At 42.2% G+C, this 560,554-nt stretch overlaps 5 protein-coding genes and 1 pseudogene across 18 annotated transcripts; 4 read left to right on the top strand and 2 right to left on the bottom strand.

Annotated features, from left to right (window-relative positions):
* The first annotated feature begins 25,355 nt into the window (after positions 1-25,355).
* FBXO3 (F-box protein 3) lies at positions 25,356-63,116 on the top strand. Of its 2 annotated transcripts, none has more exons than XM_003919972.4 (11): positions 25,356-25,497; positions 29,005-29,094; positions 31,645-31,808; positions 44,159-44,273; positions 47,109-47,313; positions 48,878-48,923; positions 51,813-51,897; positions 52,763-52,885; positions 54,359-54,474; positions 55,962-56,152; positions 61,209-63,116. In XM_003919972.4, exons 1-11 carry the CDS (start codon positions 25,394-25,396, stop codon positions 61,383-61,385), a joined length of 1,416 nt encoding a protein of 471 aa, XP_003920021.1. In that variant the 5' UTR covers positions 25,356-25,393; the 3' UTR covers positions 61,386-63,116. The 2 variants fall into 2 exon arrangements, with proteins under 2 accessions (XP_003920021.1, XP_074257397.1); XM_074401296.1 differs by having other exon boundaries at positions 57,226-61,268.
* A 3,418-nt stretch (positions 63,117-66,534) lies between these two features.
* On the top strand, positions 66,535-86,621 carry CD59 (CD59 molecule (CD59 blood group)). Its single transcript, XM_010333276.2, has 5 exons — positions 66,535-66,613; positions 71,675-71,712; positions 77,066-77,150; positions 79,969-80,079; positions 85,266-86,621. The coding sequence occupies exons 3-5, from the start codon at positions 77,084-77,086 to the stop codon at positions 85,481-85,483; spliced, it is 396 nt and encodes a 131-aa protein (XP_010331578.1). The 5' UTR covers positions 66,535-66,613; positions 71,675-71,712; positions 77,066-77,083; the 3' UTR covers positions 85,484-86,621.
* Positions 86,622-93,310: 6,689 nt separating this feature from the next.
* On the top strand, positions 93,311-96,445 carry C6H11orf91 (chromosome 6 C11orf91 homolog). The gene is made up of 2 exons (XM_003919971.3): positions 93,311-93,892; positions 95,864-96,445. The coding sequence occupies exons 1-2, from the start codon at positions 93,397-93,399 to the stop codon at positions 95,947-95,949; spliced, it is 582 nt and encodes a 193-aa protein (XP_003920020.2). The 5' UTR covers positions 93,311-93,396; the 3' UTR covers positions 95,950-96,445.
* A 23,466-nt stretch (positions 96,446-119,911) lies between these two features.
* KIAA1549L (KIAA1549 like) lies at positions 119,912-414,394 on the bottom strand. Of its 6 annotated transcripts, none has more exons than XM_039471338.2 (22): positions 413,523-414,390; positions 257,769-258,113; positions 255,552-256,994; positions 254,529-255,140; positions 252,083-252,198; positions 248,742-248,961; positions 247,770-247,903; positions 239,848-240,010; positions 238,106-238,165; positions 231,618-231,769; positions 226,333-226,504; positions 217,502-217,665; positions 211,112-211,296; positions 203,530-203,657; positions 196,081-196,262; positions 192,612-192,829; positions 183,622-183,751; positions 162,186-162,536; positions 150,009-150,106; positions 147,092-147,240; positions 145,397-145,548; positions 119,912-126,125 (listed from the first exon to the last, which is right to left on the bottom strand). In XM_039471338.2, exons 1-22 carry the CDS (start codon positions 413,758-413,760, stop codon positions 125,844-125,846), a joined length of 5,694 nt encoding a protein of 1,897 aa, XP_039327272.2. In that variant the 5' UTR covers positions 413,761-414,390; the 3' UTR covers positions 119,912-125,843. The 6 variants fall into 6 exon arrangements, with proteins under 6 accessions (XP_039327272.2, XP_074257395.1, XP_074257392.1 ...); XM_074401294.1 differs by lacking the exon at positions 413,523-414,390 and adding an exon at positions 413,313-413,492; XM_074401291.1 differs by having other exon boundaries at positions 255,570-258,113; positions 413,523-414,394.
* Positions 414,395-435,213: 20,819 nt separating this feature from the next.
* On the bottom strand, positions 435,214-539,174 carry HIPK3 (homeodomain interacting protein kinase 3). 8 transcript variants are annotated; one of them, XM_074401289.1, is made up of 18 exons: positions 539,087-539,167; positions 532,958-533,082; positions 502,196-503,294; positions 463,674-463,797; positions 455,387-455,506; positions 453,485-453,571; positions 452,791-452,975; positions 451,212-451,371; positions 450,641-450,764; positions 444,739-444,860; positions 444,400-444,527; positions 444,138-444,299; positions 443,923-443,985; positions 443,337-443,633; positions 442,889-443,029; positions 440,396-440,631; positions 439,982-440,109; positions 435,214-439,159 (listed from the first exon to the last, which is right to left on the bottom strand). In XM_074401289.1, the coding sequence occupies exons 3-18, from the start codon at positions 503,290-503,292 to the stop codon at positions 438,683-438,685; spliced, it is 3,651 nt and encodes a 1,216-aa protein (XP_074257390.1). In that variant the 5' UTR covers positions 503,293-503,294; positions 532,958-533,082; positions 539,087-539,167; the 3' UTR covers positions 435,214-438,682. The 8 variants fall into 8 exon arrangements, with proteins under 8 accessions (XP_074257390.1, XP_074257391.1, XP_010331528.1 ...); XM_074401290.1 differs by lacking the exon at positions 539,087-539,167 and adding an exon at positions 538,292-538,761; XM_010333226.3 differs by lacking the exon at positions 532,958-533,082 and having other exon boundaries at positions 539,087-539,174.
* On the top strand, positions 487,755-488,285 carry LOC101049197 (U6 snRNA-associated Sm-like protein LSm3 pseudogene; annotated as a pseudogene).
* Positions 539,175-560,554: the final 21,380 nt, after the last annotated feature.

The raw sequence follows: 560,554 nt of genomic DNA, 5'->3' as shown, positions 1-560,554 counted from the left end.
TTCTCTTTCTGCGACTGGTCTACCTCTCTTTCAAATGGCACGCTTGCTTTGGGGCTTCAGGGCTGGCAGACTCCCTGCCACTCCTCCACCCACAATCCCAGATCTTAGTGCAGACACTCCCAACAGCCTGGTTCCTGAACGCCTGGCGGCTTCCCCTACCCCTGGGCTTGCAGGCACCGGGGATCCTGGTCACCCAGCCTCCAGCCCAACTTGTCAGCTGACAGGACCCCTAGGAAGAAATGTTTCTCGCCACTTCCAAAAATTAGGGTCCACGTGGATGTGTGCCTTTGTGATTAGAACTGTCATGTAAGGGGCCAAGGACCCCACTAGGACCACAAACCAGGACAAATAGAGTTCATGGGGAAAAGCCAGGACAGGGCGGGCAGGACCCGCTCCCCACCCCCTGCCTTGACACCCAGACAGCTACGCACTCTGCTCTTATCCTGATCTGTGGAAACAGCTCCTTGAAAATCCACAAAAGGCAGAGGAAATGAAGCTTCAGGGCAACCTGCCTTAGTCCCTGCTTCATCGAAGTATTATTGCCTTTCTTACCCCCAGGGCCTTAGGAGCACAAACAACATTGCATTAATCTTTGTAACCCCTCCAATACTGGGAAAGTAAAAATCGGCGCTGCCATTCATCAGGCCAGGATAACAGACACAGATAAAGCCAGCAGCAAAGTTAATAGCAAACAGTATTTCTCCCAAGGACACCCTGCTGCTGAAAGGTGCCGTTTGACCCCCTTCTTAGAGTGACAACCGCTTTCTTACTCAGTGAGTCACCTTGTCCTCTGACATCAGAGACTTTCAAAACTTTGTTGTTTGAAATTACATCAGTAATCATGAAACAACCCACTCTTACCTGGAGGAACTAAGAGAAGCGACCTTGAGTTTTGGCCCGGTGCACAGGTTCAGATAAAGGTGTCTGGATACAATATTGGCATTTATCTTAATAGTGTCCAAGGAAATATGACCCCGTGTCCATTTCATAGTCCAGACCTGATGATAACCCTTTTATACTCACCCTGCATTGCTTAACACACATTAAAACAGTCCTTCATTTACTTGTACATAGACTCCATCCTTCCCAGAAATTTTATGGTAACTATTTCTTCCTTTATTTGTTGAGAAGCTCCATGGTTCTTCCACTGCGTGATTTTTCCTATTGCAACGAGCCAAAACAACAACAACAAAACCCTCACTTTGTCAGATTACAGATTTGTCCCTAGTGGTCTTAGGCTAAGTGGGCCATGACAGTCCCAAGCACGGAGATTTGCATTTAATACTGATGTATCTACTTCTGATGGATTCATCGAACAGTCCATGTGGACTGTGAAATAGATGAAGATATGGTGTAATTATATAGAGGTTGGCAGTGTTCATTACACTACCTGAGTGTATTTTCTTTTACAAGCATTATCCAACTGTTTTACTGAGAAAATGACAAATTTCTTTGTTTTTAAAGTATACGATTCAGTGGTTTTTAGTATAGCCACAGAATTGTGCAGTGATAGCCACGAACTTGAGGACTTTCTTTTCTTTTTCTTTTTCTTTTTTTTTGAGATGGAGTTTTGGTCTTGTTGCCCAGGCTGGTGTGCAATGGCGTCATCTCAGCTCACTGCAACCTCCACCTCCCAGGTTCTCCTTCCTCAGCTGCCTGAGTACCTGGGATTATAGGCACCCACCACCACACCTGGCTTTTTGTTTTTTGGTTTTTTTTTTTTTTGAGATGGAGTTTCGCTCTTGTTACCCAGGCTGGAGTGCAATGGCACGATCTCGGCTCACCCACCACCACACCTGGCTAACATTTTGTTTTTTGTTTTTTGTTTTTTTGAGACGGAGTTTCGCTCTTGTTACCCAGGTTGGAGTGCAATGGCGCGATCTCGGCTCACGGCAACCTCCGCCTCCTGGGTTCAAGCAAGTCTGCCTCAGCCTCCTGAGTAGCTGGGACTACAGGCGTTCGCCACCATGCCCAACTAATTTTTGTATTTTTAGTAGAGACGGGGTTTCACCATGTTGACCAGAATGGTCTCAATCTCTTGACCTCGTGATCCACCCGCCTCGGCCTCCCAAAGTGCTGGGATTACAGGTGTGAGCCACTGCGCCTGACATTTTTTGTATTTTTAGTAGAGACGGGGTTTCACTGGGTTGGCCAGGTTGGTCTCAAACTCCTAACCTCAGGTGATCCACCCACCTTGGCCTCCCAAAGCACTGGGAATGCAGGTATGAGCCACACCGCCCACACCAGGACATTTTTACCCCACCGAAACAAAACAAAACAAAACAAAACCCATACCTATGTACATTTGAGTTGTTTCCACTTTTTAGTTATTACACATAGTGCTGCTGTGAACATTTGTGTACAAGTTTTTGCATGAACATACGTTTTCCATTCTATTGGGCATATATTTAGAAGTAGAATTGTTGGATCATATGCTAACTCTGTGTTTAATTTTTGAGAAACTTCCAAATTGTTTCCCAAAGTGACTAACAATTTTATGTTCCTACCAGCACTATATGGGTGTTCCAATTTCTCCATATCCTCATCAACTCTTATTATCTGTCTTTTTGACTACAGCCATCCTAATGTGTGAAATTACATCTTGTCATGTTTTTATTGGTATTTCCTTTGTCACTAATGATATTGAGCATCACTGGCTACCTTCTTTGGAGAAACGTCTATTCCTTTTTTCAGTGTTTAACTAGATTGTCTTTTTATTGTGGAGTTGCAAGAGATTTTTCTTTCCTTTTCTTTTTTTCTCCTCTTTTTTTTCATCTCACTCTGTCATCCCAGCTGGAGTGTGCAGCGGCACAATCATAGCTCATTGTAACCTCAAACTTCTGGGTTCAAGTGATTTTCCCACCTCAGCCTCTCAAAGAGCTAGGACTACAGGCATGCACACCATACCTGGCTATTAAAAAAACTGTAGAGCTGGGGTATCACTATGTTGCCCAGACTGGTCTCAAACTCCTGGCCTCAAATGATCCTCCCAACTCAGGCTCCCAAAGCACTGGAATGACAAGCATGTACCTGGCCTATAAGAGTTCTCTATATTCTGGATACAAGCCCCTATCAGATATTTTGCAAATATTCTTTTTTACTATATTTGATCTCTATATTTGACCAGTATATTCTCCCAGTATGTTAGCCTTTTCACTTTTTTTCATAGTGTCCGTTAAAGCACAAAAGTTCTAAATTTCGACGAAGTCCTACTTTTATTTTCTTTCATTGCTCATGGTTTTGGTGTCATATCTAAGAATTTGTTGCCAAGATCATGAAGATTTACCTGTATGGTTTCTTTTTTTTTTTTTTTTTTTTTTTTGAGACAGAGTTTCACTGTGTCACCCAGGCTGGAGCTGGAGTGCAGTGGCGTTCATGGCAACATCCACCTCCTGGTGTTCAAGCAATTCTCTGCCTCAGCCTCCCGAGTAGCTGGGATTACAGGCGCCTGCCACCATACCCTGCTAATTTTTATATTTTTAGTAGAGACAAGGTTTCACTATCTTGGCCAGGATGGTCTCAGACTCCTGACCTGTGATCCACCCGCCTCAGCTTCCCAAAGTGCTGGGATTACAGGTGTGAGCCACCGCACCCAGACCTGTATGTTTTCTTTTAAGGGTGTTTTGGTTTTAGCTCTTATATTTGGGTCGCTGATCCATTTTTAGGTTTTTTTCTTTTTTTGTATGTGTTTCGAGGTAAGGGTCCAACCTCATTCTTTTGCATGTATATATCCAGTTGTTCCAGCAGGATTTGTTGAAAATATTATTCTTCCTCCATTGAATTGTCTTGACAAACTTATGGAAAGACATACTATATTCATGAAATAAAACAGTTATTATTAAGATGGCAATACTTCCCAAACTGATCTACAGACTCAGTACAATCTCTATCAAAATCTCAGATAACTTCTTTATAGAAATTGACAAGCCAATCTTAAAGTTTGTATGAAACTTCTAGGGACCTGAAATAGCCAAAATAATCTTGAAAAAGAAGAATAAAGTTGGAAATTTCACACATCCTGATTTCAAAACTTATTGAAAATTCCAGCAAATTTTTAAGAAGTGTGCTAGAATAACAGGTGCACTAAAATATCAGAAATCACCGCTAAAGAACTTATCCATGTAACCAAAACCCACCTGTACCCTAAAACAATTGAAACACAAAAGTGTGTTATTGAAATAAGAAGTTATGTAGATCATGTAGTGCAACTGAGAATCTACAAAGAAATTCATACATTTAAGTCAATTGATTTTTAACAAAGCATAAGTTTGCCAAGACAATTCCTAAATTGTTTGAGCTCCTTCTATATTAATCCCTTGTCAGATTAGTAGTTGGTAAATATTTTCACCCCATCTATAGGTTATTTCTTCACTTTGTTGACTGTTTCCTTTGCTGCGCAGAAGCTTTTTAACCTGATGTTATCACAGTTGTCCATTTTTGCTTTGCTTACCTGTGCTTATGGGGTATAACTCAAGAAATTTTTGCTCAGACTTGGCCAGGTGCAGCGACTCTTGCCTGTAATCCCAGACCTTTGGGAGGCCAAGTTATGTGGACTGCTTAAGCCCAGGAGTTTGAGACCACCCTGGGCAATGTGGTAAAACCCCGTCTGTACCAAAAAAATACACAGATGAGCCAGGCGTGATGATGCATGCCTGTAGTACAACTCCCTCCAGCTACTTGGGAGGCTGAGGCGGAAGGATCACTTGAGTCCAGGAGGTTGTGGTTGCAGTGAGCCATGAACATGCCACTGTACTCCAGCCTGGGTGACAGAGTGAGACTCTGTCTCAAAAAAAAGAAAAAAGAAAATTTTTTTTTGCTCAGACAAATATCCTGAAGAATTTTCCTAATGTTTTCCTGTAGTAGTTTCATAGTATAATGACTTAAACTTGAATCTTCAATCCATTTTGAGTTGATTTTTGAATATAATGAGAGATAGAGGTCTAATTTCATTCTTCTGCCTATGTGTTGATTGCTTTCTATTATGGTCTGAAAACATACTTTGTATTATTTCAATCTTTTTAAATTTATTGAGATTTATTTTATGGTCTATACTGGAGAATGATTCACGAACACTTGAGAAGAATGTGTATTCTAGTATTCTTGTGTGCAGTATTCTATAGATGTCTGTTAAGTCTTGTTGATTCGCAGTGTTGCTCAAGTCTTCTATTTCCTTGACAATATTCTGTCTAGTTGTCTTATTTAGTGTTGAAAATCAGATACTGAAATCTTCAACCATTATTGTAGAAGTGTTCATTTCTTCCTTCAGTTCTTCCTGTCAGTTTTTTCTTCGTATGTTTTAAGGCTGTGTTGTGTATATATGTTTATAATAGTTCTATCTTTTTAATGGATTGATCCTTAATTGTTATAAGTTCAATTTGTCTCTAGAACAATTTTTGCCTTAAAGTCCATTTTGTCTGTTATTAATACAATTACTCCAGCTCTCTTTTGTTTATTTTTTGCATAGTATTTCTTTCCATTCTTTTACTTTCAATCTAGTTGTTTGTTTGAATCTGAAGTGTTCTCTTTAGTTATCATATAGTCGGATCATGTTTCTTTGTTTCTTTTTTAGTCCATTCTGCCAATCTCTGCCTTTTAATTGGAATGTTTAATTCATTTATATTGAATGCAATTATGGATACAGTAGGATTTATGCCTGCCATTTTGCTGTTTGTTTTATACAAGTCCTGTATCTTTTTTTATTCCTCTACCCTCTGATTTCTCTTCATCCATGTGATCTCAGAACTATTTACTGAAAAAATTTAACCTTTCCTTCACTGATCTATTATAGTACTATCACCATATATTACATTGTCCATATATGCCTATTGCTTTTCTGAGCTTTCTATATTGTTGTATTAGTGTATTTTTTTCTATCTCTGCAACAATACTGCCCTGAATTAATTGTTCTAGATTTATATCTGGCAGGGCAATTCTCCCCATCATATTAATTTTCATCAAGAGTATTTTGGCTTTTTTTGGAGCATTGCTTTTTCATCCAAATATTTGAATAAGCTTGCCAAATTTCACCAAAATATTCATTGAGATTTGTATTTTTATTGTTGGATGCTCAGATCAATTTGTGATTATTTATATTTCTATGGTTGGAGTTTTAAATCAATTTACTTATAGTAAGTTAAAAACTTATAACTCTTCCTTTATTTAGGTCTTTTTCAATGTGTTTTTTCAGTTTTTTAATTTTTTCCAATAATTCTTGCACAATTTTGTTAGATTTCTTTCCAGGTTCTATTTTTCATTGCTATTGTAAATATTACCTTTTTAAATTTCAGCTTTCTAATTGTGTGGTTTGTGTATAGAAATATATATATATATATTTTTACTTTTTGAGGCAGAGTCTCACTCTGTTTCTCAGGCTGGAGTGCAGTGGCACAGTCTTGGCTCACTGCAATCTCTGCTGCCTCCTGGGTTCAAGTGATTCTCATGCCTTAGCCTCCTGAGTAGCTGGGACTACATGTTCACAGTACCACACCCAATATTTTTTTTGTTTTTTTTAAGTAGTGGCGGGGTTTCACTATGTTGCCCAGGCTGATCTTGAACTGCTGAGCTCAGGCAATCTGCCTACCTTGGCCTCCCAAAGTGCTAGGATTACAGGCATGAGCCACTGCGCCTGGCCTAAAAATATAATTTTATATATTGATTTTATGTTCAGGAAACTGAAGATGCACTCATAGTAACTCTAACATTTTTTGTAGATTCTTTTGGGTTTTCAAAACACACGACCGTATAATCTGCAAATTATACAGTTTTATTTCTTCTTTCCAATATCTTTTACCGTGTATTTTATTTTCTTGCCTTACTTCATTGACTAAATCCTTCAGTACAATGTTGAATTTAAGCAGTGATAGTGGACATTCCTGTCTCATTTCCAATATTTCATCATAAATATGTCAGACACAAAAGACTATTATAGTCTAAGTCCAGGCATAGGTCATTCTAGAAAAGGCATAACTCATCTACAGTGACAGCAGATCCGCACTTGCTTGGGACTGGGGCTTGGGGAGGAACTGGCAGCAAAGAGGCATGAGGGAATTCGCTGAGGATATTGACAATGTAGAGCATTGTGATAACGGTTATGTGGGCTTATACACTTGTCAAAACTCATTGAACTGAAAGTATAATATTGTATATAAATTATGCCTCAATACAGTTGATTAAAGCAGCCTAAGAAAGCTTTCTTCTCTCTACCGTACTGTATATACAAATAGGTTTTGGGACCCTCACCATATATATGTGATTCTATTTCAGGTTTATTTATTCTGTTTCATGGATCTGTGATTTATTTCACTAGTATCACACTGTATTGATAACTGCGGATTTTTTTTTTTTTTCTTGAGACAACATTCTTACTGTCACCCAGGCTGGAGTACAATGGTGCAGTCTTGGCTCACTGCAACCTCTGCCTCCCAGGTTCAAGTGACTCTCCTGCCTCAGCCTCCCAAGTAGCTGGAACTACTACAGGTACCTGCCACCACATCTGGCTAACTTTTGGTATTTTAAATAGAGACAGGGTTTCACCATGTTGGCCAGGTTGGTCTCGAACTCCTGACCTCAAATGATCCACCTGCCTCAGCCTCCCAAAGTGTTGGGATTACAGGCTTGAGCCACTGCACCCAGCCTAAACTGCAGCTTTTATTAAGTCCTGAAGTTAAGACCTCCAGAATTTTTCTTTCTTTTCTTTTCTTTTCTTTTCTTTTTTTTTTTTTTTTTTTAGACGGAGTTTCGCTCTTGTTACCCAGGCTGGAGTGCAATGGTGCAATCTCGGCTCACCGCAACCTCCGCCTCCTGGGTTCAGGCAATTCTCCTTCCTCAGCTTCCCAAGGAGCTGGGATTACAGGCAGGCACCACCACACCCATCTAATTTTTGTATTTTTTTTAGTAGAGACAGGGTTTCACTTGTTGACCAGGATGGTCTCGATCTCTTGACCTCGCGATCCACCTGCTCGGCCTCCCAAAGTGCTGGGATTACAGGCTTGAGCCACCGCGCCCGGCCCAGAATTTTTCTTTCTGAAGATTGTTTGGCTATTCTAGGTCCTTTGCCTTTTTGACTAAATTTCAAATGCAGTTTGTCAATTTCTACATATGGAATATATTTTTGTTACACAAATCAAATTTGCTGTTGCCTTTCTGTGAGGAGAATGGATCTCTCCTAGGACTTAGCTTCACCGTGTTTCCTTCAAGGAGGCAGCATGATAGAACAGGAAGAGGTGCTTTAGAGATGGATCTGTCATGTGTTTCCAGCACACTGCTTCCTGATTTTGTGTCTCTAAGTATGTCTCTTGGCCTCTTCGAGACTCAACTTCACTAACTACAAAATATGAGTATGGGGAGCTACTCTAAACTTTTTTCTAAAGGGGCTGGACACTATACTCAAAGCTGCCTTGGTTGATATTGCTCTCCTTTTGTCTCTAACACCGGGCAGGGCACAGTGCTCCATCGATCTTCCTTTCTGCTATTAAGCAATGTCGATTTGCACTCCCTTTCACGTTCCCTTTCCTCTGATCCTTTTGTAGAAGGATTCCTCCACTTCCCAAGTACAGTTTTTGTTTCATTCTTTACACTCCGGTGCCACCTATGATGTATTATTATTCAAGCAGTCGCCACATGTGTTAGTCTATTCTTTCATTGCTATAAAGAAATGCCTGGGACTGGGCAACTTATAAAGAAAAGAGGTTTAGTTGTCTCATGGTTCTGCCGGCTGTACAAGAAGCACAGTGGCATCTGCTTCTGGGGAGACCTCAGGAAGCTTCCAATCATGGCAGAAGGTGAAGGGGGAACAGTTGTCTCACATGGCAGGAGCAAGAGAGAATGAGGTGGTGAGGTGCCACATAAACAACCAGATCTCCTGAGAACGTACTGTGGTCTATCAGGACAGTACCAAGAGGGATGGTGCTAAACCATTCATGAGAATTCTGCCCCTGTGATCCAATCACCTCCCACCAGGCCTCACTTCCGATGTTGGGGATTACATTTCATTATGAGATTTGGGCTGGGACACACATCCAAACTATATCACCACATAACAGTACAGTTGTTTCTTCTACGGCACTTTTAGGTGGAGACTTGAGACTTTATTATTCTATGCTGTGATTTCATGTATAGTTCATAGAATGGCTTCTCTCAGCTGGATGAATACACATAGTTTCTTTACAACTACACCAGAAGCATCTTATGAGCAAGGTCTTATTCTCTACTTTTTCTGTTTCGCTCATAACATTTAAGCTTTTAAAAACGTGTTGAATGAGTGACATTTAGTTAGAATCATGGGAATCCTAAAAACTGAATCAACAATGGCTGTGATGTCGAGGTACTGAGCATTACTGAGAAACTATTTCAGGGGTTTATTTCAAGGGGAAAATAATAAGACCTGCTAACATAGACTACAGTTTGGAATCACAGTGTTTTAGAACCGGAGAGGATTGTCATGATTATCTCCTTCCTCTTCCTCATGTAAGAGGATACTAAAGCCCAGAGAGGTGTGACTTTCCCAAGGCCATGGGTCATCAAATGCCCAGGGAGGACTAGATTCTACCTCTTCCAGATTCCTAGCAGTCAGAATCCCCTACTTGTCCTATTCAAAAAAAAAAAAAAAAAAAAAAAAAAAAAGGGCAACCTAGTGTTGAGGTTCACCCTTTTCAGCAAAAACTTGAAGTCTCAATGTAGCCAGCGTACTCTGTAGTAGCCATGAAATGATAGGTGCTGGCCTCAAAGACCTTAACCAACCCAGCACTGGTAAAGAGCCACCCTCCTGAACCATAATTATCTTGTATTTCCAAAAGCTTTAATACCTCTTCTTCCAAAATCATAAAATGACCAGTTACCAACACAACAAAATACAAATGTATAAAAAGAACTAATCATCTTTCTTAATTCCCTCTTAATTTCCTCATTCACCTTTTCTAGAATTTCCCCCCTCCATCCCCAGGGCACCAGTTTTAATAGTCACCTCTTTTTATCTTCTATGCTTTTACAAACATACATCTCACACATATGCATACACAAAGTGAGAGGATATTATTGTTTCTTTTCCTTCAAAATAGAATCATACTGAATTTAGAAGTTTGCATTTTAAAAACCCTCATAACAACAAAGATAATTTTTAAAACACCTTTTTGGAAAGACAAGTTATACATACCTTATTTTTCCTATTGCATACTTATTATATAAAATACTTTGACTTAATAAATTCCTAAATATTTAAAATTAATGAAAAGATTTCCATATGGTTTTAACAGACTAAACATTTTAAATTAATGAAAAGATTTCCATGTGGTTTTAATAGACTTTCCATTCTCTGAGCACATTTAGATCCATGCAACATATTCTCTTTGTAGGATAAAGTAGGTACTCAATATATCTTTGCATGCCAGCATCATCAACTCATTACAGATAAGATATAAAATGACACATTTAATTTCTAGGAAGTTCATTTTCCATTATAATTGCTAAAAATATAAAGCAGTCTCTAAAATTTGGTTGCCTGAATCAAAAGAATTCCAACTTTCTAAAAGAGAGCACATTATTCAAAATGATAAGGCTGTATAGTTAATAGTCCTATAGATGTCTAGAACTAATTAGGCATGAAAAATAATTCTAGCACTTTAAAAACAATCTCCCACTCTTACCACCAGACCTAGACTTCACTCTCTCTCTACAAGCATTTTGCTTGGCAAAATCCTACCATCCCATAATGCTCAACTCAGCTGTCACATTCCCTGCGAAGCTTTCCTTCACTGGTCCGCCCTCCACTAAATTAATCACTTCCACCTTTGTGCTTTCATGACAATCTGCTGAAACTGATTTTATCCGTTAATCCCACTGTGAATGTCAAGTTTCTCTTGCCTGCTGAACTGTCAGCCAAACATGAGAATGTTCCATGCGGTCCCTCTTCCTTTGAGCATGCGCACATGCGCGAGTGCCCGCACACGTATGGAGCAAGATATTGAACTTATCCATCAATTCCACTATTTCCAACCCCCAGTTCCATCCAGGCTGCCTTGACCTTAATTTATCTATATATTGCTTCCCCCAAGTGTATTTGTTCTTTACTAACTTGACTGGGATGCTTTGTATATTTACTTTCTTTTTTTTAATACAAAAAATATTTAAGTTTTAAATTTGCTTGTAGGTGCAGTTTTGGCAGAAAAATTTTAAAAAATTATTGTATGCCATTCTGGTTGTAATTCCTGTCAAATAATTTTGTAATATCAGTTTTTATTTCTTCTTTGACCGAAGAGTTTTTAAGAGGATGCCTTTACTTGTTTTTTGAGGTCAAATGGTTGGGCTTTGGGAATTACATATTTATTATTTATTTCTGGTTTTACCATATTTGGGTCAGACAGTGTGGTCTGTACTACTTCTACATCTGGAATTCAATATTTTGTCTGTAGCTATTTTGGGGAGCCAATTAGAAATAAGTGACAAACTAAAAAATTCTGCAACTTTTGACCCAGCAATGCCACACCTAAAATGTATGCAATGAGAATAACTAATTGAAACAATTCACAAAAAATGAAGGTATAAAGATATTTATTACTCCATTGTTTATTATAATAAAAAGTTCAAAATTTCTCACAATGAGAGACTGATCACATAACATATGATGCATTCACAGTAAGGAACACTCTTATAGTCACTAATACTGATACTGTAAGTGAATATTTCCTAAGAAAGAAAAGACTTCATAATTTGTTAAAAATACAAGTTGTGGAATAATATAAGAATAACCCTTTTTAAAAAGCATTTGTACTTCTTTTCTTTTCCTTTTTTTTTTTTTTTTTTTTTTGAGATGGAGTCTGACTCTGTCGCCCAGGCTGGAGTGCAATGGCATGATCGTGGCTCACTGCAACCTCCACCTCCCAGGTTCCAGCGATTCTCTTGCCTCAGCTTCATGAGTAGCTAGGATTATAGGCACCTGCCACCATGCCTGGCTAATTTTTGCATTTTTAGTAGAGGTGGGGTTTTGCTGTATTGGCCAGACTGGTCTCGAACACCTGGCCTGAGGTGATCCAACTGCTTTGGCTTCCCAAAGTGCTGGGATTATAGATGTGAGCCACCATGCCTGCCAGTCACATTTGCACATTTCTTATATGTCTATGTTTACATGAGGAAAACACACAACTAAGATTTCATGGGACTTGGGGAAGGCATAGTATTTATATATATATATATATATATATATATATATATATATATATTCCTATGAATTATTTATATAAAAAAAGAAGTGTTTGTTGAAGAAACAGAAGTTACCAGAAGGCCTAAACTGCTAAGTTAAGAGGGTTTGGTAATATTCTGTGATATATGCTGTAGCACATATTTTGAAAGCAAGGGACTGACATGATGAAAGCATTGCTTTAGGAAGATGAACATTGTAGACATATATTTTTTTCTTTTTTCTTTTTATCTTAAGTTCCAGGATACAAGTGCAGAATGTGCAGGTTTGTTACATAGGTGTACATGTGCCCATGGTGGTTTGCTGCACCTGTCAACCTGTCATCTAGGTTTTAAGCCCCACATGCATTCGGTATTTGTCCTAATGCTCTCCCTCCCCTTGACCCCCAGCCCCTGACAAGCCCAAGTGTGTGATGTTCCCCTCCCTGTGTCCATGTATTCTCATTGTTCAACTCCCACTTGTAAGTGAGAACATGCAGTTTTTGGTTTTCTGTTCCTGTGTTAGTTTGCTGAGGGTGACGGATTCCAGTTTCATCCATGTCCCTGCAAAGGACATGATCTCATTCCCTTTGATGGGTGTACAATATTCCATGGTATATATGACATGTATATTTTTTAACAAATAGACAAATGTGAGCCTGTAATTGAAAGACAATAAGCAGGAAGCTATTCTGATAGCCTGAATAAAAGGAAGTAAGAGGAAGTGGGTGGTAACAGAAAGATTCAACGTACATTTATTATAAAGAAAGCCTTGATTGCATTGTAAGACTGTGGCTTAACCACCATTGACAAACTGTGGGTTAACCACCATTGACTTCTACTGTTTCACAAAGCCCATTTTAAAAACTGAGTGATATAAGGAGTAAGGCGCTATGGGAGCTATCCAAAGCAAAGTCAGTGCCCATGTTCATCAAGGTGTCCTTGATCTGAGTTATGAGAACTCTCCATAACTGAAGTCTAAAGGGGAGAAGGATATTGTTGCTCGTATTAATTAATTACCTCTTGTGTCTTAGCTTGGGCCTGCCCTTGTATAATCTCAGTGATGGAAGGCCTAGAAGGCTTTTGTAAGCTGAGTTTCTTTTAGATACTGGAGGTACTCATAGGAGACTGGAAAGCAGGGAAAGAGGAGGATTCTCTTGCTGCTTTTCACCTTCTGCAGGCCTTCTTCTGGAGATCCTCAAGCACTCTGACCCCCAGCCTGAGTCCCCTTTCAGTATGCAAAGCACTAGGTGTGAGATTGTCCCATATCAAAGGTCCAAGTATCAAATAAGAGGCACCCTCTTCAAGGAGGCCTCTCTACATAGGACGTGTCCTGTATTTACTGATTGAGTCCTATATCCTGTGTTGAGTTTGTCAGGATGCTCTAATGCCTTCTATTCATATCTTTCAGTAAACTACAAAATATTGCCAGTTAGAGCTGTGTCTGCCATAGTAGTTAAATCTTAAGTCACTTGAATACAATATAACTAAAACCCATACCTCCACAAATAAAGTCCATATGATTTCTACTGGAGATTTGGCTGAGGGTAGACCTAAAGGGGGGATTCAGAAGAAAAAGTACTGATTTTTCATATTCGACAAAGGAAAAGATGAGGCAGTGTGCAGTGGCTCACACCTGTAATCCCAGCACTTTGGGAGGCCAAGGCAGGTGGATCACCTGAGGTCAGGAGTTTGAGACCATGTGGGCAACATTCCCGTGTGAGACCCCTAAAAGGCGTGAGTCTCACTATACGGTGAGTTTGATCCCAAACACAGTTTCCTACTGGAGGCAGTCGAGCTATCCGGAAATACAGGAACTGAAAGATGAATGATCAGTTTCTAATATCAACCACAATATCGTTTGGGCCTAAAATTATGCGTTGCTGCTAGACCGAGTGACCCCCTACCAGCAACCAGTTCCTGCTTTTAACCTTTTTATGACTCTTCAAGAATAAGCCTTAAACCTTACCTAACTGCCTTGTACCCTAGATAATGGTTTAACTGTCGATATTTGTAAAGCAAAATGCCACCATAAGGGATGGCTTTGATTCCTGACTCAGAGATTCCTGAATGGGGAAGTTGAGTTAAGTTGAGTCAGGAGTAGACAAAGGAGAATCTGATTAAAAGATATTCTGATGAGCAAAACCAAAAAACCTTTTCACATTTCAGTTCTAAAACAAGGTCAAACCAGAGATACCTGTAGCCAGGAGGAATAATGTTTGGATGTAAGCAAGCTTTGTGAATAATGTCTGGATGTAAACAAGCTTTGTGAATAATGTTTGGATGCAAACAAACTTTGTGATTACAGGAAATTTTGTTACTTTTTACAACCACTGATTGTGTATCTGACTTCTCTATTGTATAGGCCATGTGAGGCATACATTTGCATTTCCTCTTACTCTGAGGTAAACCAGAGCCAAGAAAGTGTGTTTATTCCTGGCCTTTGAAAAATAAAATTTGCTGTTTAGGCACAGCCTATCAGCCCTCCAGACGCCTCGCTTTCTCTCTCTCTGTCTTTATTAATTTTCCAGGCGCACTCCCTCTTCCAGGTATTGGGACCCTCTTGCAGGTCGAGAGACCCCTGGGCAGACGTGCCTACCCGTCCCGGATGGTCCACGACAAGACCAGGCTTGCCAACATGGTAAAACCCCATCTCTACTAAAAATACAAAAATTAGCCAGGCATGGTGGCAACTGCTGGTAATCTTGGCTACTCAGGAGGCTGCAGAAGGAGAATCACTTGACCTTGAGAGGCAGAGGTTGCAGTGAGCCCCGAGACTGCGCCACTGCACTCCAGCCTAGGCAACAGAGAGAGACTTCATCTCAAAAAAATAAAAAGAAAAGAGAAAAAGGAAAAGATGATTCTTTGGTCCAAGTTCCAAGTCATGAACAAGTAACCACCATTTATTAGAGATAACGTACAGTTTGAAAAATCAACCAGTGACACACTCACACCAATAACCTCACATCTAAAAGTTAGTAAATCACTGATAGCCCCAAGCTTGTGAAATTCAGCCAGTCAGTGACAGCCAGCAGGTATTCAGTACAGCAGCTCATAATGCTATGTTGAGCATGTTTTTTCATTAATGAATGTTTAGTGGGCAAAAGAATAAGTTGGCTATGACCACAGTATAAACTGTTACAATGTAAATGAAACATAGAAGTAAATGCAAGGAATTTTATAAACAAATTCTGCAAAACTAAGAACCCTTAAAGAGGGCCAAATCATCAGGAAAGTATAATTAAAGAAAGAGGCAGTAATGCAGATGATGGGCAATGGATGCAGCAAACCACCACCATGGCACGTGTATACCTATGTAACAAACCTGCACAATCTGCACATGTACAACAGAACTTAAAGTATAATAAATAAATTTAAAAAAAAGAGAGAGGTAGGTAATTTGTATGCTGCTTATTTAAGATATTTCAGATAAAGAATGATTTTGATCATGTTTTGTGTGATATTCCTATTTTATTTCAATGTATATCTGCATAGGCAATTAGATATAATTAAAACTTAACTTTTTTGTGTTATTTTTCAGTTTCACTTTAGTTATTTCCCTTGTTTTCTGTTGGTGGTGGTAATGCTGATGGCAGTGGTGGTATGTGTGCCTGTGTGTGCATGTGCATGTGTGTGTGTGTGTGTGTGTGCATGCACATGCTAAATCTGGCAACCCTACCTTCAAGGTTTTGAGCATCTGCTGTGTGTTACCTGCACTGAGATACAAGCACTCCAGCTGTGAGGTGTCCTCTTTCAGAGATCTCAATGCCAACTTTGTGGGACCTCTCTTCAGAGATCAGAGCATTGGGCGCTCAGGGGGCCTGTGAAGCACCAGTCAGTGGTGGCTCCTCTTTCTAGCTCTGAGGTTCTATAACCACAGATCTTCTCCCCTTTGCTTCCACAGCCCTAGGGTGATAACTATTTCTGCAGTCTGTCTTTGTTTGGACTGCTGTAACAAAATACCATAGACTGGGTAGCTTATAAATAACAGAAATTTGTTCCTCACAATTCTAGAGGCTGGGAAGTCCAAGATCAAGGTGCCAAGCAGATTCAGTGTCTGCTGAGGTTCATAGATGGCACCTTCTAGCTATGCCCTCACATGATAGAAGAGGCAAGGCAGCTTTCTGGAGTTCCTTTTATAATGGCACTAATCCCATTAATGACCTAATCACCTGTCCAAGGCCCCATCTTCTAAAACCATCACGTCAGGGGTTAGGATTTCAACATATCCAGTTTGGAAGGAAACAAACAGACCATAGCACTGTCTTGATTTCTGGATTAGCTCAGCATTCATCCTTTGCTATTTCAACCTTCCCGTATATGAGTAACAATTCCTCAAATTAAATCTCCTTTGAAATACGTAGCATGGTTTTCTGCTCCCCCATAGTACTTGGATACTCTCAACTGTGTGTTATTACAAAAAAAAAAAAAAAAAAAAAAAAGAGTGTGAGGAGAGAGCGTCTTCTTCCTATTTATACTCTCATCAGCCTGTTCCTCAACTCCTGGGTGCCTAGTTGCTTGGCCAAGGCAGAAGGTAGTATGGTGCTAAGTAACTTGTAGCCCAAGACAGCTAAACCTACTTGGCTTGTAGATGCCATCGGGTGACTGATGGACAGACTGGCACAGCTGGCCAAGAGTATGAGCTTTTTCATTAACAGTGGCTACTATGTGTGTTGATGAAAGAATTCCTGGTTGGGCATCCCTGGTCTTTGGGGTGGTTCAATTACTATGGTGGGTTAGAACATAGATTCAATGGGTTATGGTAGGTAGATATGATGCTCATATATGCTTGATCAGACTTTTTAGGCAGCTGTTTCCCTCTAGATTTTGTCACTTACAATCTTTTCAATGGGGGAGGGGGGTGGGAATCCCATAATTACGTCCCAAAGGCACATAATTCAGTTAATTGTGAACTATGTCATTAAGTGGCCCATGGCCTGACCAAATAGCTAGGCTATTAGCAATGTTTCTGTGTGTGATGGCTATGGAAATATGCCACTCAGATCTCCTGCTGCAGGTAGCATAGTTGACAGACAGTGCCAGTTTGCTGCCCACCATGCTTTTGCATCAAAACCATACTTCCCCTGGGTTGCTTCCAGCCAATGGCTGAGCATGGCAGGGCATTAGTGCAGGTCAATTCTGTGGGTCTCTGGACTTTCTAATGGGCAGCTTTGGCTCAAGTACTCTCCATTGGCCTGGCTGTGGCATTCTCAAAGCTGCAGTCCAACCTGAGACTGTCCCTGGCAAACCCTCTTTCCTTCATCTTCTCTTTCCACAGGTGTGAGACCTGCATTGTGGTCTGAAGGCACTCCTTGCCTACTCCTGCTCCCTCTCTTTTATCCTTCATAAGACTTTCCTACCCTCTGCCTAGCTCCCTAGTATATCTCTCTTGAATGTAATCCTATCTTCACATTTGTTTTTTGGAAAATCCTAGTTGACATATTGTGTAAAGGTTCATTTCCATCAATCTGGGGAGCAGTATGCTCTACGGCCAAGAATAGCACCTGAAGTTTGGCCAATTATTTAGCATGCAAGCATTGTGGGCCTCAGCAACTTATGGCATTGGTATTCCATGGAATTTTCCCATCTCAGAGGCAAGCAATTTCAACAGTGAACCATGCTTCTTGTCAGATGCAAGCCTTGTCAAAGAGGCTCCAGTAAGCCAACAGCTTAGGTTTAACTGTAGGTGGGTCTCTCCATGTCTAATGGGTGGGCAGCCACCTGTTGTTCCTGAAGGTGGCTAAGGTATTGGGGACCAGACTTGGACCTTAGTTGTAGGTACCATTTCTATATTGCTACAGAACTTTCTGGGTATCTCAGTTCAGACAGGACCCAATGCAAGGTGACAATGTCAGGTGGCAGAGTCATCACTTTTCCTTTCAGTGACATTCTCTTTTTCCAGAATGGGCTAGTTTCAGGCCCAGCAGCAGAAGAAAGCCCTTGCAGGCTTGTCCTTGATAAGAAGGTGGAGTCTCATTTGCGTGAGAGGGAAGACCCCCTTGCCTCCTTCAATTTCACCTTCTCCCTCCCCTCTCTTCCAGATGGGAAGGAGGGTGAAGAAGAAAAAAATAAAATAAAATACCAAAGAGCTGAGAAAATGACTCCCTTGTTAGTTCCCAGCGTCTCTGCTATCTGTTAACCTTGAAAGAGCTGCAAATGAACGCTATCTCTGTTGGCTGGAGCCTGGCACTGGTTCACGCTCCGACATCTCCACGGACCAGGCTCCCTCCTGGAAACTCCTCTGCCAACAAACAGCTTGTTGCTTTTGTTTTTTCTCTGTAAGCCCCCTCCCCTGCCGCTCCCTGCTCACACTGCATTTGAATTAGCAAATCAGTGAAGCCAAAAGACTGTAAGGTCGTACATCCAGCAAATGGACAATGACATAGTTCCAACTCAGATTCCCCTTTAGCGTCGTAAACCCATAAAAGGAGAGAGAAGCTATAGCTCAGGAGCTCGGCGAAGGAGGCTGTAGCCCCCCTACAGCTCCTGGACGAATAAAAAGCCACTTCCTTCATCAGTTCAGTGTTTGAGAGATTTGTTCCCCACACCGCCTGCTTCACCAAAGCCTGCAATCACTGTGAGATTGATCACTGATGTCTGTAATTCCATCTAAATACAATAGGAGGCTCCAGGACAAGATTTGCTTTTCTGATGCCTGGATCACTTTCGAGGCTTCTTGCCATAGGTGTCTCCTCCTCAAATACAGTAAATTATTGGGTATATAAAGCCTGTTGTGGAATTTCCAGGTATAAAGGGTGTTGTTTCCAAAACAGGCCCATCAGAGGTTAGGCATTCATCTCTACAGCAGGTCGTGGCCACAAGATGAGAACTTGGACTTTCATAGACCATAGCATGTCTTTTTGGGCTGTCGCACAAGAAGACCCCAGGAAAGACATGGGTGGAAGAATTGCTTCTTCCTTGGAAGCCCATCCATCTTTGGTTAGCTTTTCTAAGCTGGAATGCAATGGAGTGCACGCAGTACATTCGGTGGTGAGGTCATTAAGAGAGTGGAATGTTTGGCCCCAAACAGCAGTTCCCATTTTGTTAGTGTTTGTTCCGCTCTCTGACAATGTACAATGTACTCCTGGGGAGTTTGTTACAGTACTGCTTGCCTCGGTGGATGAGGGCAAGTGATATCAGTCAGAGTCCTCAGAAGAAACAGACAAAACATTCAAAGGAACATAACTAAACAGAATTCAGTGGGGACAGTACTAACAGAGGCACGAATCCGATAAGGGAACTAATATGGGATGGTGAGGTGCCCAGGGATTAGTAACGGCAGGGAGCTGTTACCAACCCTGAAAAAGCAGGAGACACAGTTCTGGCAGCTGGAGGGAGGGAACAGTATCATCAGAGCTGAGTGAGCCGGAGGTAGGAAAGAGGGTGCTGACAGCAGCTGTCTCCGCAGAGGAATACAGCCGCAACCAAAATCCCAGGAGGTGGAGATTCAATACCTGAATGTCACTTTTCTCTCTCATTGTTCTCTCTCTGTTATCTGAGTTTCTCTCCTGGAAGCCAGATAACAAAGAAGCCAAAGTGAAGGAGTACCTAAAGATCAGCCTCCCAGGGCACGGAAAAGGGTAGAGAAAGTATAAAGACTTTTTTTAAGCATTAGCTGGGTGTGTGGCACAAGCCTATATAGTCCCAGCTACTCAGCAGGCCAAAGCGTGAAGATCACTTGAGTTCCTGAGATGGAGGCCAGCCTAGACAACTGAGCCAGACCCTGTCTCTAAAAAAACAAAAAGAAGAACCCAGCATTAATCTATCCAATCCTACATACCAAGGATCATGAATGGCACTATGAGGCCAGCCTTGACAACTGAGCCAGACCCTGTCTCTAAAAAAACAAAAAGACAAATCCAGCATTAATCTATCCAAGCCTACATACCAAGGATCATGAATGGCACTATTCTACTTCAGCCACTCTTAGGATATCAGATATTGCAAGAATAGTGGTCACTTACCTGTTTAAGCCTCAACAGGGCACAGTTGGATTCCAAACACTAGTGGCTTCCCCAGCCTACAGGGCTATCGAACTGGTGGACAGTGCTGTTCAGCACTCTGGCCTCTATTATGTCTCGGATAAGAATACTGCATTCTCTCCACCTGGTAGAAAGCATTGTTTCAATGATGCAATCTTGGCAGGCTTCTGGATTACAGGCCATTCTTGGCCACATCCTTAGCCCCCATATTAGAAGCCACAGACAGGGGACACTAAATGTATCTTATAAGAAGATCCATTCACCATGCACCCAGAAGGTTCCTATCAATTACACAGGCTGCAAGAAAGCAAGAGACGTGTCACCGACAAAAACAAAGAAAGCAGACATTGGTTTGGCAAATTCAGAAATATTTAGTCTCCCTTAAGGAAGGAGCAGGGAATCAAGTCCTAGAACTTAGCATGTATAGCTGCTGGAACTGTGTCTATAAATCTATTACATCGGGTCCAGGCTTCTCATTAGCTATGAGTTGGTCTGTGGTTTTGCTCCACAGGAGCAGGTAAATCCATTCCAGATTTTTGTGTCACCGAGCAGCCTGGCTGCCTTTCTAAGCAGCAGTGGCAGCCTCTAATCTCCACTCATCCCTCTCCTGAATATTCCTGGGCTCTGCAGGGGCGGGTCTCCTTTTCTACCAATCATCAGCAGCCTTGCAGCCCAGGGTTTTTCTCTGGGTGTCACACTTGTTTGGCGGAGTTAGTGCCCAGCAGTCCCACCGTGATCCTCCCACCCCTTTATCTTCTGTGCTCCCAGATGCAAGGGCTGCCTCAGCACAACCAGGACTGCTGACGCCTGGGCTTATGTGACAGGGTCCCCGTAGGAGAGAGAGAATGCTTTTGGCCCTGGGAAGGCCCAGTTGGACAAGGGCAGCTCTTAGCACCGAGCCAAAGTGGAGTTTAACCTTCACACGTGCAACTGCTTTTCAGAGGCCACAGACACACACTAACGCCATGTGGTATAAATACAAGTTGATGGGGATGGGGGATACAAGCAGAGAAGGAGGGAGCATGTAAGCAACCCCTTCTCCCCATCTCACCACCCATCCCAACCCCCAGCCTCCCTGTCCCACTGAGAGATGTGCCTAGGCTAGGCAGAGAGAGACTGGATTCATCTCGTAAAGAGTTCAATAGAGAAGGATCTTTTTTTTTTTTTTTTTGAGACAGAGTCTGGCTCTGTCACCAGGCTAGAGTGCAGTGGGTATATAAAGCCTGTTGTGGAATTTCCACTGCAACCTCTGCCTTCCAGGTTCAAGTGATTCTCCTGCCTCAGCTTCCTGAGTAGCTGGAACTACAGGCCCACACCACCATGCCCAGCTAATTTTTGTATTTTTAGTAGAGACGGGGTTTCACCATGTTGGCCAGGATGGTCTCGATTTCTTGACCTCGTGATCCGCCTGCCTCAGCCTCCCAAAGTGCTGGGATTACAGGCCTGAGCCACCGCACTCAGCCCAGATCTTAAACTATGTTTTACAAATGCTAGGGTGGAAGCCAGGGATCCAGGGCATATCTAGGCTGCCATTTAGTAGTAACTTCTAGATTATCCTGTTCTGCCTCTGAGCTAACTCAGACCTGCTGAGGCAGCGAGTTGCTAAATCATGAAAACAGGGGAGAAAAGGAGTCTCCAGGGCCATTTGAATTTGCCGCTCCCAAACCAAACTGTTAAGGAGTGTCTGTCACTTTCTAAAGGGTGGGTATGGCACTGTGTTCAGCTTGATCTCTCACAGTCCTGAGCCCAGATGCTTCGACTTGATAAGAATTAATGTCTGAAGGATTTACCTAAACAGCCAATGAGAACCTCAAAACCGATGAAGCTAAGATGTGATTACCAAGGGTAGGGTGCTGTCTGCTAGAAATTACTCATAGACAGGGTGTCACTGGGGTTCTAAAGGAAACATGTAAGACTGTGTATTTCTCCAGCATTGTCCCTCTCTACTCCTCAGGAGAAACATGTTTTTAAAAATCCTACATCTAAACCCTTCTGTTAGAACCTTTCTGATCTACCATAGAAATTACAGTGGTAAGTAAATACTACTTTAGTGAAATTCCCCCATGACCTTTAGAAACCAGCTTCCAAAACAATTAGCAAAGTCGGAGGGACTGTTCCTTCCACCCAGGCCAACAGGTTCTGGAGCCCTTGCCCTCCAACTTAGCCCTGGGAATGTGAAGAGCCAAATCCTGGACTTTCTCTTCCTACCTATCCTTTTCCCAGCCAGTATTGGGGGCAGGGTCACGGGGTGGGGGAAGGGCAGTAGGAAGCCCCAGCCGAGGAAAGGGCTCTCCTGGGTCCTGCCCACCTGCATTGCTCCCCCAACCTCTTCCATCTGCCTCATACCATGCTGGGGAGGAAACTGGAGCCTGAGCCAAAGCCTCCTCTCCAGAGGGGCCTGGGCTAGTGCATCAGGGGCTGGCAACCCAATGGCACATTACAAGGTGGGAAGTGGCAGGGCCTAGCAGCCTGGAAAAGAGGGGCTGAGGGAGTATACAGAAGCTCTAAGCCCAGCTACAAGGGAGAAGCAAGTCTTCCACCTGGTCGAGAGTGGTGGCTCATGCCTGTAATCCCAGCATGTTGGGAGGCCGAGGCAGGCGGATCACTTGAGGTCAGGAGTTCGAGACCAGCCTGACCAACATGGTGAAACCCCAACTCTACTAATACAGAAATTAGTAGGGTGTTGTGGTGCATGCCTGTAGTCCCAGCTACTCAGGAGGCTGAGGCAGGAAGATCGCTTGAGACTGGGAGGCAGAAGTTGTAATGAGCTGAGAGCACATCACTGCACTCCAGCCTGGGTGACAGGAGAGAAACCCTGTTTCCAAAACAAAAACAAAAACAAACCATAAAAAGGGGTGCACTTTTTTTTTCTTTTTGCGTCAGGCTCTAATATGGCTTACATGGCACTGTGGGATCCTGTTTTTGTTTAAGAATTTGGTATTTTGTTCACTGTGAAGTTTTTTTTTGCATTCATTTTTATTTTTTAAAATATTGCATCAAAATGTTATTGGATTATTCCATTTTTTGACACCTCTCCTTAAATTTTATGCCCCAAGCAAGTAGCTTTCTTGCCTCACCTTAGTTCTGGCCCTGACAGTACAGAAGCATCATAATTTTAGTCTTCAGCATTAGGTCATAGCTCGACCAAGCCCAAGTGTGATAGGACAGCAGAAGCAAATGCAGTGCACCTGAACCTCCTCCCAGCTTTAGGATTTAAAACAGGTGGCCCATGTGAAGGATAAATGGAGACAAACATAAATCAGGATCCAATAATTTTATAAGTGTTTGCCTGTATAAAAGGCATGGTTCCCCGGTAAACAGAAATGATTATTCTGTCTTCATTCGTCTATTCAACCTAAATTTAAACTTTCTAGTTGCTGAATACCTTGCTAAGCCCTGAAATTGGAAAGATTAGTAAGACTGGGAGTTTACAGTTTGATGAGAGAGCCACAGAACAAGTCATTGAAATCCAATTCAATAAATGTTCTTCTAAGTATGTCCATAAGCAGTTTGGAGGCACAGAGATGTAGGCAGAGTTTTTTGTTGCTGTTGTTCCGTTTTGTTGGCTGGGTGGTACAGGTTATAAATATTCAGCAAAACCATAAATAGAAAGCATTAATGTATGAAGAATGGAGGAAATGGATTTTGGGGAGGGGCGGGATGGGGAGTATCACTTCCACTCTTCCAAATAACGGAGAGAAATTTTCTCCAGGATATGGAAATGTTTGGAGAACTTAGTGACTGATGCATGTATAACCTTGGGAAATTCACATTTATTATCTGACCAGGCACTTTACATAAAGCGTTATCGCCATCCTTAGTTCACCAGAGGACGGGTGGTTTTAGAGATGACAGACAGTCTGAGATAACCTAGGCATAACTACTCCAACATTCCACTGGTAGTGAAATAAATGACAGGTGTGTGAAGTCCAGGTCTGTCTGAATTCCCCAAAGCCCCTTACACCATGCTACTTTTGGAAGAACAATGGAAAAGAAGAAATCAGGCAAGTGATGTATGGATCCATTATACTTCTCCCACTCTCATTTTATTTTTATCTTTATTTTTTGAGACTGAGTTTCACTCTTGTTGCCCAGGCTGGAGTGCAGTGGAGCGACCTCAACTCACCGCAACCTCCAACTCCTGGGTTCAAACGATTGTCCTGCCTCAGCCTCCCGAGTAGCCGGGATTACAGACACGCACCACCACGCCCGGCTAATTTTGTATTTTTAGTAGAGATGGGGTTTCTCCATGTTGGTCAGGCTGGTCTCGAACTCCTGACCTCAGGTGATTCGCCTCCCTCGGCCTCCCAAAGGGCTGGTATTACAGGCGTGAGCCACCGCACCCGGCCCCCACTCTCATTTTAATACCACCTAGGCAAAGCTGAAGAGCGGCGGTCTTCCTGCCTCCATCAATTATGCCCTTTGGGAGTCTCAGTTCGTGCCTTCACACGCGGGATACTTAACCCTGTGGGATCTAAACCCTGGCCAAAATAAATTTTAAAGCTGGAAAAAATCCACATTGTACACTTGGCATTGCCCTAATAGGCTGAAAATAGCCAAGACAACCAAATTAAGGGAAGCGGCTGAGACTCACTTCTGCACACATTTTACTTAGAAAGACGGGGAGGGTCGTGAAGCTATGCCCTCAATGATCATTTCCTGAATTTGGAAGAAGGGTCTTCGGCTGGCCCTTGCTGATTCTTGACTCAGCTCGCGGTGAGTGGACAAGTCTCGGAACGGCCCTGCTGTGTGGGAGGGTCACGCAGGGCGGAGAAGGCTGAGCCGGGAAAACCAGGGGTTCTCGGGTTGGAAAACAAAGAGAAGGAGTGGATTTGGGGCCCAAGGGCGTGGAGGAGTGTGAGATTTTGAGCGAGGCTTCCTGGATACTAAGTGTAAAATTTCGCAGGAGGAGCTGCGGAGACCGAGTCAGATTTGGCAACAAAGTCCTGAGCTGAGCAAGTTTACGATCGGGGATGCAAGAACAGAGCTGGAGAGATTAGAAGCGGAGCTCGAAGGAAGCGGGCAGAACTCGCACCGCGGGGCTGGCTGCCGGCCCGCGGGGATGTGGGCGGGGCTTCCAGGGAGCCGCCCCTCTCGGCCCGCCCTGAGGGCGGGGCTGGCCCGGCGGTTACATAACAAACCTGTGAGAGCGGCTGGGGGCGGCTCGGGCGGTGGGCGGGCGGTGGGGGGGCGGGGCCGGGGCGGGACTAGGGCGGGGCCAGACCTGAACCGGTCCAGGCAAGATGGCGGCCATGGAGACTGAGACGGCGCCGCTGACCCTAGAGTCGCTGCCCACCGATCCCCTCCTCCTCATCTTATCCTTTTTGGACTATCGGGACCTAATCAAGTAATGGGACGACGTGCATGGCAGGGGTGGGGACACGGGGAGAGGAGGCGGTGAGGCAAAGGGATGGGGGCCGGGGCCGCTGACAGGACTTCGGCTCCCGCGGCACCAGAAGGTGACGCTAGGGCCGCCCTCATCCTGCAGAGCCACAGGGGTCCGGGGCGAGACCGGGGCGGAAAGGGCCTCGCCCAGAGTCTTCCTCCGGTCCTGGGCCCAGGCTTGCGAAGCGGCGAGGGTTCTCTCTCCCAGGCCTCGACGAGGCCCACTTTCAAGAGAAGGAGGTAGTGGCCCTCGTACCTCCCCGCCGCGCCCCGCGGACCCCCGCGGGTCCCGCAGGTGCCCGCCCGGTCGGGGTCGGGCCCGGCTGCTGTGTAAAAGCCCCTGTCCGGACCAGGCGCTCTTCTCTGCTGGGTCCGGGGCCTGCAGAGTCCGGCGTCGACGTGGGCAGGTGGGGCAAGCGAGAGGAGGAGGTAGGCAACCCTTGACTCCCCTGGCGCGACTTCCCCAGCGCCAGAATCGCTGTCAGGGCTCACTTTCGGACTTGAGTGCGTGAGAATTGTTTTGCTCTCAGCATTGCTCCTTACGGTTTGATGTTGGATTTTGTGTTTTCGTACTGACTTCCGGTGATGCCATACCGGTGACTGTCTTACCTCTTGGACACCTTGGGTTTCCCACATTACTAGCATCTGTTCCAAAAATAAACACCGGTTGCTGATAAGGGTGGTTCAAAGCCCAGTTCCTTCAAAACTTAGGACTGTCTGGCATGGTGGAAGAAATGGCGCTCCCAGCCCGCCCCCCAGCTGTCAGGATTGTTTACACCCTTGACAGGGGGTGGCATGGCTGTGAGTTTCCTGTGCTACCATATATATTTGCAGAGAATGCAAAGTCGCGCTTTTAGGATAGGTGGGCAAAATTTGTTTTGTGTTTTGGATTAACCATTGGATTCTAGGCATTTGATGATTGCGCCTTGTGTTATTAGAGATTCTTTTATAAATACAGATTTCTGGCAGTTAAAGATAGTTGTTGGCCTAGCTCAGAGGTGATAGAGGGATACCTCAAGTTTTTGTTCACTACCTGTACTAGTTGCTACCTGTACGTGCTAGCACTTGAATTTTACAATTTAACGAATAACCTTCAACTTTTGATTGCTGCCAGAGTGATCTTTCTAAGACACATCTGGTTGTCATTCTCCTGAAAACCCGTGACACTCCTGTTTACAGACTGTAACCTAAACTTCTGGGGCATTGAAGGTTCTTATCATCTGGCTTATTATCTAAGGTCCTCCAGGCCTCATTTTTCCTCCACTATCACTTTTGCACCATCCACTCTAGCCAAATCAGACCTCTGCCAGCATACAACGCACCTGCACTTTTTTTTTTTTTCCTATGGCTCCAGCTCTGGACCCTGCCTGGAATGCCTTGCTTACCTCTTCTCAACCTGGCAAGGTGGAGAAGACACCCTCTCTACCTTCTTCCTGCAGAATTGATTTGCCATGCCAGGTAGATGGTGCACTTCTCAATTGTAAGGATTGCCTTGCTTGTTTTTGTATTCAACAGATTTTTTTCCCCCAAGGGCCAGCTGTGTGCCAGCCTGTTAAGTGTTGAGGGTACAGTAGTGAACAATGCAGCTAAGGCAACTCTTACGGATCTCACAGTCCAGTGGGCAAGCGCATAATTGCAAGAGATGCTAAGTGCAATAAAGGAAATAGATTGCTCCGTTAAGGAATAGGAAGGGAGAGGTGATCAATTCAAATCAGAAGGAGCTGCCATGTATGAAGCAAGGGCATATGCAGTTCTGGCAGAGGGAAAGTATGTTCCGAGGTTAATGGGACTGCTGTTCAACATCGTGGCCTGGCGGAGGATATAAAAGGCTGGCCTGGCTGGAGGTAGGGAGTGGTTCACAGACAGTGATCAAATGAGACTGGTGAGATCATGCAAGACCTTGGGAACCCAGGTAAGGAGTTAGGATTTTACTTTAAATGCTTTAGGTGGTAATCACAATTTTAAACAAGTGAAATGATCCCTCCGTAAAGGTCTGTGGAAATAAATTGAGTCGAATATCATTGAATTTTATCTACATAAAACTGTCCATTGTATTGCAGCTTTTTGTCTTGCACCATACAGCCCAATTTTGTCAAGGGTCTAGTCTAGTGATAAGCTCTGAAGTTTTTAGTATGTATTTGCTGAACTGGATTGGGTTGGATTGGAGTAGTACACTGGAATCATGTAGCATCCGTTGCCTAGTTTGAATTGAGATTATTTAATACCTTCTCCATTTCAGAGTGCTTCATTCTGAAATGGAGTGAATAAGTGCCATACTGTGCATCAGAATGACCTGTGGCACTTTTGAACATATACATGCCTGAGATATAGATCTCGGTTTAAACCAACTGGATCAGAATCTCTAGAACAGTAGTTTTCAACCTTGATGTGTATTGAACTCGTCTTTTGTGCCTGTTCCAGATTCTTTTATGTTTAGCTCCTAGGGCAGTGGAGGGAGACGAATCAAGCAGAGGGTATGGAAACTGAATGCACAAAACTGGAGGAAATCTTATGTTTACAAAAGTTAGTTTGGGCATCTCCTGAGCTTGGCAGAAAAGGATGAGGATATTGTTTCTATAAAATCTGAAAATCAAACAAAGGCAATTTGGTTTACTATAGATTGGTTTTTCACACATCCTACTCATGGCCCTGACAAACCTGATGTGATTTAAGATTCTGTTGATTAGCTATTGCCCAAGTGAGATCTTTGAATACTTCCTTTCTATTAAGATAACTTGTCATTTCTCTCCAGACAGTGTTGAGTCCTAATCTTAGGTTCATTCGTTTTACAAATTAATTATGTAGGGTAGAATTTACAGGACTACAACACTGTTCTGTTAGAAATCTCTGTATAGTAAGAAAGTTATTTGCTTCTAACATTCCATGTTTTGGGGCAACTGCTAACTTGTATCAGAGTAGTTAGGATTCAGGCACCCTTCATAGGTAGACTCTCCAGTAGTTACTTTAATGAAAAACTGGTTTTGGCAGTAATACTTTTTTCCTTTAAGTAAAAATTTTATAAAACAAAAACAAATACAAGGTCTGTGTATTTTAGTAGCATAGATCTTACAGATCTTGGGGGAAAAAAAAAACCAAGTCCCTTTGTTTATCACTGAAGAACTTTCTTCCTATATGTAGAAATGATTATTAATTATCCCAATAATAAGCATAGGAAGGCTCCTTGACTTGAGATTAACTCCAGTGGTATAGATGGCTTATAGATATTTTTGTGAAAAATTATAATCGTAGATGTTTCAGGATTTGTGAACTCAGTTTCACTACTCACAAGGTAATTATACTACTTAACATGTTAAACAGGTTTTAGAAAATAGTTTTGTAATTATAAGGGTAATAAGTGAAAAATAAGAGAAACAAAAGACATAAACCAAAACAATGAATATTTTAATCTTTATTTTAAAATTGTTTTCTTACTTTCTTTTATACTATTGGTGAATCTGGTTACTGCCAGCTGTTGCTATGTCAGTCGAAGACTTAGCCAGCTATCAAGTCATGATCCGCTGTGGAGAAGACATTGCAAAAAATACTGGCTGATATCTGAGTGAGTATTCGGGGAATACGGATTTCTGAAAACTGGCCCTTGGCTTCTTCTGTAACACTAGTCTGTCCTGATTCTCCTCTCTAACCCTTGTCTCTTTATTTCCTTTTGTGGGTCTTCTCGTGCCTCCTAGTAAATGTTGGTATTCACCAAGGGTCTGTCCTTAGCCCACTGCTCCTCTCCCTCTCTGAAGTCTACTGCGTGCATTGTTGCCATTTATAGTGACTATTTGCATGCTCCTAACTCCCAAACTTGAGTCTCCCTCCCTGACTTCCCCACTGAGCTCTAGAATTGTTTGCACAACTGTCTGCTGGCCCTTCTATTGGCTGTCCCACACTTATTAACTGGATTCAGTAAATGTTAACAAATTTGACAGAATCAAAGTACAGATGACAGAAAGTGGGAGTTGTGAAAGGTGAAAGAAATGAGTAGGAATCTTTTCTTAGACTGAGTGGAATCAGGTAGTGACTAAAGTTGATAAAGGAAGAAGCAGAGGTTTAGGCGTATTATTTAAAGCTGCAAGCTTTAGACAGAACCGAAAAATAATAGCAGAGCTATCAAACATTGGGAGGAAAAAGAACAGGGTAAGGGGAATTTTAAGTATTGCTGTATCTTCCCATGTTTCCCTTTGGGCTATCAGTAGATACATGTGAAGTTGATAAATCAAGAATTAGAGGGATAAACATTTAGAACCATAGAGGCAACTTCTAGAAATACCTAAGATTTCCTTTGAGGAGTTGGACTTAAAACAAGAGAATAGTTTTTCATCATAAGTTCTTTGGTACTTTTTAATTTTAATAATATATGTGTGTGTTATTTAGATTAATAAAAAGATGCTCCCCTATCCTCTCCTACCCACACCCCAACACACACAAACCTTGAATTGTTCTTTTCCCTATCCTAAACCTATTCTTCAGCATTCCCAGTCTTCATAGCAGCATCATACACTCAGGTCCAAATCAGAATTAGGAATCATCCTAGGTGTGTGTCTCTCTCTCTTACCACTTCTTTCCCTCCTTCTACATTCATCACAAAGGCTTTCCAAGCCTTTCTGATTTTAGCTTTTGTATGTTTTTTACATCTTCATTTCATCTAGCTACCACAGTTTTAATGGTAGTTTAGTTTACCATCTCTTTCTAGTATTTCTAGAAAACCCTCCTAATCTGCCCCTAGCAATCACAGTTCTGCTGTTTGTTGATTTGTTGATTGAGACAGGGTCTTGCTCTGTTATCCAGGCTATAATGCAGTGATACAATCATGACTGCTGCATCCTCAATTTCCTGGGCTCAGGTGATCCTCCCACCTCAGCCTCCCAGGTAGCTGGGACTATGCCTGCCACCATGCCTGGATAATTTTTAAATTTTATTATTTTTAGACGTGGGTTCTCACTGTGTTTCGGGCTGGTCACGAACTCCTGGTCTCAAGCAACCCTTCCACTTCCACTTCCCAAAGTGCTAGGATTACAGGCATGAGCCACTGCACCTGGCCCAATTCTGCTCTTTTAACTCTCCTGTTAAAACCCATCAGTGACTCTCCATACCCTATAGGATGAATTGCAAACTCATTAGTATGTTACCTTAAGGCCCTCTTTGGCTGCCTTACCCTCTATCACTTCTGATCCTTAATTTTATACTTCATTCTTTGTTGCTGGTTAGACTCTACTTTTTTTGAAGGCAAAAAAAAAAAGTGCCTTTTTTTTTTTTAATATATCTTCAGTGGCTAAGTGAATACTCAATAAATGCTTGGGGAATGATACCAAATAGAAACGTTGAATCCTGTAATTACTTTTATGTTCTATGATTCTCAACTAATTCAATGTAGATATGTGTTACATTAATATTATCTTATGACAAGATTCGAAGTATTCTCTAAAACAGAATACATGATGCCTTTAAAACTTTATATTGGTTAGCCGGGCGCGGTGGCTCAAGCCTGTAATCCCAGCACTTTGGGAGGCCGAGGCGGGTGGATCACGAGGTCGAGAGATCGAGACCATCCTGGTCAACATGGTGAAACCCCGTCTCTACTAAAGGTGCAAAAAATTAGCTGGGCATGGTGGCGTGTGCCTGTAATCCCAGCTACTTAGGAGGCTGAGGCAGGAGAATTGCCTGAGCCCAGGAGGCGGAGGTTGCGGTGAGCCGAGATCGCGCCATTGCACTCCAGCCTGGGTAACAAGAGCGAAACTCCGTCTCAAAAAAAAAAAAAAAAAAAAAAAAAAAAAAAAAAAAAAAAAAAAACTTTATATTGGTATATTTTTAAGAGTAAGTTGAAATTTATACCTTATTACTATGTTATATTTTATTAAAGATTAGAAAACTGACAAAAATAAGTCGAAAGAAAACGAGTGACTGACAGTTCCACCATGCCAGCAGTAACTTTTATTAAAATTTTTGATGTAGATATCACTTTTTGCTATTTGATCTTCATTTGTGGCTAAAATATAATAAATGAAAAGGAAGGGAAAAGTAAAAATTCCTATATGCTGTAAGTATCTAAAATATATGCTAATATTATTTTAAAAGATTTGTAATCTCATGTTTTTCATCTATTTAGGGAAGAGAAAACACAGAAGAATCAGTGTTGGAAATCTCTCTTCATAGATACTTACTCTGATGTAGGAAGATACATTGACCATTATGCCGCTATTAAAAAGGCCTGGGATGATCTCAAGAAATATTTGGAGCCCAGGTGTCCTCGGATGGTTTTATCTCTGAAAGGTACTGGGAATGCAGGATCTCTTTCCCTGTTTTCATTGCTATTAGTATAAATAGGTTAGTTTAAATAACTTTGAATCTCTGTCATCTACACAACTGTGATTTGCTGTTCATATTTGGCCATGGAAGTAGGACTTTCACTCTAGTGCCTACCCTGTTTTTTCTCAGCCTTGGGACCCACGTGGTTATTTATCAGAAGGGAAAGCTGAACTTTTATCCTTATATTTATATTCTATTAAGAAAGTAGTAATGCTAAGATTGAGAATAACTATGGTGATTTCTTTTAAAATATATATATATATTTTTTGAGACAGAGTCTTGCTCTGTCACCAGGCTATAGTGCAGTGGTCCAATCTTGGCTCACTGCAGCTTTCACCAAGTGTAAGCTATTCTCCTGCCTCAGCCTCCTGAGTAGCTGGGACTACAGGTATGCACCATCACACCCAGCTAAATTTTTGTATTTTTAGTAGAGACGGGATTTCACCATATTGGTCAGTCTGGTCTTGAACTCCTGACCTTGTGATCCATCCGCCTCAACCTCCCAAAGTGCTGGGATTACAAGCATGAACCACCATGCCCAAAAGATTTTTTTAAATTGTGAAATTTTGTCTATTGTATCAACACTCTTTCCTATTTTCACTACAAGTAAATGTTTGATAGTCTAATATTCAGAAAGACCCTTGGTCTTTACCTGTGTAAGAGCAGCGTAGTAGAGTAAGGAAAACATTTATCCTTATTTTGACACTTACAAAATAGTAGAACTAAGATTTGAACTGAGGTCTGTGTGACTCCAGAATATGCTCTGTTACACTTTTGTTGTCCAATTTTGGCAAGAAATGTTAAGCTATTCCATTAATTTGATTTAATTAATGCTCATGAAAATACACAGACTGTAGATATATTGCTACTTCCCTGCTTTACCCTCCAAGTTGTTTTTCAGATTTCTACACTGAAAGGCATTGTATAGATGTTTGGTTTTGCTGAGCTAAAATTGGAATCAGTTCTTCTCAAATATTTTCCTTTCTTTAGAACTAAAGACTCTTTTGAAAGAGTATTCCTTTTGCATTTTATGTTTCCTCTCTAATTTCCTATGCAAATATTACTTTCATACAAATCCTGGTTGCATGACCAAGTGCTTAAAACTGAATTGCTAGAAGGTGGAAGAAATAATAATTTGGTAGAGAGAATAGAGCTTTGAAGGAAAGTACCCTGGATTAATATTTTGAATACCTTCTTTTCTTAGGAGAAAATAATAATACTTTACTTGGTATGTAGGGTTAACATTTCAAGAGGAAAATAAATCTAAATATAAGTACTTGGTGATGATAAGGTAAGGGCTTACAGTAGCTCTTATTAATTAAACACAAACCTAGGCACTGGCTAAGTATTTCTTCAGTATTACTCCATTTAATTGCAAAAGTCCTGTGGGATAAATAATTACTATTCCCATTTTATAGGTGGATTGTCTAAGGCATAAAAAAAAAAAAAAAAAAAAAAAAAAAAAACTAAATTGTTTAACCATCACAAAGGAAAAGGCAAAACTAGGATTTGGATATAGAGCTGACTCCAGAGCTATGGTCTTAACATTGACTGAAGGGAGACAAGATCTATCCTATTATGTTTAGAGTGTCTTAGAATGTCTATTGGGCTAGAAGAGCTAGTCTAAATATTAGGACATTTGGAATATGATATGGTATATGGTTCTGCTCTTAAGCCCAGAGCTATCAAGAAGATAAAACTAAGGATATGTAATTGCTACTGCTGCTGCTGCTGCTGCTGCTGCTGCTGCTGCTTGTTTTTCTTTTTCTTTTTCTTTCTTTCTTTCTTTCTTTTTTCTTTTCTTTTTTTTTTTTGGTGCATTCAATTTGGCATTTCCAGGCTCCCTGTACTACCTAGCAGTTGAAGGTGTGGTTGACAGAAAATTCCTTGACAGCTCCTGTTTTACTCCACGGTGCCAGTTCTCTTGAGCTTTGTCATGAGTTGGAATAGAATAAAGATTCTTTGATATCTGCAGTGCTAAGGTTTCTTGGAACCCTAGGGTTATGAATATTAGAACCAAGTCAGGAACCTAGCTGCTTGCCTCAGCTGCCACAGTCTCTGATGCAATTGCAAGGTTATAGAGGTTGCAGATAAAAAGGAAAATCAGGAAGCAAATAGGCATTGGGCTTGGGAATATTTAATGGAGCATCTTGAAATTTTGATATATTAACATTGTTGTTATATGTCTTCAAATCTCATATTTACCTTAAGTGTTACCTTAGAATTTTAGAGTTGGAAGGCACCTTAGAGACTGTTTAGACCAGGGATTGGCAAACTTTTTCCAGGACCAGACAATAAAATTTCAGGCTTTGTGGGACACATGGTCTCTGTCACAACTCTTCAACTCAGCTGTTGTTGTGGGAAAGCAGCTGATGATGATGCATAAACAAATGGGTGATAAACAAATGGGGTTGCTGTATTCCAATACAACTGAATTTGTACGAGGAGGCAGCAGGCCAGGATTTGAAGTGTGGGCTATAATATGCCCATTATGATTTATGCTAGTACCCCCCATTTTGTAGTTGAAGAAACATACCCAGAGAGTTTAGGTGACTCATGCAAAGTCTCAAACTAGTGACCAAGATACAACTCTGAGCCGGGCGCGGTGGCTCAAGCCTGTAATCCCAGCACTTTGGGAGGCTGAGGTGGGTGGATCACGAGGTCAAGAGATCGAGACCATCCTGGTCAACATGGTGAAACCCCGTCTCTACTAAAAATACAAAAAATTAGCAGGGCATGGTGGCGCGTGCCTGTAATCCCAGCCACTTAGGAGGCTGAGGCAGGAGAATTGCCTGAACCCAGGAGGTGGAGGTTGCGGTGAGCCGAGATCGTGCCATTGCACTCCAGCCTGGGTAACAAGAGCGAAACTCCGTCTCAAAAAAAAAAAAAAGATACAACTCTGATCTAGGCTTCTTGGCTCCTAGTAACTTTTTCACTGTTTCCTTCTATGAGTGTTCACCCAGTGCCAGTAAAGCACTTTATTAAACATGTGAAGTCTCATTTAATCCTCACTGTAATTCTCTAAGGTAGGTGGTATTATACCCCTTTTGAGGATGAAGAAACAGGGTTAAAGAGGTAAAATAATTTGCCAGAAATCATGCAGTCAGTGTGCATGACAAAGCAATTCATTCTTGCATTGCTATAAATAAATATCTGAGTCTAGGTAATTTACAAGACAAGAGGTTTAATTGGTTCACAGTTCCGCAGACTGTAGAGGAAGCATGGCAGCATCTGCTTTTAGGGAGGCCTCAGGGAACTCATGGGGAAAGCAGAGAGTGAGCAGGTGTGTCATATGGCAAAAGAAATATCAAGGGGGAGAGATGGAGGTATGGCACACTTTTAAGCAGCCAGATATCATGAGAAGTCACTGTCTTGAGGACAGCACCAAGGGAAGGATGCTAAACCATTCATGAGAAAAAATCTACCCCCACGATCCAATCATCTCCCATCAGGCTCCACCTCCAGTATCAGAGATTACAATTCAACATGAGATTTGAGAGGGGACAAATATACAAACTGTGTCAAAGTAATGGAGCAAAGATTAACTTTGGCCTTTCTGCCTCCCAAATTCTATTATAATATGATACCTCTTTCAATCTTGATTTTACTGTATTGTAAACATATATTTCCTTTTAGTTTTCTTCTTGCCATGTTTATTTTTATCTCTTTATCTTCTTCAAGGAATTCTCAGTTTCTTAATGTTACATGATAAATGTTCAATATGTGGCACGCACCATATAAATATTAGTTTCTTTCCTCATCCAGTAGTTCAGGTTGCCATCAGCTTGGTTTCTTTTATACTAAAATTTCTCTTTTTTTTAATAAACTTTTTATTTTGGAGTAATTTGAGATTTACAGAAAAGTTGCAAAGATAGTTCGGAGAGTTCTATACACCCTCACCCAGTTTTAGTTACCCTTATATATCCTACTGTGGGACATTTATGAAAACTAAAACATCTTCATTGGCACATTACTATTAACTAAACTCCAGATTTCACTTGAATTTCACCAGGTTTTCCATTATTGTTCTTTTTCTGTTCCAGTATCCAGTCCAGAATACCACATTGCATTTAGTTGTCATGTCTCCTTAGTGTACTAATCTGTATCAGTGTCTTTGTCTTTTATGACTTTGACACGTGTTTTTTTTGTTTTTTGGTTTTTGGTTTTTTTTTTTGAGACGGTCTATGGAGTGTAGTGGCACAATCTTGGCTCACTGCAACCTCTGCCTCCCAGGTTCTCCTCCCTCAGCCTCCTGAGTAGCTGGGACCACAGGCACACATCACCACAACCAGGTTATTTTTGTATTTTTAGTAGAGACAAGGTTTCATCATGTTGGCCAGGCTGGTCTTGAACTCTTGACCTCAAGTGGTCAGCCCATCTTGGCCTCCCAAAGTACTGAGATTATAGGCGTGAGCCACCACACCCAGCCCCTTGACAGTTTTGAGAAAATACTTGTCAGGTGTTTTGTGTTAGGTTAGTGCAAAAGTAATTATGGTTCCTCAAATTGGCTTTGTCTTGATATTTTACTGATGATTAGACTGGAGCTGGAGTTATTTTTTTTTTAGAAAGATTACTGCAGAAGTGAAGTGCCCCTCTCATCACTTTATATCCAGGAGTACATGATGTCACTAATGGTTTTAACTAGCATACAGAAATGGGCACAAATTGTAAATGCACAACTCATTGAATTATCACAAGATAAACATGCCCATTATAACACCCTCCAGATCAAGAAGTAGCCCTCCTCATATTTCTTCACTCTTTCACAGAGGCAACCACTATTCTGATTGTTAAAGCTATTGAGTAGTTTTCTTTTTTGAACTTTATGTAAGTCGTATGATTAAGTATTTTGTATGAATTATTTCTATTTTGTTTGTGAAATTGAGTCTTTTTGAGTATAATAGAGTTTGTTTATTTTGGCTGCAGTATAGTACTTCATTATCTGAGTAGACTGTTCCTTCTGTTAATGGATATTTGGTTTAATTCTATTTCTGGCTATTACAAATAATGCTGTAAATTTTTATATACATTGTTGATGTATATATGAATATATTTCTGCTGGGTAAATATCTGGCATTGGGTTTGCCGGGTTATAGAGTGGCTTCTATTAAACTTCAAAAGATGGCGTTTATTTTTGAAAGTAGTTCTACCAGTTTACATTCTTACCAGTAGTTTAATGTTGTCATTCTCTTTATTTTAGCCTTTTTGGTGGGTGTGTAGTGGTGGTTTTAATTCACATTTCCCTAAGGATGTAGAATAATGACAGTTGTATTTCTAGCTTTCCAAGCCTCATATATCATGTATTTCTTTTTCTTGCCTTATTGCACTGCCAAGGGCCTTCAGTACAGTGTTGGATAGGAGTGATGATGAGATAGTGGGCATCCTTATCTTTCTGATTGCAGAGGGTGTAGGACTGTTGGACCCCACAGGGTAGTGGGGTGTTCTTTATGCTGTGCTGAGGTGCAGGATCCGAGAAGTAAAGAGACAGGACACTGAAGAACTGGTGAAGAGCATCTGGACTCAGGGGGCCATGCCACCTGTGAGCGGCCATCAGCAAGAGCCCCCAGTGCCCAGAAGCATCTGTATTTATTAGGTACAAGCAGGGGCCAGGCTGGTGAGTGAGGTCATCATCTATAGGCTTTCTAAGAGCGCATACGTAATCACATGAGTCACAAGTGAGTGAGCCACCCCATTATGTCACTTGGACAGAGAGGTGGGCCATGTGCAATACAGGGCCGTGCCGTGTGCAGTAGTAGAGGGTCATGTACAGCAAAGGGGTCCACCCCCATTAGGTCACCGAGGCAAGGAGATGGGCTGTGTGCAACACGTGTTGTGCACAACACTTATTATCTGGGGGCTGGAGACTTCAAAGGGTTTCTAATAGAAGGATACTGTAAGCCAGTGCAGTGGGAGCTGACAGACTTGTGCTCCTCTCTTAAGATATTTATGGGAGAATAATTTAAGCTAGCACAGAGGGGAGAAAAGACTGACAAGGTGTATAGCCGCTGTGACTGGTCACACCAGAGGAGTTCTCCCTCAGTTATTTCCAGGATCTCCAGCCTGAGGCCTACTTTCCACAGGAACTGGATGCAAGGTACTACAACTTCTTTATCAGGAGGAGAGGCTCTTGCTCCAAGCCTGCCATACAGTGTATGCCCTTTCAGGCAGGGACACCACTGCCTGAGTCTTTGGTTCTTGTCCTGGTCTAGCTGTTTTCCCATGTACTGCTTCTGTTCTGTGACTGCTTTAGGCATTCCTCCTCCTACATACTACTACTATATGGTTATATACAAGGATTCTGTAAATCAGCACTAAATGTGTCAGTACAGCTCCAACTACAATACCTATATGATTATATAGAAAGATTATGTAGAACTAAGTATGTTAGATATAAGTATTAAGTATGACTATATAAGCTAGATATATGTAAGCAGTAAGTTATACTTCAGGCACTAATTCTATAAACTAATATATAATTATATGTAAAGGATTATATAAAGGAAATAGCTGAGTAATAACACTATAAACTAAGATATTCTTCAGGCACTAATTGTGCCTGGGGTCTGGACAGTTCTCCTTCCTCGGTGCCCATAGGGGTGTTACCCACAGAGGGAAAGCGTTCAGCATTTCACCTTTAAGTAAGACGTTTGCTATAGGTTTTTTTGTAGATATTCTTTATCAGATTGAAGATAGTCCCTCTGATCCTAGTTTGGGAAGAGGATTTTTGTTTTTGTATTTTAAATGGATAATTGAATTTCTATCAAATGCCTTGTCTGTCTTATGATTCTCATGATTTTTCTCCTTATTTTGTTAATGCAGTGAAATGCATTAATTACTTTTCTGAATGCTAAACCAACTCTGTATTCCTGGAATAAACCTACTTGGGTTGTAATATATTATCTTTTTTATATGTACTGGATATGATTTGCTAGTATTTTATTGGGATTTTTACATCTATGTTCATGAGAGTTTGGCCTGTAATTTTTCCTTTCTTGCAATGTTCTTGTCAGGTATTGGTATCAAGATGATGCTGGCCTTGTAAAACGAGTCGGGAAGTGTTGCGTCTTTTTCTGTTCCCTGGAAGAGTTTATGTAAGCTTGGTCTTATTTTTTGCTTAAATGATTAGTAGAATACACCAGTGAAGCCATTCAATTCTGGAGTTTTCATTGTAGGAAAGTTTTAAATTATGGATTCAATTTCTTTATTAGATACAGGACTATTTTGATTTTCTATGTATTCTTATGTCAATTTTGATAAGTTATTTTCTAGGAAATTGTCCACTTCATCTATTTTCAAATCTATCGACATAAAGTTTTTCCACAATATCCTCTTATCTTTTTAATGCTTGTTGGATCTGTGGTGATATCACCTTTTCCATTTCTGATATTAATTATTTATACTTTTGCTGTTTTTCTTCATCAGTCTTGCTAGATGGGGTGAATTAATTTTATTAATCTTATCAAAGAACTGGCTTTTGCCTTTGTCAATCCTTTATTGTATGTTTGTTTTTTATTTCATTAATTTCTTTGATGTCTTCTCTTTGAATTTACTGTGATTTTTTTTTTCCTGACTTGAGATCATTACTTAGATCATAGATTCTCAGGCTTTCTTATTTTTTCAAATGAATTTAAAGCTCTAAATTTTCCACTAAGCACATTAGTTTGTCCTGTAAGTTTTAATACATTGCATTTTCATTACCATGCAGTTCAAAGTATTTTCCGATTTCTTTGATTTTTCTTTAACCTGTGAATGATATAGAAGTGTATTATTTAATTTCTAAAAATTTGGTACTTTTAAATTAATCTTTTAAATATAATTGATATTTCAATTCCACTGTGATCATAGGAGATACTTTATGTGAGTTCAGTCATTGAAAATTTGTTAGGACTTATACTGTGGTCTAGCATATGACCTATTTTGGAAAATGTTTTGTGTATACTTAAAAAGAATTTATTTTCTGCAGTTATGGAGTACAGTACTATATATATATAATTAGGTAAAATTTGTTAATCTTGTTCAAATCTTTTATGCTCTTACTGTATTATTTATTTTGTCTAACTGTTCTATTAGTTATTGAGAGATTTATGATGAAAATCTGTTACTGTAGTAGGCAGAATTCTGAGATAGCCCCAAAATTCCCAGGCACTGGTATATGCCTAGTATAATGATCTCTCCTTGAGTGTAGGTGGTACTGTGAAAATAACTGATTTTCTTCCCATTATTAGGTCATATTATGTGAAGGGATTTTGCATATGTAATTAAGGTCTCAAATTAGTTGAATTTGAGTTAATTATTAATCAAAAAGCACATTATCCTGACTGGGCCTCAATGAGATGAGCCCTTAAAAGGACTGGGCCCTTCCAGAAGTCAGAGAGATTCAATGTGCCTCTCCTATTGACTTTGAATAAGCAAACTGGCATATTATGAAGAGGGCCACATGGTAAAGAATGCTGGGTGGCCTCCAGGAGCTGAGGGCCTCAATTCTAAGGAATTCATTCTGCCAACAGCCAGTGAGCTTGGAAGAGGATCCTAAGCATATAATACATAAGATGAGATAGCAGCCCCAGTTGATGCCATGATTTCAGCCTTGTGGGGCCTGAGCAGAGGATCCAGTTGAGTCATGTCTAGACTTCTGACCTACCAAAACTGTGAAATGATAAGTGCTTTAAGCTGCTAATATTACAGCAGGAGAAAACTACAGCCACTGTGATTGTAGAGGTATCTTTTCCCTGTTTTAGTTGTCACTTAAAAATATTTTTTAAAGCTCTTATTAGGTACGTAAAATTATAATTATAACATCTGTGTAGTGAATTTAACCTTTTTGTTGTTACGAAAAGCCCTCCATTAGCAATAATAAAGTTGTTTGCCTTAAAGTCTTATTCATGTAATTTTAGCAGAGCTAGTCTAGCTTTGTTTTCTGTATTTAAGACGTGTCTCTTGTATGTAGTTTTTTGTTTTTATTTATTTATTTATTTAGTTTATTATTATTATTTTTTTTTTTTGAGATGGAGTTTCGCTCTTGTTACCCAGGCTGGACTGCAATGGCGTGATCTCGGCTCACTGCAACCTCCACCTCCTGGGTTCAAGCAATTCTCCTGCCTCAGCCTCATTTTAATTTTTAATTTTAATTTTTATTTTTATTTTTATTTTGAGACAGAGTCTCACTCCATCACCAGGCACCAGGCTGGAGTGCAGTGGCGCAACCTCAGCTCACTGCAACCTCCACCTCCAGGGTTCAAGCAATTCTCCTATCTCAGCCTCCCTAGTAGCTGGGACTACAGGCATGCGCCACCACACCTAGCTAATTTTTTTGTATTTTTAGTAGAGACAGGGTTTCACCATGTTGGCCAGGATGGTCTTGATCTCTTCATCTTGTGATCCACCCGCCTCGGCCTCCCAAAGTGCTGGGATTACAGGCGTGAGCCACTGTGCCTGGCCTAGTTTTTTTGTTTTTTATCTGGTCTGTCAGTTTGTCTTTTCATTTGATTATTTAGTCTCTTCATATTTAATAGATTTACTAATGTGTTTGAGTTTAAATATACCATGTTTTTGTTTTTCTATTTGTTCCACCTGTTCCTGTTCCTTTTTTGCAATCTTCTTATGTTTTATTACATTCCTTCCTCCTTTCTTTTTTTAGTGATTATCTTAGAGATTACAACATTGCATATTTGACTTATTAAAGTCTAGTATATTGTAATCCAAGCACTTTGGAGGCCAAGGCGGGCGGGTCCCCTGAGGTCAGGAGTTCAAAACCAGCCTGACCAACATGGTGAAACCCCATCTTAAAAAAAAAAAAAAAAAAAAAAAAAGGGAAAGTCTAATATAAATTAGTATTTTTACTGCTTCTTGGACAATGAAAGAACTTTAGAATGCTTTAACTCCAATCACCTCCCTCCTGCCTTTTGATTTGTAGTTTTTGTGATTTTGATTTTTAACATATTTAATTTCTGTGAAACATTCTTATTTTGCATATTCAATATTCTTTTCGACTTACCTTCATAATTACCTTTTCTGGTTGCCCTTTATTCTTTCCTGTGTCTTCATGCTTCCACCTGGGATCACTTTCCTTCCACCTGAAGAATTCCTTTTGATATTTCTTTTAACTGATCGCTGCTGCTGAATTTTTCTTTCATTTATCTAAAAATGTATTTATTTCATCTTCATTGTTGAAGATATATTCACTGGATATAGGGTTCTGGTCGGCAGTGATTTTTCTTCACCACTTTGAAGATACCATTCTTCTGACTTCTATTGTTTCTTTTCTTTTTAAAGACAGGGTCTTACTTTGTTGCCCAGGCTGGAGTACAGTGGCACAATCATAGCCCATTGCAGACTCCAACTCCTGGGCTCAAGCAATCATCCCAGCTCAGCCTTTCGAGTAGCTGGGACTACAGGTATAACACTATGCCTGGCTAATTTTTAAAATTTTTTTATAGAGATGGGGTCTTGCTATGTTGCCCAGGCTAGTCTCGAATTCCTGGCCTCAAGCCACTCTCCCACCTCGGCCTCCCAAAGTGCTAGGATTATGTGCATGAGCCATGGAGTCCAGCTAACTTCTATTGTTTCTGTAGAGAATTTAGCTGTTAATCTTATTGTTTTTCTTTTGAAGGTAATTATACACCCACCATGCCCCCAGGCTGCTTTTAAAATTTCTCTTTGTGTTTGATTTTATTAGTTTTCCAAGATGTATCTAGATAATGATTTCCTTTGTAATTTTTCTCCATAGGGTTTATGGTGCTTCTTGAATCATGGTTTGACATTTTCATCAATTTTGGAAAATTGTCTGCTGTTATCTCCAAATACTGCTTCTGCCTCATTCTGCTTTTCCTCTCCCTCTGGGATTCCAGTACATGTATCTTAGACCTTTCCACCATGTCCTTCCATATGTGTCTTAGGCTCTTTTTATGTTTTTCCACCCCTTTCTTTCTACTGACCCGGCTTCTAGTTTATAATTCTTTCTTTAGCTTTAAAACTATGATTTGCTGTTAAATGCTTTCAGTGTATTCTTATTTTAGTTTTTACATTTTTTGGCTCTAAGATTTCCATTTGATTCATTTTTATAGTTTCTAGTTCTCTGCTGAAATTCTCCATCTTGCCATTTAATTCATTGAATGTATCAATTGTGGTTATTTATAAGTCCATGTTTATTAACTCCAATAATGATATATTATGGATTTGGTTCTGTTTTCTATTTTTTCTCTTTCTTTAGTCAGATCTTGTCTTTGTATAGGCCTAGTTGTTTTTAATTCATTGCTAGACATAATTTGTATTTTGGAGTCATGTTATTTTCTTCTAGAGATTACTTTTGCTTTTGGCTATCAGCTAGTCAATGGACAGATCACTGTAATGCAATCAGGGATTGATATGATTGAAAAAGCTGGGCTTTGGTCTTTGTGAGGACTAGTCTTATTTTCAATTCATTCTTTTTCCTAGGATATGGTCAGTCAGGATCCTAGCCCAAAAACCTTGGGTTTTACCAGGTCACTCTCTCCTTTGTGGATGCTGAACTCTGTTTTTTTGCCCTCTATCCCTGTGGTACTGCCTAAAGCTTTGCTCAGCTGCTTGGCCACTCGATCTCATGTTTGCTTTCCGAATTGACAGTTGTCTAAAGACAAGGTGGTTTCTGATGCCTGGCTCACCTCTGAGTCTTCCTGTTTTTCTGGACCCTCTCCCCTGCTTTTGTGATTCTTTGAAAATTATCAAGCCAATTTTTTGTTGTCACCATTCAGCTAAAGGTTTGATCCAACAACTGGTGGGCTACTGTTGAATGTCAGTCTCTTCTCTTGGAATTTGTCATTGTTTCCCACTTCTCAAAGCTAGAATATATGGCAAGTTTACAAACATGAAAAATAGAATTCAAGTTAATGACCTCCACACACATGAGCCCATACCTTACAGCCTATATTTCCCATTGAGAGTCAATGTTAAAACTCTTGAGTAACATCAGTTTAGAGAATTTCCAGGGGTTTTATTGTTGTTGTTGTTGTTTTAAAAAAAAAAAGCAGTATGAACATTTTAGATTCAAGAAATTTAGAGGTTTGTGTTATAATGTGAAAACATTATTGTGGATCTCATTGGTGCCCACTTTCCATGTTTTACTAAGTGCCAGTGTTTTCCCTGTTGGGAGGGACCTAAGAAATTTGCTTGCTGAGTACTTCAAATGAGTTTCAATTCATTTCCCTCAATTTCAGCTGTATATTTTGGACAGAATTCACTCACTCTAAGATTGTCTCATTAGTTAGCAGATAAACTGCATTTCTTCTTAGGTTTAAGGCTGTTTCTTCACAATTCACTTTTTTTTGGTGCCTTTACAGAGGGTGCTCGAGAGGAAGACCTTGATGCTGTGGAAGCACAGATTGGCTGCAAGCTTCCTGACGATTATCGATGTTCATACAGAATCCACAATGGACAGAAATTAGTGGTTCCTGGGTAAGATAATCAGTGTTTCAGCTATTTTTAATGAAGCAAGCTACTTTTTAGAATGAAAGTAAATAAATTGTATTTGTAGTTACTTTTAACAAATTAAAGAAGCATGGGAATTCCCTTTCTCCTTTATAGCAATCCACAAGACAAAATCTATAGCTTGAATTGGATTTTACCAAAATAAATATATCTCATAAAAGCATAATTTCTACCAACGCATCTGTATAGTTAAAATGAAGTCTGGTATGGGATGGGGAATGGGACATACAGTAAAAGTGAGTGTGAGTATATTTTAACCAAATTCTTCAGAACTCTTGAAATGTATATCCAGTTACCAGCTAATCAAATTATTTTGGAAGCTTGATGCAAATTCTACCTACTACACATAAAAGCAATCATTTATTCAGAGCTGCATACACTACACTAAAGAAAATCATGTTTTGTCATATTAAATACAGTCTATAATTGAATGGCCTGTTTAAAATTTAATTCTAAAAAATAAGGTATTTATCGTAGCTTTTTTTTGTTTATTTCTTGAGACAGGGTCTTACTCTGTCCTAGCCTGGAGAGCAGTGGTGTAATCTCAGCTCAGTGCAGCCTTGACCCCCACACCAAGCCCAAGCGATCCTGCCACTTCAGCTGTCCCAGTAGGTAGAAGTACAGGTGCACAACCATGCCCAGCTACTTTTTCATATTTTTTGTAGAGATGAGGTCTTGCCATGTTGCCCAGGCTGGTCTTGAATTCTTGGGCTCAAGCAATTCCTGCCTCAGCCTCCTAAAGTGCAGGGATTACAAGTGCAAATCACCGCACCAAGACTTTTTTTTTCAAGAGATGGTGTCTTGCTATGTTGCCAGGCTAGTGGTCTTTAACACATGGGCTCATCCAATCCTCCTGCCTCTGCCTCCTAAGTAGCTGGGGCTACAGGCATATACCATTGGGCCTGGCTCAGCTTTTTTTTTTTTTTTTAATGTTTGTTTCATAAACTTTTATTATTTTAAGTTTTTATTTATTATTATTATTTTTAGAGATGGGGTATTGCTATATTGCCCAGGCTGGTCAGGCTCAAGGGATTCTCCTGCCTCAGCCTTCCAGCCACCATATATATCCACCTTATATTGTGGAGCTTTGGGGTAAAGGTAGACTATTCAGTAGTCATCAAAATTCACCCACAGTTTTCGAAGGCATGTGCTTTGAATGGGTCTACTCCTTTTGTACTTTTATGAAAGTAAGCTATTTCAGAGACATTGTGCTTGTGAAATGCTAATAGGAGTTTAAGGAGAACTTTGCATTGTTCTTATTGGAACTTGTTGTTCCTTTGTGTGTGAAGAGTCATGTGAGGCTCTGTTACAATTTCAGATGAGGGTTGAATGAGTACAGGGAATCCCAGAGGTGATCATACTGAAATTACAAGGTAGTATTCAGAAGTCAAATATTGGGAGCAGGGTGCGGTGGCTCATGCCTGAAACTAGCTCTTTGGGATGCCAAGGCAGGAGGACTGCTGAAGTCAGGAGTTCAAGACCAACCTGGGTAGCATAGCAAGATCCTGTCTCTATAAAAAATTAAGTTAAAAACAATTAGCCAGACATGGTAGCATGCACCTATTGCTCCAGCTACTCGGGAGCTGTGGCAGGAAAATATCTTGAATCCAAGAGTTTGAGGCTGCAGTAAGCCACTGCACTCCAGCCTGGGTGACAGAAAAATATCCTGTCTCAAAAAAAAAAAAAAAAAAAAAAAGTCAAATATTGGGCATGGGTCAGATACAGAAGTCAGTTAGGACTAGATGACCCAAAATTATTGGCTATTTTTTCTTTTTTGAGACAGAGTCTTGCACTGTCGTCTGGGCTGAAGTGCAGTGGCGTGATCTCAGCTCACTGCAACCTCCACCTCCCGTCCCAGATTCAAGAGATTCTCCTGCCTCAGCCTCCCAAGTAGCTGGGATTACAGGTGCCCGCCACCATGCCCAGCTAATTTTTTGTATTTTTAGTAGAGACGGGACTCCACTATGTTGGCCAGGCTGTTCTCAAACTCCTGACCTCATGATCGCCCACCTCGGCCTCCCAAAGTGCTAGGATTATAGGCTTGAGCCACCACGCTCAGCTGTTATTGCCTATTTTTTCCTATTGAACTGAAACTTGACAAAGTTGAAAAATTGTCAGATTTTAAGAGCAAACAGGAGAGAACTTTGTTAGAAGAGTTGCCTAATAGGCAACTCTTAGAGTTATGACTCTCAGAAGAGTTATGACTAATAGGTCATAAATTGCAGCACAGGGATTTTTATCTATACATGGCTCAAGCATTGAGACTTAGGAATCTCATCAAGGAATACCTTGATACCTATATTGCTATGTGTATATTTAATGAGATTAATCTGTACACCCTAGGCATCCAAGTTTGTGAAAATCTGGACAAGGTTTAAGCTGCTTTACATTTACTCTCTGGTTGCATAGGGTAAGCTAAAGGTTGTATGAAGATAAAGGCATCAGAGAATTTGCTTCTGTAAACATTAAATTGGCCATACGTACATGGCAAGCAAAACACTCGCAAGTCAATATATCATGGCAAGATAGATTCTTGAAAACAATAAAAGTGTATTTCTTTTTAAAACATTGCCATTTAGACATTTAATTAATTTTCAATTTAAATCAGAATCTTTTTTCCAATTGAAGGAGTTTGAATTAAATATTTAGAAATTATAGTGCTTTGGGTATTCCTGATTTGGAATTGTCATGTTAATCAGTACTCATAAAGTTGTGAGTGGCTAATTATTATTCATCAGAAAGATGAAGCACAGCTGTTTGGCACTGCCATGTATTACATGTTTGAGTCTGTATGCTCCTCAGGTTATTGGGAAGCATGGCGTTATCTAATCACTATCGTTCTGAAGATTTGTTAGACGTCGATACAGCTGCCGGAGGATTCCAGCAGAGACAGGGACTGAAATACTGTCTCCCTTTAACTTTTTGCATACATACTGGTTTGAGTCAGTACATAGCAGTGGAAGCTGCAGAGGGCCGAAACAAAAATGAAGTTTTCTACCAATGTCCAGTAAGTAGAACGTGTGTTTAAATATGGCATTAAGATGTGTTCCGATGGTTGTATAAATGTATACATTAGGTATTTTCAGGATTATAGAATGGGTATAGAATATTATGCAATTTAGTTATGGACCTGTCAACTAGAGTTAATGTTCTGACATAATGGCATGGAATCCAAGAGAAAACTTAACAGTTGGGCTTAAAAAACTAGTGTATCTACAGAGGGAAAGCTGCGATTCGTCTTAAGGTATTTTAAGGAAAACGAATGAGGAGCTTTTTGTTGCAATAATTAATTGTAATATATGTTTCAGACTTTCTAAAATTTAGCCTGTGAACATCCTTTGATTCATTCTCTGAGTGCAGTAAAAACTTAAAACTTTCTTCAGGGATATCTGACATAACAAAAAATGTAGTTCTTTTTTAGCAGACTGTTTTAATGTAACCACAGAAAATATTATGGTATTGGTTTCATTTAATAAAAACAAAGAAATAATTTTCAGTTCTCAGTAACTTTTCAGTTATACAACCTTTGCCTTCATTTTTGCCTAGATGTGAACTTTTCACTCAAAAGAGAAAGTTAAAATAGAAAATGCTTGGCTGGGTGTGGTGGCTCACGCCTGTGATCATGGCACTTTGGGAAGCTGAGGCAGGTGCATCAACTGAGATCAGGAATTTGAGACCAGCCTGGCCATTATGGCAAAACCCTGTCTCTCCTAAAAATAAAAATAAAATTAGCCAGGTGTGGTAGCGCATGCCTGTAGTCCCAGCTACTCGGGGATGCTGAGGCAGGGGAATCTCTTGAACCCAGGAGGCAGATATAGTGAGTTGAGGTCCAGCCACTGCTGTCCAGCCTGGGCGACAGAGCAAGGGTCCCTCTCAAAAAAAAAAAAAAGAAAGAAAATGCTTTTCATAGTTGAGACATGTGACTCTATATAACATTTTATATATTTAAAGAGCTTTTAGACCAGGCACCAGTGGCTCACGCCTGTAATCTCAGCACTTTGGAAGGCCGAGGCAGGTGGATCACAAGGTCAGGAGTTCAAGACCAGCCTGGCCAACATGGTGAAACCCCGTCTCTACTAAAAATACAAAAAAATTGGCTGGGCGTGGTGGCAGGCGCCTGTAATCCCAGCTACCCGGGAGGCTGAGACAGAGAATTACTTGAACACCGGAGGCAGAGGCTGCAGTGAGCCAAGACTGCACCACTGCAGTCCAGCCTCGGTGACAGAGCAAGACTCTTTTTTTTTTTTCTTTTTGAGACAGAGTTTTTATAGCTTTTAATTTTTTAAAGCATTTTCATACTTTTTATTTCATTTTTGACGTGATGTCTCTGTTAAGGTTGTAGTATGGTAGCTTGCTCTCCACTTACTGAGAGGAGTGAGTAACCTAGAATTGTTCAGACCTCTTGACTCTGAATTTAAAACCCTTTCTTCTAGGATAACAAGCCATGTATCTTCTTATCTCAACTTTATTTTTCTCTGTTTTGTCTCATCTCTAGGGAAAGATACAGATAATGAACAATGAAAAATTAAGTAAAATATGTTTTTATCAATTGTATTCTTTTTCTCACCTAGGACCAAATGGCTCGAAATCCAGCTGCTATTGACATGTTTATCATAGGTAGGAAAGAAAAAAGTCTTTTCCCCTTCTTCCTCCTGGATATAATAAGAAAATTAAATTGGTAAAAGCTTTTTTAGTTACTTTAGCAGCTGGCACTTTCATACTTGGATTTCTTTAAGGTTTGTTGGTTCATAAAGTACTGCATTTAGGTTTTCACTAGAACAGTTTTTGTTTTGAGTATTTTTAATTTGGAAAAAAAGCCAGTCCTTATACAGTCTCATGCTCTGAGGACTCTTATATAAGGCAATTAAATACGTAGAATTGCTGGGAATGTTATATATTTTTCTTAATACGCACATACATTTTTCATTCATTATATTCATGTACAACTGGAGATACAGATATATAAAGCAACTACGTTTTCTCTTTTGGTGGTAATACAGTAACATTAAGATACTGTCACATTAAGATAAGTTACATTAGAGACCTCCAAAGCAACAGTATTTAGGGACTAATATAAACTCTCTGCCTCATAAACTCCTTGGTACAACTAGTTTTTCTGGCCTTAAAAGAGTATTTCCTATAGGTTTTGAGAGCTCTTCAATTTGTAAGTAACTACAGTTCACTCCTTTGCTATTCATCCAGTTTTGTCTTGTTTACATTTTGGTCACCTAGAGAAGCTTCCAGACTGTCCATTCTGCTTTGTAAGAGCATTGCTGACATATATTAAACATCTCCATACATTAATATTAAAGGGTCCTTGTAGACTGAGGTGTTTGTATTTAATTCTATCTTCTCATTGGAACTTTGAACAATGTATAAGTCTCTGTTTGTTCCATACTATAGCACATTTGAAGTTTGTGATGTGCTTCACAGTATCAAGCTCTCATCCTTACCTAGTAAGTTATAAAAAGCTTTTAAATATAGGTCCTAGCTTTCAGCTCACTCTGACTCATGTGGTCTCTGGTTTCTAAGTTAAGCACTCTCTGGAGCTTTTTCCTGTGCTCATTGCCCTCATTGGTATTTTTGCATAGCACACGCTTTCAGAGATTACCATAGTGGCTGTAGTCCATCAGTGCTACTCAGTTTATAAATGAAAGGCAGCCGAGCGCTAAGGTAAGCTGCTGCCCAGGCTCTGTGAGTTCCTTTCTCTTAGTTTGGTGCTTATCTGACATGGTGTGGTGAGTGCTAAGGTGTCATAATACTATCCTAGTAGCCCAAATTTATCTTAGATCACCACTCCAGCAGAGTACTAAGGTGTAATAATACTATGCTAGTAGCTGGTATTTCTCTTAAAATGGGAGAGCAAAGTAAAAGATTGAGAGACACTGACAAGAGATGAGGTGGGAAATTAATGCAGGGAGGACGGATGACAAAGGAGCTTCCTTTCAGCTGTCTTGATAAAGCCCCAGAAACTATCAGAGAGACTCCAACACATGGGCTTACTTTAAAAGGTAAATTACCTTAGAACCTAGAAATTGCATCTTGATTCAGCTAATTTTGGATTTCTTAGAATGTTTGGTAACACATAAAATGGCATATCCTGGTGTTCAGTGTGCTATTAATAGATATTTTTAAAAACTGGAGTCTGTCAGATAAGTTTAGTAGTGAATGCAGCCTAGTCTGTCCTCATCTTGAAGAACACACTCTGGTATGTATTGTAATAGATTAAGGTAGATTAAAATACACAAGGCCAATTTTTTTTTATGTAAACCACAAATTTGTTTTTACTTACATAACATTTTTTCCCCAAAATATACACATATATATATATGATTTTTAAAAACTCTTTCAGAGAAATTACTAGTGCTAAAAACATAAAACTATACCTTCTATGAATTTTAATTATGTTATTTATATAGCTTCTTAATATCCTACTCAAAGTGGGTACATGATCAGTGATCCTTGAATACGATAGTATTTAATAAATAATGCGTCAGAACGGGTCATTAATATTGAGGAAAGAGCCAACTATTATAGTTTGCCTTCTCTCAGTTGAGGCCTTTTAAAAGCTTAAAGTCTTGTACCCTTAGATACAAGCCAAATTATATCTTTTATCATTCCCTAAATAGAATAATTAGTAAATACTATACATTTAGCATCTGACATTCAGTTTGACAGAGTGCAGAAACTGGGTTAATTGAAACCGGATTACAAGGAAATTCATTGAACAACATTAATTAAAGGACTAATATGTGCTAGGCACTGAGATGTCTTAACAGCAAATAATGGGGGGGGTCTGACAGAGTTATGTTAAATATTACCTAGAAGGGGTAAACATAATTAATTCATGTAAATACTTGTCATAATCCAGACATTAGATCACAGATATATGGTCTGGACCAGACTGTTCCAGTAATCTTTTTCTGCTTTGAGCTGGTCACTAAGAATGTGGTGGAATCTATAGTAGTGTGCAGCTAGACCACTTTGGGATTGGCCTGATGCACAGAACGCCACAATGCCATGTCCCTGGTAGATGTCCAGACTGAGCCTGCCTTCTGCCAAAATTTTGTGCTTGAGTCAGGATGTACCTGGACCAGGGACATCTGAGAATAGGTACTGATATTTTTCTTATAGTTTCTTCCTAGACATAGCTGTATCTCCTTTGTTCTGTATGTTCAAGAAATTAAGACAGAAGGCTTTTCATTCTTGTTCCAGAATGAATTACAGTTTAAAATTTGATTAATTATAAGTGTAAAAAAATAGTTTGAAGGTCATTGGAGAATTCTCTAACAACAGTTGAGGGGATGGAGGGGGGAGAATCCCAAGGAAATAAGGTAGATAGAATTGAAAATAGAAATTGACCTTATAAATGATTAGTACAATTATATCTATAAATGTTTCTAGTTTTGGCATCACATTGTAAAGCATAAAGGAATTACAATTGTTTCCTGTAGAGATTTTACAAAAACTGTTCTTTTCTTCGTTTCCTCCTTTCCTGGTTTCTAGGTGCTACTTTTACTGACTGGTTTACATCTTATGTCAACAATGTTGTATCAGGTGGCTTCCCCATCATCAGAGACCAAATTTTCAGGTATTTTATTTGGGTCTTTTTGGATTGAAATCATGATTGTAAATCAGAAAAAAAAAAAAAAAGATCAGTCACAGATCATGAAATGAAGTTTCCCAAGAAGATTGATAATAAGAACCTCTCTATTGAGGCTGATAATAGAAGATCAAATTTCTTGAATCTCACTCTTTTATTCTCACTCTAAAGCCAAACATCTAAATACTTAGACAACTGGTATTTTCGTTATCTGGAAAAATCAAGAAAAAGCTGATTTTGATTTAGAAACAATGGGTTTATAGTATCTATATAATTTATTTTTGAATAAAACAAGAAATTGTTTGCCAGCTGATAGATTTGTTATGAATAGCAAGTCAGTAACTGTTACCTTATGGCTAATATTTATTATCTCTAAATGAAACATTCAGATATTGTAGATAATATTCAAGGTAATATTGGTTCATAATAGCCTGGTTGGCAGAAATGATAGATTGATTACACATTAGAGGCTTCTGGGAACAACATACTTGCACATTTTTATTGTCAGAGCCATCATTTAGGAAGTATAGCTGGGTTTTCAGATGTCCCAAAAGTTTCCTTAGCTCTGGAAACTGAATAAGCTCATTTTCATTTCCAGCCTAATTACCAATCCATTATTTGAACCACTGATCATTAAACCTCAATTGCTGTCATTACTTATCCAGAATCACCAAGGTTTTGTAGTTTGTATCTAGTTTTCTTCTAAGTTTAATAGGACTATGCCCAATATAATTTAACTTTTCTGGGTCTGAAATATGATTTAAATTTTTCATCCTAAAGTATAAGCTATTTTGCATTGTATCTTTTAAATCTTGTAGTTGATTTTAAAACATTTAATTTTAAAATTACCTAGATATGTTCATGATCCCGAGTGTGTAGCAACAACTGGGGATATTACCGTTTCTGTTTCCACATCATTTCTGCCAGAACTGAGCTCTGTACATCCACCCCACTATTTCTTCACATACCGAATCAGGTGAGAATTTTCAGTGGTTCGCCTTTCAGTTAATAGTGAGATATAACCAATGTTGCTGTTGTCTCATTTGACATGGTATGTAAGACACATTTTGAAATAACTTGCTGAAGTTTGGAGGAAAGTGGATACATTTTCTATAATATGGTGTTCATGGAGGACTTTGACTCTATATTAATCTCTAAGTTATTTAAGTTATTTCTTTCTTTCTTTCTTTCTTTTTTTTTTTTTTGAGATAGAGTCTTGCTCTGTCACCCAGACTGGAATGCAGTGGCACAATCTTGCCTCACTGTAACCTCCACCTCCCGGATTCAAGCGGTTCTTCCACCTCAGCCTCCCAAGTAGCTGGGATTACAGGTGCTACTACACCACACCCAGCTCATTTTTTTTTTGTATTTTTGTAGAGATGGGGTTTCACCATGTTGGCCAGGCTGATCTTGAACTCCTTACCTTATGATTCACCCACCTTGGCCTCCCAAGGTGCTGGGATTACAGGCATGAGTCACTGTTCCCGGCCTATTTTTCTTGAAAATATACTGGGTATTGTCTGAGCGCTGTGGCACACCTTTAATCCCAGCATTTTGGGAGGCTGAGGTGGGCGGATCACCTGAGGTCAGGAGTTTGAGACCAGCCTGACCAATATGGAAAAACCCTGTCTCTATTAAAAATATGAAATTAGCTGGGTGTGGTGGCAGGTACCTATAATCCCAGCTATTCGGGAGCCTGAGGCAGGAGAATCGCTTGAACTTGGGAGGCAGAAGTTTCAGTGAGCCAAGACCGTGACATTGCACTCCAGCCCGCGCAATAAGAGCAAAACTCCGTCAAAAAAAAAAAAAAAAAGAAAGAAAGAAAGAAAGAAAAGAAAATATACTAGGTATTAAGTATTGTGCCAGGTACTGTGGAAATGGACCACTAAGTTGTAGTCATCATTAAAGCTCTAAGTTGTAATGCATTCTAGAAGCTGTCAAATTGCCGTGATAAAGTCATGCATTTAAAATTTCATCTGGCCTATTTATATTCAATTTAAGAATCTAATAAATGTGTATTATGTGCTTCATGGATGTCAAACATGGTGTTAGACATTGGATTTTATTAAATAAGAAATAAATATTTTGAATTTATATTAGTAGTATTCTGTGCTATGACACAAAGATAACTCATTGCCCTAAGGGATTAAGGATACTGTGTTTTAAAATATATTTTTATATATTTTATGTTATATACAAGTATATTTTAAAATACACATACAGGCATATATACATACTGGAAATATTTTAGTAGGGAAATCAAACTAATGAAGCCAGTATCTTTGAGAACTTAGAAAAATAGCTGGCTAACATGGACTTTAGGTTGGGTTTCTTAATTTTTTGGAAATTTTCTTTCATAGCATTAGCCTGAGTACTGTATCTCTTAAACCAAAGAAATGAAACAAAAAAAGCCAGATTTTTGTCTCCACCACCCTATTCTCTTCTCTAGAATTGAAATGTCAAAGGATGCACTTCCTGAGAAGGCCTGTCAGTTGGACAGTCGCTATTGGAGAATAACAAATGCTAAAGGTGACGTGGAAGAAGTTCAAGGACCTGGAGTAGTTGGTATGTAACCCAATATTTAGGTTTTATACATAAAATCCTTAGAAGAAATTTTAGACTTTGTATGATAAATGTAATGTATAAAGGTCATTATCCTATTAGTCTAATCCCTTAAGCATTAACTTTTCTAAAATAATAGCAAACTGAATTATTCAGGGATTGATTTCCCTTTCTGTGGATCACCTGGAGTTCTTTGCTTTTCCTTCTTTTATTCTTTTTTGTTAAAACTGATTCATTATTTATTATATTTTGTGGGTTAGAAAGCATAGGGCAGAAAGGGGAAATAAATTTTGTATTGGTCATGTTTTTTGAAGTTTGGGGGGAAATGTTAAAATTAATGGCATAGATTTTTGTTGTTTGTGGATCTCAGTCACTTTAGTTCTAGTTACAGTTGTCATTTAGCTTTCCTAAAAATTATGATTATCTGAAGTCTCTGAGCCCTCTGATTCTTCAGGTTTGAATATGTACTCCAGAAAAATAACATATTTAAGATCTGTACTTCTGTTATCAGTCCTAAGCATATGCAGAATTCAGCTTAAGGTTTTCTAAATTTATGGCCATGAATAGATCTACATGTTTACTTAACGAATTTTTTTTCCTGGATCTAGTGCTAAGAGGCTTTATTAAAGCCACAATTCTTTTTCCTGGATCTAGTGCTAAGCAGCTTTATTAAAGCCACAATTCTTTTTCTGCTATTTGGTCCAGTGGCGTAAGGACTCTGCCTTGTGAGTGCTGTTTTGTCTGGTCTGAATGCTTAGGATGCATCTTCACAGTTTTATGTTTTGTTTCTTGCTACTTTAATATATTTGGATTACCCTTATCTCTGTTTGAACTGGTGTCTGTGATGCTTTTTATTACTCATGTCTCAAAGGTTGTGCCTTCAGTGCCTCAAAGCTTTTTGAAAAAGAAACATACCTGTTCTGTTTGTTTTGCTAGATACTTCCCACCTTCTACATTGTAGAGGATTTGAGGAATACATTTAAAAAAATGTTAAGAGGGCTGGGCATGGTGGCTCATGCCTATAATCCCAGCACTTTGGGAGGCTGAGGTGGGCAGATCAGCTGAGGTCAGGAGTTCAAGACCAGCCTGGCCAACATGGTCAAACCACAACTCTACTAAAAATTCAAAAATTAGCGGGGCATAGTGGCAGGTGCCTATAATCCCAGCTACTCAGGAGGCTGAGGCAGGAGAAATGCTTGAACCTGGGAGGTGGAGGTTGCAGTGAGCCGAGATCACACCATTGCACTCCAGCCTGGGCAACAGAGCAAGATTCTGTCTCAAAAAAAAAAAAAAAAAATTGTTAAGAGGAATAAAATACCTACTCATTGTCCCATCACTGTTAAATTTTGTTACATTTTCTTTTGGAATTTTTTTCTAACTCTGCATTTACTATTTCATAGTTTACATAATGCCATAGAGAACATACCTTATTTATTATAATAAAGAAATGAATTTTGTACTTTGGTTTATTGTTATTCTTTTCCCTGTAGGTGAATTTCCAATCATCAGCCCAGGTCGGGTATATGAATACACAAGCTGTACCACATTCTCTACAACATCAGGATACATGGAAGGATATTATACCTTCCATTTTCTTTACTTTAAAGACAAGATCTTTAATGTTGCCATTCCCCGATTCCATATGGCATGCCCAACATTCAGGGTGTCGATAGCCCGATTGGTAAGTTAAATTTTCCTCTAGTGCTGATTTACATGACTTTGTAGAGTTAACACTACAGATAAGGCAGGCAAGTAGTTAGTTTATAAATAGTGTTCCAGAAAACTCTAGAGATTTTGAGGAAGTATCTTGGGGTCATATGAATTGCTGAGAGAGATGGACAAGTAAGGTGCCATACTCTGTAACCAGAGAATTTCTGCTATCTGTTTTAAAGATTCAATTTCTTTTTCACTTTTCAGTGGCCTAAATGCTTTAGATTATGACCAGTTAAAGTCAGCTTTATTTTATTTCATTAAGACTGAGAAAACAACTTCCTACAGTGTTTTTGCTAAAACTTCCAATTTAACGTCAAATAAACAAATATTCTCTAAAAATCATTATAAAGAGAATTTAATGTGTAGATGTGTACTACTGGCAGCTTCACTGGGATCATTTCTTAAATCAACTAAGTATATTTTTAAAGTCTCATTTTTAGGGTTACCTTATGACAAGTGTAACAGTAACCCCAATCTTAGAGACTATAATGTGATTAAAGAAAATTGTGAAGCTCCAGTTTTACAACGGTGATAAAATATGAATTATATACCCAGAATACAATTGAGTTGTAGGTGTTGGATGTTTGGAAAATGTCCTCTAACTCCTCGAATGACCCCAATGGATGGGTGTAAAATAAGTTTTGGAAGAGAGACATGATATTAATATGACCCAGAGCAGACACATTTTCAACTCCAGTTGGGAAAGAGAAGGATGATAATTAGACTTTGGGCCATTACATGTGTGACATATCTAGTGAAAAGGATCTACAGTATACATTTGGAAGTGAAGATTTAGCTTTCTTCCCAATGGAGGAACGCTAGAAACTGTATTTCCAGTACTATGAATTTGTTACTTTGCATAACAGAATTCCTTTTTTGACTAGCTCAATATCTGTATGAGTTTGGAATAATCTTATCTTTAAATGTTTGATAGGATTCATCAGTGAAGTTATATGGGGCTAGAGTTCTCGCTGTGGGAAAATTTTGAAATTTGAATTTAATTTCTTTAATATTCATATTTTCCATTTCTTCTTGTTTCAGTTTTGGTAATTTGTGCCTTTCAAGGAATTTGTCCATTTCATCTAAATGTTGAATTTATTGGCATAAAATTATTGACAGTATTCCCTTGATATCCTTTTAATGGCTACAAAAGCCATAGTCACATGTCCTCTTTTGTTCTTAATATTGTTAATTTATATCTTCTCTTTTGTTCATTGCTTTAGCTAGGGGCTTATCATTTTTACTGATCATTTGAAGGAGCAATTTTTGGTTTTACTAATTTTCTCTATTTGCTTATTTTCTATTGCATTGATTTTTGCAGTTATCTTTATTTCTTTCTACTTACTTTGAATTTAATTTGCTTTTCTTCTAGCTTTTTTAAGGTAGAAGTTTATATTAGTAATTTTAGACCTTTTTTTCTCTCTAAGCACTGTTTTAGTTGCATTTCACCAAGTTTTGATGTGTTTTCATGAACATGTCGTTCAAAATAGTTAGATTTCCCTTGTAATTTAATTTACTCTGTGATTTTTCTAGAAATGTATTAATTTTCAAACATTTGGAGAGTTTTCAGTTATCTTTTGGCTATTGATTTCTAATTTTATTGTGGTTAGAGAATTTGCTCTGTATTTTCAATCCTTCTAAATGTTTTATGGCCCAAAATTATGGTTTGTCTTGGTAAATGATCCTTGTATATTTGAAAAGAATGTACATTCTGCTTTTTGGGGGAATAGTATTCTACATATGATAGATCAAATTGGTTGACAGTGTTTTTCAAGTCTTCTGTATACTTGTGATTTTTTTTTTTTTTTTTTTTTTTGGTCTTTGTCCTATCAACTAGTGAGAGATGATTGTTGAAATCTCCAAATGTAATTATAGTTTTTGTTTCTCTTTTTAGTTCTGCCAGGTTTGCTTCATGTATTTTGAAGCTGTATAATTATATGCAAATATGCTAAAGATTATTATGTATTTTTAATGACGTGATTCTTTCATCATTATGAAATTTCCCTCTTTATCACTGATAATATTCCTTGTCCTAAGTTTAAAGAGCACTGAGGTTTGTTTTGGCAGGTAGTTGAGTTACTCTTGGGTCAACTTGATCCTTTGGAGTCTTGTTTGTTTTTAATGTTGGTTAGGGTGGGTGTAAAGTAGTCTTTATTTAAGGACAGTAGTTGCCAACTTTCAGTCTTATGACCCCCTGAAACTCTAAAAACTTACTGAGGGCTCCGAAGAATTCTTGCTTATGTGGATTGTATTAATACTTACCATATCAGAATTAAAACTGAGAAAGTTTTACAATATTTACTTATTAGTTCCTTTTCAAATGACAATAATAAATCCATTACATGTTCAGCTCTCTCTTAACTACGTTCTTTCTTACTAGTTTTCATTTCCTTCTAACCACAAATAAACATATAAAATCTTGACCTGCCTTGTGGAAAATGTTTTCTCTCAAGAATGAGAAATAAAATGAGAATTCTGGACTTATTTCTTATCAATATTAAAAAAGGCAATGGGGGTTGTATTTGTTGACCTTTCCTGTTGAAATATTAGTTTTCTGATACGGAGTCTTGTTCTGCTCATTTTCCGTCCTCTACCAGTCTGATTAATTCGTAGGCTTAACACTTCCTTTTTCTTTCTCCTTGGAATGCCTCTTGGAAATACGCATTCGTTGGCCTTATGTCTTTTCTCGGTCTAGGTGGTGTATGTGTGTGGCTTGTTTGGGGCACTTGTAGAGGCTCTGGCTGCACATTTCCACTCCTCTCTGTGTGTGATTCTCTTCATCCGCTGTTCTTGTGTGTACACTTTTTTTCTGAGCAGTCTCTTTCTTTAGCCACATTGAGTTCTTTAACAGTTTTTCTGTTTTCTTCTTCATTAAGATAATTAATAATCATACTACTCAGATACCACATTTTAGAACTTCCCAAGCCTTTCCCTTTCCCACCTTTTGGACCTCCTAACTGAATTTCAAAGTCTTCATTCCTTAGATTTAAAAAAAAAAAAAAATCCAAAGATAAAAAGAATGTAATGTCTTATAAGTCATATCAGTGTATATGTTCTCTGTTATTGTTGTTAGTGTTATAATAAATCCTAAGTGACACAATTCCTTTCTCCTACATTAATTTATTTGCTTGCTCAACTATTTATTGAGTACTGTGATAAACAATATAATCAATTTCCTGCCTTTGAATTTACATTCCAATTCAAAGAGACAAACTGTAACAATAAACCCTATGTACTAATGTTAAGTAGTAATAAGTGCTACGGAGAAACAGCAGAGTAAAGGGGATAAAGAATTTATTGTTAGGTTGTTCTAATATAAAGATGTGTCAGGAGAGGCCTTGGTGACATTTAAGCTGAAACATGAAAGGGCAGAGGGAATTAGGTGGATATGTGGGAGATGAGTGTTCGAAGCAAAGGAGCTGCATGTGTAGAGGTTCCGAAACAATAATGTGCTTGTGTGCTTGACCCAAGGAGGCCAGTGTAGCTGGAGTGCAGTGAACAAGGAGGGGAGGGGCTGGTGATGAGATCAGAGGGATAATGGGGTGCTGGATCACATAATGCCATAAAGGCCTTGGTGGAAGGACTCTGGCTGACATCATGCCAAAGTTGCCCCATACTCTCCAGAATACCAAGTAGGTCCTGGCTATTCAGAATTCTGTTCAATGTAGCAACTCCTCCCATTGTGTCTTCAAATGTGTGAGAGAGAAGAACATTGACAGCAGAGTAAGTCAAGGCTTGATTAAAGATACTGCATGGGCAGAACTGACATTTCCAAGAGAGATTCCGATGTTGCACGTTCAACATCACTACTGTTCTATTCTGAGAGCCTCCAACAAGTTAATTTAAAAGTAGAGGCTGTCATTTCCCTCCAACGTGGGTTGATTTTAGTGATGTACTTATAATGAATTGGCAAAGTGACACTGTGATTTCCTAGTTAGAAAAAGGTAATATGCCTTCAGCCTAGAGTTCTCTCTCTCTCCTGGGACATATGTCTGATGCCTTGAGCTACCATGTAAGAAGTGCAGCTGCCATGAAGCAGTCATGCAGAAGAGACCATGTAGAGACATCACATAGAGATAGAGGGAGGCACCCAGGAGCCCCAGCTGTTTCCGATTCCAGATATTTGGATCATGCCACATGGATACCAGATGTGTGAATGAAGAAGCTCGTGAGATGACTGAAATTCCAGCTACCATCTGACTGCAACATCACCAGAGACCCCAACCGGGAACCACCCCATTGAATACTTCCCAAATACCAACCCACGTGAATCATGAGAGATAATAATGACTGTTGTTTCAAGCCACAAAAAAATAAAAATATTTTTTAAAAAAGTAGAGGCTACTGATGGTTGAATTGAAATGATGTGTCTTTATAGTAGGAGCTCAATAAAAATCTCAGAACTCTTGTTGACAATGCATAAAAGTTACCAGTAGAGGTCATACTTGATTAATATTTTTATATCCTCTTTTCTGTAAGTATATAGATTAATAATTATTCAATACATGAATATAAGTTCAGTAAAACTGTATCTTGGATTGTTACAGGTGGTCTGTTTGCTACCTTTATGAATTATCAACTACTGTATAAAAAATAAGTACTGCCTTAGTGAAATATTTACCACTGAAACCATACTGAGCGGGTCCAGGTGGTATGTACCTATAGTCCAAGCTACTCAGGAGGCTGAGGTGGGAGAATTGCATGAGCCCAGGAGTTTGAGGCTACCCTGGACAACATAGCAAGAACTCGTCTCTAAGAAAGGCTAAAAATAAATATTTTTTTTAAAAGATCTTCCATTAAACAATAACAACAAAAACCACACTGAGCATTATGTAAGACGAGATACAAAATCTGCTCCAGAATCTTGTATCAGCTTGTGTGTTATGAGAGTACACCATTCAATTCTATGGAAATTCATATTTGGCATATCTGGCTGTTTGAATTCTAGATAAATGAGAATTGACATGAAATAACTGTATAAAACTGATAGATGCTCTTATCAAAAGATTGTTTTCTCTTTCAAGGAAATGGGTCCTGATGAATATGAAGAGATGGAAGAAGAGGAGGAGGAGGAAGAAGAGGAAGATGAGGATGATGATTCAGCAGATATGGATGAATCAGATGAAGAAGATGAAGAGGAGAGACGAAGGAGAGTCTTTGATGTTCCCATTCGCCGACGCCGCTGCTCACGCCTTTTTTAGCAAGCCTTCTGCTGGTGGAAGCACTAGGATCATTCTAGGCTGTTAAATAGATTTCTCAATAATGTAAATAACTAAAGTGTTCTCTGCATATAGCAGGAAAACTAGCATGAAATATTGTTTCAGGCCCTGGTTCTATGTGACATTACATTAGGAATTGGATTGTTTGGGTTTGCTTTGTGTTTTTGAGGTAGAGGAGGAAATGGGCATCTTTTTCTCTTCCAGGAGTCAATGGAAGAATAGTTCTCTAGCTAAGGAACAGACATACCTTTGTTTTAAAATATTTTATACAAATCTAGAAATAAGGATTTAAAATAACCTGCACAAGGATAGAGAGAAACTATGTGACTGATTCTGGCAAAAGACTTCTTGCAGTTGTGAATTATTTAGAAATGATCAGAATTTGTAATTAGGCTAGTCCATTTAGTGATTCCTAATATTTTGTACTCACAGAGAACTAATTGAGTAAACAACTTGAACGCTAGTGGTTTGTCCTTAGACAATCTGTCTTTGAATTTAAAGTCTTTATTGCTAAGACCTTGACTTGAAATTTTTCGTCACTACAACCTTGAATTTAATTTCAAGTCTTCAACATGATGACCTTTAAAGTCTTCAATACTATGCGCTTTATCATATTATTCACAGATGCATTTTTGAAATGTAGTGTGTAAAAGTATGTAGTGTGCTGTTTATTAACAAAAGATTGTTCACAACATCTTATGTAGTTTAAATTTGTAAATACTACTTCTGTTTCGTTTCTCCTTTATACACTTGACTGTCTTTGTGATAAGTGAGATGAATTTTATGTTAGGATTAAGTATGTTTTCCTGAAACTTGGATTTTTTTTTGTAATTATACAATTGAGAGTTAAGAATGATATCCTTCGAGTGTTAAAAACTCACATTTTAAAAGCAAATTTTTGTTCCAATCCTGTATTTTGTATAATTGCCTATTTTTCATAAACTAACATTAATCAGCCTTTGCTTTTAAGAAAGAAGATGGGATGGATTCTTGCTGACCTGCTGTGAGTATAGCAGGCCCATTCAAAGTCATCTCCTGGCTTTGAATGTACCCTCTTGTGTGCTCTACCATCCATTTTCCCCAAGAACAGTTCTTTTGTAGAAAAAACTATAAGAAAAGGAAGTGGCATTCAAGGCTAAGCAGCTGCCGTTAGGGACCCTGAAGACAAACTTACCCTTTCATATTCACACATGTCAAAATGTTCTGAAATAGACTAAGTCATTTTTCCTGCTTACTTTTCATTTAATGGAGTATAACCAGGCTATCAAATCCTATTATGGCTATCCTTTAAAAGAAAAATCGATTGTCTTTGTTTAGTTTGTTATAGCAAAATACCTTAGACTGAGTAATTTGTAAACAGTAGAGATTTATTGCTCGAAGTTCTGGAGAGTGGGAAGTCCAAGATCAAGGCATCAGCGAATTTGATGTCTAGTAAGTGCTCACTCTCTGCTTCAAAGATGGTGCCATCCTGCCATGTCTTTATGTGCTGGAAGGGGCAAACAAGCTTCCTCAGGCCTCTTTTATAAGGGCACTAATCCCTTTCATGAGGACAGAGCCTAAAGGCCCTACCTATTGCTTTAGGGATTAGATTTCAACAATACGGGGGAACACAAACATTCAGACCACAGCGTCAACCCACTTAATTTTTTTCAAAACTGAACTTTCCCAATAAAGCAGTAATCAAAAATAATAAATCTTGGTGATTAAAGCTGGCCCCAGAATCCTTTGCCAGTTTTTCCATTTTTCTCTTTTCTTGATGACCTCTCTCTTTGTTTCCATAGTACTCATGTTGCCCCAAATCTCCCTTCCCAACTCTTGCTCCTCAGAAGGCTTTTGATTTGCTTATACTCTCACTAGAATTTATATTCTCTTGGTATGTTGAATGAATGACCTCTAGTTCAAACTAAGGTGTAGTTTTTTTTTTTTTTTTTTTTTTTGTTGTTTTTGTTGTTTTGTTTTGTTTTTGTTTTTGTTTTTAGACAGTCTTGCTGTACCTCCCAGACTCGAGTGCAGTGGCATGATCTCAGCTGACTCCAACCTCCATCTCCAGGGTTCAAACAATTCTCATGCCTCAGACTCCAGGGTAGCTGGAATCACAGGTGCATACCAACATGGCCAGCTAATTTTTTGCATTTTTGATAGAGCCAGGGTTTCACTATGTTGACCAGGTTTGTCTGAATCTCCTGTCCTCAAGTGATCTGCCTCCCTCAGCCTCCCAGAGTGCTGGAATTACAGGCGTGAGCCACCATGCCCAGCCTATGGTGTAGTTTGTTGATAACAGGCTTCTGTATTTACTGCCGTTGGCAAGAACACTTATTCACACATAACAGGAATTTAACAGTTGGCATGAACATTGCCCAAACCAGACTCTACTTTTGGTGGAGAAAAGGCCATTTCTGGCTCTTGAAAACATAACCGTTTTTTTTTTTTTTTTTTTTTTTTTTTTTTACTCATTTCTCTGAAGCTTGATGTATCACTAGAATGAGACAAATACCTAAATTAACAGTAGCTTAAATAGTTAGGGGGTGGTTATTCTTGTGTATAGTCAGAGATAGCTAGTTCAGAGCTGACATGATGGCACAGTGGTGTTATCAACAGTCCAGATTGGTTCCATCTTTCTGCCCTGCCATCCTTAGCACAAGACTTTTCCTCTTGAAGAAGATCACTTCATGGTTGCATACTGGCTGCTTCAGCCATACTGTATTCACAAAAGGATGATGAGAACAAGGCAAAATGAAATGGGAAATAAAAGTGAGACATGAGACTGAAGAGGTAAACTAGCCAGGTCTCTAGCAGCCATGTGGAGGATAAGTAGGGAAGGGGCAGGGGATGCAGGAATTAACATGGGCAACATGGGAACCTGGTAGGAAGGAATTGTAATGGTTCAAGCAAGGCAAACTACAGATCTGAATTAGCACGGTAACAATGTGAAGAGAGGATGAAACAGGTATCGAAATGGTAAAGTAGGCAGGAATGTGAGTCGATGTGAGAGAGTGGAAGAGGTCAACACTGATTCCTAAGTTTCTGTGTTCATTTATGAAAAAAAGTGCAGGAAAAGCAGTCTTTAAAGATGACTCAGATTTGTGCACATTAAGTTCAAGATGTCTGTGGAACATATAAATGGAGACATCCAGGAGTCAGCTGGATATGAATATAAAAAAGGGGGAGTGGGCAGGGATGGAGATTGAGATTTTGAATCATCTGCAAACATATACATCCAAGGTGAAACAGAGTAGATACACTAGAGTCTCCCAGGGAGCACACATAGCCATGGTTCTCAGTCTAATCCTGGGACACCAAATTATTAGGAGGTAAAGAAAAAGAATCTCAAGACCGAATGGTCAAGAAACTGGGAGCCAAACCAGGAGAGAGTAGCATCTTAGAAGCCAAGTGAGACAAGGAAGGAATAGCTAATAGGATGTATGTAAGGTAATGCACTCAAAAGAACTTTGGAAACCATCTTAGGAAAAATACAGTATTAGCTGTTTTAAGGAGGCACCCTTTAAATATCAAAACAAGTCCTCCTGATTTAAGAAACTCCCACTTGTATTGAGGAATACCAGAATTTGAACACCACTAAATGAAACTCATTCCCTGACAGCCCAAAACCATCAGAATTAAGGTAGAAGGCACATGTCAAGACAGTTACCATATGATTTTCTCTGCAAGAGATTCAGGAATCCATGATTCCCCCTGCTTACATTTTATCTCACGCCTTCTTCCCTGACCAGTTCAACACAAGCAACCCTGAGACTTAGTATCTTCTTATCCTGACCCTTAAAATGTGTCTCATGCTTTCCAACAGAGGCTGTCCTCTCGGAGGAATATTTTTACTTTTGGCCTGTAGCCCCACCCTTCATCCTATCGGGTTCTTAGAGCCAGTTCTGCAGTGAGTGGGACACTTTCCAAATATAATAGCAAATGGAAACTTCTAATTACATCTGCACATAAAACTAATGTTCTGGTTCCAGTGAGTGCATATAATTTTGTGTTATCTCAGCATCCATTTTCAAATATGTTTATCTTCTAATAACAGAAGCAGGGCTCAATCACCACGGACAGTTTCCAATACCATATCACACGCAAATGGCTGGTGGCGAGAAATAAACATGTGACGTGATAATAGGGCACTATTGCAGCTTCAAACTCCGGTTCAAGTTCCTCCCGCCTCCGCCTTTTCACCTGCTTGCTTTAAATCACCGGTTAGAGCTCTCCAGAGGAAATTATCTGAATGAAGTTGCTGGCCCAGAGGTCGGTCCCAGTTCCCTACTCCACACTCCCTCTCCTCGCCCTGTGCTCCGTGACCTCCGTGGGAGTGTGTGTGTGTGTGTGTGTGTGTGTGTCTTCTAGACATGCTGTGTACCCTCCAAGGTCTGTAAGTACTAAAAAGTCGTAACTTTCACACAGCTGTGTCATTGAAACCATTCCTGCAATCCAGTCCCTGAAGGCGAGGCCACCCTGAAGGGACGGATTCACGTAGGTGGATCTCCTGTTCTTACTCTTCTGTCCTCGTCTCTGGTGGCTGCTGGGGCACAGTAGCTACTAGCTTAAGTTGATAGAGACACTCAAAGAAGTTCACTCAAAACACTAGTCCCTGAGCAGCCCAGTAAGCTTTTGAACGCATAACAGAGTTCTGTTTCGGTTTGAAACAAAGTCACAAAGCACAAATGCGGCTGTGGCTGACGGCTATTTGGAGGCTGCCCAGGCCTGACAGCAGAAAGCAGCATCGGACTGCAGCAGGGCCGCACAGCGTGACAGCCAGCCCTCGGGGAGCCCAGGGCACCAGCAAGGCCTGGGCACAAAAACGTTTTGAAAAACATTGTAATATACTTTAATAAAAAACATAAAAGGGAAAATCAGAAATCTTTGGAAGTTTCCTACTGGTTTTATGTCCCATAGCAAATCCGAGGAGAACGCCCCAAACTTTCAGTTCCCTGGGGTTCTGAAGATGCTCATTGAGTCCTGGCCACTGGACTTCTCAGAACCTGGGCCAGGAGGCTGAGGTCAGCGCGGCGGCGGGGGTGGCGGGCGTGAGGGTCCCTGCCGAGGTGTGGCCGCGCGGCGCAGGACCCCGGAGCCTGGCTGCGCCCTGGATCCGGCAGGCTTCCCGGGGGCGGGGCCGGGGGCGGGGCCTTGCGAACCGGAGCGGTCGGGTGCGGGCTGAGCGCAGAGGCTGCACGCGTTTGGAGGTGGATCCTCGGCGCCGCAGGGTAAGAAGGCCCGAGAGCCTGCTGGGGTCCGGTGGGCAGAGTCGAGGCGGTGGCGGCGGCCTTGTGTGCCCGGGGAGGGTCTGCGGGGGGCTCCCCGCGTCCTCGCTTTCCACGCCCCCTCCCCGCCGGGCGAGGCTCCCGAGGCCTGACGCTTTCTCCAGTCCCCGCGGCCCGGTGTCCTGGCCGAACGCCACTTCGTTTTCCTCTGCGGGGAGGGAGAAGCGGGGAGCTGGCCCCCTCCCAGAAGCAGCCCCGTCGCTCCTGCCGCATCCCCCATCCCCTCGGGGGCAGCCTCGTACCCGGACCCCCGCCACCGCTTTCTTCTCAAGGGAAGCTGTAGCAGTTTAGAGAAAATTGGCCAGCGGCGGGGAAGGCCAGCCACTGTGGTTCCGGCTGTTCCTCTCTCCCCTCGCCGCCTAAATGTGGAATTTTGAAAAGCAGGTTTTGGGCGAAAAGGACATTTTAAGTACAACGTGACGTTTTGTTCTCTTGGGTCGGCTCGGGCCGCGCCCTTCTGAGAGTCTGACTGCTGACTTTTAAAAACAACATTAGGCAGTGTGCCTTTTAAGGCCGTTTAGTGCCAGCCAGGCTCTCCAATGGCCTTTCGGGAAGTATTTAAGGGCGCTTTATCTTCAGCCGGGCACAGCGGCTCGCGCCTGTAATCCCAGCACTTTGGGAGGCCGAGGTGGGCGGATCACGAGGTTAGGAGCTCGAGATGGTGAAACCCCGTCTCTACTAAAAATACAAAAATTAGCCAGGCAAGGTTGCACACGCCTGTAATCCCAGCTACTCAGGAGGCTGAGGCAGGAGAATCGCTTGAACCCGGGAGGCGGAGGTTACAGTGAGCCGAGACCGCGCCACCGCACTCCAGCCTGGCGACACAGCAAGACTCCGTCTAAAAAAACAAAAAGCAGTAGGCTTCGCGTCATAGGGTGGTTGAGATGATTGATGGAAAGCGCTTAGCACAAACGCGGTGGCTGCTAATATTTTAGGTACCCTGCGATCCCTGAACAGTTGTTCCAGTTCCCCACTCCTGGCAGTTTACTCTCAGTTGCCTGAAGAAGGCACAGAGCTCAGAGTGTTGAGGGAGGTGGCAACGTTTGCCAAAATGTGCCTATTTACATGGCAGTTTATGAAGGAGAGGCAGAAAGGGAGGCTGCCTCATCTGCAAGTCAAACAGTGCCGAAACCTGTGGCCTCTAATTTTCATAGTGGAAACTAGAAACTGTTTGCTAAACTTAGTTGTAAGGAAAACATCCCATTAGCTGAATGGCTTGGGTGATAAAAGCCCAAATAAAATGGATCTTAGGGTGGGAGAGTGGGTGCCTAATGGCATTCATCTTTGACAGCTGCTGGTAGAAGCCCTTGAAAAGGAGAGCAAGGAAAATTCTGGGCCATCTCTTTAAGAACCTCAGCCAAACCACCACAGCCCTTACCAAGCCCACAAATGCTTGAGGCTTTCTGAAGGCAGAGACTTGTTTTTAGCTATGTCCCATATGTTTGTGAAATATCTTCACTAAACCTTGGCTTTGCTTGTGTACTTAACGTAGGTGGGGCGGTGAGTGCAGAGGTAAGAGACTCTTTAGAGAGCTAGGGATGGGCATTCAGGAACAAGCTGCAGGAAAGGCCCTGGTGGGGGAACCCGTGGATTTCTTTGATTCAAAGAGTTCTGACCTATTAAGTGGGAGCCGAACAATGAGAACACATGGACACAGGGAGGGGAACAACACACACTGGGGCCTGTCAGTGGGTGGGGTGGGTGGGGTGGGTGCGGGTAGAGCATTGGGAAAGATAGCTAATGCATGCTGGGCTTATTACCTAGGTGATGGGTTGATAGGTGCAGCAAACCACCATGGCACACGTTTATCCATGAAACAAACCTGCACATCCTGCACGTGTACCCTAGGACTTAAAAATTAATTTGTATATATATAGAGAGAGATTACACACACAGTTCTGTTCTGGATTGGTTGTTCCTGGCATAAGAACCTTGGTTGGCTGGGAGACGCTTTTCCATTGTGATGGGTGTTTTCTCTTTGATTCTTCCTGCTGATGTAATTGGTTCTGTGAAGTGAGTGGTTGATAACTTGCCTGGGCACCTAACAGGCTTGGCTAGAGCAGGTACTGTGTATGTCTCCAAGGTGACACGCAGACCTGGAGTTCAGAAGCTCTAGTTCCCGGACACAGCTGACACCAGGTATCTTGTGAGTTACCAGCCCCTGGTAAATAGAAACAAGATCCATTCAGGATGGTTTTGCGACTAAGCTGTTGCCTTAGGACAGGTAATTTCATCCTGCTGGGCCTCCACTAATTTCCTATAAAATAAAGACATTGGGTTTTATTTTGAGGACATGTCTAGCCTTAAAATTCTTCAGCCTTTAAGGCCTTATGCTCCTAGGAGGAGTAACCATACTCATGGGCATCTGTGAATCTTGTGGAAACACCACTGATGTAAAAGCCATTCTCTAGTGACCTCAGCTTAACTAATGTCTTTCAGAAACTGAATTCACAAGAAGTCTCCTGTCTCCCTACTAGAGAGTGTAACTGTGGTTCTCTCAGAGCTTAGACCTGGGTTTAACTGCTGTTCTACCAGTTGCCAGTGAGGAAGTTGCTAAAATTTAATAATTTTACTTTTTTTTTTCTGAGGCAGCCTCACTCTGTTGCCCAAGCTGGAGTGTAACGGCACAATCTTGGCTCACTGCAACCTCCATCTCTTGGGTGCAAGCGATTCAAGTGTCTCAGCCTCCCATGTAGCTGGGATTACAGGTGGCTAATTTTTGTACTTTTTAGGTAGAGACAGGATTTTGCCACGTTGGCTGGGCTGATCTGGAACTCCTGGCCTCAAGTGATCCACCTGCCCCAGCCTCCCCAAGTGCTAGAATTACAGGCATGAGCCGCTATTCCCGGCCTTATGGTAATTTTCTACCACTGCTGAAACCACCACAAATTTAGCTGTTTCAAATGCCACACATTTATTACTTTTCGTTGTGTAAATCAGAAGTCTGACATGGGTCTCACAGGGCTATAATCAAGGTGGCAGGGCTGTGTGCCACTCTAGAGGCTCTAGGGGAGAATCTGTTTCTGAGCTCCTTCAGGTTCCTGGTAGAATATAGTCCTCGTGATTGGAGGACTGAGGTTTTGTTTCTTTGCTGGGTGTCAGTCAAGGACCATTCTTAGCTTCTAGAGGCCACCTGTGTGCCTTGGCTTGGGGAACCCTTCGTGTCTTCATCATACTCTTCACATTTCTTTCCTCTTTTTCTGTCGTCTGTCATGTGTCTTTGACAGACTCTGCTACCTTCTTCCTCTTTTAATGACCCTTGTCATTACATTGGGCCCATTGAATAATCCAAAATAATCTCCTTATTCTCATCTACAGAGTCACTTGCAATGTAAGGTTGCCTGTTTTCACAGGTTCCTGGAATTAGGATATAAACATTTTTGTGGAAGAGAGGCATTATTCTACCTACCACATAAGTTAGTTGCATAAATTAGTTCTCTTCCTCAGCCTTGTTTCCTCTGCCTCTAATTGGAGGCAAAGTTAAATTTACCTTATAGTATTATTGTGAGGATTAACTTCAGTTACTGGGTCAAGAGTATCGATCTTAGCAACTGACCCTTGATATTTGCTCACCAAACCGAAGTTAACACAGCAACAAGGTGTATCAGTCCATTCTTGCACTGCTGTAAAGAAGTACCCGAGACTGGGTAATTTATAAAGAAAAGAGGTTTAATTGGGTCACAGTTCTCCGGGCTGTGCAGACTTCTGCCTCTGGGAAGGCCTTAGGAAATTTAAAACAATCACGGTGGAAGGGGAGGCGAAGCAAGCACGTCTTACTTGATGGGAGCAGGAGGAAGAAAGCAAAGGGGAAAGTGCTACACACTTTCAAAATGGGGATTTCCTGAGAACTCTATCATGAGACAGCACGAAGCGGATGATGCCAAACCATTAGAAACCACCCCCGTGAACCAGTCACCTCGCACCAGGTCCCTCCTCCTACACTGGGGATTAAAATTCAACATGAGATTTTGGTGGTATTTTAGTCCATTTTCATCCTGCTGTTAAAGACATACCCAAGACTGGGTAATTTATAAAGAAAAAGAAGTTTACAAACAGTGCATGTTCTCACTCATAAATTGGTGTTGAACAATGAGAACACATGGACGCAGGAAGGGGAACATCACACACTGGGGTCTGTTGGGGGGTAGGGGGCTAGGGGAGTGATAGCGGGGGTTGGGGAGATTGGGGAGAGAGAACAGAAGAAATACCTAATGTAGGTGACGGGGGATGGAGGCAGCAAACCACCGTGGCATGTATGTACCTATGTAACAATCCTGCAAGATCTGCACATGTACCCCAGAACTTAAAGTATAATTTAAAAAAAAAAGATAAAGAGGTTTAACAGACTCAAGTTCCACATGGCTGGGAGGCCTCACAATCGTGGCAGAAGGTGAAAGGCATGTCTTACATGGCAGCAGACAAGTGAGAAATATGAGAGCCAAGTGAAAGGAGAAACCCCTTATAAAACCATCAGATCTTGTGCAACTTCCTCACTACCAATAGAACAGTATGGGGGAAACTACCCCAATGATACCTCCCACCGGATCCCTCCCACAACACGTGGGAATTACCGTTCAATATGAGACTTGGGTAGAGACACAGGCAAACCATATCACAAGCTCTTGCCTAATGGCTTGCATTCAATGTCATGATCATATGGGCCCTTAAAAGTTAGAAACGGCTACTAAATATTTAATCAGAACAGCTTCTTTTACAGCCCTGTTGGAACAAACATTTCCAATCTAATCTAAAGTAACCTGGCCCTTATGCCAGGTCACTCTCTAACCCAGTGGTTCCTAGTGTGATCCCTGAACCAGCAGATATGCAGCACCTGGGTGCTGGCTCAAAATGCACATTCTCGAGGCTCGCACGAGCCCCACTAAATTAAAACCTCTGGGGCTGAAGTCCAATCATCTGCTTAAGAACCCTCCAGGTGATTCTGATGCTCCCTGAAGTTTGAGAACCAATGTTCTGACCCTCTCTTATTTTCTTCCTTATCTTTAGCACTAGTTGGTGTAGGAATTGAGGCCTGCTTCACAGCGGTAAGTATACTCACCAGTGAATCCCTTAAATGTTATTAGATAATTATTTGATTTGTTAAATACTTTATGTTCAGATTTCTTTGGATTGCACATATATATGTATTTGTGTGTGTATGTATATTATATATGTATCTGTGTGTTTTTATGTATACATATGTAACATATATATGCTTATATGCAGTTGGCCCTAAAACAATGCAGGGTTAGGGACACTGTACAATATCTAGCTTGTGGCGGGGCAGCTAAGAGGGGATGGGGTGATGGCAAACAGTTGCTCTTTCAGACATCCAAAATGACTCTCTAATTGATCCTAATTGTCTTTGGAAGTCACACAGAATAACCTCTCTCTCTTCCTCAGTGCCCTTTCCTATATTTGAAGATAGTAACTGTCTCTGACTGTTCCTTTTCAGACAGAACAGCCCTGGTTCCTTCAGCCATTTCTCCTGGCATCTACAGCTGTTTATTTTGCTAGCCTGATAAATTGGAAGAAATTTGGAAATGTGGCATCTAGACTAAAAATATTATTTCCAGGTCAAGTCCAAGGCCAAGATTGTGTCTGCATTTGCCTACTTGCTTGTTTTTTAAACTGCCCATGACATTTTTGTCCATATTGAGATTTAAAACCCTCGTCTTATTCTTATATTTTATCATCATATAAAATCTTTATTACCACTTTATAAATTAGGAACTGAAATAAAAGGAACTGACTGCTTCCAGGATATGTAAATTGGGAGCAAAGTGGGCTTAAAATATAGGTCTGCCTTTCAGGATTAACAGAAAAATCACCGAGGCTTCATTTTTCACAAACATAAGTGTGGGTGACAAAATAATGGTTTTCAGACAGGTGTAGAAAATATATACATGAAACATTTTTTTACCTCAAAGCAGCCAGTTTTGAGAAGCTGTGTATATTTTTTATATCTAATTAGGTTGGGTAGTCCAAACAAAAGTTAAGAAACTATAAATGAAATAGTCACATCAAAATCTTCTAGGCCAGGCACGGTGGCTCATTCCTGTAATCCCAGAACTTTGGGAGGCTCAGGTGGGTGGATCACCTGAGATCAGGAGTTCGAGACCAGCCTGGCCAACACGGTGAAACCCCGTCTTTACTAAAAACAAATCAGCCAGGCATGGTGGCACACGCCTATAGTCCCAGCTACTTGAGAGGCTGAGGCAAGAAAATTGCTTGAACCCAGGAGACAGAGGTTGCAGTGAGCCAGGATCATGCCACTGCACTCCAGCCTGGGTGACAGAGTGAGACTCCGCCTCAAAAAAAAAAAAAAAAAAAGAAATCTTCTATCATGTTGAGATTTTTCTATGAAAATGTTCGTTAAGAAAAAATAATGGATTTAAGCATAAACTGCTCATAATTCTTCCACTCTGTTAACCCACATGATTTAAATTCAGGAAAGATTGATGTACTCCAAACCTGTGTGTGTAGATGGCTGGATGCAGTTATGTTTTCAAGAAAATAATAAAATTATAGCTATATTTAAACCAGCTTTTTTTCTTAATTCATCGTGAACAGCCTCCACGCCCGTTACTTTTCCTGGCTCTGCAGTTCCCCACCATGGAAGTGTACCAAAATATACTCAATTTTCTTTTTATTGGATGTGTATATCACTAAATGTTTGCTATTTTCAACAATATTTGTATAACATTGACTGTTTCTTATTCCTGTGATGAAAGGCCTACTTGGAGCTCCCATTACAGAAATGACTTCAGAGTCAGCTTATGCTCCACCCAGGACAACCTGCCCTTCCTTCCTAAGGTTGGGAAAGACTTGTCCCTACATACCTTCTCTGAGGGATTTTTCAGTTGTGCATTCTTTAGAGGAACTAAAAATCATTCAGAATGGCAATATTATTAGAACAATAGCAATATTATTAGAACAGTCCTTAGGGACAAACCCGCTGTTAGGAGTCCTGAGATGTTTGGAGAGGAGTTGAGTGGTGATGCTGAGAGTATCTTGCATGGAAGTTCTTGGTTTGGATGGAATCGCAGCACTTTGGGTTCATTTACAGGCATGAGGCACTGCGCCCCGCTGAACTGACATACTCTTAGCTAGTTCACGTGGTCTGCAGTGTGGAATGAAGGAGTACAGGTGGTGGCGGAGAGACTAGGAGACTGTTGCACTGCTGTAACCTGAGGTGTTGGCTTGAACCAAAGTTGTGAAACTGGCCAGATTGTAAACATTTTAAAGGTAAAGTCCACAAGATCTGCAGAGGAATGGACAATTGGGTGTTAGAGAATGGCATTAAAGATCTTTTATTTTTTTAAGACAGTCTCGCTCTGTCATCCAGATTGGAGTACAGTAGCATGATCTCAGATCACTGCAACTTCTGCCTCCTGGGTTCAAGCGATTATCTTGCCTCAGCCTCCCAAATAGCTGGGATTACAGGTGTCTGCCACCATGCCCAGCTGATTTTTGCATTTTTAGTAGAGATGGGGATTCACATATTGGCCAGGATAGTCTCGATCTCCTCACCTTGTGATCTGCCCGCCTCAGCCTCCCAAAGTGCTGGGATTACAGGTGTGAGCCACTGTGCCCAGCTAAAGATCTTTTTTCTGCACTTAACTTACGGGAACCTTCCTTTTTTTTTTTTTTTTAATTAAAATGGAGGGCGTTTTAGACTAGGGGGTAGTTTTACTAAAAGATAGATGATCTATGACTACTAGAAAAGGAGCATTGTCGTGTGTGGATTTTCCTGATGTTTCTGATGATACTTGGTTTATTTATTATAGAATATTTGGGGAAAGGATGGCAAAAATAAAGGATCGGGAAGAAAAAGAAAAAGCCGCAAATGATCTTGCTTAGTGTTAATTACCATCTGCATTTTAGGGCATTTATAAAATAGCCTTAAAACCATCAACTATTTCTTTTTCTGTCTCCCGCCCTCCTCTGCCTCCCATACACATACACACACTCCATCTGAACGCTCTACTCTTGGAAATTCGTATCTCCGCAGTGGTTCATAAAGGCCTGCTCTTATTTTGATCGAACAGCCTCACCTTGGAGTCTGCACGTAGCTACTTCCTTCCTCTGCTATCTTGGTTTCCCCTGCAGCATGTCATGGAATCAGCCATGGCAGCAACCAGCCAGTCTTGTGGAACTGAGGCTAAGGCTTGACACTCCCCACCCACCCAGGCTGCCTTAGGTTTGATGCCTGAGGTCTCCCCTGCTCATTCAATGCAGGGTGTCTCTCTGGCTTCCGCACCTCACGCCCTCCTCTGTCTCACTTCCCACCCTTCATCCCACAACAATCCCTCCCCATTCTTCCTCTGGTAACCTCATGACTTCTCAGTAACACTGACAGTGGCCACAACTTTTTGAGTGCCATCTTTGGCCAGGCATTGTGCGTTATGGTACACATAACTGTCCCCGTGCTTATTAGCCAAAGCGTGGAGATCAGAGGTTAACATACAGCAAAGAGGTGGCAGGGCCACAACTATCTGGCCTTGTTCAGAGGCCTCTAGACTGGACTGGAACACCTGTGCCCTGAACACTTTCATTGTGTTCTTCCTGCTTTCTTAGCAGGCCTGTTCTAAGATACTCATCAAAGAACAGCTCCCTGTCAGGGAACCTGTGTGTTGTGGAAGTGTGACTTATGTCAAGGACCATTCCAAGGGAAGCATCCTCAGCCTGCAGCTCCGGCCATCCGGACACCTTTCCGGGGCCTACCCCAAGGTTCCTTCCCTCCTCCTTCCACAGGGATGACATCGTAGCTACTTTGGGTTTTCGTTTGTTTAGAGACAGGATCTTGCTCTGTCACCCAGGCTGGAGTGCAGTGGCACAGTCACAGCTCACTGCAGCCTTGACCTGCTGGGCTCAAGTGATCCTCCCACCTCAGCCTCCCAAGTAGCTGGGGTTACAGGTGTATGCCACCACACCAGCCTAATTTTTTTTAAATGTTTTTATTTTTGTAGAGACAGGGTCTCACTATAATACCAAGGCTCCGATCATGCTATGCTTAACTTTTAGGAAGTGTCTGGAGCTGCCTGTTGGGGGACCAACACCTTCCTCCCCCTGCTCACTTGCAGCAGTTCCTCTTGGACTGGAGCCCTGTTTAACCTGAGTCTGTGACTCACCCTTCCTACTCAGAAACCCCTGTCAATGGGGAACCAAGAAGGTGGCTGGCATGTGCTGGAGCCCCGGCCCCAGGGAAGGTCCACATGGGGGATGGTGTCCCCCATGGCTGTAGGTTTCAGAGCCTAGGGGGTGGTGGGGAGTCATCAATGTGTAAGGAAAGGCCAGGCCACAATTGTCTTTCTTCTGGTTTCTCACATATCATAAAGCCACCTCTTTCTCACTTCCACCACATCCATCCCCAGGGTTGACTCACTGAGCATTTTCCTCTTTGGACAATGTCAGACGCTGCCCTTTTCCTGGAACATCTTAGTCCTCTGCTGCCCTATACCAGCAAATTCCGTCAAGCTGTGACAAATGATGATTTTGTAGCCCCAGAGAACTCTGCATTTCTAACTTAGAGGAGGGTAGGTGACTCACCCTTCCAAGAACCCCATCTGTCTGTCTTGGCCTGTGGGGCTCTTGAGAATAGAATATGGAGTATCCTGGCTTACAGGTGCTGCCGCCTCCTTGTTTCAGGATGGGTTCAGGGACGTAGGGTTGGAGGGAGATTTCTTAGTTCTACTGTGGCTGCTTTGTATCTAGGTAAGTTCAAACCCTCCCCGTACCTTGGCTTCTTTACTGGGTAAAGAAGGGTTGGAGGCATTTCAGCCTTCCCTCTTCCCACCTGATGCTATCACTACACATCTAGGCATTTATGTAATGGAAACTTACAAAGTTGCCTACTACCTCTCTTCATATCCCCAAAGAGAGCAAGGAAATGAACCCATTATACTTAGAGTGGCAAGAGAGAGCTTCTGGGTATGCCAAGCCATTGCTGTCTGTTCTGCTGCTAGATGCATGCTGGTGCCTTCCAGAGTCACCCCTTTGGTCCGATTCACTTAGTGCCGTGGTTCAGAGAAGTGGCCCTCCATTTCAGCCAGCATCTGGGGGTGGGGACAGTAGAGTGGGAACTGCAGTGGCTGTATGAGTCAGTTTGCGCAGGTTCTCACTTGACTCACTGACCCTGATGGGGAGGACAGTGTTACTCCCATGGCATGGTGGTGCACACTGGGGCTTGTAGGGACTGAGCCTACTCAAGGGTATGTGGTGCTGTGGGTTAGAGCTGAGGTGTGGCCCAAAGATTCCTGACTCTGAGCCCAGTGTGCCTTGACTCCCCCTTAATACTCCTCTCAGAAGCCTCCTTGGCCTTCCAGCCCCTGGTTTTGGAGACAACCAGCAGTCATTTGTTGGTTCCTGACAGTCCTTCCTATCCCTTCCTTCCAGGTTCTGTGGACAATCACAATGGGAATCCAAGGAGGGTCTGTCCTGTTTGGGCTGCTGCTCGTCCTGGCTGTCTTCTGCCATTCAGGTGAGTGCTCCAGTCTCAGGACACAGATCTAGGCTGCCTGGGCCATGAAGTCCCTTCTTAGGCCTCAGTTTCAGCCCCAGCTCCTCCTCCAGGCCTGGCTTTGGTTCTTTTGACTTCCACTGTTACAGGTCTGGGGTTGTATGACAGCTCCTTCCTATGTTATGACCTTGTCCTCAGTGGGGCATCTTCCTGAGTTACAGCCCATCCTGAGTTACAAGGTGGCTTTTGGCAGGGGTACAAGTGGCTTCAACACTCAGCAGCTGAAGTTTCACCCCTGTCACCATAAGCTGCTTGGGGACACCAGTGGATGCCATTGTTAGAGTGCTGTGCAAGTCCCTTTGGGGCACCACTCTGCTTAGAGCCATCTGAGCTCAGTCCTTCTGCTCTTGGGCTCCTCCCATGTTTTAACGATGATGGCCGTAGTGACAGCAGCAGCAGCTAGCTAACCCTGATGTGCCAGTCACTGTTCTAAGCATTTTACATGTATTTGCTTATTTAGTCCTCCTGCCAACTGGATAGAGTAGGTATTATTTTTATCCTTGCTTTACAAGCAATAAGATTGAGACCTCCAAATAACTTGTCAAATAACACACACAAGTGGTATGCTGGAATGTGAACACACAGTCTGGCAACAGAGTCCCTGCTCTTCCTTCCTGCTCCAGGCCACCTGTCACTGGGCCACCCGGTCTCCTCACCCACCCATCCCCTGGTTTCTGGGGGGAAATTGTGTGCTTCTGAGTGAACTTCTGTAACAGTGGAAACACATGGTAAGGATCAAATGCAGTTATCTGCCTATGTCATGTTGGTATAACGTCTTGTCTGCTGGTGGTTTTTTTTTGTTTTTGTTTTTTTTTTAAAATATGGTTGGTAGGGGGAGCAGAAAAGGAAGTAGCAATACAATGAGCAATTTTAAAAAAGATCTCCACACCATTGTAGCATGTCTTATAATATTAGTAGCAACCATATATTGACTGCTTATTGTTTACTGGGGACTGGGCCTGAGCCTGTCTTTTAAATCTGTCCAACCATCCCAGGAGGTCAGTGCTGTTACGCCCATATTACTGCCGAAGAAATGAAGGCAAAGTAGTAACTTGCCCCAGGACACACTTGAACATGCTCTCCCTTTCTGAGCAGAAAGAGAAGTCACGACACCCCTTCTTCCCCACCTCCCCTAATTCTAGCCAGGTTGCAGTGTAATGCAGTTCACCTGTGTTACAACACTGCCTTTTTTCTATACTTACTTATTTATTTATTTATTTACTTTGAGACGGAGTTTCACTTTTGTTACCCAGGCTGCAGTGCAATGGCACGATCTCGGCTCACCGCAACCTCCACCTCCTGGGTTCAGGCAATCTCCTGCCTCAGCCTCCTGAGTACCTGGGATTACAGGCACGTGCCACCATGCCCAGCTAATTTTTTGTATTTTTAGTAGAGACGGAGTTTCACCATGTTGACCAGGACAGTCTCGATCTCTTGACCTTGTGATCCACCCGCCTCGGCCTCCCAAAGTGCTGGGATTACAGGCTTGAGCCACTGCACCCAGCCTTTCTATAATTATTTTTTATTCGTTTTTCTTTGTTCCTTCTTTTTTCTGTCTCTGCTGCTTAAATCGGAATGTTTCTAAAATTAAATTAGCCCAGTAACATCCTACTTCCAGCAGTCTGCATTTGTTTATGGAGCAAGCTTGGGACCATCAGCTTCCCCATGACAGGTCTTGGGGTGCTTTTCAGCCCTTCCTCAGAGAACTGAGATGTGAAACTCACGTGTCCACAGATGAGAGGCCTTCTTTGCTGCTGCCTAAAACCCTGCGGGGAACCTTCCTCTGAACTCTGCCTCTTGTAGCCCAGGGGAAATCTCATCTACCCTGGCTTACTGGCTAAAATATCAAACAGTTGTCCACTGACCTACTGCTTGCTTTTTTTTTTTTTTTTTTTTTTTTTGAGACAGAGTCTCACTCTGTCACCCAGGCTGGAGTGTACAGTGGTGTGATCTTGGCTTACTGCAACGTCTGTTTCCCAGTTTCCAGAGCTCAAGCCTAGGCTGTCAGTTCTAAAACCCAAGCTTGGTTTAACCATGATGTTCTTCTAATTGACCTGAGTGGGAAGAGAAGGAAACTCTAGATTATGGGGGAAACTGAGGTCAAAAACAAAGCAACAGGGCCGGGTACAATGACTCATGTCTGTAATCCCAAAACTTTGGGAGGCTGAGGTGGGTGAATCATTGGAGGTCAGGAATTCCAGAACAGCCTGGCCAAGATAGTGAAACCCAGCCTTTACTAAAAATACAAAAATGAGCCAGGCATGGTAGCATGTGCCTGTAATCCCAGCTACTCAGAAGACTGAGGCAGGAGAATCGCTGGAACCTGGGAGACAGAGTTTGCAGAATAGAATTCGTTTTAGGGGGATAACCATTTGCTTAATTGGGGTTCAAAATTAGTGTTCCCTGTCATCAAATCACTTGCAGATGTTCATCTATTAACACTGATCTGTGATGACATTTTACATATTTCATCTCTGAACATGAATTTTCAAGCAGATAGGTATTGTCAGATACTGATCATCAACCCGTGAGTATGTGATTTAATTGGGCATATTCATTGCTTGGAAGACACAGAATTCTGATTGTTTTTCTTGATACTTTCCTCTTAACACATCATTACATAGCAGATTAATCTCCTTCCAGTTGCAGGTGAGGAGGAAGCTTCTCAATTGCACAGTTAGATGGATTTTCAAATGTAGATATTTCCTTTGTGCTTGCATCAGAGTCCAAAAAATGTTGCTGGAACTTTAAGAGATCCTGACTTTCTTCCTGATTCTAGGTAATAGCCTGCAATGCTACAGCTGTCCTCTCCCAACCATGGAGTCCATGGAGTGCACTGCGTCCACCAACTGTACATCTAATCTTGATTCGTGTCTCATTGCCAAAGCCGGTAAGAGCCTCCCTTGTCTGTCTCCTAAATGTAATGGGGTGATAAGTGCCTGGGAAAAAATTGTGCCGCTGTAACTCTCATTAGACTTGCATCAGGGAATAGCTTCCATTTATTAGCATCAGGTGTGTATTGGGCACTAAGCACTTACTCCATGCATTTTAAACTTCATGCTTCGCACTCCTCAGGGTGATCTTTTATTCCCATTTGATAAATGTGGAAACTGAAGCTCAGATTAGGCAACAAATTATGGTCAAGTAACCACCTCAGGATTTGAACATGGAAGTCCATCTGACTCCAAAGCTTGTGTTCTTTAACAGCAGCCCTGTGCTGCCTTCCAAACCTTGGAGAACCTACTGTGTACCCAGCAGAGGGCTAGGAGCTAGGGATGCAAAGATAAAGAAAGGATACTTACCGTTACAATTATGACAAAGGCCTGTTTGGCTGTCCCAAATGACTTCTTGTACGACTCTGTCTCATTCCATGGGGTATCTGGTATAGGCAGAGTCCTGAGGAGACTCAAGCTGAGCTGAAAGGGCTAGTAGGAGGTAAGAGGGCTAAGAGGGGAAGGGTGTTCTGCGAGGGGCAGCAGGTGCCGTGGCTCTGTGGCTCAGAGCGAGGTGCTCATGAATGTGGGGGTGGGGAGTGCTAACGTGCACAAGTCCTGTCCAATCTGCATTTGCCAAATTGGTGGAAATATTGATGTAATATTCACCTCCATCAACCCTGTTAAAATAGAATTTAGGAAGTGGTAGGCAGAGGAAGAAACCAGCAAAGACATGCCCTCTGTTCTTGCTGGGTATGGTTCTGGGTAGAATCAATGTGTGCGAACGATGCCAGCAAGGAATAGCAGTTTGAGAGTGTTCTCAGTGTCCAAGGTAAAACCCTCAGACTTACATTTCTAAGAGATTAATAATAAAAACACTCCTTAAGGTTATTTGTACTTTTAGACCTTTTATACAAACTCCCCGCAATGTTACCATCAAGGAATGGTGAACATGTCAGGTAAACTCAGAAAAGCCTTCGGACACACACAGGTTCACAAAAACTTAAGATAAAGAAGATTAACTTCCCCAGAAAGGAGAAATCCCTCAATAAGTAAAGACAAATTATAGTTACCCTGTCTAAAAAACCAGGAACATTTTGATCTCGATTTCTGGATTACAGCTAAAACTCCAAGCCCTCCATGCAAGGTTATTGATTCTGTAGGGGACCAGTCCCTCTGCCTCCATTGGAAGACCATGTTTATTCACTGTTAGTGTAGAAAGTGTAGTAAGGCCCTTAGAGAGTATGTGGTCACTATGTATGAGCACAGAAGACCTGGCTCTTTAGCTTGATCAGCTGTTTCTCTTGGACTCTTCACTACTAAGTGTAATTAAACTAAGTATAATTTCCAAATGAGACAGTAAGGGCAATTACCACGTGTAGAGCAGCAGTGAGGAGCTCTGACTTCTGTCCTGCCACCAGCTAGTTCCCTCCACCTCTGTTTCTCATTTATGAAAAGTGTGTATTGGACAGCAGAGGAAGGGAGGAGAGGAGAGGAGCGGAGCTCAGAGCCAAGATCTTTTTCCAGTTCTTAAGTCCCAAAATTTCTTATAAATGGTTAATGTAAACAACAATAGACAATGAGACACACCTACTAAAATGACCAAAATCCAAAACACTGACAACTCCAGATGCTGGTGAGGGTGTGGAACAATGGGAACTTTGGTTTTTTGTTTTTTTGAGACAAGGTCTTACTCTGTCGCCTAAGCTAGAAGGCAGTGGGTGCAGTCTCGGCTCACTGCAACCTCTGCCTTCAGGGTTCAAGTGATTCTCATGCCTCAGCCTCCTGAGTAATCGGGATTACATGAATAAGCCAGCACACACAGCTAGTTTTTTTTTTATTTTTAGTAGGGACGGGGTTTCACTATGTTGCCCAGGCTCTCTCAAACTCCTGGCCTCAATTGATCTGCCCACCTCGGCCTCCCAAAGTACTGGGATTACAGGCATGAGCCACCACGCCTGACCAAAATTAAAAAGTTTCTAAAGTAAAGTGACAGTAAGCTAGGATTGATTTTTTTTTTTAAATAAGCTTAGTGTAGACTAGATGTACGGTATTTAAAATATCTACAGTAGTGTACAGTAATGTCCTAGGCCTTCACATTCACCCACCACTCACTGACTTCCAGTCCCGCAAACTCCTTTCACGGTAAGTGCCCTATAGAGGTGCACCATTTAAAAAATCTTTTGTACCATATTTTTACTACACCTTTCCTATGTTTAGATATGGTTAGATACACAAACAAGTTGGCTGCTAATTCAACCAGTATATACTGGCATCATAGCAGTATAAACCATGGAAGTATAAGCCATGTTAAATATACTTAGTCTTGAAGGAGCCTTTGATGGCAGTGCCATGTGGTCATTGCTGTAATGACATTCTGGGCAAGGGCCACAGTTAAGGGTGCCTATGATGACTGAAGACTGTTGGCTTTAGATAGACTTGAGTCAAAGTCTTCAAAGAGTGGGGAGGAGAAAACCTCTAACACCCCAGGGACTCTGATTTAACCCACTTTTATGTGGGTAGTTATTCTGAGGCTGGTTTGGGTGAGAAGATTACCATAGTAAGGCTGTTGTTTGAATATGATAATTCAAGTAAAGCACTTTGGTACGCTGCAGGACACATAGTAAGTGATTAATTGGCAGCAATTATTAATAAATTACTGTCTGTTCTCCCCAAGCTGCTAGGCTTCCCTAATTAAAATTCTGACAGCTTTAAAGCTTTTCAAGTTCCAGTGCTTAATTACTATTCCATAAAGCAGTAACTTGCCCTAATCACCAGCAGCCTCTAATACAGTATTAGAAGCTTCCACTTATTTAGTTAAGACTCAAGCAAGTACAGCCATTTCTGGATACTCTCTCTGGACTCTGCCACTTGACCAAACTTCATTAAATTCCAATCGAGATACCCATCCCCTCTGAGGAGAAGGACAGGACATTTAATGCCTGCGGTTATAAACTGAGAAATGTTGTGTTCCAAGCTATGCATGGAATTGGGTAAATTAGCTACAAGCCCTACAAGCCTGAACTAAGGAAGTATGCAACTGCATTTTCTTCTTTCCAGCACAGAAGAAAAGAAAACAATTGCAGAGTAAGGACAAATACCTTCTTTTACCCCAGCATCTGGCACATAGGCCCCAGTTATTTTTTGGAGAAGAAAATCTACCGTTAACGCCACTTTCTCAACTAATACATTTTTCACCTGACATGCTTTTTCTGAATATTAAAAAACCATGATAAGATATTTGGACTGTATACTTCTGGCCTTTATTTTCCTGTGTGCCCAAGAATATTTTTCCAAAAATGGGACCGTGATGGCATGTTCTTGTGGAAACTTTTCCTATATTACTGAATAATCTAATTATTTTTAAAATGAAGTTTCAAATATTTTAAAAAATAAATCATCCAGGTGGCAAATTTTTAAAACTCAATCACTACAGAAACATAAACGAAGTATACTCTTCCATGATGATACCACCATTAAATTACTTGGGAATCCTTCCAGAGAAAAATTAATGCGCTTACCTCAATGTATATATGCTTTATTTACACCAATGGGTCACGTTCTATACACTGTTCTACATCTAGGGTTTTTTTTAATTGAGATATAATTTACATACCGGAACATTTACATTTTTAAGTGTATAATTCAGTGCCTCGTAGTGTATTTACAAGGTTGTGTGACTATTGCCGCTAATTCCGGGATCTTTCTATCACCTCAAAAAGAAACCTGTTAGCAGTCAGTCATGCCTCCCTCCCGCATGCCTGAGCAGTCGCTGATCCACTTTCTGTCTTCATGGATTTGGCTCTCCTGGCACTTCATATGCAAGGAATCATACAGTATTGTGGTGCTTTATGACCGCCTTTTTTTGGTTGTTTTTATTTTATTTTATTTTATTTTATTTTATTTGTATTTTATTTTATTATACTTTAAGTTGGGTTACACATGCAGAATGTGCAGGTTTGTTACGTAGGTATACGTGAGCCATGGTGGTTTGCTGCACCCATCAACCCATCATCTACATTAGGTATTTCTTCTAATACTATCCCCCTCCCATCCCCCCAACCCCTGACAGGTCCTGGTGTGTGATGTTTCCCTTCCTATGTCCATGTGTTCTCATTGTTCAGCTCCCACTTATGAGTGAGAGAGAACATGCAGTGTTTGGTTTTCTGTTCTTGTGTTAGTTTGCTGAGAATGATGGTTTCCAGCCTCATTCATATCCTGCAAAAGACATGAACTCATCCTTTTTTATGGCTGCATAGTATTCCATGATATATGTGCCACATTTTCTTTATCCAGTCTGTCATTGATTGGCATTTGTGTTGGTTCCAAGTCTTTGCTATTGTGAACAATGCTGCAATAAACAATGTGTGCATGTGTCTTTATAGTAGAATGATCTGTAATCTTTTAGGTATATACCTAGTAATGGGATTGCTGGGTCAAATGGTATTTCTGGTTCTAGATCCTTGAAGAATCACCACACTGTCTTCCACAATGGTTGAACTAATCTACACTCCCACCAACAGTGTAAAAGTCTTCCTATTTCTCCACATCCTCTCCAGCACCTGTTGTCTCCTGACTCTTTAATGATCGCCATTCTAACTGGCATGAGATGGTATCTCATTGTGGTTTTGATTTGCATTTCTCTAATGAGACTGGCTTTTTTTTTCACTAAGCATAATGTTTCCAAGGTTCACTCATGCCGTGACATGTATCAGTACTTCATTCTGTCGTGGCCACATAATATTCCATTGTGTGGATATACATTTTGTTTATCCATTTACCAGTTACAGGACATAGGGTTCCACTTTTTAGCAATTTTGAATCATGGTACCAAGAACATTCATGTGCAAACTTGGTGCGAATGTAGTTTTCAATTCTTTTAAGTATATGCACTCAGGAGTGGATTGCTTGGTCAAATGGATAACTCTGTCTTTAACTCTTTGCAGAAATGCTAAATTTGTCGAGAGTATCTGTACCATTTTACATTCCCACCAACAATGTTTGAAGGTCATCAGTGTCTAGGCCATCAACCTAGATGTCTCTACTTGCACAGGATAGATTCTAAATAGAATTAAGGGTCCAAAGGCAGATACAGAGCTCTCCCCACTTACTTTCTTCCCCTTGTGTGTGTGTCTTCCCACAGGGTCAGGAGTATATTACCGGTGTTGGAAGTTTGACGATTGCAGTTTCAAACGCATCTCAAACCAATTGTCGGAAACTCAGTTAAAGTATCACTGCTGCAAGAAGAACCTGTGTAATGTTAAGGAAGTGCTTGAAAATGGTGGGACAACCTTATCAAAGAAAACAATTCTTCTGCTGGTGACCCCGTTTCTGGCAGCAGCCTGGAGCCGTCATCCCTAAGTCAACACCAGGAGAGCTTTTCCTCAACTCCCATTCCTGTGTGGTCCCTTTCCCTTGCCACCACGGTCTCAAGGCTTGACATTTTCCAACTGGATCCTGTTGGGAAAGAATAAAATTAGATGGAGCAACTTGGGTAAGATAGAGGGGCTCGGGGAGATTTTGAAGACCAGTCCTATTTGCAGGGAAGCCCCACTTGAAGGAAGACGTTTAAGAGTGAAGTCAGTGTGACTTGAACTAGATTACATGCTGCTTCCTTTGCTCTTGGGAGGACCGGCTTTGCAGTGACAGCTTGAGTTGATTCTCTGCAACCCTCAGACATTTTCCCTCTGGCTCCTTGGGTGTAGTCAATTAGCATCATTGGTACATTTTTGGAGGGTGGAGCAGGAGTGTGTGAGTATTCTTTCTCATATGGAACACTTCCATAAACTTCAGGGCTCCCGTATTGCCATGGAGGCATGCCAAATGTTCCATATGTGAGTATCAGTCAGGGGCAACAAGATCCTTCGTGCAGGGCTAGAGGACTTCTGGCAGAGAAGTGGGCAAGTGTTCCAGATGGCAGGGCATGAAAACTTAGTGAGGTACCGGTAACTGAAAGTTGAGTTTTTCCCCGTCTTTAAATTTTATATGGGCTTTGTTACCTTTCACTGGAAAAGTGTAATAGCATACATTAATAGTGTGTTAAAGCTATTTTCTCCCTTTTTTAAAAATTGGAATGGTGTGATATCTGGGCTTTGCCACACACAGTTACAGAGTGGACACTCTGTGCTACATGTAACTAGCAGTATTAAGTGTCCTTATTTTAAATGTTACTGGTAGGAAGGCCGTTCAGGTATGTGTGTATACAGTATGAATGCAATGGGAACAGCCTATGGGATTGCAGTTCGAGACTTCCAAAGGCCATTCTTAATAATAACAGATCTACAGGGGTGTGTTTTATTTGTCTGCATCCAGCCTCCTGTTAACTCCTAGCTGACTTAGCATAGATTGTATAAAATACCTTTGTAAGGGCTAGCAGCACAGTCACAGATGTTTGAGGCTTTCAGAAGCTGTTTCTAAAAAATGGTACATACCTTTCACAAAGGCACACTTTTTCCTCTTCCCTGTACATTCTAGTGAATAAATCTCAAGATTCAGTAGACCTAATGTCATTTCTATTATGATCTTGGCTGTATTTAATGGCATAGCCTGACTTTTGCAGATGCAGGAATTTGATTAGCTTTGGATGATTACACTCTGTTGGACAAATCAAGTGCAATGCATGATGCCTTTCAGAAAATGAAATATAACAAGCGGATGAATGTGTTATGGCCCAAAAAGATAAGAGCATATGCAATATGCTTAATGGTGGCAGCTGAAAGAAGACATCCTGAGCTGGGCCGGCTTTCTTCTGTTTATGCCATTGCCTGAACATAGAGAAATAGAGACTTGCTCATCGAAACTTAGCATTACCTTGGTGCTCTGCGTTCTCTATTAGCTCAGTCTTTCCTTACATCATCTTTGATTCTCTGTTTCAAGACAAAATGCTACGTGTGACTCTTTCCTCATTAGGATTATTTTTTTGGCCTACGGAAGTACTGACATGCCCACAGCCACTGGCTGAGCAAAGAAGCTCATTTCATGTGAGTTCTAAGGAATGAGAACCAATTCTGACTAAGCAGAAAATGAATATTTTGAAATTTTGTTGGGGGTGGGGGGTGGGAAGTTCAGCCACACTCCAAAAAGCCAGGAGTTGGGCAGTACTGGAACTCTCTCTTAGGATTCAGATTCTAGGATGAGATTGGCTTACTGCTGTCTTGTGTCATGTACCCACCTTTTGGCCAGACTACACTGGGAAGAACGTAGTCTCTAAAGCAGAATCTTGGTGCTACTAAATGGGGAGATGGGGAGAGGGCTGTTGAGCTGTCAGAATCAACAAGGGACATATAAATGGCTTTAAACTCTGGGGTTGCTTTCTGCAGAAAGTTGCTTGACTCGTGCCATAGACTAGGTTGAATGCCTGGACCTTTCCAAAGGCAATACTATAAAGACGTTTCCAGTGGAGAGCATAAAGTATTGACTCTCTGCTCGAGATCACAATGCATTTACCCCACTGACTTTGACTTGAGTGAAAACTAGTCAGAAGTCTCTTTTTCAGAAAACTTATAGGCTATTCAATGTAAGATTTATGTAGTGGTAATCTTATTTATCTAAACTAAAGCTTTCTGTTAATACACACTCCTATTATTTTGGGGTAAGCTAAAATAAAGGGTCCTCCAGAGGGACAGAACTAATAGGATATATGTATATATGAAAGGGAGGTTAATAGAATTGGCTCCCACAATTATAAGGCGAAGTCCCACAATAGGCCGTCTGCTGGGATAGAGAGAAGCCAGTAGTGGCTCAGTCTGAGTCCCAAAACCTCAAAACTGGGGAAGCTGACAGTGCAACCTTCAGTCTGTGGCCAAAAACCCGTGAGTCCCTGGCAAGCCACTGGTGCAAGTCCCAGAGTCCAAGGGCTGAAGAACCTGGAGTCTACTGTCCAAGAGGAGGGAGAGTGGAAGGAAGCATCCAGCACAGGGAAAAAGAAGGAAGTCAGAAGACTCTGCAAGCAAGGTAGACAGTGTCTACCCCCGCAGTGGCCATACTGAAGAGGCCACCGATTCCTTCCTGCTACCTGGATCCTTGAAGTTGGCCTGTTCTCTGCAGCCCCTAAACAGAGTTCTGAAGAGCTTTCAGTTCATGAGCTGTCTCATGGCCCTCCAAAAGAACTCAGTGTCAGCTTCCGTTGCTTGTGGACAGAAAATTCTGACAGACTTACCCTGTAAGTGTTACTGTCAGGATAACATGAGAATATGCAACGGTGCACTGTGGTCACTAAGTGTTAGCTACAGTTACGTTGCCCAAGGTAGCATGGCTAGTTGATGCTGACTGCTGGGGCTTAAACTCAGCTCCCTCATCTCCAAGGCCTCTGTTCTCCCTATTCCACTAAACTACTTCTCACGTTTCAGCTTAGTTTTTTTTAAAGTTTTACTCTGCAAGTAGGTAGGACCACATTTACCCTGGAAAACAAGAATAAGGGATGGTCTGCATTTTTTAGAAACTTTCTTGAAAGGGAGATGGGAATGCCTACACCCCCAAGGCCAGACCAACACAATGGTTAATTGAGATCAGTAATAAAGGAAAGACTGTTCTGGGCTTCCCAGAATAGCTAGATCCTTAAATTGTGGCACAAACAACTTTCAGAGCCAGCCTCCTCCCAAGAAGAGGTGTAAGAGACTAGAGGCCATGTGAGCGGCCTTGCCCTGAGGGCTGGGGTGACAATTTGGAGGCTGTCCAAACACCCTGGCCTCTAGAGCTGGCCTGTTCATATGGAATGCCAGCTCCGATGCCAATCAGCCACCCTCAGGAGAGTTACTTAACCTTACATGCCTCAATTTTCTCATCTGGAAAATGAGAACCATAGGCTTGGGGTTTTAGAAAAGTTAAATCAGTTAAGACAAGTGCCTGGGATAAAGGGCCTCTCTTGTATGTTTATTATCATTACGTCTTAGCAGGTTGAATAAGAATTTTCTCAGGTGTGAGGCTGGCAAAATGATCTGGAGTGTTTGGGTTTTCTAGGATGGACTCCCTGCTGCATTTTCCTCATTCATCCACCATGGTTTAATGGGGAATTAAGGAATCCATGTGTAACTGTATAATAACTAACATGCGCACCACACTTCAGTGAGCACCTACTGTTTGTCCCTGGCACTACTTACACATATTATCATCAAATCCATCAACCCTATGAAGTAGATACTGTCTTCATTTTATAGATCAGAGAAAATTGAGGTTCAGAGAGCTGATGTGATTTTTCTCAGGGTCACAGAGAGTCCCAGATTCAAGCACAACTCTTGTATTCCAAGACACAAGCACTATATGTCCCCAAAGGCTGCCCAGAGCCACCAGGCATGGCAAATTGTGACACATCCCTACAGAGGCTGAGCACCTGGTGAGGGTCTGATTGTTGACAGTGTGTACAGATTCAGAGCTGGAGTGAGGGAGGGAAGGGGGGCTCCTTGGGACAGAGAAGGCTTTCTGTGCTCTCTCTGAAGGGAGCAGTCTGAGGACCAACGAAACCAGGCGAACAGCACCCCAGGCACTCCAGGCCTTCCTGGCTGGAGAGGGCTATGGCAATGGGAAATGAGAAGTGCCAGCTGCAGTGGGTCAACCTAGGTTAAATAGCGCAAGTGAGAGTGCTGGACAGGAACCTCCACCCTCACATCACATTTCCTCGATGTGACTCTTCTGGGCCCTTTCCTGACAGCAGAACAATGACTGCCCTGATTGGTGAGGCTAGAGGAAGAATCAGTCCTGTCCTTGGCAAGCTCTTCACTATGATAGTAAAGGCCCTCTCCCCGCAGCCAAGGCCTGTGACTTTCTAACCTGGCCTCACACTGGGTAAACTTAAGGTAGAGGTGCAGGACTGGCAAGCCCACCTGGCTACCAAGCCAACGGCTACATCCTCCAGCTGAACCTGATCAATGAAGAGGGACTCATGTGTCCCTCTCAGTTGGTTCCAAATGAAGCCAGGGAGCAAGGACATGAGGAATCGAATCGCTCAAGCTCCAGTGGGATGGTACTTAGTGGGGAATTTGAGTGGAGAGGTAGGTGACATAGTGCTTTGGAGCCCAGGGAGGGAGAGGTTCTGTGGAAGTTGAATTCAAGACTGTTCTGTCTTTCATCACCAACTTGAGTTTCCTGGACATCTGTTTGCAGAAACAACCATAGGGTTTTGCCTTAAACCTCGTGGGTTTATTATTACCTCATAGGGGCTTTGCCTCCTGAGTGCAGTTTAGCTCAGTGTTTATTATGGCACTTGAGTTTTCTTGTGTAGTTGTTAGAGAAAACAAGTTTGTCATCAATTTCTTATTTAACCCACTGGCTACAGCTTCATGGATTATGTTATAATTAAACCATCCAGAGTAAAATCTATTTAGATTATCTTGGAGTAAGGGGGGAAAATCTGTAATTACTTTTCTCCTCAACTAGATATATACACACACAAACTATGATTTTATTGCTTCATTTAAAAAAAATAATGCAAAATCTCTTTCCTTTCTAAAGGCCTTGTATTCATAAGGGCTAATGTTGAGTACAAGCCATCGTCAGGTACTTACTCTGTCTCACTTAGTCCTGCCAGTCTAAGCAAGTAGATGCCATTACTGTTCCCATTGTATTGATGAAAAAATGAGGTTGAGAAAGGTTCAGCAACACAGCCAAACCCCAAGTCTGAGTCCAAAACCCTGGTTCTTACCATCACTATGGTTCTATAGGGGTGAAAAATTTTTTCCTCTAATCTCTTAGGTTCAGAGTCTGGGAACTGAGAATAAAACTGACAAAAACAGATTAACAGAAGTCAAAGTTTATTACACGTCATTGGAAATAGATGCTTGGTGCCGCAAAGAAAAGTCAGCACTGAGACAAAGGATCTTTTAGCAATGCAATTTTTGCTTCCTGGACTACAGGAAGGGTACTCTCGCTAGCCATGTTGGCACAAGAGTACAATGAACAAAGGAAAACACACAGATTTATCCCTTATGCATTTGGGGTCGTCCTTACTGCTGTGTTTGATCCTCGTTGGCTGGAGCCAGACCTCACAATCTAAAACCCGATTGGCTAACAACTTAAAACAGTTAAAAGCAGTGAAGAGCTGGGACATGCCTGTGAGCACTTTCAGCACAGGCATCTTGGTTGAAGAACAAGAACATAGAATAAACTACGTGCCTGTAAGCATGGCATGTTTAACAGCTACATAGGGTACGGCTTAACAAAGTTCTTAGCACACTTATTCTTTAACAAGAAAGGAAACTTGAAAGGGGAACTTTTTTACTTCCCACATGCATGTACATGGAGTTCTTACAGAAACAAAGTGAAAACTCAAAGAAGTGTCTTGAGAGCTTATAGACAATTTTAACAAAGGGCAATGAATTCTAGAAAAGTGACAAGACAAAGGAAAAGAGGTTTGAGCTTCTGAGGCAGTAAATTATAGGAAGTTAAATACATGGGGGAAACTAATGGGAGATAGGGTGTTTTTTGTTTGTTTTGTTTTGTTTTGTTTTGGAGACAGAGTCTTGCCTTGCCACCCAGGCTGGAATGCAATGCTATGATTGTGGCTCACTGCAGCCTCAACCTCCTTGGTTCAAGAAATCCTCACACTTCAGCTCCTGAGTGGCTCTAGGCATATGCCACCACAACTTTTTAAAATATTTTTTTATAGAGACAGAGTCTTGTTATGTTGCCCCTGGCTGGTCTCAAACTCTTGGCCTCAAGAGATCCTCCTGCCTTGGGCTCCCAAAGGGCTGGGATTACAAGCTGGGTGCTGAGCTATCACAGATAGCCTGTATTAGTTATACACTGAGGAGAAATACAATTCCTCAAGAGCCTCAGCCTAGTGATCACTGGTATGAATAAAGAATGACGGGTGGCTGCCAGTCAAAGTCAGAGTGCAAATACTGTGTGTGTGTGACAACGAAGTGTGGGAAGCTAAGTGTAGGAAGAAAAAGCTTCTCAGTTTTGAGATGGAGGATCTTATCAGTGAGCCGAGATCACACCATTGCCCTCAAGCCTAGGCAACAAAAGCGAAACTCCATCTCTAAATAAATAAATAAATGCTCCCCAGTTTCAGACACGCCCCTCGGTGGGGACAGCTACCTCTTGTGTTTGGACAGTTTCCAAGTACAAGTGCTTCACACACTGTTCTGTATTCTGTCTGATCACAGCCCTGAGGCGGCCTGGTTTTCTTATTTCTATTTTATAGAAAACCTACTTAGAAGTCAAGCAACTTGTCCAAGGCTACCAGCTTGAGTGTCCGACTCTCTGCACTTAGCTGCTATACAGACACACACACACACACACACACACACACACACAGTATTTGCACTGTGTGTGTGTGTGTCTGTATAGTTAAATATACATACGCATGTGCAAATGCATATGCGTATGTATATTTAACTTGTGAAGCTGACATTGACTCTTTAACTGGCTTCCACTCATCACTGTTTATTCATACCAGTTATCATGAGGCAGAGGTTCTCAAGAAAATGTATTAGTTGTTTCCCCTCATATGGCTAATACAGTTTACTCACTTGAATGAGCTGGCATGTCCTTTGGACAAAATGTCCAAATCGCTCATAATTAATGGGTGAGGTATTTGAGGTAGGGCGGACAGGCTTTTCTTTTGTCGTTAGTTCGTTGCCTGTTAGCTCCTGATGATGTCTGTGTTTGGAAGAGAACTAAACTGCATTTCACTGAAAACGCTCCTTCAGATCTGTTACAAACCAGATGAGGATCCCCTTTTCTAAATCTTCCTCAACACTGCTAAAGTCTGGCCATTCCCAATCCATCTTCATCCCCTTCGTCTGCCTCCCACAGTAGAGGATGGAATATCAGACACTCATTTTCTCAGACTTCTTTGTGGTGGGGCCGGCCAATGAGGCAATGAGATAGGTCTGCTGGTGCAGGGGGCAGGTTTCTAGGAAATACATTTTCTCCCTGATAAAACGAGAGGAAGCCTGAAGCAAGCTTTCTCCCGCAGCCCTGGCCCGCTCCCTGTTCTGGATGGGGGTAGGCTGCGACGTGGTAACCGGAGCCAGGGGAGCCGCAGAGCCTGAACGAGGCGGTGGGCGGAGTCGAGGGACGGGAGGCGGAGGCGAGCCCGGGGGCGTGGCTTTCCCTCTGCGGGGCGCGGCCTGCTGCCGGTGGGCGAGGCCACGTTCCGGGGCGTGGTCGCCCGGGCTTTGGAACCCCGCCTGTTCGGGGCGGGGCTGAGGCGAAAGGGTGGGGCCGCGCTCCGTCGGGGCGGGGCTTGTGGAACCTCGAAACCCCGGTGACTCGGGGCCTGAGCGCGCGTCTCCCGGCGCGGGGTTCCTCCCACGCAGACTCCCATTCAAACGATGCCGAAGGGGCGGCGCGGCAGCCGCAGCCACAGCCCCACCATGAGCCAGCGGTCGGCTCCGCCCCTCTATTTCCCGTCCCTCTACGACCGCGGCATTTCCTCGTCCCCGCTCAGCGACTTCAACATCTGGAAGAAGCTCTTTGTGCCGCTGAAGACGGGCGGGGCGCCGGTGGGCGGGGCCGCGGGGGCCAGGTCCCTGCCCCAGGCGCCCCCTGTCCCTGCGCCTCCGCCGCCACCCGGCCTGGTTCCCCCCAGCGAGCGCCCCGGGCCCCCGCCCTGGCCCTCTGGCCTGGCCGCCATCCCCTATGAGCCTCTGCGCTTCTTCTACTCGCCGCCGCCGGGGCCCGAGGTGGCTGTCTCGTCTCTGGCCGCCCGCTCCTCGACCCCCAGGCTTCCCTCTGCCTCCCACCCCGAGGAGCTGTGCGAGCTGGAGATCCGGATTAAGGAGCTGGAGCTGCTCACCATCACTGGGGACGGCTTCGACTCCCAGCGCTGTGCGTGACCTCGCCGGGGCCACCGAGCCCAGCCTCATTAGCCTGCCCTGGCGCCCTCCTCCGCTCCAAGCCCCGCCCCGATATGTAGCCCCGGTTTGACTCCAGTCCCCAATAGTCCCAGATCCAAAATCTATCCCCTAGCACCTAGACTCCCTTATCCTGGACTTCAACCGACTCCTCCCCCTACCACAGATCTGAACTTCATAGCCCGTTAGTCCCAAACTCTATCCTCCCTCTATCCTAAACCCTTTGGGTAATCTGGACTCTGAGCCTCCACACCTGGAACTCCATCCCCCACCACCTCGTCCTAAACTTTAATCCTCCTGTATAGTCATCCCCCTATGCTGTACTCTGGAACTCCACCCACCACAGACAGTCCCCAAGCTTTAATGTTCGGTCTTAAACAGGGGTTCTCCATGGGGGGAAAGGAAAGTAGAGAACTGCCAGTGGGAGTATCTATCTGTAGGGGGAGGTGGGGATTGTGCAAAGCCCACAAGGCCCAAGGCCGTTCCCTGGGCAGCTTTGGGACCCTTCACTTTCTCAATGCTGGAGGGCAGCCCCCCAGGGACGCTGTGGCCCTGGTGCCGCCTGGAGTTCTCTCACCAGGATTCTGGGCTGACGTTTGGCCCTGGATCAGGGCAGACCAGGTGTGCTGATGTGCGGGCAGGATCCCTTAGCCTGCGAGCTGAATGACTCCTCCCTGTTGGAGGGTAAAGTTGTTAAATGCATTGTACTTCAAGAAGGAGCTATTGCAGCCGAGGTGGGCGGATCAGCTGAGGTCAGGAGTTTGAGACCAGCCTGACCAACATGGAGAAACCCCGTCTTTACTAGAAATATAGAAAATTAGCCGGGCATGGTGGTGAATGCCTGTAATCCCAGCTACTCGGGAGGCTGAGGTAGGAGAATCGCTTGAACCCAGGTTGCAGTGATCCTGGGCAACAAGAGCAAAACTCAATCTCAAAAAAGAAAAAAAAAAGGACTTATTGCAAAATATAACTTTCAGTAGTGGTAGGTTGTCCTGCAGCCTGTCTCTCCCATTACTGTTCTGGCTAAAACTCATTCCAATTATTGTAAATCATTCCAACTATTGTATACAATGGGTTAAATTGGCTTCCCCTGCCACATAGGGAAGGGAAGTTTGAAATAACTTAAATGCTTAGGTCCATGTGGCTGTGGGAATGATCTTCAATTCATCAGACACACTGTCATACACCCTTTCTTATAGCCATGGAAGGAAAACAATCCCTAGAAAAACTGGGCTTTGCTAAGTCCTGGATTTCTTAACTAAGAAATCCAGGGGCCAGGCATGGTGGCTTGTGCCTGTAATCCCAGCACTTTGGGAGGCCAATGCAGGTGGATCATTTGAGGTCAGGATTTTGAGACCAGCCTGACCAACATGGTAAAACCAAGCCTCTACTAAAACACAAAAATTAGCCTGGCATGGTGGTATGTGCCTATAATGTCATCTACCCAGGAGGATGAGGCAGGAGAATTGCTTGAACCCAGGAGGTGGAGGTTGCAGTGAGCCGAGATTTCGCCACTACACTCCAGTCTGGCCGAAAGACCAAGACTCCCTCTCAAAAAAAAAAGAAGAAGAAGAAGAAGGAGGAGGAGGAGGAGGGGGAGGGGAGAGGAGGAGGAGGAGGAGGAGGAGGAGGAGGAGGAGGAGGAGGAGGAGGAGGAGGAGGGAGAGGAAGAGGAAGAAGAAGAAATAATCCAGGACTTAGGTGCAACTCTGACGATAAAATCCAGGACTTAGCAACTCTGACTATAAAAACACATGTAACTGGATGTGTTGCATGTGTTTTTACAGTCAGTTTTCTGTTTGTGTGTTTTTCCTCTCCCATCTTGGATCACAAATGGGTTTAAGGTCCATCGAGGAAGCACAGTTGGTCCCCAGGAGTTTGCTTTGGAAGTGTTAGGAAAAGCCCTTATCTCTATTACGGCTAAGTTTGTTTTGCTCTCCCGCAGATAAATTCCTGAAGGCGCTAAAAGATGAAAAGTTACAAGGACTGAAGCCCAGGCAACCTGGAAAGAAGTCATCTTCTCTCTCCTGAGGAGCTGCCCACCCGAGCTTGGGCAGCCACCTCCTTAGGTGTTAGTGCTTAGATAATGTGTCCCATTTGTTGTCATTTCAAAGATGGTTATTTTCTTTCTGTATTTACCGCTGTTCTTGTTGCTACCAGCATGTATTTCACATACAGTGCCCGCTTTGCGTGGTAAATCTCATGGTCTCTCTCCTCTTTATGCGCTGCAGTGGGAGCTCTCTCATGGGGTCTAGAAGCTGCTGCCCAGCCAGCATTCACGATCTCCTGAGACCGGGAGAGGGAACCCCCAACACTGCCATAGTTATGCAAACCAGAACCACAGATGTGTCGGGGGGAATCGGGAGCAACCAAGGGGGATATATATATTGGGTTCTGCTGCTGTGTCTCTGCTCAGCAAGGTTCTTTGAGGACTGGAATAATGGAGGTTTGGTGTATGGGAGTGTATGTTTTTTTCTTCCAAACATATTTACTCCTTGGAAGTGTTTCGGGTTTTGATTTGGTTTTTTCTTTTTTTCTTTTTCTTTTTAAATGGTTTTTGGACCACAAACTCTCTGAAAATCTTATCAAAGCCCTGGCCCTTCCTAGAAATTCATATATTCCAGAAATATTTATTGAATGCTTATTTTGTGCCTAGGCACTTGGGATTGGGGAGGGGGAGAGACAGATAGTAAGTATTATAAATAAGTAAATCATATGCAGTATCATAGAAGATGACATGGTGGGGGGGGGGGCGGAAAGCAGAACAAGGATTGCCAGGAGGGTCAGAGGAAGGCAGGGCAGAATTTTACATGGGATTTCTTGAAGAGGTATTATTTAAACAAGGTCTGAAGGAGGTTGAGGGTCAGAGCCATGTGGCATTCTAGGGAATGTTCCAGGCAGAAGGGCCAGTGCAAAAGCTGCTCCAAAGACGGAAGCATGGCAGCATTTTTGAGAGCCAGCAAACAGTCCAGATGGCGGGAGCAGGAGGAGTGAGTGGGGAGTGGTCGGAGTGAATACAGAGGGGGCCCATTTGTATACAGCCTTATAGCCATGGTAGGGACTCCGGGCTTTACTCCAAGTAGGACAGAGTCATTAGACAGCTTCCAGGGAATTATAGGATCTGACTTGTGCTGCTGTGATATAAATAGACAAAAGGGTGCAAGCAAGGAGGCAGGGAGAGCAGTCAGCCGGCTGTAGTGATTAATATTCCAGCCAAAAAGACCATGCTGAGCCCGGCATGGTGGTGCACACCTAGAGTCTCAGCTACTCAGGAGGCTGAGGTGGGAAGGATCCCGTGAGCCCAGGTGTTAGAAGTTACAGTGAGCTATGACCATGCCACTGGCATGCCAGCCTGGGCAACAGAGCAAGACCCTGTCTAAAAATTAACCAAGTAAAAGATCATGCTGGTAGCAGCGAATGTGGTGAGAAGTAGCGGGCAACTGAAGCGCAGAGTTGTCACCTAAGCTGGGGGAACACAGGTGGAAGAGGTTTTGGGGAGAAGGAGGAATCGGAGCGAGGGGAATACAGGTGGAACAGGTTTTGAGGAGAGGGAGGAGCACAGGTGGAACAGCTTTTGGGGAGACAATCAGCAGTTTTCTTTGGGATACGTGAAGTTTTTGGTGTCTGGTAGACCTCCTGTGGGAAGCTGTGTAGCTGGGGCCCACAGGTAAGCCTGGAGTTCAGGAGAAAGCCTGGGCTGGAGGTATAAGTTGGGGAGTTGCTGACATGTAGGTGTATTTAAAGGATGAAGTCAAATGAAATCACCGAGGGAGTGAGGGTAGAGAGCAAGAGAACCAATTATTGAGCGTGCAGGCACTCTCACTTAAGAGGATGGGAGGAACAGGAGGAACGTGCACAGGAGAATGAAAAGGAGTGGAGTCAGGTGTCTTGGCAGCCAAGTGAGGGAGAAAGGAGGTGGTCGCCTCTGACAGACGCTGCTGACAGGCCAAGTAAGGTAAGCCTAAGAATTTGTCCTTGGATGTTGCAACATGTTAGTGTGGCTCTTGCCAGAGTGGTTTTGGTTGAGTGACAGGGCTGACACCTGACTGGTGTGGTTTTAAGAGAGAATGAAAGATGATGATTTGGAGACAGTTGGGTGTAGTTCACTCTTTAGAGGAATTTAGCCGCAGAAAACGGCAGAGAACTAGAACAGCAGCTGATAGGGCAAGTGGGGATAAGAGACGGTTTTTATTAAGATGGAAGAAATAACCATAGCCTGAGAGGAACGAGCCAGTAGCGAGAGAAAGTGATGATGTGGAAGAGATCTGGGAAATTGCCGGAACGGTGTCCTTGACTGGCAGGAGAGGTGGTGTCTTAGTCTGCTTTTTGCTGCTGTAACAGAAAACCACAGACTGGAGAATCTATAAAGAACAGAAATTTATTCTCACAGGCAAGTAAGGTGGGGATGAAGGCACCGGCACTTTGGATCGTAGCATCTCTGCTTCTAAGATGATGCCTTGAATGCTGTGTCTTAGTTTTCTCTTCTCATGGCAGAAGAGCAGGAGAGAAGAGGGAACCCACTCCAGCAAGCATTTTGAATAGCGGCATTAATTCATTCACGAGGGCTCTGCCCAGATTCGAAACACCACTTCGTAAGTCGCCCCTCCCAGTACCATTACACTGAGGATTAAGTTTCCAACACATGAATTTTGGACGGGACAAAAACATTCAAACTATAGCAGGGGGATCTAGTTAGCAGAAGAGAGATTGGCTTTTGAGGGGCGCAGAGATGGTTCATTTGTAGTAATAGGAGATACAGCTGTGGTATGGAGGTGCAGATGCCGGTAGATGGGTAAACGGGGAGGTGCAAACCCTAGAAGTCGCATGTACATGCACAAGTTTGTTCAGCCACCTCTGCCTTGAGGACGCAAAGGCACGTGCCTACAAGACCAGGCTGGAAACCCTGGCACTGCACACAGGAAGCCGGTGGAAACTGGCAAACCACAGAGCTTGGGCCCCACTACAGGGGCAGTGGACACCCAGCTCCAGTTGGTTGTTGCCAAGGCAGGAGTGTGGGCACAGGGCCAGGTGAAAGCTGCTGGTTTCTAAATCTTAGCAATGAATTCAAATGTTTCCAAAACACTATGCAGGCCAAGTAAAATAAAGATGGAAAGTCCCCCAGACACAGTAACCTCTGCCCTATACATAGAAACCCTCCTTTTTCAGGCAGAGATCCAGGCCTTTCTGGAATCCAGATATTCCAGGTCTCTTCTCCCCAGGAAGGAGCCAGATTTGAGCCCTAGGCTGGTTGCTACTGGAGAAGCTGCTTTGTTCGCCCAGAAAACTTCAGGCTGGCCAGGCCAGAGGGAAGGGTAGGGGTGGAAAATGTTTTTTTGTTTTGTTTTGTTTTGTTTTTGTTTTTGTTTTTGTTTTTTTTGAGACAGAGTTTCACTCTTGTTGCCCAGGCTCAAGTGCAATGGCGCGATCTCGGCTCACCGCAACCTCCGCCTCCCGGGTTCAGGCGATTCTCCTGCCTTAGGCTTCCTGAGTAGCTGGGATTACAGGCATGCGCCACCATGCCTGGCTGATTTTGTATTTTCAGTAGAGACGGGGTTTCTCCATGTTGGTCAGGCTGGTCTCGAACTCCCGACTTCAGGTGATCTGCCCGTCTCAGCCTCCCAAAGTGCTGGAATTATAGGCATTAGCCACCACGTGAATAAATGAGAACAAACCAGGCATCAGGAAAACCCAGTGCAGAGCTCAGATGGAGACAAAAATGTCTGATGTGGCCTTGTTTGTTTCCCTAGAGTCCCAATAGCCCTCCCCAGGCCATGCTCCTGAAAATGCCCACCTGCTAAGTGCAAACCATGTGTGGGCACTAAGGGAGTCAATGGAGTTGAATAGTTTAATTCTCACTGCCAGCTGGTGAAATAGGTAATGTTCTTGGCATGTTTTATAAACGAGCAAGCAGAGACTCAGAGGGAAAGTGGCATGCCCACAGGTACATGGCGAGGACATGGCAGGGCCATGTTTAGGACTGAAGTCTGTCAAATCTACCCCAAGTGCTCCCTCAGTGAGGTGCAGATACAGGAGGAGCTGGAGGCGAGTTGTAAAAGAGAAGCATCTGGCATTTCTTCCAGGCACTCTCAGCCCCTCACAGCCCTCAGGTGTCCGTTTGATGCCATTAGAATGCTGGGAGGTGGGGCAGGCCATCAGGGAAGATGATTGAACACTTGCTTGGCCCTGACCCCTCGATGCTCACACACAGCTGCAAGGGCACCTGCAGTACGTATGGTCTCCTGTCCTGAATCCCCTGTGCCAGCTGAGACCCAGTCCTCCTGAGATGGCTGCACCAGGCTGCCACCACTAGACACCATTCACACAACCAACCGCTTTCTCATTTCCTACAGACCCTAGCCAGAGGAGACACATAGGTTCGTATCTCAAGCACCAGCTCCCATCTGCACTTGGGAGCTCTTGCGGAGAACTGGAGGCCTTAAGTGGGCTCTGTGGGAACCAGTATCGGCATGGGGGCCCATGTGTCATGCCTGTGGCACAAGTCCTTTGAATCCAGGTTTAGCTTCTGGGTCTACAATTATAGAGAGAAAAATCTGGAAAAGAACAAAGAAGAGTTCACAATACAGTAAGGGAAACAGAAAATCAAAATAGTTTCACTTAGTGTGAATAAGTTCTGGAGCTCTCTCTGCAGCATAATGACTACTAATTAATAATTATTTTTTATTTATAATGATAATTATTTACTTTTAAAAAGCAATGTAATAAGTCAACACTTACTGGCAGTTTGTAGGTATCACAGATTGTATTTGTTTTTTTCTTTTTACATGGGCCATCTCACTCCATCCTTATAATGACCTTTTGAGGTGGGGACTGCTGTCCTCATTTTACAGGTGACCAAAATGGAGGCACAAAGAGTGAAAGTAATGTGCGTCTGGTATTGCAGCTAGTAAATAGGAGAGGTAGAGTTCAGACTCGGGGCTGCCTCCAGAGCCTGTGTTCTGATCCGCTGGGCCCGCAAGCCTCCTGTGGGCATAATGATCCGAGCAGCGTGGGGAGTGTGGAGGGGGGTCCGCCAGGTTCCTGCAGGAAATGTGTGGCACACCCGGACAGACTAATTTGAAGAGCGTTTAATAAAGGAATTATGCTGTAAACGGAATGTTTGTGTCCTTCCAAAAATTTTGTTGAATCCTAATCCCTTGTGCAATGGTATTAGGAGGTGGGACATTTGAGAGGTGATTAGAGGATGGAGGGTGGAATGAAATTAGTGCCTTTATAAAAGAGGCCCCAGCAAGCTCGTTCACCCCTCATACCTTCAATGAACTAGGAACTGGCCCTCACCTGTCACCAAATCTGCTGGCATTTTCATCTCGGGTTTCCCAGCATCTAGAACTATGAGAAATAAATTCCTTCGTTTAGAAGTCACCCAGTCTATGATATTTTGTTATAAAAGTCTGAGTGAACTGAGACAGAGTGCTTGCAAAGGTATGGCCAGGGGACTTGGATTATCACCCGCAGAGCGGTTGCTAACGCTAAGTGGAGAGGTGTGAGAGGAGGGAGTGGTTGCCGGAACCCGAAAACAGGTTCTGTGGCTGTGTGGAAAGGGTCCTTCGTAGGAGCTGTGACCCTTGTCTAGAGCCACAGGTAGCCCACAGTGACCCTGCAGAGGGGAAGCCCCTGCAGGGAGGAGTTCCTGCAAGAGACAGAGGGGGCGGACAGTGAGGTCAGGGTCTTTCAATACCTGTAAATACTGGTAGGACACGGTTTTGGTGTTGGCTAGGTAGCTTCCCATAACTTGCCAAGAGAGAATGGGGTTGATAGTTTGGTTGTATTACAGCCAAGGTCCCAGAAATGCCTACATTCAGCCCTGCCACCTCCCCACTCACCCCATGGCTTGGCCTAACTTTGGGCACAGGTCCTATTACTACTGGTTGGTGGGATGTAATTGTCTTGTAATTGACAGCTGCTCCAGAACAAAATGAAAAAGAGGCTGTTCCTCCAAGAAAAGGGTGCTTGACAGATGAAAGCAATAGGGAGCTTGATTGAGAGAACACCAGATGCAAGGAATAATAGATAAATGCAGCTGTGTGCCGGAGCCAGTTTGTATGGGCTCACAAGAGCCAATTGCCAAATTTTCAGAAATTTTATGAGCTGGTTGTTAAATACAGCCATTATTAAAAATTAAACCATATCAACTTTTAATTAAATCATACTGAAAATGAAGGTAGCAAATATTCCCAATTCATCGCTTCCTAATTATTTTGCTGGTTTTCTATTATCTGTACACCTGAGCTCATGTATGCCTATTGTGTCTGTGTGGTCATAATACTACATCATCGTGTGTTAATGGGCATATCTTCTGAATGATGTCATGTGGATTTGTTGAAATTGGCCACCGTGAGAGTATTTACAACAAGGAAATTGGCAAATGTATAAATCAGGGTTGTCACTATGGGACCTCTACTGAGAAGAGTTGGTTGAGAAGAGTTTACCAGCACACTACCAGCTGAATGGAAAACAGAAGCACTACTTTATTTGCAGCTGAGCTAGAAGGAAAGCTGCTTTGGAGCATTCAAAGCTGGGATGGTGGTGTAAGTGAAGTTCGCTGCTTCCTCTGACTTGGTTTGCCCACTGAGTGCCAGACAGGAAAGAGGTTGACAAGAGAGGGGCCCGATGGCACCTGTCCATGGAAGCAGGCTCGTCCTGGGTCTGACTATTGCATGAACTCAGGGAAGAGGGAAAGCCCAGTGTGCTGACTTTATGTTTCTTTTATTTTTAATGTTTTTTAAAGACAGAGTTTTATTCTGTCACTGAGGCTGGAGTGCAGTGGTATGATTTTAGCTCACTACAGCCTCGAACTTCTGGGCTCAAGTGATCCTCCCACCTCAGCCTTCCAAGTAGCCAGGACTTACAGGTGTGTGCCACCACGTTTGGCTAATTTTTAAATTCTTTTGTGAGGCAGGTGTCTCATGTTGTTGCCAGGCTGGTTTTGAACTCCTGGGCTCAGGCAATCCTCCTGCCTTGACCTCCCAAAGCACTGGGATTACAGGTGTGAGCCACTGCACCTTGCCCTATGTACTGATCTTTAAGATGTAGCAAACCTGCCCACTGGGAAAGTGGGGTCAAAGGAATTGTCCTGGATCCTGACCAATCAAATCAATTAGCAGTCTTCACTTTCAAGAAACTAGGGTAGAAGGCAAGTCGAGGTAGAAGCCTGTAGAGGGAGGTTGAAGGCCTTTCCCTGCTGTGGTGACTGTTTTGGGCAGGATGGAACATGAAACCTGATGGAACAGGTAACCAGCTCTACATCATGATCCTTTCATCACAAGCTTGTTAGTCCTGAGAGAAATACAAGCTTTAAGTGTGATAGGAAAACCTTCTACTACCTTATCCAAATCACCTGTGCCCACCGTCTGTGCCAAAACGGTCAGGCAGGGTTCAGAGGAAGTCAGCTGGGGACAGAAGGAAGAGACATCTAATTACTGCTTTAAAGCTTTTTGGTCTCCCTGGAGGTAAATACCTCGTTGGTGCCTCAGGGAAAATTGGCATTTTCTTTTCAACCGTGTCCTAATTTTGATAGTAACCAGATCTGTGACTTTAGGAAAGTTACCCAACCTCTCTGTCTCTTTCCACATCAGGCAAATGGAGACGCTGCTTTCATAGGATGGGGGCTGGGAGTGGGGACAACAACAAAAAATGACAGATACAAAATTGCCCCACACTGGGAATCATTTTCATATTATTTTCCAGTTTGTGTAGGACACAGCCCTCACTGTTCAGCCTCTGGTGCTGGGAGTCGGGGTGGCCACAAGATGTGAGCTGGAGGGAGGCCAGGCCCCGCAGGGACGGAGAAACATTGAATGTGCAGGCCCTGGAGCCCAGCCCCACAAGCACTGATACGGGGGTGGATGTGGCTGGGAAGCAGTTTGAAGAGGAAGGTGATTGTTTTCTAGAGAGGGCCAATCACATTCCTCCCCGGCAGCATCACATGGCCCACCCAAACAAGGCCAAGGCCATGGCCTCTCTGTAGGCAGTGCCCAAACGGAAGGGCGGATGGTCACCACCCTGTCCTTTCATTCGGCTCACATGAGTGCATAAGGAAATCTGAGAGCTGCCATAAAAGTGACTAAACAGTGATAACTATTTGCATTTGTTATACTTCCTACCTGACGGAAGCTTTGTGATTCATGAGGACGTCCTGTTTCTGAGTATAGAGTCTTACTGCGACTTCCTTAAATTGTTGACATACTGGTTAATGTACACCTTACTGACGTGGGAAAGGATGCAGATTGGCTTCTGAATCATGAAGTCTTGCTGATTTGCTTCTGAATCATGAAACTTTGCTGATTGGCACATAGACATTTTAGCCTGCAAGTTGTTCAGTCTGTAGCCAATGACTGTAACTCCGTGTTATACCTTCCAATAACAAAAAGGCAGCTCATTGTATGAAGAGTCTTCCTCCCCTCTTCCAAAGCTTCCCATAAAAGCTTTGTAACTTGTAACAGACTCCAGGACACTCCCAGCTTTGTTGGTGTGTCTTCCTAGGGCAGTCCTCACATTTGGCTTCCAGTAAACATTTACCAAGTTATTTCTGGTGAAACAGCTATAATTTCAGTCAACGATAGGAAAATCTGTGACACAAAACTGAACTATCACCTATTGCAGGTCTTCTTGTTTTGGGGGGAAACAGAAGGCCACTCAAACTGAGTTATTTAAGAGAGTGAGTGGCAACAATGGGCTTCTTTGATTACAAGCAATAGAAACTAAACCAAGGGAAATTTAAAGAGGCATTGTCCAAGCATTTAGAAGGAAAGGAAAGGAATGAGGTACTGCCACTGGACAACTCAGCCCCAACTACCGTTTCTTAGAAAATGTGATTGGCCCAGCTTGGGCTACATTTCCTCCATGTTGGAGAGGAGGTGGCCAGGGTCCTGTGGTTGCATTCCCACCAGAACCACTTGGAACTGGAGAGCAGCTGCTTCCCAAAAGAAGGGCCCTGGCTGACAAAGATACCACCTGTCCCCCTCGTGGGCCTCATGCAATTGGCACCAGGGCCTGGAAGCCACCGGGAGCCCAGGCAGCTCCCCTCCCATCTCTTTATCACGGCGTCCTTCTGCCTTTTGTAGTTAGCTTCCTTCCAATTTAGCTCCCAGGGAACTCACAAGAGTGGTATCCAGCTGCAAGCACACATGGTCGCGCAGGCAGCTCTCCATCTCAGAGTTTCTCTCCAAGAAATAGTAGCTGGAGCTGAGTTGTCCAGTGGCAGCATCTCATTCCTTTCCTTCTAAATGTTCAGATGATGCCTTTTTTTAGTTCCCCTTAGTTTAGTTTCTACGCATAATCAACGAAGCCGATTGCCAGTCATTTTCTTTACATAAGTAAGCTGGGAGGAATGGCAGGGTGTGGCTAAGTTTGCCCAGTTTATTCTTCCCCAAATTATGAATCACAAGTCCCCATCAATCGCTGGGTATTGGGTGAGTAAAGAGGCAGAAAGAGGCCAGTACTGATCTTGGAAAGAAGCAAAGGGGAAGTGCTCCTTTCCCAACAGCATGGATGTCACTTCCTCCAGGAAGCTGTCCCTGATTCCAAGCCCCAGTATGAGTTACGTGTCCCTTCTCTGAACTCCCTTTGTACTCTGGGCATCCCCTTTCCTGGGACTTACCTGGATTATGATAGCCCATCTGTATGTCTCCCTAGCTTGACTGTGATCTCTTGAGGGCAGGGCCTGTGTTGTCCTCATCATCATCCTGAGCACAGGGTTTTGCACAAAGTGGATGTTCCATGTGTTTAAGGAGCACATTACTGGCTGTGGTAATGTGCTCTCACATTACTGGAGAGGGAAACGCCATCCCAGCCTTATGGTTTGACTTATGGTGGAAACATCAATTGCATAAAATGATAAGAAATGATGGTCTAGACGCAATATCCTGGGACTCATCTGGGCTAAGTGCCTTTATGACAGGCTGGGGGCCTGGAGTCAAGATGTACCTTGAGTTCTTTATCAAGATTCAGAGACAGGCCTAAGACAGCCCTTCTTATCTGAGAAGTGGTATATGATGGAGTGATTAAGATAATTGCTGGATCTGACACCTCACTGCCTGGGTCGAAATCCCAGCACACACCAGCTGTGTGACTTTGGACAAACTGCTTAACCTCTGTGTCTTTTGTTTCCTCATTTATCAAATGAGATTATGTAATACCCCCACTTCATAGGTTGCTATAAGGTTGAAGTAAGTTAAAATGTATGAAGTACTCAGAACAATACATAGTTGAAATCCAGTACTCAATAGATGTTATTCCATGTACTCATTCACAAACTCAGCCAGGATTATCACTGCTGTTTGAGTTTACCTGAATCCAGTACACACATTCTGTAACTCTGAAAACAATGTACGTAAACTAAGCCTGCATTCATTTACTCTTTTATTTACTCATTTAGTCATCCAATTGTTCTTCCAATAAAATAGATTCTTAACTCTCTAAGCCCCTTTTCTCATCTGGAAAAGGTGCGCAATTCCCCCAGCCTGGGGTTATTGCTGGTTAACTGAGATATGTATGTAAACTGCTCAGCTCATGATCTGACAAACAGCTATTGCTCACCATCTTTGCCTCTGGGTTTGCTGGGCAATTTGGAAGGTTTCTGGTCATTAACACAAAATCCCCACACTTCTCTTATAATGGGATCCACCAGGTGGCAGCATGGATTTAGACGTGGGATGAACCAGTCTCCCCTTTCTAGTCCTCTCACATCCAGGGCTGACATTTGTTAGCCTGTTCATTATAACCTAAGGTAAAATCCAATTTGGAAACCTTTCGGGAGGAGGAGACACTGTAGCCATAGAAGGCTTTCATTGTAGAAATAAACAGATGCAGCACCTGGCCTTTCCCAGGGGCCTGCGGGTGGCTGCCTGCTGAGAGCCACATCTTACCTACCCAGGGAAAATCTGCTCTTTGTAGAACTGGTTTCAAGACGAACAAGAGAAGGTGGACTGAACTCATTGACACTTATTATGTGTATTGGTCTGCTCGGGCTGCCATAACAAATGCCACAGACCGGGTGGCTTACACAACAGACATTCATTTCTCACTGTTCTGGAAGCTGGGACGTCCAAGATTAACATGCTGGATGATTTGGTTCCTGGTGAGGACCCTCTTTCTGGCTTGGAGATGGCTACCTTCTTCATGCATCCTCATGTGGCAGAGAGAGAGCTCTGGTGTCTTTTCCTCTTCGTATAAGGGCACTGATCCCATCATGGAGGCCCCACCCTCATGACCTCATTTAAACATCATTCTCTCTTTAAAGTTTCTGTCTCCAAATCCCATCACATTGGGGGTTAGGGTTTCAATATATGAATTTAATGGGGGATACAATTCAGTCCATAGCATTGTCTACAAGGTATTTCTAGATTCTGTATACTCTTGTTACTTGTCTACTTAGTTCCTATTATTCAGATACATGTCTGTTTATATGGACTATTGTTTATCTTTTTATTGTCTGTCATTATTAGCCATTAATGTTTGGATGATCTTAATCAGCACTGTCCAATAGAACTTTTGAAATGGCAGAAATGTTCTATATCAGTGCCATTTAATGTGGTAACCAGACACATGTGGCTATTAGGTTTTAACATGTGACTACTGCAACTGGGAAAGTGAATTTTAAACTTTATTTCATTTTAGTTATTTAAATTTAAGTTTAAATAGGCACATGGCTATTAGTACCTACCACAGTGGACAGCTCAGATCTGCAGAGAAGAATATGTCTACATTTTTCCGTCTTATTTGATTAGATTGTGTTGAGTCTGGGAAGAGGGAACACTTGGGGTTTAGTGCAGGCTTGCTTTTCAGAGTTAACTGTTGTAGGGGCAAGCAAAATGGCACATCTTTATAAATGAAGAAATAGGCTCAGACAAGTGAAATCACTGCTGAAGGTGACACAGTGGGTCAATGGCTGAGCCTGCTCCCTCCCTGCAAGGCTCTAAGGGGCAGCTCCTTTCTCTGTGCAGTTCTCTAGGAATCCACATCCCTTCTTCTCTCTCGGAGGTGACTTAGGAAGAGTCAGTAGACAATCAGAATAGTCCCACTTGTCCAATGTGTGGCGTGTGAATGTGCGTGTGCTTAAGTGGGTGTATGCGTGCGTGCATATGAGCAGGCTCTTTGCAGAGGCTGTGTGACCTGCTGCACAGGAACAAGGATGATGTGCAAACCTGAACTGTCCACTGTCCCCTCCCCCATCCAGCCCGTAATAACAGTTTATTTTAGGTGCATTTCAAGGACTGATGTCATTTTATACACTGTTTAATGCAACAGTGCTAATGGGCCAGTTAGAGCACTGGAAAAAGTGTGGTGGCGTCTGAGCACAGGAGAGGCCAGTATGGGGGTTAGACATGCTTGGAGCTTCTCCCAAGGCCTGCCAGCTAGCAACTGCCAGCTACTGAGGGATCGCCAAGTGCCAGGCCCTGGGCTCAGTACCCTACATGCGGCAACTCATCAATATTTACATCCCAGCCCATGAGAAAAATGGCCTCAGCCCCCATTTTATAGAGGCGTTGAGAGGCATCAGGCTAGGATGTGGTTGAGCCACTCCGAAGCCTGAGGTCTTCAAGCCTTGGCTCCTTTTTCCAGTGACTGGCTTCAAACTATTATATTTTCCCTGTTGTCCTTTCGCCCACCCCGGCCAGCTGATACAGAGAATGTTTGTATGAGCAAACATCATCATTGCCAAGGGTATGGACTCCAAAGTGGAATGGGCAAGTTCTCTCCTGATTTCATCACAGACAAATGCAATGAAATCACTTTAACAACACTGTCCCTGAGCTGGTACAAGAGGAGACGTATGGATTTTCCCCACATAGAATCTTACTTTCCATGAGCTTACCATATGATGTTTTTTTTTAAATAGTCTTGCTCTGTGGCCCAGGCTAGAGTGCAGTGGTGCAATCATAGCCTCAAACTCCTGGGCTCAGGTGATCCTCCGTCCTGAGTAGCCAGGACTACACGCACATACCACCATGCCTGGCTGTTTTTTTTTTGTTTTTTGTTTTTTTGTTTTTTTGTAGAGCCAGGATCTCACTATGTTGCCCAGGTTGCCCGTGAACTCCTGGCCTCAAGTGATCCTCCTGCCTTGGCCTCCCAAAGTGTTGGGATTACAGGTGTGAGCCACCGTGCCTGGCCAGAGTTCCATGCCATGCTTACAGAGCTGACTATTCTTGACGCCAGACCTTTAAATGCACCAAGCTCAGATGTTTTACAGGGTTGCTGGGACCAGGGTATTATACTTTGGGTGAGATGGTTGCTCAGAAGAATGATTCCCAGGTGTGATGATACTGTAACCAAATGAGCATGTGGAAGCTGTGAGACAGCTCCAGCTGGTTCCAGCTTGTCTCATCATGGCCAGGTGATGAAGGGCTCTTCCTTTCACAGCACCATTCACCTCCCCTCCTGAGCTCACTGTGCTGGAGGCTGCTGAAAAGGGAGGTTGTCAACAGCAGGCGAGTCAGATGAGACTGAGTACAGGAGTCAGTCCTTCTGGGTGATCAGTAGGTGATGTATTGGCTCTGGCGGGCAAGTGAGTTCCCCTTGCTAGAAATATTCAAACAGAGGCTCCATAAATAACGATAATTCATCATACTTGTTGAGCGCCATGCAGTTATGAATGATGCACTCTCTCCTTCCCCTTCCACAGTCACTTAATTGACTGCACATTGCACAGATAAGGCTCAGAGAGGGGACACGAGTTGCCCAAAGTAACACGGCTGGAATGTGGTAAAGGCAAGCTTCAAACCTAGGTCTGGATGATGCCAAATCCCAAGACTGGGATCCCTTTAAAGTGTAATGTGGGTGGTCATGACAGAGATTCAGAGCTACAGGAAAACCTTATCAGGCCCCAAACTGAAAAGAGTTTAGTGCCATCTTATCCCATATGTAATTAAAAATTGAAAACAATCCTAAAATATAAAAAAGTACAATAAAGTCGTAATCCCCCAGCCCCCATCCCAGAGTAACTATAGTGCCTTTTTCTTTTTTCTATTAAATTGTATTAGAAATCTCTCCATCTTTCCTTGTCTTCTCCCTCTGCCCCACTTCCTCTCATGTTGACTGTCTGCTTTGCTGAAGGCTTAGTTCTGCATCATCTCTGAGCAGGGGAGTAACATTGTGTACCAGGTTGTTAGGTTTATCCTGTGATAACTGGAGTGTGAAGGACAGTATCTTCACTAAATTCCCTTCCAACTCGGAGTCTGGGATCTACCATTTCAAAAACAGCAAGATACATCAGTTCATCACGTGGCGATGGCTAATATTCTGAGAATATTGTAAACACTCGTTAAAATCTTTTCCTTATGAGGAATGGAGAAAGAAGTATTAAGGGAAAAGACAAACTGTGAACACAAATATCTGCTTATACCTTGGAAGGCGAATTACCAGTGAGGCAATGTGCCTTTATTTCATATGCAAATTTGTCAGGAAAAACCCAGCACAATGTTAACTAAGCCACACAGACTAAAGCAGCAAAGAATGGCATCACTGCAAAGCTCTACGTGGTTTGCCTATTTAGATTTGCTCCAGAGAGCACTATATTTGAGAGAATGGATAAAAACCAAAACCCATACATTAATAATCCGGTACATTCTGAATGGCACTTTACTGATACAAGCAATTCAAAATGAGAGTGTTCAGTGTACTGTGGTTTCATTCATAAAGTGTATGGTTCCTGAATTTTCATGTGGATTGCATGTATGGTTCCCAAATTGGTTATTTCTTCCTTACACTTGGGTTCTTGATTTCATTTGGTGATGACAGCCCTGAAATTTGGGTTTGTAATGCTTGTTGCCTCTTTGCACTGGCAATTTTCTCTCTTCCCCCTGGGGATACTGTGGACATCTTGCTAATTGGTTAAAGATAATTGGGAAGGAAAGCTGTGTTGCATAATTGGAAGATACAACAGTAGAGTCTGTCCTTTTCTAGACTTAAATGCTTCTGGAAAGAAGTGGATGTCAGTTTTCACTTGGCTTTTATGAGGAATGAATGGTGAGCCCTTAATAGGCTGGGCTTTGTGTCTCAAGGATCAATCTTCCTTGACTGTGAGCTCTGCGAGGGGCAGGAGCTGTGTCCCATTCACTGAGTCCCTGTCTCCTGGCAGTGTCTGAAACACAGCAGGTGCTCAGGACATGACAGCTCAACCTATGATGGACTGGCTATGGGGGAGGTAATATCATTGCTTCCTGGATAGTTCCAGTTAAATGAAGGATTAATGATTAACAGGATAAAACCAGCTTTTTTAAAGAAGGAGGATGAGCAGATAGGAGGCGGGACTGACTTGCAGCTCCAGCTTGGACGAACAGAGGAGCATGTGGAGACTCACATTATGAACTTTCGCTTCATAACTACCTCAGGAATGTACCAGGAATGCCAAGCAAATCCATAGACCCTCGGAAGGAAGTGGATTGCCCCTGCAGGACTGGGGAGACAGCCCAAATACTGTGAGTACCCAAGCCGTGACAGTGGAAAAGGGGGATCATCTGCCCCAAACACACACTCTCACTGGGGAGCCTGAAGGTCTAGGTCACGGGAGAAGGAGTTAACCTTACCTGGAGCTGAGTCAATTTAGAGAGCTGACTGGAAAAACAGGGGTAGAGGAAGCAGCAGGAAAAGCCCTTCAGACTTCAAGACAAGGTTTTTGATTTAACCCAATCCAACAAAGACAAAGAAAAAAGAATTTAAAAAAAAATGAACAAAGCCTCCAAGAAGTTTGGGATTATGCTAAATGATCAAACCTAAGCATAATGGGTGTTCCTAAAGAAGAAGAGAAATCTAAAAGTGTGGAAAACATATTTGGGGGAATAATCAAGGAGCATTTCCCCAGCTTTGCTATAGACCCAGACATCCAAATACAAGAAGCTCAAAGAACACCTGAGAAAAATCACTGCAAGAAGATCATCACCTAGGCACATCTAAAAGAAAAACCTATCAGATTAACCGCAGATTTCTCAGCTGAAACCCTACAAGCTAGAAGGGATTCAGGCCCTATCTTTAGCTTCCTTAAACAGCCAAGAATTTTGTATCCAGTGAAACTAAGCTTCATCAGTGAAAGGAAAGATATAGTCTTTTTCAAACAAATGCTGAGAGAATTTGCCACTACCAAGCCGGCACGACAAAAACTGCTAAAAGGAGCTCTAAATCTTGAAACAAATCCTGGAAACACATCAAAACAGAACCTCTTTAAAGCACAAATCTCACAGGACCAAATTAAAAAAAAAAACAAACAAGGTATACAGGCAACAAATAGCACAATGAATGGAATAGTACTGCAGATTTCAATACTAACGTTGAATGTAAACGGCCTAAATGCTCCACTTACATGATACAGAATTGCAGAATGGACAAGAATTCACTAACCAAGTATCTGCTACCTTCAAGAGACTTGCCTAATACCTAAGGATTCACGTAAAATTAAGTGCAGGTGGAAAAAGACATTCCGTGCAAATGGACACCAAAAGCAAGCAGGAGTAGCTATTCTTATATTAGACAAAACAAACTCTAAAGCAACAGCAATTAAAAAAGACAAAGAGAGAAATTATATAATATTAAAAGACTTTGTCCAACAGGAAAATATCACAATCCTAAATATATACACACCTAACACTGGAGATCCCAAATTTATAAAACAATTACTACTGGACCTAAGAAATGAGATAGACAACAACATAATACTAGTGGGGGATGTCAATACTTCACTGACAGCACTAGACAGGTCATCAAGACAAAGTCAACAACAACAAAAAAACAGTGGATTTAAACTATACCCTAGAACAAACAGACTTGACAAATATTTATAGAACATTCTATCCAACAACTGCAGCATATACTTCTATTCATCAGGGCATGGAATGTTCTCCAAGATAGACCATATGTTAGGTCACAAAACAAGGCTCAATAAATTTAAGAAAAATTATATCAAGTACTCTCTCAGACCACAGTGGAATAAAATTGGAAATCAATTCCAAAAGGAATCCTCAATACCATACATATATGAAAATTAAATAACCTGCTTTTTTTTTTTTTTTTTTGAGACGGAGTTTTGCTCTTGTTACCCAGGCTGGAGTGCAATGGCGCAATCTCGGCTCACTGCAACCTCTGCCTCCTAGGTTCAGGGAATTCTCCTGCCTCAGCCTCCTGAGTAGCTGGGATTACAGGCACGCGCCACCATGCCCAGCTAATTTTTTTGTATTTTTAGTAGAGATAAGGTTTCACCATGTTGACCAGGATGGTCTCGATCTCTTGACCTTGTGATCCACTCGCCTCAGCCTCCCAAAGTGCTGGGATTACAGGCTTGAGCCACCGCGCCCGGCCTAATAACCTGCTCTTGAATGATCATTGGATCAACAATGAAATTAAGATGGAAATTTAAAAATTACTTGAACTGAACGATATTAGTGATGCAACCTATGAAAACCTCTGAGTTACAGAAAAAGTGGTGCTAAGAGGAACGTTCACAGCATTTAATGCCTACATCAAAAAGTCTGAAAGAGCACAAATAGATAATCTAAGGTCCAACCTCATGAAACTAGAGAAACAAGAACATATGAAACCCAAACCCAGCAGTAGGAAAGAAACAACAAAGATCAGAGCAGAACTAAATGAAATTGAAACAAGAAAAACAATACAAAAGATAAATGAAACAAAAAGTTGGTTCTTTGAAAAGATAGATAAAATTGATAGACCATTAGCAAGACCGACCAAGAAAAGAGAAGATCCAGATAAGCTCAACTAGAAACAAAATGGGAGATACTACAACTGACACCACAGAAATACAAAAGATCACTCAAGGCTACAATGAACACCTTTATGCACATAAACTATAAAACCTAGAGGACGATACAACTCTCTTAGCTTAAATCAGGAAGAATTGGAAACCCTGAATAGACCCATAACAGTCAAAATGAAATGGTAGTTTAAAAATTACCAATAAAAAAAAGTCCAGGACCAGATGGATTCACAACTGAATTCTATCAGACACTCAAAGAATTGGTACTAATCCTACTGACGCTATTCCATTAGAGAAAGAGGGAATCCTCCCTAAATCATTCTGTGAAGCCAATATCACCCTAATACCGAAACTGGGAAAGGACATAACAAAAAAAAAAAAAGAAAATTACAGACCAATATTCCTGATGAACATAGGTGCAAAAATCCTCACCAAAATACTAGCTAACCAAATCCAACAGCATATCAAAAAGATAATGCATCATTATCAAGTAGGTTTCGTACCAAAGATGTAGGGATATTTAACATATGCAAGTCAAAAAATGTGATACATCACATAAACAGAATTAAAAACAAAAATCATGGCCAGGCACAGTGGCTTATGCCTATAATCCCAGCACTTTGGGCGGCCAAGGTGGGTGGATCATGAAGTCAGGAGTTCAAGACCAGCCTGGCCAACATGGTGAAACCCTGTCTCTACTAAAAATACAAAAATTAGCCAGGTGTAGCAGCGCGCCTGTAGTCCCAGCTACTTGGGAGGCTGAGGCATGAGAATTGCTTGAACCTGGGAGGCAGGGATTGCAGTGAGCTGAGATTACACCACTGCACTCCAGCCTAGGCAACAGAGCAAGACTCTGCCTCAAACAAGAACAACAAAAACCAAAATCACATGATCATCTTAATAGACAGAAAAAGCATTTGACAAAATCCAGCATCCTTTTTATGATTAAAACCCTCAGCAGAATCGGCATACAAAGGACATACTTCAATGTAATAAAAGCCATCTATCACAAACCCACAGCTGACATAATACTGAACGGGGAAAAGTTGAAAGCATTCCTCCTGAGAACTGGAACAAGACAGGGTGCCCACTCTCACCACTTCTATTCCACATAGTACTGGAAGTCCTAGCCAGAGCCTCAGGCAAGAGAAAATACTAATGGGCATCCAAATCACTGAAGAGGAAGTCAAACTGTTGCTGTTTGCTGATGGTGTGATTGTATACCTAGAAAACCCTAAAAATTCCTCCAAAAAGCTCATAGAATGCAGCAAAATTTCAGGATACAAAATTAATGTACACAAATCAGTAGCTCTGCTATACACCAACAGTGATCAAGCTAAAAATCAAATCAAGAACTCAACCTTCTTTTTTTTTTTTTTTTTTAACAAAAAGCCTTTTTTTTACAACAACAACAACAACAACAAAAACCCTTAGGAATATACCTAACCAAGGAGGTGAAAGACCTCTGCAAGGCCAACAACAAAACACTGCTGCAAGAGATCTTAGACACAAACAAATGGAAATACATCTCATGCTCATGGATGGGTAAAATTAATATTGTGAAAATAGCCATATTGCCAAAAGCAATCTACAAATTCAATGCAATTCCCATCAAAATACCACCACCATTCTTCACAGAACTAAAAAAAATCCTAAAACTTAATATGGAACCAAAAAGAGCCCACCTAGCCAAAGCAAGACTAAGCAAATATAACAAAACTGGAGGCATCACACTACCTGATTTCAAACTGTATTATAAGGCCATACTTACTAAAACAGCGTGATACTGGTATAAAAATGGGCACATAGACCAATGGAACAGAATAGAGAACCTAGAAATAAATCCAAATACTCACAGCCAACTGATCTTTGGCAAAGCAAACAAGAACATAAAGTGGGGAAAGGACACCCTATTTAACAAATGGTGCTGGGATAATTGGCAAGCCACGTGTAGGAGAATGAAACTGGATCCTCACTTCTCACCCTGTACAAAAATCAACTCCAGATGGGTCAAGGACTTAAACCTAAGACCTAAAACTATAAAAATGCTAGAAGATAACATTGGAAAAACCCTTCTAGACATTGGCTTAGGCAATGGTTTCATGACCAAGAACCCAAAAGCAAATGCAACAAAAACAAAGATAAATAGTTGGGACTTAATTAAACTAAAGAGCTTTTACACAGCAAAAGAACAGTCAGCAGAGTAAACAGACAACTCACAGAGTGGGAGAAAATCTTCACAATCTACACTTCTGACAAGGGACTAATATCCAGAATCTATGAGGAATTCAAACAAATTAGCAGGAAATAAACAACAATCCCATAAAAAAGTGGGCTAAGAACATGAATAGACAATTCTCAAAGGTATACAAATGGCACATATAAAAAATGCTCAACATAACTAATGATCAGGGAAATGCAAATCAAAACCACAATACAATACCACCTTACTCCCTCAAGAATGGCCATTATAAAAAGAATGTTGCCATGGATGAAGTGACAAGGGAACACTACTTCACTGCTGATGGGAACGTAAACTGGTACGACCACTGTGAAAAACAGTCTGGAGATTTCTTAAAGACCTAAAAGCAGAACTACTGTTTGATCCACTACTGAGTATCTACCCAGAGGAAAAGAAGTCATTATACAAAAAAAGATATTTGCCCATGCTTGTGTATAGCAGTACAATTCAGAACTACAAAAACATGGAATCAGCCCAAATGCCCATCAGCCCAAATGCCCATCAGTCAACAAGTGGATAAAGAAACTGTGGCATATCTGTGCAATGGAATACTACTCAGCCATAAAAAACAATGAATTAATGGCATTCGCAGCAACCCAGATGAGATTGGAGACTATTATTCTAACTGAAGTAACTCAGGAATGAAAAACCAAACACTGTATGCTCTCATTCATAAGTGGGAGCTAAGCTATGAGGATGCAAAGGGATAAGAATGATACAATAGACTTTGGGGACTCATGAGGAAAGGGTGGGAAGGGAGTGAGGGATAAAAGGCTACAGATTGGGTTCAGTGTATACTGCTCAGGTGATGGGTGTACCAAAATCTCACATATCACGACTGAAGAACTTATGTAACTAAATATGACTTGTTTCCCCAAATCCTATGGAAATAAAAATAGGATAAAACCATATTCAGATATGCACACCCCCTTCTCCAGGGCTAATGCCTGCTCAGTGTGGCATCTGGTTTCTGGTCTTTGCCTTTGGTTCTCTTTTACGTGGACCTATTCTAAAGGAGCTGGTCACTGTGCCACACAAAGTATGTTTGGGACCTACCAGTTTTAGGAATAAAATCTAACAGAAGCAATCTTCTAGTTCCCAAAGCCGTTGAACATTAATACATGAAGCAACTTGGGCAATCTGGCCTTTTTTTTTTTTTTTTTTTGTATTTGACATGAGATATTTATTTTGTGAAACAATGCAAGCGATTTTCAATCCCCACATACTATTTAAGTGCAACACGGTACAGTCATGTGTAATCTCTTTACACGATAGTGCATGTAGTCCTTAGCCTTTAGTTATTGCACAAAAATGATAAAGACCAGTGACCAGGACACGCAGACTGACTGGCAAATCGGCCTACACAATGAAAAATCAGAACAGTACACCAACTGGAATGGTCAAACGATTTAAGTCTAATGTTTTAATGGTGCAATTAAAATAAGGGTTCAAACATGTTTTCAATATATTAATTTATTTAAAGTCATGTTCAGGCAAGGTGCTGTTTAAAAAACCACTACTAGCTTTGTCCACAGATTTAGACTGGCCTTTGTTTTCCCAGTCTTAAGACTGTCCAGGCCTTCTCTTGATACTGCTAAAACTTGACCTAGAAAATGGACATCCCAGGGGACATGCAATCAGCCTCTGGCTTTGTCTCCCAATCCCAGCAGAGCAGGATAAACCATGAGATATCCAGTGTAACATTCAGCTTATTGGTAGACCCTGTGCCCCAAATCCAGCTGTTCTCAAACGTTCCCTAGGCAAGGCATCTGGTGGTTGCCTGATTTTTCACTAGGTTGAGTTGACATGATGGGGATACAGCCTCAAGGGGTGTGGCTTCCACAGGCCCTGTAGGGCTCCCAGAGGCCTCTCCCACCAGGACTGAGGAGCTGAGTGATGAAGTAGGCACCAGAGGAAAAAGCAAACTCTTATTCCATTGAGTGAAGGCTCATCAGAGTCCAGAGGCTTGGAGGACAGGTTGGTGGTGAAAAATGTTATGGCTAATGAGACTTTATTTCAATTCCAGTGAGTCAAGTGGCCTCTCCCCAAATGCGAGTTTGTGCATGTGCAAATATTAACACTGAAATGTTGTTAAAAATGTAATGCCAAACTGTGCAAACCAGTGTTGGTCATACCATACCTCCAAGAGGTTACAGAGAGACTCAAAGCAATTGTCTCCCACCGTCTTAGTCTGTTCAGGCTGCTATAACAAAATACCATAAACTGGTGGTAACTTATTTCTCACAGTTTTGATCTGGGAAGTCCAAAGTCAAGGTACCAGCAGTTTTAGTGTCTGTGAGGGCCTGCTTCCTGGTTCACAGGTGGTAGAAGAGATGAGGGGTCTCTCTGGGGCCTTTATTACATATAATAGCACTAATCTCATTGATGAAGGTTCATGATCTAATCACCTCCCAAAGACCCCACCTCCAGATACCTTCACATTGGGGATTAGGTTTTAAGACATGAATTGGGGAGTGGGGGTGACACACGCATGTAGTCTGTAGCACCTACTCATTGGTGTACATTTTACCAGTGGTTGACCCGCAATCATGTTTCCATTACTTGGTTCCACACTCCTTCGCAGGTACATTCTTTCTGGTTTCTAGGGGCCAGCAGAGCTCATGAGTTGGAGGCATGACATTTACTCGGATGGCTACAGAATGTCCTTTGGAAGAAGGATGTTCTCCTATTTATGATGGAGACTGAGCAAGGCAAAGCTGGGTTTGCCACAGCCTTTTCCAGCTTCCTGGGCTTGTTTCTGCCTCCCACTGCTGGTACTGACGTAGCCACCACCACTTCCTTTTACTTGATTAGTTCATTTGCCTTGAAAGCCAATAGCAACCAGGGTCCAGGAGGAATAAAAAAAAATGGAAAAGTCGGGAAACCATCAGTTCTTGGACCTACTTGTACTACTTTCTGCAATGGCCTTCACCCCATGGTGAGCCTCACAAGAAGCATCCTGTAGGGGCTTCAAGTTCATTTCTCATTGCAGCAAGATAGTGGCTCTGGGAATGCCTTTTGTGCATATCTGAGTCCTCTTTACAGAGAAGCAGAGAGTGGAGTAAAAAAAATTGCTCCTCCAGTCTCTAAGTACTTTCTAAGTACATGCGGAGAATTGGAGCAAATTAGGCTCCAGTGAGAAGTGTACCATGTTGCTGCCTAAGCTCAATGGATCTATAAAAGCCCCAGGGTTGTGACTGACCACTAGGGCACAGGGACTCCTTAGAAATTGGTTAGTTTGACTGTTTTCATTGCAAGAGACAGGGTTTCTTACCTTTTAAATCTCCTTGGCCTCAAGGCCACTTCTTAACTCAGTATTCTGCCCTCTTAGAACTTTGAATATGGTCTATCATGGTCTTTCTGAGTCTTGATCACCCAATTTCAACATCTACTTCTAACAGACTCTGTCTCTTAGTATTTCCTAGAGAGATCATCCAGTTGGCCTAGCCCACGTGCTGAGCCGCATTTTTGTGGCTGGTCAGCCCATGACCTTGTGGCTCCTGGATTGATGTCTCTCCTGTCCAATAGGCGGAAGCCAGAGGACAGAGCAGGCAGCACCACATATGTTCTCTGAATAGGGCTGAACATGAGGCAGGCATCAGGGCTGCTGGGACTCACACAGGGAGGGACAGATGGGTGGTGTTGGGAGCTGGTGTCCCATACCACTGTTATTCTTGGACTCCTTGGGAGCCACTGACCTGGATCAGACTTCTTTACACCCTGAGACAGGAACCTAAACAGACATTAGCTTCTGCCCTGTGCCCTGTTGACCCCAGAACTACATCTTTCTTTAGCCGCTAAGTCATGGGTAGGCTGAAACTGCTTCTCTGAGGCCTATGGATGGCCAGGGGTAAGCATTCTTTTTGGCCCATGAACTCATCACCCAAGCTGGGATGGCTCCTGAGATCGCATTGAGTCCTCTAGGACTGGAACGGTTCTTTAGTGACCCCCAACAGGCACTGTTTTGTGGCTGGTTTATGAAAAGGATTCTGTCTCATCGTCTGGAGGAGGTAGAATGAGAAACAGGCAGGTTTTGGGGTATGAAAGCCTTTGTCGTTTTATTTTACAATAAAAAATTCTAACAGCATATGAACACTCTGTTCCCGGCAGAGGCTAAGGACGTACAAAGTTCATCAGAAAGCAAAGCATTAAAATAACAACAGCTACATTCAAAGCTTCCGCTCAGTACTTTGCCCAATGTGTCTAATGTGGTTTTAAAGACTCAGTGGTCGGGGTTTTTCACCCAGAGTTAAAGCACATGTACAAATACTTACATATCCTCCAAATCATAGACAACAATGACAGTAAGAGCAACTCCAGATGAGGCTAGATCTGGTGGGCAATTTCAAATTTAGGAATTTCTTTATTTTTCCTTGGCAAAGCATTGTGTCATGGAACATGTGACAGTATAAATTCAGCAGACAGGAGGAACTAAAATATTTTCCTGAATAAAAATGAATTACAAAACTAATAATTTAGTAAGAATGCCTTCAAATGCTTGTCAAACCATTTTCGGATACATTATGCTGTGTGCTCCTCAAAATCGCCATGGGAAGTACAGAGGTTCTTATACCCATTTGACAGAGGAGGAATCAGAGACCAGTCTAGGATATTTGCACCTTGTTTCAAAATTTCCAGTCCATTCATATGCCTCTGATTCTGTCAGGTAGAAATCTTTACTCAGTTTCTGTGTGAGATGGAGGGTGAGTTTAAACATAAGGAAGAAATGAGGAGAAAGAAGATGACGCCACAATTTATGTCAAATACATTGATGGCCTCTCTCCATAATTTGCAAGAGTCCGACCAAGGTCAGAGAATGAAAATGATCAATTTTTAGATTTCATTTATAATGGCTCTCACTGAAGTATGGTTTGACCAATGGCGACAGATTCTGCCATCTCACAAAATTCCCATTTTTTAAAAAACCTGCAGAATCAGAGCAACTGCCTATCTTCTAAAGTAATATGTTTGTGGCACAATCATATTTCCTAAATATTTCTTTTCAGAAACACCTTACATTTTAGCACTTACCACAGGCTAGGATTCTTTAACAGTTCGCCTCAGAAATCAGGAGGCCTTTCAGTTCTCAGGACACTAAGTTATTATATTCAGAAGGTCAAAGCCACAATAATATATTTCACTTGAAACCAATTTTGTTTCCAAAGACTCTGTTGAGGGGCTCATTGGTTTTCTCATCCATGCAAGCATGTGGCCGTGAGCCACATTAATAGCACCTGAGCTAAGATCATGCAATTCAATTTACAAGTATTTATTGTCTGCTGAGCAAGACATTGTGCTAACTTGGGCCTTGGTCAGAAATCACTTCTTAGACCCAGCGGCTGTATCAATAACTGGTGTTAGGGTGAGAAGTGGCTGGGGCAGCTCTGGTCAGTCTAGCAGAGTTTCAAGTGTGCACATCCTCACCTGAGGTGCAAGTGAAGATCCCTTTCTCTCTCTGTCGTAGTATGTGGGAACCGCTCTCCAAGCACTGGCTGCTGCGCACTATGGCATCCCAGGAGGACTAGTCAGTTCCAGTGTGTAGTATGTTCTTTTTGAAGGTCCTGCCCACTCATGCCCCTTCCTCTGGGTCCCAGATCCCAATAAAAGTCCCTCCTGAAAGGGTCAGTCCAAGGGGCCATGCTTAATGACATGACCCTACCTCCTTGGTAACAACTGATTGGACAGGCACCTGACCCCAGGGTGGCTCACCCATAGGCAGATGAACTAAACCAATCAGATCCTCAAAAATTTGCCTTAGGGGGTCACAGAGATGCTAGTCAGAAAGCGGTGGTTACTGAAAAGGACAGGTTGTGCAGAGTGCATTCTGGAGTGGGTTTTTCAGCTATGTATATGCACTAATGAGAAAGCTGGTTGGCCAGGAGGAGGAAGAGAACCAGGCAGATAGGCAGAGGGAAACACAGAATAAAGTCCATGAGGACAGAGAACGTGAGAGCAAGAGCGAGGGTGTCTCGCTCCATCCGTTTCCTGTAGGGGAGCCGTGTTCTGTGTTTGTGAAACCTCCCTCTATTCTTTCAGCCAACGCCTGCACCTGACAGCATGTGAGTGGGTTTCTAGTCCTCACAAAGCTCCTTCCCTGGAATACCTTTGAGGTTGGACTGAATGGCAGAACTTAATTTCCAACATTTAGACTCCAGTCAGTCCCTACTCCAAGCTAAATGACTCTCTTTCCTTAAGAGTATTTGGATATAGTTTGTAAATATATAATAAAATCCAAGTTTTCTACTGGTGTGTGACAGGAGGAATTTAGGATTGACTACAAATCCTGTTCTCAAACTTTTAAGGCAATATCTATTATATTATTCATTAAATGTTGAATGCCTGTGTGCTATGTAGGGGGAAAAAAAGCTCATTTATACGTAATCAATGTTTAAATCTTTTGATCCATTTCTCTAATTCCTGCCTGTTAGAAAAAGCGTTTCTATTAGTTAGATATTTAAATTCCTCACTCCCTCCATTCTACTTTCTCTCTCCAAAGCAGGGTGTGTGTGTGTGTGTGTGTGTGTGTGTGTGTGTGTGTGTGAATCACATCTATTTCCTATCTTCCATCAAGATTACTCAGACATTACATGCCCTTCTGCTGAGTTCTTAAATCAACAAACTCACAATAAAACTTCTCCTGGGACCAGGGCATTGATTCTTACATAATCTACCCTGAAAGAGGAAACTCCTTGTTCTGTAGGTTAACAGCCTCAATCTCATCATTGCACGAGCCTCAGGTCATAGGTCTCAAGCCACGCAGTAGACTTTCACTGCACCACTGGATCCCCTGCCCCAATGCAGAGCATAGACTCTGCTGCCTCGCAGTGACACAAAGTCAAGGGCCTCCCTGCCTGCCTATTGGGATCCCTGGTGCTGAGACAGGAATGCATCCCCACAGTCTTCAACAGAAGTTCAGGACACTGACACAGTTTCCTTGATGGTACTCTCTGGAAAAAGGCAAAATGCATTTCTTTTTCATGAGTGTAGAAAACTCATATCAAAACCAGCACTGAAAACTGTTTATCATCCCACAAATGCATCGTCCTCTATACACTGTATCTGAAGTTCCTATATACTCAATCATCTTTTTTTTCTTGGTAAGAACGTTATGGAGTTCTTCATATGACCCTTACCATTTTCTTTAAACCTTTGCGCACAGCTAAAGACATGTGTTGCCGGCAAGCCTGCAGGCCACACGGTGAGATGGAAATCAAGTTGGTTGGTGAACCAGCAGGCTGGGACTGGATCACTGGGCCAGTCACTCCATGTCTCGGTACTTCTGCTTCCTCCTCCGAGGTCAGCCGAGATCCTTTGTGGCTTCTGCAACTATCTAGAGGGTTCTGATGAACAGGGCGTTTGCTCATTGCTGCCTCCTCGGGGATCTCTGGGAGCCCTATCTTCAACTCCATGAGGTACTTTTGACCATCTTAGAGTCAGCTCTCCAGGTATCTGTCACCTCTATGGGGTTAGGAGATTCTTCAGAAAAGGGACCGTATCTCAGCCACTGAAAATCTGACCAGGGTGGCTCTGTCTCCCCGTGAGTGGTAAAACAAGAACAGACTGATTTCTTTTCAACTTAAGCTTTTCCTCTCATCTACTAATACTATTCTTGAACCCATGGTGTGTAGTTTAAGAGAGCATCTGATTTGGCATGCTATATTTTTAGTTGTCTCAGTTGACTCACTCAATATTTCCTGGGGCTCTGCAAAGACCACAGTGATTTGTGACTATCCTCTTAGCACTCTGGAGCCACAGCTCTGCAAACTGTAGACTCGGTCTCTGCAAGTCATTGAAACATCCACAGTTCAGACACTGTCTTCTGAAATTTACATATATTTCAATTACAGTAAGGTCTTGAAATGTCATTTTCACATACAGTATTTCCAGGCAGTTACCAAATAGACAAAGTACTGGTCGATGTCATTGCACTAATGAAATATTATTATTGATAAAGCAGGACAATGTAGCTGATTTTATCAGACTCATACCATTTGCATGAAAAGGCTGAGTTTCTTTGGCTCTTTGTTCATTCAAGTGCATTGAATGCCTATGTGGATAGACGTAGGCATTGTGTTAACCTGTCAGTAAAATCTTGCACTGTCCACAGTGTTTTGCAAACTGATTTAGGTTTTGGACTACAACGACTGGCCATTGATAGAAATATACCATATATACACACGGGAATTACAAAAATACATTTTATTTATAGCTGATTTCTTTTTTAAGTAACAAAAAACTAACACTATGAAAGGTCAACCAGCATACTAAAAGGACACTACCTATTATCATCCGAACAAGAGACTTGTTTGGGTGTTCCATGACACATCATCTCTGAACATTCCAGAAAGGGCAATTTGCCATTGGAAAATAAAAACAACTTCTTTGATAAGTCTGTGCTTTGACAGTTTGAACCTCCCCTTCTAATCAGTTCCATTTCTAGTCTTCTCTCAACTTTTAAATTTCCACCATCTTCTTTCAGTAAAGACCAAAGAAACTCGTGAGGGCAATGGAAGGATGGGCTCAGAAGAAAATGGATACAGCTGAAGCTAGATGGGTCATGGATGAAAGCAGGACAGGACCTCATTCTCCAACAGATACCAAGTAAGCCCCCAAAGCTTCACAGGCTCTCACACTTGGTGAGGGAACCAGAGTCCCTGATCTCCCTGCTACACAAGGTCAGTAGCCGTTTTGCTTGCGTTAATGGGTAGGCAGCAGCTGGTGCCTCAGTACCGTGAGGCGTTGTCCTCTACCCAGAGCTCTGGAAGCCAACTCGCCATGCCAGGGAGGGCGACTTGCAACATCATGGTCACAAGGGGGCCGCCCTGCCATTTCAGCAAATGTCTTCCTATGTCCATGAACTAGGGGGAACTGGCTAACTCCATACACTTTTTAAAAGGTTATTTACATTTACATGAAATTCAACAGCTTTTCTACATTCAGAAGCTTCTATAAACAGAGGCTGCAGCCGGGGAAGACTGTGGATCAATCACTCCTGTTTCTAACAGGGATCAATTACCATTTCCTTTTGTCCCACTCGGCAGCGCACACTGGACATCATTGTTGAAGAGACAGAGATTTTCTTGTAAAAGTTATCTATTATTCCAAGAAAAAGAGAAGCTCCATTCTCAGGCCACCTTCTGAGCAGGGCAAAGAAAATCCTCCACAAATAACTGTATTTCTTTTGTAGGATCCTAAAAGCTCTTAGCACCGATTCTGTTTCATTTGTAGGGGACTTTTATTTCCAAATGGCAACACCTTTTAAAAAGAATCTGTCAACACAAATCCACCATTCCCTCTCATCTTCTCTCTTTCTTGGCCTTTGTTTAACCGATGAGGGAAACATAGACTCAGGACTATTTACAGGCACAGCCATTGGTACTGACTTTCATCCAGTTCATTTGACTTTGAATATGAACCTAAAAAAAAAAGGGCTCAGGTTTCTTGGCTGGAGTCAGTGTCTCCCTTACAGACTAGAGACGATTTTAATGCTCACGGTCATGGCTGAATGAGAGTACAGTCTGGTGCTTGATCCACACTTTTGCATTGCCTTTAACACAGAAACAGAGTTAACATGCAGAGGTCACCGAAGAGAAGAGCTATGTTCTCCCACTTCTGGTGATTTATTAAAATGTGGCATTGGATAGGAATCTGTAGATTAGCTAGTGCCTCTCGTGACTAAGTCTCCATAGAGAATATGCCCACAGTCCAAACATTTGACATGAGAGATTATCAAACATAAGGCCCCAAGCAGGGACTTCTTGACACACAGTCAGCTGGACGAGCCAAGAATCTAGTCGTTCAAGATTTTTCTGTTCCTAGAAGCCCCATAGTTCACCTTTTCAGAAATGGAGGGTGAGAAAGAGCGATCCATTGCTATGCCTCAAGTCCTAACCGTGGGCATGGGAAACCCAAAGGCTGTGTCCTCAGAGTTCGGAAGTCCAGCGTCCCACGGGGGCTAAGGTGTTAGACCTGGAACTCAAACATGTCTGTCTGTTTTTTGGCCAGCTTGGCCACCTCCTCCCGGATGGCCTTCACGAGGGCTGCAGTGGAGATGTTGGTCAGGGGAGCGTCCGAGGGGTCATTTTCTGCCAGGCTCTGCTGCGAGGCCGCTGTGGAGGGCGCGGGGGCCTGCTCCAGGCTGGGGTGCAGGTTGGCTGGCTGGCTGTACTGGCGAGGAAGCCTGGAGGGCGAGCTCTGTGGGTATCGTGATCGGGGGTAGGCCTCGATGTAGCCTGGGAGGGGCACCTGCAGAGGACATGGGGAGAGAAGGACAGGACCCAGTAAGAGGAAGGGGCTCAAGTCACAGGACACACCCGACACTGGAAGCAGGAGGGGACTGAGGACATGGAAGAGGACTTAGAAGAGAATGGAAGCCACGTACCATTGTATAGATACAAAACTCAGAGTCAGGCCAGGTGCGGTGGCTCACGCCTGTAATCCCAGTACTTTGGGAGCCTGAGGTGGGTGGATCACCTGAAGTCGGGAGTTCAAGACCAGCCTAACCAACATGGAGAAACCCTGTCTCTACTAAAAAATACAAAAATTAACCGGGCGTGGTGGTGCATGCCTGTAATCCTAGCTACTCGAGAGGCTGAGGCAGGAGAATTGCTTGAACCTGGGAGGCAGAAATTGCGCTAAGCCGAGATCGCGCCATTGCACTCTAGCCTGAGCAACAAGAGTGAAACCCCATCTCAAAAAACAAAACAAAAAAACCTCAGTTTGTTTAGAAAATAGGTAATCTGGACTCACTGGATATACCATTTGGATGAATTAAAGTTTTTTTTTTTTTTAATTGTACTTTGGGCTCTGGGGTACATGTGCATATCCTGCAGGATTGTTGCATAAGTATATACATGCCACATTCTCCTCCCGCCACCACCTCCATCACCTCCATCAGGCATTTCTCCGGGTGTTATCCCTCCCCATCTGCCCCGCCCCCTACTGTCTCTCCTGTCCTAGCCCAGCGAGCGTTGTTCCTTTCCCTGTGCCCAAGTGTTCTCATTATTCATCACCCGTTTATGAGTGAAAACATATGGTGTTTGGTTTTCTTTTTTTTTATTATTGCATTTTAGGTTTTGGGGTACATGTGAAGAACATGCAAGATTGTTGCATAGGTACACACATGGCAGTGTGGTTTGCTGTCTTCTGTCCCCTCACCTGTATCTGTCATTTCTCCCCATGCTATCTCTTCCCACCTCCCCACCCCCCCGTCCCTCCCCCATTTCCCCCCAATGGACCCCAGTGTGTAGTGCTCCCCTCCCTGTGTCCATGTGTTCTCATTGTTCAACACCCGCCTATGAGTGAGAATATACGGTGTTTGATTTTCTGCTCTTGTGTCAGTTTGCTGAGAATGATGGTTTCCAGGTTCATCCATGTCCCTACAAAGGACGTGAACTCATCGTTTTTGATTGCTGCGTAATATTCCATGGTGTATATGTACCACATTTTCCCTATCCAGTCTATCATCGTTGGGCATTTGGGTTGGTTCCAGGTCTTTGCTATTGTAAACAGTGCTGCAATGAACATTCGTGTGCACGTGTCCTTGTAGTAGAATGATTTATAATCCTTTGGATATATACCCAGTAATGGGATTGCTGGGTCAAACGGGATTTCTATTTTTAGGTCCTTGAGGAATCGCCACACTGTCTTCCACAATGGTTGAATTAATTTACATTCCCACCAACAGTGTAAAAGTGTTCCTATTTCTCCACATCCTCTCCAGCATCTGTTGTTTCCAGATTTTTTAATGATCGCCATTCTAACTGGTGTGAGATGGTATCTCAATGTGGTTTTGATTTGCATTTCTCTGATGACCAGTGATGATGAGCATTTTTTCATATGTTTGTTGGCCTCCCGTATGTCTTCTTTTGTAAAGTATCTGTTCATATCCTTCACCCATTTTTGAATGGACTTGTTTGTTTTTTTCTTGTAGATCTGCTTTAGTTCTTTGTAAATTCTGGATATCAGCCCCTTGTCAGATGGGTAGACTGCAAAAATTTTTTCCCATTCTGTTGGTTGCCGATTCACTCTACTGACTGTTTCTTTTGCCGTGCAGAAGCTGTGGAGTTTGATTAGGTCCCATTTGTCTATTTTGGCTTTTGTTGCCATTGCTTTTGGCGTTTTGGTCATGAAGTCCTTGCCTACACCTATGTCCTGAATGGTTTTGCCTAGATTTTCTTCTAGGGTTTTTATGGTGTTAGGTCTGATGTTTAAGTCTTTAATCCATCTGGAGTTAATTTTGGTGTAAGGTGTCAGGAAGGGGTCCTGTTTCTGCTTTCTGCACATGGCTAGCCAGTTTTCCCAACACCATTTATTAAACAGGGGGTCCTTTCCCCATTGCTTGTTTTTGTCAGGTTTGTCGAAGATCAGATGGTTGTGGGTATGTTGTATTTCCTCTGAGGCCTCTGTTCTGTTCCATTGGTCTATATCTCTGTTTTGGTACCAGTACCATGCTGTTTTGATTACTGTAGCCTTGTAGTATAGTTTGAAGTCCGGTAGTGTGATGCCTCCGCTTTGTTCTTTTTGCTTAGAATTGACTTGGCTATGCGGGCTCTCTTTTGGTTCCATATGAAGTTTAAGGTGTTTTTTTCCAGTTCTGTGAAGAAGGTCATTGGTAGCTTGATGGGAATAGCATTGAATCTGTAAATTACTTTGGGCAGTATGGCCATTTTCACGATGTTGATTCTTCCTAACCATGAATATGGAATGTTTCTCCATCTGTTTGTATCCTCTCTTATTTCGTTGAGCAATGGCTTGTAGTTCTCCTTGAAGAGGTCCTTTACGTTCCTTGTTAGTTGTATTCCTAGGTATTTTATTCTCTTTGTAGCAATTGTGAATGGCAGTTCGTTCTTGATTTGGCTCTCTTGAAGTCTATTACTGGTGTATAGGAATGCTTGTGATTTTTGCACGTTGATTTTGTATCCTGAGACTTTGCTGAAGTTGTTTATCAGTTTCAGGAGGCTTTGGGCTGAGATGATGGGGTCTTCCAGATATACAATCATGTCATCTGCAAATAGAGACAATTTGATTTCCTCCTTTCCAATTTGGATACCCTTTATTTCTTTTTCTTGCCTGATTGCTCTGGCTAGAACTTCCAGTATTATATTGAATAGGAGTGGTGAGAGAGGGCATCCTTGTCTAGTGCCAGATTTCAAAGGGAATGCTTCCAGTTTTTGCCCATTCAGTATGATATTGGCTGTTGGTTTGTCGTAAATAGCTTTTATTGTTTTGAGATACGTTCCGTCAATACCTAGTTTATTGAGGGTTTTTAGCATAAAGGGTTTTGCTAAAATTTTGTCAAAAGCCTTCTCTGCATCAGTTGAGATAATCATGTGGTTTTTGTCTTTGGTTCTGTTTATGTGGTGAATTACGTTTATGGACTTGCGTATGTTGAACCAGCCTTGCATCCCCGGGATGGATCCTACTTGATCATGGTGGATGAGCTTTTTGATATGCTGTTGCAATCGGTTTGCCAGTATTTTATTGAAGATTTTTGCATCTACGTTCATTGTGGATATTGGCCTGAAATTTTCTTTTCTTGTTGAGTCTCTGCCGGGTTTTGGTATCAGGATGATGTTGGTCTCGTAAAATGATTTGGGAAGGATTCCCTCTTTTTGGATTGTCTGGAATAGTTTCAGAAGGAATGGTATCAGCTCCTCTTTGTATGTCTGGTAGAATTCGGCTGTGAACCCATCTGGACCTGGGCTTTTTTGGGGTGGTAGGCTCTTTATTGCTGCCTCAACTTCAGACCATGTTATTGGTCTATTCAGGGTTTCGGCTTCTTCCAGGTTTAGGCTTGGGAGGATGCAGGTGTCCAGGAATTTATCCATTTCTTCCAGGTTTACTAGTTTATGTGCATAGAGTTGTTTGTAATAATCTCTGATGATGGTTTGGATTTCTGTGGAATCTGTGGTGATATCCCCTTTATCATTTTTTATTGCATCAATTTGGTTATTCTCTCTTTTCTTTTTTATTAATCTGGCTAGTGGTCTGTCTATTTTGTTGATCTTTTCAAAAAACCAGCTCCTGGATTTATTGATTTTTTGAAGAGTTTTTTGTGTCTCTATTTCCTTCAGTTCTGCTCTGATCTTAGTTATTTCCTGTCTTCTGCTAGGTTTTGAGTTTTTTTGATCTTGCTCCTCTAGCTCTTTCAATTTTGATGATAGGGTGTCAATTTTAGATCTCTCCTTTCTTCTCATGTGGGCACTCATTGCTATATATTTTCCTCTAGAGATTGCTTTAAATGTGTCCCAGAGATTCTGGTATGTTGTGTCTTCGTTCTCATTGGTTTCGAAGAACATCTTTATTTCTGCCTTCATTTCATTGTTTATCCAGTCAACATTCAAGAGCAAGTTGTTCAGTTTCCATGAAGCTGTGCGATTCTGAGTTAGTTTCTGCATTCTGAGTTCTAACTGGATTGCACTGTGGTCTGAGAGACTGTTTGTTATGATTTCTGTTCTTTTGCATTTGCTGAGGAGTGATTTATTGCCAATTATGTGGTCAATTTTAGAGTAGGTATGATGTGGTGCTGAGAAGAATGTATATTCTGTGGATTTGGGGTGGAGAGTTCTGTAAATGTCTATTAGGTTTGCTTGTTCCAGGTCTGAGTTCAGGTCCTGGATATCCTTGTTGATTTTCTGTCTGGTTGATCTGTCTAATATTGACAATGGGGTGTTAAAGTTTCCCACTATTATTGTGTGGGAGTCTAAGTCTCTTTGTAAGTCATTAAGAACTTGCCTTATGTATCTGGGTGCTCCTGTATTGGGTGCGTATATATTTAGGATCATTAGCTCTTCTTGTTGCAGTGATCCTTTTACCATTATGTAATGTCCTTCTTTGTCTCTTTTGATCTTTGTTGCTTTAAAGTCTATTTTATCAGAGATGAGAATTGCAACTCCTGCCTTTTTTTGCTCTCCATTTGCTTGGTAGATCTTCCTCCATCCCTTTATTTTGAGCCTTTGTGTATCCTTGCATGTAAGATGGGTTTCCTGGATACAGCACACTGATGGGTTTTGGCTTTTTATCCAATTTGCCAGTCTGTGTCTTTTGATTGGGGCATTTAGTCCATTGACATTTAGGGATAGTATTGTTATGTGTGAATTTGATACTGTCATTTTGATGCTACCTGGCTGTTTTGTTGGTTAGTTGATGCAGCTTCTTGATTGTGTTGATGCTCTTTTACCATTTGGTGTGTTTTTGGAGTGGCTGGTACTGGTTGTTCCATTATATGTGTAGAGCCTCTTTCAGGAGTTCTTGTAGAGCAGGTTTGGTGGTGATGAAATCTCTGAGTGCTTGCTTGTTCACAAAGGATTTTATTTTTCCTTCACTTATGAAGCTTAGTTTGGCTGGATAGGAGATTCTGGGTTGAAAATTCTTTTCTTTAAGGATGTTGAATATTGGCCCCTAATCTCTTCTGGCTTGTAGGGTTTCTGCTGAGAGATCTGCTGTGAGTCTAATGGGCTTCCCTTTGTGGGTAACCCGACCTTTCTCTCTGGCTGCCCTTAGCATTTTCTCTTTCATTTCAACCCTGGTGAATCTGACGATTATGTGCCTTGGGGTTGCTCTTCTTGAGGAATATCTTTGTGGTGTTCTCTGTATTTCCTGGATTTGAATATTGGTCTGCCTTGCTAGGTTGGGGAAGTTTTCCTGGATAATATCCTGAAGAGTATTTTCCAGCTTGGATTCATTCTCTTTATCACATTCAGGTACACCTATCAGACATAGATTGGGTCTTTTCACATAGTCCCACATTTCTTGAAGATTTTGTTCATTCCTTTTTGCGCTTTTTTCTCTGTTCTTGCCTTCTCTTTTTATTTCATTGAGTTGATCTTCGACCTCTGATATCCTTTCTTCTGCTTGGTCAATTCGGCTGTTGAAGCTTGTGCATGCTTCACGAAGTTCTTGTGTTGTGTTTTTCAGCTCCATCAATTCACTTATATTCCTCTCTATGCTGTCCATTCTCGTTAGCATTTCGTCCAATCTTTTTTCAAGGTTCCTATTTTCTTTACGTTGAGTTAGAACATGTTCTTTTAGTTCACTGTAGTTTCTTACTACCCACCTTCTGAAGTCTGATTCTGTCATTTCATCACCCTCCTTCTCCATCCAGTCTGGTTCCCTTGCTGGTGAGGAGTTGTGATCCCTTTTAGGAGGAGAGGTGTTCTGGTTTCGGGAGTTTTCATTCTTTTTGCGCTGGTTTCTTCCCATTTTTGTGGGTTTATCCACCTGTTTTCTTTGTAATTACTGTCTTTCAGATTGGGTCTCTGAGTGAGCTTCTAGTTCGTGGATGCTGAAGTTACTTTTTTTTTTTTTCTCAAGCTTTCCTTCTAACATTCTGACCCCTCTGCTGTAGGACTGCTGAGGTCCACTCCAGGCCCTGCTTGCCTGGGGGTCACCTGCAGCAGCTGCAGAACAGTAAGGGTTGCTGCCAGTTTCCTCTTCTGCTATCTTTGTCCCAGAAGGATGCTCACCTACTGTCAGTCCATTCTCTCCTTTATGAGGTGATTCTTTGGATTTATGGGGGTCAGGGAGCTACTTGAGGAGACAGTCTATCTTTTATTGGGGCTTAAGTCCTGAGTTGTGAGCTCCGTTGTTCATTCAGAGCTGCTGGGCAGGTATGTTTAGGTCTGCTGCAGCTGAACTCATAAAGCACTTTTTGTTCCCAGGTGCTCTGTCCTAGGGAGTTGGAGCTTTATGAGTTTCCGTTGCACTACTGCCTTTTTTGATTTTTCTTTCAGGTCTTACCCGCCCAGCTAGCAGCACGCCTAGCCGCTGCCTGCCCGCAGGGGCTTTGCTGAGCTGCTGTGGGCTCCGCTCAGGTACCCTGAGCTCTTCTCTGCAGTCCTGTTTATATGGGCCTAGTTAGAACTGTCTCGGTAACGGTGGCCCCGCCTCTGTTATGGCGGACTCTCTCTGTTGTGGCAGTTTGCCTCGGCAATGGTGGGTTGCCTTGGCAACGGCGGCCTGCCTCCGTAGCGGTGGAGAGTCTCAGTAATGGCGGAAGCCCCTCCCCCACCAAGCTGGACCTTCCCGGTTCAGCTGTGCTTGGTTTGAAGGGCTCAACCCAGAGGGTTTCCAATTACTGTTTTTGTTTTCGTTGTTGTTGGGACTCACTGAGTCGGCTTGAACTGTGGCACCGGCTCCTGGCAGATTTTTTGCCTAGGAATCTCCTGGCCTGGCTCGCTATTTCAGATGAATGGGCAACTCTGCCGTCTCAGGGCTCTGCTCGCCAGCTAAGAGGGCTCCCAGACCAGTGGTTTTTGTACGGAGAACCGAAGCAACAGGGCGTGGTCACAGCAGCCATGCGGGCGGAATCAGCCCCACAGGAACCAAAACAGCCGCACCGGCTGGGACTGCGATGCTGGCGACCCCTCTGCCTGGGTATCTCCTGGTCTGTGGGCAATAGGAGTTCGTCTGGAAACGCGGGGTCCACTCACCCTCTGCACTTTCACTGGGAGCTGAAGTCCTGAGCTGTTCTTAGGCGGCCGTCTTCCCGGAAGTCTCCCCCGGTGTTTGGTTTTCTGTTCTTGTGTCAGTTTGCTGAGAATGATGGTTTCTAGATTCATCCATGTCTCTACAAAGGCCACAAACTCGTCGTTTTTTATGGCTGCATAGTATTCCATGGTGTATATGTGCCACATTTTCTTTGTCCAGTCTATCATTGATGGGTATTTGGGTTGATTCCAGGTCTTTGCTATCATAAACAGCAATGCAACAAACCTATGTGTGCATGTGTCTTTATAATAGAACATTATTTGGGTATATACTCAGTAATGGGATTGCTGGGTCAAATGGAATTTCTATTTCTAGGTCCTTGAGGAATTGCCATGCTGTCTTCCATAATGGTTGAACTAATTTACACTCTCACCAACAGTGTAAAAGTGTTCCTATTTCTACACATCCTCTCCAGCATCTGTTGTCTCCAGATTTTTTAATGATCGCCATTCTAACTGGCATGAGACGGTATCTCAATGTGGTTTTGATTTGCATTTCTCTAATGACCAGTGATGATGAGCATGTTTTCATACGTTTGTTGGCCTCATAAATGTCGTCTTTTTAAAGTGTCTGTTCATATCCCTTGCCCACTTTTTAATGGATTTATTTGTTTGTTTCTTGTAAATCTGCTTTAGTTCTCTGTAGATTCTGGATATTAGTCCTTTGTCAGATGGGTAGATTGCAAAAGTTTTTTCCCATTCTGTTGGTTGCCTGTTCACTCTAATGACTGTTTCTTTTGCTGTGCAGAAGCTCTTAAGTATAATTAGATCCCATTTGTTTATTTTGGCTTTTGTTGCCGTTGCTTTTGATGTTTTAGTCAGGAAGTCCTTGCCTGTGCCTATGTTCTGAATGGTGTTGCTTAGGTTTTCTTCTAGGGTTTTTATGGTGTTAAGTCTTATGTTTAAATCTTTAATCCATCTGAGTTAATTTTTGTATAAGCTGTAAGGAAGGGGTCTAGTTTCAGCTTCCTGCATATGGCTAGCCCGTTTTCCCAACACCATTTATTAAACAGGGAATCCTTTCCCCACTGTTTGTTTTTGTCTGATTTGTCAAAGATCAGATGGATGTAGATGTGTGGCATTGCTTCTATGGCCTCTGTTTTGTTCCATTGGTCTATATCTCTGTTTTGGTACCAGTACCATGCTGTTTTGATTACTGTAGCCTTGTAGTATAGTTTGAAGTCAGGTAGCATGATGCCTCCAGCTTTGTTCTTTTTGCTTAGGGTTGTCTTGGCTATTAAGGCACTCTTTTGGTGCCATATGAAGTTTAAAGTGGTTTCTTCCAGGTCTGTGAAGGTGGTCAATGGTAGCTTGATAGGGATAGCACTGAATCTATAAATTACTTTGGGCAGTAAGGCCATTTTCACAATTCTGATTCTTCCTAACCATGAGCATGGAATGTTTTTCCATCTGTTTGTGCCCTCTCTTATTTCCTTGATCAGTGGTTTGTAGTTCTCCTTGAAGAGATCTTTTACATCCTTTGTTAGTTGTATTCCTAGGTATTTTATTCTCTTTGTAGCATTGGTAAATGGGTTTGCTCATGATTTGGCTCTCTGTCTGTTGTTGGTGTATAGAAATGCTTGTGATTTATATACACTGATTTTGTATCCTGAGACTTTGCCAAAGCTGCTTACTAGCTTGAGGTTTTGGGCTGAAATGATGCAGTCTTCTAAATATATGATCATGTTGTCTGCAAATAGGGACAATCTGACTTCTTCTTTTCCTAATTGAATACCTTTTTTATTTATTTATTTTTATTTTTTAACCTAATTGCTCTGGCTAGAACTTTCAGTACTATACTGAATAGCAGTGGTGAGAGAGGGCATCCTTGTCTACTGCCAGTTTTTAATGGGGAATGCTTCTAGTTTTTGCCCGTTCATTATGATATTGGCTGTGGGTTTGTTGTAAATGGCTTTTATTATTTTGAGATATGTTCCATCAATACCTAGTTTATTGAGAGTTTTTAGCATAAAGGGCTGTTGAATTTTGTCAAAGGCCTTCTCTGCATCTATTGAGATAATCATGTGGTTTTTTTTTTCAATTCTGTTTATGTGGTGGATTACATTTATAGATTTGAATACGTTGAACCAGCCTTGCATCCCCGGGATGAAGCCTACTTGATTGTGGTGGATAAACTTTTTGATGTGCTGCTGGATTGTTTGCCAGTATTTTACTGAAGATTTTTGCATCAATGTTCATCATGGATATTGGCCTGTAGTTTTCTTTTTCAGTTGTGCCTTTGCCAGGTTTTGGTATCAGGATGATGTTGGTCTCATAGAAAGGGTTAGGAAGGATTCCCTCTTTTTGTATCATTTAGAATAGTTTCAGCAGGAATGGTACCAGCTCCTCCTTTATATGTCTGGTAGAATTTGGCTGTGAACCCATCTGGACCTGGACTTTTTTTGGTTGGTAGGCTGTCAATTTCTGCCTTGACTTCAGACTTCATTATTGGTCTATTCAGGGTTTCAGCTTCTTCCTGGCTTAGTCTTGGGAGTATGCAAGTGTATAGGAATTTATCCATTTCTTCCAGATTTACTGATTTATGTGCAAAGAGCTGTTTGTAGTCATCTCTGATGGTAGTTTGTATTTCCGAGGAATCATTGGTGATCTCCCCTTTTTTGTTTATTGCTTCTATTTGATTCTTCTCTTTTCTTTTTTATTAGTCTAGCTAATGGTCTATTTTGTTGATCTTTTCAAAAAAGCAGCTCCTGGATTTACTAATTTTTTGAAGAGTTTTTTTGTATTTCTATCTCCTTCAGTTCCACTCTGATCTTAGTTATTTATTGTCTTCTGCTTACTTTTGAGTTTTTTTGATCTTGCTCCTCTAGCTCTTTCAATTTTGACAATAGAGTTTCTATTTTAGATCTCTCCTTGTTTCTCATGTGGGCACTTATTGCTATAAATTTCCCTTTATAAACTGCTTTAAATGTGTCCCATAGATTCTGGTACATTGTGTCTTCATTCTCATTGGTTTCAAAGAACATTTTTATTTCTGCCTTCATTTCATTGTTTATCCATTTGACATTCAGGAGCAAGCTGTTCAGTTTCCATGTGATTGTGTGGTTTTGAGTGTTTTTCTTAATCCTGAGTTCTAATTTGATTGTGCTGAGGTCTGAGAGACTGTTACGGTTTCTGTTCTTTTGCATTTGCTGAGGAGTGATTACTTCCAATTAAGTGGTCAGTTTTGGAGTAGGTGTGATGTGGTACTGAGAAGAATGTATTCTGCAGATATGGGGTGGAGTGTTCTGTAAATGTCTATTAGGTCCACTTGGTCCACATCTGCATTCAAATCCTGGATATCTTGTTGACTTTCTGTCTTATTGATCTGTCCAATATTGTCAGTGGAGTGTTCAAGTCTCCCACTATTACTGTGTGGGAGTCTAAGTCTCTTGGTAGGTTGTTAGTAACTTATGTATCTGGGTGCTCCTGCATTGGGTATATATTTATTTAGGATTGTTAGCTCTTCTTGTTGCATTGATCCTTTTACCGTTACATAATGCCCTTCTTTGTTTCTTTTGATCTTTGTTGGTTTAAGGTCCATTTTATCAGAGACTACGATTGCTACCCTTGCTTTTTTTTTTTTTTTCCTCTCCATTTGCTTAGTAAATCTTCTTCCAACCCTTTATTTTGGCTCTATGTGAGTCTTTGCACATGGGATAGGTCTCTTGAATACAGCACACTGATGGGTCTTGACTTTTTATCCAGTTTGCCAGTCTGTGTCTTTTGATTGGGGCATCTATGCCATTTACATTCAACGTTAATATTGTTACATTTGAATTTGATCCTGCCATTTTGTTACCAGCTGTTTCTTTTGCCTGTTAGTTTATGCAGTTTCTGCACTGCATCATTGTTCTTTACCATTTGGTACATTTTTGCAGTGGCTGGTACTGGTTGTTCCTTTCCAGGTTTAGTACTTTCTTCAGGAGCTCTTGTAAGGCAGGTCTTGTAATGATGAAATCTCTCAGCAATTGCTTGTCCATAAAGGATTTTATTTCTCATTCACTTATGAAGCTTAGTTTGGCCAGATACGAAATTCTAGGTTGAAAGTTCTTTTCTTTAAGGATGTTGAATATTGGCCCCCCACTCCCTTCTAGCTTGCAGGGTTTCTGCTGAAAGATCTGCTGTGAATCTGATGGTCTTTCCTTTGTGGGTGACTCATCCTTGCTGGTTGCCCTTAGGATTTTTTCCTTCATTTCAACACTGGTGAATCTGATGATTATGTGCCTTGGAGCTGCTCTTCTTGAGGAGTATCCTCATGGTGTTCTCTGTAATTACTGGATTTGAATATAGGCCTGCTTTACTAGGTTGGGGAAGTTTTCTTAGAAAATGTCCTGAAGAGTGTTTTCCAGCTTGGATTCATTCTCCCTGTCACATCCAGGTATGCCGATCAAGCGTAGATTAGGTCCTTTCACATAATCCCATAGTTCTTGGAGGCTTTGTTCATTTCTTTTCACTATTTTTTCTCTAATCTTGACTTCTCATTTTATTTCATTGATTTGATCTTCAGTCTCTGATGTCCTTTCTTCTGCTTGATCAATTAGGTTGTTGAAACTTGCGTATGCCTTGTGAAGTTCTCATGCTGTGTTTTTCAGCTCCATCAAGTCATTTATTTTCTTCTCTAGGCTGCTTATTCTACTTAGCACTTCGTCTAACCTTTTTTCAAGGTTCTTAGTTTCTTTGCATTGGGTTAGAACATGGTCTTTTAACTCGGAGAAGTTTGTTAATACCCACCTTCTGAAGCCTTCTTCTGTCAATTGTCAGACTCTCTCTGTCTTGTTTTGTTCCCTTGATTGTGAGGAGCTGTGATCCCTGGGAGGAGAAGAGGTGTTCTGGTCTTTGATGGATTCATCCTTTTAGCGCTGTTTTTTCCCCATCTTCTTGGATTTATCTCCCTTTAATCTTTGAATTGGTGATTTGTGTACGTGCTTTTTGTTGAGGTTGGAGCTATATCTTTTTTGGCCTGGAGAGGCGCTGCTGGGCTGCCTCGGATTCAGTCAGGCTGCTGGGTGGGTGGTCTTCCCCTGGAGTTTGTTGAGGCAGGTTAAATCGGCCCCGCCTTCCCAAGGGCGTCTTTCCTTCCTGGAGCTCGATCTTCTGGGTTGGGATCAAACTGGTGTTTTTGCTGGGAAGCTCTCTAGCTCGCGGGCTTCAGTTTGAGTTTGTGTGTGTGTGGGGGGGTGGGGGGGTGCTGCCAGGCGTTATGACCTGTTTCCCTGCTTTCAACTCTGCCTCTGTCTGTGGGAGGGGTTGTTCCGTCCCACTGTTAGTCCACACTTCCTCCCGGGTCCATCCCACCTTGTGCACCAGGCAGGAGCCATTGCTCAGATTTGCATCGACAACCCACGACGCCCCTCAGTCCTGTCGGGCTCTCGTGGACCATGGGTTGCAAGAGGGATGAGGGAACCACAGGATCCAAATCAGAGGACTGAGGGGGTGAAGTCCCCCACCCTCCAAGCGGGCTGCATTTTCCAGGTATCTGAGTTCGCCCTCCCTGGGCTGCACTCGCCCTGCTTCCTGGCTTGCCTTCCCTGGGCTATTTTCAGAATCCTGCCAGTTCCACCGCAATGAACCTGGCACCTCACTTGGAATTGTGAAGTCCTCTAGCCTGCTGCATCTCATTTGGTGGGAGCTGCCTTCCGGTGCTGCCTCCTCTTGCCCATCTTGGCCCCCCTAAACAGGTGTTTTTAAACGTTGCTGGAAACCTTAGGAATATATAAATCTGAGTCTATATTTGAATCTACCTGGCTACCTTATTTTTATTACTATTACTATTTTTAGAGATGATGTTTCACTCTGCCATCTAGGCTGGAATGCAGTGGTACAGTCATAGCTCACTGCAGTCTCAAACTCTGGGGCTCAAGTGATCCTTCTGCCTTAGCCTCCTGAGTAGCTGGGACTACAGGTGGGTACCACCATGCCCAGCTCTTGGTTACCTTATTCACATAAGCACAATTAAGCAAACAGAACTGTTTATGGACCCCAGAGGAACCGAGGGGTTTATTATTAATAATAATAACTAATATCAATTGATCCCTGTACTAAGGATTTTCCAAACATTATCTCGTTTAGTTCTCAAAGCAATAACCTAGGGGGTAGGTATTGTTATCCTTACTGTACAGATGAGGAAACTGAAGAGTGCCACAGTCTAAGGTGACAAGCTACCAAGACATGCTCTGCAGAGGTCTGCCTGGCTCTAAGAGCTGGAATTAATCACTGCATTACAGTGTCTTGAATCTGGGATATGATTTTGGTTTCTTAAAAAATTTTTCTCTCTTCATCAAAAGTGGAAGACACAGAGTTCTATGCTTAAAATATGTAAACTTCCAGGAATAAGGACAAGTCAGTAATTTTGAATTTAGAGTCAATTCTCCCACAGAAACAGTGGCACATACAGGGATGCTGTTCCAGATTAGTCCACAAAAGACCTTCCTACACCATGATGTTAGTTGGAACGCTACAGAATAAGTATTCACGGACAACAGAGGCACAGGGTGCTATGGTGAACGAAGTATGTGTGGGAGGACTGGGCAGCTTAGGTGAGTTTGGATTGAACAGGGTATCTCTAGGAAGATGTGGTGGCATTCTGGGCAAAGGGAAAATCAAATGCAAATCATCAAATCAAAATGTATGGGAGTGCTGATGGCAGTGGCTGCTGCCATCACACTGGCTGAAGCAGGGCTGCGCAGCTAGGGGTGCATACTCCATGGAGCCAGTGAGAGCCCTGCCCCTTCTGAGTTGGAGCAGAAGCTCCCCCAGATGCTGCTGCAGCCACCCAAGCTTCAGCTGCAGACCCCAGACCTCCTGCTCTATGGAGTAGGCAAGAGCCCTGCCCTCTTGGGTGGGGCTACAGCCACCCAAAGTGTGCTGTGGATTCGAGCCTCCCTGTGGTCTTGGAGAGGGCCAGGAACAGGCAGGATCTGCCCTGGGTGCAGCTACAACCACCCCACCCACAGCTGCAGACTGGGCCTCCCCCTCCATGGAGCAGGCCGGAACTAGTGATAAGCTGGAATCCTGCCCCTTCTGAAATGGCAGGGCTGGATCTCCGCGGGTGTAGCTCCAATCACCCTCCCAGGCATAAGACTGGGCGGGCATCAGCCTGTATTCTCAGCATCTTGGGAAGGCACCTTCCTCCCTGCTGCCTTGGGGGTGTCTGCTTCTACTGCCTGGCCTCTCTCCTCTCCCTGCACAGGCTCTGATTTCTGAGTGGGGTTGCAGCCAAGCCCCCAGGGCCATGAATGACAAGGGGTGGGGTGGACAGACAGACTCCTGGGCAGAAGGGAGTGGGTCCCTAATAAGGCCCAGCTTCAGAAGGCCAGGGAGGCCTGAAGGCTGGGGGCTAGGCTGCCAGTCCTCAGGCTGGAGTAGGGACTTGTGGTACCTCTTCTGGGCCTACCCATGGCCACTCAAGGACCAATAAGCGCACATTTTCTCCCCTTTGAGGTCCATTAAGGCCCTGGGCTCAACTAGAGCAGGGCCGAGGAAAACCAGAGCAGAGGGCAGAGGACAGAGAGACTAGGGGATGACCAGCAATGGAGAGGAGCTGTCCTCCCAGCCGAGTGCTTCAGAGACCTGCAGAGATGTCTGAATAAGCTGTCTGCAGGAGGAGCCGCCCTCTCCAGGGCCTCCTCTCTGCTGAGAGTAGCAGACTGGGGTGAGGAGTGGACAGAGAGGAGCCACCCTCTCCAGGGCCTCTTCTCTGCTGAGAGCTGAATATTCCATAGGACAACCTACCTACAGAGAGGAGCTACTCACTGTGGGGCTCCTCTGAGCTGTTCTAACACTAAATGAAGCTCCTTTTCATCTTCTTCACCTTTCATTTGTCCGCATACCTCATTCTTCCTGGAAGCAGGACAAGAACCCGGGCAAAAGCATCATCGGCCACAGAGGTTTCCAGGAAGAAAACGGACACCCCAAAGATCCCATAGCAGTACAAAGAGGAGAGTGCCCCAAGGGGCATCAATGACTTGAGGCTAACCAGAGGGTGTGTGTGGGAGGAGCTCAGGCAAGACAGACAGACAGGGGTGGATTCATAAGCTGCTGAATGTCAGGCTACAGCATGTGCATGTCCCGTTTGTTCTATGCATTTTCAATGTCACAATTCTGAGAAATACAGCCTGTTCCCATGCTTCACAGCAACGCTCATCTGGCTCCTGAGTGAGGATGGAGAAGGAAGTCCTAGTCTGTTCTGGCTGCTATGCCAAAATGCCATAAGCTGCAGAGCTTATAAACAACAAAAATTTATTTCTCACAGTTCTGGAAGCCGGAAAGTCCAAGACCAAAGTGCTGGCAGATTCTGTATCTGGTGAAGTCTTGCTTCCTGGTTTAGAGACAGCTGTCTTTTCCCTATCACTTCACATGGCAGGAGAGGTCAGGGAGATCAGGCCTCTTTTCTAAGGGTACTAATCATGGGATTCATTCATTAGGGGGTTTGCCCTCATGATCTAATTGCCTCCCAAAGCTCCCAGGTCCTAATACGATCACCTTGGGGGTTAGGATTTCACCACATAAATCGAGTGGGACACAGACATTCAGACCATACCCATGGAGTGGTGTGATGACTCAGAAACTCTAGATGGGGGAACACGTGGAAGGAAAGCAGCCCCGCCTCCTCCCTGCTGGATGTTCTGGTGATCCCTCTTGAGTAGGCAGGTTTCTGAGATGTGTGGCTGATCCCTGGGCTGGGAGTCCTGTATGGGTGTCAGGCAGAGCAGGAGTCTATATTTGGAAAGGACACCTGGAGGTGGACTCCCTAGAGGTAGGGAGCAGACAAGTTCTAAGGCTTCCTCAATGGGTCGGATGAGAACCAATGCGGTATCTGCAAACTGGGGTTATATCTAGCAAAAAAAAAAGGAACCAATGAGGACCCAAGCCAGGGAAGAAGTAATGGGACAGATGTCCCAAGTGACAACTTGGGACTGTGATTTCCCCACAAGACCCAGCAAAGCAAGATAAAACAGCCCACAGGTGCTAAGGGTGGGTCTTTATATAAAAGGACTAATATGTTTCATTTGTATCTTAGAGAAAAACCAGAGTTGGGCTGTCTGAGTCCTTCGGGCACATGATCTGGGAAGGTACAGGTTATTGGGGTCACCAAAGAGCCAAGACCAGGACATGGGGTGCATATTTCAGATCTCAGCTCAAACCTCCTGTCTTCCAGGAGACCTCTCCCAGCCCGACATTAGTCTATTACATGTGTCCTTGCAGTTTCTCCAGCATAACAGTTACAGCTCTGATGCCACTGCCTGTCTCCGGCTGTCAACTCCATGGAGGTGGAAAGTGACTCACTTGCTTATTGCTGAACACCAGTGCTCAGAATTGTGCAGAGCAAGAGCAGGGAGTCTCAGAACCCGGGCTTCTGAGGAGCATAGTTTGAAAATCTCTAAAGAATGATCAGCTGGGGCAAATATCTGAGAAGGAAGCTACCACCTTCCCTTTTCCTGCATTTCAAATTCAGCTAACTGTACTTGCTGTGGCTGAGAGAGTCAATGTCCAACTCTTGAGAGCCCTCTGCTCTGTGGTGCTGGTGGCCAGGACAGGCAAGGGATACCTTGATCCCACTGGAGTATCCTCAGGGCAATATTCAACAGCAGGGAAGATGAGGAGATGAGAAACTCTTCATTCCTTATATTAGATGCAGGCTGGAGCCATCATGCCTTTCCCGCCAAAATTCAGGGCTGGCACCTAATACTACTTCCCTAGCCAGTGCCCATGGCAAACATCACCAACTGGATCACAGCAGTTTCCTGCTGAGCATGGAAGCCCCTCTCAATCCTTCTCCATCTGGTGCCAAAGATAAAACCTATTTGTCATCCCAAGTCCAGGTGATTTTATCCAAGCTAGCTCCTGGGATCAGGAAGGTCTGATATCCAAATGCTGGTGGGGGACTTTTCTTTCTCACATAGATGGGGAAGGTGTGCATGATTCCTGGACCCTTCTCAAGCTGACAACTGGTCTCTCTGAGCTTCCTGGACTGACTTTCATGAGCTATAAATCACCCCTTTCACCTTGCTCCTTTCATGCGCACACCTCCCTGCTTAATTGCAGGTGATAACTGGGCTCCAGGAAAGACCCAATTAGGCTGCAGCAATCATCTTCCTCTTAATTAAAAATAACTAATAGGACACTGGTTCTCCTTCACACTGTGGGAGGTGAGCCCAGAAACAGCCAGTCCAGTTGTGGCAGGAAGGTTACTTTCCATTTACTTGGTTCCTTTACCTTCATCTTTAAGGCAACTGTGAATCCAAACGTGTCTAGATGTAGCTATAAGCCTGGCTAAATGATCATCTGTAAGCCTCTTGAACACAGGGGTCAAGGTTTTGGAAAATACTTCCACCAACTCCAGTTAGTGCCCAGTTTTATACTCCACAGAGCTGCAGGCTTACTGCCTAAGTAGTTCAAGTTAAACATCATCTACTTTCTGAAAAGTCTAGATAACTTTCAGATGAAGTGGGATTACAAAATCAATAACCTCTGAATGATCAAATTATACCCAGTGATATCGGCTGTATGGAATAGTAGGGAATGCTAACACCAAAAAGGCCCCCAAACAATAAAAACAGATGCCGTAAAGTCCCACGTTCAGATTCACAGACTGAACAGCAGGGACTCCCTCTAGCTCCTCTCTTAGAGCTTATTTACTCCAAGTTTACAAACGATTCTAATGATCGCAGATAAGCCTCATTTGCAGATAATGGCACATGATGCAAAGCACACTTAAGGGTGAGCCTATTACTAGATGTGGGGACACTGACAGTAATATCGAGTGCCCGCTGGAGTCCCCATTGGAAGCAAGGTCAGAAAAAAAAATATTGAGCCATGATAGTAGCTCAAAAAATTATAGTAGTTGGGAGATATTTGACAATATAAGGGCAATAATTCTACAAGCCATGAGAGTTCATCCTACAAATGCCATTTGAGTATAATGAGGCATCATAAGGATACTGAATCATTCATAAAAGGCAAATTATATTTTATATTCTTTTAAAGGAGAAGAGGGAAGATAGCATTCATTTCAGAAATATTTTTATGCCAAGCTACATATATTTTTAAATATTTTGGAAATTAAAGGGGTAAGCTTTGGTCATCTGGAAAATTAATATATGTAGTAATGTAGTAATTCAGTCTTGGGTTTTCTTTTCTTTTCTTTTCTTTCTTTTTTTTTTTTTTTTGAGACCGAGTCTCACCCTATTGCCCAGGCTGGAGTGCAATGGCGTGATCTCGGCTCACTGCAACCTTTGCCTCCTGGGTTCAAGTGATTCTCCTGCTTCAGCTTCCGGAGTAGCTGGGATTACAGGCACCTGCCACCACATCCAGCTAATTTTTGTGTTTTTAGTAGAGAAATGGTTTCACCATCTTGGCCAGGCTGTTCTCGAACTCCTGATCTCAGGTGACCCTCCCACCTCTGCCTCCCAAAGTGCTGGGATTACAGGCATGAGCCACTGCACCCAGCCTAGTCTTGGGTTTCTAATGCTTCATTTTCTGACATTTCTTCTAAAATTTTACAGAATTTTGTGCTAAAAGAAACAAATTTAATAAAAGCTTTGGAGTCAGACAGGTACGGGTTTGAATTCTGTCCCTGGCACTTCCTTACTAGCTGCGTGACCTTAGATAGGCGGCATCCCCGATTTCCTCATCTGCAAAACGGGAGTACTCATAGGAACGATAAAACCTACCTGATAAGACTGTAAGAAAGATTAAATTACATAAACAAAACATCTGACAAGGTGTCTGGTAGATAGAAAATAATCAACAAATGGTAGATATTATTATAAAAATCTCCTTGACTAAGGTTGTCCCGCTAGGAAGAGGTGGAAGCTGGACTAGAAGGCAGGTCTCAAGCTCCTCTGTCAAGGGGACATCCCCTCTCAGCACACTGTCTATCTCCTTTAGAATGGCTGACTTTAGTCATCCGGTTCCCGGGAGGGAGGCTGAGATAACAAAACCCTCAGCCTCAACATTTTATCCCATTTACTCCTTGGTGTGTGCTACGCAGGTGAAGGTTTATGAGGGAAAGAGCAAGGGTCTCACCGAATCTGCCCACTGGCTCGGGAGCTCATTCTCTCCTGCATAGGACATCCAGGCCTGGTTCCTGTAGGACGAGGGAGGCGTCGGAATGAAGTAGCCGGTGAAGCCAGGTCTGTTGGCAGCTGGGATGGCAAACACCGCCGGCACCGTATTACCTGGCACGGAGGAAATGGAGGAGGTGGGTTAAGAGAGGCTGGTGTGGGGGATCCAGCCGCCCAAGAGCCAAATAAAGTCAGTTTCACTGACTTCCTGGCTGGCTGCTGGATTTGAAGCCTTATGAAATCAGGTCTGAGCTGATGTAGCAACAGAGGCGGGTGGGATGTGGCGGAGGAAACCTGGTCTTCTTTCTTTGTTCACCTCTTCTAGAGCCACTGTGCGCAGCGGGGGAAGTGGTGTACTGCTCAAGAGCATCTGGCCTAGAGGCCAAGTGGGGCTGAAGTCCAGGCAGTGTTTCCTTCATCACAGGTGAGGTCTGTACTCACCTGGGGAAGGAAAGCCTTTTTTCTAAAGTCACCAAATCCAGCAGTAGTGCTCTGGACTTTTCCCTTCTTCTCATCCCCTGTAGAGGGAGTTGTGGGCCCAGCCAGCACCCCACCCACTAGGCCTGCATCTGCCCAGGCCTGGGGAAGCTAGGGAAGCAGAGGAGGACTCTGGCATTGGGGAGGAGAAGACAAAGGTCTCCAGGGATGAGAGGAGCAGCAGACCTCCGCGTGCCACGCAGCCTCACCCTCGCAGTCAGAACGAGAGGGCATCATCTGCTGGGACTCAGACCTGGCTTTCTAGAGAAGTGATGGTCCGACTCCCACTCCCAGCCCAACACCCCTGACCTGCCAGCAAGAAGAAGTAACACCGTGGTGTCCAGGTGTTTTCCTCCCAAGAGGATGTGTATTTTTAAAGAGCCAAGAAACAGAACCAAAAGAAATGGACTTCACCGGTGGAATTTCTAGACACCCTGAATGCTTTAGTAAATGTTGACAATTGGGTGTTTGCAGTTTTAACCTAAAAGGTATGGTTGAAATAAACTAAGAAACCCATTAGGTCATGTGCAAACCTCAATGTTCATTTCAGCATTGTTTTGTTATAGCAAAAACTGGAAACTACCACTATGTCCATCAATAGGGAAAAACATAAACTGTGACTTATCATAGAATACCACATGGCAGTTTAAATGAACTAGATCAATATAGTATGTGTATAGCAACCTGGAGAAATTTTTAAAACAATGTTAAATAGAGAAAGTACAAAAGGAAATGTATGCCATGATATCATTTATGTAAATTTAAAACACATTAAACGTTAATGTATACTGTTTCATATATATATTATGTGGCAAACGATTAAAACCCATCACGTGAGGCCTGGGATTACTTTTTGGGCGAAGGGGAATGAGATGGGGGTGGATGGGTGTATCTGGAATGCTTTAAAGATAAAACCAAAAACACTTGAAGTCTGGCAAAATGTTAACATACATGCTGACTTTAGCATAACTTGGTATCTTGCCCGATTTCAGATCTTTTAAAGCAAAAAAAACCAGTAGCTTTTTTAGCTGGGGCTCCTGAAGATAGGAGGGGATCCAGAAAAGTGGCTGTGATTCCTGAGGGTGGTGGCTGGAAAGGAGATTGGATTTGGGGCTTGCGGGAGGACAGGGCACAGCAGTAGGGGTGGGGGGCACACTTGGGCTTTTCCCCTTTTGCCCACCTGAGTAATTTAAAGCCGACTGATCCAACTGTGCCACGGACACAGGGCCTCTGGACATCTGCGTGAAGGAGGCACTGTCGTGTAGCTGGGTGGGCTCGGGTCCTGCCGACTCGGACATTCTGGTCTTGCTGCCGATGTCTGAGGTGGATCTAGATGGGGCAGAGGGATTGCGTTAGCGCTGTCCCACACCTCATGTGGCGGCCCAGGCAGGAGGAGTGCGCCCCGTCACCTTTGGGCATGGACAGCTGCCTCCAAGCCTCATGAGGGTGGGATCCCCAGGACTGGATTCATCCCCAGATAACAAAGGGCCTTCTAGGGGCGTCAGCAGGGCAGGGACACCTAGACTTGCAGCAGTTGTTATGGCCTGAGCTGGAATCATTTTCAGATGTTCAAGGTCAGTTCTCCCTTAAGGGTGGCTCTCGTGTCTCTGGGTGGTAGAATATTTAATTTCCACGTAAAAGAAGAAAAGCAATTAGTCCTGGGTATTAGCTGGGGACGGTCGACCCAGGAGGTGATGACATCATCAGCAGCCAATGGGAAGGCTCTGTCTGGAGTGTGTGGTTGCTCCCTTCTCACACCCAGGACAGCTGGGGACCCACGGTCTCTGTTCCTAACTGGCAGGAAGCGCCAAGCCTAAGACTGGGAAGCTGGGCTGCTCCAGGGAGCAGTGGGCATTCTAACGGACAGAACTGTGTTTTGGTCCCTGGGCAACCAGATAATCAAGCCCATTTAACACATCCCTATTTCCACTTGGTGCTCAGCCAGCCGGGTAAGAAGAGGGCAGCCTGAGCTCTGCAGACGCGGACATCTCCTGGGTTTCCAAAGGGTCCTTCAGCCACAGACCTTTCTCCCTCACCAGCATCACCCCTTGCCTGAGGCAGTTTCGCAGAGGGACTTCAGGCTCCCCTAAAATTAGCCCAGTGGGAAACAGTCAAAGACAGCTGCAGCAGGTCTGGCCCCCCACAGGGCCACCCTCTGAGCAGAGCAGTGGCTGTCACAGAGCAATGACAGTCACAGTAAGGGAGAGGAAGAAAGGCAGAAATCTGGGTTCCAACTACCTTCCCTTTCATTATTTTTATTTATTTATTTATTTATTTTGAGACAAGGTTTCACTCTGTCACCCAGGCTAGAGTGCAGTAGCACGATCTCAGCTCACTGCAAACTCTGCCTCCTCAGTTCAAGTGATTCTTCCACCTCAGCCTCCCAAATAGCTGGGATTACAGGTGCATGCCACTACACCCACCTAATTTTTGTATTTTTGGTAGAGATGGGGTTTCACCATATTGTCCAGGCTGGTCTTGAACTCCTGGCCTCAAATGATCCACCCCCCTCAGCCTCCCAAAGTGCTGAGATGACTGGCATGAGCCACTGTGCCCAGCGTACCTTCCCTTTCCAAGACTGTTTCCTCATCTGTACAACAAAAGGGGTAGACAAACTCATCTTAAAGGTTCCTTCCTGGCCTAATCCTGAGTTTATATAAAGGGCAGTGCCCCCCTGATATGTGGCAAGATAGCAAATGGTGTGGAAGGGGCTGGGAGGAAACAGGTGGTGGAAGAAGAAATAAGAAATTGATGCTGGCCTTCAGTAAACCTCCCACAGATGGCTGGTATGAGACCCCTCCAATCCAGGACTCTCGGAGCAACTGAGAAGCCCCTTGCTATTCTCCTAGGAGGGTCCAGTGTGGAGGCTGTATGATGTGGTCATTCATCAGGGTGCCGTCTCCCTTCCTTTCTCCCTCCCTCCCTCTCTGCCTGCTTGTTCCCATAGCCCTGGCTTCCCACACGATGTTCCAGGCATCTGCTACTTGTTCAAAAAAACCCTTCCTGGGAAAATTTCTGAGTTCTGCCCCATAAGCGATTCTGAGACCCCTTTCAGCGGAATCCCAGAGCTTTTGAGATCACCTAGGCCACTGTGCTCATGTTACAGACAGAGAGAGACAGGGGCTGGAGAGGCGAGGCCACTTGCTGGGGCTGCACAGCAGGTCAGAGTCTGCTGCTTTCCACCAGTCTTGGCTGGCGGCAAGAGGTGACATCTACGCCACTCCACATTCTAAACCACGGGCAATGAGAGCAGGGTCTCTCCAGAGGGAAATTCCTATTTTTCTTTCCCATTCACTAAAGCCCAGACCCATGGTTCACAGACAGGTGTGATTTGTGTGTTGGAGGAGGCTGGAATAGGAAGGCCAGGGCAATGGTCCACGTGTACCCCAGGGCACAGTTCTAGCCTTTCCCAGTGCTCAGAGCTTTTGTCCTTCTTGCCTATCCCTATTAAAAACACGCACTTGTTATATTTTCATAGAGCAAAGAACATGCTTAACATATGCATTGCAATGGAGATACCTGATTTCATACGCTTCAAGTCTCTCCCTCTTGGAAGTTAAGAGCTGGGGTGGGTGCTGAGACACGCCTGCCTCTCCCTGGCTTCTCAGACCCCACCCCTCAATAAGCAAGCGACTTCTGGTAGCAGCCGTGGTGCTGTGGTGGCCTGAGCTGGAGTCATTTTTAGATGTTCAAGGTCAGGGTCTAGGGCCTCCCAGGTATGGGGCAGTTGACCTTGGGCTTCTTCAACTGTGGGTTCTCAAGAACTTTCTGATTAAAAAGCACAAAAGCGCCTGTAATCCAAGCACTTTGGAGGTCAAGTTGGGCGGATCACCTGAGGTCGGGAGTTCAAGATCAGCCTGACCAACATGGTGAAACCCCGTCTTTATAAAAACAAAACAAAACAAAACACGAAAGCACCGAGATCTGTTGATTTCGTGGTGCTTGGGGCGCCACAGGCATGTGGTTGTCTGTACAGGTGACACACCCTGAGTGGGCGGAGCATGAAGGAAGTTTGCTCGTGCTATTGTTAGGTCAGGGTACACAGGACCGACTCTTTTCCAAACACTCCAAACAAAGCAAAGAAAGGAATGTGTTACCGCCTGAGAGAAGCGACAGCCACAGGACCAGTCCGAGGAGGTACGGGTGGCGGCGGTGACCCCATGACCATCTCAGGAAGCTGGGAAAACCTGTAAGCCTGTGAAAGAGACAAGTAAAAGAGAGAGAGCTATTAACACTCAGGGTTGGCCAGCACACAGGTTCTTTGTGTTTGAGGAGGAAGCAAACTTCCAAGGGTCAGACCTCCTCATCAGACTTTTTTCTAAGATCCTCCCTACCATGTTTCCAGCCACCTCTTCCACTGCGCCTCCCATCACTCTCCACCTCGCTGGGGCCGCTGTACTTACAGGGCCCTTCAACCGTCTCAGAACATGCCAAGTTCTATCTCACCTTGGGCTTTTCTTCCACCTGGGTGCTTTCCTCACAGTTCTTCCTAGGGCTCCATGCTTCATTTCATTTATCCAGCCCCATACTCCCCAAGAGCCCCATTTATCTATTTTTCATCATGGCAACGATCACTCTTTGACATTATATGGTTGCTTGTTTATTTATGATCTGCCACCAACTACAGTGCAATAAGGGCAAGGACTTTGTTGTCAGAGATATCCTTATACCTGGACAGTGCCTGGTGTATAACAGGTGATCAACAAAGGTTAGATGATTAAATGGATGAATTATTGTTTTACTTTATCTCAAGGGACAGCAGGTTTAGTGAAGAAAAGCCATGGACTCGGGGTCAGGAGGTAAGTGTGAAGGTCCTGATGAACAGACTTGTTAGGTCCTTAAGCAACTCAAGTGTGACCTTTCTGCACCTCTTCTGAAATGGGGACAGCGATGCTTGCTCAGAGGGCTGCTGAGAAGATCAGGTGAGTCCGTGTGTGTGTGTGTGTGTGTGTGAGTCTTTTGCAATCTATAAAGCGCCATTCAAAGGTAAAAGACTAGAACTGTCACCAAAAAAGTGAAGACTTTTATCGACATGTGAGGGGATAAAAGCAAAACAGACAGAGACAGACAGGATTAAAAAGAGCCAGGCCACAGCCTCCTTTAGCAAGAGAAAATCCAGAAATGTTCTCTGAGAAGACAAAGCTTTACTTGAGCTTCTCATCCATTTCTTTCTACAGGAATTATGCCCGTCAGATCTCTCAGGGAAGATGATGACAGGATTTTAAACCTGAAGGCATCAGGACAAAAAACAGAAGCGCAGGGAGTCCACAAACAGGATTCTTTCAACTGAATGAGGTCTTCTCCCTCCAGGTTTGTGGCAGACTACATCTTCATAAGGCCAACCCACTCAGTAACAATGGGGTCCTGGAAAAAAAAATACTTTTCAATGCAGTGTGAATCTGCAAGATGTCAGGGAAATCACCAAGGACTATCACCCTACGCCAGGCGTCCCCAAACTTTTTACACAGGGGGCCAGTTCACTGTCCCTCAGACCGTTGGAGGGCCACCGCATACTGTGCTCCTCTCACTGACCACCAATGAAAGAGGTGCCCCTTCCTGAAGTGCGGCGGGGGGCCGGATAAATGGCCTCAGGGGGCTGCATGTGGCCCGTGGGCCGTAGTCTGGGGATGCCTGCCCCACGCCATACTTCAGCAAACTAAAGCAAAACCATGAGCTGAAACCAGAGGTGGAAATACGAGTGGTAAGCAAATATGAATGGTGGAGTGGCCTGGAAGACAAACGCCATATTGTCAGTTGATGAAGAGATCGAGCCTTGGAACAGGCCAAGGTGAGGTGGCTGAACCTCAGGCACTCACCTCCAACACAAAAGGAGGCTAGCATTGGTCCCTTCTAGGGAGGGGGGATGGATGGCAATGCTCACAGCTCAGGCAGAAGCAACTGTAAATCCTCTTTGAAGAAGAGTATCCCTAAAGTAGGCCCTCAGGATTAGCACAGATTAGGATGAAGCAAACGGAGCTCATCATCTAAGACCATGAACATACCAGAAAAGAGAAGTTAAAGACAGTGGAAAAAAACAAACAAGATTTAGACCTTTAAGGACTTTAGATTTCAGAATTTCCAGACACGAGACAAAAAAATAACAATGAAAGAAATGCTTTTAAAAAGTAATTCACCAGAGGCTGGGAGAGGTGGCTCACGCCTGTAATCCCAGCACTTTGGGAGACAGAGGTGGGCGGATCACCTGAGGTCAGGAGTTCTAGACCAGCCTGACCAACATGGTGAAACCCTGCCTCTACTGAAAATACAAAATTATCTGGGCACGGTGGCAGGTGCCTGTAATCCCAGCTTCTTGGGAGGCTGAGGCAGGAGAATTGCTTGAACCTGGGAGGCAGAGGTTGCGGTGAGCCAAGATAGCACCATCGCACTCCAGCTTGGGCAACAAGAGCGAAACTCATCACCCCGATGTTGCCAAGCAGTTAAATAACTTGGCCTTACTGTGCCAGAACCAGGGCAAGTATGAAGAAGTAGAATATTATTATCAAAGAGCCCTTGAGATCTACCAGACAAAACTGGGACCTGATGACCCCAACGTGGCTAAGACGAAAAATAACCTGGCATCCTGCTATCTGAAGCAAGGAAAGTTCAAGCAGGCAGAAACACTGTACAAAGAAATTCTCACTCGTGCACATGAAAGGGAGTTTGGTTCTGTAGATGATGAAAATAAACCCATTTGGATGCATGCTGAAGAAAGAGAAGAATGCAAAGGAAAGCAAAAGGATGGGACATCTTTTGGAGAGTATGGCGGCTGGTACAAAGCCTGCAAAGTTGATAGTCCGACTGTTACAACCACTCTCAAAATAATAATAACAATTGACCAGAAAGATACTATTAGAAATGAACCAGCAGATTTGAAAAAAAAAATAGAACTTTCAGAAGCGAAACATGATTATTAAAATATTCAATGTAGAGGAAGTAAATAATAGATTAATCACAAATAGAGAATTAAGAAACTAGAAAATGGAATTAGGGAAATTACTAAGAATGATGCCTAATGGGCCGAGAAGACAGAAAATATAGAAGAGAAATAAAAGACATAGAGGATAGGATGAGCAGGTCTAACATGCAGCTAAGCAAACTCCCAAACAAGAGAAGATGGAAAGCAAAGGTGAGTATTTGAAGAAGCAATGGCTAAAAATTTTCCAGAGTTGATAAAATAAGTAAATTAATAATCCCAAGCAGGAGCAATAAAATGAAACCCACATCTAGATTCACTGCAGTGAAACAGTAGCATACCAAGGGCAAAGAGAAGATCTGAAAAGCAGCTCAAGACAAAAGGCGTATCACCTACAAAGGGATGGCAATGACACTAACAAATGACTTCTCATGAGCCCCCAGAAGACGTGGAATGCGAAGTGCTCAGTCAGCCTAGAAGTGTATCGACAATACTATCTTTCTAGAACAAGAATGAAAAAACAGCTGCCCTGATCTAGAAGTATTGACTGAATCAATACGGAAAGCTATGTTACTGTGCTGCATTTCCTTGTTTGTTTTTTCTCTTTTTTTGAGCATCAGTAAACAACGTACGTTAAGCTAGCATTCAGAGAACCAAATCTTCAGTTCCACTACATCTTAAACTCCTTGGAGTGCAGTAACCATGTCCGTCTTATTACAGTTGTTCATTACCAAGCAAAATATCTTGCACCTAGCTGTGTTAAGTAACTATTTTCTGAATGAATGTTGAGTGAACAAGGATTCTGTTGTCTCGATTTAGCCATTCACTTTCTCTGGACATGCCATTCAGCCTTTCTGAGCCTTGGTTTGGTTTTGTTTTCCTTGTGAAATAAGGCCTTGGCCTGTCTCACAAGCTTGCAAACGTTTCTTTAACCATGATACCATTCCAGCACACCCTAATACATAGACAGATGAAAGCAGAGCTTCTCTGAAGTTGGGGAGGAGGTGTCCTGGTGAACTTGACCCTTCACTTAGCTGTGTAATGATCCCCTGAGGACTTCCCTGGACCCTGAGGTTCTAGAGACAGTTAGCAAATCCGTGGCCTGGAGGTCCTTCCAGCTTTGCCCTTCAGGATTATCAATAAACCAAGTGAGGCACTTCTTTCCCAAAACAGACAAAGGAGGTTTATAGCCCCTTTTCTCTCTTCTGGTCTCTCATACTATTCAGCAGAGGAGACAGACAACCTATTTTTATCTCAGGTTCTTGGAAGGCTTATCCTGTAGTCAGCAGAGTTTCCCAGCCAAGAAAAGGCTTTCTATGCCTATGGATGTCCTATTAGCAGTTCACCAACAGAACTGATTAAAAGTTCTGAACTTGTGACAAGCAGCAAGGGAATTCCCTTCTTGAAGATTTTGCCAGGTACAAAGCAAGATGGCACAGGAGATCGGGCAGTCCCTTTTGGGCTGTATCCTCGGGGCCCCTGGGTAGCCACAGGAGCCACATAAAACACAGAGGGGGCAGCTTATGCCGCACGCTCATGGGTCGAAGGAATCCCATAGGCTGTCTGCTACCCACTCCTGTGCACATTCCAAGTCCTCTTGTCTCTGCCTTCTAGTTCCCTGTCTCACGTATTTGGAACCTGGCTCTCTCCTGGCTGCTCTATGACAGGAATCCATTGAAAGTTATTGTGCGAAACTGTTGCCAGGTTCCAAGTTCCCATTTCCATGACGCTGGCTGCAAGGAACACCTAAAGACCTCATCTTTCAGGGTCCCTTCCCTTGGGCCAGGAAAGAGATCAGAGGCTGAGGACTGAAGGCAGTCAGGCTGCAGGTCTCTGAGGCTGAAGGAGGCTGTGTGTGACTGGAATAGGGCATTCTTTGGGCTCTGAAGTTTGGTGGTAACACAGAAGGAAGGGAACCACAGTCTGTTTGAAGTTTTCGTGCTGAGTGTCCCTGGGGAAGGGGTGAGGGGAGCGGGTCAGTGTCATCCTCTCCAGCAATTCCAGTGGAGAGGGAGCCCCAAGGAACCCCAGTGCATGCTGGTCCCTCCTGTGCATGTGCATTTCCCCAGGAGGAGGGATCTGGTAAAGGCAAACCTCCAGGGTGGCGCTACAGGGGTGACAGGCTGCAGGGGGACAGCCTGCGGTTAGAGGGACAGGTAAAGGGGTCTCAGGCTTTGCATTCATGACAGGCCAACGCCAACCCATCCTCCTTAGAAGTCCTTGTCCACTGCCAGCGAGCTAGCCCCGGGGCAGAGTGGATGCTCCAATCTTCCCATAGCTGGTGGCAACTCTGGGTTCCTCTGCATGGTGCCCTTCCACAGCATTGTGCTGATCCTGAGTACCCTGCTCCAGGCAGAACAATGTCCGGCTAGAAATGACTTCACATCCCAGTACAGGAGCCAGACTCTGCTACAAGGATAGTTCTTATTTAGTCGAAAGCAGGGGGCTTGGTAATTAAAGTCTAACTTTAAAGTAAAAACCCAGTGCCTATTTTGATCTGTCAACGGATCAATAATTGCTGATGAGGCTTCCAGGCCTCTCATGGGGAATCATAGAAGGTTCAAGCTGGGAAGAGCAGCAGACATGCAGACCACAACCTCTGCTTTAACAGATGGCGATACTGAAGCCCAGAGAGGTCAAATGACTTGTGCAAAATCACACAGCCAATTAAGGACACTGTCTCGCAAATCTGATGTGGCACACAGGATGTGGGTTTCTAAGTCAGATAAATCTGGGATGAAATCTTGGTTTTGATCCTTACCAGCTGCTTGACTTCGAATAATTTACTTCTCTGTACCTGCTTTATTATTAGGTAATGAAGGTGAGAGTACATGCCCTCATTTCAAAGGCTATTTTAAAGACTAATTTATAAATGAATGTAATATTTGGCACACTGTAGGTACTCAATAAATGATAGTCCCTTCCCTGAGAGATGGAAAAATATTCTGACATAGCACAGATTGAGAATCCCATATTCAAAATGCTTGGGACTGGAAGTGTTTTGCATTTTTTTTTTAGATTTTTGGAAAATTTGCATTACTGGTTGAGCATCCCAAATCCAAAACTCCAAAATCCAAGATGATCCACGGAGCATTTCCTTTGAGTGTCATGCCGGCACTCAAAAAATGTGACATGGATTTGGGATTCTCCAATTTGGGATGCTCAACAAGTAATCATAGTCTTTTTCTTCCACAGTTCTTCAAATCTAGGGCCCTTTCCCTGCCCCAGAGAAGGAGTCACAAAAGACTGAGGAGGGCACAAGAGCCAATTCTTATCAGAGTTTCAAAAACTAAAGCTACTGAATTGCAAGAACCTAGGATTTTGAATACCTAAGTTCTAAAACACTCAAGGCCTAAGTTTGATGCGATAAACAAGAGATTTCGAAGAAGTAAGGGACATTTAGACCACTCTGTGGATAGGAAGGGGAGGAGAGTCACAGAAGAAGCAAGAGATTAGATGTCAGTGGGCCTGGAAAAAGGAGCCCTCTGTCCTGTCTCACCCTCGGGGAAGATGTGGAGGAGAGGACATAAATAAGTCCCAACAAAATTTGGGCAATCTGAAACACAAGGGACCCGTCTACCTCTAGGGAAGCGCAGGAATCAGCAACAGCACAAAATTCCCCTTCCCCCACGGGTGCAGTAGAAGAGTATAGTGTATGGAAGCAGACCAGAAGTGCCTTTAACAGTCCCATGTGGTGGCAAAGAAGACACTGGAGAGGGGCAGGTGTGGGTGTATGCGCGTGTGCGGGCAGGGGTGTGTGTGTATGCGCGTGCATGCACGTGTGCTTGAACAAGAGAGTGACAGAGCAACGGACAGAGTGAGCTCACCTGAACACACACAAGCATGGAAGGGAGGAAGGGAAGAATTTGGGGAGGGCGTGTTGAGTAGGAGAAAGAGGGTACAGCTGTGCTCTGCCTGGACGAGCAACCCGAGAAAAGGTGGGAACAAGGGTTTCTCAGGAACACGAGCCAGAGTGGTTAGGTGAGAACAAATGGGGACCAGATACTGCAGCCTTCTCCCCTCCCCCCGACATCATGTAGGTCCACAGAAAATGCGGAGGAAGAGCCTGAACTGAGACCCAGCTTCTGGTATGTGGAGAAGATCACAGAAAAACAGTTCCTTTTCTTGCACATGTGAGTCTGCGGGCTGAGATAAGACTACTCCAGACTTCCTCCTTCACCTTCCCTCTCTCCCTTCTCATGCAGTCTTGCTGTATAAACTGTGGATATTACTATAATGATTTTTCTAAGCTTATAAGGGTACTCATTTGCCAGAGGTGGGTACTCAGGTGACTTACATGGGAGGATTTCTTAGGGCAGTTCCAAGGCAGAGAGCCCCATTCCTAATCTGGCCCAGGTAGATAGAATCATATCTGGCCCAGCTATTACACAATGGGCTGCCTTCAAGGACTCCTGAGGGCTGGACCATGCACTGTCAGCAGTGACTGGTGTAGGTCCTCTCATTCCTGCTGTCCTCACTTCATCAAACCACCAAGGACTTTTGTATAACCAGAGGTGGAAGGAGTCCCAGAATAATTGACATTGACTCTCTAATGCCCTGAGCCAGATGGGAGTTCAGAACAGATTCAAATTGATTTTGAGAAACAAGAAAAGTAACATTAACATTTCTTTCATTTCTTTTCTTTCTTTCTTTCTTTTTTTTTTTTTTTTTGAGGTGGGATCTTGCTGTGTTGCCCAGGCCAGCCTCAAACTCCTGGGCTCAAGCAATTCTCCAACATCAGCCTCCTAGTAGCTCGAACTACAGGTGTAGAAATGTAATCTTTCTTTAACCTAAGTGTTGTGGCAGAATCAAACACTCATAGCTGATATACCTGCAAATCTCATCATTAACAAAGGCTTGGGGGAGTTCTTTTTACGAAGAGAGGAGGAAAAAAGACCATAAAATTCCCAATTTTACCCTAATGATGATGCTTCCCTTACTAGGGCAATGACAAGAATAGACAAAACTCCAAATGGGTAAGAAGCTGCTGCTGCTGCTGCTGCCTCTTTCCTTTCCTCTTCGTTCGTTCATTCGTTCCTTCCTTCCTCCCTCCCTCCCTCCCTCTTCTTCCTTCCTCTTCCCCTCCTCCTCCTCTCTTTCTTTTCTTTTCTTTCTTTCCTTCCTACTTTCCTTTCCTTCCTTTTCCTTTTTCTCCTTTTAATAGAGATACAGTCTTGCTCTGTCACCCAGGCTGGAGTACAGTGGTGTCATCATAGCTCACTGCAACCTTGAACTCCTGGACTCAAGAGATCCCCCAACTCAGCTTCCCAAGTAGCTAGGGCTACAGGTGTATATTACCATGACCAGTCAACTTTTTTTTTGTAGAGACATTATGTTGCTCAGGGCTTGTCTTACATTCCTGGCCTCAAGCGATCCTCCCACCTCAGCCTCCCAAAGTGCTGGGGTTACAGGCATGAGCCACAAAGCCCAGCCTTGGGTAAGTTTCCTCATAAGAAGATTATACTCCAAAGTTCAGATATTCAAGTTCTCCCAGAGCCTGGAAAATGTCCCTATAAGTCACTTTGGCCACCAGGTAGAAAGAGTGTGGGCTTTGGAGCTGGGCAGCTCTAGGTTCTAACTCCAGTTCTGCCATTTATAGCTCCATAAACTTGGGCAAGTTTCTTTACTTCTCCAAGCTTCAGTTTCCTCATTGAGTACTTTGGGATAATATTGATCTCATAGAGCGGTTTTTGGATTAGAAGAGATAATTTCTATGTAGCACTTAGCTGTGTCCGGTAGACAACGGGAGTTCAATAAATGCCCACTCTTGCTGCTGTTGTCATTGCCATTAATTCCATCTGTAAAGAGTCTAGTGTAGAAGACGTGTTAGCCCTGTTTTCTTTTTTGAAGTCCCCTCCTCTGTCACCAACAGAAGGGCGTAGGATGTTTTCATTCTGCTTGGCACAGATCCATTATGACTGCTAGCAAAATTGGACTGGACATTAGATGTGGAGTCCAATTTTTTTTTTTTTTTTTGAAACAGAGTCTGGCTCTGTCACCCAGTCGAGTACAGTGGCATGATGTCGGCTCACTGCAACCTCTGCCTCTTGGGTTCAAGCAATTCTCCTGCTTAAGCTTCCTGAGTAGCTGGGACTACAGGCACGTGCCACCACGCCTGGCTAATTTTTTCTTTTTTTTTTTTTTTTTTTTTTTTTTAGTAGAGATGGCGTTTCACCATGTTAGCCAGGATGACCTTCATCTCCTGACTTCATGATTCACCCATCTCAGCCTCCCGAAGTGCTGGGATTACAGGTTTGAGCCACCATGCCCTACCAAGATGTGGAGTCCAATTTCTTCACAGATTCAAGGGGTAAAATATGATCAAGAGTCTCCTGAACTGCAGTGCAGAAATCCCAGGCCACCAGCAGTAACCTTTCCATGATATAAATTCTATCAGCCTAGCCTAGTGCATTTAACCACCAGCTTCCAATTATCTTCTGACGGAGCTCAAACTGCCTCCTCTTTAGAAGACAGAATGTAATCATAGTTATCATTCTAAATTGCCACCTTTTCTATGGATTTCCACATTATCATAGCACAAAGGGACTCTGCATGAGCTTGCATTGAGAATCATTATTTCTACTCTGTATTGTTAGCTATTTTCTCCATTCCTGAAAATACGGGACCACATGCATTGGTTGATAAAGAAGGAAACCTTAATAACAAAAGAACTGCCTTTCATAATGTTCTGGTTTGGCCGGGCATGGTAGCTCATGCATGTAATCCCAGCACTTTGGGAGGCTGAGGCAGGCAGATCACCTGAGGTCAGGAGTTTGAGACCAGCCTGGCCAACATAGTGAAACTCCCCTCTCTACTAAAAATACAGAAAAGTAGCTGGGCATGGTGGTGCATGCCTGCAGAACCAGCTACTTGGAAGGCTGAGGCACAAGAATCACATGAACCCGGGAGGCAGACATTGCAGTGAGCCAAGACCGTGCCACTGCACTAGCATTCCAGCCTGGGTGACAGACTGAGACTCTGTCACAAAAGAAAAAAAACCAGTGTTCTGGTTTGACGACCCATCTCTCCATTGGGTTATTTCACAGTCCTTTTCCACTAGAGGTGGCTTCATTTAGAAACCACATATAATGCTGATGTTTTTGTCCTCCTTGCCACAAATACTGACCCCCAATTATAACAAACAGAACCATTTAAGTTCTCATCGTATGTTCCACGATGGATTGTTTTTAGATGGTTTTACAAATTGAGCTGTGATGGCTATGGGCCATTGCATCTTCTTACCTGTTGGAAGACTTGATCCAGTTGTCTAAGCCCTTCTCTCTGAAACCCAGAACTCATCCCAGATTCCCAGGAACTGGCATCTACACATGCACAAGGCATTGCCTATTATAGTCTACGGTTTACAAAACTATGTCTTTTTTAAAAGATATATTATAGATACTATGGTGATGAATGAAATGCAAACTAATTGTGATTTCAGTCACAAAAACATAACTTCTTTTTTTTTTAACTAATATCAAGTGTAAATTACAGAAGCTTTCAGTCATTGGATGCTTTTCAAATATGGAAATGTAATTGCTACTTAACGAATAATCACAATATTCTTTTTTTTTCTGAGAACGGTCTTACTGTGTCACCCAGGTAGAAGAGCAGTCTCACAATCTTGGCGCACTGCAACCTCTGCCTCCTGGACTCAAGCAATCCTCCCACCTTAGCCTCCCAAATAGCTGGGACTACAGGCACATGCCACTACGCCTGGCTAACTTTTGTTTACATGGGTTTTCACCGCATTGCCCAACCTGGTCTCAAACTCTTAAGCTCAAGTGATCTCCCACCTCAGCCTCTCAAAGTGTTGGGATTACAGGCATCAGCCGCCACGCCCAGCCCATGACTATTTTTATAGCATTTACTATGTATGTGGCATTCTTATAGTATCTTACATGCCTCAACTCATTTAATCTTTACAAGTCTAAGAAGCAGCTTACTTTTCTTATTTGTTTATTGTCACTTGTAAAGAATTTAAGTAAATTCCCCAAGTTACAAAGCCAGGAAGTAGCTGTCGACCTAAATAACAAATAATAGACTTTTTTTTTTTTTTTTTTGCCTCTAAAAATAATGATGTTTATTTGGGAATGGGTATTGCAATGGGAAGACACATACCATAGTAAATGATCTGTGTTCAGGGAAGTAAAAGAAGACAAAGGTTTTTAAAGAAAAAATAAGGAGCATTGCATAATTGTTTTGAGATAGTTATCCTCGGCTGCAAAAATTGACAAATGTGGTACCAGTCCAAGCCTGAACAGACAGTTGCTGGGCAGATGTCCCTTGCACAAGTATTTTGTGTGTTGTAAGGCTGCAATGACTTTTGTGCAAGATTGTGATGTTTGCAGAGCCTTTTGTGATAGTTCTTGTTATCAGGCATTTATGCGTGATAACCCTCGCTGCCTGGCCTTCCCTGGCTCTATTTGCCAGGTTTAAAAAATTTGTTATTTTATTTTTTAACACAAGTGATTCTATTCTGAGTCCGTCAACTTTAACCTGGTAGAGCTGAGATTTAAAGTTGAGCCCCCTGACTCAAAGCCTGTGTGCTTAACCACCAAGCCACAACCCCTTAGCATGTGGCTCTGAGATGCCTTTTGACATTTAAAATGGGTCTCAGGCTTGAAAGTGTTGGAAATCACCAGTGCTTGAAGAATATGGTCAGCCATTTACAGGAGGGATAGTAGAAAAGGCAATTCATTCTAAAATACATTATGGTTGGACAGAAGGGATTCTCATGTGCACTGCCCACAAGAATCAAAAGCTTAGGCTTTGGATCATGGGTGGAAGATGGGATGACGGGATGAGGGCCCAGCACAATTCCTCTCCAGATCCCAAAGCGTCTATCTCTAGAAGCCCCTAAAAGGTCTTTTAGGCCAACTGACTGTGCCATGGACGGTGTGGTAACCTCTGTGACCTGCACTTACACTCCAGATGAGTTCCTGGAACTACAAGTCTGAAGTAACTGGAAAACCATAAAAAGGGGAAGAATGACCAACCCCTGCAGTACCCAATTAACTTTGAGACATTCTTCTATTGTTCCTTATTCCCACCTCAACTAAGGCAACTGGACTTCGTAACTGATCTTGGTCAACCTCGTGGCTCAAGACCCTATGACCTCCCCCAGCTTGCAAAAACCGCTCTGAACTGTAACTTTGGTAACTTTCCACTGCCTACCCCAAACCTATAAAACCACCTATCTCACCGTAAACAGCCACGTTGCTCACACGAAGCCTGTTTTGGGGGGGGGGGGTCTCTTCATTCAGAGTGCGCGTTTAACAGCCCCCGCTCTGAGTCTCCTGTTGGAACTCACTGGGCAGACTGACCCGATGATGGCAGACGGATGGGATGAACGACTTACCGGCCGGGGCAGGCTGTACTGATACATTTCTGGGCGGTAGGTCGGCACCCACTGCACCCCAGCCCTGGGCCGTGTCATGGTCCCAGGAGCGCTGGTCACCACCTCCGAGTAAGGCAGGTGCTGGGCTGAGCCATAGGCTTCTTGGTGCCTGCTCTGGCCTGCATGGCCCGCCGACGCCAGGCTGAAGGCTTCCTCCAGCAGCATGTGCATCTGCTGCCTGACCTCGTCGATAGACGGCTGGGAGCTCAGCGTGGAGGTCTCCGAGTGGCCTTTCACCTGCCGAGACCTGGAATAGCCCCGGGGTTCATGAACTCTGTCAATGTTGGTTTCCTCTATGATTTCAGGCTCAGTCTGTGGGAGGAAACAAAGCCCATTGATGTGTTAATTAACTTTCCTTCTCATGAAGGTGATTTGTAACTTACTCTAAAACATTCACTTGCAGAGGTGCTAGTATGCATCTGTGCTAATTTAAAGTATATCCTATGTGGCCTACCCAGGAATTCACACTGCTGGAGTCAGCCAGCGCTCTATCAGGAAGGCCACACTCTGGCTATCCAATGCTGCAGGCTCTGCTAGTTAGCATAACAGACATCAGAAATGGCTTTCATTTATAACATCAATGGTACTTTCTAAAATATTTTAGAGACATTCCCCACCCTTATGCCTTTGAGTATAAGACCCTGGAATGTCTTGTAATCTATCCCTGAGGGGTAGCATGCTAGAAACTCACTCCCTAAATTTGGTCCTGTGCCCAGCCATTGGTTAAGGAAGTGCTGTTTTGCTGCTTATCAGCGAGAATAACAAAATCCTGCTTCCAGATCTTAACCCATGGTGTGCAATCAGAAGCTCTGAGGGTGAGGCCCAGCAATCCGTGCTTTAGTAAGCCCTCCAGGAGATTCCGATGCCCATTCAAGTTTGTAATCCACTGATCGAGAACATTTTCCTGCCTTTCTTCACTGAACCTTTCACTCAGGGAGCAGCTTCAGTACCAAGGTGGGCAGACAGCTGGGACTTCATCAATTTCCAGAGCAGGCTGCATGGAGGGTCTCGTGCTTGTCTGCTAATGAATGCTTGCTTCATAAATACCGCTTTCTTGCTCTGAGGCTTTTCTGCCATCAGCAGGTGGGGATGCCTGTACAAGTTTATTCTACCAATCTGGACGTGCACGAATCTCAGAGTGCAAGAACATAAAAGGGAAGAGATAAGGAGGTTGCTGCCTTGTGGCGGACGCCACAGCAACAGCCAGAAAGAAAAGATGCACAGAGAAGATAAAAGACAGGGCGCTCAAAACATTCCAACCAGGAGAGTTACTTTCACTTTTTGGTGATTCCATTTCCTCATCTGTAAAATGAGGATAATACTTCCTCAAAGGCTTTTATAAGGATTAAATAAATGTACATCTAAAGATTTTAGAATAGTAGCACACAGTAAAAACAATACTAGTTGCTATCATCATCATAATCATTATTACTTCATTTAACTGCACATAGTTCTCATGTAATTACTACGTAGAAAGCACTTGGATGTATAAAATAAGCACAGCAATAAATGTCATGAGGAAATTCATCCATAATGGGGAGTCCTTCCCTCCTAAAATACTACACATGGAGGTCATAACTGTGTTACATTTCATTTTTTGTTTTTAGCATTAATACATGCTCATTAGAGAAGAAAGTGAAAATACAGAAAGCACAGAGAAATTATACATTTCTTTTAATCTTATCTCCTAAAGTTAGGACTTGGCAAAAGTTCAAGATCAGAAGTGAGGTTTTTCTATCAGTCTCTAAGTCTAGATTTATCAACAAACAGCTACGGTAAGTAAATTATTGTACTATTTTTATACTAGTGAAAGCAAGGATAGATCCTGTGGTAGAAGGTGTGTATAGATTCTGGGGTAGAATGAGTACGCAAAAGCAAACTCCTTAGCAACATCCCCTACTCCCACTGCCTGAGAGCCCTGGGGTGGGGCAGTACTGGGGGTGAGTTCTCTGAATAAGGTTGGTAAGCAAGAGGGCTAGGCCACCACACATGTGTCAATATATATATCAACAAACACCTACAGTAAGTAAATTGTACTATTTTTTATGTGTATACACACACACACACACGTAAGTGCTACCTTTGCTGGGAAAGTAGAGACTTTTTCTCCAGGCTCCCACTGCCACTGACCCCATGACCCCCCAATCGAGGTCAACCTCTGCTTCCCCCATAGGATTTCCATTCTGCATGGGAAGTTCCCTTTAATTGGAAGGCCCAAGTATGTTCTCAACAGGCTTGATCAGACCACCAACCATCTCTTGAGAGCTACAGATAGAAACAAGACTAGCTCTCATCAGACCCGGGCTTCCCCCCATCACACTTGGATTTGCTTAAAGTGTAACTACTTAAACTGAAATAAATTCTGTCCAATTCCCCATGCGGTAGAAGTTGAGGTTAAGATAAAAGGCCCACTTTCCCTAACACATTTCTTCCAATGCTAATGAGGTGCATGACAATCAGAAGTCACAGGAGCTCCCTAAGCCTCAGGTGCCTCATCTGTAAAATGAGAGAGTTGAATTACTGGTCTGACGTTTACATTTCCTGGACTCTACTTGCTCTAGGAGATACCATACTCCTCCTATTATTGTCATCTTTGGGGGAATCTGACATCTACTCATGAAGGGAAACATCCCCTGCACCTCCCTCCTCCCTTAAAACACGTGAGTAGTGCTAAGTCCTTTTGCTTAACAATTATTGGTTTCGACCCTGTACTAGTCCCTGGGTTGGGGGTGGTGGATACAATAATTAATAAGATCGTGACCCAGCCCGCAAGGAGCTTCCAGTCTATGGGAGAAAACAAATAATAACAAATAATAAACAAATGCATGAACCTCAGAGTGCAAGAACACAAAAGGGAAGAGATCAGGGACTGCCAAGGTGATATGGGGAGGTTGCTGCCCGTGTAACAAATATTAGCAGCTAATATTTATTAACAGCTTATATGCCAGGCACTGTTTTAAGTACTTTATACATTCTGGCTCTTTTCATCCTTACAAGAACTTATGAAATAACAACTATGAATATTCCCACTTTATAGATGAAGAAATTAAGGCACTGAAAGACAAATGTGTAGCCCATGATTAGCAGGGCTGAGATTTGAACATCGAAAGTTTGATTCTGGCACCTAAGCTCTTACCCACTGTATATGTATATATATATATATATATATATATATATAAACAGATCCATTACCATACTATAGCTGTGGGCTCTGACAGAGTCAAACAAATTTCCATGATTAGAAAGGAAGAGAAAATACTTATTGAGATAACCTACCTTATAGATTACTATACAGATGAAAAGCATCAAAATATAAATACAAAGCACTCACAGTATCTGGCACATATGCATTTATTTAATAAATGTTAGCTGCAATGATGATTGTTGCTATTATCTGTCTCCTCCCATACACTGGGAGCTCCTTTAGGGTTGGGTCAGTGTCTTATTAATCATTGCATTCACAGCCCCCAATCCACAACCCTGCCCAGAGGCGAAGCTGTAATTGTCTGTTCAGTGAACAAACATAGTAGGTGCTCAATCGACTTGCAGACCTATGATGTGCCAACCCTGTGCCGGCTTTTCCACGTGTGTTTCCTCGCTCAGCCTCTCAGAGCTCCGCAGTTGTGTTCATTTTCACATAAGAGATATCACATCTACTGGCTGAACATGCCCTAAACCCTTCTCCCTCAATGGCACATTTCTGAAAATGGCTTTTGCTTTTATTTGGCAAAAGAGGGAAGACAGGAATAAAGACAAACCTCCCAGTGTTGGCTGACAGTTAGCTTGGGTTAGGGCCGTATCTGGGACAGAGAATATATTTTTAAACCTCTTTAACTTGGAATGGACCATACTTGCTTCTCTGACTTCCTATTCTTGAAAAGCTCTGAGAAACTCATTTTTTCGAAAAGCGATTTGTATAAATTAATCAAGATATACTTCAATAAAAATTCTAAAAATGTTCATCAAGGAATGTCTCTGTTCATGGTAGGAAATTAGGAAACACAGATAAGCAAAAGGAAGGAAATTAAAATCTATTCTAATCTTATCACCAGAAATAACTACTGTTAACATTTTGACCTCCACGCACGTCCTTCCAGATGTTTTCTACGCACATGAAATAGGATGAGGATTATGAATGCTAGAGCACTGCCAATGCCCTCCCCACTGCCCCAGGCCACTACAGAGTGTGCGGCTTGACCCAGGTCAGTTTCTCCCTCTTCCACTTCCAACGAGGGCCCACACTTTGCCGCATAGATTATGTGTGTGATGAAGACCAGTTAGTGGAGATGGGCAATGAGAGGCAGAAGAGGTGTGGGCTGCAGGACTTATAGTGGGATTTTCAAGAAAGATGTGGCATGTGAATGGAAGAGGAATTAAGAGAATTTAGAAAATTTTACTGAGCATGACGTATCTGCCTTCTCACATATAAAAATATAAGTAAAGGAGTAGAGGTATTTTAAAATTACTTTTGATGGCAAGTTTTTTTTGACTTAGATACTCTCTCAGACTGAGCTGTTTGGGTCATGATTTTATAAACAGAATACACACACACATATACATATATGTGTAGGCATATGTATATATATATGTATAAACACACATATGCAGGCATATATATATCCACACATATATAAAGTTTTTAAAAATGACATTACATTAGTATAATATTTTTGAAGGCTTTCAAATTCAACAATATTGTAAACAAGTATTTCTGTCAATAAACAAATGTATGTATAGAGAATAATTTTAATGATTTCACAGCATTCTCATACATGGAGTTTTTAGGCTACTATATATTTAACAGTCCACTATTTTAGGTGTTTTCCTAATATCTTACTATATGAACAAAGCTGGAACAAGTATCTTTGTGATCAGAACTTCGTATATATGACTGGGCGCTGTGGCTCACGCCTATAATATCAGCACTTTGGGAGGCCAGGGCGGGAGGATCACTTGAGGTCAGAAGTTCGAGACCAGCCTGGCCAACATGGTGAAACGTCACCTCTACTGAAAATACAAAAATTAGGCAGACTAATGCCTGTAATCCCAGCTATTCTGGAGGCTAAGGCAGGAGAATCACTTAAGCCCAGAAGGCAGAGGCTGCAGTGAGCCAAGATCACATCGCTGTACTGCAGCCTGGGTGACAGATCAAGACTCCATCTCAAAATTAATAATTAAAAAAAAACTTTGCATATAATCATGAGTTATTCCTTAGGTTAAATTTCTAGAAGGAGATTTGCCAGGTGAGAGGATATGCATGTAATTATGATTTTGGAGAGTTACGGTATATCAAAACTCAGCAGCAAAAGCCACGGTATTTAGCAGACATTTAAGCCATTCCTCCTCCACACATGAGCCCCTAGTCTTGTACTTCATGGTGGCCAGTGGATAGAGTAAGCACCTGCAATTCTTTTAATACTTTTTTAAAATAAGGAAATCCATCCAACACATCTAGGATGGTGTGCACAGTGGGTAAGTACCCACATGACTTCATCCTTTCTTTGAAACACCATGAGAACAAACTTGAAGGAAATTGTAGCCCTGCTGGGAACCCCAAGTATCTTCTTCCTAAAAACTATTCCAAAACAATTTAGTCCTAATGTCTGGTTCTGGGGTACATTCTGTAGCTTTAAGTGTTATTCAAAATTAAAACTAATATCCTATCAGACAACTAATGGAAAGACAAGATACCAAACACAAGAAAATATTAGGATTTGTATCCACAATATATAAACAGTTCCTATAAATGAGTAACAAAAAGACAAGCAACTTAATTTAGAAATTGGGCAAAAGACTAGAAAAGATACTTCAACAACACATAAATGTCCAATAAACACATGCAAAGACGACACATAAATATCGAGTAAACACATGGCAAGGTGATCAACATCATTAGTAATAAGGAAATTATATCATTTCATATTCTGTGCAATGGCTGAAATGAAAATGATGAATAACAACAAATGCTGGTGAAGTTGAAGACTAGAATTAGAACTGTTATACTGCTAGTGGGAGGGGAAACAGTGCAAAACCTCTGTAAGTTTGACTATAGCTTCTTAAACATATACCTACCCTATAACCAAGAAATTCCACTCCTACATATTTATCCAAGATAAATGAAAACACATGTTAAGAAAACACATGAAAATGTTTATGGCAGTTTCTTTTTATACTAGCTTCAAACTGGAAGCAATCCAAATGTCCAATAATAGGATAATGGATAAATAGTATTATATTTATACAATGGAACAATATCCAGTATAAAAGAGAATAAACTACTCATACATGCAATAACATAAATGAATCTTTAGTGAAAGAAGTCAGGCACAAAAGAGTACTTACTGAATAAATCCATTTATATAAAGTTCAAGAACAGGTAAAACTATAGTGGTTGATATCAGACAAGAGGTTGCCCATGAATGAACTGAATATTGACCAAAAAAAGGGGGAGTTTTCTGAGAGTGATGAAAATGTTTCATATTTTCATTGGCCTGGTTGTCATAAGGGTATACACATTTGTCAAAGCTCACCACACTGTAAACTAACAACCTGTACATTTTTACCACATGTCAATTTTCCCATAATAAAAGAAACAAAATGGGCTGACACAGCTGGCTTGAGGAGGATGGTCAGGGAAAGCTGCTCGGAGGAGGTGACATTTTTTCAGACCTGAAGGAGGAGAAGAGGGTGCCCATGTGATGGTCATAGGAAAGCTTATGAAAAAGCCCAGAGGCGAGAGAGAGTTGGTAGTTTGAGAAAAAGAAAGGACTGAATGAACTGTGTCCCCCACAAAATGTTTATGTTGAAATCCTAACTCCTAGCATCTCAGAATGTGACTGTATTTGGAGGCAGGGCCTTCACAGAGGTCATCAAGTTAAATGAGGTCATTAGAGTGGACCTTTGGATCAAAAGGACTGATCCTTCTAAAGAGGAGGAAATCGGGACACAGTACGTACAAAGAAAAACTGACATGAAGGCTCAGGGAAGAGATGGCCTTTTATAAACTCAGGAAAGAGATCTGGAATGCATCCTTCCCTCATGGCTTTCAGAAGAAACCAACCCTATCAACACTTTGATCTAGAACTTGTAACCTCCAGAACTGTGAGAAAATAAATGTCTGTTGTTTAAGCCATGCCACCCAGCCTGTGCCCTAGCAAACTGATACACGGACCTTGTGGCTGAAGCCCTAATTGTCAGGAGATGGAGCTAGAGAGGAAGGCAGGGGCCAGGTCACACAGGGTCTTAAAGGCCATGGTAAGAAGGCTTGACTGTTGTCAAAGGGCAATGGGAAACTACTGAAGAATTTTAAGCAGAGAAGAAATGTGACTGAAATTTATGGGAGGCCAATCAGGAACCACTTCCTTGTGGCTCTTGCTGTAACCCAGGCAAGAAGAGATGGCAGGGCCTGGATTAGGATGGTCACAGACAGCCAAAGCGTGGGTGAGTTCAAGATGTATTTTGGAAGAGAACTGGCAGAAATGCTGATAGATTAGATGTGAGGGCGAAGGAAAGGAAGGAGTTGAAGCCAAGACTCTTTACCAACATGAACTGTGTTACACGGCTCTCCTTAATGGTCTCTGAGCTCCGCAAGCATATCTGGGCCCTTCCACTTGCTGTGCTTTCTGCCTGGAAAGCTCTTCCCCTGAGGCCAGCATGCCAGGCTCCCTTATTTTAGGTCTCTACTCAAAAGTCATCTCCCTAGAGAGCCTGCCCTGCCCAAGCTAGTCAGAGAAGCTCCCGTTACTCTCCACCGCCTTCCCTCCGTTATGTTCCTTCAGAGCCTCCTGACACCGTGCTGTGCATCTATATGCTTGGGTGTTTACTGTCGGTTTTCCCTAGTGTAATATGTTAGTCTCCCTTATCCTCAGGGAAAATGTTCCAAGACCCTCACTGGATGCCTGAAATCATGGAGAGTAATGAATCCCATATACATGATTTTTTCTTTCTCATACAAACCTATAATAAAGTTTAATTTATAAATTAGGCACAGTAAAAAATTAACAACAATAGCGAATAATAAATTAGAACAATTATAACAATGTGCTGTTCACAATTTCATGGGCAGAAGATTCATTCTTGGCTGGGCGTGGTAGCTCGCACCTGTAATCTCAACACTTTTATGGGAGGTCGGGGCTGGTGGATCACTTGAGGTCAGGAGTTCGACACCAGCCTGGCCAACACAGTGAAACCCTGTCTCTATTAAAAAGGCAAAAATTAGCCAGGGGTGGTGGTACACGCCTGTAATCCCAGCTACTTGGGCGGAGGCATGAGAGTCACTTGAACCCAGGAGGTGGAGGTTGCAGTGAGCAGTGATTACGCCACCGCACTCCAGCCTGGGTGACAGAGCGAGATTCTGTCTCAAAAAAAAAAAAAAAAGAAGATTCATTGCTACCGGAGATTTTAGCAACCTCAGCATACAATTTTTTTTCTTTCTTTCTTTACTAAGTCAGCAACTTTCACCTTTTAAAGGAGGCAGCAGACAGCTTTTCTTTGTCATATCTGAATTGCACTACCACTTTCGTCCTTTGGAGCCACCATTAAGTAAAACAAGTATTACTGGAACACAAGCACTGCCGTACTGTGGCAGTGGTGACTGAGTAACTGACAGCTGGGTAGCACTGACAGCTGTCATCTTTACTGACCAGGATAAGCTGGACAAAGGGAAGACTCATGTCCTGGGTGGGACGGAGTGAGATGGCATAAGACTTCGTTACAGTACTCAGAATAGCACACAGTTTAAAAGATATACATTGTTTATCTTTGGAATTTCCCATTTAATACTTTCAGACCATACTTTTTGCCTGCAGGTAACTGAAACCAGGATAAGCGATGACTACTGGATAAGCCCCATGATAGAAGGGACTTTGTCACGTTTCCTACCGTGTTCCAGAACAGCATACAGTAGAACATTAATAAATACTCATTGAATGAATGACTGGAAATGAGTCTTAAAAGTCTGGTAAATTCCTCCTCAAAAGTCTTCAACAGTAAAAGTCATTTCTGGCCAGATGCAGTGGCTCACACCTGCAATCCCAGCACTTTGGGAGGCCAAGGTGGATGAATCATGAGGTTAGGAGTTTGAGACCAGCCTGACCAACATGGTAAAACCCCATCTCTACTAAATATGCAAAAATTAGCCGGGCGTGGTGTCACACGCTTATAATATCAGCTACTCAGGAGGCTAAGGCAGGAGAAACACTCAAACCCAGGAGGCAGAGGTCGCAGTGAGCCAAGATCGCGCCTCTGCACTCCAGCCTGGGCAACAAGAGTGAAACTGTCTCAAAAGCAATAAACAAACAAACAAGACAGTCCACATGTCTAACATGAAGGAGGCAGTTTTATCTAGAATGGCCTTAACCAAGAGAAATAAAGGACTCTTGAGGCCACTTATTCGAGAATTTCTTGAGTTATGAGCCCCAAAGGGAACAGGCGTTTTACAAGCCCACACTTTCCGGGACACACAAGTGGGTGTAACATCACTTTGCCCCACCTTGGTACTTTATTTCTGAAGCACAACCATTTGAAGCCCCTCTCCAAAGCCTGCCGCAAGGCCCTGATTTTCAGCTCAGTGTCCGCCGCAGCTCCATCCTGCAAGAACAGATTCTGAACAGATTATGCAACTTCATGGCAAGGGCCCAAAGACCGAGTGGGGGATTCGGTTTCAGCAAGATAAATTCCTGGGCCATCTGGCCATGATGAAGTGTATCTGGCTCCATGTCCATTTTTCTTTCCACCAATCAGTGTCCTTTGGGCCACACAGAACAGTGCCACTTCTCTCCATTTAATGCTTCCTCTGCCCATTGCAAGTGCTGCCTGTTACTGAGGAAGCAGAGACATATTTAGAATGTTGCTTCTGGAAACCACATTTCAGGGAGTTCTCACTTCACCTGGTGGGAAGAAGACCACGATGGTGCAGGAGCAGAGAGAGCTTTGCAGGAGCTTCCTCATGAGCCTACGCCCTGGAAGCTTCTCTAATAATAAAGTGAGGCTGGTTCTCCTCAGAACAGGCAGTGAGGTTCAGAATAATGGCTTGGTGACTTTTCTGCAAAGGTGTGCAAATAGAATTTTTTTTAAAAAAATTGAGCAAAATTTCAAATGTTTATTCTGATGGCCTTTCCAACGGATGATCTACAGTCACTCCAGGGTTATGGAGATGTGAAGTCAGTATGTTGTTTCTGAGTTTCAGGTGAGAAGAAAAGATATTAAAGGGTCTCTCATAGACTTCTAAGCAAATAGGGACATCCTCCTTGGGAAAAAAAAAAAAAAAAGAAACCTTTCAAAGTGTGATCCACAATCAGAGTCTCCACTGAGACTATGAAGATGAGATAGGCAAGGATAAAAGAAGTACTCCAATGCTCTCAGTATTACTCGCTGCCCGCAAAACAAAACATCTTCTTCCTGTAGCAGAAGTCTCAGGAGCCAGCTTGACTTCCTGTCTTTCTCCCCCAGGAACTTGATGGAGCAGGGAAAATTCAATTACTGAGCAGGCCACAAGATCCAATTACCTTGAGTTGCAACCACTATCCCATACTGTGTTTGCAAAAACATTACCTTAAAGGTCATCTCTGGCAGTGTGGCCTTGTGCTAGGGCAAGCAGGCAGAGATCCCAGGCACCCTTCACAGAGCCTATCTGTGGTCCGGTCATGCCAGAGAAAGGCACCCTTGGAGGGGTACAGTCCTCTCTTTGGTGTGTGACACAGTTCAGAGCAGTAAGTGCAGTCCGGGTGTGGTGGCTCATGCCCCCCAGCACTTTGGGTGCCTGCCTGCTTGTAATCCCAGCTACCCAGGAGGCAGAGGCAGGAGAATTGCTCGAACCTGGGAGGCAGAGGTTGCAGTGAGCTGAGATTGTGCCATTGCCCTCCAGCCTGGGTGGCAGAGCCAGACTCCATTTCAGAACAACAACAAAAACAGAGTAGTAAGTGCTAGAAAAGAAAAGAAACAGGAAAAGAAAAGTATCGCCCTCTCCCTCATGGGGCGTTAAAATAGCTAATGTTCACTACCTGTTTTCTACATGTTTCGTCTGCATTAACTCATTTTATTCTCACAACATCCTCATAAAGTAGGCACCACCGGCATCCCCATTTTACAGATGAGGAAACTAAAGTGCAGATAAGTAGGTAACTGGCCCAACTTCACGTAGCTCATAAGTAGCCTAGCTCCAGAGGCTATGAGCACAGCCCCTACACCGTACTACCTGTGAACTTTGAGAATATGTAAACCACGGTCATAATTAAGAACACTTCTTACAAAGAAATCAACCTGAAAGTAAACATATTAAGAATGGCTTTCTCTCGTGGAAAGCTAATTCGCTTTTGGCTTTCTAGATGAGTCATCACCTGCTTTTTCTCATCTTAGCTGAGCTGGCACAGCAGGGAGCAAGGAGACTTCGAGGCTCTCTCCCGTGAGTCAGTACTATTCCGTCACAAACAGGCTCTCCCCGCTATCCACTCAAGTCTGCCCTTTCTCCTCTTCAGCTCTTGAAAAAAAAAAAAAAAAAAAAACAGATAGATGCACAAAACCCCTCTGTTACTCTACCTGTGTCCAAAATGGGAACCTCTGACTGTAGCCTGGACTTCCTGAGCCCACAGTGAATAGTAGTCATTATACAATACCATGCTGATCTTTCCCTTCAGAAAGAGCCAACCAAAGACAACAGCAGGGCTGGATGTGGTGGCTCATGCCTGTAATCCCAGCACTCTGGGCTGCCAAGGCGGGCAGATCCCCTGAGGTCAGGAGTTCAACACCAGCCTGGCCAATATGATGAAACCCCGTCTCCACTAAAAAAAAAAAAAAACATAGCCAGGCATGGTGGCAGATGCCTGTAATCCCAGCTACCTGGGAGGCTGAGATGGAAGAATTGCTTGAGCCCAGGAGGTGGAGGTTGCAGTGAGTCAAGACCACACCACTGCACTCCAGTCTGGGCAACACGAATGAAACTCTGTCTCAAAAAAACAAAAAAAGGTGGCAACAGGCTGAAACTGGAGAGAAGAGTGGCATGGAGGAGACTGTTGGGTGTGCTCCTTAAAATACCCAACACGGTGCTCACATTTATAATCCCAGCACTCTGGGAGGCTGAGGTGGGAGAACTGTTCAAAGTCAATTTAAAAATCAGCCAGGCAGGGTGTCACTCCCGTCATCCTAGCTAGTTGGGAGGTTGAGGAGGGAGGATCACCCCAGGAGGCTGGGGCTGCAGTGAGCTATGACTGTGCCACTATACTCCAGCCTGGGCAACAGAGCAAGACCTGTCTCTCTGAATAAAAAAGTCCAACTACAAGTGTTCCTCAAGCAGCAGGTACTGTAGCAGGCACTGCGATGGCCTCAGCATCTATCTGCTTCTCTCCCTCTGTCTCAGCCAAGAGGGCTGACTGGGACTAAGCTGCCCCAGCTCCATCCATGAGGCCTGACCAGATTAAACTAATCAGGTTAATCTCCTTGTATCCACTGCTACAGTGATTCATGCAGGGGTGGACACTTGGCATATGACAACTCAGTCAGAGTAAAGCCCATACGCCTTCTTTTGAGGTTGTGAAAAGAGAATTCCCTCTTGCACTGGTCCATGCAGGATGTAGACATGAGGCCTGGAATTTCTTACCAGAGTCCCCCTGCGGAGACGACCAGTACACAGGGGAGCACAGAGCTGTGTATAATGCAGAGGAACAGACTGGGGCCCCAACCAAACCACGCCTGGACTCACTGTCAACAACTCGTCCTGTTCATGTTTTAAGATGGTTTAAGTTGGGGTTTCTGTGGCTTTTGCCAAAGCATGTTAGTGAATAACCACCATTCACAGTGAACTCCAAATGGCAACGGGCATCTGCCTATGGTTTTGATATGTGGTCAAAGCTAACGTTTATTTGGCTCAGAGCCAGAAACAAGTCTCAGCTCAGGAATCACCGCTTCTGGTTGACATACTCGTTTGTTCATTTGCCCAACAAATAGAGACACTGCATCTACTATGTGCCAGTTCCGATTCCGAGTGCTGAGGTTTCAAGAATAAATAAAACATGACTCCCGTCCTTGAGGAGTTGCATGGGGAAGTAATTCAAGTAGACCGACTAATGGAAGTTGGGGGTGAGGGCTTTGATTGGGATGAGCATCAGGGGCTATTGGAACACAAAGGAGGGGCCCATACGCATAGGGGCCAGGAAAAGATGCTGGGGAAGGTCGTGTTTAAACCAAGCTTCGAAAGCACTGGCTAGGTAGTTCTCAGTGGCAGTTCTCAGCCAGGAGCAGGTTTGCCCACTAGGGGACATCTGCAATGCTTGGAGACACTTTTTGGTTGTCACAGCTGGGAGGAGCTTCCGGCAGCTCATGCATGGGTAGAGGCCAGGGATGCTGCTAAACACCTATAAAGCACAGGACAGTGCACAGTAGGAAGAACTCTACAGCCCTAAGTGCTGACAGTGAGGAGACCGAGCAGCCTTGGCCTGGATGAAGCAGGTGGGAAGGCAGATTCCAGGTGGAGCGATGCACATGTGCAAAGAGCTGGAGATGGGAAACCATAGAACAAGTTTGGGGAAGGTGTTCGGGCTGGAGCCAAGGGGGTAGGTTAAGGAGAGCTATGCATCAGCTAGAAAGACATATCTGGGCAAGCCAGAGCAGAAAAGTCCTGAGCTGGGAGCTTAGAGTCTGAGTTTTATCTCCAAAGCTACGGAGAGCTCCTGGAGGATTCTGAACAAGAGAGTGTGTTTTAGAGGGATTTCCCCGCAACTTTCTGGCAGCTTCAGCAGTGCTAAGTAATGAAGACTGTACTGAGTGGTGGCTGGGGGACAGACAGGAAGGAACAAACCTTTAGGAGCACTCCGTCTGCTCATCCAAGTTCACTGCCACAGCCGACTGCCTGTGCCCCTACCTCTCGCCTCCACTAGTGTGGAATTACCTGGACGTGCATCTTTCCCCTCTCCACAGAGCCTCACACAGGTAGGTACAGTGGAATCTCATACAAGGCTTTGTGCTAAGCTAATGCCAGCCAGCAGAGTAGGTAAAAATCATGTAGAGAAAAGCCCTTGAAAATCTCTTAAATCATCCATTTAGTGTAGCATATGTGGCCCTGTGCATATACCTTATAGGGTCATAGGGAAAAATAAACATATAATCGTTAATGTACAATATAAACAAAATATATGTAAAAGCTAGTTTCTTAGCTTTAATTTTGTTTTCCTTTTCCTTTCAGCGCTCGTATTACTGAATTTACGTACATCAAGCGCACATATGCTGCCATGGTTCCAATGCACTCATTAAATGCCTGCTAGAAGAAATAAAAGGAATGGCAATTCCTAAGGGGTGTTTACATTTGCCCACTGGCCTCCAGCTCCTGCAGGGGCTTGGCACACATAGGTGGGCCAGGAGCACATAGGATTGTAAGGAACTAGTGGACTCCGAGCCATGCTGCTCAGGACTAGAAGATGGATTTCCCCAGCTGCTGGGCACTCTGCCAGCTGTCAGCCCTCAGATGTCAGCGCTCACTGGGAATTGGCCTTGGCTAAAGAGAACAGCCTCACCCAAGGACATCCAATGACCAGTCTATTCTAGAGTACATATACACAGCTGCTTCCCAAACTCAAGACAACTCTGCAGGGCCATCTGAGCGGCAGAGCTCCGGGGGTCAGCTGAGGCCTTGTAGTGTCTGTACCATAACTCAACTTTTTTTTTTTTTTTTTTTTTTTGAGATGGAATCTCACTCTGTCACCAACACTGGAGTATGCTGGCACAATCTCAGCGGATTGCAACCTCCACCTTCTGGGTTCAAGCGATTCTCCTGCCTCAGCTTCCTGAGTAGCTGGGACTACAGGTGCACACCACCATGCCCAGCTAATTTTTGTATTTTTAGTAGAGAGGGGGTTTCACCATGTTGGCAAGGTGAACTCCTGACCTCATGATCCATCTGCCTCGGCCTCCCAAAGTGCTGGGATTACAAGCGTGAGGCACCATGTCCTGCCACCACAGCCCAACTTTTAAATCTGCCTAAATCTGCTCCCTCCTCTCCCTGACAGTATATCTAGAGCATTCTGGGGACCCTGGTCTGAAAGAACTGGCTGCCCTAGGTCAAGAGGGTAAGAGGTCCCAGAGTCCAGGAAAAACAGGGTACCAAGAATAGGAGCAGACAGGGTCCAGAATGCAGGGATCAGAGAGAAGATGCAGGCAGGTGGCACTTGAGTGCCACTCACAGAAGGGAAGTTGTCTCCTGCCCTGTGGGAAGTTGTCTACACGAGAGGAAAATTCTTGGCCTTCAGGGGAAGCCTGGCTCTGAAGGGCACCAGGCCATCCTGAAACCCCTCCATCTCCCTCCCAAACCTGCCAACAAGCATCCCACCTCCCACTCCCCACTTGCCAAGTGGCCTCCATCACTGTGGGGTTGATAGGTATCTTTCTGGGCAGCCACCAACCTGGTGAGATCTGGACTTTACCTAAAGACCCCCTTTACCCTCCAACACCTCCATCTCTTTGCCTCAGGTTCTCCCAGGGAGCCTGCTTTCCCATGAGCAGGTATTCCCTTGGATTAGAAGCCCCTGTTAAAATAGAATTTACTGTAAATTAAGTCGAGATAATGTATCAAGTCAGGGTAATTACAGCTTATGCTAGCTGGCAGAGGTAGGAAAAGGAAATGAAAGGCTGAGATGGCGGGGGGCTATGAAGGAAAGTTTTGGGTGAGATGCTAAGGTGGTGATGGTAGTGGGGTCAACACAGGAGCACCTAGTTTGGGGGGCAACAAGCAGGTTGCTTCTAGAATGAAGGACAAAATCTCCAAATCCAACCAACTGCTTCCCAGTGGAGCCAAGAGCAGGCTATACCCTCAGTAGGGACCACTCCATTATGTAGCACCAGGGTATTCTTGTGCTCGGCCGTGGTCTCTATTACGGCGAAGCGGTCAGACGCTGGGGAAGGGGTGGGAAGTGGGTGGGCAGAAAGGATTTCCATTAATCACACGATTGCAAATTTACCTAGGAGGCCCCAGACTTGCCATAAGATTTGTGAGCAATCAGGGATTTCCCAGATAATATTTCATTTTTCTACAAATGGAACTCATCTAAACAACCATTTCAATTCCTTCATCTCCTTCCCGTAACCACTGCTCACCTGAAACAAAGGAAGCTGGCTGCATCGTCAGCCTACAGGTTTGACATCAGACAATGTGCCCACGCCTTCTTCAGCAGGTTGCCGTGGACGGAGCTCTGAGAAATGGGTACATTGTCCCCTTTGCGACATACTTTTATCCACTAGTTGCCCCAACTGCTTCCTGAGTATTGCCCTGCCTGGTAATGTTTCTCTCCTCTTGCTTTCACCTGGTGCCTGCAATGGAGGTAATGGACAGGCAACCTAACCTCTTTGCAGTGTGCATTCCTGTACTGTTGAGGCTGAACAGCTAACTTATATCTCCAGGCCTTCCAGGAGGCTGTGGCTGTGAATAAGACTTTGGTCCTGTCAGTCAGATGCACTTGAGTGCACTTTGGACAAAGGAAACGGGGCAGGCCCATCTTTCTGCTGCCTTGGCTGCTGAAAGCTGGGTTGCTGAGCACTGGAGTCCTTCACCCCGGTTCTGTGGGGATCTCTCATTCTTGGATCATGCTACAACTGTGTTTTCTTAACCTTGGTGTTCCAAGGCAGGCCGCTTCTCCACCTTTCTGCTTGGGGAAGAGGCAGCAGCTCCTCAGGGCCAGCCCTGTGGTCTTGTTCCAGGAATCTTTCCAGGAACATTCCTCCAGCCCGTCGATGATTTTGTGAGCGCCTAATTCCTTTTTTTTCTTTTTTTTTTTTTTTTTTTTTTTTTTTGAGACGGAGTTTAGCTCTTGTTACCCAGGCTGGAGTGCAATGGCGTGATCTTGGCTCACTGCAACCTCCGCCTCCTGGGTTCAGGCAATTCTCCTGCCTCAGCCTCCTGAGTAGCTGGGATTACAGGCACACGCCACCATGCCCAGCTAATTTTTTGTATTATTTTTTAGTAGAGACAGGGTTTCACCATGTTGACCAGGATGGTCTCGATCATTTGACCTCGTGATCCACCCGCCTCGGCCTCCCAAAGTGCTGGGATTACAGGCTTGAGCCACCGTGCCCGGCCTGTGAGCGCCTAATTCCTAATAGTCATTTTTGGATCTGTTTGAAATAGCTTGATGTTTTCAGTTTTCTGCACCTGGACCTTGCCTGATACCCTTTTTCATCGATTTACATGTACTTTTCAGCTGTAGAAGCATCTGGTTTCAAACATTTCCCTGAAGAAAGCCTCTGGAATGAGAACTAATGACCATGATTGCTTCTTTGAGATGTATCAATGACTCAACCAATCCTTCTTAACATTTTCAGACCCACTGCCCACATTTTAGGGTCTGAGCCTACTGGACTGGCAAATACCTCCAGTGCATGGAACTTTAGAGAAGGTGCTGGAGAGAAATTAAGGGAAGTATTGCAAAGCTCCCTGCTTCTGAGAGGTCAGCATTCATTTTCAAAGTTATAACTCAAACAATCAATTTCAGAGTCTCCCTCATAGCCAAGGTACATAGCTGGTTCCCTTCCTGCCACAGATTTTTAAACTCCAAAAACAGATCAAGGTTGAAGAGGTGCATTTTTCTTTCGGAGGGATGATTTAATGATTATTTGCCTTTTGGAAGCAAAGACTTCATATCCACATACTGGGTTAAATAAGTTGGCTGATAAAGGAAAAATCACTTAGGTCTTTATTCTATCTGAGAATCATATTTGCAGCATTTTTTTCTTTTCCTCACTGCTTCATTATTTTCCACATGACTTTCATTCAGAAAATGACATTTTAAAAATACTTTGAAATCGAGATATTTTTGCTTTTACACGTTAGGCTGACATTTTCTTTTCTACCTGCTTTCTACATGGGGATGAATTAATTTCAATGCCAAAGTTGGTTTAATGATATGATCTGGTCTTTGGGGAGTCTGGAGCATCCACAAGAACAGAAAACCAAACACCGCATGTTCTCACTCGTAAGTGTGTGTTGAACAATAACACATGGACACAGGGAGGCGAATGTCACATACTAGGGCCTGTTGGTGGGTTGGGGGCCATGGGAGGGATAGCAGGGGGTGGGTGGATTGGGGAGGGACAGCATTAGGAGAAATACCTAAGGTAGATGACGGGGTGATGGATGCAGCAAACCACCATGGCACATGTATACCTATGTAACAAATCTGCACGTTCTGCACAAGTACCCCAGAACTTAAAGTATAATAAATAAATTTTAAAAAGAGAGAAAATAACACATCCTTCTAATGGGAGTGCGTCCTTCTAGAATATTACCACCAAGTGAGGCTTCACTTCTGCTGGGACTGTACTGTATCCCTCAGCTGGCAGAGTGACCAGAAGGCTGAAGACTGTTGCTATAAAACGTGGTGATCCCAGACCGCTTGGAGTTAAGGGTCTCCCTTCTACAGGCCCTCATATCGTTTGCTCTATGGAAAAATTTTGAAACAATCCATGCTCCTACAGCCCTGGTGCTAAGATTTGCCTGTGTAGCGTGTATTTGCTTATTTATGCATTTATGCATTTATTTGTACATGCAGGCTTTTCCTTTGGGACTCCAGTCATCTTTCAAAAAAATTCAAAATTAAATCAATCTCCCAGTGCTTTTGTTTCTACGGTGTGAAGTTTCCCCAACCTGGCAGAAAGAACTGGATATTCTGGCAGGGCCTCTGGATCCCCAGACCCAGTGGGAAGAATGACATGTTTCCGATGGAATGACCGGCTCACTGCTGTGCTAACGGATTCTTTTGCCAGAAGTGCTCTGGTAATTTTAGAAAGTCAAGAGCTTCGAAAATGAATGCATTGTTTAAAACTATGACTCACTTTTTTTCCCCCTACTTTATGTGCTGGTCCATGTTTTGCTTGTGTGAGTTATTCATGTAAAAATGCTGTGAGCCCTGACATCTAGCTTCTTCCAGAGGTTCAAAATATAGGATATGGATTATGTTACATAAGGATAGATGTATAGTGAGGAAGCATGAATATAAAAGACATATTGCATGGTGGTTAAGGGGAAGAGCTCTGGGGCTGGGTAGGCAAATTATATAACTGGCCTCAGTTTCTTTATCCATACAATGGGCATAATGAAAAGCATCCACTTGACTGGTAACTACACAAATGCAATGAGGTAATACACAGGAAAAAAACAGAATAGGGCTTGGTCTATAGTAAGCAGCTGATTAAAATATTAGACACTTTTCACATGATTAGTATAAAGAGCACAAGCGGAGATACAGGTAAGCATTTCATTCTTATAGCCAACAGCCTAATTTCTTTTTTTTTTAAATTTATTTATTTAACTTTAGGTGCATATTGTATCTGGCATTTCCACCACCTAATTTCTTAAAGCCATTCCCTAGATGATCATTTTCTCTTAAGGGAGCTTATAATTATATTTTTGAGATCAAATGCACTTCTCAATGAAATATCCATTTTAAAGAAGTCTATTAGAATAAACCAGACTTCCCCTAAAGTAATCTGTACTTGGTATACTTCTATATGTCTGTGAAGGTGAGCAATCTCCTCTTAAAAATTCTGTCTCTTCTTCTGTTGCTCTAGGTAAGTTGCTAACATGACATTCCAAAGGTATTAAGTGAGTGCTGCCAATCATGTCACCGTGGTTTAAAAACCATCTGCAATGTTCTCTTTTTAAAGTTAATAGGGAAACCTCTGGTCCATTTCCTCACAACTGTCAAAGTGTCTTTGCCTAGAAACTCACACACACACACACACACACACACACACACACACACACACACCTATTAATGCCCATCTTGAAATAAATGAAGACTTCTATTGTATCTCAGATGCCTGGGCAAAAGAAAAAGTTCCCCAAACTAAACACGCATCGTAGAAGAAGGTTCACTGTTGGTGGGGAAAGATTAACTGGAAGCTTCTAATGCCTGATTTCCAACCACAGGCTGATTACCAAATTGCTGAATGAATTTGGCATAGGAAATAATTTTTTATAAGGAGAAAAAATTAACATTATATAATTTAACCTAGTGGGAAAATAAAAGATTTGCCCCAAGCATCTGTAATTTTATAAAACTAAACTACCAAACAGTTTTGTGAAAAATAAAAAAGGAGCAAAAGATAAGGGTAACACTACCAACACAAACATGAAGGTTAAATATAAGAAAGGTGATTCGAAATTCAAATTAGGTAGAATATCTCGGTTTTTCATTGGACCATTGAAAAAAATCCCATTTTAAGATTTTGTGGCAAAAGATGACTAATCCTGAGGGGGAAAAATATTCTTGTCTTCCAATTAGCCTGGTATATTTTAAAAACCAAGTGTCAAACTACAACTTCTCAAATTAAAACATAAGTTTATCCAGATATATTTGAATTACAACTCTTATTAAAGAAAAAATTTAATTTGTATTTAGAGAAACATTTAGGTAAATGGGAAGGAAACACTGTTCATCAACTTATGTGTGTCGCATGTTCTCACTCATAGATGAGTGTTGAACAATGAGAACACACCGACGCAGGGAGAGGAGCATCACACACTGAGGTCTGTGGGCAGGAATAGGGGAGGGACAGTGGGGGATGGGGAGTTGAGGAAGGATAACATGGGGAAAAATGACAGACATAGGTGACGGGGATGGAGGCAGCAAACCACATTGCCATGTATGTACCTATGCAACAATCCTGCATGTTCTTCATATGTACCCCAAAACCTAAAATGCAATAAAATACTTAAAAAAAAAACCTAGGTGTAGATTCAAGCTCATAGGAAATGGTGGGGCAGGGTGAGGCATTACTGTACATCTGAGCACAGGACGATTCACCTGAGCTCATGGGTGCAAGGATAAGTCACAGGGTGCACGCAGCTGGAGAGGAGGCACCAAATTGCAACTCATCATCTGGGGAAATCTGATAGGACTAAAATAATTTCTGCAGTTTGGCCACATCACTGAACGTAAGCATGTACTCTGTCACATGAAATCATCAGACTGCTCTGTTGGACATCTCATTGTTTTCATGGCATAGCTAGGAGTTATGAAATCAGGAACAAATCCAACTTTTCAACAACACTATGAATTAAAAGAAGCCTGTCTTCAAGTGAATTCTAAGTAACCCAGGCCATGGTCCCTACTGAGTTTCTAAGGACAGACGGGGGAAAAATTAAGGGCATTTAGAACATCCATCAAGTTTAAGATCCATAATGTGCTATTTGTAACATGGTGCAATTCAGAAATCATGATCCTTTTAGCAATTATCTGTTACTCTGACACATTCCAAGAAGTTCTACTTTGCAAATGAGGTAATAAAAAAATAGAAACAATTTTAGTGCATTTTAAAATTCCACAAATAGGTGATAAACTGAAACACAGTGGGATGCTCTATCCTCCTTGCCTTCAGGGGAAAGCAAAGCTTGTATTCACCCAGCCCACCAGAGACTCACATCGTATCCGCTGTTGCGGATTCCACGCCGGGGTCGCTCCCGAGTCACCAGAAGGTCCATCTCAGTTTCCCCTGGACTCGGACTGTTCAGAGACTGCCGGCTTCGGTAGACAGAGTTCTTCATCTGTTGCCTGAAGAAAATTCAACAACTGTTATGATGCAGCAAATGCCCTGACAGATGGAATTCTCCACTGATCCAAAGTACAGGCAACCAATGAAGGGTTTGGATTTGCCTCACAAATCTCAGAATTGATGGTGTTTGTTCCCAGGATATAAGGGGCTGTAGAAAGAGTGAAATAAAGATTTTTTTTTCCCCAGATGCTGTAATCATTTGGCTGAACTGTAAGTGTTCATATGGAAACTAGGTAACTACAGTCAATTCCAACACTGTAACCTCATTTAAAATTCTGCTGATGGCAAGACCAGGGGTTCTCCCTTGACCCTCTAGGACAGCTAACGCTGATGGAACAAACTCACCTTTGTTGACTCAGCAACCTCCTGTTTCATTTTACTCTTTCTGGTTTCATACACAGGATTCTATGATGTGTTAATGAACCCTATAGCTAGTGGGCTGCTTAGTATTATGACTCTGGGTAGATTTCTTTTCTGCTATTACGGCAGTACATTTCCTTATGGACTAAGAAGCCATAAACCCAGAGGTAATTTGGGGCTTATCCATTTGTCCACCCTTTTATCCACCCACCCATCCATCTGCCCACTCATCCATCTACCCACCTACCTCTCCATCCATCCATCCTTCCATCCACCTACCCATCCATCCATCCATCCATCCATCCATCCATCCATCCATCATTTACTGAATGCCTACTATGTGCCAGACACCATGGAAGATGATGAACATCCACAGTGAACAAAACAGATTATGGCCCCGGTTCTCCTAGAGGTTACATCCTGATGAGAGAGACAGATAATTAACATGATAATTTCAGAGTGATAAGTGCTAATAAGCTGTGACAAACGGGGACTAGGATGGGAGACAACTTTAGATAGGATGATTAGGGTAGGCCCCTCCAGGGAAGTGACAATTCAGCTGAGTCCTAAACGGGAGCCGGCCACACGCTGACCTGGGCACAGAGCATTTCAGACTCGGGGAGTAGCACATTCAGAGGCTCCACTCAGCTACTGCTAAAAAATTCATACATTTGTCACCCCTGTCTTGTCTCCACTTGTCATCAGAAAAATCTTTTCGAAAAGTGGGAAGTAAACAGCAACATAGTGAGGATAATGGCTATGCTTTTCTTCTTCCACAAGAGGCAATTTTACAAGTGGGGGATGAGGCTCACTGGGGACAAGTGAGTTCCACATGATCCTGCAAGGTGGCAAAGGGATAGCACTTCCTTCTCACCCAGCCATAAGTTTCTCTGTGTTTAATTTGCATAGAGAACTCTCCAAACACTGCTTTTTTTTGGAGGGGAGGGGATAGGGTCTCAAACTGTCACCCTGGCTGGAGTGCAGTGGTATGATCACTGCTCACTGCAGCCTCAACCTCCTAGGCTAGGTCATCCTTCCACCTCACCTTCCTGAGTAGCTGGGCCTACAGGCACATGCCACAAAGTCAGGATAATTTTTTGTAATTTTTGTAGAGACAGTGTTTCACCATGTTGCCTAGCCTGCTCTTGAACTCCTGGGCTCAAGCAATCTGCCCACCTCGGCCTCCCAGAGTGTTGGGATTACAGGTGTGAGCCTCCGTGCCCGGCCAACACCGCCTATGTCATGTCTCCATTCTAAGATTCTAGCTGTCCACGGGTTGAAGGTGAAGAGGCTGTATTATTTCTTCCCAGTGACTATGTGGGAAGCCAGAAACCTGGCAGGCATACACACTTTTTCATAGACACACAATAAGTTAGTCACAGAATTACAGTCACACATAGTTTAGGAGAGGCAGTAGAACTCTAAACCAAAGCACTTCCCTTGCCTTCAGCCTTGGATATAAAGTAGACACCACTGGTTTCAGACCTTCATCACGAGGAGCTCATACCTGCTCAAACCGCATCTGTTGTCTTTGCTTGCCTGTCACCTGTGATAACCTTCCTTTGGTAAGAACATCATGATGTCAGGTGGGGGCTCCCTTTCCTCCAGGGGTAGGCATGTGACTCAGGCTGGACCAATCCCAGCATCATATCCCCATGGCCACAGCAATGGGTCAGGGGCTGGGCACCTGACCTGAGTTGGTCTGGTGGGACTGAGTTTCGGGGCTTTTACTAAGGTAACTAGGAAAGTGGCATTCTCTTGGCATTAGGGTTTCTAAGAAGATAAGATATAGGAGTTGCTGGCAGCCAGCCTGTCAACATGAGGTAAGAGCCTGCCCGAAAATGGGGCCAGCAGAGAGTGAAAAGAGAGCAAGATCTAACATAGGAGACATCATCTAACCCCTGGATCCAGCCATGCCGAAGTTTTGACCTTTCATTAATGCTCAATAATACATTCCCCTTTTATTTAACCAGTTTGTGCTGGATTTCCATCATTTGCAGCCAAAAGAATTCTGACTAATTCTAATATAGGAGTCAACAAGCTAATAGTATAAACTGTGCCCTGTAGTTATCTGCAATGAGAGGCTTCCTTTAGGGAAGCACAACCTCAGTGGGCTGGAAACAGTCTGCTCTGAGTGATTCACACTTTCCGCAGACTCGAGAAGAATTCTCATCCTTGACCTAATTACACAGCATTTGGGGGGAAAGGCAGACTTTTACAACTGTCTTGAGATTATCAATTAGCCCATTTAGAAAAGATTTACTAATAAGGGTGGTGATGGCGTAAATACTAAGATTAGCAATGGACACTTAAGTAGGTTATTTTGCAAGTGTTAGAAATACAATAGTGAGATTGTGTAAGCCTTGTCAAGAACTGTAAATGTAGGTAAAAGTGTCAACATTGGAGTGTATAGCAGTCTACTTTTCCCTCAGAGGCAACAGCCCCTTAAAATACACAGCTTAAAAGCCACTGTTTAACACGGATTTCAATTGACCAGACCACCAATGCATGCCTGGTGTGCAAGCGTCTATTTAAAAATAAACTAAACTCTCAGGTAGTGAAATTACTATTTTAATAAGATAGTGCTCCATTAGGTATATTCATTTCTTGTTGATATTTTACTAGATACTTTTTAAAGGCAATATATTTTGAAGCATGCAAACTTGAGAAGTAAGTTTTTTACCTCTGAAAATACTGCTGGGTGGGTAATGTTGAGTTTTACTTGGCTTGTTAATCCCAATATAGTTTAAGAAAGTAGTTCTCAAATTATATTCTTTTTCTATGGAACCCTGGGGTTCCACAGAGATGGCCTGGGAAGGAGTGAGGAGCAGAAGAAGGCCCAGCTTCCATCAGAGCAATTCTGTCTTTATATATTATTACCTTATATTGGGTTTCCTAGAAGCAGGTTCTAGGATGATTTGAGAGTAAGTGGTTTATTTGGGAGGTGGTTCCATGAAGCACTAGCTGGGGAGAGGAAATGAGAGGAAAGAAAATCAATAAAGGGTATGATTTGGAGTAGATTTGTGTTTTGGGCAACTGAGGCTCAAACTCACTGGAGAAGTGTGGGAGGCAGTTGTTTTAAAAGGTAGGTTTGTTCAAGGCCAGCCTGGCCAACATGGAGAAACCCTGTCTCTACTAAAAATACAAAATTAGCCAGGTGTGGTGGCCGGCGCCTGTAATCCCAGCTACTTGGGAGTCTGAGGCAGGAGAATCGCTTGAACCTGCGGGGCGGAGGTTGCAGTGAGCCAAGATCGCACCATTGCACTCCAGCCTGGGCAACACGAGCAAAACTCTGTCTCAAAAAAAAGTAGGTTTTATTATTATTTAGGTATGGCACAGCCAACAGATCAGGAAATGACTGCCATTAAACTGTGGCTTGTTACACTCACAGATCCCAAGAGGAGGGAACAGGCCACACCGCAGGGGAGTGTGAATAATTTTGGTTGAATATTTTTGGCAGATTTCTGGGATACAAGGGCTGTCCCAAGTTTTCTGGCACCTGACCCTGGGGTAATCAAGGCAGGCAGATAGTGACTCAGAGTGTGAGCCCTGTGAGACCATCTATAAAGGAGGCAGTTGGTGTTTGGGCTCTGGACTGGCTGCTTCGCACATGAAAGGCACGTTTGCCGGCATTTATTAGCACTAGGCATCCAGTAGCCTGGGGAAGATAATTTCTCTGGGGTCAGATGTCCAAATAATCAAACATAGAAACTAGAAAATGTAGTTATTCCAACAGTGTAACTTATACCTCCAGGTCCCTTGCCAGGGTTATTTATCCATCAGTTTCCTTCTGTTATGGACCGAGGATGCTCCACAGTGCCTGAACTACCTGACACTTCTGGTTGGTGGCTGCTGAGAAAAAGCCTTTAAGTTGGAGTCACAGATGCCTGTAGTGAGGAGGATGCTGCCAGTCTGAACAGGTGCAGGGAGAGCTGAAGACATGGACCAGGGCCGCCGACACCAACCATCTCAATTACGTTACGTACTTTGTGTCTCTGGGTAAGAGTTTATAATGTAAAAACGAAGCATTCTGATTTTTTTTAAGGCTCTGGAAACCATTATAAAAGATTTGGTAATGAGTCAACATCTGGAACCTAAACTTTGTCTTTTATTTGATTTAATTTAGGTCTTAAGGTAAAATTCTGGTTACTGATTAATATAGTTTGGATATTTGTCCCCACTCATATCTCACATTGAAATGTAATCCTCAGTGTTGGAGGTGGGGTCTGGTGGGAGGTGACTGGATCACAGGGGTGGATCCCTCATGGGTTGGTTGGTGCTCTCCCTGTGACAGTGAGTTCTCATGAGATCTGGTTAAGACTGTATGAGATTGGGGTTTCTAAGAAGTCTTTTGCTATATACTTTTTAAAGGCAATACACTTTGAAGCATGCAAAATGAAGCATTACCCATCCATCCATCCGTCCATCCATCCATCCATCCATCCATCTATCCATCCAACCATCCAACCATCCATCATTTTCTGAATGCCTACTATGTGCCAGGCACCGTGCCCCAACTCTCTTTTGCTTCTGCTTTTCCTTCCACCATGAGTAAATGCTCCCTGAGGCCTCTCTGAGAAGATGCTGGTGCCATGCTTATACAGCCTGCGGAACCGTAAGCCAATTAAACCTTTTCTTTATAAATTACCCAATCTCCTTTTCAAAAGAAGATATACATGCAGCCAACAAGCACATGAAAAATGCTGAATATCACTGATCACTAGAGAAATACAAATCAAAACCAAAATGAGATACTATCTCATACCAGTCAGAATGGCTATGATTAAAAAACAAAAAGTCAAAAAAGTAGATGCTGGCGAGGTTACAGAGAAAAGGAAACGCTTATACACTGTTGGTGGGAGTATAAATTAGGAGTATAAATTAAATGGCAATTCCTCAAAGAGCTAAGAACAGAACTACCATTCCACCCAGCAATTCCATTACTATTATATACCCAGAGGAATATAAATCATTCTACCATAAAGACACATGTATGAGAATGTTCACTGCTTCACTGTTCACAATGGAAAAGATATGGAATCAACCTAAATGGCCATGAATGACAGACTGGATGAAAAAGAAATGTGATACATACACACCATGGAATACTATGCAGCCATGTTAAAGAACAACATCATGTCTTTTGAAGGAAGATGGATGGAGCTGGAGGCTATTATGCTGAGCAAACTAATGCAGGAACAGAAAACCAGATACCATATGTTCTCACTTCTAAGTGGGTGCTAAATGATGAGAATTCACGAACACAAATGGAACAACAGACATTGGAGTACACTCAAGGGTGGAGAGTGGGAGGAGGGAGAGGACAGAAAAAAGTAACTGATTTTTTTTCAGTTATTTCAGTTATGATTATTTCAGTTATTTTTTCAGTTATTATTAAATAAAATAATTGGGAAATAGGCTTATATCTGAGTGATGAAATAATCTGTACAACCAACCCCATGACACAAGTTTATCTATATAACAAACCTGCACATGTAACCCCAAACCTAAAATAAAAGAAAAAGAAAACCACCCAGTCTCAGGTATTTCTTTATAGCAATTCAAGAATGGTTGGCTGGACGTGGCGGCTCACGCCTGTAATCCCAGCACTCTGGTAGGCTGAGGCAGGAGGATGGCTTGAGCCCAGGAGCTCAAGACCAGTTTCAGCAATATGGCAAACCCCCATCTCACACACACACAGAAAAAAAAACCAAAAAAAAAACATGAATGGCCTAATATATTGATGCTTCCTCTGCACTAGAGCATGATTCCTTCACTTGTCCTGCTATGGCTGGGTCACTGAGAGCAGAACCTCTGGAGAGTTATACCGTGAGCAGTAATTAACAGGTAACTCTAACCTGTGATCGCAGATAAACAGTTAGCAGTCTCTGGAGTCAACAGCAGAATGTGTCAAGAATAACACCTCACCTCCGAGCTTACTGAGACTGTCACTCTTTTTTTCTGTCTGTCCCTTCCATCACCATCTCTGGCGGATCCTATCTTCATTCCTATTCCTAGCTCAGCCAGCTTATGACTATCCATATTTTCCCCTTAACTGGTCAAAAATGTTTTAAACATTATTTTTGGTGCTTTACGATCATTAAGCCATTTCTTCAACGAAGCTTTGCTGAGAATTAGCTATATAATGCATGGCATTAGAGGTCATCAAAAGGCTCCACGAATCTGGCCTGTACCCGTGCTAGGCAGAGCAGATGCCTCTCTACAGAAACAAGTTTGGTTCATTCTTTGTACATTGTCTCTTCATAAAAAGCCTTAACTCAAATTTTTCTCAAGTAACTTCCTAGCAAAGTTTAATTTGTATATGAAAATGATTATGTTGATGCAATTCATAAAATTTAGCCCCAACTCCCACCTTGATTTTTGTGGCTTTATTTTCTCTGAGTGTCAGCAGGAAATCCAGGAAAAATGACTCCTATCCCAGCTCCCATCCCAAAGACCACTGAAGTAAAAACTCCAAAGTACAAAATAAAAGCTAAAGAAGCAATCAGTCTCCCTATAAAACCCCCCTTTTTTTTCTACAGTTATTAACTTAGCGACACATGCATTATGAACCGGGTCATGGTGTGATTTTATATCAATAGCTTGTCGTACCAACCACGCCTAATTAGAAGCATGGTAAATTAAGCACTGGTTTAGAATTCCCTCTTTTCTTTATTGAAAATAAATTATGTTGATCCAATTTATAAAATTTAGCCCCACCTCCCAGCTTGATTCTGTGGCTTTGATCCAAGCCTGTCACAGAGTCATTTTTGCTTTTAATAAGTACCTACTCAGGCCAGAAACTGCCCTATGGCTCCCAGTCTGTGGAGAATGTGTCTGTCGTGGCTCTGTGGCATGTCGGGGTGGCGGCATGCTCAAAGCCAGAGGGGAGTCATCAAGGAGAACGTGTATTGGAAAGAGGTGGCCTCAGATCATGAAAGCATTTTGGGAAGGTAGGAAAGGAAGAAAGGTGGAGACGTCTGGCTTCACTAACCTATACCTTCGACCCCACATGTGAAATGAGCAACAAAGCTTGGAAGGCTGCAGCCATGGTCTGAAGGTTTTTCCCTCCAAACCTCATGTTGAAATTTGGTTACTGTGGTGTTAGGAGGTGGGACATTTGGAAGGTGATAGGGTCATGACTGCTCTTCCTCGTGGGTGGAATTGGTGCTGTTATAAAAAGATGAATTTGGCCCGCTCTTGCTCTCTCTTTGCCCTCTGCCTTCTGCCATGGGATGACACAGCAAGAAGGCCTTTGCCAGATGCCAGCACTTTAATCTCGGACTTCCCAGCCTCCACAACTGTGAGAAAATATGTTTCTGTTCATTATAAATTACCCGGTCTCAGGTATTCTGTCATATATAGCAGCACAAAAATAACTAAGACAGATGCCAATTTATTTTCTATTTTTACTTTTTTTTTTTTTTTCAGAGATGGGGTCTCCCTATGCTGCCCAGGCTAGGGTGCAGTGGCTATTCACAGGCACGATCCCATTACTGATCAGCATGGGAGTTTTGACCTGCCCCGTTTCCGACCTGGGCTGGTTCATCCCTCCTTAGGCAACCTGGTGGTCCCTGCTCCTGGGAGGTCACCATATTGATGCTGAACTTAGTGTGGACACCCAATCGGCATAGCACACTACAGCCCAGAACTCCTGGACTCAAGTGATCCTCCCACCTCAGCCTCCAGAGTGACTGGGACTACAGGCCATGCCACATGCCCGGCAGCAGAGGCCAATTTAAATCATCTGGCTTAGCCCTTCCTCACTGGGACAGGACCTTCTTTTAGATCATTACGGTACCTCATACTTCAAACACCCACCACACTTGGCATTAATAAACTTTTGGGGTGATTCTTTCTCTCTCATTAGGCCTTAAGAGCAGCAATAGGATTATCTTGTCCACAATTAAATGTTGAAGGAATTGGAACTGAATGAATGAATGAGAAAAGCCCACATGAGCATGACAGCATTCAGCATCTTGAATGGTGCCTAATACATAGCAGGTGACAATATATGTTGAATAAATGAACAAGTCTGTGAATGAATGAGATAAACCAGCATGGAGCTGTGAGCAGCTGTGCAGTAAGTACTTACTGGGGCTGAATAAAAAGGTGAGGCATGAAATTTGCTTTCCTTACACAAGAGCCTCTAAGACAATTGAACAATACAATGTCCCTTGATCTGGAAGTTGTACCATTAGGTAGGTGATAATTACAATTACCATTCAGCTCTGAAAAAGCAACTGATTTGAAAATACCATTAAGCTAAAGGACAATTATGGTTGTTTGTCCAAGTATTTTTTTTAATGGCTTTAATGTTATTCTCTTTCAGACTCATTACAGAGCACCTGTTTGCACAGACCAGTGTGGTGCAGATCACTGGGCTGCAGAGAGCACAGTCCTATGGTACCAGATGAGGGACCAGGATACATTGTCCGAGGCCTGCCCTTATCCCACCAATGATACAACACCCTTTACAGAATCCCCTACAGACTGCACCTGTTTTTCGACTCGGCGAATGGAGCACAGAGTTCTGAATCCGGATCCAAAACATGCTCCATTTCCTTTGGGGTTTTTTCATACATCTTTTTTCTTTCGGTCAGACCCTTGCTCGTCTCCACTGCGGGGAAGTCGTAATATCCCTTCCTCTTGGCTTTGAGGCGCAGCTTGTTCCGATAGTGCTCGATGTCTGACTTCTGCTTCAGGGCTTTGTTCACCTAGGGAGAGAGACAGTCTCAGGCCCGCACCTGACCCAGTGCGGCCGACAGGTGGGAAACTTTCATCAGGAGGTTGTAACTTCTAAAAAGCCATCAGAGGCATCACCTCTGGTCTGTTGAGCTAGCCAGACCCACCTGTGTCCCACTGTAAGACAATCCCACAACAGTGGACCACAGATAATGTGAAGCCTGGCACTTACCTGAGTCCCCTGAGACCTTCCTCTAAGGCCTCCTTCTCCCTGTCTATCCTTTCTCTGTTCAGGCCTAGGCCTTGCTCCATGCTCTTAGCAATGTGGCTCGGCCTTAATTATGCCTACACCGTTTTGATTCCTCCGTGTGGGTATCTCTGCCAGTTCTCAGTGCCCTGACTCTAGCTCCTGTCCTGGGGTACCCAGTGGTCTTCACTGCTCTTCAGCTGGTGACCAGCTGGATAAGATAACAAGTTCCTGAAGAGGCTGAGTTGGGACGGATGAGGTAGAAGGGGAAGCAGCCTACTCCCAAGGCTTTTCCACACTGTCAACCTGCATCTGAGAGCATGTCTTTGTAAATCCATGCCTTTCTTGAGAGATAGGTAATTTTGAAGCCTTGTATGGCCACTAACACCAACCAAATCCTGCCCTATAGGGCAAACGCAGTCTGGTATTTCGGAAGAGAACACGGCTAATGTACCTTGCAACCTGTTGGAGATATAAGCAGATGACTGTGCATAACAAATGATGAGAATATCACACCAACATTTCCAAACTTTCTGTTTTTATTATGTTCTCCTAAAAATAATCTTTAAAATAATGTCATGTAATTTACAAAAGAAAAATGTATGGTTTCAGGGTGGTGCTTTCTTCATTTAAACCGGCCACCCATAATAGGAGAAGGAAGAAAATTATAAGACAATCTGTGTCAGGCTCCACAAGGCAGCAAATTATAGAGAACAATGCAGGGCTCTCTTCCAATCCAAATGCCAGCAAGGTCCATTCCTTTAACTACTAAAATATAGCATCCATTTCCGGACAAGAAAGATGCTGATTTGCCCTCATTCTTTGATGAAGTAATGGGCCTGGGAGGAAAAGGGAGTGATAAATTGAATCTATCCCAGATTTGGAATGTGTCTCTATGACACTCATATCATTAAGGTGGGATGAAAAGATCCAGGCCTGGTGGCCATCAATGTCTATAGCTGAGCAGAGGGTCTGAATCAACAGCAGTTATCAATGCATTAGTGTCAACCTCAGAGGCCTCTAATTACAGGGCTTGCATGTCTGGTGGCAGAATTGTGTGCAAGAAAAAATTCAGTGGCTGTCACTGGTTTTGAGAAGACATCCAGATTGTCAAATTGTAGAGCCGAGGCACATAAAGTACATGATTAATCCTTCTTCATTGCTAATTGGTGGTGATAATAATAATAACAATCATCGTCATCATCATCATCATCATAAAAGTGCTTATTGTGTGCGAGGCACTATTCTAAGTACTTTACATATATTCACCAATTTGATCTTCACAGCAGCCCTATTTTATGGATGGAGATACTGAGGCACAGAGAAATGAACTAACATGCTCAAGGGCACACAGTAAGTAAAAGATCTGAGATTTAAACCCCTGAAGCACAACTTGAGAATCCATATTCTTTTAAGCACAATGCTATTACTCTCTGATAGGCTGTGGTAAGTCAAAGAGAAGGAAGCAGCGCTGGACAGGAAGTCAGGGGACCTCAACCTCATGGCTGTCACCATAACCTGCAGTGTCACTTTGAGCAAGCCACCTGTCCCCTCCAGCTTTAGCTTCTTGGTCTAAAAACATGAAGTGGTTGAAAGAGAAGTGCTCTGTATGTCCACAACCAGTTACTTTTTTTTTTTAATTGATGAAAGTTAATCCATCACATCTTTAGGCCATCTCAGTCTTTCTGTCCAGAAAGCAAGAGTTGCTTCCTGAGTTGGGTTTGTAAATGTTTTTATAAGTGGCCCGGATGCTGCATATTTACAATACCTGGTTTTATAGGGCCGTAGCATGTTCCTTGGGGTGTGGTGGGATAAAGACTATAAAATTTTGAAAATCTCCCACCTGTTGCAGGTAACAGCTGGGTATAAACAAATGAAATGAACAGCCAACCTGACAGCTTAAGAAGAGAGAAAATACTAAGAGCGTGTGTATGCACATGCTTGGGCACACATGTAATGTAAATGTTCACATGTTCAGTCCAAATGCATCTTCTTAAAGTTCACAAACATTTTCAACCTGCTGGCCAATCTGCTGCAGAAGATGAAGGAAATGCAGATAATTTTTACCTAACTTCTGGCATCTATCTATCTATCTATCTATCTATCTATCTATCTGTTTATCTATCTATCTAATTTTCTTTGATGAAATCATCACTCTATGGTGAATGTTACAAATATTTTTCAGACTCTTAGGAAAGCTGATTGACATGACATTCATTGATAGCTTTCTGGATGCAGCCAATGAGTTGTTTCAAGTGTGCTCAAAGGAACAAATGTCATTTCAAAGTCCACAGAGTGGCCCACATCCCTGTCCATATGACATTATCTTCCCTAGTTCCTCTGAATTCAAGCCTCTTCCATCCCCACTACAAGCAACGTCCCACAATGGACAGTTTAGGAGTGTTGCCAAGAAAGGTAAAAGGCTGTGTGTGAGGGAGTCGGGGAGGAGAACCTCTGATGCTTCTCTTCATAATCACATTTTTTAAAAAGTTCCCTCTGGGCTTTTAATGAACATAGAAAGTACTCTGAAAAAAATCACCCAATAGGCCAGGCACGACGGCTCACACCTATAATCCCAGCACTTTGGGAGGTAGAAGAGGGTGGATCCCTTGAGATCAGGAGTTCAAGATCAGCCTGGCCAACATGGTGAAACCCCATCTCTACTAAAAATGCCGGGTGTGGTGGTGGGCACCTGTGGTCCCAGCTACTTGGGAGGCTGAGGCAGGAGAATCACTTGAACCCAGGAGGTGGAGATTGCAGTGAGCCAAGATTGCACCACTTTACTCCAGCCTGGGCGACGGAGCCAGACTCCGTCTCAAGAAAAACAAAACAAAACAAAAAACATCACCCAACAAACTCCTTTGGGGTGACTTATGCCTTGATTCATTCTGCAGAGGCCTAGTACACGCAGAGGTAAAGATAAGCTATACGGCTGTAGGTGCACTCTGTACCCAGGATTCACAGGTGTTAATTCCTCTGTCCAAATTTCCCAAGTCTGGCTGGACCATCTCCTGCCCTGGGTCCCCAGGCACTCACCTCGCCGTTGAGGACTGCCGATGACTCCTGGCTCCTGTCCGAGGTCGGGGGCACCACGGGGAGGGCTGTGGGTTTTATGGCAATGAGCTGCACAGACCCAGACGATGTGTCAAAGGGTTCAGCGGCCACCTTGCTGGAGTTGTCAAATAGAACTGCTCCCTCCTCTTCATCACTCGCTGGCACTAAAGCACAACATAAACATCGATTTTATGATGCAGGGGAGCTGCGTGATCCCGGGAGAATTTATGTCAGACTCACAGCCTAAGGATATTACTTCTCAAAACAACCTCAGAAACAACAGCATCTGCTTCTGTGCCAAGGGCTCACTACTGCTAGTGGTTTTCCTTTAAATTTAAGATCTATATGATTTATCCCTCCGTTGCCTTATCAATGGGTGGGAAAGAACTGTGGAGGTTTGAATTTAAAACAGTAAGAACCATTCTTTCAAAATTATGATATAATACAGTTTAAAAAAATTAGAAAGTAACTTTTTTCTCTATGTTTGAGTTGGAAAAGAGAAAAGTGAATTTGGCCAAACCTTCTAACTATCCTTAAAATCTAACAATCCTCAGACTAACAGCATTCAGTTTAGGCTCAGTCACCAATGCTACCAATCTTCACAAGCTATTAAAGTAACAAGTCTTCCTTGGTCAAGGAGCCACAGTCAGAGTAACTGACGGTTTTTTTTTGTTTTTTTTTTTTCCTTCTGAAGGTTGCTTCCCCAGTGATTTGAGTTTTGGTTTCTTTTATTTGTCTAAAATAAAAGAAAGCTGTGAAAATTCTACCACAGAAACTAATTTAAAGCGACAGACCACTCCCTAGTTAAGTAGAAGGATTTCTACCTACACTCTGTTAAATTAATCCTCCCTTCTGACAGATAATTCTGCTACTAAAAGACACCAATCAGCCTTGAGCTTCCATAACTAAGCTGACAGAAGTCCCAGGGTCCCCGGTATCTTGCTGATTTACTTGTTCTTAAAGCATATTCCCATTAAGTAACTATAAGAATGACAGCTTATTGAGCATGGTTTGGCAAGAGATACATTAAGCCTATTCAAACAACTAAACCAGGAGACAATTTGGGAGGAAAAGAGGTGTTATATAAAATATGCATGTAATAGCAGAGTATTCATCTTTCCTCCTGTTTGCTCAAGAGATTGGGATGTTATTTAAATTACTGAGAAACATATAGTTTGTATCATTCTGTCAGTTATCATAATCACAGAAGATTTGTCAAATTAAGCCAAGTAAATTGTTATTTTTACAAAGTGGCTAAAACACTTCAGAGTCTAACAATGGGTTATAATTGGATTTTTTTTAAGTTCTGTGGGCTGATTTGCAAATAGCAGGCCACCAAGCAGCCAATGACAGAGGAAACTCTCTATTTGAATGTGTTACCAGATGCATCTATATTTTTAGAGTGTAGTTTTGCTGGGCAGCTCTGGTGGCCACCATTATCTGCCACCTGCACACTTGCTATACAAGCCATCTATGAGAGCCAGCCAATAAGGTGGCTCCCCAAAATTCTCACCTCTTTATATTCATACCCCGGATGCATAGGACTGACCTGTGTAACCAATAGGAAACTGAGGAATGACAATGTGTTACTTCCAAGGCTTGGTCAGAAAAAAAAAAAAAATCATGGCTTCCACCTTGCTCTCTCTTGGATAGAAAGCCAGCTGCCACATTCTGAGGACCTTGAAGCAGTCCTATGGAAAGGTTCGTGTGGCAAGGAACTGTAGCACCCTGTCAACAGCCACAAGTGACCATCCTGCAAACCCCAGTTAAGACTTTTAAAAATTTATTTTTCTCTTTCTTTTTTAAGCTTCAATAGCTTCTGGGGGTACAGTGATTTTTGGTTACACAGATGAATTCTATAGTGGTAAATTCTGAGATTTTAGTGCACCCATCACCTAAGTAGTCTACACTGTACCCAATATGTAGTCTTACTTCCCTCCCACCCTCTCCTCTGTCCCTAAAGTCCATTATATCACTCTGTGTGTCTTTGTGTCCTCTTAGCTTAACTCCCACTTACGAGTGAGAATATATGGTATTTGGTTTTCCATTCCTGAGTTACTTCACTTAGAATAATGGCCTCCAGTTCCACCCAAATTGCTGCAAAAGACATTATTTCATTCCTTCTTACGGCTGAGTGGTATATTCCATGGTGTATATACACTACATTTTCTTTATCCACTGTGGTTGATGGGCTCTTAGGTTGGTTCCATATCTTTGCGACTGTGAATTGTGCTTCTATAAACTTCATGTGCAAGTACCTTTTTCACATAATACTTCTTTTCATTTGGGTAGATACCCAGTAGTGGGACTGATTACTGGATCAAATGGTAGATCTACCTTTAGTTCTTTAAGGAATCTCTGTGCTGTTTTCCATAGGGGTTGTACTAATTTACATTCTCACCAGCAGTGTATAAGTGTTCCCTTTTCATCACATCTATGCCAACATCTATTATTTTTTTTATTTTATTTTTTTATTTTTGCCAGTTAAGACTTTAGGTGACAGCTCAGGCCAAAATCTTGACTATGACCTCATGAGACCCTGAGTCAGAATGACCCAGCTAAGCCAGTCCTAAATTTCTTACCCACAGACAGCATTTGAGACAATAAATATAGATAATAAATTTCAGGTTGCTAGGTGCTGGAGTCATTTGTCACACGGCAATAGATAACTCACAGACCTTCTAAACCACCTTCCACCTCTGGGCTTTCCCTCTTCTCCCTCTATCCCTAAAATACAGATCCCACCAGTAACCAGGATGTACTAACTTTCCAGGAGGTAACCAGATGGCATTCTTCCTCTGACCAGAACTCTTGAAAGCCTTCGTCTCTTTCAGAATAAAACCAAGGTCTTCCCGCCGAGGTACTGTCAGTCTGGTGCCGGCCCCCTTGCTGAGCTCATTTAGCCCCTTTCCCCTCATCCACTCTGCTCCAGCCACAGCAGCCTTCTTCAACACATCAGGCTCGTTCCCATCTCAGAATTTTGCATTAGCTGTTCCCTCTGCTCAGAATGCTCTTTTCCCAGATCTCCATATGCCCAGTTCTCTCTAGCTTTTCAAGTTGCAGCTTGAAAATGACTTTCCTTAACCAACAACCTAAAATAATCCCCTTCATTGCCCTGTTCTGTTTTCTTCCCAGTGCGTACCTCTACTGATTTGTTGTACTGATTTACAGCCTGCCCTGACCCCTTTTCCTAGAGTAGAAGCTCCATTCTTGCCTGTCTTTTTAAAGACTAATGTCTATTGGTTTTAACAGTGTCTCACGGGTAGTTGGCCTTCAATAAGGATTTGTTGAATAAATGAGTGAAGGAATGAATGACTCCATTTCCCTGACTTGGAAAAGGAGATGCCGTTAGTACCTGCAAAACAGGTAACCATGCAGAAGTTAAAGTCATGCTATCACTCAACCCATCAGAGGGTGAAGAGATAGCACTTAGCATTTTTGTGGCTTCTGGGTGGTAACACCCTCACTGCCCAAACTGTGAACAGGGTAAGGTAGGCAGCATAGCACTAATGGAACAGGAAGATGACACTTTGGAAATTGTATAACCTATAGTTATTTTTCACTCTCTCCTCTAGGATTCTAAAGAGAAAAATAATTAGTTATCCTTCCCTTAAAAAAAGCCTTATGGGCAAACACATTAAAAGACATTACACTAAATATTAACATATCAAAACGTGGTGTGAACACAGCAGGTCCATGAGGATTTTTAACACATGATTAGTCCCTAAAGAAAAAAACATGGAAGAACGCTTAAGGAAGGGGCCACAGTGAAACTGTAGGTATCTTAGTGTAGCATCACATCACAGTAAATGCCACTGAATAGTCATCTCATATCTAGTTGTGCCTTGTTTGTACTGCTATTTTTAATTTCAGTAAATCAGGCTGGACAGACAGATTCCATTTCTTCATGTCTGAATTGGCATGGGGAGTGCCTCCCTCCCCATTTGAGGCTAAAAGTGTTCTCTAACGCATGCTTTTTCTGAAATTTTCATTAAAAGGCTCAGACAATCTACAATAGTATCACTATTCTCTAGTGTTATTTATTAGATAAAAAGCCAGTTTTCACTTCATTGGGAAGGCAAAGAAAGAATAACTAAAGCTGTGTTTTTGAGCTAATATCTCTGAAAAATCTTCCTTGATGTTTTAATTCCAGATGTCCCATGAAGAACTCCTGCTAAGAAAATAGTAATTCATCCTCTAAACTCACTAATTTTTTGCCTGCTTCATCTGCCTTTAGACAGATGAAGTTTGGTTATTAACAGATTCTAAGCCCTCCCGGTGAATTCTGTCAATGACATAAAGGAAGCGGGCACACTTCAAAGGGTTCAGGCAGGTCATTTGCTCCCAAATGACTTAAGATGCAAAGACATCTATTATGTTCAAAAATCTTGAACTTACTTTTAACTCTTTCCTGCTAAACATATTTTCTATGTTTAGAAATTGGCTCAGAAATTCAAATGTCTATTTGGTTGAGAAAGCACAAAATTGTTTTTGCTTTAAAAATCCTAGCTCTCATGTCTGATTTTCTCACTTACATATAAGCATCATCATGAAATAGACTCTAAAATTGCAGCAATGGAAACCTAATGGGGCCCCTGAGCTACAAGGCCCCATGCCAGCCATGTGGCTAGCAGGATAGTATCTTTTCTTTTTAAAGTTCTCATTTTCGAAAAAGAAAAATAGTGGAAGCTACAGATGTAACAAACCTGATAGAAAACAAGAGGAGTTTTAGAATAACAGCCTGCTACATTAACATTTATTAACCTTAGTAACTTAAGCCTCTATGGGAAATAGATACTAAGCCATAAGACCATGGTATGTGAATATTCCATATCAACAGAATAATTTATTCTCAGAGGCTACGTGCACACGCAAGTCTTCAATACTTTTTGCAAGCTGGCAAGGTAATGAAAATATCCTTTTTCGTTTTCTTCACAATTCCATTCAATGTTATTTTCTTCCTTCCTTCCTTTGCAATAAAATACACTATTGATTTTGTTGGTAAACTCTAACCTAGGATTATGATAAAATGGAACCCTCTGATAAAAAGAGTAAGCGTAGGTTTTCATAAAGGTCTATCCTAAAATTCTGGTGTCTGTTGAGTTTTACATGAGTCAAGTTGGTTCTATTGTTTCTATTGGTAAATTTCAAACCTTACTGAATAGAAACCTGTAGTGAAACAGAAACAACCAGCGCCCCCCGCCCCCCAATTCACTGGTTTACATTTGGCAAAAATAAAGTGCAACCAAGCAAGCATTCTAACCCTGGGAAGGATGGATTTTTAATAGAGCAAACAAGCAAAAACCTCAACCTGGCACAGTAATTGCATTTTATTCATGCACCCACCTGTTTTATTTCTGAGCCTTGTATTTAAATAATCAAAGTGACCTTAGCAGAATGAAGAGGCAGGCAGAGAGGGCAGACAAACAGAAATGGGCAAGGTCAGCAGGGACACCTAGAGCAGGCCAGAGTTTCACCAGCTAAGTAGGGAGTGAGGGGGTCAGGAACCAGCCCCACTCTCTCGTCTTCTAAGGATTAGTTGCAGGGAAGGGGAAAAGACATTGCTTTGCAAATGTGTGCTCAAAAAGAGAGGAGCCTTTATGGCACAGTTTAAAGCAAGAAAAAGAGCATAGAACAACGCACACACAGATTCCATTTTGCAAAACAAAACAAAGCAATACAACGAAAAACAAAGATACATGTGTGTTGCCGTATGCATAGTAAAAAGGTCAGAGTAAGATACAAATTCAGTTATTCTGGGTCCTCTGAGAACTGGGGCGGGTGAGTGGGGCATCTGGAGGAGTGAGTAGTCTTTGACCTGACCTTGTAAATTTCCAGGAAGTATATAAAGAAAGGAAGGAGGGAAAGGATGGGAGGGAATAGGGGGAGCTGAGAGGGAGGGCAGCACCATCTTGGATAGGTTGGGATGGCCATCACAGTATTTTAAAACCACCTTCCCCATATGGCTTCACTGTCCACTGTCTCAGCCGTCACCTCACTCTCTCTATCCATCTCTCTTAGCACCTCACCCTAGGAAGAAAGGGAAGAAAGTTGCTGAATTCAAGTCCCCTTCTCAAGATCTAGAGCACCTCTGACTCGGTGCTCACTTGACTGAGCTGATGGCAGGATTTCTGGTGATCCCAGGTGGGGCAGATATTCCAGGAAAATTCCACAGGTCACACCTCAATTCTGATGTAGAAAACACAGCCTCTGTGTTACAGGCATGCAGAATTCAGGGAAAGAAAAAAAAATTCAACAACCCAGTAGTTATAACCGTTTAAACAAGTGCTTTATATAACAGCTGAAAATGGGAACAAGGAGCACATTTTCCCTACAGAATACAAATCCACTGTGTCATCTTCCCCCCGCCCCCTGGTCTTACTTTTTTCAGTCGGGGAAAAAAAATAAAAGTGATATTTGAAAACAAAAAATTATTCTGACACTAACTTCAAGAGAGAGTCCCTGAACTACACAAATTCCTTTGAAAGGGAAGTGTAGCTAAGCAGCGTGTCAGAGGGTTTAGCTTTTCACCTGGCATTTCTGTAGGGCTCCACCTACAACCCCTTAAAATCCAAAAGGACTTTTCCCTGGTCTGAAATCAGCAGTGCTGGGGACTTGAATTCTGGCCCCAGTAACCCAGCATCACACACAGAAGGGCCACATGGAGATAAGGGTCAGAACCAAGGTAGCATCAGGAGAGGGAGCTGCACAAAGATGTGGACAGCGGCCATCTATAGACAGTGCCACTGCACAATGACGGTGATCAGATGACTGATAAGTAAACCCCAACGTCAGTCCTTATAGGGAGGGAGAGATCTGGTTGAGAAACACAGTAGTTCAGCAACCCTGGAGAATTCAGACAGAAGCATAAAGCCTTTTTGTGGGGTGGGGACAGATCTGTTTCTTTACTGTTTTGGATTACTTTTTTCCTGGGAGAAGTGGAGTTGCAGTATCTGGACTCAGTGGCATAGACTGAACCCATGAAACTTATCAGGGGAGTCAGGGTAGGAAAATGAGAGATATCTCCAAGATGAGTAATTATTTCAGAGACCTGCTGCCTTTGTGGATCTGGTACAAGAAATTGAGTCAATTCACATGATTAGAAGTTAGAAATTTTAGAGAGTTTCTAACTAGAGAATTAGAAAAACCTCCAAGCAAACATCAATTCATTCTGCAAAATGTTTTTCCTAAGGAACTGCACAATTTCATAAGAACAGGGCAGAGGAAGTGAGACAAGATAATTCAAAGAAGGGGTAAGGTGAGAACCCAAGGGTTACATACAGACATCTGGCTTTTGTGGGGCAGAAGAGAAAGAATGACCGAGGGTCAGAGCCCACTGGCTGTGTGAGTGTGAGCATGCGTCTGCATGCATGTGTGTGCGGGCACGTGTGGGAGCGGCTGGGGGTGGTTCTTGGCGGGAACGCTTCTCACCATTTCTCTTCCTTGCCTCCTCCTTTGTCACTTTCTGCTGTGCCATTACATTCTGGGGTGAGCGTCTCCCTGAGCTGGGCTTCCCTGATTCGTTGCTGATGACAGAGCCATTCTCACTGGGCGACCTGCTGGAGGTAACCATAGCAACAGGGGAGATGGTAAGTTTCAACTAGAGCAGCCGCCTCTCAAGGTTATTTTATTTGCACAGTTTAATGTCTGCAGCCTTTCATTCCAGTTTAACGGACAAAGAGGAAATGATACAGAAAAAGAAAAATACAAAACCATCCATACTACAGCGTGGGTTAAGCAGCTGGCTGTTCGGAAGTGTGTTTTGTAGTGCTCAGCCTGTAGAGTTCAGTGAGCACAGCCCTGGGTGCCCATCTGTTTCATTAACCACCGCCCCCGCTCCCGGGACTATGGGAATGGTGGCAAGGGTGGCATTCATGCAGCATGCCCTCTTTTTAACTCCAAGCACTCTGGATAGTGTTGCAGAGTGTTTAAATCACACGGGCACTTTCAGGAACACGTATCACACACGGTTCTCTTTGGCTATTGTCTTTACCACATAGACTTTGACTACAAAACATTCAGTTTTCAATTTTCAGTTTTTGGGCTGCTCTTCTCACTCCAGGGAAAGGCGTCAATAAGCAAATTACTGTAGCAAAAACTCAACCTGCTTTATTCTTTGCATAATATCCCACCACTGGGGCTTCACTCTGTCAGTTTCTCTCTGTCTCTCTCTCTCTCTCTCTCTCTGTCTCTCTCTCTCTCTCTCTCTCTCTCGCTGTGGCAACTATTTGCCCTTTACATTTTGAGCTGTTTGTTCATTCAGGAAATACTTTTCACTCACCCACTCTGTGCCAGGCACTGTGCCAGGCATACAGGTATGTGGAGACTCTAAGATAGCACGCCACGCCCCCCAAGAGCTCCCCACCAGGAGCATCTACTGTGCGCCATGGACTTTGCTGAGTGCTTTCAAAACTGCTAATGCATCGTTATTAAATGAGCCACTGAGGAACATGAAGCTCACGCAAGTGAAGTTTGTTGTCCAGGACAGAGTTGGGAAGTGGCGAAGCAGCCCTGGAAGCCAGGGCTCCCCCTCCTCCCACACCCCAGAACACCTTCCCGTTGCTGTCCCATACAATGACCCGGACAAGGCAGCCCTTCACAGAGGGTGAGTCACAGAGCCTTCTTTCCTTCCTCAGGGCGGGACTCTCATCTTCTGGAACTCTCTGGGAGAATGGGATCCGGAGAGCCCCCAGGGAGACTCATGCTGCCTCTGGCCTCAGACCATGCTGGCGTGGGTCCGGCTGAGCAAAAAGATGGACCGCCTCCCCTCTGTGGGAGACAAGCAGAAGGCAGGTATCTAGCAGCATCTTGTTCTTCTATTGTCAGTTGTCTGAATTTAGAAAATAATGGCATCCATCCCCGACAATGGAGAATTGTCTGGAATAAATGTACTTTATCAGTAGGCAGGCAGCTTCTCAAGTGGAAGCTGTGTATCTTTCTGGATGCTCCTCTTCCTACTCCTCCCTTCTCTTTCCTTCTTCCTTCTCCTCCCACCTCCCCTGGGAAATTTCGAGTTCTCAGTCTATGGGCTTTAGTACCCTAAAAGCTATGAACAATCAAAGTCAGCATATCTGCGGGATAAAGCAGCATCTGCCCAGAGCATTCCGTAGCACACTAAAGCCAAGTGGGACATTCCTCACCAAAGTTCCCTAAATGTGGGTAATGTTTACTATATTCCTTCTTTGGAGATTCCTAATGCACGTTAGCATATCAGAGGCTCTGATCAGTTCTGTCACAGAGAGATTCATCTGGTTTCATTTAACCCAACATTTCCAAATTTATTCAGTCACAATCTTTTTCATCGTAATATCTTTTAACATCCTATAAAATGAGTAATACAAAGAATGTAGTCTGTGAAAACAAGGATGGGCACTAAGTTGTTGAATATGCGTTATTTTATTGAATATACATTATTTTATTTACCCAACAGCTATTTGATTGCTGAGTGCTGGGTGTGCAAACACCCAGACGCAAAAGACACATGCCCCTAGATTGTTTCTGGACTCTCCTGGCGAATGGCATCTACTCTCCCAACTGGCATCACTGGGACAAAAAGGCTTTAATTTACATCCAGGAAAAAAAAGAAAAAGAGGAAAGGGAAAGGCCTTTTATAACCTATTTCATATTAATGGTTTATTTATTTATTTTTATTTTTTTTGAGAGTCCTGATCTGTCACCCAGGCTGGAGTGCAATGGTGCGATCTTGGCTCACTGCAACCTCCGTCTCCTGGGTTCGAGTGCCTCTCCTGCCTCAGCCACTAGTGTAGCTGGGATTACAGGCACCCACCACCATGCCTGACTGATTTTTTGGTATTTTTAGAAAAGCTGGGGTTTTACCATGTTTCCCAGGCTGGTCTCCACCTTCTGACCCCAAGTGATCCATCTGCCCCAGCCTCCCAAAGTGCTGGGATTATAGGCATGAGCCGCCAAGCCTGGCCTGAATGGTTTTTGTAGCATTTTCATACTGTTTCCCTCATTTGATCCTGACACAATTTTCCAGCTGCTCCTCTCACTCCAAGGAAAGGTGTCAAGGAGCAAATTTCTGTAGCAAAAACCCAACTCTGCTTTACTCTTTGCTTCTGTTTATAGACATGTTTACAGGAAGTCATCAAGTCAAAACTTCTGTTCAGAAACAGAGTGAGACTGTCCATGTGTGTTTGTGCATACATGTGTACTCACATGACAGTAACACAAGTGTTTTTGAAAGCAAGAAAGTGTCACCTGTGAGGCTGCAGTTAGAGGCTATTGAATGCAACAGTTCCCATTCGGAGGACATGGAGCCTGGAAGAATATTTTTGGGTTGAGGATTAATCAGCTGCTGAACAATCATGGCCAATCACTACACTGAAGCCCTTTGCAAATAGCTGCAAATGGTTGATTCTCCATCCTGGACCAACAATCTCAGTCATATACCAACAAAATAGCCTCACCAGGACCCTACACTGGAGGAAAAGGACCCAGAATACCCATCTGGCTGTCTGGAAGTGACTGCACCCTCAGACTTCAGTGATATAAAAAAAATTCACAAAAATTGAGATATCTTAATAACCGTCAAACCATCGGTTTCTCCTGGTTTTCACCTGAGAAACTTCTTGGATCATCTAACAGATCCATTCTGAGAGGGAAGGCAGTCTTTATCTAGCAGGAGTGAGGAAAATGATGTGGCAAGACTGGGAAGCCAGAAACATAAGATTCATGATGGGTTTTCTCTTGAATTTGGTGTTTTGAAAATCTTTTCAAATGATCAGAGACTCCTGTGGTCAGCTGGACTTGAACAGAGAGGAGGTTTCTCTTACCGTGTTGGCAATGATCTGTAGCCAGCCCTTAGTAAAATTGTATTTTTATGCTAAAATTATGAAGCTGGCCAGGCACAGTGGCTCATACTTGTAATCCTAGCACTTTGGGAGGCCAAGGTGGGCAGATCAATTAAGGTCAGTAGTTCAAGACCATTCTGGGCAACACAGCGAAACCCCGTCTCTACTAAAAATACAAAAATTAGCCTGGCATGGGGGCACACGCCTATAATCCCAGCTTCTCAGGAGGCTAAGGCAGAAGAATTGCTTGAACCTGGGAGGAAGAGGTTGTGGTGAGCTGAGATCCTGCCACTGCACTCCAGCCTGGGTAACAGAGTGAGACTCTGTCTCAAAAACAACAACAACAACAACAACAACAACAAAGCAAATATAAAAATCCTCCAGAGTACAGATATTATCTTCTTCATCTGTATTTGTTTTATAAGTTAATATTTCTTATAAAAATTTGGGGTTATTGAATGTGATTAGCAAGAGTAGACTCCTTGCTAAGCCAAGAAATGCTTATTCCAAAAAAAAATTAAAGAAAACTTTACACAATGTAAATTATTCAACTAGAATGTGTCAAAAAAATTTTTATTCTTCCCGAAAGTACTATGTTCATATCCTAATTTTAGTAATACTATTTATTTCTTTTCAGCATCCTCTAAATAGATGATAAATAAGTTATTAATAAGCCTTTGTTGTATTTGCCAAAGATCATGATGAGAATAGCTGTAGCTAATACTACTTGCAAGTCAATTCAGGTAAATCATCTATTGCTTCCCTGTACATTTCAGCTCTGCTCTGCTTCAGCTCTCTCATGTTGGGTGCATGATTGCAGTAATGGTCCTAATTTGTTTGTACATCTCTGTCAACAAGCTTTAGGTAGTCCTCTCCCATGCTAAGTCTGGACTTGACCATGAGACTTCCTTTATCCAAGAGGATAGTAGCAACCATGACACAAGCAAAGATTTGAGAAATGCTTTTGCTTATGCTTTGGGTGTTTGCTTCTTTTTTATTTTTTGCTGTCCTGCAACCATATGGTAAGAAAGCCAGGGCTAGCCAGCTTGAGAATGAGAAACCATATGGACAAAGGTCCCTGCTACCTGTGGTATTCCTGATAAGATTAGCATCAACAAGTTAGCCCAGGTGATCTGTCACCTGACTGGAGACGTGTAAGTAGGCCCAGCTAAGGTCAGCCAAGCCTAGCTCAGACAAGAAGAACCATCCAGCTGAGCTCAGCCCAATGTGCTGACCCACTAAAATAATGAGCTAAAAAAAAAGGTTGTTGTTTTAAGTTATTAAGCCTCAGAGTTTGTTATGGAGCAAAGATAACTAATCCACATGCCCTAACCTTCTTTCCTACACAAGCTGAAATCCAACCCTCTGTTCTTCTATACCTCTTTCCAAGGCACCAAGAGTTCTTGGAAGAAAACATGCAGTCTTGTTGCTTGATTCCAGTACAAAATGTGGGTATTTGATACAGATGATCCCTCCTTCCTTCTCAAGTTACTTCCTTCTCTTGCCTTCTTGGACCTCTCTCTTTGTTCTCCTCATGCCCTTCTTCCTGACACTCTTCTGTTTTCTTTGTTGATTCGTTCCCAACTTCTGGACCTCTAATCACAACAGTGTCCCAGGGTTCAGTTCTTGGATCTCTTCTTTTCTCTCTTTGTACTCTCCCAGGTGATCCCTCCCAGTCTCAAAGAGTAACTACACACTGACGACTCCTACATTTATGTTTCCATCCTGGACCTCTCCTCTAAACTCCAGACTCAAGGTTAACTGAGTTCTCAACATCTCCACTCACATTATGTAATGGGCATCTCAAATGTAACATGTCCACACTCAAACTCTTGACCAACCACTACGAACTACTTCTCCTCCAGTATTCCCCAACACAATAAATGGGAAATTCACTTCTCTCCACTTCTGTCACTCCACAAGAATCTATTAGTGAATCTTCTCAGCTCTTCCCTCAAAATATCTCTAAACGCCAACCACTTCTCACACCACCATGGTCCACATGGCCCACATCATTGTCTCTCACCTAGGTCATGGCAGTAGCCTTGTAAAGGATCTCCCTGTGTTTACTCTGCAGCTCTACAGTCTGTTTGCCACACAGCAGCCAAAATGAGCCTTTATGTATTTACTTTAATTTTATTTTGAGTCAAGGCCTCGCTCTGTCACCCAGGCTGGAGTGCAGTGGCAAAATCACAGCTCACTGCAGCCTTGAATTCCTGAGCTCAAGCCATCCTCTCACCTGAGCCTCCCCAGTAGCTGGGACTACAGGTACATGCCACTGCACCTGGCTGATATTTTTTATATAATTTCATTCTGTAGAGATGAGGTCTTGCTTGGTTGCCCAGGCTGGTCTCGAACTCCTGGCTTCAAGTGATCCTCCTGCCTCGGCCTCTCAAAGTGCTGGGATTACAGCTGTGAGCCATGCACCCAGCCCAATGTGAGCCTTTAAAACTGCAAGCCACATAATGTCATTGCTTTTCTCAAAACCCCGCAATTATATCTGATCTTTATTCACAATAAAATCCCAAGTTTTGACTTTGGTCTGTAAAGCCTGACATAATTGACCTCTGGCAACTTGCTGGATGCATCTGTCACCACTTCCTCCCTAGTTCACACCAAACCCCTTGATCCTGCTTTTCTTTAAGCATGTCAAGAAGTTCCCTCCTCTGTGTGATGCACATAGTGCTCCATCTGCTTGGTACACTCTTCCTGCAGATAACCTCGTGATTTATACCTCATTTCAATCAAGTCTGTCTCAAATGTCACTTTATCAAACAAGTCTTCCCTGGCTTCCTAGCTAAAACAGCACTATGTCTCCTTCTCCATTTCCCCATCCCTTAACTTGCTTTGGTTTTCTTCTTTGTACACATCATCACCTGATCTAGAAACAGATCAATTTTAACTGTTTCTCTGTTTGTTTATTGTCTCTCTCTCTCCTTACCAGATTGTACGCTGCCCGAGAACAGTAACTTTGCCTTGTTCACAGCAATATCCCCAGTGCCTGATAAATAGCAAACGACCAATAAACATGTTAGATAAAGGGAGGGAGAAAAAGGAAGGAGACATGGATGATGTAGCTTTTTCAGTCTCCATACTGGTCTTAGGCAACATGAAAGAAGGGGGTTGGCAATGCATGTTGGTTTAGCCAGCCAACAGGGCCTGCCTTAGGGTTCATTACCTCTTTATAACGCTATTGCAAAGTCCTTACAATGAGTCTCTTGGCCTCTAACCTAAACTCTCCCATCTCTCATCCACGTTGCCATCAATGTATCCTTCTAACATACAGGCTAGCATCACTGTCTTCCTAAAGGTCTAAAGATCTTTCAGTGGCTCCCCATTGCTTAGATAATAAAGGTCAGATGCCCTGGCCTGGCAGTCAAGACTTTACAAAATTGTAATCTATCTTCTGGTTTCATCCTTCACTCCACCGAGCCCCTATGAACTTAAACTCTGGGGACACTCACCAGTTATGAGAACATACCTGTCTCTCTTCTCTCCACACTCTTTTTAGGATAGATGCCCTTATATCTTCCCACCTATTCAGATCCCACTCACCTTTCGAGGCTCAGCTAAAGCATAACCTTCTCCACGAGGTTTTCCCTGGTCAGAATTAAGTTCTTCCTCCAGTCTTTACTACAGCCCTGCAGTCTCCAGTGCCGGCACTGACACCTCATGCTTGGTATTCCACTTATTTATCTCTCTGCCTCCTCCATCATGAGACTCCTGGGGTCACAAATCAATCCTACACATTTTTGTAGTCCTGAAGGGATGTCTGTCAAAGTGCTCTGCTTATCGTATAAACTAAATATATGGTTTGGACTGAAATCAGAAACCCTATTGAGAAATGGGCAGATAAAATACAACTATACTGAATCAAAGGCACCGCTTTTAAGTTTAAAATATAAGCGTGACATCAGTGCTAAATATGCTATAGCAAATATAAGTACTAAATCTCTGCTGTTGTGGTGATCAGCGACATAAAACCTTACAAAGGGTGGACCAGGCTAAGCAGGTATTGTGATTCTCATTATCTCCTTCAGTCTCTTTTCAAATATTCAAAATGAGCATGAAGGGGAATTTTTAAAGAGAACAGTGGAATTAACTTAAGGGCATTGGTTGTTCTGATCATAATCAGCTGTTCTCATGATCAATTATTTCTCTTGCTGACACAAAGAGGCGGAAGTCGGCCCCGTGCCTACCTCTTCCTGGTTTCAGTGGACTTGGCGGTCTTGATGGTGCTTCCGTCCTGAGCAACGTCTCTTTCCTGAGGAGCATCTCTAATGGGCAGTGGGAGGACCACCGTTTCCTGAGTCACGGGGATGACCTCCTCATCTGCCCCTTGCTGGCCCAGATGTTGCTTGGCATAATCAAAGCCTTGCACAGGCTGCAAAGAGGAAACACATTTGCAGTCACATTTCTAGTCAAGTGTGACTCTCACCATGGCTTTAAGAGATGATAGGCAGCAAAGCACAAGTGATGGGACCAAACTTAGCTTTCTGATTAATAAACAAGAGTTAACTCAAACCCCCATTGTTATTTTTGTCTCTTCAAAAGCAGAATCCATGTTAATTCCATCCAGCTACAGAATCTCCATAGATAAGACTTGCTCAGAAAAATGAAGAGTGTAAACAACACATAAACAGGTGTGTAAGAACAAACCTCTTTCAGAGATTTTAGACCATGAATTTTAAGTTAATGGATGTTGAAAATGAGAAACAACTCATTCAATATGTTAAATAGATCCTGTGGATCATCTCCTCCTTAGGAATATTTGGTTACCCCTTCACTCCATTCTCGTATAGCTTTACGTATAATAGCACATGTGTGACTTTGCCAAGTCACTTGAACTCTGAACCTCAATTTTGTCATCTGAGAAATAAAGATAATCTTAACTGATACCTCTACCACCCTTGAGTATGAAAGTGGATTACAGATCTGAACACAGAGGGAAGTGTGTTATCACATGTGAAGCAGTACAATCATTAATAATGAAATGGAATTTATAGAGTTACTCTTTAATCCAGACTTCTCCCTTAAGTAGGCTGGCTCTCCTATAATTCATTCCTGAGAAACTGGCAAGATTTTATTGCACAGTGTCTGAAGTCCCAAGTGCATAAGGCAGCTCTGAGCAAAATCCAACAGACGTCGAGTAGTGTGGTAATAAAAACCAAGAGGCATATTTAAACAATCCTGAAAATGTCTCTATTCCGCTTTACACTGCAAAGCAGTACAACACAGATTTGAGGCAGGACAGTGTGGTGGGTAAAAGTGACAGTTTCAAAAGCAGATTGCCTGAGTTCAAATCCGGACTCCACCATTCATTAGCCATGTGACCTTGGGTAAGTTACTGAAACTCTCCGCACATCAGTTTCTTCATCAAGCTTAAAAGGTGGTCATTGCTTTTAGGTTAATTGGAGATAATAACAGTATAAACAGGATACAATTTATATGTTTGTGAGAGCAAAATGTAACCACTCTTAAGGGGATGCTGTAAGGATTAAATAAGAAATTTGCCTTCGGCATTTAGATAAGTGCCTAGCCAATAAGAAGTGCTCAATCAATATTAGTTATTACTGTTTGCTTTCCTGACCAATCATAGTCCAGGTGAAATAGACATCAGTGATTTTCTTCAAGAGAATCTGCAGATGAAATTCAACCTCTGTCACTTAGAGTATATCAGAACTTGATATGATCAGAAGCCCCTCCTTCAGCAGCTAATTTAGGTAAAAAATACAACAGGAAGGCTCCAGCCAGATTTAACAATCCACTCTAGAGCTGTGGTCCAACCTGTCAAGTCTCACCACTGTGTCTTAGAACGGGACAGAGTTTTACTGCCAACTCCAACAAGGTTTCTTTATTTGAGGCTGCCTATAGCTTTCCCATGGACAGTTCCCCAAGAAACTCACTCCAGGAAGTGCGATCACCCGCTTCTCTTCTCTGAGACATACACTCTGACCTATGTGGTGATCAGTGACATTCTGAGGCCAGGATCTGGGACTGAGTTTCTGAAATAATGCTTGCTGAGAGAAGGTGATCTCTGTTCTTCTCCCTCCCTGTCCTTGGTCTACAAGAAACAGAACAGAGCCTTCAGATGATTTGGTGATGCCCCTCAAATACTGAATTGCCTGATCCTTCCACAACCAATTGGTCACGAATTGGATTCAATTTCTGAAATGTTTCTAGGTGACTTTTCTTCCCTAGGTCTACTGTTTCACTATCTCCTGCCTCAGTCTTGTTGCTTCCAATTTAGCTCCTTTCCAGGCCCACCCTCGATGAGCTTCCAAAATTATCTCCCTTAAAACACATGTGGTTACATCACTCCCTCATTTAAAATATGAAGGGCCTCGAATGCCTCCCCAAATGCTTTGGCGAGGCAGCCAAGACCCTTCACATGCTAGGTGAACCTGCCTGCCCAGTCTCTGTCCTGTTGGCCCCTTTTGTACCACGCCCTTACACCCCTATTATTCCACTCGGTTTTGTTCCAACGATAGGAACTGTCCTTGGTGCTGAACATATGAAGTTAAATAACTGGTTCTTCACCCTCAAGGGGCTCAGTTTTGGCCTCATTTGATATTAATGGCACAGTCCTAAACACAGTACATAACTTATGTCATTGCATCTTCACTATAGTTCAAGAAGGTAGGTATTATCATGAGTCCCCAGTTTACAGATGAAGCAGCTGAGGTTTAGAGCTGCGATAGAGTCAGCATTTGAGCCTAGGACCATGTGACACAGAACTGGAACATCTAACCACTATCTCATGAGTCTTCCCACAGTCCTTCCTTTCCTTCTGCAGCTTCCTGTCTTGGTTAGCATCTCCTGTTGTAGATTGCCTGGTTCCTGTGCAACACTCCTGGCTTGTCTGTGAGGAAGTGGGAGACTCCAATAGCAGCTAAGACTTCCCAAGAACCTAATGATAGGGAAAGCTGGCTCTGGTCCCATCCTTTCTCCCTCCTACCTATGGATTTAGCCCCTTACCTTTCACACTGGCTTAAAGTTATCCACTGGATACTTCAGGTGACTTGGGCAATGATGGATGTACACAAAGAGAGACATTAAGAAACTCCAAGCTTAAAAGGTGGCCATTGTTAATTACACCTGTGTTATTAATCACAACAATCCCTGAGTATGATCAGTACTTACAGCATGCAAAACACCAATATCTCATCTCATCCTCCAACAAACCTGTGAGGTAGGCAGGGCAAACATCACAGCCTTCATTTCACAGATAAGAAAACAAAAGCTCAGACAGGTTCGGTGACTTGCCCAAGTTCACACAGCTAAGTGTTGCAGGACTTAAGACTACTACTCCTTCTCTCTTCTGACTCTCAGGATAGCAGTCTTTCAACTTTCAACTGGAAAATTACCTGAGATTTATCAATTGCCCATTAGACACATTAGTGACTCTAACCCCAATAACATCACGAAGTATCTATACTTACTTCAGTTTTATAAAATTATCAAATCAAAACAATATCCAATAATTTCAATGGTGGATACACTGCCAAGACCTTTTAAGAAAAAAGCATGGGTAACAATAAAAGCCAACTTATATGTACTTCTTAATATGTACCAGATATATCTCAAAGCAATGTATATACATTAACTCAATCCTCATAACAATCTATATACAATTATTTGTTCTATCTGCATTTTACAGATGGAAAAATTGAGGCCCGGAGGTTAAGCAAGTTTCCTGATGTCCTATAGATAGCAGTGAGAAAGAGGAAACAACTGGCTGTTCTTAGCGGGTGACTGGCCTGTCCCAGGCAAATGTTCATGCAAAAGATTACAAGCCCTCCAAGCTCCATCCTGCATCTAGATATGTTCCTAACTACCCTCTCCTAAGGTGACCTCTTCCAGGGAGCCATGATTTCTTCAGTTCTATGAAGGGGAAAAACTAGAAAAATGGCTATACATCCAATAACAAAGTAAAGAGAAGTGGACTAGAAAGAAAGGAAGTGACAAAAGTCATGATGCTGGCCCTCTTGCATTGATCATTTTTCACCTTTCTACCTGCAGAAGCCCACCTGACAATAATGGGAATGGGGCCGTCCACGGTACCTTGTCTCTGCAGAAGGGTGAGGGTGTCCACACCCTGGACTCAGCTCCCAGGAAAGCCACACTCACCTCTGCTTAGCACGTGAAGTTTACTACTGAGTCTGGAGAAGGATCCCTAGGACTGCCCTCTGGCCTTGCAGCCTGCATTCTAAAGGTGCAGCAATGTCCCCGGGACCATCCTCCTAGTCTATGAATCAGCAGCGAAGGCTAACTTTTTTGTTCTGCCTCGTCCCTTGACGTTAATTGAATTCTGTTCACACACACAAGGTGGTGAGAAGTGATGCGGGCAGCTCTCTCCTCTCTTCAACACTGCAATGTCCCTGGGCTGGAATGGCAGAAGAACTGCAGTAAGCAGGAGGCAGTTCCACCCTGCTGGCTTCCCATGATAAAAGGGCTTTGGGAATCAAAGTATGTGGCCCAGCCTCATGGAGGGGGAAAACAACCAGCTAAAGTGAATTCAATCATCTCATGGAACACAAATTTGCTTGATGTTCAATGTCAGCCAGGTATCTCACGAAGCCCAGTGCGCAGAGTAGGACGCAGAAGGAGCTATGGAAAACCACAAATGCTAATCTGTCCCAGCTCCAGGCAGACAGCAAGCCAGAAGCTAGGCGAAAATCGTGTGTTGCCCAACTCATTTTGGCAGATAAGTACAACTTTTGTTTAATCTGTAATACAAATATGTCCCCTTACAACCTCAGTATGGCATGTTTTGTATTCCTGGATACAGGTACAATTAGATTCTGGTTATTACCATTACATCTAAAAGGCTCACGTTGTGACTAAACTGAGATGGAGAAGAATTACCCACTCTTGGAAGAGTTTCATCTTTCACTGCTTGAGCAATTCCCAATGTACACTTCTTACCAACATCCTGCTGTGTCTGGGAAGCAGGTGCCTTTGTGTCAACTGAAACAGAACAACATGCTTTGGGATTTGGCTCTTCAGTAGACAGAGTGTCTAATCAAGCTGCAGCGTCACAACAGGAGTATGGGTTTAACAAACAATAAAAATCCTTTGATTTCTTTTGATGAAGCAAGGTGTGATCACCAAGCAAGACCTAAGGCATGTGTGACCCCCACAAGGACAATCTCCATGGCCGACATGTATTCCAATGGCTCTGGAATATGAGGGGTAGTTCGCCGTTTCATTCCTGCACAGGTAAACAAAGCTCGGATCTTCAGAGCTGGAAGAGGTTTCTACCTGTCAAATCTCAGGGTTCAGGTAGGTGCATAATGGAGAAAACGCTCCCAGGCTTGGCTGTGAGCCTCAGTCACTCCTCTGCTGCTAGCATGACTTTGGACAAGTCCTGAAGTCTCTCTTTCCGTTTTTGGCAGTAAAATGAGGATAATAAAACCTTCCCTGGCTATGACCTACCTCATAAGGCTGCTGCGATGAACAAATGAGGTGATAGACCTCAAGGAGCCCAGCAAATTGTAATGCATTATTTAAACATCGGGTGTGACAGTTAGTATATTTCCTTCGGGGAATATCATGAAGGGAGCAACGTGACTGGAAAATCAGGCTGCAGCATGTCCTAGTCCATTTCCCTTCCAGTCACTGGTGGCGCAGAGATGTGGAGGATGGGGCTTCAGGACAGGCTTCAGTGGAGCCACCGAACAGGGGTTTCCTGGCCACCCAGCCAAAGCCCTGAAGCTTTTCCATCATGGCGACCTCTGAAGATGTCACTCTAACCAAGCATGTGCCTCAGGGAGCCTTGCATTAGGAGCCAAGAGACTTTGTCTAAGTCAGTTTGGGCTGTTGTAATAAAATACCACAGACTGGGTGGTCTATAAATGAGAGAAGTTTATTTCTCACAACTCTGCAGTCTGGGAAGTCCAAGATCAAGGTGCCAGGATGGTCAGGTTCTGGTGAGGACTCTTCTGGGCTGCAGGCTGCCAATGTCTTGTCGTGTCTTCACATGGTTAAAAAAAAGTCAAGAGAGCTCTCCAGGGCCTCTTTTATAAGGGCATTAATCTCATTCCTGGCAGTTTCACCCTGATGACCTGATCACCTCCAAAAAGCCCTATCTCCTAATACCATCACATTAGGTGTCAGAATTTCAACATATAAATTTGGGGACCACAATATTCAGAACATAGTAGACCTGAATCTACCAACAGTTCTGCTACCTACCAACCATACCACCTTGAAAAAGTTACTTTTTATGGGCAAAAGGAGAGAGTCTGATTAAATTATCTCCCAAATCCCTTTCAGGGCTCCTTAGCTTGTAGTTTTCTATGCCTCGGTTTCCTCATCTGTAAAATAATAGTCCTTCTTCCCAGGGCAGCTGTGAGAATTAGAGAGTTGCTGTATATAAAGCGCTTGGAAGCACTGATGGCAGGGTGGGCATCAGACAAACATGAGCCATCAGGTCCTGAGACTAAAAGGAAGAGTCTCCTTCAAAATGAGGACCCATCCTGATGTTTCTGCAGGCTCTTGCAATGGCCTCAAAAGGCAAGAGGGAAAGGCGGGCCGAGCTCCTGCAGGTCTGTGCTCCTGCCCCTCTCCCCACCGCTTCCCCATACCTTTGCTCTCTGCGGCAGGTTTATCATGGTGTCGGGCTTGAAGTCATTCTTGTTCTTCCTGCAGAGCACAGCAGTGATGATGATGATGATGACTGTGACCACGGCGATGGGAGCCAGCACCGCAGCGATGATCCACAGGTTATTGGGTGGGTTCTTTACCACGGCTGTGGGAAAGAGCCAGCAGGAGGGACATGACAAGCAGCACCGGGAAGAGGAAAGCAACCCAGGCATAACCCTCCACCCCAGTCCCAAGTCATGGATAGAAGAATGTGGGGGTTAAGAGGGTTTGGGGTCAGAAAGCTTCCACCTCTGCAGCTGTGTGACCTTGGGCAAGAGACTCAAGCTCCCTGAGTCTCAGTTTCCTCATCTGTAAAATGGGCTTTCACTTTGTAGTGTTTTTGGTGTGGTCTCTAGTAGTTGCTCAATAAATGCTAGCGGTCACTACTATTGAGAGACAGAGGAGAAAAAGATGGATCAGTAACAATTTTCCTCACGGGTGATGTCCACAAGTTAAAAGAAAAGTGAAGAAACGTGCAGATTAGAAATACGTGTTGGAGTCAGAGGCAAAAGCCGCAGAGAAATGACTCTCGATATTCCAGCGTAGTCACCCTGAGAGTGAGCAACAACTAAAATGTAACATGAGCAGATGGCTCTCCCCCAGAATAGCTGGCTGGGAGCTTGGAAATGCCTCAGTCTAGTCAAAAGGCTCAGGCTGTTCTTAGAACCAGAGTAAATAAGAGCAACCAAAGTGATTGGCAGCAGGAAGACGATGCTATTAAAATAGTAAGTGCCTTGGGGCGAGGGGGGCTTCAATGAATTAACTGGAAAGGGCAACAGGGTGATGGTCATACTCTGTATTGTGACAGAGACTTGGGTTACACGAGTGTATACATTTGCCAAAACTCATCATATGGTTTACTTGAGACAAGAAAGTATTGGCAACTTAAAAGGAGAAGTCCCTTTTCCGTGGTAAGTTTAGTCTATAGTTTAAATTAATATATTGGCAATCTGGCTTATACATCAAACTCTTGTAAGCCTGGTTAGCATGAGTTGGTCCTGATCCTGCTGCACTCTGGGAGCTACTAGTCAAAACCGAGGCCCAGACCCTGGAATATGTACTCCCCACCAGTAAGTGCCACGTGGTGAGACCTGCCTGAGGAGCCAGCCAGCCAGCCTTCCTCTCTGATTTCAACCAAGCCCTGAAATGAACTAGTTCCTCATTAGCCAAGATCTATCTCTCATCTGGCCGCCCTTAGGCACCGAATACTGTTAGTACAGAAGAGCTTCTTCTCCATAGTTTTATCAATCAGTGATTAATCATATTATTAACCTCTGAAAACAGCTCATTAGATAACATGCTTCTGTTGACATTAAACACTTAATTGCTCCTGCTTTTAGTAATTCAGTATTTATACATGAGTATTCTGCCATTAACATTTTTTAACACCTACAGCTTTTGTGAAAAAATATCAGTATGCCTCTTTATAGTTAGGTTATTCTATCCTGACAGAGAAAAATGTAAAGTGTATCAGTGTACACCCTAAATAAATACATAATTTTTTATTAGCAAGACTGTTCGGCTTTTACCCAGTTTTATTGTTTTAGTGGAGACGCTTCTTCTTGGTGCAGTATGTAAAATCCCCTCACCTTCATTTACATAAAGAGAACAGATTTTGCCTCAGACGCATTAATAAATTCATTTAACAGTCAAAACAAGAGTAAAGTTAGGTCAGCTGAAGTCATCCAAACTCAATGTGGTGTTCATCGGCATAATTATCTAAAAGCACAAAGTCATGCCTAAAGGTGAAAAGGAACAAATGGTTATCTAAATTGCAAGAATTTCAGTAAAGGACGGATAAGGAAAGACATTTCCTGAGTGCCTACTGTGTGCTGGGCGCTGTGATAGGTCCTTTGCCTGCATGCTATTCTTATCCTCGATATGCTGATGAAAAAACTGAGACTCAGAGAGGTCAGACATTTCTATGAAAAGTCATTTCTCCAAAATAAACAGTGTAAGTCAGTTCTGGGTTAACACACGTGAATAGAAGTGTGTGCTTACGTGCATGGGTGTGTGCGCGCACACAAAGTGTTTGTCAAAAGCAGCAAAGACAAAGAGTCCAAATAATTAATAAAATACGCAAATAAATATATAAATACACAATATAGCAGGCGTCCCCAAACTACGGCCCATGGGCCGCATGCGGCCCCCTGGGGTCATTTATCTGGCCCCCCGCCGCACTTCAGGAAGGGGCACCTCTTTCATTGGTGGTCAGTGAGAGGAGCACAGTATGTGGCGGCCCTCCAACAGTCTGAGGGACAGTGAACTGGCCCCCTGTGTAAAAAGTTTGGGGACGCCTGCCATATATAAATCACAAATAAATTTATAAATATATAAATACACAAAATAAATTATTCTCGGATGCAGCAAATGTTGAAAAGAGAAGGAACCCACTCAAAAGTGTTTCCACCTCATTTTTGTGGCCATCACCTATGTCTCGAATATTAGAGCTCATGATTGGGGTGAATGGATGCAGGGGAGAGTCCTCCTAGGGTCCAATGGCCAGCGAGTGCTCTGTCCACATTGTTTTCCTACAAAACCCTCCCGTGGCTTCCCTTCCCAGTGGGGGCCCAGCCCGTGAGGCCCCAGTGACTGTAGCTGCTCTTCTGTGCCTCTGACCTCATGGCTACAACTCTGCTCCCTCAATGACCCCCATGCTGGATGTCAGACTGTCTTCCCTCTGCCTGGAACCTGGCCCCTAGATATCCTCAGGGACCCTTCCCTCCCTCCTTTTCTTCAGGTGGTTACTCAAGGGTTACTTTCTCAGTGATTCCCTTCTTGACCCCCCAACGATTTAAAATTGCAGTCACTAACTTCTCAACATGCCTTAGTCCTTCCCTGCCCAACTTTTCTCCATAGACTAATTAGCGTCGAACATATTACTTATTTATTTAATTTCCTTGTTCTGCTCACCCTACAACATAAGCTCCATGAGGGCAGGGATTTTTGTCCACCTCATTCACTGCTGTATCTCCAGTGCCCAGAGCAGTGCCTGGTACATAATAGGTGCTCAATAAATATCTGTTAAAAAAGTGAATGAGCATGAGTCCTCTTCACCAGAGGGTCAGTCTATTTCTTTCTTTAAGTGGCTTTTTTTTTTTGAGACAGAGTCTCCCTCTGTCCCCAGGGCTGGAGTAATGGCACAATCTCAGCTCACTGCAACCTCCACCTCCCAGGTTCAAGCCACTCTTGTGCCTCACTCTCCCACGTATCTGGGATTACAGGCACCCACCACCATGCCCAGCTAAATTTTTTTATTTTTAGTAGAGATGGGGTTTCTCCATGTTATCCAGGCTGGTCTTGAACTCCTGACCTCAGGTGATCCACACACCTCAGCCTCCCAGAGTGCTGAGATTATAAGTGCGAGCCACTGCGCCCAGCCAAGTAGCATGTTTTGAAATAAATGTCTGGTGGTCATGTAAAGCAAACCACTTTCTGCTCTGGTATGCTTCTCCTTGGGGAGCATTTTCCCTATTCTGTCAGCTGGATAACGGCTCTGAAGTGCCTCTCACTCCAGAGCCTGCAAATGGACCAGATGAAAACCTCCAGCTGCTTCCATGAAGTCAAATGCTGCCTTGACACCCAGAGGTGATAGGGTGAGTCACATGGGCACTGCATGCTCGTCTTGACCCTAGAATTAGTCATTTAGAAGGCTCTGGAATACACAGAATGCAAACACTCTCCCTTCAGAGAGACAAAGTATTCAACACTGTGACTCTCTATTCAAAGTCCTGACCTCAGATGAACATTGTAGGCTGATTTTGAAACTAGTGGGAGAAAATGGGATTTTAAAGATCTCCACCCGCTTCTTCACTGGCCTTATCTTCGTCCTCGCCTGCTCCAGGGGTGGACATATTTCCCAGAGGACGTCCTCTTGTTTCCTCTTCATCCGCTAGCTATGTTCCTTCCCCGGGCATTCACATTTTCCCCGGGATTTTAATTCTAATCTCTATCCACGGAATTCTCAGTCGATAGTGTTACCTTAAATCTCTCTCCGGAGGTCTAGGCTTGAATTCCCAACGCCTTTCTTAACCTCCATAGGATATCTACCCTATCAGCACCCTTGATATGCCATCAGCACACCCAATATCCTGTCAGCACTCCGTCGGTATCCCAGCAACACCCTACAATATCTTACCGGCACCCCCGTGATATGTGTCTTTATCCCCTTAAACTCAGCACAGCTCAGTCAATTACCTTCTGCCTTCTACAATGCCTCTCCTCTCCAGTCCCCGTTCCATCTCCATCAGTTGCACCCTCTTCTCTGTATCATATGGGTTCTCACCCTTCAAATCTCCTTTCCTCTTCATTCCTCTCCTAAAGTCCTCCAACGTCACCGATAACGGAGAGATTCAGCTGCCACTTAATATGTATTTAACAGGTGCCCCAGGACTGCACCAAGCCCTTTCTAGGCAATAATTATCTCTTTTAATCTCCTAGGTAGCTCTGTTAGGGAGGTGTTTTTTACATTACCATTTTACAGACGGGGAAAAGGATGGTTAGAGAGGCTAATTAACCTGACCCCAAGTTCCATAACTAGAAAATGGAAGAGCAGGGCCTGGGCCTGGATTACCTTATATTGAAGGTTCTTCGCTCGACTGCTATGGTGTCTCCTAATCACATGCCTCTCTCGGCACCTAGCAGAAGCATCTGGTGAAGGGCGGCTCCTTTGCCTTCACAAGAATAGAACCAGGAAGGAACGGAAGCTAGATTTTCCAAGATGAGTGAGATGCGGTACCTGCTTTTAAAGAGCTCATGAGGGAGAGAGACAGAAAACAATGGTTATAGCCCAATGTGAGGCGGGCAATGAGAGCTCCTGGAACTAAGGGAGATGAAGGGCTGTGTCTTGGAGGCCAGGGAAGGCTTCAAGGAAGAGGGAAGCTGCAGGATGAACCCCCTCTGCGTGGTCTTAGATAGGAAGGAGAGAAATGCAGGCCACATAGCTGGAAATGCAGCCTAGGACCAGGCCATGAAGATTCCTGAACGGTTGCTGAGTGCATCTGCTGCGAAGACAGGAGTTTGAATTTTATTTTGTTAATGACAGGGAGCCGGCAAGTATTTTTTTTTAAGTGGAGTCAATGTAAGACCAGAATCCATCTTTTATTACAATGACTCTAATGACAGTGTGGAAGGCACATTAACGGGAGGGTAAGTCATTTGGGAAGCTATTGCCATGGTCCAAGTGGGAGAGAATGATGGGATGGAGAAAAGGAAATGAATTTGTGAGTGACTGTGGAAGGGAACTGAGAGGACTGAGTGGATCTGAAGGACACAAAGGAGTGAGGTTAGAAGGGTCAGAGGTGGCAGCCTTGGAGACTGGCAGAACAGGCTGCCAGTCACGGCTCTCTGAGTGACAGCTGAGCCTCCAGGCCATCCCTCATCTCCCAGACTCTCACTCCCAAAATGCTCCATGAGTCTAATCTGATAGGATCACTCTCTCATGTCCTGGCCCCGGACCCCATCCACCACTCCCCATCAACTGCCACCAGCAAAGTCCCTTAGCCTCAACAGGTTCTCCTGACACTCTGTTCGCTTGTGCTCTCCATGAAGCCAGCTCTCCTCCTCATGCCTGTCCCAAGTACCTGAGGGCCTGGGGTAGCCTGAGGAGTAACAAAAGAGAATCTTGGCTACAAACATCATTTTCAGAATAAGAGTACAGAAAGTGACTGTCACAGAACTGTCACAGAAATGACAGGCCAAAGTAGCAGATGGCGGGAACAGAAGAAGTGTTAGGAAGGAATACCGAGCCAGGTGCATAAATCTCCAGGGAGTGATGGGGGCCTCTTGGGGCCCTGAGGTGACTGCAGCGAGGAAAGGGGAGCTTCAAAGGAACTGGGATTGAAAAAAAGAGAAGGGGTGTGGACACGGCCGAGAGGGCTAAGGAGAAGCAGAGCCCTGCCTGCCAGTCTTCCAGTGCTTCCTGGGCAGTTTGCTCTGCCATTCTCTGTGTGTATTACCACACCCCGGCTCAAATCCACCCTACACACCTTGATCTCAGCTGCCAACTTCACTTCACTATGCCCAAGAGAGCAGAAACAATCGGAAACAGCGTCCGCAAGCCTCTATACCATGTGTCCCCTGTACTCCACTTTCCCCTCATTACAAAGGATCAGCTGTCCCTGCAGACCCCTCCACCTGTGCACCTGGTCCCACGGCCTGATTCATTTACAGAGTGTGCACCTACCATTCCTGCCTCTCTCTTCTGCGGTGTCAGCTTCTCCCTCTCCATCATAGCATCCCTTCAATATTCAAGCACACACGAATTCTAGCTTTCTAGCTTTTGTTCGGGTTCTCAATGACTGGGACACCATAGAGCCCCTCCAACAATGGTCCCCGATTTTCTCCCCTTTGCTCTCACTACTTCCCCACCTTGTTCTTCTTCTCAGCCCCTCTGGTTGCAAAACTACTCCAGCTAAGGTCACAACCTCCAATCCTCTTTATCTCTACCCTATCACGCTCTGCCTCTCAGGAATATACATCAACACAGCAGCGCCCTCCCTTCTTCCCATGAGATCTGCTGTCCTTGCTTGCTTTCTGAACCCCACACTCTCCTCCCATCTCCACGGCTGCTCCTGGTCAGTGTCCATTGCTCGCTCTTGCTCTTCCCACGTGAGAATTCCCCAGGGCTCAGTTTCTCCCTTTTCTCTCTAGCTAAACCCACCTGGTTATTCTCACCTATTTCCTTAGCTCTAAATGTCACCTACATGTTAATGGCTCCTGAGTTGATGTCTTCAGAGATCCATGTGGATGTCTAGTGGACATCTCACACCTAAGATGTCTACAGCGAAACTTTCAGTTCCGTCTCCCCGTTTCCATTCCAACCCCACTTTTTCTCTTCCACCTGCACTTCCGTATCTCAACAAACGGCACCACAACCAAAGCTGACGTCAGCACCTAGGAGTCACCCTTGATTCCTCTGAGCCCCGCCGCCTTCCCCTGCTACACACAGAATCATTATCTTGCACCACTGGCTCTGTCCCCTGAAATATCCCCAATCCATTCACTTCTCTGAGTGTCCACTTTTAGCACTTTGAGCTCTCGCCTGGGAACCTGCAGTGGTTTTCACTCCTTTCCTCTGCTATTTATTCCCCACTTGGAGAGGAGAAAGAGCTGAGAACAGAACACTCGGGAGTCCACATCAGAGGACATGGCAAACAGATGAAGTGAGCTGTTGAGGAAGTGAGGACGGAGTCCACAGGGAGGGTAGGAGAGAGGTGCGAAGGAAGAGAATCTCGGTTAAAAACGTCATTTTAAAAAACAAAATTTCAGAGAATGACCACTGTCATTCCTAGACAAGATTGTGTCTGTGAGGATGTGCTAACTGAGCAAGACAATACAAGGTCTGGATTATCACCCTGGAAGCAAAAGTAAACTGGATGATTGCAAGAGCTGGGCAGGAGGGGAAGGAGGGGAAGACCACGAGCCAGGTGTCAGGAACCTGGGGAGCACGGGTATCAGCTAGGAAAGCAAACCCAGGGGAGATGACCTTTCCTGCCTTCCGTGCTCAGTGTGATGCCAAATGCTAACATTTCTACCACCCAGTCTCTCACCCTCATACCCTCTCCTCTTCTCCCACTTTCTTTATAGCTTTTGTTTGGATTCCCAATGCCCAGGACACCATAGAGCCTTGTCACTGGTCCTGCCACCTCCTGTCTCCTCCCATCCTAGACACTGCTGACCTAGTTAAGCTTCCTAGAAACGGGCAGTTCCAATGATATTACTCCTTAGTTCAGAAATCTTCAACAGCACCCCACTGCTGATCTGAGTGTGTACTATCTCCTTCCCTGTCATTCAAGGCCTTAGTCTCCCGAACAATACACCTTTCCAATTCCATTAACTCCTCCATGGGTGTAGACACCCCAGGCAATCTGAACTCATTTTTCAAGCGTACCTGGTACTTTTCACCTCCATTCATTTGCTCATGCTGCTCTCTCATGCTGGAATACGCACCCCTTCTTCTCCTTCTGCTGAAATCTCTGAGTGTCACATAGTTAAGAACACAGGTTCAAAGTCAGACAGATCTGGATTCACATCCTGGCTACCTAAGGACTTGTTCTGTGATGCCAGGCAGGTTATTTCATTTTTCTGAACCTTGGTTTCCTTTCCTATGGTTTAGATCTGAGTAAACACTGCCCCAATGAGAACAGAAAGTGAGAAAATCTAGGTGAAGTAACTAGCATAGTAGCTGCCACAGAGGAAGGTATTCCAAGAGCCAGCTATCATTCTTAACATCCTTCTTCTGCTCACCCCTTCCAGATGCCCCTTTGAAGCAAACCCGCCCTCTGCTGACCCCGCATCACACACTGCCTTCTTGCAGCACTGTTCTGTGTTCCGTGCCATTGCATCTGCATTAACTCTCCCTGATCCTTAAGGGCAGCAGCCAAGTCTCGTCCACTTCCATACATCCTCCAGCACTAAGCAACTTCATGTAGAACTCTATAAATGTTTGTTGAATCAAATGATCTCTAAATCCCCCGGCATACAAAAATAATCTCAGTTGTGATTTTCATAAGCTGTTCACTAGATTATGCTAAAGAGGAAGGGTGGGTAGGACTTGAGGGGCAAAGTAATATCATTACCATACTTCCAATATCCAAAACATATCCCTTATCTCATCAAACAACACAGAAACAAAGCCGATTGATTTACGAACATTCCAGAATGCAAATATGTTTAGCTCTGAGACCATCGCCATAAGTTTGGGGAATCACTTTGATTCTCAGGAAACATTTAATGACATTAAAAAGACTAAAGAAAAAGACCATCCCCTTACGGTCAGCTTGCAGAAGGACAACGTGATGCAGGGTCAAGGCCATCCTTTGGGAGTCAATGGTGCTCAGAATCTTGGCAGCTGCGGTCCCCAGCAAAGGCTTCCCGTTGTACAGGGTGTAGTAAGTCAGCTCCGCTGGGTCCTTCGGGCCTGGCACACGCTGCATCTTCACCATCTTTCAGAAAAAGAGAGGCCGGGTGTTTACAGGGCATCTTGTATCGACCCTGCAATTACCCAGGTGATCAGCAGATGTTCCCCTCACGACTGCTGAAGGCTTCTGTGGCTAGGCGCCAACCTCTGCATACCTCCCTATATCCAGTCTCTCAAGAGACCTGCTCTCGCTGGAGCAGGAAACTGGGAGGAGAAAAAGGGGTTCGAAAAATATGAACATCTGGAAAGAACAGTTTGCGGTTGGAGAAGAAAACACAGGATAGTGATGTCTCCCAGCATCCACAGAACTCTGGCCTCATTTGAAAATAGGCCTCTGCATTTAATTCAGGGCATGTTAGTTATTCTCAAACAAGACTGTTAATTTCAAATATCTGTAATTGCCAGAGAGGGGGAAAAATTAACTTAGACATCTGCAATTCAAAAGATCTCTGATAAAAGCACTTCTTAGAAACCCAATGTTCTTTTTCTAAAATACTGGCTGTGCTTTTTGTTTAACTCTAAAAGGTATACATATTCCCTATAGGAAAACTTTAAAATATGTAAAAGCATCAAAAAATAAAGTAAAAACAATCTATAATCCTTCTATCACAAGCTAATTACTGTTGCCATTATAGAGTATTTTCTTCCATTCTGTTTTTTCCCACACAAACCTTTTCCTTATCAGTTTACAAAATTATTTGTCATAGTCTATATACAATATCTTGCAATTTTCACTTGCATTTTTAAAGGACCTTAAATATAACAAAAGCATACATGTTTGTTTTTACATGACATTCTCATGCATATCTCATAAACTTACTTAAAGAATCCTTTACTGGCCAGGTGTGGTAGCTCATGCCTGTAATCCTAGCACTTTGGGAGGCCAAGGTGGGTGGATCATGGGGTCAGGAGTTCAAGATCAGCCTGTCCAAGATGGTGAAACCCCGTCTCTACTAAAAATACAAAAAATTGGCCAGGCATGGTGGCAGGTACCTGTAATCCCAGCTGCTCGGGAGGCTAAGGCAGAGAATTGCTTGAACCCAGGAGGCAGAGGTTGCAATGAGCCAAGATCATGCCACTGCACTCCAGCCTGGGCAACAGAGTGAGACTCCATCTCAAAAAAAAAAAAAAAAAAAAAAAGAATCCTTTATATTAAACATTTAGATTGTTCCTAATTTTTTAACTACTGTAATTAACAACTGATAATAATAAATAGTAAAACATAAGTTTTACTACCTACATAGCATTCTACCATATGTATGCCTGGTAAATTGAACTAAAACCCTTGATTATTGAATATTTAGGTTATCAACTTTTTGCTGTTATAATTGACAAATCATAAATATTACAGTATTTTCCAAAGTTTATATTACAGATCATGAGTTTCACAGAATATTAAAAGATATTACAAAAATGTTGATAGAAACATTGTTTATAATAGTAAAAAGACTAAAAATTCACAAGTTGTTAATAATAGATTGGATAATGAGCTATTGCATATTCACACGATGAAATACTACAGTGTAGTGGTGAAAATGAATGAACTATGGCTATTTGTATCATTATGGATGAATACAACAGCCTGATGTTGAGCAAAAAGAACAAATCACAAAATATAAAGTTCAAAATTAAGCAAAACGATAATACATGCATGGATGGTAAAATCTATACAAAAAATACAGGAATGATTTAATACAAAATTTGGATTCACTCTCAACTCTGAAAGGAGGGAAGGGAGTACAATCAGAGAAAACACATAAATGGTTTTGGGATAAGGTAAGGATAATGTTCTTACCCTTTGCGTTGTGGATTATTTTTATTAGCATCATTTAAACTCTGTCTTTCTTTTTTTGTTGTTGTTTTTTTGAGTCAGAGTCTTTTTCTGTCGCCAGGCACTAGGCTGGAGTACAGTGGCACAACCTCAGTTCACTGCAATCTCCGCCTCCTGGGCTCAAGCAATTCTCCTGCCTCAGCCTCCTGAGTAGCTGGGACTACAGGCACATACCACCATGCCCAGCTAATTTTTGTATTTTTTAGTAGAGACAGTATTTCACCATGTTGGCCATGATGATCTCAATCTCTTGACCTCGTGATCCGCTCGCCTCGGCCTGTGCCTTTCTTATACTGTTTTGTAGGTATGCTATACATAACAATTAGAAAGTAGATATTACCACAACCCAACAGAAAATGGACAAAAGATCTGATCAGACACTTCACAAAGGAAGAAGTCTGAATAACCAATAAACACATAAAAAATGCTCGATGGGGAAATTCAAATTGAAACCACAAGAGACTACTCTATAGCCACCAGAATGGCTAAAGTAAGAACTGACAACACCAAGTGTTGATGAGGAAGTGAAACAACTGGAACACCTGTCTGTTTGGTGAGAGTGCAAATGGTGCAACCACTTTGGAGAAAGGTCTGGCAGTTTCCTATAGAACTAATGTACACCAACCCTGTGAGCCAGCAATTCCAGCCTGTATACCTAAGATGAGTGAAAGCATGTGGCCACCAAAGGACTTGTGGAAGAATGTTCACAGCAGGCTTGTTTAATAGCTACAAACCAGAAAAGCCCAGGTATACATCAATAAAATGGATAAGCTGTAGTATATGCATACAAGAGAATATTATTCAGCAAAAAAAAAAAATTTTTTTTTGAATGTTCTTGAGATAAATTTCTAGGAGTCAGTTTGTGCTCATCTAAAACGTTCTAGTCTAAATTCCTCACTTTCCCTCCAGAAAAGTCATACCCAATTGCTCTGTTTGAAAGCACCCTTTTCACTGCATCCTCATCAATACCGGATTGCAGCATTTTACTAATCTTTGGTAGGTAAAAACAGTGTCTTGTGGTAGTTAAAACTTGCCTTACTTTGGTTACAAATTAAGTCAAATATTTAAAAATTTTTAGTGGTCATACATGTTTCCTCTTAGGCCTCAATTTTTCAAATATGTCAACTAGAGACATATCTTTAGATTCTAGACTGTTAAATTCCATATTCATGAAGGTAGCTCATCTTTTAAAATGATCTAAGCCCAGAAGAAAGGCCTCAGGGTAGAATGATATTGTAAGCCATGTAGAGTGAATTTTGGTGGGGAAACTTGGGCATGTTATTCCTTTTCCCAGTGGGAAAGGAGGTGCGGAAAGTGTTAGTACAATCCAGTAGAAGGTGAATGACGATTCCATATCTAATAGCTGCTCCTAACTTCAACTTAATAGCAAATTATTCTTGCCAAGATTTATTTAAGGATATCTTACAAGGTGATCTACGCCTCTGTAAATTAGGGATTTGCAGAAATAAAGCCCCACCTGCTTCCCTCAGACTTTCCAGGTAGCTAAAGGGGCCAAGTGCACTGAGCTCTTAGAAGAAATGAGAGAAAGAACACCTCTCTGAGCCCTTTGGCATGCAAAATGTGTTAGGGTTCTTCGGTTTATAAATAACACCAGGGTTGCAGAGTGGCCCCTTCTCACTCTTTGGCTGATGCAAATCCCAGTTCCCAGTTATCTGAGCACCAAAGCTTTCCTCTTGTCATTTGGAAGAGTGGAAATTATAGAGCTCACATGGAACCTACAAAGGAGAAATCACAAACCTGACATGCAAATTTAACCATCACTTTACCGCATGATACAGTCATCCCAGACCACAAAGACTTTTAGAACCAAAGCAACATCCAATAGGACAAAGGGCCAAATTCACCAAGTGCGAATAGAGGGACCTGGAGTCTCTGTCAGGGGCGTGATGATGACTCACGCAGGGAAGTGTGTTAAGATGGGTTGTCCATACTTTCAAGATTGCCTGGGGACCGGATTTGCACGCAGACCATGCTAATGGCTGCAATTTCCTTTAAAATGCTTACTCACAGACAGTGTGATACTGTGCATGTGTGCTATGGTTCAGTTATACCCTAGATGTGGTCAATCATCAATCAGGGGTTCACATGCCTGGGGTAGTCTGCTAGATTCCAGTTAGGAAGTCCCAACTCCAGGGGCAGCTACCAGGAGGGCTTCTCTAATTTTACATCATGCTCAAAAGAGCTTTGTTAATTAGCACAACAAATGTTGGACATGAGTTCTCAGTGGTGACAGTGCAAGTCAAGATAGGCAGACTGGCTAGAATATGCCAGAGAGGACCCCACTCTCACAGGAACTGACTAAAGTATCTAGAGGGGTTTAGAATCTCTCCTCCTGGGGATAGCTACTGCCTTGACTGGGTTCCCTCAGAAGCCGACCCTGAGAAGAGCTGAGTGTTTCCAGTTTATCTGAGAGGTGCAAGGAACTGGCAGGAGGTGAGGAGATAATACAGGAAGGGGAAGGAGCCTACAAGGGGTGTGTTATTAAGCCAGTGATGCAGTGGATGACTAAAGCTTAATTCTATGGGAAAGCTCTGAAAATGATCTAAAACATACATTTCAGAATTCTCCCAGCCAAGAAGTGAGAGAGCCGGGGTATTTATACCCCTATCACTGGTGATTCCCAGGCACTTTCAGTCAGCATGGCATGGGCAAAGCAGGTTCTGGCGTCTCAAAAGCAGCCCTCTGAAAAAGATTCAGAGGCTGCCTGTTGAACTCCAACTGGCATGCACAGAAACGGTAAGGGGATGTGGGATGGACACAACTAGTGTCTGCTACATTCCTCCAGCCTAAATCTCTATATGACCAGGTGTCCACCATAAGCTTGGAAGGGTCTGTTTATTGAAACTGACTACACACAGGTAACAGAATCCTGTGTGTGGAATAATGGTGCATCTACCATTCAGAGGAATGAAGGTGAGCAAGTCTAAAAGAACAGAGACCTGGGATTTCATTGAGCTTACTAAACAAGCTGATGATGTCCTTGCTTACCAAGAACTTTTTGTTTCAAAAATATTGCCTGAGTGTAGATTTTGCACTGAGATTTCCTTTTGTTATAACCCAGTTAGTGACAATGTCTGAGGAACAGCTAACTCTCACCCTCCTTCAAGTTTTTGATGGTAATGACCATCAATTCTCAAAACCTAAGAGCAGCATTGATAAAACAGCTTAGTAAGTTTGCAGCATGGATGCTCCTCTGTGCACATTGACTTATTTAGTCTCAGGAAGCACATTCCCCCCTCTCCACCCCCAGTTATTAGAAAACCCCAGTGGCTCTGCATACACCCACCTGCACAGTGTAGCTTCCCAGGGTGGTGGCCCGTTTAAACCGCCGGCCTTGCTGCTGGGACATCATGAAGAGCTGGGCCAGGCGCTGCTCCATGACCCGGGCGAAGCTCTGGTTGTGCAGGCCCACCAGCGAATTGTCCACGCCCTGCAGCACTGTGGATGCAGAAGGCAGAGGAGAGGCTCAGAAGGCAGGCTGCCTGCAGATTCAGTGAGCACAAGCACCATTGACCCTGCACAGGTCACCAAGGGCCACTGTGACCTACCTCATGTTGGGGCTTTGCCATCCTTACCTCACTTCATCTTTACAACAGCCCCATGACAATCATTATCCACATGTTATAGATGCGGAAAAGATTAAGTGACTTGTTTGAGATCACACAGCTAATAACCAGCAGAGCCAGGGTCCAAACCCAAGCCAGACTGTATAACTCCAGAGCCTGGGCCCTGTTCCTCTGTGAGGTGTGGCATCATTAATACTGTTGTGTTGAACCCAAATGTCACTTAAGATGATGATCAGTGTTACTAAAAGTCCACATGGGAACACGGCAGAGCTGCAGGTGTGGGTAATGGGTATTTTTGCTGGTTTCCAGCAAAATACTCAAGGTCTGGCTCAGGGCTATTCCTGTTTTATTTTGCCTTCTCAACAGCCTTGCTGAGGAATCTGAGCTCCCTCTGCAACTTGATCCTTTATATCTGGATGGACTACCCTGTTCAGTGCTTTTATCTCTGCCTCCTCTACGGGGTCCTTTGAGTGCCCATCCCAAAGCTACCCAGGCCCCTCGGATGCTCTCCCATTCAAGAAAAGGACAGTTGAATGGAAAGAGTGGGCTGTCTCTTATGGCACTTGTCAGTTCAGGACATCAGGGAAGCCACTGGCCCTCTCTGAGTCCAAGTCCTTTTCTGTAAAAAGGCAATGAGAAAGTACACATCACAGCCCACATAAGCCCAATGAGCTCTCGGGTTTAAATGAGACAGGCTATGCAAAGCAGCTTAGAACAGTGCCTGCGGTGAGGAAGATAAAGGGAACACTCTTCTTCCCCACTCTTTCTCCACCGCTAGGTCTCATCTATACCGTAGTCAACAGGTAAGTCATGAATGACAGTTGCAGCCATGGTGGGTGCAGGGAGGAGGGTTTTCACAGCCACTAGGGATGTTCTAGGACTGCTGTGTTCACTTACTATGAGGGCAACTCCCTTTTTCTGTCTACCCCCAAAGTTCAGTCCCTGTTCCACATCCCTTGGGAAACATACTTCACCCTAAACACACAAAGGCTTTCTTCAAACACAGTCATGCTTAAAATTAAAAATGTTAAAAGCAAATCTCATTTTCTTAAAGAGACCAAAACTTGCAAGGGCTGGAAATATGAGACTTTTTATTTAACATAGTTTCTTCTACCAGATCCTATCCAAGGATCATTGGTACCATCCATTTACCAGGAAATGGAAATAGCTTGGAGGTGAAGAACGTGTTGCAGTTAAACGACATCCAGTACAACAGGGGGCTACCAGTAGCCAATGCTAATGATCGCATTCCAGACAAGCCCAGATCACTGGCGACAATAGATACAGAGAATGATGTTTAAATATATCGAGCAAGCAAGAAAACCCACAGCTAAGTCTCTGAAATTACTTCTTTGAAGCCATAAATGCCAAATAATCCCCCTGGAGAGTATAAAGCAGCTCTCTTTCTCTCTAGGGCCCTGGTGAGACACTCCCAGCTCATGCATCAGCCAAATTCCCGCAAATTCATAAAACAAAGACTTGTGCTATTCCCACTGTGTCAGGTCCCAGAGGACCCCCTGGAATCCCTCACGACACAGTTATCAGACCAAGGAAGGGCTGGCCCACCACTTTGCCCCAAACAGAAAAGCCCATGTACTTGCTGATTCAAAGATGGCCCCTCTAGCAAAATGACAGATCAAATAACTTCTAAGTTGTCCTCTCCTGACCACTGGCCAAGAGTAAGAGAGGGGACACAGGACAGTCAAGAAGTATCATTGGGGATTACTTTATGGGAATCTCAGTGATGCTTCAAAGGCAGACATCAAATAAAGGGAACAATCAAAAGCCTCCAGGGGACGTTCTGGAAATAGCATTGGCAGTTGTACAATATTGTGGATATACCTGATGCCACTAAAGTGTACACTTAAAAATGTTCAAAATGGTAACTTTCATGTTAGGTGTATTTTACAATAAAATTGTTTTCTCTTTTCTTTTGAGACAGGGTCTCTGTTGCCCAGGCTGGAATGCAGTGGTGGGATCATGGCTCACTGCAGCCTCGACCTCCTGGGCTCAAGTAATCCTCCAGTCTCAGCCTTCAAGTAGCCAGGACTACAGGCAGGAACCACCATATCGGCAATTTTTTTTGGTGGGGGGTGGGGGGTAGAGATCAGGTCTTGCTATTTTGCCCAGCCTGGTCTCAAACTCCTGGGCTCAAGCAATCCTCCCATCTCAGCCTCGCAAAGTGCTGAGATTACAGGTGTGAGCCACCATACCCAACAAATAAAAATTTTTTTTGGAAAAAAAAAAAAAAGCCTCCAGAGAAGTGCCAGAGGCAGTGGGAACCTCCCGCAGAGTAACAGGGGATCAGCTGGACAATCTCCACAACTTCATCGCCAGTCTTTACAAAGGAAACGTGTCCTTCTTAGGGGGCAGCTGGGGAAGAGCTGGCGTTGGAGACAGGGCCCTGAGTTCACATCCTGGCTTCCCCTTTCTGAGTGTCCTCAGGCAAGTTGCTGAGTTTCTCTACGCCTCAGTTCCTCATCTGAAAACACAGGAATCATAATCTACTACTGATTGTGTCACTGCTAAGAAAAGATAATTCAATAAAAAATCCTTCTAGCTGAGTGCTATTATAAGGCCCTTGAGGGAATGCCAATAAACGGTAGCTGCTATTGTTACAAAGTGCCCTTTCTTTGCTAAACACATCCAAAGGAAGAAAACACCTGCAAAGCATGGAAAGGGGTCTCAGGACACGGCTCCTCCCCCTTTTCCTGAAAAATGTGGCAGACTCAGGCTCCCTAACCCTCTCTGTTCACTGGGAACGCAGCAAAAAGGTGTGTGTACCCCTCTCTCTCACAGAGACACAGAAACCACAGAGGCTCAGATCTGGCACAGACGACCAGGAAGACAGCAGCTCCCTAGCACATCAGCCAGGGTCCTGGCCCCCCAGCCTTGGCCACCACTGACAGCTTAGAGGAGTCAGGCACATCCTCAGCTGGGTTCAAAGGAGCTTTGTCCAGAAGATTCAATGACTTTCGCATTGCTGTTCTCTTACTCATTCTTTATTCACAATCACACTGGGGCCAGGTTCGGACTTCTGTACTCAGGCTAAATTGTCTTATTTGTGGTTGGATCCTACATATTTAGCACTGAAAGAATCTTAATACTCGGCTAATACTTCTCCCTCCTAGGAAAGGAGAATGTGAAGTCCATGTGGCCCAAGTGGCTTGCTCAGGGACATGCTAGGTTAGAAAATGGCAGAGCTGAGACCAGAAGAAATTCTTCCTTCGCTGGTTCTGGGATATTTTGCCTTAGGCGGGTGAAATAAAGGCAGGTGGATAAGCCTGAAATCAGCTCTCCCCTCTGTCTGGTGGCAATATTGAATCTGCACATTTCTATCTTGCCTCATATATACAAACCTCCCTGCAGTACCCCTGAGTGGCAGGTAGCCCCTGGGTTCTCTGTAAAGACAGACTTCGGGAGTCATCTTAAGCCAATGATTTTCCATCAAGAAGGGACCTACCCTCTGAGCCAGGAGAAGTACGTACAGTTTGCAAAAATCTATTTAATATAAGTTTAGTTGGAAAAGAGATGAAAACATGTCAGGTTTTTATAATACAAACTACAGGAGAGAGAGATGGCTCCAAATCCTCTTGGCTGTTAAAAATGAGCAGGAGACAGAAAGCCTGTGATGCATGTCCAGGATTAAAGGCTGAATGAAGCTACACTCATCTCTTAGGTCCCCATCCACTACCCTTTTGGTAAATTATGGGTTAGTTTGGTTGGTGACTACCTAGGGGTTCAGAAGGTGGTCATGGGTCAAAGAGAAGGCAGGATGATCACCCTAAGACCTGGTTCCAGCCCCTCCCAAGCCCAAACCAGCTGATCCAGCTGGCCCTAAACACAGTGATGGAAGCCACTGTTTATTCTGAACACAAACAGCAATAACAAATAAGGGTTTCATAAGTGAGTGGGCAGAGAACTAAATATGAGGAGAGTCCTGAAAACAAGACCCAGCATGGAGCTTTTGATTAAGATTATGTCACCAAAATAGAGGCAGGGCAAGACACGGGTAGATGAGGAAAGAATGACACAAGAAGTCAAGGAGCACCTGTGGCAAAGAGTGGATGTGTTATCATTTCATGTAAACCTTAAAGTTCATAGAAGGGAGGAATAGCTCTACATTTAAAAACACCATTCCTTGTGGAGGAAACGTGATTTTTAAAATGTTACATAAGCCACTAGCCCCAAAAATGTGTTGCTGGGTTAGCACTGTTTCCCTCTTGGGCATAAACCTTGGTGGGTTGGCTTTTTTGCTTGCTTTCTTAGCAGGTAAAATAATTTCTGCACACTGATGGCTCCGCAGCGGGGGGAAAGAAATGCACTGTTCTGCAGTTTAGAAGAGGTCTCGAGCAGGCTTCATCCAGCAGGGCTGTGCAGTCCTTAGTATTTTAGGCAGCGCCCATCTGCTGCTCGTTTGGGACAGGGAGTGAGATAAGGAATGGGAGAGGACAGAAGGGAGGTTTGGGACCAGGCTGCTTCCCCAGGCACATCTTCTAGGACTGGCAGGATCTTCCTCCAGCCTGTTACAGGCCGACCTCTGTCCCCACCAATTCCAATTCCTTTTAATTTTATTTTTTTGAGACATGTTCTCGCTTTGTTGGCCAGGCTGGAGTGCAGTGGCATGCTCTTGGCTCACTACTACCTCTTTCTCCTGGTTTCAAGTGATTCTTCTGCCTCAAGCTCCCAAGTATCTGGGTTACAGAAACCCACCACCACGCTGGGTTAATTTCTTTTTTTTTTTTTTGTATTTTTAGTAGAGATGGGGTTACATCATGTTGGTCAGGCTGCTCTCAAACTTCTGACCTCAAGCAATCCACCCTCCTTAGCTTCCCAAAGTTTGGAGATTACAGGCGTGAGCCACCACACCTGGTCTGTCCCCTCAAATGCCTATGTTGAAGCCCTAACCCCCAAGTACCTCAGAATGTGACTGTATTTGGAGATTGGTCCTTTTAAGAAGTAACAAAGTTAGGCTGGGTATGGTGGCTCACACCTGTAATCCTAGCAGTTTGGTAGGCCAAGGCGATTGCCTGAGGTCAGGAGTTCGAGAACAGCCTGGTCAACGTGGTGAAACCCCATCTCTATTAAAAATACAAAAAAAATTAGCTAGGTATGGTGGTGCTTGCCTGTAATCCCAACCACTTGGGAGGCTGAGGCAGGAGAATCGCTTGAACCCAGGAGGTGGAGGTTGCAATGAACTGACACCACACCAATACACTCCAGCCTGAGCCACAGGAACAACTCCATCTCAAAAAAAAAAAAAAAAAAGAGGTAATGAAGTTAAAATTAGGTCATATTGGGGAGCCCTAATTCAAATATGATTGGTGTTCTTGAAAGAAGAGGAGACTGGGATACAGACAGACCCAGAGGAAAGGACACGTGAAGATGCAGCAGGAAGATGACCATCTAAACCAAGGAGAGAGGTCTCCGAAGAAGGCAATCAGACATCTAGTCTCGAGGACTGACAGCAGATAAATGCCTGTTGTTGAAGTCCCCGGTCTGTAGCACTTGGTTATGGCAGTGCCAACACTCATATACTTCTCCTCCTGTTCCTCTCCTTCCTGGCTAGGCTGGTCACTTTTCCTCCTACAAACATCTGCTCTTCAGCTCTCAATCCTTGTTTCTCCAATTCCCAAAACTACCATCTGGCTTACAAAATACACAAAGAAGAACTTTTTTGCTGTTCCATAAAGCTCCCCTGGAAAACGTCAAGGAACAAAAGAGAAAACGCCACCAGAAAAAACCGCTTCTACTTCCAAACATCCTCACTGTCAGAACATGCCAGGATGAGTGTGGGTGTGTGCCATGCCAGGGCAAAGAGGCCAGTACGTGCCCAGCCTTCCTCTAACTTTAATTTGGGTTTCGTAGGGCGGTGCAGGAAGGCCTTCCATCTGTAAACTGATCACCATTCATAGGGACGTGCCCGACCTTGGGTTAATGCTGTAACTTCTGATAGAGTCACTTTTTGCAAAGACGGGGCCGGTGAGTGAGGACTTGAAAGCTGTTTTAGAGGGTTTAGGTCATATTCATCTCCATTGTGATGTCTTATCTTACTCCATTCACTTCTGCTCCTGTAGAAGTAACTTCCTGACTTATAAGACAGGAACAAAGAAAAGTGCCAATCTTATTACTGAATGGCCTGCAGGTTTTTTAAAAAATAAAGAAATCTGACAGCATGAAGAGGGGAAATAACAAAGTAAGAGATTACCTGTAATTACCCAATAGTCTCTGGTTGTTTCTGATATGTCCAGGTTGGGATATTCCAGTGCTAAAACAAACAAGAAACACACCCAATTACTTTTATAGGTTTGATTTGCTTAGTTTTATTTATTTATTTATATTTCAGATGGGATCTTGATATGCTGTCCAGGCTGTTCTTGAACCCCTGGCCTCAAGTGGTCCTTCCACCTAAGCCTCCTGAGTAGTTGGGACTACAAGCATGTGTTATGGCACCTGGCTTATTTGAAATTTTGTTAGGGAAAAAACAGCAAGCAGCTAAATCCTGCTTTGTGACTCTTAGGGAATCCTAGGACATAGAGACCAAACCGATCTCACTGTTTGGAAAGCTAAAAGACTCAGTAAAGGGCCAACTTGTAGATGGAGAGTTTTCTAGGATTTGCGAGTTTCTGCCCTTTCAGTTTTTTCATCAAAATCTTCTGTTTAAGCAGAACACCTTCTTTATCAAGATCCATAGCAGGAACCTGTCTTTGCTGTAACTTTCTCTTTTAAAATTATCTGACCATTACTAACATTGTTAGGCATATCTTTTGGGTGGATTTTTTCAATGTCAAGGACTTAAGTTTAGTAGCCAAATGCTTGTAACAAAAGGTCCATATTTCTTTACAAGTATGGTGACTCTGGAGTTGATACACGCAAAGGGATTGGTACATTGCCTGGCATATGGTTAGTGCTCAATAAATCGTAGTTGTTTTCAGAAATAAAAGAATGATGGAAAATAAAGTCTTCATATGCTGATATGTGATGTAATGCCATCATTTACGACATCATCTTTTTTCTAAAATCCAGAGTCATCTTTCCTTACTACGTGGACATTTACGCGAGCTTGCCATTAAACAAAGATTCGAAAAAAATTGAGTGGCTGCAGTGTGCTAAGTATATTCACACACATTATCTTGTTTATTTACAGTAATGAAAACAACTACAGAAAGAAATTATGAGACTATTTTGCTAATATGTATTAAAAAATAAACTTGCCCAGCGATCTTGTGAAATGTAAGAATGTTTAAATTTAGGAGCTCAAACCTTTCCATCCTTTGGCTACCAAATAAACATTTGGATACAAAATGTAGCCTGCTGCATCTTTGAAGTCTATGCCTGTTGCATGTTAATGAGATTATATAACTGAAATGCTAGAGAAAGATGAGGCCACAAAAGGCTGAGGCCACTGTGGGGATCTCAGCGAGTGAAGTCACACTGTGGACTGCAAATAAGTCACATTATGATATCTGGAGGCAGGGCCGAGCCCGAAGGTCTGGGAACGTTTGATGGCATCAGTGGGAGAAAAACCATAGCAACCCAGATTGCGCAGAGGACAGCTGCCCTAGCAGGCAGAATTGCAAGCTCAGAAGGCAGACTGCTTGGGTTCAAACCTCAGGTCCCACGGCTCACTAGCTATGTGAGAGTGGGTGTCTTATGAAACCTCTTGGAACTTGTTTTCTCCTCTGCAAAATGGGGCTAACTTTGCACCTGTCTTATAGGGCCGTTCTGAGGATTACATGCAATAAGAGAAATGTGAAGGATGAAAGCACCCAGCAAGTGCTTTCATTGAGGTGCACTAAACTTCATCAATTCAACCTTAATCCATCACATATTTTAGCTGTCAGTTTATGATAAAGGAGGTCGTATGTGGCCTGGCACCATAACTGTTTGCTAAATGGAGAAAGGCCCCAGGCGAAACACTGGGGTCCCCGTCGGCATGGCCATACTCACGTTCAGCAATGGTTAGTGGTGGGTAAGTGAGGTAGAATCCCACCAGCTCAGCCGAGAGCTGGGTGAGGAGGCTGCTGGCGACGGTGCCATTGAGGAACGTGCTCTGATTGCCCACGACGTACACCAAGGTGACTGCCTGGGAGGCGTTGGACGTGCTCACGATCTGAATCAACACAGGAGAAAAGGGGAGGGAGACAGGCCAAATAAGACCAGGGTCTGTTTCATGGAGGCCGTGGGAGGGGGAGGCAAGGCAGGAGTTGAAGGCAGGAATGAAAGGGGTTTGGGGTAACAGCAAGGAAGAGACAAGAGTAACCATCATCATTTCTGATTGCTGCATGCCAGGCAGGGTGCTAAGGGCAGGTCATCTTATTTAAAGTTTACCACAACCCTAGGAGCTGTAATCAGTGGTAACTCCCTTTCACAGGTGAGGAAACCGAGGCCCAGAATGATCAAGGGACCCACCCAAGGTCACACAACTAATAAGGGACGGTCAGGATTCAAACCCAGGTGGTTCAATTCCAGGTCCTTAACCACTGCTATGTGTATCTTTTCCTGGGCTAAATAGTCTCAGGTTACTTTTATGATTCTAAAAATATAAAATAGAGCATTGGCATGTTACATTTAAGAAGGGCTCAACTGCTCAGACAGAGAAAGCCTGAATCAAATTTTCAGGGAATGTGAAAGTTGAAAGGACCAAGAGCGAACAGAGCTGATCACCAGCCTGGTCATGGGCAGAGTGACAGAACCTAATTAGAAAAGGAATTAGAGTCTGGGTGCAGTGGCTCACACCTGCAATCCCAGCACTTTCGGAGGCCAAGGAGGGTGGATCACCTGAAGTTGGAAGTTTGAGACCAGCCTGGCCAACATGGTGAAAACCTGTCTCTACTGAAAAAAACTCAAAAAACAAAAATTAGCCAGGCATGGTCGTGGGTACCTGCAATCCCAGCTACTCAGGAGGCTGAGACAGAAGAATCAATTGAACCTGGGAGGTGGAGGTTGCAGTGAGCTGAGATTGTACTTCAGCCTGGGAGACAGAGCCTCTGTCTCCCAAAAAAAAAAAAAAAACAGAAATATAGAATATGTTCTTTAGAGAGCAATTACACTTCCTCATGATCTATTAATTCAATATAGAATGTATAAAACATCCTATGAGATGGCATGGTTTTCTTCTCATATTTTGTCTAAGCCAGTTTTTCAGTTGCTGGAAATGAAGCTTTCTGGGTCAACGTATGAACAAAAATATCTCACAGATGAGATTTGAAAAACATCGTTAGAAGGAAGTTATTCAACTTGGTGAGGCCTTTTTTTTGTGAATTTCTGTGCTGGGTGCCTTCCCTTCCCCCTCCAGATGTGCCTGCCACCCACCCTCTCTATCCTATCTGGTGCCCCCGGAAACAGACCCTCTGGAGAACCCCAGTGGGCTCCACCGCCTTCAGGAGGATATGGGAGAGAGGGAGGTGGGTGAGGTCAGAGTACTGATGCCCAGGACTCCTTCCTTGTGGGGTCAAAGCTGGCTCCCATCAGGCAGCTGAACCTCGTACCACACTGCACTCACTCCATCGGGTCCCAGCTGTTAGAGCCTTGGGTAATGTGCTGCTCCTGTGGTTCCCCTGGAGCCCGCCCACTCTTCTTTCTACAAAGCCACCTTCATTTGAGTGCAGCCTCCCTTTCCTGTCAGGACACCGACTAACACCCCATCTTTCCCAGACCTTTGTGTGCTCAGACATTAACATCTCTGCCACTTTCCTTTTTTAACAAAATTTTTTTACAGACTTTAAAAAATGATACATAACATTTATCTGTATGTATGTGGTACATGTGGTATTTTGTTACATGCATAGAATGCGTAATGATCAAGTCAGGGTTTTTAGGAAATCCATTACCCAGGAAACTATTGAGAAGAGCTCTTCATTTTATTTCCCACTTTTTCCCATAAGTGGGTATTTTAGAGACAGAGTCTCACTCTGCCCCCAAGCTGAAGTGCAGTGACCTGATCATAGTTCACTGCAGCCTTGAACTCCTAGGCTTAAGCAATCCTCCCACCTCAGCCTCCCAGATAGCTGGGACTACAGGCACACACTACCACTCCCAGCTAATTTATTTTATTTTTGTAGAGATGGGATCTCACTTTGTTGCCCAGGCTAGTCTCAAACTCCTGGGCTCAAATGATCCTCCCATCCCAGCCTCCCAAAGTGCTGGGATTACAATTGTGAGCCACCACACCTGGTACCTTTTAAATTGTTTAATCCAGAACCTGTATTCCCATGACTAACAATAAACTGAATCAGCAGGTCTGACTCTGACTCTCTTCTCAGGAAGTATTTTTGGAATGTGGTTGAGCCTCTTTCCCAAGGCATGAATACTTGTGGCTAACCATATTCTTTCCCAAGGTACCAAAAGGAAAGGCACTTCTTTCTGAAAAATTCAAAAAAACTTTACCATATTGCCACCTAAAAAAACAGTAACTAAAAAAAAAAAACCTTTTACATCTTTATCTCTATTGTGAACATTCTATTTTTTACCTTTCAACAAAACCAAATTCTGGCTGGGTGTGGTGGCACATGCCAGTAATCCCACACTTTGGGAAACTGAGGCAGGTGGATCACTTGAGCCCAGGAGTTCAAGCCAGCCTGGGCAACACAGCAAAACCCTGTCTCTACAAAAAAAAAAAAAGAAGAAGAAAAAAATTTGCCAAGCCTGATGTTGCATGCCTACAGTCCCAGCTACTTGGGAGGCTGAGGCAGGAGGATAACCTGAGCCCAGGAGTTCGAGGCTGGAGTGAGCCATGGTCCACTGCACTCCAGCCTAGGAGACAGTCAGACCCTGCCTCCAAAACAAAATGAAACAAAAACCCAAATGGAGCCTGAGGAAGCCTACAAAGTCTGCAATATGGGTGCCTCTGTATATACTACACTTGACCAGTTAAATTATAACTATTTTTTGTTGTGGTAAAATGCGTACATACAATTTAACCCTTTTAAGTGTATAGTTCAGTGGCATTAAGTGCATTCACACTGTTGTACAACCATCACAACCACCCATTTTTAGAACCTCTTCATCATCCCAAACAGAAACTCTATACCCACTAAACAACCCCTAATGACTCCCTCCTCACAGCCCCTGGCAGCCGCCATTCTACTTTCTAGATACCTCTTATAAGTGGAATTGCTTATTAATTTGACAGCTCTAGATACCTTTCATAAGAGAAATCATCTAGTATTTGTCCTTTTGTGGTTGGCTTATTTCACTTAGCAAAATGCCTTCAAGGTTCATCCATGTTGTAGCATGCATCAGAATTTCCTTTCTTTTTAAAATTTTTCTGCATTCCAACCATCCATTATTTCCTTCCTTTTTATTCACTTTTGTTTGTTTGTTTTGAGACGGAGTTTCACTCTTGTCACCCAGGCTGGAGTGCAATGGCATGTTCTTGGCTCACTGCAACCTCCACCTCCCAGGTTTAAGTGATTCGCCTGTCTCAGCCTTCCAAGTAGCTGGGATTACAGGCGTGCACCACCACACCTGGCTAATTTTGTATTTTTATCATAGATGGGGTTTCTCCACGTTGGTCAGGCTGCTCTCAAACTCCCAACCTCAGGTGATCCACCTGCCTCAGCCTCCCAAAGTGCTGGAATTACAGGCATGAGCCATGACACCTGGCCTCCTTCCTTTAAAGGCTGAATAATATTCCATTGTGTGTATGTATGCCATTTGATTAATGGACCCAGGGGTTGCTTCCACCTTTTGGCTGCTGTGAATAATGCTACTATGAACATGGGTGTACAAATACCTGTTTGAGTCCCTACTTTCTTTTTGGTATATACTGAGAAATCAAAGTACTGAACCATATGGTAATTCTATGTTTAGTTATTTGAGATGGCTGCCTTCCACAGTGGATGCACTGTTCAACATTCCCACTAGCAATGCACCAGGTTCCAATTTCTCCACACCCTCCTCAACACTTAGTATTTTCCATTTTTGGAGAATAGCCATCCTAATAACTGTGAGTGGGTGTCTCATGGTTTTGATTTGCATTTCTTTAATGATTAGTGATGTAGAGTATCTTGTCATGTGCTTAAGTCATCTGTATATCTTTTTTGGAGAAATGCCTATTCAAGTCCTTTGCTAATGTCTTAATTGGATTGTTTGGTTTTATTATTGAGTTGTAGGTAATAGCTATACATTCTGGATATTAACTGCTTACCAGATATACGATCTGCAAATATTTTTCATTCATTCTATGAGTTGCCTTTTCACTCTGCTGGTAGTGTTTTTTGATGCACTAAAGTTTTTAATTTGGGTGAAGTCTAATTTGCATACGTTTTCTTTAGTTTGCCTGTGTCAGGTCCAACAGATCATTGCCAAATACACTGTGTCATGAAGTTTTCCCCCTCTATTTTCCTATACAAATCCTATCGTTTTAGATCTTACACTTAGATCTTTGATCCATTTGGAGTTGCTTTTGGTGGATGGTGTTAGGTAAGGATCCAACTTCATTCTTTCACATGTGAATATTCAGTTTTCCTAATTTGTTAAAAAGACTGTCCCTTCCCCATTGAATAGCCTTGGCACCTTTGTCAAAAACGTTTTGACCATATACAAGAGCGTTTATTTCTGGGCTATCTGTTCTATTCCAATTGTCTGTATGTCTGCCTTTATGAGAGGACCACATTGTTTTGACTATCATAGCTTTGTAGTAAGTTTTGAAATCAGGAAGTGTGGGGCCTCCAACTTCTTCCTTTTCAAGATGGCTTTAGCTATGCCAAGCCATTTGAGATTCATGGGAATTTTAGGGTTAATTTTTCTATTTCTCTGAAAAACAATCACTGGGATTTTGATAGGGATTACATTAAATCTTCAGACCCCTTTGGGTAGTAACAATCAATATTAAGTCTCCCAGTCAATAAACACAGGAAGTCTTTCCATTTATTTGTGTTTTCTTTAATACACTCATTTTTTTATAGGTAAGAAAAGTGAGCTCATTCTTGATGTATATTTAAGACTAGCTCCAAGAATAAGAGGGCTACTGGTTAAAAGTCATGGCACTGGTCCCTGAAATTCATGCCCTGTCCCCCAATAGGAACAGTCCCTACAGGGGACACTTTCCTATCACCCTTTAACTCTTAGATTCCTGTAGCCTCTAACCTCATCTCTTACTTACCCCTTACTCATGCCATGGCTCTTTTAGCTAATAAGACCTGCAGGCTGATCGAACAGAAAGCTGTTGTCTGCCTGCCCAGAAGCCATCCTCCCTTCCTGATAGCACCAGAATTTTCCTCAGGGAACCACCCCTCCTCTCTGCTCATGTGTTCTGGATGGGGCTGGCCCACTCCGGTTCATGAGTGGTCAGGCCTACTTGATCCAGATACTTCATCTCCTTGGCCACAGTTACTGATCCAGAAAGGGCACAGTGAGTTCAATGAAAGCTAATCCCAGGATTTTTACTGGAATGAAACCAGAAAAGGCACTTTGGTTCCACAAGACTGTGAGCAACAAGGAGGAGATGGGGATGCGAGGGGTCACCCCATGGGCTCTGTGGACAGTGGCAGTGCAGAGAAAAGCCAGCTAAGAAATGAAGAGAGAACTTGAAGAAGAAATCATCTGATCACCTGGACACAATTGTGCCTGAAGTAAGTAAGTGTGAACCTTTCAGTTACATGAGCCAATCACTTCCTCTTTTTGCTTATGCCTCATCAGCTTAGATTCTGTCCCTGGAAACCAAAAACATCCTAATTGAGTCCACTGTAATCTAGTCCCTAATACCAAACCTATACACTTTTTTTTTGTTGTTTATTTTTCAATGACTCTCTGAGCAAATTAAATATTTACATGGTCTTATTCCACAAAGGATTCCAAGTGCCTTACAAATTATATATTATACAATAAAAGGAAAGTTTATTAATTACAAAACCAGGCCCTGGGGAAACACAACCCCAAGGGAACAGCAGCATGTAGGTACCACGCATAATATAGAGGCCCAGAGGGTTACTAAATCCAGGCAACAAATTTGGCTCTGGGCTTCCTGTCAGCCAAGGCAAAAATGGAAACAGGGTTAATAAAAACAATTCATCTGATTATCCATTCATTTCAAGAATTGCTTAAATGTTCAAGAGCATCTAAAATTTACTTCTATGTAATCTTCAAATCACCTCCTATTGTCTTTTCCAAGGAAGGTTTGTTACTTGGTTTATAAAGTTTCCTCTAATGACCCATAACTACCATACAACACCACAAGGAGGCTTCTTAAGGCCAAGGGCAGCTTACCTTGGTATCCTTTCCAGTGCCTGATAAACAGCAGGCACTCAGTAAGTCTGTGCTTCCCGAAGACAATTAAAGTATGCTGTGCTGCCAAAATCTAACTAGGCTCATGCACCTGTGAGGATCACAAATCCAATCAGAAAGAAAAAGAGTTCCCACAAGAGAGCTGAGTCACACTCCTTACATAAATCTTTAGTCTGTGACACATTTTTAGATGTTCATCTAACATGAACCAAATCATAATGAGATACTTCCATCTACACTTTGGATGAATCTAGAACAGGAAGGCTGCTCACTCAAGTTAAATTGTATGCTTTCTACATCATATTGCCTTTGCTGATAATTCACTAATGCTGAATGTTCACTTCAAAACCACTGGGTCTAATAGCAAAGGCTTGAGTTCAGTAGTCAAAACAGAGACACTGAAAAGAAGAGTTAATTGGGGACCAGATGAATATCATTAAGAAGCATCTGTCTTTTGTGGGATGATGTCTACGTAATTGCAAAACAAAAATTTAAAAAGATCTGAGCAAGGCTTTTGGTGCTGTGTACATTGTTAATCCAAAAAGCTGAGCTACGGTGCACCACGTGTGGTAGGTCACACCTGCAGTCTCAGCACTTTGGGAGGCCGAGATGGAGAAACACTTGAGCCCAGGAGTTTGAGACCAGCCCAGGCAACACAGGAAGACCTCATCTCTATAGACAATTAAAAACTTTTAAAAGGGGCAGTTTAAATGTTCAAGAGCATCTAAAATCCTGTCCCCCAATAGCAGCAGTTCCTACAGGAAACACTTTCCCATCACTCTTTAACTCTTAGGCTCCTGTAGCTTCCAACCTCAGCTCTTACTTCCTCCTCACTCATGCCATGATGCATCTCAGGGATTTCCCCAGGAAAGAATTCCCTTGCTTGACACAGGCTTCATTAAGGACCCCATTTCTACACTGCACCGACATGAGCATAGCATAGTGGATAAGAGCATGGGCTTTTGACTCAAGTCCTTTTTCCATTCTTTACCAACTGTGTGACCTTCTGGAAGTTTCTTAGCCTCTCTCTCAGTTCTCTCTTCTATGAAATGGGAGTAAGAATACCTCAGAAGGATTTCTTAAGTATTATGTAGCAAAATATTTGTAAAACACTTAGCACAGTTCCTGGTACATAGTAAAGCCTTCAATATAAAATGTGTGTGTGTGTGTGTGTGTGTGTGTGTGTGTGTGTGTGTGTGTGTTAGTTTATGTGTGTGAGCATGTGTGTGTGTGTTGGCATGTGTCTAAACTAAGTTGACTGGAATATAACCCAATGCAAATAACAGAATAGGCAAATCTTCGTGACTTAGCTACTTAGAAGTGAGTCATTTATTCATTTTATATCAGACATCTAACATATACACTACAGCCTACTTCAACTTTTCAAAATAATAAATGTATTGGAAAGGCCTCAGAAAGCATCCCATGGGGAAAGAAATATAAAACCCCAAACCACAGTAGGTGCATAGTGACACAGCATCCCTCCTGTCATGGCCAGACCCCAGACACCCTCACCAATGCCTGAAGCACAAAGATACATTTATGCATGGCAGCTCTGAAAGGGAAGACCCAAGTCATTTCTTGCCAGAATCTGCATTGTGGTTGTGTGTCAACTCCACAGCCTGAAGCACCTTCCTCCCTACCTGAATCGTCAAGTTGCTTTTGGTATTCAGGACTTTCCTCTCCGCGTCCTGGAATGCTTTCTGCAGCCGCTGTTCCATTGTCTGAGCAAACTTGCAGGATTGTATGTTGTCAGCTTGGCTCACAAACTGCAGCACTAGAATGAGAGCAGTAAATCAGTTTTCACCAAAGCTCTATGTCTCAGTTCCTTGGATTGAACAGCAGTCATAATAAACGACAGCATGATTTTAGATGAGAGGAAATAGGCAAATAAATAATAAGCCCAGACAAGGTTTGAGTGTACTTTGGAAAGTGGCCCTTAAGATGATTTATAACATAGAAGAATTAAAATCATGATCGATCCAGAGATTCCCTCCAATCAAAAGATTTTATATTATTTGAATGGAATATGTAGACATCTGCTCAAAGACTGAAAAATCATAACCTAAGAGAGATCATGCCTCCTATTTCTTTGGAGGGAAGAAAATCAATTGACCTTCATTGCTAAGTTGATTGTTTCAATTTTAAGAGTTTCTCCACCCTTGTAGTTTACAAACTTTGCAGACCAGAAATCACCAGAAGGTTTGAAAAAAAAAAACATTCTAAGACCTAAACTCAGAGATTCTGATTCAATGCCATCTGGAACCCATTGCTCCAAATCATAGATTTTTTTTTTTCTTCATATTCAACTCTTACTGGTATCCACTGGTCATACAGAAAGAAATATAAAATATAGTACCTGATGCTCAAAAGTACTAAGTATGTAAACTGGGAAGAAGGCTCCTATGATAAAACATTTCTAACAAATCCAGGGTTGGAAGAGTTTCGACTGATGTGCAAGGAACTTGGACTTTTCAGTGGCAGGAGCCTTTGAAGACAGTTCACAAGGACTTTAGAAAATGGCACAGTGGCTAGTAATGGAGTTTTTAAACAGGTGTCCACTTGGTACGGCCCTGATCCCAGAATGGATGAAAATCCTTTCCTGAGTCACTTGCCTGTTTTCAGCTGGAAGTAGCCTGCAGGCTGGGGGTTCCATGGGGAGGCAAGTACTGCCACAGACTGTAAGTTTGGAGTGTGTTGCTTCAGGTCTGCAGTGACATTGCTGACTCCATACACACCCAACATTTCCATCACCACAGCAGGCAAGTACACCAACCTCCCTTTGGTAGCATAATAACCAACGGTGACATTATGAGAATATTCCAGAATGTCCACCTACAAAACAAATGGACCCACAACACCCATTGTTTATTTCCACAGTACTTTAAGTTCTTCTTGGTATTTCTCAGAACCACGGCTATTAGAAGCAAGGGTGGAGAACAGAATGTTCTCATTCAACAAATACCTTTAATAATCCTATGAAGCATAATTTGGATTGACAAGTCTCAAAATATCACAGAAACAACAAAATATAATTTACACCAGACCTTCATGGAATAGAATTAAGTCTGTATCTTTTTTATTCTTTAAGTGCCTCAGTATAATCTTGTGAGCATTAATTATTATTACCAAAAAGGTATAGAGGAAAGAGTAGTTTGAAGAGATTTTCAGTGAATGAAATGCTGAAAAAAGTCACATTATATTTCTCATCATTTATGAGGATTAAAAGGTAGAAATGACAGATTAAGTGGGGGCACCTTTGGGGCACAGGTCAAGAAGTAAGCAAAGTGAATTCCTTTTTGTAGAGTCAAGACAGAAAATTCGTTCAGACTCTGTCATTGGCTTGTAAACTGGTTCGAGACCAAGACAGGACTGCAGCACAGCGAATTTCTCCTAGAGCTGAACCCTAGGAGACAATGATGGTCTGAGCCCTTTCTGTCCCAGGGGTTTTTAAAATTTGGTTTTTTTAATATATTAAATGTAATGTTTATTATAGAATTTGTATATTTGAAAAACAGAGAAAAGAGTAACATACATACAAACATACAAACACACACACACACACACACACACACACACACACACACGTATGCAGCTACTTTTTTCCAAGTTTTTATTGTGGGAAAATACACACAATATACAGTCTACTATCTTAACTGTTTTTTAGTGTACTGTCCAGTGGTATTAAACACATTCATAATGGTGTACAACCATCACTAAACACTACCAACCATTTCCAGAACTCTTTTCATCTTGTAAAACTGGAACTCAGGGTTTTGTTCTGTGGGTGTTTTTGTTTTTGTTTTTTGTTTTTTTGAGACAAAGTCTTGCTCTGTCACCCAGTCTGGAGTGCAGTGGCATGATCACAGCTCACTGCAGCCTTGATCTTCTGGGCTCAAGCAATTCTCCCACCTCAGCCTCTAGGGTAGCTAGGACTATAGGCATGTGCCACCATACCCGGCTAATTTTTATGTGTTTTGTAGAGATGGGGTCTCACTACGTTGCCCACACTGGTCTAAGACTGCTGGCCTCAAGTGACCCTCCTGCCTTGGTCTCCCAATGTGTTGGGATTATAGGCATGAACCACTGTGCCCAGCCAGGACGTTTTTGACACCCACTTTTCCCCCATATTCTTGCATCTCCATGTGTATTCTCCAAAGGAAGCAAGACGACTGATTTTGAAACAGGAGGTGTGTGCCTTTGCTTCCTCCACATTGTGTGCCCCCACTTGGTTAGTTTTTCCTGAAGATGGTGCTCAAGATGATTTTAGGTGGAACAAGAGGTACTTCAGCATGGACCGTGGACATGCCACAAGACAGCACTAAATCACTCGGTGAGAAAGTTGTTCCCTTTCAATCCTTCTAATGACCCCAAGAAGTAAGTCTCACTTTAGTGAATATTTGCTTTTAACATCTCTCTAACCCTTGCTAATTCCTTTTTTAAATAAACAAACAAACAAAGGGACACCAGGCTCAGCCTTAGAGCCTTCTGCAAGCAAGGACCGCCAGCTTGAATTTAACAAGCTGTTTGGTTTCCATTATTCTCATTCTTACCATCACCTTTTATTTGTGGCAAATGATCTTGATTTCCATTTATGGTGGTGATAGCAAATGCCCTTTCAAAAAAAAATGTAGTTAAGTTTTTAAAAGAGAGCCCACTAAACAACAACAAAAAACCTAACACTAATTGTCACACTGCTCTGTGATGATGTGCAGCAAAGACCAAAACTATAGAAGTAGTTTGAGAATGACTGAAGTTTAGCAAAAACTGTATCAGGCAACTAAGTGGAAATATTCACATTTTCAACTTCTCGTAAAGTTTCTGGTGCAGAAACCGTATGTGCCTCTTACAGAATGCATTTCTTTCTCTCTTTTTTCTTTTTCAGAAGTATATAAAAGAGATTGACAATGATCAATAAAGTATGTGCCAAAGCTCCTCTCTAGTCCTTGGTGTTGATGGGAGGGGAGGGGTCAGTAAGCTGACTGCAGCTGTAGGACAGAGAACATCAAAAGAAGAAGCCAGAGCAATAGTTTTTAGTGGTGCAAATGGGAGTCTACCGACTGCCAACTGCATTTAATGTCTGAAAACTTGGAATCAAACCCAAAGACTATAAAGTGAAGCTTCCATCACTTGGATAAGCCATCAAAATCAGCCAGCACTCATTAAACAGTACTTGGCATTAAAAGAAAAAAATGTTTACTTCCCTGTGTGCAGCAGGCAATTTAAGTGAAGCCAGACTTGATTTACAACTCAGGGTAATTTTTAAATGCCCAGAAATAAACCGATGTTTACGATGGTGATGAAAATAAGGGGAAAAGCAATGGAGAGTTTTCTAGAGAATTACACGAACAATGTAAATACTTTCCCCAAACGATGGGATAATGAGATCGTTTAAAACAATATATCCAGGCCTATATATTTATTTGTTTACTTACTTAATTGAGACAGAGTCTTGCTCTGTTACCCAGGCTGGAGTGTAGTGGCACAATCTTGGCTCACTGCAACCTCCACCTCCCGGGTTCAAGTGATTCTCCTGTCTCAGCCTCCCAAGTAGCTGGGATTATAGGCACCCGCCACCACACCAGGCTAATTTTGCTATTTTTAATAGAGATGGGGTTTCATCATGTTGCCCAGGCTGGTCTTGAACTCCTGACCTTAAGTAATTACCCACCTCGGACTCCCAAAGTGCTAGGATTACAGGTGTGAGCCACCCACCTGGCTAATACAGCCAGTCTTTGGAAAGAAATCTAGACATAAAACAATTTGTCTTCGTTTTCCTCAAAATTTGACCTTTTTCTCAAGCTACTACACATTAGCTAGTTGCCAAAGTGAAGACAGATTCTACTTCTGCCAGCGTTGTTATGGTACCTAGAAAGGAGGAAAACAATCTAAACATATTCTAGACCTAAGAGGCAGAGTGCAAAGGATTAACTTGGTTACAAAGCAAGGCACTTACGTGAGCTGAGACATCGTTCTGGTGGAAAGCTTTCCGCAATGCCTGTGTGAGCCCTTTGGCGATATTAAGCTTTAAGGATTCACTGATCTGCACTCTCCTTTGGGTGAGAAAGAGAACTGTGGAGCAAACAGAAGTGTGGCAATAAGGCAAAATGGCAAATCTCATCGTTCATTTGCCCCTGCTCCTCCCAGCCACCACCTTATGCAAGTTCTGGGCAGAGCTGGTAAGCACAGAGCCATCAAGGAGAGGGTGGGCAGCTCTGTGGGTCCTGCTAAAGAAGCCGTTTGTGTGACCTGAGGAGAGAGTAAGCTGGTATGCTGGTGGCATTTCATTTCTGACAGATGCTGCCTCTGACTTTCAAAGCCAGCTCGACAGTGCCTGCCCCAGGTGATTCTGCATGGGAAGAAATTCCTGCAACAACATCGTGGGCAGTTCCTTAGGTGCAGGCCCTGAGCTAAGTGCTGCAGCCCCAAAGAACCCTGCATCAGGAAGGTACCATCCCCACCCCGCAAGTGGGATGGAGACACAGGACGGAGAACAGGCATTTGGGATAGAATGTGACAGATGCTATTTGAAGTGAAGCCTAGAATACTGCCAGAGCTCCTAGGAGGAGCATCCAGCCCTGAGTTTGGTAAAGGGATGGGGATCAGGGAAAATTTCCACAGGAACTGATGCTTCAGCTAAGTTCTGAAGGATCACAAGAGTGAAATTTGACAAGTGGGAAGAGACCCTCACCCACTCCCAGCAGAGGAGTACCAAGCGCAAAGGTGCAGAGGAAAGAAGTGAAATATTTCAGGATACAGTAGTTTCCTCTTAGCCACAGTGTGGCTTTCCATGGTTTTATTTACTGCAGCCAACCACAGTCTGAAAACAGAGGAGTATGGTACCATGAGATATTTTGAGAGAGAGAGAGAGAGAGACGACATTCACATCACTTTTATTACAGTCCATTGTTGTACTTGTTCTGTTTTATTACTAGTTGTTGTTGACCTTGACTGTACCTAACTTATAAATTAAGCTTTATCATAGGCATGTATGAATAGGGGTTGGTACTACCTGCATTTTCAGGCATCCACTGGGGAGTCTTGGAACAGATCGCCTGCAGATAAGCAGGGACTAGTGTATATACACGTTTAAGCTTGGTCCTAAGGGCAATGGGAAATGAGTCTTAAGCAAAGGAATGCATTTTAGAAGGTTCTCAACTGCAGACTGGAGAGCAGATTGAAGAGAGGGGACGTCTGAAGACAGAGATATAAATGTGGCTATTGTTGCAGAAATTTAGGTGAGCGATGATGACAGTTTGAACTAGGGAAGTGGCAGTGTGAATCAGGATGTAGAGAAGGGGTACCCAGGAGGCAGAAGTGAAAGGAACTGGTGATTGATTAGATGTCGCTGGGTTGGTGGGGTGCTGGGAAGAAGACAGAGATGAGAATGTTTCCCACTTCTGCCTCTGAGGGGCCAGGGATGCCTGTCACCCAGAAGAGAGTGGCAGGAAGAAGGGACAGAGAGAGGAAATCCAGATGGTATAATTTCTTGAGAAATAGGAAGAGATACTCTACTTTTTTCTATGCCTAATTTCACAATTTCCCATTTTAGAATAGGATATATCTCAAGATATAATTTCATTTAATTCTTTGTGGGGTGAGGAGGAAGGCGGGATGCGAGCATTCAGCATTGGCATGCTCTTTCAAATAATTTGTCTAATGTTTTTTATAGCAAACATGCCACACTATTAAAAGCACTCTGTGCATTCTAGGCCTGTTTTGCTACAGCTGGGGAGTGGGGGCTCAAAAGACAGCATCCCATCCTTGCTCACAATTCTAGTGCTGCCCATCCCACTTTTTCAAGAAAGTCTTCTTTCTAACATCCAAAGAAATCCTGTGCTCCCACATAGTGTGTGGAAGCTGTACTTTTGCTATCTGCTAATTGAAAAAATTCATGACAAAAGCCTTTCTGAACTCTACAGTACTTCCCAAGATGTTGTGTTTTACGAATCACATCATTCATTCATGGGAGACATCTCTGATGCAAAATGGTACCTTTGCATTCTCACGCCCACTGGCAGAACTGTGGTTTCCCAGGGGCTTCTGATACCTAGGACTAGACTCCATGCCACATCAGGCTCTCTCTCTCTCTCTCCTCTAACACTTGCTAAAGCTCATGGTCTCAACCTTGGCCCCATGGATGTTTTAGGCTGGATTAATCTTTGTTGTCGCAGCTGTTTTGTGCATTGTAAGATTTGTGCAGTATCCCTGGTCCTTATCTCATTAGATTTTAGTAGTGCCACCAAGAATAACAACCAAAAATGTCTCCAGACATAGCCAAATGTCCCTGGGGGCGGGTGACAAAGTCGCCACTGGTGGATAACCACTGATTTAAAAGAAACATATTGTTACATCTCTGAGGCCAGATTTGCTGCTTTAAGATCAGAACAGTGATCTCATACCTGTCTTCACCAGGAGCTTATTGGACATCTGACACTCCAGGTTGGATGCCATTTTGCCAGTCGTGACCACCGCAGCCGACGCGGCGGGAAGGGCAGCATCTGTGTTTTCTGCTCGCAATGGTGGCAACCGGGTGGTCTTCACTGAGGCTGTCATGGATGTTAGCGCAGCCGTCACTGTCAGGGGGCGTGGCGTGGATGCTCTGGGCATCTCCGGGTTGGTGGGGTTTGGGAGGCCAGTGTGCATGGCTTGTGGTTTCCTGGGGAGGTATGTTGTAGACAACAGGCCAGAGGCAGTGCCCATGTTTCCTTGCATGGCTGTATGTGTGCTCATGGTATGCGCTGTTCTTGCATACATGTAGCTTGGCGTGAACGGGAAGGCTGTATGGATTGCCCCTGGTGTTCTCTTTGGGCCAGATGCGGCCTTGTTTGTGACATTTTTAGCAAGAGTAGTCATCGAACTGCTCTTAGCTGGTCCTGAGGCCACGGCCAAAGGGCTGGGGCTGGTGCCCTTAGCAACCAGGGCTGCAGACAGTGCAGGTGGACTTGATTTCCTCAGAAACAACGTGACGGCAGCTGCTGCTGTTGGCTCTACCTTTGATGACACTGTGTCCACTGTAAAGAGAGAAAAAACAAAGTTTGTCACTGGCTGGGAATGCACGTGTCACTTGTTCTGATGATGAATGGATGTAACTTACAGATTTGCTAGGATGAAGTCTCTGCACTCTGGGCTTGTGGTGGACAGGACTTAGGCAAAACAACTCTAGGCTCATTAAGCTGATTAACCATAACAAGAATGCCACTTACAGCACGGCTATGGTTGACAGCAAGGATGCTTACACTGTGAATAATTTCAAAAGCTCAAGTAGGCACAGGATCAATGACATGACTATTTGGGGCTGCTAACTCGCTCTTGATAGGGGGACGAGCTCCTTCAGAGCAAAGCTGGTATCTGTGTTGAGCTTGAAGATGCTTTGACCACAAAAGCAGTCATATCTGTTTTGGGGGTACCAGGAAACAAACTACCTGCATGAGTGGCTGCACCTGTCCATTTCTTGGGGTGCTGAGAAGCCCGCAGCACTCTGGAGGAGGTCCTGGGAAAGACACTGGTCGATATAGAAGATTCAGCAGCAGAGTGATATCTCAAGATGTTCTGGAATGGTCTGGAAGTATTTCTCTCATGTGATGAATTGACGTCACTGGAAGTTTCAGAACCTGTATCTGTTCCATCCGAAAGCATTTCCTGCAAGCCACCTGTAGAAGTTGGTCTTGACAAGGTTAGTAAAAGAGGGTGTGTTGGCTGGTCGGGCAACTGTAGTTGCGGATGAGACACAGAATGTTGACTTGTGGATGAGTCATACTCAACTTCAGCTGTTTGGAAGTCTATAGAATGGCTGTTATTGCTTGGGGGCCACAGGTCTCTATGGCTTCCAACCACGGTCATGTCTGACTGCTGCACAGGCTGCTCAGTGCTTGTACCGAGGATGAGATCCCGAGTGCTAAACCCTTCTCCAGTCACTGAATGCCCAGCAGTATCTCTGAAATCCTGAGATTTTATGGCATTGGCAGCTGAAGTTAAACCACTGGGAGGAGCCGTTGGAGCTAAATGAGTTTCCCAACTTGTGGAGCTAATTGTATGTCCATTTAAATCATAATTTGTTTGCTGCTGCAAGCCAGATATTATTGATTCCGTGGAAAGGGATCCAGTGTCTGCTGAAAGAGAACTCCAGAAAACATCCGTGGTTGCTGGCTTTTTCATGTCCCCTGTTGTTGAGGAATCATAGACATCCATGGAGGACAGCGATGCTCTCACCTGTCTGGAGGCTGAAGCTGGCAACCCAGAATGGGCCACAGCAGCTGCATAAGTCTCTGGCTTGGTGTTAGAAAAGCCAAGAGATGGGGAAACAGTCTGGGTGGCTTGTATGGAGAGCATGGAAGGTGGAGGTGATCCTGAAGGAAGGGGATTTGTTCTTGGTGCTGTAATGATGGGAGATGAGACACGATCGGTGCTAAAATCAGAGACAAATCCATTTGCAGTGTGAAGACTCAAAACCTCTTTCCTTGGAAAGGCCTGGAGAGGAATTGTCACATTTGCCTGTTCATTTTTCCTTAAAATGGCTGTCACACTGTCCTTTTTCCACCCGGGAAATGTCCAAGATGTGGAAAGATGATGAGGAACTCTGGTTGTAAGGAGCAAGTCTCTAGCTGCAGTAGGCAGGGACCCATCACTGCCCTCTACTGGAGGAACAGACATTTCTGGCACGGGAGATGGGGAGGCATGATTCTCTGTGGGCTGGAGGAAAGTAAGTACGGAGGGAAAGTCGGCTGTCCCGGTTGATGGTGATGCGGGAACCGCCCCAGAGAGGATAGCTTGCTCTCGACCCGGTGCAGTGACATGCAGAGGAGAAGGTACCAAAGATGAAGAGGTGTGTTCTGCCGAAAGGGTGGGCCCTCTGGAATTCTCTGGAGCTGCTGACAAATGCAGCGGGTTAGCAGAGTCATTTGTAGTGGTAGGGGCTAGCTTTCTGCTGGTCATTTCTACGGCCACTGATTCTGCAGTCTGGAAAAGTGGAGGCTCAGCCTCATGGGTCGCTGCTTCTGTATTCTTAAAAGTTGGTAAAGACACCCCACTGTACACACTTCCAGCCACCCCAGTTTTGATCTGCTGGGTGGATGCAGGACCTGAAGCCACTTCCAACATTGACAATGAGGGGCTTCCATCTGGAAGCCAAAGACGACTTCCAAGTGCTGGGGGAGGGGGAGATGGATAGGACAGTTCTGCCATGGGGTTCAAAAACCCAGATGTGGATGAGCCTGCTGAATGGGGACCCTCTGTTGGGGACAGCTCGGAATGCCACTTTGTTGAGGATCCAGAAACACCTAGATGAGGGACGCCTATGAGATCCCAGGCGTTTTGGGATGGAGTGTGCTCCATTTCATCAGAAAAGGGGTTTAGGGGATTAGCTATGTTCTGACCGGAAGAGGGGTTGGCTGGAGCTGTTTGGGGAACTAACAGCACTTTGGAGGGTTGCTCTGCTGGCTCAGAGATGATGGAATGAGGTGAGTCGGGAGTCAATGAAGAGGATGGAGGTGGAGGGAGGAGTGGGGGAACATCTGATCTCGGGGGATGCTTTGAAATGGAGGGAGTCCCTGCCCATACTGGCTGGGATGGGAGGACAGCACTGAAGGACGCCCCTGACGGGACTGTGGACAATGAAGGGGGCATGCTGGTGAGAGGCAAACCTGACGCATCGGCTGCTTCTTGTCCCCCTCTAGGCCCGGGTTGGACCAGGGACTCGGTAGAATCCTTGGAAGGCTCAAGGGAGGCGCTATGTCCACTTCCTTGGTAAAGGGAAGAAGAGAAGTCCACGTGAGCCCTAGTTGCATGGTGTGTCTTGGACGCAGGGTTTCGGGCGGACTGTGGCAAGCTTGTGTTGTCAGAGGACTGTCCCAGCACAGTCTTGATTCTGTCTGCTGCTGAGGAAGACCTGACTTCTGTGAAAGGCCATGTTGGTGAAATCGGTAACAATTTCCCCGGAGGAAATGACTCTGGAGTCCGGGTGACATTCACCTGCAGATCGTCTGTTCCTGTGAAACAAAATATCAGACCGTCAGGTGTTGGATATTCATGAGGTGCCTGCTGTGGTCAGGTGCTGGAGACAACGGTGTGCAGGACAGGCTCTGACCGGACCCATCACAGAAGGCTCAGGAAACAGTCAAACAACAAATTACATAATTTCAAGTTGGAAAATGTTGCAGCTAACCTACAGGGCAGGGTTGGTGAGAAGCAGTTTCTGATGAAGTGATGTTTAAGCAAAGATGTGGAAAATACTTGTGTATTAAACAACTTTTTTTTTTGGTACCACCTACAAGGCCTGGACTGTGAAAATTGCAACCTAGAAAATCAAAGTTGAATGTGGTCAACTTCCATGGCTAGTGACACCAAAATAACCTCACCCAGGAACCCAAAATGCACAAAACTAAAGAAGCACTGTGTATTCAAGCATAAACCTTTTTTAGGACCCTGAGGCATCTTGAGTGAAATATTTGAAGTTGTCTGCCTTTGGAAAGATGGCTCGAATGAAACATATTTATCTTTCTGGACTTAAAAGGATTTCCAGTGCTATCATTCATGCCATGTCAAACAGCAAGGGACATTTTCTTTCAGATTAGGCTATTTCAAAACGAAAACCCAGGAAGGAGGCACTTCTCACAAGGCTTGGTGTCACTCTAAGCACCTACAGAGGCCAGAACTGTCAGCACTCATGTGTGGCCCCACAGGGAGACAAACAAGGAGCCAGGGGACAAGCTGGTGACCTCCGCAGGAAAGGAGGTGAGGAAACAACTCTTGGGAAGCTGCAAGTTCACTCTGAATTAGGCGATGTGCTGAAAAAAGTCTTTTCACATTCTTCTTTTCCTTATTTTTAAAATTTCCCATTCTTGGGATTTACAGATACCCAAGAAGCTGGCCTTACATCATTTTTAGAACTCATCAGGGTATAAGCCAATACTACATCAGGCTTATTGACATGACTTTATAAGATAAACCAACTCCATCTCCTAGGCAGGCCATCCTCATAAGCCCAGCTCAGCCTGTCTCCTGATCACCAGATCAAGATAATTAGGGCTCTTTCTGCAGAGCCAAAGCTCTCTCTGGCCTCCACTGGCCCACCTCAAATAGAAATAAGTGGCGAAATGCATACATAGCTCCAAGACACTAAAGTCTGCATAGTATTTCATTAAAATGCATGCCCTTCTGAGGAACTACTTCATGGTTGACAATGGAAATTGTGTTTCTGTATTACCACATGCAGCCTAAGGAGGTATTCCCCCTCAGACAGTTGTAATTTTACGCAGAAGGTGGATACTGCTTTCATGCCTCAATCCTCCCTGTTCATGTTGCTTATCTCCTAGATAGCCTCAATTTCACACTTAGCATGCAGACTTATCTGGTTACCTATATGGGTAAATATAACGTCTGTATAAGGTATTTTTGCATTTTTGTATTTTTCATTTAAACTTTAGAATCCACTTTTATGTGGATATTAGGTGAAGTCTGTATAGGATTTCTTCTTTTGTACTTTCACTGAAATGGATTCAACCATGAGTCCAACTCACAAATTCAAGAATCAAAACAAATTCATCTTATTTCAATAACATAGCCTTGTAACTCAGAAAAAGGATGCTACAGGCTGAGCAGCTTTTGCTTTCAGCAGGAAGTTTCACAAAGTCTTACACACACACGCACACACACACACACACACACACAATTCTGCAAGCAGGATGGAGGAATGGAGGCTAATACCAAGGGATCTATAACTGACTGAATGACCACAGCCAAGAGAGACTGATGGAAAACTCCAGGCTGCAGGGAAGACAGTCTCTAGTGGATTTGCTTCTACCAGACCTTGCTGTTTTCCAGACCAGAAGCCAGTGTTTCCAAAGGTAGCTCCTATGAGGCACAGTATTCCAAATGCCTCATGAAGAAAAGTTTCTATGGACAATCTTGAGAAGCGCTGTATACTAGACTCACAGGTGATAGTCATTAATGATGCTGACCATATTTTTCTGGCTCTCCCCCTTCTAAGCCCATAGGAGGACTGAACATTTTGGAGATGTCTATGGTTGATGGGGGGCCATGTAACTAGTTCTGGCCAATAAGTTTGTAAGAAGAAATGCCAAGTGTCACTTCTGGGCTAGAATATTTAAGTGCCAGAAGAAGATTCTTCAGAACTTTCTTTCTCCATAGCAAAACAAAACAAAAAGAAACAAAACCTAGCAACATTATATTTCAGTAAGTTGTTACTGAAAAACAGAAGGAGGCAGCAAAAGAGGAGGAGAAAGAAGAAACTAGCAATGTTCAAAGTGTTTGCTGGTTCACCAGCCTGCCTCCCCTATGGATTCTGCTGACAAAGCATGTACAGGTATTATGAGCAAGAAGTTAGCCTTTGCTATTTTATGTCACTGCAATTTGGGGGCTGTTTGTCATTGAAGCATAACTTAACTTACCCTAACCTATTCAGAAACTGATACCAGAGTGGATTTGGAACTTATGTGGGCATATTCCCATTGCCATGTAAATAAAGGATCAGAAAGTCCCATAGTCAAGAAAACATAAGAGGTATGAAATTAACAAATAGGATGTCGGATGGTTTAATAAAACTTTGTTTAGCCAATATTTCTCAAACATATTTGACAGCTAGAATATGCTTGGGATGTTTCTCAAAAAATTTGACCTCGGAATTTAGTTGACTTAAAAAATAACTTGATGATACACATAAAGCCAAGGGAGAAAGCATGTTCACTGGATTACCAAATGATGCCAAATTCACAAGACCTGATTTGAAGAATTTCAGAAAAACATGTTTCAAAGACATGTCAACTGATTGAAATTATTACTAAATGAAGACATATATTAGGATTAAATATAAAGGCTTACCCTTAATCCAAAAATTACCCAGACGGGAACAGGATGGGGGCACAACCCTTTAAGAATAGCTTATATTACCTGCAGACAGAGTTGACTAGAGGTCATTATGAACTAGAAGAGAAATATAGGCCAGCAAGGAAATAACAAAATTTTAGGTTACATTATTTTTTTTCACTCTTTAACTAGAAGAACAGTTCATGCTTAAAAAATAATATCTATATGTACCTATACTTAGGAAATAATATCTTTATGAAATGAACACTCATGTGCCTCTTACTCAGCTTACAATAGAGTCAATATTTTTAGAGCCCTCTCCCAGGTATCTCTCCGGGTTCCTTCTGTCTTTCTTCTTCCCAGAGATAACCACCATTACAGGTTGAATTTTTAAAAATTAGTTGATTTTCGGGCCGGGCATGGTGGCTCACGCCTGTAATCTCAGCACTTTGGGAGGCCGAGGCGGGCGGATCGTGAGGTCAAGAGATCGAGACCAACCTGTCCAATATGGTGAAACCCCGTCTCTACTAAAAATATAAAAATTAGCCAGGTTTGGTGGCACACGCCTGTAGTCTCAGCTACTCAGGAGGCTGAAACAGGAGAATTGCTTGAACCCGGGAGGCGGAGGTTGCAGCGAGCCGAGATCGTGCCACTGCACTCCAGCCTGGCACCTGGTGACTGAGCGAGACTCTGTCTCCAAAAAAAAAAAAAAAAAAATTAGTTGATTTTCAAAGGGATCAAGTCCACCATTCTCTGTCCTACTCAGTGCATACCTGGTCACCTGGGGTGAAATCTGAGCGTCACATCTCAAGAAAAACACTAAGAAACTGATACATGCTAGTACATCATCTTTATGGAGATGTTTTACATTATAAAAAGGAAAATTTTTTATAAAGGGAGGGTCCCCAGTTGCACACTGGAGTGAGGCGATCCCAGGTCGTAGTAAAAACTTCATGACTGAAAAGGCATATTGATATGGTTAGTCCACAGTCCCAGCTGAGCCAAGCCTGCTTGGCATGCCAGCCCAGACAACAGGCACATGAATGAGGACCAGACCATTCTTCCCCTAATCTTTGGAATCATTCCAGCTGTCTGAATCGTCCCCACTGAGGCCCAGACATCATGAAGCAGGAAGAAGTCATCCGCACTATGCCCCGTCTGAATTCCCAAAGCCATGAGGATAATAAAAGGCTCGTTGTTTTATGGCACTGAGCCAGGGGTGGTTTGTTGTACTGTAATAATAACTGAAATAGTACATGTGTGATCGTGTCCCTCGCTTCTGGGAAATGAGTCTCTATAGCTTTAATCAGATTCTCAAAAGGATTCAGAAGCCAAAAATTAGTTAAGAACCCTTCACTTCAATGAAAAATAATTCTGCTTTATACACAAGATTTTAGAATTATGTCTATGCTAATTAGGTAAAACGTATCTGTATTAATTAAAGTTGCATCATGGAAGGCCATAAAATGGAACGACGAATTTTGAGGAGGAAATGAGGGATAGCTAGTGTTTATTAGGCAGAAAGAAAAAATAAATTAGGAGAAAAAATGTAAAACCAAATTACAGACAACTTGAAACACACTTTAGGAAGGTGGTGAAGTAAAAATCTGATCTAGGTGATGTGTTGGGCAGACACCAACATGGCCCCATGATCTCCATCTCCTGGTGGTCATGCCTTTTGTGATCCTCTTGCCTTGAGTATGAGCAGAACCTGTGACTTTCTTTTTTCTTTTTCTTTCTTTCTTTTTTTTTTTCTTTTTTTGAGACACGGTCTTGCTCTGCCACCTAGGCTAGAGTGCAGTGGTGTGATCATGGCTCATTGCAGCCTCAACCTTTTGGGCTCAAGGAATCCTCTTAGCTTAGCCTCCCTAATAGCTGGGACTACATGCATGCACCACCAAGTCCAGGTAATTTTTGTATTTTTTGTATAGACAGGGTTTCACCATGTCCCCAGGCTGTTCTCAAACTCCCGGGCTCAAGTGATGTTCCCAGCATGACCTCCCAAAGTGTTGAGATGACTAGCATGAGCCACCATGCCCAGCCAACCTGTGACTTTCTTCTAACAACAGAATAAGTGATAGGATGCCCCTCTTGTGATTCTGTGATGTTTTATAATACCCCGCATTGCAAGCAGACTTCTTGGTGCCTTGATGAAGTAAGAAGCCACAACGGGAAAGCCCAGGTGGTGAGAACTGTGGGTGGCATCTAGGAACTACTGGTGTCTCTAGGAACCATGAACAGCCTCTTAGAGCTGATAGCCAAAAATGACCCAAAGCCTTCAGTATGGCAGCCACAAAGAAATGAATTATGCCAACAACCTGAGTGAGCTTGGAAGTGGATTCTTCCCCAGCCAAGCCTCCAGATGAGAACACAGTCCAACCAAAGCCATAAATGCAGCCCTGTGAGACTCTGTGCAGATAAGCTGTGTCCAACCTCTCAACTCATGGAAATTGTGAGATAATAAATGTATGCTGTTTTAGGCCACAAAGTTTGTGGGAATTTGTTAAATAGCAGTAGAAAACTAATACAGGTAGGAAGTAGGGAGCTTTGGAATGTTGTACAGTGAAGCAGGAGAGTAGGAAGAAGGGAGAGAACAGGGTATCATGACTGAAAAGTAGCATGAAGGATGGTGCAAAGTTGCCATCAAGACAGTTAAAAAGCAGCACAGGTCAGTAAGTTTGTTTGGTGTATCACAGAGAACGACTCATGAAATAAAGATTCTAACACAGCACCTGAGACTCAGAGGAAGTTATTTAAAGAGAAAACAGAGCTTTGCAAGAGTAGAAACAAAGCCACACCAGCAAGCATATTGAAATATTGCTATGCAACAGGTTGAACTCTTATTTTTTAACTCCATTTTTCAAGGAAAAATATACCAAGCTACTCTAGCCAAATTACTGAGTTCACTTGTTTTTCTCAATAAACTTCCACTGACCCCCCAGTGTCTCTTCACCCCAAAACACCATGACTTTCTTCTACTTAGTCTGAATGACATGAATTACTGTTTGCTCACAAATATGGTAAGAGTCTTCAAAAAATTGTAGAGAGCAGCCAGGCACAGTGGCTCATGCCTAAAATCCCAGCACTTTGGGAGGTCAAGGCAGGCGGATCACTTCAGGAGTTCAAGGCTAGCCTGGCCAACATGGTAAACCCCGTCTCTACTAAAAATACACACACACAAAAATATTAGCCAGGCAAGGTGGCAGGTGCCCATAGTCCCAGCTACTCAAGAGGCTGAGGCAAGAGAATCGCTTGAACCCAGGAGGCAGAAGTTGCAGTGAGACAAGATCGTGCCATTGCACTCCAGAGAGTGAGAATCCATCTCCAGAAAAAAAAAACAAAAAAACAAAAAAACAAAAAAAAAAAAAACCTGTGGAAGGCAAAGATAAGTCCTACACACAAGAGAGGGAGACAGACAGTCGTGGTTTGCTGCACAAGCCCCAGACAGGCTGCCTTATCTGCATGTTTACAATGATGGCCCATCCAGGGACAAGCCAACAATCCCCTTCTGTTTGGACCGAAGGTGTTTCCCACGAAGGGAATTAGTAGTCTAAAGAATTTTACTGGAAAGTAGTTTAAATGATAAGAGATTTAAGGAGGTGCTAGATGAGGAAAGATAGGAAACAGAGATGGATTTATGTTGGAAACAAGAGTGAAAGGAAGCAGGATAAAGACTCTCAAAATAATCAAAAGTTAAATGAGTCATTCCTCCCCATCTCAAGGAAACGAGAATGGGTAGTCATACAAAACCGTGTTCAATACATAATTTATACACATACATTTTCACTAAGCTTGTCTGAGTGAGACAAGCTGAAATAAAACCATGATTCTAAGAGCTTCAGAAAAGTGACAAGTCACGCCTGCAAGACTATCAGGCTTAACAACTTACATAAATTGGGATCACGTGTATGTGTGCACATGCAGGGTACGTATCAAATGTTTTCCTGGGCTCTACAAATTGCCAGAGAATCCCATGAATGTTAAACTTAGCCTTGAACTAAAAAGACCAGAGAGCCACTTATTATCATGGTGAAACTTAAAAGGAATTAAGAAAATGCTTAGCCAGGTTTGGACACATAGAACCTGTCATTGTCTAACGTGAAGAAACAGTGCGAACTGCTTCCTGAGACTCCCCACATCTCAGGGACCACACGGTTACACCAACGGGCATAATGACAGACTGTTCAGGCCTCTGTCTTCCTGAGGCTCTCAGCGCTGCTAGTTTATCATTCTCAGTTCTTGTACACAAGACTCAGACCCGGGCTGTGATGCTGCTACACTCTAATTATTCCCGCCAGGTAGCAAACAGAACTTTCACCTCAAGGAAGCGTGCATGTACTGATCAGGCTCCCCTGCTGCTGTTGCCGTCTGTCTGCGCCTCTCCCCCATCAGGCCTGGGGCTATATCAGTCCCCTGGTCATGATGCTGTCATCACAGACCCCGGAGTCTGCTACGGAAGGAATGTTCTCCTTTTGGTTCAATGCTGCCCTGGATTGCTTCCTGGTTTGCTCAAAACTACTCTTGTAACCTAGCCACAGTGGTGGTTCTTTCCCAATCAGCAGTGCCCCTTTCTTTGATGGCTGGAAACAGGGAGGGAGAAGAAAACCTTTCCAAGGTGTAGATACAAGCCTGGTTGCGTGTCCCACGACACTCACAAGACAATCCGCTTTGTCCTATTCACTGTCCACTGGTGGGTTTCCTTAACGGCAGCACTTACAGAAAAGCAAACTAGATCACTAGTAGCTCTTTAACCAAATAAACGAAGGCAACCAATTAAGAAGCATGATTAATGGAGATGCCAAGCTCCTCTCCCTGATATGTCAGAGAAAAAATATTTGCAGCTTTTGATCAGGCCCTAGAATCAGACTGGCTAAATTCAAATCTCACTTCTCCATTGGACAAGTTACTCAACATCTTGGACAAGTTACTTAACATCTCTGCACATCAGTTTCCTTATCTGTAAAATGGGGACAATTACAGTACTTACCTCATGAACTGTTTTAAGGGTTAAAATGAGCTGATACACAAAGTCCTTAGAATAATGCTCATAGAGCACATAGTGGTCACAAGTGCTACTATTGTTGCTTTTTTTTTTTTTTTTTTTTTTTAAGACAGAGTTTTGCTCCATCGCCAGGTGGCAGGCTAGAGTGCAGTGGCACGATCTCAGCTCACTATACACCCTCCGCCCCCCAGATTCAAGCAATTCTTCTGCCTCAGACTCCCGAGTAGCTGGGACTACAGGCGCATGCCACCACGCCCACTAATTTTTGTATTTTTAGTAGAGACTGGGTTTCACTATATTGGCCAGAATGGTCTTGATCTCTTGACCTCGTGATCTGCCAGCCTCAGCCGCGCAAAGTGCTGGGATTACAGGCATGAGCCACCGCGCCCGGCTAGTCTTACTATTATCATTATTTATTCAGTCCAGGCTAGGCATGAATGCCATCAAAGGTTTGCTCAGAAGATCAGGATTCCAGACAGAACTCAGAAATGCCTGCAAATCATGGATTGCCAGAATCTCAAACATCTTTGCATGCCTCATAGTTTGCAGGACATTTTCATATCCATCACCTTACCTTGTTCTTCCACAGTATCTGTGAGATAGAGGATGAAGATTATCTCCTTTTTACCAATGAGGAAACAAAAGCTCAGAGAGGTCAAGTGCTGGCTTGGCCAAGGTCACACCAAGAGCTACTCTGCAGCCTAGTGTGGCTCAGCCTAGGACTCCAGAGCCAAGGCTCTCTGCACCACGTGGGAAGGAGTCAGTCTCCTTCATCTCCAGCTCTGGAGCAGGCTCCACTCTCCCAGAGTGGTCTGAGAAGCCTGGGGCCCAAAGAGCTGCCTCATTCTTCAGAGTTCAATGTGTCTCTCTCCAGTGGTATTTCAGCAAACATTATGGAGCACAGCTCTAAATCACCAAGACCTGTCAGGCTTCCATTCCCAGAAGGTCAAAAGAGATGGACTAAGAGCCGCAGCTGTGCTGAAGCATCCACCCACACCCAATCCACTTACACGCCAAACCCTTCCATGGCCCTAAGTGCTGAAGTTTGGCGCCTGGGACCTTCTTGCCTAAAATGATTCCTCTCGGGGCTTTTTAAAACGAAATACACCAGTTAATAGAATCAAATTGCCTTTCCTTGAAGTGATGCCAGTAAATAGAAGATTCTGTTGACTGCACTGATAGAAGCATTTTAACCTTCAAAGCCCTTTCATAGCTATTTCTTTTTTTAAAAAAAGTTTGTTGTTAATCTTTTGTGGAATCAGGTTTAAAAATAAAGCTGGTATCTGTCCCTCCCAATTTTTTTTTTCTTTTTTTTTTTTTTGGAGATGGAGTCTTACTTTGTCGGGCAGGCTGGACTGCAGTGGCACCATCTCGGCTCACTGCAACCTCCACCTCCTGGGTTCAAATGATTCTCCTGCCTCAGCCTCCTGAGTAGCTGGGATTACAGGTACCCACCACCATGCATTGGCTAAATTCTTCGTATCTTTAGTAGAGATGGGGTTTCACCATATTGGGCAGGCTGTTCTCAAACTCCTGACCTCAAATGATCCACCCGCCCTGGCCTCCCAAAGTGCTGGGATTATAGGCATGAGACACCATGCCTGGCCTCTCTGCCTCCTAATTTTGCCATCATAATCCCTACACAGGAGGTAGGGCAGCCACAATGACCTCTTTTGGACTAGAGCATCACACACTGAAGGTCCCTTGTTTGGAAAAATATTATCTGTGTCAAGAAAAGTAAACCAATGGGACTTAGTGGGGGTTCTTCCCTCTTTTTCTCCCAGCATCTTTCTGACAGGATCATTAATGAGTTTAAAGTCAACCACAGAAAACACAATTAAAAACCAATAACTGACCTTTAAAACTAGGACAGTCATACTTGCAAATCTTTCCAAGGTTTCATATTAATTTTTACTATTTTATGCTAATGGTCCAAAGGGAAGTTGAGTCCATTTAAATCCATTAGGCAAGAAAGACTCTGGGGATACAGAAAATACCATGCCTTTAAAAGAAAAGCAGTAACAGGGGCTTAGAGAATTGGGCGAAAAGACAAAACATCTTACTCGGGCTTCACACCGTTTTGTAAAGGCCTAAATGTAAAACTCTTCTAAGTGAGAGCCCTAATTAAGATGCCATCATTCCCACAACTCTTTATTTTTAGATCTTTAGAGTACTTTGCCCTTTCTGCTTAGTATGATACCCAATTAACAAGTAATAATTTTATCAAGTCCACGACAGTCAACATAAGCACATACACACAAAGCAATATAAGACTTGTCACTGCACTTAAGGACTAAGTAGTATGATCCTACACCAAGGACGTAGGATCAATGTTTTCTACATTTCTACAAAAAAACTCAATGTTTTCCCAAAGGTTACAATGTGCAATCCCAGCCTTGTACCGTCTATGTTGGAACATGATAGGCAGAAAACTTTTCATTCATTTGGCATCTCACAGAGAATTTTGTAATACTGAAATGAAAATAATCCTTCTAGTATATTAGGGGCATCCGGATAACTTGACATTCTCTAAAATCAAGAATAAGCAAAGATAATCATGTCAGGACATCTGTTCCAATAAATACGTTTGATGGGGGGAAGAAGTTCTGTATTCAAAGCAGTTTAGAAAATCTCTTATGGGAGATTCACAGGGTATACAAGTACACTAAGGGCTTTGAAAAGTCTAGTGGTAAAGAAAAGTTTTATTTCACTTAGAAAATCCCCAAATGGGCCGGGCGCGGTGGCTCAGCCTGTAATCCCAGCACTTTGGGAGGCCGAGGCGGGTGGATCACGAGGTCGAGAGATCGAGACCATCCTGGTCAACATAGTGAAACCCCATCTCTACTAAAAATACAAAAAACTAGCTGGGCATGGTGGTGCGTGCTTGTAATCCCAGCTACTTAGGAGGCCGAGGCAGGAGAATTGCCTGAGCCCAGGAGGTGGAGGTTGCGGTGAGCCGAGATCGCACCATTGCACTCCAGCCTGGGTAACGAGAGCGAAACTCCGTCTCAAAAAAAAAAAAAAAAAAAAAAATCCCCAAATGAGCTGACTGCAGAACTCTTTCTTCTTTTTTCTTTTTTGTGTGACACCCGTTGATATTCCAAGGAACCGCGACTCAAGAACACCTTGAGGGAATTCCAGAGTTAAAGTCATTGCCCTTGAGCAATTTCAAACACTGAGAAGAAAACCAAAGAACTGATGGGTGGGTGGACAGAATCCACCGTAGAATCAGAAAACACATTCCTTGTCATTCCATCGCTGACAAATTATTCTACTTTTGTCACATTTCAGATTATGTTTTACCAGGCTTGTTCATGAACTTATCTACTGAGGCACTCACATGAGTCAACATAAGGATGTGCACCAGGAAAACTGTAAATGCTGTAACAAATGCGAAGACCATCTTTTTTGCCATTGCTGTTTTGAGAGAGTCTCACTCTGTCATCCAGGCTGGAGCATAGTGGTGCAATCATAGTTCATTGCAGCCTTGAACTCCTAAGATCAAGGGACCCTTCGGCGTCAGCCCCCAAGTGGCTAGGACTACAGGTGTGCGCCACCAGGCCCAGCTAAATTTTTTAAAAAAGGCTTTTGTAGAAACAAGGTCTCTCTATGTTACCTAGGCTGGTCCCAAACTTCCTGGCCTCAACTGATCCTTCTGCCTCAGCCTCCCAAAGTGCTGGGACTATAGGCATTATTATTATTATGCTGATTGGTTCTGACGTCTTCTTGGGGCACTAAGTTAATTTAGGTAAGATGTTAATATCAATACTTGATCATTTCCTCCCCTGACTGGAAACACACAGAAAAAGTGGTCTACTGAAAAAGTTTGTGTGATGCCTCATAGGTACTGATGTTCTTCCTACATGGAGACACCAAAAATCTGTAGGTATCTACATTGGGACCACAGAAGCAGAATATGTTGCCAATACTCATAACTAATACTACTATTAATTCTTAATTTCATGTTCATTGATGACTGATTAGGTATAAGTTTTACTGCAGAAGTCTAATACCATTAATATGATATCATTATTTCAGGATTTGTTAATTCAGATTCTTATAAAAACAAATTACAGCCCAACTTTATTAGGAATGAATAATGATTAAACTGATTGCCTCTAAGATTTTAAAAAAGAAAATATTTAATAATTTTCAAGTCCTTTAGAATGCCTAAACTCAAAAAGATAATATGCTCATAAAAAATAATTTTCATTTATAGTTTACTTGCCTTCAGTGTTTACATATATGGTCATATCAAAATAGCATTTATTTTAAAAATTCTCTAATTTAGATGTTTCACTGAGGCTACATTGTCTCTCATCTGGCATAAAAAAAATAAGGCCTATCTACATTAAATTTAAATTTCCTCCATCAACAAAAGTTCCATTTCTACCTCCTAATGCCTCAGCTTACCTAGTAATAACCATATCATTATACATGACTTTTCAATGTTGGCAATGGATTTTCCTTTATCCTCCCATTCTCCTTCAGGCCAATCTGTCACTAGCAACAGAGTATCAAGATGTCTGACCAGGACTAGGGGTACCCACAGAGAAAGAGAGAAAGAACCAGAATGCTGGTACTTCCATCATGTAGCTTACCAGTCCAGACACCATTCTTCTCTCAGAGTAGCCTAAGAGAGACGTCTACCATTTATTTGCTGGAGTCTGGGAGGAGATGCCATGTGTGTCTGCCTCACTGTCCACATAACAGAAAGACAAGAGCCCACAGTCAGAGTATTTACCGTATACATGAAACTTATCCTTTCCATACTCACTCAATGAGCCTGCTGAGTGTCTACCACATGCCAGATACAAAACTTCCTATTTCCTACAGTCCACCATTTTTCTAAGTGTTTACAAATATGAACACATTTAAGCCTCACAACAATGCTCTCAGGAAGGCACAAATTCTTACTCTCATTTTATAGATGCAGATGCAGGCACAGAAAAGTTCAAAACCTTACCCAAAGTCATTCCATTTGTAAGTCAGTGGTGGAGCTGTGATTTTAACTCAGGCAGTCTGGCCCTCAAGTCTACATTCTTTACCGCAACCGTATCCTGCCTCACTGTACAGCAGTGCATAAGACGTGGTTCCTACCCCAAGGTATTTAATATTCTTTTAAAAACCTGAAGAGTCTACCTTTCAGAGATGCTTCTTTTTTTAAGAGATGGGATCTTGCTCAGTTCCCTGGGCTGAATGGCAGTGGCGAGATCACAGCTCACTGCAGCCTGGAAGTCACGGGCTTTTACAAGTAATCCTCCCACCTCATCCTCCTGAGTAGCTAGGACTTTGGGCATGTGCCAGCATGCCCACTAAATTTTGTTTTTTGTTTTTGCTTTTGTAGAAATGGGGTCTTGCTCTGTTGCCCAGGCTGGTCTAGAACTCCAGGCCTCAAGCGATCCTTCTGCCTCAGCCTCCCAAAATGCTGAGATTACAGGCATGAACCACTGCACTGGGCTGAGATGTTACTTTTTAAAAACAAAACACTCAATGCAAGGTTCTGAATGCCAGTTAAACTTCAATCTCTGATGCAAAGTTTTCATGCAACAAAGACAAAACAAGAAAAACAATTATAAGAGAAAGAGGAAGAGAGAGGGAGGGAGAGAGAGAGTTCACCAATTGCCTTTCTGGGTCTAATGGACAATCCTCCATTTTAGTGTCAAAAATTCCTTTGTTTTCTAAACAATAATGATAGCATGTGTAGCTATTGTTTTGTTAATGCCCTTACTTGACAAAATTAGAAGTTAGCAAATCTAAACTGGGCTTCCAAAATTTTTCATTTTACTGGTCCATGATGAGCTCTCCATGGTACACAATATTTAAGTTATAAAAAATAAGATCTGGAGATCTACTGTACAGCATAAGGTCCATGATTCACAATACTGTATTGTATGCTTAAAAATTCGCTAAGAGGGTAGATCTTATGTTGTATGCCTTTACCATGAAAGGATAAAAAAGGAAGGAAGAGAGAAGAAACTTTGGGAAATGGTAGATGAATTCAGGGCATGGATAGTGATGATGGTTTGATCGTTTCATGATATACTTATTTCCAAACACATCAAGTTATACACGTTGAGTATCTACAACTTTCTGTATGTCAATCATTCCTCAATAAAGTGGTTACAAAAAAAAATGGTGACCTGACATTTCCTTTGATAGGTAAGTATCATAGAGAAGGATATTTCATACCTCTTACCACAGAACACTCTGGCACTAAGGGTTGGGAAGGGCTTGTCTGAATAGCCAAGGACAAACTACTTAAATGAAGACTTTTAAATGATGTAAAACTCTTTCTCTCATCTACCCCCCTCTAAAGAAAGAACAGTTGTTCTGAGGTTAGAATTTTGTATAGCTTGTGACTTTCCATTCCTCTTGTTCAATATCATTACATATGCATACCTTCTTGAAGTTAAAAACATAGACGACTACCTATCCTTAAGATAAATAACAAACGATTCTATCTCCTATCCTGAAGTAATTGCTACACTATTATTTTCACAGTAAATAATTGTTACAGCCACTTACCAGTGAAATAGTGGCGTGTTTTGTTGACTTCTTACAAATACCAAGAGAAATCAAATGCTTCCTGTGGCACATTGGTTGAGTTGCTAATTACTTTATAATTGAGCTTGAAATCCTGGCTCTTCTCAAAAAAAAAAATAAGTTATGACAAATATATGTCACCGTAGCATATAGAACTCAACACTTACAGAGTTCTTTAAAATCTACTCTCTCAAAAAAATGAATTGAAATACTGAATAATTTAACCCTAAATTAATTTCAGTAGGGTAAATGTATTGGTTAGATCACTTGCAGGGTAGTGACACACATGTCTTTATTTAGAATTCTGAGTATTTAACTGGTTATTTTTCACGCTAACCTGTATCAGACGGTTCTCATGTTCAAAACATCTAGTCTATTTAAGATTGTATTCCCCAAGAAAATGTGCTACATATGTGAAAATGAGTACAGGTTGAGCATCTCAAATCCCAAAATCCAAAATCTGAAATGCTCCAAAATCCAAAAGTCCTTGATGCTCATAGGAAATGCCAAATGGGGCATTTTGGACTTCAGATTTTCAGATGTGGGATACTCATCTGTTAAGTATAATGTAAATATTCCCAAATCCAAAAATATCTGAAATCTGAAATACTTCTAGCCCCAAGCATTTTGGATAAGAAATACTCAACCTGCAATTTAAATCAATGCCAGAAGAACTATTAGGGAAAAATAAAATTTAATAGCCAAGGTTAGATTATTTTACAGCTTTAATTGCAACTTCAGAACATTTTAATAGTGCAAAAGAATAAAACAGACTTTATAATATCATAGCAAGTAGAAAGAAAAATAGTAACTTCATTCTGTGAATCAAAAAGTCATAGTATGCCATAGTTCTTAGGTTTATAGCCACTATACAAAGGACAAAGCCAGAGCCAATTTTCCTTGAAAAGCAATTAAAAGAACAGATAAACACAAAGTAGTCTCCAATATGTCATTGAGTCTGCTGTGACTTTATCTATTTCAATGAACTCAAAGAGAAAGTTAATGTATGGTACACGATCACACTCAAGGGAAATAGTGATAAACATCACAGGGTGGGCCAGGGGATCTGAATTCTGGTTGTAGTTCCCCGACGTGCCCCCATTTAGATGTGAAGCAAATCACTTTATCTGACTAAGCCTCGGTTTCCTATCTGTAGCATGAGAAGCTGAAATCCAATCACCTATAAGAGCTTGTTAATTTTGCATAATTTAAACCAAGAAATCATTTTTCAACAGTTTTGCCACCTGAGACATAGATTTATCTTTCCCAACAAAAATTTTCCTTTGCTATGTCTTTTTTTTTTTTCTTTTTTCTGAGACAGAGTCTCACTCTGTCACCCATGCTGGAGTGCAATGGCACAATCTCAGCTTACTGCAACCTACACCTTCTGGGTTCAAGCAATTCTCTGCCCCTGGGATTATAAGCATATGCCACCACACCTGGCTAATTTTTCTATTTTTAGCAGAGACAGGGTTTCACCATCTTGGCCAGGCTGGTCTTGAACTCCTGACTTCATGATCCACTGGCCTCAGCTTCCCAAAGTGCTGGGATTACTGGTGTGAGCCAGTGCACCTGGCCTGCTATGTCTTTTAAGTCTTTTAATCTCCAGGTTCTCCCCTTCCCCTCATTTTGTTCCTGATGAAGAGCCTGAGCCCTTTAACCTGCAGAGTTTCCCACAGTCTGGACTGTGCTGATACATATTCACGATGCATTTCAACATGTTCCTCTGTCTTTTGTGTTTCCTAAAAGTGGGTGGTTGATTCCAGAAATAGAAGCATTTAAGTCCTCACTTTTATTAACTCACAACATTTTTGAATGGGAATTAAATATTAATAATAATGACATAAACGTGTTTAGTTCAGCCTGTATGAACCCATTCCAACTCTTCCTTAGGTACTTAGGGCACGACCCTTTCCAAGGAGAATAGGGTATAATGGCCATATTTTCTACCAACATCAAGGATTCTTTTTACTAGAAAGCCAACTCTGTGCATTCAGGATGTGGATATTACCATATCCATATCTGATCTTGGCAAGTTACCCTTCATCCTTCTATTTGCATTCATCTCCTTTCTTCCCATACCTACAACTCCCCCAGCTACAGAGCCGTTACATAAGGTGGACCTGCCACATGGAGGCTGCCATTGTTAACCACTCCAGAAAGCAGCCCTTCAGCAGAAATAATAGAAATATGCTGCCTAAGAAGTGTGAACCTATCTCTCTTGGGGAAATGAACTCCAGAAGGCGAATTTAAAAACGGCATCTTAGCAGGAGAAGCAGAAAGGGAGAGACATACCCTAGTATCGTCATCGAGGAAACAATTCTGCCACCAGCCATTACAGCTGCATCATCTGCAAAAATGAGTGTTCTATAGGCAGAGCAGATGTTCCAAAGCTGTGTCATTTGTAAAAATAAATGAGAAACGTGAATGGAAGATGCGACCTCACTCAATATCATCTTTGAGAGTAATAGCAATTAGGCACATTGAATATAATTAGAGTTGAGAATGCAAGGATTTTTCTTCCGTCTAAATATAACTGCAGAAAACATATTTTTAAAAGTAAAATAACTCTCACTGTTGCCTGCCACCACACAGTTGCAAAGTGAGCCAGTTCAATTCTGGGGAGTTTAGACAAATGTGGCTGATTCCATACCTTTGCTAAAAAAAAGTTGTCAATTCTTCAGCTATAGGAGAAGTTAAAGGCTGGACTGGTCAGGAAGAAAACAGGTGTTTTTGTTCGGTCTTTTTTTAAGACCGAATAATTAGGAAGGAAAGAGCAGAAGAGGGAAATTATTTTTTCCCTCATAAATTCAGAGAATTAGGAATAATGGCTCACATATCCATGACTTCACATATTCATCCCTATAAGGAAGATATGAGTAAAAAAACTTGGTAGACTGCTAGGCCTCTATTTCTTGCTCAGAGTTAGCTGTGGTAACTGAGCCCATCTCAAGAGTTGCCTCCAGCTGACTGATAGTGGCTGCCTAGACTGCTAGGAGGGATTCTAAGCACAGTCCTGGATTGGCAGGGAAGGGTGCTGGGATCAATTAGCAACGTCTGGCTTGGGTGCTGTATTGCAGAATGACAGCATGAGTTTGGAGAGATGTTTAGCATCCCTGGGGAAGGTAATCTCTAAGGTTTCTTCTACCATCTGGTCCAACTCCATTCATTTTCAGAAGACAAAGCTAGGGCCAATAATGCTTCAGTGACTTGCCTTAGGTCTAGCACCCGAACTAGAGGTTGGTCTTGGATTATCTGTAACAGTGTTCTTGCTACTAACAGATGCATCACATTACTTTTTCGGAACATTCACTCAGAGATAGAGGAGGTAAAATGAAGTGAGAAGAAGCAAAGGGAAGAAGTTAAAGACTGATTGAGAAATTGAATGAAAAAGAGGAAAAGATCATCAGGATTGGCTGAGATGGGCCAGGAAACAGACTTGTACTCCACGCTGCAGTTGCCATGCAAAGTAACCATTTCCACACCTGGTGAATCAAAGATAGTCATGATTCCCTTACTGACAACCTCCTCCTTACCACCCACTTGGGGAAACCTACTTTGGTCACCTCCTCCATGGCTGAGCATCTACTCTCACAGCCCCAGCTATGCAGACTGCTGGTCATGTGACTGTGGCTTGCTGGCCACAGATGTTTGGACCAGAAATGGATAACTGGTCCAAGCTGAACTAGTTGGACTTTTCCCCAGAAATTTGAAACTGGGACCTGAAGACACTGGGTGCTTGACTAGGGAAGTGACATAAAACAGGAAGTCATGTTTGGTCCACGTAAATGGCAAAACAGAGAACACTGGTATGGAGAGAGAAAGCAGAACAGAACAGGTGCCAGGACCTGTACAGGGAAGAGACCATGTGACCTTAAGAAGAGAAGGAGAGATTAGCTCCTCTGCTTCCACATTTTGGTGGGTGGGCCAGGCATTTAGCTGTACTCCAAACCACTGGGTTCCACAGCTCAGGTGGCTTTTGTTCGCTGCAAATAAATATGACCCCTTGCTGAAGTCAACTGAGTCCTAGTTGATTTCCAATTTCTATGGACATAGCAACATTGTTGTGGGAGATGAGAATGGTGGCGTCCTATGAGTTTAGTATTCTTGGAAAACTCAAATTCATATGCAAAACTTTTCCATAAAATATCACATTTTATGCACCAAGTAAGAATTAAGGCAATAAGTCAAATTAAACAAGATATCAGCTTCTTAGAATCTACTCTGATGAATTAGCTTCATAAGCAAATGTGAGACAAGTTTATATTATTACTATGCATTGCATGTACAACAACCCTGGAGTCTGGGCTGCAAAATCCTGAAAACATAGCATCCACTTGCTTTTCACAAGTTACTAAAAAATCCCAGATGGTAAAGCCTTTAAAATTGACTGCAGAAAAAAATCAGTGTCTGTCTCCTGAGCATGACTTTGAGGCTGCAAAATTGGCTGGTTGGTATACGAAGAGTTCATAAAACTGTGATTAAATAGACACCAGGAAGTGCTTGGGCAAAGCCTGTGCAAAGACTGCTCTGTAGCCTCTTTGTATGAGAGCAAAATGATGTGAAGTCGGGAGACATAAACTATTTTAAAAGACAAAGAACTTCCGTAGGAATTGGATTTTGAGTGAAGTCCTCCTAATCTGGCTCTGAAAATGAGAATGTTGCTGAAAAACCCTGTGGAGACGTCACCAAGCATATGTCAGTGTAGACCTGAAGAAAGAATGTGGTTTGCAAAGGGTTGATCAGTCTGGGGTTCCCCCCACAAATTCTGGGAAATTCATTTCAGAGTTTTATTGTTTCAGAGTTTTTCAGTGACCTTGCCTAAAATACTATTTTAGTTTTGGTGAGTTTACTCTTCATGGAGTTTACTCCAAAACTATGTTTAATGCTTAATCTCGAATGAGATAAGCCTCTGGTACTTTTCCAGGTTGTCAATCTTGGTAGACCAGATGCCTCCAAAGAGGCATCTGGAACAGAGGGGAAGGATTGTGTAGCTCATGCTGCAACATAACTCAACCTCTCTCAGTGAGGTACACTTGTAACCGGTGCAGAGGGTGCCGTAGCATCATCTTCCTCTGTCATTCACTTCCTTAGATAGCTGCTTCTCCATATACCTTAAATAGGGGTAGGAGCAAAATAATCTGGGAAGAGTCAGCGCAGCATTCATTTCCATTTTCAGACAGTAGAGGGGCTTACAGAGGGCAGGTGACAAATAAATGGTTATCACTTTGTCCACTGGTGTCCAGGAACATCTGTCTAGCACACAGCCCCTTGTCCGATAAGTGCCCCATCCTCCAAACATGAAATTTATTCACTACCATCCCTAAGGCCGAATGGCCCGAAAGTGAACGTCTGCCCCAGGAGAAGCTAGTCACTTCTGTCCTGGCAGTAGTCAGATTGTCTCTGGGCCACAGAGCGTTGTGGCTAGTTGGGTAGGGGACACTGGGCTGCCAGCTGCCATTTGCAGCATGGATCTAGAGAAAGTCTTCAGATACACAAAAAGGAGAGGACCAGAAAGAAGTAAAAATGAGAGAATTTGGTGGGGAGAGAAGAAACAGAAAGAACAGAAACAGAGGTGGCTGACCCTGGATCGAATGAGTGTTCCCCACCAAGCCCAGTGGCACGTTCTCTTCTGGGATTCCAGGATCCACACTCCACAATGTACTCTGACTCAGCTAATACGAGTGTCACTAGCAACCAGAGGCTCCCTCCAGACAACACCAACCACCTCAACCTGATGTATGATTGCAAACCATCACCACCCCTACCTCTGTGAGGAAAAACACCCATTTCTCCATAAGAAGGCTCCACTCTGTACCACTGAATCTTCTATTTAGCTGGGAAATATTGGTTTTATTTCCTCTTTGCCCCATTTTTGTGGTTTATTTGAACAGTTCAGTACAGTCCCACACACCTGATAGGCCAAAAGGAAAGCTTCCCAGCTGACACTCCTGGTCACTGCGGAGGGAGTGCCTGGGAGGAGGCACCACTGATGTTCTCTGTCCCTGTGTCTTGAGGTCAATGACACCACATCGTCAAGGGAGAGGACCTGAACCAAGGCATCACCGCGAAAGGTTACAGGCTCTCAGATTTCTCAACCCTGTGCAATTTTCTCTCCACTTTCTTTTCTGTCTTTGGTCTCAGTGGGTATGAACATGAGCCTTAGAATCTGACAGACCCAGATTAAAATCCAAGCTTTAGACTTATTTGCTGTGTAACCTTAGGCAAATTGTCTTCCTTCTCTCCATGCCTCCGTACACCTAGAAACTACCTTCTTCACGTAACTGACGTGAGAACTGAAGGAGAGAACGCATTACGGGGGTTTCAGTTATTACCTAGAACATGGGCCAAGCACGGTGGCTCGTGCCTGTAATGTCAGCACTTTGGGTAGCCGAGGAGGGTGGATAACTTGAGCCCAGAAGTTGGAGACCAGCCTGGCAACATGGCAAAACCCCATCTCTATAAAAAACACAAAAATTATCTGGGCATGGTGGTGGACACCTGTAGTCCCAGCTACTTCAGAGGCTGAGGTGGAAGGATCACTTGAGCCTGGGAAATCAAGGTTCCTGTGAGCCGAGTTTCTGCCACTGCACTCCAGTCTGGGCAACAGAGACCCTGTCTCAAAAATAATAATAATAATTACCTGGAATGTAGTAGTCATTTATTAAAACTATCTATTATATTTATTCATAATTACTGCCAAAATGGCAGCATTAAAAGGTAAAAACTCTTTTAAATGTCAGCCAATTAAAAAGTCTAATTGTGTTTATTTTTAAACAAGAACCCACTGCTGAATAATTATTTTTTATGTCCATTAAGTTATTAGTTTTCCAATCACTCTAAGAAGGATGTTTATATTTTGTACCTTGTCTATTTGTAAATAGACAACTCCGACCATCTTTCAATAAAAAATGTCTTACGCATAATCCACAAAACAATCTGGCTCCTGACATTTTACAGACCATCTAGAGTGCTAAAATTACAATATTCTGAGATAGTCACAGACTTGCAGGAGTACATTATCAAGATTATCCAGGAGAAACGGCTACCTTGTAGAAAAAGAACTGAAGTAAATTTCTTACTCTAAGGAAGCTCAAGAGAAATGATCACTTTCAATCGAATCAGAGCTAACTTTATTGTATACAGACTCACAGTGTGCTAGGCAGGGCTGAGCACTTCAGATGCATTACCTGGTCCAGTCCTCACAGCTGAAAGGTAGGGCCTCTGAATACCCCCATTTTACAGGTGGGAAAGCTCAAGTCCAGAGATGTGAGATATTAACCTAAGCTAGACAGGGTAACACTCGGCACTCAAGCTTGTACAGTCACACTCCAAGGTCTAGGCTCTTGACATGTGCCATCTGTGCAAGGAAATTCCATCCCTGAGCTCTACAGTTCACCCCAATGTCAGTGCATATTTGGGACTCAGACCTCAGAGTCATCCATCCTAGGTGCCAGGGCTCTGCATTTTACCAGATAGCTCAGATTCACCTGGGCAACCACGAACTTTAATGTTGGATGGAACCGCACAAAGGTGTTCGGTAATACTGCATCACCGATTCCTCCAGTGGTTTTCCCCAGCATCTTCTCATTGGAAATACAGTTCCTTTCTGAAAAGGGATTAATTTTACTGAAGGCCAGTTACTTACAGATATTGGACATATGTTATCGTTTTAATCCTCCCACAACACCTGAGTACGATATCGCTGTCCCCATGTGTTGGTCACACTTCCATCGCAGAGAAGCCGTATAAGCAGGGAAGGGTTTACTAGGGATAATAAATGGCTTAAGAAATTGATCAGGAGGCCTGAAGAAATAGCCTCTAGAGACAAGCCTTCAAGGAACTCACCCAAAGTCACAGCAGAAAATCAGGATACTGCAGGCAAAAGCCAACGCAGCCACGCCTGTGCTTGTCTGGAGAAATGGCAGCCACAGAAGCCTGACCTCTGTTTCTAGGCATCACAAAAGTACATCTGATTGACCAAGCCCAGCCCACATGCTAGCTGTACTGACACCATGGAAAACTAATGTGTAGCTTTCCAGCTTCTGAGGCCTTGGAAGGCACACTTACAAAGAAGGTAGAGGAAACAATTTCTAGTTCTGACCTCCCTGAGTGGGATTCGAACTCAGTCTGCACATCTCCTGGGCCTGTGCCCTTTCCGCAGCACCATGCTGCTCCTACTTGCTTTCTCCATCCCGGTGGTTCTCAAAGCTGGCTTCACGTCTGGTCATCACCACCCAGATCTTCCGGGTCAGACTCTCCAGGCTGGCCACACGCCGTGACTCTGAGGAACACCCACTGGAGGGGCCTCTGCATTTGTCTCACCTCTCTTCCTACTGCCCAGGAGCTCACAGCCTCACACCCTCACACGTTTGCTGACTGGCAGAAGCATCTCAGCCTACCTCTCCTCGCTGTAGTCACGTCCTTGCCAGCATCACTGTGCCTTTGCTTTCAGGGCTACCTGCCCCTGTTTTAGGGCATGGGCTTTCTGGAAAGCATCTCAGATGCCTGAGTCCAATAATTAGTGTCCTCCAGATCTGATTACTTCTGAGACAAACAGTTCTGGGGCCCTAGAAACAAACCCTGTCCTGGCTGAGTGCAGTGGCTCACGTCTGCAATCCCAGCCCTTTGAGAGGCAGAGGCGGGTGGATCACTTGAGGTCAGAAGTTTGAGACCATGTTCGAGACATGGTGAAATCCTGTCTCTACTAAAAGTACAAAAAATTAGCTGGGCGTGGTCGCACAAGCCTGTAGTCCCAGCTATTCTGGAGGCTGAGGCAGGAGAATTGCTTGAATCCAGGAGGTGGAGGTTGCAGTGAGCTGAGATCACACCATTGCACTCCAGCCTGGGTGACAGAGCGAGAAGGGAGGGGAGGGGAGGGGAGGGGAGCAGAGGGAGGGGAGGGAATGGAGGGAGGAAGGGGAGGGGAGGGGAGAGGAGAGAGGGACGGGAGAGGGAGGGAAGAGAGGGAGGGGAGGGGAAGAGAAGGGAGGAGAGGGGAGCAGAGGAAGGGAAGAGAGGGAGGGGAGGGGAGGGAAGGAGGAAGGGGAGGGGAGAGGAGAGAGGGAGGGAGGGATGGGGAGGGGAAAGGAGAGAGGGAGGGAGGGACAGGGGGAGGGGAGAGGAGAGAGGGAGGGAGGAGAGGGGAGGGAAAGGGAGGGGAGAGAGGGAGGGGAGAGGAGGAGGGGGAGGGGAGAGGAGAGAGGGAGGGGAGGGGAGGGGAGGGAAGAAGACTGCCCTGCCCTAAACTTTCCAAGCCAGCCCTATGCCACACACTAATGAAGGCTCCCTTGGCAGCTTCTTGGCCCAATGTGGTTACCAATATGCTAAAGGCAGCCAGTTTCCAAAGCCTCCCTCAAAACCCACTCTCATTTGATGCTGTGTGTAGAATTCTCCCCATATGAAATGTGGCACCAGCAGAGCAATTACTGACAGAGAGAAATGAGTCCCCGAAGGCAGCCAGGAGGAGAACACAACACCACGGCGCAGGAGTCATTTCAGCTGGCCTTCAGCTTCTGAGGATGCTCAGAGGGACATTACTGAGGGCAGCCTGGATGGCAGAGGTGGCTATATCCATTCCAAACACAAATCACAGCATGTCCCAGCTATAAATTCCAGCAGCAGCAGCAGGTATATGCTTCAGAGGAATAGCTTCTGCAATTAAAAAAGTGACATTTTAATGGATTATGCAGATCAGCCAAGCCTCTAAATCATAAACCTCCTGCCTTAGATGGAATTGAGAGTGCAGGCCAAGCCAGAGGCAGCAGCATAAACACTATAAAAATTTCATGGCTCCTTCCGACCTTTTTATACTTCACTATGAAACCAGACATTAACCTTCACTTCCCAAGCAGCGCCTTTCTGCTGCCTAACGAAGGCAATAGTTCATCTTTGTGATGACACGTGAGCCTGCCTGACTTTGTACCTCTTGAGCATCCCAAATGTAAGGTGATGTGGTCCTATTACCACAGGAAATAAACTAAGCTGGGTTTTTTGGTAACGGAGTAAGGAATGAGAATTAACGGGGAGCAGGTACAAGGCTCTCTCAAGGTAAAATGCACAAATTAAAACAGAAGTTGGATCTAGAAAGTGTCTTTGGTATTTTCTGTTTGCAAACCATAGAGGGAAGGTTTGGCCTTTCCTGTAAGGTCTAAAACTAAGAAGACAAGAAAGGACACCTGTCTTTAAAGACTGTAGGGAAGACAGAAGCGCCAACAAATCATTAAAAATATGATGCAGTGAGGGCAGAAAGTGCTAGAAGAGTGACAGAAACCAAGCCAGTGAAAATCTTTATTAGGATGTCAAGGTCACAGAAAAGGTGGCAAAACCCACTGGTCTCACTTCAGAAAACAAGTCACCTTCTCAACTGTCATTTGAAATTGGAACTTCCCCAAAGAGAAGACAGAACCAAAGAGGTGAAAGGAAGCCATCAGGCCCATACGCCCCAACCCTCTCATTTTATACACAAAGATTTTGAAGCAAAAGGTTAAATGCCTTGCCTAAGATCACAGCGCATGGAGATGAGCTGGCCTACGACTGAAACCCAGGCTTCACTCTCTTCAAACATGACGCTTTCCGTAACTTACTGAGAAAACGGGTCTCAAAGGGATTTTCAAGGGGTGGTAAGAAATATCCCAGGTGCACAATAAATGTACCTATTTCTCATGCAACTGTGCGATGTGCCATGGTTAATGAATGACTTAAGGAAGAGTCGACTGAGAACAAGATGAGGTAAATGTGGGAGCAGAAAGATGTGAACTATATCTGGGTCATGGGGAAAAGTACATTGCCCAAAGCCTGGGGTAGGCAGAATAAGGACAATGAACCCAAGTACACAGGCAGGTGTGGTTTTTCCACTCTAGTGCTTCGTCCATTACACCAGCAGCCATTCATTTTCACCTTTCCTCTTTTACCTGGATAGAGCAAAGACGAGCAGTTTATGTGTGTTCCTCTACCTGCCTCTCCTCCCTTTGAGGTGAAGAGTCCATCAGGTGTGGGAGTGTAAATTATTTCAACCATTGTAGAAAACAGTGTGGTAATTCCTCAAGGATCTAGAAATAGAAATTCCATGTGACCCAGCAATCCCAATACTGAGTGTATATCCAAAGGATTATAAATCGTTCTATTATAAAGACACATGTACACGTATGTTCACTGTGGCACTGATTACAATAGCAAAGACTTGGAACCAACCCAAAGGCCCATCGACGGTAGACTGGACAAAGAAAATATGGCAAATATACACCATGGAATACTATGCAGCCATAAAAAAGGATGAGTTCACGCCCTTTGTATGGACATGGATGAATCTGGAGACCATCATTCTCAGCAAACTGACAAAAGAGCAGAAAACCAAGCACTGCATGTTCTCACCCATAGGTTGGTGTTGAACAATGAGAACACATGGACACGGGGTGGGGAGCATCACACACTAGGGTCCGTTGGGAGGTGGGGGGCTAGGGGAGGGATAGTGGGGGATGGGGAGGTTGGGGAGGGATAACATTGGGAGGAATGCCTGATGTAGGTGATGGAGGGATGGAAACAGCAGCAAACCACCACAGCATATAACTATGCAACAATCCTGCAGGATCTGCACATGGAGCCCAGAACTTAAAGTACAATTTAAAAAAAGAGTCCAGCAAGGAATAAAATAAGAAGGAAGGGGAAAGAGAAGAGGCCAGTGCCTGAGTTCCCTCATCTAGGAAGCCACTGTGCCTGGATGGTAAAATGTTAGTAGCAGCTATGGTGGATAGTGTCAGCTGGCTTGCTCAACATCCAGTCCGACCCCCTTCTAGCGTGCTGAGGCTGGACAACCAAAAACTATACTTTTCAGATGCCCTTGCAGCAGAGGCTTTGTGTGGGAATGAGGTTCCTTGGAGCAGATGCATTGCATAAGACCTTGATGGAGAGCTAAGTCGTGTACAGAGAAAGACAGAAGGCAGCAGACCTGTTTTGCTGCTGGGGACCCTGGCTACAGCAGCAGGATTCTTGGGCATCAGCCTCATGATTATACACAGACAGCAGCTCCCTTGTCAGCCCAGTCCTTCAAGATGGTTTTGACAGTTATTCCTGAAAGTTCAACTTAGAATCAGTTCTTCAGCCCTCCCAAGGATTCAGTAAGCAAATGTAGCACTAACACATATAATAAATCCCATTTCAGCATCAACTAGAGTGCATTCAGCTCTCTGCAATCGAACCCTAACAGAGTCATATATCAATATAATACAATTTTGCTTGTAATAAGCCTTGGTTTGAGATAACGTATGAAGAACAGAAACTAATAGTTAAGTACTTACTCTGTTCTAAGTACTGTATACATATCATATAACTCAATGCTCAAAACTACCTTGTAAGGTAGGGAGGAGTATCTCCATTTCACAGATAAGGACTTGGCTACGCAGTTGGCAAGCTACTGCCAGGGGTCAGACTGAGAACCAAAAACTGTCTGTATGCAGACAGCTTACTGTCTATGCTGAAATGACTCCTCAGCTGACTTCGCTGCCAGGACTTTCCAATTCCATTGTCTTCAACAACATGACTTTGCTCTTCCTCAGGAAGCTCTTGGCCAAAAAGATCAAAGTTGCAAAAATTTTGTTATTCATTTCAAGAACTTCTCAAAAACCTATTTAAAACTGCTCAGTTTTTCCAATATATAGCATTAAACCAAGACTCTATAAACTCTGGCTTTGTTGTGTCCACTAATCTTAAGCTATTATATCATGCTCCTCACCTCATCCTAATCAAGACTCCCCAAAACCTCATAAATATCCCAACTTCACTCTCCACCTTCTCAGACACTAAGACTACATCAAGGAAGAGCTGACTCTGACCTCAGCAAGCAATAAACTCAGCCTTGCCTTAGAGGCGGGGGACTTAGTGGTATTTTAGGGAGTCATCATTCAATAAAAGCCAGGTCTCTGTGTATTCCTTCTACTATACCTTGCTGTTTCCCATTTAGGCTACCAGCATTTTGGTATTTTCCCTGGACTGAGCGGCTCCAGAGTTTGGTATGCAAAACTGAACAGGGCTGGTCCCCATCCCTTCCAAAGAGCCTCGAACCTGGGGGCTCTTCCCAAGCCCTGTGCCCTCCTTGGCCCTGGTTTTGGTGGGAGGTGGGGCTCCCATGACAATCTGAACTGTAACATTGAATCTGTTCTTCAATATAGGTTTATGAAAGTAGAACCCAAATATCAACTAAAACCTGATTTGGGAAATTTTCAAGTATTTTTATGTTCTTCCAATGGGCTTTCATCTGAACGTTTTTTGTTGTTGTTTAATTTTTATTTTAGCAAGATCTTATGCTGTCACCCAGGCTGGAGTGCAATGATGCACTCATAGCTCACTGCAGCCTTGAATTCCTGGGCTCAAGGTATCTTCTCACCTCAGCCTCCCAAATAGCTAGGACTACAGACACATGCCACCATGCCCAGCTCCTTTTAAAAAAATTTTGTAGGGTCTTGCGATGTTGCCTAGGCTGGTCTAGAACTCCTGGACTCAAGAAAGCCTCCTGCCTCAGCCTCCCAAAGTGCTGGTATTACAGGTGTAAGCCACCGAACCTGACCTACCTGGGTGCTTTTATGGTTTGGATATAGTAGAAATGGTGATGAAACAACCCATTAGCACTACCGAATATCAGATGGTTTTCTAATTCCAGATTTAGATTAACTGCAGCTCAAGGAGGGCAATGAGGGAGAAAATACTCAGGAAACTGGGCATCCTCTCACCTTAAAAGGCCAACTGATGAAGTGCAGAACCAGAGCCCACTCCAGTTTCCTAACTTCAAGTGCAGAGCTCTTTCCAGAAATTAAGGCATCCACCACTGGGCAAGTCAGCATAATGGGTAAACACAGTTAATAGAGTTAGACTGCCTGGGTTCAAATCCTGGCTCTGCCACTTTTAAGCTGATAACCATGGGTAAATTTCTTAACTTCTCTCTGACTCAATTTCCTAATCTGTAAAATGGTGATAATGACAACTCATAAGATTATGGTATTGATGAAAATAAGATGTCATATAATATACATAATTTACCCTGAATAATGTTTTCCACATGATGAGTACTCAGTATATATAATTGATTGATTATCATCGTAGAACATTCAAATTTTTCACTTTGCTACTGAAATAATTTGTAGTCCTGCAATCATATTCCCAGGTGCCAAAAATCTGGCCATTAAAAAAAAAAAAACTGGGAACTGTAGCTACAAGTGTGAAGAATCAAAGGGAAGGCTCTTTTTTTACTAATTATTACAAATATTGCTACATTAACCTCCCAGAGAGCACAGATGGTGAAAGAAACAAACTGTCCCATTGCTTTGCTCAGACAAGAAACAACAGGGGAATGAACAGATACAATAAGTGAAGGCTCAATTTGATGACAGTGAAAACAGGAGATAACAAGAGGGAAATGGGGAGAGGCCAGGGCAGGAGTGGAGAATAACCTGCATTTCTAACACAGACACACACACACACACACACACACACACACACACACACACAAAATTACAGTTAATTTGGAATCCACCGTCAATCAAGTACGGGGGCACCAATTGATAGGGACAGAAGAGAAACATTGTCTTGGCAGCAGAATGTTGAGCTGGTTGGCAAGGAGAGATGAGAAACAAGGAGCTTACTGTTGCAAACTTTTCAATCATCATTGACTAAAAGCACAGATAAGAGGCATTGCTTGAGACCCTGCTGACAACCAACTAATGAACCTGAGTGGCTGGAACACTCACATATTAAGATTCCCTTCAGAGAGTCTGGGGTGTTTAGCTCTTTGGAAGTTAAGTGCTCCTGAGGGGAGCAGGAGGTTATATCTGTGTCCTAACTGTAATTTAGTTTGTGTGTGTGTGTGTGTGTATGTGTGTGTGTATGTGTGTGTGTGTTAGAAATGCATCCCCTCAAATCTGTGAGGATGTGTGACAGAAACAGCTCTGACTTCAGAGAGCTATGGTTAGAACCTTGATTTCCTCCATTTACAAGCTATGGGATTTGGGGCAACAACCTGTCTACACCTTGGTTTGAAAAATCTGCAATAATAGGCCAGGTGTGATGGCTCACGCCTGTAACCGCAGCAATTTGGGAGGCTGAGGCAGGCAGATGGCTTGAGCCAGGAGTTTGAGACCAGCTTGAGCAACATGGCAAAACCCCATCTCTACAAAAAAATACAAAAAGTTGTCAGGTGTGGCAGCACATGCCTGTAGTCCCAGCTAATGTGAAGACTGAGGCAGGACGACTGCTTGAGCCTGGGAGGTTGAGGCTACAGTGAGCCATAACTGCACCACTGCACTCCGGCCTAGGTAACAGCACGACCTTGTCTAAAAGAAAGAAAATTTGTGGCCAAGCACAGTGGCTCACACCTGTAATCCTGGCACTTTGGGAGGCCAAGGCAGGTAGATCACTTGAAATCAGGAGTTCGAGACCAGCCTAGCTAACATGATGAAACCCTGTCTGTACTAAAAATACCAAAAATTGACTGGGTGTGGTGGCACATGCCTGTTGTCCCAGCTATTCGGGAGGCTGACGCATGAGAATCACTTGAGCCTGGGAGGCAGAGGTTACAGTGAGCCAAGATTGTGTCACTGCACTCCAGACTGGGCAACAGAGAGAGACTCTGTCTGAAAAAAAGAGAGAGAAGGGGGGGAGAGAGGGAGGGAGGGAGGGAAGGAACAGGGGAGAGAGGGAGGGAGGGAGAGAAGGAGGGAATCTGCAATGATATCTATTTGATGGCGTTGCTATGAAATTAAATGAAATAATGCATGTAAAAGTGATTCACTCTGTCCACAGTAGGCACACAATAAGTGATGATGATAAAGATAGAAAATAAATTTCTTATAATAGGGTAAAAATTTACATTGTTAGGAATATATGCGTGTGTGTGTGTGTGTGTGTGTGTGTGTGTGTGTGTGTGTCTGTGTGTGTGTATGCGTATTTTTTTTTTTAAGACAGAGTCTTGCTCTGTTGCCCAGGCTGGAGTGGAATGGTGCGATCTCGGCTCACTGCAACCTCTACCTCCTGGGTTCAAGTGATTCTCCTGCCTCAGCCTCCTGAGTAGCTGGGATTATAGGCATGTGTCAAATTTTTGTATTTTTAGTAGAGATAGGGTTTCACCATATTGGCCAAGCTGGTTTCAAACTCCTGACCTCAAGTGATCCATCTGCCTTGGTGTCCCAAAGTACTGGGACTACAGGTGTGTGCCAACGTGCCCAGCTGGGTAAGATTTTAATGTGGCAATTCTTTAGGCAGTTTGAAGGCAAAACTTTGTGAATGTCATCAGAGCTGATTATTGAAAGTGGGTGTACCTTGTTGACTGTTCCTGTTACATTTTAGAACAGCAAGCCAAGATTCAGTGAGACCAAGTAAATAATTGAAGGTTTACATTCACACAACTGAGAGGTGAGAAAAGCCTGGAATAAACAGTGAAACCAGTTGTCAAATGACTTTTTGGTGGTCAAGGGAGAGAAATTCCCAAGTAAAGGAACTCTCAAAAATAAAGTTACAAATACAGCCAAGCATATTTCACTTTAGGTAATGAGAATATCACCAAAGGTTATCAATTAAATTTTATTAAATAGATACATGTGATAAATGTACTGTCTGACTTATTTAAAAGAACCTTGAGGTAAATTCCTTTGTAAAGGGAAAAGTAAAGAGAAGTACTTTGTCTCATTGTAAAACCGTTTGAACATATGCAAATCCTATGACCCAGAAATTCATTTCTAGAAATATTCTCAGTAGAAACACATACATATACAATAGAAATGACTATACGTGTTCACCAAAGACATGTACTAGAATAATGATTAGCAACAAAATGCATAATAGCTAAAAAGGAAACAACTCAAATGCTCACTGCCAGAAGAATGGATTAATACACTGGGATACAATAGAACAGTATACAGTGATTAGGATGAATGAATCACAAATACACATGCCAACATGAATTAATGAAACTCACAAACATAATGTTGAACAAGAGAAGCCAGACAAAAAAAGAGGACATAGTCTGTAATTCCATTTATATTAATCTCGAAACATTAAAACATATCTATGGTAAGTTGAGGTCATGACCAGGAAAAGGTGGCATGAGGAGGACTTCAGGTGGGCTAGTAACGTTCTGTTTCTTGAGCTAGGCGCTAATTATGCAGGTGTGCTTGTTTCTGAAAATTTATCAAGTTATGTATTTATCAATACTTACAGCCTGTGCATTTTTCTATATGTTATACTTCATACAAAGTTTGCATTAAAAAAGAAGAGACTGACTAGTATTTGCCATTGGTAGCCACTGTGCCAGGAATTTTATCTGTATAATCTCATTTGACCTTGACAGACAACTGTACAAGGTTATGTTTTATTTCCATTTTAAGAAACAAGATGACAAAGGCTCTAGGATTATGTTTCTTTCTCAAGGTCACAGAGTTCACAAGTGGTGGATCCGAGGTCTGGACCCAGGTCTCACTGACTTAGTTTACTCTCTTTCCACGAAACCATATTCTACTCCATGAAGTGCATATTTTGGTAATAAAGGTAACAATTTCTCTGATATACCTGTATTTGGCATTTATTAGGTTTCTGTAACACCTAAAGTGGGAGATATCAGTCTTCCCATTAGATGAAATCTTTTGATATTTTTAAATAAAACACTGAAACTCCAAGACACATGGCACCCAAGGAAATAAGCTCCATGGTCAACTCAACTTGAGAAAGTGACAAAGGCCACAAAGCAATTGTGCCTGAGAACATATTAGGGAGAATCCAGTTCAAATACCACCAAGTTTCTTTTGCACAAAGGAAAAATAGATAAGCTAGAGAGGTGTTAAAAACTTTCAGTGCAATAGTTCCCATAAACCAAACTGGCCTTCAGTATCTGTCCCTGTCTTTCAAGCTCCTCTCCAAGCCTGAAGGTAGCAACATAAAAATCCCTGATTAAAGCTGACTTCCCATGAATGATGGGATGTAGCTCTATCCAGAAGCTAGTGGAGCAGAATCTCATTAGGAATCAGGCCTCCGCAGCAGAATCACTGGTGTAACAAGAGGGGAAAATGAAGATTGATTCATGAAGACCAGAAGGCTAACCTCTGCAAAAGCAAAATGCAAAGTTCTGTGTTAGCTCCCTAGAAAGTCCCCGATCTCCTGAGTTTCTGAACTCCTTCTCTCTGTGTGTGCTTGGAGAATTTGCTTCCCTCATTCATTCCTCCCATATCTTCCTCTCTTCGTCACCACTGGCTTCTGGGTATCTCAGAATCTGAGAAGAGCTCTGAGGCCAGACTCTCTGGCCTCAAATCTCACCTCTATTGCTGATTTACCAATGACCTTGGACAGAACTTAACCTTCTTGTGCCTCAGCTGTCTCATCTATAAAGTGGGGATAATAAGGCTGGGTGTGGTGGCTCATGCCTGTAATCCCACTACTTTGGGAGGTCAAGGTGGGCAGATCACGAGGTCAGGAGTTCAAGACCAGCCTGGCCAACATGGTGAAACTCCGTCTTTACTAAAAATAAAAAAACAAGCTGGGCATGGTGGTGCGTGCCTATAATCCCGCTATTTGGAAGGCTGAGGCAGGAGAATTGCTTGAACTAGAACCCAGGAGGTGAAGGGTGCAGTGATCCGAGATTGCACCACTGCACACCAGCCTGGGCTACAGAGCAAGACTCCATCTCAAGAAAATAAATAAATAATAAAATAAAATAAAATGGGGATTATAATTGTAGCTACCTCTTAGAGTTGTAATTATTAAATGAGTTAATAAAGGTAAGATACTCAGAATAGTGCCTGGCAACACATAAAACTTAGTAAATGTTAGTAATTATTATCATTATTATTAACCATCTACAATATTCTCCACATATGTAATTCTCAAGAAAAAAGGTAATTATCTTTCTTGGTAATTGCTATTTTTTTCATAGTACTAAGTATCTCGAAGTCTTTACGTGTATTTATCTTTATTCAGTCTTCTCCCACAAAAAATATCCCCATGACAACAGTGACCTTCTCCTTCTTGTTCACACTCTGTGTCTGATTACCAAGTACAGTTTCTGGAATATAAAGGACTCAACAAACAGTACTAGAATAAATGAACTGCAATTAGAACTATCCTTCATTATCCAAAGTATTTCCATTTCTGAGACTGAATAACAACTTTGGACAGTGAGAGATATGTAATCCAAATCTGTTTAATTCTTGATATTTTTACAGCAGCAGCAGGAAGGGTTTGGAGAACAAGGGATTGATCTGAAAATGCATTTGTAGCCATTTGATTTCTAATGTTGAATGACAAAGGATGTCTGTATTTGAAAAGAATAGCAAACAAAGTCCTCTTTTTTTTCTTCCTGGAAATTTCTCTAGTCCAATAGGCCTTTCCAGTAGCTTCAGTCGACTTTGCCCGAGTCCCTGCTCTCTCTTGTTAACACTCCTTATACCGACATTTAGATCATAATCCTGGAAGAAGGTGGGCAGTAATGTTTCAGCACCACAGACAGCAATGAGTGGAGTGGAGGGGTGTTTCTTTTTCGAAATTTGTCTCTACTAACTAGTAAAGTATGACTTGTACTAATATCACAAACTATACACAATGCAATCAGTGTAACAGTAACAAAACCTCTATCTACTGGCATTTTAACATGGTAATATCTGTGTAAAAAGTATTTCATATATATTTATAATAAACTAATGAAAAGGTGTTGCTTACATTTCTTTTCTCTTGTATTCATATACAACAGTTACATATATGGGGGGGGTACATGTGAATTTCAATACCTGTATACAATATGTAATGATGGAATCAGGGTGATTGGAATATCCATAATTTTAAACATTTATTTTTTTCTTTGTGTTGGGAATATTACAAATCTTCTTTTCCAGTTATTTTGAAATATATAATAAACTACTGTTAACTATAATTTCCCTACTGTACTACTGAATCCTAAAACTTATTCCTTGTCATCACTTCACGACTCAGACTATAAAGAATGCAGTTATTCAGATTAAGAAAGACTCCACAGAAATTCCTGTATTTTGCTATGACTTAATTAAATTTTAATGAAGAATATTTCTTAAGCTGGTTTTTTGGCTTGCTTGCTTTATTAATGCTGAATCAACTTAACTTCTCTATAAGGAAACTAATACTTTTGGGTGCCTGTATGTTCCAGGCACTGTTTCGGGAGTGTTTATAAACACTTTATCTCATTTAATTCTTGTATCAGTGCTACAATAGCACTAGATTTAGAGCCAGAAAGTCCTAGATTCAAATCCTGACTCCACCTTGAAACAGTTACTTAGTCTCTCTCTAAGCCTCTTTTTAACTTTATAAAATCAAGCTAGCATTTTCTAACAGCCTGAAAAAGCCAATCTAAATTCCCCTTTCCAAGAAATCTCAATTTTTTTATTCCAAAAAATTAGGATAATAACTGCTTACTGCAGGTTGAGTGGGAGGTGGGAGGTAACAGAATACCAAGGTGAGAATTAATTGCCAAATGTCTGAGGTAGTGAGAAGGCTACCCTGGTATCAGTGAAAGAACATGGGTAGGATATACGGAGTTGGATATGTGGATGAGGAAGAGAAAGGGCCAAACTCCAGGGTGTATTGAAAGCCAAACCAAAAAATTCAGATACATCGAAAGCCTTGAAGAACATCTCTAACGTCTAGGACCATGTTTTCCATTTCTTTCTTACTCTACCCACCATCACTACCATAGGGTTGTCACATAGTAAGTGCTCAATAAATGCACATTTCTCAAATAGATGGTTCTGAGGAAAGTCAGACCACCCAAAAAGAATAGAATCTGGTGCAGTGACGGGCTGATCTAAGAAGGGGATGTGGAAGTGAGGTAACTCCAAGGTCCTACAAGTCGATCCAAAAACCAACTACACAGAACCAAAATGGAGAGATGGGGGTGTTCACTCTGGCTTCAGGGAACAGTGAGCCTCTGTGTATACCATTCTTTTCACCCACTCAATCAACAACTAATATCGAACACCTATTTTGTGCCAGGAACTGTGCTAAACCAAAGGACTGGGATAGACACATACCCTTTCAATGAAGCTTACATTCTACTGTGAGAATACAAATCCCCCCTCCCCAAAATATGCAAATAAATAAACTAGAAGCAACTCTCACTACTTAAATCTGTAAGAGTTTGGACACAGAGGCTAACTTGCTGAAACAAGCTAGATGAAGAAAACAAACAAGAGACTGAAACGGGAAAGAGGAAGGAGGATCTTTTCTATGCAGCAGAATATCAAGTGGAATTTTGTCTTTTAATTCTTCAGTGCAACAGTTCAGAAAAAAAAAAAAACTGAGCACAAAAGCCTCTACATATTCATGTTTAATTTCAAAGAACTACCAGCTTCAGCTCAACAACCCGCACTTCCTCACAGGGCTCTTTGAGAGTCATCAGGGTGGAGAGGACCTGGGAGGTGGGGTGGGAGCAGGGTGCTGTTGAAGTCAAAAGCAGAAGCAAGACAAGCTGTAAGGAAGCTGTACAGTGGCCTACCAAGGTTTATCATGACTGAGCATGAAGAGTGGTGATGCAGATGCTGACAAGGGGACGGAGTTGGAAGCCATCCACGTGGAAGTGGGAAGAACGTGTCTGGGAGTCGAATTCAAGAGTTGTGCTCTGGGCATTTCGGCTGAGAAGTGCACTAGACCAGAAAGCATGTTGCAAAAGAGATGCCAGCACTGTATGAATGGCAGCTGCTGACAACCCCTCTGGTGCCTTCCCACCCAGAAATCCTGGGGTCCTAAGCCCCTGCTTCACAGATATTATCAGGAAGTCCTGTGACTCTAAGGGTTGTTTGTGGGTGAAGAGAGATCTGGCAGTTCTAAAGTGGTGGCTGGGAATGGTGGCTCACACCTGTAATCCCGGCACTTTGGGAGGCTAAGGCAGGTGGATCACCTGAGGTCAGGAGTTTGAGAACAGCCTGGCCAACATGGCGAAACCTCATCTCTACCAAAAATACAAAAATTAGCCAGGTGTGGTGGCAGGCACCTGTAATCCCAGCTACTTAGGGGGATGAGGCAGGGAGAATTGCTTGAACCCAGGAAGCAGAGGTTGCAGTGAGCCAAGATTGCGCCTCTACACTCCAGCCTGGGTGACAGAGCAAGACTCCATCTCAAAATAACAATATAATATAACAGTAATAATAAAGTGGCAATTGCCATTCTAACTGCTGATCTCTGAAAGTGGTCTAAGGAGGTTAATACACTTGACAACAATTCCCAAGGCCTAGATGTGTGTGAATCGTGTTTACAAGGTACAGTTCTCCCGTCTTAGCACTTAACAAAGAATGCATTTCTTTCCTATCAAGATCACTCTGCTTCAATATCTGACTATGACTGATGTGACTATAAATGCAGATAAATCAATCAACCAAGACAAATCCTTCTTCTCACACAAAAGCTGCATGAGACACCCTTGCACCTCTGTTCAGAGCCTGAAATTCAGCCATGCACCTGGGAAGCAGCATCAAGCCAAAGTGGCTCTTTTCCAGATTTGCAACACAATCAAAATGAAATCTGTCTTTCAGAAAAAACTGCATTTTCACTGGCCAGTTAGCACCCTCATTCTCTAAAATGCAACTGCCTCTCCTGCAATGCCAACTGGAAAACCTAAGGCACTTGGAACTCTTGGAAGGTCCAGAACGTCCTCCTGTTGCCAACCTTCTTTGAAGAGGATCTGCAAAGTCCCTGATTTACACATTTGCTGCCAGTAAGGAGCTATCTGGCTACATGTTAAATAATCTCTACCAGGTCTAGAGAAGAAAACGGAGTATGTTCATACTTAGAGAGTCCTTTTCCTTAAGCCTTCCAGGGATTCTTAAAAATTTTTCCTAACACCATGCAAATCCCCAGTCTTTGTGTTGGCGGTATAATGGGCTTATTTTCCATGAGTGGATTTGGCTTTTCCATTAGGAATGGAAGCGTATTTGTTGGCTTTACACTGTCAAATCCATTCGTTTTGGTTTTCTTGGCAAGGTGGCTTACTTGCATTGGGTTCAGAGTAAAATACAACCATACAATTGTTTTTCATTTCAGTATCAGGGTCATGTGTTACAAAGAAAAAAATCAATGGTGATAAACTTCAGTAATCTGAGGATTTCAAGGAAGGCTTTTAGGAACCCATAGAATCAACCAGAAGGATCACAAATTAGGCATGGAAACCAGGGCAGTTCTGGAGGGTCTGGAAGCAGCCTCTCTGGCAGTGATCCTACCTTTCTTGCACACTGGAATCATCAAGGGAGATTTTAAAGCTTTTAAAGAAGATTGATGTCTTGACCCCATCCTCTGAGATTCTGGTTTAAGTGGCCTGGGGCGCGACTGCTGTCATTGGGGTTCTGCTATTGACAATGGCTGCACTCCAATCATCGTCAGTCCCTAAGTCATGCTGATCAAGCTAAAATTCCAGGAGAGTGATGGTACTATTAGTTTAGTTTGATTCCCAGGCCTGCCCCTTGGCTAGGGCAGGGCAGGGCACTGGGTTACCAGCCTTACCCAACTGCGGAACTGTAGCACTAGGAAAGAGGTAGTTCCCCAAAGGGAGAATGAGGTGCTCTTAGGATGGAAAACATGTCAGGCAGCCAAAATGACAATTCTCCACCATTATTTCTACATATGAAGGCAAAAAGTTCAGTTGATACACAAATGCATGCCCCTTTTTTCCCCTACGGGAAACAGTCCACATGACTCTGGAATCTTCAAAGAGATAGATGTAAAATGCCCCCAGCATAGCGTGCAGCCAAGCTCATCATCTGTCTTAGTCTGTTTTGTGTTGCCGTAACAGAATACCACAGACTGGGTAGTTTATAAAGAAAAGACATTTATTTCTTACAGATCTGGAGGCTGGGAAGTCCAGGATCAAGATGCCAGCATCTGGTGAGGGGCTTTGTTCTGCATCATCCTATGGCAGAAAATGGAAGAAGGGGCAAGAGAGCAGAAATCCAACTCACAGTCTCGAGCCCTTTTATAATTGGCATTAATCCATTCATGAAGGTGGAAGCCCCACCCCCAACAGTGTTGCATGGAGGATTAAGTTTCCAATGCATGCTTTTTGAGAGACACATTCAAACCATAGCATCATCCCAGCTGCAGCCCAGATGGAAAACCTACCATTGCTGCACTGAGCCAAGCCACAAGGGAAAGACCCAGACCTTCTATCATCACTGTCATAAAGTGGAGGTGCAGGCCAAACAACAAGGAATCCTGTTTTTTCCACCTTTAACTTAGAAATCATGACGACTGCATGGAATCACACTAAAGGAAAACACTGTGTTTACCTAATCACGAATACAAGCTATATCACTCCCCCTCCTCCCACCACACTAGTACTGAGAATACTAATGTTAACAAAGCAGAAAAAAAAGTTCCTCCAAACAGCTCTGGGAACTGTCCACCCGAATGATTTGATATTCATCTGATGACAGCACCGCAGGCAGACAGAATGATGAATAGAATGTGTGGGATAGCTTTTGATAGGCAACACTGTGCCCATGCCTGGGACAATAATAAATCTCATCTCACTCAAGAAGCAGAACTAACACAGTGGCCTATGCAGCACAGTTATCACGGCTGTTGACATCTCTGATCGTCTCGGAGATTGTTCGTGTTTGAAAAGAAATCAAGGGGCTTCCTCTGAGCAGCCCAAATAACAAAAAGTAGAACCACGTCCATGACTATCACCTGTGTGAAATTCCTCTTGGAGTCAGATGACAGAGAAAGATAAGACCTCTCTAAATCCTGCCCTATGCCACCCACACCCTAGTCTTTACATCCCTTCACTCCAGGAGTTCTTAGACCAAGGTTCAAGGTCACTCTGATCTCACTGAAATCATATGCAAAATTGTTCTTTTGGGGGGGTTTTTTTGAGACGGAGTCTTGCTCTGTTTTCCAGCCTGGAGTGCAGTGGCATGATCTTGGCTCACTGCAACCTCCATCTCCTGGGTTCAAATGATTCTCCTGCCTCAGCCTACCCAGTAGCTGGGATGACAGGCACACACCACCATGCCCAGCTAATTTTATATTTGTTGGTAGAGACAGGGTTTTACCATGTTGGCCAGGCTGGTCTCGAACTCCTGACCTCAGGTGATCCATCCACACCGGCCTCCCAAAGTGCTGGGACTAAAGGTGTGAGACACTGTGCCTGGCAGCAAAATTTTGCTTGGATGTATCTCCCTGGGCAGAGGTGCCACAGGTCGCATTAGCTGTTTGAGAGGATTGGTAACCCACAGAAAGGTTTAGCCTCACAGCTCTGTGGAAATTCTATATTCTTTTCCTCCCCTATTCTGACACCTTCTGTAGACCTCACCTTCTACAAATAGGTCTTGTCTGCATTTGAAATATGACAGAAACCAGCTGTCTCTTCTAGCACTTGATGGTCATGCCCTCTTTGTCCTGGTAGTGGTGCGTCACTGGTCAGAGTGAAAGAGGGGGCTTCCATCAGCCTTAAAATATCCTGAAAGATCCACTGCTTGTGGTCAGGGATGTCTTTACAAAGTGGACTGACACCATTCCGTTTTCAGACAGCTACAGCCCTCAAAGATTCAGATTTCTTGGAGAAAAACGGAGCTTCTTCCATAGAGAAATTAAGACATGAAAAGGGATTTGTTGGGAAGGTTGTTTTAGTTGTTGGTTTTCTTAGCTTGGGCTTCAAAGTACTCCCAGATTCAAAACCTGGTACATAAAGGGAAATAGCCCAATAGGAACTCTAACTAGACACTCTTGGCTGGTTGGAATGTCATGAATTGCACATACAAGATCCTTCTTCCCATAGCCCCTAACTTATTTTTATACACTACGGATTGTGTATATAAGCCCCTTCTTCCCACAGCCTCTAATAAATTAACGTTAGCCCTTCAATTTCTTGTGTAGTCTCCTCTTCTTCAGTATTGCATCATACTGCAGTGCCACGCAAACCGTGTAGTACCCAAGGGGAGTGAAAGCCCTGTGCAACTGCTGATGGCCAGCATGGTTTTCACATAGCCCGCTACACGTGCTATGCCCTTGAAGGTACCTCAAGATGAGGATTCCATGAGGCTTCTCACTATACATGCACTTGGAGTCATCAGTCGTCTGCTCAAAACACATGGATTTGGCAACTATTATGTCAGGCACTAAGCCAGACATAAAACTGTCAAGTATAAATGGTCTCAGCCCTCAAGAAACTCAGTCTGGTTGAAGAGATGGACACTTACACCACTAGCTACAGTGCCACATAAGAGGAATGACAGACAGGAACAAAGTGCTAAAATAAACAGAGGCAACAACAGGCTGATTCTATTTGTTATACAAGTAGCAGATTCTTGCTATGCAAATTGTGGTTGATGGACTAGCCGGGTGGGCATTACCTGTGGTCTTATTAGAAATGCAGACTCTGAGGCCCCACCCCAGACCTCTGAAGCAGAATCTGCATTTTGATAAGATCCCAGGTAATTCACAGGCATTTTAGAGTTTGAAAGCACGGAGTTAAACATCAATGCAAAGGCAGGTACCTGAGTCCCTGCTAACATTCCTAACTGCAGCTGCAACTAGAATGTGCCAGGAATAATGGGTGTGTGTGTAGGGGGGACATTTTACATCTGTTTTAATATATATGGATGTCGGATTTAGAAAAAGCTGGCTAATTAGAAGTAAAATAGGCCAGGCGTGGTAGCTCACACCTATAATCCCAGCACTCTGGGAGGCAGAGGTAGGTGGATTGCTTGAGCTCGGGAGTTTCAGATCAGCCTGAGCAACATGGTGAAACCTCATCTCTACTAAAAATACAATAGCCAGGCATGGTGGCACACACCTGTGGTCCCAGCTACTCCGGAGGCTGAGGTAAGAGGATCATTTGAGCCCAGAGGCTGGAGGTTGCAGTGAGCCTAGATTGTACCACTGAACTCCAGCCTGGGTGACAGAGCAAGACGCTGTCTCAGGAAAAAATAAAAAATAAAAAAAAGGCAGGGCACAGTGGCTCACACCCGTAATCCTAGCACTTAGGAAAGCTAACGTGGGCAGATTACGAGGTCAGGAGTTCGAGACCAGCCTGACCAACATGGTATAACCCCATCTCTACTAAAAATACAAAAATTAGCCAGGTGGTGGTGGATGCCTGTAGTCCCAGCTACTCAGGAGGCTGAGGCAGGAGAATCGCTTGAACCCGGGAGGCAGAGGTTGTTGCAGTGAGCCAACATCATGCCACTGCACTCCAGCCTGGGAGACAGCTGATACAGTGAGACTTTGTCTCGAAAAAAAAAAATAGTAGTAGTTTTATCAACTTCCATACCACACTCAGAATCTTTATGCCTGGGGCCTTGGATGAGCGGGAGAAAGATCATCTATCCTCCCCAACGTTATCAACTGTCCATCACTCAAGTCCTGTGTTGTACTATTAACGGCAAAAGTGGGACTAGAACCCTACTCAGCTGGCTTGCTGTGGAAACTTATTGAGTAGTTATGAAGAGTAACTCCCAAGTCAGAAAGACTGGGTTTGAATTCAAACATTCCCACTTACCATCAGTCTGTATAACCTTGGGTGACTCACTTAATTTCTCTTAATGCATCTGAATTCTTACAAATGTAAGAAGTAATATTTATCTCAAAGATTATTATGACAATGTATTGAGATAATAATTATGCATTTTCTAGGTCACTGAGTGCCTGACATATAACAAGAATCAATAATGTTTGGTCTTTTCATTTTTATTAACTGTTACAGTGGACTCTGGCAGTTGTTCACCAAACCCATTTTCTTTCATTCCTGAGCACACAGCTAGACTACATTTTCCAGATGCCCGTTCTTGGAATGTCCTGGTCAGGGGAATGTAGTTGGAAGAGACAGATTCCACTTCTGGGTCTGGCCCATCAAAACCTCCTGTGTGACCCACCATTCCTTTTGTCCATTTGAATCCATATATCAATGGCCAGGGTGCCTTTGGAAACCATGGGATGAAGATGGCAGCATCTCCATCAGCCTGGGCCCCTGAATGACCACATGGAGCAAAGCTACATCACCCCCATTACTAACTGGACTGTCCATGAGTGAGAAATAAACTCCCACTGTGTTGTTAGAAACTGAGTGTTTGTATCCTCCCAAAATCCATACATAGAAGCCCTAACCCTCAATGTGATGGCATTAGGAGATAGGGCCTTCGGGAGTAATTAGGGTTAGATTAGGGCAAGAGGGTTAGGCCTTTAGGATGGCTCTAGAAGAAGAGGAAGAGAGATATCCTTCCCTCCCTCTCACTCTCTCTCTGTCTATCTCTGCATGCACACATTCCTTGTAAGCACATAGCAAGAAGGCAATGATCTATGAGGTAGGAGAGAGACCTTACCAGAAACCCACCCTGCTGGCACCCTGATCTTGGACTTTCAGCCTCCAGAACTGTGAGTAATAAATTCCTGTTATTTAAGCCACCCAGTCTATGCTATTTTGTTATGACAGCCTGAACTGACTAAGACATGCTAAGACAGAGATTTCAGGGTCTATCTGTTCCAGTGGCTAGTGTCACCCAATGACAGCTGGCCAGCACAGCATTCAGATTTTTCAGTTTACCTCACAAGGTTGTTGTGAGGATTTAACAACATAGCAAATGTGGAAATGTGCTGTAAACTGTGAAGTGCTATGCAAATATCTGGAGACAGAGCACTATATTCTGAAGTCAGGACCTAGTTCACTTCCAAGCACTGCTGCATGCAAACTGGGTGACCCTGCATGAATTATTCACACTCTCTGAGCCATCTGGAAAATAGATATAAGAATAACAATTACTGCTTACTGTGCTCTTAGGCAGGCGAGAGAAACTCTTACAGGTGAATGCATTATGGAAGTAAAAGCTATTGTTCTAAATGTGATATGACTTAGTTGTTAGGAACCAGTCTTTCTGAGCTCAAAACGCTGATCTGCTACTTCCTGGTTAGTAATCTTAGTAGCAAGTTAATTAACCTTTATGTGCCTCAATTTCCATATCCACAAAATTGGGATTATGTGAGAATCTACCACCTATAATGGTTTTACTGAATGAGTTGATACAGAGAGGGTTCCTAAAACAGCATCTGATACATGGAAAGCAATTAATCAATGCTAATAACTATTAGTATTAAACCAAGCACAAGAATTATAAGTTTCAATTACCCCAAATTTCCCATTTTGGCCTCCCTTCCCATTAAAATATACAATATTTGATAAATACAAGTATCTTTGACAACCAAAATATTAGACTTAGTCCTTTTGCCATCCTTTAATATTTTTTTCTTCAAGAAAATTGAGGAGGAATGCACTTGTAGATGAACTGTTTCACATTCAGGAATTATCCATAGACTAGGCCATGGAAATATAAACACGACATTAGGATCACTTATTTTCTTAACATTGTCTTTGAGTATTACAAACATAGACTCACCACCACAAGATCCAATCAGCACAAAAGTTCATGTTTGCCAACCATATTGAGAAGTGGCAAGATTCTAAAATCTTTAAGTCTATGTTTTGCCCCTGAGAAAGCTGAGAACTGGAGATGTTAGGTGACAGATAATAAGATCACATCTATAAGAGGGATCAGAACCAGTCTCCCAGTGCCCAGCTCCTGGACTACCCTATCATCCTGCCTCCCAGAAACAGCAAAGGGTGGACAGGAAGCAAAAGAAACTCCTTTAAAAAGCTTTGAAAGGTGATTCTAGAAGATTCCATTTCCAAGATTTCAATCACATGTAAGACACAAAGTTCTTACTCCCCAACCAATCCTGATCAACTGTGAATCCTAACATACCTCATTTTGGTCTTTCAACTTTGGACCCTACCCATTTCTGGGGGTTCTCAACCCTGACTGTACTTTAACATCACATAAGAAAACTTCTGAAAAATGCTGACACCTAGATCCCACCCCAGACAAATTAAATCGGAATCTGTGAGGACGGGGCTCAAGTATGATTTTTTTTTAATGTTCCCAAGTAATTCTAAAATGCATTCACACTTACGAATCGATGTTTCAGTTCACAGACTTCTAAGAGCAAGGCAGAAAAGAATGACCACCAAAGCTGAGATGCTAGAACTTTGCCAGAATATCTCATTCCCCAAAGCTCCTTGCCATCCACTCAGTCATTCAACATTCAAGACCTTCTGTATGCTGGATGCTAAGGATACAAGAACAACAGACCATGGTCCCTGCCTCCAGGGCTCATCATCCAGCAACCTGTCCTCCACCTAATGGGCTAGACTCTTGGTCAGTACATACCCTCTTCCATCTCACAGTTCTGCCCCTCCAAATTAGTCTCCATGATCCACAAGAGTCTTGCAGATGATCTACAGCTGATGCTGAGAAAAAGAGATGGTTAATAACCTTCTCAAATAAGATTGTCCTTGCTTGGAAGCTGATCTCAAAGTCTGACATCTAACAAAACAACAAGACTTTTCATTATTAGATGTTATCTTTTTCCCATCAGAGGACCTCCTGAAGGTCGAGGCAGAGTGGAGAAATGCAATTTATGACTGAGTAAATAATAAATTGCTATGGAGATCCAAATAATACTTCTTTATATTCATCATATACGCAAGGCTCTGTTTAAAACGCTTAAAATCACTTGCTTTCATGGGTCCATAAAGGGTTTGATGGCAATGTCATGGTTTCCATAAATAAAAATTTTAAGAACTGATAAACTGATGTAAGTCTTGGCTAGAACAAGGCTGAGAATACCTGGCTCCATCATCAGCAGTGGGGCTTCTAGGACATACCTGATCACCATCAGAAATTGAATTTTGCAGGTAGCTCCATGGTTGAGTTATTCACAGATTTTTTTTTTTAATCTGGAAAGACCTTGACATTTGAAATACGTTAAAAAGAATTGCTAGACGTAGGCAATGATTCAAAGGCTAATTTGTCCTTCACGAAAAGACAAAGTAAAAAGCTCTTATGGTGTCTTTCCTATCAGAAATCATTTACTAACCTTTAATAAAACGTTGTTCTGAGTATAAACCTTTTCTCCACAGCCTCACCAACACTTACTGCTTGTCGTTTGGATAATAGCCATGTTAATATGTATAAGGTGATTTTCACTGTGGTATATACCCGGAGGAAATAAAGTCAGTATGTCAAGGAGATATCCGCACTTCCACGCTCACTGCGGTGCCATCCACAACGGTCAAAATACGCAATCAGCCTACATGTCCACTAACAGATGAATAGATAAAGAAAATGATGGAATATTACTCAGCCTTAAAGAAGGAAATCCTGTCATTTGTGATGACAGAAATGAAACTGGAGGACATTATCAAGTGAAAGAATCCAGGCAATAAAAGACAAATACCAAGGATCTCACTTGTATGTGGAATTTTAAAAAGTCAAACTCATAGAAGCAGAGAGTACAATGGTGGGATTGGGAGTTGGAGTGAGAATGGGGTTGGGGTTGGGGTGAGAATGAGGAGATGTCAGTCAAAGGATATAAAATTTTGGTCAAGAAAAATAAGCTCAAAAGATCTACTGTAAAACATGGTAATTATAGTTAACAGCAAAGCATTGTACACTTGAAAATTGCCAAAAGACATTTCAAATGTTCTCGCCACAAAAAAATCATAAAAGTGTGAGGTAACTGGTAAGTTAATTAGCTTGATCTAGTCATTCCACAATGTATCCATCAACATCACATTGTATACAATAAGTATGTAACAGGTTCTTTTAAATCTGGAAAGACCTTTAGTTGACCTTTGTCGGTTAAAAAATAAATAATTTTAAAAACAAATAGATACTTTTGTCATGAAAATCAGATTTCTTCTTTAAATAAGGTATATATTGACAATGACTTTGACTCATTCACTACCAATATCTTTTGGAATGCCAAAAGATGGAGAATTGTGTAGAAGTCTAAGCATGCATTTTGTAGATAAGCATGAGAGAATATAATAAAAGAAATCAACCTTCCCCTGATGCCATTCCAAAAGAAACCACAGATTCTTGAAAACTTTGTGACTCCAAAGGGCAAGCTGACAAGGTGACCACGTTCTCCTCTTGGTCCAACTTTTTCAGTGGGCAGGCTGGTACAGGAAATCCTGTCCTAAGGTTCAAGGTGCTGGGTTGTGGATGATAAAGAGGCTATGTCTACCCCTGGCCAGTGTGCACCTATGAAAATCAGGAGATGAAAGAAGCCTTCTGACCTAGGGAAATGAAAAAGGACCCCAAGCATCTGGGAATTAAATAGAGGAAGCTGGTTCTAAGCAGTGACCTCGATTAGAATACCAGCTTGGTGCTTTTTTAAGGCCAGGAGGAGCATAATCCGTGCCTACTTATTTTAAACTTGCAAGAAAAAATAAATTATCAAAGTGAGATTACAATGAGAAGAAAAGAAACAATAAATTTATAAATTCTAGAATGGGACTGAAAAACAAAAACAAGACACAACACTGATGCAATGGCGAACACGCCCAACTACAGAAATCCTAAATTATGGCTTTCCACACTAGCAGATGCTAGCAATATAGCCGTAGCTAATACCTATGGGATGGGATGCTCACCTCTGTCCAGCATCATGCAAAGCCCTTAATGTGGATCATCTCATTTCATTCTCATAATGACTCTACAGAGGTGAGTGGTCACAATTCCCATTATATGGTTGGAGAAGCTAGGTTACACAGGAGTTAAGTAACTGGCCAGGTCTACTCTGACTGTAAATGGTGGAGCTGGTTTTATAACTCAGGCAGTCTGGCTGCAGGTCCCTTGCTCAAAACCATGCACCACATAGAAGAAATAGCCACAACAGAAATGAAGAATGGAGATCCACACCATGTGACAAGGGGAATCAGGGAGGAAGAAAACAAAGGCAGTGATATTGAGATCTTAAGGGGGCAGTGATTTAGGACAACATTTTCAGTCTGAAAGACAATCTCCATGGATAGCAACAAGCAGGACTACAGAGTCAGGCTCAGGATTGAGGCCAAAGGCACTTCATCAGGTTTCTAAACCTGAAATCCAAAGAACAGATCCACAAGTTGCCCCTAAAGTTTAAAGAAGAAAAATAAAGAATAATAGAAATAATAGAAAATATCATAGAAATAAAAGAATGGCATTCCAGTTTTGGCACTTTGAAAAAGAAATGAGTCTGGGAAGAACCTATGCCAAATAAAGCCATATGTAGCCCTCACAGCATGGATAGTATCTGACCAAGAAGACTGCAGTTCGTGTCCTTTGTAGGGTCTTGGATCAATCTGGAAACCACCGTTCTCAGCAAACTGACACAAGAACAGAAAACCAAACACCGCATATTCTCACTCATAGGCGGATGCTGAACAATGAGAACACGTGGACTCAGGGAGAGGAGCATCACACACTGGGGGTAGTGGAGGGGGACTAGGGGAGGGACAGCATTGCGGGGAGGGTGGGGAGAGATGACATGGGGAGAAATGCCGGATATAGATGAAGGGGGAGTAGAGGCAGCAAACCACCTGGTTGTGTATGAACCTATGCAACAACCCTGCATGACCCGCACATGTACCCCAGAACCTAAATTTTAAAGAAAAAGAAAAAGAAAAAGAAATCAAATGGCCAAGCTAGTTACTCGGTTTTAAAGACAACTCTTATTAACAGAGGATGTATTAGCCCATTTTCACACTTCTGATAAAGACATACCCAAGATTGGATAATTTATAAAGAAAAAGAGGTTTAATGCGCTCACAGTTCTATGCGGTTGGGGTGGCCTCACAATCGTGGTGGAAGATAAAAGGCACACTTTACATGGTGGCAGATGAGAGAAAATGAGAACCAAGCAAACAGGGTTTCCCCTTATAACACTATCAGAACTCCTAAGACTTATTCACTACCATGAGAACAGTATGGGAGAAACCACCCCCCATAACTCAATTATCTCCCACGGGTCTGTCCCATAACACATGGGAATTATGGGAGCTACAATTCAAGATGAGATTTGGGTAAGGACACAGCCAAACCATATCAGAGGAGGCGCAAGAGTGGCAAACATCTGCCTGCCTTGCCTCATGCCTGCCATGCCCAGTGGTATGTCAAGTGGGTCAAATTTCACCTTCATGATGCCTCTTTCACCATCTATTAAGACACATGTCATGCCCACCATGCCGAAGCAGCGAAGGTCTCCAGGTGAATGTACCCAGCCCGTCCACATCACTTCCCAGCATCATTCTGCTCAAGGTTGGAATATTCACCTTCCCAAAGGGCACCCAGAACATGGAGTTCTCCTGCTCAACAGTTTCCAACCCAATCTAGTCCTCAAACAAGATAATAAAGAATAACAGAAATAATAGAAAATACTTATAGAAATAAGAGAATGGCGTTCCGGCTTTGACACTAATTGTTACTATTGGACTAACAGGAGAATTTCTCCAAACCATTTATTACATAAAGGATCTCATATATTCTAGAACAATGGTATTATTAACTAGGTTAGTCTCTGAGGTCAAGCCTTAACTCCCAAAGCTGACAAAGACATCAGAAGGAAAGGATAGAGGAAGGAGAGGAGGGAGAGAAAGGAGAATGAAAGCAGAGGAGGGAAAAGGAGGAGAGAAAATGATACACGAAAGGAGGCTGCAGGGAGAAATCAACAATGGGAGGAGACAGGGAACAGCGAGCTGGACAGTAATTTCTCTCTCTTATGAAAATACCAGGAAACACTGAAAATTTTACATCATGAATAACCAAACAGAGCTTGTCTTAATCATATAAATCTAGTATAACTGTTAAAAACTACTTTATAATATATAGCACATACAGATGGGTGCTGTGGCTCACACCTGTAATTTTAGCACTTTGGGAGGCCAAGACAGGTAGACAACTTGAAGTCAGGAGTTCGATACCAGCCTGGCCAGCATGGTGAAACCCTGTCTCAACTAAAAATAGAAAAATTATCCAGGCATGGTGGCGCATGCCTGTAATCTCAGCTACCTGGGAGGCTGAGGCAGGAGAATCACTGGAACCTGGAGGTGGAGGTTGCAGTGAGCCGAGATCACTTCACTGCACTCCAGCCTGGGCGACAGAGTGACTGTCTCAAAAAAAAAAAAAAAAAAATGTATAGCATATGCAAAGATAGCTCTTAGATACACATAATTGTTTAATATGTGCCAAAAGTAACTGAATAAAATTCAGCATCAGTTTTTAATTAATTTTCTCAAAATAGGTGCAGATTTTCTGTCTTAACCTGGGGAAAAGGGTAAACATACTTATTAGTTTTACATCATTGGGGAAAAAACAATGTCCTATTGTTACCATCTCTATTTAACCTAGCTCTAGAAATGCCAGCAGATAACTGTTCAAGAAAAAAATAAGGTACAATAATTGTGAAGAAAAAAATAGAAGTACCAGTATTTCAAGATAACACGATTATCGTCCTAGAAAATTCAAGAAAATTAACCAGAGAATGACTTGCTCAAAATTGAGGATATAAAATAAATCCTCAAAAATCAATAACCTTTGCTTACACTAGTACCAGACAGTAGAAAGAAAAAAATCCAGGAAAAAAAATGCTATTTGAAATAGTAATACAAAACATTCAATATCTGCGCATTCATTTCACTTAAGACACACATGACTTAGGGAACGTTATAAAACTCTGTTAAGAGAAATAAGGAGGCCAGTCGCCATGACTCACACCTGTAATCCCAGTACCTTGGGAGGCCAAGGTGGGCGGATCACAAGGTCAGAAGTTTGAGACCAGCCTGGCCAGTATGCTGAAACCCCATCTCTACTAAAAATACAAAAATTAGCTAGGTGTGGTGGTGGGCACCTGTAGTCCTAGCTACTCAGTAGGCTGAGGCAGAAGGATCACTTGAACCCAGGAGGCGGAAGTTACAGTGAGCTGAGATTGTACCACTGCACTCCAGCCTGGGTGACAGAGTAAGACTCCATCTCAAGAAGAAAAAAAAAGAGAGAGAGAGAGAGAGAGAGAGAAGTAAGGAAAACCTGAATAGCATGATGCTCTCTGCTCCAAGGGGTAAATTTCCAACTTGCTCTGAGAAGGGGAACTGAGAATTACAGAGAACATGGGATGAGCCCACTGGCTTAGAAGGTGCAGTTAAGAGCATCATGCTCATCCAGGCAGTAGAGATGCAAACATGTCCAACGTAGACTTATTAATTAATCCCATATCATTAAGGCCTATTGTAGTGCTTTCTAGAATGAGACAAGTACACAGCAAAACGCACCCAGAGGAATAAGGAATAAAAGAGACTTCTTTTTAAAAAGTGGGGGTGGATCTGTCCTACTGGACTGCAAATTATAAAGCTACAGTTATTGAAGGTGCATGGAGCTGTATTAAAAGCAAGCATCCCTAGGTTGGTATAAATTCCAGAAACAAAATTCAAGCTATTAAAGGAACGTAATAAGTGACATATTAGGAGTAATACAAAAGTGGAAAAGAGAACTACTATTAAATGCCAAGTTAAATTAAAAAAATGATTTATTGCACTTTCGGTCCTGGTGACACAAAATAACTTTTAAACTGGGCAGCAATTTATGCATTAAAACTATCCGATTTGTATTAAAAGTGAAAAATGTCCAGTTTACCTATAGAACAAACTTGCACAGGTACCCTGAGCCTAAAATAAACATTTTTTTTAAAAAGTGAAGATGAGATAGCATTCTTAACACTGAAGAGATAAAAAAGAGCAAAACCTTGAGAAATAAATGGTAATATCAAAATACAACAAACGTAATTGATGAAAGTTTTACTACTCAAAGTAGCACATGTAAAGAACTGATATACATATATACAAAAAGCCCAGATCCTATTTATTAAGTGGGCCACAGAAGAATGCTTCACTCAGCCCAGAGGAAATCTAAACAAGAAAAAAAAAAAAATAGAGAAATACATTATTCCTAGCCATTAAAGAAAAACAAATCAAAGCAACATTAAAATACCACTGAACACATTAAAATCAGTACAAATAGTAAAACTGAACGTTGACACAGTTCTATGGGAGAAAAACAAGTGAGTTGCTGACGGTAGGTGTAGCGGAGGGTGGAGATGGCATCATGTCCCTTCAGCAGCAGCTGAATCTGACTCCTACCTCCATGTGACGTCCTAGGAGGGAGCTGGGCTTCTGACGGGGGTGACACATGGCTGCTAGGAAACTAAGCCACAAGGCCCCCAGCCTTGGCAAACAGTGGCAGTCTCATTGCAGAGTTTGGCACAAAGACTGCAAAGTGTCTGGCACGAGGGGAGAATAGGAGAACCACTTAACTTTCAAACGGACCACGAAGACTTGGGTAATGAGCTTCCTTGCAGCGTCTATGGTGACTGAAGACCAGAGATCCTTCCCCCAAATTTCTGGTAACCCCTTGTAGCTTCGTTACAACCTTAGGGATAAAAGTCACCATCCCAAACACACAGTTACCATATAATCTATGAATTACATTTCTAAGTATACACCAAAGAGAAATGAAAACATCCATCCACATCAAGTGCACGAATGTTCACAGCAGCATTATTCCTAGGAGCCAAAAGAATCCATCTACTGATGAATGGGCCAATAAAGTAAAGCCCATCTATACAACTGAGTATTATCCAGCCATAAAAAGGAATGAAGTTCTGATACACGCTACAGCACAGCTGAGCCTTGCAATCCTTACACTAAGTGAAAGAAGCCAATCAAATAGGCAAATCCACAGACACAGAAAGGAGACTGGTGGTTGCCTGAGGCTGAGAGAGTTAGAGGAAAATGCAGAGTAACTGCTAATGGTACAGGGTTTCTTTTAGGGGAGAGGAAAATGTTCTAAAATTGATTGTGGGAATGAACACGAAAGTGTGAATATACTAAGTCGTTGAATTATATACTTTAAATGGGTGAGCTGTATTGTATTTGGGTTATATCTCAACAAAGCTATTTGAAGCACGCGCACACACACACACACACACACACACACTCTCTCTCTCTCTCTCTTAATCATTAAAATGAACCTCCCTCCAATTCTGATACATGGAGACTTGAAGCCAAATTTAACTTGATTTAGGAAAACAAGCTAGCAGGCTGTTTCTTACAGCTCAGTCTTTTGGAACAAGTTTCTGCATGTTAAACATATTACAGTTTTTAAATGGAGAGCCTAAGGAAAGCTCCGAGCCTCTCTTCTGCCACCTTGTTTGGTCCCGCGAGTCCTACCTTTTCTTCTTTCTTTTCTTCCCTTTTGAAATCTGTTTCTCAATCAAAATGTGTCTGGCATTGGCTCCCGTTTTCTCTCCCAACAACTCTGCTAAAAATGCACCCCTCAATTCAATTTCCAGACCTAGGGTGATGCTCTTAACGACAGAAAAGGTTGGAGAATCACAAGCTCTGTCTCTCATTGCAATATAACAGAAAGCCTTCTCTTATCCCCCAAAGCCACTTTCACTTCAGATTCTCTAATTCAACTTTTAAATTTCCCACTGATTTTCCATTCCTGGCACTTCCTCCCCTTTCTCTTTGGCACAGCCACTTCAAGGGCCAGCTTGTCATCTGTGCGGCCCAGACCTCCTGCCCACTGCTGCCTTACATTTTGGTTGACAATTCATTTTACCCTTTGCCAACTTCTTCCAACCTGGATGTCCCCCAGTCCCCTCCCTTGACAAACCATTTGTAAATTTCACATTCTGGCTTTTCTTCCTAATGCTGGCCAATCACAGATGAAGGAAGGCCAGGTGGCAGCTCCCAGGTGGCCTGCGTGCCACTTGAATGCCCTGTTGCCACAGTGCAGCTAAAGGCATCTAACCCAGGAACCCCTAGTTCAGCCCAGTAAATCCATAGAAAGCTTCTGCTTCCACAATCTTGGCTGTGCCTCTTCTCTACCCTAACAAAGGCAAAGAGGATAAAAACATAATGATCACTGGTGAAAAAAAAATCTGAAGATATATAGATCCGTATATATCCCATATGTATCTTCACCTGCCTTGTATTCAAATTCTGGCTCTGGCATTTACTAACTGGGTGACCTTAGGGGCAACAAGTCTGAGCCTCCTCATTTGTGAAAATGAGTATTATAATAATAATAGCACTTGCAGCCAGGCGCGGTGGCTCAAGCCTGTAATCCCAGTACTTTGGGAGGCCAAGGTAGGCAGATTACGAGGTCAAGAGATCAAGACCATCCTGGCCAACATGGTGAAACCACTCTACTAAAAATACAAAAATTAGCTGGGTATGGTGGTACATACCTGTAGTCCTGGCTACTGGGGAGGCTGAGGCAGGAGAATCACTTGAACCCGGGAGGCAGAGGTTGCAGTGAGACAAGATGGCGCCACTGCACTCCACCCTGGGCAACAAGAGCAAAACTCTGTCTCAAAAATAATTAATAATAGCCGGGCGCGGCGGCTCAAGCCTGTAATCCCAGCACTTTGGGAGGCCGAGGCGGGTGGATCACGAGGTCAAGAGATCGAGACCATCCTGGTCAACATGGTGAAACCCCGTCTCTACCAAAAGTACAAAAAATTAGCTGGGCATGGTGGCGCGTGCCTGTAATCCCAGCTACTCAGGAGGCTGAGGCAGGAGAATTGCCTGAACCCAGGAGGCGGAGGTTGCGGTGAGCCGAGATCGTGCCATTGCACTCCAGCCTGGGTAACAAGAGCGAAACTCCATCTCAAAAATAATAATAATAATAATAATAATAATAATAATTAATAATAGCACCTGCTTATAGAAATATTTTGAGGATTAAATTAGATAGTTCAAGTGAAAGGCTTGAACTGTGGCCCTTCTGTCCATATTAAGCAAAATCATGGCTTACTCTTTATATGAAGGACAACATAAAAATCACATAGAAAAAAATGCCATTCCTATCTGTGACCAGCTTTTAAAAGGACAGAAATGGAGAACTCCTCCCTTGTTGCTATGCAGCCTTTTGCAGGCGGAGCCCATCAGCTCTGAAATCTGCTCCATGTGGTTGTAACAGCTCTGCAAAGCCTGAAAAAGCCTGAAAAAACCTCTTTCGCTCTGTTCCTCCCCCAACGGGTTCAGGCCAATCTGTGTCTTCCCCAAGATAAAACTGCAATCCCTGCAAGGCACAGCTTTGCAGAAACCTTTGCCCATTTGGGGGGGCTTGCAAAGCCAGGCATGCCTGTCAGGCTGGAACAAAACTTGCCTCTCTCTGAGTTCTGTTAGCATGGCTTCTGCTGGCAGCGGCTGCTGCAGGACTGCAGGTGGTGGTGCAATCGATACGTGTCATCAATGAGTTCAAGGTCAGGGGAATCTGCATACCACAGAAGACAATGGTTTTAATGTTGCTAGGCTGGTTCCCCCGCCCTGCCCTTTTACTGTAGGGAAGTAAATCTCAGAGAAACACTCAAGCCTTGCCCTTTTATGTGATAAGCCAACCCTCTGGCTGGACCGTAAGACTTCTTCTGTCTAAATGTGTCCCTCTTGTCTTACCTGTAGTTCACAGCTCTCCACCTATTTTAGTACAGCAGGTGCTCTGTGCCCCTGAGCCGTTCCTTGGGTCTGTGAACTTGGATAAAACCTAAGTATGTTCCCACAGTGGTGTGTGTGTGTGCGCGCACATGCGTGCGCATGCATTTGTGTATTCAGCAGACATTTATTAAGCACCTATTGTAGGTCAGACACTGTGCTGGGTAACATAAATACAAAGACAAATTATATAGTCCTTCAAGGAGCTCACAGTTTTATGGGGTGAGGGTGGGAGCAAGTAACTGAGAATCCCAAGATGGGAGGACGTGCTCAGACAAAGCCATCCAAAGAGATTACCCAACAAGAGCAATTTGCCCAGCACCCAAAGGTTCCCAAAGCAATGGCACCTTAACAAGGCTAAAAAAGTGAGCAGGAGTTCACGAAAGAGAACCACATGCAAAGCAGGGGAGTGCTGTGCATTGTGTGTGTGTGTGTGTGTGTGTGTGTGTGTGTGTGTGTGTGTGTGCCTGCGTGGCACTCCACCACAGATTATTCATCACGGTGCCTTTCTAAAAACCTTACATTAAACTCTTATCCCTTCAAATTTATTGTGTTCCAACTCATTGGGCAGAAGGTCAGAAAGAACATTTCTGTGAGTCATACCTCACTGGATTTCTACATCTTGCTAAGCATTCACTTTTTCTGAAGTATCAGAGACAGACTGCCCAGCTCCCCACCCCAGTGTTCCAAAAGTTGGTGGGGGGGCATTCTACCCAGGTAAAAACCCCTCCTCCTCCTTGGGCTCAGGTCCCACCAAGAAAGCTCCAGGGAGACTCCTATGGAGAAGCAGGCTGACTTAGCTCTCCTCTTAGCTGACACAGCTCTGCTGTTACTGAGTAACAACCTCCTTACCAAGATACTGAAGTGTTTACTGCCTTTGGCCTGATGAAGCACTGACCCAGGATTGCTAGAACTTCAGTCTGGGAGCTGGGTGTGGTGGCTTATGCCTGTAATCCCAGCACTTTGGGATGCCAGGGTGGGTGGATCACAAGGTCAGGAGATCAAGATCATCCTGGCTAAGAGGGTGAAGCCCCATCTCTCCTAAAAATACAAAAAATTAGCCGGGCATGGTGGCATATGCCTGTAGTCCCAGATACTCAGAAGGCTGAGGCAAGAGAATCATTTCAACCTGGGAGGCGGAGGTTGCAGTGAGCTGAGATCACGCCACTGCACTCCAGCCTGGAGACAGAGTGAAACTCCATCTGGGGAAAACAGAAAACAAAAAACTTCAGTCTGGGGCTCAGCCCTCTAGACTCTAGTTGACTAGCTTGATTCATTCATTCACTCAATCACTTATTTGCTGAATTCCCAACTATGCCTAACACTGTTCCAGGTGCCAGAGATATGGAACCAAACAAAACGCACGAAGCCTACATTCTAATGGAAGACACATATAATAGACATTAGTAAATAAATGAGAGATGTTCAAGTAAGAATAGGTTCTGTGAAAAAGCAAAGATAAAACAGGCTAACGTGTTTCAGTGTGACATTGGGAGAGGTTATTTTTAACACGGTGCACATTTCTTGTGCCCCTCTAAGGGGACATCTGAGCTGAGACCTGAATGATGGGCAGGAGCTGGGAGAGTGGGGGCGATGAGCTTGGAAGAAGGAACTGCAAGGTTCTGAAAGAATGGTGAGCTCCAGAATTCCAGGGATAGCAGCTAGAGTGCAGGAGCTAGGAAGAGAGGTGGGAAAGACCAGGACAGGTAGGTGCCCGTAGGCCACTGTATAGAGTCTGGACTCTTAAGTATAATGGGAATCCTTTGAAGCATTTTAAGCCAAATGGTGGCATGATCTGACCTTTGTTGTTTAAAGATTACAGCATCAAAACTGCTCTGGATTCTGGGCCTCTAGCATCTGTTTGTTCCTCCACTTCTTGGAAAACCTCTTTGAACTTGACCTGTGGCTTATAAGCTTGAGGCTATCTCTACTGCAACATCTGGCCCCAGCCTCTGGGGTGACCGCTGGGAGAGACGGAGGTGAGCCTGGCCTATGAGCACACACCCCCATTCATTCATCTCAATGTCTTATTCCCTAATCAGCATGGCCTGTGCACTCATTAGCCAAGTCCCTGATTGCAGAGTAAACTTGTCTTTCAACAGAACTGCAGATTGTTACCTTCAAAGCTGCCTTGGCAGTTTGCCAATTTCAGCACAGTAATAGATTTCCTGAGAAGCATTCAAACTTGCCGTCTCTCCCACAGGCTGTCGCCCGGACCAGTTGTGTGGGGTTTCCAGGTTTTAACAGATTATGTGTGTGATCTAGAGCCAAGCTTCTCAAGCGGGGATGGGTACATGTGGGGGTTTACTGAAGGATACTAATGTGCCCAGACCCACCCCCGATTTTATAAATTCCAACCTGGGGGGAGTTGGCTGGGGATAGGCGGGAGAGAGACTATATTTTTGTTTGGTTTTGTTTTTGAGATAGCATCTCCCTCTGTCACCCAGGCTGGAGTACAGTGGCACAATCACAGTTTACTGCAGCCTTGACCTCCTGGACTTAAGTGATCCTACTGCCTCGGCCTCCTGAGCAGCTGGGACCATAGGTGGGTACCACCATGTCTAGCTATTTTTTTTTTTTTTTGAGAGAGAGAGAGAGTGAGAGAGAGAGATAGAGAGAGAGAGAGAGAGAGAGAGAGATGAGAGTCTTGCTATATTACCCAGACTGGTCTCAAACTCCTGGGCTCAAGTGATTCTCCTGCCTCTGCCTCCCAAGGTGTTGGGATTACAGGCATGAGCAGCTGCACCTGGCCTTTATTTTTAGAGACAGGGTCTCTGTCACCCAGAGTGGAGTACACTGGCATGATTACAGCTTACTATAACCTCAAACTCCTGAACTCAAACAATCCTCCCACCTCACCCTTCCAAAGCCCTGGAATTACAGATGTGAGCCACTATGCCCAGCCAAAAAGCGTATTTTTTCAAAAGTTCATTGGTCAAATCTGATACACGCTTCTGTTTAAAAGCCATTAAACAGAGAAGAAACAGGCTATATTTACAAGCTCACCATTGCAAATTCTTTTCTAGAACAAAGCTAAGTAAAAAATAAATAAGTATGCATCCATACACTAGCAGCCACAGTACCAGAAGAGGCAAAACTACCTCTAACTTCCATGAATCAGGGCTCCATAAGAAAGAAAAGAGGAGGTGAGGAATTGTGTGTTAGGGGCATACAGAGCTCTGGCTCTCTCTGCTCAGAAAATCATTGCAGGAGAATGAGAAGCTCCCTCTTTTGCACACTCACTGTTTTAAAAGTTCACAGCTCCATAGCAGTGACCAGCAAACCCACACACCCAGGTTTCTCAACACCACGTTCCCTGAAGATACAGATTCTGCAAGGCTTTCAATTCCCTTGGATATTCCCGTGAGAGTTTAAAATATTGCAGCCCTCTTTAATTAACAACAACAAAAAAAAGTCTCTAACACCAAATAATTCTAATTCCTCCACCATTCCACACACTGGAGTTATGAAGATGACAAGCCCTTGCCTGGAAAAAGCAGAACCAAAATCAGTGGAGCAGCAATTAGGCCGCAGCCACTTCGTTTGGCAGGTGTTTACTGGGTACCTACTGGGTGCCAGTTTCTATGCAGTACTCTTCACTGATGCCATTTCACTTAATCCTCCAACCCACTTCCCAAAGCAGCTATCATTCTCTCTCTTTTACAATGAGGAAGTTAGAGCCCAAGGCGGTTGAAGAGCTTCCCCAAGGCAGAGCATTAGTGCCAGGACAGAGTTGAACCCAGTCTTGCGCCTACAGTGGGTGCTCTTTCTCTCACTCTCTTAGAATCGCGTATTGACAAGCATTGTCACATGTGACAGAAAGAGCGCGACAGAAAAAGCACTGTGGGACTTCAAGATGAATCCGTGGCGGGGCGCAGTGGCTCATGCCTGTAACCCCAGCACTTTGGGAGGCCGAGGTGGGTGAATCATGAGACCAGGAGTTCGACATCAGCCTGGCTAACATGGTGAAACCCCCATCTCCACTAAAAATACAAAAAATTAGCTGGGCTTGGTGGCAGGCACCTGTAATCCCATCTACTCGGGAGGCTGAGGCAGGAGAATCCCTGGAACCTGGGACGCGGAGGTTGTAGTGAGCCGAGATCGTGCCACGGCACTTCAAACCGGATGATAGTGCGAAACTCCATCTCAAAAAAAAAAAAATATGAATCAGTCTTGCATCCTTGCCCTCAAGGTGCTCACAGAAGAGCAACAAGCAAGGGAAAAGGGTGCATGAGTAAAGTGTACTAAATGTGATCAATGCTGCATAATAAAAGACATGAGCTCTGGAATCAGGGAGGTGGGGCAAAATAAGTCCAATTCAGCCGGGCGCGGTGGCTCAAGCCTGTAATCCCAGCACTTTGGAAGGCTGAGGCGGGTGGATCACGAGGTCGAGAGATCGAGACCATCCTGGTCAACATGGTGAAATCCCGTCTCTACTAAAAATACAGAAAACTAGCTGGGCGTGGTGGCGCGTGCCTGTAATCCCAGCTACTTAGGAGGCTGAGGCAGGAGAATTGCTTGAGCCCAGGAGGCGGAGGTTGCAGTGAGCCGAGATCGTGCCATTGCACTCCAGCCTGGGTAACAAGAGCGAAACTCCGTCTCAAAAAAAAAAAAAAAAAGTCCAATTCAGAGCAAATTCAAAGCTTCGCAAGCCAGATGACATCGGATATAGTTTGGATGTCTGTTCCCTGTAAATCTCATGTTGAAATGTAATTTCTGGTGTTGCAGGTGAGTCCTGGCGGGAGGTGTTTTGGTCATGGCAGAGGATCACTCAGGAACAGCTTGGTGCCCTCTCTATGGTAATGAGTGAATTCTAGCTCTGAATGCATGAGAGAGCCGGCTGTTTAAAGAGCGTGGCACCTTCTCCCTCTCTCTCTTGCTCCTGTGCTTGCCATGTGAGATGCTGGTTCACTTTCCCTTCCTCCATGATAGAAGGCTCCCTGAGGTCCTCACCAGAAGCAGATGCTGGAGATACTCATACAGCCTGCAGAGCCAAGAGCTGATCAAACCTCTTTTCTTATAAATTACCCAGCCTCGGGTATCCCTTTATAGTAATGCAAACACAGATTTTTTTTTAATGTTTTAAAAATACAGCATCTTAGGACTTCCCAGAAGGGGGTAGGATTTGACCAGTAGAGAAGATAGGAAAGGTTATTCTAGATAAAGAATATGGCTGGACGTGGTGGCTCACGCCTGTAATCCCAGCACTTTGGGAGGATAAAGGCGGATGGATCACAAGGTCAGGAATTCAAGACCAGCCTGACCAACATGGTGAAACCTCGTCTCTACTAAAAATACAAAAATTAGCTGGGCGTGGTGGCACACGCCTGTAATCCCAGCTACTCAGGAGGCTGAGGCAGGAGAATTGCCTGAACCTGGGAAGTGGAGGTTGTAGTGAGTCAAGATCATGCCACTGCACTCCAGCCTGGGCAACACAGCGAGACTTCATCTCAAAAAAAATAAAAAGAATATATGGGCTGGGCGCAGTGGCTTGTGCTTGTAATCCCAGCACTTTGGGAGGCCAAGGTGGGTGGATCACAAGGTCAGGAGTTCAAAACCAGCCTGACCAACACAGTGAAAACCTGTCTTGACTTAAAATACAAAAATTAGCTGGATCGCTTGAACCCGGGAGGCAGAGGTTGCGGTGAGCTGAGATTATGCCACTGCACTTCAGCCTGGGAGACAGAGCAGACTCTGTCTCAGGAAAAAAAAAAAAAAAATATATATATATATATATATATATATATATGTATATATATATAATTAGCCAAGAGGGGAAAATGAGGAAAAGGTCAGGGAATGGGGACTAATCTTGTATGACTAGAAGGGAGCATGCATATGAGACCAAACGATGGAAAGCCTTTGAATGCCATGCTCAAAAGCAGAGACCACAGTGTTCAGGCAAAAGGCAGGCACTATAGTAGACTGCTGAGCAAAGGAATGAGATGACAAGATAGGGCCTTTGGGAAGATAACTATAATCAGGCCACTTTAAACTGCTGATGGTTCCTCTCACCAATGAGCCTTCGCTCAGGTCTTTCTCTTCCTCCTTTCAACGTCCTGACAATTCCCATACAACCACTAAGACTTGTCTTGGACATCACCTCTCCAGGAAGTATTCCCTGTTCTCCCAAGATTGGGTCAGATGCCCTTCCTAGGTGCTTCTTCAGCATCTGGGTTTGACCCTACAGCACTTAATACTCTACATTAAAATTTCCACTTGCGTCCTGCTTTCCCACTAAATGGAAGCTCTTTGAAGGTAGGGACTGTGGTTATTCCTCTTTCATTTCCCCAAATCCTTGATTTTGGGGGTACCCTAATAGGCACGCAAAACTATGTGTGGGATTAACATGAACAAGCATCAGAAAAGCCCCAAATAAACACTCCAGCCACAGTAACCCAAGTCTGAAGCACAGACACAATTAACTATTTCATTCTTTCACTCTTTCAACAAATGCTTCCTGTGACCCTATTTGAGACCCTGCACTCTGCTCCGGGTTCAGTTATTACAAGGTGTCTGCCTCCAAAGGCAGCCCCTACTCGCGTTCATGATCACACACTAGAAGCTGGTGCACCAAGTCCAGAGAAAGCCCTGTTTCTTAAACTGAAAACAGCCAGGGGGTAAGCAGAGGCATGGTAGGAAAAGAGGGAAGACACAGCAATTAATAAGGTGAATCTCTCCAAAGCACTGATTTTACTTATTAGATTTTGCAGTATGAGAAACCTGGAATGTGGTGCAGAATTGTGCACAGTTCTCAGAGAAAAAATAAGAGACTTTAAAGAAATTTTTAACATGCAATCAGCAACGATTTCAGGCTATACCTACTGACTTCTTAAGACTGAGATCCTTCTCTGTTCTTGAGCTCCTGATCTGTAACAGAAGCTCTAGGTTGTCTTCCCTAATGCCTCTCTCCCTTAGCATTAGAACATTTGCTAGGTACGTGGCCCCTAGAATTACAGTTCCTGGTCTCCCTTGTGCAGCTGTATGACTAGGTTTTGTTCAATTAATGTAGGCAGAAGGTTACTTCCAGGAAGTGTCCTTAAAAGAAAGAGGTCGGGCTCAGTGGCTCACACACGTAATCCCAATGCTTTGGGAGGCTGAAATGGGAGGATCACTTGAGGCCAGGAGTTTGAGACCAACCTGCACAACATGATGAGACCCTGCTTCATAAGGCATGTACCTGTAGTCCTAGCTGCTTGGAAGGCTGAGGCAGGAGGATGGCTTGAACCCAGGAGTTCAAGGTTACAGTGAGTTACGACTGTGCCACTGCACTGTACTCAAGCCTAGGTCACACAGCAAGACCCTATCTCTCAAAAAAAAAAAAAAAAAAAAAAAAAGAAGAAGAAGAAGAAAGAAAGAAAGAAAGAAAGAAAGAAAGAAAGAAAGAAAGAAAGAAAGAAAGAAAAGAACAAAGAAAGGAAGGAAGAAAGAGGCACCGAAAGGAATGTGGAGATGATTGCATAGAGTTTAAGAAGCCACCCTGGATCATGAGGCAACACTCAGAACAGCAGAGCACCAGGCTAGAAGGAGCCTGCGTCTCTGTGATGCCCAACTCCAGCCTTTTTACACAGAAAACAAAACCTTCTATGCTTAAGGCACTGTCTGATTATTTTCAAGAAACTGTTCATGAGGCTCTGCTAAGGAAACCAAGGGCTCAGAGACTCGCAGTGTTCAACCCAGGAAGGACCTCACACCTGGCTCTCTTCCTGCCCACGGAGTCCATGCCAGATCTGCACCTGCGTAGCGAATTCCCTGATAAGGCCGACAGACTTTGCTGTGAGTCAACATATGAAAACAGTTGGAGAGATGTTTTTTCTCTTAGCAGGAGGGAAGGAGACTCCTTCTAGGGAGGGACCTTAGAGAAAACCTCCACTGCTGGTAAAGGCTCTGATGAGCTCATTAGGCTAGAAGTTGTTTTCTTCAAAGCCTAAATGAGACTTCTAAGAAGGAATAAAGCTGTTCTTTTTTTTTTTCAATCTATATTTTATTGTGTTTTAGGTTTGGGGGTACATGTGAAGAACATGCAGGATTGTTGCATAGGTACACACATGGCAGTGTGGTTTGCTGCCTTCCTCCCCATCACCTATGTCTGGCATTTCTCCCCATGTTATCTCTCCCCAACTCCCCACCCGCCACTGTCCCTCCCCTAGTTCCCCCCGACAGACCCCAGTGTGTGATGCTCCCCTCCCTTTGTCCATGTGTTCTCACTGTTCAACACCCGCCTATGAGTGAGAACATATTTGATTTTCTGTTCTTGTGTCAGTTTGCTGAGAATGATGGTTTCCAGCTTCATCCATGTCCCTATAAAGGACACGAACGCATCACTTTTTATGGCTATACAGTATTCCATGGTGTGTATGTGCCACATTTGGAATAAAGCTGTTCTAAGTAACTGAGCATCAAGAATTGGAGATAGGAATAGGGAGATATGGAATGAAGGGAATGAGGAGAGAGAGAAGAAAGGGTGCTTAAGATGGAAGAATGCTATGCCCCACATGACTACTCCAAGGGACCCCTTAATCTTCATAAAGTTTACCAATGTTGCAAAATGCTTGGCATGACTGCATGACCTGGAGAACCAACAAAGTGGCTAAATTTACTGTCAAGGGTGACATGGGGGAAGAATTCAAGAGGGTGCTAGAGAATTCTAGCAGGTGCAGGTGCTAGAGACAGGGAAGGTGCTGGAATCACAAGTCTGAGAATTAAAAAAAAAAAAAAAAAAAAGGTTCTGAGAAGGGCCTTTGGCTTCCTTGGGCCACGAGAAGTTGCAAGGCAGTAATGGTAGTTGTGTTCAAAGAGATTTCACTCTGAATACAAGAAACTCAGCCAGATGCGGTGGCATGCATGTCGTCCCAGATACTCGTGAGGCTGAGGCAGGAGGATCCCTTGAGCCCAGGAATTGGAAACCAGCCTGGGCAACATAGCAAGACATAGTCTCTTTAAAAAAATGCAAGAAACTTATGGAAACACCTAACAAATCACTAAATCACACTGTAGCAGTACTCTGCCCATTCACCAACACTGCCCACTTCTTCCTGCAGCCAGAATCCTGAGTGGAAGTGGCTGGCTAGCATTAAAACCTTCTTTCGAGGACACAGAACAGCCAAAACAATCTTGAAAAAAAAAGAACAAAGTCAGAGAACTCTAACTTCCTGAATTTTAAAACTTACTATAGGCCAGAGCATGGTGACTCATTCCTATAATCCCAGTACTTTAGGAGGCCGAGGCAGGTGGACAGCTTGAACTCAAGAGTTTGAGACCAGCCTTGGCAACATGGCAAAACCTCCATCTCTACCAAAAAACAAACACACACAAAAATATCAGATGCCTGAGGTGGCATGTGCCTGTAGTCCCAGCTACTCTGGAGGGTGAGGAGGGAGGATCACTTGAGCCTGAGAGGTCAAGGCTGCAGTAAGCCATGATCGCACCACTGCACTTCTGCTTAGACAAAAGAATGAGACCTTGTCTGGGAAAAAAAAAAAAAAAAAGCCCCAAACAAACAAAAAACCTACTATAAAGCTACAGTACACTATACTACAATGTCCCAGTGGCATAAAGATGGACATATTAGATCAATGTAATAGAACTGAGAGTCTAAAAGTAAACCCTTACATTTATGGTCAATTGATTTTCAACAAGAACACCAAGACAATTCAGGAAAGAATAGTCTTTTCAATGAATGGTGCTGGAACAATTGATATCCACGTGTAAAAAAATACCCACCTCACACCATAGATGAAAATTAGTTCAAAATGCATTATAAACCTAAATAAGAGCTAAACCTACCAAATGCTTAGAAGAAAACATAAGAGTAAATTCTCATGACCTTGGATTAGGTCACAGTTTCTTAGATATGACACCAAAAGTACAAGCAACAAAAATTAAAATAGATGAATTAAACTTTATAAAAATTAAAAACATTTTGCCTCAAAGTGCACCATGAAGAAAGTAAAATCTATATAATGGAAGAAAATATTTGCAAACCAAATGTCCAATAAGAGGCTTGTATCCAGAATATACTAAAAGCTCTTACAATTAAGCAATGAAAAGACAAATAATTCAATTTTTTTAATCGCCAAAGGATTTAAATAGACATTTCTCTAAAGAAGTCATTACACACATGAAAAGATGTTCCACGTCATTGGTCATTAGGGAAATACGAATCAAAACCGAAATGAGCTACCACTTCACATCTACTAAGATGGCTAAAATAAAACATACAGACAGTAACAAGTGCTAGCAAGGATATGGAGAAATTCGAATCCTCATAGAGTGCTGGCGAGATTCTAAAATGGTGCCGTCTTTTTGGAAAATAGTTTGGCAGTTCCTCAAATGGCTCAACATAGTTATTACATGACTTGGCAATTTCATTCCTAGGTATATACCTCAAAGAACCAAAAACATGTCCACACAACAATCTGCACATGAACATTCATTACGGCATTATTCACAATAGCCAAAAAGTGGAGAGAACTCCACATGTTCACGACCTGATGAATAAACAAGATGATATGTTATATTCATAGCATTCAGCAATAAAAAGGAATGAACTACTGCTATTTGTCAAAATAAAGATGAACCTGGAAACCATCGTGCTAAGTAAAAGAAGCTACACGCAAAAGGCCACATACTACATGATTTTATACATACCAGAATGTCCAGAATAGGCCAATCCACAGAGACAGAAGGTAGATTGCCTAGGACTGGGAGGAAGGAGCAATGGGACTGACTACTAATGGATATGGGGTTTGTTTGGGGGTGATAAAGTATTTTAAAATTAGATCATGGTGATAGTTGCACAACTCTGCACATATATTAAAATCCACTGAACTGTACCCTTTAAACAGGTAAAATTAATGACATATGAATTATATGTCAATAAAGTTGTTATGTAAGAAACAAAAACCAACTAACAAGCAATCCCTCCAAGTAGGGCCCACTTCATCCCACAGCCAACACAGTCCTCAGTCCATTATTATACCCTCTTTCAACGTTTACTTTTTCTACCTTCCTGGGGGCATTTTTAAAACTATTTGTTGATGTTCCTACAACATTAAAAAAAATAATAAGCTCAGTATCTTCATTCCTTCTAGGGATAGGGAGCAATAAAGTATACTCACAAAAATTACAATAGAACGGAGGCCAGAGTTATGATGCTGGAACACCATATTTTAGCTGAGAAGAGTTCACTATGAAATATATTTTCAAAGCAGTGCTGAGAATGCTAATCAACATTCACTAAGTTTAATCTCCTCACTCTTTTACAAATAAGGAACATCACTCACCAGTACACAAAAGAGGATTGACCAACAGGTAGGGATACAGGATCAGTACAACAGAGGATAAAGGCACTGTCAGAACAGCATCATTCCAGATGATTTGACAGTGATAGGCCTGCAGCTGCAGGTGGGTCCTGGCTCAGGGATGTGACAGGTAAGTACCAGCAGGTGCCACATCAGGCACTGGTGGGTGACTCTGCAACACTCCTTGCCAGGACTTAGTATTTCTCTCTAATTACAGTGAATTGAAACTAATTTCCTTTTGATAATTTTTTTTCAAAACTTTGTGACACCCTTAGAGATAATTGGAGCTACCCTGGAGCATCGAATGCTACACAGAAACTTTGGTGCCATGGAAACGACTGACAGGAGAAAAATATGAAAATGTATTTATACCCTTGTGAAACTTCCTAACGTGCTAAAATCAGCAGTTCCCTTTGAAGAGCCGAGTGTAATACTTGCCAATCGATTTGTTTTAGGATCCAAATGGCTTTGCTCGAACTGCTATCGCCCCACTGGACAAAAAAAAAAAAAAAAAAGCTTTGGCCCTCAAAAAATGATTTAAAACTCCCGGCTATTTATAATGATGGAGAAATGTCAGAGAATTACATGTTTTGCCAGTGGAAAAACGTGGCTGTCTGGAAAAGGCTGTAGATACATGTAGGGAATTAATGAGAGGGTAGCTGCAAACACTCAATGCCCTACTCCAAGGAGCTCAAAAGATGAGATTTTTGTTGGTTTGTTTTGGGAGTTCTCTTTCTTTTTTAACTGCAGAGTTTTTCACCTTCTCATTCACCAGAACTCCAGGATGGTATAAGGCAAGCAAGCCAGACTTGCAGGGTGGTACACTTCACTCACTACAGAGTGTCACCATTATTTTTCCTCTGCACTTTCAAAATAAAGCCATCCTCCATCACCCCACAGATTTTCCCTAATGCTCATCTAGAAACAAAAATGGAATCGACTATATACTGCCCCGGCAGAGAAAGCCATGAAGATAAAACACAAATGGCAACACTATTCTTGGGACCTGGTGTTTGGGATTTTGCCACATGTCCAAATAACCGGGGTAGTTATGGCCAACCCCTCAACTGGCAGCGAAGAATTCACCAAGGGCCTTACCAACCTCTCCTCCTATGTGGAACGTCTGCGGCAACCAAGCAAATCATCCCTATGTCGCTCTTCAGGCTCTAGGTTGAAACTTTCCATCTGCCCGATGGTCACTCTCTCTACTGGATGTGCTTTTTTGATAGAAATCTTTCCACTGTTGCATTAATATGTATGTGCTTGTGTTGTTTCCTACTTGTTAATCACAACGTGCCTCACTATAGAACAAAACAGACATTCTCATCTCCATACAGTGTAGACTGCCTTTCCCACCCCTCACCTCTTTCTCTAATGGCTGCTGCTTCTCCAAATTTTCAAGCAGCATTCTTTCATGTCCTTGCATGTCAAGTGCAGGTCAATTCACTTAGTCATGAAAAAAAATAAGAAAAAAATTTAACTGTCTTTTGCAATGCACACTTGTACAAAAGCATCAACAGTTCCTATTTTCCTCATATTGGCATATGAATTTATGATTCACCCACTCAATGAAGAACAAAGTCAAGCCCCTGCCCATCAGGCTGAGAGGAAACAGGCAGATCTACAGGAGGCTATAAAACTATGTGATAAGTGTTCCAACCGGGTCAGGCATGCAGGATGAGAACCCTCAGTGGGGCCTCTGAGCAAGGCTCTGGAGTCAGAGAGTATTTCCCACAGGAGGTGATGGTGAAGGAAGACAAGCAGGTCCCGTGGGGCCAGGCATGGTGAGTCACACCTGTAATCCCACCACTTTAGGAGGCCGAGGCAGGTAGATCACTTGAGACTAGGAGTTTGAGACCAGCCTGGCCAACACGGTGAAATCCAGTCTCTACCAAAAATACAAAAATAGCAAGGCATGGTGGTGCACGCCTGTAATCCCAGCTACTTGGGAGGCTGAGGCAGGGGCATCACTTGAACCTGCAAGGCAGAGGTGGCAGTGAACCAAGATTGTACAACTGCACTGCAGCCTGGGTAACAGAGTGAGACTGTTTTTTGTTTTTTTTTTTTTTAAAAAAAAAAGCCCCATGGGAGTTGGATGTGGAGTGGAGAAAGGACATTTCAGGCAGAGAGAACACTTGGACAAAGGGCCAGAGCTCAGACACCCAAAGCATGTTCTTAGATTCCTTAGATTTGCACGAAGTTCAATCTAGTTGGATCAAAGATGGGTTCAGAGAACATGCAGTGCTAAAAAAAAAAAAAAAAAAAAAAAAAAATCTGGCCAGAAGTTCCATACAGCTGAATCAAGCACTAGGAGAGGGGGAAGACACAGGGTGATCAAGAAAAAGCTAGTAAGCCTTGCTAAGAGGTCCGAACTTGATCCTGAAACCACGGAGCGCCCTCAAAGACTTTTAAGCAGGAAAATGATATGAGTAGATGTAGATGGAGAAAAACCACACTGGCTACAGTACGGAGAGAGAATTTAAGGAGACATGGCAGGGACAGGGACATAGGAATGCTAACTTATTTGAGCAGGCAAATAAATATTAATGTTAAGGCCGGGCACGGTGGCTCACGCCTGTAATCCCAGCACTTTGGGAGGCCGAGGCAGGTGGATCACGAGGTCAAGAGATCGAGACCATCCTGGTCAACATGGTGAAACCCCATCTCTACTAAAAATACAAAAACTAACTGGGCATGGTGGCGCGTGCCTGTAATCCCAGCTACTTGGGAGGCTGAGGCAGGAGAATTACCTGAACCCAGGAGGCAGAGGTTGGGGTGAGCCAAGATCACGCCATTGCACTCCAGCCTGGGTAACAAGAGCGAAACTCCGTCTCAAAAAAAAAAAAAAATTAATGTTACTCAGAGAAAAAATACAGAGGCCCCGGCTGGGCATGGTGGCTCACGCCTGTAATCCCAGCACTTTGGGAGGCTGAGGTGGGCAGATTGCCTGAGCTCAGGAGTTTGAGACAAGCTTGGGCAACAGGGTGAAACCCCATCTCTACTAAAATAAAAAAGAAATTAGCCGGATGTAGTGGCATGTGTGTGTAGTCCCAGCTACTCGGGAGGCTGAGGCAGGAGAATTGCTCGGACCTGAGAGATGGAGGTTGCAGTGAGCCATGATCGCGCCACTGCACTCCAGCCTGGGCGACAGACCGAGACTCCATCTCTAAAAGTATATATAGAGAGAGGCCCCAGCTAGCTTGTACAAATGCACATGCGAACACATACACACACACACACACACACACACACACACACACACACACACACACACAGCTTTGCAGGCATTCAGGCCTATGATGCGTGACTTGGCTTATCTGCATTCTCCACTAGGATATAAGCGAGAGACTCACGTCTTACTCATCTTTCTATCTTAAGGGCTCAGTGCAGAACGTGACACAGAGCAAGGGACAAATGTTTGCTGATTGAATAAATGATCAAGTCCCAGAATGAACGGACGGAAGTTATAAATGAACAAATGACATAGATCAAGGACTTTGGGGAGTATTCATGAAAAAATTATGAGCTTTGGAACCAGGCTGGAGGTCACTGAAATCACAGATCTAGCTTTTACTGACTGTGTGATACTGAACAAGTTCCTTAACCACTTTAAGATTGCTTCCTCACTTGTAAAAAGGAGATAAAAATATCTGATCACAGTATCATCACAGGATCAAATGAGATAGTGTGTGTCAGCTTTCAGTTAAGGATCTGGCACACAGGATAAGCACTAAACAAACATCTCTCTGCCCCTTTCCATTTTGGGTGGCCCCCGCCCACCTGACACCATCAGAGTGCTCCAGAAATACAGCACGAGGGAAAAACTATGGAAGCAGAGAATCTAGAACTGCACCTAAGGAAGAGTGGAAAACAACTTTTTAAAATTCCTTGATAATCATGGGCAGAATTAGCCAATCCTCATTCCAGCAGCTACTGAGCCACTAAATAGCACGAGTTTAAAATAACTGTTCAGAGAGCAAAGAAGTGTAGGAAAGACATCATAGACAGTAAGTTAAAATAACATAAAGCAGTCTCTCCTCACTATGCTCAGCTGAGCAGAAAGAGGTTTAGAGTATCTGTGATCCACAACTATCAGCCAGAAAAATAATCCTTGATTTCAAGCCAGTTTTTCAGTGGTATCCCTGGGATTAGCCTGAGATAGTTATCATTTATTTTTCCTTTGGTACAAGAACATGTGGGTATGGGCTTGGTCTCTCACCAAGAGGTTGGTATTTATTATTAATTTTTAGTATTCTGGAGGGTTTCAACTAGTGGTCATCATAACTAATGCATCTTTCAACACTACTTTTTTTTTTTTCAATTCATTTACACTGGCTTGCAAAAGAGACTAACAAAACTGAATAAAATTGAAAGAAAAAAGAATAGTTAAGAGAAGGAAAGCAGATGAGTCAGCAATAAGGATGACTAAGGTTTCTGGGATTAAGTGCGAAAAAAGAGGCAAAGATATTCACATGCTAAGTGATGTGTATATGGTACTGCATGTAGCTCTCACAGTAACCCAAAGGAGGCAAATGGCATATTTAAGTAAATAAAAAGTATCATTAAGGAAGAAACAGCTGGCTGGGCATGGTGGTTCACACACGTAATCCCAGTACTTTGGGAGGCCAAGGTGGGAGGATTAATTGAACCCAGGAGTTCAAGACCAGTATGGCCAACGTGGTAAAACCCCATTTCTATAAAAAATAAAAAAATAATTAGCCAGGCATGGTGGCATACGCCTGTAGTCCTGGCTAGTCAGGAGGCAGAGGTGGGAGGAATCACTTGAGCCAGGAAGTTGAGGCTGTAGTCACCTGTGACTGTGCCACTGCATGCTATCCTGAGCGACAGAATGAGATCGTACAAAAGAGAGAGAGACAGAGAGAAAGAGAGAGAGGGAGCTGCCATTGAACAATGGCAAAACACTTTGATTTCAGAGATGTTAAAATACAAAAAAAAGTATAGCTAAGAATCAAGGAAACATAATATCATTTTCAATTTACACATTAAAAAATTTCAAAAACATGGAAGAAACTTGCTGAAAGTCACCAGTCTGTGAGTGGAACAATCAAGTTTTTTTGAGATGGAGTCTTGCTCTGTCACCAGGCTGGAGTGCAGTGGCGTGATGTCAGCTCACTGCAACCTCCAACTCACTGGTTCAAGCGATTCTCCTGCCTCAGCCTCCTGAGTAGCTAGAATTACAGGTGCACACCACCACGCCCAGTTAATTTCTGTATTTTTAGTAGAAACAGGGTTTCATCATGTTGGCCAGGATGGTCTCAATCTCTTGACCTCATGATCCACCCACCACAGCCTCCCAAAGTGCTGAGATTACAGGCATGAGCCACCACTACCAGTCGAACCCAAACAATCTCACAGCAAAGAGCTCAAACCCCTAATCATTGAACATGCTGTTTCCCTAGTGCCAAGCTTTCTGGCAGTGATAGTAAAGATGGACATAGGTTGATAATAAAGAAAGACACAGGTTGAATTACATAATTCTCATTATTGGGGAAAGAAATATACTAGCTACTCAAGGAACCAAAACTTTTCTTTGCACAAAACTCAAAAGAAAAAATTTTTACAAATATTGTATAACGGGTATATTGCAGATGATTTTGTTGAAGCCTTCAAAAACAATTAGAAGGTTAATATACAAAAATAGCCTAATGCATGTATATACCTGTGTAACAAACCTGCACATTCTGCACACATGTACCCCAGAACTTAAAGTATAATTAAAAAAAAAAAAAAACAGCCCAATGAAGACTATTTTCCATGGCTAAGGTCATGTAGTCCAAGAATGTCACTTTTTCATGGTCTACCCATGATGACGTTCCATGGATAAAAGTAAACATATTCAGAGAAGTGGGGAATATGCTCCTTAAATTATCTTCCCTGGCCAGGTGCCATGACTCACGCCTGTAATCCCAGCACTTTGGGAGGCCAAGGCAGGAGGATTGCCTGAGGTCAGGAGTTCACAACCAGCCTGGGCAACACAGTGAAACCCCGTCTCTACTTAAAAAAAAAAACAAAAACAAAAAATTAGCCGGGCATGGCAGTGTGTACCTGTAGTCCCAGCTACTCAGGAGGCTGAGGCAAGAGAATTGCTTGTACCTGGCAGGTAGAGGTTGCAGTCAGCTGAGATTGCACCACTGCACTCCAGCCTGGGCAACAGAGTGAGACTCCATCTCAAAAAAAGAAAAAAAATTGTCTTCCCTAAGTAGCATTGTTCTCCATATACTTTTTACTGGAAACTGGTTCATTAGACAGTTCAGGACACTACTCTCTAGCAAAGAACTCTGCTGATTGATAAACTCTGTCCTTATAATATTCCACTTACGGATTAGAAACTAGCTAGACACAAAATGATTCACACTCTCTTTGGGAATCAGCATATACCTTCCTCTCCTCCAGAAGGAATCTTCACAATTTTGGCTACAGCATGGGAGAGGCCTAGCATTCACAAACCAGCAAGAGGGAAACAGATACTTTCTTCAGCACTGTGTCCTGATGAGGCGTATAGCCCTGGGGTTGACTGCCTAAGTCCTAAAACCATCTCTAAGCCTTACTAGCTGCCGTGATCCTAGACAAGCTGACATCTCTTGATGCCTCAATTTCCACATCTGCAAAATAAGGAGCATAATTATATCTACCTCCCAGGGCTGCTATAAAAACATAATGAGCCAAATCACATAAAAAACTTAGTACGTCTGGCACATGGTGAGCACTCTATAAATGTCGGCTGATTTTATTATTTAGGTAGATTTTTTTTTTAACCAGATAATTAATTTAGCAATAGTAACATGAAGGTCCTTTGGGAGAAAAGGCTGCACAGATGTGAATCACTTTGCTACTCAGGCATGAAGAAGAATGAAATGCCTGGGGACAAATAACAGTGACAAGGTACAGCCAACACCTGCAAGATTCCAGTTCAGTGATCCTGGATGCCTCCATGCTGAAGCAGGCAGTCTGGCATGTGGAGAGAACCAAACTTCAGAGTCAGGCATGTGCTCAAATCCCAGCTCTGCACTCACCTGTGAAGCAGGCTGGTTAACTTCTGTGTCCCCAGTTTATAAAAGGAGGATGATAGCAGCTACCATGCGGTGCTGCTGTAACAGCTGGGAGTGAGATGTGTCAAGTGCCTGGTACATGGTAGATGCTCAATACGTAATAGATATTTTTATTTTTATGTATTTATTTATTTATTTTTAAGACAGAGTCTCATACTGTCACCTGGGCTGGAATGCAGTGGCGTGATCTTGGCTCACTGCAACCTCCGCCTCACAGGTTCAAGGGATTCTCCTGCCTCAGCCTCCCGAGTAGCTGGGATTATAGGTGCCCACCACAACGCCCAGCTAATTTTTTGTATTTTTAGTAGAGATGGATTTCACCATGTTGGCCAGGCTGGTCTCAAACTCCTGACCTCGTGATTTACCCACCTCAGCCTCCCAAAGTGCTAAGATTACAAATGTGAGCCACCACCCCCAGCCCATAATAGGTATTATGCCAGCCTATCAAATTGTATTTAAGTATCATGTTTCCTTTTTATTTAAAGGGTGGGCTATAAAAATGTTTTTTCTTTGCCACAAAGAAAAAAAAAGAAGCCCATTTCTTATGAAATCATGAAGTAGAACTGGTTATTCTTTAGGGAAAGAGAATTATATATATATAAATCAACCCCCCAATTCAATTTTAATGCTGTTTACCTATTTTCAAATACCTTAGCAAAGCAATTTTACTGCAGAAAAAGTAGAAAGTATAGATAAATAAAAGGAAGAAAATTAGTCTACCATAATCCCACCATGCAGAGATAACCATACATGGCATTTTGGTGTCTGCCTCCCAGAACGCTTTGCTCACCTTATAAACATATATATGTAAATCCTTTTTTTAATAATCTCACACAGCGAAGACCAGGAATTTCATTTCCCTGAGGATCATCTCCGCCTGCACTAGTCTTTGCAAGGAACAAAATGCAAAATGCTTAAGAGGGATTTTTCTTTATGTATTTATTTAGCAGAAGCATATATGTAAGGGAATTATTTTTAATTAAACATACTATCCCAAAGCCAACAACCTTTCCACTATGCATAAATCTCCCTGTGACGAACAACATGTAACCAAGTACCAGGAAGACAAACACACATGCATTCACAATAGATGCTCAAGCCAAATGTAATCCACAGACGTATACTCAGACAAGCTAACCATACCATTGACCATGGTGTCTTTATGATCTTAAGCCAGTAAATGGCTCTGCTATACCAGGAACCCAGGAATTCGCTCATGCCCATATGGGTCCCACCAAAGAGAACAATTCCATCCACATCCCCCTCCTCACACCAGGCAGCAGACTTGGGCTGCACTATTGCATAGGGGTGGATTCTTGAGCCCTTCAAAATCAAGGATGTGTATGCATGTCCACCTCTCCTGCCCTCACAGCACCTCAATCTCTTGCTCCCTCCTCTCATCCAGAGGTAATACAGAGAAGCCCATTTTCTACTTCCATTCCAGTGAAGCCAAGGTCTCTCCCAGAGGCCAGGAACCAGTTGGGATTGTCATTTGCTGTGTTTGAGAGATACAGGTAGCCCTATCCAAGGCACCCATCATGAGTGAATGCTCATACATTTATTCACTTTTTTTTTTTTTAAAGAAATTGCTGTCATGAAGAGTAGAGAGTGGAGAGGAGCATTAAAGATATACCGTGGGTTGCTAAGGAAGAGAATAAATAAAGATTTAGGGAGCAGGTGGGATGAAGGCTATTTCTACCAGCCAAACAAGGGACAGGACTGATGGATGGTTCCAATGGAGGCCATGAATCAGAATTAGTTTTTCATATCCTCCAGGAAACTGACTTTTCAACTCCTCACTCCTTTTACAGTGACAAAAAGTAATATGTTACGCTGCTAATAGGACACCGTGGCACCAAACAAACCCTCCTCATCTGAGCATCGTAAGACAGGACTCATGTGAGACAATGCACAATCAAGTGGCCAAAAGCAATGTGACATTAGATGGCAGATAGGGCAAGTAATGGATCCAAATATGCAATCATTTCCAAAGGAACGACACAAACTGCCCCTCAGAAGGACCTGCCCAGAACTCCTCTCCCCAACACACACACCTGAAGATGGAGGAAGCAGACCTCTGAAGGGGTGATCTCAGAGTACACGTAAAAATAAATGCAGTGTGACAATCATCCAACAAGGTTAAAACAGCAGCATCTGGGCTAAGTGGGTAAAGCCCAGAGTTTCTCCATACAATGATCAATTCAAGCTGCTGTAGAGTTGAGATAAACTCTCCACTAACATCCAAACATCCAAATTTATAAATACAATCCATCAAAAAAAAGCCCATCTCATAGCAGCTGGCAGTGGCAATCAAAACTGGGAGATTTAGAATTATAAAAAGCAGTGTAAGTAATAAACACGTTATTTAAAAGCTTGAAACTCCCCATCTTGCCACGGCTACCATCCCAGCTGGCATTTTCAAACGCCACTGTTTCCCAAATTCTAAGTCTTGTGTTCTCAAGTTTAACATTGTTCATTCTATGCTTTCCCTAAATCTACACAGAGCTTCCCAGGGGGAACGAAAGTATCAGCCCCGGGGTCACCTCGAGCCCTCAACCTGACCACAGCAACAGAATGACACCTGTCACCTGCTTAGCACAATCATTAATGAAAATACACCTGGGTAGGGGCCACTTGCCCTTTCCTTCTTCTCCCATTTCCTGTACCCTGAATACTACTGGTCCTACAGAGAGAACCATCAAGCTGCCGACCAGCAGTTATTCTCAGGTCCCGCTCTGTGTAACGCCCATCTGCAAGACAGGCCAGCTTTGACGCAGCTCCCCTCAAATACTGCCATCTCCCTCCCTGCAGCCGGTTCTTCTACCTCACCAAGCTGAGTCTGCCCAGCATTGCAGGTTTCACCTAAAGTCCATCTGATTCTTGGATTCCTTCCTAACTAGAATTATTTTCCATGTAATCTAGAGCTGCCTCCTATCCCCGATGACTTGAAGCCATCCAATCACCCAACAAATGTGTACCCTCAATCCTACTCCTAACATTTGCAGAACCTGGGGCAAGCGTACAAATGCTGGCCAATACACCAGAAATGTAAATATTTTAAAGTTATGCCTCAAAACTAATTATCAAAGCATATCCTATCCTATCTTGATATTTACCTGGTAGTCCAGCTTGAAACAGAATTCTCACTCTGACCCCTGGCCCTGTGCTGGCCCAGCCTTCTTTTCCAGCGCCATCCCACACTGCAAGGTTCTCTCACGAATGGAAATGCCGGGCTGCATATGCAAGTCCTTCTTTCCCAGCCTCCTAAAATGGGTGTCATCCCTTGGGCCTCAGAGCATGCACACTGGCATCGTAGACTGCTCTTGGGATGAGAATGAAGCCCACACAGGCCATGGAAGCAGACAATGGCCATGGAACTCAGGATCCTGGGTATCCAGAGCATGACATAGGTTCTGGACTCTAGAAGGGAGAGTGTGTGCTCTGCGTGGGCCTGGACCCTTAGACCCGCATATCTCCTGCCCCATGGAGACATACAAAGCAAGGAAGGCCAGAATGGGACCCTATTGCAAAGGCCTAAGGATGGTACCACTCAGCTTCATGGGCATATCCAATTCCTCCTTCAAAATCTAGGTCAGAAGACATCACCACCTCTGGGAAGTCTTCCCTGACCATTCCCTGACCCCACAACAGCTAATCTAGTAGGCTCAATGAATGCTTATTAAATGAATGCTGTGGAAACACCTGGATGAGAACAGATTCCCTGTAATCCAGACTGAACCTGTATTTATCAGTCTTTTCTCCCAATACAGACTTAGATACCGTGGGCAGTGGCCACACTGAACTGAAATGCCACGAACTCCTGGGTTTATCACCTAGAATGTGGGAGTTGAGGCTCACAGCTGAGAAGCCTGTCAAATTAGGCCTCTTCCTGGCTGAGGGGTCCAGATGCTTGGGTAACAGGATGTTAAAGGCCACGTTTGCTGCAGTCTCAGGGCTGCTGAGGCTTCACAGGGCAAAACCATTCAAGAGATGCCAGGGCTTCTCCTATCTTGTACCACAACTCCAGGATTTGCTAAGAAACTGAGTTGCCAGCTCTGCTACCTGAGCCCACCATACACTTTGGGCTCTTTAAGAGAGGGGAAGAATTCACTCAGAAGTCCAAGACATTTCCGCAGAGAGGTCAGTGTGCTGCATATTTCAACACTCCCCACAACCCCCTCTTCTCCACAGGGGACTGAAGTGCTTCACCTACTCTGAAAAATGAAAAGCTTCCACAATGGGGACCTCAGGAAACCCTCAAAAGGACCCATAACCAGCCAATAACTGTGCATCTGCCCCCAAGAAGGCCATGGTATCTAACTGCAATGTCCAGATTCTCATCTGTGACCCTTGACCTTCTCTCCCCCATTCTCCCAACCCCATCTCAGCCCTACAGTTACTAAGGGAAGAAGAAGGGGAGCAAAATGTGGAGATGAAATCTATTGTGCATCTCTCTCCCCTGTTGCCTCCTCCCAGGCCTGAGCTGAGGATGGGGAGAAGGTTTAGACTGGACAAGTGTTAAATTGGACTTTGATACTACATTGAACTGACATTTTTAATACATGGGGAAAAAGGCTTATTGGTTTATTATTTGAAAAGTGGTTAGAAAAGCTAAAGGTCTGAAAAAGAAAGACATAAGAAAGAGGAGCAGGTCAGGTGCAGTGGTTCACGCCTGTAGTCCCAGCACTTTGGGAGGCCTGGGCAGGAGGATCACTTGAGCCCAAGAGTTCAAGACCAACCTGGGCAACATGATGAAACGCTGTCTCTACAAAAAAATACAAAAATTGACCGGGGATGGTGGCTTATGCCTGTGGTCCCAGCTACGAGGGAGGCTGAGGTGGGAGGATCACTTCAGCCTGGAAGGTCAAGGCTGCAGTGAGCCATGATAGTGCCACTATACTCCAGCCCAGGTGATAGAGATCCTGTCTCACAAAAACAAAACACAACAACAAAAAGAAAGAGCAAAATTGCACCCTACTTGTGCCTACCAAGTCTAGCTTGTTCAATAAGCCAATCATACTTCCATTAACTCACAGGCATAAATTATCTTGGCAGCTAACGACACACATGACTGTTATGACATTCCCATGACACCCGCCTCCAACACAGCATCAGCTGCCCTAGGGGGAAAAAATTAATTCGGTCATCGATTGGAGTTTTGTAAGATTGAGAAAGTCATTTTGTTCCCTGCTCAAATTACAAGTCACCCATTAAACTGGCTTTAGTTTCTCCTCTTTTCATTTTAAATCCACATATATCATAAGGCCTAAAAGCCAGGTAAAGAAGAGTCCCCTCGGCTGTAATTGAATGCCATTATCTTCCCTGTAATTCACTGATCTTCCACTTTCCTAGGAGATGTCCTCTTTATCACCACCATCACTCACAGATCCAACCACCAGGGAGCTGCTGAACACTCACTCCCTCCCCAGGTAATTTAAGCCATGCTAGTATTTCAGCTGAACATGTGTTTGAGGAAGAAACATTTTTGCTCCATAAAAGCTGTTTGGAAGACCTAGTTGAACTTTTTTGCCTATTTCCCACATATATCTAGCGGAATGAACTCTGAAAACATATAGATAAGTACTTCGATTATTTAGCACGAAATTAGCCAATAGCCTTGTGACCTCTGTGATCTTCCAGAATCTTCTGTGCATTTAGGAAAAAAAGTCTCTCGGAAGGCCCATGTTTTCAAATAATTTTTCTGGCTGCCTCAAAACTATGTGAAAGTATTATACCCAGGAAATCATTCAGATACAGCATTTTTCTATGATCCTAATGGAACCAAACCTAACCGGAATTCCACTGTGGAGTTAACTCAAATAATCAAACACCATAAACCAAACAAGAAACTAATACCGAAAGGTATATATATGATTGCTTTAATTCCCATCTGAAGCCCTGTTGATCTACACCAGCCCATAGGAATATTGTCTCCCTCTGACTTTCTAAAGCTGTAATGTCCAAAAGAATTTTCTGCAATCATGGAAATATTTTGTATCTGCACTGTCTAGCCACAGGTGGCCAGTGCAACTGAGACACCGAATTACTTATCTTATTTAAGTTTAAAGAGTCATAATATATGACTGTGACTACCATTTTGGACAGTACAGATCTAAAGCATTTGTTATTGCTGGCAATGGAGAGAACTGTCTTGAAGAATGGGTCTTGTAGCTAACCAAGCTTTCTGGCAAACTAAGAAGCGATAACTAAACCTTTGTTTTGCCAAATGGTTTTTTCCAGGCTTATTTTGAAGCAGCAATTCCTTTTCATCTTACTTCTCCTTTCTTTTCAAAAAACATTCCTTCTATGACAATGGCACTGCTTTAGACATTAGGATGGATGCCTCTCTGAAATGATTTAAGAAAAAAAATATAATACACCCATATACCTTCTTGAACAGCACCCACTGAGCATAATTTAATCTTCCCTGAAGGCCTCAGGGTCACTGTTATAAACAAAGGCTATCAGACTCGGAAAAAGAATGCATCAATTACTATAATGCACCTTAATGCAATGAAGCCTTCAGGGTCACTAAGCTCAGTGGGACTATTTAGACCTACCCCAGGCACAGAATTTTATAGCTTTCTGTCACATCTGTTTCCTTGCTATTAATGTCAAGCTCTATTACTGTCAGGGTGTCTGCCTATATTTACTTACTACTTACCTTGTTTCCAAAAGGTGCTTGCCTGTGTTTGTGGCCACTTCTTTCCCCCTCTCATCTGTTGCCTCTGATTTGCTAATTTACTAATTTGGGGGTGCTAGAACTGGAGTTAGACACGTTTGTAAAGTAAGAATAGGAGACTCTGAGCTGATGAATTTCAAGAGGTCCCAGCATTAAAACCAGAATTTACTGATAACCCTTTACATCCTCATTTATACCCTATTCAAATATGAATCAACAGTAATCTCAGCTGGGATGAAGGAATCATGGTAAGCCACAGCTACACAATCAGTAAGATTAAGAAAGTCCTGGAAATCTAGCTGCCCATCACAGTTGAGATCCAGTTTCTTCATCATGCAGTCAAGGGCACCAGAGCCCTTCTGGTTCTTTGTAGATGCTGGCCATGTCTGAGTCACCTAAATGGGCAGGAGGTAGTGTGTCTGTAGGAAGGAAAGCTCTCACTTCATAAAGAGGTTAAATAGGGCCACTGGTCCCACACAAAATAGAAGAGTGTTCTATAGGTTGGTGCAAAATTAATTGTGGTTTCTGCCATTAAATTTGAATTATATTTTGCATCATACTGTTGATTCATATTTGAATAGGGTATAAATGAGGATGTAAAGGATTATCAGTAAATTCAGTAAATTTTGTGGTGGGACTTCTTGAAATTCATTAGCTCAGAGTCTCCTCTGCTTATTTCTTGGTTCCAGGCAGAGAGCATGCATAACAGCAGCTTACAGATGAGTCAGGTCTTTTAGTTGTCTGCTGAAAGAGATCGCATGCTTCCCCTTAATTGCGATTTAACTTTTTGCTCAGTATTACCTGTTTTCCCAAATAGCATATAAACACTTTGGTAACAGAGGAGTTAAAAACCTGGGGAAGTGAACGGGGAACGAATATGCTTATTCTCATTTGTATTCCCTCCAATACTTTGCCTGGCACTATTCACCTAGAAGGGTGCAACTGGATATTGAATGAACTAATCATGTGTTTTACTTTGGGCTTTATGTTCATAGAGCTTAGGCATAATTAAAAAATGATTTTCACAGTTAAACATTACTCAAAGCAGAAACTGCAGATGCTCGACAATAATTAGGTATTGATATTTCTTAGCTATTTTAATCTGATTTGTTAGGAATGGTTGAAACTTAATTCCCACGGCCATATCCAATTATATTCGGATATGATCAGATGCCTATCACCCCTTGACAACTCTTGCTTTTTGAGCCTAGAAAGGTGACCCAGAAAGATTCTAGAATCCTAAATAAACAGAAATGAACTAGTGAAATTTCAGAAATGAACCCAGGACTCCAAGAGAACTTCCCCAGGACCCTCACGTATGACAGAACAATCACACCTCTGGTCCTAAATAACTCAGTCCTATCAATGCAGCCTAGGAGTGAATCCTCTTGTACAGGCAGCCACATTACACTGTTGATTCATATTTGAACTTCTAATCAACTTGAGGCATCCCCCACCCCAGTCTTACTTTGCTAATTCTTACCCTCCATTCCCTACCCTAGACAGTCATCCCAAGATTTGGAGGAAGCCAAAATGAAAACTCTCTGGAAAAATTTACACAGCCCCATCCCTGCAGATGTTCTTTTCAGAAATATGACTCCATGAAATCTCAAATTTTCACAGCTCTGTAATTCACTGACACTCTCTGTGTCTTGTTTTCTTCATCCACTCTGCAACATTTGCAGGGATCCAGTTTTGGCCTGAAAGAGCAGTGCTCGCCTATGTCAGCCATTCAGAGAACATACATGGCTTCCCAGGAAATCATCAGTTTCATCCAAAGAATCTTAAAAGTGCAAGTGTGGCTGGAAAGATTCCTTGTTAAGCATGAGCATGAGTAGATGCTGGCCATGTCTGAGTCACCGAAATGGGCAGAAGTGAGTGTGCCCATAGGAGGGAAAGATCTCACTTCATGAAGAGATTCAACAGGGATACTGGTCCCACAACCTGCACCCCACTTGCCCTGGCCTCCAAGGACTTGAAAGCAGGCTCCACCTCCTCGCAAACAGGAAGATCCACAAAGTGCCAGGGGACACACAGTGGTGAGGGACCCTGAGAGAAACATTTGACAGGCTGAATTACAGAGCAAGAGGCAAAACCAACTCCCAACAGCCAATCACTAGAGGGTTTCTAGTACGGCAAAAAAGGTATTAGGTTGGTACAAAGTAATTGCAGTTTCTGCCTTTTTTTTTTTTTTTTTCGAGATGGAGTCTCACTCTGTCATCCAGGCTGGAGTGCTGTGGCACAATCTCAGCTCACTGCAGCCTCCACCTCCCAGGTTCAAGTGATTCTCCTGCCTCAGCCTCCTGAGTAGCTGGGATTACAGGCACACATTACCACACCCAGCTAAATTTTGTATTTGTAGTAGAGATGGGGTTTCACCATGTTGGTCAGGCTGGTCTCGAACTCCTGACCTCGTGATCCACCCACCTCGGCCTCCCAAAGTGCTTGGATTACAGGCGTGAGCTACCATGCCCGGCCGCTGCCATTACCACAATTACTTTTGCACCAACCTACAGAACACATTTTACATGGGGACAGCTATGATAGGCAGCTTCCTTCTGCAATTTCGTCAAGCTTTCGCCTACCTACTGGATATGAGAAGGGCAAGAGAATGAAGGAATTATAGACATGTGAGAGATGGGCAAATAAAGAAAGTTTTGAAGAATGTTTTATTCTTTGAACTGAAAGGTATCTTCTCTTCTACTGAGATCTTGGATTTAAGAGTAGCATGGCACAATGGGGAAAGTCATCAGTTTTTGGAATGAGTCACACCCAGGTCTAAATTTCAGCTCTGTGATCTTAGCTAAAGTACTTGACTTTTTGGCCTCAGTTTCTTCAGCTGATATTGTGAGAGAGTTCGAGGTAACTACATGTAATCGCTCAATAAATGAGTGCTTGGTCTTAAACTATACAGGAAAGTCCCCGCAAGGCCTAACGGAGTGGAAAGGAACCAGGCTGGCTGTTTAGGGACTTGTCCAAGGGGCAGAAAGGTACTTACTTTTGAGGTTTTTTCTGGGTTGTCTAATTCATTTCCCTAAGTTGGAACCAGTTCCGGAGAGAAACTCAGTCCACTTCTGTTGAAACATGGCTTATAAAAGTGAAGAAAAGAGATTGAGGAGTTGGCACAAGCAAGATACTTCTGTTTTCTGTCTTTCAGACAAGATCAGAACCCTTCGGCTACAAAACAAATTAACTCAGACTGGAGAGTGAGTAAAATTTAATGACGTTTATGCGCAATGATAAATTTCCCCCACTGTGTGCAATAAATAGATATGATGTAGAGAGAAATGCCCATATGATAGAAAAACTTAAGGAAAAATAAACACTTTTTTATGTGCACATGGATGCTTATAAATATTTCCAGGTTCGTTAAGTTGTTCCCTTGTAAATAGTTGAGATTCAGGCCCATAACACTTGAAGCCTTCCTGAAGCAATATCCACCTTCAACTCTGCAAAATCCATTTGTGTGTGAGTCTCATCTGCCCTTCTAGGACAATAAATTCATCCAGGAAAAATTCATGTCTTCTTCCTTTCTGAATCCTCAGCGTTGCACTTAGTAGGTCCTTATAAAGATAACTGCTAAAGGAACAGAGGAAAGAACATCTAAAAGATTATCTACAAACCTGAGGGTCTGTGTTTGTGTGTGTGTGAAACAGTACTGTGTTTTATCACTACCAACAGAAGTGGCCTTCAAGGGTGATGGGTACATTGAACTCAGGGCACGTGTGGGCTATGAAGAGAAATGGAAAGTGGGGGGCTAGAAGGAAAGAAGATGGGTCTGGGGGCCAGGCTCAAGGGCACCTCTAATTTTCTCATGGGCGTGGCCAGCTGGGATGAAGGAGTCACAAGCCACAGCTACGCCATCAGTAAGATTAAGAAAGTCCTGGAAATCTAGCTGCCCAATACAGTTGAGATCCAGTTTCTTCTCATGCAGTCAAGGGCCCCAGAGCGTTCCTGGGGCTTTGTGAAGGTAGCCGGTTCAGGGTCCATGAAGTTTAGGAACAACTCTCTTGGAGAGTCTGCAGCTGTTGTAGTCCCGTCGAACACACCACTCTGGAAAACAGCACAGGGTCGTGATCCACCACCACGCAATCTCTGTGAAGCCGGAGATTTTTGCCATGTTGGAGTTGAGCAAAAAACTGTATGCTGTGATTCCAGAGCAGCCCAGATTCCTGGGCTCAAGTGATTCTCCCACCTCAGTCTCCTGAGTAGCTGGAACTACAAGTGTCCACCACCATATCCGGCTAATGTTTTTTTTTTTTAATTTATTTTTGTAATGATAAGGTCTTGCTATGTTGCCCAGGCTGGTCTTGAATTCCTGAGCTCAAGCAATCCTCCCACCTCAGTCTCCCCAAGTGCTGGGACTGCAGGTGTGGACCATGGTGCCCAATCCAGTTTTCTACAGATACTTCTTTGATTGCACCTAAATGGAAGGCCCAACTTGCCCATTTTCATTCCAAGTGGCTGCGTATCAGAGGATTTTTTTGTATTTGCCCTTGACCATCTTCAAGATAAAGAAGTACTTGAGGTTATACCTAAATGAGGTGTTCCATTATGCTTGAGTGTTATCAGACTGAACAATCTCTGAAATTTTCATCTGAGGAAAAGCTACATGCATACCATAAAGCCAAGTCTCCAAACAGCCACTGAAGCATCTCTGCAAATAGCTATTTACTTAAGACAAACAGTGATGGATGTCTAATGGGTTGGCTAGGAGGCTGATTTCATCTACTTTGTCACCTCCATGTGCTTTCTGTGATAATCTGAATCCGAGGATTGAAAATTGGTGAGCTGGTCAAATAGGTAGGGCTTATTTTCAACCCTGTCTTATTTTTGCTCAAAACTGCTGCCTTTTTTTCCTTCTGGATCTAGGACTTCATCTGACATGTCACATGGTCATCTAGTTACCCTGAGCTAGGCACAGGCAGTGTCCCACCAGCCATCTGATGTTTCTGTTTTTGGTGGGAGGAAGATGCAACCATGAGGTCAGAGAGGACCATCAGGAGGTGGCATTTCAAAAGCACCTTTTGAAAGGCACATTGTCAGACTCACTGGCAGACACGTGCCAGGGCAAAACAGGGCTTAACAGCATTAATGACTAATTACAAACAACAGAGAGTCACAGAGGAATGGTGGTTTCTAGATTTCCTTGAGAGGAACTGAGACATCTGGGGTAGGGAATAGACATCTCCTCTTTGGCAGCCTGCTCCAGACTCAGATGACCTCAGTGGTCTCATTGACATGACTCTGACTTGCCTCCTTTCCCATGCAAGTTTTAGTAAATAAATGAGAATCCTCCTCTGCTATTTGAAGCCATCACTCAATCCACCATAACAGACACTAAAAAGTAAGCTCCAGGCTGGGAGTGGTGGTTCACTCCTGTAGTCCCAGCACTTTGGGAGGCCAAGGCAGGCAGACCACAAGGTCAGGGGTTCAAGACCAGACTGACCAACATAGTGAAACTCCATCGCTAATAAAAATAAAAAAATTAGCTGGGTGTGGTGGCAGGCACCTGTAATCTCAGCTACTGGGGAGGCTGAGGCAGGAGAAATGCTTGAACCTGGGAGGCAGAGGCTGCAGTGAGCAGAGACTGTGCCACTGCACTCCAGCCTGGGCAACAGTGTGAGACTCCGCCTCAAAAAAAAAAAAAAGGAAGAAGATAAACTGTGAGAAATCAGAATCCAATTCGTCAAAGCAATCTCTAAAGATCACACACACAAATAAAAATACTGAAAAGCAAATTTTCCAAACAGTTTCTTGGCTTTAAACCGAGTATAAAATAATAACACGTATTGATCATTGACATTTAAGGGAAAAAATGAAAATGAGAAGGAAGAAAAACATATCCACAGTCCCACCACCCAAAGGCAATCACTGTTAACTTTTTAACTTAAGATCAAACTTGAGTTCTACTTTTTCAATGGAAGCAAAAGTTCATTGCCCCTGTAAACCCAGAAGATTTACATTGAACATTCACAGTGCTAAGTGTGAGGAGAGGTGGGTAACAATCATCAAACCCAAGTGAGCCACTGAGGGGAAACAACGGGGACCAGCAAGAATTCTGGGGGCCAAGCTGATTCTTTCGAAACGGTGTTCAAAGGTTGTCTGTGTTAATACCTTCAGATTATCTGAACATTACCTGCCAGCTACTGAGGAGGTATTTCACAAATGCCGTACTTAGAAATCTATGAAGATTTTATCTTTCTTCTGAGTTTCCTGAAGTTCACAGAAAAGAGACAAGCAGAGGTCACAGAAAAGCACTTTCTGGCATGCCAGCATTCCTGCACTGAGGAAGAACACTGGGAATATCATAACCAAAAGACCTCAAGCTGGCCCTGGAGTACAGCAGCACAAGCAATAGCTGAACTACCCTATTCTCATCTCAGACCTGCAGCCTCCTCTACTGCAAAGGATTCCAAACTGTGGCTCTATCTAGTACCAACCTGACATACAAAATACCTTCAAGGCCACAGAGATGCCAAAAACCGTATCTCACGTCAACTCTGTAGAAAAGACTAAATATCTTGCCACTGCAGCAAGGAAATATATTTTAAGAGATAAATACACATAGTGTTGAGAATAAGGCTCACTCCTGGGAAAGACATATACCTCTGGTATTCATGTTTCTGAGTATTATTATTACGGCTGCAGCACAAAGAACATCCATCCACTAGTAGAGTTTTAAATTCATAAATATCTCCAAAGAAGCTTTCCTCAAATGTAAATATCTAATTCATGCAAGACTTAAAACCTAGATGACAGGTTGATAGGTGCAGCAAACCACCCTGGCACAAACAAACCTGCACATTCTGCAAATGTATCCCGGAATTTAAAGTAAAATTTTAAAAAAATTTTAAATAATAAAATGAATATGTTACTGAATGAGAGCAACTGCTAGAAGATGCTTTTTTTGTCTTGCAATTATACTTCTGGTTTCCTGCACTACACGGCAAGTCCAGGCCACGCTCTTCTCTGTCTCCATTCCTTTGCTCGTGAGATCTCCTGTGTCTGAAATGCTCATTCTTTCCTCAAGTTCCTGCAGCATCTTCTGCATACTTCTACCACCTCACTTCACTCTTGTATTCATTCAACTACAGATTTATTGAGCCCCTAAACACATGCCAAGCATTAGTTTAGGCACTAAGGGTAAAATGGCATAAACACAAAGTCTCCGATGCCTCAGAGTTTATATCTAGAGAAAGATATAGGCAATTAACATAAAATATAACATAATGCCAGGCAGTAATTAATGCTATGAAGAAAAAGTAATGCAGAGAATACTAAAATTGTGTGTGTGTGTGTGTGTGTGTGTGTGTGTACGTCCATGTGCATGCAAGTTCATGTGCATGTATACAATGAATAAAAACTTGACTGGATGGATGGATGGATGAATGCATGGATGGGTAGATAGATGGGTGGAAGAATGGGTTGGTGGGTAGGTGAATGTGTGGGTGGGTGGACGGACGGATGGATGCATGGATGGATGGATGGATTGATGGATAGAAGGATTCATAGGTGGACAGAATGCATGGATGGGTAGACAGGTGAGTGGAAGAATGGGTGGGTAGGTGGGTGGATGGATGGATGGATGGGTGGATGGATGGATGGATAGATGGATTGGTAGGTGGATAGAATGCATGGATGGATAGATAGATAGATGGATGAGTGGAAGAACGGGTTGGTAGGTAGGTGGATGTGTGGAGGACGGATGGACTGATGGATGCATGGATGGATGGGTGGGTAGATGGGTGAGTGGAAGGATGGGTGGGTAGATAAGTGGATGGGTGGGTGGATGGGTGGATAGATGGATGGATGCATAGGCATCCTAAATACTACAAAGGTTTTTTAGACAGTAAATCCTTAAAGAATATGAAACAGTTTTCATTCATTTCTGAGTGTAAGTGCAGCTAACACAACCTGTCTAAACCATCATCACATTATTCTCATATAGGTAGGTCATTACTCACATTATCATCATAATTATCTTCTTGCCCCTACCCTACAAGACCCTTTGCTTTAGCCCAAGAGATGCACTTCAAGCTTTCGGATATGCAATGTTCTTTCTCAGCTCTGTACCTTTCCACCTGCAGTTCCTTCTGCCCTGAACACTCCCCTTTGTCCAGGCTGAATATCTTTGCCTTTAAGACTGACCTCAAGCTTCACCTTCTCCTTTCTTGACAAGACTGTGCTGCCACAGGAAGATCCCTGTGGTAAATCTCCATCATGGCACTTTTTGTACAATTATATGTCTTCTTCCTCAACGGTGGTAGCCAGCCTCCAAAACAGTCCTCAAGGACACTCGCCTTCTGGTACCAATGCTTGTGCAGAGTCCCTTCCCTATTGAAAGTGGTCTGAGTTGCAAGACCAGTGAAATATAGCAGAAGTGAAAGGGTTTGGCCTCTGAGGCTAAGTTGCAACAAAATTAGCAATAAAATAAAATAAAAGGCATTGCAATTTCTGGCATGGTCACTTGGATCACTTGCTCAAAAGGAAAGCCAGCTGCCACATTTCAGGACACTCAGGCAGCACCATGAAGGCACCCATATGAAGAAGAAGCAATGTTCCAGTTATATGACTGAGCCACCTTAGAAATGCATCCTCTAGCGCCAGTCAAGCCTTTAGATGTCTGCAGTCCTAGCCAACATTTGGGATGAAAATTCATGACAGACCCTGAGCAGAACTACTTGGCCAAGGTGATCCTGAATTCCTGACCTGCAGAAACTGTGAGAGGTAAGTAACGTCTCTCATGATTTCAAGCCAGTAAGTGTCAGGTAATTTGTTACAAAGGAAGAGATAACTAACACACCAACCACAGAGTTCTTTAAAGACAGGATTTTTTCGGGAAACAAGAGATGCTGGAGAGGATGTGGAGAAATAGGAACACTTTTACACTGTTGGTGGGAATGTAAATTAATTCAACCATTGTGGAAGACAGTGTGGCGATTCCTCAAGGACCTAAAAATAGAAATCCCATTTGACCCAGCAATCCCATTACTGGGTATATATCCAAAGGATTATAAATCATTCTACTACAAGGACACGTGCACACGAATGTTCGTTGCAGCACTGTTTACAATTGCAAAGACCTGGAACCAACCCAAATGCCCAACGACGATAGACTGGATAGGGAAAATGTGGTACATATACACCATGGAATATTATGCAGCCATCAAAAACGATGAGTTCACGTCCTTTGTAGGGACATGGATGAACCTGGAAACCATCATTCTCAGCAAACTGACACAAGAACAGAAAATCAAACACCGTATATTCTCACTCATAGGTGGGTGTTGAACAATGAGAACACATGGACACAGGGAGGGGAGCACTACACACTGGGGTCCGTTGGGGGGAAATGGGGGAGGGGTGGGGGTGTGGGGAGGTGGGAAGAGATAGCATGGGGAGAAATGACAGATACAGGTGAGGGGACGGAAGGCAGCAAACCACACTGCCAAGTGTGTACCTATGCAACAATCTTGCATGTTCATCACATGTACCCCCAAACCTAAAATGCAATAAAAAAAAAAAAAAAGACAGGATTTTTTGCCAAAAAAAAAAAAAATGTCAGGTATGGTGGTTCATTTCTGTAATCCCAGCACTTTGGGAGGCTGAGATGGGTGGGTCACCTGAAGTCAGGAGTTCAAGGCCAGTCTGGCCAACATGGTGAAATCCCATCTCTACCAAAAACACAAAAATTAGAGGCATGGTAGCATATGCCTGTAATCCCAGCTACTCTAGAGGCTGAGGCAGGAGAATCACCTGAACCTGGGAGGCAGAGATTGCAGTGAGCTGACAGAGTGAGACTCTGTCACACACACAAAAAAAGGACTTTTGTCTTCCATGTCCACAATCCCTATACCTATAGCAGCACCTGGCACACTACAAGAACTTCAAAAATGTATAGTGAATCAGTGAAAAACAATTTTTTGGCTTATGAACCACGGAAAATTATTTCTCACAGTTCTGTAGGCTGGGAAGTCCAAGATCAAAGCACCAACAGATTCAGTGTCTGTGAGGGCCGACTTCCTGGCTCATAGATGGCTGTCTTCCTGTGTATCCCCACATGGCAGAAGGGCTGAATGTTTTTTAAAAACTGACGTTCATTGAGTCCTGTTTATGTCAGACACTTCCCTAAGCACTTTACATCTGTTATCTTCTCCAAGCCTATGAAAAAGGCACTACTGTCCCCACACTGACAAAGAGAAAAGTGAAGCCCAAAGAGATTCAATAATCTGCTCAAGGTCACGCCGCAAGTAACAGTCAGACTTTGAACTCAAGAATCTGAATCCAACATATCATTCTTAACCATAATGCAAAATTATTTTTTGATGAAAAGCTACTTGGAGACAGAGGACCTAATTAATCTCTGTATATCTTGTGGGACACAATGCCCCAACAATAAGTGAATGAATGAATGAATGAATGATCATGACCAGACATCCCTTTCACACTTGATTACAAATCCTTTCAATAACTGGCACAAATTATTTCATACCGTGTCTTGATATTAGTCAGCTTGTCTGTTTCTCCTGGATTCAAGTCAAATTCTAAATATAAATTGAATTTCATTCTTGAAAGGAACTGTGAAATTTCACTGAACAACTGCTGTTATCCAACTTCTCTCTGATTCTCTCCCACCTACTACTCCCACTGTTCTGCTGGCTTTGTCTCCTCTCCCTGCAGCCACCCCCACAACAGAGGTGTGGGATAAAATTAGGGATATCAAGGAATGGTGCCCTCATCAGACTCAGTCCTTCTTGTTTTTGCATCCTTACCACGTCCCTGCCCTTGGCCCCTCATCCAACTGAGAGCCACCAGGACCTGCGGGCCTGTCTGTGCTGCCCTCTCCATTGTGGGAAGACACAGGCCTCATACTGTTTCTACATTCCTAGACCTCACTCCTGGCAGGATCAAGAGTGACTCATCCTTCCTCCATTTACTATAGGCCTGCTCTGTTCCATGCAGTGTGTTAGAAACATGCCTCCAGAAGTTCAAGACCAAGGAGAGAAGTAGAAGAGAGTACAGACAGCTATATAGCAGTGGATATGTGATGTAACTCCAGGAAGGCAGCAACTCCAGAAGGACCCTCCAGTAAGGAACACCCTGAACTGGGGGCCACCCATCTTCATCTGTGAACTCAAGTACTGGTCGGTCTTATTTGGAGCAGCACTAGTTGAGAATTTCTCTCTTTTTTGCACAGAGTAGTGTATTCATTAGTGAAACAGATAACTTGACAGGCTTAATTAGTACATATTCTTTATGTGCTTTCATTTCATTTCAATATCAACAGCTGCTAAAAGCAAGGACAGTTCATTTTTAATGAATTAATTAGAGCTAACACAAGTACACAGCAAACACATTCAAACAATGCAAATAGACACACAATGAAAAGTAAGTCTCTCCTCCCATCTTCCCCTAGACCTCAAGTTCCTTTCCAGAAGCAATCACTGATACCAATTACCAGTGCCTCTTTCCAGAAATATCACATGCTTTATGAATGGACAGATTTTTACAAGTAAAAACACTCAATGTACACTTTTCCTTTTCCACTTAATGATCTATCTTAGAGTTCATTCTATAAGAGCATGTCTATCTCTATTCTTTTTAATAGTGGCATAAGATTTTATTATATGTATATAACATAATTAACCAGTCTTCTAAGGATGTCCAATTGGATTGTATCCATGGATTTAGAGCAGTTTAATATTCCCATAGCTACTGAAAAGAACCATGAATAAATAACATTGATCATTCTATTGTGGCAATTAATAAATGAATAAATTATAGCTTTCCAAGAAAAACTGATCCTATTTATTTTCCCTTCTTTTTGTTTGTTTTCTGAGCTCATCACTCGCATATAAGTTCAATAGCCCCAGGTAGCATTAATCTTGTCTAATTTCATATTTTACTGGAAACCCTGCAGGTACAAAACTAAGAACTTAGGAGATTCCTTTCCAAAGTACCCAGTGGTTATCACAGCAGAGACACTTTTCAAATTTAGATGAGAAGACTGAAGATTTACAATGCCTTCATAGAGCTCACTAGTGCCAGCTCCATTTCCTCTTTTTAGAAACTGAGGAAATGAGTCCTATCATAACTGCTTTTTCTCCATCAAGATTAGAGATGTAATTTAAATGTCACACAGGTTAATAATCTGGGTACCTCTTCAAAGATCTGAGAATAAAGCTGTATTTTAATATATTTGTTTTCCTTTTTAAGTAATCAAACTTGCATTCTGAGAAGGATCCAAGAGCTTCACCAGACTGCCAAACAGGCTCATGGCCCTAAAAAGGAGAAAACTACCTGGCTCTTAGTGAGTTAAAATCTATTTGGGGTACCAAAAGTCAATACTTTCAAAAAGTCTCCCAGAAAATCTCTAACCAAAAGCCCCATTCATTTGGGTTTAGGGCCAGATTCACAGTACTAGTGTGAGTTGGAAGAATGATAACAGCAGCCTGAGCTACAGATGTGATTAAAGCAGCTCTTGGTGGGCACTGTTCCATGACTGGAATAAATTCAAACTTGTCCCCTCTGGAGAAAGTCACTTTAAACACAGGGCTCTACCAATCCCCACAGATAAAGTTTTACGGAAATAAGTTTATAACAAAAGATCACTAAAAAGAAGAATAAATGGGCCTCAGGCACAGTGGCTCATGCCTATCTATAAACTCCCAGCACTTTGGGAGGCCAAGGCAGGAGGATCCCTTGAGTCCAGGAGTTCAAGAATAGCCTGGGCAAGATAACAAGACTTTGTCTCTTTAAAAATAATAATAATAAAAAGTAAATTAACCACTCCAAGTGAAAGTCATCAGAAAACTGGAAATACTACAATGACCAGATTCAGAATATGAAATAAGTTTACCATGCATACAGAAATAAAACAGAATTACACAAATTATGGAAAAGATAAGCAAACCATTTTGAAAAGCTACAAAGTATTTCTGAAGTATAAAATTTAATAATGAAAACTAAAAACAGATAAGTAGCATATATTAGATATAGCCAAAGACAGAATGTATGGATCATAAGATCGACCTAAAGAAATTACCCGGAGTGCAGGACAGAGAGACAAAAGTCAAAATACATGAAAGATGTGATATGGAGTCAGTGATAAAGGGGACAGAGTGAAGTTTAACACAAATCTAGTCAGATTTCCAGAAGGAAAAAAGATAAAGAAATTGGATACAGGCAATATTCAAACAAATAAGGGCTAACGATTTTTAAATATTAAGGCATGAATTCTAAAGAACTACAATAAATGCCAAGCAGAATAAATAAAATCAGTATCTAGACATTCAACTTTTCAACATTTAGTGAAACGGAGGAAACCAAAATCAAGGAGAAGAGTATAAACGCAGGCACAGCGAAAAGACAGATCACTGATAAAGATTGAGCTGACTTTTCAGCATCAAAAATGGAAGGAAAAATACATTTTCAAAGAGTTGAGAGAAAATAACTGTCAACCTAGAATAATATATCCAGCAAAAGTATCTATCAGGACAAGGGTGATATTAAAATATTTATCCAAAACAGATCCACTATTGAAAAATGGATAGAGCTTATTACCAGCATGCCCTCACTAAAGGAATTTTTAAAGGATATGCTCAGAAAAAAAAGCATGTGATTCAGAAGGAAGGTCTGAAATGCCAGAAGGAATATGTAAGCAAAGAAAAGTATAAATGTATCTCTAAATTAATGTCCATTGTGTAAAGGTTGGAAACAATGTCTGATTAGTGAGTTGTTAAGAAATCAATGTAAAAAAGAAGTATGGATGTCATGTTAAGCCAGGCTTAGAAAACTTGGATTCTAATTGCATATATTATATAAAATTAGGAAAAATTAACTTTGGAACTTGTTAATACATGTTTAAACTTCTAGGTTAACTACTAAAAGAACAGAAATAGAGTGTTTAAGTTAATAAAGAAACAAAATAAGTGAGAAAAAAAACAATCCAAATGAAGACAAATGGGGGCAAAAAGAAAACAGAAAAAGTGGAACAAAGAGAAATCACAGAAATATGATGGTAAAATTATATCCAAACATTCTGGACATCTCTGGAACTGAATCCAGTCCAAAAGTTTTAATGACAGCAATTCCAAAGAGTGACATGGAGTCAAATAACTGATGTCACAGGTTCCACTTAATGAACTGCCTCCTTGTTGGCATGGAGGGCCCAGGTGTTGTCTGCATCCTTGCTCTTCTTGGCTGGGATTTGCTGGCCAGCGTGACCACTGGCCCAGTATTCAGGGCCCCTGCTGAAAGCAGCAACCCTCCACCTGTCACCACCGGCACAGCTGACATCTCTCCAATTTCGGCTTCCATACCCCAAAGCTGCCAGATTCTTTCGAGGCAGTTCCAGCAAAAGCAAACACAAGACCTGTGTTCTAACCAGTTTTGCTATTATACTCCAGGCATAAAATAAGGAGAAACAAGGGTAAAAGCCAAGAGTGAGACATCAAGTATGTGTCTAAACTGGTCACCAGCTTGGCTTGTTTTGCTTAAACGGACCAATCCGTTTACTGAGGCCACCAGCCAATGGAGTCAATAAACCACCAGCTTAACCAATTCTTTCCCCAAGAAATGATCAGGAATTTGACACAATTAACCAAGCCTACCATCTCTCTTGAAGCAGTATAGCTCCTTCTAAAATGTCCCATATGAAACAACTCTTCATCCAAAAGAGAATTGAGAAAGGAAAAAACAATTGCTCATTTTGACACCAACACTTGGGAAAAACAGGGATGTGAACAGCTCAAGGGAGAGTGGTCTGGACAGGGCTGGAGAAGGTCAGCAGGTGGTAGTGGGCCAACCAGGCAGACCAGACTCAGAGAAGTGATCCAGAATGCAAAGAAGAAACCAGGAAAGAGGTCTCCTTATCTGGTCTGGACACATCGACAGGTGTGAGAAACTGGAGCTTCTTCATCCACATCTAGCCTGGAGCTGCAGGATAACTTCCCAGTTGACCCACTGGAGGGGACAAGAATCTCAGTAAATAGTCAGGTCCGGTCACTATAAATGCACAAGCTGGGTGGGAAAGAGCAGCCAGGGCAAAGGTCTTTAGAACATGCAGTGCAGGCTAGGAAAGGCAGACCCCACCCACAGGAGGTGGGGGAATTTGTAATAGCTGCGATTTATCAAGGGCTTGCTATGTTCCATGCACTGGGCAAGCATTTCTCATCCTTGAAACCATTCTGTAAGGTACAAAGTGTAATTCCCATTTTAAAAATGAAGAAATGTTCAGAAACGTGACACAATGTGTCTCAAGTGGCAGAGCCAAGATTCAAACTCAGAACTGTCTGGCTTCTATGCCCAGTTTCTGTGACTATACCTCCCGGTCCAGGGCTCTTCAGTCTTCATCAGAGCTGCCTCCCAGTGATATGCTGCTTCAATAAACACTTCCTTCTCTTCCAGCATCTTCTCATAACTCATTTTTTTTCTTTTTTAATCCTGGCTCAGGGGAAGCAAAAGCCCCTTTTTCCACTTACAACCACGAAAGGCTACAACCCCAAAGTAAAGCCACTTTGTCAAGCTAATTCATTTTAAAATAATGTGTACATATGAGAGTATTCTAAAAAGTTTGAAATGATTTAGAAATGGAAGGTAGCATTATTAAAATAATTACCACACTCATCCAAGCAGGCCAACTCATCTGAGAATATCTTAGGGCTGGAATATCATAGATACAAATTATAATGCTGATAAAATGAGACAGCTAGAACTACTGCAAAGAGTACTTAAGTCAACAATTCAGGTGTATAACTAAAAGCCTTTTTCCTTTCACAAGCACAATGTCCATTATACAGAGAACACCTCATGTTGGTGCTGAAAAACTCCTAGAGGTCTGGGGCTGATGTCAGAAGACCTGGGTTCAAATCCCAGCTCTGCCTCTAACTAGCAGAATGTCCTTAGCCCAGTACTGGACTCCCTTACTTCTCCCCTTTCCTGCCCTTCCTCCTCCATCTCAGTTTTCTTATCTGAAAGGTAATTTTCTGAACCAACTAAGAGTGAGGAATTGAAGAACCAGACTGAGCTTGCTTGGGTTCAGCATCCACCATCAACAGCATGTGACCTTGAACAAGTTATTAAACTATTCTATACCTCTGTTTCCTCCTTTCTACAAAGCAATAAAAACAATACCTACCTGTAATAGTTAATTGTATATGTCAAACTGACTGGGCCACAGGGTGCCCAGATATCTGGTGAAATATTCTTCCTGGGTGTGTCTGCACAGATTAACATTTAACATTTGTTAAACAGACGGCCATCCCCCAGTAGGAACCAGCCTCATCCAACTCATTGAAGGTCTAAATAGAATAACAGGCAGAGTAAGAAAGACTTCTTTCTCTCTGTTTGACTCTTCAAGCTGAGATGTTAGTCTCTTGCCTTCAGAGTTGGGTTTGGACTGAAAATTACACCATTGGCTCTCCTGGACCTACATCTTGCCAATTGCCAATCTTGGGCTTCTCACTTCCGTAACTGCGTGAGCCAGTTCCTTATTAGACACAATGTATATAATATGTATTATGCATATCTTATTTTATGGTGTTCCCCTAGTATCTATGGGGGATCAGTTCCAGGATCCCTGCAGGTACCAAAATCCCCAGATGCTCATGTCCCTGAGATATAAAATGGCACAGTATTTGCTTATAAGCTATGCATTTACATCTTCCCATATGCTTTAAATCACCCCTAAATTACTTATAATACTTAATACCATGCTATGTAAATAGTTGTTCTACTGTATTAGTTTATTATTTGTATCATTTTTTGTTGTACTTTTTTTTTTTTTTTTTTTTTTAGATATTTTAGATCTGCAATTAGTTGAATCCACAAATGTGGAGCCCATGGAAGTGAAGGGCCAATTGTAATATATAATGTATGTAGTATATTTATTATACATATATATATGCACACACACACACACACACACCCCCACACATACACATACATATTATTGGTCCTGTTTCTCTGGAAAACCCAGACTACTAAATATAACTACTTCAGGGTTACTTTAGAATTAAATTAGATAGCACTCAGGACAGAGCCTGGCACATCATAAGGCTTCAATAAACATTATATTTGGTCACTAGACATTTAGCGTATCAGTCCCATGAGTCTTTTATAGAAAAGCTATAAAATATGTAGAAGCAAAATGGTTTTTTTTAAAGCAACATAACTGTAAAAATTTAGGTTACTTCACTTGCAACAAGTCTCTTCATTTTCTCTACTATAATACATGTGTGATTTACAGAGACTGTAACTATGGTGACATCTGTGAAAAACTACTAAAAAAAAAATTGATGTCAGAGTCTCAATTACAGCCCAATTTGCTTTCTCATTTTTGGTTTTACTGTCTCTCTCTAAAGCAAATGTCCATCCCATGCCTATTTAGGTGGCCTCTGAATTTGCTGAACTTACTTAGATCAAGTCAAGACACTAATACTCAGGCATTAGCACTCAGAGTTAATTAGCTAGATACAAGGTAATTCTTCTTACTTTGCAAATCAGAAACACCCTTGGAAAATCTAATAGGAAAGGGCACATATCATTCTGTGCTTATGAGAACAGGCTGAAATACAAACATCTTGAACTTTTATGATTAATTTTTTATTTCTCTAATTTCTAGAAATGATAGAGCTTTATCATTTCTAAGAAAAAAGTTATCAAACTAGGGTTTACATTGTGAGCCAACATCATTCTATCTTTCCAAATTCAAAAGAACACATGGACAATTCATCAATGATCATCACTGATTACACAGGCTGCTTTACACCTATAACGGTGGCTTTCAAACACACTGGACTTATTGGTGGGACATTTGTATGCCAGAGGATGGGAAACAAATCCAACTAAAATTCAGGGAAGTTCTACCTCAGTAAAATTTCTAGAGGTCCAATGGTATGGGGCCAGTTGAGATATTCCTTTTAAGGTGAAGGATAAGTTGCTACATTTGGCCCCTTCTACAACCAAGAAAGAGGCACAATGCCTAGTAGGCCTATTTGTATTTTGGAGGGAACACATTCCTCATTTGGGTGTTTTACTCCCATTCATTTATCTAGTGACTCAAATAGCTGTCAGTTTTAAGTGGGGTCCACAACAGGAAAAGGCTCTGCAACAGGTCCGGGCTGCTGTGCAAGCTGCTCTGCCACTTGGGCCATATGACCCAGCAGATGCAATGGACATATGTCCCCACATGGGTTTGAACCCCACTCCTGGTACCAATTTACTGTATTCATCTGTTCTCACACTGCTAACAAAGACACACCTTAGACTGGGTAATTTATAAACAAAAGAGGTTTGATTGACTCACAGTTCCACATGGCTGGGGAGGCTTCACAATCATGGCAGAAGGCAAAAGAAGAGCAAAGTCACATCTTACATGGCGGCAGGCAAGACAGCTTGTGCAACGGAACTCCCATTTATAAAACCATCAGATCAGATCTCATGAGACTTATTCACTACCATGAGAATAGTATGGGGGAAACCACCCCCATGATTCAATGATCTCTACCTGGCCCCACCCTTGACACATGGGGATTATTACAATTCGAGATGAGACCTGGGTGGGGACACAGCCAAACCACATCGGATACCCAGTGCTATCTTTTTAAAAAAATCTATGTATCACAAACTGTTCAAACTACCTAAAGAATACTTTTAAGAATGCCATTTTTTTTTTTGTCTTTTATGTCTTAAAACTAAACAAAACAAACAAACAAAAAAACAGGATACACGTGCAGAACATGCAGGTTTGTTACATAGGGATACATGTGCCATGGTGGTTTGCTGCATCTATTGACCCATCCTCTAAGTTCTCTCTCCTCACCCCAGACCCTCCAACAGGTCATGGTGTGTGTTTTGCCCCCCTCTCTGTGTCCATTTGTTCTCAGTGTTCAACTCCCACTTATGAGTGAGAACATGCAGTGTTTGGTTTTCTGTTCCTATGTTAGTTTGCTGAGGATGATGGCTTCTGGCTTCATCCATGTCTCTACAAAGAACACGATCTCATTTCCTTTTATGGCTGCCCTACTTTTTTTTTTTTTTTTTTTGAGAGGAGTCCTGCTCTGTTGCCCAGGCTGGAGTGTAATGGCATGATTTCGGTTCACTACAACCTCTGACTCCCAGGTTCAAGTAATTCTCTTGCCTCAGCCTCCTAATTGGGATTATAGGTGACTGTCACCATGCCCAGCTAATTTTTTTGCATTTTTAGTAAAGACTGGGTTTCTCTATGTTGGCCAGGTTGGTCTCAAACTCCTGACCTCAAGTGATCCACCCACATTGGCCTCCCAAAGTGCTGGCATTACAGGTATAAGCCACTGTGCCTGGGCCCCACATTTTCTTTATCCAGTCTATCACTGATGGGCATTTGGGTTGGTCCCAAATTTGTCTTTGCTATTGTAAACAATGCTGCCATAAATGTACATGTCCATGTGTCTTTATAGAATAATTTATATTCCTTGGTTTTATATGCAGTAATGCAATTGCTGGGTCAAATGGTACTTTTGAGTCTAAATCCTTGAGGGATCACCATACGGTCTACCTCAATAGTTGAACTAATTTATATTCCCACCAACAATGTAAAAACATTCCTATTTCTCCACAGCCTCACCAGCAACTATTATTTCTGGACTTTTTAATAATCATTCTGACTGGTGTGAGATGGTATCTCACTATGGTTTTGATTTGATGATCACTGATGTTGAGCTTTTTTTCCATGTTTGCTGGCTGTGTAAATGTCTTCTTTTGAAAAGTGTCTGTTCATATCCTTTGCCCACTTTTTGATGGGCAATTTTTTTCTTGTAAATATGTTGAAGTCCTTTGTAAGTTCTGGATATTATACCTTTGTCAGATAGGTAGATTACAAAATTTTTCTTCTATTCTGTAGGTTACCTGTTCTCCTATTCCGTAGATTACCAGATGATAGCTTCTTTTGCTGTGCAGAAGCTCCTTAATTTGATCCCATCTGTCAATTTTGGCTTTTGTTACAATTGCTTTTGATGAAGTCTTTGCCCATGCCTATGTCCTGAATGGTACTACCTAGGTTTTCCTCTAGAGTTTTTATGCTTTGGGGTTTTACATTTAAGTTTTTAATCCATCTTGAGTTATTATTTTGCATAAGGTGTAACGAAGGGGTCCAGTTTCAGTTTTCTGCATATGGTTAGCCAATTTTCCCAGCACCATTTACTGAATAGGAGATCCTTTCCCCATTGCTTGTTTTTGTCAGTTTTGTTGAAGATCAAATGATTGTAGATGTGTGGTGTTACTTCTGAGGTCTCTGTTCTGTTCTACTGGTCTATATGTCTGTTTTGGTACCAGTACCATGCTGTTTTGGTTATTGTAGCCTTGCAGTATAGTTTGAAGTCAGGTAGCATGATGCCTACAGCTTTGTTCTTTTTGCTTAGGATTGTCTTGAAGAATGCCCATATTCTTGTCTTGAATTTAGATCATGGAAATAGGAGGACAAGATACTTTTATTTCCCTTCAGAATCTCAGCAGCTTTACAGAGGACAAAATTATCATCATGCCCAGAAAGAACCACACAAAATTTTCCATTTATGAAACCCATTTGGTACTGCATCCTGAAACACATTTTCAAAGAAAATTTACCAAAACAAAATCCTAATTGTAAGTCACCATGAGGCAGGATCAACTAAAGGGAGATTTCCCTAGTGCTACCTCAAAAGTTCATTCAACATATATTAATTGGCCACCTACAATGTGAACAGCATGGTGCTAGGTGTTTGGGTCTGCAGTGGTGAACAGAACAGAAATACCTTCTGCCCTCCTATGGCTGCTTCTGACAGGTCGAGGTAAGTCTGGTCCTAGAACATGACTGTGGCCACCTACAGGACTCCATGGGATGCTGACATCCCAAGGGGCACCACAGAGATCCATTGGAGAAGCAAGACAAAAGCAGAGAAAGGGCAGACTTAAATTGTTTCCACAACTCTGGGAAAAACTGTTGCAAAGTTTCACCATGCTTTGCTTATAAAAATGAAATTCTGCAAAAATATTCAAATGTAAAATTACTTTTCAAAATTGAAGAAGAAATAATTGGCCAGATCTTGCCTAATGAGGTATCAAAGGACAGCCTCAGGACAAGTTCAGGCCTTTTGGATATACAGTTTCCTTACATGCTGAAATGCTTTATTAGTTAACGGAAAAAGATTCAGGTTATGTAACATTCACCCCATCTACATCAACCCAAACCTGACTTATTACAGAAAAGAGTCTGTTCAAGCATTTCCCAAAAATATGTTCCAAAAAATAGGTCCTATGGGTGGAAGGGAGGGAAGGAGGGAGGGAGGCAGGGAGGGGGGAAGGAAGGGGGGAAGGAAGGGAGGGAAGGGGGGAAGGGGGAAGGGCAGAAGAGCGAAAGAGAGGAAGGGAGGGAGGGAGGGAGGGCAGGCAGAGCTGCCACATGATCCGACTTGGGTTTGAACAGGATCTCTCTGGCTCCTGTTTCATATACAAGAGATGGTGAGGGGAAAAGGAGAATCAGGAAGAGGGAGACCAATTAGTAGGCTACTTCAGAATTCCACTCGCAGATCAGTGGTTTGGGTCCCAATGACTGCAGTGGAGGCAATGAGCAGGGATACAAGTCCAGATACATAAAGGCAGAGCCAGGCAGAGCAGGGGAAAGAGAGAGGTCAAAGACAATGCCAAGATTCTTGGTCTGAACAATGGAATGAGGGGGACATTTAGAATAGAGGAGATACAAAGGGAAGAGGTCTGGAAGCTGAGCCCTGAAGGTTAGTGTTTAGCAGTCATGAAGATAAGGAGAGATCCACAAAGGAGACTGAGAAGAACCAGGAAATCATGGCAGCCAGAAAGCTAAGTGAAGAAAGCAGCTCCAGAGGGAAGGCGTGATCCTCCTTTAAATGCTGCCATGAGGGCAATACAATGAGAACTGAAAATGGACCACTGGCTTTGACAGACTGGGAGGTCACCGGTGACCTCGATAAGAGCAACCCTGGAATGGTAAAGAGGAAAGCCTGACTGGAGTGGGTCAAAAGGGAATGGGAAACTCAAGAACAAAAGGCAAGCAACTCGATTTTAAAATGGGCAAAAAAACTGAACAGACATATCTCTGAAGATATACAAAGGGCCAATTTGCCACTTAGGAAATGCAAATGACAACTACAATAAGGGCCAGGTGCAGTGGCTCATGCTTGTAATCCCAGCTACTTGGGAGGCTGAGGCAGGAGAATTGCTTGAAACTGGGAGGTGGAGGTTGCAGTGAGCTGAGATCATGACATTGCACTCCAGCCTAGGCAACAAGAGCAAAACTCCATCTTAAAACAAAACAAAAAACCAACGATGAAATACCACTTCACACCCACACCCACTGGGTGGCTATAAAAAAAAAAAACCAGCAAATCATAAACGTTGCCAAGGATGTAAGGAAATATAAGGAAATCAGAACCCTTGTACGTTGCTGCTGGTAATGTAAAATGGCCCAGCCACTTGGTCCAAGCTGCTAATAGTTTGGTGGCTCCTTTAAAAGTAAAACACAGAATTACCATATGACCCAGCAATTCCACCCCTAGGTACACACCTAAGAGAACTGAAAACAAATGTCCACTCAAAAACATATACATTCACATTTACAGCAGCACTGGTCATGGTAACCAAAAGGTAGAAACAGGCAATGTCCATCAGCGGATGAATGGATAAGCACAATTGGCTAGATACTTACAATGAAACATTACTAATAAAAAGAAAGGAAATTGTGGTTCATGCTACAACATGGATGAACCTTGCAGACATTATGCTAAATGAATTAAGGTCACATCGTGTATGGCTCTAATTATATAATATAAAATACACAGAACAGGGAAATCCATAGAGACAGAATGTCATTTGTGGTTGCCAAAGGCTGCAGGGGAGAGGAGAATAGAGGGTGACTACTTAACTAGTAAGGGGGTTGCTTTGAGAATAATGAAAAGGTTTTAGAACTGGATAAAAGTAGTGGCTGCATAAATGTACTCTACACTATAAATGTACTAAATGCTACAGACTTGTACACTTAACACACCAAAATGCTGACTTGTACGGTAAGTGGATTTCACCTCAATTTAGAAAAGAAGAGAAAGGATTGGGAATTGAGGAACTGGAGACAGCCTGTAAGGAAATTATTTCAAGGGGGTTTGCTGAAAAGGAGAAAGGAGAAATAGAGACGGAGTACAGCAGTGAAGGGGGGATGCGTGGCCAAGGGCGGGCTTTCCTAACACGGAGAAATGGAAATCACATGCATGACTATGATGGGAGAGGAGCATACTGAGCAGGGACAACTGCTGGCAGGAGGACCCCGACAGCCTGAGGGGGGATGTTGTCTCCCACACAGGGATCAGAGATGGTTCATCCTCAAAGGGAGAGAAGGTAGGACTCAGGCAGCCAGATCAAGGCAATGATAAGTGCTCGTGGAAATCCTCTTCTGACTTCTCTTCTTGAGAGATGGGGATTTTGTGAGGGAAGAGAAGGTATGAATCAGTCACCCTAGAGAACTGGCAGATGACTGTGCTAGGGAAATAGAGTGGCACTGCTGGCAGCACCCTGGGCCCACCTGTGACAGTTCCTCAGTTTTTGTCTTTCAGGACCTTGACACCTGTGAAGAGGACTGACTAGTCAGGAATTTCGTAGAACTGCCTTTAATTTGGGTTTGTCTGATGTTTTCTCATGGTTGGACTGAACTTGTGTGTTTTCAGTAAAAATCCCCAGGTATCTTATGGTATAAACTGATAGGACTAATCAGCCTGGTTGTGTGGTTTTCTCCAGCTCATTTAGTTGCCTAGGTAAAGGGGGAGAGCTATTATCCCTGTTTCCTCAAAACACAATTGACCACAAAAACTTATTAATTGCCCCAAAGAGCCTATATAAAATGCTAGTCTATGCTTAGACAGATAAATAGGGGATCAAAAAAACACTGCTATTTCTAATTTTCTATCAAGCATAGATATGAATGATAACAGAGGGGCCAGATCTGGAGGCCCGCAGGGGAGCACCCAGCAAGAGCAAAGGAGAAAAGACTAGCACAGCTGTCAGAACCTGAGCTTGGAGTCAGATTTCCACTCCAGCCAAGTGATCTTGGCTCTGGGATGTATCCTAAAATGGGGGAACTATCACCTACCTGCTTTTCAAAAACATTATGAGGATTTGGGCAACAGAGCAAGACTCATCTCAAAAAAAAAAAAAAAAAAAGGAAGCAAAAATATTATGAGGATTAATGGTGACATGTACTTGGTACCCAGATTCTAGCATATAACAAACATTCAGTCTAAGGAGGTAATCATCATTATAGACAGACAGCTCTGCCCAGGTGACTAGGTGAAAGAAGATACAGCCAAAACACTACCACCTCCAGGTATTCAACCCCATGTGTACCAGGAGGGTTTCTGGGGATCTCAAAGAGTTAACACTCCTTGCTCTCAATTTATGGTCAGGAACTTCATTAGTCAAGATACAGTCTGACTCCTTTAGCTCCAGAAAATTGGTCTTCCTAAAATTCATGAGGAAGAAATGAAAGCCCATCTACTTCCTATGAAACAGGATATTTCACAAAGCTTTCAAGTATCCCAGTATGTTTTTAACTTCTGAAAAAATTTCTGACTTATAGAAAATTACCAAAGCAGAGAGTGCAGAGACTTCAATTTGCTTCACTTGGCTTCCTCTAATGTTAATATCCTACATAACCATAATATAATTGCACAAACCAAGAATGGAACACTGATACATTTCTATTAACTACTCTACAGACCTTATTTGCTTGTTGCTAACTTTGTCTCTAATATCCTTTTTCTGATTCAGAATCCAATCCAGGGACCCACATTGCATTTAGTTCTCAAGTCTCCTTAGCCTCCACCAACCTGTGACAGTTCCTCAGTCTTTGTCTTTCATGACCTTGACATCTGTGAAGAAGACTAACTAGTCAGGAATTTTGTAGAACTATCCTTAATTTGGCTTTGCCTGATGTTTTCTCATGATTAGACTGAACTTGTTCGTTTTCAGTAAAAATCCCCAGAAGTGATGTTTTGCCTTGCTCTGTGCTCCAAGATAAGGAGTACATGTTGACACATCTCATTACTGATGGTGTTTACCTTTGATTACTTTATTTGGCTAAAATAGTATGTGCTGAATTTCTCCATCCATATGCTATGTGATGCAAAGTGAAACAGAATTCCAGCCTTTCCTGATAATAGTGGAAATAAGCAGATGTTTTCATCTATGTACAGCAAGTGAGAGGTAGAGTCAGGACTTGAACTCAGGTTTTCCAAGTCCAAATGCTGTCTTCTTTCTACTCTCATTACTCCACTTGGATGTCTCCTATGAATATTTATCTCAAATATATTTCAAAGCTTATGTTCCATAAGGAAATGCCACAACAAATCACTCTTACAAACCCAGAGTTTCTCCAATGAAAGCTACAGTACGAAATACAAAATACGGTTGTCAGAGAAACAGATATTAACATGAAGATCCCTTGATAAATCATAGTGACACAAGAACACTCTCAATGACTGAACTTTATTTGCTTCAAATACAGTGGACAAGTCAACAGAGAATGAGTCAACCAAGAGAACCAAGAGTTCCCTAATTGACAAAATTTTTAAATAGGACTTGAGGACCAAGAAGAGCTGTAAGAAACAGAAGGTAAGTTCTCTTCTGCTCTAGATACTAACATAGATGTAAATCTTCCAATCAATTAACTCATCTTAGGCTCTGAAAAGCTCCTCCAGCTAGAATTAGAGCACATATTAACATCCCCACCCTAAAAATGAATAAAATGAGACATAAAGAGATCAAAGTTTGATATCTAGAACAAGAGTCAAAATGGAGGTTTTATTTGTTCATTCATTTAACTAGCACTGACTCCCTGCCAACCTTCTATTCTAAGTGGGGGAGATATGGAGATACTGGAGACCCATGTTCTCTTAACTGGAGGAGTTTAGCTTTCCTCATTCCCTCTGAAGAGAGGCCAGAAAGGCAGCACCTCCTCCAGCCCCATTCTTCACCTCCTCTCCACGCAGAGTCCACAAACGTCAGGATTCTACAGAGGCAGGCTGCATTTGCGGTAATACTTGCAGAGGAGTGTATTTCAATACTCTGCATTCAAAACTTGAACAAAGATCATCTTTCTTTTGGTTTATTTTCTTCTGTTTGCCCTTCTCATCAGTACCCAGAGAAGAGCATGTATGAAGAGACTTAAAAATTTCATGGTAAAAATGGAATTAAAAGATAAAAATACAAAATTTATTTCTTAACACAAGCTCCATTAAGGTCAAGAATTTTATAAGTGGTGATATCAGCCATTCAGTCCATCCCTAAAGAACTGAGGGTCCTAGGAATTTAACCATGTCAATGCAGTCTTTTTATATTATTAAATGAAGAAAATTGAGTGCCCTCTAAAGAGTTAAGATTAAGAAACAAAAAGAAGGCAGAAGGAGCCAAATTAAGACTGCAAGGTGGATGTCTAATGGTTTCCCATAGAAACCCTTGCAAAAGTGCCTTTGCTTGATGAGAGGAATGAACTTGATGTAGTGAAGAAGAACTCTCTGGTAAAGCTTTCACAGGTATTTTTCTGCTAAAGGTTTGGCCACCTTTCTCAAAATTCTCATAATAAGCAGATGTTATCATTCTCTGGCCCTCCAGAAAGTTAATAAGCAAACTGCCTTGAGCATCACAAAAAACTGTTGCCATGACCTTTGCTCTTGACCAGTCTGCTTTTGCTTTGTCTGGACCACTTCCACCTCCATTGCTTTGATTGTGCCTTGTCTTCTGGATTGTACTGGTAAAGCCATGTTTCATCCTCTGTTACAATTCTTTCAATTCTTTTGGATTTTTGTTTGTTTGTTTTCCCAAGATAGAGCCTCACTCTGTCACCAAGGCTGGAATGCACCAGCATGATCACAGCTCAAGGCAGCCTCAACCTCCTGGGCTCAGACAATCCTCCTATTTCATCCTGCAGATTAGCTGAGATCACAGGTGCATGCCACCATGCCCAGTTAGCTTTTTTTTATTATTTGTAGAGACAGCATCTCACTATGTTGCCCAGGCTGGTCTCAAACTCCTGGGCTGAAGCAATTCTCCTGCCTTGGCCTCCCCAAGTGCTGGAATTACCAGCATGAGCCACCACACTCAGCCTTCTGCTACAATTCTTCTAAGAATAACTTTAGGATCTGGACCTCATTTGTATAAAACTTCCACTGAAGGCTCTGCTCTTATCTGCAGCTGATCTGGGTGCAACAATTTTGGCACCCATTGTGTAAAAAAGTTTGTTCGACTTTAATTTTTCAGTCAGATTTGTGTAAGCTGAACAAAATGAGATGTCTGTGGTGTTGGCTACTGTTTCTTCTGTGAGTCATCAGTCCTCTCAATGAGGGCATGAACAGGATTAATTTTTCCTCACAGATTAATGTGGATGCTCTGCCACTGTGAGTTTCATCTTTACCATCACCTCATTCCTTCTTAAAACCAGTTATTCATTTGTAAACTGCTGATTTCTATGAGGCATTGGTCCCCAGAAACTTTTCGTAAAACATCAGTGATTTCACCATCCCACCACCCAAGCTTCACCATAAATCTGATGTGTGTTCTTGCTTCAATTTTAGCAGAATTTGTGTTGCTCTGTTAGGGGCTTTTTTCAAATTGATGTCCTAACCTTTTTAGGACCTCAAACTAGATCCTGTTGAAACATGCTACAGTAAGTTAGTGTGAGTTTATTTTTGTACAAAAAAGTTGAAATCTATGCATAGTTTTTTCATATTGTTATTCAGCCCTTCCTTCCCCAAAACATGGAGAATTGACTTAAACCAGTTATGAATTACTTATTCATCTGCTTTATAAATCACTAACGTTCAATATTTGACCAAGGTTCTGTAAATGTATTAAAAGATAAGTGTTAAGTCAGTACTTCTCAGACTTTAACATACACACAAATCACCTGGAGATCGTCTTGAAATCCAGGTCTGCACCTACAAGTTCTGAGGTAGGGCGTAGGATTCTGCATTTCTAACAAGCTCTCAGGTAGTGATGCTCTGCAGCTGGCCTATGGCCCACACTGTGGGTAGAAGAAATTGTATGGCTCTAGAAATCTAAAAGCTCCTGTCATGGGGCACCCTCTTCCCACCACCTGGGCTTCCCTCTCAAATCTACCCACCCCCACCCCATACTCTATTGCCACAGCCCCGGTGCACACACTTCCCACCCCCATCCACCCATCCCCCTTTCTCCTAATTAGCATCCGAGTCAATACCTGCATCAGTGCAATCTTCCCCTCCATCCCCTGAGTGAGAAGAGCTGTGAGGCAGGGCTTTCTATGCCTGTGATGCCAGTGGAGGGAATTAATGCACGTCCCCAAGCACTCTCCTTGTAGCTCCAGAGAGACTTTTCCAGGTGGGAGGATGCAGCTCATTTGTTTTCAGAGCTAACTATCCATTATTTAAAACACAAACTTACTAGCTTTAGATCCATTTGAGGCTGCAAATCAATAGGCATTCCTCAGTGCTGTAGGGATTCTTGTCACCCTCCCATGGGTCCCATCCTTTGAGAACAGTCAAAATCCCAGCTGGGACCACTGCATTAACTCAATGAAAAAATGTGATGCTTGCTGACAGTACATCCCTAACAGGTGGGAATCATGGTTTCATCTTGCTGAATTACCATACCCATCAACTGTTCATCAAATATTTCGTGGTTATGAAAACTTTATGCTAACAAAACTGCAGAGTTGCAGCTCCAGACTTAGCTGTAAATATTTATTAACCATGGCCATCACAATTCAGCTTCTCTCTGGCTTCAGGGCTCATTCTCTGAGCTTCCCTGCTGGGTGGTTCAGTCCCCACTCTCTTCACCTCTCCCTAAAAAGGCAGTTCTTATATAAAGCTGTTTTTTGAAAATCCATACAACTTCTTCAGAACAACTCAACTAAAATTAGTAAAATAGCTCTGGCTAGGCACAGTGGCTCACGCCTGTAATCCTAACGCTTTGGGAGGCCAAGGTGGGTGGATCACTTGGGCCCAGGAGTTCAAGACCAGCCTGAGCAACATAGTGAGCAACAATAGTGAGACCTAGTCTCCACAAAAAATAAAAACTATCCAGGCATGACGGATCGTGCCTGTAATCCCAGCTATTCAGGAAGCTGAGGCAGGAGGGTCGCTTGAGCCTGAGAGGTTGAGGTTGCAGTGAGCTAGGATGGTGCCACTGCACTCCAGCCTGGGCAACAGAGTAAGATCCTGTCTCCAAAAAAAGAAAAAAAAAAAAACTTTGAGATACAAACCAAGATTCTTAACATTTCAGCTCAATATGTGGGCAGTAGCTTTGCCAATGCTCTTTCTGTGCACAAGATCATAAAATGATGAGTTAATCACTAGGGGATATTTACCACAAATAGTGTCAGATGACGCACTGTAAAATTTATGCAGCTAAAAGCTCTCAGTGTACAATATAATCTAAAGGAATGGCTCAGATGTTCCGGACTTACTGGCCCAGCGCCACTGTTTATTACATGGAAACCTAATATTATAATAGGGTCTCTTTGAACACTTCCTGCTGAAAATAATAAAGCTATTCACCATATATTTTTTCATTTCATTTTTCTTTGAGACAGTCTCACTCTTGCCTAGGCTGGAGTGTAGTGGCACAATCTCAGCTCACTGCAACCTCCGCCTCCCAAGTTCAAGCGATTCTCCCGCTTCAGCCTCCTGAGTAGCTAAGATTACAGGCAGGCACCACTATGCCTGGCTAATTTTTGTATTGTTTAGTAGAGACAGGGTTCCACTATGTTGGCCAGGCTGGTCTCAAACTACTGACCTCAAGTGACCTGCCCATCTTGCCCTCCCAAAGTGCTGGGATTACAAGAGATGAGCCACTGCACTCAACCCATATTATATTTAATGTACACACTCAAAAAAGGAGAAAAAAGATAGCACTATTTTGATGACTGTGATGAAGGATGAAGGGAAAGCCAAATCTGACTATAAGGAAAAGATGAGGGAAAACAGACCAAGAATAAGAAACACTCTGTGCCTACAGAATGGATCAAGAACCACCAACATATCCATAGTGCAAGCAGAAACCATCAAGTATAAAAATTGGCTGATAAAAATGTCAAAGTATCATTATAATTAGGGAGCTATCCACCAGGCTCATTACTCAATTCTCCTAAAGCTTGCCACTCAACACCAAAGCAAAAATCTTTTCTTTTTTTTTAAGTTGGCCATTTTATTTGAAAGTTTAGAGGAAAATGTAAAGGAAAACCATAAAGAAATGCAGGAAGGCCAGGCGTGGTGGCTCATGCCTGTAATCCCAACACTTAGGGAGGCTGAGGTAGGTGAATTACTTAAGGTCAGGAGTTCAAGACCAGCCTGGCCAACATGGTGAAACCCTGTCTCTACTAAAAATATGTAAATTAGCCAGGCACAGCAGTACGTGCCTGTGGTCTCAGCTACTTGGGGAGCTGAGGCAGGAGAATCACTGGAGCCCAGAAGTGGAGATTGCAGTGAGTCAAGATCATGCCACCGCACTCCAGCCTGGGCGACAGGGCCAGACCCTATCTTAAACAAACAAATAAACAAACAAAAGCTAGAAATGCAACATACTAAGATAAAGGGGGACTGGCCAGCAAGGCACATTGCCCTGGGCTATAAAATCCTGGTCAGGCTGCTTTTTGGGGTCTCTCAGCTGCCATCCAAGTGAGTTATACACAAACAAGACTCCATCCACCCCAGGTAACTTTCCTGAGCCATAGAAGACTGGTTTGCAATGAATCCTAGGCTGTCTACGTGTATGGGATAAATCCCACCTCATGAAACCTGTTACAAGGCGGGGTTGTTACTTTGGGGTGTTCTATCTCACTGGATTCAGACCAGGTGGTGAGCAGTGCGCAGTAAAACTTCCTCACACACACACACAGACACAGCAGAGGCCCAGAGCTGATTAAACTTTCCAAGAGGACAGGGCCTTGTCTGCCTTCTCCTCTCGCATATGTATCTCCTAGTACCCGGAAGCCCACGCCAGGCCTCTGGTATGAATTCAGTGTCTCCAAAGAAACAAGTAAAAGATTCCACGGGCCTCTCAGCATATGAACCACAGTGAGTAATCTGTGTAAGGGCATCAGAATCTGTTCAATTATTCAACTAATATCTACGAAAGCCTATTCCAGGTGTCAGGTCATAACAGCCAACAAAATTAAAACCCTGACCTCATGGGTCTGATAGTCTAGTTGAGAAGTCAGACAGTAAACAAGTAATACATATGACCTGTAGTGAACATTGTTATAAAGGAAATCAAATCAGAAAAAGAGGGATAGGAGCCAGGTATGGTGGCTCACACCTGTAATCCCAGTACTTTGGGAGGCTGAGGCGGGCGGATCACTTGAGGTCAGATGTTTGAGACCAGCCTGACCAATGTGACAAAGCCCTATATTTACTAAAAATATGAAAAATTAGCTGGGTGTGGTGGTGCGTGCCTGTAATCCCAGCTGCTCAGGAGGCTGAGACACGAGAATTGCTGGAACCAGAGAGGCGAAGGTTGCAGTGAGCTAAGATGACGCCATTGCACTCTAGCCTGGGCAACAGAGTAAAACTGTGTCAGGAAGGAAGGAACAGAGGGAGGAAATCAAAGCAGTAAAAGAGGGATGGAGAGTTCCCTAGAGTAGGTTGGTTAGGGAAGAAATCTCTAGTGAAGATTTGAGCAGAAACCTGAGGATGTGAAAAATGCAGCCATGAGGTGCTAGAGGGAAAAGCATTATCAGGCAGAGAGAACAGCAATGGCAAAGCCCCTACCAGGAGGCCAGATGCAGAGATGGCAGATAGAATAAAAAGAAATGGCTGAAAGTGGGGAGCAGATCATGCAAGGCACTATTCTTCAAACCGGAGAGATCATAACCCACCCATGAGTCATGAAATCAATTTAGTAAGTGATAACCAGCACCTTTAAAATGAAATAGAAAAGAATAAAACAGAAAATACCAGTGTGCAGCACCTACCGTGAGGCTAAATGCTGTCGGTGAAACTTTGATGACACTGGGTGGGAAGCAGGGTGGAGGGGGTCATCTGCCTGCTGTGCACCTGCGCTGCAGTGCTACATAAAATCTGCTTCTTTTACTGAACTACAATCAAAAAGTCTGAAAAATATGAATGTATTACTTTACAGATCTGTATTGTCCAACATTATATGTGCTATTTAAATTTAAGTTAACATGTGGCTATTTAAATATAAATTAACAAAGATTAAACAAAATTTAAAATTTACCTCCAGCCAGGCTCGGTGCCTCACACCTATAATCCCAGCACCTTGGGAGGTTGAGGCAGGCAGATTATGAAGTCAAGAGATCAAGATCATCCTAGCCAACATGGCGAAATCTCGTCTCTACTAAAAATACAAAAACTAGCTGGGCATGGTGGCACATGCCTGTAGTTTCAGCTACTTGGGAGGCTGAGGCAGGAGAATTGCTTGAGCCCAGGAGGTAGAGGTTGCAGTGAGCTGAGATCGCGCCACTGCACTCCAGCCTGGAAACAAAGCAAGACTCCATCTCAAAAAAAAGAAAAAAATATTTCTCAGTTGCATTAACCACATTTTAAGAGCTGACTAGCCACATGTGGCTGGTGGCTTCTGTACTGGACAACACGAATATAGAACATTTCCATCGAATGCAGAAAGCTCTCTTGAGGAGCAAGTTACAGAGCATTCTCTTTGAGTTTGTGACACCTCTAATGTCACCTGATAAAATTACAGGTGTGCCCAGGATGAACAGATGAATGAGTTTTCTGAATAGAAGGCTCTGAATTCATATTGTCTCATAATCCAGCTGGTATCCAGCTGAAGATAAAACCAAAATATGCTGAAAATCACCCTAAGTCCTACCAGCCATACGCATGGGCTGGTAAGAGTCAGTTGGCTTTAAATTCCTTCTCTATAAAGTGACTATTAATAAATAACCATCCCTTGTTTGTTTTGAATCAGGGATGGCCCTTACTATCCAAAGAGAATTGGTTCCAGGGCCCCCAAGGACACCAAAATCCACAGATGCTGAAGTCCCTGCTATAAAATGGTATAGTATTTGCATGTAACCTGCACACTTCCTCCCATGTGCTTTAAATCATCTCTCGATTTATAATACCTAATGAAATGTAAATTCTACGTAAATAGCTGTTATGATGTATTTTTTTTAATCTGCATTATTTTTATTGTTGTACTGTGTTGTTTTTTTTTTTTTTCCAAACATTTTTCAATTGAAAACACAGTCCAACAGTTGGTTGGATCTGCAGCTATGAAGAGCTGACTACATAAAGATTTACTAGGGAAGAAAACTACAGAATCTACAGAATCTCAGTGAAGAGCACTTCAGGAATGGAACAGCTGACCAATTACGATAGCGTAATAATTAAAAATTTATTTCCTGGCCCCAAGGAAGGGCTGAAACCAAATCCAATGAAGGAATAATAAATACTCCCATATGGAACTCTAACAGTTACCAATGAGCATTATCATCAGGAGTCCTGTAGCCCGAGAAGGCGGTGACACATCACAGGGAGGGTTTTCAGGACACCTAACTCAGGGACGGTCACCCTGCCTCAGGACAGTCCTCCCGCCATGGTGTCTGGGGCCGCCGGATGCTTAAAAACAATCTTTTTGTTTGTTGGTTGGTTGGTTGATTGGTTTATGACAGTCTCACCCTGTCACCCAGGCTGCAGTGCAGTGGTGTGATTACAAAGCCTTGACCTCCCTGGTCTTTTAAATGCTGATAAGTCCACTTGAACCCAGGAGGCGGAGGGTGCAGTGAGCCGAGATCATACCACCGCACTCCAGCCTGGGCAAAAAGAGCGAAACTCCATCTTGAAAAACAAATAAATAAAAATAAATGCTGATATGTCACCAGCGCTTGCTGGCTTCTTCATTTTTGCTCTCTCTCATGGCAACAGTGTAAAGAAAAAAAGCCCAAGGATATCAGGATCCCATCCTGGGCTCTGACTTGCCATGTAGCTTAATGACTGTATTTACCTGCGCAGTACAGACAAGAAGAGGACACAGACTTGGCTGTTCCACCCGAGTACCCTAAACAGATGCTGCTTCCTCCTAGAACCAGAGGGGCAATGTTTGAGTTCACGCCTTCCACTGCAACAGGATCTCGGCCCCTGCTTCCAACTTCAGGCCTGGGTGACACATTTGTCTGCTGGTCCAAGTAGAGGTAGGATCCCCAATGAGCATGTCACCCAGGGACAGTACAGCCAGACATTCTGAAGCCAAATTCAGAACTGGTAGCCTGATCCCCAAGACTGACAATGGGATGGAATATTTAGGACTCTCTGAAAACCCATAATGTATAGGCACCATATTCATGAAACTCAGTTGCACATTCTGCAACCTATTGTCTAATACGATGCCCAAAACATGGTGGGCACTTGATCAACATTTGGAATAAACTAATGAATGATTGACTACGAAATGTCTAACACCCTGAGCTAGCCAAACAGAACTTCACTTTTCTTTCTGAAGTGGAGCAAGAAGTAGGGAAAGGCGGACTTGCCTTATCTAGTATTTTGCCAGTTTTATCAATAATGCACAGAAGAAAGAAATCACCGAGGAAGACAGTCATTGATTTGGCAACATTAAATGTCAGACATCAAAAAACACCATAAAAATTAAGGCAAATGACAAAAACGCCTTTTCACTGGGAAAAAATATCTGCAACATATGATGGCTCCATAAAGAGGTCTTGACATCAAAAAGATACAGAACATTAACAGGAAAATGGGGAATGGACATGAATAGGCCTCTTTCCCTCCCTCCCGCCCGCCTGCCCGCCCTCCCTCCCTCCCTCCCTCTCTCTCTCTCTCTCTCTCTCACACACACGCACACACACACACACATACACACTCTTCACAAATAGCTAATAAACATGATAAAAACACATGATTTCTTTGATTGCCTCTACACTAGTAATCAAAGAAATGTACATTAAAACACTAATACAATAACCTTTTCAAACTACCAAATTGGGAAAGGTCATCTGCTGTTATTTTGCTTTTTAAAGCCAACACCCAATATTGCAAGAGTGTGAAGAAATAGGTTCCCTGCTACATTGCCCATACACACTTCATGGAAGATAACTTGGTAATGTGTGCCAAACGCCTTAAAAATGTGCACTCCCTTTGATCCAGTAACTCTATTCCAGGAATTTATTCTAAAGCAATAATCAAAGATGTAACCAATGATTTATATGAAAGGCACCCATCACATATTCATGGCAGGGGAAAATAGAAGTCGCCTATAAATCCATCAATAGAAAGAAGGTTAAGTGAACTAAATTACAAGCCAATAACAGATACTATGCGTCATATTTTTAAAAATCCTTTTATAAGATTATATAATCATCATTGGAATATTCACTTCATAAACTGCCATATTATAGAATATACTTCATGCTAGATCCATACTACATATAGCTTAATTTTCGTATGATGCTGAAGGCACTTAGGGATGTTGCAGGACTCATTTATAATGATCTTCATAACTACAAACTATAATTTTAATAGACTTCTAGGCTTGTGTGCTAATTAGAAGTAGCAGTTAATACAAATACTAAGTGGCAGATTTACTGAATGAAGGAATGATGTCACAGATGCTTTGACAACGGCCACCTCCGAGTTTTCCGGGGCATTTCCAAGAAATGTATTCCGTGTTTACATAAACATCTAGATCCTGGAGATTCTAATTCTTACACGTCCTCAGACACAAATCGTTTCTCAGATCCCTGCTCTAATCTTCTTTCTGTGAATGTGAACGCCTTCACCAGAGACCCTAGACAGATTCAAGTGTTCTCACACTCCACAAGACAGTCTAAAAGGAAGGACAGGTATGCAGAGGCAGATGCGGCCACTGACCTCAGTGTGGTTCCGAAGTTCACTCCGGCAGTTCATGCAGACCTCTTAACATGTTAAGATTTTCATTCTAATTGTCACTTTCTTTGCTCCTCCAGCGCCTGAAAGAGTGCCTGGCCTGTTCATAAGGACAGATAATTTATCCAAAAAATAAGATAATTACATAGACTGTAGCATAATTAAAAGTAAAACATCAAAATCAACAGAAGTTTTAAACACTGAGATACTGCGATAGCATAACAATCCTAACTTAAGATTGTAAAGGGGACAATCTTCTCCTAGAGTTAATTACTGTAAACCCAACAAAAACCATGCTTCACAGGTCACTCATTGTGAAGAAGTGAAGAATGTTAAGAGGCACTGCTTCTTTTTTTTTTTTTTTTTAAGGAGACAGGGTCACACTCCATCTCCCTAGCTGGAGTGCAGTGGCATGATCATAGCTGACTGCAGCTTTGAACTGCTGGCTCAAGCAATCCTCACACCTCAGTCTCCTAAGTAGCTGGGATTGTAGGTGCATGCCACCACACACAGCCTTAAGAGGTATTCTTAATAATTAAAAAAAAAGAAATTCCATGTTCAGATAAGATTGGGAAATTCCAGGGTAAACAAAGCAAAGCTAGTTTCTGTGCTGCCAAACTTTGAGAGTGAACTGTTTATCTCAGGAAGCAGGTATCTGATGCAGCATTTCCCTAAAACACCTGAAAGTGAAATGCTTTTAAGTAGAGGATCTCATGGAATTCTTGTTCCCCAGAACTGGCTTTGGGAAATTTTATTCATATTCCCTCTTGGAAAAGCTTCAAATCCACCAAGATCACGTATTTATTACCCTGAAAGTACAATATATTGATTAGGACCGTAGCCGGAATCAGACTTCCTGGGTCCCAACCCCTTACTGCCACTTACTAGCTCAGGCAAGTTATTTAACCTCTCAGTATCTGAGTTTCCTTGTTTGTAAAAAGGAGAGAAAAACAGAATCTATCTCATAGTAGATTATGATGTGTTAAATGTTTGCACTAATATTTAATCAGTTTACATAATACTTCAACAGATTAAGAAATGACAATAACAAGTCAGAAAGACATCAGCACATTTAGGAATAAACACAACTGATCCTCACCCAGTGAGAGAAACTATCAGTTTTCTAATCATGGGCAATCAGCCTGCCATGCCATCAGCCGCAGAGCAAATGACCAGCACTAATCAATGCAGCCAGCTGGTCAAGCAGTGGTACATTAGCTAAGAGACTCTACTCTGCTACCACTGTGTACTGTATTACTAGTTTCAGAGCAGCACCTAGAAATGCCATTTCTTCCCTCATGGTAGCAGAGTCAAGCCCACACAGTCTTATTTATAGCAAGTCTGTAAGGGTGTTAGTAATTCAGGGAATGTCTCTATTACCAAGATTTAGCCATAAACTCAAGTCTGTACAACAAGTCCCAAGAATACATGTAATTCTTTTTACAATCTGAATAGATATAACAGGAGCCTTTCATACAATAACCCAAGAAGACAAGTTTCCAATCGCCACTGGACATAATGTTAGATAAACATATAGATTTTTCTTCCTGTATAGTTAATATAAAATATTCATGTAAGAAACAGAGCATTAGCTGATTTAAGCATCACCATTTTTATTGACTATAACATAAACTCAGAACCCTTTAACTCTAATGGAAATTAAATGCTTTGCATTTAAGACGCTTCCTACTCTGACCTTTAAACATTAAAATAACTAGAAGCACCACAAAACAGAAATGAGAATGTTTCCCTGCTATGATGCTACATTTCAGACCTGCAATTGTCAGTAGAAAGATGCTTCATCTTCAAGGTCAGAAAGTACAAGACATCCTGTGAGCAGCTAGAATAGAAAGCACTGCTGAACCACAAGAAGAGCCCTCTCCCTACAAGGGAGGCAAGAGAAGACTCAGATGGATGATGTCCTGTGTGCTTTACATCCATCGAACCTGAGTCTCCAACATGGTCTGTTAATAATCCTCGGTGATACTTGACAGAACTGTGCCTGAAAACACAGCTAAGCCTTACTTCATACAAACACAATGTTCTTTAAGCTGTAAATACACTGCATGATAGCCGGAAAGCACTGGGAGAACTAACTCTCTTTCAAAGGAAAACTACATCAAACTCATCTCCATCATGTAAAAAGCTACCTGCACCTGGGTCCCTGCCATCTGAATTTCACAAATCAGCAAAACCAAAAAGCGAAAAGCTGAACGAAACAAACAAGGTTGGGCCAAGACCCAGTAGTTTCCAACTTTTAATTTTGCCAAGCAAGGTCATTTTAGAAATTAAAACAAAACCACCACCACCGCCTTGAAAACCCTACCATCCGCGAGCCGAGAGGTATGCAATCCGGCTGCAGGACAATCACCTGGGGAGTTCTGGCCTTGCAGCAGGAGCAGGCTACCCCACGGCTCGGCTTCAGTTGTCTCAGGTGGAGTCAGGATGCCATGATTTCTCAAAGCTCTCCAAAAGGGTCTTGTGAGCAGCCGGGATTGAGAACCACCATCATTTCATAAAAGAGATACTTCAAAACCCGTAAAGTAAGGCTATCATCTGAGATTATAGGGGGGTCATTATACATAAATAAAATTCGGCTTATGAAGAACACCCTATACTCACTTTGTGTTCCTTGTTTCACCTCTGGCGACCTAGGATAAACCACCTGCAGACCCGCATTTGAGAATATCCGTCCTTGACTAGCAGTCTCCACTTCCCCATCACTCACTCCACCGGGAACCTGTTACAGCCCAGTTGGTGCCTGCTCCACTGCGCTAAACTGGTCCCTGTGTGGCCAAATCCAATCACTTTTCCTCATTACTCATCTGTACCTCTTAGCAGTATTTCCAGAGTAGGCTGGTCCTGCCTTCCTGAAACTGTCTTCCTCCTGGTTTCCAAATGCCTTAGCTCTCTCTGAACAACTCACCATCTCCAAACACATCTTGCAAATCCCTTCTTTTAGTTTTGCTCATGCTGTTTCCTCTTCCCAGAACCCCATTCTCCCTTCTCCACAGACCCAAATCCTACCTCTACTTCAAGGACAAAGTCAAATGCTACCCACCTCCTACGCCCAGCCGTGTTCCACACATGGGTCTACAGGGAATCCAGTAGAATGTAAAGTGCAGTTTTACTTCCAAGGGGTGAAATGAGGTCATAACTAAAAAGCCAACCTCGGCCAGGCATGGTGGCTCATGTCTGTAATCCCAGCACTTTGGGAGGCTGAGGTGGGTGGATCATGAGGTCAAGAGACAGAGACCATCCTGGCCTGGCTAACACGGTGAAACCCCGCCTCTACTAAAAACACAAAAAATTAGCTGGGCGTGGTGACACGTGCCTGTAGTTCCAGCTACTCAGAAGGCTGAGGCGGGAGGCTCACTTGAACCCAGGTAGTGGAGATGGCAGTAAGCCGAGATCGTGCCACTGCACTCCAGCCTGGCTGACAGAGCGAGGCTCCATTGCAAAGATAAATAAATAAATAAATAAGAAGCCAAACTCCAGGTCAAAAGCCATCAAGACTGAAAACGTTGGAAAGCGAAGTACATAGTAGATGGACTCAGGTAGATAGTTCAGAACCAAGATGGTCAGTAATGTCTGCTAGAGTAAGAAATGTGTCACCAGAACTAATCTAGGCACTACCCCTAACTAGCTTGTGGTAACAGCTAGTACCCCTTTTTCAGTGGTTTTCTAGGCGCTGCCTAGGCCCCTAAGGAACAACATCCATTATCTCAACCCTCACAACAGCTCCAGGAGGAATGTATTACCATTCCCTCTTACAAATGCAGTCTACATTAACAATGCAGTTTGGAGAGTTACCAGGAGCACCCGGCTAACAGGTGCCTGAGCTAGGACTGACGCCTGCCCTTCTGCAATTCCAAAGCCTGTGATAAATCTCTGCTACAGTCGACTGCCTCTTCCATGCTAACTTCTCTAGCCCACTTACTTTTCTCCAAAAAATGAAGGAGTTGGCCTTAGTGATTCCCATGGTCCACACACTCCAAATCTAACATTCCGTATATTTGTTAAAAAAAAAAAAATGCAGAGAGCCATGAACAAAGAAAAATAAAGTGAAGCAGTGATAACAGACACAAAGAAACAGCAGAAAAAAACAAGATGCTCTTTGTGCCCCCCACTAGCCCAGACTCCCTTGGGGAATTGTCTGACTGTTTTAAATATTTTTCCCACTCTGAGATGGGTATAAGGTAACTTTATATTGTATTGAGCTTTCCTTCCAAATCTCATCTCAAAATGCCCTGAGGACCTAGAGAAAACCATCACGGAAATAAAAGTACAGGCAGGGGGAGAAAAAAAAGAGGGGAGAAGATACCAGAAAAGCAAGCTGTAGGGTTTTCATTTTAGACTGAGAAAGGGGATGGATGATGGTTATCAAATGAAGTCATTCAAAAGGGTGCTTTCCAAAGAAAAAGAATGAATGGGTGAGAAGAGAAAGGAAAAAGTAAGCAGAATGGCCTTGATTTAGCAACTGATCTTCATTGATTTCCTTTCACCTTCGTACTTGATTCTGGGAAAAGTCACAATCCACAGTGTGTGACATGAAAGCCTACCCTTAATGAAATTAGTGGATTAGCAAAAATGTCACTGAAGCACAAAGAAGAAATCCTACCTCCTTTATTCATTAGAAAAATGAGCAAGAAAAATAAGAACTCAGAAATATTCATGATAGCAAATGTCATCCATCATCCTTTTCTAGAAAAGGACCTTCAGAGAACAACACATTACAAACCATCACCCTGCTGAAATCTGATGAAGGATTTTGTGAAGCCATCAAATCGGTACTTTGGTATACTAGGACCTCAAAAACTCGGGGGTTTCATAATGTCGGTGTTGACAGTATTAGGTTTCAGGGACCAAGACCCAGTTTTGAGACTCTTTCCAAAGTGTTTGTAAACTCTTCCAAAAAAAGAAAAACAACCATTGCACACAGATGCTGTGATCCCTGTCCTCCTCCCTCCAGCATCGCTCACGCCTTTTAACCTCTGACTGTTGTGGAGGAAAATTTCCCCACACAAGCAGTTGTTGACTTTTTTCAAGTCCAGTTTAAGGACACCTATTTAATTTTATTTTTTGAGATGGAGTCGCACTCTGTCATCACCCAGGCTGGAGTGCAGTGGCATGATCTTGGCTTACTGCAACCTCTGCCTCCTGGGTTCAAGTGATTCACCTGCCTCAGCCTCCCGAGTAGCTGGGATTATAGGCATGCTCCACAATGCCTGGCTAACTTTTTCTCTTTTTTTGTATTTTTTAGTAGAGATGGGGTTTCAGCATGTTGGCCAGGCAGGTGATCTGTAGGACACTTAATCTCAAAGATGGTGTCAGAAATTAGACAACCAACTCCCTAACGGAGGAAAGTCTACATTACTTTGGACATGCAGGACTGGGACAGAGAGATGCCAAAAAAAACTTGCTCACATGAGGCATCTGTGTGTAGGAAGCTTTCCTAAAGGCTTGGGAAGATCTAAAATTTCTATATACATATATATGTGTATATATATGTATATACAGAGTGTGTGTACATATATATATATATATATATAAATTATGGAGAAACATATATAAAATATTAGAGTTGGAAGATATTAGAAATCATTGAATCCAATTTTGCCAGTGGGGAAACACCAACTGATAGGCCCAAAACCAAGATCACGCAGATGCTCAGTGACAAAGTCCCCTGCACAACACTCGAAACTTAGAATTTATCTCTATTCCCCATTGATCCCAAGACCCCCGTAATCTACCTGCCTAGCTCCAGAATGTATTCTATCAGTTTTACATGTTGTAGAAAAGAAGGCACTATAGAAGACACTTTCCGATCTTTCTGTTTTGTACATAATAAATATTTGTTCCTTATTTCAGAAGAGTAGAATTCACTGAGGTTTTTTCCTCCAGAAAGCAGATAATTATGTAACAAAGTAAAATTGTTATTATCTTAACACTCCTTGAGAAGAAACTGTCTTGTTTAGAAGGGTGGGGAAAAAACACTTGATAAGCTTCTTGGGCTTGGAAGGTGAGACCCTGCAGGAGCTGGTCATTTCCAGTAGGAAGTTGAGTAAAGAAAGCTCAACAACTCTGAGAGAGAACTCATGAGGAATTTGGGGGTTGAGGATGAAAGGGAAGAGAGAAAATGGACAGATGGGAGCAGAAGGCTGAGGGTTTTAAAGTTTTTAGAATTGGCCAGGAACTTTTCAGAACAAAGAGGCAGGGTTTCCCTTGTAACGCCATTTGCTCCCCTGCAGGGCAAATCCTTCTGATTCCCCCACTCATTAGAGTCTTCTGTGTACTTGTGAATGCTGAGTTCAGGTGGGTGGTTTGAAGGAATTAAGAAAAAGGACTAGGGCCGGGCGTGGTGGCTCATGTCTATAATCCCAGAACTTTGGGAGGCCAAGGTAGGTGGATCACTTGAGGTCACAAGTGTGAGACCAGCCTGACCAACATAGTGAAACCCCATGTCTACTAAAAACACAAAAATTAGCAAGGCATGGTAGCAAGTGCCTGTAATCCCAGCTATTTGGGAGGCTGAGGCAGGAGAATCACTTGAACCCAGGAGGTGGAGGTTGCAGGGAGCTGAGATCACATCACTGTACTTCAACCTGAGTGAGAGTGAGACTCTGTCTCAAAAAAGAAAAAGGGCTGAACTCCACATCTACCTACATGGACCTATGAAGAACAGGAACCGAGTCCCTACCTTGAGCTAATTCAGTGAAGCAAGAGCTCAAAGACAGAAACAAGAACATGAGCGCCTGAAGAATTTACAGGAATCATGAACTTTACGCCTCCAGCAGCTGGCAACAGGAGGGCTGGAGCCAATCTGAGCAGGTCTTAAGGGGCCAAAAGACCTCATCCAACACCTGGGTGTGCGAAAGCAAAGGTTAACAAAAGCGTTACCCCAAAAATGAAGAATACAAAGCAGCAGCAGCAAAATAACTGCGTCCTGGTAGGTGCCTGATCCTTTACGCTTAGATTTGTGGAGAAAGATGCAGTAGGAGCTGATCCCTTTGAGGCAGTGGAGGGCGAGGGGGCCTTAAGAAAGAAGAGTGCTGTAATCCCAGCGCTTTGGAAGGCTGAGGCAGGTGGATCACGAGGTCAAGAGATCGAGACCATCCTGGTCAACATGGTGAAACCCATCTCTACTAAAAATACAAAAAAAGAAATTAGCTGGACATGGTGGCGCACACCTGTAGTCCCAGCTACTCGGGAGGCTGAGGCAGAAGAATTGCTTGAACCCAGGAGGCGGAGGTTGCACTGAGCTGAGGTCGCACCACTGCACTCCAGCCTGGCACCTAGTGAAGGAGTGAGACTCTGTCTCAAAAAAAAAAAAAAAAAAGAAAGAAAGAAAGAAAGAAGAGTACAGGGCAGGATGGAGAGCAAATGTCAGACCTGCCCTGAATTTCAGGGGCTGCCAGCTCTGGGGAGCTTTACTCCTCTGCACAGATTACAACACAACATGAGCAAAGGGGGTAGTTTTGGTTCCAGCTTCCCCATCTACATCCACCTGTCCCTAAGAGACAGGAGGTGACAGGATTCGGACCAAAGACAATTTGAAAACAGAGGCACCCAACGGAAAGCCCGGGGGTCAAGGCAGCGGCCCCTCCCCTGCACAGGCACACTGGTGTTGCCATATGGCCCATGCACGTGTGAAGCATAAGTCGCAGCCGGCAGGAGCCCCCTCCCCTCCCGGCCATCCTGCAAGCCAGCCAAGCAAATGAAAACCACACTCGGTTCCTAACAGAAATGCAAACAGCAGGTGTGTTCGGGCCGTGGGATTCTGGATTAATTTTTTTCCCTCTTCTCTGCATGCCAGTTTTAGGGGGAGCAACACGGTTTTGTTACATTCACAACAACAAAAATCTATAATCAAACTGTAATTGTGTTACTAAAGTGAAAAAGGAAGGCTCATCACCATGGCTATTTTTCATGCTTTGACTGTTGCAGTAATGAGTTAGTTTTGCTCCAACTGCCAGAATCATTCAAAGAAGTGATATGCCCAGGTAATATAATAAATGGCCTTACTTGGAGAACCCATTCACCTTCCTATAATAGACCAGGTCCACAAGCCTTTTAACATAGAGCCTTCCTCTTCTAAAAATGGGGATAATGAGACCTGGAACATGGATGAAACACTATTCCTAGTACAGCTTTTGCTTCTTTAGAAGCACTGTATTATGTTTAAAAAAAAGAAAAAGAAAAAAAATGTATAGGGAAATAACATAAAAGACATTAAGAGGATACTGAAACTTTTTTGTCTATGATAGCAGTTCTTTTTAATTCTGTTACTCAAAACCACTGCTTAATAATTTTGTGGTTGAAAATAATTTTGGTCATTCTGTAATGTCTTTTCTATTACCTCCGTACACACGCCCTCCCACAAAACTAATCTGATTGTCTGTTATACATCTTGGCAGCAATGCATTTACAGTATATATTCTATTTACACCAATGCTTTAGTGATACTCTATTTTTATTTCTCACTCTTCTTTTCTAAATTGGAATATCCTGAGGGCAAGAATATTCATTCTGTTCACTGCCATTTTCTCCATTTCTATTACCAAGACAGGTGTTGAATAATGGTTTGAATAATAAGACAAAACAAAAACAATGTAACAAAATGAAAAAACACTTTCTGGGTTATTTTATTTGACTTTTTTTTTCAGTCTTTTCAAATATATATATATATATTTTTTAGACAGAGTCTCCCTCTGTCACCCAAGCCAAAATGCAATGGTGCGATCTTGGCTCACTGCAACCTCCACCTCCTGGGTTCAAGCAAGTCTCCAGCCTCAGCCTCCCAAGTAACTGGGATTACAGGTGCCCGCCACCATGCCCAACTAATTTTTTGTATTTTTATTAGAGGCGGGGTGGTCTCAAACTCCTTACCTCAAGTGATCTGTCCACCTCAGCCTCCCAAAGTGCTAGGATTACAGACATGAGCCACCGTACCAGGCTTTGATAACTTTTGGTTTTCATTATTGTTGTGATTATAAATGCCTTATATAGTTTTTGTTTGTTTTATCTGAATCTTGCTTTGGTAGTGTCTATTCATGACTTTCATCTCCTTTTACTTTTTTTCCCATGAATTGTCTGTACTTATCTGACTTTAAACGAAAGGTTTTTTTGTTCTGTTTTGTATTGCAATGGAGTCTCACTCTGTCACCCAGGCTGGAGTGCAGTGGCACGATCTTGGCTCACTGCAACAGCCTCCACCTCCCGGATTCAAGCAATTCTCCCGCCTAAGCCTCCCAAGTAGCTGATATTACAAGTACCTGCCACCACACCTAGCTAATTTTGTATCTTTAGTAGAGATGGGGCTTCACCATGTTGGCCAGGCTGGTCTCGAACTCCTGACCTCAAGTGATCCATCCACCTCGGCCTCCCAAAGTGCTGGGATTACAGACATCAGCCACCGTGCCCGGCCTAAGTGCATGTTTTATTGAAACTCTTTCAAGTAAATCCTTTTAATGTGCCTCACCTAGCTTTTCACCTTCTCATGAGTACAGCAGATTTAAAGGGTCCCTGAGATTCTGCAAATATTAACTTCATTTAGCAACAAACAATACAGGCCATTTCAGACGTCTGACACAGAGGACCCACGTTCCACATAATTATCACTAATTTCTATGGGTGCCTGAACCTGGTGACCTCAAATCCCATTGAAAATAAAGTACCTAAATCAGTAGTTATGAAATCTGTGTTCCTCATGGCCCCATTGGAAAGCCAAAACCTTAGAAAGTTCCTGTCTCCCGGAAAAGCAAAGGTATGGCATACACTAGATTTAAACATATAATTTCAAGGATTTATAGCTCTCTCTTCAAGAACAGTGTTTTTTTCAAAGCATGAACTATGACCTACTAGCAGATGACAAAATCAATTTAGCGGGTCATGAGCAACTTGGAAGGAAAACAAAGAGGGGGGAAGCGAAGGAGGAGAAGCAAAGGGAAAAGAAGAGGAAAAACGTGTGGACGAGAGGCGGCGTAGGTATTACTCCCTGAGCCTTTTGCTCAGTTGTAGGTGTGTGTGTGTCTGGGTGTGTCCCTGTGTGTCTGCATGTGTGTCTGTGTGTGTCCCTGTGTGTCTGTGTCTGGGTGTGTCTGCGTGTGTGTCCATGTCTGCCTGTGTGTATATCTGTGTGTGTGTCTGCATGTGTATGTGTCTGTGTGTATGTGTGTCTGCGTGTCTGTCCGTGTGTTTGTCCATGTGTCTGGGTCTGTATGTCTGCCTGCATGTGTCTGTGTGTGTCCCTGGGTCTCTGTGTGTGCCTATACGTGTATCTGTGTGTCTGTGTGTCTGCATGTGTGTCCCTGTGTGTGCCTATACGTGTATCTGTGTGTCTGTGTGTCTGCATGTGTGTCCCTGTGTGTCTGTATGTGTGTGCCTGTGTCTGTGTCTGTGTGTGTGTCCGTATGTGTGTCTGTGTGTGTGTGTGTGTGTCTCCATGGGTACGTCTGCATGGGTGTGTCTGCATGCATGTGTGTTCGTGTGTCTGTGTGTGTGTCTGCATGGGTGTGTCTGTGTGTATGTGTGTATCTGTGTGTGTATCTGTGTGTGTACATGCACGTATGCTGGGTCAAAATGTAAAATGTTTTTATTATGTATTATCGTCAAAATAATTTGGAAGAGACTACCCTGGGAGTTCATGGACCCCAAGCCAAATGACTAAAGATGAAACCATCATCTTACTCAGTTGCCAAGATCCTCAGAAAAGAGTATCACCTCTCATGTGAGCTTTAACCAGAGAGGGAGTATGTGCCAAGACATTGGTGTGAAATAAAAAGCCAAATTTGAGGTACTCCAAGAAATTAAGCTCTGTGGGTGCAGGGTACAAGGACTAGAGCAGGGCCCTAGCAGCAAGAGGAGGTCCAACTTTCATGCCACAAGCCAAAGGTCACCAACTCAAATGGTTCAGACGCCAGGCGGTGGAGTGAGTAAGCCGAGCACACCTGGGAGGGTGCGCCCCACACAAGGGGCACAGCTGTGCCTCTGCTCCAGCCAGCTGCTCCCACAGGGGAATTCAGGAGCCAGGGGACAAGGCTGCTGATTTTCAAAGACAATCCCAAAATCTGGATCCTTATATAGAATGCTCTGATTTTTATTACAGGCAAGCAAAGCCAAAGGGAATTGTTTTTAAACATGATGCAGGCTAACACTGTAAGCAAAGAATACAGATCTGGGAGCTGGACGCAGATTTCAAGCCTTAGGCTGAAGACAGAGATATGATTTGCTTTACAGTTAGAAAGATCCCTGGAGGACAGACGAAGGTGAGAGTCCTGAGGGAGAAGGAACACAAGGCGACCAGAAATCATCCAGATGAGACCACGGGGTCCAGAGCAGAGGCTGTAAGAGGAAGGAGCAGGTGCGGGAAACATTGAGGAGGCAGAACTGACAGGACCAATCAGATAGGCAGGGTGAAGGAGGAGGAGGAGTCTAGGATGACTGTGGTTTCTGGCTTAGGTGCCCAAGCAGACAGAAGCTCCATTCACCAAGACTAGGAATACAGCAGGAAAGCCGGGTCAAGGGACCAGGCTGGGAGACAGTTGAGCGTGAGGTGACTAGAGACCACCAAGCTGAAGTGTCCATAAGAGGTAACAGGGCTAAACTGCGGAAGAGTCTCAGCTGTAACACTGTGAGTCATTGACCCTCCGATGCTGTAAGCTAGAATGCAAGAAGGTGAGAACATGCCTTGGCCCCCGGCTCCTGAATTCCCCCATGGGAGCAGCTCCCCCTTATGTGGGATGCACCCTCCCAGGTGTGCTTGGCTCACTTTTGCCACCCACCTGGCTTCTGAACCATTTGAGTTGGTGACCTTCGGCTTGTGGCATGAAGTTGGACCTCCTCTTGCTGCTAAGACCCTGCTCTAGTCCCAGAACTTGCTACAGCACCATGGCTCATACCTATAATCCCAGCACCTTGGGAGGCTGAGGCAGGCAGAGCCGAAGAGTTCAAGAATCCCATCTCTACAAAAAGTTAGCTGGACGTAGTGGCATGTGCCTGTAGTCCCAGCTACTGAGGAGACTAAGATGAGAGGATCGGTGGAGCCCAGCAGGTCAAGACTGCAGCGAGCCATGATCACGCTACTGCACTCTAGCTTCGGTGACAGAGTAAGACCTATCTCAAAAAAAAAAAAAAAAAAAAAAAAAAAGGGCAAGGCCAGAACCTGGGAGCATACTCACATTTAAGGAGTGAACACGTAAAGAAGGTTCCACAAAAGCCATCCACTAAGAAGGTAGACTGGGTGACTGGAAGAAGGTGAAAAGGCCCAAGGAGCGTCATACAGAAGAGCCATGCAGGGAAATCAGAAAATGACACTGATAAGGAACCTATGAATAAATTTCAAATGGCACTGAAGACCCTGCTGGGATGAGCAGTGTTGGACCAGTTGACTCCGGGAATACTAGAAAAGAATCATAAGGGCCCTAAACTACCAGATACTCGGGAGGCTAAGGTACAAGAATCGCTTGAACCTGAAGAGGTGGAGGTTGCAGTGAGTCAAGAGCACACCACCGCACTCCAGCCTGGGTGACATAGTGAGACTCTGTTTAAAAGAAAAAAAGCTTTAGAGTTGGGGGAAGGAAGGGGTGAAGGGGTGGGCTCTGCAACATGGATCCCTGATGTTGCCTGGGCTGACGGCAAGACTTGGCGTGAAGAGGACAACTTCTTGAATAGTGTGAAATCCTCCATAAAAGAGGCCAGGTGCCTGTAGAGTCAGAAGGTGGCAGCAATGAGAAGGCAGGCCAGAACCTCAATGGAAGAGGAGACTTTGCATGAAGGCGGAAGAATAAAGGTAGTAGAGAGAAACAAAAAAATTCCAAAAAGGTTCCTACTTAAATATTCCAGTTAGTGCCAGAGAACAGCAACCTCATTGCAGAAGCCAAAATACCGCACAGCAAGCCCCAAAATACCATGCAGTTCACTCTGGAGCTTCCTCCGTTTCCGCTTAAAGTCTATTCTCTCCGTTTTCTTCCTCCTCTGCCTGTGCCTGGGCCTCCCAATGATAGACAGGGACACTGCTTCAGCCAGGGTATGGCAGACAAGGAGAGGGGACACTCGGGCTCTTGCTGTTCTTCTCCTTAACCAACTTGAGTGACCACCAGCAAGCCATCTAATCTCTGTGTGTCTGAAGTCATTCATCTAGAAAATGGGGCTTAGGATATTCATTCTCCCCACCCCAGATTAGCTATTTAGAAAAATGAGAGTCAAAGCAGGAAAATGTTTGATAGGGCAATTTTATTCCTAAATCCTATTGGTGGTACTTAAAAGGTTGCCAAGCCCTAAAATGAAAACCAGTGTTATGGGTTATTTAATTTGACCAAATGTTTCTTCCCTGGGCCTCAACATCTTACCTGTAAAATAGGGAGATGGATTAAATGATTGTTACCTGTTTACCCAGCATTTGCTTATGCATTTTGATTGTTTGTTTCCCTCGGAGGGACTTTTCTTTGTGTTACAATGCCCAGTGACATGTCTTTGACCAAGTATCCCCCAATCTCAGCCTAGAATATTATAGGTATTTATTTATCACTATGCCCTAACACCTCACCATCTCTATCAATCATTGCCATCCAGTAAGTATTTGGTGAACAGGTAAGTACCAGAGGTCACTTAGATGTAGTCAGTGGCTGCCCTGAGAAATGGGCTGGCCAGGAGTAACGATGCATCTTTAGGTCAAGGACAATACAGCCCTGGCGCACAGCAGGTACTCAATAATTACTATTAAAGAGACGAATGGTATAAGAAACTTACTAGAAATTTCTAAACTGAGTATGTAGATGCAAGAAATTCTTAATGTCCACCTCAGATACAGTTCTCCAGTATAAATTTATGTGAATTTCATTATTATCCATATTGTCACATGAAAAATATAGTAGTCATCAAAGGCAGGGAAAATGACGGGTCCCCAGAACAAAGTCTTAATTCACCAAGCGCAAAGGGCAGTTTCAGAGTCATATTCTGTGGCATCTAAATTTTATGTAGATGTGGTCATGGTGTGACTCAGGCCTGTGTGTTTGCTAAGGTTTGAAAGTAGATCAAAAGCACAGCTGATTCAATCTATGTGTGTGAGTCTTGAAGAATTCCATAAAAATTCTTCAGAATTCCTGCCAGTGTACTTGAGTCTCAAGCACCACAAGGGAATGGGGAAAAGTGCAAAACACTATCTAGTCAGTTCTCATTATCCCCAACAATAGCAGATTAGAAATAAATATTATTTAGCATGTGCCTAAAATCTAAAACTAGAAAACACAAATATGGCTGAGTTCGGTGGCTCATGCCTGTCACCACAGCACCTTGGGAGACAGGAAGATTACTTGAGCTGAAAAGTTCAAGACCAGCCTCAGTAACAAGGTGGCACCCCAGATCTACAAAAAAAGTTTTAAAAAGTAGCCAGGCATAGTGGCATGCACCTACAGTCCCAGTTACTCGGGAGGCTGAGGCAAGAGGATCACTTGAGCCCTGGAGGTCAAGGCTGCAGTAAGCCATGATTGTGCCCCTGCACTCCAGCCTGGGAGACAGAGTGGGATATATATATGATATATACCTTCAAACATATATACAACTATATATCAAACTTCAGGCTACAGTGTAGTGACACTATACACACACACACACACACACACACACATTTGAAGGTGTGAGAAGATTTTAACATTTTATATGATACATATTTATATTTTACATTCCTTTAATTAAATATATATTTTATATATTATATAAAGATATTCCTATATAATATGTTGTATAAAACATGATATATACATTATACATATATAATATGAGCCATAGCCACTCTCACTCACACCTTCACCATTTGTGGCTGGATCATACTACAGAGACAGCAGATGTGAAAGGCCTCTGTAATGCCCACAACAATACACGCCCATCAGACACAACTGCTTCATCTCATCCTTAGACCTGGATGCAGCTCGTGGGGCAGAGGAAGAGCAGATACAGTCATTGAGAGCATTTAGCTTAGCAGTGGACAGGAGCACAGGCCTTGGGTTCAGAAGGACTGATCCAACATTATGCTATGTGGTCCTGGGCAAGCCATACCACCTCTCTAAGCCTTGGCTTCCCCCTCTGCAAAACGTGAATAATGATAATTCTTAGCTCATAAGAGGCCTGTGAAGATTAAATGCCACATAAGCATGACAGGCACCCTGCACAGTGTCTGGAACATGGGAAATGCTGGCAGAATATGTGGAAACTATTACTTTTACTATAACTCAGATGAAACAGAGTTGTTTAGTAAAGACATTCTACAGTTTTAGGCAATTCAAGAAAAACAATTTTAATATAATTTTAATCTGTAATTTCTACTGTGTGCTGTGGATAAGAATTTATTTCAGAAGCAAAGCGCCAACTCTGCTTTGAAAGATTCTGTTGCTGGTACATGATTCCCTAAGACCTGCTCTGGTAAAAATCAATGACTCAGAAGTTCCCAGAAGATCCCTAGCACCATCCTAGGCCATAAGGTCCCAAGTCACAGACATTCAGTAGTTGTTGATTTCAGGCAAGTTCTCAGCATTAGGGACGCCAGCAGTCCATTCGCATTGTAACCCAGGGTAAAGTAGATGCTAAATTTGACGGCCCAGTGCATTTATTCTCTGTACCATTTATTTTGTGCCTGGACATGTAAGCTTTCATATTCAATGAATTATTTTCATGCAACCTTGTCCTTACTTATATTCCTTCAAAGCAGTACTGGGACCACCCTGGGAACCTTACCTAGCACTGCTCTTACTTCACACATCGTGCATGTTTTGTAAATATGTGACTGGTTGCTTTCTATACATTGGTGGGAACCATTGACTCTTGAAGATATGCTCTACGTGAAAGGTCAGAAGCGAACAATACTGTTCTAGAAATTATTTTTTTCTATGAATAATGAATATTGAACATATTATTAAACATCTTTCTTAAAGATGGCTTGAAATAAGCAACTCACTGGTGAGGAATTACATGTCGGTTTCCTAGCAGGATGAGCAGAGTCAGCTCCTTTCTAGCAAGGTCTGGCTTCAAACACCGTGAGCCAAAAAGCTGAGCAAAGTGGAGGTGCCACAGCAAAAAGCAGCAGCGTGGTACAAGAATCTGACCCAAACATGACCATGTCCTCCTATCTTCTTCATGTTCATCCTTCTGAATTCACAAAACTGAGTGAGTACAGTCTGGAACCATTTCCAAGGTTTGAGAAGGGGTTAAAAAAAAAAAAAAGCTCAAGGTGGGCACAGGTGACTCAGAAGAGATCTCATCAGTCAGCATACAAAGCCAAAATAAACCCTGGAGGGAGGATGAGGGGGAACAGATGGCCAGTGGGCAGCGGGCAGAGCTGGGGGATTCAGAACCATGGCCCTTTGGATGACATTCCGCCATGGGAGATGCCTCTGTGTAGGAGGTGATGTCCATTTCACCAGATGGCCAGCTCATCTCCCGGAGTCTTAGCCACCAGGTAAGCTTGGGGGCTTATAAGAATTTTACCTTATCTGAAACAGAAAACTAACAGAGGATAAAAACTGCATCTACTGCTACCCCTGGGATTAATGAGAACAGCATCCTCAAGAGGACATTTGATTTATTTTCTAGCAGTTCTTTGGTTGCCTGGCAATAAACCAGCAAAATTTAGAATAGAGGAAAAAAGTGTTCCCCTTCTTTCCCCACCAAAACACAAAAATCCCAAGACATTACAAACACTAACTTGGCCAGGCGTGGTGACTCACACCTGCAATCCCAGCGCTTTGGGAAGACGAGGCAGGTGGATCACCTGAGGTCAAGAGTTCGAGATCAGCCTAGCCAACATGAAGAAACCCTGCCTCTACCAAAAAGACAAAAATTAGCCAGGCATGATGGTGCACACCTGTAATCCCAGCTACCTAGGAGGCTGAGTCAGGAGATTCACTTGAACCTGGAGGTGGATGCTGCAGTAAGCAGAGATTGCACCACTGTACTCCAGCCTGGGCAACAGAGCAAGACAGTGTCTCAAAACTAAACAAAACAAAATAAAGAAAAAAAAAAAAAAAAACACTAACTGGAGTGGAAGGAGGCAAAAATTCCTAAAAGAAGAGACAATTAAGGGACATAACTAATTATTAAGTCTTAAGACTTTATATGAAACACAAAAATTGCCATAATTTTAGGAATGTGAATCCTAAGATTCAGAAGTCATGATGGATTATGGTTACAAATGTATTTGTAAAAGGCGTGTACATACAAAAAACAAAAGATGAAGGAAAGGTATCGATCCTATTAACGATTGTGTTAGACTCTTGGGGCTATGGGCAATTTTTCTTCTTCTAACCAGGTTGTGAATGGAAGATGAGTGAGTGGTAATACGGTCGCAAGTATTACAGAGCTCTATCCACGGGAAAGGACTGCTGCTTTGTTTCCCTGCTTGTCCCTTTTTACCTTCCAAGCCGTCACCTACCAAATCATCCTTCTATTACAGTTCATGGCATCTGCCCTTACCATGAGAGTTCATTCACACCCAAACTAGACTAGTTCCTGTTCTACGGGACAGATCCAAGGAATAATCCACCAATGTCTAATTGCCATAAAGTTTCCACGCTTTTAGTTCCTGTACTCAGCTTACCACAGACTGGTTATAAGCAATGTGGATCAGTAACACTGGCATAGAGTGGAGGCAGACCTAATGTTACTTTTTTTTTTTTTTTTTACATTTTTGAACAATATGGACATATGACGTTATGATTTAACAGCCAACCTCCAGGCCAGGTGTGGTGGCTCACATCTGTAATCCCAGCACTTTGGGAGGCTGAGGCAGGTGGATCACTTGAGGTCAGGAGTTCAAGAGCAGCCTGGCCAACATGGCAAAACCCCATCTCTACTAAAAATACAAAAATTAGATGGGCGTGGTGGCAGGCACCTCTAATCCTAGCTACTTGGGAGGCTGAGGCAGGAGAATTGCTTGAATCCAGGAGGCAGATGTTGCAGTGAGCCAAGACTGTGCCACTGCACTCCAGCCTGGGTGACAAAGTAAGACTCCATCTCAAAAAAAAAAAAAAAAAAAAGAAAAGAAAAAAAAAATAGCCAACCACCAAATTGGAACTTTCAGTGTTCCAATCTGATTTAAAAAAAATAAAAACTGTATGATTTTTTTCTCCTTTCAAAAATTTCCTTTATTATTATTAAAAGATTACCTTGTAATAAATTTTTTAAATGGAAGAAAAATGTTTTCACTTTTAAAGAAATTAAGATAAAATTTAGGAAACAGAGGTAAACTTAAAACAAACATTAATTCATTTTTGGAATTGGTTTTTTTTTTTTTGACAGAGTCTCACTTCATCACCCAGGCTGGAGGGCAGTGGCACAATCTCAGCTCACAGCAACCTCTGCCTCCCAGGTTCAAATGATTCTCCTGCCTCAACCTCCCAAGTAGCTAGAACTATAGGTGTCTACCACCATGTCTTGCTAATTTTTGTATTTTCAGTAGAGACAGGGTTTCATGTTGGCCGGACTGGTCTCGAACTCCTGACCTCAGATGATCCACCTGCCTCAGCCTCCCAAAGTGCTAGCTACTATACTCAGCCATGTTTTGGAAGCTTTTAAATGAAAGAGAAAAAAAAAAAAAAGAAAGTTAGTGCTATTGATAAGTTAAAGGGAACAGAAGAGTAAGTTCAGCTGAGTCCCTTCACTCTACTTACTTTAGGCTATGTCCTAGTTACCCAATGCGATGAGAAGGATCCTGGACCCTGTGAAGTCAAACTTTCTCCATTCAACCCCTATTCAAGGTCCTCCTTCCAATTAACCCAACTCATCAGAAATTCTACCAGCATCATCCACATTAATCTCTTCCTCTCACAGTACTTCTGTATTGTAGTAATCTATTTCTTTTAGTTGTGTGTTTACACATCACTATTTTTATTGTAGTTTTCCATCTTCTCATGGATATGTTTCTGGCAAAAGGGATTCAAGCAGCATCTGAGAGAGACCCACAGCTAAGCTCCTGAATCTCCAGTAGCCTTCTTCAATAAAGGGAAAGGTGGGGTTCCAATGGTCTGATGGCCCTGTAATAGGACATACTTCATGCAAAGGTAATTACACTTCCTAATGCCCAGAACACTGGTGCTATCACCTTAAGTTGCTCTAGGTGAGGTCTTCAGGCTACCTGATCCCATAATAACTGGCAAGACACCACGTCAGGGACAGTAAGATATGAGGAATTTTACTTGTATTCCTATGGGGAAAGAAAAAATACAATCAATTATTTCCAGTTAACCTCAAACCTGACCCCAAAGAAATCAGAAAGTCACAACAATAACAAGAAAGAAATTGCATTTCCCATGCACTGTCAGGACCTCAAACTGCAGGAAACTATCAGACCTTCTGCCCTCCGTGCTGTGTATGGCTAAGAGATGTCAAGGTGACTTTGAAAATAACACTAACTTTTTTGCCAAGCAGAAGACAGCAGACTACAATCCACTTGAAGTACAATTTGAGTCCAATATAATCAGAATTTACTACATAGAGGGAAAAAAAATCTTGAGGTAAGAACCATTTGTCTACCAAAACTATAAGAAGTTGAAAACAGCTAATTGTTTTACCCTAGCAGTCAGTCAGTAAGAAAACATAGACCGGGCGTAGTGACTAACACCACTCCCAGCACTTTGGGAGGCTGAGGTAGGCGGATCATGGGGTCAGGAGTTTGAGACCAGCCTGGCCAACACAGTGAAACCTCATCTCTACTAAAAATACAAAAAAAATTAGCCGGGCATGGTGGTATGTGCCTGTAGTCCCAGCTACTCAGGAGGCTAAGGCCGGACAGTAGCTTGAACCCAGGAGGTGGAGGTTGCGATGAACCGAGATCATACCACTGCACTCCAGCCTGGTAACAGAGACAGGCTCTGTCTCAAAAAAAAAAAAGAAAGAAAGAAAGAAATACGTTACATTTTCTCCTCACTCACGTAACCAAATACCACCTGTTCCCCAAAAACCTAAGGGAATAAAAAATAAGAATAAAGCCTTCTTTCTAAATTAAAAAAAAGAAAAAGAAAATACATTACATTCTGTCATCAATACATAGATTAAAGAGAGTTCCAGAAATATCCTGGAAATAAGAGAGAAGAGAAAAAGAAATAATTTTCACATTTACCCTGGCTGTTCAAATCTTAGCACCTTCTTCCTGAGATGGCACCCAACCCGCTAACAGAGTTAAGCACATTATAAACCTTAAATAAATGTTAGCTATTATTATTGCTAGGGACAGAAGGAAGTCATACATATAATCAACCAAGACTTATTGAGCACCTACTGTGTACCAGAGACTGCTCTAGGCAGTGAACAAAACAGATTAAGTTCCTGCCCTGATAGAGATGACATTATAGTGATTTGAACCTAGGTTTCCTTATCTCCAAAGCCTGTTGCTGTTAAAAGCAGGGATTGCAAACTCAAATACCAAAGGGGCCAAGTAGATTAAAGAAATGAGTTGGGTCAGATAACAGCTGGCTGTTCACCAAACCTGTTACCTCCTCTTTCTGGGCCCACTCTAAGATTACGTGTCCCAGCCTCTCCCTGCAGGTCAGTATGGCCAAACGACACAACACTAATCCAGAATGTGCGCAGAATGCTACATGTCACTTAGAGACCTGTTCCTCTCTCTGTCTGCTTCTATCTGCTGCATGCAGACAAGGAGGGCAGCCATGGGAGCCACAGACTGAATATGGCAAAGCCACAAAATGGAAGGACCCTGGGTCTCCGAATCACCGCTTTAAAGAGAGCTCTCTGCCCATTAGGAACACTCATTTGTCTTTATGTGAGTGAGTAACTTCTCTGGCTGTAAGCCATTGTAGATTTGGGGGTTGGTTTGTTGCCACAGTTAGCACATCGCAGCCAATATGAGAGTGAAATGGGACAAACAGGAGCCGTGACAGATGCCCTGTCTAAAAGAGGCACCACTACTAAGTGTCAGCTGAGTGTGGCCATCCAGAAATACAGGACCAGTATGGTTGAGCTTCTGACTATTTCAAGAGAACCTAGAAATCCTGATTTTTTTATGGAAAAGCTCTTGATTTTCAAGTGATGTTTCAATTTGTTTGACAAGCATGCAATTATTTATTTATTTATTTATTTTTAAGTTTGAGTTAGGGTCTGGCTCTGTTGCCCGGGCTGGGCTATAGTGGCATGATCTCAGCTCACTGCAGCTTTGGCCTCCTGGGCTCAAGTGATCTTCCCACCTCAGCATCCCAAGTAGCTAGGACTACAGGTGCATGCCACCACACCAAACTAATTTTTTAATTTTTTTGGTAGAGAGGAGGCCTTGCCATGTTGCCCAGTCTGGTTTCAAATTTCAGGGTTCAAGTGATCCTCCCGCCTCAGCCTCTCAAAGTGCTGGGATTACAGGTATCAGCCATTGCATCTAGCCACAAGTGTTTAATTTCTAAAAACCCATCTGTGGACAAAAGTGAGTATCCTGGCAGGTGTTGAGCTGGAGGTGGTTCATTCATAAAGGACCCAGCTTACTAAGCAATGAAGTCAAACTGAGTTATGGGGAGCCAACAAAGGGTTTGGTTCAATTTATATTTTATGAAAGTCTCTGGCTGGAGGATGAGGCTGGTTAAAAGAGGGCCAAGACTAGAGGCAGTGGGGGCAATTAGGAGACACAGCTTTGGAAAGAACATGGACCAAGAGGAGGGAGGGTCTGAAACAAGGCAGCAAAGACAGAAAATCGCCAGAATGATGGCAGTGTTCAAAAATGCAGTGGCTGGGCCCAGTGGCTAACAACTGTAATCCCAGCACTTTTGGAGGCTGAGACAGGCAGATCACTTGAGCCCAGGAGCTCAAGACCAGCCTGGGCAACATGGAGAAACCCTGAGTCAATAAATAAATAAATAAAGACAAAAATTAGGCAGGTGTGGTGTGGTTGGCACATGCCTGTAGTTCCAGCTACTCAGGAAGCTAAGAGGAGAATCACTTGAACCTGGGAGGCAGAGGTTGCAGTGAGCCAAGATCATGCCACTGTACTCCAGCCTGGGTGAGAGAGTAAGATTCTGTCTCAGAAAAAAGAAAAAGAAATGCTATCAGCAAAATGGCCAACTAAATGATGTACTAGAAAACAACCTAGAACAGTTTTCAGATTGCTGGCTCCAACAACGTGGTTTAAAAAAAAGAAAAAAAAAAACAAGAATCTAGAACATTTGTCAGATCTGGGGCTCCAACAAAGGGGTGGTAGCCACACTCACTGAAATAGGTAATAAAAAGGAAACAGAGCATGAGGAGCAAGGCTCGGGGGTGATGAGTTCCCTCTCAGGGAGAAATGCTAACTTGTCAGCAGCCATGGGTAGCAATGTCCAATAAACTGCATAGGCACAGGTCTCATCCTCAAGAGAGAGCTGAGAGTTTTCTGCACCAACAGTATGTAAGTGGTTGTTAAATCCATGAATCTGAATGAGGCTACCCTGGGAGATCTATAGAGTCAGAGAGCAAAGGGGATTGGATAGCTGCCCCAGGATTTAGCAGTCAGGCAAGCACTAGTGACTAATAGCATCCCTTTTCTGTTCCATGAAGGATGGAAAGGGAGCCAGTTAAGGAGCGAAGGAGACAAAGAAATGGAGGCAGTGAAAATGGGAGGACAGAGTGGGGCAAGAGCTGGAGGCACAGAGGATGTTTATTAGTCACCATCACTGCCTGGGCCGTCATGTAGGCCAGGGAGAAAAATCACAGGAGGAATCTGAAAATCTATTTGGATTCATAATGCAAATTAGGGCTCTCCTAAAATTTGGAAGTTTCATGTTGTTGGTGTTTAATTTTCACTAGGGTTCCAGAAGACACCATCCATGCCTCCTCTTCATCCAACTCAACTGGATGAAGGCCAGGGAGAAAAATCATAGGAGGAATCTGAAAATCTGTTTGGATTCAAAATGCAAATTAGGGCTCTCCTAAAATTTGGATGTTTCATGTTGTTGGTGTTTAATTTTCACTAGGGTTCCAGAACACACCATCCATGCCTCCTGTGCATCCAACTCAATTGGCTAGATAACTGAATGTCAAGGTTACTCTTCTACTTTAAACCATGCAATGGCTTTCCACTGCTCTGAACATAAAGGCCACAGTCTGTCTCCTGGGTGACTTTGGTCCTGCTACCTCTCCTTCCTCGTTTACCACTCACTCTCCCCTCCACTCCTGCCCACCATCCAGACGACCTCCTCTGTAGTTCGGGAAAGAATCACAGTCCTTCCCAACACAGAGGACAGTCCCCACTTCTCCACTGGCCCCAAACTCTACCTGGTTATCTCCTATTCCTTCTTCTATAATAGATGTTGCTTCAAATATCACTTCCTCAGGAAAGCCTTCCCTAACCCTTCTCCTCACTCACCAAGGCAGGTCCCCTCCTCCAGCCTCCCCCGCACCCTTGGCTTCCCTTCTGCTAGCAATCATACTTATTCACGGGAGTGGCTGACTAATGTCATAAATACGTATGTGGTTACCAATGAAAATAAGTATATAGGGCCGGGCACGGTGGCTCAAGCCTGTAATCCCAGCACTTTGGGAGGCTGAGGCGGGTGGATCACAAGGTCAAGAGATCGAGACCATCCTGGCCAACATGGTGAAACCCCGTCTCTACTAAAAGTACCAAAAAAAAAATCAGCTGGGCGTGGTGGCATGCACCTGTAGTCCCAGCTACTTGGGAGGCTGAGGTAGGAGAATTGCATGAATCCGGGAGGCTGAGATTGCAGTGAGCCAAGTCACACCTTTGCACTCCAGCCTGCCACCTGGTGATGGGGTGAGACTCTGTCTCAAAAAAAAAAAAAGAAAAGAAAAGAAGTATATAAAGGGGGAACCCAGTGCCTGCCACCCACAGGTGCCTAATAAATACCTATAAGGAATTAATACCTATAAGGAAACTCAATTTGGAAACAACAGACACCATTATTTAAGGCTGCATGGTATATCACAACTGTAGGGACACTAATTGTCTTGGGGTGATCTTTATTGTACATGGGGGCTAGACAGTCACTTTTATCTTTTGCTGCAGAACAAAGAAAACTGGCAATTTTTTTAACTGCATTATATAAAAACTAAACTATGGTGAAAAATAAAATCAAACCATGGTTGCTTAGATTGGGTGAGGCAAGTGAGAAGAGATGGAAACATCTGGGCAAGGGTAAAAGAAAACTTACTTATCGGGTTGGTCACGTGCTTTAGCTTGACAGGGATTTGAGTTACACATGTGTATATATTTTTCAAAACTCAGGAATATGTACTTAAGAGTTTTGTATTTCACTGGATGTAAAATTTACCTCAAAAAAGAGTCTTAAACAAATACTGAAACCTAATCAATAATACGAATGCTAAAGTATTGAGGGGTGACATGTACCAACGTCTGCAACTTACTCTGAATACATCAAAAATAAGATGAATTGATGGATGGATAGTGAGACAGACAGACAGATGTATGATAAAGCAAAATGTTAATTGCACCATCTAGGTGATACATATAGGGGTGTTCACTATACAGTTCTTTCTACTTTTCTATGTGTTTGAAAATTTCATAAAATGTTGGGTGGGCAGGACTGTACTGTATAACTGACAATATATTTACATTGTAATCAGATCTCGTTTCAAATCCCAGCTCCACCACTTACAAGCAATGTGCCTCAGGCAAGTTAGTTTTTACATGGCCTCTCAATCTTAACTTCCTCCAAGCAAAATGGGCAAGAACTACCTGACAGTGTTGTCATGGGGACTCGATAAGATTAAACTCTTGATCCAGTGACTAACACAGTAATAGCTGTCTCATAAATGTTAGTCTTAGGCTTCTTATTCAGAAGTCAACATATTCACAAACTAGGACAAATCTTCAATAAAATGTGAAAGAAGAATCTTGTAAAATTTTTTCTCTTGCTACACCCCAAGGGAAATTAAAAGAATAAATTAATTGTGCTATTTTTATAGGTAAAGACACTGACCTTCTATCAGTAGGACACGGGGAGTTCCATGTCTAAGGAGGGTGAGAGACCCACACTGTTGACACTTCCTCCCTGCATTTCCCAGTGGCCAACACGACCCGTTGTGAGAGCTGGCCAAGGTTAGCAATATCCTCACATCGGGAGGAAAGATAGGGAACGTCGGCAGAATCTTAAGTAGCACGCTATAGCCAAGACTGCCGGTCTCCTTCCCAGATGTGCAAATGAAAAGAGCCAATCAGACAGGCCTTGAGATCTGCTAAGGCCTCAGACACGCTGTCAGAAGTGGTAGTCACATGACTGTCTTGGCTTTTAGCATAATTACACGAACTGAGAGAGACGGCCTTATGATCATAAACAAAAGCCTCCGAATTGAGACTGTGTATCCAACTGAAAGATGGCTGCTAGGCTACCATGTGGACTTTGCATCGCTAGGTTTGAAAGGTGAAGGAAAGGAGGCTGTTCACGATGACAACAAAGGAGGAGGAGCTGCTGACATCTGGAAGCAAGGAAAAATTATACCCTTCCGTGCCAGAAAACCCAACCAATGCTCATTCAAGAATATTAGGCCTGACGTCTTAAAATCAGTGAAAGGGTTAATTATATGTCACAAGTGAGACACCATAATCAAAGGAAATTGCAAATTTTTAGAAGGCATCACTGCGTGCCTACTAGGTTGAACAGCTGGGACTATACACAGTGTTTGAAGCTGTCTTAGACTGCATGCAGCAAATCTGACTCCCACCCTCCCTACCTTGAAATCTGATTCCCTTTTACGTAATTATAAGCCCACCTAGTTGACTGTCCCATTAAGCCTAGGTTTCAAACCCCTTGGAGACATGATGCACTCACTGTGGAAGCTTCCCTGCCTCTAGCGCACATATGTCTAGGGGCACTGGTGTGCCCGGACCAGGTCATATCAGAGGTGAGCCAGTTGAGGCATTGCTTCCCAACTCCATCATCATGTTGGTAGCTTGAAATCAGCCATGGCGGGAATATTTATACAGGAAAATTGACCAACACTATCAAGCAGGCCACCTGTCATTGTTATCTCTCATAGAACAATCTTACCAACATGTGAAGTTGTCTTTTAGGGCTACGAAGGAGGAGACAAATGTTCAGAAATTTGCCCTGCAAACTGACCTTATTCAAAACAGACCTCTACCAAGGCCATGGTTAATGGGCGATCAGGTTAAGAAGACTTTTTTATACCATGTGCCCCTTCTCTGGCCGCTGCTGAACGGATGAGGGGTAGATACCCAGATTCCCTAACTCCATTGGGTTGGCCAGACTGCAGCAACTTGATTCTTCCTCATGGAAATGTGGAACTGGGACAGAGACTTGACGGTGGGCATTTACACTGAAGAGCCCTGCCCACTCCAGCTGCAGTGAGCACCGCAGTACTTGAAAGCCCCATGCAAGGTTTAGTGTCCGGAGAACCAAGCAGTTATGGGTAAGCAGAAAAAGCCAGTCTGCAGGAAGGGGCAGAAGGATGAACCGGGCCATAGGAAGAAGAGGCGCCGGGCCCAGCAGATGCACAGCCAGTCACCTTAGCCTGTTAATGTTCTGGAAGGCAACATCATGAAGCAGAGGGCAGGCTCTGGAATCAAACTGCCTGGGTTCCCATCTCTACTCCTATGGTTAACTAGTAGACACTGAACAAGTAACTGTTAAGTTATTCTGTGCCTCAGTTCCCTCTTCTGAAACATGGGGATAACAGCAGAACCTACTTCATAGGGTTGGTATGAGAATCAAATGAGCTAATACAAACAGTAAATGTTCAAAAGTATTAGTTGTTATTTCTATCAATTCATTATTGCATCCATGTGGCCTGGTTATATTTCATTCCTATTACAAATACGTCACCTGGGATTCCCCCGTGGCCTGAGTCCCCATACTTGAGCTAGTTTCAGTTGTGTAGTTAGATGATCTGTGCCCTAAATCATAGAATAATTCGCGCATCCCTGGACCACTGTGTGACCTTTAGGAATCACTTCCTCAACCCTCTCTTAGGAGTAGTGTGAGATTCAAACAGGAAAAGAAACTGAAAGATTCAACAACCGTGAACTGTTGTACCAAACTCTGGGAACTGTTATCCCTGCAGGGAAAAGTAAAGATACTACACTGGCCACAAGAATGGAAAACACTTGTTTAAAATGTGTTTATTGCTGGACTAGAACCTAGAGAAATATTCCGCACCCTACTGGAAAAAAGGTTCAGTTTCTATAGGGTTCACCAGCTTGACTCATATGTTCATCTCCAGTATTAATAAAATAATAATAGAAAACTGCCAAAGACAGTTCTAGGACACTGATTTTTTAATACACTTTCACCCAGCTTAATTATATCCAAAATAATGCCTGAAGACTGATCCTCCTATTCTTTTCAAAACCAAGATTTCTTAATTGATAATGAAGGGTAAGATCTGGAGATATTTTTATTCGTCCCTTTTCAGCAAGAACTTAAAAGCCACACTGTGAGTTTCAACACATTTTCTTCTCACACTTCCCATTTTTCTTCAGCCTTCCTAGGTTTGCTGTTGACATCTGATAAATAAAAAGGCGAGTGACAGGACAGGAGCACTCATTATTAGGGACAGAGATAGGCAGACAGGTCTGGGAGTCCCAGTTTCATTCCAGATCCTTCATGCCATATTTCATGCAGAAAGACTCAAGGTAGAAGTATTCTAGGCTTTCCCATTTACTGGAACTGCATAAATACCAAAGCCATTTTGTGCATCTGACGTCAGGAGATTTTATTTCCAGCTAAGAATAGATTTAACATATAAATCTCAATCTAAATCGAATTCACCTCTCGTGGTTAGGACACTCGGGCAAAGCCGCGCCTGAGTGATAGGAGGCAGGTGCAGCAGCGACCTTGGCCTATGCTTGAGGCGGCTACTTGGCCTTATTTATATCTACAGGATTGGTTAAAACACAAGTTTGTCCCCATTCTACATGGTGTTTAAAAAGGCCCATGATTTCTCTTAAACGCCTGTGGAAGTATCACCTAGGGAAGGAAGCCAAGGAGTAAAGGAAAATGGGCAGAACTGTCTAAGGAGATATTTTAACTCTAGGTTTGAATCTGACCTGTGCTGTTAAAGCTATTCTCTTTTATAATAAAAGACCTTTCTCTGTTTCTAACAGAAGTTCAAGTTCTCTCATGACACAATTTAGTTAGCATGGAAAGAGGGTCATAATATAGTGTTAAGAGAAAAAAGCAAGTTGCTACATATTATACCTTTTATATCAGAAATAAAAAAATAATAAAATAAGTGAGGTGGCTGGGTCTGGTGGCTCATGCCTGTAATCCCAGCACTTTGGGAGGCTGAGGTGGGCAGATCACCTGAGGTCAGGAGTTCAAGACCAGCCTGACCAACATGAAGAAACCATGTGTGGTGGTACATGCCTGTAATCCCAGCTACTCAGGAGGCTGAGGCAGGAGAATTGCTTGAACCCAGGAGGCAGAGGTTGCAGTGAGCTGAGATCACACCATTGCACTCCAGCCTGGGCAACAAGAGCAAAACTCCATCTCAAAAAAAAAAAAAAAAAGTGAAGCTACATCTATGGATATAAATATTTGTATGAAGAGTTCTGGAAGGATCCATCATACTTGCTTAACAGCACAACTCTAGGGAATAGCAAGGTGATATGGTTTGGCTGTGTCTCCACCCAAATCACACCTTGAATTGTAGTTCCCATAATCCCCATGTATCATGGAAGGGACTCGGTGGGAATTAATTGAATCATGGGGACAGTTACCCCCATGCCAGTCTTGTGATAGTGAGTTCTCACAAGATCTGATGGTCTTATAAGAATCTCCCCACCTCACTCGGCACTTCTCTTTCCTGCCATCATGTGAAGAAGGATGTGTTTGCCTCCCCTTCCGTCATAATTGTAACTTTCCCAAGGCCCCCCCAAGCCATGCGAAACTAACTATGAGTCAATTAAAATTCTTTCCTTTATAAATTACTCAGTCTCGGGCAGTCCTTTATATTAGCGTGAGAGCGGACTAATACACAAGGCCAACAGGGCCTTTTGCATTTTACTTTACCTACTTCAGTATTGCTTGAATTTTATAAAGTGTATATTACTTTCATAATTGTTTTAAAGCCAATGAAGATTGAAGATAGGCCTATATTTATCTGCGCCTCACATTGAAACTATGACAGCAAGCTGTGGGAAAACTCTTCCCTTTTCAGAATGAAAATCCTTGGCTGGGCTTGGCTGCTAATGCAGGAAGAAGCAGGAAATGCAGATGGTGGAACTCCACCAAAACATCTGCTTATGGCTCATGAAGACACAGACAGGGGATGGGGGAAGAAGGGAAGATCTTGAGGCTCTTATCCATAGGTGAAAAAACGAAAGCCCTGAAAAGTGAAATAATTTGATAAATAACAGTCAGGAGTGACCTCAGTCTCCCGAATGCATCCGATACAATTTTCCCTCACCCAGGCTGCTTTCCGAGACCTTAAACCAAAGTAGTGTCTGCTGATAGCTCTAAGAAGGAGAAAATGGGCCAGGCATGGTAGTTCACATCTGTAATTCCACCACTTCAGGAGGCCAAGGCAGGAGGATCACCTGAGGTCAGGAGTTCAAGACCAGCCTGGCCAACATGGCGAAACCCTGTCTCTACCAAAAATACAAAAATTAGCCAGGTATGGTGGTGTATGCCTGTAGTCCCAGCTACTCGGGAGGCTGAGGCAGGAGAATCACATGAACCTCAGAAGTGGAGGTTGCAGTGAGCCAAAGTTGTGCCACTGCACTCCAAGTTGGGCAACAGAGCAAGACCCCATCTCAAAACAAAAAAAAAAAAAAAAGAAAGAAAGGGAAAGAGAGAGAGACAGAATGAGAAAATGAACCAGAGGTAACTGATAGTTTTTATTTTACTAAAGAAATTCTTGCAGGATCTTCAATATCATCTGTAAGCCCATGGGCCTTAAAGGAGAAATAATTCTACACAATCACATCTATAAAGAAGAAGTGGAAATACTTCCCTATTATTTTATTTTATTTTTTATTTTTGAGACAGAGTCTTGCTCTGTCACCCAGGCTGGAGTGCAGCAGCACAATCCTGGCTCACTTCAACCTCCGCCTCCTGGGTTCAAATGATTCTCATGCTTCAGCCTCCCACATAGCTGGGACTACAGGCATGCACCACCATACCTCGCTAATTTTTATAATTTTAGTAGAGACGGGGTTTCATCATGTTGACCAGGCTGGTCTCAAACTTCTGGCCTCAGGGGATCTGCTTGTCTTGGCCTCCCAAAGTGCTGAGATTATAACATCAGCCACTGCACCCGGCCAGGAATTTATTTAGTTTGTAAAAAGTTGTTTTTTTAGTTTGTAAAAGGTTGTTTTTTCACAAACTAAAGAAAACTCCTATGATCATCTCAATAGAGATGAAGCATTTGCCAAAATTGATAACCATTCATGCTAAAAATCCACAGCAAATTTGCTAGAGAAGGGAACTTCCTCATCCTGATAAAAGGCCTCTATGAAACAAAATCAAAACTATAGCCAACATCATACTTAATAGAGAAAGACTGATATTTTCCTCCAATACCAGCATCAAGGCAAGGATGCCCATTAGCCCTATTTCTACTCAGCAAAGTACTAGACGCTCTAGCCAGTGCAATAAGGCAAGAAAAAATAAATAAAAGGCTTACAGATTTGGAAGAGAGAGAAGTGTCTTTATTCACAGATAACATGATTTTCTATTTAGAAAAATTCCAACGATTCTATAAAAAGCTACTAGAACTAAAATGAGTTTAGAAGGGGTCACATGATATAAGGTTTTTTAAAATCGTATTCCTATATACTAACAAAGAAAATTTCATATTGCTGTTTGCCAAAGCACTGAAAAACATGGAAAATGTAGTATGTACAAATTTGTATGCTGAAAACTATAAAACATTGATGAGAGAAAACAAAGAATACCTAAGTCAATGGAGAGGGATATAGTCATGATTTTTTTTAAAAAATCAATACTGTTAAGATGGTGATCTCTAATTGGTCTAGATTCAAAGAAATTTCAATCAAAAATCTAGCAGGCTTTTTAAATAGAAATTGACAAGAAGATACTAAAATCTGTATAGAAAGCATAAGACCTAGAATAGCCAAAAAGATTTTTTAAAAGAATAAAGAATACTCACACTATCTGATTTCAAGACTTACTACAGAACTAAAGCAGTGGAACTCAATGAGAGCCAATTTTACTCCCCAGGGGGACATGTAGCAATGTCTGGAAACATTTTTGGTTGTCACAACTGAGAATGAGGGGAGTTACTGACATCTACCAGGCAGTCAGAAATACTGCTAAATTTCTAATGTACAGGACAGGTGTCCACAACAAAGAACTGTTGAATCCAAATGTTAATAATGCTGATGTTAACAAACTCTGAGCTAGAGAAATTAAGACAGTGTTGTACTGGCATAGAGAGAAGATCAGTAGAACAGACTGGAATCCCTAAACAAACCCAGACATACATGGTGCCAAGGTAAGTCAACAGAGCAAGGATAGTATTTTCAATAAATGGTGCTAGAACAATCAAATATCTGTATTTTTAAAAATAATCTTGACTCTTACTTTCCACCATACACAAATATTAACATGAAATGGATCACAGACCTAAAAGTAAAAATAGTAACTCAAAACTTCTAGAAGAAATCATAGATATTTGTGACCTTGGCACAGATTAGGCAATTTCTGTGCTAGGACACAAAAAGCACAAATCTTAAATTGAAAAGTTGATAGAGTTAATCTAAATGTAAAACTTCTCTCCTTTAAAAAAAATTGTAAATAAAAAGAAAAGACAAGGCACAGACCGGGAGAACATATTTGCAAAACACCTATCTGATTAAAAAAAAAAAAAAAAATTGTATCCAGACTATACAAAGAAAGCTCAAAACTCAGTAAAAAGAAAGCAATCTAACTTTTTTTAAATGGGCAAAATAACTTGACACTTCAAAGTAGAGATATAGATGGCAAGTAAGAACATGAAAAGATACATAATAATAAAATTATTAGTAATTAGAGAAATGTAAACTAAAACTGGAATGAGATACCACTAAACTATTCGAATGGCTGACATTTAAATTAAAAGGAAAAAAAAGCTGACAATACCAAGTGCCAGTGAGGATACAGAGAAACAACTAGAACTCTCATACATTGCTAATGGGAATACAAAACTGTACAGCTACTTTGAAAAAGAGTTTGGCAGTTTCTTATAAGGCGAAACACGTTCCTAACACACGACCCAGCAATCCCATTCCTAGGCATTTACCCAAAAGGAATGAAAACTGCCCGCAGAAAGACTTTCATGCCACAAACTGGAAACAACCCAGATGTCCATCAACTGCTGAATGAATAAGCAAACTGTGGTGCAATGGAATACTATTCTGCAATAAAAAGAATGGAATTGGTGATCTATGCAATGACATGGATAATTTTCAAGAGCATTATGCTAAGTGAAAGAAAGCCAGACACAAAATGTTATATACAGTACAATTCCATTTCTGTGACCCCTCTGGGTAAGGCAAAACTACAGGGATGGAAAATTAATTGGTGGTTTTCAAGGACTGGGTGTGTCAGAGGAATGGATTAACTGCAAGGGGCAGGAGGGGACTTTTTGGGGTGACAGAAATGTTCTATATCTGGATTGTGGTGGTGGACGCATGATTGCACACTTTTGTCAAAACTCGTAATGCAGTACAGCTACAAAGGATGAATTTCTCTGTATGTAAATTACACCTTAATAAAGATGACTTTCAAAAAAGAAGAAAAAGCTGGTAGCTGATGAGTGTGTTCTCTTCGTACTGCATGACATTTTCGAAATCTGAATTAATTGGCAATATTTAAAAACAAAAAGATTCTAAGTAAAGACTTGGCTTTTGTTGAGAAGTCAGAACTGCGGTACCCTGAGCCTCAGTCCCACGCAGGCTGCCACTCAGCAGTGGCTGCCTCTTTGGGCAACGCAGGCACTTGCTGTCCTGCCACATCCCCCAACCTGACCCAATTCATGGACGTACTTTACCCACCTGTCATTGCACCTGCCCAGGTAAGAGTTTCTTGTCCTGGACTACAGGCTGCCTAAAGGCAGGGTCCAGGCCTGATCTGTTCTCACTCTACCCCCAGCATCTAGTGAAGGGCATGACACACACTGGGTGCTTGATAAACACTGCTGCATCAATATGACTCAGTTGCCACCTTCCCACCAGCTCCTAAAACTGACATTTACAACACCCAGATTGCTAACTGCTCCTTTGGTCCTGAAGTCCCCAGAGAGAGTCACCATCCACGGCAGGCATCCCATGATCCAGAATAATGTGTCCCTCTGTGTGTTTAGAAATCCCCCCTAATATGCTGTCAAGCAACGAAAATGTTTTAAGGTCATTCCAACTATTCACTTTTGTCTGGAGAAGAGTGGAGTTTTTGTTTGTCTTAAAAAAAAAAAAAAAAAAAAAGAGAAAGAAAACCACAATACGGGCTTGAAGGTTAATGAAAATGAAAAGGGAAGTGTGCACATTCATTCTAAATATTCTCAGATCATATTCCAGTAATTTGAGACTTGAGCTAAGTAAGCTTCTGAGAGATTCTCTAGTTGTCATCAGAATTTCAAGATCTCGAAGTTTCCATGGTGGTGGTCAGTTTGAGGGAAGGATGTGGGTCAGCAAGGGAATATCTAACTTCTGGTTTATGCCAGTATTAAAAGAACAGTAATACTGTACTTTTCCAAGGACCAGTGACACTACTTTTAATATTTAATACACTTTCTTCTCTTCCTACCTCCTTTTCTCTCTCTCTTGCTTGTCCCCCTTCTCCCTGAACCCCCAAATGCTGTAGTATCCCAGCCCCTCAGAGCCCCTCAGCCCCCCAAGGAGGGCCTGGGGAAGCCCCAGGGCAGGAAGAGGGTGCCAGGGACTTCTCCCTACAGCGCCCTGTGCTCTGGCCCCAAGATCATCTTCTTTACTATGTGGGAGTGGGAAGAATAAGATGGAAGGCAAGATTTGGGACATCTTGTAAGAATCTTTGAAGGACTAGTCATATTGAGAGTAAAAATTCAAAATACATTTTATTGGGCCATCTACATTTGGGGGAGAAACACCAAACCAAACACTCTGGTCCTATGTCTTTCATGTTTAAAAATGAGAAAGTGTGAACATATATAATTACATCTCATTTTAACCCTCCCTTCGCCCACCTCCCCTATGACTCTGCCTTTCTCTAGAGAAAAGACTTTGGAAGAATTGTCTTATGTGCTGCCTCCACGGCCTGTTTTTCCTTTCTCTCTTGAACCCTCTGCAGTTAGACTTTTATTCCCATCACTCTCAGAGCCACTAACCACCTTCACATCCCCAAACCAACATGCATTGCTGGTACCATCTAACTCTACTCTTAGCAGCATCTGTCCAAGCCAATCATGCCCTCCTCCTTGATTGCTTTCTTCTCTTGGCTCCCAGGACACCATATATGCTTTCTTCTCTTTCTACTGCCTTATTGTTTTTCTCTCTATCTTTTGCTGGTCCCCCTCTCCCTGAACCCCTGAACACTGTCATAATCCCAGGCGCATTACTCAGATCGCCCTCCCGCTTCTCCATACTTACTCTCTAGGTTTCTTATTCACATCCATTCTGATGGCTCCCAGATTTATACCTTAGGACCTGTTGTTGCCCTAGAATTACAGACTACTTTATTCAACTGGCAACCTGACATTTCCACTTGATTAAACATTTCAAGCTTTACATACCCCAAATGAACCTCACCCCAAACCGGAACTGCCTGCAACCTTTCCCACTCAATTAATGGCAACTTCCTCTTCTAAGGTGCTTGAGTCAAAGCCCTTGAAGCCCTATCAATTCCTCTCTTTCTCTCCTACCCTTTTAATCCACCAGATAATTCTGGTAGCTCTATCTTCAAAACATATTCAAAATATAACCACGTCTTCTGCTACCACCCTGTCTAAGCTAACTTCATCTGCAGATTGATTTCAACAACAGCTTCCTTCCTGATCTCTGGCTTCCATACTTGACCTTACAGACTTTTCTCCCCACAGCAGCCAGGGGGATCCTTTTAAAACTGAAATTGGATTATGTCACCTCTTATTTGGATGCTCCAATGGCTGACCATCTCATTCCAACTAAAGTACCAAGTCATCACCATGGCCAGTAAGTCCTATAGGCTCCAGCCCCATCTCTCTCTTCAGCAGCATTCTCACTACTCTCCCTTAGCTCAGTCAATTCTACACTGGTATTTCTGCTGTTCCTCAAATAACCCAAGCACAATCTCGGCTCAAGGCCTTTGCCTTGAGCTTTTTCCCACAGCCTGGAATATTCTCCCCCCAGATTTCCACTGTTAGGTCTACTCAGTGTCATCTCCTCCCCTCCTCACCACTCCATCTAGACGAGTACATGTGTGAAGGGGCCATCCCCTACCCTGATTTATTTTTCTCCATCAAACTTACCATTACCCGACCTACAGGTATTTGCTTATTGTTACTTCTTTCTCAAAATGGGGACTGTGAATTTGCATCATCAGCATTACTCAAGCGCTTGTTAACGATGCAGGCTCTCAGGCCTTATTTCAGACCTACCGAGCCAGAATCCACATTTTAACAAGATCTTCAAATGACTGGTAAGCACAGTTAAGTTTGGACGGCACGGGGCTCAATATTCCAAGGTAACAGTAATGAACAAAAACAAGCCCCATTCTTTCTCATCCTGGTGAGAACAAGGCTTGTTTTTGAATGAATGAATGAATGAATGAACGAATGACCTTGAACCTGTTCTAAACTCGACTGCAAGTTGATGATGGGTACAAGGAGGTTGGGGAGGCGCAAGGAAGACGTCCCACATCAAAACTATCTCCCCCAACACTGTGTTTTAAATTAGAAATTCTTTGGTATCAATTCAACAAGAAGAGCTAAGTATCCTAAATACATATGCACCCAATGCAGGGGCACCCAGATTCATCAAATTCTTAGAGACCTACAAAGTTCTTTGAGACCTGCAAAGAGACTTAGACTCACACACAATAATAGCGGGACATTTTAACACCCCACTGACGATATTAGATAGATCATCAAGACAGAAAATTAACAGAAGTATTCAGGACCTGAACTCAGGTCTGGATCAAGCAGACCTGATACATATCCACAGAACTCTCCACCCCAAAACAACAGAATATACATTCTTCTCATCACCATACGGCACTGATGCTAAAATTGATAGTGTAATCAGAGGAAATTCTTTTGTAACAGCAAAACCTTCTCTTGAAATGCAAATATATTCCCTTAATAAAGCAGTCAATCACAACTTACTGTGATATATTTAAATGAGATAGTATTCTAACATCTAACAGAATCAGCCAAATAGGGGGGAACAGGAGTATAGAGACTGAAAATTTAATAAATTCCTATTCTGTGTTGGGTATTGTAACAGGTAATAGGCAAATGAAGGTAAACCAGGAACTAAGTTGGAGGGAGAAACACGCAGCCCCTTAGAGCCCTTCGGCCCGCAGAGGACAGCCTGGGAAAGCCCCAGCATGGGGAGAGGATGCTGGGGACTCCTCCCTACAGTGTCCTGTGCTCTGACCACAAATAACCCTTTAATTTTTCTCTGCCAGAAATGCCACCATCAACACTGCCAACCCCTACTCACCCTTCAAGGCTCTCACTCCCCCAGAATTCACTGTTCCCTCTTGAGCTCTGATCACGTGGTACAGAGTGCAAGGGCCTTGACTGCCCTTTTCTTGAGGGGCTTCTACAAACTGCCTTGTCCTTATTCGCCTCTGTATCCCCTGCCCCTGCACAGCACCTAGACAGGGTCAACACGCCATCTACTGCTGCCATTTTAAAAGAGCAGGTAGCATTTATTGAGCCTTTACTGTATACCAAGCACTGTTTTTAAACACTTTAGGTGCATTAACCATGTAATCCTCACAGGAACCCAATGAGATTGGAACTATGATTGTCCCCATTTTCCAGATGGGAGAACCGAGACCCAGTCACACTGAGTAGCTGCCCATGGATGAGTGCTATCCCTGTACATAACAGGCACGCAGTACATGCTTACTGACATGAACTGAATGGAAGCTCAGTAATGAAAAAGACAGTGAATTCAAATCTGAGCTCTACCATTTTGCCTGGAGCCTGGATGGCCGAAGAGAACAGAGGGTGTCAGCACTCACTGCTACAAAGAAACTTATTTCCCACACCAACCTCCCGCATCCAAAACAGAACTTACTGGCTGGGAACAAGACAGAAGACGGAGATGGAATTTAGGAGTCTGAGGGAGGGCAGTGAAGATGACAACAGCCTTTTCTTTACGTGGAAAAGAGAAGAAGCTCCGATTCCTTTAGAATGTTCAAGCAAAAGAGGTTCAGGTGGGCTGGGTGGAAGCGGTCTGGGAACACACTGCAGGGTCTCCAGCACTGGAAGGTGCTGAACAACTGCTGCAGAATTTCCCAGAAACAAATCTGTTTGCCCATTTTTTAACCAAGGCAAATGTCTGGCTTAGCCTTGCTTAAGCAACAAGAAAGAGCAGCCATGTAAATGACAGGTCTGTAGCAAGCCAGCACTTTGAGTAAGATCTCAGACAGCTCAGGGTCGGAGGCATTCTGCAGTGAGCGGCAGCACCACACCACAGCAAGTCCTGAGAAAAAGTGCCAAACTAGGTGGTTTGCCGAAAGTCAAAGGTCCCCAGAAAGCGTCTTTCATTCTCACGGTTCCCTCCTGACACCGCTTCTTCCCACAAAGCCCTTGGCATGCCCTGCACTAGGGGTGAAAACTGCCTCAAGTGGAAATCAGAGAACAAATGAGAGCAGGTAGGACGTAAGAGGTAAGAGTTACACACAGGAAACCCAGTATTTAACTCTTCCCTTGAGAGAGACACAAGCCATGGAATTGAATCAGCGGCAAATCCACAGAAAACCATGGAGCCCAGAGGTAGAGGGTGGATCCACAGGTGGGCTGGACCATGGGAAGCTGGTCATAAAGGGTGACAGCAGAACGGGCATCCAAAAAGCAGAGAGGCAGCAACGAGTCACTCCAGTGAGTTGGGGAAAGACAGAGAGGGCTTTGGGGAGCAACATCAACTGTAACGATTTTTACCATCATGTAATCAAAGCATCTTTCCCAGCCCTGTATCTCCACAACCACCACATTGAAAGAAAAAAGAAAGAGGACACCGGGGCTAAACCCAAATAATGTTGATCAGAAGTCCCCTAAGTCAGGCTCTGGCGGTCTGAAAGAGGAGCCAAAGAAAGTCAGGGAGGTTCAGAAGGCCCAGGGTAGAAAGGTCAGAAGGGAGATCAGAAATTCAAAACTGGTCCGAGGAAATCGCCCAACATCAGGCTGAACAGAACAACACATGAAAGCCAATTTCACATGTTGCAGACGGCTGAACAAATGAGCATCATCCTAAAGTAAATATCTCATAAGCAGTTCACAAAAACTACCAAGGACTTGATATCCTTTCATCAAAAACAGGATGTATGTTTCTGAGCCAATAAATACCAAGGGATTTACGTGGGTCTTTCTCAGGACTTAACGTTTTAACAATTATGCCAAATACACATCACTAAAAACTAATATAGGCATAAAAATCGGGGGTAAAATTTGTCAGAGTTTGTTCTCAAGTCCGAGGCACACATCCAAAGATTCCTGAACTTTGTAACCACTATCATCACAATGGAAAATTCTTTGACAGTAACTTGCAAGCACAAGCACCTCCTATCAGTGACCCTTTACGTGAATCGAAGATTGAAAATGGGCTCTGAATTAAGCTGCTGAAGATCAGAAATATTTTTAACCTGAAACTCTCTTATCTAACACAATGTCAGCCCCTTACAATTAGGAATTTTAATCTAATTTGGGGGAGGGGGTACTCTGGGAAAGAAGAGGTCATTAGTCCTGGCTAAAAACCACAAAACTACAGGAACACATTATCTGAAGTGAGAACTATATTCCTTGATAGGTCAAATGTATCAAGAGCTCAGAATTTCATGACAACAAACACAAAAGCCTGCCCTTTCCAAGTGCAGCAGTAATCATTCCTATTTCCAAGACAATTGCTGAATGCACAGTGTAAGTTTTGAATTAGCAGAATAATCCACCCCCATCTAGAATACTTACAACAGATTTTTCAAAATTGTCCAAGGAATTACAGAAATCTATTTCCTAGGGATTGCTGGGAGTCGAAAAGCGAAGCATGACTATTTTTAACTAACCTGCTAACAGTGGATTATATACTTGGTGAGCGCCTGCATCCCTTTGCAAGGTGCAAGCAATTATTAGAAACACCTCCTTCCCAAAAGAAAAGAGTTCCCCTATCAACACAGGGGAAACTGTGTTGATATTTGGGAAGCCGACAGGCGGATTGCCTAAAACTCTCTAGCCATTTCATGCAGTTAAGACCAAGTGGACACTCAACAGGGAGCCCAAAATACCGGGGACGTCGCCACCCAGAAACGTGTTCTAATAATACATTTCAGGTTTAAGATGTCCTAAACACACATCTTTCTCTAAATGAAGCAAGCGCGCCTGCGAGACCACTAGGAAGGTTAAACAACTTGTCCAAAAAGAAGAGGGGATTGCACCTTTTCTTTTTCTTCCTCGCCCAAAGTGCCTTCCGGAAAGACAGATTTCTGACAGTTCGCCTGCTGTTGCAGCAGCAAAGGGCGGAGAGAATCCCAGAGCCGGTGCTGCCAAGACCTCTCCATCCACCGCCACCCGGGCAGGTGTGGGTCCCGACCCGCCGCCCTGCTCCTCCAGAAACCTCCGCCGACGCCCTGACGCCAAGCGCTTACCCAGGTCGGCCTGGCAGTGTTCCAGGAGGGCCGCCAGCAGCAGGAGTCCCAGCAGCAGCGTCGGCAGCCTCGGGGGCGCATTGTGGGACGCGCCGGCCCCGGGGCCCCTCACGCCCGTGCAGCACGCGGCTCCCCAGCCGGCCCGACCGAGCCCACGCGCCACGAGCCGGCTCCTGCGCCCCCGCGCCGCGGGCGCGGCTACCCTTGAGCCCTGAGGCTTGGCCTCCTGCGGAGCCATGGGGACGCTTCACACATCCAGGCCGCTGCCTCGCTCTGCACCGCGCCGGGGAGCCCAGCCCTCGGCGCCCCGGTCCTCACCGGGCATCGCCGGCCACGGCCCGGGCGCCGGAGGGAGGGGGTGCCGAGCGGCGCAACTGGCTCGCTCGTTCTGCCGCGCCCGGGGCGGGCTCCGGGGAGCCGCGGCTTCACCCGCTCAGGGGCCGGGCCCGCATGGAGCAGCGGCGGGCGCGGGCCGGGGTTCCCACGGTGCCTGTCGCTGCGCGCCGGCGCGCTCGGGGCGGCGAGGGTGGGATGGACGCCGCCCGGACCCCCTCCCCCGGGCCGGCTCCTGCAGAGCGAGGGGGCGAGGCTGCCGGGAACCCGGGTGGCGGCAGCGGGGCGCGCTAGGGTCCCTCCCTCCCGCCGCCGCTGCAGCCTTGGCGCCCTGCTTTCGTAGCTCCTCACTCCTCGCTCCTCGTGCCTCGCTGGGCTTCGGGTTCCAGCCCCGGCTCCAGCTCCGGCTCCCGGGCCGCGAGTGCTACTGCAGCTCAGAGCTGCGCCTCATTGACAAAGAAAGCACGTAGCCTCCGGATCTGGCGAGGAGGCGAGGCCGGCGCGCGCGCGCATCCCCGCGAGGAGCCACCGCGCGCCCCCCGCTCCCGCGCGCCTGGCCGGGCTCGGGACCCAGGAGGGGGACCCCTCCCGGCGGCTCCCGCACAGCGGAGGTCCTCAACCGGAGAGCTTCCCTCCCATCCTGTCCCTCATCTAGAGGAGGGAAGGTCGGCGGGAGAGGTTGTCTGGCGAGGGAGGAGGGTCATGGTCAACGTGCCCAAATGGTAGGAAAGCGCTTCCGCCTGGATTTTGGGAAAGCTCTTTGTAGCTCGGCGAGCGCGCTTTGTGCTATTTGCTCACTACTTCTCGGAGGGGCCGGCGGACACCTGCATGCCGGTTTAAACCCTGAGGAGCTCAGGCGGCTGTGGCCTAATTGCAATAAGACGCTGGATTAAAACACATTATTAATATTTGTTGCAGCCACACTACGTGCAAAGCATTTACAAGGTGCACTGGGAAGACCGGGGAAGTTTTTCCAAAAAAGTCCCTTCCCCCAAATAAGAATCAGGCAGCCCCTGCCCAGAGGGACAAAAGGCCCAGGCCTCACCTGAATTGGTCTCCTGCTCTTCACCCTTGCTAGCCTTGATGGCCTTAGCATGCAACCTGGTTCTTAGGCACCTCATCCATCCCCAGTCACTAGGTATTCATTACAGGCCGGTTGTTTGCCAGCATTAGGCACTGTATACAAGCAGCGAGGAAACATACACATTCCTTGACCTGGTGAGGCTCAGACACTATTCACTCAACTGTACTTATTGATGGCCTGTGATGTGCCAGGGACAACAGCCATAAACAAATTCCCTGCCCTCCTGGAGCTGACATTCTAGTAGGAGTTCAAGTGCAATAAACAAATAAGTAATAGAATATTAGACTGGTAAATACCATGAAGAAAAATCGATGTAAAAGAATGAAACGTGGGGAGAGGGTGTTGCAATGCTAAACATTGTTAAAAAAGGCCTTGCTGAGAAGGTGAAGTTTAAGCCAAGATCTGAAGGAGGTAAGAGAACAAAACATGCAGGAAGAGCATTCCAGATACAGGGAACCAAAAAGGCGAACGTCCCAGGGCAGAGCGTGCCTGGTGGGTTCAGGGCACAGCAACTTGGCCAGGGGATCTGGAAAGGTGTTAGGTCCCAGTTATTGAGCATCCGCAGGATAGAAATAACACCATATTTCATCTAAGACACACTCTTTTCACATGTTAACTTTTCAGAAGTCAGATGTGTTCTTATAATGTGTCTATGATGTGTTGAAATGTAGTAATGCCTTGTTGGGGGTTATGATTTAATCTTGTCCTTTGAGTTGGGCTGTTTTGGTTTGTGTTAAGAAACTTGCAGTCTAGTTGAAGAGATAAGCAATTCACTACATCAGTTGGAGACACCGTGAGAAAGCCAGCCCACAGTCATGGTTCAGGCAGCATCACAAGAGGAGTGGCCCTGCGATGATCCCAGGGGACAAGGCGACTGGGAATGACAATGTCAGGCAAAGAAGGACTGAAACAAGGGCAGAGTTTGGACTCACTTCCGCTTCTATGTTGAGGACAAGGGAGCCCCTGGAGAGAGAAGTAGGGGGAGCAGATGTAGGGAAGGAGTCAGGAAAATTGGTCTTGGAGCAGTGGAGCTGCCTGTTTTAGGCCCAGAACTCTTACGCTGAGGCCAAGTTGTGAAAGGCCTTGGACACATCTGAGCTTTTGCCTAAAAGGAAGGAGAGGGAGAGGAGAAGATAAGTCACTCTCAGGAGCACCAATCCCATACCAGGCTCTGATTTAAGAACACAAAGGTGGGTGTGATGGAGGAAAACATTAACCCTTTAGTAGCCACAGCTTCCCCCACCCACCCATTTTCTGCACCTGGACAAGTATGGTGTGGATGGTGAGCTGGGAACTGAGGAAGCTGGACAGGCTGGCTGCATTCACATGGGAAGGGGCTGAATGTTGCTGGCCTAAAGAGATATAAAAGATCCAGCAGGAGAGATGCTGTGTGCAAGGCAAGAAATGCAAGACCTGAACACAGCTGGCTTCTCCATGCCAGTTGAGAGAGATCAATTTAGGGGCAACTGCTGTGGGCTTGGGAGATAGCAAATGCCTATCTCGAGAAAGTTCACTGTGTTGTAAATGGGACTTTCCCCTGTCCACTATTTGCCAGATTTATACAAAATATAAATTACTTTCACGTTTCAGTTGTTGGACTGTGTTCAGGTGTTTCAGTGGGTTTGTCTCCCTGATGAGGCTGGCCTCACGACCATCAAGAAGCCTACAGTCAAAGGCCGGGCGCAGTGGCTCACACCTGTAATACCAGTTTGGGAGGCCGAGGCAGGCAAATCACCTGAGGTCGGAAGCTTGAGACCAGCCTGACCAATGTGGAAAAACCCCATCTCTACTAAAAAAACACAAAAATTAGCTGGGCGTGGTGGTGCATGCCCATATCCCAGCTACTTGGGAGTCTGAGGCAGGAGAATCACTTGAACCCGGGAGGCAAAGGTTGCAGTGAGCCGAGATCGCACTATTGCACTCCAGCCGGGGCAACAGGAGTGAAATTCAGTCTCAAAAAAAAAAAAAGAAGAAGAAGAAGAGGCCTACAGTCTAACACCCTAGTGAGGGGGATAGACAGGTGCAGCAAAAACTCCAGAGCAATGTGCTGAGGATACGATAGAGGTACGTGCAGATCACTCATCACCGTGGGAATGTGAGCAAGGGGTGGCTATTTCTGCCTGGAGGGGAAGAGGCAAAAGAAGGAAACATTTAAAGTCGGAGTTTACCAGGCACAGCCAACGGCACGATAGAAAGGCACGAAAGTCTGAAGCATTTTGCAGGGAAGGGTAAGGTATCCGGTGAGAGCAGCACCGAGAGAACTTAGGGAGATTCAGCCTCCAGGCAGGGAAGCCACACTGGAGGCAGATGTTGAGAGCCTGTCATGCCACAGTATGGAGTTTGTACCTTATTCTCATCCAGGAGGAACCACCCTGGAAGGGTTCCCTGCTGGAGCAGGAAGCTTGGTGAGTTCTTTGACTGTTGAGTCCTTGATTGATGGATGACTGTACAGACTCTAAAACTTTTCTTAGATTTAAATTCAGGCCTTACCATTTACCAGCTGTTTAACTTTGGGCACATCACATAATCTCTGTATCTCTCATCTGTAAAACTGGAATTGATGAGAGTGACTCCCTCATTGGGTTGTCTTGAGGAGTGAATAGATACATGTCAAGCATTTAGACAAATACTTGACACACAGTAAACAATCTTATGTGACAATTGCAACCCTCCTAAACCGTAAACTCTTTTGTTAATTTTAGTCTGTTTAAACTAGGGCTTTGGGACTTTCTCAGTGTGTAAATTTATTGCTAGCTTTCAAAAGTCAATGTGTTTTGTGCAAAGCATTTTGTTAGGCTGGGAAAATAGAACAATCTCTGGGCAATAGTTTCAGGCCCACAGTAGAAATTTCTGCCATTACCATAGAAGGGAAATATCTGGGCCTCTGCTTTCATTCTTTTTGAAAGAAGCAGGTATTTCTCTTCTAGACCAAACTCTGTTGCAGACATTCCTTGCTATGGCAAAGCCCAAGTCTACACTGAACTCCTTTTGTGCACCCAGGACTGTTCTAGGCTCCAGGATTCCTACAGCAAGCAAGGCCTTGTCCCCGCCCTTGCTGAACTCTGTACTTAAGAGTAAGTGGGCAAGGCCAGGCGCGTGGCTCACGCCTCAAATCCCAGCACTATGGGAGGCTGAGTCAGGTGGATCACTTGAGGTTGGGAGTTCGAGACTAGTCTTGCCAACGTGGTAAAACCCTATCTCTACTGAAATTACGAAAATTAGCCAGGCGTGATGGTGGGCACCTATAATCCCAGCAACTCAGGAGGCTGAGGCAGGAGAATCACTTGACCCGGGAGGCAGAGGTTGCAGTCACCACTGCACTCCAGCCCAGGTGACAGAATGAGGAGTGAGACACCACCTCAAAAAAAAAAAAAGAGTAAGTGGGGGAGATGAGTAAACACTCAGTTATGCCACAGTTCACTGTATGCTGTCGGGAGAGTGAGAGTGGGTGCTGTGGGCTCTGGCAAAGGAAACAGCTAAGAGAGAAGGTTAGGGAGGCCAGCCAGCAAGGGTCTGGTGCCATGGTGGCCTAAAGTGTGTATAAAGAAGAAGAAATCCAAAATGAAATTTTAAATATGGTTTTCTTGGATTCCGTGCCCTTGAGAAAACACTGAATATAACCAGGATGGGACATTTATGGGCCCTTTCTGCCCGGCACTGTCCTGGCCCTGAGAAAAGTGCTTATCATATGGGTTCCCTGCAGACAGCAACTGCCTCCCAGAGCAAAGAGATGCAGCTGAATTAACAATGACAGAGGGAGGGAGCTTAGGGACGAGTTTTAAAGCAGAGGAGTGGTGAATGTGTGTTTCAGGAAGATCACCCTCGCCACCTTGTAGAACAAGAGGAGTGGTGAATGTGTGTTTCAGGAAGATCACCCTGGCCACCTTGTAGAATGGGTACAAAAGGGATGAGATAAAGAGGAGGCCGACTCTGAGAAGGCTGCTGCGGAAATGCAGATCAGCTTGCTTTCCCCTTCCCTTTATATCTCAACCTATTTTTCTTTTTCTTTCTTTTTTTTTTTTTTTAAGACGGGGGTTTCACCATGTTGGTCAGGCTGGTCTTGAACTCCCAACCTCAGGTGATCCGCCCGCCTTGGCCTTCAAAGTGTTTGGATTACAGGCGTGAGCCACTATACCCGGCCCTATCTCAACCTATTTTTCTAAAAACAGTTTCCCAGGCCCACCCCAAGGCCCAGGGCATCAGGCCCAGCAAGACGGTAATAGCACTCAGTAGGATCAGACCCCAGACCCAGGGTGAGTGAGGCTCAGGGTGTCCCCCACAGCAGCCTAGCTCCTCAGTGTTTGTTGACTTAAACTTGACTTCCATTGATGACATTTCAATTCCTCCAGGATCTGGCTAATTATCCTCTAAAACCTCCAGCGGGGGCCAGGCTCAGTGGCTCACACCTGTAATCCCAGCACTTTGGGAGGCCTAGGCAGGTGGATCATTTCAGGTCAAGAGTTTGAGACCAGCCTGGCCAACATGGTGAAACCCCGTCTCTCCTAAAAACAGGAAAATTCGCCGGGCGTGATGGTGCACACCTGCAATCCCAGCTACTCAGGAGGTTGAGGCAGGAGAATCGCTTGAACCTGGGAGACAGAAGTTGCAGTGAGCCGAGATCGTGCCATTGCTCTCCAGCCTGGGCAGCAGAGTGAGACTCCATCTCAAATAAATAAATAAATCCTCCAGTGGGAGGAGGTAGGGTTTTTTGTTTTTTAACGGTCAAAGGCCAATTTGTCTCTCACTAATACTTCTGTTGCTTTTGGGGTTCATCCAATACCAGAGCAGAGATCCAGTCTAGTGTTTGACACTTTGGGGCTAGCTCATTTTTACTGTCTCTCTTTGGCCTCAAGTTCTTGCTTAACTGTGCTGAGACTTTTTCTCACGCTTTGTAGGGCGGAAACCAGGATTGGTCATTGAAAATCTCAGTGATTTACAACTTGAGTTGAAGTCCTAACTCCATCACCTAATAACTGGTAACCTTGAGAAAACTTTAAAACACTACCGCACTATCCCTTTCAGAAACTAGGGATGTCTACCCAAGATATCAAGATACATGTATCTACTCAAGACAAATAAAAGCATACATCCATACAATGGCCAGGCACAGTGGCTCACACCTGTAATTCCAGCATTTTGGGAGGCCAAGGTGGGCAGATCACCTGAGGTCAGGAGTTTGTGATCAGCCTGACCAACATGGCGAAACCCTGTCTCTACTAAAAATACAAAAATTAGCCGGGTATGGTGATGGGCGCCTATAATCCCAACTACTCAGGAGGCTGAAACATGAGAATTGCTTGAACCCAGGAGGCAGAGGTTGCAGTGAGCCAAGATCTTGCCACTGCTCTCCAGCCTGGGCAACAGAGTGAGACTGTCTCAAAAAAAAAAGCATATGTCCACAGAAATGCTTTTACACAAATATTTGGAGCAGCATTATTCACAATAGCCAGAAACTGAAAACAACTCATGAAATGGTGAAAAGATAAATAAAATGTGGGACAACCAGATTCTATTCATGAATAAAAAGAAACAAAGCACTAATACATGCTAAAACACTGATGAATTGAAAATGCTGTGCTAAATGAAAGAAGCCAATCACAAAAGGTCACATATTCTATGATTCCATTTGTATGATGTGTCCAGAAACGGCAAACCAAAGAAAAGATAGATTAGCGGTTACCTGGGGCCGGGAGTAAAAATGAAAAGTGACTGTATAAAGACACAAAGTTTCTTTTTAGGGTAATAGAAATGTCTTAAAATTAGATCGTGGTCATGGTTATACCACTCTGTAAACCTACTAAAATTCATTGAATTGTACACTTAACACTGGCGGATTTTATGTTGTGTAAGTCTTATCTCAATAAAGCTATTATTTTTTAAAAACTGAACCTTGCATAGGTGCTCAATAAACCTTAGACGTCGTTACATTCAGTCTTTTTCAAGCACATAAGAGGAAAAATGTTATGCTTAAAATTTCATTTTAGGCCAAACACAATGGCTCATGCCTGTAATCCCAGCATGAGATTTGAGATTTGGGAGGCCAAGGCAGGCGGATCACTTGAGGCCAGGAGTTTGAGACCAGCCTGGCCAATATGACAAAACCACATTTCTAAAATACAAAAATTAGCCAGGTGTGGTGGCTCATGCCTGTAGTCCCAGCTACTCAGGAGGCTGAAGCACAAGGATCACTTAAATCTCAGAGGTGGAGGCTGCAGTGAGCCAGGATCACACCCACTGCACTTCAGCCTGGGTGACAGAGCAAGACTCTGTCTCAAAAAATATATATTTTGTTTATTTGTTTATTCATTTATTTATTTTGAGATGAGGTCTTACTCTGTCACCCAGGCAGGGGTGCAGTGGCTCAATCATAGCTCACTGTAGTCTTGAACTCCTGGGCTCAAGCTATCTTCCCACCTCAGCCTCCCAAATAGCTGGGACTACATAAGGACATCACCTCAAGTAGCTAATTTTGTAAATTTTTTTTTTTTTTTTTTTTTTTTTTGAGACAGAGTTTTGCTCTTGTTACCCAGGCTGGAGTGCAATGGCGCGATCTCGGCTCACCGCAACCTCCACCTCCTGGGTTCAGGCAATTCTCCTGCCTCAGCCTCCTGAGTAGCTGGGACTACAGGCACACACCACCATGCCCAGCTAATTTTTTGTATTTTTAGTAGAGACGGGGTTTCACCATGTTGACCAGGATGGTCTCGATCTTTTGACCTCGTGATCCACCCGCCTTGGCCTCCCAAAGTGCTGGGATTACAGGCTTGAGCCACCGCGCCCGGCCTGTAAATTTTTTTTGAGACAGGGTCTTGCTATGTTGCCCAGGCTGATCTCAAACTCCTGGCTTCAAGCAATCCTTTCGCCTCTACCTCCCAAAGTGCTGGGATTAAAGGCATGAGCCACCACACTCAGCCAAAATTTTATTTTAAAGTCCCATCATGTTTAAAAGGTCTAAAAAGGGTGTTATAAACAACACATATTCTAACAGGAAATAGACCACTTGCAATAAACATTAACTCCCCCAAACAATCAATGCCCCATTTCATTTGCCAAAAACTCTTCTTTATTATTAGGAAGCCTAACTGATGCATCTTCCGAGAAGGTGAAATCATCAACCCTTGAGAGACAACATGCACAAGAGCTGCATCTTCCTTCATGAGTTCCTGTTTTGTGCCTGAAAGTAGACGCTTTTGTGTATTAACCCAACCACATCTATCATTTCTTCACCATGCCTGATTTAAGCCCATCGTTTTCATCCTTACTGCATTCATTCAAAAACGTTTATTGAGCACCTATTATATATGTCCAACACTCACTAACTGGGGCTATAAAGATGAGTAAGACAAAATCCATACCTTCACAGGTCTCAGGATATACCAAGGAAGGAAGAAATAAAGTTCGAAAACAATTATTTATGCCATAGGCAAAGATGACATAAGGAAGGAGATACTAAATCTCTTCCTGGGTCAGGAAAGGCTTACAGAGGATGCAATACTTGAGCTGGGGAATGACAAGCAGGCAAGATGTGGGCAAGGCCGAGCACAGTGGCTCACGCCTGTAATCCCAGCACTTTCGGAGGCCAAGGTGGGAAGGTTGTTTGAGCCCAGGAGTTCAGCACCAGCCTGGTGAATATGGCAAATCAACATGTCAAATCCCCATCTTTACAAGAAAATACAAAAATTAGCCGAGCATGGTGGCACATGACTGTAGTCCCAGCTACCTGAGAGACTGAGGTGGGAGAATCACCTGAGCCTGGGGAGGTTGAGGCTGCAGGAAGCCATGATCTCACCACTCTACTCCAGCCTTGGTGACAGAGTGAGATTCTGTCAAAACAAACCACCACCAACAACAAGAAAAATAACAGATGTGGGCAAGAAGGAAGGCATTTCAGCCACGCAAAGGTGTGAAATCATGAATCAACAGGCATCTTCAAGCAGCACCAGGTAGCTAATATGGCTGTTTAGTACAAGGTGCAGTGAGAGATTCTATTAGCAAGGCAGATGAGAAACATATCGTAACATGTCACAGAGAATTTAATGTCCTACTAAGACCAGGCACAGTGATTCATGCCTGGAATCCCAGCACTGGGAAGCCAAAGTGGGATTGCTTGAAGCCAGGAGTTCATGCCCAGCCTGAGCAACACAGCAAGACCCTGTCTCTAAAAAAGAAAAGTCCTCCGAGAGATTGGACATCATCTTGACAGTGGCAGTGAAGATTTGAAAGCAGGCTGGCATCCAATGGCAACTTCAGAATTTTTACGAGAAGCTTTGAGGAAACCAGTCAAGGACTCGTTTTGAAGCTGATTTTGACAAGCAGAGCTCTGTCTTCACTTAGGTTATGTTTACTTGCCCCTTCTGTTGCTGCAAGCATCTTCTTGGCACCTCCGCTGCTACCATCTTGATTAAAATTGAATTTTGAAAAGACCACCTGGAAAGTAATGAGGAAGGCTGGAGGAGAGGGTGGACTTGAAGCCAGGAAGTCAGATAAAATGATTAGTTTGAATAAGTTCCAGGTCTGGACTGAGACAGAGCAATGAGGATGGTGAGGAGACAGGAACAGTGTTGAAGGATTTGACATGGGGTGACTAATGATAGCAGGAGAAAGATGGAGAGGAAAGAAGGAAAGGAAAGAAAAAATGGGAAAGGAGAAAGGGAAAGGGAAGAAGTGAAAAGGAGGGCAGGGAGGAAGGAAGGGAGGAAGGAATGAATCTGGGAATACAGGAAACATAGGAATATAAGAAAATTAGGCTTGGGGGAGAAGGAAAAAAACAAGTGCTAAAAGGAGCATCCAGGGAGAGCTGTCCATTTTCACAAACTTGAATGTACACATGAGTTACATGGCGATGTTGCTAAAAGAAAGATATTGATTAAGAAGGCCTGAGGTTACCATGGCTAGAAAAATTCCAGAAAATAAAGAAATTTATTTTTTTTTAACTTAAGTGAAAAAAAAGTAGTAGTAAAAAATTGAAATGCAGGAAAAGAAAAAGAAGGAAGGAGAGAGGCTAAAAAAAAGGTCTGAAGTCTGCATTTTGTTGTTGTTGTTTTGAGATGGAGTCTTGCTCTGTTGCCCAGGCTGGAGTGCAATATCTCGATCTCGGCTCACCACAACCTCCACCTCCCAGATTCAAGCAATTCTCCTGCCTCAGCCTCCTGAGTAGCTGGGATTACAGGTGAACACCACCACACCTGGCTAATTTTTTGTATTTTTTAATAGAGACGGGATTTCACCATATTGGTCAGGCTGCTCTCGAACTCCTGACCTCAGGTGATCTGCCTGCCTCCACTTCCCAAAGTGCTGGGATTACAGGCGTGGACCACCGCGCCCCACCCTGGAGTCTGCATTTCTAGCAAACTCTCAAGTAATGTGGAGGCTGATCGGGGACCATCCTTTGAGTAACAAGATATTGGACCATTCAATATAGGATTTATACCTTACCTCAGTGAGTGAATTTTTAAAACTTCAAATCCCTAGGCTTTGGTAGTTGTTGAAAGCTATTCCTGTCTTCTTACAAAAAACAAAAAATGAAAAGCCGAAACCAGCTTTGTTTCTCCTCTTCACTTCCCTGGAGATGACTATGCCGCCAGCCTCTGTATACGTGGTTCTGCATCCACAGATTCAACCAACCTCAGGTGGAAAATAGAGAAAAACTACAAAAAATAACAATACAACAATACAAATATAGAAATAAAGAACAATATGGTGTAACAACTTCTGCATAGCCTTTACATTGTATTAGCATTGTAAGTAATCTAGAGGTAATTTAAAGTATATGTAGCCAGGCACAGTGACTCATGCCTGTAATCTCAGCATTTTGAAAGGCCAAAGCAGAAGGATCGATTGAGACCAGGAGTTCCAGATCAGCCCAGGCAACAGTTAGACCGCATTTCTGCAAAATATAATAATAATAAAACAAACAAACAAACAAAACCACTTTTTAAATTAGCTGGGCATGGTGGTGCGTACCTGTATTCCCAGCTACATGGGAGGCTGAGGTGAGTGGATCACTTGAGCCTGGGAGGTTATGGCTACAGTGAGCCGTGATCAAGTCACTGCACTCCAGCCTGGGCAACAGAGCAAGGTCCTTTCTCAAAAAAAGAGTATGTAAGGATATGGGAAGGTGGATGGATGCATGGATGAGTGTACGTACGTATGTATGTATATATGTATGTAGGTATGTAGAGACGAAGTCTGGCTCTGTCACCCAGGCCAGAGTGCAGTGGTACAATCATAGCTCACTGCAGCTTTGAATAAATGGATAAATGTATGTATATATGTACGTATTTATTAGAGACCAAGTCTGGCTCTGTCACCCAGGCCAGCGTGCAGTGGTGCAGTCATAGCTCTCTGCAGCCTTGAACCCGTTGGCTCAAGTCGTCCTCCTGCCTCAGCCTCCAGAGAAGCCAGGCCTACAGGCATGCGCCGCTATGCCAGCTACTTTTCGTTCTTTTTTTTGTAGAGCAGGGGTCTCGCTGTGTTGCCCAGACTGGTCTCAAACTCCTGGCCTCAAGCAGTCCTCTGGCTCCGGCCTCCCAAAGTACTGGAGTTATAGGCATGAGTAATTGCGCCAGGACTAAAGTATGTAAGAGGATGTGAATGTGTAGTTATATGCAAATACCGTGCCATTTTATATCAGAGACTTGAGCATCTGTGGATTTTGGTGTGAGAGGAATCCCACAACCAGTCCCCAATACATCCTGAGGGATGGCTGTGCCTCCTCACCAGTTACCACAGGGGATTTGCAGTGCCCTTCTGCCCTGATGATTGTCTCCTCCCCACTGATACTAGACTAGGTCATGTGAATTCTTTTGGCTAATGGCATGTGACAGAGATGACAGTGTGCCAGTTTCATTCATAAGCTTTAAGAACCATTGCAAAGCCCAACTCTGCATCTTTTCCCTCTTCCATTAGGAAAGCTTGTCCAATATTTTTGACTCTTTCAGTCAGAATCCTAAAATAAAGAAGGCCCATGGAGCATATGTGACCTGCAGACAGGAGCAGAGCTGCCACCAATCTGGGAGCAGCATATAACAAGAGAAAGAGATAAGCCTGTGCCAGCTTGGGCTACTGAGATTTGGGGGATCAGCCAAAACCTAGCACAACCTGACCAAGAGTCTCCTAGCTATTAATGAAAGAAATCAGGCAGGGAAGGAAAGAGAACAGCTCAAACAAATGTTTCACTTTTAAAAGTTATTAAATTTTCAGTTATGTCCTCTTGATGGATACCAAAAAGAAATAGAATAAGGTTATAGCCTTATTGTAACCCTTTAGATTATTTAAATGCAGTTGTCAGGAGAGTTTAAAGAATAGCAGCCTTGAAATGATAGCTCCAGCTATGCCATTCCTCCTAAGAACTTAAGCCACAACCCCCTTGCTTAATATAAATGGGAAGTACTAGATGTCTCATGAGGTTCTGCAGTGGTGTGCTCAGTCTCACTTGTACCAGCTTGTGAGAGCCAATTGTTAAATTCACAGGAATTTTGTGAAGCAGCTGTTAAACACGGCCATCATCAAAATTCAATTACATATAGTTACAATTAAATTATATTAAAAGCAAAGGTAAATACCAGGCAATCCTCACTTTACATGAATCCAGGATACACAAATTTCAGTTATCTTTAATTAAGTAATACCAGACTGCCAACAACACAGTTCAAATTTTAGTCACCACAGTATATTAGCCGTGAGTGACTGCATAAAGTACAGACTTCACTGCCAGCTCTTTGGTCCACAAATCACTTTGTAGGTAATAGATGTGCTCCATGATCAGTGACCAATCGCACCTCTTCTTCCAGACTGTCAGTGTTGGAGCACTACTCATCTGTCATTCCGTTCATGCAGACAGCAAATTGTGTGGTAGTTTTACCTTTTTGTTCTCCAGTGACAAACCCACATGACATTTGACAAAAATGGATAGAATCAAAAGAGAGAATTAACCAATGAAGATGAGGGTGCAACAAAGAAATAAAAAGTGATGATGTTGGAAGTGAAATTTGACATAAATGTAAGTGGAATTGTGGAGGAAATAGCTCATTGTACGAATGTTGACACGCTGCTGTTCTAGAGACCATACAGATGCAGCCAGAGGAACTCAGGGAAGACAAACTTCTCAACGTAAATGAGCAAAGTGGTTCTGACAAAAAGAATGAAGATAGCCCAGAGAGGAGGTGATGCTGAAAAGATTCACATTAGAGAAATTCCCAGAGATATTTCACAATATTCAGAGCCCAGAGGATAAAATGCTGGAAGCTGATCCAAACTTACACAGGAGTATGACAATTTGCCAAGGTACAAAAAAGGTGAATCCTAAGTTATATGGTAAGAAGAATGCAAACACCATTTAAACTCCTGATACATTTTTTGCAAAGAAATAAAACACTAAACTCTCAATGTTTCTCATGTTTTTAATTGGTATACTATGTAAATACTAAATAATGAACACTCACACTAAAGTATACTTGCCAATCAATACCATGAGCAACCTTGCTAAATCAGGTAGTAATCAAGCACTCATTCATAGCTTGATCTTGTCAAATCATGGTAGAATTATAACTTTAAGTTGGCAAAATTATAACCTTAGTCTGGCTATAGGTATATAAATAGATATACTACATACTGTGGTATACTATACTATACATCTATCTATAAACTTATGTTATATCTAGAGCCAACTTAAGGTTTTGCTTAAGTCTGTATTTATGAGTGTACTTATAAGTCTGGCAAAACTCAACAAAAGTATCTAAGAGAACCAATGGGCCATATAAAATTTATAATAAAAACTGTTGTATACTTTATTACCATTTACAAATTATGTGCTCCCATTCTTTATATTCATGTAATTCATAACAAATTTATGTAAATACATATGTGTATCCCCTCCAACCTAACTACTTGGTGAACATTTGCCAACACTGCATTTAGAGGATATAATTAGGAAGGATATCCACAGCTTTAGTCAAACAGGGACTAGAATTTCAGCATTGCTTCTATGCTACCTTTTTTTTTTTTTTTTTTTTTTTTGAGATGGAGTCTCATTCTGTCACCCAGGCTGGAGTGCAATGGCACAATCTCTACTCACTGCGTCCTCCACCTCCTAGGTTCAAGCAATTCTCCTGCCTCAGCCTCCCAAGTAGCTGGAACTACAGGCATCTGCCACCACACCTGGCTAATTTTTTGTATTTTTAGTAGAGACAGGGTTTCACCATGGTAGCCAGGATGGTCTCAATCTCTTGACCTCATGGTTCACCCTCTTCAGCCTCCCAAAGTGCTGAGATTACAGGTGGGAACCACTGTGCCCGGATTTTTTTTTTTTTTTTTTTTTTTTTTTTTGAGACAAGAGTCTTGCTCTGTCACCCAGGCTAGAGTGCAGTGGCACAATCTCAGCTCACTGCAACCTCTACCTCCCAGGTTCAAGCAATTCTGTTGCCTCAGCCTCCAGAGTAGCTGGGACTACAGGCATGTGCCACTATGCCCAGCTGATTTTTTGTATTTTTTAGTAGAGATGGGCTTTTGCCATGTTGATCAGGCTTATCTCGAACTTCTGACCTCAGGTGATCCAGCCACCTAGGCCTCCCAAAGTGCTAGGATTATAGGCATGAGCCACAGTGCCTGGCCTCTTTCTGTGTTATCTTAAGTAAACTACTGAGACTCTCTAAGCCTTTTCTTCTGCAAAATAAAAAAAAAGAAAGATTTGTTGCAAGAAGGAGCTGTTGTGAGAATAAGCCACATAGAAGGCTCTGGTGCATTGTAGGTGTTGAATGACTGTTACTCTTTTCCTCTTATCTTTTCCCTCCACTTCCAGCTGACAAATCCTCTAAGTTGTATTTCCTTTGCTGGAGATAAAATGACCTACACATTTTTGTACTATATGGCAGGTCTACCTGGCAGCTGGGAAATGGATGGATGAATGGATGTCTTCCTTTGATTACATTATAAACCAGTCAGTCTAAGTAGTAATTTAAGAATTCACAGAGGCTTGAAATCCTTTCTCACTTTTTCAAAATCTATAAAAATTAGAAACTGAGCTAAATGTGGTGGCTCATACCTGTAATCACAGCAACATGTGAGGACAAGGCGGGAAGGTCACTGGAGCCCATGAGTTTGATGCCACAGTGAGCTATGATCACACCACTGCCCTCCAACCTGAGTGACAGAGAGAGAGAGAGAAAGAGAGAGAGAGAGAAAGAGGACACCTCGTCTCTAAAAATGAAAATTTAAAAATTATATGATGTTTGTCGTGGGAATTAAATTTTTTTAAATAAAATTAATAATTAATTAAAAAATTAAACACTCCGACATAGCCTACACTGCTTGTATTTCTGCTTTATTTGTTATTTAAAGTTATTATGAGATCAAACTTAAATTTATTAGAGAACTTTCTCCCCCTGCTGGCCATAATACAACATAGCAATACTATATTGAACGGCATTTCTAAACGCTAAACTGAAAATAAACTTGGGAATAACTAATCTCGCAAAGTGCCTACCCATAGGCCAGCTCTGGCCTGACAACAGCTGTGTTTGGTATACACCATAGCTAAAGTAATTTTTTAAAAAAACTTTTGAGTGAACTGCCAACATCTGACATGCATATTTTTGTGTTTTCTCAAAAAAGTAGATGTTGGGTCTGCCATCTGACCTGTTTCCTGATTTCCTGGGTGGGGCTTTGACTCTCTACTCGGCAGCAATCCCGGCTCAGTCCACTTCATCTGCTTATGTCATCTGCCCAGCCCTTGTGGCTCTTACGTTTGCAACCTCAGGCTCTCTCAATTTACCAATGAGTAAACTGAAGCCCAAACTTGCTCACAATCATACTGCCTATAGTAGGAGCAAAGCAGATAATGAAAATTGGGCCTCCTAAATTCCATTCAACAGATACTTATTGATTTCATTCATCTGTTTAACAAATGTTTTGGTGCTGACTGTGACCAGGCACATAGCAAATGTCAAAAAGACAGAGTCTGCAAGATTAAAATGGTCTTTGTCTTCAGAGCTTATTTACAGTCAGTGCGAAGAGCAGATGGGCTGAAAGTGATAAAAGAAAGGATAAGGGAACTATGGCCATGCTGCAGCACAGTTCCTGCTCTCACCTCAGCAGCTGGTTCAAGTTCATCATCATCACTGTGCATGCAAATATTACTAAGATTTGCTAAACAACGTCCTCAAACCCTAGGGCCCACATTAATTGAACATTCACTGAGCACAAGTGCTAAACATTGGAGAGAGAGCAGTAAATGCTGCATTTACCTCATTACTTCTTCCAAGCATGCCCTCTAAAATAGTCACTCATCCATCTCCCTGTTCATCCTGCCTTCGGAATTACCATCTGTAATCAATGTGCTAGGCTAAGGGGGACTCAAGATCAGTTAGATTCACAAGAGCATGCAGTAGTTGCTGGGCAAGCCACATCTCTACAGAAATAGGAATCAGACATATGCTTAAGTAATGGAGATACGGTATCAAAGCTAAACTGAAAGAAGAGCAGAAACTAATCACGACACCATGGTTAAACACCCAAGACACCGTGATTGGGAAATAGTACAAGACAAAGGGATTACTTTTGTGTCTGACTCATAAAAATTACTCAGACTGAGTCATTTGAAACCTGGGCTCTTTGGTAAAATGGCTGATTCTAGATCTGAGGCAGAAAAGGTACAAGGTGAGCCTAAGACTTTCTTTTGGGCCAGAGAGCAAGGGAACATTCCAACTAATGTGGTGATGTCAAAAAAGATTCAGGAGTCTTGAAGATAATTGATCACTTTAACCTACTGAATAAAGCAAATCCATGAATCCATAGTGATGACAGAAAAACAGAGAGTGAGAGAGCACGTGTACAGGGAGAAAGTCTGTTTTACAGAACGATGCCAGGTCATGAATGTATTTAATAGAAGGAATGATAGAGTTTTTTAAAATCACCATTTTTGCAATCCCAGGTGTAATAGATTCAGACAGCAATCATTAATGGATGCCAAAAACACTAAGTAAAATGTTATAGATGCTTTCAAAGAATCACCCCACAGATGACAGTGGAGAGATTTGCCAGTCATCACTCTTTAACCAAGTGTCATCAGTGATGGTGGATAACCTGACATGATGCAATGACACAACTCCTATAATCACCTTTGAACACAAACACTGAATCAAGGCATTAGATCCAGCTTCTACTTTACAAAAAAGAGATGAATCAATTAGGACAAACAAACAATCAGATAAATCCAGAATGCACAATATTCTAGCCTGAACTTGTGGCTCATGCCTGTGATCCCAGCACTTTGGGAAGCTGAGTTGGGCAGATCATTTGAGATCAGGAGTTCAAGACCAGCCTGGCCAACATGGTGAAACCCCATCTCTACTAAAAATACAAAATTAGGCCGAGCATGGTGGCTCACGCCTGTAAGCCCAGCACTTTGGGAGGCCGAGGCGGGTGGATCACAAGATCAAGAGATTGAGATCATCCTGGCCAACACGGTAAAACCCCGACTCTACTAAAAATACAAAAATTAGCTAGGCGTTTGGCACGCGCCTGTAGTCCCAGCTACTTGGGAGGCTGAGGCGGAAGAATCGCTTGAACCCAAGAGGCGGAGGTTGCAGTGAGCTGAGACTGCGAGACTGTGCTCCAGCCTGGCAACAGAGCAAGACTCAGTCTAAAAAATATATATATATATACATATATAAATTAGCCATGCATGTGGCCAGCTGCTCGGGAGGCTGAGGCAGGAGAATCTCCTGAACCCAAAAAACAGAGGTTTCAGTGAGCCAAGATCGTGCCACTGCACTCCAGCCTGGGTGTCAGAGTGAGACTCTGTCTTTAAAAAAAAAAAAGGATAGGGGATGGAGATGGGGGACTGTTCTAAATTAAAAGTAGTCAGAGACATGCCATAGCCAAACATAATGGGTAAATCTTAGTTGGCTGGTGGAGTAGGGGGAAAATAGCTATAAAAGACATTCTTGAAACAATTTGGGAAAATTTGACTATGGACTGAAAACTGGATAAATTTTATAGAATTATTAACTTGCTCGATATTAGAAGGTTTCACGGTTAGTTGAAAATGTCATTATTCTTACAGATGTATGCTTAAGTATTTTGGAACAAAGTATGATTAGCCACAAATGGCTCAATTAAAAAACTACACATAAACTTAGAAACCTAATGAGGCAAATGTCAGCTGGTGGATCCAGATAAATGTTATGTGTGTATTCATTGTATTATTTTTTTGTTTGTATTTTTTAATTTAAAAAAATCAAAGTATAAAAATTCTACACAAGAAAAAAAGTTGAGTTCTTTGGATTCTCCAGAGTCACTGAAGAAACAAACAATAAATAGAAGTAGATCTGATCACTTTTGGCAAGGCATGGTGGCTCACAACTGTAACCCCAGCACTTTGGGAGGCCAAGGTGGGTGGATCACCTGAGTTCAGGAGTTCAAGACCAGCCTTGAAAACGTGGTGAAACCCCATCTCTAAAAATACAAAAATTAGCCGTGCATGGTGGTGCATACCTGTAATTTCAGTTACTCAGGAGGCTGGGGCAGGAGAATCGCTGGAACCTGGGAGGCGGAGGTTGCAGTGAGCTGAGATTGTGCCAGTGCACTCCAGCCTGGGCAGCAGAGTGAGACTCCATCTCAAAATAAATAAATAAATAAAAAGTTGACACAAAAATTAACATGACATGGACCACTGACTTAATAAAAGCGAAAACTATAAAGCTCCTAGAATAAAACAAAAGAGAAAGTCTTTGAAACTTAGTGATAGGCAAAAATGTCTCAGGACACAAAAGGCACAAATCATGAAAGAAAATATTGATAAGATGGACTTCAACAAAATCAAAACATTTGCTCTTCCTAACACCGTTAAAAAACTAAAAGGGTAAGTCACAGACTGGGAGACTCTAGTGGCAATACAAACCTCTTAACAAAATATTGGTATTCATCCCTCTCACCTAGATTACTTCAACAGCCTCCTACCTGGTCTTCCAATTCCCAAGCTGGCCCTGCAATCTCGTCTTCATTCAACAGCCAGACTGATCTTTAAATTAGGTCATATTGTTTGCCTACTTAAAATCCTCCCATGGCCTCCTACAATATATGGAATTAAATCTACACTCCAATCTTTGGCAAAAAACCTGTATGCCCATCCTTATGGTTGCATTTTCTATCTCTTCCCACCTACTCACACACTATGCTCTGGCCATATTGGCCACTACGTATTTTGCTATTAAAAGCTTAACTTGCTGCTCCCTCTGCCAGATATTGTTTCTTTGCATGCCTGACCAGCATTGTCTTTGTCACAGCTCAAGTGACACCTCACTGAGGCATTCCCTGACATGACCCCTCCAATCACTTTATCCCCGTACCAGCTCTTTACTTACCCTACCTATCCTTATTTTAGTCTTCTCCTCTGGAAAAGATTAAATCCCTAAGAGCAAAAGGAGCTGTTTTGTCCATTAGTACATGTCCAGTAGTGCTTGGAACATAGTAGATGCTTCAAATTTTTAAATGACTCGTGACATACCTACTATATGCCAGGCACTGTGCTGTGTAGTTACTGGCTAAATGGTTTAAACGTGTTGTTTAAAGCCCTTTTTTCATCCGATTACCCTGTTTTAGAAAAAAAAAGTATTTTATATTCCTAGATCTATTTAAATAGCTGAATGCTTCTTAGTATTTTTTCAAGAGGCTAATTTACTTTCAAGTAAATTGCAAAATCTGAATTTCATCTCCATGTAGGATCAGTGCTTTGGCCTAAATGAAACATTCATGTTATTTTGAACAACTCACCCTCACAAGGATGACTAAAACCAAAGAAACAAAAAAAATAACATGTTACTGAGGACAAAAGGCAACTAGAACTCTCATACACTGCTAATAAGCATAAATTAACTACTTTGGAATAGTGTTTGTCAGTATCTATATATACCCTATGACCTAGTAATGCATGCCTACATATATCCCCAAAGGAAATGCATGCATGTGTTCACCAGAAGATATGGACAAAACATTCATGGCAGCCCTATTCATAATAGCCAGAAAGTAAAAACTATTCAGATGTCAAAGGTTCATCAACAAAATAGTTCTGTATACACACAAAGGAATACTATAGAGCAATGAGTAAAAATGAACTACATACAACAACATGGATGCAGCTTATAGATTAAATGTTGAACAAAAAAGCCAGATGCCAAATAATGCATATGTTATACTTCAATTAAACATTTATAGGGGAAGGCAGGAAATTGAAAATATGTGTTCTCACTGGTGTGTTCTGGTGGAGTGCTCCCCGAGAAATTTTCCACCTGATGTTCCTTGAAAGTTAGATCCTTGAATTATGAGGTATTGGTATTTTAGGACATAAGTTGGCCTACTACAATCACATTCTTTTGAAGTCACATGTTTTAAATAGTACAAATTCATGTGAATTCCCTATTCTTCATCCACACATACTTCCACGCATCTTCATCCACGAACAGAAATATTTTTCAAAAAATATTTGTGGAAACCTAATATTGAAGAAAAATGGGCCGTGATCATCCTATGGTTGCAGGTACTCCAGGCACACTCCCTCAGACTTTGGTTTTAGAAGAACTGGTAGAAAGTAGATTAGTTATGGTTAGGTATCCTGGTGTGTATCCCAGATTCCAGCTAACTGGCAATGTGACTGTGCGCAAGTTCCCTAAACATTCTGCAGCTATGCCCTCATTCAAATTGTTAGGAACAAACAGTTTCTCTCCAAAGGGTTTCACCCCACCTTGTCCTTTTTTCTATTTTGTAAGTAATCTTTCCTGCCTTTAACAGGCCCAGGCATGCCTCCATCCACCAAGCTTGTAGCCAACCCATACTGCCTTAAGTTGTTAAGTACAAACAATAAACTTTCTGGTTCCCTGTCCTATTCTAAATGCTAAATCTAGCCAAACGAGATCTAGATTGTTTGGTCTGACCCCAATTAACAGGAGGAGGACACAGAGACAGGGACAGCATTAGGAATTAAAAACCCCTGCTTTTCTTTATTTAGTGTGCTTCTGTGATCTTGACTGACACAGGCAGCACCCTTCTGCAGAAGTAAATTGCCTTGTTGAGAAAACTTTTTGCCTGAGTGCTGGTTCTTCTTTGTGGCACCGAGCATGTTTCCAACAGTATAACAAAGATAATAATACCTATCTCACAAAGTGGCTTTGAGAGTTAAATAAGATGAAGTAAGTTATTAATAAATACTCAATGTTGTTAACCTCTCCCTTCCCTACCATGTAAGGATTATTGGGGTGGAAAAAAAAAGTCAACAAGCTGTTTGCTGCAATATATATATTTTAATTCAAAGTGAATCGACAGTAATACACCATAAATTCTTATTTTGACACTCACCAAAATAGTCACCTGGAAAACCCGCTTTTTGTGACGAAGTACAGAAGGCTTGGTCACATTTAAATCACTGAGAACTAGAGAGAAATACTATCGCAAACTGTAATAGACATTACATCCATAAAATTTTCCCAGTCCTTACTGTAATATTGCACAGTGCAATTGCTACATGGCAAACTAGTGTAGCATAGAAGTAAAAGCAAAAACAAACAAACGAAAGAAAGCCACAAATCTAAAATTGTTAAACAATTAACAGTTCAAACTTAGTAATTAAATCTGTATCATTGGATTCATTAAAACAAATCTTCCTACACCTTGCAGTGTATGATTTAACTTTTACTTAACACAGACAAGTTTAAAATTAACAGATTTTAAAAATGAAAATGTTTTGCTAATACAGTAACATATTTAATTAAACACCCTGGAGAAAAAAAAAAAAAACAACTAAATATCAGAATATTTGATTAAAAAAACATTTTGCAAATTAAAATAGTATGCAAATATGCAACTTAGAAATCATGCAGTGTTTTATTTAAGAAAGTATTAAAACGAAAGAAAACTTGTCAAAATGGTTTTTAAAAGGTATAAATCCAGATTACTTTGTCAATATGCTAAATGAAGAATTTCACGGAATTTTGAAATTTATTTTAAAATACATTAAAATACCCATGATTGCAATTAAAGAGCAGTGTACTTAACTGGGATACACCTTTATCAAACATTGATACTGCATTATGAAAATGTTGAAGTTTACCATTTATGTCAACTTACAAGACTGCTTTAAGTCTTGGAAATTAAAGACAAAAAATACAACATTTCAGGATAGTAAACATGGCCCTAAACAAAAAGAAAACTGTGTCGGTTTTGTACCTGTTGTGATACAGTCAATCCTTTGCACTTCGTATTTCTGAAACAAAGTGTGGCCAGCATTGATTCTTTCCTAAGAAGTGCGCAGATCCCAATAATCTGCTGGACCATATAAATAAAATTAGAAGGCTGTGGAGGCCAGCAAATTTACTTAAATAGTGACTCCATAAATGTGCATCTGTAAATAATCTTTTAAATTAATCTTAGGCTACTCCTTTTTAAACATTATATATATATATATATATAATTCTATTTGTATAAAATGCATAGAATTAATTACTAAAAACACTGAAACTTGTGGGGAAAATTAAGTTCTTCATTTTCAGTGTGACTAAAAATGTACTGCTGGTTTTTACTTGATGATCTAACACTGTAATTTTTAAAATCAATTTCAGGCACATTTATTTCATTGATGATTATTAAATAAAACACTGCTTGTGTTAATGGAGTAAAGAAAACTTATCCATTATTAGCTTATTGTGAACGCTGTACTAGAGCTGTACTAGTGGTATACAATTCATTTATCAAAGAAACGCTGTAAATCCAAAACATCTAGAGAGTTTTACACTCAAATGCTTTGTACTGTTTATTCCAGTAAATGCTGTAAGATTATATTCCAGATTTTTAAGAAAAAAAAGTTAAGTCAAGCCTGCAAGATACAGCTTTCTCAAGTGTCTAAATGCCAGTACGAAAATAAAAAATTAAGTTACGTTGATACATCCAAGTTTTTTTAATATGCAGTGATGAGCACAAACATTAATAGAGATAAAATACTGATGCAAATAACACACCCCAAAATAACAAATGCAATTATTTTCCATCATTTACAATACAGTAGTTACAATGACACTCCAAACAGAAAAGCAAAGTAAAAAATCAAAACCCCAACTTCTATTCATGTAATTAGACTTATACAGAAATTAGAAGGCTAAATAACAACTAGTTAATCACCTAATTTCACAGCTATCTGAAGTGGCAATCGTTATATAGCAGCTTATCTATGATACATTCAAGATAAATGATACAATTTATTACTTGCCTGTAAGCTAAAACACAGCCTCAATTTAATACCTTTCCTTAAATTCCACCTCTATACTACAATATACTTGAGGTCTATGCAAAAAGTAGCTACCTTTTATATAGGAAATGGATGATTAAGTCTTTGGTGCTGTAAAAGCAACTTCATTTAAACAGACATAACCACTACTATCACCACCACCCAAAAAAGAAAATAGTTGGTGGGGGGCGGGAACTCAACACACTTCCTAGGAAAAAAAAAAGCATGTAATTTCTGTCCCTGACGGAATGTATTAAATAAGCAAACATCACCAACAAGCAAAACAAGTACTGCAATGTAAAAATACTTAAAAAAAAACAAACAAAAAAAAACCCCTTTCACATGCATAAATCAAAAATTGCACACAAAGAACTCACATCTTTTCAAGCTTCAATAGTAAATGTTCTGCTACTATTTATTAAATACTGCATGGTTTGCCCAAGCTAAGATAAAACCACATCATGAATCAATGAGCATTTTGCATTTTCTTTTATTATCTACCCAAAGTCATGCCTACTGTACCTCTAAACATTTTATTAAGTCCAATTATACAGCAAACACTCTCAAAATAAACTTAGATTGTATTGCAGTTTCACTTAATAGTATATAAAATGCTGTGCTGTGACAGTTACCAACTATCCATTAGATACTGAATCAATTTTTCTTAAGCACTACTAACTGCTTGCTTTTCTTGAAGCTAGATCATTCTGAAAAATCAGACAGCAGAATTCAGCTATAGCAAACATGCTGCCCTCTTAACAAGGAAAAAACAGCTACTACCTGAAATCATACCACACAAAAACAAAAATGAACATTACGCTATCAAAAGGAAACTAAAAAGTAGGTCTGAATTTTAAGTGCTGCAGTCCTCAACATTTATATATAGGTAATAACATTAACAACCTCAAATATTTAAGGCACTATGTGTGGGAACGGTTTACAATGCAGCTGAGATTATTAGAACAACATTTAAGAGCAAAGTCTAGGCAACATTTTGCCCATGCAAAAGACACATGCAAATGTAAAGAACAATAGCTCAATTTCTTAGGTAAGTGACCCAACATTTATACACTAAGACACGGATAATACAATTCACTTGTATGCTGTAATTCTGACATATGTGCATCTGTTGCTCTAAGTCTGTACACAGAATGGCTTCCCAAATGTGGACGTGTCTTGCACTAGTTAGAAGGCAATTTATAAAAAATAGCAGGAGCAAAACTGGACTTCTGCTCCCATAAGTCACCTGTCTAGAGTTACTACATAAGAAGATAACATGACCAAAGACAAGTTATACCAAATGTGCAAAACACATCAAAAGTGAGTTTTTAAAGCTCAAAGTTGTTTAAATTGCACCCAAGTCTACATGATTCAAAAATAATTTTCTTGTGCCATGGCTAATATTTATTAAATACCATGTTTTTATTTTTAACCAAATGTTTGTATCATTGAGCTTCCCCAGTATACTGCTTTTCACATATATGGATACTGGCTGAGTTTTGTTGGACTCAATGGAAATCCAGTATATGCAGGTGATGCTGCAATGTAAGAATGTGGTGGAAAGATTGGTTTGTACTGAGTCTGATGAATGGTTGGGGATGGTAACAGACGGGGATTTAAGCCCACTGGGACTTGGTGAACTATGCCACTGGGATGGGAGATACTGTAAGTTGGATGCTGTAACATAGGTCTTGAGGTACATGGAGAAGCTAAGAGGTGGGCCACTGGCGCAGCACTACTGAGGGTGGCTGACGATGGGTATGGAAGCAGAGTAGGCTGCCCTCCAAGGTGTGTATTTCCAGCCAGGTGGGCATGCACTGCTGTGTGATTGGGACTTCCATGAGAAAGGGTGAATGGATTACTGGTAACACTAGTAGGGATATAAGCTTGCTGTCTTCGGTGCCCAAAGTTTCCATTCCACTCTTGATGCCCAGATCCAAAGTGCTGAACCTATCCACAAATAAAAAAAAAAATGACGGAATAACATATTTTATAAGATAAAAGGAAAGGAAGAAAGGGAATTTACAATATACTCTTTGTGACTGATAACTCATAGTGGATCTCTAAGAACTAACTTATACTAAGAATAACTAGAGGAGAAAAAAATACCAATTCCATATATATTAGTATTAACACTTTAGTATTTATTACTACATATTATTATAAACACTGCTATTACTGATGCTATTACTACCTATTACCATTCCCATCACTACTAATAGCTACCATCTATGGCGCACTTATTATATGTCAAGCTAACGTTTACATACACAATGTTATTTACCTCTAAAGCAAACCATGATTTGGACCACTATTCCCATTAACTGTGGTCTAAATCAGATTTGTTGAAGAGACCTGGCCAAGGTGATATATATACATATATGGTACACGGCAAAAACAAGATTTGAATCCCGGTCTGACTCCAGTGTCTGCGACCTTTTCTTTTCCCAAGCAAAACACAACTACCAAACACAACGTTGAATAAGATGGAGAGTATTCAGGAAGGTTAACTGACGTTCTGAGATAACAAACACACTCTGTTAATATTATCTAAGAGAACCCAAGGACTTAATCTTTCTGAAGAAGGCTGCAAGTTCTAAGGATAGTTTGCTTAATTATCCTATTATTAAGCCAGTTACTCTTTAGCCACTTGGGATAATGAGAAGGGAAAAAGTCATTAAGACTACAGTTTCAAAAGCTTTCTCCTCCAAGTGAAAAACAACTGCTAAATTTGAATCCCAATGACTCCTACAAATCCACAAATGAATGTACCTGACTGAAGTTCAAATGCTGCTGCTGGAATGCTGATGTCAATTTTTGCTGACGAGTACCCACTGTGGAGGGCTGGTTTAATCTTCCAGGGGCTGATCGCCCTTTTATTAACGGCTGGCATATATAATCTGGTAACAAATAAAATATTAAAGAGGTTTTTCCTTTTCGAATAAAAAATAAGCAAAGCCTTTAGATATTTTACACAATAGTGATTTGAGAACCTTAAAATTAAATAAAATGAAAAGAAAGGTCATGGTTTCTAAGCACTGGATATTATAAGATTTCCTCTGTACAATACATAAGGCAGGGTCAAGTCAAAATTCAGAGATGACTTTTGGCAACTCCATTCTCTGATGTTCCTAAATTAAGACCATATTTAAAGGACAACCAGAGAAACAGGAGAATTCAACTTACCTGTGTTTGCCATATGCTCATCGGCATTTAAGCCATTCTCTAGTTCCACTGGTGGTACCACAACGGAACAGACAGCTGGTTTGGCTTCTGTGTCAGCAGAGGTTACCAGTTCTGTGTTTTCACGAGTGTCCTCCACAAAAGTGCTCTCTGCAAATGGACTGTCATGCCCAGAAGAGTCGGATGTTGGAGAGCCATCCACTGTATCACAACCACTTTCTTGCTCTTCATCTGACATACTACAAAAAACAAGCATTTTTATGAGTGATTTTTTTTCCAACATTAAATCTAATGCAGTCTCCAGTGAACTGATGAGAATGTTATTCAGTTATTTTATATATAATTATACCTTTTTCCTTGTCCAATAGTATTTTTTCTTAAAATTTCTAGACCCTTAAATTAATTCCCTATTCCAACTGCTAAACCTAATTCTGCCCCATTTCAGGAACATCATTTTAGCACGTTTTTTCTTCTTTCCCTTCTCATTTGATCTTTAGTAGCAGCTCATAAAATTCCTCTTTATAAATTCTAGGTAATTTCATCAAGACATGACAAAAGAGGCACTGCTCTGGATAATTTAAATGAAATGTACAAACATATAGGCATGTGGCTTGGATATTCAGATTAAATTCTAACGTCAGGATGTGTGCCTCTCCTGGTCATCTGGGTCCTTTCAACTAACCAGTTATCTCAAAGGTATCCCCACACCACTGCAGGCCTAGACAGAGCCCCTATTTCTCTTCTCTTCCTGACACTCTTGGGCCCTGATAGGCTCTCTCTCCTTGGGATTTCTAAAGCATTTAGTGTCTATTTTCACCACTCATTTCATATGTACTTACAAATTTGAAGCATCTCTTTTTATAAATATTTTAATTTATATATCATATGTATATTTGTACATTTATTTTACATGTGAATGTATAGTTATATACATTATCAATTTTCAAACCATATTATAAGCAACTTATAAGAAAAAGATATATTAAAATTTCTTTACATCTTCTATAGATCTTTGGCTATAAATATGTAATATCATATTTCCTATTTCCTAAGGAAAAAAAGAAGACGTGTAAAATTAAAACTTGATATTTTCCAAATGTTTGTTGCCACTAAAAAAAGATTTCCTTTCTTTCTTTCCTTCCCCTCTTTCTTTCCTTTCTAAGAGACAAGGTCTCACTCTGCTTCCCAGGCTATATGGTACAGTAGTATGATCATAGCTCACTGCAGCCTCAAAATTACAGGGCTCAAATCATCCTCCACCTCAGCCTCCTGAGCAGCTGGCACTACAGGCATGTGCCACCACATCCAGCTAATTTTTTTAATTTATGGAAGAGGGTGGGTCTTACTATGTTGCCTAGGCTGGTCTCGAACTCTTGGCGTTAAGTGATCCTCCTACCTTGGCCTTCCAAAGTGCTAGGATTACAAGTGTGGGGCCACTGCGCCTAGACTGTGGCTTATCTCTTAATGTGTTAGTAACTCATTCTGCTTAGGACAAGCTTACTATTTAGCAGTAGTACACGTTGCTGGCCAAAGGACGGGTAAGCCAGGTTAATAGGGACAAAATCCAACAGATCAGTTACCAATGGGAGAAAAAAATCATAGTGGATGTCCTGTAGACAGACAGCAGGCCAGTGAGTACTTCATTATGCAAAACTTTCCTTTTTAATTTTGTTAAAGTATATGTTTTTATTCCGAATTTAAGTTACAATAATATGAGTCTGTGGGGCTGAAATTAAGATGTGGTTTTTTTACGCCAGTGGTGGATCACCTGAGGTAAGGAGTTGAGAGACCAGCGTGGCCAACATGGTGAAACCCTTTCTCTATTAAAAATACAAAAACTTAGTCAGGTATGAAGGTGGGCATCTGTAGTCCCAGCTACACGGGAGGCTGAGGCAGGAGAATCACTTGAACCTGAGGAGGCAGAGGTTGTAGTGAGCCGAGATCGCACCACTGCACTCCAGCCTGGGTGACAGAGACACTTCATCTCTGACCCGCCCCTACCCCCCGCCTCCCAAAAAAGATTATTTAGTTGGGTATGGTGGCTGACACCTGTAATCCCAGCACTTTGGGAGGCTAAGGTGGGAACACTGGTTGAGCCCAGGGGTTCAAGACCAGCCTGAGCAACAAACAGGGAGAGATCCTGTCTCTACAAAAAATTTAAAAATTAGCCAGGCGTGGGTGCATACACCGGTGGTCCCAGCTTTTCAAGTAGCTAAAGCAGGAGGATCACTTGAGCCTGGCAGGCAGAGGTTGCTGTGAGCTGAGATCATGCTACTGCACTTCAGCCTGGGCAACAGAGCAAGACCCCGTCTCAAAAACAAAAACAAAAACAAACCTGTGTTTATAACAACTGATCTAGTTAAAAAATTGTATTCAAGAGAGAAGTCACTGGAGTACATTAGCAGGTACTTTTTAATTTAAACAACAACAGAAAGAAATCATAGGCTTTTTAGTAGACTTACTATGTATTATACACTATTATTGAGATTCTTTTACCTATTCGGTCTCTTGCAAGGGGATGGGCTGGACTGCCCTGAGGAGCTGGTACTCAGAGTACTATCAGGACTACTTAATGAACACATCCGATCAATATTCAAAGTGCTCTGGCAAGCTTCACAATCTAGACTACCTTTACATCTAGTGGAAGAGAAAAGAGGAAAACGTGAGTCAAACATGAGAAGATACCCTCCAAATAGCCAAAATTTACATTCTTTAATTAAGGGTATGAAACTGTTAAGAATGACCTAAATGAATGAAAAGTTAAAGCTTACAAACACAGGAAAAATGCTACAATTATCGTGCTCAATCCCTGTCTAGAACTGGAGGTATCTAATTTAAAGGCTTTACTCCAAAGGACACTGACAAACAAGTCACAGAAAGTTGTTTTTTGGCACACCAGAGGATGACATCATTATCCTTTGAGGATGCAGCATTCGGCACTTACTCTCTGAGGGAATGTCTCTGCGAAGTTTCTTCCTCATCAGTGTCACTGCTAATAGTGATGACACTCACTGCAGGACTCGGAGAGTCAGCAATAATGATGGTTTGCCGCTGTTTGTCTGAAACTGATGAATCAGAGTTCTGTCTGATAGATGTTTCACAGCAATTTCTTGCCTCTCCTTCTGCGTTCTGATTGTCCTGTGTTTCTATACCACTTACTTCCTCGACATCTTTCCCATTAATTATCTTTGGAGAAATAAATGCTGAATGTGGGATATTGGTATTCTGCAATGAATTACTCCTGCAACCAAAGGAATAATTTATAATTTCTACAATCAAAATATATATAATCAACATTATAATATTTCTTGTTAAACTGAAGAATGCGAACCTTCACTTGTTCAAGTTCATGATATAACACACTAACAGATCATGAGTTTTTGTGAAATATAAAATAGCTCTAGAAATATCTAGAAATGCATTTACATACATTTAAATAGTCACTTTTGGGTAAATCTGCTATCTCAATGTCTACAATTGCTACATTACAAGTAGATAATAAATCAAAAGGGCAAGGAAGACAATCTTACCAACTGAAAGCATTTATTTCCTCTCTTCCTGGCTCCCATTCCATTAGTTTTACCAAAATACCTCTGAGAAATTGAGAAGGGAGCTGGCTTAGTGTTTGTAATAAAGCTATAAAAGAGGTCATTTTGAATACAACAGAGTGACCCTTAAGTGTACATGCAAAATTCATTTTAAAGATTCTCAAAATGCAGAGGAAAATTAAAGCACCAATACCAACCTGTTCTGGCACAGTTTATTTTTCTTGGTAGTGGCAGGCTGAGGCCAGACAACGTGTGCAATCCCCACACTAACTGGCTGAGGGGCAGATAAAGTTATCTGATTGGTCAGAAGAGGCTGCGGTATCACTGAGTTATACTGATTGCTGCGTGAAATAATCTTCCTACAGAGAAGTTCAGAAAAATGTTTTTAATCAAGATCTTTCTTTATCACGATGTATTTTGCAAACTATTCACAAAGAAGCACTTTTGTTTTCAGCTTACCCCCAGTCTCCAAGCCTCTGTGAGCCAGCTACACTCTCAGAAGTTAGTGTCGTAGTAGCGGGAGCCATGGGTGGTACCTGTTGCCAGGCAGGCACCAGCATCTGCTGTGTTCTACCAGACCATGTCTGCTGCATCAAAGTAGAACAACAGAAAAACTAACACATTGTAAGTAATTCAACTTTACCATCTCTTAAACTCAAAACTATCTAAAATAACAGCTAACAATTATAAACATTAAACTCAATAACCTATAAAATGGATTAAATCCCTATGCAGGTCATTTTCATTATTTCCCAACAGCAAAAGCTGATATATGGCAAAAAATGAATTATTACCAACCTGTGAAAGAACTCCTGGTCGGATCTGTAGTGGTGGCACAGCTGGGGCCTGAGTTACAAGTGGAACTGTATTATCTACCCTTATTGAATAACTAGTGGGTTTACCATGTGTTGCAGGAATACCTGTGAAACAGAACAGTTATCAAATAAAAAAATCTTCCTCTTATTTAACTTATACAATTATTTTAAATGTAAAGAATTGCTTAAATTCTGACAGATTTTTTTTTTTTTTTTTTGAGACAGGGCCTCACTCTGTTGCTCAAACTAGAGCACAGTGGCACGATCCACAGTGTAGCCTCAACCTCCTGTACTCAAGTGGATTCTCCCACCTCAACCTTTTGAGTAGCTGGGACCACAGGCGTGCACCACCATGTGCACGCCTAATTTTTGGTAGAAACAGAGCCTATCTATGTTGCCCAGGCTGGTCTTGCATTCCTGGGCTCAAGTAATCCTCCTGCCTCAGCCTCCCAAATTTCTAGTATTACAGGTATGAGCTGCTATATCCAGCCTTGATTGGAGTTATAAAACCATTCTCTGCATAAAAATTCCATAACACTGAGCAATCTATTAGGAAAATGAGGTACTTCTTGTCTACCTTGTGATATACAACATTCCAAAATTTATTTTAAAGTTCCTCTTTCTATTTCAAAATGCATACTCCAAAGTTGAACCATTTAATTTTCTTGAAACTTCTCATCTCCTATTAAAGTTTGCTATTGAAGCTTTATTTTCCTTTGTAAATAGTTCCATCTGGAAAGATGAATCCGGCTTAGTATGCTGACAACCTAGCAGGTAAATGTTCTTTTCATATAAACTTTTAGCTATCCTTAGTATCTTCTTCTTTAGAACTGTGACAGAACCTTATGCTCTTGTCGGCAAAACAAATGCATCACAACTTCATAATTTAATGGAGTTAATGATTCACATATGGATGAAATTCAGGGATGGCACACTCATTTCAACGTCCAAAGGAAAGGCAAAACTAACCTAATCTACCTAATTTGATGATAAAACTTAGGTTTCCTCAGTGAGGCTTAATTGACAAGTATTCTTAGCAGAGAGCTGCTGGAACTGCAGAACAAACATGCTACTATTTTGTTTGCCCACTATAAAAATTAGAAAGCAGGATTACCAGACATGTTAATCCTGTTAATGTTACTATAATGTTAATATATCTTTTTATTCACTGCAAAGCACCCTGCAACTATTAAGTCTTACAATATTGAACTTTGAGAGAACAAAATAGTATCACATTCCAACTTAAAGTTTTGAAAGATTTTAGGGACATCCCGAAGATAGAAAATACATTAACTAAAATAATTTCACTATTTCATAATGCCAGTTTATTGTAGCAGTTACTTTCAACATGGGCTTGCAGATTATTTAAATATAATCAATTTTGGGATAAAAGTGATGTTGAGTGTTTCTCTTCAATCATAGAGAAAAACACTACAATTGTTTTCTTTCTCTATTGTAAAACCACCTCAAATTTTCTATTTCACTGATGCAGGTGTTAATCCTAAAGCGAATGTCCATTTCAGCCCGTTTATTTTCTTCACTGAGACTGTTATCTTACTACCAAGTTGTTCTTCCTCTCTGTGTGCCACCTAAAGAGCCAGGTATGAGTCAAGTTTAATAAAAATCTTCTTACTCCTTCTAAAAAGCATGTTTTGATTATCCAATTTCCAAGACATGGAATATAAGCACACCCAGGCAGTGTAAATATATTTCAGCAACAGACAATCTCTTCAAGAAGGAAAAAAAAAAAAAAACCTCTTCACTTTGACAAGGATGAACAGACAGAGCAAATTCCCAAATCTGAACAAAAATCTCATTGCCTGTAAATTCTCCACAAGCAATGCCTTAAGATGAGAAGGATTCTCCTATATACTCTCTTCACAGGAGATCTAATTTTTGATCAGATTCAACAGTGGGTTAAGATCTCAATTTTTATAAACTTATTAGGTTAGCTGAAACCTTATCTTTGTTTGATTATATTTGCTTTAACAATAGGAGAACCAGGCATAAAAAGCTCATGAATATTATTTTAGTATAACAGAAAAGAATTTTGCTGGAATGTATTTTACTCTAATATGGTAGTCATCTAGAGGGGATGAATACCTACCTTTTCAGGTCGCTAAATAATTTTAGAAGCTTGTTTAATACATAAAAACTAATATTCAGATATGTTAAATAAAAGCTTAGCTAATTTTTAAAAATAAGCACAGTCTTACAGATACGGTATTTATACACCTATATCTATATAATATCTAAAATACATGAAATGCATTACCTAAACATGATAGCTCCAAGGTAAAATTTTTAAGTGAAAAGGATAGACATAAAGTTTATTTTAAAATACAAATCACAATGTACCATACTTGCTATCCCCAATAGCTGCCCAATAATTATTTTTAAATGTTTCTTGTAAATGAACTGGCAAATGCTGACGGGAAGGGGTAAATGAAGGGGAGAGGCAAGAAGCCAAATGCTGAAATTTTTTACATTATGTTTTCTACATAACATCTACACGTCAGATGCTAAGACTGATTAGAGGGTGTGCTTTCATTCCTAAGGCAGACATTATACTAAGAAACAACATATTTACAGAGCCTACCTATCCTGCTGCTGCAACTGCACCTGTTATATAAGCTAACACACACTGTGCTTCCTCTCACTAGTGATTATAATTCAAAAGTACTATTCTTGACATTTAGTTGGTTAATGTGTCTATGGTATTTAAGCCTTTTCTTTTGGTTATCTCATATTATAAACCATTCATATAGTTGTTACTAGATATACAGAAAGGTTTCTAACTTTTCATCAATTATAAGCCATATAAAAAGATAAGCCAGGCACAGTGGCTCATGCTTGTAATCCCAGCACTTTGGGAGGCTGAGGCACGTGGATCGTCTGGGGGTTGGGAGTTCAGGACCAGCCTGACCAACATGGAGAAACCCCATCTCTACTAAAAATACAAAATTAGCCAGGCATGGTGGTACATGCCTGTAATCCCAGCTACTCAGGAGGCTGAGGCAAGAGAATCGCTTGAACCTGGGAGGCGGAGGTTGCAGTGAGCTGAGATCGCACCATTGCTCTCCAGCCTGCGAGACAGAGCAAGACTCCATGTCAAAAAAAAAAAAGGTAAAAGATTTGTCTAACCTTATTGCAATGTTTTGAGAATGATGTCAATGCTATTTGGAAATGTGTCTCAGCAGTCTCTTAAGTTTTTGCTACAGAAGCTAGGCTCTGAAAAAAAACCCTGCTGTTCCACATCTTCATGAAATATACCACAATATAGGTGGTCACCCTCAAACTGATTTTGGTGCATGGGAGGGATTACTAAAACCAAAGAACCTACTTGTTAGTATAGATTATAAATCTAAGTGAGAATGCATTTGTCAAGATAACACAAGTGATAACCGATTTTTAAAAAAATTTTTAAAGCACCATGCTGAAGTATTTAGAAGTAGAGTCATAAAATCTACCATTTAATTTCAAATAGTATATGTATGTGTGCTATAGATAGGTAGGTAGACTGATAATGTAAAGATGGTAAAATATCGGCACTCTCTAGCCTTTAAAAAAAAATGGTAAAATATTAACACCTGTTGAATCTATAGTAGAAAACATATTATTCTTTCAACTTTTCTATGTTTGAAATTCTTATAATAAACAGTTGGGGGAAAAAAACTGAAAAGCACACCAGCATCATATTGTTAGCATCTATTATTGCTAACATTATAATGATTCTATTACCAGAAAGTAACAGAAATGTCAGTGTTATAGATACTCACAGATCACCACTGTGGCCACTAGGCCACAATTTCACCTTCGGCATCAACCATCTAAGTTGCCCTTGCATTATACTTTCTGTGATACAAATCTTTTTCACAATGATACCTTATTTGAAAACCCAATATATAAAAACAATGAAAATAAAGCTACCCTGATAGAACAACAGTAACTAAACATTTGACCTGCTTTCACATCTTTCATTACCAGCAAATCAACAAACGTATTCTTGGTTCTTTATTTGGTACTGTGGGAAATATTAAAATAAAATAAAAAATTAGAGTTGCTGAATGCTTAAATTAAAACATCAGAGGCCAGGTACCATGGCTTATGACTATAATCTCAGCACTGTGAGAGGCTGAGGTCAGGAGTGTGACACCAACCAGCCTCGCCAACATGGTGAAACTCTACATATACTAAAAATACAAAAATAAGCCAGGCATGGTGGCGTGCACTTGTAATTCTGGCTACTCAGGAGGCTGAGGCATGAGAATCACCTGAACCCAGGAGGTGGAAGTTGCAGTGACCCAAGATGGTGCCACTGCACTCCAGCCTAGGTGACAGAATGAGACACTATCTCCAAAAAAGAGACACCCAAAAAGAAAAACATATCAAATAATCCTTCAGAATCAAAAAATTAAAAATGGCCAATATATTATCTATTCAGTCCGTTTCCTTTTACTAAGGCTGAAATAAGTAAATAGACTAGTCTACAATGATGCAGCAAACAGGAGAAATAGAACTAGAGTCCAGGGTCCTGACTTAGCACCAACTGTTTTCATTTACTCTCTATAATATTACCACTAAGTTGGACATGTTGGTTTAGGGCCCCAACTGTAATTAACCTCTTGCATTAAGACATAACTAGATGCTAAAGCCTAGCAAGGACAAAATCCTAGGAAAGGAGTTAGAAGTAGCGTTTTAGTCCAGTTATTCCAGTAGTGAGGTTTGCTGCTATCATTCTCTAGGAGCCACAAAGAGATTTCCCAGAATGTATAGCTGGCCAGGTAGCAGCTCACACCTACAGTTCCAGCACTTTGGGAGGCTGAGGAAGGTGGATCACCTGAGATGGGGAGTTCGAGACCAGTCTGACCAACATGAGGAAACTCATCTCTATTAAAAATATAAATTAGCCAGGCATGGTGGCACATGCCTGTAATCCCAGCCACTCAGGAGGCTGAGGCAAGAGAATCGCTTGAACCCAGGAGGCAAAGGTTGTAGTATGTTGAAATCATGGCATGGCACTCCAGCCTGCACAACAAGAGCAAAACTTTTGTCTCCAAAAAAAAAAAAAGAATGTATAGCCTCTTCAAAGGTATCTGTTACCAATTCCACTTGAGGATTTAATTGGCTAAAAAATTATTTATTACCTAAGCGATTGGTAAAGAATGAGACTATAATATTTTGGAACAAAACTCTTCTGACCAAAATTTTATATAACTGAGCTCTCAGTCACTTTAATGTTTAGTGTTGGTAGACAAATGTCTACAGCAGTGATACCCAGTATAGGCCAACCTGCAGCTTCCCAGGTTCATTAATCCCTATTAAGGTATTTTATCATGCTAGACTCTACAGGAAATACAACTGTTTTATGACCCATTTTGTTAGTGATGACTGCAATAGAGTTCCAGTCCAGAAATTAATGTCACTGGTCTAAAGGCTTATCGAACAGCTTAAATTTTTTTTTTTTTTTTTGAGTCTCACTCTGTTGCCCAGGCTGGAGTGCAGTGGCGCAATCTTGGCTGACTGCAACGTCCACTTCCCAGTTTCAAGCAGTTCTTGTGCCTCAGCCTCCTGAGTAGCTGGGACTACAGGCACATATCACCACGCCAGGCTAATTTTTTGTATTTTTAGTAAAGATGGGGTTTCACCATGTCAGCCAGGTTGGTCTCGAACTCCTGACCTCAAGTGATCCACCCACCTCAGCCTCCCAAAGTGCTGGGATTACAGGTGTGAGACACCATGCCTGGCCTAAAGAGCTTAAATTAAATTCAAATGTAGCACTAAATACAGCAAAAATTATGCAATATATTTCATGAACAGATTCCTAAACTTATTTTAAAATAATGCACGCCTAGATTCAAAGAAAAATTTAAATAAAAGATTACCCTGAATAGCTGGGGGACAGATAATCAATGTCTGCTGAAAAGCATCGCCACAACCAAACTGAGCAGTTCCTGCCTGCAGAGGTATTCCATGGTGCACAACTGAATGAGCAGATGTGGTCAATGCCTGAAACAACCAGCACATTATACAGAGCACATTATATAGAGTAGTTGTCTAAAAGAAATACACACACTGTATAGACAGAATTCAAACACACTTCTTAAAATCATAATTCTACAATTAAAATCTGCCCAGACAATGAGAACAAAAACCAGCTGATGAAATTAAAATTTAAAAACTGATTCTACTGACCTCTACTTTTAGTAGAGTTGTGGCATAGAAGGGCAGGAGGAAGATATTCAGAGAGTGAGAGAGGAATGGAAAAAATGAATTTGAGTACATATGTTCCAATTACTACCTTGAAATTTTAGGAGATTTGGTAAAACAGATATAGTAAGATTTCACCAGCACTGTATATTTTAACAACTGACACCAAACTTCCATATATATCAGAAGTAAAACGGGCAATTATTTTAAAAAGACCGTAAGTTATTCATTACTACATATTCTTACCTGACTTCTTAATGTTCCAATTTTAGTAAAATTTGCAGTCAGTGTAGCAGCACTGCTTGAAGCAACTGATCTTAAAAGTGAAGTTTTGTTGTGATTATTTGTGTCACATGAATTTACGTGGGACTTACAAATATCCATAATATGAAAACAGGACTTTACACTGTAAAAAAAAAAAAAAAGTGAAGGTATTATAATATTATTTTACATGCTTAGAGCAGTTTTAAATTGAGGCACATTGACAGAATAAAAAATTATTCCTAAAAGAAAAAAAATCCTTTGATTTGCACTTAATCTTTATATTTCTAACAAAAAATATTTCTAACAAGAAATCTTACCAGAAAAGATTAAGTTTCAGAGCAAGTAAAAGTATATATTGTGCAATATTTTTCTTCAGACAATAAAACAATAGTGCATTTTTTGGCTAGTATGCAATAATTTCATGACTCCCTACGTGAAATAACTTCTCCTAAATTTCTAGATCTCCACACCACTAAATTAACAGTACCAAGGAGTAGCTATCATGTTACTTTCAAAGTGACTGTATATGAAAAACATCAGGACAGTTTTTAAGTGTTTGAGGGGAAAATGTAACTGGGTTGTATAAAAATATCAATTTTAAGAACAATTCACAATGATGAATACTGGATTCATTCCTATGTCTTCTTCATTTTGTCTTCTTAATTACTGAAGGAAGCTGTTTTAAGTCACTTAAATTTACTCCCTTCATCTCCTAAAATATATGAGGTTCAAAGAATTTTTAAGATACGGCCGGTGCAGTGGCTCACACCTGTAGACCCAGGACTTTGGGAGACCAAAGCGGATATATCACTTGAGCCCACGAGTTTGAGACCAGCCTGGGTGACATGGTGAAACCCCATCTCTATAAAAAATTAGCCAGGCATGGTGGCACATGCCTGTAGTCCTAGCTACTCAGGAGGCTGAGGTAGGAGGATCACTTAAGCCTGGGAGGCAAAGGTTGTACTGAGCCAAGATCGTGTCACTGCATTCCAGCCTGGGCAACTGACAGAGAAAGACCCTGTCTCCAAAACAAACAAACAAAACACAAAGAATTTGTAGTATTTAAGGTCTTTGGAATTTTTGTATTTATTCTTCTTACTGTCCCATGATCTAATGACCCATGAAAAACCTCCTTTCCTTCACAATACCGGAGAGGAAAAAGGAAAGCAAAAGTTGTGGGGCAACAATGTAAAATGGAAGCTGCAGGACTCAAAATAGGTCTATGAAAACTGAAATGTGACTTGAAAGAGAAAACTCTTAGCATTTCCTTTTATATAAGCCTGGTTATTAAGGTATGAAAGTCATGTATAATAAAACCAAAACTACTCAGTCTTATTTTTAGTACGGTATTTTGGAGAAGGAACTCCGGACTGCAATTCAGACTTGGATTCTAGTTCCCTGACATTTACTAGTGTATGTGAACTTGGTCAAGTTAGCTTGGCCTCTTTTGACTCAGGTTACTTGTATTTAATGAAGAAAAGTAACTTCTCTGATGCAGTGATTTTTCTATAGACATTATTTTTTTTTTTAGAAGCACTTTAAAAGATCTTAAGTAACATACTGGTTGCTATGAGGAAAATCTAGAAGATGTTTCATATTAACAAAAGGATGGTTCAGAGTCTCAGCTGGAGTAATTCTTAAATCTGCATCAATCAGCAACATTTTCTTCAACAGACTAACAAATTCTCTTCTATCAGCTTTCTCAGCCAAAAGATCACTTCCTTCCAAATCCATCACCGTGTTCACCTAAGAAATAAAAATTTCAAGCCATCAAGTAAAAATAAGTCAGAGAGAGTAGTATAAATTCCACAGTTAAAAAAGAAAACAAAAATCACAACACAGGAAAGGAGAGGGAACTACAATTATCTTAAAACAAAGAAGAACAATTAATATTAACAAATCCTCAAGATGTGTTGAGGTACCACACAGGATTCAAAGGATAAAAGATTTTTTAAATTACACAATTATCCATTTCTAATGAAATATAGGGAAAAGAAATCTGTTAGCTAAGGGGATTTTTTCTTTCAAAGCAAATACTTTTTTACTAAAGAACAGAATAGGCAAATTAAAATTTTGATTACAACAAATGCAATTTAGTTCCTGAAAGGCTGAAAATAGAATCAATTTCATCTGAAAAACTTAACAGCATGGACTCTATAGCCATTTGAAAAACTGAGTAACATGTTTTGAGTCCCTTGGTATTCAAGTCTACCATCTAAGCATATAAAATTAACAAATGTGGCTATGGTACTCACATGCGCTATATCATCCAGACTGTTGAAAATGTATTTTCTGGCTTCTTTAGATTTCATTCCTGTCTCTGCCTCATGCTCTTCCAATGTCTGATTGCATATATCAAAGGGAAGAAAGAATATATTATTACCCACAACATGCAAATTTCTTTAATCCTGGCACATTTAGTCTAATGTATTAAATATTCTAAGGCAAATAGTAATTTCAAAAGAGAAACTATTAAAAATGTATTTTTAAAGTATATGCAAAAAAATGAGAATTGCTTGGTTCAGGCCAAGAAAAATATTACAAACATAACACCAATATGGTGAAACCCTGTCTCTACTAAAAATACAAAAATTAGCTGGGCATGGGGGTGTGTGTGCCTGTAGTCCCAGCTACTAGGGAAGCTGAGGCAGGAGAATCGCTCGAACCCAGGAGTCAGAGGTTGCAGTGAGCCAAGATCGCGCCACTGCACTCCAGCCTGGTGACGAGAGCAAGACTCCATCTCAAAAAAAAGAAAAGAAAAGAACTAATTATGTTAATTATTGAGGATTTACTGATTCCCCTAAAGATCTTAGCACACTTGGGATATGTAGTAAGAGATTAGATTCAGTCCTTGTCCTATAAAGCATAATGATGTAGAACTGAGAAGATAAACATACAACACAAATGTAGTTATACACATGAAAGTTTTTAAAAATGTAAGATGAATTAATAATTATGTCGTTGAATTACAGAGTAAGTGAAGCTATTCTAAGAGAGCTTTCTTTTTAAAGAAGGAAGGAGGGAGGCCAGGTGCGGTGGCTCACACCTGTAATCCCAATACTTTGGAGGTCAAGGCCAGCAGATCACAAGGTCAGCCTAGCCAACATGGTGAAACCCCGTCTCTAATAAAAATACAAAAATTAGCGGGGCAAGGTGGCAAGTACCTATAATCCCAGCTACTCAGGAAGCTGAGGCAGGAGAATTGCTTGAACCTGGGAGGGTACCTGGAGGGCTGAGGCAGAAGAATCACTTGAACCTGGGAGGTGGAGGTTGCAGTGAGCCGAGATCGCGCCACTGCACTCCAGACTGGGCGACAGAGCAAGACTCCATCTCAAAAAAAAGAGAGAGAGGGAAAGAGAGAGAGAGAAGAAAGAAAGAAGAAAGAAGCCACCATGGTCATGGTGGACCATGCCAGGAATCCCAGCTCTTCGGGAGGCCTAGGCAGGCAGTTCACTCGAGGTCAGAGTTCAAGATGAGCCTGGCCAGCATGGCGAAATCCTGTCTCTACTAAAAATACAAAAATTAGTCAGGCATGGTGGTGCGTGTCTATAGTCCCAACTACTTGGGAGGCTGAGGCAGGCAAATCGCTTGAACCCAGGAGGCAGAGGTTACAGTGAGTCAAGATCACATCACTGCACTCCAGCCTGGGCAAGAGAGAGAGAGAGATGCTGTCTCAGAAAAATAAAAACTAGGCCGGGCGCAGTGGCTCAAGCCTGTAATCCCAGCACTTTGGGAGGCCGAGGTGGGTGGATCACAAGGTCAAGAGATCGAGACCATCCTGGTCAACATGGTGAAACCCTGTCTCTACTAAAAATACAAAAAATTAGCTGGGCATGGTGGCACATGCCTGTAATCTGAGCTACTCAGGAGGCTGAGGCAGGAGAATTGCCTGAACCCAGGAGGCGGAGGTTGCGGTGAGCCGAGATCGCCTGGGTAACAAGAGCGAAACCCCGTCTAAAAAAATAAAAAAATAAAAAAAAATAAAAACTAGAAAAAAAAACTGAAAAAAATAAAATAAAATAAAGCAGGAAGAGCCAAAAATGAAAATTCAAAAGAAGGAAGAAATGTAATAAAACATAAATAGACATGGAAGGTATGCATGCATGAGGCATCTTAGAAAATGATTCTTCTAAATATTCTATTTTTTAATAAATTACCTTTAATCTCCAACCAGAATGAGACATATCTGTTTCTTTGCAAAAAAATCTTGTGGATTTCGTGCCCACATTTAACAACTGTTCTCCTGGTAAACCTTGAGTCTGAGAAATGTATCGAATCTGAAAAATAATTTACAGAAGAGAATAGTTTATTCTTTCATGTGACAGAACACTTAAGTCAGACACTAGGCAAATGTTAAGGCAGGTATGAAAATACATAGTCTATGCCCTCAAGAAATGCAATGTCTAGTGGAAAACATATATAGAAACAATTATAACAGAGAATTGTAAGTATCATAAGAAATGCATGCTTGATAGACAGAAAAGGCATAGAGCTAAACTAATTGTGGTCAGGTAAAGTTCTAGAAGAGGTGATGCTCAAGTTTGGTGTTAAAGGACAAACAGGAGTTAGCACTGGAAGGGTGGAGGAAAATTATGCTAAAGTTACAGTATATGTAAATATGGAAAATCAAGAGAGAATACCCTTACATTTAAAGACTGGAAGTACAGAGGTTCACTAATGGAGAATGGTAAGAAATGAAATTAAACTAGCAGGTAAAGGGCTTTATCAGCAAATTAAGAAATTTGGATTCTATGCCAGGAGGTAATAATGATGGGAAACCACTGGAGAAATTTCAGCAGGAAACTGACAGCTTACATTTTTGAAGTGTTGTCTGACAAGAGGTGAGGGGATAAGGCCAGAGAGAAATAAAGAGGGTCTGAACTGAGAGAATGAATGGGGATAGAGAAGAAGGAATGGATTCAAAAGAAATTTAGATTGATCAAGACTGGGTGAATTACTATGATGGGAGTTTAGAGGGAACACTTCTTTGAGACACTGATATATACACAGTTGTGTCTCTAAGGGAAGAGGCATGGTAGTTGATGAGTTCTCCCAAGGACGATACTAAAAACCACCAGCTTCGGGGCCTCTGAACTTAACATTTCTGTTTGAAACATTCTTTCCCCAGATATCTGTATGGCTTTCTTGGTTCCTTCAGCTCTCAGTTCAAATGTTACCTTATTCACCAGGACTTCCATGACCCATCAATAATAACAGCAAATTCTGCCCTTCTCAATACCTCGCTCACCTTCCTCCTGAGTATATTTTTCTCCACTATGCCCTTCATTATCTAATATTCTATATACATCTACTTTCCATTTTCTTACCTCTCCATGAGACTCTAAGTTCCAAGAATGGAAGGACTTTTTTGTTTACTTACATACTCCCAGAGCCCATGAAAGTGCCTGGTACACAGTAGGCCCTCAAATATTGATTCCTCCACTTAGTGAGTGGGAAACATGGGGAATAAACAGAGGCTAAGAGAGAGCTTTTGGGGGGCTAAAATTGTTTTCCAACCTTCCTTCTTACTAAAACTTGACTCCCCTAACCTGTATTTGAGACTGAATTCAAAGATCTTTTTTTTTTTAACCTCGAAGACTCTGCTCTGTCAATTAGTCCATCTTCTTCTGCATCTTTTATTTCTTCCTCCCTCTGAGCTCTCTCCCACCAACACAAAAATGTTCAATATCTTCTATCCTTAAAAAAAAAAAGTAAAACAAAACAAAACGAAAGCTCTCTTAACTACTTAACTCTTTCTTGTCTTACCCTTAAGATGCCTATATTATTTCACTTCTCATTCACACCTCAACACACTGCAATCTGAATTTTACTCTTACCACCTTCATGATACAGTACTAAGATAAGTAATGGCTGTTAGTAACAGACACATTTAATAATCACATATAAATCCTTGTTTCACTTTTATACCAATGGCTACTACTGTTTTACATAAAAACTGTTCGTTCAATTTCCACGACACCATTCTTCTCTGGGTTTCTTTCTATTTCCTGGCAGTTTTTAACTGTCTTCCTCTGTTTGTTCTTTATATGATACTGCTTTCCAGAGTCTTAACTTTTTTTTTCCCTCTACAAGTCCTAAGTGCCCACAATTTTATCTCGAAATCTGTGTTCTCAATATTTAGCTCTTGCTCTGGAGCTCCAGACCCAACTGCTTATTGAAACTTTTGACCTGGCTGGACTTTAGGTACCTCCAACTGAATATATCCTAACGTGATTTGCTCCCAAATCTGCTAATCCGTCTGTAATTTCCTCCTGTGCTTAACTAGCAACACCATCCACTCAAATCAGAAACCTGAAATTGATGCCAGATAAGTTCCTCTTCCTCATGATGCTCCCTCAACATCCAAAAGCCTAACAAGTTTACTTCATTAACATTTTTCACAACAGTCCCCTCCTCTCCATCCCTACCTCATATCCTCTTCAATTCTGAGTTATACAATTTCACGAGCCTCCTGATTGTTCTACCTGCCTCCAGTTTCTCCTAATGTCCTTACACACTTACCCCCAATTCATTATTCACACTACTACCAGACATTCTGGCAAAACATGCATCTGTTAGTCTGCTGGATAAAACTGCTTAATAACCTTTTCTGACTAGAGCAAGCTTGTCCAACCAGCAGCCCCAGTCCAGGGGCTGCATAAGATCCAATACAAATTCATAAACTTTCTTAAAACATTATGAGATTTTTTTTTTTGCTATTTTTTTTTTAAGCTCATCAGCTATCATTAGTTTTAGTGTATTGTATGTGTGGCCCAGGACAGTTCTTCTTCTTCCAGTGTGGCCCAGGAAGGCCAAAAGACTGGACATCCCTCACCTAGAGGATCAATTCCAGACCTCTAGGCCTGGCAAACAGGCCCTACAACTATATCTATTCCCTGCCGTTTATATTCTCCTGGTACTTGAGCACCATCCAGCACTACGTTGAACCACATGGGCCAGTTTCTCTTTCCTATGTTGTTCTTGAACTCCTACTTATCCAACATACCTACTCCCCTTTTCACCAAATCCATAGGACAAACTTTTACTATTCCTCCTTTAAGACTCAGCTCAAGAATCTTCCCCTCTATAAAGCCATCCCAGACAATGCCAAGTGGAGGTAATTACTCTACTCTGTGCTATCATCACACCTAGAACATAACAACTGTAATGCATTTATAACACTATATTACAATTTTTTACGTTTGTTTTCCCTACTAGATTGTGTGCCTTCCAACAACAGTCTATTTTATCCACATTTGTGTCCCCAATTTTATATGAAATGACAACAAAAACCTCCACATTACAAATTGGCTTCATTTCATTAAAGTGCTGCCCTTTCTCCCCACCTCCCACCCCTTAAGTAGCTAAATTCCTTATTTTAAGGAAACGGAGAAATCGAAGGAAAAAGTACTAAGAGGTTGGTACCTAGATGCTGCATCAGACAGAAAAGCCATCAATCCAGTTTCAATAGAGCATCTATTATGTGCTATGCTAAAGATATGTAGATGAATAAAATATGGTGCCAATCTTCAAAAGCATAATTTGGCAGAACAAATATTTAAATACATAATTTGCAATTAAGCTAGTAAGCCACTGTGAAGAAGAAAACAAAGTGCTAAAAAAGCAAAGACAACAGAGCAATTAATGTACCACAAGAGTTGAGATGGCACTGTAAAATAAAACAAAACAAACAAACAAAAAAAATAGTGGCCAGTGAAACTCTAAGTTTATTACTAGTCAAATCACCTGCCCAGTCTTTTGAAGAGAAAAATATTCCATTTAGAATCCCTAATATATGACTGTGTTTGCCTTCCTCCATCTCCAGTGGATGAAGAATGGGAATCTGACACATAATTCATAAACTGCTCTTGAGAACTCAACTAGAAAAAAACTAAGTAAATCGGATTATGTCAGAAACGTGAACTAAGAAATACCAATTACTCTTGGGGGATGAGCTAAAGGGTCATAGATAGAGCTGGAGTTTTATGGTCATGTAACCAAACCAAAGGTAAGGTGAGCAGAAACTCAGATCAGAACAGACAAAGGCACTTGAAGAACAGCTTAGTCACACTGATGGTCCAGTACCAGTGAAATTCTGCCAACACCTGTTAATACCTCTAGTGTCACCTTGCTTTGAAAAGCACCTTCAATTCCAAACTTTACAAATCCCAGTCTTATTATAGTTCCATTCTTGAATCCTTGTGATAGTCCACTGATTAATCTGCATGTTTGTCCCCTCCAAATCTCATGTTGAAATATAATCCCCAATGTTGTGGGTAGGGCCTGGTGGGAGGTGTTTGGGTAATGGGGGCAGATACCTCATGAATGGCTTGGTGCTGTCCCCCCAACAGGGAGTTCTCTCAAGATCTGGTTGTTTCAGTGTGTGGGGTACCCACCTCCCCCATCTCTTGCCTCTGTTCTCACCATGTGAAACACCTGCTCCCCTTCCCTTCTGCCATGGTTGTAAGCTTCCTAAGACCCTCACTAGAAGCACATCCTGGAGCCATGCTTGTACAGCCTGCAGAACTGTGAGCCAATTAAATCTCTTTTCTTTATAAATAACTCAGGTATTCCTTTACAGCAATGCAAATGGTCTAATACATCCACACATATAAATAAATGTCCCCTTATTTGAGCCAGCTTGAATGGGTCTCTTTGCTAAACAACCTGACAAAAATAGAAACCTTGATTTATTTTCCTCTGCAGTTGTAATAGTGAACTTTATTTTGCTTTCGTAAGACTTGAAATTACCAAATATAATTTGAATATAAAGTCAGATTCTTAGCTGTTCTGGATAATATTCTACCTAAACTCCAACAAACATTTTGGAGAAATAATAAACATTTACCAAGTATTGTCCATCCATTCGTCCGTCTATCCATCCATCCATCAATAAAATATTCCTTAATTCCCTAGAATACTTTTGATATTTCCCTAGAAAATGAAGTCCTATAAATAAAACACTAAAAACACAGGAAGGAATTCACATACTGTAACAATTAGTGGTAGGATCTTTCCTAAACACGTACACTAAATATAGGTGACTATATAAATGGAAATGAAATGCACATGAGAAACTACAAAATTATAAATTTTCAACATAGTCAGTGTCTACTTACAGAATCTAAAATCCAAAGAGAAAATTGCATTGGAAAGGCTTTAAGAAATGATAAATATGATTAAAGGGCTAGAACATGAACCCCATAATGAAGAATTAAAATATTCTGAGTATTTTTCCTGGTGACTCAAATTTGGCTTTTAAGAATATAATAATTTGGCCAGGCACAGTGGCTCATGTCTGTGACTGCAACACTTTGGGAAGCCTAAGCAGGAGAACCACTTGAGCCTATGAGTTCAAGGTTCCAGTGAACTATGATCCTACCACTTCACTCCATCCAGGGCAACAGAGAAAGACTCTGTTTCTAAAAAAGAATATGGTAATTATAGTTCTACTATTAAGAACTCTTCAGTTTCCATCTATAAAATAGAGGCAATAGTAGTATGTTCTCCATAGGGTTGTTATGAGCATTAAATGAGTTAATATAAAGTGTTAAGAGCAGTTCCTAGCACATAAAAGAGCTCAGTAAGTATTAATTAGTTAATATTACTATTGCCCACTGCACTGCCACTGTAAGGCAAAAAAATAAGAATTAGAAAAAAACTGCCAGGCCGGGTGCAATGACTCGCACCTGTAATCCCAGCACTTTTAGAGGCCCAGGTGGAAGGATCACTTAAGCCAAGGACTTTGAGACCAGCTTAGACAACACAGAGAAAGAGATTCCATCTCTACAAAAAATTAAAAATAAGTCAGGCATGCTGACTACTGGGCACAGCCTGAGGTGTGCTCGGTAGAGAAGGACTGCTTGAGCCCAGGAGTCCAAGACTGCAGTGAACTATGATCATGTCACTGTATTCTGGCCTAGATGACAAACTGAGACCCAGTCTAAAAAAAAAGGTTCCAACTCCACAATTGGGGTGTCCAATCATATCTAGACACCTAATTACTAGAATAAGGAACAGATAATAGAGAGAGACATATTCCTCCTGGTAGCCCTTTCATATCCTCCTAACATTAGGTGACTATAATCTAGGGATACAGGGAAAATCTATGAAAATCAAACATATTAATAAATAAACTAAAGCTGTTTTGAAAAGCATATATGGCCAGGCAAGGTGGCTCACACCTGTATTCCCAGCACTTTGGGAGGCAAAGTGGGTGGATCATTTGAGGTCAGGAGTTTAAGACCAGCCTAGTCAATACGGTGAAACCCCGTCTCTACTAAAAATACAAAAATTAGCCGGACATGGTGGTGCACACCTGTAGTCCCAGCTACTAGGGAGGCTGAGGTAGAAGAATTGCTGAACCTGGTGGAGTGGAGGTTGCGGTCAACCATGATCGTGCTACTGCACTACAGCCTGGGCGACACAGCGAGACTCTATCTCAAAAAAAAAAAAAGAAAGAAAGAAAGAAAAGAAAAAGAAAGGAAAGGGAAAGAAAAAAGAAAAAGAAAAACATATGTGAACATTTTAACAAATGCAAAAATACAAAAAGCACTTGAAAGTCCTAAACCCAGTTAGGATTAATGAGGGGGCAGAAGGGAACCTTGGAAAATTAGGGGAACTCCCTTATCTCGAAAACAGACATTTTATCAAAGCCTATATAACAAATAATATGCTTCAAAATGAGTTTAAAGTCTCAGATTGGGACAAAGATGCCCATAAAATCACTCCTATTTATTTGCATTCATGTATTTTGTAAAATATTTTAAAACACTGACCTGTACTGATGCTATATGCCAGTGGCTTTTTGTTAATCCCTTTGGAATAATAAACATCCCGAAAACATTGTCAGTCTGGATCAGTTTAGTTTAAAAAAACAAACACCTATTATAAAATTTAGAAAAATGAAGTTTTGGTCAAGGCTTTGTCTTTAAAATTACCATTGTGACTTTTGACAAGTGAATTCATTTTTCTGGGCATCCATTTTCTCCCTCATAAAATAAAATGGGGACAGTAACTGGGTATACTCCGGGGTCCTTTTCAATACTAACATCAGCTGTCCAAGATGAACTGTGAAGTTCTAATTGAGTATAGTAACAAATCAACTTGAAATTGCCACTAGAGGGTGTCCTGCTCCAGGGCACTATGCATGCCTTAGACTGTAATCTACAAAGCCAAGGGTGTGTTTCTAGCATTTTACTGGTGCCTCAGTACCCCAACGGCTAAAGGATTACGGGATTCTGATTTAATTACCAACTCATTCAGAACTGGTAGTAGTCTCGCATCTGTATCAAAGCTAGTCATTGGATAGAAAGCTGAAAGAAGACAGGATGTACGGAAAATTTTACACAAACTGTCTATTGAGTGGAATCCTGAACATGGAGGAGGGAAGGTAGAGAACACAGAAAACCTAACCTAAAAGGGAAGGTTCATGGACAATGATAACAGATTAAAGTCAATGATAATGTCTAATCTAATAATCAGTATTAAATGACAGCGTCATCTCAGAAACATTTAAGTCACCCAAATTAATTACCTCTATTATTCCTCTTGACAGAGAAGAAAATAGCCCTAAAATATAAGGCTATAATCATGATTATGTAATATGTGCTTTAAATTCTTCTATTTTCTATTTTTTCTTGCTTGAAAGTTAAATATCATTTAAATTAAAATTGTATTTATTCACTAAACAGAATGACAAAATTAATGTAACTACTTTGTTGATTTTGACTAGCATTTTCTATTAGAATGAATTGAGTACATTATCTTTTAATAAAGAAGATGCTCAAAGAATAATGAGTAAGATGGCAGTTTCTCCAAAAAAAAAATCTTGGTATTAAAAATTAAGACTACTAGCAAACAACATTGTTTAGTAGTATAGAAAGGCTAATGAATATACCTGAAAACTACCATAAAAAGTGTGCTTAATAAGGTATTTTGCTGAATTCTACTGAAAATGATTAAAGAATGCTAAAAGATAATTTCAGTGCCATTCAAAACAGCTAAAAAGACTGAAGAGGATTCAAGTGACAGAGGTATTTAAGACCCAATAATGGCAGCTGGTTTAAGATCAAAAGTTTTAATGCCTTTTAGGAGCTTTTATTATTTGGGAGGGACTGAAATTTCATACATCATCAAAGTTTGTCACCCAAGCAAAGCACAATTAATTAAATGGACACAATCCAACCTTTTATATGTTTACAATATAAAATTTTCCCATAATTTTACATAACTAGTTTTGAGACTCTACAGGCTGCAACTTTATGAAAACTTACTTCAGCATTATAAAACAGCTTTCAAAATCACTTCTACAAGATCTCAGGTTCTGTCACTTTATGTAAAAAGACTTTCCCGTGTATTGTATGCCTGCAGGCATTCGTTCCTATAAGTCTGTTAATATTCTTTACTTTCTACCAATTCTATTAGATTATCATTATTTGTTACCTGATCATACTCCAACGCTCCTGGGTAGAGCGGCCATCCAAGGAATAATTCTGCAATCACACATCCCAATGACCACATGTCTATGGCTTCACAAAATGGCAACCCCAATATAATCTCCGGTGCTCTGAAATTTAAAATTAAAACAACAATCAGGGTAGTTTTTCTCTAAAATTACCTAATTTTATCCAATATTCTAGGAAAAATTAGTAAAATGACAGAGGTATCACATTCTATTTATAGGAACCCTTCACTATTTCAGAACTCTTTGAAACCTAGACATAATCCTGAATTAATCTGAAAGGGACACTATGAGTACGACATTTCTAGAATAAAGTCTCTCCACTGTAATCCTTTTCCCTTGCAGTTTTACTAACATAACATTTTTTGAAAAGGAAAAAACATAGATCTTGTTTTCAAGACTACAGCAGATCAGAAATAATACAGTAGGAAGAGAACTGGCAAACTATTAAATACATACACTATGACAGAACTGAAAACCAGACACTGAGAGATAAAACCAAAACAAAGCAAATCCCCAAAGGTTAAATGTGAATTTAGACCTTGATACTACTTCAGAATATAGTAATAAATATTTACCTAATTAGAGCCATTCATCATCCAAGAGATTAAACTAAATTCAGTGTATGCTGTCTTAAAAGGCAGACAAGTATATAGAACATAACAAAATAGTTAAAAAGAATTAGGGGTTGGTCATTTGGGAAATATACTCTGTGAAACATATCATTTTTAGATAAATTATGTTACTACTTCATATGGATTTCCCTTGAGAAGATTAATGTTCTTAGAGAGACCCATGTACAGCTGTGTAATTTCGAAGAAGTCATATGTATCACAGTTATCCTAGATTTGTGTGTGCATGTGTGTTTAATTTTAAAACAATCTCAATCTTACAGAGAAGTTGCAAGAACAGTACATATTTTTTTCCTAAACCATTGAAAATAATTTGCCAAATTTCTGCATACTTTATAGTTCCTCCAAACAAGAATATGCTCCTCCATAACCACAATACAATCATCAAAATCAGGAAATGAACACATATACTCCCACCATCTAAGCTTCAGACTCCAATTAAGTTTGGCCAATTATACAAATATCATCCTTTTTGGCAAAAGTATCCAACTCAGGATCGTGCGTTGCATTTAGTTGTCATGTCTCTTTCATATGTCTTTTTCAATATGGAATAATTCGTAAGTTTTGTCTAGATTTCCATGACCTTTGCATAAGATATTATAGGCCAGACATCTGAAGAAACGTACCTCACTGTGGGTTTATCTGATGTTTCCTCATAATTAGATCCAGAGGAATATCACAGAAGTGATCATGTTTTCTCATTGTATCTTATTAGATAGCATGCAAGTTTGATATGTTCCATTCAGTACTAATAATTTTTACTTTGATCACATGATGTCTGCTATATTTCTCCATCTCCTCCTTTTCTCTTTCTAATTAAGTATTTTGTGGGATCTCAATTTGAAAGTATATAAATAATCCATTTCTTATCGCACTTTACCTTTTTTCATTTATTTAACTGTATGAGTGCAGATTAAAGGATTTCTATTTTATTCAATGAATTATAATCCATGACTATAATTACTTATTTTGATTCTCAAATTTTCCTAGATTTGGTGTGGTGGCTCACACCTGTAATTCCAGCACTTTGGGAAGCGAAGGTGTTAGGACTGCTTGAGCCCAAGAGTCTGAAACCAGCCTGGGCAACATAATGAGACCTCAGCTCTACAAAAACAAAAACAAAAAATTATTTTTTTAGTAGTAGAGACAGGGTTTTACCATGTTGGCCAGGCTGGTCTAGAACTCCTGACCTCAGATGATCCTCCTGCCTCAGCCTCCCAAAGTACTGGGATTACAGGTATGAGCCACCGCGCCAGGTCACAAAAACTTTTAATTAGCCAGGGTGATGGCACACACCTGTAGTCCCAGATACTTGGGAGGTTGAGGTGTGAGGGTCACTTTGAGCCCAGGATGTCCAAACTGCAGGGAGCCAAGATCATGCCACTGCACTCCAGCCTGGAGGACAGAAACAAGCTCTATTTCAGAAGAAAAAAAAAAAAAAATCCCAGATCTGACCAGTTAGAACTCCCTGAGACTTTTATGTTCTTCTGACATGTCCTCATCATTCTCTGATTATTTCTTTGCTTTCTGACACAGCAAGATATTCCAGGCTCATCTTGTTCTTTCCCTGCTCCAGTCATAGAAGTAGCTACTTCTCTGAGGATCTGTGGTATCTCTTTGTGTAGAATAGTCCTTTGAAAGATCAGGGAGCTATGGATTCTCATTAATGTTTACATGGTTCCCAGACCTTCTCAATGCATATAGGGTCTAGAGTTAAGCAAAATAAACCTTCTGCCAATTTCTTAACTGAGACTGTGGGTTATCATCTCCTAAGGCAGTAGTTCTCAATCTTGGCTGCACATTACAATCATTTGGTCCTGGCCACACCATACACCAATTAAATCAGAAACCCTGGGGATTGTAGGAATCGAGAGTGGATTCAACATACAGCCAAAGTTGAGAACCAAAGCCCTATACTCAAGAAGTTGGACCAATGGGAGAACCATCCCATTTCCTCCCTACAACTCTTCTGGCAAAGTAAATTCAGGACAATGAACAAGTTGTCTTCTACCATAGACTTGGGATCTGCCTAGTGAATATTCTATTCCTGGCCCCATCTCTGCTGTAATTAATGCTTAAGATTCAGGAGAACCTTAACCAATCCACAGGCATTTGTTGAAAACAATTAAGAGACATGGGGAGATGATATGAGGTGTAAAAGATCTTCAAAACATGGTTATAAAAGGCATTCATTCTTTTAACAAAATATTCAAGTGTCTGTGTAGATATATACACACTAATTATATTTAGATATGTAATCAAGTGCTAAAACATGTTGTAGAAAGATGAAAAGAAGCTGTACTAAGTTATTAATCCCATATATACACAATATTGTATTTTAAAAAGCTATCAAAGATAGAGACCTTATCCCTTTTTGTTCATTATTTGTATACCCAGAACCTTGTAAAGAATATGCATACAGTAAACATTTCTCAAATAAATCATTTCAGCATAGGTTGAGTCACACAAAGAAAAGCATCAGAGTGAAGTCTAGGTTTGGACTAGGCTTCAAGTACAGAAGTCTAGGCAGAAAGAAAGTAAAGCTAAAATTAAAAGGGTATATATTAATGTACACTAAAGAAGATTCAAAGCAAAAATGCAGTTTTGAAACTATGCCGTGGAAATGAGATTCACTACCAATGTTAATCATATACTAATCTGAATGCTAAATGAAAATTATTAAGACTAATAATAGGGCTATTGTTGTGTGTATGAAAGCTTTATGACTATTTTGAAATATTTAATATGAAAAATTATTCATAGGATTTGAAATTTTCAGTGTAGAAATTTCCACTATCGCATTTGGCAATGAAAATAACAGAATAACAGCACCTAAGATATACCATTTAAAGAGACTGAAATAATTTTAATTCTGTTAACAGCAAGAAAAGAGTTTCTGTCAGACAAAGAGCAACAAATTCCTTCTGCCATGAGCTACCATTTAATGAAGAAGCAAAGTTTCTAACTGACGGTGACAGCAGTATATTTTATTATTATTATTATTTTTTTTTTTGAGACGGAGTTTTACCCTTGTTGCCCAGGCTGGAGTGCAATGGCGTGATCTCAGCTCACTGCAACCTCCACTTCCCGGGTTCAAGTGATTTTCCTGCCTCAGCCCAGAGTAGCTGGGATTACAGGCATGCACCACCACGCTCAGCTAATTTTTTGTATTTTCAGGTTGGTCTCAAACTCCCAACCTCAGGTGATCTGCCCTCCTCAGCCTCCCAAAGTGCTGGGATTACAGGTGTGAGCCACCATGCCTGGCTAGTATTTTCATTTTTAAAACAGGGTTTTGGCTGGGTGTAGTGGCTCATGCCTGTAATCCCAACACTTTGGGAGGCCGAGGCGTGAGGATCACAAGGACAGGAGTTTGAGACCAGCCTGGCCAATACGGTGAAACTCCGTCTCTACTAAAAATACAAAAGTTAGCCAGGCATGGTGGCGGGTGCCTGTAGCCCTAGCTATTTGGGATGCTGAGGCAGGAAAATTGCTTGAACCCAGGAGATGGAGATTGCAGTCAGCTGAGATCGCGCCATTGCACTCCAACCTGGGCAACAGAGCGAGACTCTGTCTCAAAAAAAAAAAAAAAAAAAAAATATATATATATATATATATATATAGGGTTTTACTGACCTCACATACTCAGAAGATTATCTAAAGGACTAAGTAAAAAAATGTATGTGAAATGTAAAGCAGTATATGCATTCCCATAATCTATTCATACTCACTGTCCTACTTCACATTTCCTCTTTTCAAATCTCCACCTCCTCCCCATCCTCATTGTTGTCCTTGTATTCTACTTTACTGAAATAAATGGATATAATTTGAAAGACAGCTTCCACACATTCTTACCAAATCTACGAGACCACTTGCAGCTGTCAGCATAATGTTTCTATCTAAGACATCCATGCTCACTTACCAAAGTATATCACTCCAATTTCCCACTCTCATTACCAATATCTCTTTCTCTATAGGACAATTCTAGATCTCCATCTTGGAAAAATAAAGGAAAAGAAAAAAAAAAAACTCTTGATTATACATCCTCCTTCAGCCATCACCCCATTTTCTGTTCCCATTTTACACCAATCCTTCTTGAAAGCACTGTTTATACAAACTGCCTCCAATTCTACCCTCATCTTGAACTCATTTGTAAAGGCTTTCATTAACTTATTGTTCCATCCAAATAGCTCTTATCAAGGTCACTAAACCACTGCATTGCCACATCCTCAATCTACTTGACTTGCAGTATTTAACACAGATGATTATTAATCTACCTGCACTTGAATTCCAGGACACTAGAACTCTTCATTCTCCTCTTTATCTCACTAGTATACCCTTTTCAGATTGCTTCACCAGTTCCGTTTCATTTTCCCAACGTTTAAACTTTGGGATACCTGAAGGCTCAGTCTTTGGGCATCTATCTTCTCTATGTGCTTTTACCTCCCTTACACAGTATCATCCTGTCATATGTTTTTAAATAACTACTTCTATTCTTAAGACTCCCAAATGTACATCTCCAATTCAGGCCTCTCTCTTTAATTCCAGACTTGTGTATCCAATTGTCTACTCAATACTTCTTGAATGTTACTAGGCATCTCAAACTAAATGTGTTCAGAAAGAACTGATTCCCCAAACTCACTTCTCCCCAAGTCTCAAAAACAAACAAACAAGAAAACAAAACAACAACCAAAAAAAAGCTATATTACTGCATTGTTCTTCTACCCAAGACCAACAATTTGGGTAAACAAAATGTTCTACATGAAACAGAAGAACCGCTGGGTTGAGTACAGCCAATCCACAGAAGAAGAAATAATAAATCATTGTTTCTGAAGGAACTAAGTTTTGGAAATGTTTGTCACACAGCAACAGATAACAAATACACTACCCAAAGTTACTCAGAAAGTGGTGGGACTGAGATTTAAATGCCTGACTCTAAAGCCTCTTTATTCCACTTCATCTCAAATCATAAAATCTTCTGACTCAAAGAAACACACGAAACCAAATGAACAGAAAACCTAAATCTGGCCCAGAAGTCATTTTTGGCAATTCAATAAAGATATCCTCTGATTTTATTTACTACAAACAAAAAGACACTGACCTATATTTTCTAATAGTTCTATAATATGAGAAACTACTTGATATGTTTCTTTTATGATTTACTGGTCTTTAGATTTCTATGACAATCAGAAGAAAAAGGGAAGAGAGAGAGAGAGAGAAAGATTTTGCTGGCATTTTTTTAAACCAAACTTTTCACCCTATATAAATCCTTTTTAAAATATACAATAACAGTAACAAAGTACCAAAATGGTACTATGAACCAAGCAATGTTCTAAGCATTTTGTAAGTATTAACTCATTTGATAGTCATACAAATCCTTTCAATAGATGAAGAAACAGACAAAGGGTAAGTAACTTGCCTAAGGTCACACAGCTAGTAAGAGGTACAGCTAGAACTCAAATGCAGGTTTTATGGCTCCAAAATCCATGCTTTTAGCCACTACATCTTAAAATAAATAATTCCTATGATCCCTAAAACTACTGGACTTTTGGGCCAGGAAGTGTGGCTCATACCTATGATTTCAGTATTTTGGGTGGCCAAGATGAGAGTACTGCTTGAGGTCAGGAGTTTGAAACCCGCCGGGGCAACAGAGTGAGACCCTCATTTCTACAAAAATGAAAAATGAAAACTATTGAACTTTTATCTTAATGGAAGTGCTCCCACCCAGATGCTATATTTCTCAGTAATGTGCTCTTTTTCTCTTTAAAACCTGTCACCTTTGATTTTAAAACTAATCAGGAAATGTGAAATATAAATATATTTTATATTAAGAAAACTCTTGCTGACATTTCACTGAACTCTTTTCCTGCTCTTTAAGCATTTACTCATCTTAACCATAAAAAATCTTTCACATTAAATACATAGACATCCTCTAAATATCTCTTAGCTAAAATAAAGCTCTTATTTTGGGAGACGCAGTGTTCCTAAAGACGATTATAACATGTTATTCCAGAGGCAGTTAGAAAATGAGCTCAACAGTGGATGTGAACATCTACTAGCCAGTAGGTGCGATTAGTCACAGATAACAATACAGATACCAATTCATCATGCACTCAACAAATTCTTACAAATTAAAGCCGTATATTTGTAACAAAAGATAGCAAAGACCTAAAATGGTTATAAAATACAGGCACAGATAAACAAGTGTTTGTACAACACAGCAAATAGAAGGATACACACCTAAGTTGTATCAGCAATTATCAAAGAGTAATCAACCTGGCAAGGAGTAAGAAATGGTACATATTTCCACAATATTTTATTGTTTCTAAAACAAGCAGCTCATACTATAAAATAAGATTAGCCAGGTACGGTGGCTCGAATCTATACTCCTAACACTTTGAGAGACCAAGCTGGGAGGGATCACATGAGCCAGGAGTTCAAGACCACCCCAGATAACATACAGAGACTCTCTCTCTACAAAAACAATTTTTAAAAAATATTAGCTAAGCATGGTGGTGTGAGCCTGTGGTCCCAGCTACTTGGGAAGCTGAGGTGGGAGGACACCCTGAGCAAGACTGCAGGAAGCTGTGATTATGCCATTCCAGCCAGGGCAACTGGGCAAGACTTTCTCTCAAAAAAAACAAAAAATTAGGCCAGCCACAGTGGCTCACACCTATAATCCCAGCACTTTGGGAGACTGAGGCAGGCAGACCACTTGAGGTCAGGAATTCCAGACCAGCCTTGGCCAATATGGCAAAAATCCATCTCTCTTAAAAATACAAAAATTAGCCAGGTATGGTGGCACACACCTGTAATCCCAGCTACTTGGGAGGCTGAGGCTCAAGAATTCCTTGAATCCAGGAGGTAGAGGTTGCAGTGAGCCAAGATGGCACCACTGCACTCCAGCCTGGGCAACAGAGCAAGCAAAAAAAAAATTTAATTAATTAATTCAAAGAATAATTTTAAAAAGATTAATGTTTAAAATTGTCAATCACTGAGACTTTATAGGAATTTTATATTTTTCTTATTATAAGCATCATGTTAGATCTTAAGTGAATCTTATTTATTTTTATTTATTATAAGGAATAATTTTCTGGGGGTTTTTTGTTGTTGTTTTGTGACAGGGTCTTGCTCTATAACCCAGGCTGGAATGCAATGATGCAATCATGGCTCACTGCAGTCTCAACCTCCAGGGCTCTGGCAATCCTTCTACCTAAGCCTCTCGAGTAGCTGGGACCACAGGCGTGCACCATGCCCAGGTAATTTTTTAAATTTTTTTGTAGAGACAGGATCTTGCTACATTGCCCAGGGTGGTCTCGAACTCCTGGCCCCAAGTGATCCCCTTACCTCAGCCTCCCAAAGTGCTGGGAATACAGGTGTGAGCCACCATGCCCAGCCAGGAACAATTATGTAATACATGTATTTGAAGTGGGAATGTGTTGCCTCAGGAGGAAAGGAATATTGGAGATGTTCCTTCAAGGCTCTATCACTGTGCAGAGAAAACCATAAAGGAGACTCTTTTAAGCATAACAGGGGAACTTACACTACAGGACCTACAAGACTCCTCCAAAATCATAATAATATTAACTAAAGTTTGTGAAAATATGGAAGAGCATTTCTACAAGTGGAACTTTAACAGAAAGATGACTGTTAAAATACTACTAGTGAGTTTATTTCAGGTTAAAGCATTTCCAATATCCCATAGAATGCTGCTTTTTTAAAACAAGCAACAAACCTTCAACATTCTTAGAAAGGTAGATAGATTTCAAAATAGATGATCAACCGCTTCTACAAATATTTTTTCAGTCATGAATATTTTGATATCATAAGAAAATTGTGGCCATAAGAAATAACATCACTACAGAATATTGGACTTTCATGCAGATGACTCTACAACTGCAACTATCCAATAACATGTTGAAATGTAATCAAAGTACAGACTCTTAGAATAGATACTCATTCAAATGTAGTTTGTGTCTTAAGCTAAAAATATCACAATTAAAAATATCCTTATTGCAAGGCCACTTAATCTTTTAAGTATGCAGGACCATGATCCAGATCAAAGCACCAAGTACAAAAAACAAAAGCAACAACAAATATTTTCAAAGCTTATTAAATTTTAAACACAAGAGATGGAAGATAGAAGACAGAAAAGATTTAATATTTGTTACTAATATGTCACAAATGTAGTTTAAAGCTCAATACCAAAAAAGATGGATACAGCAATAATTTGCATTTCTATGACAGATCAGTTGCTAATATTTTATACAAATAGGAGTCAGGGCCAACCACAGTGACTCATATTTGTAATCCCATCACTTTAGGAGCCCAAGGCAGGAAGATAGCTTAAGTCCAGAAGTTTAAGACCAGGCTGGGAAACAAAGCGAAACCTCGTCTCTACAAGAGAAAAACTTAGCTAAGCATGATGGCACGCACCTGTGGTCCCAGCTACTCAGGAGGCTATAGTGGGAGGATCACTTGAACCCAAGAGGTCAAGGCTACAATGACCCATGACCACACCACTGCATTCCAGCCTGGGCAACAGAGAGACACCTCGTTTCAAAAGAAAAAAGGAGTCAGAAATGCATTTCATTTGTGGACAGCAATACTTGCTTCATGTTTTATCTACCAGGAACTGTTGCAACAGCACTCAAAATTATCATGATATGGGCTAGGTGCAGTAGCTCATGCCTGCAATCACAGCAGCTTGGGAGGCTAAATCGGGCAGATCACTTGAGGCCAGGAGTTCAAGACATGGTGAAACCCTGACTCTATTAAAAATACAAAAATTAGCCAGAGATGGTGGTGCACACCTGTAATCCCAGCTACTCAGGAAGCTGAGGCACAAGAATTGCTTGAACTCAGGAGGCGGAGGTTACAGTGAGTTGAAATCACACCACCACACTCCAGCCTGGGCAACAGAGCAAGACTCTGTACCAAAAATCTCATTACATGGAAGAGAAGACTGTGAGAACATTACTAACATATATCGAGAGAGAAGCTAAGGAACCAGATTAGTAGGGTAATACAAAAAATATCTGTGGAAAATAAAAACAAAACATATCAGCAACTTAAGGGAGCATGTGCCTGTTCTTTACATGTTGACGTCAAAAAATTAGTGTCTGATTATCACAGCTCATATATATGCACTATGTTATTAGTACTATACATATGTATTGTATTTGGATTTTCAGTCTTTTCAAAGATCTTATTGTATGACAAGACAAAATAAATGTAAGTATCCTTATTTTACAGGTGATTAGGAGGTTAAGTATAGAACAATGCAATTATGTCTTAAAAACATCAACAGAGGCTCATAATCTACAAGGTATGTTTAGACTAAATCAGAAAACAAAAATTATTTAACTGCAATAAATGATTTAACTTTCTAACTTGGTAACAATTATTAACAATAATTTAAAATTTTGATTGAGCCAGAGTCAGATTCTTTTTTTGTTTTGTTTTGTTTTCCTTTTTTTTTTTTTTTGAGATGGAGTTTCTCTCTGTCACCCAGGCTGGAGTGCAGTGGTGTGATCTCGGCTCACTGCAATTTCTGCCTCCCGGGTTCAAGCAATTCCCCTGCCTCAACCTCTCAAGTAGCTAGGATTATAGGCACCCACCACCACATCTGGCTAATGTTTTAATGTTTTTAGTAGAGACAGGGTTTCACCATGTTGGCCAGGCTGATCTTGAACTCCTGACCTCAAGTGACCCACCCGCCTCAGCCTCCCAAAGTGCTGGGATTACAGATGTAAGCCACCTTCCCCAGCCTAAGAATCAGATTCTGTGCTAAATGTTTTACATTCATTATCTCATTTAAACCTACCAAACCTTTTGAGGTAGATACTACATTATCCCCTTTTAGACATGAGAAAACTAAGTGCAGAAGTAACTTTTCACAATCTCTCAGTTAGTGAAAGATGGGGTTTATAAACAAACCTATGCAGTCTGAGTAACAGTCTAAGCTCCTCACTACCATGTAGATAAATCATTTTTCATTTTATAAACTATTAAATATACTATTTAGACAGATGCAGTGGCTCGTGCCTGTAATCCCGGCACCTTGGGAGTCCACGACAGGTATATTACTTGAGCCCAGGAATACGAGACCAGCCTAGGCACATAGCAAGACCCCATCTATAAAAAAAATAAAAAATCGGCCAAGCATCATCATGCACACCTGCAGTCCCAGCTACTTGGGAAGCTGAGGCAGGAGGCTTGCTTGAGCCAAGGAAGTTAAGGTTGCAGTGAGCTATCATTATACCACTGTACGCCAACCTGGGCAACAGAGTGAGACCCTGTAATCCCAGAAAATTTTTCTATTTTTTCTATTTAAAAAATAGAAAATAAATAAATGCATTATTTAACCAGAAGACCAGGTACTTGTGCATAAATGAGCACATAGAAAATGACACACTGGTTCATCAGGTGATCTCACATGACCTCATGGTGCTCTGGAGCACACCATTTCTTTTTTTTTTTTTTTTTTTTTTTTTGAGACAGAGTTTCGCTCTTGTTACCCATGCTGGAGTGCAATGGCGCGAATCTTGGCTTACTGCAACCTCCGCCTCCTGGGTTCAGGCAATTTTCCTGCCTCAGCCTCCTGAGTAGCTGGGATTACAGGCACGCACCACCATGCCCAGCCAATTTTTTTTTGTATTTTTTAGTAGAGACGGGGTTTCACCGTGTTGACCAGGATGGTCTCGATCTCTTGACCTCGTGGAGCACACCATTTCTTAAAGCAAACTATAACTTAACAGCTAGACAAATACATTAGTATTTTTTCTATTTTTTTCATTATAACTGATTATGTTGACATAATTTTAGACTTACAGAAAAGTTGCAAAAATAGTACAATTCTGATAATACCCCTCAACTAGATTCCCCAATTGCTAACACTTTACTCCATTTGCCTTTTCTCTCTTTTATATAAATACAAACATAATTTTTCTGAACTGTTTGAGAGTTAAGTGGCAGATACTGTACCCCTTTATTTCTAAATGCTTCATTCAGTGTAAACTTCCCAAAAACATAGTCTCTTGCATAGCTACCGTATATTTGTCAAAATCAGGAAATTAATGATATTATAACTCAAATTGTTGCCAATTGTCCCAATAATGTCTTCCTTTGCAGCAAACAATACTTCAAGGAAAAATAAATCCCAGATTCATGTTTCTTTAGTTTTGCTTATCTGGAATAGCCCTTCGGTATTTCTGTGGTTTTCATGACACTGTCATTTTTTTAAGAATATATACCAGTTATTTTGTATAATATCCCTCAATTCGTGTTTATTTAATATTTTCTCACAAGAAAATTCGGTTAATTTTTAGCAGGATTACTACAGTAGTGATGCTATCTTTACACTTGATTTTTTCAAAGCACTTATTAGAAAACATATTATTACCATCAACTTTTCAAGGAGCACCTATTAATGATTCTCAGAACAATTGTCATGTGGTGCTGGTATATTCAAATAAATACAGATTTTGGAGTAACAGAGAACTAAATTCAAATCCCAACTACAAACTAAAGGCCTTATGAGAATTGTAACTGTTATTGCAGCCTCAATTATTCATTTGTAAATGAAAGATATCCTTGCCTTTCCAGATTATTGTGACAATAAAACCAAGTAAAAGCACTTGGCACATAACTACACTCCCTTAAACTCAAAAGCATCTGAAGTTAAGAATGCTTGAGTGATTTCCCCAGGGTCAATAAATGACAGTGGCAAGACTTAGGCTTAAATTGTAAACCACATTAGAAATAACATGTGCCCTCTACAAAGAGTTCTAATGATATTTATATATTTGTCTTATCAACTCTATTAAGAAGACTGGAAGGTCCTTAAGATCAGAAACTGTTTCTCATTTGTGTATTTCATACAGTCACTGGCAGAGTCTTTTACAAACTTAAATCACTCCTTAAAGATGTATTCAATGAACACAAATACACAGACACAATGGTCCCCAAAATACATTCCATGTTCATCTGTATTTTAAGTGAAATTCTCAGACATTTAATATCATACAGAATAGCCAACATTAATCAACTTCTATATCCAGAAGTGTGGGATTAAAGTGAACATGAAAATATAACACTCCTCCATAAAACACACCCTGCATCATTTCCTATCAGAGTGAGTAATCCCAAAAAATAGCAGTTTAGAGAACTGCCAGGAGCCATCAAGACACCTTCAAATATACTGAATTATATTCTGCCTAATGAAGAAAATGAAAGGATACTGAACAACTATAAAAGCTAGAAAAAATATACACATAAAAATAGCTGTGTGTAGCCAGAAACAGTGGTGCACCTCTGTAGTTGGAGCTACTCCAGATACTGAGGAAGAAGGATTGCTTGAGGCCAGGAGTTCAAGATCATCTGGGCAACATAGCAAGATTTTAAGATTTTGTCTCTATAAAACACACAGATGCAAAAATAAAAAGTATGGTTTTTTTGTTTGTTTGTGTGTGTGTGTGTGTGTGTGTGTGTGTGTGTGTGTAGAGACAGGGTCTTGCTATGTTGCCCAGGTTGTTCATAAACTCCTGGCCTCAAGCAATCCTCCCATCTCAGCCTCCCAAAGTGAGTGCTGGGATTATAGGTATATACCACTGCACATAGCCAAGACTCTATCTCTTTCAAAATAAAACCAAAAAAGGATGTATTTTCTGACTTTGAGTGATTGCAATGCATCAATGGAGGCTCAACAGTTCTAACAAATGTACACTGTGGTACAGGATGTCAATAGTGGCAGGGTGTGTGTGTATAGAGGCAGGGGTATACAGGAACTCAGTACTTTCTGCTCAATTTTTCTGTGAACCTGAAAGTACTCTATAAAATAGTCCATTTGAAAACAACCAAAAAAGGCCAGGCATAGTGGCTGACACCTTTAATCCCGGCACTTTGGGAGGCCAAGGTTAGAGGATCACTTGAGCTCAGGAGCTGAGACGTCTGGGCAACACAGCAAGACCTTATCTCTACACAAAATGAAAAAATTAGTCAGGTGTAGTGGCTCATGCCTGTGTCCCAGCCACTCAGGAGGCTGAGGTGGGACGATCACTGGAGCCTAGGAGGTCAATGCTGTGGTGAGCTGTGATCTCACCACTGCACTCTAGCTTAGGCCATTAGCAAGACCTAGGATTCACCTCAAAAGAAAAAAAAAAAAAAACAATTTAAAAAAGAATGTGCAAAGTCATCAGAGAGCTAGGACCTGAGAGAACAAAATCCCAGAGTAAAGAGAAAACTTACTAAAGTGGGCCTTATATATCCTTAAGGTATTCATCAATTCAAAGTAAGGCATAGAGGCTGAACAGAAAGTAGTAGCCAAGAGCCTGTAGCCATCCCACTGGGCTGGCAAAACAAAAGCTGGAGTTCAGAACTTGCCAAGGAAGAGGGGCCTTGGCAGATGCCTCAGACTTTTCAAGTGAAACCACAAGGGGCTGAACCTACTGGAACAAAGACAAACTGAAATAGACCGGTCTCCCTTAGAACAACATGATCTACCTACTTGAACTGCCTTCCAGCATTAAACTGCATTTTCTGTGGCGGAAGATATTATCATCTAGAGTCACTAGCATAGCACCGTCCTACAGAACTTTCTGCAACAATGGAAATGTTCCTTATCTGTACTACTTGTACTATTTCTATCTGCACATGTAGCTATTGAGCACCTAAAATGTGGCTAATGTAACTAAGAAATTGAATTGTAAAATCTATTTAATTTAATTAATTTAAACTTAAATAGGCTGGGCACAGTGGCTCATGCCAGTAATCTCAGCATTCTGGGAGGACAAGTTGGCAGATCACTTGATGCCAGGAGTTTGAGACCAGCCTGGCCAACATAGCAAAACTCCATCTCTGCTAAAAATAGAAAAATTAGCTGAGCCATGGTGCCACACACCTGTAATCCCAGCTTCTCGAGAGGCTGAGAGCCACGAGAATCACTTGAAAGCAGGAGGTGGAAGCTGCAATAAGCCAAGACAGTGCCACTGCACTCCAACCTTGGTGACACAGCAAGATCCTCTCTCAGTAAATGAATAAGTAAATAGAAGATAGATAGATAGACAGACAGACAGACAGTGATTAGTGGCTACCATATTGAACAGCAAAGCTCAATAATTTTTCATACCCAAGGGCCAATGCTAAAAAACAAAGTTGTCAGTCTAACAAGAAATATAATCAAATGCCAAAAATCAAAAGGTGAAAAGATATTGACAGAAGCATCCCCACAGTTATTCAGCTATTGAAATTATAAAATGGGGCCAGGCACAGTGGCTCATGCCTGTAATTTCAGCATTCCAGCATTTTGGGAGGCTACAAGTGGATCACTTGAGGTCAGGAGTTTGAGACCAGCCTAGCCAACATGGTAAAACCCTATCTCTACTAAAATTACAAAAAAATTAGCCAGGCGTGGTGGCACGTGCCTGTAATCCCAGCTACTCAGGAGGCTGAGGCAGCAGAATCACTTGAACCCAGAAGGCGGAGGTTGCAGTGAGCCAAGATAGCGCCACTACACTCCAGTGTAGGTGACAGAGCGAGACTCTGTCTCAAAAAAAAAAAGAAAAGAAAAAAGAAATGATAAAACAGGGACTTAAAAATAATAATAGAAATGTTCAATAAAATGGAAGAGATTTTCAGCAGAAAACTGGAATCTACTTTTTAAAAAAACAAATTCAATAAATGGCTACCCATAACTTGACTAATAAACACCATCTGTATATCTCACTATATATAAAATTTACCTCCAAAAAAAGAACTATAAACAAAATTTTAGCTTTACTTTATGGTTTACATGCTGAAGTGTTTAGCAGTACAGTGTACTGGTATCTATAACTTACTTTGAATTGCTTCATTAGATAAAGATGGATTGATAAATGGATAGAGGGAAAGATAGGACAAAGCTAATGTTGCAAATGTTAACTGTAGAATCCAGGTGGTGGATCTATGTGTGTTTGCTGTATAATCTGTGAACGTCGAAAGAGCCAGTCCTTCAAGATGGATCCTGAATGGCTAATTGGGTCTAAATTAAAAACAAAGTCAAGCAGCCATTTGCTGACTAGAGGTCACACACTTACTATGAGTTCCAGGGAAACCTACGTGTCTGTTTAACTTTGGGACTTTCATAGCTTCCTGTTCCTATATACTCTCCCTGAACCAACCAATGGACTGTGACCTGCACTGACCAATCCGAGCTCAGCCAAATGTCAACCAATCAGAACTAAGCAAGTTTGGGCTGGGCGTGGTGACACACCTGTAATGCCAACACTTTGGGAGACCAAGGTGGGAGGATCACTTGAGGGTACAAGTTAGGAGGCCAGGCTGGGCAACATGGCAAGACCCTGTCTCTACCAAAAGAGAAGGAGGGAGGGAGGGAAGAAGGGAGCAAGTGTGAATCCTTCATTTGCATAAATGGACCTGAGTGGGATCCTGGGTGGGACTTCTATAAAAGACAATCCCTCCCTCAAGTTGAAGGTGATCTCTGGGCAAATAAATAAATAAATAAAAAGACAATCCCTCCCTTTGTTCTTTAGAAAGCATCTTCATTTTACACAGAAGGCTGTGTCTTCCTAGTTTGTAAACCGCTCACTGAAATAAAGCCTCTTTACTCTACATTCCTTTTCAGATAATTTTTCTTCTCAAATCCATCCTTTTTATTTTATTATTACTATTACTTCTGAAAAGTTTCCAGTAAATATCAGTGAGAGGAGGAATTTCTAAAAGATAGGCCAGATTGAAAATACACAGACTAAAACTGAGGGCAGGGAAAGCATCAGAAATAAACAAATCACTTTTAAAGTCTTCTATCTAGAACTAATAAATGCCAGAAGCAAAGGAGAAAGAGAAAATGTTAAAAGAAATACTTGCTAAATTTCCCCAAACTGGGGAAAGCTATTAAGATTTTCAAGAAGCTCTATAAATCCCAAGCAGATGCACAACACACACACACACACACACACACACAAACACACACACACACACACACACCCCTAGGCACACACCTGTAGGTCAAGCACTTAAACAAAAGACAAAAACTCTAAATGCAGCCAGAGGGGGAAAAGAACATACTGCCATCAAAGAAGCCAATTTTCTACAGAAATAGTAGAAGGCAGAATTAAATGGAATGATATAATTAAGGTGCTGTCAGAAAGTAACTCTCAAAACATCCTTAGGAGAAAAATATACATTGAAAATTAAAGTAGCTTTGCAGAAATTGACAGTTTATAAAATTCATCTAGAAATGCAAAGGATCAAAAATCAGGCCCTTGAAGAACAATCAGGAGAATTTACACTATCAGTTATGGTAATGACACTAACACCAGCAGAAGAACAGTCAAAATGATGAACAGAACAGAATAAAGAGTCTAAAAACAGATAGATACATATAAGGTCACCTGATTTATGAATATGGCAGCTGTCATTGCTATGCAGTGGAATAATAAATGGTGCTCAGTTAAGGGATAGCCACAGTTAAGGGAATATATAGCCTCAGTTAAGGGAATAATAGCCTCAGTTAAAGCGGGAAAAATATGCATCTTAATCTCTACCTCATATCATACACAAAAATCAATTCCTGATGGGTGGCAAATCTAAATGCAAATGGTAGAAAGAATAAAGCTTTAAAAAGGAAACAGGAAAATATCAAAGTTACTTTAGAGAAGGTAAACAGTCCGTCTTTTTTTTTTGAGACAGAGTTTTGCTCTTGCCACACAGGCTGCAGTGCAATGGCGTGATGGCGGCCTCCTGCATTCAAGTAATTCTTCTGCCTCAGCCTCCCAGGTAGCTGGGATCACAGGTGCCTGCCACCACACTGAGCTAATTTTTCTATTTTTTTAGTAGAGACACAGTTTCACCATGTTGGCCAGACTGGTCTCCAACTCCTGACCTCAGGTGATTCACCCACCTCGGCCTCCCCAAGTGCTGGGATTACAGGCATGAGCTCCTACTTCTGAAATAGGACACAATAGCACTTCTGAAATAGGACACAAGAGCAATCATAATCATAAGAGAAATCTTTGAAAAATAAAAACATTAAACTATATTAAAATTATTAAAATTAAGACCATGTATTGAAGATATTTTCCGAAAGGTTACATACTGAGAATATCTTTTTAAATCTCTCCCCACCACACACACACACCCAACAAGAATAAAACAACCAAGCACATATATAAAGTCAAAACACATTTGATAAATACACAAATAGTCAATAAACCTGCCTTGGGTAGTGCTTATATAAGTGTGTTCATATTATAAATGTTTACCAAGGCGTCGACATACTATTCGTACACTTTAAATTATCTTACAATTCAATAAAATCATTTACTTAAAAATGAACCCATCTGGCCAGGTGTGGTGGCTCAAGCCTGTAATCCCAGCACTGTGGGAGGTTGAGGCGGGCGGATTATCTGACATCAAGAGTTCAAGACCAGCCTGGCCAACATGGCGAAACCCCATCTCTACTAAAACATACAAAAACTAGCCAGGTGTGGTAGTGGGTGCCTATAATCCCAGCTATTTAGGAGGCTGAGACAGGGAGAATTTCTTGGACTGGGGAGGCTGAGGTTGCAGTGAGCCGAGATCATGCCACTGCACTCCAGCATGGGTGACAAAGCGAGACTCCATCTCCAAAAGAAGAGAGAAAAATAGATGCCTCTATCATGATTCATACACAGCAACTTCCTGTAAGCTTCAAAGCAACTTCCTGTAAGCTTTCAAAGATTCTTCTCTGAAAAGCAACAGCACATAATACCAAAAGCAAGCTACCAGGAAACAACTACAGGAGACTCCCTATCATCATATCATTACTACTGTATAATTTTCTTTTAAACGATGCCACCTTTTTTTAATAGCTTCTACCTATAAAATGTACACAATGTCCCAAGACTGTATTAAATACTTTACATACATTACAGAGTTTAACCTTCACAACAACGTCTGAGGTAGTTATTATCATCATTACATTACAAATGACTAAACCGAGGCAAAGAAAGGCTAAACAACTTGCTCAAGGTGACACAATAAGTGGCAGAACTAAAATTATAAGCCTATGAATAAATACGGAAATAATTACATTATTTAGCATATCAGACATAAATATAGTTTCATGGTTTTAAGACTTAAATTTTTTTTAAAAAAGCAATTTAGAAAAAATAAAATCTTTCATAAATTTAAACACATATTTCTGTCATGTTAGACAGCTTCAAAATCATATTATAAGCAAAAATTATCTCAATGATAATATTTTCTAAGTATTTTGTTTGAAAACAGTATCCTGTTTTTACAATCACAAATTGACAAGTTCTACAATTACATTTAACCATTTACAATGAATGATTTCCTTAGATTAAAAGGATTTTATTTTTACTATTAGTTAAAATCAAACACATTACTATAACATACATGTAAAATTAAGTAAAAGAGTTATCTAGGTCAGGCATGGTGGCTCACGCCTATAATCCCAGCACTTTCGGAGGCTGAGGCAGGCAGATTATGAGGTCAGGAGATCAAGACCATCCTGGCTAACATGGTGAAACCCCATCTCCACTAAAAATACCAAAAAAAAAAAAAAAAAAAAATTAGCCTGGCATGGGGCCATATGACTGTAATCCAAGCTACCTGGGAGGTTGAGGCAGGAGAATCACTTGAACCTGGGAGGCAGAGGTTGCTGTGAGCTGAGATCACACCACTGCACTCCAGCCTGGGCAACAGAGAGTGACTCCATCTCAAAAAAAAAAAAAAAGCTACCTATAAATGTTGATATACCAATTCTCATTTAAGTATATTGGATTTCAGTTGCCTCTTCTATAAATTAAGTTAGACGAAATGTCTATGTAAATGTTTTCTAAAATATCTTCAGCTTTAAAATTATGTGCTTCCAGCCAGGTGCAATGACATGCCCACCTGTTGACCCACCTACTCAGGAGGCTGAGGCAGAAGGATAGCTTGCACCCAGGAGTCCAAGACCAGCCTGGGCAATATATAGCTGCAGTGAGCCACGATCACAACACTACACTCCAGCCTGGATGACAAAGCAAGACTGTCTCCAAAAAAACAAAAAGCAACAAATTGTTTAAGAAGCCAGAAAAGATAGTTTCAATAAAATATAGCATTAATTGTGCTGACTGATAAAAGGTCCATGCAGATGAGGACTTCAAAAACAAACAAATAAAAATCTACCAGGTTTGGTGATTAACAAATAACTCATAAGTGTTCTCAAGAGATTTTCAAGAAGATGAGAGAAAATCCTTGGAGAAGGATGGTGGAAAATAGAAATGCACAACTGAGATCAAATCATAGCTCTGCAATTTATTAGCTCTGTACCACTGCGTAAGCTGCTTAACATATCCAAATTTCATTGTCCCTATTTGTAAAATGAAGATAGTATTATCATCTATTATGGCTGTTGTCAGACTAAAGGGTAATTATGTAAAGTTTGTAGCACAGTGGCTGAACCTAAGTAGTCAGTAAATGTCATTATTTTATGAATTGTTTACTTTTAGATTCTTATTCCCCATATAAAAGAGTATCTACCTTAATAACATATGAAAGAGAAAGCAGACCCAAAACTTCTTTTAAGGCAATACAGAGTAGTGAAAAATTAAAATTAAAATTAAACCAGGAACGGTGGCTCATGCCTGTAATCTCAGCACTTTGGGAGGCCAAGGCGGGTGGATCACCTGAGGTCAAGAGTTTGAGACCAACCTTGCCAACACGGTGAAACCCTGCCTCTACCAAATATACAAAAATTAGCTGGGCATGGTGGCACATGCCTGTAATCTCAGCTACGTGGGAGGCTGAAGCAGGAGAATCATCTGAACCTGGGAGGTGAAGGCTGCAATATGCCAAGATCGTGCCACTGCACGCCAGCACAACAGAGCGAGACTCCATCTCAAAAAGCAAAAATAAAAAAGGTGTTATTTTTTGCCTATTCAAAGCCGATAATGTGAAAGACCCCAGAAATATCCCTATGATGACAAGAATGTGAAAAAAGGTGGGGGGGGGGGTATTTTCACACTACTGATTAGATGATAAACCAGACTAGCTTATTTCTGAAGGAAATTTGGCAGTGTCCATCAGCAGAAGGTACATATGCTTTGACCTAACAATTCTCCCTCTAGAAATATGTTATGAATATGTGCCTACAAGTATCCATGGACATAGAGGGTTCTCTCTGACATAATACAACATACATCATTGAGGACTGGTTAAATGAAGTATAATGTATATTTTGTCAAATTATAAAATACAGCCACAATATAAAAGGAGAAATTGTTCCTACTTCATATTTTCTCTGTTATTGAATTTTGTCTGACAGAAAGCTTCCATTACTTTAATTTAAAACATATTTAACCAGATAATTTTTAATTTAGTATACTGGTTTTTAGATAAATACACACAACATTCTTTGTAATGCAATGTTTTCTCACAAAAGAAATGTTTGTTCCTTTTAATGTCAAAGTTTAGCACATATTAGATTCTCTGTCGTAAGTAATACAATCTCGTCACACCAGCTGATGCCTAAATTATTCACTGGCCACTGAACTGGCATTCTTCCATGGTAGCACACATGCTGTTAATAACATTCAGGGTGCTGAATTCCATTCACAGGAAAATGCTGAAGACTCAGAAACAAATAGGTGCAGACATTTTGAAGTGTGTGAGGTCAGGAAGGACATCTAATCCATGATGCCATTACATCCTATTGACACAGTATATTCATGAAGCTATAGGCACCTTTAAAACAAAGCTACAGGCTAGACGTGGTGGCTCACACCTGTAATCCCAAGCACTTTGGGAGGCCAAGGCAGGCAGATCGCAAGGTCAGGAGTTTGAAACCAGCCTGGGCAACATGGTGATGAAACTCCATCACTATTGAAAATACAAAAATTAGCCCAGTGTGGTGGCACGCATCTGTAATCCCAGCTACTTGGAAGGCTAAGGCAGGAGAATCACTTGAACCTGGGAGGCAGAGGTTGCAGTGAGCTGAGATCACACCACTGCACTCCAGCCTGGGCTACAGGAGCAAGACTCCCTCTTAAATAAATAAATAAACAAACAAACAAACAAAGCTACATATATAGCACAAGGAAAAAAGTAATAACCTTTGACATTAAAGGCTTTTATTCCAAAAATTTTAAAACTACCACTAAAGTCTTCTTTTAACCTATGAGTAACTACAGTCAGTGTTCTGTACCTGTAGGTTCTACATTCGTGGTCTTAACCAAGCACAAATTGGAAAATGGATGGTCCTATCTGTATAGAACAGATATAGACCTTTTTCCTTGTAAACATTCCCTAAACAATACAGTATTTTAACTGTTTACAAAGCACTTACATTGTATTAGGCATTATAAGTAATCTAGAGCTGATTTAAGGTATACAGGAAACTGTGCATAGGTTACGTGGAAATACTATGCCGCTTTATACTTGAGCATCTGTAGATTTTGATATCTGTGGGGAGTCCTGGAACCGATCCCTCAGATACCAAAAGACAACCACATCTAACAGGTATAAACAATTTTTTTTTTTTTTTTATGTGGAGTCGCTCTGTCACCCAGGCTGGAGTGCAGTGGCATAATCTCAGCTCACTGCAACTTCCACCTACTGGGTTCAAGTGATTCTCCTGCCTCGGCCTCCTGAGTAGCTGGGATTACAGACATGCGCCACCACACCTGGCTAATTTTTGTATTTTTAGTAGAGCTGGGGTTTCACCATGTTGTTCAGGCTGCTCTCGAACTCCTGACCTCGTGACCCACCCACCTCAGCCTCCCAAAATGCTGGGATTACAGGCATGAGCCACTGAACCCAGCAACAATTCTTAAATATAGCCATTAAAACCTGATATAAAATGACAGATCACCCTGGCTTACGTGGTATTATATTTATTACATATTTTACAGCTATAGCATACAAAATTAAACAAATCCACTTTGTGACCAAGCTTTTAAAAGATGTTTTTGCCCTATGCCTAACTAGTATTCTTTACCATCTATATATTACTTTCTTACAATCTAATATCACACATAAGAGGATAGAAATATCTACTTTAACTCATTAATGCACAAGCGTATAAAATTAAGTAGCTTCCTCAAAAGTCACATATAAAAATCAGTAATAACAATAAGATGAAAATTCAGAGCTCCTAGTCCACTCGTTCTACACAAATTTGATCATATTATCTTCTTCATATTACTCAAATCACTTATTCAATCAATTGCACTGATTTATCATTATATAAAAAGAAATAAGTGGCTGGGTGCGGTGACTCATGCCTATAATCCCAGCATCTTGGGAGGCTGAGGAGGGGGTGGATCACTTGAGATCAGGAGTTCGAGACTACTCTGACCACATAGTAAAACCTCTTCTCTACTAAAAATACAAAAATTAGGCCGGGCGCAGTGGCTCAAGCCTGTAATCCCAGCACTTTGGGAGGCGGAGGCGGGTGTATCACGAGGTCAAGAGATCGAGACCATCCTGGTCAACATGGTGAAACCCCGTCTCTACTAAAAATACTAAAAATTAGCTGGGCATGGTGGTGTGTGCCTGTAATCCCAGCTACTCAGGAGGCTGAGACAGGAGAATTGCCTGAACCCAGGAGGCGGAGGTTGCGGTGAGCCGAGATCGTGCCATTGCACTCCAGCCTGGGTAACAAGAGCGAAACTCCGTCTCAAAAAAAAAACATAAAAATTAGCCAGATGTGTTGGCAGGTGCCTGTAATCCCAGCTACTTGAGAGGCTGATGGGATTGTGCCACTGCACACCAGCCTGGGAAACAGAGCAAGACTCCTTCTCAAAAAAAAAAAAAAGAAAGTCAGGAATTATCACAGAGAAGTTCATTGGCGAAAATCAAATATGGATTCATTAAAATGTAGAAAAATTATTAGATGTAAAACATGATACCATTTTTCATTCAGGAAGGAATGAAAGGAAAGGAAGTTAGGAAAAAAATTGAGAAGGAAGGAACCTAGGGATTACAAGTGTCTAGGCCAGGCGTCCCCAAACTACGGCCCACGGTCACATGCAGCCCCCGAGGCCATTTATCCGGCCTCCCGCCGCACTTCAGGAAGGGGCGCCTCTTTCATTGGTGGTCAGTGAGAGAAGCACAGTATGTGGCAGCCCTCCAACGGTCTGAGGGACAGTGAACTGGCCGCCTGTGTAAAAATTTTGGGGACGCCTGGTCTAGGCACACAGGAATCATGGAATTCTGGAACTGAAAGGGATTCTAGATAACCATTAGAGGATCTAACACTTTGGATATCTAGATTGATTCCAGTGCTGTTTCCAAATGAACAGAATTTAGTACATAGCAAAGTAACAGTATTTCTTCTCCCTCTCCCTCTTTCTAAGGAGTTTCATTTGTTAGGTACTGTACAGGTCTCTTGAGTCACACAAATTTGTGGTTTCCCAGTACATATAAAAGTACTTAAGAGGTTTGAAACATGGCGGATGACGTAGACCAGCAACAAACTACCAACACTGTAGAGGAGCCCCTGGATCTTATCAGGCTCAGCCTAGATGAGGGAATTTATGTGAAAATGAGAAATGACCGAGAGCTTCGAGGCAGATTACATGCTTATGATCAACATTTAAATATGATCTTAGGAGATGTAGAAGAAACTGTGACTACTATAGAAATTGATGAAGAAACATAAGAAGAGATATATAAATCAACGAAGCGAAATATTCCAATGCTCTTTGTCCGGGGAGACGGCGTTGTACTGGTTGCCCCTCCGCTGAGAGTTGGCTGAAACAAAGAATTTGCCCTGTGGAGACTTTGTACGGGGGCCTCTTTAAATGTACAAGACATTCAAAAGAGAAACCTGCGTACATTATGATATTAAGAAATAATTCCAGGGATTCTTCCACTCCTGAAATGAGTTGATTTGCAGATAACTCACAACTTCTTAAGCTAAATTGTATTTTCGTTTTTCTCAAGCTCTTCCAATAAACATGATGCTGTTTTTCAGGGAAAAAAAAAAGTACTTAAGATACCTAAAATAAGATATCTAAAATATATTCCCATGGCATAGAGCCCAAGGACAATGTTCTAAGCAAGGTACTGTGGGTGTGTGTGTGTGTGTGTGTCTCAGTCAGACAGGGTCTCACTCGTGCCCAGGCTGAAGTGCAGTGGCATAATCACAGTTCACTGCAGCCTTGATTTCCTGGGCTCAAGCAATCCTCCCACCTCAGCCTCCTAGGTAGCTGGGATCACAGGTGTGCTCCACCATGCCCACTTATTTTTTATTTTTTTTATAGAGGTGGGGTCCCAATATGTTGCCCAGGCTGGTCTTGAACTCCTGGGCTCAGGCAATCCTCCTTCTTTGGCCTACCAAAGTGCTGGGATTACAGGCACAAGACCCTATACCTCGCCCTTCATTCTGATTTTTAGAACCATGTTAATATTGCACATGGTGAAATCAATCAATCAACAAGGACATGAGAGACCCCAAATGGAACACAAACAGAAATGAATGAACTTAACTATATTTCAAAAATAATAACATAATCACACTGAAGGTGGGGAGAAGGAGTTTGAGCAAGAACTAACTTAAGTAACTTTGGTACATAGTATTTTGACTACACACTCCAAGTCTAAGACTGAAGAATAAAAAAGCTATAAATAAATGTTGGACTCTGGTTACTAAATTAGCAGTGGTAGGGGTGAACAATTCTAAAACTCCTTTAAATGTATTCCAGAATTGAGCAAATAACTAACACACTGTGGCTGAGAGCCAGTTTCTTGGTGTCAAATGAGGGATTATACTTAAGAAGAAAGAATGAACTCTCAGGTATCAAAACTGAACATATCAGCATGAATTTGTTATTTTAATACACAAACAGACATAGAAATATACATATAAAACTGGGTGCGGTGGCTTACACCTGTAATTCTAGCACTTGGGGAGACCAACACAGGCAGATTGCTTGAGCTCAGCCTGGGCCACATGGCAAAAACCCCATCTCTACAAAACAATACAAAAATTAGACAGGCGTGGTAGCACACATCTGAAGTCCCAGTTACTCAGGAGGCTGAGGTGGGAAGATCACATGAGCCCGGGAGGTAGAGGCTGCAGTGAGCCAAGATCATGTCACTGCACTCCAGCTTGAGTGACTGAGATTTTCAAAAAAACAAAAAAATACTATATACATAAACACCCACAAATACATCTACAAACAGGTATACCTCAGAGATACTGCAGGTGTAATTCCAGACCACCACAATAAAGCAAATGCCCCAGTAAAATGATTCACAAATTTTTTGGTTTCCCAGTACATATAAAAGTTATGTTTACACTATACTGTAGTCTATTAAGCATGTAACAGTATTATGTCTAAAAAAAAAAGTATAGACCTTAATTTAAAAATACTTGATAACTCAAAAATGCTAACAGGTATCTGAGCCTTCAACAAGTTGTAATACTTTTGCTGGTGGAGGGTTTCACCTCAGTGTTGATGTCTGCTGACTCACCAGGATGGTGAAGCTAAAAGCTTATTAAAGTGGCTTCGAGAAGTTTTTTTTTTTTGGAGACAGGGTCTCACTCTGTCACCCAGACTGGAGTGCAGTGGCACAATCTCTGCTCGCTGCAACCTCTGCCTCCCAGGCACAAGCAGTACTCCCACTTCAGCCTCCAAGAAGCTGGTACTACAGATGCACACCACCAAGCTCAGCTAATTTTTGTTTTTGTAGACATGAGGTCTCACAAGGTTGCCCAGGCTAGTCTCAAACTTCTGGGCTCAAGTGATCCTCCTGCCTCAGCCTCCCCAAAGTGCTAGGATTACAGGTGTGAGCCACCACACCCAGCCAACAATTTCTTAAAGATTACAGTAAAGTTTGCCACTATGATTTGCTCTTTTATGAAAGACTTCTCTGTAACATTCAATACTATTCAATGATGTTTTACCCACAGAACTTATTTCAAAATTGGAGCCAATTCTCTCAAACCTTGCTGCTTGCTGGCTTTATCAACTAAGCTGACGTAATAGTCTAAATCCTTGGCGATCATCTCAATAACATTCACAGCATCTTCACCAGGATTAGATTCCATCTCAAGAAACCACTTTCTTTGTTCATCCATAAGAAGCAGCTCGTCTAGACCAGGAGCAGTGGCTCACACCTGTAATCCCAACACTTAGGGAGGCAGAGACAAGCTGGTCACTTGAGATCAGGAGTTCAAGACCAGCCTGGCCAACATGATAAACCTAGTCTCTAATAAAAATACAAAAATTAGCCTGGCATGGTAGCAGGTGCCTGTAATTCCAGCTACTAGGGAGGCTGAGGCAGGAGAATCACTTGAACCCAGGAGGCAGAAGTTGCAGTGAGCCAGGATCATACCACTGCACTCCAGCCTGGGCAACAGAGACTGTCTCAAGAAAAAAAAAGAAGCAAATCATCAATTATTCAAGGTTAATCGTGAGATTGCAGCAAGTCAGTCTCATCTTCAGGTTCCTCTTCTAATTCTACTAATAGTTCTCTTGCTATTTCTACCACATCTGCAGTTACTCTCTCCACTGAGGTCATGAACCCCTCAAAGTCATCCATGAAGGTTAGAATCAACTTCTTCCAAATTCCTGTTAATGCTGCCATGAATCATGAATGTTCTTAACAGCATCTACAACAAAGCCTTTCCAGAAGGCTTTCCATTTATTTGCCCAGATGCATCAGAGGTATTACTATCTATGGCAGCTATGGCTTTACCAAATATATTTTTTAAAGAATGAGACCTGAAAGTCAAAATGACTTCCTGATGCTTCAGCTGCAGAATGGATGCTGTGTTAACAGGCATGAAAACATTATATTCCCTATATATCTCCATCAGAGCTCTTGGGTGACTAGATGCCTCATCAATGAGCAGAAATTAATATTTTGAAATCTTTTTTTCTGAGCAGGTCTCAACAGTATGCTTAAAATATTCAGTAAACCATGCTGTAAACAGATATGCTCTAATGCAGGCTTTGGTATTCCATTTCTAGAACACAGGCAGAGTCAATTTAGCATAATTCTAAAGGGCTCTGGGATTTTCAGAATGGTAAATGAGCACTGGCCACAACTTAAAGTTGCCAGCTGCATTATCTCAACAAAAAGTTAGCCAGTTCTGGCCAGGTACAGTGGCTCATGCCTGTAATCCCAACACTTTGGGAGGCCAAGGAGGGTGAAATCACTTGAAATCAGGAGTTCAAGACCAGCCTGGCCAATATGGTAAAACCCTATCTCTACTAAAATAAAAAAATTAGCTAGGCATGGTGGTGTGCACATGTAATCCCAGCTACTCAGAATGCTGAGGCAGGAGAATCACTTGAACCTGAGAGGTGGAGGTTGCCATGAACTGAGATCACACCACTGCACTCCAGTCCAAGCAACAGAGCAAGACTCCATCTCAAAAAAAAAAAAAAAAAAGTTAGCCTATTCTTTGAGGTTCTGAAGCCAAGCACTGGCTTCTCTCTAGCTATGAAAGTCCTACATGGCAGTTTCTTACAATATAAAGCTGTTTCACCTACATAAAAAATCTATTGCGTAGCATCACCACCTTCATCAATGACCTCAGCTAGACCTTCTGCATCAGCACTTGCTGTTCCACCTTGCACGTTTACGTTATAGAGAGGCTTCTTTCCTTAAACTGCACAAATCAACCTCTGCTAGTTTCCATCTTTTCTTCTGCATCTTCCTCACTTTTCTCCACCTTTGTAAGTCTCTATATTTTCTAACTCAAAAGACCTAAAAGAAGTAATACCCGCCGGGCGTGGTGGCTCAAGCCTGTAATCTCAGCACTTTGGGAGGCCGAGGCAGGTGGATCACGAGGTCGAGAGATCGAGACCATCCTGGTCAATATGCTGAAACCCTGTCTCTACTAAAAATACAAAAAATTAGCTGGGCATGGTGGCGCGTGCCTGTAGTCCCAGCTACTCAGGAGGCTGAGGCAGGAGAATTGCCTGAACCCAGGAGGTGGAGGTTGCGGTGAGCTGAGATCGCACCATTGCACTCCAGCCTGGGTAACAAGAGCGAAACTCTGTCTCAAAAAAAAAAAAAAAAAAAAAAAAAGTAATACCCTAGGACCAATGAGCATACCTAGCTGGTGTCCAGGTCCTGTTTTCCAAAAACCATTCTCCAATAAAAGGAAGAAGTGCTCCTTAAAGCTCCAATCCAAGGGCTGGGCAGAAAAAGCACAAGGTAAGTCAGAACATCCTGTGGTGCCAGAAAGTAAACCCTGAAGGAAGGATGGGGCCATATCACAGGGACACGAATAAGCCTAAAGAAAGATCCTCTCTCTGAACCATCTGGGATAAAGTGCTGAACAAAACAAAGAATGATATTTACAACCCATTGAATTAAACAGAAATCTGTGAGTCCATACTGAAAGAAAGGAAGAGAGGGGAAAAAAAGCTCTTCCTTGTGGAGGAATTCCTCATAGAGGAACTATAGCATTAGAAAACCATTTGGCAAACCTGAGTTGATTAAGGACAAACTCAACAATGCTAAAATTGGTCAGTGAAAATAAGATGAAAAATACTATATGTGAATAGTCTCAAAGTATCTCTCCACAAGATATGATACTTATTAATTACAAAGAAAAAATAGTAACTTTATAGTGAAAAAAACCTGGCAGTTACACCACCTCAACCAAGTCATCAAAACTAACCTTACCGTAAATAATGGGACAAACTGACATCATTCGCCTCTCAATATGTGTGTACACGACATCAGTTCTGTGAAGTTCCTGCCAAAAGCACAAAACCTGAATCTAATTGTGAGAAAACATCAGCAAAAATCAAATTGAGGAACAGTCTACAAAAATAACTAGCCAGTCCAGGACGGTGGCTCATGCCTGTAATCCCAGCACTTTGGGAGGTCAAGACAGGTGGATCACAAGGTCAGGAGTTCCAGACCAGTCTGATCAACATGGAGAAACCCCATCCCTACTAAAAATGCAAAATTTGCCGGGCATGGTGGCACATGTCTGTAATCCCAGCTACTCAGGAGGCTGAGACAGGAGAATCGCTTGAACCCGGGAGGCGGACGTTGCTCTGGGCCGAGATCACACCATTGCACTCCAGCCTGGGCAAAAAGAGCAAAACTCCACCCAATAAATACATAAATAAATAAAGTATGCTTCAAAAAGTGTCAGAGGCATGAAGGCAAAGAGAGACGTAAGGAGAGACAGCACACAGTGGCTCACACCTGTAATCCCAGCACTTTGGGAAACCGAGGCAGGTGGATCATGAATTGGGAGATCAAGACCATGCGGGTCAACATGGTTAAACTCCATCTCTACTAAAAATACAAAAAAAATAGCTGGGCATGGTGGTGCACACCTGTAGTCCCAACTACCCGGGAGGCTGAGGCAGGAGAATTCCTTGAACCCAGGAGGCAGAGATTGCAGTGAGCCGAGATCACACCACTGCACTACAACCTGGGCGACAGTTTGAGACTCCATCTCAAAAAAAGAAAAAAAAAAAGAAAGACAAAAAAGGAGCTGCTGCAGCTGTCAGGCCTTAAGCCGGGTGCTATGTGAAGGAGGTTCCGTGCAGGTGCACTGACTCTGACCGAAGGCAAAGCCTACCTGCTAACGTTTCACAACCAAGCAGCATACTCTAGAATTCACATTTTATTGTGAGGCCTTCACAGACAACCAATCAGGCAACCAATATTCAACACAGAGGCAGAAGACAGGGGAACAAAGCACAACCCTGGCTAGGGAGACTAACAAGCCAAGAGATGAGCTGAATGGTCCTGAAGTCCATAGGATGCCCTGGGCGGGGATGGGGTGAAGTTGTGGAGGAGGGGTGGCTGCTTCTCTCCAGGTGGCAGCAGATGTCAAAATCAGGAGAAAGCTTCAGAGCTCTCCTGGGCACAGCCTCTAAAAGCGTCTTGAACAAGGCCAGGTCCTGGCATATGACTCTCCCAGATGGGTCTGTTCTCATTATCTCAACCACCTTTCACTTTCTGTGGGTTCGTTTTATCAGGGGTTGTCACCGCAGTCCATTATATATGTTTATCCCTGGAGGGGGAAGGGGGGAGCGACTTTGCTGTGAGTTCAGTGCCTCTTGACATGAGTAACTCCATTTTGAGACATGAGAATCACATCATTATGATATATCACCAGATTAGAGGATACTAATGAGACAGGGCAAATAATGTAACATGTGACCAAGGACTGAATTCTGAGCCAGAAGAAAAGGTCCATTAGTGGGACGGGTGGCAAATACATAAAGTCAGGAAGTTAGCTAACAGTATGGAACTCATTTTAATTTCCTCAAAACCAAATCATATTTTGAATAGTTTAAATATGGGCCCCACATAGTGGCTCATGACTACAGTCCCAGCTACTCAGGAGTATGAGGCAGAAGGATTGCTTGTACCCAGGAGTTTGATGTTGCAGTGAGCTATGACTGCACCACTGCACTCCAGCTGGGCCACAAAGCAAGACCCTGTCTTAAAAAAAAAAAAAAAATAGTTTAAATAGTTCACCAAATCAATAATATTGAATTGATGTTAACTGATGATGATTTTGATAATTGTACTGCAGTCATGCAAGAGAATGTCCTTATGTTTAGGAAGTGTTTAGAGATAAAACAGCTTCATATCAAACCCTGTAAGAAAAGGTAGGTGGGTGGGTAGATGGGTGTGGGTGTGTACAGAGAGAAAGAATGATTTATAAAAGTAGGATGGTCAAATGCCAACATTTGAAATATTAGGGAATCTGGGTGAAGGATATACAGGAATCCTTTGTAATATTTTTACCATTTGTATGCCTAATTTACTTGTTTTGTATATTGAAGACAATTTCAATGTAAAAGTTACAAAAGAACCAAAAAAGTTTAAGCCCCTCTTGTTCTCTCTCCTTGTTCCAACTACTTTTTTTTTTTTTTTTTTTTTTTCTGAGACAGTCTAGCTCTTTTGCCCAGGCTGGAGTGCAATGGCACAATCTTGGCTCATTGCAACCTCCACCTCTCGGGTTCTAGCAATTCTCCTGCCTCAGCTTCCCAAGTAGCTAGGATTGCAGGCACCTGCCACCATGCCAGGCTAATTTTTAGTAGAGATGGGGTTTCATCATGCTGGCCAGACTGGTCTTGAACTCCCAACCTCAGGCGATCTGTCCACCTCAGCCTCCCAAAGTGCTAGCTTACAAGCGTGACCCACAGCACCCGGCCTCTCCAACTACTTCTTTTGTTCTTTGTCTACCCATTAGATTGCAAGCATCGTGAAAGCAGAGATTCATTTTGTTCTCTAGTATAAGCAGCACCAAGCACCACACTTTACATCTTAGAGATACTAAATATTTTGATATTTAATCTTGGACCATATTACAGTTTCTACTCATGTATCTTTTCATTGATAAAATTTTAATACATTCTACTGGTGAATGTGTACATAAAATGTGGTACATTATTTATACAATGGTTTATTTGGCAATAAAAATAAGTATTGATACATCCTACAACATGGATGAACCTTGAAAACATTAAGTGAAAAAAAAAAGCCAGTCAAAAAGGACCGCATGTTGCATGATTACATGTATATGACATGTCCAGAATAGGTGATCTACATAGGCAGAAAGTAGATTCGTAGTTGCTGAGGGCTGGGGGTGATGGGCAGTCTAGGCAACAATGGCTAAAAGTCACAGAGGCTTCTTTTGAGGGTAATGTAAATATTCTAAAATCATGTCAGGTGACAAATAATTTGGCTAAAAAATTTTTTGACTTAATTTTAATTAACTGTGTTGATGATGGCACAACTATAAATATACTAAAAGTTATTAAATTATACACTTTAAATGAATGAATTTGAAGGTATGTAAGTTATATCTTAATAAAGCTTTTTTTAAAAACTAACAAAAAAAGAGCTCTGCTAAAATTTTTAATAGAAATTCTCTATATCTATACAATGGTTTATTATTTGGCAATAAAAAGGAATAAGTATTGAAACTTCCTACAACATGGATGAACCTTGAGAACATTATGTTAATATATAATGCTTGATATATGCAGCATCTGTGTCTATGTCAAGTCCTTTATGTAGTAAAGTACTATACATTTGCAGTCACAGGTATGGCATTGAAAACCATTTCATTACAGAATTTCCTAATCTTCTATTAAAACTAAACTCAATCAACAACCTTATATTTGTCTAATAAAGATTATCAAACAAACAACTACTTTATGATATAGAAATTACCAGCAATTTCATCCAAATGCCGAGCTTTTTTTAGCTCAAGAGTGGCTTAATGAGAGAAAATGCTCAAGACCAGTCAGTCCTGGCTCCTTCTCTGCTCTGTTCTCAAGGGTCATTCTGGGGTCATCTCTCCCCTAGAAGCCTTCCCTGCCCCTCAGATTAGGCTAAGTGCTCTCCTTTGGGCTCCTATATCATCCTGACACACTCTCTACTCTGGCATTTCCTGAAGCAAACAATTCTTCCCCTCCATTAAATGACGAACACGTATATGACATGTCCAGAATAGGTGATCTAAATCACCTTTGTATTCTTAGCACCTAGCACAGTACTAGCATCCAAAATGGGCTCAACAAAATTTGTGAAGTCAAACCTACAATGTGAATTTGAACCTGTCTGACTCATGTAAGTCTCACTTTTCCACTTATCAAAGAGTAATGCCACTCAGTCCTAACTGACCCATAGAGAAGTGAGAAACAAACTAGAAAACATATAGAAAGGTACTTTGAAAAAAATGATCCATTATACATACACAGTGTTTCATTATAAGGTACCCTATATAAAATATCAGTTATTAATTTATGGGTCCTCCTATGTAGCTTAATTTTGTTACAGAACCTTTGGTACTCCTGGATCTAAGAAAGCTTGAGAAGAATGCCCTAAAGAACAGGTATGTCTAAATTAGCTGTTTATCATTACATACCTTTTTGTTAACTATTACATACAAAATAGCATTTTTAAAAACTCAATAGCAATTAGAGTAGCAAAGAATATAACTCCTATACAGGTTATTTTTACAGCCCACTTTCCTGTCTCTGTTCTGAAATGACTCAGTATTGCAGGCTAAAATTCTGTATTAAAAAAAAAAAAAAAAAAGGAAATTCATGACCTGAATGTTGCCACCACACCTCATAAATACAGCACCTTCTCCTGCTAAAGCCTTTTATGCATTTAAGAGCCCTACGTGTTCTTGACAGAAACCATGCTCAAGCAGCTGAATTTAGAACATGCTGACCTTAAGCAAATCAATGCCCTTAGCATGTACTTCTGGCTTGCATCACCGCAAGAGTTAGACAGCCTCACCATCTATAGTAGTCAACAATTTCTGGCCACTGTCCGCTGTCTATTTTAAGATATCCCTACTACACTTCTGTATTGTACAAAGAAATTGAATAACACATAAACCTGTGTTTAAACGTATCCTGATTTTACCTTGGAAATCAGGATATGTGCCTTGCTACTATGCTTTGCTCAAAAATATTTAATTTGGTTAGTTTCCATGTCCTGCTTCCATTTATGAAATAAAAATATTTTGACAGAGGTTTAAAAATCAAGTATAAGACACTTTAGCTTACTGCCTAATCAGATTTGTAAGTAATCTAGTCATAAACTAGGCCAGAATTGGCAGGGTCCCAAAGTACAAACAAATACTGAAAGAGTAATGGCTATCTGCCATTTTCAAGCAAAATTACACTAGATATTAAAATAGTACTTGATTAAGGACTACAATATATTTTCACCAACATACCTTAATATTTACTAACTCTTCTAACTCTTGAATCTAAATGACATAAAGTCTATTTTTAATTTTTTATCCAGGCAACACCGACCAAAATGCCTGCAACTAGTCTTTGTTTACAAATAAGAGTCTCATTTTTCACTCTAAACAGAGCCTGTAATTTAGCATAGCAATTGTATAGCTTCTGAACATCGGGTATATTATTCACCTTAAATTTATATATAAACACAAATTAGAAACTACTAATTGTATTTAGCAATTATTCATAGATTCTTTTTTCATTCCTAATACAAAGGTTAAGATTTGTGCAAAGGCCTAATGCTAGAAACCAGTATCATAAAATATTTAGCATTTTAGATTGCTTTTTAAAGGAGTTCCTTTATTCCCTTGAAAGATTTAGTAAACCAATAGACATTCTCAGGTATGAAAAAATAAGACTTTTCTTTTTTACTCTAGTGGAAAAGATTTCAAATAAAGAAAATGAGGTAATTCTGATATGCAGAATAATGCAGGACCCAAATGAAGTGAAGTCATTTACTAGCAAGGGAACTAAATATAGGGCTCAAGCAGCTGAAGCTGAAGCCTGAGAGTTTATATAATATGCTAGCTCACTACTGAAAGCTCACAAGACAGAATTCATAGAGCACCAAGGGAAAAAAAAAAAAAGCAGTATTCTTCTCATACTGTTAAATAAGATTTACAATTTTTTTCCAGAAAAAAATTAAAAGCTAATCTTGCATATTGAAAAAACACTTTTGGGGAACACAGATACCAAGTAAATCTAATTATCTGATACTAGGCAAGACCTACTACCCTGCAACAACAGCAAAATTAAAATTTTAAATAATCTAAAAAGTTTTAATAGTATCTAGCACTCTACTACTAAAACTCACACAATCAAGAATACACTAAGATACAGAGCCAAATGAATGAAAGTCAGTATATCAAAGCTATATCTACAACCCGGTGTTTACTGCAGCACTATTCACAATAGCCAAGATTTGGAATGAACCTAAGTGTCCATCAACAAATGAATAGATGGGCCAGGCGCGGTGGCTCAAGCCTGTAATCCCAGCACTTTGGGAGGCCGAGGCGGGTGGATCACAGTCAAGAGATCAAGACCATCCTGGTCAACATGGTGAAACCCCCTCTCTGCTAAAAATACAAAAAATTAGCTGGGCATGGCAGCATGTGCCTGTAATCCCAGCTACTCAGGAGGGAGGCTGAGGTAGGAGAATTGCTTGAACCCAAGAGGCGGAGGTTGCGGTGGGCCGAGATCGTGCCATTGCACTCCAGCCTGGGTAACAAGAGTGAAACTCAAAACAAAGAAACAAACAAACAAAAAAACAAATGAATAGATAAAAAGAATGTGGTACAGGCCTGGCGAAGTGGCTCAGGCCTGTAATCCCAGCACTTTGGGAGGCCAAGGAGGGTGGATCACTAGTAGATCAGGAGTTTGAGACCAGACTCACCAACGTGGTGAAACCCCATCTCTTCTAAAAATACAAAAATTAGCTAGGTGTGATGGTGTGCGCCTGTAATTCCAGCTACTCAGGAGGTTGAGGCAGGATAACTGCTTGAACCCAGGAGGTGGAGGTTGCAGTGAGTCGAGATTGCGCCACTGTGCCCCAGCCTGGGTGACAGAGGGAGACTCTGTCTCAAAAAAAAAAAAAAAAAAAAAGGCCGGGCGCGGTGGCTCAAGCCTGTAATCCCAGCACTTTGGGAGGCCGAGGCGGGTGGATCACAAGGTCAAGAGATCGAGACCATCCTGGTCAACATGGTGAAACCCTGTCTCTACTAAAAATACTGAAAATTAGCTGGGCATGGTGGCGCATGCCTGTAATCCCAGCTACTCAGGAGGCTGAGGCAGGAGAATTGCCTGAACCCAGGAGGTGGAGGTTGCAGTGAGCCGAGATCGCGCCATTGCACTCCAGCCTGGGCAACAAGAGCGAAACTCCGTCTCAAAAAAAAAAAAAAAAGAAAATACGGTACATATACACAAAGGAGAAAAAGAATGAGATCCTGTCAATTGTAACAACATGGATGGAACTGGAGGGCATCATGTTACGTGAAATAAGCCAAGCACAGAAAGACAAAACTTCACAATATTCTAACTCATATGTGGGAGCTAAAAATTAAAACAATAGAACTCATGGAGACAAAGAGTAGAATGACGGTTACTGGAGTCTGGGAAGGGCAGTAGATGGGGGCAGGGAGTGGAGATGGTTAATGGGTACAAATATATAGTTAGAACGAATAATATCTAGTATTTGATAGCACAACCGAGTGACCAGTCAACAATTTATTGCACATTTAAAAATGACTAAAGGAGTCTAATTGGAATGTTTGTAACACAAAGAAATGGCAAATACTTGAAAAAATAGAATATTCCATTTACCCTGATATGATTATTAAGCATTATATGCCTATATCAAAACCTCATATACCCCATCAATATATATATATACCTATTATGGATCCATAAAAATAATGTTTTTAAAACAAGGTATATTAGGCTATATTTCCAATTTCTAATACATCCTTTTTTTTTTTTTTTTTTTTTGCAAGAGGATTTCACTCTATCACTCAGGCTAGAGTGCAGTGGCATCATCATAGCTCACTGTAGCCTCTAACACCTGGACTCAAGGGATCATCCTATCTCAGCCTCTTGAGTAGCTAAGACTACAGGCACTTACCACCATTCCTGGCTCATTATTATTATTATTTTTTTTTTTTGGTAGAAGCAGGGTCTCACTCTGTGGCCCAGGCTGGTCTTAAACTCCTGGCCTAAAGCAATCCTCCCACTTCCCAAATTGCCGAAACTACAGGTGTGAGCCACCAAGCCTGACTCTAATACGTATTTTAATAAACTTTACTACCACTTAGTCACAGAAATGTGCAATTCCTTCTGATAACCTACTGGTAGAGCATATATTTAGAGTTGATTTGTGTAGGAGCTAATTAATCTCTCCTTTATTTTGTATTGGGCACTACAGCATATACTTGCAAGAAGGGTAATCAGGTGCAGTGCAAAGGCAGATGCAGTATCAGAAAATACCCCTTGGTGGGTCTAAATTTATATCCCCCACGTTCCAACCATTTCTAACAATAAATTGCATGTTTTTGTCTATTAACTTATGAATGACTAATATTGACAGATCCTGTATTTGTCTATACTTCATGGCAGGTCCATCATGTTGGACCTTGTAGGTCTGTGGCATACACCAAGATTATAAATTTATTCAGGCTTATATGAAAATAATTTATGCTCAAAGTTATTAACTATGAATTCAAAATCATTTTACACTCCAGAATGAGTTTTTGGTATTCTGAATCTTGGTAATCATTAGTTAGCCCCTCACACTATCTATTGTATTTCAGGCTCGTGTTGTATTAATCATGACATTGTAGCACTTTATCAATATTTACATGGGCATTATTTTCTTCTTTAACTTCCCCCCAGCACCAAGCACACCCATAGTATATATGTGGATAGAACATAATAAAACTGGTTATGATCAGGTGACCTAAAGATTCATGGGAACCAAAGAAGTATATTTGAATCTTAAAATCATTGTTAATCAGAATAACTTTCTGAATTCTTATACAGGTTGAGTATCCCAAATCCAAAAATCTGAAACATTTTGGGCAATGAGATGACACCCAAAGGAAACAAACTATCAGATTTGCGGTGCTTTAACTAGTTGGCCATGTAAATATTCTGAAATCCAAAATATTTCTGGTCCCAAGAGTTTGAGATAAGGGCTACTCAAACCTGTATATAATTCTTCTAAATGTTCAGTCAAATATGATTATGTCTTTAATAAACTATTTCTCTCAAGTACTGAAATGCCCAAAGACATATACAAAAATTACGGTAAATACTTTCCAATATTTAAAGACTTCTGTTTGATCATTATTAATCATCTATTATTCCTTCAAGTCTTCCATTTAAAATAAAAATAACCAGATGTCTTTAGCATGGAACTTTGCAGTGGAGATTTCTATTCTGCTTGGGGAAATTTTGTGTCTTCATTTTTAAAATCTCTTTAAAACAAAGCTAAATTGGTCTTCTCTTGATTTCCTTATTTAACTGAAGCAGTCTCTTACACCACAAACATACACAATATTATTTCATTTAGAAGAAATTAAACATTCATTAATAACCAAAAAGTATGCAGTTCTCACCTACCTGTAGTACCGAGATTGTAAATATGTTGAACAAACAGTCTTTGATACATGACTGGCTGACCCAAAGTCTATTACTTTAACCCTGTATGGCTGCCGAACAGGATCCACCAACATAATATTCTCTGGCTTGAGATCAGCATGAATTAAACCAAGACTTTTCAATTTTTTCAGTGCAGTGGCCACTTGTTGAAGAATGGGGCGAATCACTTTTAGTGGCAGGGGACTAAATTTATTTTGTTTCAGAAAGTCATACAAGTTTTGTTCCAGCATCTCAAACACTAAACAAGTATGGTTACGGTGCTGAAAGCATTCATAAGCTCGTACGAAGTTATATTCATCAGCATTTTCAGTACTGAGCCTTGCTAATATGCTCACTTCTATTTGACCTTGACGTGCATAAGAAGGATGATTCTTCAAAATTTTGATTGCTACAATTTCATTTGTCCCTCTTTTCCAGCATTTGACTACCTGGCCAAACGTGCCTCGACCAAGAAAATCAAGGACTTCGTAAGTATTTTTCATGGAGCATAAGACTTCATGTTGTACTAACTGATAGTCACCTTCTCCAGTGGTACAATTCTGTTTTGATCCTGTGGTAGTTGTCACAACTGTCACTGGATTTCCCATGTTGGTTTGCAACATTGCAGGAAGTATGGACAATTCATCAACAATCTGCATTGCGCTGCTATGATTATCCAACTCCTCACTCTTGCGCTTCAATCCACATCGCTGGGGGCCTTCTAGGAAATGCAATCTGTTTCGCCACGCCCCAATTTGAGGTGCCTGCACTTGAGCTTGCTGCGTCTGAGCTGCTATGACCTTTGTAGCACCTGCAGTGTTTTTCAACACAACAGCACTTGTCTGCAATGAAAAGTTGTGTCCTCGAGGTCTATTAAATGGTATCCTTGTCTGAAAAGCACTACCCTTTGTGGGTGGATGAGAATTTCCAAAGTCTCTACCATTCACATAGGTCCGTGGATAGTTTCTTTCCTGGAAAACGCAACTGCTTGGCTCTACTTTGAGTTTCTTCACACTACAAAAGGCACTTGACTGAGTTTGATAAACATATGGTGGGTAGACCAAGACTTGTGAGGCCATACCTGCCAAAAAAAGGGAGTGGGGGGAGAAGAAATATTAATGTCAACAAATTTTTATTTTAATTTTAAATTTCAGGAAGAAAATTCTTAATGGTCAAATTCACAATTTGTAAAAAAGTAATTTTCACTAAGATGGTTTTTTTTTTCCCTTGGAGAAGATAACTATCTTTAATGTTTCCATTTTAGTTAACCGGTGTTTCAGCTATTCTGAGTATTGCATTAAAAGGCTGAGAATAAAGAATCAAGTGCATTTAATTACTTTACAAATATTTACTGAGAAGGTGAAATGGCCATTATGCCCTAGAAATGATGCCAACCATCTTCCCTCAAAAGTAAAGTGGCCAACATGGTAAAGAAACCCCAACTATAATAATAATACAAAAATTAGCTAGGCATGGTGGTGTATGCCTGTGGTCCCAGCTACTTGGGAGGCTGAGGGAGGAGAATCGCTTGAACCCAGAAGGCGGAGGTTGCAGTGAGCTGAGATTGCGCCACTGCACTTCACCTTGTGAGACGGAGGAAGACTCTGTCTCAAAAAAAAAAAGTACAGATCCTTCAACTGTACACATTTGACAAAACATTCTAGTACCAAATTAAAACTTATAAACCAATGACAAGCAAAGAAAATACACATTACATAAACAAAGTTTATAGCCATATTTCTTAAACCTAAAGCCCAAGGATTGCCTCAGGAAGAAAAAATAACCTACGTCTGCTTTAACAATATATACATATAGAGAGACAGAAAGAGAGAGGCAGGAATTTTTTTTTTTTTTTTTTTTTTTTTTTTTGAGAAGGAGTTTAGCTATTGTCACACAGGCTGGAGTGCAATGGTGCAATCTCAGCTCACTGTAAACTTGGCCTCCTGGGTTCAAGCGATTCTTCTGCCTCAGCCTCCCGAGTAGCTGTGATTACAGGCACCCGCCACCATGCCCAGCTAATTTTTGTATTTTTAGCAGAGAGGGAGTGGATTACCTGACCCAAAGTGCTGGGATTATAGGCATGAGCCACTGTACCCTGTCTTTTGGCAGGTGTTTTAAATAAAATTAGTGTGCCCATTTCATGAATAGCTGATCCTACATTCTATTTACTAAATATGTTATCCTTTGATCTTAAAAAGCATTATATTACAAAGACGATGACTTTCTACCCAGTTGTATCTGTGTTCCCATTCTTCTGAATTTGTACTTTATTATATGGATATTCCTTTAAACTTCCTCCAAATATAGTCCTTAGTTCACTCATATTTTTAAAATAGGTTTAAAATCATTCTAAGGTTCTCAAGGACTGAATGACATTCTATTTATTTTATGCCTGCATCCAAAAAGCACGTGAAGTTACTGAGGGTGAAACAGCCAACATTCTTAACACACAACCATTAAGTATATAATAATTTTATAAACATTATTTGATTCAGATATGACATAGATAAGAAAGAGGATCCAGTTTTATGATGGCATACTTAATGTTCTACCCTATTACCTTATTTTACCAACTCAGCATTTATAAAATATGAAATCAACCTAGAAACTGCTGACCTGTCTATAGGAACTCAAAACACACACACACACAAGAATGAATCCTCAGGACCACAGCTGGAAAAACTAATAATTACACAGGTTTTCAGTCTGCCTTCCAGCTACATGGTCTGCTACAACAATATATAAACATGTACATCAAAACCACCACTGGATAGAATCATCACTTTAAGTAATACTCCGTGTTTTCTACTTGCACAGAATTATCTTGGAGTTTCCTAATACAAATGATCAAGTGTAAAAATAAACTGAGAAGCCAGATATAGGAACTTTGCATTATGTTCTCTTAATGTTTTTCTACACATCTACCCTTTCTTCTTTTCTTTTTTGTTTTGAGACAGGGTCTTGCTCTGTCACCAGGCTTGAGGGCAGTGGTACAATCTCAGCTCGCTGCAACTTCTGCCTCCCGGATTCAAGCGATTCTCCTGCCTCACCCTCCCTAGTAGCTGGAACTACAGGTGTGCACCATCATGCCCAACTAATTTTTTGTATTTTACTAGAAACAGGGTTTCACCATGTTGACCAGGATGGTCTCAATCTCTTGACCTTATGATCCACCCACCTCGGCCTCTAAAAGTGCTGGGATTACAGGTGTGAGCCATGGCACGTGGCCCCCTTTCTTCTTTTAACAAGGTCTCGCCTAGGCTGCAGAGCAGTGGCACAATCATATCTCACTGTGGCCTCCAGCTCCTGGCCTCAAGTGATCCTCTCATTTCAGGCTCCAAAATGCTGGGATTACATGCATGAGCCACTGCACCCTGACTCACATCTACTATTGAACATTATTAAAACTCTCTCAGATTTCAATCAAAGTAAAGTAGTATCTTCCTGCTGAAGCCTCTCCAGAAACAAACTCACCCTCCAGACAGAGGTAAGCATGCAATGCTCTCCCAGTAGTTCCTAAATTCTTCTCATTTTGCAATTACAGCATTTCATTATATTGTAATTGTCAGTGTATACATCTGTCTGTCACATTAGATCTAAAGCAAAGTGCCAAGGATATAGAGTTGGTATTCAATAAATGTTGGTTTGTTGAAATATATTCATTTTCTACAATTTAAAAATCTATATTATATTAACTGTGTAGTCTCATACTCCTTTAACAAATCACAAACATCAGTTCTTTAACTCAGAATCAACAGATTACCATCACAATCTGTAATGTCCATAATATTAAAAATAAGAGCAACCTCCTACTGAGCACTTACTATTCAACAGTTTAATACTTTATTTACAATATTTTATCTAATCATAGCAGTATCTTTCCAATTTGCTTTTAAGAAAACTAAAGTTGGCCGGGCGTGGTGGCTCACGCCTGTAATCCAAGCACTTTGGAGGCCAAGGCAGGCAGATCATATGAGGTCAGGAGTTCAAAACCAGTCTGACCAACATGGTGAAACCCCATCTTTAAAAAAAAAAAAAAAAGAAAAGAAAAGAAAGAAAGAAAACAAAAGTTGGCCAGGCACAGTGGCTCACGCCTGTAATCCCAGCATTTTGCGGGGGCCAAAGAGAAAGGATCACTTGAGGTCAGGAGTTCGAGACCAGTCTGGCCAACATGGTGAAACCCCATCTCTATTAAAAACACAAAAATTAGCCAGGCATGGTCGTACACATCTGTAATCCTAGCTACTGGAGAGGCTGAGGCAGGAGAATCACTTGAACCCAGGAGGTGGAGGTTGCAGTGAGCCAAGATCGAGCCACTGCACTCCAGCCTGGGCAACAGAGCAAGACTCCATCTCAAAAAAAAAAAAAAAGAAAGAAAAAAAAGAAAACTAAAGTTTACTAAGACTGGGTAACTGGCCCACAGTCACATAGCTAAGGTATGGTAAAAGGAACAAGTAAATGCACCACCTTTCAGATAAAAGGCACAAATTTATACCTCCTTCAGCTTCCTAAAAATTTTCTTTAGGAAAATTTCCAGGCTGTGCACAATCTACCACATTCCTAATTTGACTTGGCCCTAATAAATCAGCTACAAATCCTTACTAAACAAATTAAGACTTGATGTTCACTGTGTAGGAGAAAATCATAAACTGAAATTCTGGAGTTCCAAACCAACTCACTGGCGTCTACTGACATCTATTCCATATCTTTAATAAGAAGAGATTTCAAAACTATCAATTGATCATTCTTTTAATGAAGCAAAACCACACTGAAAACTCCTGCTAAATGTATCAAACTCATCCATTAATGCACTTTTGTGAGGCTTCCAATCTTAACCACAATAGATCTTTTTTTCTATTTTATTTTTATTTTTATTATTATTATTTTTTTAATGACGGGGTTTCACCATGTTGGTCAGGCTAGTGTTGAACTCCTGACCTCGGGTGATCCGCCCGCCTTGGCCTCCAAAGTGCTTGGATTATAGGCTTGAGCCACCATGCCCGGCCTCACAATAGATTTTTTTTAAGAAACCAAGGCTGGGCACGGTGGCTCAAGCCTGTAATCCCAGCACTTTGGGAGGCCGAGGCGGGTGGATCACAAGGTCAAGAGATCGAGACCATCCTGGTCAACATGGTGAAACCCCGTCTCTACTAAAAATACAAAAAATTAGCAGGGCATGGTGGCTCGTGCCTGTAATCCCAGCTACTCAGGAGGCTGAGGCAGGAGAATTGCCTGAACCCAGGAGGTGGAGGTTGCGGTGAGCCGAGATCGCGCCATTGCACTCCAGCCTGGGTAGCAAAAGCGAAACTCCGTCTCAAAAAAAAAAAAGAAAAGAAAAGAAAAGAAAAAAAGAAACCAGGTCTCACTGTGTTGCCCACGCTGGTCTTGAACCTCTCACACCTCAACCTCCCAAGAAATCCCAAATAGATTACAGGTGTGAGCCCTATGGAACCCTGCTCAATAATTTAACATTGCCATGATTCTCCTAATTTACAAACTACTTCTGTAACCCATACCCATAGACTCAAAAAAAAAAAAATGATTAAATTCACAGATAATCAGACTTTCGCAGAATTACAGGCACCCGCCACAACGCCCAGCTCAAAAGTAGAGACAGGGTTTTGCCATGTTGACAGGCTGGTCTCGAACTCCTGGCCTTAAGTAATCCACCTCAGCCTCCCAAAGTACTGGGATTACAGGTGTGAGCCACTGCACCCAGCCCAATTTTCTTTTTCTTTTTTTTCTTTTTTTTGAGACAGAATCTTTGTTGCCCAAGCTGAAGTACAATGGCACAAACATGGCTTGCTGCAGCTTCAATCTCCTGACTCAAATGATCCTCCCACCTCAGTCTCCCAAGTAGCTGAGATCACATGTATGTGCCACAATGCCCAGCTAATTTTTAAACTTTGTAGAGACAGGGTCTTGCCATATTACCCAGGCTGGTCTCCAACTCCTGGGCTCAAGCAATCCTCCTGGCTTGGCTTCCCAAAGTGTTGGAATTACAGACATGAGCCACTGAGCTCAGCCAACAGATAATTTTAAAACAGCTATTATATACTTGTAGATTTAAAGGAAGGCATGAACATAAATAAGAGAGACATGAAAAATACAGAAGAACGCTATACACTATACATACACAGATGGTGGGAAAGCAAGCTGGCAATATTTAACAAAATTGCAAATGAACATATTCTCTGACCTAGAAATTTAGGCAACTCCGATACTGTACAAGAACATTCACTGCAGCACTGTGTAAAGCAACATAATATTGTAAATAACCTACATATCCATTAAAAAGGTACGAAATAGGCCTTGACACATAGACCAACCAGGGTCTTTAAAAAGAATGAAAACAATTTATTTGCCTTGTTGTTGATCTGATTCTGAAGATAATACTACTGCTACATGAAAAAAAGCAAGATTTCAAAAAGTGTGTACTTTACAATAGATATTACTATGTGTGTTTAATTAAAAAGAGAAGTTATATGCATATATTTCCATATGCACTGAATACAGATACAGAAAGAAATTGAGGGCTTCTTTGCCTTGGTGAAGAATAACAATACTGGGAGCAATGAAAAGAATTACTTTTCACTGTATATCCTTTCTTACTACACACATGTATTAACTGTTCAAAGAGTTTTTAAATCATCTATGGAACCTATTAAAAATATATTTATATATATACTTTAAAATAACCTGGGATTTGCTTTGAAATAATACAGAAGAGGAAAAAGTGGATAGGAATATGGATAAAATGAAATGATCCGTGAACTGTTATAGAAGCTTGATGATGGGTAGATTGGGGTTCATTATACTATCCTGTCTACTTTTGAATATGTTTATATTTTTTCCTCAATAAAAAGTTAAATAAGGGTCAAGCATGGCGGGTGGATCATTTGAGGTCAGGAGTTCAAGGCCAGCCTGACCAACAGAGTAAAACCCTGTCTCTACTAAAAATACAAAATTAACAGGGTGTGGTGGCACAAGCCTGTAATCCCAGCTACTCGGGAGGATCAAGCAGGACAATCACTTGAACCTGGGAGGCAGAGGTTGCAGTGAGCCAAGATTGTGCCACTGCACTCCAGCGTGGGCGACAGAACGAGACTCCATTTAAAAAAAAAGTTAAGTAAGTAAATAAACACATAAAACTCTAACCAGGAAGATTTTGATTCAGTAGGTCTGTGGTAAGGTCCAGGCATCTGAAAGTGTACAAGCTCCCAGGGCCATGTAGAGTCACACTAAAATCTGAGAACCAATGACCTAGTCTGTACAAAAACCACAGGCAAATTCAAATCCTATCAAATCATGGCCCCCAAATCTGAAAAAAAGCATGATGAAATGCCAGGGAATCAGATCCATGCACACCACTCTAGGCTAATTCATGCCGTGTTAAATCCATGCCATGCTAAATTGTGTGAACAACTGATAACTGACAGAGAAAATTTTTTAACTGCTGCAATTTCTGAATCCTGCCATTCTTAGCTTTTCTTTTCCAACATGCCAAGCTGGAAGGCAATCAATCAACTCAAAGCCCCATCCAGGGCCAACTAAATGAAGCTTAGATAAAGTACTATTATCCCTCACCAGCCAATTCTCAACCACTGTGCTCTGTGAACCTATCTCAAAAGGGACTTTAGAAAATAAACACAGATAGGAATATCATGTAATATATAGTTCATCAGAAGGGCTAGGTGGTGGTGCTGGAGACAGGTATAAAAGACCTATAAATTACTTATTAACTTGACCACTGTGACTCCCTGGTATATCCAGGTATTAACTCTTTCCCTTCTCCCACCCTCCATCAGATATACTCATGACTTGCTTATATCTGGTGTTTACGGATTTTAAAAAGTACTATAGTCCCAGGAGCTGCTGAAGCCCATAGAGTCCAAAATATTGTTTTAATACAATACTATTTCCTATTATTTTTAATTGCAATATATACTGTGCTGTCCTCTGCAGCTATATTATTCATGACCTTGGCATTTGTTCTTATCAACTAAGAAACGATGTTTTGAAATACTACCCCTTTGTGAGCTGGAGCTGCCCATAAAATATTACTCAGAGGATAGTGAAGACTCCTATTAGAGCAACCATTAAGTTTTCATTCCTTAGAATAATTTCAGGTACTTAAACCTACTACAGGCTTAATGTCTGTGTCCCTGCTCCCGCCCCCCTGCTCCCTCAGAATCTGTATGTTGAAACTTTACCCCTAAAGTGATGGTATTAAGAGGTGTCACCTTTGGGAGGTGTAGCTCATGAGGGCTCTATCCTCATGAACAGGATTAGTGCTCTTTTACATAAAAGAGGCCTGAGACAGCTTGTTTCACCCCTTCCACCACCACCGGGGGAAGGACACAGTGAAAAGATGCCATCTTTGAAGGAGGAGAAAGTGAACCCTCACCAGACACCAAATCTGCTGGCACCTTGAACTTAGCCTCCAGAATTGTGAGCGGTAAGATTATGTGTTTTTTTGGGTTTTTTTGTTTTGTTTTGTTTTGTTTTTTTGCCTTCAGCTTCATAATCAGGTTATGCTCTTTGTAAATTACCCAGTCTAAGGTATTGTATTATTGCGGCCCAAATGGACTGACATATAGGCCTTACTTTTCCAATCCTCTAACAAACTTTAAGTCATATCTGAATAACTCTGTCCAAATTGTTCACATCTTTTTATAATGGCCAAACCAGCAATGTAATCAATATTGACACCCATAGTCTTGACTCTGATCATTGCTAACCATAGTGGGCTGTTTTCATGTTTTTTTTTTACTACACATAATATTAGGCCTTCTGAAAAGGGAAGGAGGGAACAGAAACAGAAATACTTTACCAAGTTATATTCAATTTATTTGCCAATATGAAATTTCTGAATTATTTTTAACCAAACTTACGTATACACACCCCATACGTAGTAAGGTTCTTTTTTGAGACAGAATCTCCCTCTGTTGCCTATGCTGGCGTGCAGTACCACAATCACAGCTCACTGCAACCTCCGCCTCCCCAGGTTCAAGTGATTCTCACACCTCAGCCCCCAGAGGAGCTGGGATTATAGGTGTACACCACCATGTCCAGCTAATTTCTGTATTTTCAGTAGAGATGGCGTTTGGTTGGTCTCGAATTCCTGTCCGCAAGCCATCTGCCCACCTCAGCCTTCCAAAGTGTTAGGATTATAGGAGTGAGCCACCATGCCTGACCAGGTTCTTCTAAATATACTATGTTATCACAAATAAATTTAATATTAGGCCAGGCACGGTGGTTCACACCTGTAATTTCAGCACTTTGGGAGGCTGAGGCGGGTGGATCACTTGAGGTTGGGAGTTGAGACCAGCCTGACCAACATGGAAAAACCCCATCTCTACTAAAAATGTAAAATTAGCCTGTCGTGGCGGCTCATGCCTGTAATTCCAGCTACTTGGGAGGCTGAGGCAGAAGAATCACTTGAATCCAAGAGGCGGAGGTTGCAGTGACCCGAGATCACACCATTGTACTCCAGCCTGGGCAACAAGAACAAAACTCTGTCTCAAAAAAATAGTAATAATAAATAAATTAATAAATTTAATAAAAGGCAATAATGCCTTGCACTCTCCTTACTCAACTTACTTCTTCTATTTGTTCAAATCTCCATTTTTTAAATCTTCCTTTTTAAAAATTGTGGTAAAAATAAATAAAATTTACTACCTTAAATCACTTTAAGTGTACTGTTCAGTGGCATTAAGTACGGTGAGCATGCTAAAAAACAAAGAAACCAGCAACACCAAAAAACACAAACAAGTAGGCGCTTCTTGTCCGACTACCAAATCCTTCTCCTATTCCTACTTTGGTCTTTACATGGATCCAGTTATCTCTCACAGTCTTCTCTTTCCCTCCCTTGTCTCAATCAAACTCCAAGATATGAGTTTATGCTCCTATAGTCCTTCACTTTCTGTTCTCAAAATATTGTCCTTCTTTTCCTTTGATCTGTCATCTCTTTCTGATTATTTCCCACCACACGGACTCCCAATATTCATCTTGGCTAAATTCTAGTTCCTCACTTTCTAATAAAATTACAGATTTAAAATTAACACTTTTCTTACATAGCACAGAAGGTATTCATAAAGATGCTTAGCAGCAAAAGAAAACAAAATTCTAAATCTGGCCAGGCTCGGCAGTTCACACCTTTAATCCCAGACACTTTGGGAGACCAAGGCAGGTGGATCACTTGAGGTCAGGAGTTCGTGACCAGCCTGGCCAACATGATGAAACCCTTCTCTCTATTAAAAATACAAAATTAGCCACACCTGGTGGCACACACCTGTAAACTCAATTACTCAGGAGGCTGAAGCAGGAGAATAGCTTGAACCTGGGAGACAGAGGTTGCAGTGAGCTGAGATCTTGTCAATACACTCCAGCCTGGGCACACATGCCCAGCCAGAAAATTAATTAAATCCAGTAGTAAACTCTTTTGTACATTGTTTCATTTGTAAATTCAAAACTTTGTGTACTACTTTTCAAAAAAGTTAGTTTATCCAAAATACTGTCAATCCACTTTTTTTCCTTAACATTACAAGCTACAAACTTATAACTACTTTATATCTTGTATGGACTTAACAGGTGACTATCTGCTTCACTTTGGTATTGTTACCCACCTCACAATATCCCGTCCAAAAATAGAGCACCTCACTGGAAAAGAAGGGAGGAAAGAAAAGGAAGGAAGGGAGGGAAGGGGGAACATTGTTTCCAGTTAGTGATTCCCCAATCACTTGTAATCACAGAATGGCTACCTGTGAATTCATCATGAGAATTTTATAATTCTATATTTGTGTGTCCCTCATTATATTTAAATAGTTTCACACCCACATGCTCTAATTATTCTCCAGCTGAAATGCTAGAATTTCCTTCAAGAAGACAAATATAAAAGAAGAAGAAAAATCTTCACCAATTATAGATATTTTTATCTTTTCAAAGACAACTAAAGGAAAAGAAAAATCCATGTCTCTAAGTGCCTATAACACTTGTGTATGCTGGGAACAGCCTACACAGAAGATTTATAATTTTTATTCCTCTTAGTTTAAAATTAATGTTACATTTTTAATCATCAATCTCTGTCACCAAGCAAAAGTTTTCTTAAAACAAGATGTAAAAACACACATTCTAAGAGGAAAAAAATGACAAATTTGATTTTATTAAAATTTAAAACTTTCATTCATCAAATGATACCAGAAATAAAGATAAGCCACTGACGTACAGAAGTTATTTGCAATACACATAACTGAGAAAAGATCTAAAGAAGTCGTGTTACGTTTGGTAAAACTCAGGAAACAAATGGACAGAAGATATAAACAGACAATTCACAGAAAGGAAATACGAGCAAAGTCTTACTTCAAAAAATTATCAACCTCACTAGTAATAAGGAAAATGCAAATTAAAACCACAGTAAGACGCCATTTATAGCCATCAGACTGTCAAAAAGAAGTAGGACAATACCCAATGCTGAAGAAGAAAAGGGCAACAGGAACTGCTATACTAGGGTAAGAAGTACAATCACTTTAGAGGGCAAAGCTGAAGATGGACATATTCTATAATCCAGCAATTCTTCTTCCAGGTGTATACCCCATCTAGAGAAACTCTCACAAATAAGCACAAAGAAACAGGTAAATTAATGTTCACTGTAGCACTTTACGTAGTATCAAAATTTCAAAATAATCTAATTGTCAGAAAAGGACTGGATATTGTGTGGCTTAGTCATAAAATATGAAGCATGCAATAAAATTGTGGCTCATATCACAATTATCATATATTTATGTACCACAAAAAAAGAAACAATACTAATTGTTAAGGCAAGACATCATCAATTTTAAGATGCATCCCAATGTAAAGGCTGTTAAAATATTGGGGGAAAAATGTGCTAGAACTGATGAAGTGCAGCAAAATGAACAGAAATTACATACATCAACATACATAAACCTCAAAACAAGCATGTATCACTTATAAAGTTAACAGAAGAGAAAACTATACCATGTTTTATATTAAGCATGTGGTAAAGGTATAAAAACATGCATAGAAATGACAGACATCCCAGGAAGAAAGAAGGAAGGGACCTCAAATATTACTTTTATTTTGCACACTGGATGACAGTTGCATAAGAAGTGATTCTTGTTTTTTTGGTGTTTTGTTTGTTTGTTTGTTTTGAGACGGAGTCTCACTCTGTTGCCAGGCTGGAGTGCAGTTGCATGACCTCGGCTCACTGCAACTTCTGCCTCCCGGGCTCAAGAGATTCCCTTGCCTCAGCTTTCCGAGTAGCTGAGACTACAGGTGCATACCACAACTGGCTAATTTCATATTTTTAGTAGAGACAGGGTTTCTCCGTGTTGGTCAGGCTAGTCTTGAACTCCCAATCTCAGGTGATCCGCCCACCTCGGCCTCCCAAAATGCTGGGATTACAGGCGTGAACCACCGTACCCAGCAGGAAGTGATTCTATTACTCCCTATACTTTCAGAGCCTGAGTTTACATTAATTTTTAAATAAAGAAGGTTAAAAAAAATCTATCAGAGAATAGAAATAACCTATTTTAGTAATTGTATATCTTAAAATTATAAAAATACAGCCCAGGCACGGTAATTCACACCTGTAATCCCAGCATTTTGGGAGACCAAGGAGGGTGGATCATTTGAGCTCAGGAGTTCAAGACAAGCCTGGCCAACATGATGAAACCCCATCTCTATTAAAAATACAAAAATTAGCTGGGTGTGGTGACGCATGCCTGTAATCCCAGCTACTCAAGAGGCTGACGCATGGGAATCACTTGAACCCAGGAGGCAGAGGTTGCAGTGAGCCGAGATCATGCCAACGCACTCCAGCCTGGGCAACAGAGTGAGACTCTATCTCAAAATAAAATAACAAAAATACAATCATTTTAGACATATTTTATTAACATAACCAATCAGTCATACCTTATTTCATTCAGTTGGTAACCATACTGAGGTGAACCAAACTACCTCCATCTTAGAAGTGAGCCTGACTGACTCCATCTTGGCTTCTCCCCCTGCCATTCCTCCCTTGAGTGTATACCTGGGGTCACAGTGCTGGGTCATGTTGTGCTTAGAACCATAAAAACATATAACCATTGTAACCATACCCTGCTTGACAAGCCCACTTGCTATTGTGAATATCCCCTTGATTGATGCCCTCCTTGGTAACCAGCAATCATGGGACCCACTTCTATACCCTCCTTAGTTAATCAACAATTATGGGAGCCTCCTGCCTCCTACTTACCAGCCTCCTCCCCTAACTTGTTTATTCTGCTTCTGTAAAATTCTGCTTTGCCCCACTTACCCTGAGCAACATATAAAAGGAAATCAAACCCCTTCCTCGGGGTGGAGGGATTTTGAGCGTGAGCTGACTCTCAGCTGCCGGCAATAAAAGACTCACAATCAGGTCTCAGAGAATGGTGCTTTCCTAACAACTCGCTCAGATACAACAATACCAATTTGGTAACCACACCAAAGTGAAGCATACAAGTCACCTGTTCAGTCCATACAAGCCTAAAATATTTGCCATGTACCCCAAGAAACTAGATAGAATCTATCTCAGATATGAAAGTGATTGTAGGCCGGGCATGGTGGCTCATGCCTATAATCCCAGCACTTTGGGAGGTAGAGGAGGATGGATTACAAAGTCAGGAGTTTCAGACCAGCCTGATCAACATGGTAAAACCCTGTCTCTACTAAAAGTACAAAAATTAGCCGGCCATAGTGGCGCACGCCTATAATCCCAGCTACTCAGGAGGCTGAGGCAGGAGAATAGTTTGAACCTGGGAAGCAGAGGTTGCAGTGAGCCAATCACGACACTGCACTGAAGCCTTGGCAAGAGTGAGACTCCGTCTCAAAAAAAAAAAAAAAAAGAAAAGAATGAAAGTGATTGTATGTGTACTATACATAATGAATATGCCAAAAATTGTTTCCTAATATCATTTACCATATTAACACTTAAAATATTTATTCACAGACACTGTCTCAAAAAAGAATTGAAAAAAAAAGGAAAGAAAACAAATCCAAACTGAGAAAGTCTAGAAAATAATGACAGTATTCTTCAAAATCTCAATGTCAAAACAACATAAAGTCTGAGAAAGTTTTCAGATCACAGATTAAACAGATAAAACAACTGAACAGTCTTTATTCAATTAATAAGGGGTAAAGGGACATCCTGCCTGCAACTTACTCTAAAAGGTTCGGATAAAAACATGATACAGGCTGGGTACAGTGGTTCACGCCTGTAATCCCAGCACTTTGGGAGGCCGAGGCAGGCAGATCATGAGGTCAAGAGATTGAGATCATCCTGGCCAACATGGTGAAACCCCATCTCTATTAAAACATACAAAAATTAGCTGGGCGTGGTAGCACACGCCTGTAGTCCCAGCTACTCGGGAGGCTGAGGCAGGAGAATTGCTTGAACCCAGGAGGTGGAGTTTGCAGTGAGCCGAGATCACGCCACTGCACTCCAGCCTGTTGACAGAGCAAGACTCCATCTCAAACAAAAAACAAACAAACAAAAAACATAATACAGATATAGAGAAAAACGGTAAAAGCAAATGAGGTAAAATGTTATCATTTAAAGGCTCTAGGTGAAAAATTACAAGAATTCTTTGTATTAATCTTGCAACTTTTCTATAGGTCTGAATTTTTGTCAAAGGATAAGTTAAACAGAAAACAAGAATGAGTGACAGGTATAAAACAATGTCTTTCTTGAATAAGACTCTTCTTCAAGGGTCACTAACTTATGGATGAACAACAGCCAAATATGGTAGGCCTGGCCCAGAACACCTAATGTCTAGAATTGCCAGCCCTGGGATCATCTGCCTGCATTAATTTTTAAAGTAATCATAAGCAGTGAGAGCAAATTTCTTCATTTAAAAGTATTACTTAATTCATAATAGTTTTTAAAAGCTGTTGGTTATTAAATAACTTCTTCAATCAATAAAAACTAAAAGTAGAACTTCATTTTGTGATCCAATAAATTCTGACAATTAAAAGGGCTTTTCATTCTTCAAAGGACAGAACCATAGTGCTAGTCTATGCAAGGCTCTATAAATAGAAATTACAAAATAGAACTATATGACATATAATATTTAGCCAGTAAAAAGGAGTTTCTAGTCATTTTCATTTCTCAATTACTTTGTTTAAAGTGCATATTTATAAAACAAAAAATAACATGCCATCTTAAAAAAAAGCAAGAGACACTAGAAAATAACTTGTTAGTATGAACAGTAAATGAATTTAATTCTTCATTGGTTAACTAGGTGTCGATATTTTAAATACTTCTGTTATTTTAACAGATTATTTTTACCAATATTCAATCCAGGAAATAATACTAAACCATTTCATATAAGAAAGAAATATTTTCACATAAATGAACCACCATACACTTTAAAACTTAATAACCTGCTGTCTGAGGTGCCTACAGAACATTTATTTTGAAAATACTAAAGTCTTGGGTATTTTCCAGCAGTATTGTTAACAAGGCATCTAGAGAATGTGTTGACTGTAACACAAATCAGCATGTTAAATAACAAGTTTCATCTGACTTAGCAAAATGTTCCAACATTTGGAACAGAAAATGACCCGCTGGACATTTCAAAGCTGCTAGAAATCACCCTGCCAGTGCAAATCTTTAACAAGTCTAGAAAAGAGTTAATTAATTCAAAAAATTACATAAAGATCACTCTTACTAAAGCAGACAATTCTCTAGATTTTTTTAGAACCTATATAAAATCAAAAATCAGGGCCGGGTACAGTGGCTCATGCCTGTAATCCCAGCACTTTGGGTGGGTGAGGCAGGAGGATCATGAGATCAGGAGACTGAGACCATCCTGGCTAAAATGGAGAAACCCTGTCTCTACTACAAATACCAAAAATTAGCCAGGCATGGTGGCATGTGCCTGTAGTCTCAGCTACTCAGGAGGCTGAGGCAGGAGAATTGCTTGAACCCAGGAAGCGGAGGTTGCAGTGAGCTGAGATCGCGCCACTGCACTCCAGCCTGGTGACAGGGTGAGACTCCGTCTAAAAGAAGTACGGACTTTTAGCCAGGCTCAGTGGCTCATGCCTGTAATCCCAGCATTCTGGGAGGCCAAGGCAAACAGATCACCTGAGGTCCGGAGTTCAAGACCAGCCTGGCCAACACAGTGAAACTCCATCTCTACTAAAAAAAAATACCAAAAAAATTAGCTGGATGCGGTGGCACGTGCCTGTAGTCCTAGCTACTTGGGAGACTGAGGCTGGAGAATCCCTCGAACCCAGGAAGCAGAAGTTACAGTGTGCTGAGATAGTGCCACTGCACTGCAGCCTGGGCAACACAGCAAGACTCCATTTCAAAAAAATGAAAAGAAATCACTCTGCCAGTATGAATTTTTAACAAGGCTAAAAAAGAGTAATTCAAAAAATTACATAAGGATTACTCTCACTAAAGCAGATATTTCTCTAGATTTTTAACAGACATATAAAATTAAAAATCAGGGCCAAGAGCAGTGGATCACTGTAATCCTGGGATTACAGAATCCCAGCACTTTGGGAGGCCAAGGCAGGTGGATCACCCGAGATCAAGAGTTCGAGACAAGCCTGGTCAACATGGTGAAAGTTCATCTCTAGTAAAAATACAAAAATTAGCTAGGCATGGTGGTGCATGCCTGTAATCCCAGCTACTCGGGAGCCTGAGGCAGGAGAATCACTTGAATCCAGGAGGCAGAGGTTGCGGTGAGCCAAGATCAGCCACTGCACTCTAGCCTGGGTGACAGAGCAAGACTCAATCTCAAAAAGAAAAAAAAAAAAATCAGAAATGGAAACCCTGACAGAAAGGTTGACTAAAGATAAAAAGTTTACCTGAATCTCCCTCTTTCTTGATATAAACTTAGGATTAATCATTCAAAGTCAGGCCAGGCACAGTGGCTCATGCCTGTAATCCTAGCACTTTGGGAGGCAAAGGTGGGAGGATCACCTGAGGTCAGGAGTTTGAGAGCGGCCTGACCAACACGGAGAAACCCCATCTCCACTAAAAATACAAAATTAGCTATGCATAGTGGTTTGCACCTGTAATCCCAGCTACTTGGGAGGCTGAGGCAGAAGAATCACTAGAACCCAGGAGATGGAGGTTGCAAAGAGCTGAGATCACACCATTGCACTCAGCCTGGGCAACTAGAGCGAAACTCCATCTCAAAAAAATAATGATGATAGTAATTCAGCTTATAAAACTTAAGCACAAAAGAAAATTTTTTACTTAAATTCTTCATACAACGACCAATATCTAGTAGAAAGAGTAAACAGTTTCTTAAGTTTGGGTTATGAAGAATACCCTTAATATTAATAGAAAGCCAAATGTATTACTTTCTACTTTATCAGAAAATCTGTCCCAAAAGAACCACCACAAAACTGTTATTTCTTATAAAAATCTATGTAACTAACTTCAAAGATAAATACAAGACATTAAAGAATAAGAAGGCAAAGGTCAAATGATTACTACGAGAAGATCACCTGACATAATCTATGTTTGAAACAACTCAACAGGTGAACTAGAATCCTAGATTAATAATTTGACTGAATGCCCACTGCTGACACAGAAATATAAAGGAAAAAATTCTGCCAACAAATAAGATTTTTGTATGAGATAATGATTCAAAACTCTAAATGAACATTTAAAGAATGAAAGGTCAAGTTCTATAAAATTTTTCCAGAGTATGAGCTACCTTAACCTTAAGATTCTCATTTCTACATTCATACCTGAAAGCGAACTATCACTCTAGAGTAATGTAAATCACATAAGAATTAAAATTCTAAAAACCAATGTAGTAAGAACAGTGGCTACCATCTCCTCTGCCAGACACATAACAGTTTTTTAATTTTAAGAGCTGAAAAGATAAATATTTATAGCTGCATAAGCCTGATTATAGTACTTTCCATTTTGAAAAATCTTTATGAAAGACACTGTGGGGCCTGGAAAAATTAAGTTGAACACAAAAGTCAACTGTTTTTATTTTCCAAATTCTATTAAGATTCTATAAAGTTCTAATATGCCTTATACTGCTAAATTCAAAGTATTTTTTTAATTTCTACAATTATGTTTTCTCTCTACTCAGATTGCAGTTGTCAGACATTTCACTTTATATAAATGCCCCTTTTAAGGAAATTTTGTGAAGTATCATCAAAAATCTTTCTAATGCAGAAATACTCTTTAATTTTGAAAGTTTAACAGTCACTTATATCTTGTCAACTGAAGATGGCCCTTATTTTAAAGGATTACAGGCACCCACCACCATGCCAAGCTAATCTTTTGAATTTTTAGTAGAGATGGGGTTTCACAATCTTGGCCAGGCTGGTCTCGCACTCCTGATCTCAAGTGATGCACCTGCCTCAGCCTCCCAAAGTGCTGGGATTACAGGCGTGAGCCACTGTGCTTCAGGAAACTCTCTGGTATCAAGCAGGAAACAATAGAGAGGCTTATGCAGGAGGATCACTTGAGCCCAAGAGTTTAAGACCATCCTGGGAAAGATGGTAAGACCCCATCTCTATTTAAAAAAAAAAAATTAGCCAGGCACAGTGGCACACACTTACAGTCCCAGTTGCTTGGGAGGATGCCTTGAGTCCAGGAGTCCAAGCTTGATTGAGCTATGATAGTACCTGACACTGTACTCTAGCCTGGATGACGAAGCGAGACCTCATCTCCAAAGGGAAAGGGAGAAGGAAAAGGGAAAGGAAATGGGAAGGCATAGGGGAGGAAAGAAAAGAAGAAAAGAGAAAAGAAAGGAAGGGTGACAAAGCAAAACCTCATCAAGAAGGAAGGGAGGTGAAAGGAAAGAAAAGGAAGAGAGAGAGAGAGACGGAGGGAGGGAGGGAGGGAAGAAACAAAGAAAAAGAAAAGGAAAGAAAGAAAGTAGGCAGGCAGACAGGCAGGAGAGAGAGAGAAAGAAAGAAAGAAAAAGAGAAAGAGAGAGAGAAAGATCTCTTTCATTCTCATGACAAATTTGAGGAAGGGGATACAGCAGAAATTTGCAACAACTCTCCTTAGGAAAGCCAGAAAAACTAAAGAACAATGTAATTCACAAAAATCTAAAGAGGAAAAGAAAATAAGCAGCTTATCAAACTATCCACAAAGAAACAACACTGAATTCTTTCTTTTTTTTTTTAGAGACGAAGTCTCACTGTCGCCCAGGCTGGAGTGCAGTGGTGAAATCTTGGCTCACCGCAACCTCCACCTACCGGGTTCAAGCGATTCTACTGCCTCAGACTCTCAAGAAGCTGTGATTACAGGGACCCACAACAATGCCCAGCTAATCTTTTAAATTTTTAGTATTTTTTTTTTAAGCTTTCCTTCTAACAGTCTGGCCCCTCTGCTTTGTGGATGAAACTGGAAACCACCATTCTCAGCAAACTGACACAAGAACAGAAAATCAAACACCGCATGTTCTCACTCATAGGTGGGTGTTGAACAATGAGAACACAGGGACACGGGGATGGGAGCACTACACACTGGGGTCCGTTAAGGGGAAATGGGGGAGGGACAGGGGGGTGAGGAGGTGGGGAGAGATAGCATGGGGAGAAATGACAGATATAGCTGAGGGGAAGGAAGGCAGCAAATCACACTGCCATGTGTGTACCTATGCAACAATCTTGCATGTTTTTCACATGTACCCCAAAACCTAAAATGCAATTTAAAAAAATAATAAAATATAAATAAATAAATAAATGTTTGTACCTGTTAAAAAAAAAAATTTTTTTTTAGTAGAGAGGGGCTATATGGCCAGGCTGGTCTCAAACTCCTAATCTCAAGTGATCCACCTGCCTGAGCATCCCAAAATGCTAAGATGACAGACGTGAGCCACTGCACCCGGCCACGACATTGAATTCTTAGAAATCTATCAGAAATGCTTCTATCTGGCCCTGACTACATCTAATCATTAAGTGACACATTTGCTGGGTTGCTTATAAGCTATGCATTAAAACCACAAATTGAGATAGACTTAGCAAAGACACATATGTATTTCTTTCTTCTACTGAAAGTGTAATAGAAAAACAGATTTTTTTTTGTTTTACATTAGTGTAAAAAGTCACACTACCAACAATGCATGATACTAAAAACCATATATAACAGAACTAAAATGATTTTTTAAAAAGCTTTTTTCTTCATATTTATCTGGCTGAACAGATTTTTTTAAATACGGTATCCACCTATAGAAGAAAGATATTAAGAAAGTTTAAGTTGCATATATAACTAACAGCTAATACATTTTTAAGTTTAAAATTAAGTAGCCATTGATCCCATAAACATGTGCTTCTTCATTAAATTGAAAATAGCTACAAAGTAGTTATAGTTTACTCATTAGAAATCTATTCTCAAATAATAACTAAAATTGTGAGGTTTTTCGGTTTTTTGTTTGTTTGTTTGTTTGAGACAGGGTCTTGTATCTGTCGCCCAGGTTGGAATGCAGTGAGGCAATCATGCCTCCCTGCATCCTAGACCACAGGGTTCAAGTGATCCTTTCACCTCAACCTTCCTAGTAGCTGTGATTACAGGTCCACACCACCACACTCAGTTAATCTTTTCGTATTTTTTTTGTTGTTGTTGAGATGGGGTCTCATCATATTGCCCAGGCTAGTCTCAAACTCCTGGGCTCAAGTGATCTGTCCACCTTGGCCTCCCAAAGTGCTGAGATTACAGGCATGAGTCACCATGCCCAGCCACCATTCTTTAGGCATTTGCACAAGAAGCTAGATAGAATCTCAGATGTAAGAATAATGACTGCATATTCACTATACATGAGGAGATATGCCAAAAGTTTTCTTACATCATTATTTGCCATATTAACATTTAGAATGTTATTTATTCATAGAACCTTGCAAATTGAGTAAAAATTACCATTAAGGCAATATCCTTTTCCTGGAATAACACTGCTAGAATTCGTATACTATACTAATATAAAACTTAAAATATTTTGCCATAAAATGATGAAAAGGTATACATCATTCACATTAACAAGAGGTTAAATTCAGCATAGCAATCATTTTGAAATTCTTCAATTACTGTAAAATTACAAAATATTCAGGCAAAAGAACCTAATTCCGGGTAGTAATTTTAATATGTTTTATCATACGCTTAAAATTAAAATACATGAGGCTGGGTACAGTGGCTCACGCCTGTAATCCCAGCACTTTGGGAGGCCGAGGCAGGTGGATCACGAGGTCAAGAGATCAAGACCATTCTGGTCAACATGGTGAAACCCCGTCTCTACTAAAAATACAAAAATTAGCTGGGCACGGTGGCGCATGCCTGTAGTCCCAGCTACTCGGGAGGCTGAGGCAGAAGAATCACTTGAATCCAGGAGGCGGAGGTTGCGGTGAGCCAAGATCGCACCATTGCACTCCAGCCTGGGTAACAAGAGTGAAACTCCGTCTCAAAAAGAAAAAAAAAAATTAAAATACATGATAACTTGATAAAACAATTTTTTCTCCTACTTTTTTTATCATTTTTTTTTCTTCTTTTAATTAAAGACAGGGTTTCACCATGTTGCCCAGGCTGGTCTTATACACCTGGGCTCAAGTGATCCACCTACCTCAGCCTCCTAAAATGCTAGGATTATAGGTGTAAGCTACCACACCCCAGCCTCTTATTAACTATTATTATTTTATATAGCAGCATAATGTTCTATCCTATGGGCGTATCATACTTTGCTGGACTTCTTTTTTTCCCATTTTTTTCACTGTTCATATAAAGTTGTAATAAGCACTTTCATATAGTCATTGTACATTCTTCCTTTTTAATATCTTATTTTTACTCTAAGTTTTCATATATTCTCAATTTTCTCACTATGGATTTCCAGAAAGGGGACTTAATACTAACAAAATTTTGCTTTGAAAAGCACAGTTGTGCTTCCAACTGTACTTCCCTTCATTCCTGCTCCAAAGCTTTTCAATAAACTTTCATTCCTGCTCTAATTAAAAAAAAAAAAAAGAAAGAAAAAGAAAAGCACTGTTGTACAATTTTTATCAAAGCATCCACCAGAAAAAAATATTTAAGATTTAAAGTTTCAAACATAGCTTTAGAAGACCAAGGCAGGAGGACTGCTTGAGGCCAGGAGTTCAAGACCAGCCTGAGCAACAAAAGACCAGCCTGTCTCTACAAAAAATTAAAAATTAACTAGGCATGGCAGTGAGCACCTACAGTGCCAGCTACTTGGGAGGCTGAAGTGACAGGATCACTTGAGCCTAGCAGTTTGAGGCTACAGTGAGCTGTAACTGTGCCACTATACTCCAGCCTGGTAACAGAGCAAAACCCTATCTCTAAAATAATAAAGTTTCAAATATTTTTTAAAAGGCAATAGAAATGAGGATGCTAGGGCCGGGCACAGTGGCTCACGCCTGTAATCCCAGCACTTTGGGAGGCCAAGGTGGGTGGATCACGAGGTCAAGAGATCGAGACCATCCTGGTCAACATGGTGAAATCCCGTCTCTACTAAAAAGACAAAATATTAGCTGGGCATGGTTGTGCGTGCCTGTAATCCTAGCTACTCAGGAGGTTGAGGCAGGAGAATTGCCTGAACCTAGGAGGCGGAGGTTGCGGTGAGCCGAGATCGCGCCACTGCACTCCAGCCTGGGTAACAAGAGCGAAACTTCATCTCAAAAAAAAAGGATGCTAGATAGGGAATACGGGCAAAGGATTCAGAAATAAGATAATCAACTTAGTTTGAGGTACTTGTAGGGGAAAAATACGGAGATGAATAGGAGGTTCAAAATATGGGTTGAAAGCTCAGAATCGAATAGCGGACACTATAAACACAATTATCTGAAGGAATACATAAATTATAAATAAAGGAAAACAACAGGGGCACTTAGTAGGAGCAATTTCACTAAAGTGATATGGACAGAACTATACCACCAAAGGCTATGAAGTGAAAAGAAATCCAAGCAGAGGCCAGATAACACATTTAAGAAGTTTAGAAGAAATAGAAAATGAAACAGAGGACCCTACACTTGAGGCACAATTAAAAGATGTCTGCTTAAAATCCCAGATACTTGGGCATGTTAAAAGGCTGAAGGAAAAAGAGCCAATGTTGTACACAATAAATATAAATAATTTTACCTGTCAAAAAAAAGTTTTTGGACAAGCTCAAGATGTTGAAAAAGACAATTCTGGATGAAGCCCACACAGAAAATGGGGAGTAACCTTGTCAGGATCAAGAGATGTTTCTTTCCTTGAGAGAGGCGGGAAATTCCAAAGTGTGTACTGTTAGAATGAAGTCCAGAGGAAAGGGATGGAAACCTGGGAGATCGTACCTCCTGACCTTTATGCAGGAAACAGACTCATCTGCTAGAAGTAAAAAGAGAGGCGGGAGTAAAGGAGGGCTTTGAGAAGCTAAATTTGTCAGTGACACGGTCACAACTGCTTGGTCAGGTACCTGCCAAGCTACTCAATAAAGATGCTACACTTTGATTAAGGTAAGTTGAGTATCATATGTCTGTATTTGTCTCCTTTTATAATAATAATGTATTTGTTGGCTGGGTACAGTGGCTCACACCTGTAATCTCAGTACTTCATGAGGTTAAGGCAGATGGATCATGAGGTCAGGAGTTCAAGACCAGCCTGGCCAAGATGGTGAAACCCTGTCTCGACTAAAAATGCTAAGATTACAGGCATAAGCCACCGTGCCCAGCTATATTTTATTTATTTATTTTTATTTTTATTTTTTGGTGATGGAGTCTTACTCTTGTTGTCCAAGGTAGAATGCAGTGATGCAATTCTAGCTCACTGCAGCCTCTAACTTCTAGGCTCAAGTGATCTTTCCAATTCAGCCTCCTGAGTGGCTAGGACTACAGGTATGCACCGCCTCACTCAGGTAGTTGTATTTTTTATAGCGATGGAGTCTCACTATATACCCCAAGGCTGGTCTCAAACTACTGGCTTCAAGCAATCCTCCCACCTCAGCCTCCCCAAAGAATTAGGATTACAGGCTTGAGCCACCACACCCGGCCCAGAATTCAATTTTAAATACACATGCATAAAATATCAAAATGCTGCCAAATTGTCAAATTTAATTAAGAATACTGTTTGTTTTTGGGGGGGGATTTTTTGGTGTGTGTGTGTGTGTGTGTGTGTGTGTGATGGGAGTTTTATTCATTGCCTAGGCTGGAGTACAGTGGTGCCATCTTAGCTCACTGCAACCTCCACCTCTCAGGTTCAAGCGATTCTCCTTCCTCAACTTCCAGAGTACCATGTCCAGCTAATTTTTGTATTTTTAGTAGAGAGAGGGTTTCACCACGTTGGTCAGGCTGGTCTCTCAGGCTGGTCTCCTGACCTCAGATGATCCGCCCATCTCAGTCTCCCAAAGCACTGGGATTACAGGCATGAGCCACCACACCTGGCCAAAAATACTGTATTATGTACAATTATATTAGGAGCAAAACAATACAATACTTGTCCTTTGCACAACTCTGCTTTTAAGGACTTCAAGTTAAATACATTTTTAATTTACATAAATGAAATGCAAAAATAATATTCCTTTTGCATAGTGGTTTAAATAAGTTATAGCTAGCAGGTTCGATATTCTGAAAAATATCTTCAAATGTGGGCCAGGTGCAGTGGCTCATGCCTGTAATCCCAGCACTTTTAGAGGCCAAGGAGGGATGATCACCTGAGGTCAGGAGTTTGAGACCAGCATGATCAACATAGTGAAACCCCATCTCTACTAAAAAACACAAAAATTATCCAGGGATGGTAGCAGCACCCGTAATCCCAGCTACTTGGAAGGCTGAGGCAGAATTGCTTGAACCAGGGAGGCAGAGGTTGCAGTGAGCCAAGATCGAGCCATTGCACTCCAGCCTGGGTAACAAAGCAAGACTGTCTTTTAAAAAAAAACAAAAACAAAAACAAAAAACTTGAAGTGTTTTCCCCTTTTGTTTACTTCCCACAGGATGGCTTAGGAATGAGGTTTAAACTGGCTAGCCATGTGCAGAAAGTAGAAACTGGACCCCCTTCCTGACACCTTACACTAAAATTAACTCCATATGGATTAAAGACCTAACACCATAAAAACCCTACAAGAAAACCTAGGCAGAATCATTCAGGACATAGGCATAGGCAAGGACTTCATAACTAAAACACCAAAAACCTTGGCAACAAAAGTCAAAATAGACAAATGGGATCTAATTAAACTCCAGAACTTCTGTACAACAAAAGAAACAATCATTAGAGTGAACCAGCAACCAACAGAATGGGAAAAAATTTTTGCAATCTACCTATCTGACAAAGGGCTAATATTCAAAATCTACAAAGAACTAAAACAGATTTACAAGAAAAAAAAAAACAAACAAACCCATTCAAAAGTGGACAAAGTATATGAACAGACACTTTTCAAAAGAAGACATTTATGAGGCCAAGAAACATGAAAAAATGCTCATCATCACTGGTCATTAGAGAAATGCAAATCAAAACCACATTGAGATACCATCTCACACTGGTCAGAATGGCGATCTGGAGATCGCCATTAAAAAATCTGGAGACAACAGATGCTGGAGAGGATGTGGAGAAATAGGAACACTTTTACACTGTTGGTGGGAGTGTAAGTTAGTTCAACCATTGTGGAAGACAGTGTGGCAATTCCTCAAGGACCTAGAAATAGAAATTCCATTTGACCCAGCAATCCCATTACTGGGTATATACCCAAAGGATCATAAATCATTCTATTATAAAGACACATGCAAACGTATGTTCATTGCAGCACAGTTTACAATAGCAAAGACCTGGAACCAACCCAAATGCCCATCAATGATAAACTGGATAAGGAAAATGTGGCACATATACACCATGGAATACTATGCGGCCATAAAAAAAACAATGAGTTCATGTCCTTTCTTGGGACATGGATCAATCTGGAAACCATCATTCTCAGCAAACTGAGACAAGTACAGAAAATCAAACACCACATGTTCTCACTCATAGGTGCGTGTCGAACAATGAGAACACATGGACACAAGGAGGGGAGCATCACACACTGGGGTCTGTTGCAGGGGGCTAGGGCAGGAACAACAAAGGGTGGGGATCCTGGGGAGGGATAACATGGGGAGAAATGCCAGATATAGGTGATGGGGATGAAGTCAGCAAACCACATTGCCATACATGTACCTATGCAACAATCCTGCATGATCTGCACATGTACCCCAGAACCTAAAGTACAATTAAAAAAAGGAATGAGGTTTAAAGGGCTCTGCATTCTAAATTGAGGAGGAAGGAAATACAGCTAGAAAAGGCAAAACCTAAGACACTTCGCTCAGGCCATGTGAAAACTGCGCAGGTCCAAAGGAAAAACCATGAGAAAACAAGAGAACTGTATTATTATTAGCCACCGCTGAGAAATATGACCTTTAACATGCGGTTTACCTCTGTAAGACACTTGAACTATAAAACTGGTTAGCCTTAATGAAAAAACTTGTCACAAGACAAAACTGGTAATATTTTTTTCCATCAGGACTTGGCAAAGTAAAAAAATAAAATTTAAAATTTGTTTTATTTTGGTTTGTTTTTTTTGCAACAGGGTCTCACTCTTTACCCCAGGCTAGAGTGCAGTGGCACGCAATCATGGTTTACTTACTGCTGCGTCAGCCTCTCTGGACTCAGGCAATCCTCTCACTTCAGTCTCCCCAACAGCTAGGACTCCAAGCATGCATCACCATGCCTGAATAATTTTTGCATTTTCTTTGGTTTTTGGTAAAGATTTCTGCACGTTGCATACAATGGTCTGAGACTCCTGGCCTCAAGGGATCCGCCCACCTCAGCCTCCCAGAGTACTGGGATTACAGTAGTGTTCATACTTTTCAAAGACTTATTTTGGTTTTACAAACTTCAAGAGCAGCAGTGAATATTAACACACAACTTTAACATGAATACTACTATTTTAATATCATTTAAATATTTCATATTTCATAAAATAAGAAATTTTTAAAATCATTTTTCATAAGCAGTGTTTTTCTAACTTAGGTGCACATATACAAATATAAAAGAAAATGTACAGTATTCAGCTAATTTTCCTTATCATTTACTTGTTCAAAGTTGGGACCATTTGTTACTCTCTTCGTTCACTGCACAGTACCTTGCACTCAGTGGACATTCAAACATGTACTAGATAAAATAGGCTTGTTTTGTTTTGTTTTGTTTTTTTGAGATAAGGTCTTGCTCCATTACTCAAGCTGGACTGCAGTGGTACGATCGCAGCTTACTGCAGCCTTGACCTCCTGGGCTCAAGTTATCTCCCACCTCAGCCTCCCCAGTAGCTAGGACTAGAGGGACTACAGGTGCACACCACCATGCCCAGCTAGTTTTTATATTTTTTGTAGAGACAGGGTTTCACTCTGTTGCTGAGTCTGGTCTTGAACTCTTGTGCTCAAGAGATCCACCCACCACAGCCTCCCAAAGTGATGGGATTACAGGCGTGAGACACCGTGTTTGACCAATAAGATAAATAGTTTTCATACAAATATTTTATCATTATCTGTCATAACAGAATTTTCTATCTATTCTGTGGCCACAGTCTGTGATCAGCTACAAAAATATTTAAAGCTCACTAAACAGTGATTATTACAAATCCACTATTTTTGAATCCAATATTATTCTTATCTAACTTTAAAATACAAAACTACAATCAATATATTACAGAGACATTTTACTGTCTCCACTGAAACTGTCTTATTAGAAGTTGGCCAAAAAATTCTTTTTATTTGTATTATTAGTAGATGGAGCTTCACCATGTTGGTCTGGATGATCTCAAACTCCTGACCTCAGGTGATCCACCCACCTTGGCCTCCCAAAGCGCTAAGATGACAGGCATGAACCACTACAGCCAGCCATCCAAAACATTCTTATTTGTCTTTGAGAATATAGTAAAGCACACAGCTATAGGCTATATAGCAGCATAACCTGTAATTTTCATTGTGACTTTAGTCACTATACCCTATTTAAACTCAATAGAAATTGTAATAAATTATATACGTAGAGCCTTCAGAAGCATTAATTTAAGTCATACTTTAGAAGAAATGTCTCAGTTTCAATGTTATCACTCTATCTTATTAACTATTTAAAACTGTAGCATTATATATCTAAAGTGGTATAGTTTACCAAACCTACCAGACTCTCTGTATTATTAAAGAGATAACACATAGTTGAAATATACTTTTAAAAAGTTGAGGGCTGGGTGCGGTGACTCATACCTGTAATCCCAGTACTTTGGGAGGCTGAGATGGATGCATCACAAGGTCAGTAGTTCAAGATGAGCCTGACCAACATGGTGAAACCCCATCTCTACTAAAAATACAAAAAGTAGCCAGGCGTGGTAGCAGACACCTGTAATCCCAACTACTTGGGATGGTGAGGCAGGAGAATCGCTTGAACCCAGGAGGCGGAAGTTGCAGTGAACCGAGATCATACCAAGCCTGGGCAACAAGAGCAAAACTGTCTCAAAAAAAAAAAAAAGTTGAAACATACTTTAAAAGTTAGCATTTTAAGCCTTTATATACCACTTTATAGAGTAGGAAATATTTAATAAGCAAAGTTATTTCCTACAAATATTTCCAAGTTTACTATTTTGTTTTCAAAAACTCTAAAATATTTTGTACATTTATTAATAATATATAACAAAGTAGGGGGAAGTTAAAGAATTTGAAGTAAACATAAATGGTTTTTTTAGCAAATAAATACTTTCTAAAATTTCCACAGTAAAATAACTGTCTAGTCAAATACAGGCAAGTTTTTATCTTCTAGCATCCTTAAGACAATTTTCTTGGTAATCCATATGAAATCAAATATAATTTATAAAAGCTACAAAATTTTTAGGGTGGGGAGATCAATTCATACTCTATTCATCTGATTTAAATGCCTACCAAATCTAAACTGTTTTTTTCCAGCTAGATTAGAAACTGAAAAGTTTCTGACCTTGGAACTTGTCTAACCTTGGAAGCTAAGCAGGTCAGACCTCATCAATATTTGGAAGGTAAAGGGTGTTCCAGCATAAATAATTACGTAAAATAAAAAGAAATTATATATGACCAGCCTCAGCAATCCTTTACTTTCAACATGATCAAGAGTTATATAAAAGAATCAGTCTTTTGCAACTTAAATCTTTAGCTAAAGAAATAAGTACAGCTCAAAAGAGCAAATACTACATTTTCCTTTATTATGCCTCTCTAAATTAAATAACCTTTTTTTTTTTTTTTTTTTTTTTTGAGACGGAGTTTCGCTCTTGTTACCCAGGCTAGAGTGCAACGGCGCGATCTCGGCTCACCGCAAACTCCGCCTCCTGGGTTCAGGCAATTCTCCTGACTCAGCCTCCTGAGTAGCTGGGATTACAGGCACGTACCACCATGCCCAGCTAATTTTTTGTATTTTTTTTTAGTAGAGACGGGGTTTCACCATGTTGACCAGGATGGTCTTGATCTCTCGACCTCGTGATCCACCCGCCTCGGCCTCCCAAAGTGCTGGGATTACAGGCTTGAGCCACGGCAACCGGCCTTAAACATCCATTTTTTAAAGTGAGACCTTTCTGTTTTTTTAAAAAAAAAAACAAGGTTAGCAGCAAAGAAAATGCAAGGTGAATGTGTACCCGCAAATCTCATCTTTAAAAGAGATTATTTATCTCAGAAGAAGGTGAAAAGGACTGTGTGACAGATAGCAGAAGTCTGAGTTTTAATTCATACATCATGTACCTTAGTTTTATTTTTTAAGATCTCCAGAAACTAAAAGAATATATCCTATAACTCAAACTCATTCAACAATATTATGTTCTATAGTCTTCATACTTGCAGGTTAGTCCTGGAACACAAGACTTTTTTTTTTAATTATAGAGAAAGCTTATCTTTCCCAAACTCTACCTTAAGGAAAAGTCTCTCAGATTGAAGAAACAAAATACAGAAAGAAGAAGGGGTTGGGGGAGGGATTTTAAAAACTGAGGTCAAGGAAGATAAACAGACATGTTATTATTTCACAAGACTGATTACTTAGCAGGTCACTAACTTAATCTTTCCCTCAAGCTACTACAATTTTTTGCTAAGTGAACTCTGGTTTCCTGCAACTTGGACATTTAAAATCTTAGCAGCCAGGCAATGGCTCACACCCATAATCCCAGCACTTTGGGAGGCCAAGGTGGGCAGATCACTTGAGGCCAGGAATTCGAGAACAGCCTGGACAACCTGGCAAAATCCTGTCTCTACAGAAAACACAAAAGTTACAGGTGCCATGTGCCTCTAATCCCAGCTGTTCAGGAGGCTAAGACAGGAGAATCACTTGAACCCAGGAGGTGGAGGTTGCAGTAAGATGAGATCACACCACTGCACTCCAGCCTGGGTGACAGAGCAAGACCCATTCTCAAAAATTAATTAATTAATTAAAGCAGATTTCATTTCAGACTCCCAAATCCAATTAAACCAAGCTCTTCCCCCTTCTACTGTCCAGCCTCCCCTACCTCACCTGCCTCACCATCCCCTCTCCCACTCAGTCTCCTACAGAAGGGAAAAGGCCTCATTCTTAAGAAAATTAGAGAAATTGAGCCGGGCACAGTGGCTCACGTCTGGGATCCCAGCACTTTGGGAGGCCAAGGAGGATTGCTCGAGCCCAGGAGTTCAAAACCAGCCTGGGCAACAAAGCACAACTCAGTCTCTACAAAAAAATGAAAAAATTCAAGCAAGACCATGTTAGAAGGAAAGAAAAAGAAATGAAAACATTAATAGACATGGTAGTAGTACCTCCTGTAGTCTCAGCTATTTGGAAGATTGAGGCAGAAGGATCTCCTGGGCCTAGGAGGTCGAGGTTGCAGTAAGCTGTGATCACACCACTATACTCCAGCCTGATCCATGGAGCAAAACCCTGTCTGTAAAAGAAAAAATAAATGCAAAAATAGAAAAAATAAATACATAAAGAGAAAAAATAGGCCGAGAGTGGTGGCTCATGCCTGTAATCCCAGCACTTTGGAAGGCTGCAGCCGATGAATCGCCTGAGGTCTGGAGTTTGAGACCAGCCCAGCCAACATGGTAAAACCCTGTCTCTACTAAAAATACAAAAATTAGCCAGGCGTGGTAGCACATGCCGATAATCCCAGCTACTCAGGAGGCTGAGGCAGGAGAATTACTTGAACCCAGGAGGCAGAGGTTGCAGTGAGCCCAGATCGTGCCACTGCACTCCAGCCTGGGTCACTAGAGCGAAACTTTGTCTCAAAAAATAAACAAATAAAATTAAATTAGAATTAAAAATTAGAGAAATTGGTTTAAGGTAACAAAATACATTTAAGGTCAAAAATATGTTCCTCAGTTTGTTCTATTTCAAGGTTTTCTGTTGGAAAAACGCCTTCTAAAGTACTAACTTGACATTAACTGCCAAATATAAAAGACAAAGTAAATCTGCTTAATAACTGTCTCCAAGCCACAAATGCTGCCCTAAAAATACAATGCATATTGACAATACTCATCCAGTTGTTTTAATTCCACACAGTAGTAAGAACAGAGGCTCTAGGTCCCTGGCATAACAGTGGTATCTCAGAATCCAGATAATATGTTGTCTCTGTTTAGTAACATATGTTCCAAGTATCAGCTGAGGATAAGGGCCTAATCTGCTAAAAAGCTCAAGGTTTCATTTGACAAACTCATAAATGTGTAACACACATCCTCCAAATATCTATTCTATCTTGGTCCTACAAGTAACTAAAACAAGGTCCCAAAGAACAGCTATGGTAAAGCTACAGAAGCAGCACACTAATATTAAGCTGTTCTTCCTCCAAACCAGTCTTAACTACATACAAATCCAACCAAAAGAAGTGAACTATTCTTCCTGAAATAGACCACATAAGTATTGACTATCCTAAAAGCCTCTACTGATTCAATACTTCTCCAAATACACATTTTAATATAAATTAAATAAGTGCTTACATATATATATAGACATATATGTATGTGTGTTTGTGTGTGTGTGTGTGTGTGTGTATATATATATATATATATATATATATATATATATATTTTTTTTTTTTTTTTAAGACGGGGTTTCACCATGTTGGTCAGGCTGGTCTTGAACTCCCGACCTCAGGTGATTTGCTCGCCTTGGCCTCCAAAGTGATTGGATTACAGGCATCAGCCACCACACCTGGTCAAAAGATATATATTTTTCAGCAACTGGATCCAGAAGCAGTTAGGACATTTAAAATAATCCCTTTAGACATGAACAGATACACTTCAAAAGACATACATGTGCCCAAGAAGCATATGAAAAAAACTCCATATCACTGATCATCAGAGAAAGGCAAATCAAAACCATAGCGAGATACCATCTCACACCAGTCAGAATGGCTATTATTTTAAAGTCAAAAAATAACAGATGTTGATGAGGTTGCAGAGAAAAGGGAAAACTTATACACTCTTGGTGGGAATGTAGATTAGATCAGCCACTGTGGAAAGCAGTGTGGTGACTCCTCAAAGGTCTAAAAACAGAACTACCATTGGACCCAGCAATCCCATTACTGAGTATATATCCAAAGAAATATATATTGTTTTATCATAAAGACACATGCCTGCATATGTTCATTGTAGCACTATTCACAATAGCAAAGACATGGAATCAACCTAAATGCTCATCAATGGAAGACTGAATTTTTTAAAAATGTGCTACATATGTACCATGGAATACTATGCAGTCATAAAAAAAGAACAATGTCATGTCCTTTGCAGAACATGAATGGAGCTGGAGGCCATTATCCTTAACAAACAATGCAGGAACAGAAAACCAAATACCACATGTTCTCACTTATAAGTGGAAGCTAAAGGATGAGAACACATGGACACAAAGAGGGGAACGACAGACACTGGGACCTACCAGATGGTGGTGGGCGGGAGGGAGAAGAGCAGCAAAAATAACTATTGGCTGGGTACTAGGCTTAGTCCCTGGGTGACAAAATAATCTGTACATCAAACCCCCATGACACAAGTTTACCTATATAACAAACCTGCACATGTACACTTGAACCTAAAATTTAAATATATATATACACATACATGTATAAATGACAATAATTTATAGATAGATAGACAATCCCTTTAGACTTACACTGGTATCATATACAAAAGATTCCCCATGACAAAGCTTTCAGCAAGTTAAAATAGAGAAATACATCCCAGTGAAGGGGGGGTGGGAAACACCTTTAAAAAAATAAACGCACTGATAGATTCCTCCATTTTAACAAAGTTTTTGTAGTTTGTCTTCAGAAATAACTTCCAAGTTGAACATACCATATTGGAAGTCTCAACTTTGGACATTAGAACATTAGGACAGCTACAACACGAATATTTATTGCGGCAATGACAAATCAAGTTATTCTGTGTTCTCCAAGAGTTAAGAGGCAGGAATAACAACTTCTGGAAGGATTTTTAAATTTGGAGAATTTCCCTATTTATCTTTGATATCTTTGAATCTAAATATTGCCATGACATCTTTTCATCTCCAGGTTGCAATGGAAACTACATTTTTATGCCTTTGAATTAACTACCAATAGTGCAATTCTAATTTACCTCATCATTATATTTGGTAAACTGTTGCTATAAAAATAGCATTTAGCTGGGCGAGGTGGCTCACGCCTGTAATCCCAGCATTTTGGGAGGCCAAGGCGGGTACATCACAAGGTGAGGATATCGAGACCATCCTGGCTAACACAGTGAAACTTTGTCTCTACTAAAAATACCAAAAAATTAGTCAGGTGTGGTGCCAGACACCTGTAATTCCAAGTACTTGAGAGGCTGAGGCAGGAGAATCCCTTGAACCCGGGAAGTGGAGGCTACAGTGAGCCGAGATCTCACCACTGCACTTCAGCCTGGCAACAGAGCAAGACTCTGTCTCAAAAAAAGAAAAGAAAAGAACATTTAATAACTTAATTATTTAATAAGTTAACTCTCTTACCTTTTAAAATAAAGTTAACTTCAAAAGTTACCAGGATAAGTCATTCTAACATTCAAATAAAAAAATAACATGCTAACAAGTATTCCACGAAATGGATGTGAATCAGGTGTGAGAAATAATACTGCAGCCTAATGAAAATTTACATTTTCCCTTTCCTCCTTTCCATATGCTTTCAGGTTCATGCACAAATATTAAAAACAAAAGTTCAATCAAAAAAAGTCATTTGATAGCTGCTGCTTTTTTAAGTTGCAGGGGGTGCAGGGAGTCTCTCCATATCTTACATTAAACATAAAAATCTATGTGTCCAGCTGGGTACAGTAATCCCAGTACTTTGGGAGGGCGAGGCGGGTGGATCACGAGGTCAGGAGTTCAAGACCAGCATGGCCAACATGGTGAAACCCGGTCTCTACTAAAAATATAAAAATTAGCCAGGCGTGGTAGTGGGCACCTATAATCCCAGCTTCTCAGGAGGCTGAGGCAGAGGACTACTTGAACGCAGGAGGCAGAAATTGCAGTGAGCCGAGATCGAGCCACTGTACTCCAGCCTAGGTAACAGAAAAGAAAAATCTATGTGCCCATGCCATACTTGCAACAGCAACCTACCTCCATAATTTACACTCTATTTTATAGTATCACATGACAGAACTTCCAAAAAATTAAGAGTATGATGTACAGCTTCTTTCCAAGCATGTTTACAAGAAGTATCTCACGTAAAGTAAACCATCCATTTTAATGTGACTCTAAAACCCCATGCCAGAAAGCCAATGACTGGTTTATAAGCAAGGTAATGACTAGTTCAATGAAAAACGTATTTTGACAATAAACTAAGTCTGGCTTACCATGTTATCATCGGCTTGCCTAATATGTATGTTTAGCTACTGTAGTCAGCAACGTCCAAATATAAAGTTGAAACACTTAATGGCCAGTTCTGTTCTAGATTTCAAACTCATTTTACTTTTTTACAACAGTTTTAATCTAAGGTTTTCCACAAATCTAAGGTTCCACACTGCCATTTTTTTCTTAGAAAAGAGATCACCTTGAGTAGGGCAAGGAAGGCGTGAACTTAAGGAACAAATTTTTCCATAAGTACAAAAAAAAAAAAAAAAAAATGCCCAAACATAAATATTTCAACACATTTCTACCTTAACACAAATTTTAAATATGTAAATTTCAAAAGAATAAAAAAAACCTCAAACAGGTTAAGCATTATATTTCATAAATTAAGAGTCCTCTACATGTTATTAATTCAGTGAGAAATACACCAAGAAATATTTCATTGACTTAACCGTATCTGGCTGGAAAATTTTCAGTCACAGATAAATGGCACGAAAGCATAAGATAATCAATACAACTATAAAAACTTTTTTTAAAAAGATCAGTCATATTTTGTTTACTTAAAATACTAAGCTTAATCATGACCTATCTAAACCTTATCATTGCTCATTGTATAAAATTAGCACTGTACTTGCAAACATAAGCAGAATCTAGACTTATCAAACATATGGTGAGACTTTACCAGCTTCTGAAAAATAAGAATATAGGATTAAAATGTCTTAGTTTGGAAACAAAACCCATCGTTACTGCTCAAGGCTTTTCATCAAAACTTTGATCAGAAAGGAAACCTCTTTTAAAATTTTAAAGACCCCAGCAACTAAACCTTTGAAATAAACTGAAATGGTTTGAATATAAGTACTCCCACTTCAGAAGCTACAGCTAAAAGCAAATACCTAAACAGCAAAAAGGGGAAAAGCGTCAGCGAATCTCCAAACTACTAGAAAGTACGCAAAAGCACACGCACAGACTGGTTTGCCAGCTAACTTTTCCGGCCCTGTACCAGACAGACATCCAAACAAAGTTGACAATAGAGCCAACCGTGAGCTCTCCCTATACCTGGAGGATAATCTGAAATTTTTTGCTGTTGCTAATAGAAGCCCCTTATAATTAGAAGCAGCGAACTGACAGGTGGACAAACAAATTCCCTAACAGGGCAGTAAGAGGTTGTGAAAACACTGTTCTAGGTCTGAAGGAGTTACGACTACTCTGTAACAAGTCCAAGGTAATTAACGCACACACTCTCCAGCGCAATTCCTCAAGCAGAGATGAGATTAGGGGAACAACAGGCTTCCCCTAGAGCCACATACCATTTTACAACAGCCGTCTCCCTCACGGCAGAAAAACAGACATTCTCATCCAAAGTCTTTCCGCCAGTTCTCCCAGTGCGGCGAAGGGAAGCGGGCGGCAGCCACCGTACCGAGAGAAGCCGGCAACAGCCCCGCCGCGCGGCCGCCACGCCTTCCTCCAGCCGCCGCTGGGGACGCGGAGCGGCGGATCACATTTCTCCTCCCCAACAATCACACGCACGCACGTCCCCAGAGCTGACACCCTGCACACCCGCCGCTCCGCGACGCTGGGGACGGGCCCACAAAGCCCGGGACGCGGCCATCGGCTGGGGTGCTCAAGCTGCGTGCGTGCCCGTGTTTGTGTTTGTTCCCCTTAATGAAAGGAAAGAGATCTCCGGAGTTACGGCCTAGGGCTGCGGAGGGAGGGGAAGAGAGGCTCCCCGTGGGACTAAACAAAACTTTGGTTGCTGGGAAGAGCCGTTGCGCAACCTTGGCGGGGGGAGGCCGAGGCCCCCGGGCCCCGGCCGAGCGCGGCTTCCCGGAGGCTGCGGCCCCCGCGTCCGGCAGCCCAGGGCCTGGCGCGGCGCCGGCTTCGAGGGAGCGGCCCAAACCCGGCCACACCGCGGAGGCTGGGGCGGAAACTGGGAGCACGAGAGCGCGGAGGATAAGGATGGGGCACGGGACGCGCGACGAGTGCGCACCGCTCCGGAGGGGTTGGGTCAGGTTTGGGGTCCGCTGGCCACCTGGCCGCGGGGTCCGCGGACGGAGCCGGTCCCCCCACCCAGGGGTGGCAGCGCCCCTCGCTCGACTCCTTACCTTCCTAGAGGCCCGCGCTCTCTCCTCTTCGGGCGGCCGCAGCCCTGAGCATGTCCGGGGTGGGGCGCAGGGCCGTGCCGGGGACAGGGAGCCAGGCGCTTCAGCAGGCGGCACCACCCAGCCCGGGCTCAGCCCCTCTCCGCGGCCGCTGCCATCTTGTCCTGGCGGCTGAGAGGAAACGGCGAAACACCCTCCCCCGACCGCTGCTGCTGCTACCGCTGCTCTGGCTGCTAAGCGCCGGGCCCGTCTCCCTCATCTTCCTTCCCGGGGATTTGGGGTGGGGACGGCTCGGCTGGGGTGAGGGGTAGCGGGAGGCCGGCCGGCCTCCAGTCACTGGGGCCTACGGGCGACGCAGGGTGCGGGGCCCGCGGCGGTTGGGGCCCATTCCTGACGCCCCGGCCGGGAGCGGAGAAGGAAGACAGCCGGAGTGGCGGCGACGGCGGGGCCCGCGGCTGGATCTGCTCAGGTCGCCGCGATGCCGGCAGTCGTCACCGAGGCAGCTGCCGCCAGCCGCCCCAGCCTCCGGCCCCTCCTCCGCGCCCGCAGGCCTCGGCCACCGCCTCCGCAGCGCCACCGCCCGCCCGGCCGCGCTGCGCGCCCAGCCCGAGCGGCTCCGCTCCGCTCCGGCCGCGGCGCCTCGGTGAAGCCCCTCCCCGGGGTCCGCCCGCCAGCCCGCAACCGCGCCCTCGTCGCCCGGAGCCCGCCCGGCTGCCCGTCCGGCCCCGACCCGCAGCCCCGCACGCCGAGCCTCCCGCCAAACAGGCATCCGTCAGCCCCGCGCCGCCGTTCTGAGCCTCACTCCATGCCCCCTCCGCCAGAAATACACATTTAAAAAAAGATCTCAGTACCCGAAGAAAGGATTCAGAGGCGGAAGCAGGATTTTACAGGCCTTTCGCAATCCCAGAATCGTAATTAAGGATCTGTTTCTCGGCACTTGGTCGTTAAGGGTCCAAAAATAAGGAAAGGGAAAACGCTTAGTCAAATGAACTACCTCAGTCTAAAATAGGTTCTGCCCGCTCCCCCACTGCAAGGCGTGAAGAGCATTGTAAAGCCAGGTTAAAGGACAGGGGGAAAGTCCTTCTGGCAAATTTTCAAGAGCATCTCTACTGTCCAAAACCCCGTAATTGTGAAGTTCTCCCACCTCCACATTGGTAATTCTCCGGGAAACTAGTCGGTTCAAGCCCCAAAGACTAGTTTCCTTCCTCCTGGAGACTAGGAAATCAACAGAATGGCCCGTTTCAACTCACGTAATCGTGAAACCATGGAATTTTAGGAATAAAAGAACCTTTGCGATCCTTGGTCCCAACTCTTATTCAGCAGCTCAAAGAAGTTTAGGCGACAGGACCAAGGTTATACAGCAAAGCCCGTGTCTCCACCCCCTTTCTTTCTATTTTTCCCTAGGAAACAAATGGCCTTGTAATACCTCGCATTCAGAGAGTTAATTTTCTTTAATACTCGTTTCCTCAGGTTCCGTTGTTCTGAATCAATGTCTAACCTTTTGGGAAACAGACACCTTTCTCTCTGGAATGGAAGTGTCCTTTCTGTTTCCTTCATAATCTTCACTAGGAAGATTGAATTTTCCACAGATGTATTTATCCCCAGACATTTTCTATTGCAGTAACTGGGGCAGGGCAAAGGGAGTGGCAAATTGCTGCATGTATAATAAGACACATTTAATCTTTGCCGCTGTTCAAACCGGGAAGAGTATTTAGAGAAAGCGTTTAAGACAGAAAGGAGGCCGAGTGCGGTGGCTCACACCTGTAATCCCAGCACCTGAGGTCAGGAGTTGGAGACAAGCCTGGCCAACATAGTGAAACCCAGTCTCTACTAAAAATGCAAAAATTAGCTGGGCATGGTGGCGGGCACCTATAGTCCCAGCTACTCGGGAAGCTGTGGCATGAGAATCGCTTGAACCCGGGAGGCGGAGGTTGCACCAGGATCACTTGAACCCGGGTGGTTGAGGTTGCAGTGAGCCGAGATCGTGCCACTGCACTCCAACCTGGGCGACAGAGTGAGATTACTCCTCGAAAATTAAAAGACAGAGGATAGTATGCCCTGAGGCCACTGGAAATAACACTTTCCAATGGCAGTTATTTTCAAATTAGGGAGGATAACCAGTCGAAAAGCCTTCCAATATAGAACAAAACAATGGCTGTCTTTCAGAGAGGTAGCTGCCTATGCCATTCCTTTCCTCTATTTCCTTACTTTTTTTTTTTTTTAAGAAATACTCAAAAGAACCAAAGAGGATAAAATCATTGCTCAAAGGAGAAAGTAACAACAGTAGAAAAATCTATCAAGAGGAACAGGGAAACTATTCCACTAGTACTTCAAATTTTCAGAATTTTTGCAGACATTTGAGGCCATCTCTAATGGAAGTCTTCCATTGCCTGTATTTGTGGCATTGCTACACCTACCCAGAGGCAGAAATCAGGAACAAGGATTTATTTTCCCTTCTATCACCTGTACGTTGCTACTCACTACACTATACATTCTAGGAGGGGATTCACTCGTCTTTTTGTTGTTGTTGTTTTTGTTTTGTTTTAGACGGAATCTCGCTCTGACACCAGATTAGACTGATGTGGCACCATCTCGGCTCACTGCAGCCTCCGCCTCCCGGGTTCAAGCAACTCTACTGCCTCAGCCTCTCGAGTAGGTGGGACTACAAGCGCGCGCCACCACGCCCAGCTAATTTTTGTATTTTTAGTAGAGACCGGGTTTCACCATGTTGGCCAAAATTATCTAGATTTCTTGACCTCATGATCTGCCCACCTTGGCCTCCCGAAGTGCTAGGATTAAGGCGTGAGCCACCGGCGCCTGGTCTCATCATTTATTTTTATTTTTATTTTTATTTTTGAGGCGGAGTCTTGCTCTGTCGCCAGGCTGGAGTGCAGTGGCGCGATCTCTGCTCACTGCAACCCCCACCTCCCGGTTCAAGTGAATCCCCTGCTTCAGCCTCCTGAGTAGCCGGGACTGCGGGCACACCACCACGCCCAGCTAATTTTTTGTATTTTAATAGAGACGGCATTTCACCATGTTGGCCAGAATAGTCCGGATCTCCTGACCTTGTGATCCGCCCGCCTCTGCCTCCCAAAGTGCTGGGATTGCAGGCATGAACCGCGCTCAGTATTTTTTAAAACCATTACATTGTGAATGCCTAATACAGTGCCTGACTTGTAGTAAGACCTTAGCAAATGTTGCAGAATAAGTAAATGATTAATTCCAGCCCTCTTCCACTATTGTCTCCTAACCTAATTACTTCTAATCACTTCCCCCTCAATTTTTTTTTTTTTTTTTTTTTTTTTTTTTTTTTTTTTTTTTTTTTGACGGAGTCTAACTTTGTCATCCAGGCTGGAGTAGAGTGGTGTCATCTCCACTCACCGAAGCCTCAACTTCCCGGGCTGAAGGGGTCCATCCACCTCAGCCTCCCACCTAGCTGGGACTACTGGCACGCACCACCACAACTGGCTAATTTTTTGTATTAGTATAGAGATGGAGTTTCACCATGTTGGCCAGGTTGGTCTGGAACTCCTGGCCTCAAGTGACCCGCCCACCTCAGCTTCCCAAAGTGCTAGGATTACAGGTGTTAGCCACCAAGCTCAGGCTTCAAATCTATTCTGAACACAAACATATAGATAATTTCCCTAAGCCCCTGATTTAGCTATTTTATAAAGTTTGAGGGTTTGTTTTTCTTTTTTGAGGAAAATTTCTCTTAGCACTAAAATCTCTCAAAAATGCAGGTTAGAAAAAAAAAAAAGAAAGAAAAGAAAACAAAGAAAAATGCAGGTTAGGGAGAGGGTGTGATAGCTTACACCTGTAATCCCAGCACTTTGGGAAGCTGAGGTGGGGGGATCGCTTGAGCTAAGGAGTTCCAGGCTGCAGTGAGCTGTGATTTCACCGCCACACTCCAGCCTGGGTGATAGAGTAAGATCTTGCCTCTAAAAAATAAATTTTAAAAAAGGCTGGGCACAGTGGCTCACACCTGTAATTCCTGCACTTTGGGAGGCCAAGACTGGTGGATCACCTGAGGTCAGGAAATCCAGACCCTGCATGTAAAAGGAACTCAAATTTATTTGAGTTAAAGTGAAAAAATAAATTTTCTTTGGAATCAGTAAGAAGCCCTCCATAAACTCAGACTACAAGCTGTCACAATTGTTTGAGATCACCCAGCCATGAAACTCAAGCCCTCTCTCTCAGCTCTTCTCCTACCTCCACCTCTAAAAATTACTCTGCCCAGGCCCAGTGCAGTGGCCTACGCCTGTAATCACAGCACTTTGGAAGGCCAAGGCAAGTGGATCACCTGAGGTCAGGAGTTCAAGACCAGCCTGGCCAACATGGTGAAACCCTGTCTACTAAAAATAGAAATTAGCCTGAAGTGGTAGCACACACCTGTAGTTCCAGCTACTGAGGAGAATACCTTGAACCTGGGAGGCAGAGGTTGCAGTAAGTGGAGATCACACCATTGCATTCCAGCCTGAGTGACAGAGTGAGACTGTGCCTCAAAAATAAATAAATAAATAAATTACGCTGCCCAAAGAAGACCAGTCCTCCTCGAGCTTACTTTGTGTTCTTTGCTGCCATTGCTCCTCGTTAAACCACACCAAGGTGTCCCTATGAAGAAATGGTTCTCCACAGGCTCCGCGGATGATGCCAAAGCTGTCCAAAGCCATGCAGTTTCAAAAGAAAGCTTGGAACTTTGTCATAGCCTGAGTCGCCAATCCACACTCCCCTTCCTCAGGAAAGGTGGTGGTTGTTTTTTGTTTTTTTTCTCCAGACCTTAGCCATTAGACCTTGGGAGAATAGGAGGTACCCTGTCAACCAAAAACAGCTCCCTACTTAGGAGAGGTTTACCAAGGGGACTCCTCCTCCCTCCCAGGATGTCTTAGCTTTCTTGCTTTCTTCTTCTTCTTTTTTTTTTTTTTTTTTTTTTTTGAGAAGGAGTTTCACTCTTGTTGCCCAGGCTGAAGTGTAATGGTGCGATCTCAGCTCACGGCAACCTCGTCCTCCCAGGTTCAAGCGATTCTCCTGCCTCAGGCTCCTGAGGAGCTGGGATTAAAGGAATACACCACCATGCCCAACTAATTTTGTATTTTTACTAGAAACAGGGGTTTCTTCATGTTGGTCAGGCTAGTCTTGAACTCCAGAACTCAGGTGATCCACCCACCCTGGCCTCCCAAAGTGCTGAGATTACAGGTGTGAGCCACCATGCCCCTACAGTCTTGGCTTTCTTATATAAATAATTTGTCTTCTTCCTGGAGATCAGCTTTGTATACCTGAGCCTCAGGGAGGGGCAACTGGAACTGAAAAAATAAAATGTATTCAGGAGCGTGCCACTCCTACCACTTTGCATAACCAAAAAACCCACTCAAGTAACTCTTTGCAGCCCAAAGATTTGTTTCTCTTCCAAAAAAAAAAACAAAAAACAAAAACAAAAAACTAAATGCAATAAAAAAATAAAAAAACAAAAAAAGTTTAAAAAGAAAAAAGGGAAACAAAAAAACTTTCAACTAAATTATACAGATAAAACACTCATATTTTTAGAAGTTCACAATCTCATCTTTATTTGGGAGTTAGGTACTACAGTCAACACAAGGCAAAAATCTCACATAGTAAAATTCATCCTTGAAAATTACCTAAATTACCCATAAAGCATAATATACATTGTTTTATATATATAATCTGAACACAACATGTCTATATTAATAATATGTTACTTATAGTTAGTCATAAATTTTCACATTTCACCTCCTGGAGTACTTCAGAAATTTTATGAAGGTTATGTAACTGGTTAGCTTTTTCAGTTTCTTTTTTGGGAGGTGAGGAGGATCTCTCTCCAACCGCCAGGCTGGAGTGCAGTGGCACGATCACAGTTCGCTGCAGCCTCGACCTTCCAGGCTCGAGTGATTCTCCTGTCTCAGCCTCCCAAGCAGCTGGGTCTACAGGCATGTGCCACCACGCCTGGCATTTTTTTTTTTTTTTTTTTTTTTTTTTTTTTTTTTTTTTTTTTTTTTTTTTTTTTGTGAGACGGAGTTTCACTCTTGTTACCCAGGCTGGAGTGCAATGGCACAATCTTGGCTCACCGCAACCTCCACCTCCTGGGTTCAGGCAATTCTCCTACCTCAGCCTCCTGAGTAGCTGGGACTACAGGCATGCGCCACCATGCCCAGCTAATTTTTTGTATTTTTAGTAGAGATGGGGTTTCACCATGTTGACCAGGATGGTCTCGATCTCTTGACCTCGTGATCCACCTGCCTCAACCTCCCAAAGTGCTGGGATTACAGGCTTGAGCCACCGCGCCCGGCTGCCTGGCACATTTTTGTATATTTTGTAGAGACACGGTTTCACCATGTTGCCCAGAATGATCATCTTCTTTCTTTTTTTTTTTTTTTTTTTTTTTTTGAGACGGAGTTTCGCTCTTGTTACCCAGACTGGAGTGCAATGGCGCAATCTCAACTCATCACAACCTCCGCCTCCTGGGTTCAAGCAATTCTCCTGCCTCAGCCTCCCAAGTAGCTGGGACTACAGGCATGTGCCACCATGCCTAGCTAATTTTTTTTTTTTTTTTTTTTTTTGTATTTTTAGTAGAGACGGGGTTTCACCATATTGACCAGTATGGTCTCGATCTCTTGACCTCGTGATGTACCCGCCTCGGCCTCCCAAAGTGCTGGGATTATAGGCGTGAGCCACCGCACCCAGCCATCTTCTTTAGATACAATCTAGTAATCACTCTCTGTCAAAATTTCATTAGAACCCTCAATTAATTGTTCTGTTTCTTCCTCCAGGATAATGAATACACTAGCATGCCACCTCATCTGACACCCAAACAATCTCTCTGTGGTCAGGGAGTCATTAAAGTCCTTGGCACATTATTTCCCTAGGTTTTGCCAAAATGCACCTTTCAGGTTTGATTGAATCATTGCCCACAGGCTTCAGCTCCTTGAGTGGAAAGTCCTGCCAGTGCTCACACCATTCACATTGTTCTTTCTCTCCAGAGCTGCTATATTTAGTTCTCAGTAGTTAAATGAACTTATGATGCAATACAATGGACTAGCATCAGTTTTACATTGGAAAAAAATGTGTAAACTAAGGTAATGCAAAACAGGCAAGCAAGCCTTCAGTCTTGTTTTCATCTCAACATTTCCCTGCTCACAAACCTTAGGACTATTGTTTCACCTACTGAAAATGTCCATGTATTTTAGTTTGGCTTTTGAGGCACTTTACAGTTGGATCCCATAAAACCTTTTAGCCATTTTTCCTATACTCCATATGATCCCACCAAAATGTTCTTTTCCTTTTCCCCAACTCTAACCTTTATTTCTCCATGCCCAGGTTATTTCTGCCATCAGTATTGCTCTTCTATCTGTTATAGTGAACCCCAAGTTTCTCTTCAAAGAATCGCATGTGAGTATGTTCAGCTCTCTTCTTTAATTCTCTATTTTAAAGTTTAACTTCTTTGTAATTCCAGTAGACAACCCTGTCCACCCATTCTAATCAGTAGTTCTTGTCTGTTCCCCTACTCCCAGCTCCATTCTGACTTATCCCAGTCACCTAGGTCTCCCCTGGCTGCCTGCTCTGACCCACCAGTCCTTCCCACCATAACACCCACCCTGCCACTCCAGCTCAGGCCCCCGCACCCCGACTCTTTTTAAAATAGCCAGTTGGGATTAGTCTAGATCGTATGGTCTAACCCTAGTCAATAGGGGAATGACATAGCAGTAGGGACAACCACCATCAGGCATAGATATCCCTCCCCGCCTTGTCCAAGTGCGCAGTGGCAATCATTGCTCCAACCACTCACAGCATCCTTCTTTAGAAGTAAACTGTTTTGCAAAGAGGATGTATCTTTGAGTGCTATTTCTTTTGCAGCACCGAAATTTTACTTATATCTATTGAAATCATAGCCATTCTTCAAAGTCCAAGTTAAATGTTCACCCTTCCAAAAAGCTTTGACTGAACATCTAATTCATTTTTTTTTTTTTAAAGACAGAGTTTCACTCTTGTAGCCCAGGCCTGGAGTGCAGTAACACCATCTTGGCTCACTGCAACCTCTGCCTCCTGGGTTCAAGCAATTCTCCTGCCTCTGCCTGCTGTGTAGCTGGAATTTCAGGCACAAGCAACCACGCCTGGCTAATTTTTGTATTTTTTAGTAGAGATGGGGTTTCACTATGTCAGACACGCTGGTCTTGAGCTCCTGACCTCGGGTGATCCAACTGCCTCGGCCTCCCAAAGTCCTGGGATTACAGGCATGAGCCACTGTGCCTGACCTGAACATCCAATTATTAAGTGATATTCATTTACCTCACAAATATTATTGAGTTCCTGCTATATACTAGGCACTATTCTGAATTATTGTGGCTCACCCCTGTAATCCAAGCACTTTGGGAGGCTAAAGCAGGAGGATCACTTGAGGCAAGGAGTTTGAGACCAGCTTGGCCAACATGGCAAAACCCTGTCTCTGCTAAAAATACAAAAATTAGCCAAGTGTGGTAATTCCAGCTACTTGGGAGGCTGAGGCAGGAGACTTACTGGAGCCCAGGAGGCAGAGGTTGCAGAGGGCTAAGATGGTGCCCCTGTACTCCAGCCTGTGTGACCAAGTGAGATTCTGTCTCAAAATCAATCAATCAATCAGAGACATTAACACTAATACAAAGAGATTAAGAACCTTGTCCAGGCTGGGCGTGGTAGTTCACACCTGTAATCCCAACACCTTGGGAGGCTGAGGCGGGAGGATCTCTTGATCCCAGGAGTTTCAGAACAGCCTGGGGGACATGGCAAAACCCGGTCTCTGCAAAAAATTCAAAAATTAGGCCAGGCGTGGTGGCTCACACCAGTAATCCCAGCACTTTGGGAGGCTGGGCAGATCACTTGAGGTCAGGAGTTCCAGACCAGCCTGGCCAACATAGTGAAACCCCATCTCTACTAAAAATACAAAAATTAACTGGGCATGGTGTCATGCACCTGTAATCCTAATTATTTGGGAGGCTGAGGCAGAGGTAGCAGTGAGTTGAGATCGAGCCACTGTACTCCAGTCTTGGCAACAGAGCGAGACTCTGTCTCAGAAAAAATAAATATATATATATATATATGTGTGTGTGTGTGTGTGTGTGTGTGTGTGTGTGTAAAAATTAGCTGGGCAAGGTGGCACATGCCTATAGTGTCAGGTACTGGGGAGGCTGAGGTGGGAGGATGGCTTGAGCCCAGGAGGCAGATGTTGTAGTGAGCCAAACTCATGCCACTGAACTCCAGCCTGGGTAATGGAGTGAGACTCTGTCTCAAATAAATAAATAAATGGTAGCTATTGCTATTCTCGTTTTACTGGTGAGGGAATTGAAGTACAGAGATCCTGTCTTAAGAAGCAGCAGCAGCAGCTTGTCCAAGGTTACATAGTAAACAATGGAGCTGGATTAGTAGCCAAGATGTCTGGCCTTAAACTTTTATCCCAAAATACAGATGTCCACAAAATGAAGTCACTAAAATGTGTCTGTAAAACATGTAATCATAAAGGAGAATTTTTTTTTTTTTTTTTTTTTTTTTGAGACGGAGTCTTGCTGTGTCTCAAGCTGAAGTGCAGTGGTGCAATCTCGGCTCACTGCAACCTCTGCCTCCTGGTTCAAGCCATTCTCCTGCCTCAGCCTCCCGAGTAGCTGGGACTACAGGCATGCACCACCATGCCCAGCTAATTTTTGTATTTTTAGTAGGGACGGGGTTTTACCATATTGGTTAGGATGGTCTCAGTCTCTCGACTTTGTGATCTACCCACCTTGGCCTCCCAAAGTGCTGGAATTATAGGCATGAGCCACTGCGCCCGGCCATAAAGAAGATTTGAATTTCTCTTGCCAAGAGTTAAAATTGAGACTTGTGTTCCTGACAGGTCTCAGCATCAAATCATGGACATGACAAATATTGAACTATGAAAGGAAAGTAAAATTTTATGATCCTCTAAAACGGTACATGGAGAACAGTGGTTCAGGCTCATCTGGTTTCATCTTGTTTTACAGATGAAAGGACAGAGGTTCAGTTAAGTAAGAACAGAAACACAGACAGATTTCATTACTTACCCAAGACAATACAGGTTCAGTCCTCTTGCCTCAGTCACCCAATTTATAAATCAGAACGACTGTTTAGTCCCAAAGTAGGATCTCCTTGATTTATTGTTTTCAGATTCCTTCTTCCCTCTCTTTCTATTCCTTCTTCCCTTCAGTCCCTCCATATTAAACACTGATTGCTTATTTTTAGGTAGTAAATCACCCATCCCTTGTTTCTGAGTTCATGTACCATGGTGAAAGGTATAAGGAAGTATGCGAGGACCTTACAAAAGTGGAGTGTTCAGTCATGCACGTAACTGTAACCAACCACAGCAAAAACCCTACCTGCCAACACAGATTCCTCTGGGACAGTGAAATGTCAGGCACTTAAAAAGAAATTCTTTGGGTGAGAATCTGTCCTCATACCAGATCATAACCTATCCTGCATATGTGTTAGTCCAGCTCTTTCAGAGGACACAATAATAAAGAACTGTTCCCAGGGTGACAGTGTGGATGAACCTTGAGGATAGCTGTGCCTTTCAGACTTTCAGCACTTTGGGAGGCCAAGGTGGGTAAATCACTTGAGGTCAGGAGTTCGAGACCAGCCTGACCAACATGCTGAAACCCTGTCTCTACTAAAAATACAAAAATTAAGCAGGTGTAGTGGCACGTGCCTGTAATCCCACCTACTCCAGAGGCTGGGGCAGGATAATTGCTTGAATCCAGAAGGTGGAGGCTGCAGTGAGATGAGATTGGGCCACTGCACTCCAGCCTGGACAACAGAGCAAGACTCTGTCTCAAAAATAAATAAATAAATAAATAAAATAAAACTTTCATAATGAACAATAGAAGTGGGTCTAAGAAAATTTGTAAGGCTTTGGCCGGGCGCGGTGGTTCACGCCTGTAATCCCAGCACTTTGGGAGGCCGAAGCGGCTGGATCACGAGGTCAGTTGATCGATACCATGCTGGTCAACAAGATGAAACTCCGTCTCTACTAAAAATACAAAAATTAGCTGGGCGTGGTGGCGCACACCTGTAGTCCCAGCTACTCGGGAAGCTGAAGCAGGAGAATTGCTGGAACCCGGGAGGTGGAGGTTGCAGTGAGCCAAGATTGCGCCATTGCACTCCAGCCTGGGTAACAAGAGAGAAACTCCGTCTCAAAAAAAAAAAAAAGAAAGAAAGAAAGTTTGTGAGGCTTTGACTGGAACTCTTTCTTCCTTGATTTTCCTCAGGATGCCCCTTACATTACATTTTGTCTACACACTTGGTTTTCTCCCTTCTTTGTTCAGAGACTCTCTCCAAACTGCTTCAGATTATGCTCTCACTATCAAAAGTGCCCCCACTGGAACACACCTCTTCCCACCAGGTATGCAGAGATCCTTAACATTGAAATTACTTATTTATTTGATCAAAATACTTATTCCCCAAGTAAATTCAACTTTAATCTTAGGAAAAGTATGCTATTTAAACATATTTTTATTTTACATTTTATAATATTCAAAGTATCCAATAGCTCAAACAAAGCCTTTGTTGAAATAAGAAAAAGGCATTGACTCTACTTCCATTAGTCAGAAAATTGTCTTTTTTGTTTGTTTGTTTACATATATGTATACAAGGTTTCTTCCTATGGCTGAGGCTAGAGTGCAGTGGTGTGATCACAGCTCATTGAAGCCTCAAACTCCCAGGGTCAAGTGACTCTCCCACTTCAGCCTCCTGAGTGGCTGGGACTGTAGGCATGTGCTGCCACATCCAGCCAATGTTTTAAATTTTTTTAAAAACATAGTCTCTCTGTGTGGCCCAGGCTGCTCTCCCATTCCTGTTCTCAAGTGATCCTCCAGCGTCTGCCTCCCAAAGTGCTGGGATTATAGGTGTAAGCCATTGTACCTGATGCAGAAAACTTTCTTTTTTTTTTTTTTTTTTTTTTTTTTTTGAGACAGAGTTTCGCTCCTGTTACCCAGGCTGGAGTGCAATGGCGCGATCACCTATTTTGTTAAGGTAACACATGGTTTTGCCATCTGTTAGGAAAACATCATAATAAACACACACATTTGTGATATCTGCAGTGTGAAGCCTGCCTGTCCCCATGTAGCAGCTGTGAGGATACAGCCTTCCTTTCTTGTCTTTTTTTTGAGACGGAGTTTCGCTCTTGTTACCCAGGCTGGAGTGCAATAGCACAATCTCGGCTCACTGCAACCTCCACCTCCTGGGTTCAGGCAATTCTCCTGCCTCAGCCTCCTGAGTAGCTCGGATTACAGGCATGTGCCACCATGCCCAGCTACTTTTTTGTATTTTTAGTACAGACGGGGTTTCACCATGTTGACCAGGATGGTCTCGATCTCTTGACCTCGTTATCCACCCGCCTCGGCCTCCCAAAATGCTGGGATTACAGGCTTGAGCCACCGCGTCCGGCCTCCTTTCTTGTCTTTTGACAAGGGACGGAGAATCCTCAGTTAACTGCAACTTGGGACACATTTCATAGCCTCCAAAGTCTTTTTCCTCATCTCTGAATTTGACGTAATTATGTCTACCTTGCACAAAGCTGAGGGTTAAATGAGATAGTCAGCTGGGTACAGTGGCTTATGCCTGTAATCCCAACACTTTGGGAGGCGGAGCTGGGCAGATCACTGGAGGTCAGAAGTTCAAGACAAACCTGGCAAACATGGCAAAATTCTGTCTCTAATAAAAATACAAAAATTAGCCGAGCAGGGTGGCAGATGCCTGTAATCCCAGCTACTTGGGAGCCTGAGACTGGAGAATTCCTTGAACCCAGGAGGCAGAGGTTGCAGTGAACCATGGCAGCACTGCTGCAGTGTAACCTGGGTGACAGAGTGAGACTCCATCTCAAAAAAAAAACAAAAACAGAAAACAAAGTGGACCCTAATTCCCTTTCTTTTGTGGCCTGGACTTGGTGACTTGCTCTAAACAAATAAAATAAAATAGAAATAATGGTGTGCAACTTCAGACACTAGATCAGAAAAAGGTATGATGGCTTTCACCTTGATACTTCAACTGCTATGTTGCAAGCCTTATGGAGAAACTCATATGGCAAGGAACTGAAGCCTTTGGTCAATAGCCATATGAAAGAGCTTGGAAGCAGATCCTGCAGCCTCAGTCAAGCCTTCAGATTAATGCAACCCTCATCAACATTGAGCACAACCTCCTTAAAAACCCTGAGCCACACTCACCCAGCTTACCCTCTCCTGATGTCCTCATCCACAGAAACTATGTGATAGATGTTTGTTGTTTCAAGCTACTCACTTTTGGGGGTAATGTGTTCCACAGTAGGCAATAACTAATAAAATCACCCTGTATGTACTAGATAATGTTCCAGGCACTGAGGATGCAATGATGAACAGTACAGACACAATCCATGCCCTCATGTGGCACTTACATTCTAATGGGGCTGACAGAATACAAATAAGTAAAGAAATAAACAGGCTGGGTGCAGTGGCTCACACCTGTAATCCCAGCACTTTGGGAGGCCAAGGCAGGCAGATCACTTGAGGTTTGGATTTTGAGACCAGCCTGACCAACATGGAAAAACCCTGCCTCTACTAAAAATACAAAATTAGCTGGGCATGGTGGCACATGCCTGTAATCCCACCTATTCGAGAAGCCAAGGCAGGAGAATCTCTTGAAGCCAGAAGGCAGAAGCTGTGGTGAACCAAGATCATGCCATTGCACTTCAGACTGTGCAACAAGAGAGAAGCTCTGTTAAGAAAGAGAGAAAGAGAAAGAGAGAGAGAGAGAGAGAGAGGAGAGAGAGAGAGAAAGAAAGAGGGGGGGAGAGAGAGAAGGAAGGAAAGAAAGAGGGAGGGAGAGAGAGAGAGAGAGAGAAGGAAGGACAGAAAGGAAGGGAGATAGAGAGAGAGAAAGAAAAGAAAGAGAGAGAGAGAGAGAGAGAGAGAAAGCCAGCCAAGTAGCAACAAAAGAAAGAAAGAGAGAGAGAGAAAGAAAGAAAGCCAGCCAGCCAGGTAGCAATAAACACTCTAAGAAGTACAAAGCCAGCCCAGGCACGGTGGCTCACACCTGTAATCCCAGTGCTTTGGAAGACCAAGGCCGGCAGATCACTTGAGGTCAGGAGTTCGAGACCAGCGTAGCCAACATGGTGAAACCCCATCTTTACTAAAATACAAAAATTAGTCAGCTGTGGTGGTGTGCACTGATAATCTCAGCTACTCAGGAGGTTGAGGCAGGAGAATTGCTTGAAACTGGAGGCAGAGACTGCAGTGAGCCAAGATCACACCACTACACACCAAAGCCAGAGATATAGAGAGTTCCTAGGGATTGAAGAGGAGACATGGTGGTGAGCATGGAGTGAAGCATTTTTAGATAGGATATACAAGGAGATAGCTTTAAGTAGCAACCTTAATGATATGAAGGAAGAATTATACCATTATGTGATGGAATAGTTTTGGTATTTGTTGTGGTTATTGTTTTATCAGGCAGATGAAATAAAAAACGTAAAGACCCAAAGGCAGACAAAAGTTTAACATATTCCAGGAGCAGTCAGAAAGCCAGTGTGGCTGGAGAGGAGGAACCAGAATGAGTGGTATGTGATAGGGTCTGTGCATAGCTGGAAAGACCATATCCCTTCTCTTCCTGAACCTAGCCAAAGCCAACCATTGAAAGGGAAATAACACCCATGTTCTTTCCTGTGAGCCACGAAGCCTACCTCTCTGACCTCATCCCCTACCATGCTACCCCTCTTGGTCATTGCATTCTGAGCACACTGGCCTTTGGTTAGCATTTATCACATCCAAAAATACTTTGTTAATTTTCTTACATATGTGTTTATTTTGTGTTGTCTTTTTTAAAATTTTAAACGTTTTATTTTTGTGGGTATATAGTAGGTGTATGTATTTATGGAGTATGTGTGATATTTTGATACAGGCATGCAATGTATAATAGTCATACTGGGATAAATGGAGTATCCATCACCTCAAGCATCTATCATTTATTTATGTTACAAACATTTTGATTATACTCCTTAATTATTTTTAAATGTAATATAAATTGTTCGGTGTAGTCAACCTTTTTTGCTATCAAATATCAGATTCTATTCATTTTATCTAATATATTTTCTTTTTTAAAAAAAAATCTAACTATATTTTTATACTCATTAACCATCCCCCTGCCCCCTGCCCTCACTTCCCTTCCCAGCCTCTGATAACCATCATTCTACTACTTCCATGAGTTCAGTTGTTTCAATTTTTAGCTCCCACAAATGAGTGAGAACACATAAAGTTTGTCTTTCTGTACCTAGCATATTTCACTTAACATAATATCCTCCAGTTCTATCCATGTTGTTTCAAATGACAGAATCTCATTCTTTTTATGGCTGTATAGTACTCCATTGTACTACATTCCCTTTATCCATTCATCTATTAAGGGAAGCTTAAGTTAATTTTAAATCTTGACTATGGTGAACAGTGCTCCAATAAACATTGGAGTGCAGGTATCTCTTCAATTTACTCATTTTCTTTCTTTCGGGGTCATACCTGGCAGTGGGATTGTCGGATCATATGGTAATTCTGTTTTTAGTTTTCTGAGAATCTCCATACTCTTCTCCATAGTGGCTGTGCTAACTTCATGCCTGTCTATTTTGTCTCTTTCTATTAGAGTGTAAGCTCCACCAGAGCAGTAGACTCTCATAAAGCCTTGTGGGATGAATGAAAGGAGTGTCATCCCTTAAGATATTGGCAACAAAATCATAGCCTGACATATTCTACTACTAGCGCCTGCAGTAACCTACGCACAAAGGAGCAAATGAACTTCCACAGGAAGGTGAACAATCCTGGAGCCAGGGATAACTGGAACTCTGCCAGTTTGAGTGGACACTCAAAACAGTCACACACTCACACACTCACTCAAAGGGTTATGAGATTCCAAAAATTATGTGTTTGGTTCCAGGTAGATACATTTTTCCCCTCTAAGCCCAAAATAAGGACAGAAATGCACATATCTAACAGACTATGATGGCAGAATTGTTTTTCTTAAAAAGATGTGTAAGGCCGGGCGCGGTGGCTCAAGCCTGTAATCCCAGCACTTTGGGAGGCCGAGGCGGGCGGATCACAAGGTCAACAGATCGAGACCATCCTGGTCAACATGGTGAAACCCCGTCTCTACTAAAAATACAAAAAAAAAAAAACTAGCTGGGCATGGTGGCGCGTGCTTGTAATCCCAGCTACTCAGGAGGCTGAGGCAGGAGAATTGCCTGAACCCAGGAGGCGGAGGTTGCGGTGAGCCGAGATCACGCCATTGCACTCCAGCCTGGGTAACAAGAGCGAAACTCCGTCTCAAAAAAAAAAAAAAAAAAAAAAAAAAAAGATGTGTAATTTATTATACTCTGAAATACCAGAATAATATATTTAAGATTATGAGAAGCTTTCAGATAGAGCAAAACTCAAATCCTGTCATTTACTTCTGGTGTGACCTAGGCAAGCTACTTAATCTCTCTAAAGTTCAGTCTCTTCATCTGTAACTAAGGAGATTCTAATACCTACTTACAACAGCATTGTTGTAAAAATTCAATTAGATGGCCGGAAGTCCTCAGACAAAACAAACAAACCAGCAAAACAAAAACCTTGAGTGTCAAATGGACACGGGAGCCCAATGAAAGAGCTCCCAATGGCTAATCCTGAAACATTTTAAACAACAAAGTTAATGAAACAGCATTGGACTATATAGTTCAAAGTAGAAAATAAATATCCGTAAGTCTATGGTGATATAAATAATCATCGAATAAATAAACACATGGGAAGAAGAGATAAATCTCCCATGCAGAAGAACTCTAAATAATCTATGTAGATAGCCCACAAAGAGAGAGGCCATAACTCTTCAGTCTTAAAGTGTGGGCTACACATAGTGACTTTCAAAAAATATGGTATCAAAATGAGGGTTGAGGGAAGAGTAACTTTGTGGTGAAGACACTTAACAAACACTACTTTAGCCAGGTGATCAAGTTCAGCATCAACAGTGATGAATCATGTTGATGCTATGTGATGTGATGAAAACGGCACTTTACCTCTGTGGTTTTCCTCCCTAAAACCGGTACCACCACTCTAGTCGTAAGAAAAATATCCAGTTAATTTCAATAGAGTTGCGTCCTACAAAATAATTGGCCAGTACCCTTCAAAACTTTCAAGAAAAAAATAAGGAAAGTCTAAAAAACTGTCCCTGCCAAGAAGAGCCTAAAAAAAATGACATTGGCCAGGTACAGTGGCTCAAGCCTGTAATCCCAGCACTTTGGCAGTCCAAGGTGACTGGATCATCTAAGGTCGGGAGTTTGAGACCAACCTGACCAATATGGAGAAACCACATCTTTAAAAAAAAATAAAAATAAAAAACATAACATCATATAACCTAATAGTTATTAGATACTGAATGCTCCAGTGTACCGGGGATGGGACACTGAAACAGAAAGACATTAGGTAAAAATGAAGGAAATCTGAATAAACTATAAACTTTAGTTAATAATAATAATAATATACCAATATTGGTTCATTAATTGTGGCAAAGATACCGTACTAGTCTAAGATGCTAATAATAGGGAAAATTGCTATAATGTTAATAACAGGGGGAGAGGGGGCAGGAGCATATGAGAACTTTTTATTTTAATTTAATTTTTTTTTTAGAACAATCAGGACACTGAATATGAGAACTTTCAGTACTATTTTCTCATTTAAAAAAAATATTTAAAACTGTTCTAAAAAATAAAGTCAGTTGGGTGCGGTGGCTCACGCCTGTAATCCCAGCACTGTGGGAGGCCGAGGCAGGTGGATCACCTGAGGTCAGGAATTCAAGACCAGTCTGGCCAACATGGTGAAACCCCATCTCTACTAAAGATAGAAAAATTTTTTTTGAGCTAGATTTCTAGGCCATATTTTGTCTTAGTACAGTTATGACATAAAGGGTGGTGAGTAATTATTAAGTATCTAGGTCAAATGTAATGGCTCATGCCTGTAATCCCAGCACTTTGGAAGACCAAGGCAGACAGATCACCTGAGGTCAGGAGTTAGAGACCAGCCTAGCCAACATGGTGAAACCCCGTCTCTACTGAAAATACAAAAGTTAGCCAGGCTTGGTGGCTTGTGCCTGTAATCCCAGCTACTCAGGAGGGTGAGGCATGAGAATCGCTTGAACCCGGGAGGCAGAGATTGCATTGAGCCAGGATTGTGCCACTGAACTACTGCCTGGGTGACAGAGAGAGACTCCACCTCAAAAAAAACCTCAAAAAAAAAAAAAGTATCTAAAAGACTGTACTAATGTGTAACCCATCTTAGGCTGATGTGGGTGGATCATCTGAGGTCAGGAGTTCAAGACCAGCCTACCAAAAATACAAAAACTAGCCAGGCGTGGCGGTGCGTGCCTGTAGTTCCAACCACTCAGGAGGCTGAGGCAGGAGAATCACTAGAACCTGGCAGGTGGAGGTTGCAGTGAGGTGAGACTGAGTCACTGTACTCCAACCTGGACAACAGAGTAAGACTCTGTCTCATAAATAAATAAATAAACAAATAAAGTGTAATCCATTGTAAAACACCATTTTAGGAAATACTATGCTGCTATAAAAATATACTGATCTTTTTTTTTTTTTTTTTTTGAGACAGTCTTTCTCTGTTGCCCAGCCTAGAGTGTACTGGCACAATTTTGGATCGCTGCAGCCTCCAACTTCCAGGTTCTACCAACTCTCATGCCTCACCCTCTTGAGTAGCTGGGATTACAGGCACACATTAGCACATTGGGATTTTTTTTTCTTTTTTCTTTTCTTGTTGTTGTTGTTGAGACAGAGTCTCGTTCTGTCGCCCAGGCTGGAGTGCAGTGGTTCAGTCTTGGTTCACTGCAAACTCCGCCTCTGGGGTTCAAGCGATTCGCCTGCCTTAGCTTCCGGAGTAGCTGGGATTACAGGGGTGCACCACCATGCCAGTCTATTTTGTATTTTTAGTAGACACGGGGTTTCACCATGTTAGCCAAACTGGTCTTGAATTCCTGACATCAAGAGATCCACCCACCTGGGTCTCCCAAAGTGCTGGGATTACAGGCGTTAGCCACCACATTAGGCCAGTTTTTTTGTATTTTTAGTAGAGACAGGGTTTCACCATGTTGCCCAGGCTGGTCTTGAACTCCTAAGCTAAGGCAATCCACCTTTCTTGGCCTCCCAAAGTGCTAGGATTACAGGTGTGAGCCACTGTGCCTGGCCAAAAATACACTAATCTAACTCGAGGATTTATACAAATATGTACTATCCTTAAAGAATAGACAAATAAGCTGGGCACCGTGGCTTACGCCTGTAATTCCAGCACTTTGGGAGGCCGAGGCGGGCGGATCACCTGAGGTTGGGAGTTTGAGACCAGCTTGACCAACATGAAGAAACCCCATCTCTACTAAAAACACAAAAATTAGCTGGGCGTGGTGGCACATGCCTGTAATCCCAGCTACTCAGAAGGCTGAAGCAGGAGAATCACTTAAACCTGGGAGATGGAGGTTGCGGTAAGCCAAGATGACATCATTGCACTCCAGCCTGGGCAACAAGGGCGAAACTCCATCTCAAAAAAAAAAAAAAAAAAAAAAAAGACAAATAGCTTCTATCTTATTTTCATATAAAGGAAATAAGTTAATTAATGGCCAAAGGAGAGAAAATGTGCTTAGTAGAGCCAGATATGTTCACTTTAGTACATTCTCTCTGTTGGTCCCAAATACTTAAGAATGAATTGACTTTCATACTGATTCTCCACTAAAATGTCATCATATTAGTTATACACAGACACACAGGAGTCTATGTGCATGCACACACATCCAACTTGCTTATTCCTACTGTTACACAAATACTCATCTAGAGCTGATAAAACACTGAGTTATGTGGGCACCCATCTAAGCAAATTAGGAAGTGTTGCTTTTCCTGCATTTGCAAAACAAATCCAACATTTTAAAAACACAGCCTAACGCTGTTTCATCTTTTGAAATGAGGAAACAGATGACTAGCTTAAGGAAATCCTAGACCAGATATTTATAAGTTCCAAAGACATCACAGTTGTTGTGCCTCTTTTTAAAACAAGCCTTTTCTAAAGAATTGTGGCTAATTAAGTATGAGTGCATGAGCATATGCAGGAAATTTGATAAAAATCCAACAAATTAGGGCACAGTCCAGAAAAATCTCTTGGGGGTTATGTTCCTTGCAAGTAGATAAACATCTTTCTTTCTCAAGGTTAACGTTCTTTAAAGAGTTCAAAAGTGGCACTATAGGAAGATGGTACCATTTTGTACGTGACATTTTTGCTATTCCTTTCTTGTCAAAATAGAAAAATATTCTGAAAAGTAACGGAAGTAAATTTGTAAACACTAAGTGTAGAGGAGAGTTTATTTATTTATTTTTTTTTAGACAGAGTTTTCGCTCTTGTTGCCCAGGCTGGAGTGCAAAGGTGCAATCTCAGCTCAACGCAACCTCTGCCTCCTGGGGTCAAGCGATTCTCCTGCCTCAGCCTCCCTAATAGCTGGGATTACAGGCATGCATCACCACACCTGGCTAATTCTGTATTTTCAGTAGAGACCAGGTTTCTCCATGTTGGTTAGGCTAGTCTTGAATTCCTGACCTCAGGTGATCCTCCTGCCTCATCCTCCCAAAGTGCTGGAATTACAGGTGTGAGCCAGGGCACCCAGCCTAATTTTTTTTTTTAAGAGAGAGTCTCAGGTGGCAAATCACCATGCATGTGTATACCTGTATAACAATCCTGCAAGATCTGCACATGTATCCCAGAACTTAAAGTATAATAAAAAAGAGAGGGTTTCACTCTGTCGCTCAGGCTGCAGGTGCAATGGTGTGATCACAGCTCACTGCAGCCTTGACCTCTCAAGCTCAAGCAATTCTCCCACCTCAGCCTTCTAAGTACCAAGGACCACGGACATGCACTGCCATGCCTTGCTCCACTAATTAAACAAAATATTTTTTATAGATACGAGGCTCTTGCTATGTTCCTTTAGCTCCTGAGCTCAAGCTCTCCTCCTGCTTCAGCCTCCCAAAATGCTGGGATTATAAGTGTGAGCCACCGCAACTGGGCCATAAATGTTTTGTTTTGTTTTGTTTTGTTTTGTTTTTTTAGATGGAGTTTCGCTCTTGTTGCCCAGGCTGGAGGGCAATGGCACGATCTCGGCTCACCGCAACCTCCGCCTCCTGGGTTCAGGCAATTCTCCTGCCTCAGCCTCCTGAGTAGCTGGGATTACAGGTACACGCCACCATGCCCAGCTAATTTTTTTTAGTATTTTTAGTAGAGACGGGGGTGGTTTCACCATGTTGACCAGGATGGTCTCGATCTCTTGACCTCGTGATCCACCCGCCTTGGCCTCCCAAAGTGCTGGGATTACAGGCTTGAGCAACCGCGCCTGGCCAATTTTTTTTTTAAATCTAAATCACAGGATAAAAAATAAACGAATTCCTTGGATATTATTTTG

Source organism: Saimiri boliviensis, chromosome 6 (genome assembly GCF_048565385.1).
Source record: "Saimiri boliviensis isolate mSaiBol1 chromosome 6, mSaiBol1.pri, whole genome shotgun sequence".
Lineage (NCBI taxonomy): Eukaryota > Metazoa > Chordata > Mammalia > Primates > Cebidae > Saimiri > Saimiri boliviensis.
The sequence above is the reverse complement of the archived record's forward strand: the minus strand, read 5'-3'. Positions and strand labels throughout refer to the sequence as shown.

Bases quoted from the DNA above. Each gene is read 5' to 3' on its own strand.
- HIPK3 (XM_010333226.3), bottom strand. From the start codon at position 503,292: ATGGCCTCACAAGTCTTGGTCTACCCACCATATGTTTATCAAACTCAG. The intron at 451,372-452,790 runs GTATGTTACTTA...TTTTTTTTACAG, and splicing joins GATTTTCCTCATAGCAACCA to TGTAAAGTCCTGTTTTCATA. The intron at 440,110-440,395 runs GTAAGTTGAATT...ATTTGTTACCAG, and splicing joins TGAGCATATGGCAAACACAG to ATTATATATGCCAGCCGTTA.
- CD59 (XM_010333276.2), top strand. From the start codon at position 77,084: ATGGGAATCCAAGGAGGGTCTGTCCTGTTTGGGCTGCTGCTCGTCCTG. The intron at 77,151-79,968 runs GTGAGTGCTCCA...TCCTGATTCTAG, and splicing joins GGCTGTCTTCTGCCATTCAG to GTAATAGCCTGCAATGCTAC. The intron at 80,080-85,265 runs GTAAGAGCCTCC...GTCTTCCCACAG, and splicing joins GTGTCTCATTGCCAAAGCCG to GGTCAGGAGTATATTACCGG.
- FBXO3 (XM_003919972.4), top strand. From the start codon at position 25,394: ATGGCGGCCATGGAGACTGAGACGGCGCCGCTGACCCTAGAGTCGCTG. The intron at 25,498-29,004 runs GTAATGGGACGA...GGTTACTGCCAG, and splicing joins GACTATCGGGACCTAATCAA to CTGTTGCTATGTCAGTCGAA. The intron at 56,153-61,208 runs GTAAGTTAAATT...TTCTCTTTCAAG, and splicing joins GGGTGTCGATAGCCCGATTG to GAAATGGGTCCTGATGAATA.
- KIAA1549L (XM_074401291.1), bottom strand. From the start codon at position 413,760: ATGGCTCCGCAGGAGGCCAAGCCTCAGGGCTCAAGGGTAGCCGCGCCC. The intron at 196,263-203,529 runs GTGAGAAGCGTT...GTTGTGCTTTAG, and splicing joins GGAGGCAAGGAAGAGAAATG to TGCCAGCGAGTGATGAAGAG. The intron at 126,126-145,396 runs GTGAGACCCTTG...TGTCCTCTGCAG, and splicing joins CGAGCCAGTGGGCAGATTCG to GTGCCCCTCCCAGGCTACAT.
- C6H11orf91 (XM_003919971.3), top strand. From the start codon at position 93,397: ATGCCGAAGGGGCGGCGCGGCAGCCGCAGCCACAGCCCCACCATGAGC. The intron at 93,893-95,863 runs GTGCGTGACCTC...GCTCTCCCGCAG, and splicing joins CGGCTTCGACTCCCAGCGCT to ATAAATTCCTGAAGGCGCTA.